The sequence below is a fragment of the Lissotriton helveticus genome, chromosome 5_1, assembly GCF_964261635.1.
Source record: "Lissotriton helveticus chromosome 5_1, aLisHel1.1, whole genome shotgun sequence".
NCBI classification, from domain to species: Eukaryota; Metazoa; Chordata; class Amphibia; order Caudata; family Salamandridae; genus Lissotriton; species Lissotriton helveticus.
In genome coordinates this window covers 1,538,137,785-1,538,709,811 of record NC_136065.1, presented here as the reverse complement: position 1 = coordinate 1,538,709,811, position 572,027 = coordinate 1,538,137,785, and the positions used below count along the sequence as shown (strand labels likewise).

At 44.8% G+C, this 572,027-nt stretch overlaps 2 protein-coding genes and 2 pseudogenes across 3 annotated transcripts; 2 read left to right on the top strand and 2 right to left on the bottom strand.

The window, feature by feature from the left end:
* Positions 1-21,046: 21,046 nt before the first annotated feature.
* Positions 21,047-23,774, bottom strand: LOC144752693 (uncharacterized; annotated as a pseudogene).
* A 7,148-nt stretch (positions 23,775-30,922) lies between these two features.
* Positions 30,923-40,547, top strand: LOC144755549 (uncharacterized). The gene is made up of 4 exons (XM_078644598.1): positions 30,923-31,323; positions 38,476-38,606; positions 39,285-39,402; positions 39,633-40,547. Exons 2-4 carry the CDS (start codon positions 38,535-38,537, stop codon positions 39,983-39,985), a joined length of 543 nt encoding a protein of 180 aa, XP_078500724.1. The 5' UTR covers positions 30,923-31,323; positions 38,476-38,534; the 3' UTR covers positions 39,986-40,547.
* A 394-nt stretch (positions 40,548-40,941) lies between these two features.
* Positions 40,942-45,781, top strand: LOC144755548 (uncharacterized; annotated as a pseudogene).
* A 161,246-nt stretch (positions 45,782-207,027) lies between these two features.
* Positions 207,028-535,613, bottom strand: RAB29 (RAB29, member RAS oncogene family). 2 transcript variants are annotated; one of them, XM_078644596.1, is made up of 5 exons: positions 534,685-535,613; positions 280,767-280,838; positions 244,896-245,077; positions 224,420-224,541; positions 207,028-208,398 (listed from the first exon to the last, which is right to left on the bottom strand). In XM_078644596.1, exons 1-5 carry the CDS (start codon positions 534,896-534,898, stop codon positions 208,287-208,289), a joined length of 702 nt encoding a protein of 233 aa, XP_078500722.1. In that variant the 5' UTR covers positions 534,899-535,613; the 3' UTR covers positions 207,028-208,286. The 2 variants fall into 2 exon arrangements, with proteins under 2 accessions (XP_078500722.1, XP_078500723.1); XM_078644597.1 differs by lacking the exon at positions 534,685-535,613 and adding an exon at positions 321,404-322,298.
* Between the last annotated feature and the right edge of the window lie 36,414 nt (positions 535,614-572,027).

Below are 572,027 nucleotides of genomic sequence, written 5' to 3'. Positions count from 1 at the left end.
TGGTCTTTGCAATTTTCGTTGCACATTCGACACGCGAGCTTGAGCTGATTGAAAACATATTCCGGGGCGAATAGCATCACTGTTCCCTATAATTCCACGCGTCATAGTTTGTAAAGCTGACGCAAAACTATATTTTAACTTTCAAGGTTGCCGCTTTTGTGTCAGCACATTCGTCAGAGGACTCGGCGTAAATTTGGCGGGAAGGCTCTCTTTCAATCAATCAGCATTTAAAGCCAGCATTGTCACTGCTAAGGGTATCTTGGCGCTGGGGGTGCATTGTTTCTATTGGAAAGCCAGGTCTTGAGTTTCTTTCTGGAGGCTGCCAGAAAAGATGCTGTTTGGAGGTGGAGGGGCAGGTTGTGGCCATGAGGTAGCATAGCTGCCAAGGTTTCAGATTGCTATGTGTGACATTTTCATAATTTCATGTAATTATGAGTGACACTTTAACGACTATGAGTGACACTTTATCGCGAGCAAAAATCAAGCAATGAAACATTTAGAGAAACATAAAATATCAGAATTTACACCCATTTGAGCAACAAGAAAATTGAAGTAATTGAAACAAAGTGCGCTAACAGGGGCCCGCCTGCGAAGAGTGCCAGCGAGCTGCTCTGCCAATCAATGCAAACAAAAGCAAATGCTCAAGGTATGTGTAGAGATAAGATGCAGAGTGGAACCCAGCATATTCACTCCATGGTCCTATGTTGGCAGGTTAGCCCCCCCATTACACCATCTCACAAAGTTATCCTCCAAGCAAACTGATAGCAAACTCGTTATAAACAAGACAGGTGGAAACAATCCTTTAAAACATGCGGCAGAGTTAATTTACAACCACGTGTTAAGAAGTATAAGAAATACGTGACCCTCTGCAGTGAATCATACTGTGGCTACTCACCATGCCTACTACGTGAAAATTATACCAATCTCTAGACTCCTCAGTCAATGCACATGAATAGTGATAATCACAATTGTAAAAAGCACAAATGTAGTGATTGCTGCCTAGATTAACAAAATAGTAACTATGTAATTAAACCCGATGATACAGTTCACACACAAAAGTTTAACATCCACCCTGTCATTGAAAACAAAACTAATAAAGAAAAATTAATCAGTGCTCCATGAACAATTATTCGCCATTTGCTGTTGTATAATGAGCAACAGCATTTCACTGCCTGTGGCACTAATGTCCTCTTACTGAAAAATGCACCATATTCCTGTTACATGATCACTTACATATTCGTCTCTCCTTCAGAACCCCTTAAAGCACATCTCCTGGAAGCCCGCCACAATCCACTGTGTGTAGTGTGTTCTGTTCTTCTGCAGCCCCCAGGCTGAGGCAGTGTGACTCTCCCTCAGTGACGACCGGCCCTCTCACAGCTGTTGCATAATCAAGCAGCACTCTCCCTCACCAAGAGGCCTTGAGATGGCTGGCCTGACGAAATTCGCTGGCGGGCGGCGTGGACAATAAATCACCTCCTGGGCCTGTCCTGCTCCAGCGTGAGCAGCCCTGCAGGGCAGAGGACAGGGTCTGAGGTGCGAACAGAAGAGTGGTGTGAGCCAGCGGCCGAGCACCATGATGCCCATGCCCCTGGCCAGGCCCGCAAACCAGTGAGGCTGAGGAAGCAGGCAAACCTCTCCGCACCAGTCTTTACAAAATGTATTACTGCCGGCGCCCTTTCGTAGCAGGACGTCATGTCACATGCTCCTACGGCGCTACGGCAAGTCTAAGACTTGTGTCCCTCTGCCCCATGGCGCCAAGGAAATAAAAAATGATACATTGTAGCAGGACTGCTGGCTCAGGCTGCCGCTGTGAGGCTGAGCCTGCTCAGCTGCTGGCAGCACACAAAGCCTGTGGGAGAAGTCAGTGCAGGGACTCGATCGCACTGCCAGCTGCCACATACAATTGTTTTCAGGACGCTTTTTGTGGCAGCAGAAACCACTGCATTATGCGTGACAATGCATTTCAGTGCGGTGATGCGGATCACCACACTGAAATGCGTTAGTGTCACGTCTGATGCGTGATACTTGGCAGGACTGAGGTAGGAGAAGCTGCCTGGTGCGGAAGATATGGGTAGTGTGTGCAAGGTGGAGCGCAGAAATCTTGTGCGCAGGTCTGAGGTGGAAGTTCAGTTGATGTAAGATGGTGCTTAGTTGTGTAGAGCAGTGGTTCCCATAGTTTTGGTTCCTGAGGACCCCCATTGAGTCAGCACTGGAAGCCGGGAACCCCCTAGCAATCTGTATAATTTACATTTTAAACAGTAATCCGAAAAAAAATAAACACAGGTGTGAACACAAAACAAATAGTCGAATTACTAAGGATTTTATTTTTTTATATTGAAAGAATCTGCAAAAAACAATAAACTTTATTGGGGAGGGTGGTGCTGCATCTCCATGACTAACTTTTCAATGGTTGGTTTTTATTTCACACTGCAAGGCTCCTGCCAGGGCCAGTCTGGAAACCCAAAGCATCCCTGGCAAACGTTTTCAGACCAGTCCCCACAGGGTGCACACCACGTGCAGTGAGTGAGTCGAACCACTACAAAGGGGACTTTGGGAGGTTCTCCCTCCCAAGACAATTTAGGAAACAATAGTGCATTCTACAACACATTTATCATTATATATTGAATTGTATTAGCTTTAAAAGAATAGTAAATGATGACTTTACTATGCACCAGGATACGATAATCTTTGTTCGGGTTCTTCAGTGATTTCCTTTTTATCACACTCCAACTGTGCCTCTTGTCTCTCCATAGTCCCTCTGTCACATGTATTTCATTTGTTTTATAGCATCTCTCATACCATTGTAGGATGTCATAGCACTTTACAACACACACGCATATAGGGCAGATTTACATGACACTTGCGCAACCGGTGTGTCATAAAAAGTGACGCTCCGGCGGTGCATTTTAGTGCCCCATATTTATAAGAACAGGAAAAGCCACCCTGCATGACTTTTCCTGTTCTTATAAATATGGCCCCTTTGCACACAGGACTTTGCGTGAAAGGTGCGTTTCATGGGTTTTGCTGTGAGTGTTCCCAAGCAACACCCATGAAGCCAGACACATTTCCATATTTACGAGAAATCATGAATCTGGAAATGCGTCTGAATGCTACACCTCCCCAAGGGAGGCGTAGGGAGGTGCAACAAGAAGAAAAGTATTCATTTCTCCTCGTTGTTCAGGAAGATGAAATCCCCTCTAGTGATTGTTTATGTGCAGAAAAGGAATCCTACCTGAACATAAACAATCTCCCCACAACGCAGGCATCCTTGCACCATGGTACAAGGGTGCCTGTGCCGGTGCATGGCAGCAGTTTGTGCACCAGCGCAGGGAGAGCACTGAGATGCAACATACCATGGTAAATATGTTGCATCCCTGTGCTTTGAAAGTGACTAAGTGCAGCACAGCCAAATGGCTTGCAGCACTCACCGAGTCAAGTCAAGTCAAGAAATACTTTATTCGGTTCAATTTACAAAAACCATAAAAGTACACAAGCATGAAAAACTGGTCCACAAGTCAACAGTGATAAAATACAGCGTAAAAAGGAAGGGAGTACCCATTGAGATATGCAACACATAATGAAAAGAGTTTAAAAACAACAATATATATGGCAATCAAAAAAAACTCATTATGAGAAAATTTAAAAAGACTTGATTCAGGTAACAATGGTCGACATTTGTGAGGGGTCATCTAGGACCAGGTGATCTTTTTGCTAAGTCTCACCGCTATGGTTAAAAATTTAGCCACGTTATAGATTTCCCAGATTTCAGCTAAAAGTTGAAGGTACAACAAAGCTGGCTTGACTTGCCTAAAACCTTTCCCTTTTAACAAGGGTATGATGAACTTTTTCCTAATGCCTTTAAAGTGCTCACAGAAGAACAGAAAGTGAACAGTATCCATAATCGAACAACCGTCACATTTGCACAGATCTAGGTCTGTACCCCTGGTCCAGCCAGGGCGGCCAGAAATTAGTAAGTGAATCTTGTTCAATCGGAACTTAGTTAGAAGATACCTGTGGTTGGAGTTGTTAACAACCTTAAGGTAAAGTTCCAGATCGTGGCCAGAGGAAACAATCAATTGATGGGTCCTGACAGAGGGCTTTAACAGCTCCCTGCCTTCTCTATCCATTCCTCTGGTCAACAAAAAAGTGTTTTTGACCCATTTCAAATCACCTTACACCAGACTCGAAGGTTTGTTAAACAATTCAGGCCGACCCAACTTCTCGCACATCTGTTGTACATATTTCAACCAAGGGATTTTTTCCCAGTGATCTAGCATTAGGCAGTCTTTTAAGATTTCATGATTCACTTCAAGCTCTAGATTAAGCCAGACTGATATCCATTTTAAAATGGGAGCCATGGCAATTCTATCCTCCAAATAGTCCACACCGCATTCCTGGTGGGCAATGAAGCTTGCCGTGGATCTTGGGAGGGAAAGAAGCGTTTTAAAAAAATTATCTTCCGTAACCTGAAGCGATGTAGCTGACCTGAAGCCCCACAGGTCAGCGCCATACATAGCGATGGCAGTGCATTTGGCAGCATATACTTTTAAAACGACCTCAATGGGCTTCACCCCTAATTTACGTGAAAAGCCCAGCACCGCAGAAATGGAGATTGCCAGGGCTGTTTTTTTCTCCAATATTTGTGGGTGCCACGTAGAACATTCATCAAATACAACCCCCAAATAGGGAAATCTGGGGACTCTTAACAACTTATGCCCATTGCAGTACAGTGACATCACATTTTTTTTGGCCTTCGCTTTAAGGCCCACCACCATGACATGGGATTTACCAAAGTTAATACTTAAATCAAGATTATTCATAAAAACATAAAAAGAGTTCAACAGGCATTGAAGTCCCACTGCAGTTCTGGCTAGGAGAGCGGCGTCGTCCGCATACAGTAAGGCTGGCAGTAGGTATTTCCCTGCCCTCGGGATGTCCTTACATGCTGCGCCCAGGTCTCTACCTAAGTCATTTATATATAGTGTAAAGAGCAGGGGAGCAAGAATGCATCCCTGCCTTACACCATTAATAATACTAATTTTTTCCGTGCAGTTCCCCTTTCTGTCGTAACGGACCGTAGCAGTAAGGTTCCTATGGAGGTCAGCTAGGAAGTACACAATATTTTGATCTATTCCAATGTTAAGGAGCTGGCCCCACAACTTGGATCTGTTTACTCGGTCAAATGCCGAGGACAGATCTATAAAGGCAATATACAAAGATCCTTGCTTAGCTAAAGTGTACTTCCCGATAAGCAGTTGTAAATTTAAGCTTTGGTCAATAGTACTGCGCCCCTTTCTGAAACCGTACTGTAGAGGAGAAAGAGTATTAGTCTCCTCTAGCCAATCGGTCAGTTTACCTAGGACCACTCTCCCTAAAACCTTGACCGCAGAGTCAATGAGGGATATAGGTCGGTAATTGCCAGGGTCACCCCTATCCCCTTTTTTGTAGATAGGGACAATTACCGACTGAGTCCATGACTCTGGAATGCCTGTCCTAGAAACTCTATTAAAAACATTCGCTAAGACTTTGGACCAAAATAAAATGTCAACTTTAAAAAGATCAGAGGGAACGCCATCTGGTCCAGGAGCTTTATTACTGGTCATCATACCAATGGCCACGGCCACCTCTTCCTCGTTCACGATCAACGTATAAGGCAATTGGGGGAATGCAATCGTGCCTTCTACCCCCAAGGACTCTTGTTCGTAAACGGACCTAAAGTGCAAGTGCCATTTATCTTCTTGGATTCCACAATCCAATTCATTGTTACTCGGATCTGAAAAATAGGGTTGATTAACCACAGCCCAAAACTTGGCGCTATTTTTCAATACATCGATTGAGGTCAGGTCGGCCCAGGCATCCTCTCTAATGTCACGCCGCCTTCTTTCGATGGCAGTCTCATATTCTTTCCTGAGAGTGGCCACGAGCAATCTATTTACTGGTTTGGACTTGAGTGCTACCTTAAGTTTATGGTTAGCCGCTGAGCAGTTCTTGTCAAACCAGCCTTCCTTCCCTTGTGTTCTACCTTTACCCTGACACATCAGGTGTGAGAGAATATCGAGGCAAACCTTTTTATACGCCTCCACTACTTGACTGTCCCCAGCCTGGTCATCCATACATAGCTTTAAATCCTCCCTACTACTAAGGCAGAGGTTACAGAAAAACTCTTCTGGAATTAGCTTACACCATTTAATTCTGCGTGCTTGGTCAGTCAACCGCATATCCTGTTTGTCTACCAAATATGGGTGGCTTTCCTTGGTAACAATTATGTTCTTAGCTTTTAATACAACAGGATTGTGGTCACTGAAGTGGGATCGCACAACCAAATAGCTACTAATTTGGGCTCCACAACTACTACTAAGAAAGATATAATCAATCACAGAGCCGCTACCGTGGCCTATAAACGTGGGGATATCCTCATCACACCCATTTGGGAGTATTAACCCATTTTCGGCCAACAATGATTCTAAGAAAATACCCTGCTCTGAATGTTCGAAATGGATGTTTTCCTCATCCGGGGCGCCAAATAACACATTTGGGGGGCATTTATCCTGACAGCAATGGACATTAAAATCTCCCATTAACAAGATGGTACATTCATACTTTATAGACTCTTTAAAATTTACCAAGAAGGAACTTAACATCATCAGGTTACTGACTGGACTGTCTCTGTCAAAAGAATTGTAAAAATTTATAACCAAAACATTATGATAACCCCTATGAGTAATTAAAACTGCAAGACAATAAGGACAGCCAGTAGCTATTTGCGTATATATACCGGGGATTTTAGCAGAGATCAAAATAACCAGTCCCCCTCTGGCCCGCCCCCGCATTGATCCGACAGCCAGTAGGGAGAAAGTGGTAAAACCATCCACTGTCAGTATGTTTTGAGTGTCCCAGGTCTCCTGTATAGATATTATGTCCATGGAACCTATGAAGTCCCGCCAAATCGGATCATCCACTTTATTCTTGAGACCCGCAATGTTCCATGTTGCCAGGGTAATCTCCCGTCTGCCCGGTGCCTCATCCGTTTTTTTGCACAATGGGGCCCCACCTTCGACGCCCTCGTCAAAGGTTGGAGTTAGATGTAACACCTGCATATCCAAAATACTGTTTTCCTTTTGCAAGGGGATGGGGGGAATATTAAGCCTCTGTGTCAGTGGTGAGCCCTGTGTTTGTCAATCGACCCAATCCAAGGTTGGCAGACATTCATATCGATTAGCAGTTGGGCAGTTAAAATAATTATCATACCCATTTATAGTCTGATGGTAATGATATGGATGACTATTCTGAGGCCCCGTGACGAGTGGCAGCGGTCTGCCTCTTCTTCTCCCAACCAAATTCCATTTCTCATCGCCACCCTTGTCCCAGCCATAAGGTTGCGCCTCCCATGGGGGGTTAAACCTCTGTCTGGCTTTTTGCTCATGTGGGCCCCTTAACCAACTCCATCTTTTATCTACTTGATTCCCAGGTAGGTAGAAATAAGAAAGAGGCCTAGCAATAACAGTACTTGCTTGGAAGCAAGAGGTTCCTCTACATATGTGTTCTACCACCTGTGTGTTCTCAAAAGTAACCACGATACAATCCCCTTGTAAGTTTTTTCTATTCCCGCCCACCCATGGGGTTCTCTCCACCATTAAAATATTACTTGGAATATTCGGCGGTAGGGGATGATTTTTAGAGAGCCAATGGCACACTTTATTTTTCAGAGCCTGGTAGGATTCTACTTCAGAAGGTGAAATTTCCGTGACTCCAGTAAGAATCACTACATAAGGGCAAGCATCAGGGGGAAGATGGATGTTTCTTCGGGCCGCTGCCTTGACTCTTGGGGCCGGGTCCGGGTTTGGAGTCGGAGGTGTGAGATCATTAGATTTGACTTGAGGAGTTGTCTTAGGTTGAGTTGAATTCACTGTTTGTTTAAGATCAGGGATCTTTATTTTAGCGTCTCCCAAGTTTGAGGTATTGCTAGGGTTCTTGGGAACGTTATTATTAACCACAGTGACACTTTTACCAGCCAAAGATGGCTTATTAGCTGTATTTGCCACATGTGGTGCCTTGGTGTTCAGGTTAAAGCTTGGGGCACTTATATCCTTGTGAATGTTTTTCAATACAGTTTCTAAGCAACGTAGCCTAACCTCTATGGGTTCGAGTAGGGCTTTTAACATATTAAAGATGTTATTATTTACCATGCTTAGCCCACTCCTATCCTGGCTACATTTGGCTAAATTATTGACTTCCCCACTTAGTTCCAGAATTTCCTCCAGACTATTGTCTATGATGGTATCATCTGGGAGACTTAGTGGCAAGCCAATTTGTGTCGAATGCACCCCCCCCCAATGTCATTTGCACAGACTGCTAAGTTATTATTCACAGTTACCGGTTCTAAGATGGTTTCGTCCCGGGTGTGAGCAGTTTGTGCTTTCTTCTCTTTGTCGGTGGTGGATTTACTAGCCCTTTGTTTAGGGATTGCCCCCTCTTTCAAACCCCTTTGATTTGTGGCACTGACCAGAGATTGATTATCTAGCTCATTACTATCTGAGCCACTCTCTATCATAAGGTTAAGATTAGGGGTGGCCTCCAAGTCCTGTTGTGAGCTTGAGACATCAAGATCCCCAGCATTATGTATCATCGCAAGAGTATTGGGACGGGACTCGCTATTGGGCGTACGAGCCTGGGCAATGAGACCTAAAGAAGATCTCTTAGCCCTTGCTAGGTCTTGGGACACCCTGCTGTCCATTAATACAATCCCTTCGTCAATTAAAGCATTTGTGCGAACGATAAAATCGTCCAGGGTACCGGTTAATTTTTTCGCTCCTGCAACAGCCATGCTTCTGGTCTCCCGACGATTCATAACAGACCCCACTGGTAATCACAAATAACAGTTACAAATATTAACACTGTGATAACAGGCCCGTATGATTAGCACTTAACAATGATGATCAAAATAACAACCCTGTTGCCTGAAGTGAGATATGTACAAGCTTACTGTTTTCTATGTCCGAATTTTACTGGGCTAAAGGTGATCGGGTAGGGGTTGTGGCCCAGGCCAGGCTCCTCGGGCCTCTGAGGGCCACAGCGGGCCCGCCCTTTGCCCGGGCTTAGCCCCGGGCGCTCCAGCGCAGCGTGGGACTCTAGTACTTATGGGCTAAGGACGTAAGACCGTGAGAGTGAAGGTGGGGCGGGGCGGTCAGGGAGAGCGGGGCCAGGTGACTCGGCCACTGGAACACCGGGACTCCTGGGAAAGTGAGTCCCGGTTTCACGCTCGCAGCCCTGCAGCCAAGAGCACACCCCACAGGAACAACTGCAGCCAAAGGGTTAATGAAACAAAACGAAGCGGGACCCGCGAAGCGGGTACCGCGAGGCGTAGGTCCGAAGTCCGAAGTCCTTGGTCCTTGTAAATGGCAGCAACAGCAGGTAGGTGAAAACAAAGGGCGTCTCACACAGCAACAAAGTCTCGGACCTTATAAAGGAGTGGAGGTGGGGCGGGGCGGTCAGGGAGAGCGGGGCCAGGTGACTCGGCCACTGGAACACCGGGACTCCTGGGAAAGTGAGTCCCGGTTTCACGCTCGCAGCCCTGCAGCCAAGAGCACACCCCACAGGAACAACTGCAGCCAAAGGGTTAATGAAACAAAACGAAGCGGGACCCGCGAAGCGGGTACCGCGAGGCGTAGGTCCGAAGTCCGAAGTCCTTGGTCCTTGTAAATGGCAGCAACAGCAGGTAGGTGAAAAGAAAGGGCGTCCCACACAGCAACAAAGTCCTGGACCTTATAAAGGAGTGGAGGTGGGGCGGGGCGGTCAGGGAGAGCGGGGCCAGGTGACTCGGCCACTGGAACACCGGGACTCCTGGGAAAGTGAGTCCCGGTTTCACGCTCGCAGCCCTGCAGCCAAGAGCACACCCCACAGGAACAACTGCAGCCAAAGGGTTAATGAAACAAAACGAAGCGGGACCCGCGAAGCGGGTACCGCGAGGCGTAGGTCCGAAGTCCGAAGTCCTTGGTCCTTGTAAATGGCAGCAACAGCAGGTAGGTGAAAAGAAAGGGCGTCCCACACAGCAACAAAGTCCTGGACCTTATAAAGGAGTGGAGGTGGGGCGGGGCGGTCAGGGAGAGCGGGGCCAGGTGACTCGGCCACTGGAACACCGGGACTCCTGGGAAAGTGAGTCCCGGTTTCACGCTCGCAGCCCTGCAGCCAAGAGCACACCCCACAGGAACAACTGCAGCCAAAGGGTTAATGAAACAAAACGAAGCGGGACCCGCGAAGCGGGTACCGAGAGGCGTAGGTCTGAAGTCCGAAGTCCTTGGTCCTTGTAAATGGCAGCAACAGCAGGTAGGTGAAAACAAAGGGCGTCACTCACTGAGTCACTTTCCTTGTAAATCTGCCCCTTAGAGACAATGAATCATACATGTGATAACATAAGGCAAATGTGACTACTAGTTGTAGGATTCACATCATTCATACTGGTAGGCATAACACAGTGTTTAGCATTGACTTTAACAATGAAACTTTATTTCCATTCAAAAAAACCTTTTTAGCAGCATCAGGATAATAAAATACTGGGAAGAAACTTAAGTTACTATCTTGTACCATGCAGTTTGCAAACATCTTTTTGATGCCAGTTTATACGTCTCTGTGCTAGATCACAATTGTCACTTATAAACTGCACAGTAACTAAAGAATCTCTGTGACAAAAGCAGTAACCCATTGACCTATGCAGATCAAACACAGTTAAAAAAATAAATACAGGCACACTTTCTTTGCAAGAGGCATATTAACCCTCTGTGCTACATTAAATAAGTAAAGCTGCCACTGGACAAAACTCATCTCTCTCCAGCAGGAACATTAATCACTGGTGTTATCTTGGTCTTGACACTTTTATTGTTGCTCGAAAACTTCTAAATATACTTGGAACATTTGCAGTGCTTTTAAAACTGCTGTCTGCGGACCCCCTGGGAATGTGTCACGGACCCGTAGGGGTCCGCGGACCACAGTTTCGGAAACACTGGTGTAGAGGTTTGTAAGCATCTGTGGTGAGGATCTTTAACTGGCATCTCTTCAGGATGTGGAGCCTTTTGGGGGGTGTTGGGGGGGAGGTGGGAGGAGGAGGTGTTGTAGTTCCTAGTCAAAAAGGAAGAATGCCCCGGAGTGATTCTGTTGTCATCTGATGACTTCAGCCAGGCTATTCCTGTAATTATCAAGGGAAGTCATCCCAAACCATCCTGAAGTATGCCCATATGGCAGAATATTTAAATGAGATAACTCTTACTGTAATCACAAAAACTACACTAGGATGGTGTTCTGATGACTTCCACTTACCTTTTACAACTCCACGAATACTAATTGACATCTTCAGGATGAGTGAGAATTACTCCAGGATGGGCTCTAGACAATTTAAGGATGACTGTTGATTATTCCTGGATGATCCTAGAACCGCTTCAGGATGGAAGTTGATTACTTTGGAATGATCCCATGACATTTTCAGGATGAGTGTGGATTATTCCTGGATGATCCGATGACCGCTTCAGGATGGCTATTGATTACTTTAGAATGGCCCTATGACATTTTCAGTATGAGTGTAGATTACTCTAGGATGATTTAATGACAACTCAAAAATGAGCATGGATTACTCAGGATTATTTAAGGACAACTACAGAATGTGTGGATTACTAAATGATGACTACATAAGGACTTTCAGATGATTGTAAAATACTCTTGGATGATTTTAAGCCAATGAACACCAAGTGTAGATTACTCCCAGATGATTTAATTAATATAGAATGCCTGTGGATCACTAATAAATCATTACGGGTTGGATTACACCGTGACAATTCCATGTTAGGAGCACGTTAGCCAACTGCCAATATTGCCTTGCAGGGTCCCACTAGTAGTTTAGGAATATGTATTTGATGGTCGGAAAACATTTGGAGGACCACCTCCTCAATGTACTTTCCTGTCGAAAACCGACAACTTGGATGTAATATGCCTTTTTTACACAATACCAAGATTTCTTTGCAATGCCTTAAGTTCTAAAGTAAGGCCCAAATTTACAAAACTGTCGCTGAACGAAGTGCAGCACCCTAATTGGATGTGTTGCATAACAGGGAGAGTAGGAAAGTGTCATGTCTATCCCTTTCACTAGCACCACTGCACCATTAGGCAGCTGAGAGCCATGCACACACATTGGCACTATAATGTAATGTCTGCGAGAGTCTAGCTTAGGTTTTGTAATGGAAGGGTACCCTTCCATTACCCAAAAAATACTATGTCTAGACAAACGTGAAACTTTTCCCATTTCGGATGAGTGTTGTACCAAATACCAATTTGCTCTTGTTTGCAAATCCTGAAAAGGATTTTGATTCAGGTCTTATAAAACTCAAGCAAACCAGACACACAACTTCTATAAATCTGGTCCTAATAATCAGATTTTTTTTTCCTGCTTTGGAAAGATTACTTTTTAAACTCTACAGCGAGAGGTAGACACTTGTATAAAATACAAGTTGCTATTTTTGGCTAGGTTTGTGCTGCAGAAATACCACAAGCACCTTCATACAACAGAAGTGGTCTGCAGCAATGTTATACCTTTGCATTCAGATAAGCTTAATTAACGTGTGCCGCTACTTCCATACTCCTGACTCACTGATTTGCCTTATTTTGAGGTACAAAAACAGTGCAAATACCGCAAAATTCAAAAGTAAACATTTGTTTGTATAAACATACGACTAGAACAATATGTTTATTAAATACATTCAAACTGATTTTTAATTTCTTTTATATTTTCAATTTTTCTTCTATTTAGATAGTGATTTCCGCAAATCTTATACAAATATTAAAAACCTGGGGTGCACAACAATAATTATTTACAGTGATTACAAACTCATTGTTTGTATATAAATCACACAGCCTATTCACCATTCAATCATCATTCATACATCACTCATCCCACAACAAAACAACAACTCACTGCAAAAACGTGAATGATTCAGTAAATGCTGTTAACATAAACAGCAACAAAAGCCAATGTTTTCTTCACAATAAATTTGGTATAAACAAATGTTTCTGCGTCAATTATTATTAAACAAATTTGACCTTCTAGTAGCCACGTTTCACGTTTTTGCAGTGAGTTGTTGTTTTGTTGTGGGATGAGTGATGTATGAATGATGATTGAATGGTGAATAGGCTGTGTGATTTATATACAAACAATGAGTTTGTAATCACTGTAAATAATTATTGTTGTGCACCCCAGGTTTTTAATATTTGTATAAGATTTGCGGAAATCACTATCTAAATAGAAGTGAAAAATTTAAAATATAAAAGAAATTAAAAATCAGTTTGAATTTATTTAATAAACATATTGTTCTAGTCGTATGTTTATACAAACAAATGTTTACTTTTGAATTTTGCGGCATTTGCACTGTTTTTGTTCATTATATGCTTGTGGCAAGCGATGCCGGTGGGAGCCCAGACCCAGTGGTTTTGTTTTCATTTATTTTGAGGTACAGCGCATTATCTGACGCTGTTTGATATATTGACCATTTGCAAAAGATTAAACAAAACAGTGGTAAAGGAAAAATTATCAAAAGTGATGTGCCAACATGTAATTTTATTTATCTAAAGCACATATGTGGCCCCAGAGGGGCCAGGATACCAAAGAAGAGAAAAAGTCCATAAAAAACATCCAGGGAAAAGAGGCCAGACTACTGCAACAAGACAAATGGCTTAACAAAAACCAGCAACTTTGTGGTTTGATTCTAGATGTGGAGATTTCCTTATTCCTCTTCAGGCATTGCACATTTTTATAGCCAGCTTCCTTCTCATACTTCTGTTGTCCAGTGATGGCCAGCCGTTGGCACAGCACACAGACTTCATAAACTCTAGAAAAACAAAATAACATACATCAGTATCATGTTACCACCATTATTTTTGGTTTTTAGGTCTCGACTATTCTATCCCGCAGGGATAAATGGACGAGAGTAATGTAGTTGAAACAAACTCTCTGACCAAGCGGATTCCTCCCAATGCATGTGATCTATTGAAGCGTGACGCTTCGCCAGCGCGCGCTTGGCCTTTCTCACACCCCATATGCTGTTTCCCTCCCTCTCGCTCGCTCCCCCGCCCCCCCACCAGGCTCTTGAAGCGCGGCGCTCCCCAGGTCATAAACAGGACCATCTGCTTTTTCTTTTTGTTGTCCTGCCTATTCTCGTGTGTGTTATCTTTACTTCCAGCTTTAGGTTCCTGGCAGAATCATTAACCAGTGCTTTCTGGAAGATGCTCGATCAGCACACTATTTGTGTGGTTATTTTTTTGTTTATTGAAACTTTTACTGGCTTTCCGCTAAGTAATTAAATTTTGTTTTTGTTGTTGTCGTCACTCCTCGCCACTCCCCCTCCGTGTTCACAGTTCCTTCTGATCGTCCCGACGGCGCAGTTTCCAGCTGCCCGTGCTGGATATTTTTTTTTCCGTTCCTGCACCTGTAGTCATGTATTTTACATTTTATTGAAAAAGACACTACCTGCGCCGAGAATCGAACCCAATTCCCCAGGTCCGTTATTCGGCAGCTGTAGCAGTTACGTCACAGCCATTCGCTTGTTTGCTTTTGCTTGTTTTATAATATTGCCGCCCCTTCTGCCTTCTTATATCTCCATACACATGCCTTTTTACACTTGTTTTATTGTTGCCCGCATCATTTTACCGGCATTACCACAAAATACCGTTTTACCATAACACACCTTCTGCTTGCTTCCTCCCTCCCTCCCTCTAAAGCCCCATTCTACTTTGAATACCTATCTTCTCCTTGCTCTCAGTCCCCGGCACAGCCATTATCAAGCTGTCTCATGCCGCAAGTGTTAAAACAATAAAGCAAACTCACCGTTCCTTCTCATTTTTATCTCACATTTGCGATCTACTGCCAAAGCTAGCGACTTTGTTCAAAGTAGCGACGTTCACAAGTACAAACTGTAACCTCACTTACACACTCCAAGCCGCCACCCTAACCGACGCCACTTCCCTATAAACACTCAGCAACACCGCTTATCCAACCGCCAAAACGAAAAACTCCACTGCGCATTAACGCAAGCCCCAAACATCTTTGTTATTTTGATGTTAAGTCGAACCTATCTCGTCCAGGGATGCCGGGCGCACATTAGTGTGTCTGTTATGTTAATTGCTGCCGTTCCTTTGTCTCGCTCTTAATGGGGACAATGCAGACAGGGAGGTCTTTTACAGTCTACTTGTCTTTCGGAGCTGTTGGGGAGGGTAGGTCTCCTAGTGTCTCGTTGTCGTTCTGTAGGCTCATCCACTCCCTGCCACGTTCGGGGAATCATTAGCCTATTTGTGGAGACTGTTAATGATTTTACTTGGGCTTGGTGTGTGTCTTTTTAGGTCGAGCTGTTATATAGCTCGAACATATTCCGACTTGAAAGTAAGCCTCGCACACCACCAGGCACTTGAAGCGCGACGCTTCGCCAGCGCGCGCTTGGCCTCACTCACACCCCATATGCTCGTTCCCTCCCACTCGCTCATTCCCCTGCCCCCCATCCCCATCCGACTTGTTTTTTCACCGTTGTTGAACAGGCTCCTGCTGGGAGTGGGCTGGCTGGTGCGACAGCTGCTGTTTATGCAGCAAATGTATCCTCTGCCCAACCACCAGGGCTTCAGTCCGCTTCTGCTAGCTCTGGCCTAGCTGGTGTAAAGGCACAGTCGATTGAACGCGTTAGATGTGATGCCCCCTTACTTCTGATGCCCGCTGCACCGGAAAATCATGTAATCGGTCCCCTTTCTTCAGTCTTCGGCAACATTTGATAATAATAAAAAAAAACGGACTTTGTCAATACTTTTCCTATGACACATTAAAGTAAATACTCTGGATTCAAAGTCAGCCACAGCTGTCAGCGTTGCGATCCATGTTATGCTCTTAAAACACAACCTACATAACATCAACAGGCATTTAGTGAAAGGGGTGAGTCAGGATTCACAGTTGGCGCATCTTGTTGCATTCTCTTTTGTGACCCTCCCGTGGGCTGCCACTTTGGTTGTCACTGACTAAAAATAAAGTTTGCCAATCAATGAAGTTACTGTTATCCGAGCAGCACTCTGCATAGCTATTTTGTATGTGTGTTCGGGGTTCACAGAAGCAGTACAGCAAGCAGAGGGTGTAAACCTACATAATGTTTGGTTTTATTGGTCATGCATCGTCCGATACCGTGGGCTCAGAGTTAATTTTATTAAAACCTAATGAATATGTTCTCCAACACTCAGTGCCTGGCAGACGTCCTCGTAGTATTCTGGTGACATTTTTATTTTACGTCACAGCATTACTCAATGCTACAGCATTACTCAATGCCACAGCACCACTCAACGCCACAGCACCACTCAACGCCACAGCACCACTCAATGCCACAGCACCACTCAACGCCACAGCACCACTCAACGCCACAGCACCACTCAACGCCACTGAATCACTCAGCACCACTGAATGCCACAGCATCCCTCAATGCCACAGTACCCCTCAATGCCACAGCATCCCTCAATGCCACAGCATCACTCAATGCCACAGCATCACTCAATGCCACAGCATCACTCAACGCCACAGCATCACTCAACGCCACAGCATCACTCAACGCCACAGCATCACTCAGCACCACTCAACGCCACAGCACCACTGAACACCACAGCACCACTGAACACCACAGCACCACTCAACACCACAGCACCACTCAACACCACAGCACCACTCAACGCCACAGCACCACTCAACGCCACAGCACCACTCAACGCCACAGCATCAATCAGCGCCACAGAATCACTCAGCACCACTGAATGCCACAGCACCCCTCAATGCCACAGCACCCCTCAATGCCACAGCACCCCTCAATGCCACAGCACCACTCAACGCAACAGCACCACTCAACGCCACAGCACCACTCAACGCCACAGCACCACTCAATGCCACAGCACCACTCAATGCCACAGCACCACTCAATACCACAGCATTACTCAACGCCACAGCATTACTCAACGCCAAAGCATTACTCAACGCCACAGCATTACTCAATGACACAGCATTACTCAATGCCACAGCATTACTCAACGCCACAGCATTACTCAACGCCACAGCATTACTCAACGCCACAGCATTACTCAACGCCACAGCACCACTCAGCACCACAGCACCACTCAGCGCCACAGCACCACTCAACGCCACAGCATCACTCAGCACCACTGAATGCCACAGCACCCCTCAATGCCACAGCACCCCTCAACGCCACAGCACCCCTCAATGCCACAGCATCACTCAATGCCACAGCATCACTCAACGCCACAGCATCACTCAACGCCACAGCATTACTCAACGCCAAAGCATTACTCAACGCCAAAGCATTACTCAATGCCACAGCATTACTCAATGCCACAGCATTACTCAACGCCACAGCATTACTCAACGCCACAGCATTACTCAATGCCACAGCATTACTCAACGCCACAGCACCACTCAGCACCACTCAGCGCCACAGCACCACTCAGCGCCACAGCGCCACTCAATGCCACAGCATCACTCAGCACCACTGAATGCCACAGAACCCCTCAATGCCACAGCACCCCTCAATGCCACAGCACCCCTCAATGCCACAGCACCCCTCAATGCCACAGCACCCCTCAGTGCCACAGCACCACTCAGTGCCACAGCACCACTCAGCGCCACAGCATCACTCAATGCCACAGCATCACTCAATGCCACAGCATCACTCAGCACCACTCAATGCCACAGCACCACTCAACGCCACAGCACCACTCACTGCCACAGCATCACTCAACGCCACAGCATCACTCAGCACCACTCAACGCCACAGCACCACTCAACGCCACAGCACCACTCAACACCACAGCACCACTCAACACCACAGCACCACTCAACGCCACAGCACCACTCAATGCCACAGCATCAATCAGCACCCCTCAATGCCACAGCACCCCTCAATGCCACAGCACCCCTCAAAGGCACAGCACCCCTCAAAGCCACAGCACCCCTCAAAGCCACAGCACCACTCAATGCCACAGCACCACTCAACGCCACAGCACCACTCAACGCCACAGCACCACTCAACGCCACAGCATTACTCAATGCCACAGCTCCACTCAATGCCACAGCACCACTCAATGCCACAGCACCACTCAATGCCACAGCACCACTCAATGCCACAGCACCACTCAGCGCCAAAGCACCACTCGGCACCACAGCACCACTCGGCGCCACAGCACCACTCAACGCGACAGCACCACTCAACACCACAGCACCACTCAACACCACAGCACCACTCAACACCACTCAACGCCACAGCATCACTCAGCGCCACAGCATCACTCAGCGCCACAGAATCACTCAGCACCACTGAATGCCACAGCACCCCTCAATGCCACAGCACCCCTCAACGCCACAGCACCCCTCAATTCCACAGCACCCCTCAATGCCACAGCACCCCTCAATGCCACAGCACCACTCAGTGCCACAGCACCACTCAGTGCCACAGCACCACTCAGTGCCACAGCACCACTCAGCGCCACAGCATCACTCAATGCCACAGCATCACTCAATGCCACAGCATCACTCAGCACCACTCAACGCCACAGCACCCCTCAATGCCACAGCACCCCTCAATGCCACAGCACCCCTCAATGCCACAGCACCCCTCATCGCCACAGCACCCCTCAACGTCACAGCACCCCTCAACGTCACAGCACCACTCAATGCCACAGCACCACTCAATGCCACAGCACCCCTCAATGCCACAGCACCACTCAATGCCACAGCACCACTCAACGCCACAGCACCACTCAATGCCACAGCACCACTCAATGCCACAGCATTACTCAATGCCACAGCACCACTCAATGCCACAGCACCACTCAATGCCACAGCACCACTCAATGCCACAGCACCACTCAGCGCCATAGCACCACTCGGCGCCACAGCATCACTCAACGCCACAGCACCACTCAATGCCACAGCACCACTCAACGCCACAGCACCACTCAACACCACAGCACCACTCAGCACCACTCAACGCCACAGCATCACTCAGCGCCACAGAATCACTCAGCACCACTGAATGCCACAGCACCCCTCATCGCCACAGCACCCCTCAATGCCACAGCACCCCTCAATGCCACAGCACCCCCTCAATGCCACAGCACCACTCAGTGCCACAGCACCACTCAGTGCCACAGCACCACTCAGTGCCACAGCATCACTCAATGCCACAGCATCACTCAATGCCACAGCATCACTCAGCACCACTCAACGCCACAGCACCACTCAACGCCACAGCACCACTCAACACCACAGCACCCCTCAATGTAACAGCACCACTCAATGCCACAGCACCCCTCAATGCCACAGCACCCCTCATCGCCACAGCCCCACTCATCGCCACAGCCCCACTCAACGCCACAGCACCACTCAATGCCACAGCACCACTCAATGTAACAGCACCCCTCAATGCCACAGCACCCCTCAATGCCACAGCACCACTCAATGCCACAGCACCACTCAATGCCACAGCACCACTCAACGCCACAACACCACTCAACGTCACAGCACCACTCAACGTCACAGCATCACTCAACGTCAGAGCATCACTCAACGCCACAGCTTCACTCAGCACCACTCAACGCCACAGCACCACCGAAGGCCACAGCATCACTCAGCACCACTGAAGGCCCCAGCATCACTCAGCACCACTGAAGGCCACAGCATCACTCAGCACCACTGAAGGCCACAGCATCACTCTGTGCAACCATTCAACAACCACTGGTTCTAATATGTTCTCTCAATGTTTCAAGCTTTATTACAAATGTCACAAAAAGATGTTAATATTTCACTGATGTTCTTGGATTTTCATCACAATAAAATCCAATGAACATTATCTTCCCAAAAGTTTAAGCTATTGCCATTATAAATTACAATAACTTTTATTTAAGTATTAATTATTAAAAAAAATAAAAGCCATTGTTATTTGTAATATTAATACATCTAAGTCATGTAAATACAACACATATTGCATTACAAATGCTATAGGTGTCACGTTTACGAAAGTTAAAACTATTGGCATTGTAAATGACAGCTATTAATTTTGCTATTTTCAAAACCAACACATAAATAAAATATTTGTCATTTACAATACCATTAGCTCAAACTTTCCTAATGCGAGACCTATTGCATTGCAAATGCTTGTTAATAGGGCTGGGCTGCCTATAAAAAGTTCCAATTCCATTATTTCATACAGTGTGCCGGATGAGATATGGTTAGGGTTACAGGGTTCCTAAGTGAAACATTAAGACCACTTGGACAAAGAGGCACAGGTGAGAGCAAAGCATTGATGAAGATGGGGGCAGAAGGTGAAAAAAGAAAAAGTTCCTTTATGAACTATGAGCCCCTTGTCCGTAATAACAGTTCTAGCACCAAGTAGCAGTCTGTCTTCTCTGCCTCTTTCACCCTTTTGAAATGCTGGGGTACTTGGAAGAAAGGCTGTACAAATGTAGATGCATTGAAACAAACGTGCCATAGTCATGTTCACTAGACGCTTTCATGCTTCCTCTGCAAACAGAAAGTAATCAGTGCCAGATTTCTTTACAAAACCATCCTGGAGGCAAACACGGTGAGTCTGAACTGTACTTGCAATATTCATATTTGGAAAACAGTCTAAGAAACTAGCATAGTGACCAGAAATCAAAATAGGAGCTTACAACCATGTGTTAGGACCAGGACCAACTGATCAAATTATTAGGGAGTTGATCAGGTCTAAATAAAAGCTGCGAGCACAGTATATTTCATAAGTGCAGTTTGCTATCACCCATTCATCCAGTTTGAGCACCTCACACCTGGAACTACAGATTTGCAAATGAAATCCCAACTCAATTTGTAGCACAAGCTCAGCACAAGCTCATAAGAAATTACAAGCCACCCCCATTGCTCTTATTGTTCTTTTGCAGATAGCTGTTCAGTAATGATGGAGTCATCGTTCAATTATGACACAAAACCACATATGCAAACATAACTTCACACAATGTATAGTGAATTTTCACAATCCCAGCTCGACTGAATGTGAGAAAAAAGTATTTTGCTGATACCATTGAGAAGAAAACCTGCACTGTCCCGAGCTCCCTTGGCTTCCTCCAAGAGTCTATGCAATTTTCTCTTTGGAACGAATACATCTCTGAACCGTGAAGGATCGTTTGAGTCCTTTACCAACTGCTGCATATCAGTCTTCAAAATAACACAACTATGAACTATTTGCCATTATGTTAGGTTACATACTAAAAAATATGTATAGAAGAGAGTAGTTTTTTTATTTTGATTTGGCATCTGTACATGGCTAACAATGTAATATTTGCTAGGTTAGCTCCAGGAGCATAAAGCACCCATATTTAAAAACATTGCATGCAGAAAGATATCAAAGTCCTCATGCAGGAAATCTACAAGGTTTGTCCTATATAAACTTTAACTGTGTTAAAAGAGTGGCAAAGAAAAGAAGTATATTTTGTACAGTGAATGGTCGACTGCATATTTTTGATGCTGTTGTATCTGTTAAATTCCTTGAATTGGTCAAAGCAGACAGCGCAGCTTGCAAATACTGTATAGCCAACTCACTATTGCAAGTGCCTTGCAACTGTGCTATAATCAAATAAATACAGTTAAAGGCAGCAGATAATAAATGCAATATGCACTTAACAAGCATACTTTTTGGCAATGCAGGTGTTTGGATGGGAAAAAAAGGGTTATTAATGGGAATTTGTTGCAGTTTACGTGGAAAAGTAGAATTTCAAGCACTCACTTTTTAAGTGTTCGTTTTCTGCTTGTAACCGTACACACTCCTCATCCAGACAGGAACCAGGACCAACAGAAAAGCTTTCGTTTTGATTAATTAAGGACAAGGAGTTATATACCATTTCCTTAGAGAGAAAGCAAATCATAATTAGGTCATACAAGTGGAAATGCTATTTCCTATGTACCTTTAAAAAAAAAAAATACCCCTGTGTTGAATGATGGACTTTCCTCCGTCATCAAATGAAATACTTCTTCATTGTCCTGAGGGGAAAAAAAAAGAAAATCAACCATTAGTCCATTATTTATACTGATCATATCAAACATTTTTCCATTTCTTTACTCACATTTTAATAGGTAGGTATATGTGCCCTATTGTTGAGGAAATGAATGCACAATATTAATTCAATGTTTTAATAAGTATGAAGGCTTTTTGCAGAGATACCCGGTAGAACTTTTGTGGTTTTGGGAACAAAAGGCATGTTACGTTGGCCAAGGAAAAAAGGTTGGCATACAGGCCTCACAATATGCAAAATGTGTATAATGGCAGCACTCATTTAGCTCTGCTTACACTATGGCCACAGCTTTCGTTGCTTGCAAACGGGTCATCATGGCAAGGGGTACGGTTCACATCCAAAGGCATTACTGTAGATGGAAAGTCATTATAGGCCGGGCTGTGAGCAGTGAGCCACAAAACCTTGTGGTGTCAAACTATGTGGTGCAAAGTGTACCATCATTTTGGGATCTTGTTTGCAGGGTCTAGTAGGTGTTACTCCATTGGTCGAAACAGCCAGCTCTTATGTAGGAATTAACTGGTGTGGTGGTGAAAGGGAGGCAGGTTTTTGTCCTTGATATTTGGATTTAAGTGGGGACTCCAAGACAAGTTCTTTTTCATGTTTTACTCTGTCATATTTACTTGTAGATTTTGTATGAAGGACACTAGCCATCCGTGCTAAAAGCGCCAGGTTTTCAAGTTTCTGCAAACTCATCCGCGAACTCGCATCTCCAGGCTGAGAAGCTGTGCTTTCGGCATGAGTATGGTTAGCAACTCTTATGTAATCCTGCCCACTCTGCTTGGATTTTTTGTCCTTGCATCTTTTCTCTGCAATTTCTTCCTCTTTTAGTTCACGTAACACCCTCTTAAGTCTTCCAGCGCTTTCCCGATTGCCACAGTCTATCATCAACTGCTTTTCCTCCTGTGCCCTTTGAAGCAACACCTGTTTTAGACCCTCCGTTGTGCCAGAATAGCTTGCAATTAAGTCTTCAAAATATTTTGAATCGTAAGACACTGTTTCTTCACTAAAAAAACGAGAAAAAAAACATATTTATATATAAACTTCAAAACGAAGATAACACATTGATCACTTGCAATATATCTTCAAGCGATAGCCAGAATATATAAATAATCCGGTATTGATATTAAAGGACAAATGTATAATCTATTCATAACAAAGTAAGTTTTCCTTATTAGACAGTACACATTGTAAGCCTGAACTTGAACCTCCTGAAAAAAGTTGCCTAAATAAAATAGTTTATCCACAAATGGCTGCCTTATAGTAGTGCCACAAGCTTAAAGTTTCAGCCCTTTTCATAAGTGGTACATTTGTCATTGGAGAGCAATGCAAGGCATATGTGAGGACATGTATGTTAATTTTTACTGACCATTATTGGATTAACATATTCCCAAATGTAGGATTTTACTGAATCATGTTGGTAATTAGTACAATTATCCTGCAGTTGCAATCTTAATATAAAAGTTTACTTACTGTGCTTACCAGATGATTGGAAAAGAATCATAGCTTTAAAATCTTTCTCTTGATTGGGCGATCAGTTTCATCTATATTTTCAACCAGCCATTTACAAAGACCTTCTCCGGAATTGTCCAAAAGCAGAAAGTCTCCATATTTTCTAACACACACACAAGGCGATCGCAAGCGAAAAATAGGACGTTGAATGAAACCATGATTATGTCCTGCTAGATATAAAAACCAGAAATTAGTTTGTGACTGGTTTAAGTTTCAGAGGTATAATACAAAGCATATCTAACTGATTCACAGATTATTTAATTGGAGAAAAGCATCACAAAAAGTACACTGACCTGGTGCAATTTATAACTAATATGCGTAGATTTTGGAATACAAAGAAGTGTTAAGCCTTCACTGAAGGCCATTGAGGAAATTGCATAATTATCCAGTTAAAAAAAAAAATATATTTTGCAGAGTTTTATTTAGCGTGAACTTGACCCAAATTAGGTATCAGAGCACTTAACATAGTACCAGTTGCATTACATGAGGACACATTCATTTTTTTTTGTAGTTTTTTATTTTGTTAGGCATGGGGAGATTAAGTGATTTGGCCAGAATCACAGAATGTTCAGCGTCATTGCCGAAACTCAAACCCAGTTCCCCAGATTCGAGGTTGACCGCCCTAGCCATTACATGCTAAAGGGATTACATTCATATGATATAATGGTAGGCAGCTCCATATGGAACTGCAATAATTTGACTCATTGCCATCATGCAGAAAGCAATTAAATTGGCGTTGCTTGGTAGCGTAATACAGCTGTTCACACCATTAACCATGCCCATCTCATCCGTTCTATCACATGCTTCTAACAGTAGAAAGTGACCACTGTAAACCCCATAGGACTGTGGGAAGACTTCTGATACTGTTTCCGTGGGAAAAAAGCTAAAGTGGGGTAGTTGGGGCAAGGGCGCTCACATATATCTGCACCATTTGCAAATCACATGCACCTCAAGGCAACAGGAGCAAAGAGAGATTTGGAGACTGTAGACAGTGTGGTAAATACCATAGAAATACTTAAATAAATTGTTCCTAGTGGTCTCATGCACAAAGCATTATATGCTGACCACATTTAAGTTCAACATAACATGCATCTGTAAAGTGCACGTTCACCCAGAAGTATCTGGCAGCTGAACAACATGTTTATCATTGCTCAACTCAATGTTACTCATTTTGTTGACCTCATAAGGGCGTATGGTTGAGTAGACCCACCATAATCTGAACCTTTGTCTATGATGCCTTATTCCACTAAGCCACCCTACCCAGGTATTTCAAGGCATCAGGTGCAAAGAGAGAAGTTTGGAGGCAAAGTGGAAACCAGGAAGAGGACAGAAAGTGTTTAAAAAAACTGTCAGAGCGTGGAGTTACCAATGGGGGAAATTCAGACATTTTATTGTAAATACCCACCCTCCCCAATCTAAACACCTGGATTACTAGAAGTGACAATTGACATAATTTGACCGCTGAGAACATCATTCTACCTTAGTTACACAACAGCCTCCCGTTTGCTCAGAACCAGCTGGCTAATTAGAAAATTAGTGGGACATAAAAACCTGCTATGAACCTGGTCATACGAAGCACATCCCCTTCAATTGAAGTAAAACTACACATCAACATTCATGCAGCAGCAGTGATGAAGGCACCCCGACTCGGGTGGGTGTAACACAGGCCTTGCAGCCCCTGTCACTATACAAATACACTAAGCTATTATGCAGTATGCATTCAGATATACATGCATCTGGCACCGCATCCGTGCGCACTGGGGCATACCGTGAGGTTGAAGGTGTCACAAAAACAAAAAAATGAACAGGTCCATGTATAAAGTAACTAATGCTTAAGCCTAAAATCTGTGCTCAGCAAAGTGTGCTGCCCCCACGAGTCCATTCATGTGCAATAAAAACACACGTAACATTACACCTACAACAAGCCAGGACTATTGGCTTTGTCAATGGGTGTAATGTGCTTCAGATAAATAAGCAACAACCCTCACTTTGTTGTATACAATACTAAATATTTTACTTGTTTTTGGTGGGAAACGCTGTGACCTAATGTTAGCGCAATCAACTCTCAAGTTATGAACGCAGGTTCGAGCCTGCATCACCCGTGATTTTAAAAATGTTTCCCTTTCATATTTTAACTGTGGCTCGATTTAATAGGCTCCCACCCTGCGCTATATTTAAAAGAAAATCTAGTCCTGAAAGGCACTGGTTAGAAGGGCACCTAAACATTACTGGCTGGACCCAGCCCACTAAGCCCAGGGGCCGGGAGTCTAGGACTGCCTGCGCTGTTTTTATTGCGAGGCCCGGGGCTCAGAATTGGGGTTGACCCTGGCCTGCAGGCTCCCCCTCATTACAAAACACAAAACAAACGGGCCTTCACTGAAGCCAAAGATCTTTCATTTGCACAGAGCTGCCCCACTCGAAATCAGCTGCTTCTGTCTATTCATGTGCAATAAAACACAAGTAACATTACACCTACAACAAGTCAGGACTATTGGCTTTGTCATTGGGTGTAATTTGTTTCAGATAAATAAGGAACAACCCTCACTTTGTATACAATACTAAATATTTCACTTGTTTTTGGTGGGAAACGCTGTGGCCTAATGTTGGAGCAATCGACTCTCAAGTTATGAATGCAGGTTCGAGCCTGCACCTCCCGTGATTTTAAAAATGTTTTCCTTTCATATTTTAACTGTGGCTCGATTTAATGGGCTCCCACCCTGCGCTATATTTAAAAGAAAATCTAGTCCTTGTGGCACTGGGTAGAAGGGCACCTAAACATTACTGGCAGGACCCAGCCCACTAAGCCCAGGAGCCAGGCTCTAGGACTGCCTGCTCTGTTTTTAGGTGAGGCCCCGTGCTCAGAATCCGGGTAATTAACACTGGCTAGTGGGCTCTCCAGTATCTCGGGGGTGCGGTTGACTGCATGGGACGTATGTGCTGGTACCGCGTCGATATGCGCCTCGGTCTATCTCGAGTGTTTAAGCTGGACCTCCGCTGCAGCATGCCATACCTGAGATATGTGGAATCCCTGAAGTTTTCCTGCTTTCAGAAGGTAAGGTTGGAAAATAAAGAGACAGAGGCCGATCCATCGTGCCCTTTTTATGGCCATTGCACACTCGCTGCATTCGTTCTTGCAGCAGAGCAATGACTTCACTTCTGGTGCTCCCGGATGAGCGTAGGCTTTGCGAGTCTACCTGATTACTTCAGGTATATGCGTAAAGGTGAGTACAAGCAGGACATGCTGTGAATGTTAACATTTTGGATATTTAATGGTTATGTGTGTATTTGGATGCTACAGTTAACGGAGCGGGGAGCTGCTGTCTATTGAGGAGCCATGTTCGAGGCATAGCTTTTCAGTGGGATGCGATCTAAGTTATTTCAGTTTTTGTGGGGAATGTTGTGTGATGTAATATGTAACTGATAAATATGGTGTGCAAGGCCTTGAATTCCTCTTGCTGAGCTTAGCCGCTTTCCTTATTGAAACAGTTGCATCTGATTGGCTCACCTCTGGGAGCTGACTCCACAGCTCCCAGAGGTGGCAGGCGTCAGAGGTGCTAGTGGGAAATCAGGTGTTCCGATGTATGCAGGGTTTCTTAAACAGATTAAGCCCCAAGTACTCTTGAGTTTACTAGAGCCATCTGGCCAACTACGATCACTTATCCCAATCGGTGGTTGGACAGCCTCTTATATTCTTTGATTTTAAAAGTAAGCAGCATGCAATAAATATATCCTCTTAGCCTTTAAAGTTTGCACGGATAGGAGGCAAAGACTGGCTAATTGGACAGGGGAGGCCGAACAGCGTGATGTGGAAATGTTTTTGAAACATAATTTTCTGCACATTTAAAATGTCCTTCTTGCTGCGCAACGTTAACATATAAAGCCATGAGATTGCGAACATTTTGTATTATTTTTATTATTACATGGGTTTATTCTTTCAGAAGGAGTGCGTGATATTATCTCCTTCCAACTTGAATTCTTTTATTCCCCACAATTTTTACAAGGCACTTTGTCTTTTTTACACGACTTTCCAAACAAAAATAGGACTTTAAGTTTTAAACTTGGTAGACAAATAATTAAAACACTCCTCTTCTAACCTCTGCGAGGCTCATGACGAGCTCGTCATGAGCCACGGCGCTCAGGTGCTCATGACGAGCTCAGCTCGTCATGAGCCGTGGAACGCTCAGGTGCGGGGAGAATTCCCCCGCTGTGCTGAGCATTCCACGGGAGGTAATGCACCTGTGACGAGCTGAGCTCGTCATGAGCACGGGAGCGCCGTGCCTCATGACGAGCTCAGCTCGTCATGAGCATGCGGGTGCTGTGTGTGCCCCCCAGCACAGCGGGGGATTAACCCCCGCAGCGAAGGGGTTAAACTGCTACTATGTTGCGGACAAGATTCTTTGGGGCAGATTTACAAGCCCCTTGCGCCTCTTTTACGCGGCCGATGCATCACTTTTGTGACGCAGCGGCTGCGCAAAGCCAGCGCCAGGCTGTGGGGTAATTACAATGTGACGCATCTGGAAGATGCGTCCCGTTGTAAAGCCCTGCGCCACATGTAGGTGTTCTGGCACAGGGGGGTCGGGGGGGGGGCGTGAAATGGTCTTATGTATGAACAGTGCTATACCAACAAGTGCCACTACTAAAACTCCACTTTAAAAACCGTCATATACAGCTTTGCAACTGCATAGTGCACATCACTGTCACTGACCTCCCAGAAATCCCAGCTCACACCCTATACACTTCTAAAAAGAAAGTTAATCCTTACATCCAGGCTTTTACCTATTCTCAGCCTTGAATATTGTCAAGGAGCCTTGACAGCTCAAGTACTGTTGTTGTTGGGTAGGGCAGTGATATCCCACCATCAATCGCTGCATATCATGCAGCAGGTACATTTATCCACCTGGATGTCTGCTGAGGATGCACAGCCCCCCTTCTCTCTCCACTTCCCCATTTTCTCTGCATACCATGCAGCAGGTGCCTGAACCTACCGGGCTCTCTCCCAATGATCCGGATGGCTCTCCTCTCACTGACTGACTGAATTAATTTTTCAATAACAATCTGGGAAGCGTCGCCCTATGTATAGTTTGGGACATTTATAAAGCCTTTTTAAGAGGGAAAATTACATCGGCTCAGGAATATAAAAACAGGCAGAGGAAGGCGGAAATCCAAGATCTCGAAAGAAAGATTCAGACTCTGGAACATAAGGTACACAATAATGAGATAGGATGTGAGGAAGGTCAAGCTTCTATCCAGACTCCTAAATCAAATCTAGTAGCCGTGCTAGAAAAGAGGTTACAAGATAGATGGCGTGCTGGCAAACGGGCTCATTTTAATTATGGGGAGGGCTGTGGCAAGCTCTTAGCTTGGAAGATAAAAAGCGACCAGGCAAGAAGCTACATAAAGGAGCTAAATTATGAGACAGCAGGAGGCCCAATAAGTGTGGGGGATAGTACCGAGGACATAATATTAAAGTATTTTAAGCAAGTATATACAGAAGACCTGAGTATAACAGGGGCCAAGATATTAGAATGGCTACACCAAGAGCTCCCACATGAAATATCAGAGTCTCAGAAGGAGGGTATTAATGCGGAGTTAACGGAGGAAGAAATTGAGAAGGCCATTAAATTAGGGAAATCAAATAAAGCGGCGGGCCCGGATGGCCTCCCTTCAGAATTATATAAAAAATTTGAGAAAGTCTTAGCTCAGTTTTTAAAGAAACTCTTTTCTGCTATATTTGAAAAGGGAGAAGAGATCCCTCCCTCATGAAATGAAGCCACTGTCACGCTTATATTAAAACCAGAAAAACCACCAGATTGTTGTGACTCGTATAGGCCTATCTCGCTTTTAAATTCTGATTATAAGTTCTATTAAAAAATATTAGCGGATAGGCTAAATGGGGTGGTGGGAGCACTCCTGAATGAGGATCAAAAGGGGTTTGTGAAAGGGAGAAATATTAAAGACCTTACGTATAACCTCATTGGCGCCATCGACTTAGCCTCGGTGGATAAATTGCCTTTAGCAGTTATTACTGTTGATGCGACCAAGGCTTTCGACCGCGTGAACTGGCGGTATTTGGAGGAAATTTTGAGGTTATCTAATTTAGGAGGGAATTTCTGTAGGGCCATAATGCAATTGTATACAGCTCCATCGGCAAAAGTATTAATAAATGGAAGATTATCAAAAAAAATTAACATCGGTAGGGGGACAAGACAAGGATGACCGCTATCCCCACTGCTCTTTAATTTATATATTGAGCCCCTAGCGGAAAAGATTAGGAAGCATGTCGAAATCATTCCTTTTAAAGCAAGAGGCTGGGAAAAGAAAGTGGGCTTATACGCCGATGACCTAGTGGTGTATACATCAAGTTTAGATTCAGCCTTGCCAGTGGTGTATGAGCTTGCCGCCGATTTTAGCAGGATTTCTGGCTACGAAATAAATCAGCGTAAAACTGTTATAATGGTTTGGAATATTGATACACGGGTAGAATGCGTAAAGGAGGAAATGAGATACTTGGGTATAAAAATAGTGCAGAATATAGAGCAAATCCCTGAAACTAATTTATGTAAGGTCAGTAAAGAAATTGGGAAACTGCTGATGGGTTGGTCACACCTCCCTTTATCAATTTATGGAAGAGTAAAAATCATTAAAATGACCATCCTTCCAAAAATTACTTTTCTGTTCCAACATATTCCGATGGACTTTAAGGAAGAATGGCTCAAAAAGGTTCAGTACAAAATCTCCAGTTTTATATGGGCCTCTAAAGGAGTGCGTATCTCCTGGAAGAAACTTAGAAGGCAAAATGAGAAAGGTGGACTCAAGCTGCCGGAGCTTACTTACTATGTATGGGTGTTTTTGTTAAAAGGAGGGAAAAGTTTGTTTAAAGTTCCAGAGGAGTCGGATATAGGCAAAATGTATGAAGCTATGCTGAAAAACGTAAAAGGGGGAGACATTGATTTCATACACAAATATGGGGACCCTCGCTACTTTAAAAAGATTAGATTAAAAACTCTGCAGGCTCTAGCTATAACTTGGGATAAAGTTAGGAGGGAACTAAAGATTAACTATTACAGCTATTGGGTGCCAATCTTTGATTCGCCAGGTTCCCCGGAATGGACTACGGACTGTTTGGCACTGCCATTAAAAGAAGCGGGAATATTTCTCTGGGGCTCAGTGATGAAAAATGAGGTTCTAATCTCTTGGAAGGAGGCCCAAATACTAACGAATGGTCAATTATCAAGATTTAAATATCTCCAAATGCTGAATTGGAGCCGTACTGAGGGTCTTGGGGCGGGACAAGATAATAAACTGGAATGGTCCCTGGCGACTGGAGTAAACTTGAAAAAAGAGCTGGCACAAGGATATTGGCTGTTGGTGGAGCTGAGTGATGGCCAGTTTAACGTTCCGAAAGAATTGTGGGAGAAGAGCTTGCCTGGGGGGCAGTTGGAAAAATTATGGCAAGTATCTTGTACTATTTTATACTCCACAGTACGGCCCGCAAATTTAAGGCGGAACCACCTCTTTTGTCTCCACAGGGTCTATTGGACGCCCTACAAATTATCCAAAATGGGGAATGGAGCAGTGCCAAAATGCCCTAAATGTGGTCAAGTGAAAGGCGATGATATCCATATGTTTTATGATTGTCCAATGATCCAGGAATTTTAGTTGGAAGTGAGTAATATAACTTCTGCGATACTTGGAGAGACGCTCCAGGTAAGCATATCTTTGATTTTTTTGGGGAGTCCCTGTTAATTATACATCTCAGATAACAAACACAAATAAATTCATTTTTCTCCTTATTTTACTCGCCCGTAGGGAAATATGTAAAAATTGGGTGAAAGCGGTGCCTCCCAGCAAAATAGATTGGTTGGCCTCTATACAATATACTAATGTTTTTGACAGATATTCAAAAAGTAAGAGAAACAGCTTCTGGGTTCCATATGAGAAATGGGTTGAATCTATAAAAGTCCGATGATTAGGCCTCTATACTATATTGCCAAATACTCTGATGGTGGCATACAAGGGCCATAAAGAATCAGCTACCGATGGGTGAATAAAGAAGGCAAGGTGTAGAGTGATCCATCCCAATATACGGTTGATGGGGTAGTTTCAATTCTTTCTTGATTGGGACTTGAAACCCAAAGCTCTGGTATACTTGGGCAATGAGGACAAAAAAAAAATAATAATAATAATTTTCTGCACATTTAAAATGTCCTTCTTGCTGCGCAACGTTAACATATAAAGCCATGAGATTGCGAACATTTTGTATTACTTTTATTACTACATGCGTTCATTCTTTTAGAAGGAGTGCGTGATATTATCTCCTAACTTGAATTGTTTTATTCCCCACAATTTTTACAAAGCACTTTGTCTTTTTTACATGACTTTCCGAACAAAAATAGGACTTTAAGTTTTAAACTTGGTAGACAAATAATTAAAACACTCCTCTTCTAAACTGCTACTATGTTGCGGACAAGATTTTTTGGGGCAGATTTACAAGCCCCTTGCGCCTCTTTTACGCAGCCGATGCATCACTTTTGTGACGCAGCGGCTGCGCAAAGCCAATGCCATGCTGTGGAGTAATTACAACGTGACGCATCTAGAAGATGCGTCACGTTGTAAAGCACTGCGCCACATGTAGGTGTTCTGGCGCAGGGTGGTGGGGGGGCGTGAAATGGTATTATGTATGAACAGTGCTATACCAACAAGTGCCACTACTAAGAATACACTTTAAAAACCGTCATATACAGCTTTGCAACTGCATAGTGCACATCACTGTCACTGACCTCCCAGAAATCCCAGCTCACACCCTATACACTTCTAAAAAGAAAGTTAATCCTTACATCCAGGCTTTTACCTATTCTTTAATATTGTCAAGGAGCCTTGACAGCTCAAGTACTGTTGTAGTTGGGTAGGGCAGTGATATCCCACCATCAATCGCTTCATGCCATGCAGCAGGTACATTTATCCACCTGGATGTCTGCTTAGGATGCACAGCCCCCTTCTCTCTCCACTTCCCCATTTTCTCTGCATACCATGCAGCAGGTGCCTGAACCTACCGGGCTCTCTCCCAATGATCCGGATGGCTCTCCCCTCACTGACTGACTGACTGACTCTCTCACTGACTGACTGACTCTCTCACTGACTGACTGCCTGACTCTCTGACTGACTCTCTGACTGACTTTCCCACTCTCTCGCTCACTGACTGACTAAATGACTTACTGACTCTCTCACTGGCTGACTCTCGCACTCTCTCTCTGACTGACTGACTCTCTCACTGACTGACTGAATGACTCTTTCAATCTCTCTCTCACTGACTGACTGACTGACTCTCTCACTGACTGACTCTCACTGATTGACTGACTCTCACTCTTTCTCACTGACTGACTGACTCTCTCACTGACTGACTGACTCTTTTAATCTCTCTCTCGCTGATTGACTGGCTCTCACCAACTCACTCACTGACTCTCTCACTGACTGACTGACTCTCTCACTGACTGACTGACTCTTTCAATCTCTCTCTCTCTCTCTCTCTCTCCCTCACTGACTGACTGACTCTCTCACTGACTGACTCTCACTGACTGACTGACTCTCACTGACTGACTGACTCTCTCACTGACGGACTGACTCTCTCACTGACTGACTGACTCTCTCACTGACTGACTGGCTCTTACTGACTGAGTAACTGACCCTCTCACTGACTGAGTCTCTCGCTGACTGACTGACTCTACCGCTCTCTCTCTCTCACTGACTTACTAAATGACTGACTGACTCTCTGACTCTTTTTCTCACTGATTGACTCTCTCACTGACTGACTGAATGACTCTTTCAATCTCTCTCTCTCTCACTCACTGATTGACTGACTAACTGACTCTCACTGTCTCTCACTGACTGACTCTCTCACACTAACTAACTGAATGACTCTCTCACTGACTGACTCTCCCACTCTCCCTCTCTGACTGACTCTCTTTCTCTCTCTCTCTGACTGACCGACTCTTTTAATCTCTCTCTCATTGACTGACTGGCGCTCTCACTGACTGACTGACTCTCTCACTGACTGACTCTCTCTCTCACTGACTGACTGACTGACTCTTTCAATCTCTCTCTCACTGACTGACTGACCCTCTCACTGACTGACTCTCTCTCTGACTGACTCTCTCTCTGACTGACTCTCTCTCTGACTGACTCTCTCACTGACTGACTCTCTCACTGACTGACTCTCTCACTCGTTCTCTCACTGACTGACTCTCTCTCTCTGACTTACTGAATGACTCTTGCAATCTCTCTCACTCACTGATTGACTCTCTGACTGACTGACTCTCACTGATTGACTGTCTCTCACTCACTCACTGACTGACTTTCTCTCTCACTGACTGAGTGACTCTTTCAATCTCTCTCTCTCTCTCTCACTGACTGACTCTCAGTGAATGACTGACTGACTGACTCTCACTCTTTCTCACTGACTGACTCTCTATCTCTTACTGACTAACTTTCAATCTCTCTCGCACTGACTGACTCTCTCAGTGACTGAGTGACTGACCCTCTCGCTGACTGACTGAATGACTCTTTCAATCTCTCTCTCACTGACTGACTGACCCTCTCACTGATTGACTGACTGACCCTCTCACTGACTGACCCTCTCACTGACTGACTCTCTCACTGACTGACTCTCTGACTGACTGACTCTCTCACTCGTTCTCTCACTGACTCTCTCTCTCTGACTTACTAAATGACTCTTTCAATCTCTCTCTCACTCACTGATTGACTCTCTGACTGACTGACTCTCACTGATTGACTGACTCTAACTCACTGACCGACTCTCTCACCGAGTGACTGACTTTCTCTCTCACTGACTGACTGAGTGACTCTTTCAATCTCTCTCTCTCTCACTGACTGACTCTCTCCCTGACTGACTCTCCCACTCTCACTGACTGACTCTCTCTCTCTCTCACTGACTGACTGACTGATTCTTTTAATCTCTCTCACTGACTGACTGGCTCTCAATGACTGACTGACTCTCTCTCTCACTGACTGACTCTCTCTCTCTTACTGACTAATGTTCAATCTCTCTTGTACTGACTGACTGACTCTCTCAGTGACTGACTCTCTGACTGACTGACCCTCTCACTCGTTCTCTCACTGACTGACTTTCTCTCTCTCTCTCTGACTTACTGAATGACTCTTTCAATCTCTCTCACTCACTGATTGACTCTCTGACTGACTGACTCTCACTGATTGACTGACTCTCACTCACTGACTGACTCTCTTACCGAGTGACTGACTTTCTATCTCACTGACTGACTGAGTGACTCTTTCAATCTCTCTGTCTCACTGACTGACTCTCAGTGATTGACTGACTGACTGACTCTCACTCTTTCTCACTGACTGACTCTCTCTCTCTTACTGACTAACTTTCAATCTCTCTCGCACTGACTGACTGACTCTCTCAGTGACTGAGTGACTGACCCTCTCGCTGACTGACTGAATGACTCTTTCAATCTCTCTCTCACTGACTGACTGACCCTCTCACTGATTGACTGACTGACCCTCTCAATGACTGACTCTCTCACTCGTTCTCTCACTGACTCTCTCTCTCTCTGACTTACTGAATGACTCTTTCAATCTCTCACTCACTGATTGACTCTCTGACTGACTGACTCTCACTGATTGACTGACTCTCACTCACTGACTGACTCTCTCACCGAGTGACTGACTTTCTCTCTCACTGACTCACGGAGTGACTCTTTCAATCTCTCACTGACTGACTGACTCTCACTGATTGACTGAAAGACTGACTCTCACTCTTTCTCACTGACTGACTCTCTCCCTGACTGACTCTCTCTCTCACTGACTGACTGATTCTTTTAATCTCTCTCACTGACTGACTGGCTCTCACTGACTGACTGACTCTCTCTCTCACTGACCGACTCTCTCTCTCTTACTGACTAACGTTCAATCTCTCTTGTACTGACTGACTGACTCTCTCAGTGACTGAGTGACTGACCCTCTTGCTGACTGACTCTCTCGCTGATTGACTCTCTGACTGACTGACTCTCTGACTGACTCTCCCACTCTCTCTCTCACTGACTGACTACATGACTGACTGACTCTCTCACTCTTTCTCTCACTGGCTGACTCTTGCACTCTCTCACTGACTGACTGACTCTCTCTCTCACTGACTTAATGAATGACTCTTTCAATCTCTCTCTCACTCACTGATTGACTCTCTCACTGACTGACTGACTCTCACTGATTGACTCTAACTGACTGACTCTCTAAGTGAGTGACTGACTGACTCTCTCTCACTGACTGACTGAATGACTCTTTCAATCTCTCTCACTGTCTGACTCGCACTGATTGATTGACTGACTGACTCTCTCTCACACACTGACTGATTCTTTTAATCTCTCTCTCACTGACTCTCTCACTCACTGACTCTCTCTCTCTTACCGACTGACTGACTGAATGACTCTTTCAATCTCTCTCTCTCTCTCACTGACTGACTGAAAGAGTTATTCAGTCAGTCACTGAGAGTCAGTCAGTCAGTGAGAGAGTCAATCAGTGAGTGAGAGAGAGAGATTGAAAAAATCATTCAGTCAGTCAATGAGAGCGAGTCAATCTCTCTCTCTCACTGATTGACTCTCTTACTGACTGACTCACTGATTGACTGACTCTCTCACTGACTGACTGACTCTCTCTCACTGACTGACTGAATGACTCTTTCAATCTCTCTCTCTCACTGACTGACTGACTGCCTCTCACTGACTGACTCTCACTGACTGACTGACTCACTGACGGACTGACTCTCTCACTGACTGACTCAGTGACTGACTGACTCTCTCATTGACTGACTGACTCTCTCACTGACTCTCAATGATTGACTGACTCACTCTTTCTCACTGACTGACTCTCACTGACTTGACTGACTAACTCTCTCTCACTGACTGACTGAATGACTCTCACCGACTGACTGACTAAATGACTCTCACTGGCTGACTGGCTCTCTCACTGACTGACTGATTCTTTTAATCTCTCTCTCACTGACTGACTCTCTCACTCACTGACTCTCTCTCTCTCTCTTACCGACTGACTGACTGAATGACTCTTTCAATCTCTCTCTCTGACTGACTGAAAGAGTTATTCAGTCAGTCAGTGAGAGTCAGTCAGTCAGTGAGAGAGTCAATCAGTGAGTGAGAGAGAGAGATTGAAAAAATCATTCAGTCAGTCAATGAGAGCGAGTCAATTTCTCTCTCTCTCACTGATTGACTCTCTCACTGACTGACTCACTGATTGACTGACTCTCTCACTGACTGACTGACTCTCTCACTGACTGACCGAATGACTCTTTCAATCTCTCTCTCTCTCACTGACTGACTGACTGACTCTCACTGACCGACTGACTCACTGACGGACTGACTCTCTCACTGACTGACTCAGTGACTGACTGACTCTCTCATTGACTGACTGACTCTCTCACTGACTCTCAATGATTGACTCACTCTTTCTCACTGACTGACTCTCACTGACTTGACTGACTAACTCTCTCTCACTGACTGAATGACTCACCGACTGACTGACTAAATGACTCTCACTGACTGACTGGCTCTCTCTCTCACTGACTGACTGACTCTCTCTCACTGACTGACTCTCTCTCTTACTGACTGACTGAATGACTTTCAATCACTCTCTCACTGACTGACTGACTGGCTATCACTGACTGAGTGACTGACCCTCTCACTGACTCAAGTTCAAGTTCAGAGATTTGTATAGCGCACTACTCACCCAGAGGGTCTCAAGGCGCTTGAGCGAGGGAGGGTGCTTTACTTGTCGAATAACCAAGTTTTTAGTTGCTTTCTGAAGGCGAGGTGGTTTTGTGTGAGTCTGACTGACTGACTCTCGCTGACTGACTGACTCTCTCTCTCACTGACTGACTGACTCTCTCACTCTCTCACTGACTGACCGACTCTCTCACTGACTGTTATACAGGTACTATTTCACAACCTTCACCCTCCTGTTATTTATGCCCCCAATTACAAAAAAAAAAACGTGACAGGCAACCATTGGGACAGGCAGATAGAAGTTGCCAGTATGGAAAGGACAAAAAAACGTCAAGACATTATTTACTGTTAATAGTTTTTTAATATGGTCGTTCACTTGTACATAATGCTTTCTTGGTAATATATAAGGTAACAAAAATGATTCTGGCACTTCTTTATTATAACTTTTCAGCATGCTGCAAACTTCTTTAAGGCATAGCTTAAAGACATATGCAATGTCAATATCTCTGGCTAAATACTTATAAGGTCCCAAAAGGCAAGACCAATTGGGTATGCAGGGCTTATTTAATATCCTCTAGCATCTTTGAGTAACCTGATCTCAAATGTGATTGTTGCAGTTGTACTGGTAGATAATATTTACTGTTGCTCCAGCGGCAGCAGAAGGGCAATATGGATGGCCCTTGAAGCGGTCACGGGTAGGGTCCAATATGCAATTAAAGTTCCCACCCCAGATTTGCGGAAGATCAGCCATTTTAAGTAGGTGGCCGAGTGAATGGCAAAACTGCGGATGATCATGTTTGGGGTCATATATATTCACTAGCTTGACATTTAGTCCTTCTTTGTGGAAACAGGATGTATAATGATTAAGCACACATGTCTGACCTTTATTTACATGACACCCTGCTCCGAAGGGTTGCCTCGGGTGACTTATATGAAATAAAGTGGGATTTTGAGGCTTGGCAAGTAGTTTTAAATGCCAAGTCGAGGTGGAATAATACCAGGCGAGGAACTCAAAGTATTGTCTCTGCGAGAAAGACCCACAGCTCAATTTCCATATTTAAAGTGTATTTCAATCTGTATTCCACAGTATGTACATCTGTTGAATGTGCAAATAATTATTCAAGACTATTGGAAGCAGAAAAAATTATGCAAGTGAATGAAGGAGGACAACTTAGAAAAGGAAAGCAATGTGGGCCATACAAAAAATGGTTATTAGAGGTAAGCGCACATTATAAAACATTACACTAAATCTGTTCAGAGGACACGTCACTCTACAAAACATATGTACTCACAACAGCCAGTAACCTCAGAAGACACTCTCTTCTATAATGACAATTGTATTAAAGTCTGCTTTCTACACTAGTCACTTTCAACTGAACATTTGCCTCGAATTGCATAGAGGTTTGTGTTTAGAGATTAGGGTGATATCAATTGTCCAATATACAGAGACACTAAGATGCAGTTAATAGTACTTCTGATGGCTAATCTTTCTTTTTGAGGCAGCAGTGTGAAACAGGCTTCCTTGCAAAGAGAATGATCTGCTCTGCATGATTTTTGATGTACCCTGCTGTTTTCTTTCTTGTGGTCGTTTAGTTAGGCAAGCCCTTAATAGAAGAAACATGTAAGTAATTAAATGTTATCTATGCACTTAATATATTACTGTAATCATCTTCAAATTCATGTTCTGCGGAGACCAAGCAATGCGTTTTGGAATTAAATGGCGCAGTAAGTTTAACGTGATCACAAAGTTAAATTTTCCAGTTTTGAGAATACATTATTAACCTAATAAGTCACCAAACTAGCTTCTCTAATTAGACTTTTAGAAGTCGCAAAAAGTACTGTGCTACACCTTACCAAGTGCAAAATGTAATTCATTGGTCTTTTTCTGCATGAGAGTTGACAGACCATTTCATTAAGGAAGCAGATGACAAAATTATACAATATGCAGCACCAAAGAAAGAAAAAGAAGGATCCTTGCAGACTTCAAGCACAGCAGATGACATTATCCCCAAAGGTACAGTATGAAATTATATACTCCCTTTTATACCGCTTGCATTAACAATTTGATGCATGAAAGTATATATTTTGAAAGCGCATCACATGCAAAAATTAAGGTCCCCATCAACCCACATTGAGTTTCTGCCACAGAAAATGTACTTGGTTACTGACACATAATACATTTACAATCTAATTAAACATATTTTGCTTACTAAATGTACAATAACATATTTTCTTTTGTTACAGTTCTTCTTCATACATCACCTTCTGCAGAGCAGTGCACATTGCATTCAGACAACAGTACCCCACCAGTAGATGACACAGATGAAGATCCAATTGTTTGGGATACACTTTGTAGCAGCTTAAAAGGTGAAATGGATGCTGAGCTTAAAGATGATTTAATTAATGACTCGGATTCTGGTTTTGAACAACTTATGGATCAAGTTGGATATACCATTCAAAATGAGAACGAAGAAATTAAAATTTGTTCTTATCAAACTAATACCACAGATGAATCATCACCTATTTTTGGGGCTCCAACAAATGTTTTGGGGTGGTCATACTCTTGCTTTGTTGCTTTATTATTCGTTTTCGCTTGAGTGATGAGGCAGCTGGCTATATTCTGAATCTCATCTATTTGCTCCTGCCACGTGATAATAGAATGTTCAAAACTATGTAATGCCTTCACAAATATATCCAAAAAAGTGTTAAGGCCCCAAATATTACTTACTATTGTGCCACTTGCTATACACATGTTGATAAAAACACTCAGACCTGTCCTAACCAACATTGTTTGAAAGATTTGATTCAAAGTGACTCAGTGTCTTATTTCATTCAGCATAGCCTAATTGCACAGTTACAGACTATGTTTAGGGAAAACAGTTTGCAGAAAAGGTAAGGAAACATCAACTTGATCACTATATGGAGAATGAGAAACCAACAATATGATGGGGAAATGTATTTGGATTTATTCAAGAGTGGATTCCTGAAAAACCCTAACATCCTTTCATTTGCAATTAACACAGATGGAGTTCCTGTATTTAAAAGTTCCAAAATATCAATGTGGTAAGTGTACTTAATGGTAAATGAGCTGCCTGTATCTCAAAGAAAGCTGCGTGAAAATATATTACTGTATGGTATTTGGGTTTCCACAAAAAAGCCAATAATATAGTCTTTCTTAAAACCATTAAATAAGGAACTTGCACAGCTGGAAAGTGGATTTTCATTTAAAGATCATAACAATTGTAGTTTTACTTGCCAAGCTATACTTCTGACAATCACATGTGATTTACCAGCTCGTTGTCTTGTTTCAAACAGTACCCAGTTTAATGGGAAATTTGGGTGTTGGCAAGAGGGTGGAGTGACCGTTTCAGGAAAAGGGCACTGTAGAGTATTTCCTTACAATGCTGAAAACCCAAAAGGCCCACCAAGGACACTCAATACTATTAAATCTGATGTAAACCGTGCAATAGCTAATATCGAGAGTGGACTTTCTGATCACAGTGTAAGAGGGATCAATGGTCCCATGTGGTTCATGTTTTTAAAACATGTTTGTGTAACCAAAGGGTTTGTGATTGATTACATGCATAATATTAATAATAATAATACTGAGCTTATAAAGCGCCTGGTTACACTAGCCAGTGTGTCCCCGCGCTGTGCCGCTGAGGAACCCGTCCTGGCCTGTTCCTGTGAGGTGCCCACTCCTGGGCACCCCAAGGTGAAGCCAGGCATCCTAGCGGTAGGGCCGGTGTGGAGATTAAGCAAGCTATTGCCCAGAGTTGCAGAGTGGGACCCATGATTAGAATAGGCACCGAGGCGAGAGAATTATCGAGTCAGAGGACATTGAGCCCAAGACCCTGCCGCGACGGGAATTTAACCCTGGTCTGGGCCAGACCTCTGCATCAGAGTCGGCCGCTCTAACCAGTGAGCCACACTTCACCACATGCATGGTATCTGTAGTAGCATTATGAAATTGTTGATGACCATCTGGTTCACTAAAGAATATAAGCATCATTCATACTCTTTTTATGATAAAGTCAAAGTAGTTAGCGTCTATTTGAAACCGATCAAACCCACACTGGACATTAGTAGAGTTCCAAGGTCTGTTGATGAACTAGCATATTGGAAGGCCTCAGAGTTTCAAAACTTTCTTTTCTTTTATAGAATGCATGTGTTATAACATGTTTTAGGTAGATCACGCTATTTACACTTTTGTGTACTTATGAAATCAATTCATAAGCTATTAAATGATTGCATTAGCTAGGAAGATTTAAATATAGCAGAACAGCGTTTACTTTTGTTTGTGCAACTGTTTAATGATTTACATGAAAAAAGATTTTTAACAATGAATGTTCATCAATTGGTCCATATAGTAGACATTGTAAGAGCAGCAGGGTCTCTGTTTACTGCTAATTGTTTTGTTTTTGAAGATCTTAATGGTTTTCTTTTACAACATGTGCATAGTACAGTAGGCATAGAAACACAAATTCTAGATGCAGTAAATATGATACAAGTAATACCCGTGTTAAAGGAAAATCATTTGCCTCCTGATAGTGTTGAGGGTATATTTTACCAGAGTATGATGTGTTCATATAATAGAAAGAGACAGCGATACTTAAAAATAGAAAAATGCATTTACAGTGTTGATTCTACATACCCTTACAGCTAAACAGAGAATGAATATATAGCAGTAACTCAGATCACTCATATTTTAGGCTTGGATGTAGTATCCTATAACAATTCTTTTTAGGACAAAGCAATCTTCTTGTTTACAGCTCAAATTACACGCGGATTCAGAGGAGAGACCAAAGTGTAGTAAAATATGAAACAGAACCTGGAGTGTTTGCCTATGGCAGAGTCACTAGATTCATTCAGTGTAAGCAGGCAGACGTGTCTGTTAACCTAGCACTCATGGTTCCACTTAAGTGTGAATCCTATGACATCAGGGAACCAGTTCATCTGGTAGTAGTAGATAACAACATCACAGCTATCAGGATATCAATGATAAAAATGTGCCTGTTTTTACATTCAGGTAGAAAATGAATACTTTGTAAGTGAAATGCCAAATCGATTTGAAATAGATTAAGGCAAATCATGATATAAAGTTCTCCTACATGCACGTCTCTTTATATAGCACATTTGATTAAAAATCACCTTGATACGTATTCTGTTAAAAAGTGGGTTGATGTAGGAAATGAGATGAAAGTCTTTATGTAAGATGAATAAAAGGTTTATTCCATTTAAGTAAGCAGGATACAACAGCTCACCCAGCCAACTGTCTAAATCTCTCCTAAGACATTACCATAAGAACATAGCCTCTACACCCTCAGTTCTATTGCAGAACATAACTACATCATAAACAGAGCTTGGCTAAGCAAGTAAATATATAACTAACGATATCGCTACATGAAAAATAAGATGACAATATGAAACAGAAGCAGATTACAACATATCTCCCTCCTTAGCAGAAATCAAAACAAAGTGAACAGAGATAAAAACAAAGTAAACAAACTGTACAATTACTAAGTGGTATAATCCTGTAAAAAAGAAGGACTGCGAGTAAAAAGATTTTCTTTCAGGATGTGTAGAAGATTTTCTTTCAGCAGGCATACTATTATCATTAGAGACATTTGAAGAGTAATTAGGAACAACACTTTTGGAAACAGAAACATTCTTGTCAATCAGGACCATTTCCCCTTTATACAAGGCAACACGGTTCAGATTCCAAATCCTATGGTCAGAGGTTTTTACCGCATTTTTAAAGACTTTGATGACGTTACATGGTTTTGAAAACTTAGAACCAGTAACTCAAAACCCAGGCTTCTTTATCAAAACAAAATCACCAACATTAACCTTAGTAGTCTTAACAGCATGCCTTAAGTCATAATACTGTTTGCTTTTTAGGCACTTCAAGTCTTCTTTCACTTTCCAATAGTCAGAGTCTAAAGTGTCAATACCTTGAGAAATAAAGTTATTAACCCAGGGAGGATCAAGAAAGGTGTCAGCTTGTCTCCCACGAAATAAAAGAAAAGGTTTCTTACCAGTAATCGAGTGAGGTGTAAAGCGATACACATGAACCCTTTTTGAAACCTCATCCTTCCAATCTTGTCCATTTTGTTTTGCTAAAGATATTGATTCCTTTAACACCCGATTAAATCTCTCTACAGTGCCATTAGATTCTGGGTGATATAATGCACATTTTTTTATGAACAATCCCACAATTTTCCAAAAATGTGTCCATCTCATTTGACACTAGCTGCACCCCATTATCCGTAAGCAACGTTTGAGGTATCCCTTCCCTTGAGAGTTTTTAGAAACTCTATGACAGTGTGAGTATTAACATTATTCGTGATCAAAACCTCTGGCCATCTAGAGAACAAATCCATTGTTACAATTACATAAGTTTCAGAACCATCACCATGAATGGGTCCCAAAATATCCAGTCCAATGTCCCTCCAAGGACCACTAGGGCGAGATCTCTTTACCATGGGTTGAGTACGTATTTTGAAACTCTTCTCACTCAAGGAGCATTGTATGCACTCCCTGACCAATCTTTCAATTTGCAAATCAAGCCCAGGCCACCAATAACTTGAGCAAATTCTCTCCTTGGTTTTTGAAATTCCTAAATGAGCCTCATGAGCTAATTCCAATAATTCTTGCCTTAAAGCCATAGGAGGAACTAATTTATGTCCCCTTAAAAGTAACTCATCACAGCAAGAGAGTTGATCTCTAACACTCCAAAAATCTTTCATGTCAGGATCCTTCGCATCATTATGACCCCAACCAGAGTGAATGCGTTGAAAAATTTCTTGGAAAACAGCGTCTTCACTACATGCTTCAACCCATCTCTTCTGAGAAACAACTTTTTAATCAATTTCACAGACAAAATCATGAGAATCACTTGAAACTGCATCTGATGAAAGGTCTGAACCATCAATCGGAACCAGTCTAGAGTGTATCAGCTACAAAATTATCAGAACCCGGAACATGCTTCACTGTGAAATCATATCCTTGTAAGCCAATAATCCATTTGGAAATTCTAGGAGAGATAGCATCAATCCCTTTATTAACTAAAACCTCACATAGAGGTTTGTGGTCTGTTCTATTACTAAAAGAGGTTCCCCACAAAAATTTCTTACGTTTCTTAACCGCCCAATAGACGGCAAGGACCTCTCTCTCTCAAACACCGAATATCTGGATTCAGCTCCCTTCAGGCTTCTCTAGATGAACATTATAGTATTCTCAGGAGCAGTTCCCCCTTGATACAAAACAGCTCCAAGCCCCTTTTCACTTACATCAGTAGATACAATAGAACTTTTAGTAGGATCAACGTTTCTCAAATTAGGAGCATTTTCCAATCTCTTAATCGCAACAAACTCCTTTTCACATAACTCCTCCCATACAAACTTGTTGCCCTTTTTCAACAAACCTCTCATGTGAAAGGTTTCTTCTGCAAAGTTTCTAATGAATTTATTATAATACTCGGCCATACCCAAGAAACGCATAAGCTCTTCCTTTGATATGGGAGTATTCAAGTTTGCTATAGTGTCAACCAACTCAAGTTTAGGAACAACACCGTGAGCTGTTATTGTATGACCCAAATAATCAATCTTGTCCAATCCAAATTTACACTTCTCATGCTTAATCGTGAGATTTGTGAGATGAGAGTCTCCTCAAGACTTGTCTAACTCTGTCTCCATGTTCAATTTCATCACAACCATAAACTAAAATGTCGTCTTAGTTTATGGTTGAGACACCATCAATTCTAGCTAAAACCTTCTCCATTACTCTCTGAAAGACAGAGGCTGCAGAGACCAACCCAAACGGTAGCCTCACAAACCTAAAAGTACCAAAGGGCGTGACAAACGCTGTCAAGTCTTTGGAAGATTCCTCCAACAAAATCTGGTGATATGCGGAGGTTAAATCTATCGTGCTGAAAAGTCTCGCACCCCGCACCATGCTCACAATCTCAGAGATATTAGGTAGAGGGTATTTGTCTACCGGAACACATTTATTTAATTGTCTAAGGTCCACACAGAGCCTCATAGATCCGTCAGCCTTTTTTGCTGCTACAACCGGAGTTAACCAAGAGGTCCCTTCAACCTCCTCAATTATCCCTTGAGATTTGAGTTTATCCAACTCTTTCAACATGTCATCCCTCACAGTAAAAGGAACATTTCTCACTTTGCTTGGAACCGGAATTGACCCAGGTATTAACTTAATCTTATGACAGTAGCCTTTGAGACATCCTAATTTCTCTCCAAAGACTAGAGGAAACTCCTTCATCAATTGTGCTTGTCATGACACTTGCTTATCTGAAAGTAATGGCTTGCTTACTAATTCCACAGAATCATTAGAAACCTTAGGAGAACACCAAGATTCCTTCAGTATAATGGGTGGACTACTATTAGGATCTAGCATGACACCCAGATCTCTCTGATGCCACCAACAAATAATGCTATCACCCTTTTTGGAAACGTAGATCTTGCCAGGAGCATAGCGTCCACCATATTCAATCAAACCCTCAAAATAACCACTTGAGTTCTATGAGCTCACCACCATATGCAGTAGGCTTTATCTCAGGCTTCTTCAGTTTTACTTTGGAGGATAAATGATCATTAAAGAATCTATTGGAAACAATGGTAATTTTGTCCCCAGAGTCAAAAAGAACTTTAGTCTTATGACCCTCTACAATATTAAAATCAAGAGGGCCATCACCACCAACTTGGACAACAATTTGTCCACACCCAAAATCATGTTGGCATTCTCTTTGTGATGAGAAATCTCACTGACACTCCCTTTTGAAGCCTTAATCCTACATGCACTTACAAAGTGACCTTTCTTATTACAAAACGTACAAGTGACATTTAAAGCTGGACAGTTCTTGTCATTGGCCCAATGCCCAGACTTGTTGCATCTAAAACATCTATTCTCTCTTTCAAATTTAACATTAGACGTATTAATAATTTTCTTTGAAAAGTTTTTAGCAAGTGAATCTTTAGGTTTGCATGACATACTCGCATTAACTAAAGACAAATCCTTAGATGTTTCCTTATTCAAATTCTTTTTAATTTCTTTAACACATTCCAAAGAATGTTCAATCCTTTTGGCTATAATCGTGAGAAATCACCAAAAAAGGGTGATAGCATTATTAGTTGGTGGCATCAGAGAGATCTGGGTGTCATGCTAGATCCTAATAGTAGTCCACCCATTATACTGAAGGAATCTTGGTTGAATGTTGTTGTTGAGCTGCTGCTTCAAATCCCATCCTCGTCGCCAGTGTTAAAAAGTGGGTTGATGTAGGAAATGAGATGAAAGTCTTTATGTAAGATGAATAAAAGGTTTATTCCATTTAAGTAAGCAGGATACACCAGCTCACCCAGCCAACTGTCTAACGCTCTCCTAAGACATTACCATAAGAACATAGCCTGAGTTCTACACCCTCAGCACCCTCAGTTCTACTACAGAACATAACTACATCATAGACAGAGCTTGGCTAAGCAAGTAAATATATAAATAAAGATATCGCTACATGAAAAATAAGATGACAATATGAAAAATAAGAAGATTACAACATATTCTTAAACTGTGCTCCAAGGACAACTAGGGGTCCGCGACACCTACGCGGGGGTCCTAGACTGCTCATAAAAGATAGAAATGTTGGCCAAATAATAAAGTGTATATCAATATAGAAGCAAAATGTACAACTGAAATATCAAAACATTTTTATAAATGTGCAGCTAATAATTCATTTGGTATCCTCAAATTGATTTTTGGAAGCAGTGCAAGTACATCAAATACAATGCAGTATGGCCAATGGGTGGTCTCAATTGAGTTTAGAAAAGCTTCAACCTTCACATTAAAAGTAAAAAAAACATTGCATTTGTTTGTGAATTAAATGAAATATTTAATAATTTGTGTATTTGTTTGATGGATGCTTGCTTCAACCTTCCCATTAAAAGTAAAAAAAACGTTGCATTTGTTTGTGAATTAAATGAAATATTTAATAATTTGTGTATTTGTTTGATGGATGCTCGTTTCTGTCACTTTGTGTATTATTTTGCGATGCAAATCAATAAATATCAGATGGCTAAATAAAGATTCTGCTGCATAATGTGCCTCCAGTGATTGGATAATGTGCAGCATTTATTTTTGTTACGTTATTTAGTTTATCCCGCCACATATTTTCATACTTCATTGTCCCTTAACTTCAGTGACTATGCATACACTGGCCAATGTTTATCTTTATTAATGTTAGGCATTGATCCTTTTACAGTGGATGCTTATTTTACATGTTTTGTATAAAGAAAAAGTGACAAAAATAAAAAATGTGTTAAAAAATAACCTATGACTTATGCACAGTTTGCTAAAGCACATTGTATGCTCAGTTGTGTATAATAGAAAACGTATATGTCGTTTTGCATTTATCTGCAATTATTCATGCAATCATCCAACAGTTTGCATTTTTCTAGAAAAACTGAAACAAAAGGGGTGAACTTGCTCTCTAAATAGACAAGCAATTCCCGTTAAAATCACCAGAAGCAAAAACATCTAATTGAAAACACAATAGTACCTTTGAAGTAATCAGATACTTATTTTCAAATCATCCCAAAGTCATCAGGAACAATCTCATCTTGTAAAGTTATCGGATACTCATTCCAAGTCATCCTTAAATCATTACGAATAATGACAGCTATTACAGTCATCTGGTACTCCTTTTCAAGTCATCCTCTTACCATCAGGCTAAGCTTTTCAGCTTTGCTGATGACTTCAAGAGCTTGATGATGTCTGATGATGTGAAAAGGACTTCTAATGTAGTTGGATGACCATCGAATGACTCTAGGACGGCTTCTAAAGTAATCCTGTTTGACTTGGGGTACTCTTTCCACAATGTATTGTGAGGTCATTATTAAGGCGAGTAGACTGGATATGATGCAGTGCGGCTTTCAAACAACCCTCAACCTCATCTCACTAACCCAGGAGCACTTATGTTACTCGACGGTGGGGCCCATAGCACTGCAGGTCACACATTCACACACAAACATTCACACACAAGAACACACTGCCCCTGAATCAATGAAAAGAAGGCGAGCTGCTGGATAAGCGGGGTACCTCATTAACCTATACTCTATTTCTATACATTATATACATTTCAAATACTCAACAGTCATAAGGAATAAAACATCAATGTACTCCGCTACTTGATCGATGGACCCACTAGTAGGAATCAGTTGATGGCGATTAAGTCCAGCTCAATCACAATATTCCCATAACTTCTTAACATTTGATTGTCATGAATTTTTATTCCAATAAAAACAGACTAGTTTATATTTTACAGAATGTTATCTAGATTCATTAGGAAAGAGATTTTTATGTTGTAATATCTTATTAGACAAGCACATTCTAAGACATTATTGAATACATTTAAGAAATGAAAATTTAGAAGAACGCATTAACAATCTGCCATAGGAAGATGACAGGACTGCATATAAGAGGTTCCCAAGCTGACTGTCTTTCTAACCTCCTCGATGTCTCCTTCCCGACATAGAATCTCTGCGACAGATCTCGTCTCTTTTCCCCATCAAAAGTCCAAAATATTTCAAAGTCTCTTGCACCTTACAATTGTTCAAACCGACAGCATGTGTTAGTGCGAAAATAAAGTCCACGGAGCCAAAACCTTAACACCTCTTTCGTACAGGCTCTTTTATACCCTTTTTACTAACTATCTAAACCCAAATTGAAACTTTTAGGGTCCACACTCATTTCTCATTGGTCCATTAGAGGGGTGGTGATGATCACCTCATGTCCTCCTTATTTAAACCAGTTTGTGAATTTGCAGTCATTTCAAGGCTTTCTCATGACTTAATGTTCACATTTGTACTTGTCGTTCATTTCTTGTACCCATTACAAACATTCAAGTTTCAACTTCTTCCTTTCCCAGACTTTTAAATGCAGGCAACTTTGGCACAACTCCCGTTCATAGGCCAGGCTGGCCTTGATATCTCCTGGTCCGGGCATAGGCCACCATGCACTCGTAACTTGTTGTTTGAATAGCGCATGCATGGGGGCCATCTTTGGATTCTATTTCCACCATCGCGTTTAAACAGCCACTTTCAGATTAGGCCGCTCAGGCCACAATGGGAACTAATATGAAAACAAACACAACAGAAATTAGATATAGAAATTTAACCCTTCTGTTTACCTCCCACCATTCTATTTTTCCCATGTTAAGTGTTACCTAGCAAAGTGAACATATAGGTGTTATTTACTTACCATCTGCATTCTTTTGCCACAAAAACCTCTAACATAAGTACAAAACACATTTGTTTATTCAGTTGTATCTACAATATCACAGCTCTATATTAGTATGACTAATTGTTTTTATTAGCAAATTAGTGTTTTGCAAAACAACAGTTAGTTTTCCCGCATGTTGTGTCCTATTCAGGTGCACTTGGTTGATTAGTTTACATGCTTCACATAATTAATATGGTTATGAGAGAATGAGTTAACAAGGGGTACACAAACATTTTTGTCTTTCCCCTGCTCCATCAACTCCCCCCTTTGGTGATTTTATCACCACAAAATCATCCCAACTAAATTTCTAAAAACATGTTTCAGTTTCTTTTCACTTTTGTTATTGCTTAAACATTAGTATCTTTCATACGTTGTCTTTTTGAGTTGTTATACACTTTCTCTTTGTACTCTTCCAACTCTATTTCTCCTAGTTCACGTTCTCTCTGCTTATTTTTTTTAATTTTTTCTTTTATCTGTTTTTTCAGTTGTTCTTTTCCTAATAGATATGCACACCAATCTTAGTATTAATGCTATTAATATTACTATTGTTACTGGGATTAATATTTTTCCTACTAATGAACTTACTATTTCTGCAAACCACTTTTTTACAGCAGGAAAACTCTTACCAAGTTTCTCTAAAGCACCATCAACCTCCAGTGGAGTAATTTCTTTATGTAATTCAGTAATATACTTAATGTAACTTTGAATATTCCGACTTTCGTCAGGTATGTAGGTACAACAGTGTTGCACTTTCTGTACTCCCCAAACTCCTTCTTTTGCTAACAGAATATCAAGAGCAAGTCGATTTTGCATCACCATAGCTCTCATGGCATCCATTTCAATATTTACCATTAAAAATCCTCCGGCAGTATTTGTTGATAAAAGATGTACTATTGTTGATAATTTTTGAATTTTATTTGCATTAAATGATATACCCACTGTTGGTATCAATGCTTCAAAAATGTCACCTATTATCTCTGCAAAACTTTCCCTTCTTCTGTGTGTTAATGGTTTACCTATCTCATGAATTCCTTTAGTTCCTCTATCTACATGAAATATTTTTGGAAAGACCACACCCACATAACAAGTCCCGTACCAATGATCAGGCAACCTATAATAAGCTTTGTTTCCACATATAAAATAAATCCCTGGAAATACAGGATCATTTCCAACTTTAAATCCCCATCCCCCTTTGATTATGTACGTGTCTTTACATTCACTTGCACCCACAAAATAATTTTTATCCATGGTGGTATCTCTACGAATACACAATTTCCCTTGTTGAGGCAAACTAAACCTATTGCTACATTAGTATTACTTTTCTCATGATTTTCATCTTCAAAATTCTACATTGGTGTTTTCAATTTACTTTCAGTTGCTTTTCTTTGATATTTAATTCTCCTGTCCTCAAGCAGATCTAAAAATGCCTTTTCCTCCTTGTGCAGTGTGCTTGTTAAATTATATCTAAAAGCATATTCTAAAGTAATTTCTTTTGTTTAAAGAAAATATTCACCAAACAATTTACCAGTTTTCACTTTGTTCAATCCATATGTTATAGAAAGCTTAGCAAAAACATCATCTACGTCTGAATAATAATATTCTAATTTGCCTGTTTAATAAAATAAGCTGGCTAATACACTGCAAGTTATTCCATAAGTCAAAGGAAGGTGATGATGCATTACAGCTTCTGATACAGACGCAAGTAACTGCATACAAATATAGCAGTCTCGAATGTCCATGGTTTCCACCTATTCATATACCAATCCAGTAAAAACATTCTTTGAAAAATCATTAATTGATCTATCTCTATGAAGCTTGGTATTATCCACAATCATATATATATATATATATCTTATCACTTGGTGTTATTATGTTCTCCATGCAAATGTTCAGAACTCAGTCTAAATGGAATAATTATTGCTAAAATGAACCATATAAGCATTAATAAACCTGTACAATAAACCCACATTTTACACCATTTACGAAAAATGCCACACTTAGATCCTCTATTACTATTTTCAGACATTTGAATGTTTTTTTTTTCTTCTTCAATAAAACAGTCTTTTTCGCACTTAAAATGTGTGTCCTTTTAAATCTTTTTCTTTTGTAATGTCTCTTTCTATTTTGTCAACCTTTCTTTTAATTTGCAATCCTTTGGGTTCCAGTACGATCACATTTTATTTCTAGTCACCTTTTCACTCACCAAATTCACCTTGCTTCTCTTGACTGCTTTTCACTTCCTCCATATCAGGCAGTGCAACATAAGCCCATTCAGGTGATTTATATTTCAGGTTTGGTCTCCTAATTCTTTTTGGCCTTGGCAAAATTTCTTTATCTCTTTTTATTTGATCCTCTTGACTTGTTATTTCATTCACTTGTTCCTCTTGATTTCTATTCACATTTATCAATTTGAACTTCAGTCCTTTGATTTTTTTAGGCCAATTATCTCCTTTTCTTGGCTTTTTATTTTCTGTCTCTAATATCCCACATTCAGCTTTCCAAGCTCTTTTCCTGGGACTTTTTCTTTGACCTATTTCTCCTTCACTTTCATCAGACTCTGTTCCCGATCTTATCTCACTTCCTCTTATCTTAAACTTTAAGATTTCAGGTTCCACAACTGAATCTTTATTTTCTTTTGTTAATTCAGTTCTTTCACAAGGAATTTTTGCCTAACTGGCGCTTGGAGACTCGTCCTCATCGTGAGTTAGTTTCTTTTCACCAGTTTCAAGATTAGTATTCCGTCCCTCTGAACTTTCTGTTTGATTTGCAGAATTCTTACTTTCACCAGTTTTACTTTGTTCTTTCTTAGTGTACAAACTGATTTTTAATACTGCCAGATGTCGACTTACAGGTCGATCTTCAAGATCTGGAATCTCAACTATCTCAGTCTCTACTTCCGAACTTGTATCTGATATCTCCAGATGTCGCCCCACAGGTCGAGCTTCCAGATCTGGAGTTCTCTCTGTGTCAGAGTATGAACTAGTATTTGCTTCTTACAGATGTCGACTTGCATGTTGATCTACAGGTTCTGGAACATTGATTGTGTGGCTGGCATGAACCCACCTTTTCACACCTGTGCACTTCACTGCGGTGGTGGATCACTTGGTGTGGTTTGTCGCAACGTGGATCAAGGCACTTTCTTCTTCTGTGCACCTTAATTCGAACCCAGTCTCCAGGGCTCAGGTCATGAGCTGGATGTTTTCCTGAGTACTCCCATCAGTTCCAACCTGGTGAAACCAAGAAGTCACTACATCAGCCAGTCCCTTACAATAATCCAGTATAAGATCATCATTTACAGTCAGCAATTAGTTGACAGGTACAAATGCTTGTCTCATTACTCGTCACATCAGTATTTCATGAGGACTCAAACCTGTTTTTCTGCTTGGTATGCTTCTTAAGGTCATTAGAACAAGTGGCAAAGTATCAGGCCATTTGAGTCCTGTGGCCAAACACATTTTCCCAGTCTGTTTTTGATTGTTCCATTTACTGGTCCGACTACCCCACAAGCCTCTGATCTGTAAGCACAATGAAATTTCTGTCGATATGTCCAATGCTTTACATATCATTTGTATGATCTCATTTTGAAAGTGACTTCCTATGTCTGTTTCAATTGTTACTGGAAATCCAAATCTAGGGATAATTTCTCTCAATAAGAGTTTTGCTACTGTGACTCCATCATTTCTCCTGGTTGGGTATGCTTCCACCCAACAAGAAAACAAACAGACACCCAGTAGAACATAACGTAATTGATTGCATGGTGGCATCTCGATGAAATCTAATTGCATTCTGGTAAAAGGACCTACCTCCTGTTCTATGGTTCCCAGACTTACAACTGGTTTTCTTCCTGGATTCAATTGTTGACATATTAAACATCTTTGACCCAAGCTTTCCTCAATTATGCGAAGCTTTGGATTATACCAAGTCTGTTTGAAAAGTCTAATCATTGCATCCCTGCCAATATGTGCCTGTCCATGGTACATCCGGGCCATGTTAGAGATCATGCTATCGGGCATAACTGGTCTCTCATCCCTGTAAACCCAAATGTCATCTTCTCTTTGTCTACAACCTGCTTTTATCCATTTATCTTTTTCCTCATCACTCGCTTCTTCCTGTAATTGTCTCACTTCCTGCCAAGTTTCAACTATGTTAGTCGGCATTTAAGGACTTGAAACATGTTCTTTTTCCCTATTCATAGATATCATGTGCCTAGCACAATATTGGGTAATAGCATTGGCAAACTTGTTTCCTTCAGTGATGTAATCATCTCCATTTCTGTGAGCAGCACACTTTACAACCGCAATCATTTTAGGCAACTGTATCGCCTCAAGCAACATTTTCACACATTCTCCATTTCTTATCGGAGATCCCACAGAAGTCATATATCCTCTTTGGGACCATATTTGTCCATAATCGTGAACAGCTCGGAATTCGTACTGACTATCCGTCACTACAGTGATTCGGACATCTTTTCCCAATTTACATGCTCGAATCAAAGCAATCCGCACAGCCACTATGGCGGAACGCATTCCTTTCAAACAAGATGCTTTCATGATAGCTGCCACTGTGCATACAGCACTCAAAACTCCTTCATCTGTTCTCAAACATGAACCATCCACAAACATCACATAATCTGATTCTTCCAAAGGTTCATCCTTGATGTCAGGTCTTGCTTTTGTACAATACTCAAGCGCATCCAAACATTTATAATGAATATCATTTTTGACTTCAGCATCCAATGCATCGAGCAATAAAGTGGAAGGATTCACATTTACACATCTTGTAACCATCACATTGTCTGCACCCAGAATCACTTTCTCATATCTTGTCAAGCGACTATTGGTCATGAACTGCGTTCTCGTACGGGTCAGAAGTATTTCAACTGAATGTGGCACATAAACCTTCAGAGGATATCCCATCACAATGCCTTCACTCTGTTCCAAACTGACACTTGTAGCAGCTACAGCTTTCAGACATTGAGGCAAAGCTCTGGCTACTGGGTCCAAAACAGCTGAAAAGTATGCAATAGGTCATCTCATTCTTCCATGCCTTTGAATCAGAACTGATAATGCACATCCATCTCTTTCACTGCAATACAGTTCAAATTCCTTTTCATAATCAGGCATGCCTAACGCTGGCGCTTCACACAAACTGTTTTTCAATTGTTCAAAAGCTTCCATTTCTTTTTCATTCAGCACTATAGGGTCTTTCACATCCCCTTTAGTTAATCGCTGTAAAGGCGTTGCAATTAATGACAATCCACTGTCGGCAGTAACAAACCATTCCAAGAAACATTTTCACCTGTTTCTGTGTCTTTGGAGGGCTCATTCCTTTTATAATCCTGATTCTTTCAATAGTCACTTTTTTCATCCCTTTTCCAATCTAATGACCTAGATACTGCACTTCTTGTTGACAAAACTGTAATTTTGATGGAGACACTTTATGTCCCCCTTCTGCCAAATGGTTCAGCAATGCCATGGTATCAGAAATGCAAGCTTCTTTGGTCCTTGATGCCACTAATAGGTCATCAATATATTGAACCAAAACAGATTTTTCAGGCATTATTGTAAATTTTCTAATGATTTCTTCAGTATCTGATTAAAAATGGAAGGACTTTCAGTATACCCTTGAGGAATTCGGCACCATGCCAAAATACTCTCGCCAAACCTAAAGGCAAATATTGGGTGGCTGTCAGGGTGTAATGGAGCTGTAAAGAATGCATTACACAAATCAATGACTGTGTACTCTTCTACATCATGCGGAATTTGATATATCACAGCAGATTTTGGTACAATTGGACAATATGGAACAATTTTATTTACCTTTCTTAAATCCTGCACTATTCTAAAAGTTCCATTTGGCTTATTCAGCCCCCTTATAGGTGAATTACATGGACTACTCATTATTTCTTTCAAGATCCCTTGCTCAATCATTTTGTTAATTACTGGAGTTACCCCTTCAATGATTTCTGGTGTCAGTTTATACTGTGGGGTATTTAGATAAATGGCATCTTCTTTCACAGTAATTTTTACAGGGCTTACTCCTTTCATTAGACCTATTTCTTCTCCTGTAAAATCCCACACCTCATCTTTAACTGTTCTTTTCAATTCAATGGGAAATGTCTCTGTCGAACACAGGGAACGTTTCACTTTTCTCTGAATCAATTATCCACATTTGTCATTTTATACAAAACATCATTACCTGCTGTCTGGAAAGCAATGCTATCTGGTGTACAGTAAATGGCACAATTCATTTTGCAGAGTATATCGCGTCCAAGCAAATTTACAGGACTGCTATCACACACTACAAAGCGATGCATTTCTTTAAACAAACCAATTTCCACCTCCACTTGTTGTGTGAGAGGGGTTTTAATCTGTCTGTTCGTTACACCTACAACTGGATGAATTCTCCTGAGAGAGGAAGGTTTCGAATTTCTACTGATCTAACTGTAGAACGGGTAGCCACTGTGTCCACTAGGAAAGTAACATTTACAACATTCACCTTTCCATCTACAAAGGAACCAGACAGATCTACCTCTAGAGGTGCGCCAAGCACACACTCCACTTCCTCTCCTAGGCACCGGCAATAACTCTCATTTGAGCCATTTCCATCCGGTCTCAACCAATACTGCAAAACAGCAGCTGCATGTGGCAATCTTTTAACCTGCTCTCCTCCGTAGAATCCTGTCTCTGCACTGTATTTCTGAGAATTTACACTCTGTGGGAGAGGTGGTAGTGGCACCTTACTCTGTTGAGTAACTACCTGTTGCTGTGGCGGTGATTGTTGATTCACCTCATTCTGCACCTGTGGATTCAATGATTTTTTTTCGGGATTAACTTTTGGAGGTAACTTACACTCGTTCTTCCAAAGCCCTATCTTTCCGCAATTATGACATGGCCATTTCTTTTTTGCCTCATCTATATTCATTTGCCCCTTTCCTTTATTATAATTAACTTTAATTTTCGCTTGACCCATTTCATTAGTCTGATTAGTCATTTGCGCTTCTTGTTGTTCTGCAACTTTTACTTGTGCCCACATAGCCTTTTCTGTAAGCTTACGTTGTCTAGCTTCTATATCATCACTACAATATTTTGCGTACCTCAATATCTCATCAACTGAACTGGAGTGTCAAGACATCATGTGATATTTTATCATGTTACCTGTTTCAGGTCTCAAACCAAACACAAATCGAGATACAAAGTGACTCATATACTTCTCACTCAAGTTCTCATATCCACTATATTGTTTGAAAACTAGAAGTATTCTTTCATAATAAGCATGTACAGATTATTTAGGCTCTTGAGTAGTTCTATCAATCTTTACCCAACTCGTTTCTTTTGGAGGAATTTTATTTTTCAAAAATGTTATGACCTATTTTTGCATCTCTTTGATATTCCTCCTTTGGCCAATCAATTGTAATTGTACATTCCGTCCACAAATCTGCAGTTCCAACTATGTAAAACAATCCATCTAAGTCTTCCCACAACACCTTTGAAACCTTCACAAACCTATCTACTTGTCTATACCATTCTACAGGTTTTTCTCGTAATCTTGGAAAATCATTTGTAAATGATGATATATCTTGTCTAGTCCACGGTACATAACCTCCTCCCGGTATTTCTCTCATCGAATATTCTGCTACCACTGGTTCCTTTTCTTTAACAGGAAAAGCTAAGGATGTTTTATCTTTTGTCTCTGCCTTTTTCTTTATCCACCTGCTTCTCCATCGATCTACATCTCCCTCAGCAATACAATTAATTATTTTATCTGTGTCAATCTTCCTGCTGTGTTCAAATTATCTATATCCTTTTCAGTGAAATCCCCTCTGTAAGGTTTCTGTAATATTTTATTTTTGCTAATTCTACCCTCAATTCATTTGCTGTTTCTTATAGTTTATCATGTAAATGTTTAGCTCTCTTAAGTTATACTTTTACACATTAACATCATTTCTTCATCCTGATATGATTTTAGCCTATCTGTCCCAATTGTTCTAATAATCAGTTCTTTCACGTCTATTTTTAGTCTGACCACTTCCAAGAGTTTAGGTTCTCAATCTTTATTTTGTAAAGTTTTAACCCAATCATTTAATTCTTCTGCTGTTGGTCCTACTGGAGTTTTAGACAAATCTATTTTATCTATTCTTTCCGGAATTTCAGTTGCTGATTCTGCTCCCATGGGAATTCTATATATTGGACTTTGATTCATAGTTAAATCAGGTGATGTTGTTCTAACTGTACTCTTTGTTTCATTAATGTCAGGATACATTTTTCTCTTACTTTTTGAATACTGGAATTCAAAGGAATCGTTAACGAATGCTCATCTATTTTCTGCTTCTCAAAGGTATTACAGGACCTATAGTTACTGGCACAGTTACAGCTTCTACATTTTTTGTTAATTCTTTTATTTTCTCAGCTAATTCTTTTGTCGATCTTTCCAATTCTGAAGTCCTAGGTTTTTCAATTTGTATTATCTCCTGCCTTTCGAGGTACTTTTTACTTCAGAATATTGTTTTTGGGTTTCTGTTATTCCAATCTCCATTGGCGGTGCATTCGGGGTCACCCCTGCAGAAGTTGGTTGATATGGAGGGGTATTCTCCTATTTAGAATGTCCTCCAACACCTCGTCTTCTGTGTCACTTATTCCACAACCACACTTGTCTGGTATCTGATGTTTTCTTTTCTCTGTACATGGTGAATCACGTGTAGTGGAGGAGGAGGAGGAGCAAGCTGAGAGCAAGCGAGCGAGCAAGCCAAGACCGCGGACCGCAGCGGGGGAAGACGCCGGGAGATGAGTGCTAGGTGCCGTGGCCAAAGGAATTGCCACAACTACAGGCCGCTGCTGCTTAGAGGCAGAGAGGTGGGTTGGCTGTCGTTAGCGGGCGGTGGCTCCCACGGACAGGCACCGGCTGTCCCCCCCCCCCGGTTGTCTCTCACTCCGGATTGGGCTGCAGGCTGGGCTCCCCAAGCTCTTGGCCAGCCGGTTCCGTGAACCAACTTGAGCCCTGTCTCACCTCAACTACCCTGCCCTCCCGCAGGATCGGAGCTGCTGGGAGAGAGCAGAGAGCTGCGGTGTGGGGGCTTCTAGCCTCCAGGCAAGCCCCCAGGTGACCCTCCAGGGACAAGCTTGTGCGTGTGCCTCGAAGTGGAGTGAGCAGAGTATATGGGTCTGATCAACAAGGCGCTAAGAGGTGCTCGGCTCGGCTTGGTTTTGGGGGATCTGAGAGATCGACTACCTGACTGTTCTCAGAGCAACCTGCTGACAACAGCCAAGAAGAGCTACCAGAGTGAGCTGTTTTTTGTTTTTGTTTTTTAAAGTGAAAAAAAAACGGAATCATTGCAATTTAAGGAGACACAGAGTCACAGAGAGGCACTACCCTTGCTGAGGCGGGAGGGGCGAACTAAACGTGAGTGCAGTAAAAAAGCAGCAGAAAGCCAGGTGGCGCCACCGCGAGTAGCGGGCAGCTAACACGAAACCCCGAGACCCCTCTTGCTGCTGGAGCCCCGAATGGAGCATTGTTGTGTCTGTAGTGGGCACTGACGGGCTGCAAGTTCCCGAAGGAGGACAACTGGTCCACTGACCTGACTGGCGTTCTACCATACAAAAGGGGGGCGCAGGAAGGGTAAAGGAAGGGCAAAGGGAAGGACAAGAGGAGTGCAAAAGGCAAAAGGAAAAAGGAGAAGAAAGCCCGCGCCAGACCCCAGGACAGGCTATCTGCCGGTCCTACGAAGGCGGGAAACTTAGGGAAATGAGATCGGGGAGAGTTAGACAGGCCCCAACTCAGAAAACCAAGAGTGACAAGCAGAACAAAAAAAAAACACCAAAGTGCAAAAACAGAAGTAGAAGACTGTGCCACCAAGCAAAAAAGCCCTCTAATAACACCGATAACAACAATGTTTAGAAACGCAACGGAAGGCGCCAAAAGAAAGCTAGCGCTGAGCGAAAGACTGCTATTGCTTAAAGACCCTGGTGCAGCCATTTACTCTACAACAGCAGAGATCCCAGGCCTTAAGACACCTCTGACTCCCCAGACTCTTTCTCCGCCCAGGAACGAAAAAAAACAGGGTACAAAACGAAGTGGGTCAAAAATCAGATCGCACCATCAAACAGTGGCTTTTACGAAAACCAAGCCAGAACCAGGAAAATTCCGGCCTGACCGGTCTGACCCTGGCAGAAATGGAGGAGTTGACCAACTGCACTAGTGCAGGTATGGCGCACAAAGAGGTCTTATGCCTCAGCTCGGATCCCGTACAAACAGACGGGAACAAAAGTGAGGGTACTCCATACAATATTACTGAATACAATTCAGAGCAAATGAACCAAACGGACCATCTGAATCAGACAGTAGGCGCAACAAACCCAGAGCAAAGGGCAACAAGCTTCAGGGAAAAATCCTACTAGCCAACAACAATTCTCAAAACAGCTCAAGGGGACCTTACATCTTCTCCCCGAAGCCAGTAACAAACAACGCAAGACTAATAAGGCTCCAGACAGCCGCCCAGGTCCACCAGTTGGACCAAGAAGACCAAGAAGGAATAGACAATGTCTGGCCATCTGAAAGAATGTCACCTACAACCAAAAACACCATGCAAACAACTCCCTCCGAAGTAATAGCCCAAATGGGCAGAAAGTTCCATGTTAAACCTAAAAACAGTACAACTTTAAACAAATCCTTTCAGGGAACTAAAACCACGCCAAGAAACACTAACAACAACTCCGGCAGGGAAGGCGACGACAACATCCATCAGCTTGACCAAGACCCAAAACAGACCCAGGAATCAAAACCGCAGAATCAACAAGGAGCGACAGCCAGTAGTCAAAGCGCTTTCTCGGAGACATCCAAATCCTTATTGAACACACTACGGACAACAATAACTGCATTCAACATGCAAAATGACAAGATGGATATTCAAATAGACCTGATGAATATCATAGCCATACAAATAGCAGGGATCAACACCAAACTGGAGAACATGAACAATCTCATTTCAAGAGCCCAGGCAAAATATTCAGTCCAGTGTGCATGCAGCCCAATAATTGACAAACTAAGCCTGCTTCCCACACTCCTTGAACAGATAATCCAAATAAACAAATCCACCCTGGGTGTGAATGTAGAAGAAAATGAACCAACAAAACTTATAATAGAAAACAACCAAGTTCTCCTGGGCCCAGAGCCTCGCAAGGACGATAAAACAGACAAGCAGGAGAGAATAAGCAATAAAGATCGAAAACTATCACGCAAACAAAAAAACGCGATAGGAAAGCACGCAACAAAATGTCCCTCCCTACAGACCAGCACACAATAAAGACCTATCCAATGTTCTTCCAACTAAAGACAGGTAACACAACACCAGCCTCAGTTAGTTCAACAGACGATCTCTAAGCCAGTTCCACTAGCTCAGTACTGGTAGAAAAGGATAAACAAGCCGAAAGAAAAGGAGACAACGAACACGGGCCAATTAAAAAGGCCATTCAAGCCAGATTCCAACGAACCATGAAGACCAATCATTTGAAAAACCCACAGAACAAAAGTGGGCAACGGACTGAAACATTTAAAGAAGACAAGAGAAGACAAGAGCAACAAGGAATTTCGTCCAGCATTTCAACAGCCCACAATTGTCTTGTGGAAATAGGCCCAGGAAATAAAGTGGCAAATAATCAAGCGCAACTTAAAACAGAAACAGGCCATGACATCATAAAAATTGTGCAGACGGATGGCGAGAAACAAGAAAGGTCCACGACAATCAAGATAACTTAAAAACTGGGAACTAAAAAGGCGGCGATAGCACGACAGATGGCCAGAAAAAGGCTATCCCAAAACTCCAAATGTTTAATCTTGGAGAAACCAATGGAATGGAGCATAACCAAAGGATATCGCAATTGGAACAGGAAGGCGATACAACTCGAAGGAACACGGCCCTGGAAGCAGAAACGATCTATAGCTCAGGATGCCGGGTGGATGATCTCTTGGTCGATCTTACAGTAGAGGATTTCAAGAGCCAACAGGTCAACCTAAAAGTTGAAATCACAGACGACCGAAAGCAAATCAAAGTTGGAAACAAGGAAGAAGGCCTATCGCAACAGCCTGTCCATTGTAATGCTCCAACGGAACGGCAATTATTGCTAATCCCAGAATACGACTCAAAAGGGCGACAGGATATACTGAACAGGGGGAATATATTTAAACTTACAGCAAACATTCCAGCGCTAAAATACTTAACTTCAGCGAACCTACTGGCATTAGAATTTATAGGAATGGTAAATCAAAAAAATAAGGAGCAAACACTGACAACTTGGCAGACTGAAGAAGATGCTCAGCTCATCATGGCTTCTAAGGTGCAATTTGAAAACTTGGGGAATTAAACTGCTAAAACCAGTTACACCACGCTATCCTGGCCCCTTGAATAACATTCTTAACCCCAGCAACAGAAACGGTCAAAGGCGAAAAGATACTATGCCAAACATTCAAACATTGCTCAAAGGAGCAATTGGAGGCAGTCTGTCTTCAATACAGAAAAGGGTGCCACAGAATGACCTGGTAAACGGAATGGAAGGTGCTAAGGACAACTGGGGTTGGCTGCCAGGAGTGCTAAACTCGACCTCACGCCATTGACCAACGGTAAACAATCTATCAACTCAAGACCCAAGTAACATACAGATGCTCTCGTGAAACATCGCAGGTGCAAAAAAAATGGCTGGAGAATGGATCTCACCCAAAAAAATGGGGGAACTATGACATAATAGCTCTGCAAGAAACTTGGGCATTAGAAGCTCTCCCTTTGGCAAAATACATCCACTACACAGTTCCAGCCACCAAAACCTTTGGGCGGCCAAAAGGAGGCCTGGCAGTCTACATCTCTACAGAGTTAAAGATTGACAGTGAACAAATGGCCTCAGTAAGACCAAACATTCAACTTATCAAAATTACATCGGGGCCTGCCAGCAGAATAAAAACCGTCCTCTTGATTAACACATACGCACATCCAACGGCCAGGAAAAAACTGGGCCACAATAAACAACTAATTGCAATCATTAAAAACATCCGGAGCACCTTTCCCTTGTGGGACCTGATACTCACAGGGGACTTTAATTCAAAACTAATTCACACCCCGGATGAGGACGAATCCCTAGCATCGGACAATATATGCTGGTCCGTCCCCCGCCAATACCACCCAACAAGGCCAAAAGTGGACCTTGCTGGCCAGGGATTGGTAAATGCCCTAGAGTTTCTTGGGTTAAGAGTGTTGAATGGTAGAACGCCAGACGATTTCCCCCCTAAGTTTACTTTCCATGGGGGGGAAGACAAGATCTAGACTGGACTACACAGAAATCTCAGTATCACTGATCCCATGCCTCTCCCACTTCTCGATAGAATTCACAACCAGGAGCGACCCTTCATACCAGCTTACATTTTAGGCTAAAAATAACCAAACACCAGGTAAACGCAACGGTTGAAGGCAACATATATACGGTTGATCTAAAACGCCTAAAATGGTCCAACGATACAATTGAAACTTTACAGTTACAAATAAAAAAGAAGTTAATCACTAGCAATGCCGGGGCCCAGAACAAAATTCAAGCATGGGAAAACTTCACAGTGGACTTAACAACATTAATGTCGTCTGGACAAACACATACAAACAATCACAGCCAAATAAACGACCCGGGAAAAACATCATCGGCAGGGCTGCAAATCCTGAAACGTAAACTCAAAAAATCCATAAGGATGCTAAAAAGAACAGCTCCTGACACAGCCGCATGGGAAAGGGCAAGTCTGCTCAGGAAATGTTACAAAAAAGACCTCTGGGAAGAGAAAAGAAAGACCGAAGACAAATTCTGGGCTGAACTCCTCTGTAGCTCAAAGAAATCCAACTCAAAGCAGTTTTGGATAATCATAAACAGCTTGAACCGACCAGCAAGATGCTTATCATAACATACAAGAATCTGAGTGGGTGGAATTTCTATCCATGAGGTTTATGGACTCAATCCATCGAGAAACAATCGTGGGAAACACCTATGACGCAGCTGTGGGAAATGGCAAGCCCAACGGTTCCACAGACACTACCAGCCCAGAAGATGCTGCAACTCCACAAAAAAAGGAGGATTCATACGTCGATACAAATCCAACGGAGGGAAATGCCTCCCCGACACTAGGAACAAGTCACTCGTCCCCCTGAAGTGAAGGAGTCAGATGCTTAATTAAGAAAGGCAGAAACGATGGTGCGCCAGGCCCCAACGGAATCCCCCAAGCGATCTTCAAACATGATATTCCGTTTTGGGGTAATCACCTCTCGGAATTATATCAAGAGATAGAGAATCTAAATATAATACCAGGCAAGGTTCGATTCTGACCCCCATATTTAAAGGAGGAGACAGAGCAAATCCAGCTCACTACAGGCTGATAGCCCTGCTAGATGTAGAGGCTAAATACTACGCATCCCGGGTGCTGGAAGATCTCAAGGCATAGTCCGATAATCTTAATCTCATCCCGGTCAACCAGACGGGCTTCAGACAAGGCTTAGGGACGACGACGAACATATTAGGTCTATCACTTATCGCAAACAAGTTTAAGCAGAGGAAACTACATCTCTACCTCTGATTTATAGACCTAAAGGCAGCCTTTGACAGTGTTGACCGCCACCTCCTATGGAAAAAGCTGCGAGCTTGGGACGTCCCTGAAAGGCTACTTAAAGGCATATTGATGTTCTATTCAAACACCTGGTTAAGGATCAAGATCGGTGATGGGACCAGACTATCAAGGAAGCTGACAACCACCATAGGCTTAAAATAAGGGTGTGTTCTGGCCCCTCACCTTTTTAATTTGTTTCTATCTGACCTCTCTCAAAGGCTGGACAGCACTAACTCCCATCCACCAAAGCTTGGTGAATTGAGACTCTCGCATCTTTCATACGCGGATGACGTGGTGCTAATAAGCCAAACAAAGATCGGTCTCCAAAGATGCCTGAATGAAATGTCAGCATACATTTCAGAAAACAAACTCGAAATAAACATATCCAAAACCAAAACGATGGTGCTTGGGAGACAACAGCGAAGAAAACAGACAATCTGGCTCAACGGAAACCAACTAGAGGAGGTTAAAAAATACAAATACCTAGGCCTCTACATTGACAACTCAAGAAACCTTACGGAGCAAAAAAGGTATATGTCGCTGAGAACAAGTGCCCTAACGTTTGCCTTCAGCTCACTGGCCAAAACCTGAAGGGCCCCTCCTATAAACCCTTGCTCGCTGTAATGAAGGCAAAAATCCTGCCAACTCGGACCTATACCAGCACTGCCTTCCACGGCGAGGATGGAGCACTCTTAAACCAACTAATAGCTTCCATCTATAAAAAGGTATTTCACATTCAAAGGTCGGCCTCTCCAGCCCAGGTTCGCCTTGAATTCGGCCTAATAAACGAAGACATAGGCAGAAGGTACGCGACAGTGAAAACTTGGTACCGTTTGAAGCAAAATGTAGCCACATCAAAGATCAATGAAGCCCTCTGGTGTGAACTAAATGAAGACCAAACTTCTCCTTTTAAGCAATATCTCTGCAAATCACTGTCTACTACATGCACAACGGAACTATGGAATAAAAACTTGCCGTACCAATCTTTCAAACAAGCGGTAAACAAAGTTTCAAAAACCCATTCATCGCTTCTGGATAAAAACTTTTTTAGACTAAGGTCGCATGCCTGGATGGTGATGAACCACTATAAGTCCCTTGCACCGGCGGCATATGTGAGCGAAACATTTTCAATCAACGTAAAAAAGCAACCTATGGCATTACGCTTTGGATCCCTACCATCGTTGGCCGACCAACCCGCTTGGCTGCACACAGGCCCTAAATCATGTCGGCTGTGCAGTTTTCAAAAAGAAGATTTTATCCACGTAATCTGCACTTGTAAAAAAGTGCAGGCCGAACGAGTAATCTTTCTAAAAACATGCTTCAATGAAAGAGGCATTCGATCCTGCAGAGCTGCAATAATGGCGTGCCTAAACCCCTCAGACCCTCCACTGAATTGCAGGCTGATTAAATTTCTTAATGCATTCACAAAGCTATGCTACAAGGGTCGGAAGCACGAAAAAATGTGGACTAACTCACTGCACTGAACTTTTATTAACACTGAACTCGTCTTTTTTAGAAACCCTGTGAAGAAACAAAATGATCGTATGTTTAAATCTTTCCTTTTAACCTTTTGTTACAATATTGTTCTTATTCGCCTTTTGCTACCTGTTCTAAATTGTTATGGTTTTAACTAACTAAACAATACATATTACTTACTTTACTTACTTCTCTGTACATTTTCTCCCTACTGTCTCATCAACCGTTCACATAGGATACATTCCAGCCCACATATCAGCACACCTCCATCTTTTCATCCTAATCCTCTTGGACTACATCGGTTTTCTTTTGTATCTCTGAATCTCTCTCTTTCTCTTTCATACATCTCAGCTTCCCATTCCATCAACGCTTCAAATTGCGTTGGTCTAGGTCTTGGCTCAATTTCATAATTTTCTCTCTTAGATCTTGTAACACCGCTGTGCTAAATGAACCTATTTCTGGAAAGGTCAATACTCCATGATTTTTAGTATATTTCACTCAATTCTCTAGCCATATACAAGTATGATAGCCATATTTCGTCATTATATATGATGCAGGCGTTTTCGGCTGAAGAAAAACTTTTCCCTCTAGTGACTATTTCTTTGCCTTTCTTAAAAAGATTATTATTTTTTTTTTAACCATGAAGGTTTCACCTTGTCTTGTTCATAATAATAATCTATTTTCACAGTTTTTACTCAAAACAAAATCGTACGCTCCCTTTCAATATGCTCCGATATTCTGACCTATCCCAGCGCGACTCACACTAACGCACCAACCAGAACTGTATACGTCACAGTCACGTGGACCTATCCCAGCGCGACTCTTGCTGATGTCAGCTCTATTCTCGCTTCTGCTGACCCCTCCTTTACAAAATTTATTGGCACAGTATTTATATATTTTATACTACTAAAATCAGTTAGTTACAACAAAAAACACATTTGCATTGTCTATTTCACTAAACCAAAGAGATAGTTTGTCCGAGCATACAAGAAGCCTGTATTTCCAGTAGGCAGCGCTTTCCTCTATCCTACCACAGATTTTCGTTTCACCGATAAAGCAGCACTTCCCTCTACCTTACCCTTCTATCAAGCCAAAGGCAAACCTGTTTTCTCTGGAGATAAAACACATGTAGAGACTATACTGCACCTGAGAATTAAGGCCAGAGTTTTACAAGGATACCTAATGCTATTCATTCAACGTGACTCACACAAGAATTCCCTGACAAAACACCTTCCTGTGTTATCAATATTGAAACTAGACAATGCACAATTCCATGTAACTACCATGTTACATATTTCACTCCCTACTTCCCGGAAGCTTCACAATTTCCTGATTGCATATAACATGATATAGACTCAACATATAGTCTTTAACATAAAACATCAATAATCATTAATTTCCAAACTGGCCTATAGTAACCAGACTCCTACTACCAAGAAATCGGACGTAATGCGACTTTCAAACAACCCTCAAACTCATCTCACTAACCCAGGAGCCATTATTTTAGCTCGACGGTTGGCCCCATAGCACCACGAGTCACACTCAAGAACACACTGCCCCATAATCAGTGAAAAGAAGGTGAGCTGCTGGATTAGCGGGGTACCTCATTAACCTATACTCTATTTCTATACATTATATACAGTTCAAATACTTACAGTCATAAGGAATAAAACGTCAAGGTACTCTGCTACTTGATTGATGGACCAACTAGAATCAGTTGATGGCGATAAAGTCCAGCTCAATCACAATATTCCCATAACTTCTTAACATTTGATTGTCATGACTTTTTATTCTAATAAAAACCGACTCTAGTTTATATTTTACAGAATTTTATATAGAATTTTATATAGATTCATTAGGAAAGAAATGTTTATGTTGCAATATCTTATTACCAATTACAACTCAAGAATACAATGTCAAAAGGTCATAAATCATTTTATTAATCTATGTTAAAACACTAGGATCAATTAGTTAAAAATATGTCTCTTAAAAAGTATCGTGACACAACTATTCAAAACATACGCAAGCTTTTTGTCACAAAACAACAAATTGCGTAAACAGGGAGAATCACATGTAATGTATATAAACAAATTAATCACAAAACATCAAATAAATCTACATAAAAAATGCCTTGATTAGCGTAGATACACACTAAGAGACCAATATCATACAGGTGCTTAACATAGTATATAGTATACACGTTGGTACTTGTATGCAGCCCAAGATGTTGTTGTAAGTTCTCTAGTGAGTCCACCTATGTTGGGACCAAGAGTTATTTTTTCAAATAGTTGATAGACACAGAAGCATTTTATCAAATATTTGATAGACACAGAAGCGATGCGTTTCGGTGGTGACCCACCTTCTTCAGGCTAACAACTGATTTGCATAAATCTCCCCACGATTAATCTAAAAACAGTGATAAAAACAAATTAAGGTTACAAACCCATCACTATACAAAAGATACATGACTACCATTAACATTGCATATAAACCAATAACACTCAATTCAATCTTTTATCTGTTATTTGTCTGTATTTTATATACACAGTCCAGACAAAATCCAAATTTTCACATTACATTCTCGGTTCCAATCAAGGTGCTGTTCCATTGTATGAGAAGACTCAACTCACTTTCATTCAAAAATACCAATCACTCTACATCCTTTCAGAAAATGAGGATCAAATATTAGTACCCACCAGTATTCATGGGTGAGTGAAAGGAGGAAACAATCTCTCCACACCAACTGTCCAGATGTCTAGTTGTAGTACACTGGCAGAGGAACTTTAAAATCAGGGGTCAGGATCGATCACCCTACAACGACATATATATATATATATATATATATATATATATATATATATATATATATATATATATATATATATATATGTAACAAGGATCAGTACAATGTAAAAGCACTTCACATCTAGATCTATCCTGTTAGACTGGGCTCTAGGAATCTCAAAGTCGCGAACTGAAAAATAATCGATCACAATGTGCCGGGTAAAATACCTTGTTTTTGCTAGAAGCTGTCTGTCAAAAATCCGAAATTTCAATATTGTCCAAAAGCAAAGGTTGTATTCATTCTCTGGTCTTTTCGTTGTTAAAAGCACTACGAGCAAAGGAATAAACAAAAACACAGATACCAACATCAATAAACCGACTTGTAACCCAACGTTGTATCAGGTAGACAACAATTATAAGGGTTCTAAGTTACCTGTTTCCTTGAGTGAGCATATACAATACCCATGAGCTGTAGTGGATACCCCACTCAGGGCGAATATATCTGCACTTGGATGTTCCACTTTTCACCTAAATATTAGAGAACCATGGTTATTAAAACCCACCTTTCTTACTCAAACTAGGGCCATTATAACACTCTTAACACTGACTGCACTCTTCAAAATTGTATAAACCAAGTGATCAAAAACCACACCGGACACATGTATAGCACGTTCAGTACCGGACCGGTGAAGTCTAGTTACAAGTCGGATTCCAGGGACATAAAGCTTGATGGAGTGGCCCCAATATTTATTTATTTAAACAAACCCGTTAATCCAAAAGCGACCATCAACACGAACCCGCCCTACACAAATGATGGGTGCACCTAAGAGGAAGTACCTACAATTAATAGTGCCCCTACCATTCGGCCGATGCGTGTGAGGTCCGACCCAGAACATCATACAAATAGAAGCAGCTCTTACTGTTTATGCGTGCTGCTAAATGTACACGAGATAAAGAAAAGACGGGGAAGTAAGTTAAAAAAAATACGCTCTAACTGCACAACATATTGGCATCTGTTCGCTGCTTACCGGGACTCTAGCGTGTCCTGGTCTGCTCCGGGGTTCCTCAATGAAGTAAAAGAAGCCGCCATAGGACCGCTAGGTGCTTAAATACGCACCTGCGTGTTACTGGCAGATAATGATTCGTAATAGAACGCGGACGTGCAGAACATGCAAGTTCCGCCATCTTATAGTGAATATTGCTCCTCTGACTTACTAACACGGGGGGCAAAAACACATCAATAATTCATTGCAAAAATAAACCTAATCAAACGGGATCATACTCTAAAACTTGTACGATGAGGTACATAATAACCTGTAATCAATCCACGTCACTGCTCGAGTGTAGTAGCATGTATTGTTTGTAACTGTGCTATAAAAAACAGCAACATTACTGTTGATGACATAGCTCATATTCATAATGACCTTTTTCATATGAAGTACAGCCTTCAGCAATTTGAAGATCATTAAAAGACTCGCCATAGTAAATAATAAAACGTCTGTGACAGGAACGCTGGCTCTCAAAGAGATGAGGTTTCAGTGCAATGGTAAAAAATGTCGATCTAAGTGCCTCAATAAAAACGGTCTGACCCACAGATGCCTCCTACTTGGCTCAAATTGCGGCCAAAATCTATCCTAACTTTCATAAATTGATTTAAATGAGAGCCAGGGAAGTATAGCCGGTGCAGTAGTAACCATAATGGTACAATCAACTCCCGAAGTGAGACAGTAAATAGCTTCTAACTCAAAAAATTAATAAGAAATCAATACTAAAAACTACACAATTCAGGCAGTGACTAGTGATTTGTTTATTTCAGCAGCTTCTCCCATTCTTCTCATGTGTTCACACCATTTCTAATGGTATTCAGAATCGAGATGTACCATTGCTCGCTAGCCTTCCTTTTATCCTCCATGTTACCCCCTCTCATGTTCAAAGTCACTTTTTCTAAGATAAACCAACAGAAATCTGTTTCTTTGTGTCCTTGTTCCATGAAGTGGGATACTAGCGGGGTGTTAGTTTTTTTTGTTTTAATGGCAGATCTATGTTCAAGGAGACGGATCCTCAATTCTCTACTAGTCTCCCCCACATAGGCTAATCCACATGGACACTTTAAAAAGTATATTATATTTTTGCTACGACAGTTGTTCAACGCGTGTGCAACCAAAGTAGTCCCATTGTGTTTAAGCTCTTTTGTGACCATACATTGCCACACAGAGAACAACTTCCACATCTGATGTCCAGTGACTTTGGTATTGTCAATGGTCTTCTGTCTAACAGAAGATTCCTCCCTGTACGTGTGGACTAAGTGGTTCTGTAGGTTCGTGTTTCGTTTGTAAGCCAAAATAGGTTTATCAAGTTTCACAGATTCCTCACTATTCGATATATGCCAGTGTTTATTAATTACATTTTTGATCTTATTACTGGCACCATAGAATTGGCTCACAAATACTATCTTGCTCATTTGCTCTTTTGCCTTGGGGCCCCCAAACATAGCTTCTCTGTTGTAAAACGAGCTCTCTTATACGAATGTGAAATCAGTTTTTTGGGATAGCCTCTGTCTCTTTGGATTTGAGTATCTCTGAATGCTTATAAAAATCCTGTAGGTCTGTACAATTCCTCCTTAGCCGTAGGAATTGACTGAAGGGAATGTTATCTTTCTGAGACTTAGGGTGGAAACTGGAGTAAGGGAGCAGAGTGTTTTTATCCATTGGTTTAGTAAATAATTCCACCTCCAGTTTACCACCCCTTGCCTCGATCGTTATATCCAAATATTCTATACTCACCTAGCTGTAGTGGGCTGTAAATCTGAGGTTGGCATCTCCCAAATTCAGCCACAATAAAAATTCATCCAATAACTCCATCGGGCCAGTCCATATAAAGAGAACGTCATTGATGAATCAATGCCATTCGCTGATGTTCTCAGAAAATGGTGCCAGCTCATTGTAAATATGTTGTTTCTCAAATTCGCCAACATATAGACAAGCCAAACTTGGGGCACAAGTTGCGCACATACTGGTGCCCTTCTTCTGCCGATATAGTTGATTCTTGAATAAGAAAATATTATTCCTAAGCACTAAATCAGTGCATGCAACAATAAATTCTTTACTAGCCCCTTCCAAGGTTAAATTGTCCAAAATCTCCTCAATAACCTGCACTGTAGATCCCTGTGGTATATTTGTGTATATCGACTCAATGTGTAGAGTCACTAGACATTGAGTGGCCTCACAAAAAGGCTTGTTTTCTACCAGACTGATAATATGGGTTGTATCCTTAACATAAGACTTAAGTTCACTAACCAAGGGTTTAAGAAAATAACCAATATATTGGCTAAAAGGCTTAGGTAACGAGATTTGTTTGATGTTTTGTGATTAATTTGTTTATATACATTACATGTGATTCTCCCTGCTAACGCAATTTGTTGTTTTGTGACAAAAAGCTTGCGTATGTTTTTAATAGTTGTGTCACAAGACTTTTTAAGAGACATATTTTTAACTAATTGATCTTAGTCTTTTAACATACATTAATAAAAAGATTTATGAACTTTTGACATTGTATTCTTGAGTTCTAATTGGTGCTATTAGAGTGTGGCATGATTGATAATGGTATATGTGTGAAGTGTGCATACAAAAAAGAGAACCCAAAGGGATCTTTTCCTTTCAGTTTTTACTCCTGGTGTCCTTTCCCTTTGGTGTTTTTGGACCCCCCTCTTATACTTTTTTGGCAATATCTTATTAGACAAGCACATTCTAAGACATTATTGAATACATTTAAGAAATGAAAAGTTAGAAGAACGCATTACCAATCTGCCATATGAAGATGACAGTACTGCATTTAACAGGTTCCCAAGCTCACTGTCTTTCTAACCTCCTCGATGTCTCCCTCCCACCATTGAATCTCCGCGACAGATCTCGTCTCTTTTCCCCATCAAAAGTTTAAAGTCCAAAATATTTCAAAGTCTCTTGCACCATAAAATCTTTCAAACCGACAGCATGTCGTGGTGCGAAAAATAATGTCCAAGGAACCAAAAACTTAACACCTCATTCGTACAGGCTCTTTTATGCCCTTTTTAGTAACTATCTAAACCCACATTGAAACTTTTAGGGTCTGCACTCATTTCTCATTGGTCCATTAGAGGGGTGGTGATGATCACCTCATGTCCTCCTTATTTAAACCAGTTTGTGAATTTGCACAGTCATTTCAAGGCTTTCTCATGACTTGATGTTCACATTTGTACTTGTTGTTCATTTCTTGTATCCATTCCAAACATTCAAGTTTCAACTTCTTCCTATCCCAGACTTTTAAATGTAGGCAACTTTGGCAGAACTCCCGTTCATAGGCCAGGCTGGCCTTGACATCTCTTGGTTCGGGCATAGGCCATGCACTCATAACTTGTTGTTTGAATCGTGCATGCGGGGGGGCCTTCTTTGCATTCTATTTCCACCATCGCGTTTAAACAGCCACGTTCAGATTAGGCCTCGCAGGCCACAATGGGAACTAATATGAAAACAAACACAACAGAAATTAGATATAGAAATTTAACCCTTCAGTTTACCTCCCACCATTCTATTTTTCCCATGTTAGGTGTTACCTAGCAAAGCGAACATATAGGCGTTATTTACTTACCATCTGCATTCTTTTGCCACAAAAACTTCTAACATAAGCACAAAACACATTTGTTTATTCAGTTATATCTGCAATATCACAGCTCTATATTAGTGTGACTCATTGTTTTTATTAGCAAATTAGTGTTTTGCAAAACAGCAGGTAGTTTTCCCGCATGTTGTGTCAAATTCAGGCGCACTTGGTTGATTAGTTTACATGCTTCACACAATTAATATTATTACGGTTATGAGAGAATGACTTTACAAGGGGTACACAAAAAATGTTGTCTTTCCCCTGCGCCATCAGATACTTGAAGAAGGCTTTATTGTATAAGCAGCTGCACACCAAGTGGGAGGACTCCGCAGTAACCACGACGTGTGAACTCCCTAACAACATTCCTGCAAATGACCAACGTTCAGCTGGTGTTCTAGAACGCCAGCTGATGGCATCATAATAGAGGTGAGTGCACAAGAGGAGTACGGGTGCCTAAGGGGGGAAGGTTCCAGAAGGAAGGTGCCATCTTAAGACATCTCCCTAACGGAGGGTAAGGGAAAGTAAGGAGGGTGGGAGGAAGGAAGAGAACAATGAGAGTTACAATAATGAATAAAAGTGCAGGGAAACAACCCTGGGCAAAAACAAGAATTAAGTACTGTAAAGATGCTTCAGACACGCTGTTGATTAAATTCCTTTATTTGTAGAAAGGATAAGTAGACTACACACCAGAAATGCAGGAGTGGTGCATAGCAGCTGGGCAAAAACTGACAACGGTCATCCCAACTGTCATTAGAATCAGCTGGCATTCTTGAATGTCAGCTGATTACATCACAATGTGAAAAAGGTGCACAAGGAATGAGAACAGAATGACCCGTAAAGTGCATAAACATTAATCACATACATAGTCTTTAAACTTGCTGGGTTTAACAATAACACTTCCAAACCTGCCAGTGCCACTGCCCACTGTTACAGAATCAACTGCGGGATCATCTTCTGCTGATAGGTTGGCACTACTCATGCATGGCACATCACTAGAATCTCTGCTATCCAGGGTAAGGTGTTCACCCCTAGTTTCATTGCACCCCTGAGTGAAGCGACACAATCACCAGTGGACTGGGAATGCACTATGGACGTGTTACTATCTTCCTCAGATTCTGACATACAGTCTAGCAACCAATTGGGGCTATGTGGTCCACAATCTGTGAAATGTGCAGTACTCTACTCACAAATAGCAATGTCCTGAGATATACCACACTCACCCCTGCCGTCATCGGTTTTCCCACACAAGGAGAGCGCTGTAACGTGCCACACCTTGCCATCACTAAGTTGAGCAGAATTGCAGAAGATTTTTTCGACAACCAGGCGTGTGAATATCGATTCTACCCTTTTGCAATGAATCCGCCCCTTCTCACACTCACTCTGCCTCCTACCCTGAGACTATGTGGTTTGCACTTATACTTGGAGTCGAATCGCTTCTTAAACTCACTCTGTGCGTTTTGAACATTACTCCTTACCACATCTGCAGACCGCTCCGCTTTCCTAGCTGCTTTAAGCCAACTTACATTGTCTTTGGACATGGAGGTACTGCCTCATCAATTCAAAGGGGCTAAAGGACGTAATCACACTGGGGGTGATCCTGTATGACATATCATTTTGTTCAATTCCTTTCTTCAACTCAACCCATCATTGTTGGCTAACTGTATGGTACCTTTAACCACCCGGTTAAACCGTTCCATCGCTCTGTTCCCTGCTGGATGATATACAGATGTGGTCTTATTGGTGATGCCATTCCTTTCTAAGTACCTCTTGAAGACTTCAGAGGTGAACTGTGTACCATTGTCACTTACAAAATGGTCAACAAGTACTACCACATACATCTGCTCTCCTGGCCCTTTATAGGTCCCATGGTGCCAATGCCAACCCTTTCCCAGGGCTTGCCAGGACAGGGGTTGCAACAGGGTTCTAAGGGTGACCTGGGATTTGTCTGAGTTTACACAAAGCACACAGTTCCTGACCTTCCTCTCAATTTCTATGTCACAACCTGGCCACCAGTACCAATATCTAATTCTGTGTTTGGTTTTATTGATACCAAGGTGGCCGTCATGGCAAATTTCTATAATGCTGTCCCTTAGTGCTTCAGGAGGTATAACCTTCCCTTGCCTCACAATGAGTCCACCCTCCACTGACAACTCATTTCTAAGTTCCCAGTATGTCCTCAGTTCATTTTTGACGGTTTTCTTGTTAGGCCAACCGTGAAGAATGAGTCTGATAACTTCTTGCAAAATGTCGTCGTGTTTATATGCTCTTAACCACTACTCTCTGGAAATGCTGGGAAATTCCTCAGTGATGCTGGCCACACAGAATTCCTCCTCCTTGCATTCAACATCACCACAATCGGGGAGAGGTAAACGGCAGAGAAAATCAGTGACCACATTCTTGGCTCCTGGCAGATACTGTACATCATAATTGAAGTCTAACAATCTTACCGACATCCGTACCAATCTGGGTGACGCAGCCTACAACCCATTTGCAGTAAGTACTCAGGTGAGGGGTTTGTGATCACTCCGTAGAATGACTCTCTTGCCCCAAATGTACTGGCAGAAGTGTTCCAGGACCCATACACACGCTAGTGCCTTGCGCTCAATGACCGAGTACCTCTCTTCGGTGGAGGTAAGTGAGCGCAAAGAAAACGCAATGTTACCTCTACACCTGCCTAACTAGTTTGCGTAAGAACAGGTCTGATACCCCTTCCACTGGCATCTGTAGTGACTACGCTGATAAGTTCCGGGTCAAAACCCTGCAGAGGAGGGGCATCAGAAATTTCCTCTTTGAGTGCTCTGAATGTTTTATCACAACAAGGTGACCTTTCAAACTTGTTCTTTGACTTTAATAATTGTCTGCTGTTGTATGTCTTGCAAGAGTAGAAAACGTTGGTGTGAAGCAATCACCATATCAGCTTGTCACACATGGATTCTTCGGTGTGTTGTCTTTTACGTCATCTCGTCGCCATAATTGTGAAAATGCTTCAGACACAAAGTTGATTAAATTCCTTTATTTGTAGAAAGGATAAGTAGACAACACACCAGAAATGCATGAGCGGTGCGTCGCAGTAGGCAGCTGGGTAGAAATTGACAACGGTCATCCCAACTGTCATTATAATCGGTTGGCATTCTAGAATGCCAGCTGATTACATCACAATGCGAATGAGAAGCTGAAGCGAGGGAAAATGGGACGGGAACCTAGGGGGGACAAGACTACGGGAAAGGCAAAGATAAATATCAACACCACAATTACCAACAGGGATCTCAGAGTAAAGCATTAGTAGCACTCAAAATCCTTATACCAACATGGTTTGACTATCACCCTACCTAGACTGCTAGTACTGTTTTCATCTTTGTCGCGACCTCTAGATGGACATTCCTGTCTTGCAGCCTGACTTAGGGAACCGTCAACCGGTACAGCTTCCAGTACTCTGGAACAGTTGGTTGAACTCTCTTGTTGCTCAACCTCTAGAGTTTGGGAAGGGGCTATGTCACAATTCTGTGGTTGGGTATCCCCATTAACATCCTCTGTATCAGACTCTCCATCGTACAGCCACTCAGTGCACCATTTTCTGTGTACAACATCATCTGGCCAAAACAGAATCTGTCCCTGTGAGGTACCGGACTCATCCTTATCAATTGCTTCACTGTCCTTTTTCTTGTACACAGAAAGCTCAGACACATGTGATACTTACCATCGCTAAGTAGAGCAAAATTGCAAAACATTTTCTTCACAACCAAAAACTTAGTATAATAGCTCTGCCCTTTCTCAATGAATCCACTATATTTGACTCTTACCAAATCACCCACCATGAGGGTGACTGGATTACACTTGTATTTCAAGTCGTGTCGTTCCTTGCACTTACTCTGAGCGTGTAACAACTTCTCCTTTACCCTATGAGGTGACCACTCTACTCTTTTAGCTGATTCCATCCTTCAATATTGTCTTTAGACATGAGAGTTCTGCCTCTCATAATTTCAAATGTACTAGAAGTAGTGCTCTTGCTGGGGGTTACCAAGTAAGTCCTTGGTGCTGCCTGTGTACTGTTGAGTGCTTAACTGCCTAACTTTTGAGAGGTTTTAAAATGTTATTTTATAACAGTTTTAATAAGTCTGCCATTACGAAGGGGAGTGCTGGGAAAAGCAGGGTGCTACTCACTGTGAGCCTGATTGCACAGGCTTGATCTTGCCGAGGGTACTCTTGCCCTGGTCCGCCGCAGCTGGTGTATTTTGTGCGTAGGGCGTTGCAACGTACCCTCGGCTTATTGGCTTCACTGCCGGCTTCCCCACTTCTGGCGCAGAGTGTGTGGTGCTGATGGAGCAATCTAGTGCTCCCTGCACACACACTACTTGGCCCCATGATGAAGCGGGTGCGCCAAAGGCAAACCCGTCTGCGCCCGTCCGTGGCTGGACGGCACCAGGGGCCAGGACCCATGGCTCTTCCATAAAATATACAGGGTTTTTCTTTTCAGCAGAGCTGTTGGCTCTCAGAAATGCAGTGGGCACTGACTGCCTTCATTCAATTGCGGTCTATACCCTTATGAAGGGCTGCAGTCACCGTAACTTCTCGCTGACATCAGTCGCAGAGGAAAGGGAGAGGCGGGAGGCATTGGGATCAGTAAAATACCCCTTACTCTGTCTATCTCTAAACTGTAGGTCTCTGAGTAAACATAGCCAGGAAATGTAGTACTTACTGTGGACCAAAAGCCGGCTGGGCTATTTTTATTGGAGACGTGGCTCCATGAGCAATCTGCACCGGATATTTTGGAAGCACTGCCCGAAGGCTATGCTATCCTTAGAGTCGATAGGTCAGGCCAGAGCCGGGGTGGACTGGCTGTGCTCTTCAGGAAATAATTTCAGTTCAAGATGTCCAAACTGCTGATGTCTGCCTGCAAAGCGTCCTTCTTTAACATGACTCTTAATATTGAAAGGTCAGTTGTAGGGCTTCTTAATTATAGACCCCCCAGGTCTGGCAAGAGCATTTATTGACGATCTAGCAGAGATAGTGCCCTCCCTACACTATCCACTACCCCAATTGAATTATTCTGGGGGATCTGAACCTTCACTTGGAAGATAGAGAAAGTAGAGAAAATGAGGAGATGACTAGGGGACTACAAGCCATGGTTTGAGAAAAATCAGTCCACACCCCCACGCACACTAGGGGCCATATTTTGGACAAACAGTGCTCAGGTAAAAGCGCTGTTACCTGTGCCTGTAGTCTGGTCCAACCACTCAATCCTCCCTTTCAGGATTGTGAATCCAAGAAAGGTCCCCTGCAACTTGGGAAAGTGTTCAGTGGCCACAATGATCTGGAAATCTGCCGCTTTAACCCATGATACCTTTAGAGATAAGTTGACTTCAAGCGTTCTAGAATTAAGGGCTGAAACTCAGATAGAGAACCAAGTCTCTCTATGGATTAAGGAGGTAGAAGACTCCATAATACTTCTGAAAGCCTGCAAAAGTACCCGTCTTACCCCTTCAGCAAAATGGTTTTCAGAGGAACTGGCATTCCTGAAAACCGAGTGTAAACGTCTTGAACGCTGTTGGAGGGGAACTGCCTGAATGAAAATAGGATGAAATACTTAGTGGCACTCAAGTCTTACCATCAACAAATCAGGAGAACACGTAGGGAGTTTTATACTGAGCAAATTGAATTTCACTAAGAATATTTTTTGTGTAGTCAAACAATTAACTTCTTTAGAACGTGTCACAGCAACATTGCCTGCCTCCACTGACTATTGTAATAAAGTAGCAGATTTATTCTTGGGAAAGATAGAAAAAATATATGCAGCCTTCCCTGAAAGTAGCAGAAATTATATCTCTGCTCCAGCTAGCGAGGATTCCGGGGTTGAGGATAGGTTTTCTTTCCTCTCGCCTGTAGCAAGTGACGTCCTAAAACGTATGGAAGCAGTTAAATCTGGGTCTCCCCTGGATTTGATCCCCCGAAATTTCGATTGCGAGGGAAAGAAGCCATTGCACCAGTGTTGGACTTGGCCCTTTTTGTAGTCTCATCCCTGAACTTTTTGCCTTCCTGCTGTATTTTTTCTGACCTATTGTTGTCTATTTTATGACTCTGGGCATTTTACCACTGCTGATCTCCCTATTGTAAATTGATATCTGGGTAGTGACTCCAGAATTGGCTTGTTTGGTTTACTTGTTAGACCCTAGTACAGTGCACTGAGTGTGCCCAGGGCTTGTAAATCTAAATGCTGCTGGTGGGCTTGCAGCACCAGCTGTGCCACCCACAGAAGCAGCCTGTGTCTAAGGCCTGCCATTGCAGAGCCTGTGTGGTACTGTCATGCTGACTGGGCAAGGCCACTTGCAAGTCCCTAAACCTTCTCTTTTCTTCATATCAGACACCCCTATGGTAGGCCCTAGGGCAGGGTGCATTGTAAGTATAAGGTAGGACATGCCCTGGGGTAATAGTGAATTACACCCATTTTAGTTTTTCACTATTGCAAGGCTATCTGTTCTCCATAGGCCAGAATGGGCAGTTAGATTATTACATTTTATAATCCTAGCTGATTTAGGGACATGGTAGAAATTCGAGATTACTATGGCTGAACTCAGAATGATAAAATACATCTTTAAGTGAAGTTGATTTTAACATTCTGTGTTTGAAAATACCACTTTTAGAAAGTAGGTATTTTCTTGTCTAACTATCCAGGCCTGCCTCTGCTAGGTTGTGTATTCCTTGTCTGGAGTTTTGAGTGACAGGGCCGGAGGATTCCAGGAGACAGAATGAGTCAGCCCAGTGGTGAATAGAGAGATCTGCAACTAGATGGGAGGGAGGAGTTGCAACTGGGACCTGAATAGGACTGTGCCTGCCCCCCACAGTGCTGGCTCCACCCCCTGTGGTGCCTCTGATGTCTCTGCCCTGCACTGTGAAATGAGAGAAGGAATCATGTCAACAAAGTGCTCCAGGGCTGTGCCTGTCCTCCACAATGCTGGCTCCACCTCCCGTGGGGCGTTTGATGTTTCTGCCCTGCACTGTGAAAGGAAAGAAGGAGTCATGTAAACAGAGTGCTCCAGAACTGGTTTGGACTAGGCAAAGGCCCCTCTGCCCTCAGAGGATTTTGGGGTATAAATATTGGGACCCTGATCCCAAGAAAGTAGATCACTTTTGGACTACAAGAAGAAACTCCTGCTGAAGGGAGGAACCTGAAGAAACTGCGGAGAGACTATCCCTAAGCTGAAGTGCTGCTTGGGGAATTGACCTGTAGTGGTTGCCCGACTGCCGAAGAAAGGAGAAAGGACTTCGTGTGCACTTTATTTGACTTGTGAAAGACCTCCAAGGGCTTGGAAAAGAGCTTGCCCCCTGACCGAATTCTCAGGACCAGTAGACTTCACCAGCCTATGTGGATTGCTGCTGGAAACGCTGTTTCAGTGGCTACAGAGGCAGGGAGCTGTGACCGACTCTCACGACCGGCCCAGTGTCCTGTAGGCACCGCATCGAACAACGTCTGCATGGAACAACGTAAGCTCTGAGCTCACCGACTCCATCCTGACGCAGTCATCGAGCCATCTCCTGCACTGCGACTTGTGGACACCGCGACGTGCAACGCCTCGCTCCACCGAATCAAACCAGTCTGACCGACACGGTCACTGTTGCTGACTTCGAGTCCTGTGAACGCATCAGAGTTGGGCACCGCCTCGCACGTCTCGCGAAGCACCGCCCGACTCGTACCGCTGTCTGGACTGATCGACGCCAGCTCCCGAACTCCGGCTCTGTCGCCGCACCGCAAGCTGCAAGCACCTCAACGAAGCACCGTCTCACCATGCAACGTACACTTCGGACCCACCGACTCCGTCAACGAGCCGTTGCCTGCACCGCATCGAGGGACAACGCGTCCTGCAACGCTTTCTTTTCTGCAATGCAGCGAACGCCAGAACCGGCTCGCATGCCCATGCCTGCTGTATCAAGTAAAGGTACTGTGACCGAGTCTGTTGACACTTGAGTGGGCCCGTAACGACGTGGTCCGCTGGATTTGTTAGACTCTGTGTTATTTCAGCAACCCCGTTTTTGGACAGGGCTACCGACTCGCACAGAACTTTGATTTAAGCCTTTTTAACAAGAACTCTTGATTTCTAATAGTACTGTGGGTTATTTTTGTTGTTTATTGTCTTGTGGTACCTCTTTATAAAAATATACTTATTTTTATAAATATACAACCTCTATGGTGTCCATTTGTAGTGTTGTCACTTGATTACTGTATGTGTTCACAAATGCTTTATACACTGCCTCTGAGATAGGCCTGTCTGCTCGTGCCAAGCTACCAAAGGGGTGAGCAGGGGTTATTTTAGGAGTGTACCCCCTTACCCTGACTAGAGGAGAAGGTCCCTAATTGTCACAAGTACCTACCTGTGACAACTAGAGACCCACAATTCTGACAACCGGTTCTTACCAAACTTCTGAACATGTCCTTCAGTTCAGGGCAGGTTCCTAGCAATTGGATACATGCTATGGTGGTACCATGGCAAAATAACCCTTCTCTAGACCCAGCTCTTCCAGAGAATCTGAGACCTATATTGTTGCTTCCCTACTTTGCTAAAATTGCAGAGAAGCATCTAAATATTCAATTGACCACGTTTTTGGAAGAAAGATGTGTTCTCCATGAAACCCAGTCTGGTATCAGGTCGCTTCACAGCACTGAATCAGCCTTACTTCTACCTTCAGAGGCCTTGAAAACCGCAGTTGATGAGCGAAGAACAACTACACTGATCTTACTGGATCTGAGTGCTGCGTTTGACACGGTCTCCCACGGCCTTCTGTTGGAACGGTTGGGGGAGGCCGGGGTCGGGGTCGGTAGCAGCTCATGGGAATGGATCAAACCCTTCTTGCAGAACAGATCCTTCCTGGTCTTACAGCATCCTTTTAAATCCAAAGTATGTCCTCTGTCTCAAGGGGTACCACAAGGCTCACCCCTTAGCCGTACTTTATTTAATGTTTACGTGCGCCCCCTGGAAGACATTGTGCTGAGACATGGGGTGAAACTGGTGTCATATGCCGAAACAGTCAGTTGATTGTTACACTGTTGCAAAAGGGGGCAGGAACGGCGTCTGATTTCAACCTCTGTTTGAGTGATCTTGATAACTAGATGAAGTTCAGCTGCTTGCAGCTGAATGCGGGAAAGACGGAGGTGATGGTAGCTGGCAAACAGCCCTCCATCTGGTCACATTTGTGGTGGCCGGAGGAGCTGGGACCTACTCCAACTCCCATGGCTAAGGTCAAGAATTTGAGAGAATGTTTCGACAACACGCTATCTTATTCAGAGCAGATATCAGCTGTGGTCAGAGCCTGCTTTGGCATTGTTAAAATGTTGCGGAAAATCCTGGACCTACTACCACTAGACGCTAAAAGAACCATTGTACAGGCCTTGTTACTTCCCGCTTAGATTACTGTAACATCCTTTACCTAGGGGTGACCAAAAGAAATCTGAACATTTTGCAGAAGGTTCAGAATGCTGCGGCTCGGCTGATACTGAATATCCCTAGGCGGGCATTGGTGGGGGCTGCCTTGAAGGAATTACATTGGCTCCCTATACTGGCTAGAGTCACCTTTAAGGCTTTATGTTTTTGTCATAGGATCCACAATGAGAAAGGGCCAAGATATCTGTGCCCCCTTCTCTCTGCCTACAGACCTGCTCGGATTCTGAGGTCGTTGGGCACGGCGAAGATTATCGCGCCTAATGTTCGTAAGCTACGGGCAGGAGATAATTCCTTTAGCTTTCTCGCAGCTAAGGCCTGGAATTATCTACCTGTGGAATTGAGGACTTGTCCAACGGAGACATTTTTTCAAAAAAATGTGAAAACCTGGCTCTTCCAATATCCTTCAGGGGACCGGTAGTAGGCCTTCTCACATCTTAGGGCCTTGAGGCTAGGGGGATGGGGGTGTCTGAGCCTGTTGCTGTGTTTCTACATTGCCCCAGCACAGGAACACTCCGTTGGAGTAACCAGGTGCTCTACAAGCTTAATAATAGTATGCCCATATCATTTTGAACAATTCATTTCTCCTGTGCAATCCATTGTTGTTAGCCAATTGTACAATACCTTTAATGACGTGATTAAAACGTTCCACTGCCCCATTACCATCAGGGTGGTACACAGAAGTAGTTTTAATAATAATATAATTCCTTGCAAGGTACTTTCTGAAGTTAACTGAGGTGAACAATGGACCCTTGTTACTCAAAATGTACTTGATAACCCTTCTCTCATGAAAACGTTGTCAAGGAACCTAATGATGTTTCCTGAATCCATCCTGCGGAGTATCTCTATTTCTGGCCATTTGAAGAAGTGATCAACAAGTATAACAATGTACACTTTTTCACCATGCCCCCATAGTGGTCCCATCAAATCCATACCTACTCTCTCCCACTGCATATTAGGACTAGGCAAGGAATGTAACGTTGACCTGAAAGTAACTTGAGACTTCTCTGAATTTTCGCCCTGCACACAATTTCTCACTTTCTTTTCAACTGCTAAGTCACAACCCAGCCACCAATACCAATGTTTATTTCTGCCCATAGTTTTATTGATACCTAAGTGTCCCTTAGTGTCCCTGTCTAGGATTTTAGCTCTCAATGCTTTAGGGAGCACCACCTTCGGTCGTTTTAACACCAGCCCTCATTCTACGGACAATCGTGTCTCAACTCCCCAAAAATTCTTAGTTCTTTGCATACATTTTCTTTTTCAGGCCAACCATCCTGTATCATTTTGCTTACATCTTGTACACTTTCATCTTGTTCCATTGCTCTTTCCCACTCTTGTTTTGTAATGTCGGGGAATTCCTCAACGATATTGGCCATGTAGGACTCCTACCCCATGTAATCCGCAATATCACACATGGGAAGAGGTAACCTACTGAGAAAATAAGCAACAACCTTCTTCACACCCGGTACATACTGCAATTCGTAGTCCAAATATAGCAATCTCACTGACATATGAGCTAGTTCGGGTGAAGCGGTGTACAATCCTTTTGTGGTTAATAATCTAGTGAGTGGTTTGTGGTCACTATGTAATAACACCTTCTTACCGCACACAAACTGGTGGAAGTGTTCTAGTCCCCACACGCACGCCAGGACCTCACTGTCAAGTTAGCAGATGTACAGTAACCCAGAAAGATAACACACATGCCACTAACCTTAGGTTTCTAGCCAGCGGGGACCACAGCTCGAGGAGAGGCCTCCCAGTTCCCGCAAGCGCCAACTCTCCCAATGTGAGAAACACACTAGGACAGGTTGCACTTCGGGGAAAAGGGAAGAGGACAAAGGAAGAGAGAAGTTGTTGAGAAGAAACCCCTCTTCATCTGGTCTAACGTAGAGAGGTCCTCGAAGCACAACGTCGCTGTAATGACAAAAAGGAAAGCTGATTATAGGGGATTATAGGCTCACCTAATCTATCACAATTCAGGGAAACACAAGGACACTTACTGTATTGCCCACTAGCGGGAAAGAAAGCGTCCGCGCAACCCAGCGGCGGCGTCCTCCTAGCGGGAAAGAAAGCGTCCGCGCAACCCAGCGCTCGCGTCCTCCTAGCGGGAAAGAAAGCATCCGCGCAACCCAGCGCTCGGAGCTCCCAAACAAGACAGGCTTAACCAAAGTTCGAGAAAGGATTGACAAGCACCCAGCCCAGCCTGGGAGGGGCTTATATCTCTACGTCTGGTTGCGATTTCCGGACCGCTATGACCCAGGGTGTTCTGGGAAACGTAGTGCAGCAACAGTTCTTGCCTCGCACTACCTTGCACCAGTGTTTGCTGGCTGTAATCGCTACAGAGCCCCCTCTCGAGGACTGCCGACTCAGCGGTCGACCGGGCTTTCCCGGATGGGCCTGATGGAACTGAGTGACCAAGTCAGGACAATGGAGGTTCTACTCTGGTTCCCAGGTCCTGTCCTCGACACCAAACCCTTTCCAACTCACTAGGTACTGGACCCTTCCCCTGTGCAATCTGGAATCCAACAGTTCCTGTACTTCATACTCCTCCAAGCCCTCCACTAGCACTGGGGGGGGATGAACGGGCAATCTAGTGTCCAAGGGACAGGGTAGGAGAAGTGACACATGAAAGACAGGGTGTATGTGCCAGGAGCGGGGGATAGCCAATCTCATTGCAACTGGGTTGATGATCTGTTCCACACTATAGGGGCCAATGTATTTGGGCTTCAGTTTGTTAATGCCCCTGAGATGTATATGTTTGGTGGAGAGCCACACCTTGTCCCCCACCTGGTAGACCGGTTCAGGACTGCGTTTTCTGTCAGCGGATCGCTTCTGAGAGGCTTGAGCGGCCGACAAGTGTTGAATAGCATCGAGTCGGACTGCCTGAAGATGAGAATGATGCTCCTGAACACTGGGTACATTTGAGGTCACGGGCCATTCGAAAGGGAGTATGTTTAGGTGATAACCCAGTAGGCAGAGAAATGGGGAACAACCCAAGGTTGAATGGTCTGTGTTGTTGTAAGTGAACTCCGCCAACCATAAGAGAGTGACCCAGTCTGTTGAGTTCTGCAAGGTAAAACAACGTAAATATTGTTCCACGGTTTGGTTGAGGTGTTCTGTTTTGCCATCTGTTTGAGGATGGTAACTCGTCGAGAGCCTGGCATCAATGTCTAAGGTCTTGCACAGGGCCTTCCAAAAACGCGAGGTAAATTGCGACCCTCTGTCAGTTATGAAGACGCTCGGAATTCCATGAGCCCTAACGAGATGTTGAAGTATCTCTAGTGCCAGTTCTGCTGATGTTGGTAATCCTTCTAACGGCACGAAGTGGCCCATTTTGGTTAAGTGGTTCACAAGTACCAAGATTGTCGTTTTACCCTGACATAAGGGCATTTCCACGATGAAGTCCAATGAGACCGTGTGCCACGGTTTGGGGGGAATGGGTATGGGACGAAGTAGTCCAATCGGTCTGGTGTGTCTCGCCTTGCTCTGGGCGCATACCGAACAGTTCCTGACGTATTTCTTTGCGTCGTCTCTTATGGAAGGCCACCAGAAGGAGCGTTCTATGGTAGCTATGGTTTTGTACACACCCCAATGACCTCCCAACACGGTGTCATGTGCCCAATTGAGTACTTGCATTTGTAGACCGGGGTCAGGTACGTACAAAGCGTGTCGGTAATACAAGAGTTCGTCATTCTGTGACCGCCATTGAGGCTCTTCTTGGAGCCAGGCAGGGATGTCGACTTCCGCCAACGACACTTTGATGTCCTCAAGAAAGTCTGAAGACGTAAGCAATGCAACAGTGTTTTCTGGAAAGGCCCCTTCAGCCAAAATGGAAGGAGGCTCGATGGTGTCTGCTGACTGATGTCCCGGGGTGTCTTGATTCCGGGAGAGTGCATCGGCTTTTCCGTTTTGCGGGGCGGTACTTGATGACGAAATCATAATCTGAAAAAAAGAGAGTCCATCGGAGTTGTCGCGGTGTGAGGGCCTTAGCTGTCTTTAGGAACAACAGGTTCCGGTGATCCGTAAAGATTTCTATGGTGTGCCGGGCTCCCAACAGGTAGTGTCTCCACTCTTCACATCCTCTTTTGATAGCGAGTAGCTCCTTTTTGTTGATGGAGTAATTGATCTCGCTCTGACTCAGTTTCTAGGAGTAGTATGCGTCCGGGTGGATTTGTCCTGTTGTGGGATGCCTTTGTGATAGGACCCCTCCCAAAGCGTACTGAGAAGCATCGGTTTCCAATATGTAGGGTAGTTGAGCGTCAGGATGGCGCAAGATGGGAGCTTGGGTAAATCTTTCCTTGAGGGTCTGGAAGGCCTGTTCGGCCTCTTCACTCCAGATGAAGGGAACGTTTTTTCGCAGCAGACAGGACAAAGGATGAATAATCCTGGAGAAGTCTTTGATGAAGCGCCTGTAATAATTCGCAAAGCCTAAAAAGCTCTGCACGGTTTTAACGCACTGAGGGGTCTTCCATCTCGTAATGGCCTCCACCTTGCCGTTCTCCATCTGGAAACCGTTGGCATCTATCACGTATCCCAGAAAGGACACTTCGGTAGCATGGAAAAGACATTTCTCTAGTTTGGCATATAAGTCATGTTGCTGCAGTCGCCCCAATACCTCCTTGATGTGTTTCACGTGTTTCTGAAGGGTACGAGAGTAGGCGAGGATATCGTCGATATAAACCATGCAAATGGTATCCAATAAGCCCCGCAGCACTTCATCCATAAAATACTGGAAGGCTGCCGGGGCATTGCAGAGCCCAAAAGGCATTACCCTGTACTCAAAAAGGCCGAACTTGGTCCGGAAGGCCGTCTTCCATTCGTCGCCCTGTTTGACCCTGACCAAATGGTAGGCCCCCCCAAAGATCCAACTTGGTAAAGTAGTGAGCCCCTTTGATTTGGTCCATCAATACCGATATTAAAGGTAGGGGATACCGATTATTGACCGTGATGTTGTTTAAGGCCCTATAATCGATACATGTTCTCAACTCGGGACAATCCTTTTTCGGAATGAAGAATAAGGGCGAGGAGGCGGGTGATGTGGAATGACGGATGCATCCAGAGGCCAAATTCTCGTCTATGTAGTTCTTCAAATACAAATTTTCTTTTTCCGTGAGAGCATATACATGACTGCATGGAATGGCCGCACCTGGAAGAAGGTCTATGCAGCAATCATAGACCCGATGAGGGGGTAAGCGAGTGGCTTTCTGTTTGTTGAAGAGAGACCGAAAGTTCTTATAATCGTCGGGCAGGGTGGTAGCTCCACAGGATTGTTCCATAGTACATGATGTAGCCAAGTGGTGTGCACAAGTGGTATTTTCCTCTCCTGCTGTGAGGTGAGGAACACGGCAATGTTCCTTACAATAGGCTGAGTTCAGGGGCACGGTGCGTGCTGTCCAACTCACCGCAGGGTCATGTAGTGTTAGCCAGGGTATACCCAAAATAAGGCGAAATTGAGGAGCCGCAATCAGGTCGAACTGGATGTACTCTGAGTGTTCCTCTCCGTTTTGCATGCGAAGGGGCAGGGTATGCTTTACGACTGGTCCCGAAGTTAAAGCAGAGCCGTCCACAGCCTTCACATTTTCTGGGACTTCCTTCTTCTCCCATGCGACCCCCAATGAGGAGGCGTATTCGATATCCATATAATTTCCCGTGGCTCCTGAATCCAGCAGGGCATCCACATAGGTGACATTGTTCTGCGTGATCCATAAGGACACTGGCATATTGATATGGGCCACGGCGGGCATCATCGTGTTGGCTAGAAGTGAGGAGATCGATGTCTGTCTTTCGTCCAACCCAGTGATCTCCGTCTGGTTCGGACTCTTCAGTTTTCCGACGCCTCTTTTGTTCCCATGACAGCAGGTTTTCGAGGAGCCGGGTTTCTCTCTGGTTGTTGGGCCCTAGCCTTACATTCTTTTATGAAATGACCTCCTTTGCCGCAATAGAGACAACGCTTCATTCTTCTTCTTCGGTCACGTTCTTCCGGTGTGAGAGGACCCCTGATTCCGCCGATTTGCATTGGTTCAGTTCCGTCTGTGGTTTTGGGGTTTTCCTCAGCCTGGGATTTCGGTTTGGGATACCATCCTCTCGCCTCTCCCCTATTCCGGTCCCCTCTTCTCTCCAGTAAGCGGTGGTCTAATTGTACCGTGAGGTCAACAAGTTCCTCACAGGTCGCTGGCATCTGGACTACTTGGGACAGAACGTCTTTCAATTCGCTCCGTAGACCTTGGTAAAACAAGGAGGTTCTCTTTTCTTGAGGCCAATCCGTTTCAACCACGAGTCGGTTGAAGGACGTTATGTAGGACAATAGGTCTTGGGACCCTTGGCGCAGGGTAAGGAGTTCCTTATCTAGGGTCAACATGTGTGACTTGCGGTCAAACATTTCCTCAGTGCGGAACAGAAGTTGTTGAACTGATGAAGTACTGGATCGTTCTTTTCCATTAGAGGTATCGTCCAGCTTGCAGCGTTCCCACCCATGTACGACATCATGAAGGCGGTTTTTGCTGCATCGCCTTGGAACACAGCAGGTTTGCAGAGAAAGTGGGGTCTACACTGATTCAGAAACGTCTCAAATTTCTTGGGATCCCCATAGAACCGTTCTGGTGGGGCCAGAGGGATTCCCGTGTTTTGTATCACGTGTACCGTTGGAGTATGGTCAGTGGAGGACGGAGGTGTGGCAGTAGAGGTAAAGAACCCACCCCCAGACGCTACAGGGGGAGAAGGAAGGGTTGCTGTATGACCGGGGGAAGGAGTGTAGCTTCCCTGATATATGACCCCGCTCCTTGACTTCTTCGCGCTATGCCTGCGACTTCTCTGCGCATGGTATTCATGTCTTTTTTCAGTTCCTGATTTTCCACCCTAGAAGCAGCACTTCTTGTTGAAGTGCATTAAAGCTCTCAAGCAGTGAGGCTAAAACCGCACCGGTATCCATGGTCCAGGCTTGGCATATCAACGTGTGCTTGTCAATCTGTCAAGTTAGCAGATGTACAGTAACCCAGAAAGATAACACACATGCCACTAACCTTAGGTTTCTAGCCAGCGGGGACCACAGCTCAAGGAGAGGCCTCCCAATTCCCGCAAGCGCCAACTCTCCCAATGTGAGAAACACACTAGGACAGGTTGCACTTCGGGGAAAAGGGAAGAGGACAAAGTAAGAGAGAAGTTGTTGAGAAGAAACCCCTCTTCGTCTGGTCTAACGTAGAGAGGTCCTCGAAGCACAACGTCGCTGTAATGACAAAAAGGAAAGCTGATTATAGGGGATTATAGGATCACCTAATCTATCACAATTCAGGGAAACACAAGGACACTTACTGTATTGGCCACTCGGGAATGCCCTGTACAGGCTCAGCTGTATCGGAGAAAATGTATCTTGCGTTCTGAGGCTGTTCAGTCACAGCCCAAAACGAACGGAAGGCAAGTTGGGTATTCGTCGTAAAATGCGTGGTAGGGACAGTCACTACTGCAGCAGGGAGACTGGAGTGTCAAAATAACGGGAGTGTAGGAAAACGCTAACAAGTGTGCATAGTACAGACGGAGAATTACAACGTGATATCTAGGCGATAGACAGTTTAACCAGCACGGCCGTGCAATGGTTCGAGATCCTACCTCCTAGCGGGAAGGAAAGCATCCGCGCAATCCAGCAGCGGCGTCCTCCTAGCGGGAAAGAAAGCGTCCGCGCAACCCAGCGGCGGCGTCCTCCTAGCGGGAAAGAAAGCGTCCGCGCAACCCACTGGCGGCGTCCTCCTAGCGGGAAAGAAAGCGTCCGCGCAACCTGTGGAAAAGTAAATTTTGCCATGTTCTGTGTCCCTACGTGTCATCCATCATATGTTATGTGTGCATGATTCAATATGCATATGTATTCCCCATGTCCGATTGATGACGCAATTATAGTTGTGTCCACCTCTAGTATGTCAGTTTCCAGTCCTCGTGAATACTACGAATATCAGGCCTATGTAAAGCTACGTTGCCACGTTTCTCAGTGTGCACGTTATTCTATTATAAAGTCCCCGTTTCTAGGCCTCAAAAGGGCCTGGACATCAGATTCAGCTCCTGTCTCCAGAAACCTCGCTGAGGAGCGATACAGCCCCCACCTGTATCCTCGACCCTTCACTTACTTCCTGCCTCGCAGTGCCCGGTTCAGCTGGCTCTGCCTCTGAGTCTGCCAAAAGTATGTTATAGTTCCAGTTATCAGTTCAGTCCTCCTTCTCTGCATTCCTAAGCTACTGAACTGCATCAATAGTTTCCGTCATTGTCTAGCCTTCACGTCTCCACGTTAGAGAAATACTGCATTTAATGGTCATTTAATATTCTTCATCACGCACTACATGTAGAATAATGCATGGTCCAGTCTTAGAATCAAGTTAGCCTTTCCCCTCCTAACTTCTAGTTTATATCAACATGTTCTCTAAACATCAGATACTAGATACTGTTTAGGTACATGTCGCCCTGACTCTCCAGACTTCAGACTCTGCTCCTAGCACAGAGTTCATAGCCCCCAGCTTCTCCTAGTGATACGTCATTGCTAGTTTGCGCGCACCATCAGGTTAGAGGTCCCGGCTCCTTAGGTAGCCCCCTCCATGGTTTCCGCCCTATTCATGACATATTCTGTTACGTTTGCATCACATGTCTATGTATACGCCCTGTTACACCTCTTTTCCCCCTTATCTTTCGCGACTGCTACGCGTCACGCCTTCTGCTCCACCCACTGCTACGCCTACTGCAATGTAATGCTATGTGTTTGCGTTATGTATATATGCTCATGTATTGTTATTAAAAGCCAGCGCGCTCATCCCAGATCCAGCCCCAGCAGCTGCTGGGCCCTGCCATCCTATTCCTATGCAGGTTTGTCCTGTTCCTGTCCTTATGCTGTATTAAACCTGCAAAACTCCTACTACCTCGAATCTTGACTCTTATTTATTGAGCTATCTGTTATGATATATGTCTAGACAAAAAGAGAGGTATTATTTATTTATTTACCACATAATGGCGCCCGAATAGGGACTTGCCCTTTCCCCACGCGTCGGTGAAGCCACGCCGACCCCCTGACCCTCTGCAGTCGTGACGGAACTCTTCTGTGCACCGGCAGATATTTCTGCTTCAAGTATCCCTCAGGCCCACGGAGGAGACGGAGGAGGCGGTCCAGCATCCAAACGAGACGGTGGAGGAACGCGGCGAGTCCCGACCAGAGCCCAAGCCAAGAGTTCAAGGTCCGAGGTATCCGGAGGCCCACCCGTAACAGAAGTCCGAAGTTCATCGTCCGTCGTCGTAGCAGTCCAGTCCAGTCCGAGGCTTTCCGTTCTTGCTGCCCGGTGAGTACCATTACTGGGGTAGTATCTAGACAGGGTCAATCTAAATTGACTCTGGTCCGTGGGTTGGTGGTACACAGACTCACAAACGAAGTGTTCACCTAGGTGGATGCGGGTCTTGATGCGTCCCTTTATGGGACCGGTATGTTCCGTACTGTTTTAGCAGTGCATCCAGTAAACTCTTGTCTGTTCCGTTCTCGAGAAATTCTTGTGTTTCTGTTCTCAGTATTCCAGGTAATATTCTGTCCGAACTGTTATGTTATGATGTTGTTCAATGTATTTCCAATGTCGTGGTATGCCTGAATTGTTTTCCCAATTGTTATTGTTCCTCGTGTATTGTATTGTGTTCCGATTCAAGTTTACAATGTCTCTCTTTTCGAGATTACGTCAGCTAAAAACTAGAAAGGGTTTGTTAGAAGAAGCAGTTCCTGTTCCGCCGAGGGACAGTCCAGGTCATTTTATGTATCAGAAGCATGGCATAAGCGCCATATTGTATCTAGATTTATGGGTAGAGTATACCAAACAGTTAGAAGAAAAGTATAGATGGCCCGTATCGGGTACATGGGATGCCGAGTGCATCATGCGAGTAGAAGAAGCATTATGGAAAAAGAAAGCCAGACAGTCACAGAAAGATGCCATCGAGTTATGGCGTAAAGAAGCTCATAAAAGAACCGAAAAAGAAATCAGAAAGTCAGAATTAAGTAGAGAATCCTTAGAACGAGCACAAGAAAAAGAACTAATCGAGATAGGTGAACAAGTCAAAGCCGAACAGTCAGACAGACAGAGGCATGCCCTTAGTAGGGGTATGTATCCTCTCCTTGCCGAGGGCTTGCCAAAAGCGACCCCAGAGGCATCCAGTAATTTCCCGCCACCATTAGTTCCGACCAAGCTACGTCACAAACAGACCGCAGCTGATATTTTTATTTCGTCCTATTTGGACGACACAGTCCCAGAATATGCAAATCCTGTCCGCGCTCCGCCAGTCCCTGTAAATCAGGCACTTCCCGCTCCTCCAGACACCGGAGTACCTGTTACGGTACCCCCGGTCCAGCCCGCCATACAAGTCCAGCCTGCATTTCCATTTCCCACTCTGCCAGGACGAAGAGCCTCAGTAGACCTAGACTCCAGTTTAGGGGCCGCAGGAGGAGGTCCTCCTCAAACCCCGCCACCACACAAGCGTTTAACGACAGCCGAATTACATGCACAAGCGTCACAGCGTACGCCCAGACATCAGACTGTAGCAGAAATAAGAAAATCCCTTGCCGAATGCGGCTATGATCCAGTCCCAGGCGAGGATAATATGGTTTTATATTCATTCCGCGTAAGAAAGGTGGCCGAGTATCTAGTCACCTTACCGAATATGAAAGAAGATCTAGACAGAATATATCGTTTCATCCGTACAGGGGATGATCCAGAAAGTATTAGCGAGGCCATGTCTCAAAGGAAAGCCGAGATCCAGCTCATGATATTAAAGTTTCTGATCAATTGTCTAATAAGAGAACAAGATTACCCGTCTAAAGATCCGGCCGAAATGAAAATCCTGACAAGGTGGAGTGATAATATAGCCGAGGGTAAGCACAAGACCGTCGGTGCCATGGAGAGTATGTACAAGAAAATCCGTAGAGAAATAATAAAGATACACGAACAACGTAAAGCAGCACAAGTAAGCGAGAAAGAAAGTAACTCTGATACTGAAGAGGTAGAGGACGAGAATCCCGCCAGAATAGCGTATGTAGGAAAATCTAGATTTCCAGATCGCCATTTACGCCTAGAACACAAGTCTATTTTTCATTCTCCAGCACCAGAACAAGGTTCTCTAGAACAAGTATTTCAAGCTACCGATCACATTCTGAAATCACGAATCGGTTACAGTGAGTTAAGTACTATGCATGAACAAGAACTAGCCCGATCAGCAGTCCGATGGATTACTGATTCTACCACTTTTCCAGACGAAATAGTGGCACAAATGTTTCTGAAAATGCCCCCAGCCGAACAACGACTGGTGGGTATGTATATGATCCAGCACCTCATTACTTTGTATGAGGGTCAGCACTCTGATCCAGGTCCGTTACATGATGTCCTGAACGAGTTACTCCAGTATAGATGGAAAGGTCTAGGTACCGACTTAATTAGTGTCATTCTAGAACAGCGTCACAAATATAGAACGTTTCTGAACCCGCATTTTGTTCATGCCTCACCTCCAGAAGGTAAACCATTTTACATGGAGAGACAGAATCCGTTACGAGAAGTCCACCCAGTTAAAGGAACGGGTGGCGAAATGCAGCGAGTGTTTGTATACACTCCAATAACAAAGATGGAACTCCTCGAGATGAAGAAATTAATTCCCTGTCATGACAAAGATCCAGCAGGGTTCCATAGAGAATTAAAAGACATGCTCCGTATGGGAGAATACACATATCCAGATATAATCAAAATGTTAAAGGTTCTGCTGCCCGCAGGGGTGTATGAAAAGCTCAAGGAAAAAGAATGGGAGGTGGGAGAGAAAAAGATCGATTGGGCAGTCCTAGAAGCTGAAGACAAGGCACGAGTACCAGGTACCGGTCTTGGAGATAAATGTAAAGAATTACCAGAATTATTAATACAAGTTTTACCCAGATTATTGACAACTAGAAAAGAAGACTGGGATGCAATCTCAGCCTGTAAACAGAAGCAAGACGAAGATATTAGTGATTTTTATTCTAGATTTGAAAAATGTTTCAGTATCAACAGTGGCCTCAAGACAAGTAGTGAGTCATACCCTCACCTTTTCGTTACTAAATTAGTCGAGAATTCAAGCCCACAAATTAAAAATCGAGTTTTGAAAGTCGAAAGTACCTGGCAAGCTAATACCCCGTCCCAGATGTTGCAAATGCTTCAATACCACCAGAATAGAATCAGAGAAGAACAAGAACACGAGAGAAAACGTATGAAAGACACGAAAATGAAAGTACTAGTTGCACAATCTGTTCCTCAAGACAGTCAGAAGAGGGGTCCAAATCAAGCCAGTCATCCTGCAGCTCCCGTTAAAGGGAATTGCAATTATTGTAAACAGCCAGGTCATTTCATAAATGAGTGTGCAGTTCTGAAACACAACATAGCTACTGGTAAGACTAAAGAAAGACCACGTCCGCCTAGACAAGAACAAGTTTCACAGATTCCTCAGCCACAGAATGCACCACAGACAGTTACAGCACCGCAGCCTATTGCTGCAACACAGCATGTTACATCGCAGATGTACCAGTATGCACAGTCTGAGTATCCAGAGTACCAACAGTATTCATGAAACAGCCTAGAGAGGGAGGTAGGCTTGCCTCTCATCGAGATACCTGTAGATCAAGAAGGTCCCTATGTTCACAGTCAAGTATTAGGGAAAGACAGAAAGTTTTTGATTGATACAGGGGCAAGTAGGACCACAATTAGTCACGCCGAAGTTCCAGGGGCTCCGCTCTCAGGCTCAAGAAATGTTTCCCTTGGATTTTCAGGAAAACCTATCGTAAATGAGATTTCAAAGCCAGTTACTCTAGAAGTAGGTCCATTGTCCCGCACTACTGATCTGTTACTTACTAAGTCATGTCCAGAAAATCTATTAGGCATTAAGACACTGAAAGAGTTAGGTGCAGTTATATGCTGTTCCCCAGAGGGAATACGATTGTTCCTACGTGACTTCAAGGGTCACTATGTATTACGAGATTTTGATTCAAGACTGTCTAATGTTCCGCAGCACTTATGGGCGCAAGGTCCAACTGATGTAGGTTATATGCAAATCACACCCTATCGTGTGACTCTCAAGCCAGGTGTAGTGTTACCACGAATCAGACAGTACAGATTGCCACCTGAGGCTGTAGCAGCCTTATCCAAAATTATTGACGAGCTCATGGCTCAAGGAGTGGTTGTAGAAACTGACTCCAATGTATGTAATTCTCCGATCATTCCAGTCATGAAACGTACTGATCCAAATGCACCCCCAGTATATCGATTAGTGATTGACCTACGAGAGCTTAATAAATGTATTATTCCGCAGTACCCAGTTGTCCCAGACATCTCTTCCCTATTAACGGCCATTGATTCCGAAGCCACGTTCTTCACTGTCATAGACCTCAAGAACGCATTTTTCAGTGTTCCTATTCATCCAGACAGCCAGTTCCTTTTCGGATTTTGTTTAAATGGAAGGAGCTATATGTTTACACGAGCTCCTCAAGGTTTCACAGAAAGTCCTAGTATTTACAGTCAAGCACTTAAGAGACAACTAGACAACATTCACATGCCAACTGACACTGCCCTGCTCCAGTATGTCGATGATCTACTGATCACAGCCCGTTCTGAACGTGCTTGCGAGCAAGCGTCCCTTACAGTCTTGTATTTTCTAGCCGAGATGGGGCACAAGGTGTCCCCTTCTAAGCTTCAATTCTGTGTCCAGCAAGTGGTCTACTTAGGACACTTACTGTCCAAGAGGGGTAGGCAGTTGACACCAGACCGTATCCAGTTAGTAGCGAGTCTTCCTCAGCCCAAGACCCAGAAGGAGGTACGTGCCTTTATCGGCCTTACTTCTTACTGTAGACAATGGATTCCTCAGTATGCATTTCTAGCCAAGCCACTGATACAGTTAACGACACAGGAGGCAGCCGTATCGACTGTTCTCCCTTGGACATCTGAACATACACTTAGTTTCAATGAGTTAAAGAAAGCCCTATGCCAAGCTCCAGTTCTAGCGACACCGAACTACAGTAAGCCTTTTACACTTTTCGTTACTGAACGCGAAGGTACAGCATTATCTGTTCTCACACAAGATCAAGCAGGACAATACAAGCCCTGTGCTTATTTTTCGAGCACATTAGATCCTGTAGCCCAGGCTCTGCCTGCGTGCCTCAAGTCAGTTGCAGCCACAGCACTAGCTATCAGACAAAGTGATTCCATAGTCTTAGGACATACCTTGACAGTACAAGTTCCACATTCCGTGGAAATTCTTTTAAACCGAACACAAACTCAGCACTTGACAATTGCACGTTTAACAGGTTATGAATTGACACTGTTCCAGCCACACATAGAAATCAGACGCTGCAACATCCTGAATCCTGCTACATTGTTACCATCAGTTAATTCAAATCCAGCCACACATGATTGCGTGGAAGTAGTTAACATTACGACAAAGCCAAGACAAGATCTGACAGATACTCCGTTACCAGACCCCGACCTGACACTTTATGTGGATGGTTCATGCCTAAGAACTAGTACAGGAGAACTAGTCGCCGCGTATGCAGTGACTACTGACACCGAAGTTATTGAAACACACCGTATTGACACCCTGTCCGCTCAAGCAGCAGAGCTAGTTGCTCTGACACAAGCCTGCATACACGCCAAGAACTTGAAAGTTAATGTTTACACAGATTCACGTTACGCATTTGGAGTTGTACACGACTTCGGAGTGCTCTGGCAGGAGAGAGGTTTCATGACTTCTCATGGAACCAAGATTCAGCATGGTCTCCTTATTCAAGCTCTGTTAGATGCCATACACTTACCGACATCTATTGCTATCATGAAGTGTAAAGCACATACGAAAGTTACTGACATTATTTCTCAAGGTAATGATCTAGCAGATCGCACAGCCAAGCTTACAGCACAGACTCCAGACATTCCAGTTAACATGACACATACTCCAGATCCGACTACATGTATGACAGTTAAGGACCCTACTCAAGATGTCATAGATATCCAGTTACATGCTACTCCCGATGAAATCAAGAAATGGTCCGAACAAGGAGGGGTCCAGACAGATCAAGGATGGTTAACGAAGGGTAGAGCCACATGGTTTCTCCCCGACTCTATGGTTCAAGTCATTATTAATACCGCACATAGTCCAGCACATTTAGGAGAAAAAGCTATGTTAGACAGTATCCAGAACATTTGGTTCAACAAGCATTTACGAGCTGCAGCCAAGCAGAAAGTCCGTACCTGTATGATATGTTGTCAGTTTAATCCAGGTAAAAGTGTCCCGGTGGAACAAGGTGGATTCCAGCCCCCTGACCACCCTTTTGAAGTCCTCCAGATGGATTATATTCAGATGGAGCGATGTCGAGGTTTCAAGTATGTCCTTGTAGTTGTATGCGCTTTGTCCAGGTGGACAGAAGCATATCCAGTTCCAGATTACACAGCCGCGACCACTGCCAAGCAGTTGGTTCGTGAGTTCTTCCCTCGTTATGGACTCCCTAGAGTCGTATATTCAGACAACGGCCAGCCATTCTCATCTGAACTCATGAAGCATGTTTCCCTGTTGTTAGGGTACCAGTGGAAGTTTCATTGTGTACGCCATCCTGAAGCAGCCGGTCTCGTAGAGAGACATAATCAGACTCTAAAAATCCGTATTGCAAAAGTGTGTAAAGAAAAAGGTGTGGACTGGCTAGTAGCTCTGCCAGTCGCTTTATTTTATATGCGCATGGTCGCACATTCCAGATCAGGTCTGTCCCCGTACGAGGTCGTATTCGGCCGCCCCCCTAACATGTGGGGTACTCCTAGACCCCGAAGTATTACCGATGTTTCAAGTAATATGCTGACAGATTACCTAGCTTCCTTGATGTCTGCCCGCAACTCATGTCGTTCACAGGTTGCTGCCGCATTTCCAGACAATACCGAGGTGGCACCGCACGAAATCGTTCCAGGATCCATGGTGATGGTCCGCAACTTTGACAGATCAAGTCCGCTGGAGCCTCGATGGAAAGAGCCCCGACAGGTCCTCCTCACCACCCGTACAGCCGTGAAGTTGGAAGGACGCAAAGGCTGGGTGCACCTTTCTCATATTAAACTTTTTAATGGACTGAAACCCGTCTTAAAGAACATTTCCCAGGATTTGAAGGATTGCCAAAATATTGTTCTCAAGGACTGTCCCGCAAAAGACATTGCTACAACCCCTCCCCTGTTAGAGAAAACTCCGCAGCAGGAGTATAAGCTAAAACTCCGGTCTAGTAAAATAAGTCAGCCAGTTTGATTGTCTAAGTCCTCCCCTAGGTGAAACGGTTAGACTGTTTCTGACATGTATAAAATAGACCCCCATAGAGAGAGAGTTAGTCAAAACTCAATCCGATGTATCATTTTTCTATGTTTCATATTATTTCTCAGCCTTATGATTTCCTGCACCAGTTATGCATTTTTCTTGTATTTCCCAGTTCTTCATGTAAATAAGTCTGCTAATGCTACAATAGAGCACACGTTTAGTGATCTGCCTCCTCATGAACTCTCTTACCGCCTCGCTATGCGAAATAACTCATTTATCCGCATGTTACATTACTCACACCAGACCAGCAATGCTACTAATTGTTGGGTGTGTGGTCGACTCCCCCCTTTCCAGACACCGAAGGGAGTTCTGCCACTTTTTCCTTATCCATTTTCACATAATGGTTCGTGTGGAGCATGGTCCACGTTAACGTCATCCTCAACAGATATGTCTTTTCTTAACAGTACATGTTTTCCAGACAAGCAAGGTCTCCCCCACAGAACCGGGTTAGATCTAGAAAATGAAGGGTATAATTTAGGTAATTATTCTTCGAATTTTATGGTCCTGAATGTTCAGTCTGATACTACTCCAGACTTACCCGCTATTTCAGTACTACCAGTCAAAGGCGAATTATGTGTCCGAAATAAGGGTTCTGTACATGTAGGACATAGTGATTGTACTACTATTGTCAAGTATAGTGACAGTGGGAAATCTATCTTTAAAGCTTCACGTCATTCTTATTTTATTTGTGGTCAAACCGCATATGTTCGTTTGCCCCTCGATTGGGAGGGAACCTGTTACATTGCCTTCCTACTGCCACCTGTTTTTCTAGCCCCACCTGATTATCATAGAAACACACATCTAGTACACATTAGACATAGAAGGGAGTCCCCAATTGTCGATTATACTGAAACTGCTCTAGAACAGTATACAGATTTCAATAGAGGTTTCTTTTTCTTTATAGGACCTATCCAGAATAGTAAACTGATCCGTAGGTTAACCAGAACCCTCGAAGCTGTAGTAAATGAGACTGCCTCTGCTCTAGGTAACTTAACCGAAGAGCAATCTGCTATGAGATTTGTCGTTTTACAGAATCGTCTCGTCCTTGACGTCATACTGGCCGATAGGGGCGGGGCCTGTAGAGTCATCGGATCTAGTTGCTGCATTTTCATTCCAAATAACGCGCCGTCTGTTTATTCTGCTATAACCAGACTCCATAAAATTGCCCATCTGATACACCAAGATCCAGGCACCTGGACATGGTCCGGTTGGTTCTGGAATATAATTTCCGCATGGGGATGGAAAATATTGTCCTTCCTAGGTATTGCAGTAGCGATCATATTCAGCTGCTGCCTCTGTATACAATGTGGCCCTGCGATTTGCGGCATTTGTGCTACCTCTTGTATTCCTAGTCCCAAGCCCCGTTCTAAATCCCGTTCCAAGAGGATTCGAGATGAGCAAATGATACTGTATGAAATGATAGATGGTATCATGAATATTGATGTTTCCTGATGGAAACGTAGTGACAAGGAGGGAATGTGGAAAAGTAAATTTTGCCATGTTCTGTGTCCCTACGTGTCATCCATCATATGTTATGTGTGCATGATTCAATATGCATATGTATTCCCCATGTCCGATTGATGACGCAATTATAGTTGTGTCCACCTCTAGTATGTCAGTTTCCAGTCCTCGTGAATACTACGAATATCAGGCCTATGTAAAGCTACGTTGCCACGTTTCTCAGTGTGCACGTTATTCTATTATAAAGTCCCCGTTTCTAGGCCTCAAAAGGGCCTGGACATCAGATTCAGCTCCTGTCTCCAGAAACCTCGCTGAGGAGCGATACAGCCCCCACCTGTATCCTCGACCCTTCACTTACTTCCTGCCTCGCAGTGCCCGGTTCAGCTGGCTCTGCCTCTGAGTCTGCCAAAAGTATGTTATAGTTCCAGTTATCAGTTCAGTCCTCCTTCTCTGCATTCCTAAGCTACTGAACTGCATCAATAGTTTCCGTCATTGTCTAGCCTTCACGTCTCCACGTTAGAGAAATACTGCATTTAATGGTCATTTAATATTCTTCATCACGCACTACATGTAGAATAATGCATGGTCCAGTCTTAGAATCAAGTTAGCCTTTCCCCTCCTAACTTCTAGTTTATATCAACATGTTCTCTAAACATCAGATACTAGATACTGTTTAGGTACATGTCGCCCTGACTCTCCAGACTTCAGTCTCTGCTCCTAGTACAGAGTTCATAGCCCCCAGCTTCTCCTAGTGATACGTCATTGCTAGTTTGCGCGCACCATCAGGTTAGAGGTCCCGGCTCCTTAGGTAGCCCCCTCCATGGTTTCCGCCCTATTCATGACATATTCTGTTACGTTTGCATCACATGTCTATGTATACGCCCTGTTACACCTCTTTTCCCCCTTATCTTTCGCGACTGCTACGCGTCACGCCTTCTGCTCCACCCACTGCTACGCCTACTGCAATGTAATGCTATGTGTTTGCGTTATGTATATATGCTCATGTATTGTTATTAAAAGCCAGCGCGCTCATCCCAGATCCAGCCCCAGCAGCTGCTGGGCCCTGCCATCCTATTCCTATGCAGGTTTGTCCTGTTCCTGTCCTTATGCTGTATTAAACCTGCAAAACTCCTACTACCTCGAATCTTGACTCTTATTTATTGAGCTATCTGTTATGATATATGTCTAGACAAAAAGAGAGGTATTATTTATTTATTTACCACAAACCCAGCGCTCGCGTCCTCCTAGCGGGAAAGAAAGCGTCCGCGCAACCCAGCGCTCGGAGCTCCCAAACAAGACAGGCTTAACCAAAGTTCGAGAAAGGATTGACAAGCACCCAGCCCAGCCTGGGAGGGGCTTATATCTCTACGTCTGGTTGCGATTTCCGGACCGCTATGACCCAGGGTGTTCTGGGAAACGTAGTGCAGCAACAGTTCTTGCCTCGCACTACCTTGCACCAGTGTTTGCTCGCTGTAATCGCTACACTCACACTCTATTACAGAATATTTCTCCTCTGTAGGCGTGAAGGAGCGTGAGGCGAAGGCAGTGGTATCCTCCGTGCCACCTTCGTTCATTTGGCTGAGGACAGAACCTATGCTCCTCCCGCTGGCATCAGTAGTGATAATGCTGGCTAAATTTGGGTCAAAACCTTGCCGGGGCATTAGAAATGTTCTCCTTAAGGGAGATGAATGTTTTCTGACAGTTAGGAGACCACTTATTTTTAAGTTGTAGCTGTTGTCTGATGTTGTATGTTTTGGATGAGAAATCCTTCATAGATTTGGAATAGAATTCCACCAAACCCAAGAATGTTCGTACTTCATCTCTATTTTTGTGAACTGGTGCATCCCTTATGGCCATCAACAATTCTTTTTTTGGTATTATGCTTTCTTGTGTGATTTCGTGACCTAAATATGTTACTTGTGTCCTGGCAAATTTACACTATTTGTATTCAGCAGTCATACCTTTCTCTTGCAATGTGCTTAACACTTTGAACACATTCCGGTTGTGTTCCTCTATACTTCTACCTTATCACCAAGATATCATCCTGAAGATGAGCAAGTTATCAAACCCTCTGAATATCACATGCATAAGACTTTAGACATTGCGTCCGCAGACGCTAATCCGAAAGGAACTCATTTGAACCTAAAGCATCCAAACAGACAAATAAAGGTAGTAAACTTCCTACTGTCCGGATTCAGGGAAACCTGATGGTAGGATACGGTGAGGTAAATGGTAGAAAACCCCCTCATGTTTTTGGGGAGAGCCGGCATTTCATTAATCTTGGGTAGGGGAAACTGGTCCACCAGAATTCTTTGGTTTAAGTCAATGCACAATCCTAACTTACCATTAGCTTTCCTAGTTACAACCAAGGGCACGGCCCAGTCAGAAGATTCTGCATGTTCTATGACCCCAGCCTTGTGTAAAGTTTCCAGTTGTACCCTTACTTCCTCTTTTAATAAGAAAGGGATGTTTCTCACTTTGTGTACACAAGGTTTAGAATTGGATTTTAATTGCATTCTGTGTTGGAAACTCTTAAACTTGCCAATGTTACCATTGAATACTTTAGGGAATTTTTTGGCTATAGTAGTACTCCATTCCTCATCAACTTGCATTAACAAAACAGGTTCGGTGCTGTTCGGATTAAGAGTAATGCCTAACTTGCCTTGATCCTTCCACCCAACACCAATGGACCTGTAACAGAAGCATATAAATTGCTCATGGCTTCCCTACTTTTAAAAACAAACTTCAATTTCCTGTAACACCCCAGATCAATAGGTTCACCAGTGAAAGTTTTTAAAGAAATGTCAGGTGGGACTAACTCTTGTCCTAATGCATGAACACATTTACTGTCCCACATCTCCTTATTAATTATTGTGTAAGGGGAGCCAGAGTCAGCAACAATGGAAATGTTGACACCCCCAATAGACATTTCACACCTAAGTTTCTTCCTTTTAGCTTTTTCATCAGTATTTATGTCTTGCTTTTGAACGTCATTCACATCAAACACACACATGTTAACGTCAAAGTCACTTGACGAATCAGAATTTTATTCTTCAGCTTGCTCCACCAATTTTACTCTAATCCCTGTTTTTCTTTGACAAACTTTTGAGCATTTCTGATTGCAAGCCAGGCACCTCTTGTCATTGGTCAGAGGTTTCATGCTTGCGCACCTGTACCACTTCCTTTGAGGGTAACGTTTGCTGCTGTATTTCTGCTCGTTCTCATACACGTCTTTGTTCCTATTTTGTATAGAGGTTTGCTGTCGTCACTTCACACCACTTGTTTTGGCTACCACAACCGGTTCTTCTTGCTTCATTTTGTTTTCCGAAAGTACTGCTTTTGCGCATCTACCTGTTCTGCTCTTTTAACAATATCAATGACATCTTGTAAGGGTTTTTTACCCTTTGCCCATAGGGAATCCTGATCAGAAGGGTTAGCTGCGAGCATGACAATTTGATCCCTTATGAATTCATTGTGCAGCTCCCCAAAACTTTAGGTTAGTGCTAGATTCTTCAGAAACGCAACATAATCCTCTATAGTTTCCTCTTTACCTTGTTTAGGGTGAAAGAATTTGAATCTTTCCACCGCAACGCACACAGAAGGTTTGTAGTAACGGTCTAAATCTATTAATGCATTAGTGTACATATCTCCTTTCCAACTGGCACGGATCATTTTATTAATGCGATTGTATACTTTAAGCCCGCCAGCACCTAAACAATGCAGTAGAATTCTCTTCTTCTTTTCTGGTGATAGGTCATCGTTTTCATCATCAAATGTCGATATATAACTCGTGAAATAATCACGCCAAAATTCCCACTTTAATGCCGGCTCTCCATCAGCTGGCAAAAATGCTGGTGGTGGAGCTAAATTATAAACATTTCCTGATGCCATGAGGATAAGGTGGCTGTATATTTATTTTTTATTTAAAGCATAAGCTTTAAGAATTAATGAGGGTTAAATCTTACTTTAGCCACCTGAAGCGCGAGTTAGAGGAATGTGAAATAGTCTTGCTCACAAATATGCATAAAGACTAAGGTATCCTCAATACACAACAACATTTACTGGAGGAGGAAAGTTCGTGGCAGACTTGAGATCAACTGTCAAGAGTAATGTGCTCACAATGTATCTTACTAGTGCATATATATATTCACTGAAAAAAACCATAGGTTTCAGGGGCGTTATAGTTGCTGGACATTTCACTCGTACAAAACCATTGAAATTCCCCCGTTATAGTTAGTTCAGCTAACTATAACTCGCGTACCCGCAATGCACTGCTGATGACGTCACATATTATATCACTCATGACATGGTCAGTGACATCACTCATAACATCACTGATGACATCTCAAATGACTTCACTGATGACATCATCCAGTGAATGTGTGTTTTGCTGAAAATTAAGTATGTTTTATATATGTATATCTCAAGGTCGATGGAAGAATAAAAGGGTAAATAAGTGTCTAAATGGATATTTGTTTTGTAAAATTGATTGTATAACGGACTGATTAAGGGTATCTTAGTGAATACATGGGTTAGCGAGTAATGTTTAAATATATAAATATCTGTATCAGTCTCTCACTTTGTGTACAAGTGGCTGCATGGGTTGGTGAGTAGCTACATGAGTGTCTATATGGTTGTCTGATTGTCTGTATGGTTCGGTGGGGGTATTACTTGGCGCATAGATGCATGAATGAGTGACTCACTGTTTGTATGTGTTTTGAAGACAGCATGTGTGCAGGACACTATGGGTGGATGAGTGTGTGTATGGGTGTGTTAGTGAGTGAATGACTGTCTCAATAGTGTATTTATGAGTAACTACATATGTTTAAAACTAGTATATGTGAGTATTGGTGTATATAAGTGAGTATATGTGAGAGTGGTGAGAGATTGGAAGAGGTCCTGTATAAATAAGTATGTGTTTCTATAAGTGATTGTTTAAGAGAGTAAGTATGTATACGTTTCTGTAGAAGTAAGTGTAGTGGTGTGTGTATAACTGTATATGCAAGTAAATGGATGTTTTATTATTTATTAGCATGGGTGAGTATGTGTGTGACTAACTCTATGAATAAGTGGTGGTGTGTAACAGGATGTATAGGTGTGTGAGTACATATGATGAGTGAGTGCATGTATGAGTGACTATATAAGACTGTTTGTAAATGAGTGGATGTGTATGTAGATCTTGGAATGACTGAATAGGTTGTTGTAACTGGAATTGGTATGTCCATTTTTTTGAAAGTGTTAGTTTCTATTTTTGAATGTGTGTAAAAAGGTTATGTTAGGGTGAGAGGAAGTCTGCCACTCTATCACAAGGATGATGTCATTAGTGATGTCATTTGAGATGTCATCAGTGATGTCACTGACCATTTCATGAGTGATGTAATATGTGACGTCATCAGTAGTGCATTGTGGGCGCGTGAGTTATAGTTAGCTGAACTAACTATAACGGGGGAATTTCAATGTTTTTGTACGAGTGAAATGTCCAGCTAACTATAACGCCCCTGAAACCTATGGTTTTTTCAGTGAATTTCTAAGGTTTTTTAAATGCTAATTCCTAACTATAACGTGCCTGAAACCTATAGTTTTTGTCAGTGAATTTCAAAGGTTTTTTGAATGCTAATTTCTAACTTGAACGTAACTGAAACGTATGGTTTTTAAGTAAATTTCAAAGGTTTTTTAAATGTTTGTTTCTAACTATGCCTACAGAGGTAGGACATGTGAAGAAAGAAGAAAAAACACACAGAAAGAATAAAAAGAAATGCAGAAAGAAGCAACAGAAGTCCTCAAAGACGAAGAAAAGTGCAGGAAGAAGGAAGACGTGCAGAAAGAACAAACAGAGGAGCAGAAAGAGGCCTTGTTGCAAAATCATCCTGTACCCTCAACCTTTTCAGAAGGGTACTGGTGGTAACTGAGTCGGACTAACCGGTCCTAGAGCTAGTGCTATACTAAAAGACACTTGGAATACAGTTAAAACACCTACATACACTAGGTAACACTATGTGTTGGGGTACCCCTGTTGTTAGCATGACCTCCTCTCTAAGCCCCTAGTATATAATAGGGCAGGGGGATTAAAACTACCTCTTAAAATGCGCCACAGGGAGCGTTTGCACACTGGTGAAGGGAGGGGGGCTGAGCTGACATGTGCAAACACGCCCTGTGGCTGTTTTTATTTGGGGGATAAAGTCCCCTTGAATCGAAATTTGCCTAGCTTAGTAACGGTAATTTTCAATTCTCTTAAGGACACGGAGGCGAGGATAATGCTTTTCTTCCTTTGCTTTATTCCTATACCAAAAATCACAGCAGCCAGAAAAGCAATAAAATGACTTTTTCTTCCAAACAGATAGAAAAAAACGTCATTTGCTCTCATAAACTAATGAATCCAGTCCATAAACATCAATTCCCATAAGTCCTAGGGATAACACCATAATGGAGTCCTTCCACACTGTCCATGACTCCTAGAAAGCTCCACCATCTTGTGAAGACCTCCTCATTCTTCACGCAAGTCACGCCTTCACGTCATTGGTCCTGCTTGGCTCCATCATGTCCTGCAATGTAAGAACAGCCTGTGAGCTTATTTCAAGTCACCTCCCTAAAGTCAACACCACATCTCCTAAGAACAGTAGTATGCAGGCAACAAGTACTGTATCGGAAACATTAAACCAGTCTACTTACGTAAGTATGGGTGGGTTCGCACTTGGGGCCAGATGAAGGTATCCAAATACCGGTCGGTAACGGCCGAAAATACCGATTTTCGGGCGTTACCGACCGGTATTTGGATACTGAGATGCAGGGCATCTCAAAATATAGATTCGGTAATTTTACCGAATCGGTAAATTTACCGATTCAGTAAAATTACTGATTCAGTAAAATTACCGATTCGGTAAAATTACCGAATCTGTATTTTGAGATGTAGATGGCACTGTAAACAGTGCCACAGGGCTTTAAGGATTCGTTATTTACCACCAACTATTAGTTGGTGGTAAATAACGTATACCTGTGTATATGCAAATCTGTGCATGTACACCTGTGCCATGTGACAGACATACATGCCCTTAGGGCATGTATGTGTGCCACATGACACACAAGCACTAATCAGGGGTGCAACAGGGTGTCAAAGTGACACCCTGCCACCCTTGACTTTTTCGGTATTTACCGAATCGGTAATTACTGATTCGGTAATTGACATTCATTCCTATGGGCCTGGAGGCCCATAGGAGTGAATGGCAATTACCGAATCGGTAAATACTGATTAAGTAATTACCGAATCTTACTGATTCGGTAAAAATACCGAATTATTACCTACATCTAATTTACCGATTCTAAAATACCGAATCGGTAAAATTCAGTATTTTAGAATCGGTAAAAAAGATTTACCTACAGCTAGCCCTTCGTGTGCAACGGGAGGAATAATCCTCACTTCCGTGTCCCTAATAGAATTGAAACTTACCGTTACTAAGCTAGGCAAATTTTGTTTCTATGTCGGGGCCGGAGGCTCCGATTATGCTAGTTCAAAACTTACTTACCACCAACTGAGCAACCTCCACCACCGGTTTGAAATAAAATCTCTTGAAGGTGGAATCGGAAGACCAATCTGCTGCGTGCATAAGGTCTTCTAACCGAGCTCCTAAAGAAAATGCCTTCAAGGCCATCGCACCTCTAACAGAATGTGCACCAAACTGCTTTGAATCAATACCTGCCTCTTGAATGCCATCTCACCCACCTGGCTATCGTGGGGTAAGAGACAGCATGGTGCGGTTTTCGCAAGGCAATAAGGAGCTACCGTTTGCCCGGAGTGCGAAATTTAATCGTCATTTCCTCCTAGGATTTCAGACAGTTTACCACACATAGCTTGGGCACATCCACAAAGGCCGGGTAAGAGATCGTCCTGGAATCTGACTTGGTGCGGCGAGCTAGAGTAAACGTAACCCCTTCTGGGGAGAAGACTCTAACCGTAATGTCCAAAGTTCGGACGTCCGAGTTACTACGACAGGACACTAAGCACAAAAGCATGGCCAATTTAGCCGAAAGCTCCTTCATAGAAAGGTATTTATTAGGTTGCCAGGACAAAAAAAGGTTCAGAACCAAATTGACGTCCCAAAGAACTGAGTAACGAGGCTCCGGGGGCAAAGACAAACGGATCCCTCTCAGGAGCCTACAGACAAACAGGTGTTCACCAATCGGGGAACCGTCCACCGGGCAGTGAGCTGCCGAGATCGCCGATCTTATCGCGTTGATAGATCTGTAAGCCAGGCCATCCGTAGCCAACTCGGCCAGAAAATTCAACACGGGAACGATGCCTGCGACCACGGGATGTACTGCCTGCCCAGGCCTTTGCCAAGAGACCTTGATTCTGTCCTGAAAGGCCCGAGAGCTACCAGCATCTCCTGAAAGCCTCCATTACATAAGACAGAGAGATCCTTGGAGAATGAGGTGGTGCCGCTCTCCGTCCAGATTCAGAAGAAGATGAGGGAGCGGGGGAGTAGAATTGGAAAATCCCCCAAAAGTTCCAGAAGAACTGGAAACCAGACTTGAGACTTCCAATATGGCGTCACCACCACCACATCCGCCTGCAACAGACAGATTTGGTCTGCCGTTCGTACTACCATCGCAAACGGGGAAAAGGCATAACCCTTCTCCAGACTCCAGTCTTGGAGAAACACATCTGTGGCCTCCGCAAGAGGGTCTGGCCTCCAGCTGAAGAAGCGCGGGAGCTGATGGTCCAGACAGGATGCAAAGAGATCCACTGAGAATGGACCCCAGAGGTTGTCCAACCATTTTAAGACCCGAACATCCAGCTTCCACAGGCTGGAGTCTCTCAGATGTCTGGAGTGCCAATCTGCCACTTGGTTGTCCTGACCAGGGAGATACTCTGCCATCACCGAGACTTGGTGTGCCAAGCAATATTCCCAAAACTCTTTTGCTAGGTCCGCCAAGGCACGGGAACGGGGACCCCCTAAATGATTGACGTAACGGACTGCTGATACATTGTCCATTTTCAACAGCACGCACGAGGTTGCTTGGTGCCTGGTCCAACCGCGGACGGCGTATGATCCAGAAAGAAGCTCTAAGCACTTGATATGCAACTTCTGTTCGTCTAACGACCAAATGCCGCCGGTGGAGAACTCTCTGCAATGGGCACCCCATCCTGACCTGCTGGCGTCCGATTCCGTTACCTGATCTGGGGTCGACCCAAAGATTGCATGGCCATTCCAGGCTTCCATGTGTGTCAACCACCATGCCATCTCTTCCCTGACGTCCTCCGACAGGGGGACTGACTGATCGGTCGACAGCCCCTTCCTCAGATGGTGCGCTTTTAGGCGCTGCAAAGCCCGGTAATGAAGCGGGCTTGGGAAGATCGCCTGGATGGGAAAGGAGACCTTCCACCCGCGCTATCTGGCGGAGCGACGTCCACGGCTTGGAGATCATCTGCCTCAAGGTGTGACGGATCTTGGCCATCTTGCGGGCCGGCAGACTCAATGAAGAATTCACAGAATCCACGACAAATCCTAGGAAGACTAGACTCTGGGTCGGAGAGAGGGTAGACTTGTCCTTGTTGATGACAAACCCCAAACTTTTCAAAAGGGATATCGTCTGTTGCAGTTGGGATAGCAACGTCCTCTGACACTGTGCCATGAGAAGGATGTTGTCTAGATACATGATCATCCTTACTCCTTGACCCCTCAGAGATTCCACCACCGGGTGTAGCACCTTTGTAAAACACCAAGGTGCCGAGGAAACCCAGAATGGAAGGGCGGTAAACTCGTACACCTGACCCCGCCACAGGAACTGGAGGAAACGTCGATGAGGAGGATGGACCGGGACTACCAGGTACGCATCCTTTAGGTCCAACCTGACCATCCAATCCTGTGGTAAGAGGACATCCCTTAGATGATGGATTCCCTCCATCTTAGAGTAGCGGTAAACCAACCACCCATTGAACTCCTTGAGGTTGATCACTGTCCGCCGCCCCATCAGTCTTTTCCACCAGAAAGACGTTGCTCAGGAACCCGTTGGTATGCAGCGCTGATCAACAGATGGCTCCCTTCTTGAGCAGAGTGGACACCTCCTCGTCGATCAGCTGGGCATCGGGGACGGAGAAAGAAATGGGATGCGGACGCTCGGCCTGCCGCAGCTGGTCGTAAAAGTCTATATGAAACCCTTTCATGGTCTGCAGAACCCAGGCATCTGCCGTGAGCGCTGACCAAGCATCCTGAAAATCCGCCAAGCGCCCCCCAATGCGCACTTGCTTTGCAGGGATGACACTTACCTCCTGACTGACCACCGCCGGAGTTGTTCTTGAAGCCACCGCGTCCTCGGAGCGTTGCCCCTTGGTGGGGTAGAAGTTGTTAAAGTTGTACTGTCCTTGCCCGGAGCCTTGTCCCCTATTATTGGTCTGCTGACTGCCACGGCCGGTCGCGCGGCCCCTCCCGCGACCGGCCCCTTGGGGAAAAAAGGGTCTGTAAAACCCTCTTGATATTTGATTGGGGCTTATCTAGTGAGGTGAAGGTGGCAATGAACTGCCCCAACAGGCCCCCTGGAGCCACGGCTCCTGCCTCGGAGGACGCCAAGTCGCCCAGCTTTGGGTCAAGCTTGATGAGCAATGAGCGTTGGCGTTCGGTCGACAGGGCGCAGTTGGCATTCCCCATAAAGGCTATTGCCCTCTGCGCCCTGTTGGAAAGAATGTCGGGGGAGATGACAGATCCCGTCGCCTTCGCCCCCTCCGCCATGTCCAAGATCTTTGTCATTGGGCCAATGGCGTCCAGGAGTTTTTCCTGGCATGATCGCCAGGAGCGGTCTATCCCCTTACGAGTGTCCTTTATGTACTTCGTGAGGAAGGTCACCATTTTTTAGTCAAATTCAGGAGTAAGGGCCCCTTTCCCCTCCAACGTGGGACGCGGATACTCCGTTCTAAGGTATCCCAAACTTCCTTCTCCAGAGGCTTGCGAAGGCGTCTCCTGCTACGAACTTGGCCACCTTCTCCCCAGGCGCCCAGGCTGCGGACCGTGGATGAATAATTTCATCCGGATCCAGCATACCGGAGGAGTCCAGGGGCAAAGCGTCTGTGGAACTAGCCGGACGCCAAGACCGCAAAGACCCCTCGTCGTCATCAGTGTCAGTAGGGAACCCCCATCCTGGGACGGGAAAGGGGGTGCTGTGGAAACTGTGGGTTCAGATGATGGGGAGGAGCAGAAGGGGGTGGCACGGACTTGGCCAGGAAAGCACTGTTCAAGCTTTCGAAGGCATCCTTGTCCTACCCTTGCACCCCCTCCGCGCCACCTTCCCCACATAACTTCTTGGGTGGTGGGGAACCCTCTCCTGAGGCGGGGATTGGCGCAGGGGCCGTCGCACCCCCGTGAGCTTGAGCCAACCTAGCGCATTTGGCAATAATGCGGTTAGTCAGACGCTCCTCCATAGGAGTCATAACCTCATTCACACACCTGAGGATGAAGGTATCTACCGCCTCGAAGAAATCATCGTCAAGAGGAGAGCGACCCTTGACCCTCCGGTAGGTCGCTCTCCACCCGCTGCAGCTCCGCCGCCGAGCACCCCTGTTATCTGCCTCCTGACCTGCCTACTACCTGCTGCTCCTGCCTGTTGGCTGCCGCTCCTGCTCCTGATTCTCTCGCCGCCCGATTGCCTGCGGCGCCCGTGGCCCCAGCCCCCTTCCTTCCTTCTCCCCGCACTCCACCTGATTTTCCCACCGCTGCCTCCCCTGCGGCCCGCCCCCCTGCTGCTGATTCGCCATCCTCTCAGCCCATCCCGCCTCCCAGCTGAGCCTCCCACCCCACCCCTCCATTTATGGCGGCCGCTGCAAGGCCGCGCAACGGACGCAGGGAGCGGGTGCGCCACAGGCGCGCCTAAGGCAAGCCCGTCTGCTCCCGTCCGCGCCTGGACCGCACCCAGCGCCACGACCCCTGGACCACACGGCATCCAGGAAGCCCGCATCCAGTACGATGCCAACACCCTCACCGCACTCAACCACGGACGACCGCTCAACTGCCACAAGGCCGCCCCCAAGCGCACCCACGGCCCCTTCACCTGCCGGAACTGCAGCTTCTGCATCGAAGACGCCGAGACGCCTGCAACAACGGAACCCAACCAGCTCCGATGCATCCTGCTCAACACACGCTCCGCACACAAACACGCTGTCGAGCTCTGGGACCTACTTGACGCCACATCACCAGACATAGCCTTCCTGACCGAGACCTGGATGAACAAAGCCTCCGCCCCAGACATCGCAGTGGCCATCCCCAACGAATACAAGATCACCCGCAGAGACCGTACCAACGGAGTCGGAGGAGGAATCACCATCATCCACGAGAACACCATCAAGGTCTCTACAAACACTGTTGACACCCTCAACACCGCCAAACACATGCACTTCCAGATCCATACGGACCTCAAGACCACCCTAAGAGGAACCCTCGTCTACAGACCACCCGGACCCCGTCCCCAATTCTGCAACTCCATCGCCCACTTCATCAGAACACACGCACGGACCTCCACTGACTACATCCTCCTTGGCGACCTGAACTACCACCTGGACAACAACAATGTCAGCAACTCCTCCACCCTGATCGACAACCTTGCCACCCTCGGACTGACACAGATCGTCATGACACCTATCCACATCGCCAGCCACACGCTCGATGCCGTCTTTTCCTCCAGCCCCCACGTTGCCTTCAGCCACACTTCCGAACTCATCTGGACCGATCACCACTGCGTCCACCATACCTTCCAGAAACCCGTCTCACATCACCGCACCCTACAGAACCCCAGACGTCGCTGGGGCAAAGTCACCAAGGAACTACTGCAAACACACCTCGCACTCAACCCACCGGCCAACCCCACCGACCCCGAGGAGGGGGCCCGCACCCTCAGACTCTGGATGGAAGATTGTGCCAACACCTTAGCCCCTATGAGACAACACACCCACAGAGACACCAGCCAGAGAGCCAGCTGGTTCACCCCGGAGCTCTTAGCCTCGAAGCGCACCTGTCGGAGACTGGAAAACACCTGGCACAGCGAGTAATCGCCCGACAGCCGCGAAGCACTCAAACACGCCATCCGCAGTCACCACCACCTCATCAGGACCTTCAAGAAGGCTTCCTTCAAAGACCGCCTCGACAACAACACACACACCAGCAAGGAGCTCTTCAACATCGTGAAGGAACTCTCAACCCCCAGCTCATGCACCGACATCCTGCCGTCACAAGCCCTGTGCGACACCCTTGCTGCCTTCTTCTACCGCAAGATCACCGACATCCACGACAGCTTCAATCCTCGGACGAACCCCGCCAACCCCACCATGCCGGACCCACCGATCCCCACCGACCACGAACGCCTCACCGCATGGTCCAGCGTGACCACCGACGACACCGTCAAAACCATGAGCACCATACACTCATGCGCCCCTTCCGACTCCCTTCCCCACCACGTCATCAACAAGGCCGACAGCTCCATCGCACCCCACCTGTGTAACATCATCAACCTCTCCTTCGAGACCGCGACTTTCCCTGAGAGCTGGAAACACGCTGAGATCAACGCCCTACTGAAGAAACCCAAGGCGGACCCGAGCGACCTCGAGAACTTCCGGCCCATCTCCCTGCTTCCGTTCCCGGCAAAGGTGAGCGAAAAGATCGTCAACACCCAACTCACCCGATACCTGGAAGACAACAGCATCCTCGATCCCTCACAGTCAGGTTTCCGCCAGAACCACAGTACCGAGACCGCCCTCATCACCGCCACAGATGACATCAGAATCCTACTCGACAATGGCGAGACAGCAGCCCTCATACTCCTGGACCTCTCCGCCGCCTTCGACATCGTTCGCCATCACATGCTACGCACACGCCTCCACGACGCAGGGATCCGCGACAAAGCCCTGGACTGGATCACCTCCTTCCTCTCCGACAGATCCCAAAGAGTCCGCCTCCCCCCGTTCCACTCAGGAGTCACCAAGACTATCTGCGGCGTCCCGCAAGGATCATCCCTCAGCCCGACACTTTTCAACATCTACATGGCACCACTCGCTCGCATCGCCAGACTTCACGACCTCAACATAATCTCCTACGTCGACGACGCCCGGCTGATCCTCTCCCTCACCAAGGACCCCCTCACCGCCAAAGCCAACCTCCACTGTGGTATGAAGGCCATCGCCGACTGGATGGAAGAGAGCCGGCTCAAATTGAACACGGACAAGACGGAGATCCTCACCCTCAGCCTGGGACGACTCCTGGTGGCCCACATCTCTGGGCACCGCCCCCAAGCCAATCAACCACGCACGCAACCTGGGAGTCATCCTCGACTCGAAGCTCACCATGTCCAACCAAATCAACGCAGTCTCCTCAACCTGCTTCTACACCCTCCGCATGCTCCGCAAGATCTACAGGTGGATCCCTACAGACACACGAAAAACTGTCACCCACGCCCTCATTAGCAGCAGACTCGACTACGGCAACGCCCTCTACTCCGTAGCCCCGTCCAAGCTCATCAGCAGACTTCAAAGAATCCAGAACGCCTCTGCACGCCTGATCCTCGACGTCCCCCGCCGAGACCACATCACCCCCCACCTGAGAGACCTGCACTGGCTCCCCATCGACAGAAGAATCACCTTCAAACTCCTGACCCACGCACACAAAGCACTCCACAATACCGGCCCAGAATACCTCAACAACCGACTATCATTCTAAGTACCCAACAGGAAACTCCTTTCCGCCGACCTCTCACTGGCCGCCGTCCCATGCATCCACAGAGCCACTTCTGGGGGCAGGTCCTTCTCCCACCACGCTGCCAAGACATGGGACTGCCTCCCCCTCCTCCTACGTTAGACAGAAGACCCACAGACCTTCAGGAGACTACTCAAGACCTGGCTCTTCGACCACTAGCTGCAGCCACCCCCCACCCCCCAGCACCTTGAGACCCTCGCGTGTGTGTAGTGCGCTTTATAAATTCTCTGATTGATTGATAGGTACTGTGTAGCCTCCTCCTCCTCATAGTAACTGTCCTGCTCCATGGCCCCCAGACAGAACTGACGAGGTTTAATTCACCTAACTCAGGATTACCCACTCAAGAACCCGCAGGCAGCTCTCAGGAAAAAATGGGCCAGCAGTAATATCCCAAAGGCCCTTGACAAACAAGAGTTAGCTCCCTAGCGCAGGCCTAAAACCCCTCAACTACCCAGCCTAGAGGGGTGGTGGGCAAGCGGGCAGAAAAGGGACCCCCCACTATCCTGGGTTCTATGGGCAAATCGAAGAGCTGCAACTGCTTTCCGTGCAGAGGAAAAAAACTCCGCTATGGGCTGCACACAATGCCCTGAGCACGCAGGCAGTCAGACAGACTGACGCAGCCTAGCTGCCACCAAGCGCGCTCTTAATAAACGGTGCACAATCTTGACGTCGGCGAGTGAATTGGGAACTTCCTGAGTATGGACCCCAGCGGGCGTAATTAATGATAAAGACCCCGCAGGGCGTTCAGGTTTGGCGGCTCGGGGACAGGCTCCGGCAGACTTGTTTCTCCCTCTGCGCGGCTCCGCTTTTAAGTCACCGTGCTGCCGGAGCAACGAGACGCACGAGCGCCCCCTGCTGGCTACAACGTTCACCGCAGTTGGACCTGCTGCGTAAGGAGCGAAAACGCTCCCGTGGTCATAAAAAGAGGGGATCCTGTGAAAGAAATATGTAGCACAGCGCGCAGAACACTGTGATCCCCTCAATGACAGCCCCACAGCATATAACAAGTACAAACAGCCCATTTGCAGTAAAATCAGCACAAGAGAAAAAAGGCACTTGTCTAGCTGCGCAGCTGCAAAGAAAGAGGAGGTCTTCACAAGATGGTGGAGCTTTCTAGGAGTCATGGACAGTGTTGAAGGACTCCGTTATGGTCCCTAGGACTTATGGGATTTGATATTTATGGACTGGATTCATTAGTTTATGAGAGCAAATGATGTTGTTTTCTATCTGTTTGTAAGAAAAAGTCATTTTATTGCTTTTCTGGCTGCTGTGATTTTTGGTATAGGAATAAAGCAAAGGAAGAAAAGCATAATCGGAGCCTCCGGTCCTGACATAGAATCCAGAGTGTCCCTTGGGTACATCTAGCCCATCAGGTATCTCTAGTTAGCACCACAGAGCTGAGTTGCAGAGAAAACGGGCACGGCCTGGACCATCTCTCTGCAACGCAGCGCAGTGGCGCTTACTGGAAGCACCTAGTGGACTAGTTGGCCCCCATGGGCCCTCCGGATTGAAGGGGAATTATTTCCCCAACTTAAAACGCGCCATAGGGCGTCCTTGCACACGTCACCTCAGGCCCCGTCCCCTCCCTTCCCCACTGTGTAAACACGCCCAGTGGCTGTTTTAAGTTGGGAGATTAACTCCCCTTGAATCCTGAGTGTCCCTAGGTGCAAATTAGCCCACTAGGTACGTCCAGTAAGCACCATTGCAGAGAGGTGTAAAAAGGAGCACAGCCTGCACCACCTCTCTGCAACGCTGCGCAGTGGCGCTTCCGGGAAGCACCTGGTGGGCTTGTTGGTCCCCAGGGTCCCTCAGGATTGAAGGGGAATTATTTCCCCAAGTTGAAATGCGCCACAGGGCGTGTTTGCACACGTCGCCTCAGGGCTCGTCCCCTCCCTTCACCACTGTGTAAATGCGCTGTCAGGGACTGTCCAGGACTATGTGGGGGAACACAGTCAGGGACTTGGGCAAGGACTGGGAACTGGTAGAAAACCGTACCCAGAAAGCAGGAGTACAGCGTTGCCCAGGATCATACAGGGAGTCAGAGGAGAAAAAGGGATCCAAAGGGGAAGCCTGTACAAGTGAACAAGATGGGTAAGACTCAGAAAGGAAGGGCACTCACAAGGCAATTTAGCATTCAGACTAACTACACCCAGGACAGACGTACAAGACATATATATAATACAACATTAACAATAAAGGGGGTGTGGGGTAAAGCACTCAGGAGCTTCACACGGTAAGATTGAAGCTCAGTAACTTTCTTACCCACAATTGCTGTTACAGATACTGACTGCAAATACCCACATGTAGGATATGCATGCAAAGGCAGAGTCTGTGGAGCTTATACCTATGGTGATGTTATAAATGTAACTCAAATACAATATTCACAGTGAATAAGAAACACCAACTAGGTAGTCAGCTGTGCCCACGGATCCTGGCGATCAAACAGGAACACGCAAGGCAGTAACAGCAAGGGGGTAGAACTGAACACAAGCACAATAGACAAGGAGCTAGCAAGGAGGAGTGCTTAACAGGAAAGGGAGGAAATCACAGGGCACACGTGGCAAAAAGTAGGTAACAAACATACAAGGTAACAGAAGTAAGACAGCAGAATAGAAAGACAGAAAACTAGAAATGGAACCAAGGAAATGGGAAGAAAGGCAGGGACTGGAAAGGGATATACAGAAGGGGAGGCTACAAGGGTATACTAGAATAGTGCAGGTTAAGGAATCAAGAAAACAAAGTAGCATAGAAGGCAGTGCTGGGGCAGGATTAAGAATTAAGCTAAGGCTCAAGAGTCAAGGTAGCACTGCAGGCAGTGCAGGTTCAGGAACAGGGAATTACTAGAGCCTCAAGGAGTCATGGTAGCACTGCAGGCAGGGCTAGTTCAGGAACAGGGAAATTACTAGAGCTCAGGAGTCAAGGTAGCACTGCAGGCAGTACTGGTTCAAGGAAACAAGACATAGCTACAGCTCAGGAAACAAGGAGTCAAGAGAGCACTGCAAGCAGTGCAAACCAGGAACAAGAAAATAGCTGAAGCCCAGGAACAGGTACACAGTATAACTATAGCTCAGGAACGCAGGGAACAAGAGCACTGTGGGCAGTGCTAATTCAGGTACAAGGAATAGCTATAGCTCAGGAACTCAGGAGACAAGGCAGCACTGCAAGCAGTGCTAATTCATGAGAAGGGAAACTGCTGCAGTTCAGGAACAAGGAACACTAAGGCTTAGGGGTCAAGGTAGCACTGCAGGCAGTGCTAATTCAGGAACAAGGAAAACAGCAGCAGGTCAGGAACAAGGCATTACTAAAGCTCAGGAAACAGTGGAAACAGGGCTAGCTAAAGCTCAGGGAGCACTGGAAACAAGGACCGATAAACAGCTACAATGAGCAACCTTGGCCTGAATAGGAACTGAGGCTTAAAAGAACTCACAGTAATCACATGCATCAGGTGTGAGCAGGCTAGCAGCAGCCAGCCACAGATGAGCTGAATTCCTACACCCATCCTTGGCCTGCAGGGGTGGAGACAAAGAAATGAGCTGGGAATTCTGGGTAATGGAGTTTCAGGCATTAGCTGGATGGCTGCGCAATATAAAGGGGACCCCCTCTGAAAGAGCAATAAAAGGTCAGGGAGAAGAGGGGAAATACAAAAACATCAAAGCAAAAATGTCTCCCTCTGACCTACAGTTATTTCATATTAACATTGTTACAATTACAAATGTGAGCCATCCAATAATTCTTTACAAACACAGCTAATTCTCAAAAATATCTTTTTAATTGATTTCTTTTATCAAAAGATTTTTATCATCTTATTTTCTTTTTCCATATATAACATATTTATCTTTTTCCACAATTATGAAGAATCAATACATACATTTTTCAAAATCCAAATATACACGTACAAAAATCAAAAAAGCATTATATACACAACTAATAAACACCCCAAGGGATGAGACACACAACAAATTCACACTACAACTTTCATACCACAAACTCACTAACCCCAACACACATTCAATCAATCTGGGAGGGTCTGCTACAGAATGATATAGTAGTTAGAGTAGACCATATCCACTAACTGCACAGGGCAGGATCTTGATCAGGCTCTAGTCGGCGCGTTTCGGTGGCTAAAACAAGAATGACATGCCACCTTCTTCAGGACCAGCCAGATACAAAGAACACGAGTACTCAACCCGGGGAGAAAAAATTCCTGAAACAACAGGTATAAATGTACAATATAAAAGATGCCCACAAGAAATATATGTAATTAATGAACTATAATTCACAAATCTCTGGACCACCCGTGGAGCAATATTTACCATTGCTTTGACCTTACAGAAATCCCAGAACGATAGTAAGAACCTTATGTACATTCCAAAGTTAAGAGACCAAACACCTATAGAGCAACCACATAAAAAGAACTCATTTTTCCCCTACCTACTCAGGGAAGAGTGAGCAGTTCTACAATCACTCTAAATATGTACCAATACCAAAGACCAAAGTAAAAAGTACATGACAAAATCCAGTCAAACAAGTTCATATTCTTTACATCATCACAAATACTTACCAAGAATGTAAAATCTGTAGTTAATTTACTCAATAGTCAACAAGTCATGGAAAAGACCCCTTCCTTTTCTTTTATATGGAATCGGGTATCAGCTTCTATATACCCAGTCCTGTGTGAGAATAAACCAAAAAATGTGTAACCTTATTTCTTAATCCACTCATGAGCTTGTGTGTGAATTTCTTATTACTAAACCCACCTCAATCCAATGTATTAGAAAGAATTTATTGTATGGATGAGATGGTTCTTTCTTTACAGTGTCCCAGACTGAGACACTCACTCATTGTTCAGGTATAGGCACACTGCTTAACATTACAGCGCATATAGTTCTTCAGTCCTATAATAGGAATGAGATGGGTATTCTAACATACACCTAGGAGGGAGTGCTCCCATTCCGCATCAAAGCTCAAATTACATCATCAGGTCATTTCAAATTCAAACTGTCTCCCAAAAAGTCAGAAAAAATATATCAATAGCGTACCTATTGTGGAGGTATTCTCATCACGATTATTTGCATCTTCAGTCGTGTTTTAAACAGTCTGACTCTTTATACCAATGTCTGCACTGAAAAGAAGATCTCTCTTTTACAATTTATTTGGGTATGTGGCCACTAACTACTAATATAAGTCGCACCCTATTACAATAACAGATATATCTACCTTCCACGGCAGGAAAATACTGATCCCAGCTAATGCTTCAAACGTATATAGATCACCTTTGCTGCCTCGAGGTCCAAATCGCACATTCCTATAACGTAAAAAACACTTCACTTAATGAATCCAAAATACCTTTCAGAAAAATTTGCATATATCGTCATAGGGATCTCACATCAATATTTACCTTATAGGTAATTCACTTATAGCATATATATATGGATTATTTCACACAAGCTCGTGTCAATCCGTCTCTTCTTGCTGAGCCCTAAAAGAATAACAAAATAGGGTACTCACTCCACTTTCACGGAAAACTAACTCAAGGAAAAGAAAAACAAATCGTATAAACACCATTAGAGAATGACCTAAACCTCACTCCCACCCCTGCTTCAATGTGTATCCTAACTTCATGGATATGCATGACACTCTGCTCTGTTACTACAACCTCACCTTGTTGTCATAGCATGGTATCCTCACACGGCACGCGGCATTCTTCATATCAGAGTCAAACACGAGAGCCTACACGATCACTCGGTTTAAATACACACGCCCCAGCGGTAACAATGGCCGCGCGAAGATGATTGTAAACACCAGAGACTCGATCGCGGGTCAAAAGACAGACTAAAACCAACCTACCGTATGCCCGCCATGTTGAAGCCGGAACCAGACAACCAATGTGGGGAAGGGAATCTCACTTTCGACCGGTTAAAAATGGCCATGCGAAGATATTTGTGAACACATAAGTCCCGATCGCGGATCAAAAGACAGACTAAAAACAAAACATGCCGTATGCCCGACATGGTAAAGCAGGAAACAGACAACCAATGTGGGAAAGGGAACGTCCCTATCCACTCACTCGCGAGTTTGAAGATGAGATACAAACATCACTTCCTTAATGCCCGCCATCTTGGAATAGGATCAAACCGTATTAGAAGGAAGAAAGATAACAATCTGTCAAATCTTGCCAATACTTCGTATGCCGCAAAACACAATGCATGGATAAGCATACTAGATAACTGGGGAAAACTAGGGACCAATAAAGATTCATTTTTATAGTCTCATAAAAGGATGTATGACGTTACAACGCATGCTATTACAACGCATGCCTTTACGAAGCAAGTTTTACAACGACTTGCGTTGGGGGCGCTGGATAGTGAATAGTTTAATTTACTATTCCAACTCCAGTCCCCGTGGATAGTAGGGAAGGTGTTGGAAACTATTTCCTATCCTAGAGCGCCCCTCAGCGCAAGACGTTGTAAAAGTTGCGTTGTAATGGTTGCATCGTAAAGGTACTTCGTTGTAAAAGTTGCGTTGTAAAGGATGTTCCCCCTCATAAAACGACCATATCCAACACATTGGCAAGAAAGGGAATTCCTTTATTTACAGTATGCAGATCTTATCCAAATGACTTATCCTACCTAACTTGGCAAAGAAGGGTTTTTAGAGATGAAATAAAAACCCAAATATAAAAATGTGACAAATAATAGTATAAATCCCTCGTATGTCTAAACAAGAAACAGTAATTTTAACGGAATAGATTTCAGTTACAGTCATATCTCATAAATGCAGCCTAGTAATGAATGCCCAACAGTCTACCAAGGATGAGTCACAATACACTGTATGTCTTCATTAAGACCATGTCGAACACTATCCAGTGAGAAAATTCAATAGGTTTCTCTCTTTTTACATGTGATTTCCATTGGGAAGGCTGTTTTATTTTTGATCTTTTCCAAGATGCACCATCTGATGAATTGCTCTGAATGATTTTTGTCTATACAGTGTTGGACAATAAGTGCTGCGATTTTCTTAGTGCGTATGGCTGACTTGTGTTCGCTAAAACGCACCCGAAACTCCTGTGCAGTCTCACCAATGTATATTAGCTCACAAGGACATATGAGCAAATACACTATATTGTGGCTTCTACAGTTCTTGAGGTCACGCAAGCTGATGTTATAAACGTGATGGTTCAAAGAATCAGTTACAATTGCTGCTTCACAGACGTGGCAGGATCCACACCTATGATTTCCTTTTATAACAGGCAGTCCTGTGACCGAGGTCTGACACTTGGTTGTTGTTACTGGTCTGGTATGGACCAAGAGGTCCCGTAAGTTGCAATTTCTCCGGTAAGCTACAAGTGGTTGTTCCAACTGACTTTCGTTTACATCACTGTTTAGGATTTTCCAATTTTTACAGTTGATATTTTTGATTTTGAAATTTAAAGAGGAATGATTCACTACGCATAATACACGATTTTGAGGTGTACGAGGAGAGGCCTCAAGCAGGGCATCTCAATTGTAGTATTTTGCCCTCTTGTAGGCATGACGAACCAGCCTACGAGGGTACCCTCTTGCTACAAGGCGTTGTTTTCAAAGCATCCCAATGTGTGTGAAACTCAGCTATATTAGTACAGTCGGCAAACTCTCAGAAATTCCCCAAAGGGGATGGAGTCTTTCTGGCAGTTCGGATGGAAACTCTGGTACTGCAGGATCGTATTTTTCGCGGTGGGCTTTCTGAACAGGCTCACATTAAGGAAGCTGTTAGCACCCGAAATAAGGATGTCCAAGAATTCTACGCTAGAAGGGCTACTGTTGGAGGTAAACCTCAGGTTTACATCACTCGCATTAAGCCACAGTATGAATTCATTCAATGACTCAATGTCGCCTCTCCAAACAAAGAAAATATCATCAATGAAGCGTCTCCACAGACCAACCTGGTCAAAAAGTTTATTAGTTGTGTATATAATGCTTTTTTGATTTTGGTACATGTATATTTGGATTTTGAAAAATGTATATATTGATTCTTCATAATTGTTGAAAAAGAAAATAAGATAAAAATATTTTTGATAAAAGAAATCCATTATATTTTTGATAAAAGAAATCCATTAAAAAGATATTTTGAGAATTGGCTGTGTTTGTAAAGAATTATTGGATGGCTCACATTTGTAATTGTAACAATGTTAATATGAAATAACTGTAGGTTAGAGGGAGACTTTTTTGCTTTGATATTAGCTGGATGGCTTCCACAAAACCCGGCATGGATTGGGAATGGATATCAATTCCCAAATAGTGTCCAAATGGCTGGAAGTCAAGATATGAATGCAGGGGAGTGTCTGGAAGCATATTAGAACACTGGAGAGTCCCACAGCCCCCTGGTGGTGGACACTAAAACACAGGGAGCGAATCGTGACATGCGCCCTGTGGCAGTTCTAAGTTGAGAGATTAAGTCCCCTTGAATCCTAAGGGTCCCTAGGGTCAAACTAGCCCACTAGGTACCTCCAGTAAGCACCACAGAGCTGCGTTCCTGAGAGGTGTAAAAAGGGGCCTGGCCTCTGAACACCTGTCTGCAACGCAGCTCCCTGGAGCATACTGGCGATACCTGTTGGGCTAGTTGGCCCTCAGGGACCCTCAGTATTGAAAGAGAATTGATTCCCCAACTTAAAATACGCCACGGGGCGCGTTTGAACAGTGGTGAAGGAAGGGGGCATGGCTTGAGGTGACATGTCTGCAAACATGCCCTGTGGCACGTTTTAAGTTAGAGAATTAATTCCTCCTCAATCCTATGGGTCCCTGGGGGCCAACTAGCCCACCGGATACCTCCAGTATGCACCAGGGGGCTGCGTTGCAGAGAGGTGTTCAGAGGCCACGCCCCTTTTTACAACACTCTGCAACGCGGCACCGTGGCGCTTACTGGAGGTACCTGGTGGGCTAGTTGGCCCCCAGGGACCCTTAGGATTGATGAGGAATTAATTTCCCAACTTATACCGCACCACAGGGTGTGTTTGCACACATGGGAACTCAGGCCTGCCCCTCCCTTCACCACTGTGCAAACGCGCTCCAGGGGGCGTGTTTGCAGAGTGATGAAAGGAGGGGGCGTGGCCTCCAGTGCAATGCCGGTCTTTTTTTAAAACAAAAATGTATGGAGGGGGGCTGTGTAGCCACCCTTATTTTTCTATTTTTTGGCCCTGGGGACCCCATCCCCCAGGGCCTGCCCCCTAATTGTTTTGTTTTTTTTTAATTTAAAAAATGTGGAAGGGGGCCGTGTGGCCCCCCCACCCGAGGCCTTCATGGGCCCCGGGGACCCCATCCCCGGGGCATGGCCTTTTTCTTTTTTCTTTTATCCAACTTTTGTGGAGGAGGGCTGCGTGGCCCCCTCTCGTGCCACTTATTGCCCCGGGGACCCCATCCCCCGGGGCCGGCCTTTCTATTTTTTGAATTTTTAAAAAAAACGTTTGGGGAGGGGGGCCGCATGGCCCCCTCCTGGGCCACATGTAGCCCCGGGGACCTCATCCCCCGGGGCTGGCCCTCTCCATTGGGGACCGTGGGGGTCCCCAATCCCACCACGGTCCCGCCGGCTCCCCACATCCTTCGGAAGCCGGCATTGCTTTTCCACATGGGGAGCTGCTAAGATGCAGCTCCTCGTGTGGAGAAGTAATTTGGTTTGAATTTTGAAAGAGAGAGCAGGTTTCCCTGCTCTCTCTTTCAAAATTCAAATTAAGTTTGCTATGGCAGGGCGGGAGCCGCGAGGCAAACTACAGTGTCCCGGGAGTAGGCGCCCCGGGACACTGCAGGAGCCGGCCCTGGGGGTGGTGGTCCCCAGGGCCATCACATTTTTAAAGCCCCGGGTGGTGGTGGTCCCCGGGGCAATCTAAATATTTAGAGCCCCAGGGAGGTGGCGGTCCCCGGGGTGTGTGGGGGGGCTTGAGCCCTCCCAACACAGGGTATTTTTTTTTTAAAGCCCTAGGGGTGGTGGTCCCCAGGGTTGCGGGGGGGCAGTGTGCCCCCCACAATCAAAATTAAATCAAGCCCCAGGGGTGGTGGTCCCCAGGGTTTGGGGGGGCGTTACAGCCCTCCCACCATTTCAATAACAAGCCCCGGGGAGGTGGTCCCCGGGGCTGCAGGGGGGCCGTGTGCCCCACACAACTCTAAATGCTTTGCCCCGGGGGCTGGCGGTCCCCGGGGCAGTGTGGGGGGGATTGGGCCTACTGAACGGATTTACACCATTTAACCAAAAGGCATGCCTCTGAACCAAGGGCTACCTTTTTGCCAAATTTGGTGTGATTCCGTTCAGCAATTCGGGCTTTAGCTGCGACTAAAGGCTCCTATGGGAAATTGCATGTGGAAAACACGTTTTGGGATCCCCCTTTTTTCTCGGCCCCCACTTGACGAATCCCCCTGAGACTTTCAGGATAGGAGCGGACCGGAGCGCCACATCAGTCTTGAACATTTCACGAAAATTCGTCAACCGGCGCCAAAGTTATTCCAAATAGAATGTTGCGGATTTCCTATGTATAATAGGTCCTAAATATAACTACCTACTGGCGGCTGCCAGTAGGTGATTATATATATATATATATATATATAATCACAGCTCAGGTTTCTTTCTAGTCTCAAGAAAGGAATTACGGCACTCACAGGGAAAGTGTTCAGTAAGTTTTTACTCGCTCAGCAGACAAACGCGTTTCGGTGTTTCCTTCGTCAGTGTCTACCATTGACACGGAAGGAAGCGAGTTTAAATTATTTACATCACATTTGTGCATGTTCATAGAAAGAGGACTGACGTTATACCTCCGTGAAAACGCTATTGACATAGTAAATTACTTTTCACTTTCACATTTCAGTATTTACAATCATTAAGGCATATCAATTACAAATCCAATTTAAAGGCACTTTGTATTTTGTGTTTCCCCCACATTTTCGCATACAAGTGTAAAATATATTTGCCTTAATTGTGTAGTGTGTATTATATGAGTCTTGAGACTAGAAAGAAACCTGAGCTGTGATTTAATACGTGGGGCGCCGCCACGAGAGGCACCCGCCTGTGAGTGACCCGGATTTTGGTGCAACGGAGCGAGAATATATATATATATATATATATATTGATACATACACTGAACTGGAGGTGAGATAGAAACAGCCAAATTAGTGAAGCCTTCTGTGTTTAGTAGATTTGAGTTAAAGGTTAGTAAGAGTTAACTTTCCTAGTGCTGAAGTGGAAGATTAAATCTCCAACATGCAGTTCTCTCCTTGTAGCTACTGTTGCATCACAGTACCTAAAAATATTAAAAACACTCCAAGGAAAGCTCCTATCCAAGAGCTTCCCTCAGTAAACAGAACACAATGCAATTTATAAGTCTTTGGCAGAATTAGAGAGACGCGCTGATACAGGACTTTAAGCAAGAGACTTCCACTCTCTACAAGAATAGGCAGCGCGCTGTCTTCAAAAGAATAAAGAACTTACTTCAGTGAGGAGCGGAGCAGATATACAGATATGCCACTCATGAAGTTATCGGAACAAACTTGAACTCCAATGAAGAATTCGGTCACCCGACAGTGATGAAAGATTCAGCTGCAGGAACACACTGCCAGAAGGTGTCAGGCGAAGGAGATACGACTACTAAGTAACTCCCCTGACTAAAATTCAACGTTTACTCTGAAGCGCGGAACAGAAACCATCCGTAAGCTCCAAAGTGACAGTTGAAGTGCACCTTGCGATTTAGCGCACAAGCACGAACACCTGGTTCCTCCACAGTAACCCTTAACACTAAACTGCTAACCGCTAAGGAAAAAACGCTCTGCAAAGGTAGCCATATAATGGCTGAGCATGGCAAAGGAAGTCGCTATGGCAAGACTCGGTGAAGCCAATTCCAAGGATAATTAAAAAACCTTCTCCTGAGCTGGGAGCTTAACAGAGGGTAAACTGGGTCAAACCTGACAGTACCCCCACCAAAACCCCTCCTCCCTCCTCGGGTTTGTAGGGTTGAGTCTTATGGAATTTACGCACCAATCTTGGGGCATGAACATTAGAAGCTGGTTCCAAGGATCTGCCTTCGGGACCTAAACCATTCCAATCCACTAAGTAAAAAATCTTCCCTTCCTTTGACTTAGAATCAAGAATGAGTTTGACCTCAAACTCCTCTCCAGACTGACACTGAATTGGGACTGGTGGATGATTCTTCCTCAAATTAGACAGATTTCTTTTGACTAATGAAACATGGAAGACTGGGTGTACCCTAACATTAGTGGGGAGTCTAACCTCCACACTAACGGGATTTGCCATCTGATCTACGATGTAAGGACCCACAAATCTAGGTTGGAATTTCCTATTCCCTTCCAACCTCATGTGACGAGTGGAAACCCAAACCTCATCTCCTGGCTCAAAACTGGGTACCCTCGTCTTTTCTTGTCGGCCTGTTTCTTTTGTGCTTCCTTAGCTTTCACCAGATTCTGTGACCAGGGTTCATCGTCAAGCGTAGTCTGACGATGGATGGGTAGGCAATACTGGTCAGGCCAAAGCAAGCATTGACTGTAGCACGTGAGCAGGAAGGATATTCACGGACTGAGGCCGCCTCGACTAAGTCCGGCACTGCAAGACTGTGATTAACTGTGCAACTTAAAACGTTCTATATTTAACACGAACGCCCAGGCCTGACCAGTAATGCCTATCCATCCACCGTCAGACTACGCTTGACAATGCACCCTGGTCCCCCAGACGACACACCCACACAATCCGAGAATAAGCAAACCTGCCCTTTGTAAATAGAACCATTGATCCTCCGTGATCCATTCTGACGTACATTACTGCTCCTACATCCGAAATCCGGAGCCCTCTCCCCAGATACCACTGATAGGATGCCGCGCCCACTCACAGGCTCCTAGATTTTAAGCCTTTATAGACGCATGCCTCAGAAAGGCGCAAACGCCCAAATAGGACACCACGCAAGGCTAATCAAAACCTCCACCCTGGCTTGTACCCACAGCCAGCACATGAGGAGCTGGACTCATCCCCTACTCTTGTGAATCTCCAGATCCACATACTGCTAATTTCAGATTGCTCACTCCTTGTCCTGAAGAAGATCTTAAGTAAGATAAAGATCGAAACGTCGTCGACACCCACAACCGGGACTCCATCCATTGTATATATTCATTTGGAGTCCCTATCTGTTGTCAATGTAATGCTATGTTTCCTGTTTTACTTTTCACCATACGCACTTACCCACTTATGTGATCACCTGAACGTATTTTTGAGCTTTAATATGTTTAAATGAAAAATAAACCCTAAATGTTGCCCAGCAAACCTGCTCTCTATTTTGATTAAGTCTCTAACCTAAATTGATCGCACCCATCCCCACAAGGGTAAATATATAGACACAGAGTGTGTCTCTCTCTCTCTCCCTGGAACTAGTAATGGCAACCCTGAACCATTGCACTTACTTAACAGTAAACATGAACTTCATGCCTAGCACCCAGCAAATAATGCCTCCATTCCTGAAAGGCATCTTTAACTGTGAGGAACTCTTTATCCGCAATAGATTAATTCATTTCAGCTGCTGACAACTTTCGAGACCGATAAGTGTCAGGATGCAGTTGCCCAGTGGTCTTATTCCTTTGAGACAAGATCCCCCCCAATAGCCAAATTGGATGCATCAGCTTCCACAAAAAAAGGTCTTCTGGGTTCGGATGTTGCAAAATGGGTGCTTTGGTGAACATTTCCTTTGAATACAGGAAAGCCTTCTCAATTTCTGGACTCCACACACATTTTTCTTTTTTCTTAAGGAGCCTAGTAATTGGAGCTACTTTCTCCGAAAAGTTGCTGATAAAACGCCTATAAAAGTTGGCGAAGCCCAAGAAACTTTGGATCTCTTTCACAGTACAAGGAGGTGGCCAGTCTTTAAATGCCTTCACTTTGGATTCATCCATAAACACTCCTTTTCTGGGGATAATACGAATCCCAAAAATTCCACCTGAATGGTGTGAAAAACACGCTTTCCCAGTTTCACAAAAAGCTGGTGATCGAGTAATTTTTTCAAGATTGCGCTTACATGCAAAACATGTTCTTCCTGGTTTGCCGAAAAGATGAGGATATCATCTATGTAAACCACTGCACAGTGGTCCAAAAATTCACGGAGCACATCGTTGACAAAGCGCTGGAAAGCTGCAGGGGCATTACACAAACCAAAGGGCATAACCTGATACTCAAAAAGACAGAAACGGGTTCTAAAGGCTGTCTTCCACTCTTCACCTTCGACCATTTGTACTAAGTGATAGGCCCCTCGCAAATACAGTTTAGTGTACACGCTAGCTTTCTTTACATGGTCCAGAAATTCGGAGATCAAAGGAAAAGGGTAACGATTCTTTATGGTGACAGCATTCAAGGCGCGATAATCAATGCAGGTCTTAAGATTCCCATCCTTCTTTGGGATAAAAAAAAGTGGAGAGGAAACAAGGGACTGCGAAGGCCGGATAAAACCATTGGCCAAATATTGATCTAGGTACTCCTTTAAAGGACCATTTTCAGTTTCCGTGAGCGCATAAATTCGGCTGCACGGTAAAGAAGCTCCGAGTTCCAACTTGATCTTGCAGTCGTACTCCCGATGAGGAGGGAGCTGTTGTGCCTCTAGTTCATCGAAACCTGCCTTAAATTCTTGATATTCCACAGGGATTTTGGGAACCTAAAAAGCACAAATCACAAGGGGAGTTTCAGCCAAAAGGGACGATTGAGAAGGAAGATGATCCACAATCCTGGAATGAAAGCAATTCTCCTTTTAATACTCAGAATTCAATTACACCATTCATCTCGCCCAGTCTGTTCTTGGATTGTGTTCCGTCAACCACGGAAGCCCCAAGATCAACTGAAACTGTGGGGCATCAATGAGACTGAACCTCAAGTAACTGTAGCAAGTAACTAGCAAATCAGAGTTAATTCTTCTGAATCAAAAAGAATAGGTCCAGAAGACAGGTTAGTACCATCTACTGCACGCACAGGTTCTGGTTTGTCCTTCTTTACAAATTGGATACCCAACGAATCAGCAAACTTGATGTCGCAAAAATTTACAGTTGCCCCAGAATTGATCATTACTGAGATCTCCTCAACCTCGGTGGTTCCAAACTTAATCAAACTGGAAATGATCAAATGAGGGGCTCCCGATTGTAATGTGTTTGCCACTAGCTGCCAATCAGGAGTTGTCTTGTCAGATGCACCCACCAGAGAAGCTCCTCTTACTGGTGGGGCCTGTCTTTTACCCAAGCACTGGGACTTGGGCTTCTTCTGACATTATTTAATGAAATGTCTCAGGTTTCCGCAGTGCATGCACAGTCTTCCATTCTTATGTTTCTCTATTTCCTCCTTAGTGAAAGGCCCTCTCACGGAACCAATCTGCATAGGTTCTTCATCAACCACTGTCTCACTTGGTTTGGTAGATACAGATCTGACCCGTTAAAGCAAGGGGGGAATGATCGAGTTTCTTTGCAACGCTCATTCTTTCTTTCGTTTTATTGCTGATCGATTTGAAGTACTAAGTCAAATAACTTAGAATCTTCCGTAGGTCTTTTGGGAATCTGAACCAACCCATCTTTCAATTCATCCTTAAGCCCCCTATAAAAAACGTCAGCTCTCTTCGCCTCGGGTCATTGGGTCTTGACAATTAATTTATTAAATTGTGCTAGGTATGCCACCAATTCCTGATTGCCTTGTTTTAAATCTAAGAGTTCATTATCGGTGGTCTGTGCTATGGTTCTCCGATCAAATTTTCGAAGGAACTCGGCCTTGACGTCTTCAAATTTGTGAAGAATAGGGTTGTAACAATTCACCACTGGCATGGACCATGCTGCAGCATACCCACTCAGGTAAGACCATAAGAAAGCAACCTTTGATTGGTGCTCCTTAAAAATGATGGGTCTACAAAGGAAGTGTAAGGAGCATTGAGTGAGGAACACTTGTGCCTTAAGTGGGTCACCATTAAATCTCTCGGGTGAGGCTAAAGGAATGGTAGGGAAAATAGCATGTATGACTTTCGTGGTTAATTCAGCTGCTGAGGGAGAGGGGGAAAAAGATTGAGATTTATTCTCTTTAGTCAATGGGTTAAGCCCCTGCAACAAAATCTTCAAAACGCTGTTGAAAATACTAGCTTCCTGACTTGACTTTCTAACCTCCTCTCATAGGTTCTTATTATCTTCCCTAGTTTCACTAAGTTGTTTTTGTATTCCTTACAGAACTGCAGCTAAGGCCTTAACATCTAATCCTTCTGCCATCCTGCTCAGGTGGAATTTGGAGTGTGGCACTTCAATATGCCAAGTACCAATCACCTTCTAACTTGGTCTCCCACAGGAGCAGATGACTGCTCTCCAAATGCCAAACTCCACTGGGAGCGGACGTCCGTTCCACCACCAGTAGAGAGGGGGGGAATGGGATAAAGGAGAGACTCCACTGCTACACCTCTTCCGCAAGGGAATTCTGGCAATTTAGTGCGGCATCTGTAATAGCCAAAACAACATTACAACCTTCCTTTCCTCCCTGTACCCCAACTTTATTCTACCCCTGCCCTATTGCATCTCCACAGTAACCCTAAACACTAAACTTCTACCCGCTAAGGGAAAAACGCTCTGCAAAGGCCACCATATAATGGCTGAGCGTAGCAAAGGAAGATGCTATGGCAAGAATCGGCAAAGCTGATTCCAAGGATAATTAAAACAACCTTCTCCTGCGCTGGTATCTTAACAGAGGGTAAACTGTGCCAAACTTGACACACACCAAGTGGGAGGACTCCGCAGTAACCACAACGTGTCAACTCCGTAACGACAGTCCTTCAAATGACCAACGTTCAGCTGGTGGTCTAGAATGCCAGCTGATTAAATCATAATAGAGGTGAGTGCACGAGATGAGTACGGGTGCCTAAGGGGGGAAGGTTCCAGAAGGAAGGTGCCATCTTAACAGTCACTACCTCTTGTCATTCCAAATGTTTGGCGTGCAAGATTCTGCCCGCGTCAGTTGCTCTATGGCTCGTGAGGGAAGAATCACGCCACGTCAGGTGTCGATGAATAAACCCTTTCAGTTGGAATAACGTGTGTGGTGTGGTCACTTCGACAGAGGTCCAGAATGTGTCTGGCTGCGGTGCTCTGTGTGCTTGGTCAGTAGTCTTTTGAGGAGCTGGGTGGAAACTCCAGCGCAGGGAGGATGTCCATAGTTGAGGCGGCTGGTGACGAGGGCCTGCGTGACGGTCTTTCTGATGTTGACTGGGATCCATCTGAAGATTCTGCGGAGGTGACTGCGTTAACTTGTTTCATGGTCAGCTGGCTGTAGAGAATGATGCCAAGGTTACATGCATGGTCTGTCAGTGTGGCTTTGACTTCTGCTGGCCACCAGCTGTGATCCCGTGTGAAGGTATTCTTCCCGAAGATTAGTAATTCTGTCTTGTCGGAGTTGAGTTTGAGGCAGCTGTATCTCATCCACTTGGCTACGTCAGTCATTGTATTGCAGAAGTTGGTTTTGTCGTTAGAAGGGTCTTCAATGAGTGAGAGGATAAGTTGGGTGTCGTCAGTGTAGGATATTCGTTGAGTCCATGGGATCTGATGACGTCTGCGAGGGGGGTCGTGCAGATGGTGAACAGGGTGGGGCTGAGGGAAGATCCATGTGGTAGGCCGCATATGATGTCCTTGGGTGCTGAGGTGAAGGGAGGCAGCCGGATGCTCTGTGTACATCCTGGAAGGAGGGTAGCAAGGGTGTTTTGCTGTATGCCAATGGTGTGGAGTCTGTCGATGAGGATGTGGTGGGAGACTGTGTCAAATGCACCAGAGAAGCTGAGTAGGATCAGGGACACAGTTTCTCCACAGCCGAGGATATTTCTGATGTCGTCCGTGGCAGCAGTCAGCACAGTTTCTGTGCTTTGGTTGGCATGGAATCCTGCTTGTTAGGTGTCAAGTAGGTGGTTTAGTTCCAGGTATTCGGTGAGCTGTTGGTTGATGACTTTCGAGTACTTTGGCTGGATATGGGAGCAGGGAGATCATTCAGTAGGTTTTGAGGTCGCTGGAGTAGTCAGAGGGTTTCTTTAAGAGGGGTCTAACCTCTGCTTGTTTCCATCTGTCTGAGAAGGTTGCTATAATATGTATTCTATTGTAGTTCTCATCTTTGCCTTGAGACTGCATTTTCCTGGCATCGACAGCGGTCTCCCACTTCCTCGAGGCTGCTGTCATTACATGTGAAGTTGTTTATGTTTGACTTGTATTCCACGCTCTGGTGTAACAGCAGGTGTGAGCTTCTTAGAAAAATGTGGGTCAATTGTTACTTGGATTCACAGTTGCTGAATGCTCCCATTCTTGGGTGTTTCTACTTTACCGAAATAAACCCCACTTGACCTTTCACTCGCCTCCTCGTCTTACTTCGTCTTGGCAACGAGCGGAGAAATCACACCCATCGCGGGGATTTTTGTCCGTTTTCCTCTTTTTGGATGTCCGAGTCCCCTGAATCCTGTCTGACCTTCATCTTCAAAGACTTACCAGTCCAACCTTGCGGGCAATCTTCAACACGAAGATAGGTACTGTTAAAACCAATTTGCAGAGCGCCTACACCCCTCAAGTAATGTGCTCTTGCGCTTGTTTCCCAGTCGTGTGTTGTAGCCTATCACATGTGCCCCTGCTGACAACGCATGTTACTTCAACCGTTGCCATAAGTACCATCAACACACTGCTCATTTACGGAGCCCTTGGAGATTACTGAAGCTGCGTGTGTGCAGAAGAAAAAATATTTTAGTATTTGCCAAGTAATTTCTTAAAGGCGGACTACTGGTCTTTCAACCTAGCTCATTTTTTACTTGAAGTGTGCTAGTTAATGTAATGTGGTTACAGAGTTTGCCACATTGTTGATATTCTTTAATATCTTTAATACAATTCATCTTCCTCAAATTTTATTTACTTTTAAATTTTTAATATTTTTTTTAAGTCTTATTCCCAACATTTCTAACAACCTCCTCCATTTTTTGCAGACTCCAGGCAAGCCCTTAATTAAATGGGGTCAGTGGCTAAGAATATTTGAAAACTACATGGTTGCAATAGATGCAGTGAAATTTTCACCTGCACGAAAAGTAGCTATTTTATAAAGTTGCATTGGAATAGCAGCTCAACAAGTTTATGACAATCTTCCTGAAGATGTAGCACCAGCTGGGTCAGATGATAATTGGAATGTTTTCAAGGAGGCTCGAGCGCGCACGGGGAAGCAATATTCCAACGAACCTAGTGTTGTACTTGAGCTGCACAATTTCTTTAAGCGCAAACAGAGTGCTGATGAAGGAGTGGGAGGTTATATTGCAGAGTTAAGGACCTTCGCTGCAACTTGTGATTTTAGTGCAACCACAGGTATTTGCATCTGGGATCAATTTATCTTTTCTTGCTTCTCCCAACAAAAATATAGAAAGATTGCTTCATTGCAGGAACCCTACTTTATCTGAAACTGTTGACATAGCTAAAGGAATTGAACATTCCATGATTTTGTCCAAAGTACTTCAGGAAAGCAAGTATCACACGCCGCACACATGGTGGAAGAGAACTCCCTCTGTGCAGTGAAATTGTGAACAAGTCCATCAAACAGCCTTTAAAAAAATCATTTGTGCGCTTTAGATGTGGTGCAAGAAATCACGTTTGGAAATTCTTCAAATTGTCCTGCAGTTGGTAAAAGATGCATGACCTGCAAAAAAGAGGGTCACTTTTAGGCAGTATGCAGGGGTGGTAAGAGGTTTGCAAAAATCAACAGTATTGAAGTCACTGAAGACTTAGACAGTTGTTCTGAAAAACTCAGTAATGTCGTGTTCACTATTGAATGCAACTCAATTAAGTTATGCAAAGTGAAAGGGCCTTGGTGTGAAATGATTATTGGAATTATTCCTGTTCAGGTCATGGCCAACTCTGGTTCTCAAATAACCATTTTATCAGATGTTGCCTTTATCAGAATTGGAGTAGTAGTGATGTTCTCACACAATCAGACGTCAATCCCAAAGCATTTGGGGAGACGGAAATTGACATGCTTGGGTATTTTCACTCCAGACTGGAATGTTTAGGCAGGCACACGTTGCTTGGCAGAATTTGGCCAAGATGGCTATATATCTTAAACCTGGTGCTGATCAGCCTGTGGTCGTTAGGGAATTTCCTGCTGATTTACATACACGAGTAAAATGTGAATATCATTATAAACTCTTCCTTTTCAGAGACCAATTTTGATAACATTCTCATTCAATTCCCTTCATTATTCAGTAACAAAGTAGGCAAAGTTATAGGTTTTGAACATCAAATTCGCCTAAAAACCTAATGCTCAACTTGTGCTGCATAAAGTAAGCCATTTACACTAAATGCCAGAGAAGAACTGAAAGATGTACTCAAGAGCTTGTGTGTTGAGGGAATCATCGCACCTTGCAGCTCTTCTGAGTGGGTCTCTCCCATAGTTTTAGCGCACAAGAGGTCAGGTTGTGTGCTGACTTACGTTCACTCAACCGTAATATATTGGTGGATTGCCACCCCGCCCAAAAATTCATGATTTCCTGGCTAATTTGGGTGATGCCATTTTTTCCTTCATTATAGACATCAGAGTGGCTTACTACCAAATTCCTACTTCCAATTGAGTCACAAGAACTCCCTACTTTTGTGACTCCATTCAGTGCCTACAAGTACTACCTTTTGGACTCCCATCCGCTGCCAGCGTATTCCAGAAGCACATGGACACGCTACTTGAAGATATTTCTAGGGTGCAAGCTTATCAGGATGATATTCGGAGGTATGCTGGCAAGTATGGTATGACCGTCAGGCATGAAAAATGTAAGTTTGCTGTTACAGAGCTAGAGTATTTAGGCCACAGACACTCACCTGCAGGTATTAAGCGCACATTTTCACTTATCAAGGCAATCAGAGATTCCGCACCACCTAAAGATACAGATGCTCTTTGCTCTTTTCTAGGACTCGCAGAATATATTGCCCGGTTCGTGCAGGGTTATGCACAAACTGAAGAACCTCCTCGAGCCCTCTTATTGAAAGGTTTAAAGTTTATTTGGACCAGCGTGCTTCAGGGTACTTTTGAAAGTGTAAAGAACCTTATAGAAGTTTTCCCTGCTTTAAGTCAATTTCAGGATGGTCAGAAATGTTTCGTGAATGTTGATGCGAGCCTCACTGGTCATAGTTCAGTATTGGGCAGTGGGTTGCTGTAGAGCACACACAGTTGCTTTTGCTTTTAGGGCCTTGGTTCCTGCAGAAACACATTACAGCATTATCGAGCACGAGGTCCTTGCGTGTGTGTGTGTGTTGGCAATTCATGAATTTTGATGATACATTAGGGGACAGGAATTTGAATTATACACTAATCACAAACCACTCATGCACTTGCTTAGTCGCTGCAGTGCTAACAAGGCCTCGGCCAGGTTAGTTTGGTTGTTATCCAAGTTACAAGAATATCATTTTGTCATCAAACACATACCTGGATGCAAGAATTTCAGTGCAGAATGCTGATCTTGGATGGCATTGGATGACGAATCATATGGAACGGATGCTTTTGAGTGTGTGGTTGCAGCGGTGGATGCTGTATTGGAATGTGCACCTATTTTCAGAAGATTAACGGAACACCTATGCTGAAGATGTAACCCTTTCAAAGGTCAAAGTTTATTACTGGGATTTGACCGGAGCACAGGACTCTTTCTACGGAGGTTAAGAATTTTGCTGATGAATTGTCTGTTGTTCAAAGTATGGTTATGCGCCATGATATTTTTGTCCCCCCAGAAAGTTTACACAGAACTATCATTCAGTCAGCCCATCAAAGACACCTTGGTGGAGGAGCTACGCTAGCAACCAAGATGGCCGCATAAGCTCCCGGCTCCGTCGACCTCCGTCGCTGGCGGACCTATCCTGAAATTAATCCTGACCTCCCGCCCGACTCCCGGTTGTCTGAATCGTTGCTGAGCCCAGGGGGGCAATCCCGGAGTTTTTCTCGCTCTGATTGACGAAGTTACACCGTCTTTCATTTTTGGGCCTACTCCAGTGTGTAAGCCGGGGCCTCGAGTACTGACCCAGCCGGGTTTCAGTTGAACAACATCGGCCGCGGGTACCTGGCGGGGTCCGGTCCCATCGGAGTGAAACTTATTCTTCGATCCTGGTGGTGGTTTCTGGTCCCGGCGAATACTAGACGAACGGCGACGTGACGTGTTTGCTGCGGTGGGTGGGGGGCCAGGTCCCGGGGACCCTGCTGTGTCCCTCGGGGTTCGCAGGTGGGGCCCCCGCTCGCGGCAACAGTGTAAAGAGTGCAGAGTCTACAGGTCGCCCGTCGCTTCCTTCCATCCCGCTCCTGTTTGTTTCCCCGGAGTGGCCGGCCTACGTTACAGACCTGCTCTGTTATCGTGCAAGCAGAGATGGATCGGACCGTGAGTGGACCATCGCTGGGGACCGTAATGGCCGCCATCGGGGCTCTTCACTTGCAAATGGAGGCTATCTTCTACAAATTGGCCGTAACCATCGAGACTGTGTGCTTGAGACCGGACTCCAGCCCTGTGTCAGACCTGCAACATACGGTGACCCCCGCGCAGCTTGATCTAACTTGAGAGGAGAACCCCGAACATAATCAAGACCTGGTGCCATTTGTCTATGCACGAGTGCAGCGGTACGTTGCCGGAGCCCTTGAACAACTAGCACGATCGGCAGAGTCATCGCCCGCGCCGGACTCATTTTTTCCTTCGCTTCTGGAGACTTCCTCTCATACTTTTTTGACTGACTTTCGTGTATTTGGTAGACTTCGAGACTTAACATTTTTTACCCTTTCAGGCAGTATTGGTCTTCCTTTTTTACGACGTTTTGACTCTTTTGCTACTATGTCGGTCCTACTGAATGGGGTTTGTGCGATGGATCGTAAGGGCCAGGGCTGAATTTGACTGTCTGAGTTCGGTACAGTGACTATCTTTTGGCTCCGCTGGGTGGTGTCTGTGAGCGTGGGGGCCAGATGGAAGTCTGATTGTCTGGGTTTGGTACAATGACTATGTTTGATAAGGGATTTGCTGCCTTTGTTGTGCCGGGGGTTGGGCGGGAAGGTCTTCTCTTTTTCTGTGACTCCCCTATCTGTTTGCTTATTAGTCTGCTTTAATTCGCTTTGCACGACGGTAGGGGCTGTCTGCTTTCGGCGGGGGGGAGGGGAGTCCGGGAGCTCGTATTGTATTGTACGACATTTCCTCCTCCATCTTTTCCCTTCCTTGGGGTTTAGTTTCATGGGCGACAGGCACGCTGCTAGTGGGGGTAGGTCGTAGCCATCTGCAGGGGTGCAGGGTGGGGGGCTGAGTTTTTTTTCTTATTTTTCCTTTATTATGTTCTATGGCCTTTCTTTTTCCCTTTTCCCTTCTTCACAAGAGATGTGGCATACTATCCTGAGCCGCTTTGTTCCTCATATCTGGGTATCGAGTGTTAGATTTTCATATCCTGTCTTCTGGGTGGGCGGGTCCCGATGATGTTTGCTTAAGGTTCTCTGTACCGTATTGTTTTGTCCCAGCTCTATGCTGGCATTGTTGACTTTCAGATGCATCCAATTGTTGTGTATTTCCCCAAATCCTTTGCCCGTTCGCCATTGCAATATGTTTCACCAAATGACACCCGATATGTACATTTCTTCTCTTGTGTTATATTTAATAAAAAAATATATATAAAAAAAACTTGTCAACAGTTGAAACCGTATTAAAGGTGGCACTCCAAAGAATCTAAAGTCAGAAATATGATTGAGAAATGTGCAGCATGTTTATTGTCTGATAAACATTTGGGAACATTGGTCACACCACTTCAACCAGTCCCTCTTCCCCCTAAATCCTTGGGATAAAGTGGTTCTAGACTTCTTTGGCCCCTATGAAGGTTTATCATCTGGCCATAGGTATTTGATTCTGCTTGTGGATTATTACACCAAATGGATGTATTACTATTTTTGTGATGGGGCAACTACTGATAATGCTATTACATTTATGCAAAGTATTTATTTTTATAGTGGAGGGTTTGCCCAAAGTTATTGTCACCGATAACGGGACACACTGTGTTTCACAGCATATGTGTTCCTTTCTCAAACTGCATGATATCAGACACTTAAAGGTGGTGTTGTATTCTCCTACTTCCAAAGCCCTAGTTGAGAGAGGAAATAACATTGTGAAAGAAGGGATACAAACCGCTATATCATCTAGACAAGACTGTCTAGAATTTGTACGCAGAAAAGTTTGGTTCCATAACACGACTCTAAACTCCACAACAGGGAAAGCACTTTTTACACTAATCAGAGGTAGGAAGGTGCATACTGGTTTGTCTCCACATTGGCTTTGTGAGAAATATGACCAGAAAGCATAATCTATGGACACCTCATTAGAAACACTTACATTTCGAGTACAGCAGAAACAAGAGAATAAGAAAACACAATTTGATTCAGGGAAGTACTTTGGAGGCTTACCTTTACATATAGGTGACTGGGTATTTATACAAATCCAAGAAAAGTGGCAAAAGGGAAATCTAAGTATTCTTTACCTGTACTGGTAAGGCAGGTGAGCCAAGGGTCAGCCCTCCTTGATAACAAAGGATGGTGAAATGGTGCCTGGTCCGCATTACTAGTTCACAAGCCGATATTATAAATAAACATTGTGTGGACAGTGATGATCGTTGTGAATGGTTTGATTGGTGTCAAAAGAAGGAGGTGCTCCACAGAGATGAAGTGAGTCCTATGGGATCAGAACGAAACTTGGAACAACAAGCTGGTTTAACGCATGATACTGATGCAATGTCTAAGGGGCATCAAAGACTGATGTCCAACAAACTCAAAAATTATGTTTTGGGGTAAATTTTTGTATTTATCCTGTGGTATTTCCTGCCACATTACACCTGGCTTTACATAATTTAATTTGCTGTTAGTATTCACAGATATTGATTTGTCTTTCCACAAAGACCCTCGTTTATTTAAATGTATGCATTTTGTTATTGTTTTTCCTTCCTCTGTTTTGGTGGGAAATGTTGTAATATGTATTATATTGCAGTTCTCATCTTTGCTGCAAGTCCGCATTTTCCTGGCATTGACAGCGGTCTCACTTTTCCTCGAGCCAGCTGTCATTACATGTGAAATGTTTATGTTTAACTTGCCGGAAGAACACAGAGAGTCCGCCTCCCCCCGTTTCGATCCGAGGCCACCGAAGTCATCTGCGGCGTCCCGCAAGGATCATCACTCAGCCCCACCCTCTTCAACGTCTACATGAGACCTCTTGCTGCCAACGCACGCCAACACAACCTCAACAACATCTCCTACGCCGACGACATCCAGCTGATCCTCTCCCTCACCAGTGATCCCGACACCGCCAGAACCTGCCTACACGAAGGGATGAAAGACGTCGCCGAGTGGATGAAGAACAGCCGCCTGAAACTGAACTCAGACAAGACGGAAGTCCTCATCCTGGGACCATCGCCCTCCGCCTGGGACGACTCCTGGTGGCCCCCAGCCCTGGGCACCGCTCCCAAGCCAACAGACCACGCACGCAACCTGGGCTTCATCCTGGACTCCTCCCTCTCGATGACCAGACAAGTCAACGCCGTCTCCTCATCCTGCTTTCACACACTTCGCATGCTTCGCAAGATCTTCCGATGGATCCCGACCGAAACCAGGAAGACGGTCACCCAGGCCCTCATCACCAGCCGACTGGACTACGGAAACACCCTCTGCGCCGGAACCACAGCCAAGCTACAGAAAAGACTCCAACGCATCCAGAACGCCTCCGCCCGACTCATCCTGGACATCCCCCGACGCAGCCACATCTCCGGCCACCTGAGGGACCTGCACTGGCTCCCCGTCAACAAGAGGATCTCGTTCAGGCTCCTCACCCACGCACACAAGTCTCTCCACGACCTGGGCCCCAAGTACCTCAACGACCGCCTGACCTTCTACACGCCCACCCGCCAGCTACGGTCTACTAGTCTCGCCCTCGCCGCCGTACCACGCATCCGACGAGCCACCGCCGGAGGCAGATCCTTCTCCTACCTGGCGGCCAAGACATGGAACTCCCTCCCCATCCACCTCCGGCTGACCCAGAACCACCTCGCCTTCAGGAGACAACTCAAGACCTGGCTGTTCGAGCAGTAGCGGACCCCTTTCCCCCAAGCGCCTTGAGACCCTTCCGGGTGAATAGTGCGCTAGACAAGTGTTATGATTGATTGATTAAACTTGTATTCCACGCTCGGGTGTAAAAGCAGCTGTGAGCTCCTTAGCAACAAGGGTCAGTTGCTCCTTGGATTCGCAGCTGCTGGAAGCTCCCGGTCATGGGTGTTTCTACTTTGCCAAAATAAACCCACTTGCCTCCGTGTCTTACTTCAGTGGCTGTGGAGATGGAGGTGTTGAAGATGCTGGTGAGTTATGTGCTGATTGGGTTTGCTCAGAGGTTGGAGACAGGGGTCAGTGGGTGCCCAGTAGTGAATGAATGACATGATGGTTGTGGTGGTCTGAGTGGTGACCAGGTTGTAATCATTCGGCTGGTGTTCGCTGGTTGATTGAGGTTGTCAGGGCTGAGGGGGTGGGTGGGGTTCGAAGTTGTTGTAGATGTGGTGATCATGCTGTGGAAATAGTCTAGAGTGTGCCGCAAAGTTCTTGGGAGGGATGGATGGTGTTCTATGTGGCAGCTGGACTGGAGAATTCCTTGACAATTTTGAAGAGTTCCGTCGTGTGGTTGGCCGTGGTGTCGATGCAGTGGGTGATGGCTGCTCTTGTGGCCTCCTTGATGCCAGGTGGTAGTTGCTGATGGTTGCTGAGTGGGTGGCTCTCTCTGAAGGGTTCCTGGGGATGTGCCATCGCTTCTAGAGTCGGTGGCAACTGCGCTTAGTGGTTCTGAGCTCTGGGGTGTACCAGCTGGCTTGTTTTGAGGTTTTGATGGATTTTGCTGGTTTCTGCAGGACGGCTGTTGGTGCATTTGTTGCTCTTGGTGGGGAAGTTCTGGACAGCCTGGTTGATGTCTGCTGGAGTTCTGTATTGTGTGGTAATGAGGGCCTGAGTCCATTGAGTTTTGGTTACTTTGCCCCAGCTGCGGTTGGTGGTGCTGTGGTGCTTGGTGATGGTATGCTGGCTGTCTGAGATGGTGACGTGAACAATGGCGTGGTCAGTCCAGGTGAGTTCTGTGATGTTGCTTGAGGTGAAGATGGTGTTTAGTGTGTATCCTGCTTTGTGTGCGAGTTTGGTGTCTAGTTGGGTGAGGCTGATGTTGAGGTTCTATGGGAGGGAAGTAAAGTTGTGATTGCCGAGCACGACGTGGGGAAAGTCGAAGGCAAGGAGTGCGATGAGGTTGGAGATTACGTTACGGAAGGCTGGTTTGGGTCCCGGGGGTCTGTAAGCCAGGGTGCCTCCTATAATGGTCTTTGCATCAGTTTGTCATCAGAAGTTGGGGTGTTCCATGAGCGGCATTGGGTGGTAGTTCATCAAATGGTTTCCTTGAAGATTATCAAAAAGTCCCAATCCTGTTTGTTGGTGCGGTCTCAATGTATAATCTTGTATCAGTTGGGAGTGTCCATTGCAATGTCTGGGTTTGAGGCAGGGTTGAGCCATGTTGCAATGATGAAGGCCACGTCAGGTGAGAGGGTGGTGATGGTGTCCCAGATTTCCATGATGTTTGCAAAGGGAGTGGGCGTGCAGCAGGATGCATTGCAGTAGTTTGAAGCCACGAAGTATAGTGGTGTATGGTGAGCGGACCAGGGGTCCAGACGCAGACAGGGGTAAGTATGCTTGCCTTTAGTGTGCTGGTGGCGTATAAGTGCAGCAGCCTCCATAAGTGGTCCTGGTAGGTGGGAGGGCTGGGGGGTAGGAAAATAGCACGGGGAAGGCAGCTAGACAACAATCAGGGACACGAGAGAAATAGCAGTAGAAATAATGGGCACAGAAAATCAGACTATTAATGCAGCAATACAAAAACTTAGTGGGTGCATACTTGAAGTAAAGACCATTTACTTAAATACACACACTTTGCCAAACTTGTGGGCTCAGGAAAAAAACAGCTTACAATGTGGGCTGTGATTACAGGAGCAACCTGGGGCATGAACAGCGGTTCAAGGCGAGCTTGAAACTGAGGTGGTGCCTCTGTGCTATGAGGAGTAGCAGTGATCTAGACCTTAGAGAAGACGCTATTTCTCAGGGTGGGCCCTGACATTAAACATACAAAAAGCATCAAACATACAAAAGACGATGAGAAGAATGCTTGCAATTTTTCTAACTACTGACAGTAGCTCCGGTAGAGTTCCAACCAGTGTTCCCTGCAACGTGCGTGCCCGCGCACCTCAGTGACCCCGAGCGCGCACTTTCCTTAGTGAAGCGCGCACATACCGGGAGAGCATTCGCGCCACCACTTTTAAAACGCGAGCGGCGCGAAAGCCGGTAATTTTCAGGTTGTGGGGACGCGTTCCATAGCAAGTGGCTCTTGCACTTGCTACATTTCTTACCTAATGGGCCACAGCTGCGGGCTGATTGTGCCTTGCAGGCACTAGAACCCTACATTCGCCATTTACTAGATGCCTCGTTTGAGACGCAGACTGTACCCCTTGCCTGGAAACAAGCAATTGTACTTCCACTGCAGAAAAAAGCTAATGTCAGCTTCAAAAAACTAGAAAATCTCCGCCCCATCTCTCTTTTGCCTTACATGGCGAAGGTTGCGGAAAAAACCGTGAATCTCCAACTAATGAAGTTTGTGGAGGAGGCTTCCCTGCTCCACGACTCTCAGTTTGGTTTCCGTCCCCGCCACTCGACGGAGTCTGCCCTCCTCATGGCGGTAGAAGCCTTGCGACAGGGTGTGGATGAAGGCCAAACTATGGCCTTGATCCTACTGGACCTTAGCGCCGCATTCGACACTGTAGCACATTCCACCTTGCTACAGTGTCTGAATGAAGGAGGGATATCAGGAGCTGCGCTTGGTTGGATCCGATCGTTCTTGTCAGACAGGTGCTTTCGGGTCCGTCTGGGCGACTGCTACTCGAGAGAGATTGGGCTGGGCCAGGGCGTGCCTCAGGGCTCGTCCCTGAGCCCGACCCTATTTAATCTCTATGTCTCCCCTCTAGCGGCAATTGTGGAAAGATTCGGTGTGCGCTTGGTGTCCTATGCCGACGACACGCAGCTGGTCATCTCCCTCTCGCGTGCGCCCGGTCGTGCGGCGGACAACTTCAGGGATTGCATGCAAGAACTTGCTACCTGGATGTCCGCCAACTGCCTGAAGTTGAACGGCAGCAAGACCGAGGTACTCGTGGTGGGGGAGGGCCGTCTGCCTGGTCGTCGGCATGGTGGCCACCCTGTTTGGGAGAGATTCCAGTGCCCTGTCAGGAGGCAAGGAATCTCGGAATGTGGCTGGATGCGGATCTGGCCTTTAGGTCTCAGATTGACCGGGTGGCAGGGGTTTGCTTCGGCGTCCTGAGAACTTTAAGGAAGGTGTTAGATCTCCTCCCTATTGTGGCTCGCAGGACGCTGGTGCATGCCCTGGTCACGTCGCGCCTGGATTACGGGAATTTGCTGTATCTGGGGGCGACGGGAAAGGTCATGAACCGCCTCCAGGTGCTGCAAAATGCAGCTGCGCGCTTAGTTTTGAGGCTCCCTAAGAAATCCCCCTCCAAAGCAGCACTTCAGGCACTACACTGGCTCCCTGTTAAGGAAAGGGTAGAGTTCAAAGCTCTTTCCACCTGTCATCGCATTCTGAGCGGTGAAGCCCCTGCTGCGCTACAGGGTCTGGTGACTTGGTACGAGCCTACGCGCAACCTCCGGTCCTCCCGTACTGGGTTACTGAAGGTTCCGAGAGTAAGGAAGGCCCATATGGGAGGGAGGTCCTTCAGGTACCTTGCTCCCAAGCACTGGAACGCCTTGCCTCTGGACTTAAGACTGGAGCTATCTGAGACCACGTTCAGAAAAAGACTTAAAACTCACCTATACAGTAGGTAGATCTCCCTGAGGGTGGGTGGGGCTGCATTTCTTTTCACTTACCACAGCACGGGGACACGCCGGTGCGCGTAACCAGGCGCTTTAAAAATGTCCAAAATAAATAAATTGTGGGCCATTGTGAAAATATTCCTGTTAATTGCAGTGCAGTAGGGTGCTGCAATTAACAGGAACACTTTCACAAGTACCTACAATCAGCCCTCAGCCGTGCTCCTTTAAGAAAAGACATGCATCAAATTAAAAAGCACGTGTAAAGTACACTATTCTTTACATCTGACGGATCTTAGGAAATCCTACTACTGAATAACATCATACAAACATCCCTGAGCTCCTTCCTCACAGTGAGGGGGTTGTAGCCCTTGGCCTGCACTAGGTATTGCAACCAAGAGAAGATCCCTGATGAGGAAGCATGACACTTTGGTGGGTGATGGGATTAGGTCCTTTTTAAAAGGAATCTCCTTATGTATGATTGAAGGTCTCCGCTTGTGCTACATGTCTTTACAGCTTTTCTATGCTTGCCAGACACTACTTGTGTTAAAGAAATCACATTCATGTACTGTGATCCATGGGGCGATAATGACAGAATACCTGCGAGGTAACTGTGCCCCAACTGGTTTGATAGTCACCAATACACCTAGGCTCTTTCTTCAAGACAAAGCATTCATGAAGGATTGGTTGCTTATTGAGTGGCAATGTACACATGATTGCCTAATTCTAAATATAAGCACGGCCAAAGACGTGTCAGACACAATCCTCATTGAAATACAAGTTCTAGAGTCTCAGATTAAAACTGCCATCTCTGCTACTCTGTATAAAAAGAATACAGAAGAAGCCAACAAGTCCAATAAAGAATTTAAAGACTCCATTCGGACAACAAAAATAAAGATCTGGCATGCTTTTTGCATGGAAAAAGTGTATCTGTACATGAGTGACAATTTCACACCACGTGAATTCAATAAGAAAGGACAACGCTATGGTTCCAACTATTCGTCTTCAGGTACCGATGAGTGGTTGAGTGACTCAGATTCATCTACTCAAACTGGACAACAGAATAGAGGCCAAGGGCGAAACAGATTCAGTTCAGGACACTGAAGCTAAGCTCTTTGCAGGGATACTTTTGAAAGAACTTTTATACTGGGCAGAAGAAAAGCAAATTATCCCTTCAAATCAAACTGGGGTTGTTCACTGTTTACGCACGTCATTCAACGCTCTCAGTAATGATCGACAAATACAAATTAAGGAAACAACAAATTTACCTCAATTTTGTGGATTTCAAATCTGTGTTTGATTGCGTCCAACACAACCTTCTGTGGCAATGGATAGTAGAGTTGGACCCCGCCCCTGCCTCCTGGGCTTAATCCCTCGGGACCCCAAACGAAAGGTGAGCAGGCGGTTTTTGGTATTGGGCCTGGTTACGGCTCGACGCCGCATTGCAATACACTGGTTGTCCGCACAGGGTCCGATGCTGCAGAAATGGAAGACTAACTTGAGGGAATGGACGCTAGCAGAAGAAGACCATATAAGACGCACAAGGAGGGATGGGAAGCTGCCCGAGGTTCTCCAGGCCTGGGGGGTCATGATCCAAGAGCTGGTGGAATTGGATACCCCTCTGACGCAAAATAGCCCGGAACTGGTAGATTTGGGACGAGAAGAGATTCAACCCCAAGACATCACGACACCAGGTGACCCACTATGAGGAACTAGTTGCAGAGACCCGATGTTAAAAAGTTTTTAATTATTCCTGTTGAATCGAACGTAAGGAACACAGACCACACAGGGGAGGGTTTAAATCTCGGCGGTGGGGGGGATAGGGACAGGGTGAAGTTGAAGGTTAGGGTGGGGGGACAGGAGGGGGGTTCTGGGAGTTTAATGGAGTTCAATAAAGCTTATGCGGCAAGCAACGACACAGTGACTACACAAGGGACTGTTGGGGACCATATTATCCTCATAACTATTATGCAACTGGCACCATACTTATTTAATTTGTTTTTGGCTGATTTAACGCAAGAGCTGGATAAAATTAATGCACATCCTCCAAGGTTAGGAGACAAATATATACCAAATCTCCAATATGCTGACAATATGATTTTGCTGAGCCAAACAAAAGTCGGTCTGCAGTGACTAATAAAATAACAAACTATTTGTTACTTAATAATATTGTAATAAATGAAGAAGAAAAAAAAAAGGTGATGGAAGTAAGTAATAAGATTCATAGAAAATATCCGAACTCGGCAACTAGAACAACTTAAAACATATAAATATCTTGGAGTAATATTTGACAAGAATCGATCATTCAAGCAACATAAAATGGATTTACCATGGAAAGGAAACTCATTACGGTCATTACAGAGGTCACTAGGAGGCTTTAGCTACCAACCACTACTAAAGATAATATCCGCAAAACTTCTACCAACTTTTTCGTAAGGAAGCGAGGCGGTGCAGGGTAGAGATGCAGTAATGCGTCCATTAATATTGATAATGGCATTACTCCTAGTCCTACTTCCTCGCCTTCCATCAGCACAAATGAGGCCCATCTCCACTAGTACGTAAACAAGCCGAGGTGGGACTCAGATGTAGCGCACTGGCAGGGTGGGAGGGTCCTAGAAGGAAGGCAAGGGAGTAGGACTGGGAGTAATCACAAATGAGGACATAGCAAGCAGAAGAAAACAGAGACGGACAACTAAGTGATAAAGAATGCCAAATTTAATAACGTGCCCAGATAAACATCCCTAGTCCCTCATAGAGGACAAGACATTGTGGCCCAGAACATTATCAAAACATTCCAGACCAGCAATCTGATAGTGTCTGACAATTGTAGAAGGGGAAGACCAGGTCGCAGCCCTACAGATCTCCACCTCAGAGGTACCCTGCAACACAACAACCATAGCAGCCATACTGTGAATAGAATACCCAACCAGAGGATCCACCGCTCGAAGCTTGTAAGCCAGCAAGACCGTGGACCGAATCGAACGACTCAACGTAGCCATGGAAGGCTTCACACCCTTCTTATCAGGACCAAAGTTAACAAACAAAGCGTCCCTCTTCCGGAAAGACTCCACAACCTGCAGGTACCACAGCAATGCCCGTCAACAGTACAAACGAGATTCCTCAGCTGAGGAAGGATCAGGACAGAATTCAGGCAAAATCACCTCCTGACTGAGATGAAATACCGAATTGATCTTCGGGATACAGGAAGGTACTGGCTGTCGAGTCTCCACTCTTCTGAAATCCAGAATGTTCGATTTGAGAGATGAGACACTTGTTCTCTACGCCCCCAACAATGTACGCCTGTCAAACCTTATGTAGAACACAGATTAACAAGATCAGATCTTCAGGGGAAGGGGGAAAATGGGACAAAAAGAACAGAAAGAAAACACTCTGCTTGATTCGGATCTTGGCACGACTGTGGCACTGAACGCAATACCTTAATCACAGCAATTCTTCTGGGAAAATATCTATGTAAAAAAGATTAAGATCAATAAACATTCATTAACCTACTTAGTTGAATACATTCACTAGTATCCTGATTTACATTGCACATAAAAATTATACCTTTCATTTTAATTTGCTGCTCAACATATAGCTGAGATGTTTCCCTTTTATCATCAGATGTATCAAGTGCTTACAATGACGTTCTTAAAGACGTGTATAATGCTGCTCTCTGTAGTGAAATAAAACACCACCTTGTCACCTTTTCAGCATAACACACCAATAACTGAAATTCAAATGTTCCATGAAACATTTACTAACGAAACACCTTTTTCTTGTCTTCAAGAATATCGTAAAATAAAAGTAATACAACACAAAATAAGTTTCAGCAGAAAATGTCCACTTATTTCTGAGTAGGAAATGAGTCTGTCTCTCTTTTCTTTGAAAAGTCTTATTTGTCTCACTCTTGAAAAACAAAGAAACTATTATTTAATTAACCTTGGAGCATTTCCTCTGTGAGCGCAAAAGTCGTAAATTATCAGCCTTTGGAAAAGAACAGATAAGTACCCGTTAAATCTTTGACTCGCTTCCACTGTAAGCTTTGTTAATTCGAAATGCCTTAATTGACAGATCGCTGCTTTTTCTTTCTTTGTTGCAGGCTGGAGTTATTTCCTAGACGGAACGAAGGAGGAAGTTCTGGCGTTGTCCTGGAAACAATTAAGAACTGACTGGAACAGATGAGGAAGAATGCTGCCTGCGGTGCAGGAACTCGAAGGAAATCAGGTAAGTGGGGAGCCATGAAGACGAGAGCATGCACGTCTCATTCTGCTTTCAAGCCTTTTAGAGGCTTCAGGTGGGTGGGGTGGTTTAACAGAAATGCAAATTGCCAACTGTAAAGCAGGTGTAGCAGGCACATGTTAACTGTCAGTAGTCCTGCTGATTCATGGTTTCCTATGCAAATTGCCAACTGTAAAGCGGGTGTGGCAGGCACATGTTAACTGTCGTTCGTTCTGCTGAATCAAGTTGTTTCAAGCTAAATTGATTCAGATACCAAGAACTACTTAATGTTTATAACAGTATTACAGCAAACCATACCAATTTATACAAGAAAAATAAAAGCATGAAAGTTCACACTTGTGCAATTCCATAAAGCAAACCAAAATAAAGACTGAACATGCCACATATATTGGGTTAATTCTAATACACAGTATGAGGATTAGCTGTGTTTATGGCGCAAATCCTAACAGTCGCCTCTCTCAAAGGACGCCCTACAGGGCGTGATTTTTGAGGACATCATAGATGGAACTGTTGAACCAATTTGGGTGTATGAACAAAGGAAGCTGGTTCCCATGAATTCTCTGCATCCGAATAACTTTTCCAGGCTACTAAATAATGGAGCCGGCTTTGAATTCTTTTGGCATCAAGAATACGCCTAACTTCATATTCTAGATGTCCGTCAATGGGACTGGGTGGGGGTTCTTTTCTAGTTTCAGAATTTTACATCTCAACAGAGAGACATGAAAGGTGGGGTTTACAGGGTATTCAGGGGGTAAATCCAATTGAACTGTAATAGGGTTTATGAGTTTATTTATTGAAAATGGTCCAATATAACGTGGCTGTAATTTTCTTGGGCCTCTAATATTATGGTTCTTAGTGGATAGCCAGACCTTATCTCCAATGTTGTAACATGGAGTAGAATTTCTGTGTTTAACTGCTTGTTTTTTCATTAAAGTCATATAGTTATATAAATATGTTTTGGCTTTTTCTTGAATGTCCAGTAAATGTTTCAAACGATCAGTGACTGCAAGTATAATGGAAGACTCTACTGAAATTGGCAACGCCTTGGGATGATATCCATTTAAGAAGTAAAACGGGGTACAATGTGTTGCAGAATTAACACTGTTGTTATAAATGAACTCCACCAATGGCAAAGCCTTATCCCATTCACTGGTAATGTCAGTCAATATTAGTCATAAAACCTCACTAAATTATTTTGCAGTTAGTATTTTATGCAATGGAATGAAATGTGCCATTTTTGACAGAATCTACAACCACAAGGATGGCGGAGTACCCATTGGCTACTGGTAAATTAGTAATAAAGACTAAACTAATAGAATGCCACAGGCTTGGGGGAGTAAAAGTTGTAATAACCCTGCTGGTGCTTTATGTAAAGAATTATTTCTGGCACAAATGGGACAAATGCTAAGTACTTTTGAACATCTTTAGAAAAGGAGGACCACCAAAATTGTTTCTTACAATCATCTAAGGTCTTTTGATCACTGGGATGACCTGCTAAAAACATCTTTAAACTCCTCATTTCCATTAGGTATAGTAGGAGAAGGTGTTGTGGTGGTGGCGCGATGTAACATCATCATGGAGTCAATGTGTGCTTCCTGGTATCAATGTGACCAGCAATGTAAAGAGTCTAAAGTCACTGTTCTTAAAACCCAATTCATTTTTGGATTGTGCACCGTCAACCACAGTACACCTAAAATAAGTCCAAAGGTGGGTGCATCTATGAGGTCAAAGCTTATTATTCTTGTGTGACCCTTCTGACAGACCATAGTGATGGGACAAGTCCGATTGGTTATTATTCCAGATGTCCATGCAGAACCGTCAACAGTACAAACTGGTTCTGGTTGTGCCTTAGATACTGAGAGAATATGCAATTTTTGTGCTAATCGGTTATCTAGGAAGTTTCTTATTGCTCCAGAGTCTAAAAGAACTGGAACTGAATGTCTGATTTGTGTACTTAAAATCAATGTCTAAAGCAGAAAGATGTCCCTAGCACAGTCCCATTTACTAGAGATATTAAAAACAGAAAATACGTATGCTGGTGGTCAATAGAGTTACGGAACACGGCCTCCCTGCTGCCAGTATACAGCTTCCGGGTCAGGAAAAAGTGTGACCTACCCGGAGCTGTTTAAATACCGTTCACTATCATGGAACTTAACCACGTGTTCCGCGTGCAGGCTTCTTTATTCTGCAACCGCCAAAAAAACTTTATTGAATCTAGCCATCTGCAAGTAATATTGTTTTTCCGAATCTCTTTTATGAATGTTTTTATGTAATTATGGACACAAATGTATTGTAATAAATTGTGCTCTTTTTTAATTATGATTTGTTATTGTTCATATTTTTTAATTCATGCATTCTTGACATTGTAGCAACATTTGTTCCTATTGTGTTCCGCAACTCTATTGACCAGCAGTATACGTATTCTCTGTTTTTAATATCCCTAGTAAATGGGACTGTGTTAGGCACATCTTTTTGCTTCATGTATTTCCCTTGTCCCAGATTGGTTTAATAGGGGACCACCCTTTCTTTTTTTACTTAAAATCAATGTCACCTGAAAGATGAAATGTCTGGGTATACGAGCTACTGTGTTGGCTAAATGTTGGTAGATCAGTGAAACGGTGTCTCTCGTCAAGGTGACCTCCGTTCCTGATGAGCTCTTTAGTTTTCCTGCTCTGTATTAATAGAAGCTGTGGCATTATTCTTTTTAGGTACTTTTGTTTTAAAAGAGCAATCTCTGGCAAAATGTCCAGACTGACCACAATATAAGCATAGATTTAATTTACATCTCCTATCCTTTTTCGTCTGCAGGTAATGGTCCCTTGATCCCTCCTATCTGCATTGGTTCTGGTAATTTGCTTTCAACATCTTTCTTGTCATTCTTAACCACAATCAATCTAATATCTATTCTAGATCCCTCCCCTTTTCGTTCTCCAAGGCGTTGATCTAGTTTTACCACTAAATCTACGAAGTCTGAGTAATCTTCTGGTAACTCAACAATATGTGCAAGAGCGTCTTTCAAGTCATCCCACAATGCCCTATAGAATAGGGAAGTGCGTTTTTCCTCTGGCCATTGGGTCTCCGTCAGTAACCTGTTAAAGGTGGTTAAATAACTTAACAGGCCCTTACTTCCTTGTTTTAAATTCAATAACTCGTTTTCGCTAGCCTGAACATATGTGTGCTTAGCGAACAGTTTGGTCATGGTGGCTTTAAACAATTGCCAACTATACAAGATGTGGTCATTCCTATCTATGTATGAGATAGACCAATTAGCGGCAGTCACCCCCAAATAAGACAGCACAAAGGCCACTTTGGATGCATCAGTAGGGAAAGCTTGTGGCTTACAAATAAAATGCAGTTGGCACTGACTTATAAAAACATTAAACTAAGCACTATCACCAAAGAAACGTTCCGGTGCAGCCAAAGGTACAACATTAGGAACCGCTACTGATACATGTACTGGTGATGATGCTGCATCAGATGCCATGAAAGTGTTTGACTTTTTTGATCTAGTACATATTTCTGCAGGGGTCTTGAAGGTTTTAGGAAAGGGAATGTCCCATAAAGACTCCCTAGGTTTGTATCGTATTAACTCATTACGCAACTCTAAATTTTCTTCTTTTAATCTTTGCATTTCTAACTGCAGATTCTGTAGCATTTCTGCTAGTTTGATTTTGATTAGTGTCCTCAATCAAAGTTTGGGCTATGGCGATCATTCTCTGGGTCCATATCTCACAAAAAGAACTTGAGTTTTTGTGAAGGCTTGCGCTTCTGTCCACTCGCCTGAAATTCAGGTTGTTTGATTTGAGAGATGAGACGCTTGTTCTCTACGCCCCCAAAAATCTACGCCTGGCAAACCGTATGTAGAACACAGCTCAACAATAACAGATCTTTAGGGGAAGGGGGAAAATGGGACAAAATAAAAAAAAGAACAGAAAGAAAACACTCTGCTGGATTCGGATCTTGGCTTGACTGTGGAGCGGATTGCAATACCTTAACCACTCTGTAACCACAGCAATTCGTCTGGGAAAATACCTATGTAAAACAGATTAAGATCAATAAACATTCATTAACCTTAGTTGAATACATTCACTAGTATCCTGATTTATGTTGCACATATAGACTATACCTTTCACTTTAATTTGCTGCTCAACATATAGCTGAGATAATGTTTCCCTTTTATCATCAGATGTATCAAGTGCTTAAAGTGACGTTCTTAAACACGTGTATAAGGTCGCTCTTCTAGTGAAATAAAAGAACACCTTGTCACCTTTTAAGCATAACACACCAATAACTGAAATTCAAATGTTCCATGAAACACTTACTAACTACCACCTTTTTCTTGTCTTCAAGAATATCATAAAATAAAAGTAATACAACACAAAATAAGTTTCAGCAGAAAATGTCCACTTATTTCTGAGTAGGAAATGAGTCTGTCTCTCTTTACTTTGAAAAGTCTTATTCGTCTGACTCTTGAAATACGAAGAAACTATTATTTAATGAACCTTGGAACATTTCCTCTGTGAGTGCAAAAGTCGTTAATTATACGCCTTTGGAATAGAACAGAAAAGTTCTGTTTAATCTTTGACGCGCTTACACTGCAAGCTTTGTTAATTAGAAATGCCTTACTTGACAGAGCGCTGCTTTTTCTTTCTTTTTTGCAGGCCGGAGTTATTTCCTAGACGGAATGAAGGAGGAAGTTGTGGCGTTGTCCTGGAAACCATCAAGAACTGACTGGAACCAATGAGGAAGCATGCTGCCTGCGGCGCAGGAACTCGAAGGAAATTAGGTAAGTGGGGAGTCGTGAAGACCAGCGCAAGCACGTCTCAATCTGCTTTCAAGCCTTTTAAATCAAGTTGCTTCGAGCTAAATGGATTCATATACCAATACCTACTTTTAAAAAAAAAATTATTGCCATTTTAAAAACAAGAACAGCAGTTCAATGCATCAGCATATACATACATAACGCAAAGGCAAATGATAGCAAATTACACATATTCATCAGTACATTTAGTGACAAAACCCCAGCAGTACTACTGCGTCCTACCAAATTAGTCAATCTAGTGACAGTGGCCTCCTCCAGGCACCCTCCGCTCCCTAGTCTACGGGGCAATCTGTTCAAGATCTTCTTCCTTTGTGTCCCCGATGTAATGTCTGGCAAGCCAGTGTGACAGTCAAGGGGGCTAGGGGCATATGGTAGTGCGTTCATATGGTGGCTATAGGGTGATCTTCCCCGGTCGTTGTGGCTGCAATCTCCTCCTCTGGGGACTCAGCTGAGGTTCCCCGGGTCAGAAAGGGGATCAAAATTTCTTAGGTCTGTTGCGCGGGGGCAGTAGTTCACTATATAATTCTGTTTGATCACTACAATAGAGCATTTCCTTAGTCCACTGCGCCAATGTCGGTGTTGGGTCACGCATCCAACAAAGGGCCACATATCTCTTGGCAAGGAGAAAGGCCAGATCTACCAGTCGTCTAACGTCCTTGGGGAGTGGTTTAGAGTAGCCCAGAACCGCCAGGAGTGGATCCGGAGTCAATGTCAGTTCAGTGATGCGACTAACCTCTGCATAAACAGCTCCCCAAAAGGACGCAATCCCCGGGCAGTCCCATGCCGATAAAATCGGCGACCATCACCCCACATGTCGCACATTGTGGGCTCTCGCGAAGGCCCTATCTATGTAGTCGTTCAGGCGTATAGTACACCCTATTCAGAAATTTGAAATGGACTAATCTGTGGCGCCCATTGAGCGATATTCTTTTAGTGCTTGAGCAACAGTACAGCCACCTGTCGTCCGTCATATCCACCCTGAGGTCCCTCACCACTCCATTTGCGGTTTAGAGAATTCTGTGTCTCTCTCCAAAAGGGCTATGTGATACAGCCTGTAAACCATTTTAGCGGGCGACTTAGCTTTAATAGTGGCAGTTAATGCCGTAACCTCCGGGGGTTCCACCATCTCCTCTCCCAATAGGTCCTTGAGTGCAAGTCGCACCCTATGAAACTGGAAACACGGCATCAGCGAGTATGACTCTCCCTCTTCTACTACATCTCCCCAGGCACGTGCCGTGCCATTAGCGAAGAGGTCCCCCATATTGTGTATTTCAGCGTTTTCAGCGCAGCTAGTACCCCTCTATCTTTGCATGGGGCGAGCCAATAGCACCAATCAAGAGGAGCTACCAATAACTACTTAATGTTTATAACAGTATTACAGCAAACCATACCAATTTATACAAGAAAAATAAAAGCATGAAAGTTCACACTTGTACAATTCCATAAAGTAAACCAAAATAAAGACTGAACGTGCTACATATATTGGGTTAATTCTAATACACAGTATGAGGATTAGCCATGTTTATGGTGTAAATCCTAACACTGGACCAAAACCACACGATCTGAAAAGATCTTGCAGAAGGGATACTTACAAGACAAAGCCCCCAACTCACCCAAGCGTCATGCTGAGGTATTGGCCACCGAAAAACAAGTTTTAAAAGTCAAGAGTTTTAACTCAGCACCCTCAAGGGGCTCAAAGGGAGGACCGGACAGGACATACAACACCAGCTGCCATTTCCAAAAAGGAAAAGATTGGACAGGGCGAGGAAACAAATTCAACAGACCCTGAAAAAAACACGGTATCAGGCCCCCATCATACCTCAAATTACGCCAGGAGCCCCGAAAAGCCTGAATGGCCACCCACTGCACCCGCAGAGAAGCCACTGACAACCCAGATGAGCCCCATCTTGAAGGAACTGCATCACCAAAAAGAGGTCAGTCACCGTGGGATCAACCTTCTTATCAGCACACCAGACCGAAAAGGCCCTCCAATGTCTAGCATAGGACAGAAGAGTGGAGCACCTACGAGAGGCCTGCAAAGTAACAGCCAAATGGTCAGGAACCCCCAAAACAGCTAAACCCTGGTGCTCAACCGCCAGGCCGTCAAGTGTAGCCTCCTCAAGGAGTTCAGGGAAAGGGCCGGTAAGACCCTAGGAGACCGAACCTCAGGAAGGACCCTCTCCCGGTCGCAACACAACCCGGCCAGGAGAGGTAACCAATGCGCCCGAGGCCACAGGGAGCGATCAACACCACCTAAGCATGGTTCCTCTGGACCCCAACCAGAAAGGCCTGAAGTAGTGGAAAGAAGACCCCGAGGCCAAGGAGACATCAAGACGTCGACTCCCATAGCCCTGGGACACCGGACCAGAGAACAAAACTGGCCACCTTGACATTTTCTGGAAGCGCAAATAGGTCCACCACAGGGAGGCCCCACCAAACAGTCAAGCAAACTGGGACGGAGAGAGAAATCCATTGATGAGGGAATGTCCCTGCTCAAGCGATCGGCCCACACATTTTCCACACCCCTGAATGTAGAGAGCAGACAGACCCAGCACCCAGATCTGTGCCCACAGAAATAAGTCGCTGGCAATCAAGTTCAAGTACCTAGACCTGATCCCCCCAGTGTCTGTTGACAAAGAACTTTGCCACCAGATTGTCCCTCTGAACCAACAACCAATGGCCCCGCAGAGTCCTGAAAGTGAACCAGGGCCAGCCGAATTGCTTGCAACTCCCGCCAGTTCAAAGATCTTCGGGAGTCCTGCAGGGACCAGCCCCCTTAAACTTGTTCTAACCCCAGCCAAGCATCCCACCCGAACTGGCCGGCATCCGAAGTCACCAAAAGCAGAGCTGGAGGAGCCAAGGAAATCCCTGCCAGAAGATGATGCCGGCAGAGCATCAGGAGAGCTCCTCCCGGATCTGGACAGTCACTCAACAGGATCCAGTTGGCCAGGTGAAGAAGGTAAAAACATGCCCAGGGAACCAGGAACACCACAGAAGCCAAACGCCGCTGTACCCTCAGCCACTCCACCGCCAGAGGAGGCTCCCGGGACATCAAGGCCAGAACATGCGACTGAAGAGAGACCAGGCGCCTGTCGGACAAAGTAACATGGCCGATCAAAGCCTGAAAACAAGAACACCATGTCTCGAGAGGGGGCCAAAGAAGGTTTTCCCCAGTTCACCAAAAAGCAGTGTCCTTGAAGAATTTCCGAGGCCCTCCCACCTGAGCAAGCAAAAGAGACTCCTCAGCAGCTGCAGTAAGAGGGAAAAATGAAAACCCCTTCTGCTTGAAGGAAAGCCATGAGGGGCGCCATGACCTTCGTGAAGACCCTGGGTGAGGACTTGAGGCCGAAGGGAAGAACGCAAAATTGAATATGGGCATCCCCCACAGTGAACCTCAGGAAACGCTGAGAAGAAGCGGCAACAGCGGTGTGGAGATAGGCGTCCTCGAAATCCACAGAGGCCAAAAACTCACCCGGCTGAACAAGAGGAATAATCGCCTGAAAGGTCAACATACGGAAGTGAACTGTTCCAACCCCAGGAGTTGACCCATTTGAGATCCAGAACAGACCGAAAACAGCCTGACACCTTCTGCACCAGGAACAGAATGGAATAGGCTCCGGTGCGGATGTCTGTGACAGGAACCCGGCCGATGGCCCGTTTGGCAAGCAAACTGGACACCCCGTCCAGCAGATCCACTCTGTGCGGATCAGAGACAAGCACCTGAGTCAGACGAACCCCAGTATCTGGAGGAACCTGCAAACGTTGATCACATAACCATGATCCACAGTGCTCAGGACCCAGCCATCCCAAACCTCCTGCTGCCAATGTGGAAGAAAATGCTGGAATCGACCTCCAACCGGCAGTGAATCGTCCAGACAGCAGTTGTCAGGAACCCTTCTTGGCAGAGCCCTTAAGCGTGTAGGCAGCGTGTTTGGGAGATAAACGGGGCTGCAACCCAAAAAGACTAACGAGACTCGCGCGTTCCGGGGATGACCGAGGGGCAATATTCCAAGGCTTACTAGATGGAACTGAACCCCCTTTATAAGGCAATGCATGTTCCCGTTCTTTAAAAGCCTTACAGATCAAGGTCGGCAATTGGTCCCCAAAAATAGCCTGGCTAACAAATGGCAACTTCAACCAAGCTGCCTTTTCCCCAGGATCAGCTTTCCAGTGTTGGAGCCAAAGAGAACAACGTGCTGCTACCAAGGCCCCAGTGGACATTGCAGACGATTTAATAACGTCAAATGCAATGTCAGCCAACAGCTTAGCCTGCTGTTACATTGCGGCCAGAAGATCACAGCACTCTGAGCCGTCCTGCACAGGCACTGCCAATTTCTCGAAATCCTGCACCAAAGACTGTGCAGAATAAGCAGAGAAGAAGAAGCAGAAAAGGCTAGCACTGGTTCTCAGCAGCAAAAGCCTTTTTAAGGGCAGAGTCCACCTTTTTATCTGTAGCATCAGTCAGGGTACAATCCTCAGGCTGAGTAGCCATTTTGCCGATAAGCATGGCCAGGATAGAGTCCAAATTCACATTGTGAGCCAAGGGGTCGAACCCCTCTAATAGGTAAAGTTATGGAGGAAGCGAGGGACCTGCAATTTGTCCACCTCACGCCATTCCCTTAGCACAATCTCTTTCACCTGGCCCTGAAAGGGCATGACCAACCAAGAGGGTTTAGTGTACTGAGGAAAGAGTCCCACAGGCCTCGTCTAGCTGGAACGGAGGGAATTCCAAATTGTCCTGTACATGAGCCAGAACGTCCCACATCCCCTCTCTGGAGACATACTTGCCGCCAGAGGAGGTAGAAGGACCCTCACCATCCGACGTGGATAAATCGCCCACAGGATCCAATGTACAAGGACGAGACGGACCATAAGACACTGGACCAGCCTGCAGAGCTCTAGTCACAGCAGTCTCAATCATGCCCTGCACCTCCTCCTTAGAGATGAGCCACGTCACCCCCCTGTAAGGCCCTGGCTTCTAGGGTGCTTCGGGGGACCCGGAGAAGCTTCAGGAGATGAAGAGGAAGAAGACAACATCAGGTTGTTCCTCTTGAATAACCTCTTGCAACCCAGGTTTGTTGAAAAATGGAGAAGCCACCCTTCAGCACCCTCCTTTAAGGTCGAGAACCAATCCAGCCGACAACCAATTAAAAACGGCCATGAAAATACAAAACTGGAAAAAAAAATGCCATTTCCCAAAAAAAGAAATAAAGTACAGGGCACAAACCTGTCCTACTAGGTCTCCTCGACGTGTGCAGGTATGGGCTTAGAGGCTGCCTCGCAACCCTGACCCGGAAACAGCCCCAGCCGCAGGAGGACTGCAATGGCTTCCTGAGCAACTGCAACCACGAGGGAAACGAGGATAGGAAAAATCTCCGGGAGAATGCTGCTGAGGGCCCCGCTGTCGCAGAGAACCAGACCGAAGACTCCCCGGCACCATCACAGGGAGGAACGCCAAAGGTAAATCTCACTTAGGGAGACAAAAAAAACTGCTGGAAGCGGGGGTGGGTGGAGTTTTTATGTGCTTGGGGTAGGTCTAGAGGGGAAAGGGGCCTCTATTGTGCTTAAGGAAGGCGAGGGAGGGACGGGAGGTAATATCAAATAAAATTGTCGCTAAATTATTTAGATCTCTGTTTAAACTACCGTGTAATGCAATGCCAGCTCAGAGAAGAATAAAATTTGTTCTGCTAAACCAAATCATTGCCCGAAAAGGATCGTTAAAACCTGAAAAACAATAAAATCGAATATTTCAAATCAGTTAAACCAAGCCATCTTGCATGAAGTTTAAACAAATCCAAATTCACCAACATGGAAGTATTTAACCGAGTCAATAGAAGATCTGTCCATTTATTCTTTATGAGATAAGCCTCTGACTCCGGCAATAAATAATTAAAAAAAAACATCAATGGCTTAATGAAAAAAACATCAATATTAAAGGACAAAGAGTTATTTGGATTTGGAATACTTCCAGGCCTCGCACATGCAATTCCATAGTTGAGACAAAACACCAACGCAACATCTTGTAGGCTCTGTAAACCTTTTGAAGAGAACATCATTCAGTTAATCTGCATATGCCCGGCTTTATTGGATTAAAGGCGCAGGTTGCTAAGGATACAGTTTAACCATTAAATCATTCATTCATGCAGACAAGCATTTCTTAAATCATCTGATACAGCAATGAATTATATATTTGTAAAATTCAGGAGAGCAGTGGAAATGAAAATGGAATATATTATGTGATCACACTTTTAGCCCTTATAATGATTTTTTTAATTATAAAATAGAAATAAGTAAGGAAATCATCTTTTGTCGAATCCTCATAAATTTAAATACGTAATAATTCTTTTTAACAATGTTAGTGATTTTACAACTTGGGTAAATTGATTTCCTTCGTGATGTTTTTATTCTTTCTAATATTGTAAGATTTTAATTAATCACCAATAATCATTGCATATATTCCATTCCACTGCCCAACCCCTGCAGCGTCCCATGTGTGGACAGTTCACCAACTATTTGTGTCAAAGACAGAGTGGGATTCGGGCAGGACAAACAGGGAACCCTACTTACAAGGACTTACCGTCCATTGCCTTACTTCGGATGTCCCTGGATTAAAGCTGAATCTTGGATGCAGTAGACTGCTGAGAAAGGCTCCGGGGCTAGTGTGGGAGCCCTGCAGACAGGAGGGCTAGAGAGTATGCAGTAGGCCCTGTACTTCCCATTTGCAGCAGAGGACGCGCGGGCCGGGGCTAGCATACAGGGCTGCTTTCGTGAATGTTGTGTCGCACAGTATTAGGTCGTACTGAGCTACTCTGTTGCTCTAGCATTATATGCCCCAGGTTCCACCAAAGAAAGACTCAGATTCGGTGATGGTGTGAATTTGGCAGTGGTGCAGGTGGTCTCCCTCACCCCGCCTGCCACCTGCTGCCTTTTAATACCCAAGGCCCATGTAACCTCACCAAACATACCCGGCTGCGGAGGGGTCCCAATACTTACCAGTTGCGTTACTGGTAGACATTCCTTCTCCCTTTCAGCAACAAAAAATCACAACAGTATGATTCCAAACAGTGACAACATTTTCAAACAACTCAAACACTTTTCAAATCAAGACCTCGTGAAGTCGTGCCCAGGGAGATCCCCCACAGTTCCATGACATGTCTCCTAGGAGGATATTCTAAAATATCAGGCAGGGGATCACATGCCTTGGTCTCTCAGATGGGTGGATGGAGTCAGAACACTTCCTACACTACATCTAGTGCGGGCTCCCTGGCTTCATGCAGGTACTTGAGAGTCCATTGTCTTTAGAGCCGGGGGATCTGCAACACCAGCCCCTTCGCTCCGCTCATTGTCCACTCGTTCAGGCATGTCAGCTCCAGGGGTTGCGTTTGTCAGGTCACCTTTATGGTCTGACCCGTCACCACTTTAACCATTTTTATTGATTTCAATCAATGCAGAGAATTTTACATCAATGACAGTCGAATACAAGCTACATCACAGTACGGGTTCCAAAAGGGTCTAGATACCCTTAGTAATGGCATCAAGCACTACAGGAGGTATTGATTCAATCATTTCATACATAAATGAACTTGTAAAACAATTACAGCTGGCAGGTCATAACAGTCACAGATTTTCTAAATCACTGCTCACATAATATATATAAGCATTGCGGCACTTGTTGGTGAAAACCATAGGATTCGTATCTAAGGGCAATTGCAGTAGTGAAGTGAAAGTTACACAGAAAGGTAATCCAATTGCAGACATGTTTGAACTAAGAGGGCATGGGGGCGGGAGGTATGGCAGGGGTCCCTCACAAAGGGCAAGAGAGTGTATTGGACGTCATAACTCTCCAGCTATCCCGAAATACTAGGGCTCCTCTGAGAGTACCTGAGCTCACGTAGGAGTGTGCCCCACTCCAAAGCAATGGAGACTTTGTACAGGCCCCTAACTTCTTCCCTATTGAGTGCAACCGATTCAGCCTTACCCTATTTCAGTGTGGCAGCGTGCCAGTTTGGTAACCCAGGAAGGGGGCAGCTTTCCACTTCATTGCGATCGTTCTCAAAGCTATTAGTAATGCCAGGTCCATAAACTGGTTAGAAGCGCTCTCTGCCTTTCTACACCTGTACAGCCCCAAAAAACCTGCTTCCTTACTGTATAGGTTCTCCCTCCCTGCATTAGTTGCCAGACATCTGTGACTGCCTTCCACAGCGACGCTGCCTCTGGGCAAGTCCAACACATGTGGGCCATTTCAGCATTTTGGGAGCCACTTTGGGGATAAGTTGGTGTAGTGCCATTTATTCTATGCCAGGACGCAGGCTTCAGGTACACTCTACGCAGAATGTTGTGTTGGATATAATACATTTTCATATTGCAAGAGTATGCGCAGATATTGAAGGATCTAGTACCACTCTCTCTGTGACAAGGTACGACCAATATCTCACTCCCAGTCTTTTCTGATGTAGTGTAATAAGTCTTGTGTTGTGTATGCTATCGCTTGGGTAAACCACGTGATGAGTTAACGCCCACTTTTGGTTTTTCTTTGTTGGCCCTAAGTTGGCAGGGTATGCTCAGACGTGAGTCCCTTGCTCACTTTGCCACTGGAGTCAAGCAAGCCCGGCTGAAGACGGCTGTAATGCCAGAAACCGGTCGTGGGAAGCTTGATTCCAGTCCAGGGAAGACATGTCTTGGCAGTTCGGGCTGGACTGTTCCCATGAGGCACAGGGTCAGACTGATTTGCATATGGCCATGTCTGAACTGGGGTGGCGGAGTGAGCTAAAGAACGGTGATGGATTAAACCCAGTTCAGTTGACTGGGGGGCGGGGGGGGAGTGTTTGTATTGTCAACGCTCCGTCCATCACCACCTTTGGTTTTTCTTTGTTCGCCCTAAATTGGCAGGGTATGCTCAGACGTGAGTCCCTTGCTCACTTTGCCACTGGAATCAAGCAAGCCCGGCTGAAGACGGCTGTAATGCCAGAAACCGGTCCTGGGAAGCTTGATTCCGGTCCAGGGAAGATATGGCTTGGCAGTTCGGGCTGGACTGTTCCCATGAGGCACAGGGTCAGACTGATTTGCATATGGCCATGTCTGATCTGGGGTGGCGAAGTGAGCTAAAGAGCGGTGATGGATTAAACCCAGATCAGTTGACTGGGGGTGAGTGTTTGTATTGTCAACGCTCCGTCCATCACCACCTTTGGTTTTTCTTTGTTCGCCCTAAGTTGGCAGGGTATGCTCAGATGTGAGTCTCTTGCTCACTTTGCCACTGGAGTCAAGCAGGCCCGGCTGAAGACGGCTGTAATGCCAAAAACCGGTCTTGGGAAGCTTGATTCCGGTCCAGGGAAGACATGGCTTGGCAGTTCAGGCTGGACTGTTCCCATGAAGCACAGGGTCAGACTGATTTGCATATGGCCATGTCTGAACTGGGGTGGCGGAGTGAGCTAAAGAACGGTGATGGATTAAACCCAGATCAGTTGACTGGGGGTGAGTGTTTGTATTGTCAACGCTCCGTCCATCACCACCTTTGGTTTTTCTTTGACGCCCACTACCCATTATGTGGAGCGCGTATACTAGAGGATGAGTGTCTGGTTAAGTGTCTGTAATCTGCCAATCACGCTGTAATTCTGCCAACATAGGGGCATATTATCAAGAACGGCATTAATATTATCGACAGTTTAGCGGCAGAAAACTGACGCTAAAGCAGCGATAATGGGCTTGATAAAGTGCCCTTGAGAATTCCAATAGAAGCCCATGTTCTGGTGTGAACACAGGCTTCTATTGGATTTCACCAGGGCATATTATCAAGCCCATTATCGCCGCTTTAGCAGCAGTTATCTGCCGCTAAACTGGCGATAATTTTAACACCGTTCTTTATAATATGCCCCAAAGTGCGATCTGCTAGAAAATGGACCAAACACAGATTGTGATCAACACAGAGTTGCTCAAATGGGATAGGGGTGGTATTCTGGAATAAAGCACCCAGAGTATCTACTCCCTCTGAATCCCAAAGCTACATTCCCTCCCTCCCAAGCAGCTCCATGAGGTGGTATATGGAGTTATACGGATCTTCAGCGTGTACGGCGTTGGTGTCAGGGATAGTCGCAAGCTTCTACAATAGCTGGCATGAGCCTTAGTCAGGAGCTTGTTTGAACATGCAGAAAGTTGCCTGTTGGCAGCAACAGTTTGTGGACCACCCAGCTCGGTCCAATGTATGGAGGCCCAGCTCAACTAAGTGGCTGCCCACCAGCTATCTAGCTGGCCACTGAAGCGGAGCAGCCAACTAATAGTGCTCAACGTTAGAGGCACCCAAACCCCCTTTTTCGACCGGCAACTAGAGGTTCTAAAGGGCTGTCTGCACTCGTCCTTTATTCCAAATAAAAGTCCCTAGTGTGCCAAGGAGGATATGGAATGTGGAGCTCAGAACATGTTCTGGTAGTTTGTGGAAATAGTACAGGAGACGTGGAAGCACCACCATCCTAGACAGTCAAATCGGACCCTGCACCATAAGTGGAAGTGTGCTCTAAAATGTCAGCTGTGGACACAAGGAGGTGAAGGCTCACATACGGTTACAGTCTATTAAGTCCTGTGTGGCATGATGGGTACGAATACTAAGATAAAGTAATGTGGGTGGCTCCCAGCGCACAATATGGGGTCCCACCCTCAGGTGATGTGGCAGGCAGCCTGGGCTCAGGTGGAAAAGACAGGTCTTCACCCAATTTGTACCCAGTCCTGAATCATCTCTCAGTTTGTTTAGAGGTATCTCAATGCTTCAGAGTCCCTGACAAATGTCCCAAATGTAATTGAGGATTTCGTCTGCTTAGAGGGAGACGGCATGCAGTTTGTTCCCCAAGGGAATACCCACTCCACCCCATCACGCTACAACTGTTGGTCAAGTGGTTCCACCACCAACGCGAAGAGGAGCTGTGAAACTGGGCATCCTTGGCTTGTGCCCAGGCTGATCACTATTGGGCAGAGATTAGTTGGCCTATTTTAACGCTGGATATAGGGGCTGTCCAAAACACTGATCCATCACCACTTGCCACATCACAGGGTCAAACCAAACTGGGATTTTTCACCCCCCGTACTGCCCGTCACCTTAGTATCATGCCTCTGAGTAATCACCCGAAGGAGTCGTTTAAACAGGAGTCTAAACTTGTTTCTTGGTAAACCATCTTTGACCAGTACTTGGTCACCCACTCGTAGATCAGACTCCTTTGCCCACCAACATCTATTGGCGAGGGCATTTTTTTCACATCTTCGCTGCAACACTCTGCAATCATCAATCAGGGCTGGGGTCTACTACGGGTGGTTGCGATACAGTCTTGCACCACCCTCCCCATGACGAGGTGCCATGGAAGTTGTCCAGTGGTTGTGTGAACGGTCTGGCACTATTGTCTGAGGAAAGAGTAAATAGCCCTCTCAAGTGGCTGCTGGGCAGCAGGAGCTAATCGAATAACCTTATTTAGTGTCCTTTCAAATCATTCTACCTCCCCATTTGTCTGAAGCTAGCAAGGAGAGACTCTTACGTTTAATGTTTAGTGACTGCAGAAATGTTGAGGTTTCCTGGTCTTGAAAGGGTGGACTATTGTGGGTATGAAGATCCTGGAGCAGATAATGTATTGCCATCATTTTCTTAAATTTGGGGAGGCCTTCATGAGCTCCTTGGGTGTTAAGGATCTCCACCTCCGGGTATTTGGTCTAGTGTGAGTCTCCCAACCGGAAGACTTCCAATGTCAAGACTTGCACATACCCAGTGGCAGCAGAAGCTGGTGGCGCCAGGGACCCAGGTGCTTGATACCAAGGACAAGATCGTTCTGTCATCTCGACCAACTCGTTCATGAAGGGAAACCATACTGTGGTACGAAGTTTCCTCTTTCTCATGACCATCCCCTGATGTCTTGCATGTGCCAACTGCACCACCAGGAATGACGAGCTAGTGGCCTCGAAGGAGACAACCGTGTGGATCAGCCACCCGGTCATGGCATACATTGTCCAGAGTCCAAAACATGTTGCACCCCCGGCGTACATTGAGCCCAGTGAGCTTTCAACAGATGTCAGTGACCGGTCCTGACTGCTCTGAGGGCTTGCAGTAGACATTCATCTGTTGATGTTGCCTGGCAGATAGCGTTCATGGACATAGGTAGGGGTCGAGATTGGTCGGCCACATACTGCACATACTCTTCCGTCTCATCAGTTTACTCTTCCTCCTCAAGGTTGGCCACTCTGGAATGCGCCGCACCAAAGAAAGACTAAGTGGTGGTGTGAACTTGGAAGGGGCACAGGTGGTCTCCCTGACCCCTGCTGCCTTTTATTATCTGCAGCCCACGTGACAGCATCAAACATACTTGCGCTGCAGGTAAACATGTGTAAACTTCCCTCCGCTCCTCGGAGGGTTCCCAATGCCTACCAGTTGCATCACAGGTAGACATTACAGTGAACGCGGCCACAAGGAGTGTCTCAAGCGCATAGAGTTTAAATCAACGTTCAAATATGCAATTAAATTGCCTTAAACACCGTTTCTGAAAATACTGTGTGATGGCCGATTTACTAGAACAATTTTCAAATCGGATTATAATAGTTTTATGAGGTCTTCATTATTCAGGACATTTTACAACATAAACCAGTGAAATGTTGGAATTTCATGGATGTTCCTGCTCGCTGTAATTTTGGTTGTACAAGCCCAAGGTAAGCGAAAAGGTATTTTTCACAATATTTGCATTCTGTTTTCACATGGGAAAACACCAATGTCAAGAAAGCCAGTGTCCTTGCATTCCCTTTAAAACTGGAGATGTCAGGAGTACATATATGTGTGTGGGAACTGAATTGCAACTATTTGTCTAAGTGATTACTTTGTAGCTGTTCAACCAATTTTGTGAATTGGCCCAGAGGTCTGCTAGTGCATGGATGTTAAAACAGTTTGCTACCATCTACAGAGAAGTAGGATTAGATAGACAGTGCTGAAGTAAACATTATTTTTCCCAGTAAAACGAGCATGCAAATTGTATCCTACTGACCGAGCAGTAATGTTAACGCTAATTGGCAGGAGAATCTGGAGCAGTAAACATTTCAAAAACATTAAAAATGTTTGCAAGGAAAGTGACTAAGTATGCAGAAAAAGTGAAAGAATAGATTTGTAACTAGACTATGTTGGCACCACTAACACTAACAATGCAGACGCAGAGGGTGACTGAAGAGAACACTACTTATCTAGGGGAACCCTTTTTCCTGGTGAGTACTTGTATATTCCTTCATATTTCTGACATAGAAGAAGCGGCGCTTCCTCCGCTAAGGCGGAGGAGTGCTGCCCCACTGCTCTTCGAGCAGTGGAAAAAGGAAAAATAAAATGATAATAACATGTTATTTTGATTTTAGTTTTCCATACTGCAGACATTTTACAACGTGGTTGGGGCTAGGCTGTCATTACAGCCAGCACTGGGAGCAGTGGTGGGCACTTAAGTGCGCATGATGGTTTGGCCGGCTCTCTTGGGCCGGCCAAACCGTCATGCGCACTTTGCATGTTCTCCACCCAGGCTGCATTACAGCCTGGGTGGACAACAATCCCAGACTCCCATTCCCTCTCCGAGCACAAAACCACAGCACTCAGATTACTCACAATGCTATTGTAGGGCAGCGTTGTGATTGGTAAGGGGAGCCTGAGAGCCTGGGTGCTTCCAGGAGCCGAGTGAGAACAGAGGAGAGGCAGCAACTGGCATTCGGTAAGGTAAGTTTACTTTTTTTTTTCTACCCCCCCTTTACCCTGCTTCTTAGCAGCTGCCACTGTATATAAGTTATTTACAGGCGTCTAATTGGGGTGTTATCCAGCTCATTGTTCCACTAGGGGGTGCGGTAGCATCACTAGCTGCAAATCTGCCGTTGTTTCACTACCAGAAGGGATATTGCCAGTGCGTAGAGGCACTTCTCCTAATTTCACCTAACAAGTTGCACAGCAGCACGAGCTGCTGTGCCACATGGCTTAAAACGGGGGAAAAACATGACAATGCCAGTGTTGAACTCATCCAAGAGCTATTATTTTCAGCCCTTATTCCAGCAAGATTGGGCATCCACTACACCCTGGTTAGGTAAAAATATGGCGCTGAGTCCATCTCCCACCCCTGGACCATGATCCAGCTCTACTTACGGCACCAATGATAGAAATGTGTTCGGTTCATAAAAAATCTACCATAGGAAATCGATATTTGTCATCTTGTAAATGCTTTTTACCCAATAAATAACTCTAAATCACTTATTTCAGAGGTAAAGAACAAGTTACTTACCTTCAGTAACCATGTGTCTGTAAGAGACATAGGTTAGTTATATATACTCCTTACCTTAGAATTACCCCCAGGCGTCAGTCTGGATCTGGAGAATTTATTTACTTAGCAGTACCCACCTGCGCGTCGGCAGGTGGCGTCGGTCTCAGGAGCGATGCATTGGTCACCACTGTTAGTTTTGGTTGGGGAAAGGAGAGGGATCTGCCTCTGACCCAATACTGGTCCGTTAATCCCCACTGCAGTTGTTGTGCAGTTCCCTCTGAGATCTGGAAGTAGTCTGAAAGATTCCCTTGATGCTGCACCCACTGGAACTTCAAGTCCCACTGCAGAACCCGCACATGCCACCTGGCTTGATCCACCAGCAGGATGCAGGAGGCCTTGAGGCCCAGCAGCCTCAGGTATATTCTCACCAGAAATCTGGGATAGAGGCTGAAAAAATCTGTATCATAACCCGAATATCCTGGACTCGCTGCTTTGGAGGATATGCCAGAAACTGCACTGTGTCCAGAACAGCTCATATGAAAGGGAGCGCCTGAGATGGAGTTAGGTATAACTTCAGCACATTCATAGTGAACCCCAGTGAGTGCAGGAGGTCCGCCGTAGTCTGGAGGTGAGAGACAACAGTTTGGGGCATTGAAATAATGGAAGACTGGAACCCTTGACCTGTGCAGATGAGTTGCGGCCACCACCATCACTTTTGAGAACACCAGAGGGGCACTGGTAAGGCCGAAGAAGAGCTCGGTGAACTGAAAATGCTTGTGGCCTAGCGTGAACCGGAGATAGTGTCTATGGGCTGGCAGGACGGGAATATGGAAATAGGCGTCCTGCAAGTCCACGCCATTATCCAGTCTCCAGGTTTGAGGGCAGACATGACTGGAGCCAACGTGAGCATTTTGAACTTCTCCTTCCGGGTGAGGCAGGCCTTGGGCACCAGAAAGTAGGGGGAAAAGCAACCTGTAGTAAGCTGTCACTTTAATTCATGTCATGCTGTTATTGGAATGTATCTACTGGTGCTTGGTTACCTGAGAATCTCCTGTGGGCATTCTTGAGTTAATGTCTGTTAGAGCCAGTTGATTTCTATACTGGCTCTCTTTCCATGTAACTAAATAAATCTACTCAAGACATTAATATTTGTATCCTGCAAATTACTACATTTTCGTGGCGACGAGGATGGGATGAGGCCATTTCTAATGCTGCTACTCCCACAGATAAGACAGGTGTGATATCTCTCTTGGGTCTCTGTGAATACTATTCGAGATTCATACTTTTGTTATTTGTTATTTGTTAGGTGTACTTGTAAAGCGCGACATTCATCCTACAAGGATATCACGGCGCTGCAAAAAATAACAGTAAAACCAAGGCATTAACCTGGGAGCCTACTGATTATTCTGAGGTAGGGAATAGTGCGGTTTTAAGTTATGCCATTATGCCACCATCGTTCGCCCCATCAGCAATTTGTTAAAGAAGGGAATTCAATTTGAATGGTGTGAGGAATGGGTTTCTGCTTTTAAGAGGGTCAAAGACAGTCTGAGTGCAAGTTCTATCTTGAAGCCTTTTGATGCTAGTTTACCGTGTTGTTTGACGGTTGATGCCAGTCAGGTGGGTTTGGGTGCCACCTTGACCCAGTAGAGAATGGTGTTGAAAGAACAATTGGATTTGCTTCCAGAGTTTTGCGAGCTCCTGAATTACAATATTCGGTCATAGAAAAGGAACTTTTAGCGTGTGCATGGGCCATTGATAAGTTTTGTTCTTATATGTGGGGTAAGCAATTTTTGTTGCAAACGGATCACAAGCCTCTTATAAACATCTTGAGTGGGACTATAACCAAGTGTTCTACCTCCAGGATTATGCGCATGGTGAGTAGGTTGTTACAATATCATTTTGATGTTAAGCATATCCCCGGTGGCAAGAACGGAAGGGCAGATTTCTTTTCACGGTTTCCTGGCACAAACTCACTTGATGACGATGTTTCTTTTGCTGATCTTATTGATGAGGATTATGAGGACTGTCTTGTTGCCAGTGTTGATATCCCTGAACTTAAATTTTGTTCTGAGGAGGAGTGGATGCAAGCTTTTGCTAATGACTCTGTTCTTCAAGAAGTTTGCAATTTTATTAGGTCTGGGTGGCCAAGAGAGAAAGTTCTTTCACTTTCTCTTCAACCTTTTTCTAAGGTCGAAGACGAGTTGTCTGTGGAAGATGATATTCTTTTACGCAATGACAAATTAATTCCACCACAAGTGTTTAGAAAAGGTATTATAATCAGGGCTCATGTGGGACATTTAGGGTGTTCATTTACTAAACGTTGCATTCGTGATACCTTTTGGTGGCCAGGTATGGATGCTGAGGTCGATGAGTTTGTTTTGGATTGCAGTATCTGCAAATCTTCAGACAAATCTCTCAAAACTTGTGTTCTTCCACTTATTCCGGTGGAATGTCCAGATCATCCTTGGCAAAAGGTAGGAGTTCATGTGATGGGACCCTATATGACTCTCAGTGGTGGTGCTAGGTTTATTTTAGTGATGATTGATTATGCGTCAAAATGGCCAGAATTCAAGTTAGTCAAGGATGTTGACTCGATAGTGGTCATTGATTTCTTGAGTGATGTTTGGAGCAGAGAAGGTTTTCCGGAAATTCTTGTTTCTGATAATGGAAAACAGTTTGTTTCTAAAGAATTGGAAGATTTTTTGTCTTCTGGGGTCAAACATAGTAAGAGTTCCTTATATTATCCTCAAGGAAATGGTCTTGTGGAGAGGATGAATAGGGTGGTTGGTGATTGCGTGAGAAGGGCAAAGGATAGGAATTGTGATGTTGTCAAATCTCTTAGGAGCATGTTTTGGTTTTACAGAACCACTCCTCATTCCTCCACAAAGGTTTCCCCTTTTGAATTAATGAGGGGAAGGAAACCGAACACTTCTTTTCATCCAGGTTGGATGTCAAAGTGGGTTAAAAATGAATCTGATGTGAAAAAGTTGATGTCTTTTGCAAAAGAAGTGCAACTATTACTCAGGAAAAACAAAAATCAACCTTTGACATTAAGAAAGGGGCAAAATTGTGCACCTTAAATGTTGGAGATTGTGTCAGAATTAGAAATTCCACTCATGTTAATAAGGGGGAGTGTAAATTTGGTCCTCCTGTCAAGGTTATCAAGATAAGTGGAAATGCTGTTAAAGTTGAAGGAGGGTTTTGGTGGAACTTGAGTAAAGTTGCTAAAGTTAATTGTTCTGGCCAGGAGCAACCTGGTAAGAGTAATTATCAGACTGCTTCTAATATTGTTCTTAGGAAGAGTTCTCGTTTCTATTGTTAGACCTTTTAATTATAGAGGATAAATAATGGATGTTGTGGATGTTTGGGGGTGGGTCCCTTATTTGATTTGTGTTATGAACTTTAAGTTTTTTTAGATTTTTGTAGTTGTTTCTTTTCACGAGTTTTATTTCTCTTTTTGATTATTGAGAAAGGAAGGTAATGTAGTAAGCTGTCACTTTAATTCATGTCATGCTGTTATTGGAATGTATCTACTGGTGCTTGGTTACCTGAGAATGTCCTGTGGGCATTCTTGAGTTAATGTCTGTTAGAGCCAGTTGATTGCTATACTGGCTCTCTTTCCATGTAACTAAATAAATCTACTCAAGACACTAATATTTGTATCCTGCAAATTACTACACAACCATGACCAACTTCTGGCGCAGGGACCCTTTCGACAGCTCCCTTGGCCAAGAGGGCAAAAACTTCCTGTCGGAGAAGCGCCAAATGATCCTTTGAAATGAGACAGAAAGATGGTGGCATGGAGGGAGGGGCTGTCTCGAAGGTGAGGGAGTAGCCCCTTTGGACTATTTGCAAAACCAACCTGTTCGACGTGATGGATTGCCAGCGGGGAAGGTGATGGCGAATTCTGCCACCCACTGGTCATATATGGTCCTGAAGGGTCGGTCGGACTAGGAGGGTTTGGAGGCTGCTGCAGGTAGGGGAAAGGGTGGACTGGCCCTCCCGCTGGCTCCCAGACCCGCAAGGTCACTGGGTCCCACGTCCGCGGCCACGCAGAGGCTGGACAGCTTGTGTGAACCAGTGGCTAGACTGGGCCAGACGTGGCGGGGTGCCCCTTCCGTAGCTACGAAAGGGGTGAAAAGCAGACTGGGGTGCACGGGAAGATGCAGCGGGGCCCAAGGATCTGCCCGTAGCCCGAGGATCCTTAAAGCACCCCAGCGCAGAGTCTGCTTTGTCGCCAAAAAGGCGACAGCCATCGAAGGTTATGTCCAGCAAAATGGACTGGACATTCCCCGAAAAGCCAGACATCCTCAACCAGGCATAGCGCCTTGGGGTTAGGGACATGGCAATCTATCTGCCTAGTAAGGCGCTGGTGTCCAGTCCACATCGAATAGTGAATTTAGCTGCGTCTCTCCCATCTGCCAATGCTTGGGAGAGAACGGTCGGGTCTCCTCCGGGCACTGAGGCAGCACTTACGCGACCGTTTGCCAGATAGTATGGGAGTATCGGTCCAAGGGGCAAGCGATATTCACGGACCGCAGTGCCATGCTGGAGGAAGAGAACATGGGCCTCCCAAGATGATCCAGCTTCTTGGATTCCCTGTCCAGGGGAGCGGAAGGGAATGCGCCCTTGGAAGAAGAGGCTTTGACCACCAAGCTCTCTGGGGAAGAGTGTTGGGTGAGTACTGGGTCGTCCGGAGCCAGGGATTGGGGGCAGCGAATCATCCTTTCCACAGGAGCCCCTTTACTGGGCCTGGCTAGGTGCGCAGATGGACATCAGTAAGGGCTTCGTTGAAGGACAGAAGGGGTCCAGAGGAGGTTGCCAGAGGCTGAAACACCTCTGTCAGGAGATTAGCCCTGACTACCACTGAAGGGAGCTCCAGGCCCAAGGCCTTGGCTGCCCTTCGCACCACCATAGCGTAGGACGCTCCCTCCTCCATAGCCATGGTAAGGGGAGAAAGCATGCCACGGCCTGGGGAAGTATCCACTGGCCTCTGGTACTCTGTCGCTGGATCCACGTTGCGATATATTGAAGAAGGACGCGTCATCTTTACGCGCCACGGACCCTAATGAGGGACGTACTTCATCTGGAGATATTTTAGGGAACTAGGTTCTAAACCTACATCACCGGTTCCCTTGCACTATCGCCTCTATTTGCTGGCCTCTGCGTCCATGTTCCGTGACATATTTCTCACGATTTCGTTCCTATACATCTGTGAATGTATGTATCAGAATTTGAATTATTGATTATGTCTCCAGTACCGATCTAGTGATACTATATAAGGATTCAGTGTAAAGATTTGAAGATACAGCCCTGACCCAAAATTTATTTATGCTGTATGAAATTGCCCAAATTGGATTTAATGTTATATTCTCTATGTCGGAGAAGATATTGAAGAAATGGTTTGAAAATTGTTCAGTGGTTTGACTGATGATGGTGTGGATGGGTGTGAGATTGTTGGATGTATTGAGGTTGTGAGAGGGCTGTATTATATATGTTTAGAGATGTAAATAGAATGTATATATATATATATTCATGTCTTTATTGTTATTGGATTTATTAATGACAAAAAAATAATAAATCGACATATGCCTTTCAAATAAAATTCTGTTTGGGACAATGATGATATTTGAAAAGAATTGGAGTTAGTACCTAAATGTATATTGTGTTCTAGGGGTGTCTTGTTTTTGATTACAGACTACTGGTGTCACCCAGGTCCTCTCTACAGTCCGGCTCTCCTAGCTGGTCTGACAAAGGGTCCAGAAACCCCTCCCAATCCTCATCATCACCTTCTGGGCAATAGGCAACACCAGGGATAAACAGGGGAACAAACGTACCCGCCCATGTCGGGGGTGAGGATGGGGACGGCATCATCCGGGTGCACAGGAGGCGCTGGGGTCGTCGTCGCTGACCAAATTGCCCGGGGGCACGGCCAGCGCCGGGATTGGCACAGGGGAAGGCTGGGTAAGATAGACCTGCGTCATCCCGGATCCAAGCCTGAATCCGCTGGGGCCCTCAGGCACCAGAGCCGCCGGTATCGAAGGCCCAGGACCCTCAACCGGCGGAGTTGGGCTGCCCAAAGATACTGTGAAGGGCTTTGTAAAATGTACAAAGCTGGACAGGGTATACCTACCTGGCGGAAGACGGCTGATAGCCAGAAACCGGTCCTAGGATGCTTGATTCCGGTCCAGGGAAGACATGACTTGGCAGTTCGGGCTTGACTGTTCCCATGAGGCACAGGGCCAAGACTAATTTGCATATGGCCATATCTGAACTGGGGTGGCTTGGTGAGCAAAATAACGATGGATTAAACTCAGATCTGTGACTGGGGGTGAATGTTTTGCCATTGTACAACATTCCGTCCATCATCTTGTGTGTTTTGCTGTTCACCCTATGTGGGAAGGGTATGCCCAGACGTGGGTCCCGTGCTCACTATGCCACTGGAGTCACGCTATCCTGGCGGAAGACGGCTGATATCCAGAAACCGGTCCTAGGATGCTTGATTCCGGTCCAGGGAAGACATGGCTTGGCAGTTCGGGCTGGACTGTTCCCATGAGGCACAGGGCCAAGACTGATTTGCATTTGCCATGTCTGAACTGGGGTGGCTTGGTGAGCAAAATAACGATGGATTAAACTCAGATCTGTGACTGGGGGTGAATGTTTTGCCATTGTGCAACATTCCGTCCATCATCTTGTGTGTTGTGATATAAGTGAGAGCAGGTTTTGGAGCCATTCACAATCATAAGGCATTGTGACACAGCTGAGCGTGAAAGACATCCAGTGTAGAATAAAAAAGGGCTCGGACTACTCATCATTAATGTGAATTCGTTTTTTGTGTTTATAATTTTTCATGACTACGCCTGATTCTATTTTTTCCATCGCATATGGCAGACCAGGTGTATTGACAATACCCATTTGTCGAGCTTGGCAACAGGCTGTGTTGGTCAAAGAATCGCTGTTTTATCTTAGACTTTACATTCACATTGAGACCACCACGTGTGTCTTGTCTAGGCTGTTAAGTGCTGTCTCGGGAGGAATAAAAGATGCACTGCCTTTCGGATGTTCATTTTTTCATGTGGACAAAGCCATTCTTCAATAGATTTTCCACATGCTGTTTCTCACTGGCCACTTTCTCCACACCGTCAACATCTATATTTTAGGCAATAATACCAGTGATTGGGGGGGGGGGTTATCAGAGGAGATGTGCAAATTTCTTCATGTACTATGCAAAGCGATGTGCTAATCAGCTGAAGACTGACCTATTTCGAGGATTGGGTGTTCTAGCCAGATGTTACTTTTTAAAGTGGTGAACAATGCTTGTAGGTTGTAATGTTGGTGAATTCATTATACACAGGTGTGGAAGAAGGTAGTTAGAAAAAAGCAAAGACAGTGGGCCTGGACAGACAGACTACAGACACATGCTTTCCTAGAGAGTGCATTTGTAAAAGTAATAAAAAAAGAGCCAAGGGAAGCATGTGGTCGGTGGAAGGACACTGGTTGGCCTAAGGAAGCAGTACTCCAAGTCCAAGCTCCATTGCATGCAGCCTAGGAGGTGGAAGCCAGAGGCCAGAAGGAACGCTGACCAATAGGAAGCAAGGAAATGAGACCCAGGAGGAAGCCAGCCAATGTTAAATAAAGGGGAGCTGAGTGTTGACCAATACGAAGCAAGGAAATAAAGCCCACATGGGAGCCAGCCAATGGTAAATAGAGGTAAGTAATGGGCAGGCTCTATTAACCCCTTTTAAGAAAAAAAACAAATACAAGAGATTTTGCATGGTGAAATCTAAAAAGGCAAACTGTAGGTGATCAGAAAGAGCGTTACGGAAGAACAAATACTTTTTTGTAGACGGGGATAGTGAGGAATCTGTTGAAAACATCATTCAGAAAGCATTTACCAAAAGAGAATAACGAACTTGTTTTTTGAATGGATGCTTCTTTCTGAAGATTCCTTGAAAAGACAGACTTTCACAAGAGCGATCACAACAGGAAGCTCTCAGACGTATAGAGAATTTCAAGGCAATTCAGAAAATGCGGACTGATTGCTCAATTAAATTATCCCTTCACCTACATCAAGGAGTTCATGTTTAGAGAACTTGGAAAGAGACGAACAAGATGCAGCCTAACAGAATATCTTCTGTTAAAAAAAACACAAATCAGCGGAAGACAGCGGGATTCCAGCTCAGATTTAGTGCTTCCGTAGACTGCAATTCACTCACTGGTCCAGGTCTTCTACTTTTCACTTCACACATGTAGAATGTGTTGGGCCTGCTTGTCTTTCTAAAACTAAATATTAACTTTGTATTATAAGGAAACCTAAAGCTTTCATATACCCTCTGGAGCCTGACTGTAGAATCTCATGCCCTACGTTTGAGTGTATGTTGGCACCGACAGCCTTGTGCCTGCCTTGAGAAATTGAGAGCCTACACTGCATCCATTGAATCTCGCCTTTGCTCTTCCGCTCTATGTGAACCCCTTTTCTTTATTTACACAGTACCTAGCACCAAACATTAGTTACCCTGCCACCTTGCACGTTCACACTCATCATCTAATCTTCTCCCAAAGGAAACAAGAGCTCTCAATTCTCACACAACTAACACTGCACTCCGCCTCTGTTCTTTAATACACTCACCAGTTTCCTACGTGAATTCAAACAGTCTGAACCAAACCACATCTTGCCCTCAACCTGCTTACATTCTAGCTCCGTCACAAAAGCCCCCCATAAATCCCTTAACAAGCCCCACTGCCATAACATTATGAAACCCTACAATTTAACATCTAATAAATACGATACACATCTAAAAATACAACATATGCTACATCTTTACTACATGTGGATTGCCAGATCCATATGTAATAAAACCATCTTCATAAAAGACTACTTCGACATCACCAAATGGGATGACTAAAAACAGACAGCTGCATCAGCAGCACTTGGCACACACGATGCTGCCTTCGTCCGCTCTCCTAAAACATTGTGTAATAGTGGAATGTAAGGATCATTATAAACAAACCCCTCTCTAGTTTATGAGCTCTACCTACTACTTGCACACCATATTCCTATGACCATTATTTCCCCTTGCTGACCCCCCCACATGATAGTAGGCTACCGCCCACCTAGACTTTCCTTAAACACCTCTGCTCCAGCCTCGACACGGCCATAGTGATGCTCCCTAACGGTCATCAATGATTTTTACCTTAAAAAACACAATTCCAGCCTTACACCAGGACTAGTTGATCTTAAACACTTGCTTGCTTTCTGTTCACTCACAACCGGGCTGCCTCTAGCGATTTAATGCATTTAGCTGCTAATGTCACCCATAATTCTCAGGTCACTCTCTAATTTATATCTGTTCAAACGCCAGTACTCAACACCCCAACCAGCAGTATGCTAGATCTCTGACACACCCACACCAAATGATTAAAAATGCATCCTCCTTACTTAACCCCTCCCATGCTCATGACGAGCTCAGCTCATCATGAGCCACGGTGGCCGTGTGCTTATGACGAGCTGAGCTTGTCATAATGGCCACAACTCTCGCACGCGGGGCTAATTCCCCCGCTGTGCTAAACGTTCCACAGAAACGTGTGTGGCCGTGACGAGCTCAGCTCGTCATGAGCGCATGGCCACCGTGGCTCATGAAGATCTGGGCTCGTCACGAACACGCGCGCGCACATCGCCACCCCTCCCCCCAGCACAGTGGGGGAATCAGCCCCGCAGGCAAGGGGTTAAACTGCAGCTGTTTGACAATTTCACCAAATATTAATTGAAACATTCAACTACTGCTATCCTCTGCATACCTTTGCCCCGTACCTAGGATTTCTTCTACGCTCTATACTGACATCAAGCTATACAGATGGAAGACGTGCCTTACCGCAGAGAATCTCAGTTCTTACAAGGTGACCTTAGAGCGCCGACAAATGCCCTACATGAGGCCACATTAACATAATCACACAAACTTCATCTATTCACTCCATTACCACCCCCGGAAAGAGATTCCACACAGGCAGTCCAGCACTCATCCTAAATTCTCATTAGAGAACAGGGGTCAGGATCGAAGAAGTTCAGACATGGTTAATCGCCTTTCCTTCTGAGCTCCAACTCCCTTGCCACAATGTTGCAGTATACTGCACCGGAGTCAAATATTCTGATTTGCCCAAAAAATGACTCTCCGTGATTTATAATCCTCATAATAAACAAATACAACACTCATCTTTTCACTACTGTTGCTTGGTCCGAGCCCGATCCATTTGCCTATTTCATCACTAAGTTCTCAACTACCATAAATACACTTTGCCCATTACTCTCTGTCCCTCCTCCAGTGTCCTGCTCAGTCAGAACCATTACACTCTAGACCACACCGGGCAGCTGGACACATGTACATAGACAATACACAATTGAACTGAATTGTAGAAACTGCATTTATATACCTCTTACTATCCTTGATGAGGAGATAACATAGCACACTACCCAGAAGCCCAACATTGTTGGTTAATCCAGTTGTTATTGGGATAAGTCTTGCACTCTGAAGGAAACCATTGCATGCATTCACTCCAGTTTATTTGTGGTACGTTAATGTGTTCGGTGTGGCCATTAGCAAACAGTTGATAGAATAAATAAAATATTGGTAGACTGCTGGGATATTGTTTTAAACACCGAGATTAAAGCAGACATATATTCAACAGAGAAGACCAAATACACAGGAGTCATGCAAAAGGTAGAAGTGGTGGTGTGGGCTGTTTAAAATTAATGAAGAAGGGAAAAATGTAAAGTTTAAGTCAAGCGCAATCTTTCAAGCAGGATTTTAGGAATATAGCACTATAGGTAGTTTTTGCAATAGCATGCATCTGTGGATGTAACCCTGTAGAAAACAGTTTTAAAGTCTGCTCAAAAGAAAGGTGGCTTTCAACAGTCTTTTTAGAGGCACTGTACCATTCAAAGAGGTTGCAGATACTTGCCTTGCCGCAAAAAGCAACTCCAGTTCTTGTTGAGAATCCTTTAAAACCCACTAAAAGGTAAACCGCCGTACATGTAATTTAGTTACCATTTCGAAACACCATTGAGAAAGTCAAGGTCTAAAACTGTTGAGGCATATGATGCCATTGCTAACTCCAGGGCACGCCACCCCACGGTATGCAATCCAAACAATACTTTGAAGCTTAGAATCCACATGTGTACCTACTAAAGTAGTGCAGCCAATACTAGAAAGTACTAGTTTATGCAAATTTGTTACACTATAAACTACACACAAACATATGTTATGCAAATATCCCATAAATTAAAATATAACCAGTCACTTGATAAACATGTTGCAGCAATCATTAGTAAATTTTATCTGACCCACTCATTACCTGGTTCAGAAGGGCCCTGGTAATTACAGGCAGGTTCTGTGCCGTGACCCTGCCTGAAGAGCACAAGACCTCACACAACAGACTGGATGTGTCTGAGATCACCAAGATGCTTCAGTGTCCCAGCCTCGTAGTGTCAAAGGCACAGCTGCATAGCTGTCAAGCAGCCCTAGGATACATGCTGGTAATATTAGGGCAATAACTAGAATTGTAAAAAACAATCTTAGTAGTCCAAGGAGCAAAGTTATTTTGTTTAAAAAGATACAAACGTTTGAAGGTAAACATGAGACCTGCGTGATCTGGCAGCTATGCCTAAGTAGAAACCCAAATATGAATGGATGGATGGACAATATATAAACTAAGTTTGTTCTTGACAATTTCACTTATTTCTTGCAAGGAAGGCATGCATTGAAAGAGGAGATTTCCAACTGGGATCCCCCTAAATGTGTAACTTCAGTAAGTCTCAGATCCCACGAGACAGCATTCATGGTAAAGTTTGCTTTAATTTATATTGTTTGCATACTAGTTATTTACAGATGATATGTTATGAGCTGTCGTTTATAGTTTTTCCATAAATATACAGTGGAGGCTTTATGCAGAGCCTAGCAAAGGAGTCACAAATATGCAAAAAAAAACAGACCCCAAAGTTGGCATGAACAAAGGAATAGCCCCTCTGACAATACAACTTAAAGTTATCTGGAATTTGATATTTGCCATCAATAATTCAAATGCACTACATGATACTGAAGGCACAATACATTTAAATGGAGGCACACCTAGGCACTATACATCTACATAGGGCCAAATTGGGCAAAAGCCATGACCCTCTTATCCTACAAGATGGCGATACAAAGAATGTAATGTTCATGAACAGTAACTATAACAAGCATTTACAATGCAATAGGTCTCGCATTGTTAAAGTTTGAGCTATTGGCCTTGTAAATGACAATGCCTTTTATTCCTTTGCATCGGTGCGTAAAAAAGCACTTTGTACTTATAGTCCATGCTTATGAGAAGCAAGGCTGGAAGTCTTTTTTAATGCCAGACTTGCTCATCGTAAGCAAGGACTATACGTTCAAAGTGCGTGTTGATGCACCGATTGCAGGTTTTAAAAACAAATGAATAAAAGGCATTGTCATTTACAATGCCAATAGCTCAAACTTTAATAATGCGAGACCTATTGCATTGTAAATGCTGGTTTACTTATTGCTGACTCAACCAAACCTGGTTGCTGTCTCCGATTTTTATTATTCTGTGACCTTTCAAGCCGGGCAGCCATCTTCAATCTTTTTAATTCTTGTCTAGATACAGTTTTTAATTCTCTCATCAGTCTAATTTAATATACAAATCATAAATTATAATGTGTCAACCTACGTCAGCCTCTGGTTTTCTCTGCGTGAGTGTCAGCATTGTTCCTGATCACATATGCATATCCACCTAAAACGAAGTGTACTTAAGTACAAGGACTGATAGCCCAATACGTTACTTTGCCAAACATTTTTTGTTTTCAGTCTTTATCCTTTTCTTCTATTGTTTTAGTCATTTTCGTGAGCAATTCAGTCTTCGATTGAAAGCAATTTAAAAGCTAATGGTACTTTATGCTTGTAAGAACCATATGTCCCTGTGATCTGCATTAAAACTATCAATGGAGTCTAAACCTTTTCTATGTACACCTGACCGAAATGTATACATGATAGCAAGACACAAGAGCAATGTGATATTGAAATCCAAAGGTTTTTAAAGTGATGTAGAGCACTGTAGTCAGATCTCAAGGTTACAAATGAATTGTCAGCAGGCCCAGTGCAATTTTACTTAAAAGCAATTTAAGAAGCTTTGGTTCAGAACATCTGTATGAAGTTTAAATCTGGCTTGTTTCCATTAGGTGTTAACCCCTGGGCAAAGGTTGTAGGACCACAAGGGCCCCAAAGTAGTCAATTCTGTCTTGCATGGATGGTTTTCATGTTTTGCTCTTTTGCCTGGCATTGGTGACTTAAATATAGTGCTCCAATATGGAAAACGCACTTGTGTGAACCATATGAGGAAGTGTTATTTATTTATAGGTTTAATTCGCCATCTGCAAGCATTTGCTATTGCCTGAAGAGTTTTTTAATGTCCTTTTTAAAACTATAACCAGGGACTATGTACCATTGTAATAGTTCCTTATAGCACTTAGCATGCGCAGTTAATGGCATTTGCGGTTTGGAGAGACCTCGATAATGGACCTATTTAATAACAGCTTCTTGGATTACGGGGAGGGTTTAGGTATTTGGTATTTTTATGCCCTATGAGTTTCTAATGTGGTTAATTGCTCTTATGAATGTAGTGCTTCTGTGGACTCACTACTTTTTATGTTAAAACAAATAAATAAATGTGATACTTGGTAAGACAGCACAGTAGGTTAATGCACCCACTGCAAAGTTCTGTGAAACTGAAAGGGACGGACTTCAAGTCAAGCAGGGACGACTCACCTTTTTCACTGTTTCGAAATAATAAAACGAGTACCGATAAACTGGGATAACATCAGCGGGGATTTACAACTCTACCAACTTGAAAACCTGGGAAAAGCAGGATGCTGGAAGCGGTAGGCAGAGTAAAAAGTTGTCACAAGTGGGCAGCGTAGGAAGGTGGCACTAGGGACCAGGGTGCGGTCTTGTGCCAGTGAACAGGGTGGAAGCAGCTGTCACTAGTGGATGGCGAGGAGCTGGCATGGTTGGGCTGGGTGAGTATGCACAGTCAGGTGTGCAAAAAGGACACTGCTGGGCATACTGGTGAGCTGCTACTGGTGGCAGTGTTGATGTAAGAAGATCGCATATGGCACTGGTGGGCGCTGTAAAGAAGTGGGCCCGCGTGGGCAGTATGAGAAGCTGGCACCAGTAGACCATGGGAAGAAGAGCAGGAACAAGGGGATATTCTGAGGAGTGTACACCGGTGGGTAGTGTAGATTAGCACCAGCAGGTAGCTTGAGGAGGTGGCACCGGTGGAAAGGTTGAAGGGCTGGCATTAGTGGGCAGTGTAAACTGGCACGGCCGGGTGAACAGTCTGAGGAAGTGGCACGAGAGGGCAGTGCGAGCAGCAAGCACTCTCGGGAGGGCTGCCACGAGGCGAGTTTACACCCACTGGCAGAGTTAGCACCACTGGGCAGTGTGAGAGAGCGGCATGGAGGGCAGTGTATGGAGTTGGCAGAGTGATCAGTCCTGGCAGGGTTCTCGGAGCTGGGCAGCACCTGTCTGGCCACTGTGCATCATTCCTCGCTTCAGTCTGACCCTTTCTTCACCAGCCACGATTCCACGCGTGACATTTCCCAGGCGCCGGAGCAGACCTGGCTCAGTGCACTGCACTCGGCGCTCTCTTACTGCCTACCTGCCGAAGAAGAGGGGGGCGCGATAGGTGGAACCCTGCGACCGCCAGGACACGGAGATCGCTGCAGCCAGAATATTAAACCAGCCTGCTATCTTACAGTCTAGCAATCAACCCAGACAGGAATGTCATAGACTAAAGGCAGAAAAAGCACAGAAACAGCTCCGTGCACCGCTATTCCGAATTCACGGCTCAAAAACTGGCGCACAATGGGCGATGAAATAAAGCAGACATTAGGCAAGAAGGCATCCCAGGGTTCAACTTCCTGAACACAATAAATTACAAATGAGATACCTTCTTTCTCCGGGGGGAGCAATCCCTCCGCTCTCACGTCCTCCCGGGATCCATGGAGCACGGCGCCTGTGCCTACCAATGGGTGACACGCCAAAATAACTTTTTTAACGGTATGCGTAGTTGTGGGTTGGGGGTCTGTGGAAATAGTCGCCTCCCAACTATTATCAAAGGACATATACGCTCACCGTGACACTTTCGCAGGGGGCACGCCCCTTTACAGACGGTGTCCTATCAGGGCTCGTCTCTTTGAATGAACAGACAGACCCTTCTCAAGGGCCTCTGGCTAGTTCAACAATCACAGACACGAACTGCTTGCCGAGCGCGTGTGGCACGTTCCTGAAGGGCAGCCTCGTCTGAAAGAGGGCGGAGGGTGTGTAGGCTGAACCATTAAAAGCCAGGATTACCTGATTTTCAAGGGCAGTATAACTGGAAAATAGGTTGTGGCAAAGTGGCAGGCTCAACTCATTCTGCAAGAATACAAGGATGGTGGGGATGTTTATTTATATTTATATGGAGCTTAGTACCCCTATCTGGGAAACACTGCCACCTCTGTAAATGCCTCTCTGCAGTAATCAACATGAGCCGCACTTTAAACAACCCCCGATCCTTTAGACCTAGAAATAGTTTTGTTAAAGTCAGCAAATTATGCAGAAATACAATGATGGCTTGTATGAGGAGTATCTAAAAAATATTCCAGATTTCGATGGGAAAGGCCATGACTGCACAATGACACAGTCGCGTTTTTTTCCCAGTGGCACTGAACATATGTCCCCAAAGTAAAGGGGTTATCGCTAAAGGCACACCGGAAATGAAGGCACAGGCTTGAGCCCAGCATGGTGGAAACGCTGAATGGCCGTGTTGGCGTGAATGGGTAAGCAGCTATAGTTTTACAGTTGTAAACATTCCACATATATGTTCCTTGGCGATATATATATTGTTTGCCAAATAAACCTGCAAAACTCTTTCCATCTGCAACCTAGTGTGGCTCGTTTTTTCCTGCATGATCAGCAGGGATTTTCACTGGATATATATATATTGTGAAAATGCGTTGCGCTTATTTGTGCAACACATTATTTTATAAAGTAAATTGACTAGGTAAGCATGTGCCCGGCTGACCTGGACTGAGGAGAGTTCTGATGCCCAAGCATTAGATGAAAGCCTTGATATCCATCTCTATTGCAAGTTGACACCTAGCTCTTTCCCACTGAAAAGCTAGCTGACACCCAGAACTACGTTGAGAAAGAATTATTTAAATCCAGTGGTCCCCGCTTGTGTGAAATCTTTTGCAATGCCTCTCCATCAGCAGAAACTGAAAACAGACTAGAAACAGACCTAGAGCGACTTGCTAGCAGCCCGGCTTGGAAAGTAAGCCAGGCAACCTGTGTTGGGACTGGGGCGGGGCCGCAAAAAGACAGGAAGCAGATGGGAGCCTACCCCGCGCTCCTGTGCCCGTGAAGCCAGCCGGAAGTCAGCGTGTGAGCTAGCGGGGCTCCCCGCCTGCTGCCAAGACTGACCCGCTGCCGAGGTAGAGAGGGAAACGCTGAAAGAGCCCCGTGAGTTGGGGGGGGGGATGTGTGGGGATGTGTGCGCGCGTGTGTGTGTGTGCGCGCATGTGTGTGTCTGTGTGTGTGTCTGTCTGTCTGTCTGTCTGTGTGTGTGTGCATGTCCTGATCCATTGTGCCTGAACAGCATGCCGGAATCGGAGCGCGTGTTGACACGCGCAACCTGATCCGATTCCGGCATGCTACGCGTGCCCATCTCTTGTCTCCTGGGAAGCACAGCCGTTAGCTATAGGTCTTGCGGCGAGACAGCGCTGTAATCGCCAGGGCGAGACCTAAAAACGAATTAACACATTAGACACTATACACCTTCATGGAGACACAAACCAGGTACCATCCAACTGTATGGGGTCAGTGTGGAAGAAGCCAACCCCCTCAATCCTATAAATGAGTGCTGCATCAAATATAATGTTCACCATCATATAGCAGGAGCCATTATAACACCAATGAAGTGATATACTAAGCAGAATCAATACATTGATGCACAGACCGAGTGCTCTTCAACTACATGGGGAATTTTCTTTTTGAAATTCTGCACAATACTGCAGTTAAATAAAATAGGTGCTACCTCAAACTTAAAACCCAAACTATACATGGCTCCACTACAAATGTTGCTGAACTTGACATAAACCGCAGGCGTATCATATGTTTGTATCCAGACGTATACAGTGCATGAGAACACCACTTTTGTGCACCTCGTCTTTTAAGCCTATAGTTATGATAAAGGCACTGAATGATTTATTCCATTTCGAACACAGGAATTCTTAATCTCAATACATCAAAAATCAGAAGTAGGGGGAGGATGCCGGACATTAGGCACTTCTATTAGAAGCACTGAATCACATGACCATTTCCGATGTCAGACTCACCAAATCCTTCTGATTATGACATATGCTGTGACTACTGTAAATCACCCTCACATCTTCTGGTGTGTACTGGAGTTATGGCATCAGTTCAGCAGTTCACTGGAGTGGTAGTGTTCTCTTCATCACCAGGTTACAACACCCAATCATGCAAGGATAAGCACTGTGCAGGTATAACAACTTGACATTCTACCATAAAGAACACATAAGCGGCTAAGCAACAATGAAGAGTAGAGCTCTCTGCCCCATTCAAGTCTTTGCCTGCCATTTTACTTCTATTCCAGGATGGACTGTTCCTAGGGACCGACGTGATTATGTTGTAGGAATACTCATCAGAGCATGGTTATTGTTATTAGCCACTCTCAGGAAGTGCTAAAAGTTGCTAGATTCCCTAGAGCTGTAGAAAGGTGATACCATGGAATGGCTAATGGGAATTACCATCAATGGTGTACTTGCCTCAATAAGGGACTCTGAAATGCATAATAAGACTACAAAATCTGACGATTCAGTCCTCTTTGACTACCTGTCTCAAACTGCAACAGAGGTTTGTGGCTGGCAATAGTGCATGGACCTCACTGAATGTCCAACTTATGATAAGAAGTAATATGAGCATGCACTTAAGAGTTACCTGCATATTCATTATGGTTGGATATACGTCTGCTCCAAATGTCGGTTAAACACTCCAGGACTCCAGACGGAACAAGGAAGAAGGATAATATGGGTTTACAGTTGAATGAATTAGGATAAATGGAATCAAAATGGCTCATCAAGTTAAACACTTGTTTGTGACATGAGATACTTAGACACCATGTCATGGGCACCTTTAATTCACTATGACATTAACTATGATCTCTTGGCCATAATTTTCTCTCCTAGCAAGGCCACTCAATCTTCCATCTTTCTGAGATCAGTAAATCGAATACCATTACATTTGGTAATAGTAACACCAGTTATTTCAAGTGCACAAATAACAAAAGTGTGGCGCTAAGTGTGAAAAATATTATCTAGTTCACCTGTAAGTCAGGAGATCACACAACTTTTAGGCTTCTGAGGTTATTAAGGTCAGTGGCATTAATAATCAGTTATACAAGAAAACTATAATTATTAGGATTGGTTAAAGTAAAGGTAGAGAGCTTATTCAGAACGTTCCTAGGATCTCTGCCATAACAAGTGTAAGTGAAGTTTATTATTGTTTTGAACGCGGCATAGAGCTTGAGCTGGGAAACAGTGCTAATATTGCTATTAGCCCATTGTTAGAGGCCAATGTTAGTGTTACCGCATCACAACATATCAGAAAGCCACCACCGACTGGCTACCTTCATGTGTCCTGGAAGCTACAGTTCTTGTTTTTCTTCGGTTCAATCAATGGGCTAATACATCCAATTTGTAAAATGAAAGACAATGACGCAATCTGGTGACCCTGGCGTTCTTCTGTTATTGAGTACGGAGGTCACTAAGCTGCACTAGAGGCAGATGTACGACTGCCTCAGACACGCATGTATTCATCATAACTTTGTCCTTTAAATAAAAAACATATCTAAAGTTTTCTAAAGGCTTACACTGTCTTTCCATGTAAGATAGGTGAAAAAAGTGAAGCAAAATAAGGTAAGTGCCGAGGTTATTTATTCACATCTGACCTGGAGGGAGACTTCCATCTTCTGTCACCCCTCACCTTCATTCTAGAACCTAAAAACCCCAACCTTCCACTCTTACAAAAGTTACAACACATCTTCCTCCCTTAACATCGACAAGAAGGAAAAATTACTACAACATTTGCCTAACTCATCGGTACAAAAATGTACGGGCATAAAGAAAAAAAGTCAACAGAAAATATGACCGATAACTTCAGAACAAAGACAACAAAAATACATACATAGCATTAAATTGAAACTCAAAAGAAAATACAATTTAACTATATATAACTAAAAGCAAAGAGCTCATCAAACTTACTCTGTATGTGAATCATGGATCCGGTCTCATTTCCATTCAATCCTTTTTCACTGTTCTCTTGCTTCATCAGATCTTGCCATTCCAACCCACATGGGACCTTCACCACCTTCTTGCAATTCCAATCTTTGCCATTGCTGAATGAAAGTGTACATTTGTTCAACCTTCTTAGTTGGCGAGGACTCGAATACTTGGATTCCCATTTGTTAACTCTGTCTCTTCAACATGCGAACTCAATCTCCAACCTCATAAATCACAATCTTTTCCTGCAACTCTCTCCATAGCAGACCAGTCCCTCTTTACCCCCTTAGACAACGAGGCTCGAGATTTACAACCTATCACTTGGAAAGGTGTTTTCCCAGTCACACAATGGAGTATGGTCAGCCGCGGCCCGTGGAGGGAGATGCAGTGGGGCAGAGAGGCGGGGCGGGGAAGGGGCAGGCTGGGGGGGTGCTAAAAACCAGCATATGGATAATTGGGGCTAAGTAAACAATTTAATTAATAAAACGAATTTCGTAGCACGCGCTGCATCATATTTTGCAATGCAGGGCACACGACGAAATTAGTTTTATTAATTAAATTGTTTACTTACTTCCAATTATCCATATGCCGGTTTTTAGCACCCCCCAGCCTGCCCCTCCCCTGCCCCGCCTCTCTGCCCCAACGCAACTTCCTCCACGGGCCGTGGCTGAGTATGGTACGATGTGACAAAATTAATTTCCCATGCCCTTCTGCGGTGTTTTAAACCACTCAATGCCAACTGCAAACCTTTCAGCGTCCTGTTCCACGTCTCAATGAGACCTTTGCTTTGAAGGTAGTAGACTGATGAATTAATGTGCTTCACACCACACTCCATGAGAAACTTTCTCTTGAGTCCTGAAACAAATTGAACTCCATTATCCAAAACAATGATCTCGGGTACACCCGCTCTCACAAACAATTCCTTCAAAAACTCTGTCACAGTATCAGAGGTGACGTGCCCTGTAAATTTCACCTCGGGCATTTCATGAAAATTCATCCTCTGCTACTTTAGCATACGTAGGGCTGTTAACCAACACATGTAATGGACCTGTGACATCAATTGCAACCTTTTTCCATGGATTATCAGATTTCTCACTTACCACAGGAGGGTACTTTACAGTTGTCTGCAACGAGTCACTCCACGCACACAGCATGCATTATCTGCTGTTCATCTCCAATCACGGTCAACCCCAGGCCACAGTACTCAGATCAGACGTCTTTTGGTAGTACTCATACCTATGTGTCCCTCATGCACCAGTCTCATTGCACTTTCTTTCAACTCTGCAGGTGTAACCACAATTACCCTTGCATCAGTACATCTTAAACCACCACTGACAATGCTCCACTCACTTGGTGGTAACACTCTACATCCCCAGAAGCTTTCCCTCTTGCTGGCCAACCTTCGTGAAGATACTTTTCTACTTCTTGGAATACAGCATCATTCATGGAGGTAACTATCTATTCCTCATAGAAAGTTCCGTCTTCTGTGATCACATTCACAGTAGCAATCAACCATTCATCCTGCTTGCACTCTACCCCTGAATTCTCATTAACTGGCAACAGGGAAAAACAATCAGCCAAAACATTTCGCTTCCCGGGAACATACTCCATCCGATAGTTGTACTCTAACATACTCCTCATCCAACGTGCAATTCTGGAAGAAGCTTTCCTTCGTCCCCTGGCTGAAAAAAGATCGAAAGGGTGGTGGTCAGTCCGATTGGGGAACATATGTTATGAAATGGTTCACACCCAACCAGATAGTCAATGCCTCTCTCTCAATGGTTCATAAAGGGGGTGGTGATGGACAGAGTATCTGAATTAAGCAGAACACTCCTACCCAGTCAAAAGATCAGGGCTTGATCCATCACCGTTTTTTAGCTCACTGCACCATCCCAGCTCAGAACCTGGCTACATGCAAATTAGTCTGACCCTGGCCCAGTGCATCATGGGAACAGGGCAGACCAAACTACCAAGCCAATTATTTACTGAGTGTGGAAGGGTATGCTCAGACATGAGTCCCTTGCTCATTGCACCATCAGGATTCAAGCAAGCCGGGCCGAAGACGGCTGTAATGCCAGAAACCGGTCCCCGGAAGCTTGTTTCCTTTCCAGTGAAGAATTGGCTTGGTAGTTTGGTCTGCCCTGTTCCCATGATGCACTGGGCCAGGGACAGACTAATTTGCATATAGTCAGGTTCTGAACTGGGATGGTTCAGTGAGCTAAAAAACGGTGATGGATCAAGCCCTGATCTGTTGACTGGGTAGGAGTGTTCTGATTAACTCAGATACTCTGTCCATCACCACCCCCTTTTTGTAATTTTTTTTTTCTCTCTCAATGGTGGCAAAAAGAAATTCTGCAACCCTCAATGGCCTGGATGCATAGGCAATGGTAACCTCCTTGCCATTCTTTCTCTGCAGTAACACGGCACCCAACCAACTAAATTGTCTTCAGTGAGGATTATGATAGCATCATTGATGTCGAAATGCTCAAGTGCTTGTGCAGATGTAATGTTCCCTCTCAGTTCTTTGAACTCACTTTCACATTTCTCACACCAAACAAACTTCTCATTCTTCACCACCAGTTTGCGCATATGTTTTGTCTTATCTGCAAACATGGGAACAAACCTAGAATAATATTCTGCTAGGCCCAAGAATGACCTCAACTGGTCCTTATATGCAAGACATGCAAGAGAAGGACCTTTTTCTATGACTGAAACCAACCTAATTTCCAGGGTAATTCCATTCTCACCAATTCAATGTCCTAAATACTCTACACCAGCAACTCTAAACTTTTCTCTTTCTGGATTCTTAAACCACTTTTTTGTAAAATGTCTAGTTCTATTCTCAACGTCAGGTCATCTTCCATCACATTTTCACCAAACACCAGAATATGGTCCTGAAAATATGTCACATGGGTGTATATTTAAGCAAATGATACATAGCCCGTTGAAATACTGGGAATGCCGAGGTAAGCCAACTAGCATCCCTTGAACCTATATGCCCCCTCTGGCGAAACAAAAGATGTCAATGGACGAGAATCAGGATGTAATACAATTGAGAGGTATGCTGATGACAGATGTAAAGTAGAAAACACCTTCGGCCCTCTAGATGGTAGTCAGCATTTTACCTATATTGGGCAGGGGATTCTATAACTTAAAAAATTCCATTCATATAAAAGATTGAAAAATAGGCTAATGAAAAATAGTATGTAGGCTAATGAAAAATAGTATGAACTATTCATGTACAGTGATTTTTTCACCGACAAGCACAAGTAGGCCACATAAAGAGGATTCGCAACTGAATGTTCTACAAAACACGTGCCGAGTACAGAACATGAGCATACATTTTCAGCTGTTATGAAATGTCGATTAGAGAAACAATCTGCATTATTTGAACATGTATTTTATGAACTGTTTGCCATAATGGGTGCAGTCGTTTCAGAGAGTCTTTCTACGAAGGTAGGGAGCTCCTCCTGGTAGTCAAAGCGACTAAATCAATGTGTGTGCCCTCATAAGACTAATTGCAGAAAAAGAAAGAGAACACAGCTTTTGACCTGTGATGCTGCTGGATGCTGTTCTTAGTGGACTCACCTCTACGTGCCCTGTATTTGGGGACCAGGAGGATCCAGGGAATTAGCTCTCACAATCAGACCGACTTATTTACAGTGATTTTTAATAGTCCAGTCAGGAGAAGTCATTTTTCTAGTCTGTAAGCACATTTTATTTTCCCTAGTTAGACCAAGTTACGGAGCTCACATTCTAGTGCAGCAGGAAAACATTTAAGTTTTTTGAACCCAGAACCAAGTTAAACGCACAGGCAGAACAACTGTGATTCAACCCAAACATCTGAACAGGACAGGTTGCCACTCATTTCAAGTTCTCAAGAGTCTGGTGCCTCACTTCGATGCAGCTGGTCAGACGAAAAGAATGCTTGATTAGAAACTTGAAGTGTGTTTATTCTAACAAGACTGGTTCATGCATATAGGCTAACCAAAAAGAGACTTTATATAGAAGTTTTAGTTTGACAAAAGTAGTTCCTATGGTTCGGATTCTGGAAACTAATGTTACTGAGAAGTCGTTTTGAGCTGAGACTTGTTCAGACTATAAAAACGTCCCATTTTGCCTGCCTGCAGTTAAGTGAATAGATGATTTTGTATTGTGCGAATAAAAAATAAAGGTTGTAAAAGTGGGACCAAACAGAAATCTGATTTAAGCCCCAATACACACATAATTGTAAAATTCTGAATATGCTTAAATTGTTTTTCTTTCTTGTGGAAATAAATCAAGAACTAAATTTAAACGATCGGATTTCTTGGAGGTTACTGGGTTCAGAAATTTCAAATAAAGATTTTTTATAACATTTAAAAAAACGATTATTCGGTGCCTAAAATCAACATCTATACACATATTAGTGAGCAGCAATGAGACAACATTGAGATCCTATTAAAACTAGAAGGTAGATAGCTTAGATACTCCCAACAGAAAAATCTATATGTAGACATGTGCATAGGACTGGGAGTGGGACACAGGCTTGTCCTATGTGGGCGTTTGTCTGGCCCTTCCCTCAAAAAGGCAATCAATTCATTCATTTATAAATCCCATCGCACACGTTTCCCGATGATTTGTGCAGCCAAATCCTCCATGGGATGTTGTGTCAACCGTTGAACATAAAATGCAAACAAATTGGCGAGCGGACAGTGCTGGTCTATTATCACTCAATATAAGGGGATAGGGATTTTATTTAATTGCATTTTGCAGGCCTGACATTTGGCTAACTCTGCTGCACTCCTTTTTACCTCCCACAGACATATATTAATATAGAACCAACACTACCCTAATTTGCTGGATCTTTAATAGATACATTTGTGACATGTGACTTTGTTTCGTATCAAAGGTACAGTTTTAAAAGACCGTGTCATGCAACTAGTCTTTCCACAGGCCTAATAACTTCCACGTAAATCACCATAACGTGCTCTGCCGACCTTTTTAAAAGGAACCCACAGGACATGCAACCAGCTCTGCTTCTGTTCCATAGGACTTAAAAAAAATATATACAAGCACAACGGACTTTGCCCAAGCCCTAGTGTCATCTTATAAGACATAGTGAACAACGCAATGCCGCTCTATAGCCCTTTAGACGTTTTGCCTACTGGGCATTCTCTGAAATTGCCAATAAAGCATTTCACTTCGCAGGAACAGGATCTGCTGCTTTCGAATCATGAAGACACGAGTGGTTCTTCTGCTGCCCTTCTCCTACTACCGTACTCAGGGTGTCTAGGCAGAATACATTCAACAATCCCTGGATCATAACTCAAGCCTCTGAAGGTGGGTCATGGAGGACAGGGCAAAAGGGGTAAGGAGGAGCACTGGGGCTTGGTGAGCTGGGTTCTTTTTAAAAGGAGAAAGGATTGGAAAGGTAGTCTCGACATTGTGCATATCTACATGTGCTAGGCCAGCTATGCAGGGTATAGATGACTGACATCAGTTATGAAAGATAATCAATATTTCTGTGCTTCTCCAGAAGAGACAAGCAAAAAAAACCACACAGCATTTCACAAGCAACAGACTATGAAGACAACATACAAAGCAGGTGTATGAATATCAATTTAAATGTCTTGAGCACTGAAGCCCCGGACCAGTTTACACTAGGCTAGGCGAGAGCTAGGCCCAAGTAATCAGCATGCTGCAACACCCTGAACTTTATCACTTCGAGAAACTTAGGCATTTGAGTATTTGAGTTTTCCCTTTGATTCCCCTCTTACTGAAACTCCTTCTTTAAAAGTGTGCAAATAAAAGTGTACATTTTGACAAGCTACATTAGAGAACTGCACAGAAGGACAACAAAGAAGCGGTCTTCTGCCTTCTCAGAGCAATGTGTGCTCTGCCCTAGAATCTCAAAGTGGACGGTGAGTTCCAGATTAGTCATGGACTGATTTCTCTCATCACCCCATCAATTTCCTATACTTTCATCTCCTCTCCTATTCGGTACACTACAGCTATTCCATCACTACTACTGCTCTCCCTACCCCAACATCCCAACCAACCTCCCAAGACCAGAAACACATGACACATTGTCATTATGTCTGGTGAGACAATGAAAGTTTGACGTTGACCACTTCATCCACTAGTCTCCCTCTTCAGACCCTCCATAATATACTCTTTGTACTTTTCCAACTGGGCCCTCTTTTCTCTCATCACTTTAAAGCAACAATAGGATGGTGTAGTGTTACACAATTATCCCAACGCAACACTAGTCCTTTTTCCTTTTTAAAAGTTATTTTTTAATTTACAGTGCACATAACCATCCCTGCAAGATATCATTTAACTATTTTTTGTCTAAGATATTTTATGTATTTAAGAAGTTTTCTATAGCGCTGTCCAGACCCAGGGGTATTGGAGCGCTTTACAGTTGATGCATAGCATATAATCATCAGATACAAGATAGAGGAGCAACATATCAACCGACGAGCGTCAAAAATAAAGAGCAACACATTGTAGTGCAGGACATTTTTTAGCTTCGAGATTCTTCGGAGTCTTAGGGTTGGAGCAGAGCTCTATGTTTGCGGTCTGTCCCAAGCTATCGACTTCCTAGGGAGCGGTTGAGGAACAGGGTTTTGAGTTGTCTTTTGAATTCTGCAAAGGAGGGAATGGTTCTAATGTGCGGGTGAATGGAATTCCAAATTTTGCGGGCGCTTCCAGTGAAAGATCAGTCCGCAGTGCTTTTCCTTCTGGTTTTGTGTGGGATGAGTAGGAGGGAGTTTGAGCTTCTCAGGTTCCTGGATTGGCCGGCTTTTGTGAGTTTTTTCGCCAGGTACTCGGGTTTGCCGGTGTAAAGGGCTTTATGGGTTAGGCAGGCTGTTCTACTGGAAGCCATTTGAGTTCCTTGAGTGCAGGGGAGATATGATCAAATTTCTTGATGCCGGGGATCATTCTGGCGGCCGCATGTAATGTTGTTTTCATGGGCGCCAAATGCGATTTAGGAATTCCTGGTAGGACTGAGTTCCCATAGTCCAGTCTTGACAGTACCAGAAATTGGGTGGCCTGTTTGAGATGCTTGGTTGGAATGTAGGGTTTTATTTTGTTCAGTAGTCTGAGTTTAAGGAACGCACTTTTGGCCGAATTCTTAATGTGTCTCATCATGTTCAGTTTTGGGTCTAGGATGATGCCTAGAGATTTGACAGAGTCAGCTACAGTGAGATTCCTGTTGAGTGCATCGATAGCCTTTAACCATTCGGTGATTATCTTCCTTGTTCGAGATGTGGAGTGGCTCAGTCTTGTCTGGATTTAGTTTTAAGTGGTTGCTCGTCAACCAGTGTTGGACATCTTTCAGGACACCATTTAGTCTTTGAATGTCTTTGAGAGAGGTAGTTTCCAGATAGATCTGAGTATCATCAGCATAGAGGTGGAAGCGAATGTTGGCTTTTCTGAGTAATTTGGAGAGAGGTTCCATGTAGATGTTAAAAAATTGCAGTGAGAGCACCGAGCCTTGAGGGATGCCCTCGTTGACTTGCTGAAGTTTGGAAGTGAAGTTTTTGATTTTGATTTTTTGCGTGCAATTGTGAATAAAGGAGGAGAACCATTTGAGGACTACCTCACCAAGACCAGCTCTTTCTTGGAGAACCCTTATGAGGAGTTTGTGCTCAACAGTATCAAATGCTGCAGAGAGGTCAAGGAGAATGAGGAGGTAGCATTGGTCTGAGTCTAGTGATCCATGAATATCGTCCATGATGTTGAGAATCGCGGTTTCTGTGCTACAGCCTTTTCTGAAGCCAGGCTGGTGGGGGTCCAGGAGGTTGAAGTTGTCCAGGTGCTGTGTTAGTTGATGTAGTACGCATCTTTCTAGTGTTTCTGAGAGCAAGGGGTGGTTTGGCACAGGTCAAAAATTGTTCAGATCTGTCGAATCTAGGCCGGGTTATATCAACAGGTGGGTGACTTGCCCCATTTTAAGGCAGTCAGGAACCACTTCGTTTTTTAGGGAGCTATTTATGATTGTGCTCCAGAGCGGTGTAAAGGCGTGCTTCATTTTTTTTATCAGTATGGGAGGAATGGGGAAGATAAGATACAGTAACACATTTAATCAACTATGATTAATTTGCAGATCTTGGTTGTTCATTTACCAAAGGAGAATTTTGTTCATGTGTGTTTGGGGACGTGGCCTGGGCGCCCATGCAATAGGATGCTAAACTTGGGCTTCCAGGTTCTCAAGCTCTGAGAACTCCATAATCCTGATTTTTTATGCCAGCGACCGACCCTGCAGATGGCAGGAACCTCACCTGTGAGGCGATTTGGGGTCACTTTGCCCCATCCTGAGGTCATCTGAGATGTTATAAGGCCTCAGCATTGGGGCAAAATGGCACCCGCAAGGAATGCCGCAACAACTTCGGAACGCCGGAGAGCGAATGCAATGTGTCTGCAGCGACAGAAGCAGAGCCTGCCAAATTGAAAGACTTGCAGTGACCTCCTCCCATCCGCTTATCTCTGCATGGGGCCCCGGGAGGTGCGGAGTGACGTGGGAATGCACGTCCAACAAGCATGTGCTCGTAACTGTGGTGCAGCAGCCCCTCCTGGCAGTCTGCATCGGATGGACTGGCTGGCCCCGAAGTGAGTGGCAAGCGCAGACAGGGAGCGCGAGAAGCCCTGCTGACTGGTGGGGTAGAGGCAGGGAGGCAAAGACGCAGTGACTGAGCCGGCACTCTCCACGGGCCGAAATTTGTGAGCAGGCAGCCGCGGGGCCTAACAGTAAAGGGGAAAGATAAGAGAGTTTTTTGGGCCTGCATCGGTGCTCCATGTGAAAGAGGTCTGAGGAAGAACAGCGGCTGAAGTGAGGTGGAGAAGCTGTCGAGGGTGCAACATTGGGGGGCAATGGAACCATCATAAGAGCCCCCCCACAAGTAGAGAACTGCAGTGCACATTGGCCTCAGGAGGGTCAGTGGACAAACTGATGCACCGCCCGCCCCACACTTTTTTTCCCCTCACCGCATAGCACGGGGGGGGTGAAACACACATAGCAGAAGAAGGAGAACCCCACTGGCGGGAGGATATCAGCTCAGAAGTGGGGGGAAAGAGGGAACAGTGAGGATGCAACACCTTTGGCTGCACACATGGAGACTATCATACAAGCGATAAAGACACTAAACTGGCCCTAGAGACACAAATAGCAGCCATAGTGAACGAGGTGTGGCTCCTGCGTGATGACAAGAAACTTACGGATCGAGTCAAGGAAAAGGAGGACCAAAATGGGCAGCACCCTGCCGGTGGGGAGGGACTTTATGCAGAAATGCGCATACATGGAAAAGAGAGGAGTTGTCTGGCTCAGAGTGGAGGACACTGAATTCAGGTTGCGCTGCCACAACATCAGAATAATAGGAATACCTGAAAAAATGGGAGGGGCTAAATATCGAACTGTTTGTGGAAGAATGGTTGGAGAAGACAGTGCTCCAGGGGAAATCATCTAGAATCTTCTCATTGGAAAGAGCACACAGGATCCTGTCCTATCCGCCGCAACCAGGGGCGAACCCTCACTCGATTATAGCAAGGCTAAGGTACTTCCGGGATAGAGATGTGCTCCTTCAGACAGCGAAAAAACACAGCCTCTGGCAGATAAATGGACATGAGGTAGACCTATACCTGGACTACATGAACCTGCTACAGAATCAATAAGGTACCTTTATTCCTATCAAGAAGGTGCCAAGACAACATGACCTTAGGTACTCACTCTTGTACCCAGCTAAACTGAGATTGGAGCATGAGGGGACACCGCACGGGATGCCTGGTCGTGGTTTGTAACAAAGGCCTTTGGTCGGGACCTCCACCGGGAGGGGGGACAGAGAGAAGGGCTGGACGTGTGTGTCCAAAATGAAAAAGAGCACAAAGGAGAGAATGAAACGAACTGTCCCCTCCCATACAAAGGCCCAGATAAAGGCGGTGCAAGAGCAAGCAAGGATTTACAGCAGCATTCAGCAGTTCTCAACACTAATAAGTGGAGGTCCCTCACCTAAGAGGAGAGGGGGCAGTAGCCTAGAGCGCACAAAAACAGTACAAGACTCGGAAGAAGACCAGCTGACGAAGGTGACCGCTACGAAGGTGGACTACCTGGGGTAACACAGATCAAATTCAACGGCAAGGTCCGGTAAGGATAAACAAGGCCTCGTAGGAGAGAGGCCAGGGTCGCTGGTGGGTAAAAGGCTCAAACACAAGAGACTACCCATTGTGAACTCTGTTGAACTGTGTCACACGAGAGCCGCACAGCCAAGCCCCAGCGGAAATTGGATAAATTATTTGTAAATGTTTAGGATCTACACATACTGTGAATTAGGGGCAGGGTGGTGGTCAGTTTTAGATTCACTGCACAGTGAGGTAGGGTGTTCGTTTGAGGGTGTTACCGACAGCAATTATGCCTACGAGTGTAGGGGTCAGACACAAATGCCACACATGGGAGGCAGCGCCAGGACACCGAGGGATCGTTGGTATCCACCATGAGGTACACACACTCTCAGATGTTACTATCATGGAATGTTAATGGCCTGGGAGATGGAGTTGAAAGAAGTCTGGTACACAGGGCCATCAATAGACTTAAACGGGATATTCTATACCTGCAATAGACACACCTAATCAACATCGTAGTATGGGGGATATAGGCTAGCAGGGTACGCCTCGAGATCCCAAGGCATAATGATTTGGATAAGGAAAGCACTCATTCCACACGGACGTACCTGCGCAGTTACACAGGGCCGATATGTAGCAATTCACATACCTGGTTTCAGGAGGTGCCATACTTGGCTTGGGGCATTAGTGATCACTCCCCCATTGGCAACATTCGCTGGCAAAGCACCGACCCGGTCAGAGCTTGGAAAACGGAGATTAGCACATTGCCAACAGGAAGGCAGATCAAAGACTATATCAGGCCACAAAACTCTACTTTAGAGAAAATACGGCCTCTGTGCAGAGTCCAGTGGTGGTGTGGGAAGCATATCAGGCCACGATTAGGGGTGCCATCATCTTTGGGGTGAGGTAGGAGACAGAAGGGTGAGACGTGCCGGGTTAAACACTCTGGAAGAAGAATTACACAAGCTAGAGTGGGAATATGCAGACAACCGGTCCACTCCAGGCAAAACAGATATGCTACTCAAAAGGGCAGAGTACCAGTCGGTCGCTAAGCATTGAGTCAAGGACATCCTACCTAGTGAAACAAAAGCGCATATATGAAGGAGGGAACAAGACGGGCAAACTGTTAGCATGGATTGAGCGTAAAGAGAGGGAGAGCATGGCAGTCAGGCACGTGAAACAAAAACTGGAGACAGTGCGTGGTAGTGATAAAATTGCAGATGGGTTCACCAGGTATCTGGAATCCTTTTATGCACTCCACTGGTGTGCCCCCCCAGTGGGAGATGCTAGACTTCATACGAGATTGTCCTATGAAACGGCTATGTGTGGACAGGGTGGCAGACCTGGAACAGGATATCTGGGAGGACGAGGCCTTCATAGCAATGTGTCAAATGCAATCCGGAACGGCCCCGGGATCGAATAGTTTCCCAGTTAAGCTCTTTAAGAAACTTAGGAGGCGGACGGTGGTTCCCCTCCATGCGGCATATAAGAAGGCAATTTATGATGGGAAACTACCGGATGATTTGCGTGCTGCAAAGGTTATTCTGATACCGAAAGAAGGTAAGCCTGTGGTCAGGCAAGACTCATATATGCTCATATCTCTGCTAAATGCAGATAAGATACTTGCAAAACTCTTAGCAAATAGATTGAGGGAAGTAATGCCGGAGCTGCTTCACCCGGAACAAATTGGGTTTATACTGGCCACTCAAACAAATTCAATTTAAGTATGCTATACAATAATTTGGCGGTTGCCCATAGCACGCAGATAGGGAAAGGGATTACTTCCCTGGACACGAAGAAAGCATTTGATTCAGTTGAATGGCCCTACCTTTTTGGGGTTATCGCTAAAATGGGATTTGGCCCCAAATGTGTACAATAGGTTACATTCCTTTATGGCCGCTCTAAGGCACGATTATGGGTTAATGGCCACACATTGAGGGAATTCAACATACGCAGGGGTATGAGGCAGGGATGCCTGCTCTTGCCAATGCTGTTTGCACTGGCTATAGAGGTCCTGCCGGAGTGGGTATGAGTAGATGCACCTGTTGGCCTGGAGGAGTGGGTGAAGATGAAATTATCACACTCTTCGCAGATGATACTTTACTGTATCGGACGAATACCAACCAATCCCTAGATAGACTAGGAGAGATTTTCCACATCTTTGGGGAATACTTGCGATTTGCCATTAACTGGGACAAGTCGCTGCTGTTATCGGTGGGAGGGGCATAACTGGGAGAGCGTACTTCCGCTACCATTAAGGATGGAAACGTCAAGATTCAAATACCTGGAGCTCTGGATAACCCAAACTCCAGACACATTTTATGAGGCTAACCTAGAACCCCAGCTCAAACGATTGGAACATGAAGTGAAACATTGGCTATCGCTTCCGATTTCAGTATTGGAAAGAGCGGCAATGTTCAAAATGGTGGCACTCCAGAGGTTCTTATATATCCTTCAAAATAGCCCATACAAGAACAAAAGCCAGGCTAGACACATTAGGTTGGATTTTGCTCTGCGCAGCTGGTCAACCCTGGATAGCCATGAGAGTTCTCCAATGGTCCAAATACAAGGGGGGGTATTGCCCTGCTAAACATACAAAAATATTACGAGGCTACACAAGTCAATGTGGTGAACAGGCTTTCACAGACTAGGGGGACCCAGCATTTAAACACGACAGGGCGGAACTGAGAGGGAAGAGCTACTTGCACCCACTGTATGAGGCAAAATATCACTTACAATGTGTCCAGCAACACAGACAGTGGTGGACATATGGAAAAACCTTAACCAGGGAAGTGGGCTGGCAGCACAGACTCACTCTTAAAACACAGCTGGGGGAGTGCTCCAAACTTCGGTCAGTGTCAATATAACAGGAGTTTTAGGGCTGGGATGCAATTGGTATATCCCACTTGGCAGATGTCTGGGGTGCCAATAGAGGGGTCCCCTTTGCACACTTAAGGAAATAATATAAGATTTCAGACAATCAGTGACTTAACTATGCTAGACTATGCCATGCCTAATGAGAAACACTCAACCTGCTCTAATGACCCTGCAAGGTAAATGAGAACAGGACCAGGGGGACTAGAGGAAGATCAGTGGCAGGAGGTGTTGGAGTTCCCGGCACAGGTGGCAATAAAGGCCAGTTTTAGATTGATTCTGATAAAGATTTTGCTGTACCAAATAGGTACATTGGTTACTGGGACTGCCTTTGAGGTTGTGGCTTGGAGGGCACCTTCATGCATACACCCTGGAGCTGCCCTCGCATTCAATCATACTGGTAGGCGATAGGATTCTCACTGGAGGGAGCAACAGGTTTGCCATTGGAATTAACTGACCACTCCAGATACCATAAGCAACTAACAAATATGAGCTGTCTCGTAAAGAGGGACCTTGCGCAGAGGTGGGGTACAGGGGTCCCCCGGACTCACCAAAACTGGGTAACGGAATGTAATTTTGTAAAGCGATGGAAAGGGAAATTTCTAAAGCGCATGGATGCATGAAAAAAATGTAACAAATAAGGGGATGATGGGATGGGAATGAGGGATGAAAGCAGGGGGAATGATGTTAAGAACAGGGTGGGGATAGCTTTGGTCACCCTTGCCACCAGATGGGGAGTACCAGGAGGAAAAGTGTTGATGGACATTTGTGAACTGAATAATAACCCTAGAGAAGAAGGAATTCCAGCAGGACAGGTCTTTATCACTGTGGGACCGGTGCTTGCGACTGTCGTAATGTATATTTGCTATAATATTGTTGGTGTAAAAAAATAAAAATGTTTACAAAAAATTGTTCATGTGTAAAGCAAGAGTAAGAATGGAGAAAAAAAACATTCAACAGGCACAATATCTAATATAGGATTGCTAGGTGTTGATTTCATCGAGAAGAAAGCAATGCTTCAAGTTTGTTAAAAATCACCTCAATGGGCCTCATTTCTTGCACTAAGATCCTGATAACCCACAAGGTAGTGGGGACAAAACCACCACACAGTCAGCCTAAACTAACCAATGTATGAACATACCAAACACCTCAGCAAGTAGATCTGAAGAAAACATGTTAAAGTGCTGTAGCAGGGCGAATAAAAAGGGAGGGTCTATTATTCCACAAGGGCTTGCATTTAGAAAATAAAAATAATTATTCAAAAAGAAAAACAAAGAGGACAATAAACAAGCAAGGAGAAAAAAAGAACAAACTCAGGGCCGGCTTTATAGTTTGTACATAGATTGCCATTAATGAGGGTGGTCAAGGACAGTAGGTCTACCACCCAGAGGGACCTATCTAGAGATCATCGCTGTCCTGTGATGAATGAATGAATGTTGGATTTATAGAGCGCGTGGTTACCCTGGAGCGTACCAGCGCTGTACCACTGGGGAGCCCGTCCTGGCTTTCCCTGTGAGATGGTCCCTTTACTGGGCATCCCCAAGGTGAAGCCAGGCATCCCCGGCAGTGGTGGGGCCGGAGTGGAGATTAAGCAAGCTATTGCCCAGAGTTGCAGCGTGGGACCCCATGGTTGGAGTGGCACCGAGGCGAGATTTTATCGGACCCGCTGACATTGGTCCTGCACCCAGCCGCGTCGGGAATTGAACCCTGGTCCCAGGCCGACCTCAGCCTCCGGGTCTGCCGCCTCTAACCGTTGAGCCACACTTCTGTGATGATCTGTCTTCGAAGGACCCTCTGCCACGGGTGTTCTTATAAAAGCACTGAACATCAGGTGAGAGTCCCCCACATTTAAGGCAATGGCTGAACAAACGTTCTGTTTTTAGGTCTCGCCTAGACGAAAGCAAAGCGAAGCTTTGCTGTCTAGGGCGAGACAACTAATGTTGTTACTTTTGGGGGAATGTGGACAGCAAAGTGCCACGCGCTTTTTCTGGCCGAGATTTGACCTCGTGAGCGCGCACGCCCAGCCCGGCGCCGTGCACGACCCCTGCCACAGATTCCCTAAACACACACATGCACACACAGGCAGGAAGGCACACACACACACAGACACGCGCGCACCCCCCCTACTTCTCCCCACTGACTGGCACCCCCCCCCGCCGCACACACGCAGGAGCGCACCTACACACACGCACGCACACACACACATACAGAGACACCCCCCCCGCTGCCACCGCCGCATACATAAAAGCCCCCCCCCCCCGCCACCGCCGCCTACATACAAGCGCCCCCCCCCGGCCCCACTTACCGCCATTCTAAACTCTTATGCTTTATTCCTCTCATTTTACAGTGTGCTGCTCTCAGTCGCAAAGTGGTCCATCATTTATTTCGACTGCCCTTTCTCCGTCGCTCGCCACGAACACCTCCCACTTTCTGTTCGGGTCGCACTCAGTTGGTTTTGTCTCACTGCAATGGTCGCTACCTCTGCTCCTCAGCTCGCCTTCCCCTTCAGTCCAAGCTTTCGTCATCTCGTGTCTTTGACACCCGCCCTGTTTCTGTCTTTGTCGCTTTTCCTCCCCCTAGCCCAGCCCTCCAACTGCCATGTCTCTCGCCCGCCCCTTCAACTCTTTCCTCCCACTTCCGGTCCTGCCCTCCCTCCCCCGCCTTTCCTTGTCTTAAATGGAAGGGCAGTCTGGGCTACACCAATGAAGTAAGGCTCCGCCACGTTCACTGGGTTTCTCCATCTAAGAAGTTTGTGCTTTACCATAAGGAAATACTGTGACACATAGTTTTGGATCGCACAAATTCAACAAAAGTTATGTTTCATGTAATAGTTGTAATGCAGTGTCAAAATGTACTCTTTCACATGTGTAAGAGGTGGCAGAGGGGCTGTACATGTCGGATTTATAAAAATGCACCAAAAAATGGATTTTGCCCCTAGATTGACAGGCGGCTGACTCTAATTCGTGCGTGAGGCCTCGCTGCAGATTCCCTTGTAAAACCATGGGTGTGGACAGGCCGGGGAGCTGGGAACTGGTGACTGAAGGCTGTAACGGGCCAGCACGTGCGGAATTTAGGGGACAGGTTTGTAAAACAGCCGGCACCCAGACGGATTGTGAAATTTCATCAGATTATCCGACTAGTATAGAGCCAATAACGCACATTTAATAATTTGCGTAATGTGAGTGGATGGACGTTTTTACAGATAAGAACCTGAGAACGTAGAGTTGTTTATTATTATTACCTGGTAATAAGCCCGACTTACTCGTGTGAATTAAAAGGTGCGTTTTCCATTTCGTAAGAGTAAACCGCACATGTGCAGTACTTTTCTCTCCTTGGATTAAGTGAGACTGTACATTTATATACACTCCTCACATACATTGATTTCAGTAAATATAAACATTTAACGTGACCTTTACGTCAGAATCACGTGCAAGATCTGCCTGTTGCGTTTTCGTTTATATTCTTGAAAACGTTTAAATCAGAATGTGCCTGTTTCTCATTAAAAACTAGACAATCGCATTTCATTGGAAATAGAGTTATCGCTGCCTCGTATTTCTCATCCTTTCTGCTTTATAAGATTACACGTTTTATTATGACACTTATATTCTATAATGGTTCACATCGGAGAATTGCGTTTGAGAGTAACAGCCGCACAAAGGTCTGAGCGGCTAAAATCTTCACGGGTCAAAGGTCAAGTTTGCCCGGAGCATCTCTCGTTTGCAGCAGGAGTCAAGGCGCGATGACCCGGTTCAAACCTTGGAAGCTGCGGGTACCTCCTGGCTTACTGTAGAGGCGAACCTTGTGAAATAAACCACATGCCCAGTGCCTCTGTGAACCATTTTACAGGAATCTCAGTTTGTGCCTTGAAAGATAATGTGTGACCAAGGCTCTAAAATGTACATAGATGGGGGATTCAGCGCCCTGAAGTGGCCAGTGGGTCAAACCTAATAATGAACTAATGGGTTTAGGGGGGTGTAAATTACAACTGACTCTTACATTCATATGAACCGCCCTCTACTCATCACAGTATACTTGCTGTTAATACTCTCAAGTCTTATCTAGATTTTTGAGACCCTGGCAACACATAGTTTGGGTCCCCATGATCTGAGCAACTTTTTTTAAATGTAATTACTAATCTTCTACTAGTTCAAAACCTGCATGGTGTTAAGTAATAATTATACATTACATTTTTAGAGTTGGGGTCACTTAAAAACAGTTGCAACATTTCTTGGGTGGATCTCAAAACCCTTACACAGACATGCCAGAGCATGAAATATAGATAAGCAGGGAGAAGACAGGCTGAGAGGTAGAAATACAGGTGATATGGATAGAAAAATAGATTCCCCATGACACTCCTTAGAGGATACCACTGCCTAACAATGTCTCTGCCGCCTTCTGTAGATTCAAACGGTAATTGAAACTATTAATTTCTACTCTGAGGCAATGCATATTTGGCTGAATCCTCTGTTTGTTTCCAAAACAAAATATCTGGGGAGTTTACTTTTTTTTTATTATGTTACCCTCCTCTAAGAAAAAAAAGTAGTTTAGTACTAAAATAAGTAGGAGAAAAACATTCTGGCCAAGTTTTAACTATTGTTGAGCTGAATCGTTTTCTTCTATAGGAAAGTATGTTATCACTGCTTTCAAAAACACCCTATTTAAGAGATGTATTTATTTCATTTCCATCTTCACCCCTGCATTCTATATTCCTTCTAATGACGTGTTCCTATCTACAAAGTCATAGTGTGTTACCTTTAATACCCTTCTGTCTTTTCTGGTCCTCATCTCTAAGACAGGCACGTAGGGACCATACAGATACTGTTTATGCACACTTCAAAAGCTTAATGCTTCAAACAGAGTAATGTAACATACCTTCATAGAGTCTCCGTCAACATCTTTTCATCTCACACACAGTGACGTAGCCAGTGAGTGTGTCATGGGCTCTAGTGCTAAGGAAGAAACTGGTCCTCCTGGCTAAGGTTAGAATTGCAAAGTACATCAGTAATCAGGATTCAGTGCGCTTTCCGGGCCTCTAGGCCCCGGTGCCACTGCACATGCTGCACCACTTAAAGCCACGCCCCTGCTTAAATAGCATCCTCACTTCAATAAATCTACTAGTGGGTTGTCTCATTCTTTCTGAGTTTTGCAGGCCTGTACATACAGGCGTTGTGGCCTTGGAACCCGGAATTAGACCCCTTTAATAAATATGTAAAGAACTGAGTTAATTTTCGAAAACACACTGGTGCCCCTTGTATCTGAATATGAAGGCGAAATGTCCAGCTTTTGAAAGCGTATGTCCTTACTATCGTCCAGATAAATTGTATATCATTTTTAGTCAAAGGAGATATTACTGTCTGGTTTTCATGAAATATCTCAGCAAATGGCATGTTTCTTGACACCACAGTTCCTTGCGTCGCTTGCTTACGTCACAAGGTAGTCGGAGATTTTTGATTTAACCATGGAAGTGCTGACTGCCTTCTGAATCCCTTACAGCATGACAGATGTTCACAAGTGTGCAGTGGGCTATACATGGGAGTCTATGAAAAGAGCAACAAGCATTTGCAATGCAATAGGTCTCGCAGTTACTCGAGTTTAAGCTAATGGCATTGTAAATGACAATGCCTTTTATTTATGTTTTTAAAACAAAAATAAAAGGCATTGTTATTTGCAATGTCAATAGCTCAAACTCGGATAAATGCAAGACCTATTGCATTGCAAATTAAGTTGATTAAGTTAAAGCCATTTGCTTTGCTAATGGTATTGTATAGAAAAGCAAGTAGCTTTAACTTAATCAAAGGCGAGACCTATTGCATTTTTAATGCTTGTTTTAAAAGAAACTCCCAAGAGGAAAAACAAAATAGTTATGACCACAATTTTTTTTCAGGATCACTAGGCTTTGCCTGGCTGTACTGAACACAAAAATTAGCACCAGATTGTCCGCTTAAATAGGGCATACGGTCCAATGTTGTTACACTGATGGCCCCTACTCCGTGACGTCACCAGTGTATGTTTCCATCGGCTGAGCCACCAGGGACAATGCCGGACACTTGACAGTATACCCAACTCTAAACAAAGCAGCCAGACCAACAATTTAGCAGACAGCTAATTTCACTACATTTATAATGGAGTACCCTGTCCACCGAACTCTAAATTGGGCCCTAAACTAGCATTGCAAATAGCAGGCTCCATTTAATCAAAATATTGCGCTTTATTTGCTATTTTTAGGATCTAGTTTTACCTTAAAAATGGCATTCTCTAACCAACGTTGAAAAAGTCTGAGAACGGATAAAAAAAAACTCACCTGAATAGAGGAGTGAGGGAGAGGCTGCCACTGAGAGATCATTTAATTGGAAAATAAAGCATTTCTAGGCAGTAATGCTGAACACCAACACATAAACCAAACAGAACAGTTAATTTGCTTTGCTGGGGTACATAATTAGAAAACACAGCGTGACGTAGCCTGACATCAGGTTAAGAAAAAAAAAGAGATTTATGTACTAAAGCGCTGTTGTGACTTAGGGTTTGAAAGTGGGCTTTGCGCTGTTGAACAGTGGCAATCTGTACACAAATTCAGATGGAATTTATTTTTAGACAGACAGATTGTACTACTGGCATCGGTCTTAAAAAATATGAAAAATCTGCACGGAAGCAAGGAGTTATTCTGGCTTCATAAGTGCTGGTCGAGTTGGACCCAGAGCCCCTGCATATTTTAAGCGAGAATGTTTCCTGACAGATTCACAAAACTGACTCATTATTGCATGCACAACAAAACATTCAGAATTGCACAATGATCATAGTGGAGTTTACTGAAAATTAGGGATGGTTACTTGAAAGATGGTGACAAATCTGTTCCAAATGGCCTTCAACTCTGTGCCTGCTAGACAAGACAACAATATGCTGTGGGCAGCCGCATAGTAAGTTGATTCAAAAAGATGTTCTCATGACTTGTTTTGTCGACCAGAAGCCCCAAACGACGAATAACTATTTCACTGGTTGGTGCTTATCCTTAAAATTTCCTTCCAGGTGATTAGAGCCCATGCCCCTATAGAGTATAGAATATAGGCTAGTATGCAGCGTAGAGATCCTTACCAAGATACTAGTGCTTTCAAGGATTCTGAAATGATTCATTTTACGTGCAATGAAAAGGTAGGTCTTACCACAACTGCTACAAGACAGTACTATGGAAATTTAAAAAAAATACTGTAACAGATCCTTGTCGTAGAGTGTCCGGTAGTCATCTACCATGAACGGATATACCTTGTTCATTCCAAAGAATGCCTAATTGAGAGGGTCCCCCACACCCTTCTTCCTCAGTCCTCCATAAGCTTCTGTCCACTGCAACCCTTACAATTATTGAGGAGAAGACATGATGATGAACATATTACAAATCCATATGCCGGATTGGCAATGATTTAGACCAAAGAAAGTAATCTTGATTAGTAAATCCTAGCAATGTTGTATGTATTTTTACAAGTTCCCTTTTTCCGATTCTAATGTTCTTGATCGACGTGCAGTTTGTTCTTTTTTTAAATAGCAAGGTAGAACATTCTTGTCCTCAGGACAGTATCATTAATCAGCAGCAGCCATATCCAGGTGTAGCAACATCCTGCAGGTTAATGTAATCTCCGTTCCCTGGCAAGGCGGCTACCCCCTCACCACTGTCCATCATCTTTGCCACAAGCACTCTGGAGAAAAAGAAGAAGCAGGTTAGTGGTATACCCACAGAGCACAGTAAAGGCAGATGTGAGCTTCCCTGCTAATGTAAGGCAGTAGAGAAGAACACCTACAGTGGAGCACCATCCCACTGCTAGAGTCTGTTCTATTATTATGGTCAACAAATAAGACAAACTATTGGCCAGTTAATTGAGAAGACTCAACAAACATACTTTGCAATACATAAAGTGCACTGATTAATAGACCTGTTACGAGTTTTATGTACCTAAGGGACTCAAACAAGGCCGCAGCAGTACCAGAAATATGAAGCGATTGCATTGTGAGGACTGAAATAGTAATGGAGTTGCAGGCTATCATAAAATATGCTTAAACTTCCCACATACAGCCATTTGCCCAACCTGGTTCTCACCCATGGTGTATTGTCATACATACCTGTTAATGTGCTTCATTCAGCTCATTGTAGGAGTATGAAACAAAAGCATACTTTCAAGGAGAAAAAATGTGAAATTAACTAAGGTGAATTGCTTATTATTAGCAATGCACCATGAAACTAATAAGAAACAAACCAAATTAATGAAGATAGCATACCAAATAGAGCAAACAAAGCTTTGTTAAAAAATAATTTTTATTAAACAATATATAATAACAAATTCATATGCATTTGTACACCAATCAACATAAAAAATATTCAAAATATAATATACCACATTCCAAGTAGGCACCTGAACACCTAGCCTGCCAGTTGTCTGTGGCCTTTGGTTCCTGTTTGTGCCAGACTGATCTAGTGACACCGCCGCTGCCCAAGTTTTCCCGCCCACTTTTCCCCACCAGCAGAAGCCCTGCCTACTCCAGGACCTACTTAATGCAGGCCACAGTGCGATCGCATCAGTAGGCAGCTTAACTCATAGCCTGCCACTTGCCTGTGGCCTCCAATTCTGCTCGTTTCAGAGAGATCCAATGACACAGCCGCTGCCCAGAGTTTCTCGTCGGAGTATCCCCACTAACCATTCTTCCTGCCAACCGAAGCCAACCCACCCCAGGACCTACTTAATGCAGGCTGCAGCGCGCCTGAATCAGTAGGCACCTTGTCACATAGCCTGCCACTTTCCTGTGGCCTTCAGTTCCTGCTTGTTCCAGACTGATCCAGTGACACCACCGCTGCACATATTTTCCTAGGTGGGATTCCCCACTCACAGTTCTTACTGCCATTAAAAAGCCTGCCCACCCAGGACCTACTTCATGCAGGCTGCAGCGTGAATGCCGAGCGGGTGCGCCACTGGCGCACCAAAGGCAAGCCCGTTCCGTGCCTGGACCATGGCCTCAGCATGACCCCCGGCCCTACCGCCACCTGAAGACACACCATTGCTTAGCTCTACACCCAGGATGCTGCAACAAACAGTGCCACGTGCCCTGATCTCAGTGACCATCATCATCCGAACCCTTCTCGACCAAGGAGAAACAGCAGTTTTGATCCTCCTCAACCTCTCTGCAGCCTTCAACACAGTATCCTACCACACCTGATCGAAAGCCACTACCACATTGGTATCCAAGCGGAAGCACTCACATGGATAACCTCCTTCCTCACCGGACGAACCCAGAGGATCCACCTCCCACCTCTGAACCCAAGGAGATTACTTGCAGTGTACCCCAGGGTTCATCCCTCAGGCCCACTCTCTACAACACATGTGACCCCAGTTGGCCAACCTCAGATCCCACAATCTCAACATAATTTCCTAAGAAGACGACACAAAACTCATCCTCTCACTCACCGACTACCACCAGAACTAACTTCCACAGATGCATAAAAAGCGTCGCTGACTGGATGAACAACTACTGCCTGCAGCTGAACACAGACAAGACAAGAGTACTGATCTTCGGCAACAGCAGTAACGACTCCTGGTGGTAATCAGACCTAGGAATTGCACCCACTCCATCCGAGCATACCAGAAACCCCGGAATCATAGACAATAAGGTCACTTTCAAATCACAGTTCAACGCCGTCTCCTCCGTCTGCTTCCTCATTCTGTGCATGCTACATACACACACAAGATGCACTGTGACACATGTACTCATCACCAGCCGACTGGATTGCGGCAACACCGTCTACATAGGAATAGGCACGCACCTCCTACAGAGACTTAAGACCATACAGAATGCTGCAGACAGACTTATCCTCAACCTTCCCTGACAAATCCACATCACGCCCCATCTCAGGCAACTACACTGGCTCCCCGTACAGAAGAGATGCCAATTCAAGTTGCTGACCTAAGCACACAAGGCTCTACACAATCAAAGACCCATCTACATTAACCACTGCCTGAACTTCCAACAACGATGGCGGAGACTACGCTCCACCTCCCTTTCACTTGCCCATATTACCCGCATCTACCAAAGCAGAAGTGGAGGATGCTCCTTCTTCCACATTGCAAAAAAGAGCTGGAACTGCATCCCCATGCAACTCCGAACCATCACCTCGCTTCCGGATTTCGAAAGACTCAAGAACTGGCTGTTCGAATAAGCCACCAGGACCTGCAAGCACCTGGATACTCTAGTCGGTGATTAGCTGCACTTTATAAATCCTGGTTGTTTATTTGAATATAAAGCTAGAAATGGAATTGGAGGTAGATTTTCAGAATGAGTCCATGCTCATCAATGGAACCAATTTAATATGGGGAATCTGCACAATTCAAATTGAGAAGGTGATTTATCCTAAAATTAATACCACTAAAGAATGAGTCCAAAATATGTGTGTCAATGGTGAGAGTGTTTCCTATATATGTTGAATGTTGAGGGCCACCCCTCTGCTCTATCATTGACACCAGACTGAACCGATGTCTCCAAAGAGCTTCGGTACTGCATTTTCTAGTGCACCCACAGAAGTTTCCACCTATAATGGACAGTCTTCTAATTTTTGAAGGCTGAACAGTTAGAAAATTTCTGCCCCCTCACCCTCCTGGTAGGCAAAGGCTACAGACTCTATGCTGGTCTGACCACAGGAACTTGGAGATGCATTTAGGGCAGAACTTGAAATGATTTATCCCCCCCAACCATGAGTCATTCTCATATGACCCATACCTCGAAATCTTCTGGTCAGGATCAGTTCTGAAGTGGTTGATGGTTGTATGGTGTCTTGCATTAGGTGAATTAAGTCCTTAGAGCTAAACAATGGGCTTTCTTAGCACAATGGTTCTAGAGCTCTAAAAGGGGCACATCTGAACCCGGTGGCACATACATTTTTTTTTTTAAACAGTCTAAGGGTGGGTCTGCACGGCTGAGTTGTGGGCGTCAGGAAGGGATCACAAGTTAACTCAAAATTGAAACTGTACTTACGTCTGCACCTAACACTAGATGGTAGGAATGTGCATAGCATGTCAGCTACAGCAGCAATGTGGATGCTGTTGGCAAATTCTTGATAATTAAACAATCAAAAAGAATGAATCACTTAGGTCATTTTCCAGAGACTCTTGGACATTTTCTGATTAGGACCCTCAGCCACACTGACGGCAGCAAAATATCCTGGCTCTCCGCTTATTTGATTAAGTGGGATGAATCATTATAGGGTCCTGACACGAGAGTGTCCCATTCTCCTGGTGTTCATCATGCTCCACCAGGAGGGAGACTGTCTTGTGTGCGACAGTCGTGAGTGGGAACAGTGTTGTAATAATACACAATTATTACAAATATCTTCTCTCTCTGTAGTTAGCTCTTATTTTCACAGGAGAGGGATAAGGTTAAAAAAACAGGCAGTGCTTGATTTGATAATTATAGGTACAAAGTACCTGGTGAGTGGTCGGTCGAAAAGTTTCAGCCTGTGTCGACCAAAACGGTCGGATGGCTTTCTTCAGGACCAAAGGATCTAGCTGTCAAATGTTGTGGGACTGTGTATGTGATATGTAAGGTGAGTGGATCGCTCACCCTATTAGGTCAAAAGGTTGTATTTAATGCCTGTTATGGTCATGTGGTAATAGGCCTTAATTTGGCCTATTGCTGGAATCTATAACCCGCATTTCAGTTCCATGAGGCCGGCACTGCAGCTTGTAATCCAACACAGCAGGATTGGGTAACCCAGGCTAAAACATGTTTACCGACCACTCACTAGGTATTTTGGACCTATAATTAATCAACTAAGCACTCAGGTGCCAAGATTGCTACCCATCAAAAGAAATGCATGCATGGTAAAACGACTCAACTGATGGCTTCTTTACAAATATTTAGATCCCATTTATTGATACAGCCATGATACCATTCCCTGCCTTGTTAAACAGCTTTTAAAGAGAAGTGAAGCGCACAGACAGTAGAATGGCAACAGACCTTTGTTATTCAAACTAAGTGGATCATTCAACGCAACCCTGTAATTTTTCTTCATAAGGTGACTGTTGTAGAGTTACATTCCTGTACCTTTTTACAATGTTGTGTTGCGAGTCGCGTGCTTCCACGTGACTCGTTCTTTTCTCATTTATGTCATTATCAGCATTCTAGAGCGCTGCCTTCCAGTCATGAAGATTCCTTAGCAACGCCACTCTGGACGTTGGCTTCTTCACGACTGGACGGCTCCGGTTGTGGATGCTTTATTGTTACCACAATGAACTGCAACTATTACTTGCCAGGTAGGTCGCTCCCCCCTGCTGCAGCTCCACCTGCGTTTTCTGAGCACCCTTTGTGTGCCCTTTTACTCCTCCTGTGCCCCGCTGCCCATTTTGTTCTGTTCCCCGTGCTCGTGTGCCCTTTCCTGTGCCTCCGCTGCCCATTTCTGCCTTCTGTTTCCCGCGCTCTTGTGCCCTTTCCTGTGCCCCACTGCCCGTTTTTTCTTCTGTACCCAGTGCTCCTGTTGTGCCTGCTTGCCCCCCTCGCCGCTCCCGCCGCTGCATCCCCTGCGGCCCCACCCCCCTCCGTGCCCATTTGATGCCCCCTGCCCCCGCCTCCTGCCTCCCAGCTGCTCCTCCCTCCCACCTCCCCTTAAATGGTAGCCGCTGCGCAGTGAGGAGAGAGACCCTTGACCTTGCCAGGTAGGTTGCTCCCCCCACTGCAGCTCCACCTGCGTTCTCGGAGCGCCCTTTGGTGCCCATTTACTCCTCTTGTGCCCCGCTGCCCATTTTGTTCTGTTCCCTGTGCTCTTGTGTGCCCTTGGTTCCTTTTGTGCCCTGCTGCCCATTTCTGCCTTCTGTGCCCTTTCCAGTGCCCCGCTGCCCATTTTTTCTTCTGTATCCGTGCACCCTGTTGTGTCTGCTCGCCCCCCTTGCCGCTCCGGTTCCCGCCGCTGAATCCCCTGTGGCCCGCCCCCCTCGGGGCCCATTCGCTGCCCCCTGCCACCGCTTCCCGACTGCTCGTCCCTCCCACCTCTCCTTAAAAGGCAGCCTTGCGCAGCGGGTGCGCCTAAGGCAAGCCCGTCTGCGCCTGTCCATGCCTGGACCGAGCCCAGCGCCAGAACCACTGGCCCCCACACCAGCCATGAAGGCCGCCTCTGATACGACACCAGCACCCTCATCGCTGTCAACCCAGGCCGCCCCGAAGCACACCCATGGCCCCTTCGCCTGCCGGAACTGCAGCTTCTCCTGCATCGAAGAGACAGAGACACCCACCACGACAGAACACAACCAGCTCTGATGCATCCTGATCAACACCCGCTCCGCACGCAAACACGCCATCGAGCTCTGGGACCTACGTAACACCGCATCATCAGATGTCGCCTTTCTGACCGAGACCTGGATGAACGAAGCCTCCTCTTCAGACATCGCCATAGCCATCCCGACGGATACAAGATCGCCCGCAGAGACCGCACCAACGGCGTCAGATGAGGAATCGCCATCGTCCACAAGAAGACCATCAGGGTCTCAAAAACACAGACGACACTCTCAGCCCCGCCTAACACGTGCACTTCCAGATCCACACGGACTCCAAGACCATGCTAAGAGGCACCCTCGTCTACAGACCACCCGGACCCGACCACAATTTTGCTACGCCATCGCCGACTTCATCAGCACGCACGCACTGACCTCCACTGACTACATCCTCCTCTGAGACCTGAACTTCCATCTGGGGAACAACAACGACGACAGCAACTCCTCCACTCTGATAGACAACCTCGCCAACCTCGGACTGGAACAGCTCATCACGACGCCAACCCACATCGACGGACACACGCTCGATGCCATCTTCTCCTCAAGCCCCCAAGTTTCCTTCAGCAACGTCTCCAAACCCACCTGGACCGACCACCACTGCATCCAGTTCACCTTCCGGAAACCTGTAGCACATCACCGCACCCTACAGATCCCCTGCCGCTGCTGGGGCAAAATCAAGTACAACTACAGACAAACCTCGCACTCAACCCACCGACCAACCCCTCCAATCCAGACGATGGTGCATGCACCCTTAGGTGATGGATGGAACCCTACGCCAACACCTTAGCCCCGCTGAAAAAACAAACCCCCGGAGACACTAGCAAGAGAGCCAACTGGTTCACCCCGGAACTCCTAGCGTAAAAGCGCACCTACCGGAAGTTAGAGAACATATGGCACAGCGAGAAGTCGCCAGGCAGCCGCGCAGCCCACAAAGATGCCATCCGCAACCACCACCACCTCATCAGGACCGCCAAGAGGACCTCCTTCAAACACCGCCTCGACAACAATGCACACAACAGCAAGGAGCTCTTCAACGTCGTGAAGGAACTTTCCAACCCCAGCGCCAACGACACCCCACTGTCGCAAGCCCTGTGCGACTCACTCGCCACCTTCTTCTACCGCAAGATCGCCGACATCCACAACAGCTTCAACCCCTGGACGACCATAACAGGCCCAAACATGCCGGACCCACCACGACCCCCTGACAACCTGGGCCAACGTGAGCATCGAAGATACAATAAAGACCATGGGCACAATCCACTCCGGCTCGCCGCCTGACCCTTTTCCACACCACATCTTCAACAAAGCCGGCAGCTCCATCGCACCCCACTTACGCAACATCATCAACCTCTCCTTCGAGACCGTGACCTTCCCTGAGAGCTGGAAACACGCAGAGATCAACGCCCTACAGAAGAAACCCAAGGCAAACCCAAGCGAACTCAAAACAATCCGGCTCATCTCCCTGCTTCCGTTCCCAGCTAAGGTCAGAGAAGATAATCAACATCCAGCTCACCCGCTACCTCGAAGATATCATCCTGGACCCCTCCCAGTCAGGATTCCGCAGCAACCACAGCACTGAGATCGCCCCCATCACCGCCACAGACATCAGGATCCTACTGGACAACAGCGAGACGGCGGCCCTCATCCTTCTGGACACCTCCGCCGCCTTCAACACCGTCAGCCACTGCACACTACGCACAAGACTCGACGACTCAGGGATCCGAGACAAGGCCCTGGACTGGACTTCCTCCTTCCTCTCTGTCAGAACCCAGAGAGTCCGCCTCCCCCGTTCCTATCCGAAGCCTCCGAGATAATCTGCGGCATCCCACAGGGATTTTCCCGACGCTGTTCAACGTCTACAACGCGCCTCTCGCATGCATCGCCCGACATCACGACCTCAACAATCTCCTACGCCGATGACACGCAACTGATCCTCGCCCTCATCAAGGACCCCCTCACCACCAAATCCAACCTCCACCATGGAATGAAGGCAGTCGCCGACTGGATGCAGGATAGCTGCCTTAAGCTGAACACAGACAAGACGGAGATACTCATTCTCGGGCCCAACCCCTCAGCATGGGACAACTCCTGGTGGCCCGCATCGCTGGGGACACCCCTCGCACCTACCAACCACGCATGCAACCTGGGAATCATCCTCGACTCGAAACTCACCTTGACCAAACAAGTCAACGCGGTCTCCTCCACCTGCTTCAACACCCTCCGTATGCTCCACAAGATCTATAGATGGATCCCGACAGACACAAGGAAAACAGTCACCCAGGCGCTAGTCAGCAGCAGACTCGACTACGGAAATGCCCTCTACGCCGGAGGCCCGACCAAGCTCATCAACAGACTGCAAAGAATCCAGGATGCCTCTGCACGCCTGATCCTCGACGTCCCGTGCCGCAACCACATCACCCCCCACCGGAGGAACCTGAACTGGCTCCCCGTTGACAAAAGAATCTCCTTCAAGCTCCTTATCCACGCACACAAGGCACTCCACAAGAGCGGCCCATCCTATCTCATCAGTCGACTCTCCTTCTACGTACCCAACAGTAAACTCCGCTCCGCTGACCTCTCCCTGGCTACCGTCCCACGCATCCGTGGAACCACAGCCGGAGGCAGATCCTTCTCCCACCGTGCCGCCAAGACCTGGAACACCCTCCCCCTCAGCCTACGACAAACCAAAGACCTTCTAACCTACAGGAGATGACTCAAGACCTGGCTGTTCGACCAGTAGCTCTGTCGGGTATGCAAGTTTACTTACTTCACAAATGCATATATCTTCATTCCAAAGTCATTTCCTAGTTAAACACAAGTTATTTCCAATTACTTCGTACAATCATTAAGAAACAAAGTTACTTCATAAACCAATCAAAAAGCAAATCCCATATCGAGGAAAAAACAGTAATAATGTACTTTTTAATCTCTGAATTAGTTTCATTCAAGAATACTTTGTAATACAGGTGAATCAATTTGGACAATCCATCAATACTTGGTACAAAACGGCGCATATAAACAAAAGTGCGTGCAATGTGACATATAGTGCATTCGTGACATCAAGTGAGTGAAAAGAAGGGGAAGGGGATTGTGTGAGGTTTCCTACACACACTCTCACAGGTCAGTTTTTTATTTAATTCTAGGCCATTCAATACGCCCTTTCATTTGGCCTTTGTGACTGAATGTCCTATACTGGTCCGCTGATGGTGATACCGTCGACGTTTCGACCCTCAGACGCCTTAATTCTGGGTCTATAGCGGGTCTTCTTCAGGACTAAGGAGGGTGGGGTAGTGAGTGAGCGCCTCGGGGTCCTTCATGGATAGGAACCCAGGGGGTGTTTGAATTAATCACCCCACAAATAGAGCCATCCGGCTTCAAAATGGTCCGACTCCCGTGAATGCCTGAGACCATTGTGCGGCACACAAGAGGAATTTGTATCCAGTGTGGTCGGCAACAATGAATCTGAAAAGATAAATCTGATATCAGATCGTCTAAATTGATGTGGCTGATATTATAAGTAAGGAGTGTTTCAGATGCACCTTGGCGGCAGGTTGCTTAAATACTCGCCGAGTTCTGAAGAACAATCGGGATTCCACCATTTCTAAACGTCAGGAGTCGGACCATTTTGAAGCCGGATGGCTCTATTTGTGGGGTGATTAATTCAAACACCCCCTGGGTTCCTATCCATGAAGGACCCCGAGGCGCTCACTCTCTACCCCACCCTCCTTAATCCTGAAGAAGACCCGCTATAGACCCAGAATTAAGGCGTCTGAGGGTCGAAACATCGACGGTATCACCATCAGCGGACCAGTATAGGACATTCAGTCACAAAGGCCAAATGAAAGGGCGTATTGAATGGCCTAGAATTAAATAAAAAACTGACCTGTGAGAGTGTGTGTAGGAAATCTCACACAATCCCCTTCCCCTTCTTTTCACTCACTTGATGTATATAACTCACTGTTTCACGAATGCACTATATGTCACATTGCACGCACTTTTGTATATATGCGCCGTTTTGTACCAAGTATTGATGGATTGTCCAAATTGATTTACCTGTATTACAAACAAAGTATTCTTGAATTAAACTAATTCAGAGATTAAAAAGTACATTACTCTGTTTTTTTCCTCGATATGGGATTTGCTTTTTGATTGGTTTATGAAGTAACTTTGTTTCTTAATGATTGTACGAAGTAATTGGAAATAACTTGTGTTTAACTAGGAAATGACTTTGGAATGAAGATATATGCATTTGTGAAGTAATTAAACTTGCATACCCGACAGAACCACTGTATATACAAAATTGTTCTGCCCAGGTTCTGAGGGATACTGGGTTACCCCATAGCGATTTACAATGTTCGACCAGTAGCAACAGCCCCCCCCCGCCCCACCCTCAGCGCCTTGGAACCCTCGCGGGTATGTAGTGCGCTTTACACATTATTTGATTGATTGATTGATTACTTCAATCAACATTTGTCCTGCATTTAATAACTTGGTGACGAGCAGGAACTCCTTCCGCACCCACCCCCAAGAGCCATCCTCTCCACATCAAGGAAACTTGTCGGAAAGCCATCACTGCTACAAGGATCTCCAGGAGCTTCATACACGGTCGTATTTGTATAATTTTTCTGTTTGCGACCTGTGTGGCAGTTGGATCTTGGCCGGCTTCTCGCGCCATACTGTGCACTGTTTGAAACTCAATGCATGTTCTCCAGCGCGCTCCTGCTTTGCGACGTCACAGTGCCAACTCAGCTCCGTGAGACAAGGCCACTCACTCATAAAATCTGCACTCAACCGTTTCCATGGTTACAGCATCTGGCGGCCATCTTTGATTGCAACTCCCCGTTTTCTTCAGCAATAGGTACGCTTTTATACACGCTCTCCAGTGCAAAATTAAGCAGGGTCAAGCAAGGATTGTTGAAAGCTTAAGTTAACCGTTCCTACAGCGATAGACACGCTTTGTCATCAACGTAGCCTTTGCCTATTGCATTTACCACCTTAGTTTCAGCGATAGTCACGCTTTGACATACGCCGAGAAGCTCAAACGGTTCATCGCTTCTCCCTTTCTACAGCGATAGGAATGCTTTATCATAGACTTGCCAATTGCATTTCAGCATTCTCATTTAAGCGAAAGGCACGCTTTTACAACTGCTTCACATCAGCTCTCAGTGCGATCATCCTCACATTTTCAAGCTTCAATTTACAAATAGAAAACTTGTCCTTGTTCACTTGTCTTCATTGTCTATTTGCAACAGCTATAGGCACGCTTTCACAATATTTTTTTTCTCCATCTAACTTTTTCACATTCCTCATACTTCTCTTCATGGCTTCTTCACAACAATTTCAGATACCAGTTCTATTTTTACAAACGCCTGGTAAACCTCCTCTCAAATGGGGTAATTGGTTAAAAGGTTTTGAGAACTATTTAGTTGCCATTAATGCTGCCAAATATCCTCCGGCTCGCAAAGTCACTATCTTATATGGCTATCTGGGTTTTGCAGCACAACAAGTTTTTGAAAGCCTTCCAGTTTTTCCTTCTCCTCCTGATTCAGGTGATAATTGAGATATTTACCAAGAAGCTCTTGTACGTCTCAATAAGCAATATGACGATGAATCTAGCATCGTTTTAGAATGTCATAGTTTTTTCAAACGCAAGCAGACTGTAGACGAAAGCGTGGAAGGCTACATTGCTCAACTCAGAATCCTAGACTCTACATGTGAATTTGGTCTAAGTACAGATACTTCTATTAGAGATCAATTCATCTTTGCCTGTTTTTCCAAGAAAATCCAAGAACGCTTGCTAAGTTGTAAAAATCCCACCTTAGCAGAAACAGTGGATATCGCTAAAGGCATTGAACGAGCAACAATATTGTAATTTTTTTTTCAAGAAAGCCTCTCTCAACCTAGTGTTCACACGATTGATGAAGGTTCTCATTCTTCCTCTGCTACTTGCTCTGTGGACCTTGTTAATAATTCTTTCAGACAATCAGTCAGGAAACCCACCATTTGCTATAGGTGTGGCTCAAGAAGTCATCTCGGAAATTCTCCTAATTGTCCTGCATCTGGTAAAAAATGTTCCTCGTGTAAGAAAATTAGTCACTTTTCATCTGTTTGCAGAGGTCGCAAAAGATTTACCAGAATTAATAACATTGAATTTAACGAGAATCTTGAGTTGTGTTCAAACAGACTTAATGATGTATTATTGTCCATTGAATGTGATTCTATTGAATAATCCAAAGTCAAGGGTCGTCTGTGTGAGCTAATTGTTGGTACAATTTCTCTACAAGTCAAAGCTGACTCAGGTTCACCGATCAGTATTTTGTCAGATCTAACATTCTATGCAAATTGGGGTAGTACTGTTACTCTTTGCAAATCTGATGTCAATCCCAAAGCATTTGGTGAAAAACTAGATATTTTTAGGCTACTTTCATTCCAATATTGCATGTCTCGGTAGAAACACCTTTACAAAAGTCTATGTTGCACTTAAGCGCAGAAATATTTTGGGTTGGTTGGATCAAGCCAAGATGCGTTTCATTCTCAAACCTGGTTCAGACCAACCCATTGCTTTAGGAAACATTCCACATGATTATTACACTGGTCACGAACATGGAAACTTTAATGTTGCTGATTTGTCAATACCTAATCATAAAGTTGATAACCTACTCAATCAATTTCCCAATGTTTTCCAGAACAAAGTCGGCACAGTCTTGGGCTTAAAGCAGGAAATTTGCCTCAAGCTCAACGCACAACCAGTGATCCACAAAGTTAGGCCCCTTCCCTTGAGTGCAAGGGATGAATTAAAGAAAGTGTTTTAAAAACTTGTGCGACGAGGGGGATTATTACACCCTGTGATTCATCTGAATGGTCTCCCCCATAGTTTTAGTGTGCAAAAAAATCAGGCGAGGTTAGATTATGTGCTGACTTGCGCTCCCTGAACAATAATATTGTGGATTGCGATCCATTATCCAAAATTCATGATTTACTAGCTAATTTGGGTGGGGCCACGTATCATCAGATTCCTTTGTCTCTAAAGTCTCAAGAATTAACAACTTTTATAACGCCATTCGGAGCTTACAAATACGAGACTTCCATTTGGTTTAGCTTCAGCAGCCAGCATATTCGAAAAATTAATTAATAATTTACTACAAAACATTCCTGGGGTACAAGCTTACCAGGACGACATTTTAATTTTTGCCAACGACATTTCTGAACATGATCAGATCCTTGTTAAAGTTTTAGGAGTTTTGGAGAAAGCTGGGATGACTGTCAGGCACGACAAATGCAAATTTGCTGTCCAAGAATTGGACTATTTGGGTCATTCACTTTCACCCAACGGCATAAAACCTAAGTTTTCATTAATAAAAGCCATTAGAGATGCCACGTCTCCTAAAGATAGGGATTCCCTTCGCACGTTTCTCGGTCTGGCAGAGTACTATGCCAGATTTGTTCATGGCTATGCCCAAATTGTCAAACCTTTGAGAGCGCTCACACGAAAGGGAGTAAAGTTTCCTGGTCAGACAACTTACAAAAAGTTTTTGGGCATTTAAAGAAACTCATTGAAGACTCACCAGCTCTACATCCTTTTTTGGATGGTTCGAAGCGTTTTATTACCGTTGACGCCAGCCTTACTGGTTTAGGAGCGGTCTTAGGACAATGGGTGGAAGGCAAAGAACATACTGTTGTTTTCGCATCCAGAACACTTCAACCAGCCGAAACTAGGTACAGTACAATTGAAAGAGAGGCCCTAGCTTGTGTTTGGGCCATACAGAAATTCAAACCATATATTTGGGGTTGTGAGTTTGAAATTTATACGGACCACAAACCACTAATGCACATGCTTTCTGACAGCACTTCAAACAGGGCTTCTGCAAGACTTGTTCGACTGCGGTCAAAACTTCACGAATTCCACTTTATCATCAAACATATTCCTGGGGGCAAAAATTTAAGGGCAGATTGTCTTTTCAAGAATGTCTTTAAGTGATAATTCTGTTGTTGATGATGACGTTGAATGTGTTGTTGTCGCAATTGATGCCATTGCTGAATGTCTATCCGAAATCTGAAACTGAATGGAATTCTGCGTACAACAATGATGTCACACTGTCCTAGGTTAAAGATTTTATTGTTAACAAATGGCCCGAGCGTAGAACTCTTTCTCCAGACTTAAAAGCCTTTGCAAATGTATCTGAAGAACTTTCTTTAGTCAACAACATGGTCATGCGCAATGATTTATTTTTTCCGCCTGAATCCTTACGAAATCTGATCATTCGCTCAGCTCATCAAGGACCCCTGGGTGTCGTCAAAACATGTCCACGCATCAAACAATTCTACTGGTGGCCCTCCATGGACGCACATGTCAGGAGAAAGATTGATAATTGCACACAATGTCTTCTCTCCGACAAACATTGGAAAGCTCTTTCCACTCCGTTGTGTCCTGTACCACTTTCCGCAGGTCCATGGGACAAAGTAGGTTTGGACTTTCCTGGTCCTTATGATATTTTACCTACTGAGAACAAATATCTGATTGTTTTGGTTGACTACCATACTAAGTGGTTGTACTACTCTTTCTGTAATGCAGCGTCAACTGATAATGCCATCAAATTTTTACAAACAGTGTTTGATGTTGAAGGTTTTCCCAAAACCATTGTTACTGATAACGGGACACATTTTGTTTTACAAAAGATGTGTTCTTTTCTCAAAATGCATGACATTTCTCACTTTAAGGTTGCATTGTACTCATCTAACAGGTTGGCTGAAAGGAGTAATCGAATCATCAAGGAGGGCATACAGACTGCAATCTCTTCTTGGTTAGAACCTTTCTCCTTCGTACATGACAAAGTTTGGGCATATAACACCACCCCACACGCCACCACTGGTATTGCATAATTTACTTTGCTTAGAAAAAGAAAAGTGCATACACATCTTAATCCCTGTTGGTTACATGAAAATTGTAATTTTTCATTTAATTCTCTCTATCCAAGAACATGTTAAAGTTAAACAGCATGCCATGAAATCACGCTTTGACGCAGGTAAACACTCCTTAGACCAGCCGTTACAAAAAGGGGATTGGGTACTCATCAAAAATCCGAAAAAAAGTCTTGAAAGGACAATCGCAGTTCTCTTCTCCAACGTTAGTTACACATGTCAGTAAAGGCTCCGTCCTTGTTGATAACAAAGGGTGGTGGAATAAGAGGGCTCTCATTAAGGTATCTTCCCCCTCAGGCAAATGTCATTAGAAAACATTTCTCTTCAGAGTCAGAACACTGTGACTTGTTTGATTTGATTCATGAGCAACCTTCTTCCAGTTGCGTTTTGGTACCACCCGAAACACAATTCACTCAACCCATTGCTTCTGACAATTGTGCTTTGTCTATACCTTCTTCTAGTTGCATTTTGGAAACACCTGAATGTCAACTCACTCAATCTGTTGCCTCTGACCCTTTACTATTACCTTCGGAAACCAGATGCTATGCAGCCCAGTGCTACAGACTATGGTGAATCTTTTGAGGCAACAGCAAAAAGAGCATCACGGCTCAGACAAATTTCTTGCAGATTGAGAGACTTTGTTTTGGAATAAGTAATATGCTTTTTGTGACCTCGCCATACATGCTTTTTCTTTTGTCTTAACCTTTGTACTTACTTGATAATTTTGTTGCCCTTTAAAGAGGGGAAGATGTTGTGGAGTTACATTCCTGTACCTTTTTATAATGTTGTGTTGCAAGTCGCGTGCTTCCACGCGACTCGTTCTTTTCTCATTTATGTCATTATCAGCATTCTAGAGCCCTGCCTCTTAGTCGTGAAGATTCCTTAGCAACGCCACTCTTGATGTTGGTTTCTTCACGACTGGGCGGCTCCGGTTGTGGGTGCTTTGTTACCAAAATAAATCGTGACTATTACTTCAATCAACATTTGTCCTGTATTGAATAGTGACGTTCAGAGAGGAGGAAATGGAATAGAAGAATTTTCCAACAGCCACTGCTTGGAGGGTTTGTGGTTGGAGAAGGCGCCCAACTCTGCATCCCCATTGGGGTCTACTGTTACAGTGCCTATGGCTACAGGTACTGCTATTAAGCATTTCACTTAGACCATGATATTGCGTTGCTTAGAGACACTCATGAACGAATGTGCCGGCTCATCAGTTTAACTTTGGCATTTGGCCAAATTTGAGATTTAGAGCAAATCACATGATCTCCCTGTACTTCAGAAGCTCAATTTGGAAAAACATAATATCAACAAACTGAGTGAACAACATTATTGAGCACTCCATAAACGTGTGACAATCACAACAATCTGTATTGAACAAGCATTGTGTTAGACTGCCCAGGCAGGTCTTTACAGAGCCTTACAAAACATTTAATTAAATTAACATTTGCAAAGCAATTCAGCTTTCTTACAAACTGCACCCTAGCCCAAGACTCACCTCATTGATTCATTGATATTCTTATTCTCTTTTACTGAAGTTTCTGTCCAACCAATGAACAAGTTTTCTCTGCTGAAAAGGTCAACCTCATCCTTTGTCATTGCCCAAGGGGACAGGTCACACTATAAAAAGAACAAATCACATTGATAGGAGCAGACAGGTGTATAAGAAATGCATGTGCTTTACAAATCTTCAGTTCCTTGAAACACCCACAGAAGGCACATCTTTCACACTAGAAAAAATATATTTTTCTTACTGTCCAAAACTTGTTTTAGCGAATCTGGTTTATGTGCATTACTTTCCAGGCAAATTAATCAAAGTTTGACCAAAGATGTGCTATATCTACTCAGTGGGCTTTCATCATGCCCATCAATTTTCATTGGTTCTTTCGACTGCCTTACAAAATTCCTTTCTTTTAATTGGTGAAAGGTTGCTATTTTTCCCGCCTTTGGGAGGGTTTTAATTTTCATGGCTACTATCCCTGTTACATGGCTACTACCCTTGTTACATGCCCCCCTACTCTTTTGTTTACTTATGGTTTATTCAGCGCACTCTCTCTTTGAGTTGGTCCCGTGCCATTTATGACTGGTTTTATTTATTTTTTGCCTGTTTTTTTTAATTTTATTTGACTTTTCTTACTCTATGTGCTCATCCGACCTTGTACGAACACACTCAAAGGGAGTTCAATCATTGCCATAGTACAAAATGGCATTTGTAATTTTGGTTCCATTCTGATTCTCCATTATATATAAATATTTATTTTTTAGTAGACACAAGAGTACTGGCTCCACAACCCAAACCTCGTTCCAAAGTTTCTAAGTCGCCAGTTCTGTATGTTACAGCACATCTTCTATTGAGGACTCGAGGAGAGTGCATTTGTTATTTAGCGGTGTTCCTCTTGCAAGTCTCTACCCCTGCATTGCTCTCCGTTATTTGCCTCTTCCACATCCATGCCCTTAAAGAAGCTGGTGCTCGTTGAGCAGCGACCTTGCATTTTACAACCTAAGCTCAGCTCAGCATGAGACTATTTCTGCTGGCTGAGATGCTGCTCCCCGAGATGATATGGGCCGATGAGCAGACGCTGCACAAAAGTACATGGAATACTGGTCTCCAGCCTAATTCTCCCCCTCCAGCATTATTTTTTTCTGCCTTCCCTGCTTTTACTGTGCCCAGGTTCTGCATCTATTCTTCCACCTGTCCCCTTCTTGCTCCTTCAGGTCTCGGTTTCTCTTCTCCCTCTGTCTCCCGTGGTACTCATTTCCAAGCGAGATGTTGTACAGGCAGGGGCTGAATGCACTGGGTACAGGCAAGATGAGGTTTGACTCAATGGGTAAGTCCAACAGGGTTTTATAAATGCTAATGGTTAGTTAATGATTGCCTCTGGCATCCACAAGGCTTGCTGTGTTTTGAAACTGGATTCTGAAGCCACATACTGATCAGATCACTTTAGTCCAGACCCAGATCTGAGAATAAAGCTGGCGAGATCGCGCTGGGAGTGAAATAGTGGTGTGTGTTCTATTTTTGATGCGCTCAGTGAGAGCTGAGCAATTGGTGGATCAGATTGTTTATGGTAGAATCTGAGGGATGACCTGTAGGTGCTTTTGTCTGTTGTCGTAGGTCTGCTAACATCCATGTTTAAATTGCTTGTAGTGGCGTTTGGCGAGTCTTCTATATACCAACTTGCTTGTGGCCTAGTCCGAGGGGCCTTGCATGGGGCCAGGGTGTTGACTTACAATGTGATCCAGGCATTGAAGTTAGACAATCAGTATTTGTAGAGCCCTACAATTCACCCGTGAGGGTATCCAGGCCCTCGGTTGCTGCCTGTTGAAAACCCAGGTCTTGAATCTCCTCCTGAAGATCGCCAGTGAGGATGATGTTAGGAGGAGGAGTTGGAGGCCATTCTAGAACTTGACGGTGAGGTAGGAAAAGGAACATCCTTAGCTGTGGCTTTGGCGTATGTGCGGTGTCTGTGCGAGAGCAAGTGAGGCGGAGCACAGGTCTCTGGATGGCTGGTCGAAGTTCAGGCATTGGTTCATGTATGCTGGTCCTTGGTCGTTTTGGGCTTTGTAGAGGTGCATCAATATCTTGAATTGGCATTTTTTATGGACGGGGAACCAGTGCAGGTTCATGAGGGGAGGGGTGATGTGGGTTACTTTGGCAGGTGGAGGATGAGTCTGGCCGCAGAGGTCTGTATAGTTTGGAGTCTTCTCATGAGCGTGGTGGTGGTTCCTACGTAGTACATTGCAGATGCTTGGGCTGTCAGTGTGGGAGTGGGTCCGAGTTTGGTGGGCCACCAGGTGTCAATCCAGGGGTATGTGTTGTTGCAAAACATAAGCACTTCAGTCTTGTCAGTGTTGAGCTTTAGACAGTTGGCCTTTATCTAGTCTGACATTCTTCATGCATTTGTGAAAGATTTTCTTCGTGGTGGGGGGGTCTGCTCAGAGCGAGCGGATGAGCTGGGTTCCACTGGCGTACGATAGAACGTTGAGATCGCGGATTCTGATGTCTGCTAGTGGTGTCATGTAGCTGTTGAAGAGGGTGGGGCTGATGGATGAACCTTGAGGGAAACCGCAGATGGTATTCTTGGGTTCGGAGGTGACGGGAGGGAGGCGGATTCTCTGAGCGCATTCCATGAGAAACTATGCAATCCATCTGAGCACGTCTCCCTGGATTCCGATGTGGTGCAGTCTCTTGATGAGTGTGTAGTGCAATATGGTGTCAAACGCTGCGGAGAGGTCGAGGAGGATCAGGGCCGCCGATTCTCCTGATGACTACGGTGTGAATGTTGTCAATGGCGGTGATCTTGGTGCTGTTGTTGCCATGGAAACCGGATAGTGAGGCATCTAGCAGGTGGTCTCTCTCCAGGTGCTTGGTGAGCTGCTGGCTGATGGCCTTCTCTGGAACTTTGGCAGAGAAAAGGAGCAGCGGGATGGGGCGGTAGTTCTAGAGCAGAGGTCTTCAAACTTTTTGATGCCGAGACCCCCTTGTAAAACCTTTTTAGGCGTAAGGACCCCCTTACGACAAAAGATTCTAGAAACTGGTACTCCTCATCATCAACAACTATCGACAACCATAAATGCGCCTGTTAGACCTCATCACATCCATCCATCCATCATTCATCCACCCACACTTTCACACATCCATCCATCCTTCGTCCATCCACCCTTTCATCCTTCCATCCTTACGTCCATCCTTTACCTATCCACCCATCTATTCATCCACCCACCTTTTCACACATCCATCCATCATTCATCCATGCAACCTTTTACCCATCCATCCATACATCCATCCTTCATCCATCCACCCTTTCATCCTTCCATCCATACATCCATCCACCATTTCACCTATCCATCCTTCATCCATCCACCCTTTCATTATTCCATCCATACATCCATCCACCCTTTCATCCATACATCCATCCTTCATCCACCCACCCTTTCATCCATCCATCCACCCATCATTCATCCCCCACCTTTTCACACATCCATCCATCATTCATCCATGCAACCTTTTATCCACCCATACATCCATCCTTCATCCATCTACCTTTTTGTCCTTCCATCCATACATCCTTCATCCATCCACCCTTTCATCCATCCATCCTTCATCCATCCACCTACCCTTTCATCCATCCATCCATCCACCCATCATTCATCCCCCACCTTTTCACACATCCATCCATCCTTCATCCAGCCACCCTTTCATCCATCCATTCACCCATCATTCATCCACCCACCTTTTCACACATCCATCCATGCATCCATCATTCATCCATGCAACCTTTTATCCACCCATACATCCATCCTTCATCCATCTACCTTTTTGTCCTTCCATCCATACATACATCCTTCATCCATCCACCCTTTCATCCATCCATCCTTCATCCATCCACCTACCCTTTCATCCATCCATCCAACCATCCACCCATCATTCATCCCCCACCTTTTCACACATCCATCCATCCATCCATCCTTCATCCATCCACCCTTTCATCCATCCATCCTTCATCCATCCACCTACCCTTTCATCCATCCATCCATCCATCCACCCATCCACCCATCATTCATCCCCCACCTTTTCACACATCCATCCATACATCCATCCTTCATCCAGCCACCCTTTCATCCATCCATTCACCCATCATTCATCCACCCACCTTTTCACACATCCATCATTCATCCATGCAACCTTTTTATCCATCCATACATCCATCCTTCATCCATCTACCTTTTTGTCCTTCCATCCATACATACATCCTTCATCCATCCACCCTTTCATCCATCCATCCTTCATCCATCCACCCACCCTTTCATCCATCCATCCATCATTCATCCATGCAACCTTGTATCCATCCATCCATCCTTCATCCATCTACCCTTTTGTCCATCCATCCATACATACATCCTTCATCCATCCACCCTTTCATCCATCCATCCACCCACCTTTTCACATATCCATCCATCCTTCATCCATCCATCCACCCTTTCATCTTTACATCCATCCACTCATCATTCATCCACCCACCTTTTCACACATCCATCCATTCATCCTTCATCCATCCATCCACCCTTTCATCTTTACATCCATCCACTCATCATTCATCCTCCCACCTTTTCACACATCCATCTATTCATCCTTGCATCCACCCACCCACCCTTCATCCTTCCTTCCATCCATACATTCATCCTTCATCCACCCACCTTTTCTGTGCCTCTCTCATGGGGGTGGGGTCAGTATCTCTCTGGTCCTCTTCCTTCTTCTTCCTCTCTCATGGGAGGGAAGCTCTGTGCTTCCCTGCTTGGGGGGGGGGGGGGGGGGGGGAGCAGACAGGCTGTATAAACACCTCACCGAGAAGAACAGTCTCAGGCACATTTCTCCTGCACAGGCGCCAGGTATGAGGGCTCGTGAGACTTGAACCAATGACTGTAATGTCCTTCTGCTGTTTACTATGTGTGTTTGTAAAGTGCTCTGATACCTACGGGTTAAGCTAGCGCTATATAAAACTTTAAAAATAAAAATAAACCCCACAGCTAAGTCCATTGATTGAACTCAAAGGGCTACCTCCCCCAGACCCCCCCCCCCCCCCCATTTCCCAGCACGTGTAAGTGAGCCCGGCTGAAACAGCTTCAGGACACACAGAAAGGCACACCCGAGTACTTCACAGGTCTTCAGAAGACCTTTACTTGTTAATGAGGCGTGAATTAGGCCTCCGCCGTGATCACCCGGCCTCAATCAGCCTGACGCCAGGAACTGCTGCACGCTCCAACAGAATCTGCGACCCCCTTCCCAGGACTCCACGACCCCCCTGGGGGTCGCGCCCCACAGATTGAAGACCCCTGTTCTAGAGTATGCTCGGGTCGGTGGCGAGTTTAACATTTTTTAAAAATGTATGTGTCTTGTAAAGCGCACTGCTACCCTGAGGCGTCGTGGCGCTGTAGACCGCTGGGGAACCTGTCCTGGCTATCCCTGTGAGATGGTCCCTAACTGGGTATCTCCAGGGTGAAACCAGGCATCCCCGGCGAATGTGGGGGTCGTTGTAGAGATGAGGCAAGCTAATGCCCAGAGTTGCCGAGTGTGATCCCTGGTTAGAGTAGGCACCGAGGCGAGAATTATCGAGTCCGCTGACCCTGGTCCACGACCCTGCCGCGTCAGGAGTGGAACCCTGGTCCCGGGCTGTTCTCTGCTTCCGGGTCTGCCGCCTCTAACCAGTGAGCCACACCACTCCACTATATAATCCAAATAATTTCTGTTCAGTAGATTAAAGCAGTTTATCACATTATGACATTCCCATACATATGGCCAACAGTGCCTGGGAGACCAGGCCTCAAAAAATCCACTCACAATTGCGAGTGAAATTTTAGCAAGTTGAGCTATTTTTTAGCACTTACGCGACCCTGCTGGCTAGTAAACTTAAACTGGAAGAAACTGGTGTTCTGTTCCTTGAGAAAATGAATGAGCAATTAAAAAGCCTTTAAATATTGCATCATCTTGACACATTTGCCAACTGCTCAAGGACAGAGGTCAAATGTCAGTTTGTCTTTTTACTAATTGTTGCTCATGAGTTCCTGGAAAATGGTGTTTAGTTGTCTCTCTTTTTACAGTTAATGCATTTTATCAAGTGAGCTATTTGACAATAATTGTGTAACAAAATGCAGTACAATGTCTGTTTTTTCTCTCTAAAACGGATATTTAGGCAGCTTGTAAATGAATAGTACAAGTAGATCAGAAATTATGAAAACTTTTTTTCTGTAATTCAGAAGTGTGATGCAAATAAAGATTTAAATTAGAGGAAAACAAATCAGAACACTCTACTTGGTGATGTGCAAAGACAAATATCTGCAGAACTTTATTTCCAAACATTGTACACTGTATAGTTTTAAAACCACAAGTCTGTTAGAAATTCTGTGGCCAGTTCAATGTTAAAACTGCTGATTCCACATTACAGTTGGCTGCTTCTTTATGCTTTAGTGATGTATTTATTAAAAGTGATAGTTTTTAAACATGATGTGAGAGACATTCCTGGCCAAGCCCTGATGACAATGCATTTAATGAACTAAGAGGCAAGTCTGCAGTCAAGCCTATGTAATATGTGGCTAAATTTGCATTCTACATGGAGCTAATGTTTAGCCTAATAAATCAAACAAAAGTGTTTTCTGTACAGCAGACATGTTGCACTGGCGTATTTGAAGGTGCTTTCATATGTGATAAAGAAGAAAATAGCGTCTCAGTGCATTACAATACTTGCCCAGGATCACATCATTTGAAACCAGTTTATGGGTCAAGAGCATTATAATTAGGTCGAGTAGATTATTTAAGTCACTAGACCTGCAGGTCTAGTAAAAATGTTTGAATTTTTCGAGCCCTGGAGACCATTAACAAGTTTTGATCGAAACCCAAGAGGGTGACAGTTCTCGCTGTGCCCTGGTTACTCTGCGCCCTTGTGCGCCTGAGACACCTTTGTCACAGCCGCCGGGATGACACATGAACTTCCCCTGTACATATTCCATTTCCCCAAATTCTTTCCCACTTCCGGGAACAGTCTCTACTTTCATACACTGTCTTTTCTGCCACCATGCACCAGTCCATGTCTCTCTTCCAGTCCCCAAGAGTTGGTGCGGGCTACGCACCCCACAATCGAGCTATTTTTCGCTTAGCGATCATCATGTCCAAAGTTACCCAGGACTGGTCAGCCCGCACTAGGTCTGTGGCCTTCCATTCATTAAGATGGCACCACTTAGCCGATAGTGACAGGGTCACACCAAAGACCTCATTCATACACGGCACCACCATTTCCAAATAGGACTGAATCTTTGGGCCTTTTCAAATCATATGACAAAAATTACCTTCTTGCCCACAATGTCTGCGGCATATTGCATTCAGCCTCCTACCCATTTTTACCAATGTGTTGCAGGACATGTAAATTCTGTAGAGTATTTTGAGCTGCGCCAGTCGTAAACGTGTCCTAATGGCAACCTCTCCGGGTGAAGCCAAGGCCTCTGGACAGACCTCTTCTTGCATATCAATTAAATCCAATTCCCTGCGTTCCGGTAATTGCAGAAGTATATGAGGGGAGTTATTAATATGTTTCTGGTATGTGAGGGAGGTCACTTTACTGGTGAGGTGTTCTTCCAATAATCTATTTTCTAGTGGCAATGACTCTGGAAGGTCCTCCCTGCGGGGTAGCACCACCTACAGAGAATGGCGAATTTGTATGTATCTGAAGGTTTCAGATGGAGCAAAGTTTTAAGTCTTCTGCAAATCGGGAAAGGGAGATACCCTTGCGCCAGAACAAAGTTCCCCCACTGTAGAAAGCCCAATTAGGTCCCATTTGTCAACTTTACCAGGGCGATGCACAGGGGGCCACCGTCCCACAACAGGGTCCTGATCTCACCCTCTATCACCTTGAAATAGGTATCAGGCACAGAGAACAGAGTGTTCTGCAAAACAGAGAAAGCGCAGTAGCACCATACTTATGAACAGTTCCACTCTTCCCAATAGGGATATCAGGAGAGACCTCCAGTGATGGACATCGCTTTTGAGGTGGATCAGAGGGCTTTGCAGTTTCTGGCCACAAATACATCGGGGTTTGTGGTGATGAAGTCCAGATGGCGGCGGGTTTCTTGAGGAGGGGTCGGTGGGTGCTTCTGAGTGGATTGAGCTCATGATGGCTGAGGTGTTTTGTGAGGGGATCAGTTCCCAAGCAGTGAGTGGCATCCATTGGAGAGAGCAGGCTGTGGAGATTGGTGGGTTGGGGATCGGAGTCCTGGTAGATGGTGTATATTTTGTTGTGGAAATGGTTCACAAGAGCCTTGCCGAGTTCCTGTGAGGTGGGGCGTTGTGTTCTTGGATGTCGTTGGGCAGCAGAACTCGGACAATGAACAGTCCCTTGATTTGGTTGGTGCTTGCTTCAATGCGGACTGTTAGGGCTGTCCTTTTTATGTCTGAGTCTTTGGTGGTATTTGCTAAAGGCTGACTTGAAGGTTTCTCTGTCTGTGGTGTCTCTGCGGGTGCCAACTCCTTTCCAATTGTTTGCAGCTGCGTTTCATTGTTCTGAGCTCTGGTGTGTGCAAGCTGGCTTGTTTGGGAAGATCTGTGGGTCTTGGCTGGTTTGGTGGGAGCGACTAGGTCGATGGCATTTGTGATCCAGGTGGTGAAGCTCTGATAACTGCTTGTTCCAGGTCGGTTACATGGATGGGCTAGGTGGAGTTGAGGGCATCCGTCCATTGGGTCCGTGTCACTTTGTTCCAAATGCGGAAGGAGGAGGTCTTCTGTATACCAACTTGGTTGTGGTCTAGTCCTGATGGCCTTGGTTGTGGCCAGGGTGTTGATGTACATGGTGGTCCTGGCGCTAAAGTTAGTATGGTTATTGTAAGACAATAATAAAAATGATGGCTGAGTCAGAAGGCGCACTCAACTGCTCTAGTGTAATAAGGAGTATATGTCTTACTTGTTTAGTGTTCAAATATCTTCTGGCGCTGAGGAGGAAAAAGAGCCATCCATTCTTTCTCAATTGGAAAAAAACAGAAGTTAACAAAAAAAGGGCCTCCAAGCACACAGAAATCCAAAGTTGAGGTTGTGGTTTCAACAGTTCTTTTATTCCATTCCTATTGTACAAGCCCCTTCGCCAACACGTGTTTTGTCTCTGGCCTGTTCCAGTCACAGCAGACTTCATCAGGGCTTTACATGTACAACAAAGGCATAATCTATTCAGGAGGAACATCTAAATTAATTAATTTACCTGCCACCTGGGTCAGCTGACCCCAAAGGTTCACCATGTGTTTGATACTCAAAATACACATCTATTACTTTCTGGGTGATTCCCCACCACAACACGTGGTTTACAGAATTAAATAACTTTGCATGTTTAAGTTAGAGCACACTTGTTATTTATAGCACATGTCACCAAGTGGGTGACCTCCCACCAAAATACGTAGTGAACTTAACAAATATCACTGTATAATGCAACATGGTTCTACACCACACCTCTGCCAAACACGTGGTGAACCTTTGGGGTCATCTGACCCAGGTGGCGGGTACTTTAATTTGTATAGATGCTCCTCCTGAAAAGATTATGCCTTTGTTGTGGCTGGTGGGTAGAATTGCAGACGGACCAGTTTTCTTTTGGAATCCTACTCTAGTTTCACAGTGTGAATTTCAGTGGAGCCGTTCTGAGGTGGTGAGGGATAGGTATGTTGAATTGACGAGCATAAGATCAACCCAGGTGAGAGGTGTGACTTTGTTCAACAGGAGGTTGTTGAAGATAGGGTTCAGTAGTTGTCTGGTGGGGTTATTCACTCATTGGGTGAGTGAGATGATTTTTGATCTTTCAGGAGGTTGTTCCTGTTGGGGGTGGGGGGGAGGTTAGGTGCTCCTGATGGTAGTTTAGATCGCCAAGGAGGATGAAGGCTCTGTGGTAGAGTGCCAGAAGAGCAACAAAGTCTGCAATGGTGCTGCGCAATCCAGGTGGTCAGTAGATGAGGGTGCTGCTCATGGTGCAGTTAATAGTGAAGTGAAGTTTGAGGGTCAGATGCTCCATTACTGTTGCTGGTGTTCACCGAGGTGGCAGAGTATCGGATGGTCTCTTAGTTCGTCGATTCCGTCCCCCTTAAGATCTTGTATACGTTAGGTCATTGCTTTAGCAATGTCGGGGGCAGGTTGGAAATCAGCCTGGTTTCGGTCAGGAAGAGTAGGCCTAGTAAGAAGTCATACAAGGAGGTTCCAGACTTCAGTGGCATGTGTCGTGAGGAAACGGGTGTTGAGGAGAGGGCATGACAGGGATGGGTATGGGATGGGTGGGTAGGTGGTGGGGAGTCAGGTCATGTGTAGGTTGATTCGAGGGCAGCGTGTGCGGGGAAGTGCAGGAAAAGTGGCAGGTAGTGTAGGAAACGGTGTCTTCAAGGTTGGCTGGCGAGGCCCCGCAGCAGTGCTAAGAGCTGTGCCCAGGGTTCAGGGCATGGAGGACTGCAATGGAGTGTCATCTGGAGGAGCGGTGATGGGAAGAGGACCCGGAGTCCTGACCTTTGTAGTCGGACGCACCTGAAGTGAGACAGACCTCGACATTTTGGGACCAGGAGCGCCTGGGAAAGGGCTCCTAACACACGCTACGTATTTTTAATCTTAAAACTGCATTTTTTATTTAAAAACTATCCTTTTAAAAAGTCACTGAGCACAATCTTCTGTCAACCACTCACCCTAAACTGCACGTATTCTCCGGTCCACCGCCGACTAGCGGATTGAGTGGAGAGAATACAGGGAGGAGGGGCACACAGAAAGTGATTACTACTTCCGGCTTCTCGGAGGAGTCAGCGGTCTAGCAGCTAATTTCTCCCCTTCAAAAGCAGGATGCCTCTCTCCACGCGCAGTGGGTGCACTGCTGGCGCGCCAAAGGCAAACCCGTCTGTGCCCGCCCACGGCCGGCCAGGGCCAAAACCCCTGCCCGATCACACACCCACATCAGGGGCTACAGCCCCAACTCTCTTCTTAATTTAAGAAGAATAACATCGGATCCATGCCTCCACTCATGGAATCTAGCGGATGCTCACACTGACTTTCAGTTCCACGCAGCTACCCACAATAAAAAACTGAGCTAAACATGTACCTCCTTAATTGTAGATCTCTCCCCAAACATGCTACGGAAATCTCCTTGCTCTTAGAGGAGCTCAACTTGGATGTCTTATACCTAACAGAGACTTGGCTCACTACAGAATCAGAACCCAATCTTATTCAAGCTCTACCCCAAGGGTATCAGATACTTCGGGAAGACCGCAAAACAGGAAAAGGGGGTGGCCTAGCAATCACTTATAAAGATTGTTATAAGAAGTGCCGCAGCTCTTCCAACTCGATACCAGACTGAGAGTCTCTCTTTCGATATAGACTTCTCCCCCACCAGCACCTGCTCTGGGACACCTATATCGCCCACCCAGAACCCTGAAACAATTCCACAATGCCCTTCCCTCCATCATAGCATGCAGCCCATTCAACTACACTCTTCTAGGGGATCTTAACATCCACTTTGACGATACCTATGACCATACTGACCTAGAACTAACAGCCTCTCTGCACTACAATTGAACCAACTTGTGCGCTCACCAACCCACGTCAAAGGCCACCTGCTTGACCCTATTTTTAGTAACTGCGAGGATCTCATAGTGGGCTCTCCCTCCCCCCTCCCGTGGATGGACCACTTCCTGATCCCCTTCACTTGGAACACCACAGATCCACCCCCCTCCCAATATAGCTGCATGTAGGGAACGTAACTGGGCAAAACTCCCCCTAGAGAACTGGCAGACAGTTCTGGAAACCTCCAGACCCACCAATATTTCTGATCCTTCTCTAGCCAATGTGAACTACAATAGCTGGATCTCCAATTCGTTAGATTCCGTACTCCCCGTGAATCACACCAAACCGAAGCACCACACAAAGACTGCCCTCTGGTATTCCTCCAAATTTCGGGAGATGAAACGTGTATGTAAAAAGCTTAGAAAGGAAATGGCGCTAGGACTATTCCCCTTCAAGAAAAATCGCATACAGGGAAGGGATAAGGTCCTACATACACGAAATTAAAACCACTCAATCTAATTTCTTCGCGGAAAAAATCAATGCAGCTGCCTCCAAGCCAAAAGAAATATATCATATTGCAAAAACCCACCTCAAGCTTCCCGAAAAACCCCCTTCCTCTCACAACGCGCAAACCCGCTGCAACGACCTGGCAGACTTCTTCTTCCAAAAAAATCCAAAGTATTTACACTTCCTTTTCCTCCACTCATACTGACCCCCCACCCACCGCATCACCTGAATCAGGCACTCTGTCCCAGACCACCCTCGAAGTCATTCCTCCCCTCGACCCCAAGATGCTCGACTCCATCATGCATCAGGTAAAATCCGGCTCCCCCAACGACCGGGCACCCCCGCGCACTCTGCTTTTGAGTCACTACCAATATCCTCCCTACCATTCTGGACCTGCTTAATGCCTCTCTATCCACAAGCACTGTCCCGCTTCTCTGGAAGCGGGCCATGGTTCTCCTCAAAAAGCCCAATTTAGACCAGGATAACCCTAGTAACTATCGACCAATCTCCTTGCTGCATTGCTGAGCAAAATCTTAGAGAAACATGTCAACATGGTGTTGACAGAGTTACTGGAGACCAACCATCTACTCGACCCCTCCCAGACGGGATTCCGTTCCATGCATGGGACCGAAACAGCCCTGGTCGCAGTGATGGAGGAGGCCAGGAAGATCCTGGATCAGGGCGGATCAGCATCAATCATCCTCCTCGACCTAAGTGCCGCCTTCGACACTGTAAACCACAAAACCCTACTAAACTGACTCACTAGTTTAGGAGTCTCAGGGAAAGCAATCACCTGGTACGAATCCTTCCTCACCAACCGCTCATTCCAGGTTTTCGAGGATGACACCATCTCCCCCAGCAAGCCTCTTGGCTGTGGGGTACCGCAGGGCTCTTCCTTGAGCCCCACGCTATTTAATATGTACATGAGCTCACTAGCTGAGGTAGTCCGTCCGTTCGGGATAAAAATCATCACTTATGCCGACGATACTCAGCTAGTGGTGGCTCTCAACCAGTCAGACACATACACAGCACACAATAACTTGAGGGACTGCTTAGAAGAAGTCACCAAATGGATGACGTCCTTATCTCTTAAATTAAACGATGACAAAACTGAGCTAATGCTCCTAGGCAACCCCCCCACCTCCATGATCAACTCACTCTGGCCCACCTGCCTTGGCTCTCCCCCCACACCAAAGGACACAATAAAGAGCCTTGGCATCTGGTTGGATAAATGCCTTAATTTTAACAGCCAAGCAGCCAAACAATCAGCCACTTGCTTGGGGCTACTCAGGCTTCTTCGGAAGATCCTACCCTTCCTGCCTTTCCAGGCAAGACAGATTATGGTTCAAGGTCTAATTCTGTCCCGGCTTGACTTCGGAAACGCCCTCTACCTAGGAGCCCCAGAAAACACCCTACGCAAGCTTCAGATCATACAAAATTGCACTGCCCGAACACTGCTCCAGATTCCCCGTCGCCTTCCAGCTACAACTGGTCTAAGAAGCCTTCACTGGCTTCCAGTCAGGAAAAGAATCAATTTCAAGACCCTCTGCCTCGCCCACCAAGGATTCTGGAAAACAGGGGCTGTTATCAATCACTCTCTGATCACCCCCTACCACCCGAACAAACAGCACCGCTCTGCATCCTCTCCCCTTGCCACAGTCCCTAGGATCAAGAAATCCAGAAGTGGAGGCTGGTTATTCGCTTACAACTCGGCCAAGTTCTGGAACTCCCTCCCCCTCCATCTGCGCTCTGAGCCTAACCTACTCCTGGTTCCGCAAACACTTAAAACCTTCCTCTTCAATAAAACCGAATAAATCCTAAATGGTTTTTCACCTGCAGGTGTCGTCTGAGGCGCTAGGACGCCTGAGGGTAGCTATCGCGCCTTACAAATGATCTTTTCATTTCATTCCATTTCACTCTGTGGCCACCATTAAGTAGGAGCGGGAGGAGAGGAGGAATTCCGGGAGTGGTGGGTGGGCTGGAGATAGGGGTGGGAAGCAGGAAGGAAAGCCATTGAGGTTAAGTGCGCACAGGGGAAGCCAGGGAGGGGAAAAAAGCAGTGAAAGAATGCTTGCAGTTAAAGGGGAAAGAGGAAGCAAAAGAGGACGAAAAGGAGGCAGTTATAGCAGCTGCATGAGGCAAAAGCAGGCAGGCAGAAGCAAATGGATAAAGGAAGACATGAAGCAAATAAAGAGAGGCAAGATCCCCTAAAAGATGGCAGAAGTCCAAGCTGGCAACAAGAGCAAATAAGAGCGAAAAAGGTCAAAGGTGGAAAAGATGCAAAGGGCGAGTAAGTAAGCACAAGGCCATAGAACGAGTGAGCAAGCAGAAAGGTAAAATGACAAAGAATGGGTGTGAAGGAACAAGGTCAAACTGGCTAATAGGCAAAAGTATGAGCAAGAGAGGAAAAGGACAAGTGGGGAAGAGGCAACAATTGAGTGAGAGCCAAAGGTCAAGGATGCAAAGATGAATAACGGGGGAGCAAGAAGATCAAAGAAAAAGAGGTCAAAGGGTAAAGACCGCAACGAAAGTGGAGAACAGGTGAGAAAGCAGGGGTGCAAGAGAGATAGGAAGAGGTCAATGAAAAAAGTATCTGGAGGAGGAGCAAGGCGGGATTGCTTTGCTCCTGTGATAGATCTGGGTCCAAAAGGGCTAGCCCTGGTCTGGAAATTGGGCACAAGAGGCACAGACAGGGCCAGGCACAGCATGCTTAATTGCTGCTCTGCGCTGCAGCTGCCATTAAATAGGAGTGGGAGGGGCAGGAGTTCAAAGGTGGTGGGCGGGCTGGAGCAAGTGACAGGAAGCAGGAGGAACTGCAGCGCAGCAGAAGAAGCGGGAAAGGCAGCTGCAGGGGGCATAGAGAGAGCGCAGGGGGAATAAGAAGGCTTGTGAATTAAGAGGATGTAGAAGTAGAAGAAAATAAGGAGGTAAGAGTGGATGCAAGGGGCAAAAGCTGGCAGACAGAGGCAAAAGGATAAAGAGACAAAAATCAAATAAAAAGGCAAAAGTTCCTAAAAGAGGGCAAAAGATCAAAGTCGCAACGAGAGCAAGTGAAAGAATAAAAGGTCAAAAGTGGCAAAGAACGAGTGAGAGACTAAGAGGCAGGGCACAAGTCTAAAATAAAGGAAAAAACTGGGGGACTGACCTAGTTAATGCAAGTGGCATCACGGCACGTAACATCACGGCGTGTGACATAAAGGGCACGTGACATCACGGCATTTGACATCAAAGCACAAGACAAAACAGAAAGTGGCATCATAATAAGTGGCATCATAATAAGTGACATCAGATCTTAAGCCCTCAAATATATGTTTAGCAGGTCTATCATGAGTACATTTGAGCCGATTTCGAGTATACTTGCAAACCCTCCTGATTTAGGCAGAAGATTCACACTTTTGTAAGTTACACATAAACCAGTGTTGCCCTCTGTCAGTGTAAAGCTTCCTCTACCCATTGTGCTTTAAAAGAAAAAATAGTGGCACTTAAATTATTTGAACGCCTCCTCATGGGTAGAAAGCACTATATAAATTACATTTATTTTGTTTAAATACAGGATCACACCAACAGATCTGACATTCTTACAGTGCATGCATATCTCCGAAAACAGGGACTGAACAAAGTGAAAAGCTGCCTTTCAAGTATGTGTGATGTGCTAACAAGGTGAGCCTTTGTTTCCCACCTGCAGCGTTTGCTTCTAGGAGTAAAGCTCCTGACTGCTCCCAGCCACGAGACTCCAACAGAAGGAGGCCTGATGACTCCTCAGATTCGGCCTTTGTTATGGGCCCAGCAGGAGTCTGAACTAAGAAAGCCCCCTCCCCGCCTGCACGTTGCTGTGGATCAAAAGCAAGGAACTAAGCAGGCGCTGCTGAATGTGTCCTGGTGTTTGCAAATTACACCGGGACGAATTCAGCGTATCTTTCAGTGGGGCTCAACTTCTTGGCAGAGTGGGCGGCTTCTACCCTGTGAAAATAGTGGGTGGACACGGTCCACCCGCGTGTACCCCCAATTCGAGCCCTGCTAAGAGGCAACATGTTAAAGAGGCAGGAGTACAAGTGAGAGAGCAAAAAGTCAAGGAGGCAAAGATTGAGAGGGAAAGCAATAAGATTAATGAAAAAGATGTTGAAGGGTAAAGTCAGCAGAGAAAGTAGAACATGTTAAAGCAGAGGTGCAAGTGAGAGAGAGCAAGAGGTCGAAGAAGAAAGGAAAGAAGTACAAGGATGAGAAGCAGCATACCTCACTACAGCAACTGAGCTTGATCTATGCCTGGTCAGAGAACCGGGCACTGGCAACTGGTACGTAGCGCAGGCAAGGCCATGCAGAGCTGGCCTAATGTTTTTACTCGCAGGACAGAAAAAAACACTGCAAAGGTCACATGTTCATTAAGTGACCAAGTCCTGCATGGATATCATCCTGGAAAGTACTCATTCGGGATGACTTTCTCTCTGCTATGCACCCAAATGAGTACTCAAGGGCAGAAAAGGGGATGCAGGCAACGTCATGAGGAGGAGAAGCAGAAACTGTGCCCCCAGAACAACAGCAAGCACAGGAGGCAAGGATCACCAGCTGCAGTATCTGTGATATACTACAATCAGTGCATGAAGATTTGTTCTTGAGAGTGGACCATATTTGTTGTTTGTCAAACAATGCGGATTTGCATCGTAAGAAGAATCACACAAATCCATAGCATCTTTAAAAAAAAATATTAAAAAAATAAAGTTCAACTGTTTTAAAAGAAAAAAGTTCCAAAATACGAACATTAAAAAACAGCAAAGCTAAAAATTATGTATGCATCTCGTGAAAAAAAAGCAATTTAAGTGCAAGTAGTTGTGACAAAACGTCACCTAAAAACCACAAGGGCAATGAAATTCGCCAGTTATACGGTAAACTAACTATAACTGGTGCTCTAATCATACACTGCTCATGACCTCACATATGACATCAGTGACAGCATGTTAAATGACATCCCTGAGGACATCTCAGACAGTATCATTGATGACATACCCGATGAAATCATCCAATACAATAGACATTACATTCATGGACATCTTTAATATATATATTCTCTGCAATGAGCTGTTATGGACTTACCGTTTGGGTTATTCCTTTGATATAATATAGTGAAAAAAAGGGTGCTGTGTAGATTATTATCGGTCATCTGTGTTCATTTGCAATGTCTTGTTTTGTAATAGGATTTTTATGTAACGGTTAAATAGCTACCAAGTGCATTGTGCTTCATTACATTTTGCAAAAACAACAGGTGATGGACAGAATGCAGAACATTGTCATACATTCACCCTAGTACAGATATCTGGGCCTAAATCCATCGTTTTTTTGCGCACCATGCCCTTCCAGTTTGAACCCAGCCATATGCAAATCAGTCTTAACCGTGTGCCCCATGGGAACAGTCCAGCCCGAACTGCCAAGCCAGGTCCTCTCTGGACTGGAAACAAGCATCCAAGGACCGGTTTCGGGCTTTCAGCCCTCATCAGCCTGGATAGCTTGATTCCAGTGGCATGGAGAGCACGGGACTCACGTCTGAGCATACCCGTCCCACTAGGGGTGACAAAAGCAAAAACAGGTGATGGTCAGAATGGATGGATTTCTTTTTTTCTTTTTTTTTTCGGAGTTCTATATAGCGCGAACTAGAACCGAACCGAATCAGTTATCAGAGCGCTTTACATAGCACCAGTTACGTTACATGAGGACACACTTTCATTTTTTTAGGCACGGGGAGATTAAGTGATTTGCCCAGAATCACAGGGGGTTTTTTGGCGTCGTTACCGAGACTCGAACCCAGATCCCCAGGTCCGAGGTCCAGCGCCTTAGCCGTCAGGCCAACCCCTCTCCCCATTTTAGGCCCAGATCTCTGTACTGGGGTGAATGTATGACATTGTTCTGCATTCTGTCCATCAACTGTTGTTTTTGCCTTTGTCAGCCCGAGTGGGATGGGTATGCTCACACGTGAGTCCCATGCTCTCCACACCACTGGAGTCAAGCTATCCTGGCTGAAGACGGCTGATAGCCAGAAACCGGTCCTAGGATGCTTGATTCCGGTCCAGGAAAGACATGGCTTGGCAGTTCGGGCTGGACTGTTCCCATGAGGCACAGGGTCAAGGCTGATTTGCATATGGCCATGTCTGAACTGGGGTGGTGTGGAGTACAAATAAAACGATGGATTTAGGCCCAGATCTCTGTACTTGGGTAAATGTATGACATTGTTCTGTATTCTATCCATCAACTGTTGTTTTTGCCTTTGTCACCCCGAGTGGGATGGGTATGCTCAGACGTGAGTCCCATGCTCTCAACACCACTGGAGTCAAGCTATCCTGGCTAAAGACGGATGATAGCCAGAAACCGGTCCTAAGATGCTTGATTCCGGTCCAGGAAAGACATGGCTTGGCAGTTCGGGCTGGACTGTTCCCATGATGCACAGGTTCAAGGCTGATTTGCATATGGCCATGTCTGAACTGGGGTGGTGTGGAGTGCAAAAAACGATGGATTTAGGCCCAGATCTTTGTACTGGGGTGAATGTATGACATTGTTCTGCATTCTGTCCATCAACTGTTGTTTTTGCCTTCATTACATTTTGCAGCATAAGTATATGTCTTTGTCACTATTGTGGCTGTACGGCAATGCAACTCCTACTCTTAGTTACAGGGAAACACTGAATATAATGCTATATCTGCTCATGCTTAGTGTATCTTGGGTCTAAGTTTTGTGTTTCTATGCAGACTTTTTGAAGTATTCCCTATGATGCCGGTAAATTTAACTAGACATCTATGACCATACAAAGAAAAGGTCCCTCAAGTATGGTCTGTATGATAATGTGCATGTCTTTATTTTAATGAACTGAATTAGCAAAAAGCTACCATAGGTTATCACGCAGGGAATATAAGGTCCTGAAGAAAGCCTAATGAACCTTCGGGGTAACACATTGGCTGAAACATGTTGACCTAAATCGACACCTGGGATCATTAAATCTTGAGAGAGTCAGAACTTTAATCTAGCCCCTAATGCTATGCCATTCAATATTTCACATTTAAGATTTGGAGGTCATTTTAACCCCCCACACACATCCCCGGTCTTTACTCACTGCTACCACACCAAGAACTCCTTTGTGTCCACACAGATACATTCACTGTTTGGGTGCGGGCCAAATGATGAAGCATGCCACGAGTGGTACCTGTGGGTGGGGACCCTAATAAATTTGAGTAGAGCACCGATTTACCTGGGTGCCTGGATTTACCAGTCTTGCATACACTGCACACATGCACTTTATGAATGCTGGGTCTCCCCTCTGTTGGTGCATTTACAGTTTTCGATTCAGAGTGCACATATCATGGTAGCGTGGTGTTATATTACATGCTGTGTCGGTCTATGATAATAGGTGTGTTGCTGTAATTTAATGAGTGGTTTAATTGTTACAATAGTATTGTGGTACAATGTAGTGATTGTTTCACGTTGAGATGGTGGACAGAATAAAGGATATAATCTATCTTCAAGAGACAGGAGCGAAAGTGGTTACGGTGGGTCAGAGCCTGGTGGAATGAAGATTAGTAAAGCTGGAAGTTCATGAAGGTTCCAGAAAAGTGTGAGGTCTGTGTGGTGGGATAGCACTTTTCAGTGGGCCTTACTATAGTGTATTTATTTCCATGCTATTTATTGCTTGACTATTTTGTTGTGGTGCACTTTTTTGTATGTTGTATGTGTGTTGCTTGTTCTTTTGTCTCTCCCAAAGAGAGCGGATATGTTGTGTTGAAGTGTTGTTTGTCATCGCGTCAGCTGTTCTAGTATTAATACCGGTTTACTCCATCGGTGGAACTAGAGAATATTGGAATGTTAGAATTTAAACTTAGAGCAATTGGAGGTGTTAGTGGCCATTTGCTTTATGTGGCCAACAATAAAGACGTTTTCTAGAATACCTTGTACGGAGTACCCTGCTGCCTCACCCTAACCAGGTGGCGCAGTGGGCTACTGCGAGTACACTTCAGGGTTTTCTGTGCAACAGTGGAGCCACTTGTCTGGGCTAACACATTCATCCTTTGAATTCAGTAAAATTAGCACCATGGAGATGGGCAATATTACACATCAATTATCAACGCAAGAAAATTCGGTTCTCTGTGAACTATCACTCTGTGGAACAGTCTTGGTGATGACCCTGGTTAGATACATATAGTTTGAGGTTGTCTTAGGGTACCCCTTTAGGACATACTGAGCGTAGTTTTGTGATAGACCCTCCGGTATATAGGTTGTTATATGTCTATAGGGAACATATCGGAGTCTGGTCTTTAAAATTCCCTTTGGTCCTTACCACTTGTTTATTGTTGAACAGTCTTGGTGCCTGTCCAAACCCTAGAGGAGTGTCAACATAAAAACACTGCCATGTGGACTTCTGGAGCCCCATTCTCACCTTATTGGCGAGCAGGATGCAGGGCACTGGAGCGCCATTAGGCAGCGTGGTCTTGCTGTCCAGATCCTCTTTCCATTTCTGGCTGCTCAGGAATGAGGCCCGGTTGGTGACGTCAAACATGATCACACAGGCTGCGGCCTCCCTGTAGTACAGGCGGGTCATCGAAGTAAAGCGTTCTTGGCCTTCGGAAAAGAGCACAACACAATCAAGCATGCATCATGGGTACACCGTCCCCACCTACAACACACTGACACCCCCCTGCATCCAGAATTCAAAGCAAATGCCATTTTAATTGATGAAGTTCTGTTTAGTACCTCCTCCAATTTCAATAACTCATAAGGTAGCACAAAACGTATTAAAGTAAGTGTATACCATTTATGAAAATCTGGTGTATAAAAAACGCACACTAAGATTCTCATATAAGCATTAAAGCATTTCATATAAAGTACACAATGTCTAAAAATCAGTCAAACTGCGTTGGTCAGTGGTCTAGTCCACAGTCAATACTGAATTTTACTGAAAAATCACTTGCGGGCATGATAAAAACAAAAATCAGACTTTGCCATGCAGGTCACAACGAAATAAAGCACAGACCAAAAAACACACAGATAAGGATACAATACATTAGAAAAACATAATATGACAAAATAACATACCAAGCATGGACACAATAGGTGTGGCTTTAATGTGCTGCATCCTGCAGTCACAACAGCATGCGGCTAGCTCACTCTGCCTTCACAAGGGAGCATCTTAGAGCCTGCACTTATACTGATATAGTGCACACCCTACATTTATGCAGGCATTTCCACTCGCCGCGCCAAACAAACTGCCCACCCAGCACTCCTACGCCTCCCATCTACAATACACCCAGCTCTTACTCTGTACTCACTTCACGTACCCTGCACTCTTACACCACACACCCACCACTCACTCATAACATACGCTCTCATCACTAAAACACCATTTACACCGATCCTTCAATCACCCGCCGGTCACTCTCCATACTCAAACGTGGGTGACTAATAGAATAGGAGAGGATGGAGTTTCCTATGTCACGTCTCTGGAAATTGCAAACGAGTTCGCACAATACTATGCCGCCCTCTGTAAGGCTCGGCCGTAGGCCGACACCACTCAAATAGAAAACTACCTGGGAGAATGGACAATCCCAACCCTGACGGGGGAAGAACGACAGGCCCTGGAGCAGGACATAGACCTCTCGGAAGTACTGACTGCCATTGTCAGTCTAAAGACAGGAAAAACCCAGGGTCCTAATGACATACCTGCCAAACTTTTAAAGAAAAACGTTGTACCCCTGGGTCCATACTTGCTCAAAATGTTCAGGGAGGCCAAGGAGGTGGGTGCCCTCCCGCTTGACCTCCGCAGCACTACTACAGAAGTGATTCATAAACTGGGTACATACAACACAATACAGTTCCTATTGCCTGATCTCTCTTTTGAACAATGAGATGAAAATACTGGCTTTAATATTGGCCAGACTTATACCGGTGATTACCAATTTAATACATATGGACCAATCGGGCTTTATGCCCAAAAGGTCAACTAGGCTCAACCTCCGCAGACTCTACAACTGGCTTGAGGCAGTTCAATTTCTGAAAGATCCCCACATATCCATGTCCCTAGATGCCGTGAAGACATTGGATGCCATCCACTGGCTCTTCCTTAAACAGGGCCTGGTGTGGTTTGGCCCCAAATGTATTACCTGGATAGACCTCTCTGCAAAAACCCGGTCAGCAGAGTCAGAGTAAATGGCAAAGTTGTTATCGAATTCTCCATCAAGAGGGGTGTGAGACAAGGGTGCCCTCTATCACCCCTTTTGTTTGTCCCCGTGCTTGAACCCCTAGCCTGATTAATTAGAGCACATCTAGACCTACCAGGTTTGAGAGAGAGGGAGGGGGAGTCGGGAGACGAACGGATATCATTGTACTCCGATGATAACCTCCTACATGTAACCAGGTCAACTGAGACGCCACCTGGTATATTCCAGATATTCAAAAAAATACAGAGCCCACGTGGGCTACCACATCAAATGGGACAAGACTAGCCTCTACCCTGCGAGAGGTCCCTTCGCTGAGCGGGACTGTCCTGGGCAGTTGTGAATCGATTGCTAAGGGTGTAAATACCTGGGTGTCTATGTGACCTCCAATAAAGAAGCCCAGACCAAAACATTTGGAGGGTACTCGCAGACTTCCATGGGAACGTTGAAAGGTGGAGGACGATGCCTCAGATGCTAGTAGGAACAGCGGCTATGTATAAGATGGTTACACTCCTGAGGCTCTTGTATATCATTCAAAATACCTACCATAAGATCCCAGACAGTTTCATTTGAATAGATAATGAAGTCCAGACGCTGCTATAGAATGGGGGGACACCTTATGGTGGCACTGGGAACACTGCAGAGAAATCAATATAATGGAGGCATTTCCCTCCCAAACATCCCGACATGCTACTGGGCAGTGCAATTAATAGTGGTCAATAGCTGGGGGAATATTCCCGGTGATCACACAACATATGCACTGGAAAGGACACAAAGCCACTCATACTTGCATAATGCAGCAGATTTTTATGGTTGATTGGTAAATTATATCCAAAAAACAATAAGTGATATTGAACAAACAGCATGTGAGCGAGTTCTCTGAGCAGAACATTCATAATTAAAAAATAGTATTTTTTAAAAATTATTTACACTATATTCATTAACGAAGAGCTAATTATTTTACTTGACAATGATTGAGGCAAAACTGACTACTATTGACTTAAGACATTATTTTTTAGAGAAAGTATAATATTTAGGGTAAAAAACTGCTCCTATTCTCCTTGACCCTGGAGTCTCTGGCATGTAAGGTTTGCACACACCCAAACATCAGAGGCTTTGAGACAAATAGATCGCCAATACATAAAGAAAAGTTCTCATTATAAGTGGATGAAATCGTCCTATACTTGACCCGACAGGAGTATTCGCTTCCCACAGTCCTTCAGGTCTTTGACACTATGGGGCCATGCGGGATATACCATTAACTGGAATAAATCTGTTATTTTTCCTGTTGGTGGCCACTTAGACCTACCGGGCCTCAAGAGGAGGGTACAAATGAATCAGGAGGGATGCCATTACCTAGGGATTTATGCCACGATTGAGCAGGAGTAGTGCTTAGATCATAATGTAAGAAGGGTGCTGGCCGAATTCCATATGGATGCTGAGTGCTGGAGGAAACTTCTTATGATTTAGGCAGTGCAGCGATGTTTAAGATGATTAGCCTCCCAAAATTCCTATATGTCCCACAAAACACCTACTACAAAATTGCGGATGATGTATTCGCCAAAACCGACGACGAACTGAGAACTTAATATGGAACAACACACTCCAGAATAGCTGTCAGAACATTACAGTGCAATCCATTTAACGGAGGAATAGCTCTTCCAGATATCAGGGCTCACAACTGGGCTTCCCATCTGATAGCCATAAATACCTGGGGACACACAGATGGCAATCAGTCCACTTACGCGTTGAAAAGGACAGTTTCAAACACGTCCCTACCACAACTATCTCTATTAGGGGGGGAAGGATGAGAGGCCTACTGCCGGTTACTCAAGTGAATCTTGATGCGTGGTGCAAGACTAGTAAATGTCTGGGGTGGGCTTGAAAAGAAAAAAATAAAATCCCCCGGGAGACCCAACTTTGACTGGGATGATACATTAAAGAAATTGGAAAGCTGAAAGGGCTTGAAGTCTGGGACTGGACTGATATATCCAAAGTGGGTGATCTGCTTGAGGAGGGTGCCCTATGCCCTTTCCATCCCTCCAGAGGAAATCCAACTTGATGATATGCAATGCTATGGATATTTGCAGCTTGCCCATGCCTGGAGAGCTGAAAACTTTCATACACCTCTACCGGAGTATGCACCCTTAGAAGGTAGGCTTTTGGTTGAGGGCAGTGGGGATACAGGACAAAGCAATCTCCACCATATATAAAACCATTAATAATAATATGGCCAATACCCTCTCGAAACAGAGACAAAATTGGGAGAATAATATAGGTGATTTGGACAACCTGGACACGAAAGCTGCGCTAATGTTCCCACGAGAGGTAGCGATTAAATCTAGACAGACTCCTCCAGCTTAAAATCCTACATCAAACTTACTATGCTAGAGCTTGCCTTCACACAATGGGTAGAGCGGCCTTCCCAGAGTGCCTGAGATGCAGAGGACAACTAGGGGGTTTTCTTCGCACTTTGGACATTCCCAGCTATACATCCATTCTGGCAAAAAGCACTCCTAGAGTGGAGCACGGTACTGGGGATGACCCTACCTGAAGACTCCAAATATATTCTCTTAGTCATACCCAAAGATCTAGACCTCCCACAGATGAAACTATTACTATGTAATTTGGGCTTAGTGGTGGGGAAGAGGGATCTGGCCAAACACAGGGGGAGCTGAGACACAAACCATGACTGAACGGAAAAAAGGAATGGACCTATACATAGCAGCGGAAAGAGTAACATATAAGAGCAGGGGCTGCCTACACAAGTTCCACAAAGTGTGGGGTAGCCGGATCAATTACTATGGTCTAGATATACAACATGAAGCTGTTGATGTGTTTTCATCTTAAAACCTCTAATGTATGTGATCTGACTCATCGTGCCTACCAAATTGTTGACATACTTATGCTTTCTCCTATGTTGTTTTAATTCATATTTATGGAAACATTTGATGTACTGATGTCCTTCTGCTCTGTTTATTGGTTAGTATCAGGCACTCATTGGTGCCTCTTTTGTCATGAGCTACAAAACCCAATAAAAAATATAAATTTTTTAAAAATAAAAAATATTTAGGGTTAAAACCAACCAATGGTAGTATTAGCTGACATACAGTTTTGCACTACAAAGACAATTGATGCAAATTAAATAGGTGTGATTAGATGACTTTTTCCCTGGGCTCACCAAGTGAAATTTAATCAGTAGATGTAAGATAAAAATGTATAGTCATAAGAACAGTATTTAGGACGGTTATATATATTTCAAATTGTGCTATTACCAGGATGATAAAATTAATGCACTTGGTCACGAGAAATCAACGAATGACCAGGTTTCAAACTATCTCTTCATCTGCTTGCAATAACGAGAATATTTATTGAAAGATTGCATGGTTTGATCTCTCTACTTGACCCAAGTGGCAAGTAAATTAACTTGTTAGTGGTAGTGTCCCCTTAAACTTCTAGCAAATTTGGTGGCGTAGACCCTAAGAGCGGTCAGTGACTTGAGTCAGACCTATGTGTGGGTTTATTTTTCATGTACTTAAAAAAAACTAAAAATCAAGATCACTCCATTTGCGAAACAACCTGAAACGGTCATTATTGTAGGATTTCACTAACAGTATTTACTTTGCCCATATTGGTCACGTTAATAACAGTTTCACATCGACGCAGTATTGGCTTCAATGGTACACAAACACCTGAGTATAGGAGTTGTGCACACATGGGCCCCACTGTGAGGACAATCTCCCCAAAAAGGGTGAGTTCGGTTCTGCACAGCAAATGTCTGCCTGGAAAACGAGCGGCAACTGGGCACAGGGTTGCGAACCCACTCTGCTTTCCTCGATAATTAGGTATGCTGCTTTTGGTGCTCCAGAGCCTAATGAGGTTTCTTGGTGCTGGTGCCACCCCTCTGGGATCACAGCTCCTTATTCAGCTGCAAAGTGGGAGCCTCACAGGCTGCAACCACACACCCATGGGGGGCCGGAAAACAAATTGAGAAATTACTTTGCAGCATGGTAGGTGGGATGGGCGCAGGAGTTTATCAAACTGAAGTTTCCTTGGCAACCTCCCCCCTCTATCTACATCAGGACCACACCGTCCCAGTAGGCCTCCAAACCCACAACCAGATAGGAAATTCTCTTCCTACTCGGGGCAAACATCATAGAGATCTTACAACCCAGTCTGCCCTGAAAGGGCTACATTAAGAAGAGATCCACATCTACATAGAAAGAGAACCCGAGCTGGTAGGGATACACAAGAAACATAGAAAAAGGATCGAATCTGGCAGACTAGTGTAAAAGTTGAAAGACCCTCTCACTCAAGGGGAATGGATAGTCATTACAAGACCAGATACACAGTGCAGTCTGCTAAGTGCAATTTAGAAGCAGACTAGACACACAGTGGCCTAGCAGAAGGGCAGGTGGAAGTTGTCAGTCATGGATAGGCTAGACACCAGGGTACTTGTCAAAAGGCCATTCATCAATTGTTTAACTGTGAACTGGCACATTAGCCTGTGATCTGGTTGGAAGATTTTTGTCTCTGAAATTACCATTGACCACTGAAAAAGTATGAATTCATTCTCAAAGTCAAGGAAGTAACTCCGAGTTGCTACACATGGGATGACCTCTCAGAAGATCATTATCCACACGCCTAAGACCATCAATCAATTGACACACTACACTTTGACTGATTGGGTGACTCCCTACCCCCGACTATGATGAGCTAGCTCCTGGCCAGGCTTGCTCATCCCAACAAATCAGATCCTTTAAGGATATCCTCTCCACTGCTCCCTACAGAACACATTAGGACAAATTGTCAAGCGTACAGAATGACTGTAAAGTTTGACGTTTGGGAGTCCATCAACCCAGCCCCAGATCCCACTGTATAGTGAATGCACCACACACTGCACCGATGGATGCACTCCCTTGAATGATGATAATCAGGTAACCCAACCTGCATCAGGTCTGAACTGTAGCAAAATACTGAGTTTAAACCATAACTGTGTGAAAGACCACAACCCTTTATAAAAAATGTAAAAAACACCTTGATTGCCAGCCCAAACTCCTTCACAATCAGCTCTCCACATAAAACTAAGCAACGTTTTCTACATCCCCAACTTACCACTGGATATCAAGGGTTTACGGGGCTCCAGAATACCAGTCCATGACGAAGTCTATACCCGCTCATTTTCCTGTCTCCAAAACACTTTTGGGCACAAGCACCTGTCGTGTATTTCTATAGGTTCTGAATCGATCCCCCTATTCCTGACCCTATTCTGGTTAAACTACCTAGCTAGTTAACTAACAGTCAGCCCATGAGGCAAGAAATCCCCCATGATGCAGATACCGTTATCTGACGCAGTCACACTACGGCACAGGAACGTATTATCTGATTAGGTCATAACGCTTGAGATCTAATTAGACAAGCGACATTCCTCCAGCCCCTGATAAGGCATACGACGTTCTCATAACAAATCAAACCTATGACAACCTGGATAATCCGTGCGGCCATTGTTTTGATTTCACAGAGAACTTTAGTAAAGAATGTGCTAACGAGCAAGTCGTATGACATCTTTATTGACGTACCTATGTCCATCCTTACGTCAATCCCGGCACCTTTAAGGTATAAATATTGCCGACCTTGCCCTATGCAAAACACACGCGTGGTGACAAGACGGAGCAGCCATACTTGCCGAAGCCGAGAGCAGAAGCAGACCCCGCAGGCAGCAGCCCCGCCTTCCTGACACGCTGAGAGACGCGCTGCTATCTCAAGCCGAGAGACCCAGCACCGGCGCTTCCGGGTAGCCCTCGCAGGCAGCCTGGAATATCGAGAGCAGAGAAAGAGATACCATTCCTCATTCATCCTAAATTCCAGGTACAGAACTGAATAACCCCTCCTAGAGAATTCTTTAGTTATTCACTTGGCAAAAACAAACTTAACTTAAACTGTAACTTTCTATTCCCGCCCACGCATTAGACTTAGGTCAGGTACACGGGGTAGGCGTATTTAGAAACACCAGTTGAGTACGTTTAGTCAAATGTATATGTGTATGTAAATATATTTTAATCATTTTAAAACATCATATGGCTCAGAAACCATATCAATGTTTTTACAGTATTATTTTATACTATTGCTTTTAATGTATGCACTTTACTTAACTATAAGTATTGCAATAATATCGATCCATTTCTCTTGTACGAGAAAAGAGACTGATCAATAAATAACATCTTTTATTGAACACGCCCGTCTCTTCCTTTTCTCTACATTCTGATGAGACTAAGAATGCACGTACTGACTGAGTAAAATAATTGCCTTGTGCTCACACGACTCTCGAGATTGACTCTTGATTAGGGGAGAGCAAAGTTGTCATGTTCTATGGTTGTCAGAAACTAAATCCCTTCTTGTCTAATCAGGGGAGTTAATCCTTCCTTGAACATTCGAGAAAGTTTCTAGCGAACTCTGAGCTTAGCTGGCAAACCCAAAAATTAAGTCTAGTATCGACAGTAGTAGACCTAGTTAACGTCTGGCCTAGGCCTTTACTGCTGTAGGTACTATTCCAATGCGCAGAGCCTATTGGGAAAATAGGAGCTACACTACATGGCGCCCAACGCGTTTGGAAAGGGCGATAAAACTAACGTAAGACATTTAGAGTAACTCAGTCGTGCTTTCTCACTCAGACCCCTTTTCCCAAATACTCCAAAGACGTCTGGAGTGGGTGAAAGGTTATTATATCCTCCAAAACCTCGCAGGAGGGAACTCCTATGTATGGTTCTTGGTCTAGTCAACGTTGAAGGATAAAACAGTTCCAAAATATTGTGCATCTAATCTCTGTTTCCATAAAGAAACCTGATCTGCAAATAAACATAATACCATCCTGTCAGCAAAATGGACAGCGATGAAGAACGAGAGGTTACTAGATTAGCTACTGAAATAGCAGATGCTGATGCTACCATGCAAACAGCAGACCCGGATATAATACTCATCCAGGTCGCCAAAAGGAGATCTATAACCTTAAAACTTATAGAAAATGGACTGACACCTAGAGGTGGCACAGTCATATTCGTAATCGAGGCACACGAATATCGGCAGACAGAGGTATACTATACATGGATACATTTTCCAGCAGCTAATACTATAACAAAGTACTTCCACTATTACAAAGTAGAGGAACCTCCTAATGAGTACACTCCTTTTGAGGAGGTGGAAGTACCACTCAAATTCCAAGAGCATTTGCTCTTATTTGATGGCGCCCTAATACATAACAATCACATTACAAGGCTCGGTCCTTTAGGAAGACCAGGAGCAACGTGGCCGGTCCTAGCCGGATACACACCACATCCAGACATCGAAAGAATGTCTGCAGCAGAGCTGTTAATACAGCTAAAACAACTACTAAAAATTCACAGACAATTAGTTCAGTATGTAATGCGGACTTCAACAATTCAGCCAGCGATTAAACTTCCACAGCTGACCCCTCACCAGGGGAACACAAATAAAATTACACCACAGAACATCCAATCCTGCCTAGGTAAAGTCCCAGCAAAACGGGAACAAATACCATTCTGGTTGGCACAGAAAATTACCCAAATAGAGGCGGTGTTTCCTGACACCACCCCATTAGAAAAACACAGGATTCTGACTATATGTCTCCCAATGGGAATCGCACCACACATTGAGGACTGTGACACTTGGGGTACAGTCTTTGCTTCCATCTACACAAAAACGCACGGTGTTCCATCCATTTCGGTAATACCAGATGTGCTAAAACAAATTCAAGATGAATACGGTCCAGAACCTGCTTTAACTCTTGGTATGAAATTACTGAAAGACTTCAAGCAGGTCTCGGCTATATTACTAGCCAACATAAAGGGTGAAGCAGCAAACGTGGCGATCCGCCAGAGGTTAAAAGAGACAGATATAGCAGACCAACCAGCTGAAATTGCCAGAATCATAGAAAAATCCTATGAAGAACTAGGCAGAGATAGTCTAGGTGGAATACCAGTAAAACCGCAACTGACTACAAGTCCAGAAAAAATGTTTTTTAATAATAATAATAATTCACCAAAAAAGAACTGGGATGGGAACAAACAATCCAATCCTAAAGAAAAGAAATTCCAGTCCAGAGGAAGGTCTCCTAGGCGAAGAGAGAAATCTCCAAACCCGAGACAAAGGTAACCCCAGAGTGAACCCTCTGGGAATAGATATAACCTTAGAAATAGGGATAATATTAAAAAACCTGATAGATATCAAGACATTGATACACGTCCCTCTCAATCTTTTCAGAATTCCTCGCAGAAATCGGAAAGAAGAGGACGATCAGAAGAGCACGCCAAGTCCAAAGACAAGGAACCTGCTCAACTGAAAAAGAAATCACAATTTCCAAAAAAGAAGGTAGCCAGTATCAAGGTAGTTAACAATGCCGAGAATACTGAGGACACAACTGAAAAACGGAGAGTGGGCTCAGACAATGCTAGACAGCGCAGCAGAGGTGAGCATAGCTCGCAAAGTCCTTATGAATCATCTGGAGACAGTGGACACGAATGAATACCTTCAAGTGGAAACTGCAGATACCAGAGTTAGCAAGCCCCACAAAATATACGAGATAACATTACGTATAGAGGGAGATAAGACTAGGAAAATTAGGGGACTATTTTGGGATAACCTCTCCAAAGGCTATGACATCCTTCTAGCTGAAAAAGACTGGCCACCAGAGTTTGTCAGGGAGTGCCCTCATGGCGAAGAAGTAATTATGCCTGCCTTCTCGAATCAAATACCGATTCATAAAAAATACACACTTGCTAGAAAGTGGGCAGTGGCCTTAGCACCTGCTTTATACAAGAATCATGTAGGATGGGATGAGGATTCTCCTCCTCACAAAATCCAGTTAAAATCACAACCTACTGCACAAAGGCAGTACCCAGTTAAGCAAGAAGCTAAAAAACAAGTAAATGAAATACTAGATCAGCTAGAATACCAGGGGGTGATTGAAACTTGCACCTCACAAATGAACAATCCTTTGTTTCCGGTCTCCAAACCAGACAATTCATACCGTCTAGTTTTGGATTACCGACACCTTAACACATGTTGCAAAACTTTTGCAGTGCAAAATTCACACAGTGCTGCACTAATGAATAACATAGTGCGCAAAAAATACAAAACTACCTTGGACATCTCCAACGGATTCTTTTGTCAAAACATAGCACCAGAGAGCAGATATTTAACAGCTTTCTCAGTAAATGGCACTCAAAAACAATTCTGTCGGTTAGCCCAGGGGTACAAGAATAGCCCGGGGGTATTCTCAGCGAGAGTAACAGAATTACTACAACAATATGATGATGAAGCATTATCTTATGTCGATGACATTTACTTAACAGATGATGACTTGGAGACTCACTTGAAAAGAGTGAACACCATAATACTTGGTTTCGCTGCAGAGGGTTACAAATTCAACTTCAAAAAATCCAGAATTGCCCATCTGAAAATCCAGTACGGAGGATATGAATTATCAAGTATTGCCTGGTTGACAGTCTTTTAAGAACTAGAAGAATTAAAAAATCTAAAATATGAAAAAACGTATCCTCTGCCAATCGACATTCTGCCTCTACGACATTACGCCTGTGTAATCTATACAGACGGACATGCTCAACCCTCCGTTTGGGGAGAACATGCATACAACCCCACATGTGAGATTACAAAAGAAGTGTGGCGCGGAGGTAAACTAAGACCTCTATTAACAAAATCACACTCAGTAGAAACTAATTCAGAACTGCAAACTGAAATAATAGCTTTGAAAATGGCGCTAGATAATGCGGATCGCGAATTCCCGACACTTATAGTGTCAGATTCATATTTCTGCGTCAAAGCATATAACAAGGATTTGCAGACATGGATTCAGAACGGTTACAAAGATGACACAGATGCACCAATAAAGCAGAGACTTCTCTGGGAACAAGTAGCTCTTTTGAAGAAAGAACTACCAAAGACTCACGTGACTCACTCACTGAGTCATCAACGTGATGGCGTTCACGTTGTAGGGAATTCATTGGCTGAGACAGCCGCAGCGGCAGCCACTAAATCGGCTCCCGTAGATCGGAAAAAGCGTACATTAAAATACATTGACGGTGAAACATTGCTGGCGGTGAAAACGTCATCAAAAGGCGACTGCTCAGCGTTACCGATCAACTATCCACTCAATTATACATACATAATCGATGCAAACTCCGTCCCTTTTGCTCGAATCCCTGGAGTGGGGGATAGAGTGATTCCAAACATGGACAGGAGAAACTTGTTAATCGCAGACGCACACATGGGCGAGGGTCACAGACACCTTAAATTAAAAGATTCTCTGGAAGATTTACAATCACGGTACTGGTGGCCAGGCATGAGCCTCCATCTTACCATCTTTGTAAAAAACTGCCCAAACTGCAACAGAGATCGCAGTGGGGAGAGAAGCAGTTTAATACCTCGTCGTATCAAGGCAGATAATATTACCAGCAAAAAGAATGGCTTGCGATTAACATATACAGGCTAGTTCCCACTTATAATGTAGATCCACAGCACTCGGCTGACGTCCGGACTATTATACAAGATTTGCGAGTCTAAATGGCATATACGCTAAGAGCATGCTACGTTCGACCATTTTTTTTTTCTTTTTCTCAGGCAATCCAGCCTGTGGGGGGGAAAGAATGGCCAAATGAGCACAGCCCAGCGGGAATCTTCTCACTTCCTTCCTGAGGGTATGGGATGGTGTAAAGAAAAAACCAAGACAGAAAGCAATCTATAATAGAAAGGATATTAGGTTCGGGAGCTGGGTGGGTCAAACATCTAATAAGTGTCCAACGTAGTCTAAATAACTTGCCAAGAAATTCTCTGAAGGGATTCAGTCCGTACGAATTATTATTCGGAACTAGGATGTTGATCTCTGACCTTGATAGTCAGACTTCAGTGGTAATAGAAAAAAGCTTTGATGTCAAAGACCGTTTGGCTATTTTGCAGGACTTAAACAAAACAAGAAAAGACCTGAGCAACATACAGTTGAAACAACAGCCAACAACCACTGAAGAATCACCACCTGTCCCAGCAAGACCTGTCTGGATTCCAAAAGTCGGGGATCTAGTCAGGGAGAAGATCGCGGTAAAGAAGGAATTTGGGCCTTCTTACAGAAAAGCAGTTCCTGTCTTGTCTGTCAACGGGACAAGATCAGTTGTACTACCGCCACTTGCTGGAAAAAAGGAGAACCGAGTTGTATCCATCGACCTGGTAAAACCACAACATGTGGCCGATAACAAACAGTAGGCCAAGTGGACTCCCAATAAGTAGCAGAACACCAAGGTTTGCTACCAGTACAGAGGTCCTAACAAAGAGGCTCATCACATTCGAAACGCCTACAGAAGAACAACAAGGACTATAATAATAATAATAATATCCACATTTGTAAAGCGCACAATCACCCGTTAGGGTCTCTAGGCGCTGGGGGCCGTCGGGAAGATTAAGCAAGCTATTGCCCAGAGTCACATGGTGCTGGGCTAATCTGCCGCCGGTGCCGGGGATCGAACCGTGATCCCCAGATTCCGGAGTCGGTCGCCCTGGCCGCGGCGCCACACCTCTTCTAGGACTATGCAACAATGCAATAAAACTTAGACCTCTGAAAACCCAATTAAAGACATTTAGCAGAGACACACCAATCTATACTGAAGTACCAAGTGAAAATGCAAGAAACAAAAATCCTGAACCAATTGGAACAATTGACAGAACTGCATCCGGTTACTTCATCAACTTCGATGATTCCTCTGAAGGTTTCAGCGAACAAAAGACACAGCCTTCATCAAAATCCTTTAAAGAAAAAGCGAAGGAACTTTTGAAACAACTAAAAGAAACATATCTGATTTCTCCATGGATTGAATTTTGGGTGGGTTTTGGTGCATTTATCCTCATACTTTGGCTCATCATGGTATTTACTTTGGGACGCTTCATTGAGGGAAAATATGCTAAAATGGACACAGCAAGTCAGAACATCAACTTGGTCCTCAAACCACACACATCTTCACACGTCGAGAAAAGAGAACTTTCTTCAGAACTTTCTTCAGCCAACTTCACAGCAATTCCAATACCTGGTGGGGTAGCCTGGGACAACACTGACTATGAAATGTATGGTCCGGTCGAGATCCTGAAATATCCACACCAAATTAAGATCTCTTTGAGTGACTTTGCAAACCCAAACTCATTTGCTGATGATTGGGACTTTGAAAGTATAAACAATATGATGTCTGACTTAGTAATGTCTGCTAAATTTACAAAACATGATTATTTGCAAGGTTCTACAAATTATGATAGTATGTATTGCTATAACCACTATGGTAACCATTTCTTGCATAAATCTGCACAACCTAGAAATGTTTTAAATTATAATCAATGGGAACATTGTGCTACACCTCCAAAAGGGAGCTCTAGAACCGTTTATGACAAATATTCATACTTTCAAGGTTTTAACACTAGTAATGCTGAAACATTTTATTATAAATTGTCAAACAAGACAGGGACCAAAACCATGATAACCAACACAAAATTGATTTATTCTGATTCATTCTTTGAAAAAATGAATACTTTTGGATTCGATTATTGGGACAAAAATGTTGATTTGAAAAGTGTTTGGGGTACAAAAGAATGGCAAGTACAGGGTATAGAAGCTTTGTTTAGAGCCTGCATGATCCCAGAACAAATGATATTTTTAAATGACACTGTTCAACAAACCACCTGTCTTGGCTTAGCCAAAATCAAAGATTTAAATAACCCGTCTATTCCAAAGCCAACAATGTTTAGCAATAACTCTGATACAGATGAAGAAATAGACATAAACCATATACTTAACCAAAACAGAACACATCCTGATTGGAAACAATGGTTGATCTGGCCCACAGATACAAATAACTGTCAAGATAGATTCCTGAATAAAACACAGGGTTTCAAAATGACCAGGCCAGACCCTAGATATCCCCAAAGACATCACCCAGGGATAATAACAACCTACAGTGTGGGCAAATTATGCCTTCAATGGCTACAGTCTTCCACACTGCCTGAAATTAAGCAACACCTAACTTTACTTACTGATGGTGCTGACTTGCGTGATTTCATAATGGGACCACGCAAACAGCGTCAAAAGCGTTTCATAGCAGCCTCTGTATATGCAGCATACAATGAGGCCTGGAAGGTTACTCAAATTGAAACAGCAGAGAGAATACGTGAAATTGATCGTATTAATTTGGAAAAATCACTTTCTGTAGTGGACAATGGGTTAATGACTCTGTCCTCCAGAATTTTTTCATTGGACAGTATTGTGTCTTCAGCAATCGATATATTATCGCAAGACTTACTGTTATTACAACATGGTCAGTCACAATTGCGTTCTATTGTACAGCTTGGCTGGACGTTACAAAATCTGCGTTCTGGCTATGTGCCTTGGCGTTTAATCAACACAACGTCACTATTCCAAATCTTTAACCTTACTGATAGACAAATCGGTATGGCGCAGAAGGGTGCTGATTATACAATCTTGAGCATTGAAAAACTAGAAAGATTACCGTTGACAATGTCAGAACGACCTGTCAGTGAATGGATAATCCACGGAATCATAAATATTCCAATCTCAACCTTCAGGTTTCAATACTGCCAAAAATATATACAGGCTGGCATGTACGAGAAATTGGGAAAGGGGTACCTTAAAACAACTTGGAACCTGCCCTATAACAAAGGACAGAAAGTGTTTCTTAGTGGCAACAATTGTGCTATGTCACTAAGCGGCACACTTCTGTGTAACGGTATTAGTTTGCACGGAGCCTGTGAAGGGAATTCATACAACCTTTCATGTCACCAGCAAGGCGCACCTGCAACTGAAATAGAACCATTCTTTCAAAGACTCTATAATGGGAGTTACATTCTTATTGTAGACCGCAGATGTTGTAGTCTTATGCCCGGGACTCCTTATCTAGTAACTACGACTGCGAAGGTCAAGTGCTGTGGACGTTCTTTGTTCCCCAGCTCCTTTCCAGACAGGGAGGCAAGGCCATGGCCCGGTTTGAAAATTACTTCTATTCGAATAGACACTTTAAGCAGAATGAAAACAGTGCTTCTTCAGACGCCTACAAGGCTCACGTCATCTAAAGAAACGTATGATCTACAAGTCGCAAGGACGACTGCAGAGATACATACATTATTATCAACTAATTCCCCCATACATTTCGCGGAAATCCTGAGCGAAATCTTAAATATTTCTGATACCACTGGGGTCTCAAAGGTATTTAAGACAGTATTTTCGATGGCATTAACACCATTCAAAGCCATACTGGGTATTTTTCCAGATTTCGTCCATTCGATTTTTGGCGGACTTCCCTTGATCCTGGGACTAATTGCAGGAATCCTATTCCTAGTCCTTATTTTTCGTTATGGCAACCCATGTCACAGAACAAACTCTCACGACAATGGAAGATACGATCCTAGCCATTGGATACCGGGACCGGATATCAAAAATCCTGGGACTCTCCCGGCTTAGAGACCTAAACATGACTTGGTTTCTATCATTTCGACCAATGTGGCAAAGGTGTGTTTTACCTGTACTAAGGTGTCTGCTATGCGGAGAAGAATGCGTGTTAGACACCTGTCTGACGCTACAATCGGATGCGCCGGTGGATGCAGATACACTGCTGGTTCCTACCAAGGTTCACGCTTTGTGCTGCCCTCAAAGGCTGCCAATTCTGATGACGGCATTCCTGGAATCTTCACCACTGCGATTGAAGAGTAGTGAAGTTCAAGATGAAAGCAACATCGAACAGGTACGACCTTCTGTCAGCAATGCAAATCAGAATGTCAATGCAGACAATCATGCGCATGAATGCATGGTTACCCCTATTTCCGACTTAGTGGAACTTTCCCATGAAGCTGTTGACAGTTTTTTCGAAAGCCTGAATGATATGATGTTCTCTCCGGAACAGAAATAGAGACTTTTGAGTAAACTCGCACACGGCGTTCCCTGAATTCGGCCTTCAACTTTTAGAAAATAAAGTCACATGAACAATTACAATCCAGTTCACGGACAGCAACTTTTTTCAGCAAGCCCTTAAAATATTTTTCTATATATTTTTGCCCCGGGACACTGATCTTCTGCTTAAAGTAAGAAACTATTCCTAGAGAACTAAGATTTCTATTTTTTTAGATACTTTATAGACTTTATATAGACTTTAGCTGCCCGCTGGTATGTTCACAATATATTTTATGTGATGAAATGGTTTCGACTTTTTTTCTGTATAGCCATATTAAGAGCCATTTCATGTGTATTTCTCATATACCAACAAGCAATAATGCATAACAATGCGTGTTTACTTTTGCATTTAATTCATAGCTTAAGTGCATACAATATATATGACTGCAATTTTTCAGTATATTTGAAAATTTCAAAATGCATTTATGTATTTTGGGGTGGTAAGGTATACACTATACTCTATAGTATGTTGTACTATGTTATACTATGCATAGATTAGTAGATATGACCATAGTTAGCGTGGAGTGGGTGTCGTGTATTTCTATAGGTTCTGAATCGATCCCCCTATTCCTGACCCTATTCTGGTTAAACTACCTAGCTAGTTAACTAACAGTCAGCCCATGAGGCAAGAAATCCCCCATGATGCAGATACCGTTATCTGACGCAGTCACACTACGGCACAGGAACGTATTATCTGATTAGGTCATAACGCTTGAGATCTAATTAGACAAGCGACATTCCTCCAGCCCCTGATAAGGCATACGACGTTCTCATAACAAATCAAACCTATGACAACCTGGATAATCCGTGCGGCCATTGTTTTGATTTCACAGAGAACTTTAGTAAAGAATGTGCTAACGAGCAAGTCGTATGACATCTTTATTGACGTACCTATGTCCATCCTTACGTCAATCCCGGCACCTTTAAGGTATAAATATTGCCGACCTTGCCCTATGCAAAACACACGCGTGGTGACAAGACAGAGCAGCCATACTTGCCGAAGCCGAGAGCAGAAGCAGACCCCGCAGGCAGCAGCCCCGCCTTCCTGACGCGCTGAGAGACGCGCTGCTATCTCAAGCCGAGAGACCCAGCACCGGCGCTTCCGGGTAGCCCTCGCAGGCAGCCTGGAATATCGAGAGCAGAGAAAGATACCATTCCTCATTCATCCTAAATTCCAGGTACAGAACTGAATAACCCCTCCTAGAGAATTCTTTAGTTATTCACTTGGCAAAAACAAACTTAACTTAAACTGTAACTTTCTATTCCCGCCCACGCATTAGACTTAGGTCAGGTACACGGGGTAGGCGTATTTAGAAACACCAGTTGAGTACGTTTAGTCAAATGTATATGTGTATGTAAATATATTTTAATCATTTTAAAACATCATATGGCTCAGAAACCATATCAATGTTTTTACAGTATTATTTTATACTATTGCTTTTAATGTATGCACTTTACTTAACTATAAGTATTGCAATAATATCGATCCATTTCTCTTGTACGAGAAAAGAGACTGATCAATAAATAACATCTTTTATTGAACACGCCCGTCTCTTCCTTTTCTCTACATTCTGATGAGACTAAGAATGCACGTACTGACTGAGTAAAATAATTGCCTTGTGCTCACACGACTCTCGAGATTGACTCTTGATTAGGGGAGAGCAAAGTTGTCATGTTCTATGGTTGTCAGAAACTAAATCCCTTCTTGTCTAATCAGGGGAGTTAATCCTTCCTTGAACATTCGAGAAAGTTTCTAGCGAACTCTGAGCTTAGCTGGCAAACCCAAAAATTAAGTCTAGTATCGACAGTAGTAGACCTAGTTAACGTCTGGCCTAGGCCTTTACTGCTGTAGGTACTATTCCAATGCGCAGAGCCTATTGGGAAAATAGGAGCTACACTACACACCACCCATGACCCTTGGTACAAACCACCACTGAGTTGCAATCTACCACTGGACAAATCATTACAGTATGGTTCACAATTGTCCACCCACCTCTTGCCCCACAAAATCACCCCACCTCATTGTCCTCTTCTTTCCCTCACTCCACACGACACCAGCCTTGACCCACAACTACAAGAATAATACAGAAGAGTACTACAGACAGTCCAATGTTCCATCTCTTCTGACTACCTGCCAGTTTATAATAATAAACAGGACCACAGATCATCTACCCCATCCACCTAACGTTCACACTCCCTTCTTCACTACCTGCAAACTGGACAAAATGAGGGAGAAGTTAAAATGGATCTCTACAAACCTCAGTGAGACCATGCCATCAAATCGGGTCATATATAGGTGCCTGGACCAATTGGAAACACTGTTATCAGATAAACTAGGAGCCACTCACCCCATGATCTTTACACCAGCAACCAACAGCCAATGTACCAAGAGAGCATATAGCGGGCTCCATCCATATAGTCCCATAATGGACATTTCCCCATCTACTTATGCAACCATGGCAGGACATAAAACTACTTGCTGACACCAACACACGCAGACCACACATGAATACTTGTTGTGAGAACTCACCAATCGAACCCCATCTTACTCTTGTTAATCCCCGTTTGAACAATTCATTCGATGGCGTCAGATCTTGTCCTTTAAATGGATGATTCACAACTGCATATCAGCCTACAAACACACCACTGGCATTGCTGAAGCAGTCATCTTGCAAGAGCTAAACATGATAGTTTTAAGGGAAAACTGCCTAATTCAACACACTGAAGGATATCTTAGTACTCATCCAACTTCTTCAACAGCAAATTGACTGGGTGGATCATCTGGGAGGGGGGGAGGGGGTACCAGGCATTTACAATTCATTAAACATTTCCTCCTTCTTGGTGGATAGTCTCTCCATCTGCGAGTCATACTCCTCTCAGCTGGAAAATAATTCATTAAATTGCACCTCTTCTACCGTCCGCCTGGAGAAAACCATCTTTTACAGAATTGCTAATGGCAATCATTACCTCCCTTGTACACCCCAATGCCATTTTTCGGGGGGACTTCAACCTTCACTGGAATGATTATGATGATACAAGTAGCCACTTTACCAGACTTCTTGGCAAGTCAAACTTGCACAAGCATGTGTTTATATCCAAATAAGAAGCACACACTTCATCCTACCAAGTTACTGGTCAGACCACTACCCAATCATGTTCCACCTTACCACACTAAGACAAAGAAGGGACTAAAGGCCAAGGTATTGAACCCAAACGCTGGTTAAGAGACATCAAATAAGAATGAACAGTAATGAATCTTCACTGAACAACCTCAAACCCCAAGGGAGATGCAGAAGTACACAAGCTAACCACATACTACAACCACACAATGACAGACATCATGAATGAAGTAGCTTCACTGCATCTCAAAAGACAGAAATTGGCATATATCTGGTACAACCTAAACAATAAAGAAGAAATAAGGAAACTCAGACAGCAGAAATAAATGGAAACACAAATACGCCCCCATACATCTATTTCACTCCCAAGCCACAAGAAACACCTACAGAAAATTAACATGAAATGAAAAAGCATATATCCTCAGATCTCAACTCGAAAATGCCAACAACTGTCCAGGCAAACTTTAAGATCCTCAAAAAGCAGCCATGCTTCAACTCAAAAAATAAGATTAGGGACACTTTTCACGAAGCATGCAAAATATTTAATCTGTCTCTGAAGATAAAATGAGTAAAATCAAAATCTCTCTCTTAATAGACAAGAGACCTTCCAGAGTTCACAGGTGGCTTCAAGGCCACACCAGACAAATCCTTGGTCATGGAGAAGTTTCCACTTCTAAACAATAATGGAAACACTAAGTAGGATGAAATTAAATGAAATGAAAGAATAAAATTAAATTAAATTGCGATTGAGTTTTATACAGCGCACAACTACCCGAGAGTGTCTAGGCGCTAAAGATTCAGGTAAGCGAGAGAGAAGAAATGCCGAAGACAGAGTCTAAGAATTATTCAGCATGTAGAAACTATTAAACAGCCAGGTTTTTAGCGCTTTCCGGAAAGCTAGCAGATTGGGTTTTTTCTTTAACTTGAATGGCAAGGTGTTCGAGAGTCTTGCAGTGATGGCAATGAAGCTTATGCCTCCACAGGTGGCTCTTCTGACTTTAGGGACAACAAGGTTAGCGAAGGAAGCGGACTGTAAGGATGTTTTTGGGGTGTACCATTGGAAGTACTTTTTCAGCAAATCAGGGCCGTCACTATGCAGTATCTTACAATTAATGCATAGAGCCTGAAACTAAATCTGTTTCTGTCCCGGGAGCCAGTCAAGTGTAGGAAAGACATGGGAAACTGATTGATAGTTAGGGATTCCCATAAGAAGCTGAGCAGCGGCATTTTGAATTATCTGTAGTTTATATAGGGATTATTTTCAGAAGCACAGAAATAGTGCACTGCAATAGTCTTAACTTGGAAAATATGGGAGCTGTTATGCCTGATTTCCGCTGATCTAAGGGGATGAACGTAAAAAAGTTGCCAAGCGTTTTGAACAGGAAGAGATGGAGTTCACCTGCCCTTCAAAGGACAGTTTGTTGTCAAAGTATATTCCTAGATTTTTTACTTTCTCAGCCGGCGTGGGCAGCATCCCTAGATCCCAAGGCCAACACTTAGGGACCAAAAAGAAATGTTGTTCCCGAACAACAGAACCTCCGTTTTGTCGGAGTTTAGTTTCCGACAGTTCCTGGCCATCCATCTACTGACTTCCTGCATACAGTCATGAAAACAGGAGGCCACGCTGTCTGGGTCCCCTGAAATTTACACCACAATCTATGTGTCGTCTGCGTATGACACTACTACAAATCCAAAGGATATGATCAATTTGGCCATAGGAGTGACATACTAAAGAGGGTCTGACTCAAGGCAGAGGCCATGGGGACCCCACAGAGGAGGGAGAAAGAAGATCTGTGCCCATTATGTTCTATAAACTGAACTCTGTCAGCAAGAAAAGACTGAAGGAGCTTGAGTGCTAGACCCTAGATTACCAAGGCGTGAAGACGATCAATAGGGAGGCTGTAATTCACCGTGTCAAAAGGTGTGGAGAGGTCTAACAAAATTAATGCAGCGTTTCCTCTGGCATCCAGGGTATGTCTAATCGCTTCTGAGGTAGTGACAAGCGCCAGTTCTGTGTTATGACGGCTCCTGTATAGTCAAAATGAACATTCAAGAGCCTGTTCTTTTGATTAAAGTGAGTCAGCTTGGTATCCATGACTTTCTCCACCAACATTGCGGGGAAAGGCAGACATGAGATGGGTCTTTAGTTATTGGGATTAGTAATATCCAGATTCTGCTTTTTGAGGAGAGGTAGAATGGAGGCCATCTTCCATTGGTTAGGATAGCGGCTGGTGGAGAACATTATATTGAAGATGAGCCTAAGGTGACTGGGAATAATATCTGATGCCATATAAAGAATTGTGGGGGAATGGGGGTCCAGCGGGGAACGTGAATGAATTTGGCTAAACAAGACTTGAGCCGACTTGATCGTAGCAGAAGTAGAGGTGGGGACATTATAAAGTGCCTTAGAGATATTAGAGTGGGTCACAGTGCCCTTTGCAGAAACCCCGTTATCACTGGAATTAGAAGAGGAATGGCATTGGTTGTTGCAGAGAAATGTGTTGTAGATTACCTCGACTTTGTTTTGGAAAACAATTGCTAGCTTGTCACAAAAGGACTGATTGGCCAGAGTATTTTTAGGTTCAGGTAGCTTACTCAGATAGGAAACCTCGGAAAAGAGCTCCTTGGAGGTGTTAAGTGCGGATTCAATTTTATTTGTGCCACATGGAAATAAATTTAAAATCTTCAAAGAACAAGGCATCCGCATGGTCACAGCATCCCTGAAACCTACTTCACCTCTTCTCCCCCCTTTTGAAAAGTAGAAAAGCGACACCTCTGCTGAAAAAGCTAGAGCTGACTAAACAGATCTAAACAATTATCATGGCATAACCTACATCCCTTTCTGGGCACAGGTTATCCAAAAAGGTGCCGATAACCAACTCTGTCAAGACATCCATCAATTCGATCTGCTTGACAATTTCCAGCCTGGCTCTTGGCAAGGCTACAGTACAGATACAAAAATCTTACACATTATGGACAAGGCTCCCAGAATACTGGATCAAAACAACTCGTCTTCTTATTTTCCTAAACATTTCTTTGGCATTTGACATTATCAGCCATGCCACTCTGCTAGAGAGACGTGAACACAGGATGGCGTACTCAGGAAATGTACTCAATTGGTTCTCCTGCTATGTACATAATCTGCTCACAACTAATCAAACTGGAAGGCTCCTGATCTAACCAATTTCTGATCAGGCTTGGAGTATCCCAAGGCTCAACCCTCTGTCCCACAATCTTCAACCTTTATATCGAACCATTGATGTCTACCCCCCCATCAATCAAATCTTGTCTCCCAAATGTACACGGATGACACCAAACGGTACTACAAAATAACCTACTTAGAGTAAATTATCTCTGCCAACATTCACAAAAGTCCAAAACTGTCTTAACCAAAACCATCTCAAACTAAACTTCTTGAAGACTGAATTTCTCCTCATCTCCCTCCCACACAGTTCCCCAATAGTACAGGAGTGACTCTTACACTTGGGTGTGCTCAAATACTAACTTAAAATCCTCAAATCTAAGAAATCCCTTGTGATAACACTAGACCAAAACCTATACATGCAAGCCCATATCAGTGTATTCACATGCAGGGCTCAATAGCAACTCAGTCTCCCCCAGAAAGTGAAACCATTCTTCACGTCACCAGATCCCAAGAATGCAGGGCAAGCGTTGGTAGTATCCAGAGTAGACTATGGAATCGCTACCCTAAATGCGATACCTATAAAATACTACACGCCTCAAAGGGCAACCCTCAATGCTGCAGCAGGGATGGTAACTGGGGCTAGATGCTTTGACACATAACTTCTCTTGTATCGTTCCAGTGGCATCCCATTGAAGACAGATGCATTCACGATAGCATGCTTAAAGCACAAAGCACTACACTCTGTTACCCCTGTGCCCTTGGCGCAATGTCTCAACAATCTCTTAAGGCAGTTGATCTCAACAAAATACCAACTCCTTGGAACTGGAACCACCAAATTCAAGGACCAGACAGGACATATACTTGCACCTTCTATGCCTCAGCCCCCAGAAAAAGGGCCGGGTCTGAGAAAATTGTCAGGGTTACTTTGGATTCCCAGTCCGGCGGACTGGGAATCCAAAGTAACCCTGACAATTTTCTCAGTCCAGCCCCTGGGAAAGCACAACCTGGCCCTGGGAGGTTGGAAAGGCTTACTTGCTGCTTTTGTTGCGGGGGGCAATATTGAAGCACAGCTAAAAACCGGCTCCCAGTAACAAAACTGGGCATACCGCTGCAAAACTGGCACCCACCCTTCCAGCCTCCCGGAAAACACTGGATGCCTGGTATGGCCAGTCGGGCCCTCCCTAGAATACAGAAGTCCCTTCTGCCTGAGATCTGTACAAACCCTTAGGTTGTTATGTTCAAGGAGGTAAAATAGATTCTAGAGAACAGATTTCTACCATGTTGAACCTCCTTATCGTGGACAGACATTAGGAATTAATATGTGGACAGCCTGGTGGCTGATTACTCCGAACACAAACCGCAGCAAGGATGACAATGGATCATGTTTCTTGTAGGGTACCCTATCCCCTCCTACATGGCACATGATAGGTGATCACTTGACACTCCTACTAAGCCAATGACCATGATCAAATTGGAAATTTCTAGCCAGTTCTTTCCTACTTACATCACATCCGGGAGTATGAGATTGTCTGCAGGTGACAGTTTAAAATGCCTCTCTACTTGTATTTAACTAGTTTTTAGGTTTCACCTGCACAAGAGCTGATCTTGTGAGATCTATTGTATTCAATAAAAATCTTTAAAAGGGGCTTACATCCTGTCCCCTTACTTTTCTTGCTTTTCATTGGTTCCTGTACTAGCCACTTACTTTTCCTCCGTTTCCTCCGTTTCTATGAGCTGTAGCATACTGTCCTCGCATTGCTCCTTGTGTGCTCCTCTTATCAGCTTATCATCACCAAGTACTGTTTCCATCCGCTTTTGTGGAACTATTTTGTAAAGGTTTTGCATGCACAGCGCTTGAATCATTCTCAACATCCCACACAATCTGTATCCTTTCAATGGCTGCTTAAGGAGCTCCGAGTGCTGACCGGTTGACAATTTAGTTTAAAACCAAATATAAATGTTGCGTTAGCATATTTTTTTTTTCATACAAACTTTTAGCAGCACATGTTTTTGACATGAGCTGCCTTTTGACTAGGTAAGTTTATTTCCACAACGGGTCGTTAGTAACCATCTTAAGATGGTACCTGTATCTTCCTAGACTATGCTTTTCCTTTTGCATACAATAAGGACGGCCTATCTCCACCCTATGTAGACTAAGTACATCTTTATTGCTCAGTTGTGCTTTCAACATCAAGAGAAGCCCTCTGCCGAGGATTCTTTAATTCATTATGCCGGTGGCTGGGTTTGGGTACAGAAATACTCCTGGAGGCCACAAAGTGTTAGTAGTACCCATTCCAAGCTGGTGCGAATATTTGTGGGGTTACACCCACCTCTTATAAAAGTTGAGCTACACAGGTCAACCCCAGCTTCATTCTTTTTTAACCGACTTTCAGTCAGTTTTGCGTTCGAGGCATAGAAGACGCATTTTTAAACAGGTGAGGCAGCTCTGCATTGCATTTTTCCGGCACTTTGCACATTAACTGCACGCAGCGCCAGTGACAAGGTAGGGTCGGCCATCTGCAGCCGTGTAATCCTGTCCAACATGACCTGCACATGTTCTGTGTAAGTGCATGTCCAGCCACACTTTCAGATGGCAGCATGATCTTATTAGCGCAGTGTAGAATGGGCCACAAGACACTTAGAATAGGACACTATCACTTATAACACATTCTGGGGATTCCTCAGCGTGTCCCCATTCGAGCAGTGTCTAGCACCATTGATGCCGTACGTAGAAAGGAGTAACCGCTGTATTCTCAATGTAATTTTGTGCTTTAAAATCGCTCATTATTAATCACAAGGGCAAAACCTAATGCCTTTACCACCACATCAATGCAGCACCGTGCCCACAGTGCTGGAGAATCATCTGTGTTTTTGCCACAGCTTGCTTGGTGTGCACAACCTGACTCTGGTGTAGGACTTGCCAGTGCACAGAGAAGCTGGCAGTACGGTGTCAATCTATGTATACAGTGCCTGGGGATATATGACTTTCCAGTGTACACAACAATCCGGTAACACCTCTGAAACACACATTGCCCCTTCAGGCGGCACTCAGCAGTGTTACTAAGCACATTCCTTATCCAGCAGTCTGCGGTCTTTGAGTTGGCACTGCTCTTCTGTGGTGGTCAGCGATATCTTGCAGAACACCGGTGAACGCACGAATGTCTTCTGGTATCCGGTACTGTCTTCTTGGACATCTCCCATCTTCTCCAGCACCAACCTGCCATTCGTTGGACATGATGGAGCAGGTTTTCGCAAAAATTAAACCTGCTCAAATTCATACACCCATAATACGTACCAACAGTAAGAAGTTGTATAAAAAGCTAACATACACCCAACATGAGCACAAGGGAAATTGCTTGGCCCATGCCTGAACTAACACTTAAATAAAATAAAAGTAAGGAGGGTGGTAAACATTGAAGGTTTCATTATCACATAATAAATGTTCATTGTTATTTAATTTAGCTTGCTGGATAAAACAGCCACCTTCCTAAACTTGGCTGAAGTGGGAGGGGGAAATTCGAGGAGTGAGTCTGCTCTGTCAGAAGCAAAACAGACGTGCTGTGCACCACTGATGACATGAGAAAGTTGAAGGCCAGAATGTCGAACAACTGCCAAATGAAGTGCCCAGGAGTGAGACCAGAGACACATTCTGTGCACGATATTAAAATAATGAATAGAGAATGTTAAATGTTGTATTGTATGTAATAAAGTGAGAACAAACTGGGAACCATTACCTGGGAACAAATGCTGAACAATGAATTAGTTGAATTAAAGGTGAAGTCAAAGTGGTGTGACAACCCACCTCCCAAGCCCACCAATCCCTTTGCGAGTTTTATGAAAGTTTGCAACAATTGTGGGATGGACATGTTAGTTTTAGGGTATAATTGGGGTGCCTGTAGGGGTGTAGTTACAACTTAGGCTGGCAGGAGAGAAAGAGGAGCGATCCGTCGGTTTGCAGAAAGGTATAGCTGTTCGTGATCTGTCCTGTTCCTTTCCCTTTACCCTTTGCTCCCTGATTCTATTTCAGGGAACCCGCACCATCTCCTTGGCCGAGGGGGTAATTTTCACTACAGACCAATCGGTTTGCATTTAGTCTACTCGTTCTCAGAATTTTACTTATTGATGTATTTTGTCTCTGAAACTTGCGTTTCTCCACCTATCCACTCCATCAATGATATATTGAAATGTATAATTTAGATGAAACTATTGTCTCAACCTAACCCCTCCGATAGGTGTATTATGTATCGCATATATTTTTGCTGAAACTTTTGTCTCATGCTCGATCCACTCCTTCATTGCAGAAAGTCATTGCTTGTTTGGAGGAGTTTGTATTCATTTTAAGTTGCAAATGTAATTTTTCTTTTCGAGAGATCCAGCGTTTGTAATTTGTGACCAAATGCAGTGGAGCATAACCTTGAATACTTGAGATAAAATTGATTGTTAACTTTTACCGAGAGCCTGTGATCATTTAATTGACTAAATGGCTGGTAACTTAGTAGTTATGATTGCCATCAACTTATTCAACTAATTTGTCCATCGACCACGTGAAAGGAAGTTAATATAAAGGAGATGTCTTCTATTGAATCTATGAGAAGGAAGAATTGAACGCACCTATAAATTGACCCCAGCACATCAGGGATGCTGGGTGAATGAATATGTGCCATTGTGATATGATGTTATTGAGTATTGATCCCTGATCAATTATTTTGTGTTGCGCTGGATCAGACCCATCGCAGTCGTCTATCAGTAGACACAGTTCATCTTTTCTTGGCACTCAGCGATCTCTCAAGTTCTTACTCTCTGGTACTTCCCAGCATCTCTTTTGACTCAGTCCTTGAATTCTGGCATTCAGTGATATCTTATAAACAAAGTTCTCGTTCTCCATTGAACACATATCGATCACCATGCATGAGGCACTTTCATTGGGTCATTGGCGCCACGGATTCCCTCACTACCACCCTTTAACAGTGCCTCCTCAAGTCTCCACAAGCGCTCTCTCTTTAATTTATTGCATTTAATTTGTTGCATAGCGCTGCCATCACTTATATCAGTGTAGAGTATCAGAGCACTTTACATCACACACACTACACAGAGACAATGAATCGTAGGTGTGTAAATCAGTGTATAGGAAATGTTACATAAGATAGAGCACTGCAAGGTGAAGGAGTCACAAGTCATCCTTACTGGTAGGCAGGATAATTAAAGAGTGCTTTGTCTGGCGAAGCACCAAATCAGAATTAACAAGCATTTGCAATGCATAAGGTCTCGCATTAGGAAAGTTTGAGCTATTGGTATTGTAAATGACACATTTGTTATATATGTGTTGGTTTTGAAAATAGCAAAAATAATAGCTTTGTCATTTACAATGCCAATAGTTATAACTTGTGACACCTATAGCATTTGTAATGCAATATGTGTTGTATTCACGTGACTTAGATGTATTGATATTACAAATAACAATGGCTTTGAATTTTTTTAATAATTAACCACTTGGATGCTAGGCATCTTGCGCCGCTTCAATGTAATTTCCATTTAAATCAATGGAAACTCCATGACGAGTTACCCATGTCATTAGCACTGAAGGGGTTAATACTTAAATAAAAGTTATTGTAATTTATAATGGCAATAGCTTAAACTTTTGTAAATAACTTTTGTGAAGAATATGTTCAGTGTATTTTATTGTGACGAAAATCCAAGAACAGAAGTGAAATACTAACCTCTTTTTGTGACATTTGTAATAAAGCTTGAAACATTGAGAGATCATATTTGACCCAGTTGTTGGTAAATGGTTGCACAGATTGATGCTGTGGTGGGGCTGAGAGATGTTGTGGTGGCGACTAGTGATGCTGTGGCATTCAATGATCCTGTGGTAGCGCATAGTGATGTTGTTGTGGTAGCGCATAGTGATGTTGTTGTGCCCCTTAGTGATGCTGTGGTGATGCGATAGATAGAGTGAGTGGGATAGATAGATAGAGTGAGTGGGATAGATAGATAGAGTGAGTGGGATAGATAGATAGAGGGAGGGCGATAGAGAGATTGAGTGAGCGAGATAGATAGGTAGATAGATAGATAGGAGTGAGGGCGATAGATAGCTAGACAGATAGATAGAGTGATGGCGATCAGTATCTAAATAAGTAGATAGAATGAGGGCGATAGATCGATAGAAAGATAGATAGAGTGAGGGCGATAGATAGAGTGAGGGCGATAGATAGCGTGAGGGCGATAGATAGCGTGAGGGCGATAGATAGAGTGAGGGCGATAGATAGCGTGAGGGTGATAGAGTGGGGGCGATAAGATAGAGTGAAGGCGATAGATAGATAGAGTGAGGGCGATTAGATAGAGTGAGGCCGATAGATAGACAGATAGAGTGAGGGCGATTAGATAGATAGACTGAGGCCGATAGATAGAGTGAGGGCGATAGATAGACAGATAGAGTGAGGGCGATAGATCGATAGACAGATAGAGTGAGGGCGATAGATAGATAGATAGTTGTGTGTGTGGTTGTGTGTGGTTGTGGTTGTGTGTGTGGTTGTGGTTATGTGTGCGTGGTTTGTGTGTGGTTGTGTGTGTGTGTGCTTGTGTGTGTTATGCTTTGTTTTTCTATGTTTTGTTATGCTATGTTTTGTTGTGTTTGGTATGCTATGTTTTGCTAGGCTATGATATGTTTTGTTTTGTTATGCTATGCTATGCTTTGTTATGTTATGTTTTGTTATGCTATGCAATGTTTTGTTTTGCTATTCTATGCTTTGTTATGCTATGCTATGTTTTTTTGCTATCCTATGCTTTGTTTTGTTATGCTATGCAATGCTTTGTTGTGTTTGTTATGCTATTCTTTGTTATGCTATGTTGTGTTGTGTTTTGCTATGCTATGCTTTGTTTTGCTATGCTATGTTTTGTTATGCTATGTTTTGTTATGCTATGTTTTGTTATGCTATGTTTTGTTATGCTTTGTTATGCTATGCTCTGTTTTGCTATGCTATGCTTTGTTTTGCTATGCTATGTTTTGTTGGGTTTGATATGCTATGTTTTGCTATGCTATTATATGTTTTGCTATGCTATGTTTTGTTATGCCATGTTGTGTTATGCCATGTTTTGTTAGGCTATGTTTTGTTTTGCTATCCTATGCTTTGTTTTGTTATGCTATGCTCGGTTTAGTTTTGCTATCCTATGCTATGTTGTGTTATGCTATGCTATGTTGTGTTTTGTTATGCTATGCTATGTTATGCTATGTTTTGTTATGTTATGCTATGCTATGTTTTGTTATGCTATGCTTTGTTATGCTTGTTATGCTATGCTATCTTTTGCTATGCTATGCTTTGTTTTGCTATGCTATGTTTTGTTGTGTTTGATATGCTATGTTTTGCTATGCTATTATATGTTTTGCTATGCTATGTTTTGTTATGCCATGTTTTGTTATGCCATGTTTTGTTATGCCATGTTTTGTTATGCCATGTTTTGTTAGGCTATGTTTTGTTTTGCTATCCTATGCTTTGTTTTGTTATCCTATGCTATGTTGTGTTTTGTTATGCTATGCTATGTTGTGTTTTGTTATGCTATGCTATGTTGTGTTTTGTTATGCAATGTTTTGTTATGCTATGCTATGTTTTGTTGTGTTTGTTATGCTATGCTATGCTTTGTTTTGCTATGCTATGTTTTGTTGTGTTGTGTTATGCTATTTTTTGTTATGCTATTTTTTGTTGTGCTTTATTACGCTATGCTTGGTTATGCTGTGCTTGGTTATGCTGTGCTTGGTTATGCTGTGCTTGGTTGGGCTGTGCTTGGTTGGGCTGTGCTTGGTTGTGCTGTGCTTGGTTGTGCTGTGCTGTGCTGTGTTTTGCTGTGCTGTGCTGTGTTTTGCTGTGCTGTGCTGTGTTTTGCTGTGCTGTGTTTTGCTGTGCTGTGTTTTGCTGTGCTGTGTTTTGCTGTGCTGTGTTTTGCTGTGCTGTGTTTTGCTGTGCTTGCTGTGTTTTGCTGTGCTGCGTTTTGCTGTATTGTGTTTTGCTGTGCTGTGCTGTGTTTTGCTGTGCTGTGTTTTACTGTGCTGTGCTTTGCTGTGCTGTGCTTTGCTGTGCTGTGTTTTGCTGTGCTTTGCTTTGCTGTGCTGTGTTTTGCTGTGCTGTGTTTTGCTGTGTTTTGCTGTGCTGTGCTGTGTTTTGCTGTGCTGTGTTTTGCTGTGCTGTGTTTTGCTGTGCTGTGCTGTGTTTTGCTGTGCTGTGTGTTGCTGTGCTGTGCTGTGTTTTGCTGTGCTGTGCTTTGCTGTGCTGTGTTTTGCTGTGTTGTGCTGTGCTGTGTTTTGCTGTGCTGTGTTGTGTTGTGCTGTGCTGTGCTGTGCTGTGCTGTGCTGTGCTGTGCTGTGTTTTGCTGTGCTGTGCTTTGCTGTGCTGTCCTGTGCTTTGCTGTGCTGTGCTGTGCTGTGTTTTGCTGTGTTGTGTTTTGCTGTGCTGTGTTGTGCTGTGCTGTGTTTTGCTGTGTTGTGTTTTGCTGTGCTGTGCTGTGTTGTGCTGTGTTGTGTTGTGTTTTGCTGTGCTGTGTTTTGCTGTGCTGTGCTGTGTTGTGTTTTGCTGTGCTGTGCTGTGTTGTGTTGTGTTTGGCTGTGATGTGCTGTGTTGTGTTTTGCTGTACTGTGCTGTGTTGTGTTTTGCTGTGCTGTGCTGGTAAGGGTATGTGAGGGTGTGTGTGAGGGGGTGTGAAGGTGAGGGTGTGAGGGTGAGGAGGTGTGTGAGGGTGATGAGGTGTGTGAGGGGTGAGGGGGTGAGGGCGTGAGGGTTGTGTTGTGTTGTGTTTTGCTGTGCTGTGCTGTGCTGTGCTGTGTTTTGCTGTGCTGTGCTGTGTTTTGCTGTGCTGTGTTTTGCTGTGCTGTGCTTTGCTGTGCTGTGTTGTGTTTTGCTGTGCTGTGCTGTGTTGTGTTGTGTTTTGCTGTGCTGTGCTTTGCTGTGCTGTGCTGTGTTTTGCTGTGTTGTGCTGTGCTGTGTTTTGCTGTGCTGTGTTGTGCTGTGTTGTGTTGTGCTGTGTTGTGCTGTGCTGTGCTGTGCTGTGCTGTGCTGTGCTGTGTTGTGCTGTGTTGTGTTTTGCTGTGCTGTGCTGTGTTGTGTTGTGTTTTGCTGTGCTGTGTTTTGCTGTGCTGTGCTTTGCTGTGCTGACCTGTGCTGTGCTTTGCTGTGCTGTGTTGTGTTTTGCTGTGCTGTGTTGTGCTGTGCTGTGCTGTGCTGTGTTTTGCTGTGCTGTGTTTTGCTGTGCTGTGCTTTGCAGTGCTGTCCTGTGCTGTGTTTTGATGTGCTGTGCTGTGTTGTGTTGTGTTTTGCTGTGCTGTGTTTTGCTGTGCTTTGCTGTGCTGACCTGTGCTGTGCTTTGCTGTGCTGTGTTGTGTTTTGCTGTGCTGTGTTTTGCTGTACTGTGCTGTGTTGTGTTTTGCTGTGCTGTGTTGTGTTGTGTTTTGCTGTGCTGGTAAGGGTATGTGAGGGTGTGTGTGAGGGGGTGTGAGGGTGAGGAGGTGTGTGAGGGTGATGAGGTGTGTGAGGGGTGAGGGGGTGAGGGCGTGAGGGTTGTGTTGTGTTGTGTTTTGCTGTGCTGTGTTGTGCTGTGCTGTGTTTTGCTGTGCTGTGCTGTGTTTTGCTGTGCTTTGCTGTGTTGTGTTTTGCTGTGCTGTGCTTTGCTGTGCTGTGCTGTGCTTTGCTGTGCTGTGTTGTGCTGTGTTGTGTTTTGCTGTGTTGTGCTGTGCTGTGCTGTGCTGTGTTGTGCTGTGCTGTGTTGTGCTGTGCTGTGTTGTGCTGTGCTGTGTTTTGCTGTGCTGTGTTTTGCTGTGCTTTGCTGTGCTGTCCTGTGCTGTGTTTTGTTTTGCTGTGCTGTGCTGTGTTGTGTTGTGTTTTGCTGTGCTGTGTTGTGTTGTGCTGTGCTGTGTTTTGCTGTGCTGTGCTTTGCTGTGCTGTCCTGTCCTGTGTTTTGCTGTGTTGTGTTGTGTTTTGCTGTGCTGTGTTGTGCTGTGTTTTGCGGTGCTGTGCTGTGCTGCGTTGTGCTGTGCTGTGTTGTGTTTTGCTGTGCTGTGCTGTGTTTTGCTGTGCTGTGTGTTGCTGTGCTGTGCTGTGTTGTGTTTTGCTCTGTTGTGCTGTGTTGTGTTTTGTTGTGCTGTGCTGTGTTTTGCTGTGCTGTGTTGTGTTTTGCTGTGCTGTGCTGTGCTGTGTTGTGTTGTGTTGTGTTGTGTTTTGCTGTGCTGTGTTGTGTTTTGCTGTGCTGTGTTGTGTTTTGCTGTGTTGTGTTGTGTTTTGCTGTGCTGTGCTGTGTTTTGCTGTGCTGGTAAGGGTATGTGAGGGTGTGTGTGAGGGGGTGTGAAGGTGAGGGTGTGAGGGTGAGGAGGTGTGTGAGGGTGAGGAGGTGTGTGAGGGGTGAGGGGGTGAGGGCGTGAGGGTGAGTGTCTCAATGAATGTCACTGCTTCGCCTTCTTTGAAAATGTTCAGTGCTGCAAATAGAGCATGCCGCCGTAATTATCACAGCATGAGGCCCCAAAGTGATAATTATCACAGCATGCAGAGAGACGCCCCACGCTGCTGGAGCACTCAACTGCACATTAATTATAGTTGAGTGCTCCAGCAGCCTGGGGCGCCTGTTGACATGCTGTGATAAGTGGGTCTCATGCTGTGATAATTGTTGCAGCGCCTGAGGAAGTGGAGACTCCTGCTGGGATAATTGGTCTTGTGGCGCCTCAGGAAGTAGAGTTTCATGCTGGGATAATTGGTCTGGCGGGCTTGCAGCGCCTGACGTCCAACAAACGTGCACAAGCTGCTCAACCTTGAAGCTCGTTCACAGACCTGGGTCGGCTCGTTCCCAGCTCTGTGTCGGGCTCGTTCACAGCTGCTACTCCCTTGACAGGGAGCAAGGCGGCTATAGAACTCGCTGGCGGGAGCGCTTCGCGCTCCAACGCCAGGCGAGCCCTAAAAATGTATCACTATAGTTGGGGTTTCTCTTTAATAATCAGAACTGGTTTCTTTCCAAAAGAACCCTTTTTCCAACTTAAGACTGCGGAAAAATCATAACGCTCTAATCTATACCTTGCAATTTGCAAGCAGCTCTTTGATGACAGTTAATAGCTTACTGTTCTAGGTTAGGATTATAATTTACAAATTGCAAGGAACAAAGGATTTCCCAGACAAAAGCAGTAACCCATGGACCTATCTACATTATATGCACTTTGTGATCTGAATGGTACACTTTCTTTGCAGCAGGCACATTAACACTCTGTGCTACCTTACCATGAGTCAAAGCTTCCACTAGACAAACCTCGATCTCTCTAGGAAGAACATTAATCACTGGAGTTATCTTGACATTTTTATTGTTTCCTGAAAATTACTGGCGCTGGTGCTTTTAAAACCACAATATACTTCAAACATGACGCACCCCACCTGAAGTCATCGCCTGGTGTGGTTGCACCAGCCGCACCGCCCTAGCGGGAAGGGGCAACAGCTAGTAGCGGCTCCTTTATGGCGGAGAAACGTCGCTCCAATGCTTTTAAGCAATGCAAAAAAGAAACATAAAATGATAATAATAATTAAGTTATTATCATTTTATGCTTTGTGCTGCTTTGCTGGTGGGCGGGCTGCTCTGCTCTCGGAGCAGGTCAGGGGAGGAGTGGTTTGCCCACTCCTAAGTACGCAATGACTTTGGTTGGCCCTCTCGCGCCGCCAAATCAGTCATGTGCATTTTCCAGGTTCTCCATGCAGGCTGCATTACAGTCTGCGTGGAGAACAAGCCCAGGACCCCAATTCCCTGGTTGAGCGACAAACCAGGATGCTCAAAACCAATCACAACGCTGCATTGCAGCGGTGTGATTGGTCAGGGGAGCCTGGGTGCTTCCCAAGCACAGCGCTGCATTGCTGTGAGTTCCACAAGGAGAGCAGGAGCAGAGGTACTTTTATTTTTTTATTTTCAATATGTGACACCCATAACTCCCCTCGCCATTACGTCCCACGCGACCCCTGCCATTACGCCCCACAAGCGCGCGACCCGCCCTGTCACCCACAAGCCATGCCATCCGCCACTAACAACAGCATAGACAACAGAAGGAAAGGTGTGTCGGAGGAAGACAAAGGTGGGAGAAGTACAGGAGGGAGCCAACTTATATCAGTGTAGAGTAAGAAAAAGCAGTGCCTAAAAATGCGTCCAACCTCCAGGAATCCCATAGCAGCTGACCAATAAGAAGCAAGTGACCCACAAGAAGCAAGCAAAAGAGTGACAATGAAGCCAACCAATGGTAAGCAATAGGTGGCACATTTACAGAAAATAATGTCTTATGCTGTCTTAGGCAAAACCTAATAAATAAGAGTAAAAGAGTAATTTTATGGCACTGCTCAGTATCCTGCAAAGTCCATCACCGCATGGGTCGTGAGACAAAGAGATCTCCAAAAATAAAGCTTAGTCTCATTTAACCCACCTTCTGGCTGACAAAGCTGACTCGGCAATAAACAGCGTAGTGGTCTGCCGTCAGACGACCCCTTCCAGGTGGGCACGACGGGCAGACCGTGTGTCCCTGCTAGTCTTTCCTAGGCTAGTTATACAATTGTTATTTTTTACTGTTCACTAAATTGCTTCCGTGAAGAACGAATGTGCAATTATAGGGCATACTTGTATTTCTGATTCGAGGAACAGTTTCTTTACACTTATTTTTTGTTGAATAAGTCCATAAATTAAATAAGTATTTAGGAGATATCCTAACCTTTTCTTTGAACAACAGAATTAACGTTAAATCTTTGTAACTTATTCCCCATTCTTAAGCCAAACAAAAACATCGCTGCCTATAAAGTAATGAGAATGTTCTTACCTGCAATGTCCCAGAGCTGGAGCCGCACTGTCTCGGAATTAGACCATTGCAAAACCTTCAGGGCAAAATCCACTGCAAAGAAGAAAGAAGGGGAAATGTCAGGCAAGAAATAGAGACCATTGCAAAACCTTCAGGGCAAAATCCACTGCAAAGAAGAAAGAAGGGGAAAGGTCAGGCAAGAAATAGACATATAATGAATTAAACAAAGAAGAATCTAGAGAAAGAAACTGAGGTGCACGAAAAAAATGAAAAAGGGAGGAAGAAAAATAGAATGGTAGACTCAACAAGAAGGGAATAAAAAAATGCAAACGAAAGGGTTTTTGGAGGGGAAGTTGAAGTGTTGCAGAAATGGACGAGTTGACTGGGGAGCACTGGGCTGGTGACCAGTAGGGATATGAATTCAGGAGGAGGGAGGTTAAGGGTAAAGGCCAGCAGGTGGGGGAAGGGGGGGTGTGTGTGTGAGACAGACAGACAGACAGACAGACAGACAGACAGACAGACAGACAGACAGACAGACAGACAGACAGACAGACAGACAGACAGACAGACAGACAGACAGACAGACAGACAGACAGACAGACAGATCTGTCTGTCTGTCTGTCTGTCTGTCTGTCTGTCTGTCTGTCTGTCTGTCTAAGAATGGCGTTTTGGTTTCCAGTGGGGGAGGAGGTGTAGTAGTAGGAGCAGAGTCTAGCGTGGCTTCTGAGGCCCACAAGGGCAGAGATCTTTTAGGCAGGAGCAGCCTTGAGGGGAGAAGGAAGACTATCCTGGAAAAAGCAGTCTAGAGCAGCTCTTCTGGCAATGCAGGTGCCAAAAGGAGAATTGGTGGTTTTCCCTCACTACAAGTTTTGTGATTGGCAAGGGATGGAGAAATGCGGGGTACGAGGATAGTGAGGATTGGCTGGCTCCGACAACCTGGAATTAGATGCAACTGATTTGCATTATGACGAGGAAGCGAAGGAGCAACAGATTGGCAAATGAATGGAAAAGGATATGCAGTGATTTTGAATGGCAAGAGGAAGGTGTTGTTTAGCAATGAGGAAGTGATGGGTTGAGGCTATTGCGAAAGTGTTTTGGTGCCTTACAGAAAAGAAGTATAAATCCAGATGACAGGAAGGGAAAGGGGAGTAGTGGGTCACCGAAGAAAAAGAAATAGTGGATGAAGTGGACCTGGCAGGTGTTGGAGGAAGGTAACAACAAGTTGCGAAAAATGATGGTTAACAACCTAGGAGGAAGCTCTTATGGTGTGGGACTCGTTTTTTTTCCTACTACTCACAGCCAGATTCTTCTTGGCAGTGACGGGCGGGGTTAGGGGGGGCATTGCACCATCTATCTTACATAGAGCAAACAATGTAATGTCCTTCCTCCGATGGCCCCCTACTCTGTGGGTTCCGTCGAGGAAGTATTCCGCAAACTAAGTCAACAAGGGCTCTGAAAAAGTGACACTTAAATTGGCAAAAAACAAAGGAATGGTCATCTGGTGATCAAAGATGGGCATAAGTGATTAAGGTACAAGATTTTTTTTAATAAGATATTTTTATTGTTTTTTTCAACAGAAATTAAACATAATAAACATGACAGGAAGCGTACAACCAGCCCAGACTTCGTGTCCACATGTCAACACAGGGATGTTCAGATCAATTCCTTAAGCCCAAAGTAGTCTTACCAAATGCTACATATCTTGCAATGTTTGTGAGGGCAACTCCGTGCTGCATACACTGGTTCTTCTATCTTAGCACATCAATCCATAGTCTGTTGCCAGGCGTGCAAGTCTGGTGTGGTAGCGGAGATCCAATTCGGGACTATATTTCGTTTGGCGAGCAGAGTCCCCAGACACACCAAATACCGCTTTGAGCGCTAGAAAGCCTACCCAGGTCCTCCAGCAATCCTAGCAGAGCAACTCGGGGTAAGCAATCCACTGGCCTTCCCAATACCCCGACAGAACACCCAGGAGTCGGGACCAGTACCCGTGTATGATGGGCCATGACCAGACAACATGATCAAAGTCTGCATTTTCAGTTCCACAGCAATGGCATGCGGATTTTAAGAGTTAATCCGCCTTCCAAAGCCGCAATGGTGTCAGGTATGTAGGATAAAGGACATTTATCTGGATCAGCCAGAGAGGAGATCATATGGCCTGTTCCCTCGGGCCATGAGTGCCTCCCCCCATTATCCATCTTATAAAGCACCCACCCAGGGGCACGGAGGGTAGTAAACAATTCCGGGGAGTTTATGACCAATGAACAATAAATGTGGGAGACTCCACCTTGACCCAGGGGAGTCACCCCTAGTCTCCATGGGACTGAATTATGGGACCTGCCCATGGAAGTATTGGTGGGACAGGAGGGCATATCACAGTTGTAGGAATTTGGAGAACAGGGAGCGATGTAACTGGAAGTTGGCATGCAAGTCTGAGAAGGACCGCATTTGTGATCCCTGCCATGCATGGCCTAAACATAAAATATGGATCAGGTGCCACTTCCCAAACCCCGCCAACTGGCCACCTGGCGGAGCTGTGTGCCTCTCCAAAGGGGGTCTGGAGAGTGACCCTGCTCCCCACCCAGTCCATCTTGCACCAGACTTCCACACTCCAAATACAATTTTAGTCAGGTCTGAGAGAGAAGGGGGGTGGGGGGATGGAGGGGGAAAATCGGCGACCCATGCAAGCGGTCTACAATGAGGTAAAGGAAGCTTAATCTACTTATAGGTATACGATCCTGCCAGCCATTGTCCTGCATAGGGCCCGTAAGTGGGAGCAATAAGCACTTGGAATAATTAACCAGCAGGCTGGAGGCCTGGCCGTAGAGATCAAGCATGCGTTGCGCTCTAGGGAACTCTAATGCAGGGTCACTCAGAAATAGCATTATCTTTGGTGTATAAAGAAATACGATCCTCCTCCAATTCATCTCCCCACTGGAATTATTGCAATTGAGCATGGCAGCACACCCATGTCACCAGAGATTTAACCACACAAGTGAAAAGAAGGGGTGATAAGGGGCAACCCTACCTGGTGCCCAGCTGAATTAGGATCACCTGCAAAAAGACCCTGTTTACTTGAATTCTAGCCATGGGCCCGGCAAAGAGTTTGCACATAGGAGATAAAGCAAGGGCCAAAGCCTAAACGAACAAGCATGTCCCAGAGAAATTCCCAATCAAGGGAAACAGAAGCCTTTTTGAAGTCTATGAGGAGAAAGGCGTTAGACACCAGCAGCAGCTGATGGTATGTCACCACTGCTTGTATCCTGCGAATATAGTGGCTTGTGCCGCGGCATGGCCTACACTTGCATTGATTGAGATGGACCAGTGTGTATATGACCTGGAGGAGACAGTTAGCTAGAAATTTGCCGAAAATTGCACGCTCAGGATTAACAAGGGAGATCGGGCGATAGGGCATGCAAAACAACTATTTTCTCCTCTTTCAACACTGCTGGGAGGTGGCCTGTGGCTATGGCCTCGTTATAGAGCGCTAATAAATGGGGCAACAGAGACTCCCAGAATTTCTTCCAATATCCGACGGGGAAGCCATCTGATCCCGGAGTCTTGCCGGGGTTCATTTCCGAGGGGGCTTTGTCAACCTCTGCAAGAGTAATCGGTTAGTCTAGATTGGCTGCATCTGACATCATCACGGCAAGTCCTAGATTACAGGGAAAGAGCTTTTGCGTGGAAGACAAGCATATAAAGTACGATACTAGTCAGCGACCAGGGCCTCAGTAGCCGGTTCCCGCTTGGGTACCAGACATTAGGCACTACCCAGTCCACCAGACCGCTAGTTGTCAGCCAGTACAGAAACATACTCGATTTATAACCCCAGCAAAGACCCTACTCTTGGAGGCCACCCAGAACAAACTCGCCTTGTCATTGGCAGAGCTGTCGCAGAGGAAGCCTATCGAGCGCTAATGGCCGCAGTTCAGTCTCTTCTACAGAGGAGCATTGTTCTGCCAGTGCTATGTGGGCCTCCAACCCCTCAACCCCTCAATCGGAGGTGATCTCTGCTGGTCCTGGGCTCGGAAATGTGTGGAGGGACCCCCTGCATGAATGCCTTGCTGGCAGCCCAAAGGGTACCCAGGGAGTCCACAATCTACGTTGAGCTCCAGAAAAACGCTGAGTTCCTGCAACGCACTGAGGCATCAAATCAGGCGCTCCCTCAGCTACCTCCGCCCAAGTAAGTAGTAACTGGGGCAATGTCTGAAATACCCATTGGGAGGATTTTCGACCACATGGTACGAAGCAGGTCAGGGGCAGGCATGAAAACAATCGATGCATGACCTGGTTTTCTATGCCACAGAGGTGTAAGCGTGCATGCTAGGATTCCAGGTGCGCCAATCATCACAAAGACCAAGGCAGGAAGCCCACCCGGAGGCAGAAAGCCCAGACCGAATACTATTCAAGGCCCTCAAGCAGTCAATATCAGAAGACAGTCATATTAAACCTTCGCCCACTGTGGTGATACCACTGGAGAGGCCTGACAACACCTCTCTCACTGAATTGAGCATAGGGCCCAACAGTCTGGTAGGAACAGAGACACTCTACAAATTAGAGGCCTGCCCACTGACCGCCCCCTCTACCACAACCTATCTGCCTTGTGGGCTGGTCACACTATGGGTAACCACCATTGGCAACCGTTTGTGGATCAGGATGGCTACCTACTAGCCCCTAATATAGCTGGCATAGTATACCCAATCTTATCCATAGTGCGCCAGAAAGGGGCATCAGGAACCAAGAGGCATGTTGTTTCGCAAAACCCAACACTGCACTCCCGCTTGATTTTTTTTTTTTGTTAAACGTTTTTTATTGCAGAACAAATACACAGCATACATATCATTACTGGATCTTGTCAGTACAGATTTTCCTCTATTCAACTCCGCACCTGATAAGTACAAACAGCCATTCAGCCCACATCCCGTAGGCTGGGCGGCATCCTCCGCTTCCTCGGTGCATGTAACAATTTCTACTACACATGGTCTTAGTATGAGGTAATCTGGTATCTGCTTTTTAGTCAATACTCCCCGTCCCTCCAGTATCGTCAGGTAATAGGTCCCCTGTTCTTCGATTTGCAACCCTGAGCCCGCTCTCCTTCCCGCCCCTCCCCCCCTCCCTCAGTGTCCTCGCCTTCGCCTAGCTCTGAGTAGCGTGAGTCTGTGGTGATGGGCAGAAGTATTTTGGTGTTTACTATGTGTGTGTGTCTAGTGGGGGAGCCGGCACCGCGGCACTCTCGGTCGGGTCTCCAAGGCCCGCAGGGTCCCCCCCCCCTCTTCCTCCACTGAGTTATCTCGTAATGACTGCACTAGCATCTCCCACGCCAATGCCGCCTCCTGGGCACGCTCGTCTGAGCCGCGGCGGGCCAGTTGGTATCTGATCGTGCTCTCGGCTGCCGCCCACTTTAGGAATTCGTTTAACCATCTCTGTTGCGTCGGCCCCGTCCTTGATTTCCACCCCTTGGTCAGCTCCCTTCTGCACTCCCGCTTGATGCAGTCATTTAAAACGCTGACACTCCACGTCATTAGTTTAAGAGCCATCAGGTTCAGGACTGGAAATACAGGTCTAGGCAATACCCACTCGGGTATTCACAAGAAAGGAGAGCCTTGGAATATTAGCCTGTCCAAAACAGGAGCAAACATGTCCAAACGGGCGAAACAACCGCAAACCAATGTGCCAGCATCCTTCCAACCCAACACTTCCACCCCAGAAGAATCTGTCCCCCAATAAAAAAAAAGTCACAGACATTGAAAAACCAACTTTTGGAGCGAAACAACCTATGTCTTCTCCCCCCCCCCCCTCACCGGAAATACTCAAAGAGGTTCTGATGCTGCTGGTACATTGATACAGCTGAATCCTATTGGTAGCCATGGGAGCCACATCAGGCCCAAACCCGCCACCTCCCACTCCCCCTTGTAGCAGAAATCGGGGCCACCAAGCCTGAAAAGGGCCGCCAGCAACAGCAGCCCCACCATCATTGTTCTGCTAGGGACTGAGGGCGTCAGTGGTGGGAGACCCACCAACCCTTATTCATCATTTGTGGGAACCCGGTCGTCTGCAGGCCCCACCATTAGCGGTTTTCTTAAGGGGTTTTTCCCCCAAGGAGGGAGCGAGTGGCTGCACATGAGCCGGTTCTTCGCTGTCCTTTCCCATGTGGCCTCAGAAGTGTAAAGAAAAAAAAAAGAAGGACCTAGATGTGTGGATCACTCGGAGGTGGGCTGAGAAGAGAAGCCCATGCCGCAAGTTCAGCAACAGCTTTGACGGATTTGCGATGACGCTGCACTAGACTAGTATAGTCGGGAAAGATTAGGATAGCTCGCAAGCATAACGGAGGACGTATTCGTCCCGAATCTCCATGCTTTTAATTATTTATTTAGAGTTTTATAGAGCGCGAACCAGACCTGTGAGGGTATCAGAGCTCTTTAAAGTATAGATAGGAGGTAAACAAAGGACTTTGGGTGGGGAGGATACAGTTAGGATACAAACAGGGAGATACATTGTACAAAGCTATGAGGAGGCATAGTCAGATGAGCCACCTCCGATTTCAACATGGACACAAAGTCCTCTAGATCCAAGAGGTGTCCCTCAGAGCAGGGTTTGTGACACTTTGTGACATTGCAAAGGTCCTGGAGCGACATCCAATCTGACTTCTCCAATCCTAGTCTTCAAAGCTGACTGGGATGCCTGGATAGCTAGAAGGATGTCCGTGGTGTTCGGTTGGCCTGCCAGCGAGGAAGGGGTAGTTTCCACAGTGTCCTGCTTCGATGCAGCGGGGGCATGGGCTGTGTATTTATCAATCCTTGCTTACGCTGAGGCGGAGTTGATGCCCAGTTCCCCAGAGTAGCATCAGTGCACAGTCCTGGTCACTACGTGGAAGAGGACCAGCTTGCACAGGGCCCCGGCCACCCTCATGGCAGCACGAGCAGTCAGATCCCACTGCGCTGTCCATGGGTGAAAGATGTGGCCCACTGCACCCAGAAATCACCCCCTCAGGCCTGGATGAGGAGGGCGGAGGGGGCAGAAAGAGTTATGTTTGGCCTTCGGGCATTCAGTAATGCTGAAGGTTACAGGTTGGTTTGTCTGGGAGTCCCCAACCAGGCCACCGTGTCCCTGGGGAAATGGGTTTTTTGGGCCTGCCTCTTGCGATATACACTGTTTTCTCTCGAAACATGCACCAGTCCAGACTCTCTTTCCAAGCAGTCACTGTAGGCGGCCTTGGGGATCCCCACAACTGAGCAATATCCCTCTTCGCAACCATATTGGCCAGAGTCGCCCACCGAAGCTGCGACACGTCATAGTCATTCGGACCCAATACATTCAATAAACATTGTCGGGCTTCTGGCATCATCACAACACCCGTAACGTCATCCATAATCTCATGTATACGTTTCCAAAATCGCACCACCTCAGGGCATTCCCATATGATATGGAGATAGGTGCCAAGGAGACCCACGCCGACACATGCCATCCGTAGAGAACCCCATATGAATCAGACGGGGACCAGTGACATAGATTCTGTGGAGGATCTTGAGTTGGACCAGACGGAGGCGGGCCGGAATCGCCACTTCCTTGGGAGAGGAGATTGCGGACTGCCAGTCCTCGTCATCCAGTTCAATACCATCAGCAATCCAGGCCTCACGGAGGCGATCGAGCAGACTCGATCGGTCATTAATCATTTTCTTATAGAACAGTGAGATAGTACTATCCGGCACATAGCCATCTAGTATACGATCTTCGAGGGGGGAGGAATCCGGAATAGCACTACCCACTGGCAACACAGAGTTCAGAGCATGACGTACCTGGATATAACGAAATCTTTCCCCGTCACTCAGCTTATACTCTATTTGCAGTTCCGAGAAGGCCTTAACCTTTCCTTTAACCCAGAGATCACGCACTTTACGAATACCGATCATGTCCCACTTATCAAATCCTTCGTCCTCCATAGGCCACCCAGCTTCGCAGAGGCATAGAGCGGTGTCGCACCCGTTAATTTATCACTCCAGCCCATAGCCGCCGTTGCGCTATGCCATACCCGCACAGCTATAGCGGTAGGTCCCGTGAGTTGTGAACGGGAGGACCCCGAATAAAGTGCCCTATAGTAATCACCACCTGGGAGCAGCCACTTGTCCATTTCGAATGCTGGATTCAACGCCGGGCCATACATCCCGTGGTTGATAGCAGCAAGGTGGGAAGCCCAAAAATACCTATGAATATCCGGGAGCGCTATACCGCCATCATACCAGGGGAGTGTCAATTTCGGAAGAGCTATGCGTGAACGTCCGTCCCATATTAGTTGCCTCTGCAACGATTCTACTTCCCGAAAATATTTCGACGGGATGACATCAAAACTATTCTGGAGGGCATATAGGAACCGCGGTAAGGACATCATCTTAAAAAGGGCCGCACGCCCTAGGGGAGACAACTGTAATTTACGCCAACGCGCTACATCGGAGCGTAATCGTTGGAGTGGGGGGAGCAAATTACGTTCATAGCGAACCGCCGGATCCATCGAGATAAACACACCCAAGTACTTAAAGCCAGACTGCGACAACTGGATGGGACAGCCCCATGGCAAACGAGGGACATCACCCGCAAGTACATAAATGTAGGATTTCTACCAATTAATGATAAGGCCTGAGTTCTTCCCGAAGGAATTAAGTACGTCAAACAATACATTAAGCGATTTTTGGGGAGATGTAAGGTACAATAAAATATCATCCGCGTATAAGGAAATGCGATCCTCAAATTCCGGCGTCCAGCGTATACCCTTCATCGAAGGTTCCCACCGTAGCCAAGCGGCAAGAGGCTCCAACGCTAAAGCAAAGAGGAGCGGGGACAACGGACAACCCTGTCGCGTGCCCCTCCCAAGAGTAAAAGGCACGGAGACGCGGCCATTAACCACCACCTGGGCTAGCGGTGTTTCATACAGGAGTTTGACCCAACCAATAAAACCCGCGCCGAATCCAAACTTGGCGAGTACCGCCCAGAAATAAGACCACTCTATTGTATCAAAGGCCATTGTGGCGTCCAAGGACGCCAAGATGGCCGGTTCACGCAGCGTCGGGGCCCTCGCGAGAACACCATGCAGACGTCGCAAATTTAATGCCGTATTACGGTGCGGGATAAAACCCGATTGATCCGGATGAATCAGGTTGCTGATAACCATAATCAGACGATTAGCAAGCAATTTGGCGAGGATCTTGGGCTCCGCATTTAAGAGCAAAATGGGTCTACAAGACGAGCAGCGATCTCGTGGTTTACCCTCCTTATGGATCACCACAATGGTCGCAAGACGCTGATCTCTAGGGAGGGAGCCATTATCTCGCGCAGCCAAAAACATATCACGGAGATAGGGAGCTAAAGTATCAGGGCGTAACTTATACAGTTCCACAGGAAGGCCATTGGGACCCAGAGCCTTGCCGGAGCGAAGGGAGCGTAGCGCGAGAGCCACCTCATCCACCGAGGGCGTGGCATCCAAGCAATCACGATGCGATTCCGACAAACATGGGAGTGCTATGTCCCGAAGCAACAAGTGTGAATCCTCCTCGGGCCTGTCGGACGCCGAGGTATAGACCTCTCGAAAATAATCAGCAAAGCATTCAACAATTTCAACAGGATCAGTTACACTCACACCACCGCATGTCTCAATCACCGGAACCACTCGATTCGCTCTCTCCCTTCTGTCCAGCCAGGCAATCAATTTCCCTGCTTTATCACCCACATCATAGAGCCGTCCCTGCTGTTCCCTACTCATCGTCTTTGCCGCATCAGTAACCAAAGTTTTATATTCTAATTGTTTAAGGCGGAGGACATGTAATGCTTCTCGAGACACCTCCCGCTCCAATGCCGTCTCCAGGTCTGTGATTTCAGTCGTGAGCTGAACAATTGCCTCATTCTTACATTTCTTGGCACACCCCACCAAAGACAATGCCTGTCCCCTGATCACAGTCTTAAAAGCTTCCCACAACGAGACAGGCGAGGATACAGAACCAGCATTCTCAGTAAAATACAGATCAAATGATTTAATCCATTCAGTGCGAGTCTTAGGGTTGAGGAGATACCAGGGGTTAATCGGAGCCACCCTGCCTTCGGCCCCGATATACCCTGGGCCAAGTGTCTAATCTCTCCAATCGAGGGGGACAGTGCCGCCGGTATCAGGATATGATCTAATCTAGAAAGACTACCATGAGCTCCCGAGTGGAAAGTAAACTGTGTTTGCTCTGGATGCATTAGTCTCCAACAGTCTACGAGACCCAATGTTTCCAGGAAGTCACCCAACCAGGATTGCGCAGCAGGAAGATCTCGGGGGGGATAGCGGTCTATCCTGCCAGAAATGACGGAGTTAAAATCACCACCCAGTATCAAAACCCCCTCCGGGAGACCCAGAACCATCCGCCCCAGGTCCGTAAATGTCGTGGATTGCAAGCCCGGGGGGACATAAACTGACACCAACGAGATTGGTTTTCCCTCCCACCGTCCGACAAGTGCAACATATCGACCCCTGGCATCAAGGATCACATCATCGACCTCGAGGGGGAGGGAAACTCTAAGCAGAATACCCACTCCTCTAGAACTAGAGGTAAATCCAGAATGGGCAGCAAGACGATAACCCCGTCTATTAAGAGCGTGACAAGTGTTTCCTATCAAGTGTGTCTCTTGTAGCAAAACGACATCAGGCGAAAGGCGCCGCAACAGCTGCATAACCACCCCTCTCTTTATGCGATCACCCAACCCATTCACATTCCAGCATAATACCCTCAACCCTCTACCCCCATCCAGATCCACAATGAACTCCCATCGCAAAACGAGCATCACACCAATATCAAAGATAATGAAAGTACCTTGCCTTGAAGAAGAAAAAACAAACAGTCCCAGAACATGTCCCTCCCTCCCCCAAAGGTTCCCAACACAACTCCCCCCACCCTGCACCGACTCAGAAGCCACCCCAATTTGCAGTGTGCCTGTCGCCCTAGCAATTACAAACAAAAAACTAATCTATACAAAGAAAACCCCAGAGGAGGAGAGGGTCCCGCCATCGCCGCTACCTCCGAAGATACAAATGGAATGATCAAAAAAGTCAGTGAGCTTCGGCTGGTCACGTTGAATAGTGTTCCTGACACAGGTACCATAATCATTCTTGGTCCATCAGTCCCCCTTCAGCACCACCAGCATGGTCCCGGCCAGTACGGCGAGTCGGCAAAGTGTCCAACCAATCACTCGCTTCCTCAGGCCTGACAAAGAGAAATGTTCGATTGTCATATTCAACACGCAGTCGGGCCGGGAATAACATAGCATATTTTAGTTCCATGTCTCTTAGTCGCCGTTTCACACCTTGAAATCCCATACGTTGTTTCTGGACCGATTGAGAAAAGTCCGGATAAAAATTCACAGCGGCGTTCTCGAACTGCGTAGGGCCGCTTGTCCGTGCCGCCTGCAAAATGGCGTCGCAATCTCTAAAGGTGAAGATCCGTGCAATAATCGGACGGGGGGGAAGACTGGGCTTCGCCTGTCCCCCTGGCACTCTGTGCGCACGTTCGATGGCAAAGAATTTGCTCAGGCCCTTTGGTGCAAGATGATTAAGAATGAGGTCCTCCACTCGAAGATCAGTGGCGAGTGAACTAGAATCTTCCGGGACCCCAATAACACGCACGTTATTGTGCCGTGCACGGCCTTCAAAATCCTCCAAGCGACGAGCAAAAAAGTCATTAGCAGATCTAAGATTGCGCACTTCTGTTTGCAAGTCGGACACATCCGTGGTAAGGCTGGATGTCTTTAGGTCCAATGACTTCACTTTCTCATTCGTCTTGGCCAGATCAGTTCGAATGAGGTTGACATCAATAGCCACTGTGTCCAACTTCAGAGCCAAGGCTTCATACTGTTGGCCAATAGAAGACTGAATACCAGCAATGGCGCCCATCACGTCTTGTAGTGTTAAGTCCGCCAACACAGCAGGATCGTCGACAACCTCCTCCCGGGTCTTAGGTGCGCCACCAGGGGATCCTTTAGAAAGTGTATAGCGATCCATGACATTCGTCTGGGTTGAACCTCCACGGATAGTGGTCTTGACCTTCCGTTTCTCACCCTCAGGCTTGCCCGTCATGGCGAGTCGGGTGCCCCAGAGGGAGGCTTGGGATCTGGTCCAAATGGCTCCTTAAAATTCACACACGAGAATACAGGAGGCAAAGTTGAGCCAAGTGGAGTCCACGCCAAACAGTCGTCCGCTCGAAACTCAATGAGCAGGCATCGGGGCTCGTCCGATCAACAGACACACCGCATATATGAGGCAGTGCGCCGGATAAACGAAACCGAAAGTGAAGTGAGGCTGTGGTCTGATCCCCTCAAGCCGTTGTTGTTAAATTACGACCTGGGCACTGCTACAACTCAAGGTCCAGGCTGTTCCATGGAGAAGGCCGCAAATTTCAAGACGGCAAAACTCGGGGACTCTGCGTCCGATTTCGACCCAAAAACCTGCTAGTACTTCAGCCGGGTTGTGTCTTCAATGACCTTCCATCAAATCAGGATATTGTCCAGGATAAATGAGGGAGGCAGCGAGGGTCCTCGGGAGCCCTGTGCTCACGCGGCCATCTCGGATGCGCGCGAAGCTCCTCCTCCTATCAACAAATATTAATGAAGATTCTCACAACACCTTTAAATCTTAACTGGACTATGGATAGGTGAAAAAAATTCTTAAACCGAATTTCTGAGAACGCGGCACATCTATGTGCTGCCAAAGGTCCATAAATACTTACAAGAGGGCCCAATGAGGCCAACTGTATTAGCAGTTAACTCCATCTAAGTATCTTTGGGAAAAATCTTAGACCACTTTCTACTACAATTGGAGGCCAAAATGCTCTTCTGTATAAAAGAGAATGGAGATTTCCTAAGGAAACTATACAACAAATTCTTCACACATACTGTGCATACTAAAAGAGAATTCTCTATTTACAACAATTCCACACAAGGAAGATATTGAACCTGTTGAATTATCAATCTTTCAGACCAATCTTGAGAAGTAAATTTAATATTACTAATGGAGATACTTAATTACGTTTTAATGCTTGTAAAGCAAATGGTACAGATTATTTATAGGTCAAGGACACTCCAATAGGCTTTGGAGCAACACCAGCCAATAAAAATGTATGTACACAGTTAAGACTGTACTCATCTACAACACAAGAGAATGGAAAAATTTGTCTATGGTTACATTTAGAATAGGTTTCTGATATTTAAGACTCAGAAAGCAAGGAAATACATACAAAATCTCAAAGAAATGCACACTGTCATCAAATTCACCCACACATTAAGTCAATGCCAGATAGAATCAAGCTGGGGATAGAGTCCAGACAGGACTATATCATTCATAAACCAACAGACACATGTACGCTCGGCCACCATTCATAAGAATGTGATATTGAACGTTATCCTGTTCTAACTGCAATCTGCCCTGTGGGTGTATGCTGCTGTAACACACTCTAGTTGGTATGTCAATAAAAAATGGTTTTAAAAAAAAAAGAAAGAAGAAGGTAAACCAACAGACAGAAATAGCATATTGCATTTTGGCAGTTTCCACGATTGGTCACTCAAAGTACATTTGCCATTCTTTCAGTTTACAAGAGTTAAAAGGACAACCACCAATGACCACTATGTTGAGAGCAAACAAATACAGAAACAAAAGTTCAAAGACAGGAGTAAACAGGTGAAATACTGAGAAAAAACAGAAGAACAGATTGAAAAAAAAACAGAGAGTTCACTTGCTTGAAGAAAAGTGAATACACTTCTACACGACCAGTATTTTAAAGCAAATTTGTGATGCAAATCGAGAAAAAAAACAATCAAGCGGTAAATCCACAAACTTTAGGAAGTGGTAAAATAAGACAAGGAATTGAAAACATTATTTCCTGGTAGACCACTTTTTGTTTTCTCGAAAAGTGCAAATATCAAGCACATAGTTCTCAACACCTAAATTGCAGTCAATTCAAGAATTTAATAAAAGATAATGTAGAGCATCATCCGCAAATAGGAGACAAAAAAAATTAAAATAAAGGATAAATCGAACTGAAACTCCACCGGCTGCATATATTTTTTAAGTGTCCTTGCAGCTTTGGATATGGTGCCAAACGAAAGGAAACATTGAGAAACACATTGAAAGAGCACAATGCTAGCCAACTGAGATCCAAGATTTTTTAGTTCAGTTACACTACAAACCCACATGCCCTGGATTGAACATTAAAGTTAAACACATGCATACCTAGAACAAGAAGTGACGCTTAATAATCCAGAATACTTTAAAGGGTCATATCAACGAATAAACAAAGGTAGCTTCACACTAATCACACCACTTAACCATGCAAGTGATCTAATCTTTATGGTAAGCTATAAAGCTCGAATGCCCCGGTTGGACATTAAAAAAAATATCGATATGTACCAACTTATAATAATATATTAACACATCAATGCCATTTTCGGATGCCCAGACCATTTAGGAAACCAACATGTTATTAAAAAAATGTTTAAAAAGGTATGTTTATTTATGAAAAACCAAGAGGAATTCCAACGGTGTCTACAAGAGGACAACACCCCCACGAGACAGAGTACAGCACCTTCATCTGTGAACAATTAGATTAATGAAACACTTAATTCCGGACATGTTCTCCGTACAACGTGTGCACGAGCGTACTGAACATAAAAACAACAAAATGACGCGGCCAGCCACAACACAACTTTTTGTTGACCGGAAGTTTAACTTGACTTTGGATTTATGAACAAAGCCTTCATTTTTTCTCAAATCACTAATACACAGTTCATAACAAAGTTAATATATTAACAGGACCTTACCAATAAGCAAATAGTAATGTCAATAACTGAAATGGACAACTTTTCTTTGCCAGTAGAGTATGTGTTTTCATATAATTCAAAAATGGTGCCAATTGAACATAATTACGGTATCTATTATTTGGCAAGAATAACACTTGTGTAGTCATAAGGGATTTGTGTAATAATATTTCTGAAATTCAAGAACTGGAAGTTATTGCCAATGAATAAAAGGTGAATTTTTAAACAAACGTTGTTCAAAGTGGATTCACTAAAACGAACAAATGCTGAGCTATGAGAGCTTGAGATTTCTTGTCTCATCAAATTAACATCATGTGAAACAAGGAAAGTCAGATATGACCATACACAGAACTGTGAAAATAAATTTGAATTGTACTTACTGTGAAGTCAGTTGTATCTTTTCCCTATGTTTAGGGAAAAAGTTAATTTTTAAGTGACTTTTTAAAACAAGTAGGAGATATGGATTGTTGGTATACTAAAAAGGGATCTGTTTTCAATGGTTTTGAGCATATTTGTATGCAGTGCACATGCTAGATAAGTTGGAGATAAGTGTCAATTGTTGACGTGTCTCTCCTGCAGACTATTAACACGTTAACCGACCAACACCTTTCCAATTTCATGCAACGTAATCTTGTGGCACCTAGCAAGTCTGAGCGCAGCCAGGAGATGAGGGTTTCCTTTTTGTCATCCTGAACTATTAAATCCTTTTCTGGTTGCCTCCTGTTTGGAACACCCATCTTACCCTCACCTCATGCCTTTATCTGCCGCTTTCCCGCAGGTAGCCAGGTAGCCAGCCACCTGCCTTTCTGCACCAATTGAAACATTTCCATAGGCTGCATAACCTATCTTCATCTCCTTCTGCACCCCTGTGACTCTTTGTTACAACAAGCTGAAAAATAAGTTTGCTCTACTGAGACAGACGAGGGAATCAATGCTGAAGTGAATGCAAAAAAGTAATTAAAGTACTATAGTTTAAAAGATCTCTCTTTAGCATTCATATAAGATGCAAATCACTATGTGACATGCCCACTTTCTGCCTTTGCTGGCATATGTGCCTAAAGAGGTTTATAGGCAAGTTTAGCCAAAAGGCTATATCTACTGGTATTTCTTTTCCAAAACAGGAGTCTGAAAATGGTGCAAACCAATGTGCCATTACCTTTCTTGTCCATCTTTGTGGCTCACTAGCATTCTTGTAGAACAGACGTCAGGGTGGAAAACAACAGCTACAAGTAACAATGTAAAAAAATAAAAAGAAATGAGAGATGATTTAGTGGTATTGGTACTATTATGGGATTTGTAAAGCGCATCAGCTACTCCGTGAGCGTCCCGGACCTTGGCAATAAAATATCTGATCCCAAACTCACAGAGATGCAAGAAAGCAGACCCGAAAAGCCATGTCTCGAGGAGTCACTTAAAGATCTGGATGTCTGCAGGGGGATGTTGTAACTGATTCCACTCCCTGATGGCCAGATAGGAGTAAGTCTTTCTGCCCCATTTTTTTCTTCAGAATTGAGGAATAAAGACAAGCAAGGAGTTGGAGGACCAGAGTGACCTGGCTGGTTGTCATGGAGTGCATGTGTATTGGACAATTACTGAGATTCTTTGCGATAAAAAAAGCTCTGGGTCACAACCAGACCTTTGAACCTCACACATTCTTTGTTGGGCAACCAGTGAAGTTCTTTTAAGACAGGTTGAATTCAAGCTCTAATGGGAAGTCACAGCAGAAGCCTGGCAGTCGGATTTTGTAGCAGCTGTAGTCTCCACGAGAGATAGGGAGGTAGACCCCAGTACAGTGAGCTGGCACAGTCTAACCTAGAGGTCATTAGGGCCTGGATCACTGTTTTTTGTTGCATAAAGGGGAAGGAGGTGAAGGAATTTGTTAAACATCTTTAGCAGTCCAAAGCAGCCACCTACTACCCCGCTACCTGGAGGGGGAGAGAAAGAAGCAGTGTTATAGAATTTATCGCTGCAGGGGGTGGTGCAGGGGGACATCCTTTGGCAAGAACCATTGTCCCAGCTGGGCACGGGGGATCTCAAAGAACAGAATTTCTATCTTGAGGGTGTTACATTGAAGGCAGCTGTCACTCATCCACTGAAACACAGCGGTCAAGCATACGATGAAATTACTCTGTGCGTTGGGTATGTTTCAATCTCTAGTGAGAAACAGTTGCATATTGTCTGCATAGGATGCAATCTGTACTCCAAATTATTCTATTAGGGTTGCCAGTGGGGTCATATGCACAATGAAAAATGTGGGGTTCAATGCAGACTCCTGCAAACCCCCAAATTCTAGGGGCTTAGGTTCCGAGGCAAAAGGGGCCATCCAGAAAGATTGGGACTTGTCTGCCAGAAAGGAGCGAAACCATGCCAACGCTGAGCCACAAAAGCCTATCGCACCGAGGTGCTGCAGGAATGTCGAATGCGAAACCATATCAAAAGTTGCGGATAGATCAATGAGAATCAGTTACACCTGTTTCCCCTGATCCACCACCACTGCCACCTCCCGAAGTGTAGTCTGTGCTGAAACCCCGGTGAAAGCACGACTGGGAGGGGTGAAGTAACATGTTCTACTCTAAGAAGGTCAAGAGCTGTATATTTATGAGCTACTCTAGTATTTTGGCAAAGGCTGGCAGCAGGAAAATAGGTTGAAAATTGGAGAAGTTGGACTAGATCATTTACTAAATTATGGTGTGGCAAGTTGTATGTACTGAGAGTGAGGGCATTTTTGGGATGTTGCTCTTTACTGACATTTTAAACATTAGTTACAGCCATAATACTTCTGCATCCATCACAGTATCAAGCTGGCAATATTTACTAACCTAGTGCAGTATCTTCTGAAAGGCTGAAACAAAAAAAACAAAGTGTCTCGAGCTTCCTGGACATCTTTATCCTTGTATATCATCAGGCAGCTGATGATCACAACACTTCATCTAATTTATGTAGAACTTTCTTACATCACATTATTGTGTGGAATGTCTCAGTTTATATAGGCCTTTACCCATTACTCACGGCCTTTTATCCCATCAATTTGATATGAATCACTGGCATGCTAAATGAAACACAATGAACACAAGGTACTACCTTTTACAATCAGTCTCTTATTACCATGAATGTATACTGATGCCATTATGCAGTTTATATAAAAAGAAACAGAGCAAAACATGCCACTGGGACTCTGTGAGGTCACAAGATTTGGGGCATGACTTGGGATACTGATCAACTGTAATAAATCTGAAGCTTATCCACTAACACCAGCTACCGAGATGATTGCCCTGGACTACCTACTGCTTTCGGGTGGAGGTGGGTGGGGGGCAGGCTCAATAAGGTTTCTGGGCCTCAAGATACACAGGGATACATATGTTGCCTCAGAGATAATTATGGCCCAACGGTGCGCAAATTACACATAGAGATGGGTTAAATTACCACTATCCGTAGCTGGGAGAATAGTGATTTTTAAAGATAGCAACCATGCCCAGGCTTATAGATCATTTTATGAAAATCCCAATCCGACCTTCACAAAATATTTTAAAACCATGCATTCTGGTTTAGGCTGATTGGTTTAGGTAGGTGCGATTGATGTAGGAGATCACACCCCTACTACTGGTTCAAAGCAGAATGGCAGACCTGGACCTTAAACTGTATTATTGGACTGCCAATGCTGTTTTCAAGCTCTACCGGTATCTTTCTCTGCCACTTTTACATTTGATTGCTGGGACTGATAGAATGAAACTGGGCACACTTCAGAGGTGCCTTTTTACCAAGACACCCTATCCTGAAGAAGGCATGAACACTGATGGCACAAATAACACTTGGCACAGAAAGTGCAGCCTGTTGAGAATATCCCAATTCTACTCACCCTAAACTCCCCCGATTGAAAATCCAGCACTGCCTCGAACACTTGATAGGGTAGTGAAAGATTCATTGAGTAAACACCAATTGTCGGGGGTGGGAAACTTACGATAACAGACTATGTGTGTCACTGGAATGTTTCAAGAGTGGAGGTTCAGCCAGTGCCCTTGATGAGTTGGTATACCATAGGCTGAAAGATGCACGAGTGCGTGAAACGCTTTATTCCCACAGGAACCGAGGAAGGAAGCTCCACTCACGAAGCTCAGTCATCCAGAGATGCATAGGGGAAGGGTTTCACACTTATCTAAGCCCATGATTGAGTCATATGATTCAGATTCATAATCTTTATTTGATCTCTTTTTAAAACAGATCATAAAAGCGTCATTTCATCAAATAAACCATATCACAATATTATAAAACTATATAAAAACAATTAAAACAAGTACAAATCTATATAGAGTGTTTGGCAATTTGATCAGACTAGCCCTGTACAGGTAAAGTAATATTGAAAAGCCATACGTGGGGGCAATCATAGTCTTTGTATATAATTTGTTGTTGCTTATTGGTCCCCCATCAATTAACTGAAACCAATTAATCTTGTTAATACAGCAAATTATGTCAACAAAGCTCGAATCCTCCTCTTTTTCACACAGGCCCACAAAAAAACATGTTAGAGAAAAGCAGACAAAGGGATTGGAGAGTGCCTTTAAAAAATACAATGCCACCCTGCACTGTGTGATGTTATAGCACCTTAAAAGCGGCAGGATAAAAACTTTCCTTTCAGTGTGATAAAACTTGCAGAATAGTACTGTTGGAACAGGGCACACCGGCCCACTTAGGGTAGCATGGTACAGAGTGGGAAGGCTCAATCTAGAAGGCAATTGTGACGTACTTGCGCAGCACACAGTACAACACCCCAGCGCAAACCCTCCAAAAATGACACCACACCGTCTTAGTTAAATAGAAAATAGAGAGGCTTTACCCTTTTGCATTAAAAAGGGGGTGAAGTTTCCAATAGTTAATAAATTAGGACTTTGGGCATTCCATTTTTGGATTAACTGCATTAATTAAACCATACATTGCATTGCATTTCCTCACAGTAGTCACAGAACCAGGTATTTAAATACATTCAACTAGGCAATCAGCACGTAAGTGTATTACACATAAAGCAATAGGTACATGCAGCAGTTTAAACCAAGCAGGTAAGTACGTTAAAAATTGAATTAGCAGATATATGTATCAATTTGGAACAAGCAGGTAAATACATTAAGTCAGAACATCAGTGGTTCTAAATTCAGGGTGCGCTGTCTCATCCCCGCTCCTGCGCAAGAAAGTGCTTACAGTTGCTTAACTTCAGGGGGGGGGGGTCTGGTACCCACTCTCCTATTATGAACCAGTCACGTTATTACAAGGGAGAGGTTCAACTCAGAGACTCAGTTCTTGGCAGCCCCATCCATTACAGTTACCCCTTTCCCTGAATTACTCCGCTTCTCCAACCCCACCCTCAATTAGGACTTTCCCTGATACCTCTGCGCCCGTCCGGCGCTTCTGTCTCTCTCTGCGGAGCGAGTCTGCTGGGCCGATATTCCCCTGACCACCCGCTTAGGCCTTACAGCACTTCGCCTGAGACGGGGGTAGGGGCCGCAGCTGAGCCGCACGCAGACACTAAAGAGACCCCACAGCATGTGGGCCTGCTCGCGCTTCTGCTCCTGATCTCCGAAGAGACGGGCTGGCAGTTGGTTCGGCCTCCCGAAGGGCTGCGGCGGCTTCCCCTCTTCTGAGGAAGCTCCGGCTCGGGCAGAGAACTGACGTGCTAGGCGGGAGTCCGGTTGTTAAGCGACCCCGCCCAGCGTCTCTCTCAGAGCCTTGCGTCGCTCCTCTTTTCCTCACGGCTCGGCCCTTCTCAGCAACCAGGCCAGCGGTGGTAATATTTTAGCAGCCTCGGCACCTCAGCGCTTCTGTGAGGGGAGAGGGGTCTGATCAGTGCAGCGCTGGTGGAGATGGGCGGCAGACGCGCAGGCAATATCAGCACGCTTCTGACAAGGGCCAAACAGGAGGCAAGGGCAAAGGTTAGGTCCCAGCCTCACTTCAGGGGTCGTAGGACGGGTCCCTTGCTTAGCGTTGCCCTCTCAGCATACAGCGCCCACCCTCCTAGGTTCCCGAGGCTGGGGCAAGGTCACTCACCAGCTATCCAAATGGAGCAGTCCTCCTAATGTTTGGACACACTGGGGCGTTGTGCGCTCTGATCTTCTCTCAGACAGGGCCAGATCAACAGGAAGGAGGGCAGCACCCTCAGACAACCCGCAGCCCCTAGGAGCAGTCAAATTAGCCTGTGACACAATCCCCCTGACGCTGTAGTCTGCAGCCCAGCAGTGTGACAAAATGGCCGCCCAGTATCCTCCCTTATATAGCCTGGGCCCAGGTCACTAGAGTGGACCGGAAGGTTCTGGAACCCCTTAATGCTATCCTATGGGCCAGAGTTCTGAGGTAATGTCTAACAGGCATCCATTTTATGAAGCTCTCCCATCCCACCATTTTAGGAAGGCGCACCTGCGCCTCAGCACTGATTGGCAGTGGCGAGAATAAAGAGCGGTGGAGGCGGTAAAAGGTTAAAATTATATTTATTTTTAAGTTAAATCAAAGGACCCACTGGTGCACAAACCAAAGCGTCTAGATCAGATCAGCTCCAACCGCTTTTCTGATCTAGAACTCCGGTTCACTACAACATTCCACATTACATGTATAACACTCGGTATTACATATCAATATTCCATATGACATCAGTAAACAATACTAGAAAGAGAAGAAAGATATTACCACATGTATCTTTTCCACAAATGAAACAAAATAAAATAAAATAATAAAACAAAAGAATAATAAAACAAAACAAAAAAAAGGGTTAATCTAGAATATAATCATCAAATCTCTTTGGCAACCTGACATCTTTTATGAGAGTCATGTGAACCAAGAACAGATGAACTAGTACCAGCATCACAATCAGAAACAGAAGAATCCAGAATAGGATTAAGTCTCGGAATGAAGAGTAGTACCAAGACCATCACTAGAACAAGCAAGCTGCTCCTTCTGTAATGGACCAGAATAAGAATTATCGAGCCAAACATCTTCACCATCTTCCATTTTATCAAAAAAAAAATTCTTGGCCAGGTTTCAGGACAACCACTGAACTCTTGCTCCACCAACCTTTGCCCTTGAGTAATACAGTAGATTCTGTAACTTTTTCAACTTCAAACGGCATACTGAACTTAGATATGCCTTTAGGTGTTATGAGAAGGATTGACAATTCTTACCCAATTTCCAACTTTCAAAATGTTGCTCTTACAATGATGAAAGTCATCATAAGACTTTCCAGACATACGTGCAGAAGCTATATTGTTTCTAGCTTTAGTGACATAAGATTCAAAACTTTCTGTAAAATTGTTCTTTTTTTCTAGATGAGGCATAAACAAAGATCTTGCTTGTCTGCCTCTCATTAAACTGAAAGGAGAAACTCCTGTACAAGAGTTAGGAGTTAAATGATAACTCCATATCTTGTCTTTCAAAAAATCTAAAACATCCAAGTTACTCTCCAAAGCTGCTTGAATACCCTCTTTAAAAAAATCTGTTAGCCCTTTCAATCTGACCATTGGAACGAGGACTATAAAGAGGAACCCTTTTAGCAGACACCCCAATTTTTTTTTAAACATTTGCATTTTGCTTGAAATGAACTGAACACCAATGTCAGACTTAATGGAAATAGGAGCCCCTTCAACCCTGAAAATGTTGTCCAGGAAACTTACAACTACATCAGTACCAGGATGCTCCACAAAAGAGTAATATAGCCATTTTGGAAAATCATCAATGAGGACAATTAGAAATCTTTTTTCTCTACCAAGACATTCATAAGGTCCCGAAAAATCAATAGACAGGCTTTCCCACGGACGTCTAGGACCTTCTCCAATGGGCAATGGTTCAGTGGACACCTTCCAGTGCTTGTCTGACTTAACACACACCGAACAGTTATCAATAAACTTCTCAACAGAGGCATCCAAACCCGGCCACCAATAAGGATTCTTAAGTAACTTCTTTGTACCTGAAACACCAGGATGCCCTGAATGTGCTAAATTGATAATTTTCTCTCTGAGACTCCCTGGTGGAACGAACAAATCATTTCTTAATAAAATTTCATTTTCAATGGACAACTCATTTGCCACTTGTGCAAAACTTCTCAATGGTAATTCAAGATTTTTAATAGAGGGCCATCCATTAACAACATAAGATTTGACTTTAATCAACAAACTGTCTCTACTAACATGATAATTCCATTCTTTCTCATCAATTCCAAAATTGCTTGACTCTAAAGCATCCAAAGTTGCTACCACACATTCTTGTTGATTCAAGACCTCATCACAAGAATCACTAAGTGGAGGTAACCTAGATAAACAGTCTGCAGTAAAATTCTTTCCACCTGGAATATGCTGAATCTCAAAGTTAAACTCCTGCAGTCTTGCTATTAACTGCAGTCTTGCTATTAACCGAACCAATCTCGATGATGCCTTACCACTTCTCACACCATCCATCATATAAACCAAAGGTTTATAATCCGTCACCAAAATAAAGGGTCTTCCCCACAAAAAATTCTTCAACTTCTCCACAGCCCACACACAGGCTAAGGCCTCCTTCTTGATGGTACTGTAATGAACTTCAGCGCCTCTAATTCCTCTTGAAATGAATGAAATAACTCTTTCCTTGCCATCAACAATCTGCGTGAACACAGCCCCCAATCCAACAGTGCTGGCATCCACAATTACAAAAGACTTCCCTTCTGGATCAAAAGTTTTAAGACCCGGAGCTCTAGCAATAAGTTTGATCACATCCTGAAAAGCTGAATCATGAACATCAGTCCAAACAAATCTCGAACCTTTTTTAAGTAGTTGTCGGAGTGGCTCAACAACCAAAGCATACCCCTTCACAAACTTCGCATAGTATTCACTTAACCCAAGAAAAGCGCGTAAAGCATCCTTATCTTGTGGCTTGCTAGCATTTTCAAGATTGCTAATGATATCTTTTTTTGGAAAAATCCCTTCCGGTGTTATTTTGTGGCCTAAATAGTCAATCTCTTTGACTAAAAACCTACATTTTTCCTTGCTCACAGTCATGCCTTTGCTGCTCAGGGTCTTCAAAACTTTTTCCAGAGTGACATTATGCTCATCGATGGTTTTGGCAAAAATTAAAATGTCGTTTGAAAAGACTGGACCCCTTTAACACCATTAAATAAATTTTCAATTAACTTTTGGAAAACACTGGCAGCTGACGCCAGGCCAAAAGGCATCCTCAGAAATCTGAATAACCCAAACGGAGTTATAAACGCCGTTAGATCTTTTGATCCTTCATCTAAAGTGACCTGATGGTATGCGGCTTTTAAATCAATAATTGAAAGAAAAAAAAAGTCGCTCCATTGACAGCTGCCAGCATTTCTTGTATTCTTGGCAAAGGATAAGTCTCCACTACAATGTTCTTGTTAAGAGATCGAATATCTACACACAATCTGATCTCTTTATTCTTCTTAAGGGCAATAACGATAGCCGAAACCCATTCTGAGCTATCGGTCGGTTCTATGATTCCTTGAGAACACAGACCATCCAAATGTGACTTGAGCTTGTCCCTCACACCCAAAGGTACCATACGAACTTCGTGTTGTACAGGTAAAGCTCCTTTTTTAAGTTTAATCTTATGTCAAAATCCTTTGACCTCCCCCACAACATCTTCAAAAACATTCTTATATTTAATAAGAATGGAAGACAAAGGACACTCCAAAGAAACATTGTTAACAGGCATTTCTCTTAATTGAATGGGACGATCTGAACCTGGACATAAATTAATGCCAAGTTTACCTAAATCGTACCATCCAACAATATTTTTTCCATCAATTGCAACATAACTTTTTGTAAAAATCACACGTGTTTCAAATTCCAATGTATCCTCAAAGAAACCTAACATTTTGATATCAAAATTACCAAAAGCTTTAGGATTGATATCCATTTTAGCCAGTTTAACACCCTTCCAATTTTCATAGAAGAAAATATCTGATAAGATGGTCACTGGCAAACCAGAATCAGCCATAGCCTCAAAAGTAATTTTGCCAACATGAACAATGCCTAAAGGAGCTTTGAAAGGAAGAGTAACACTGTGGATGTTACAAGAATCATCATAAATAGTGATAAGATTTTGCAAATCACTCTCCACATTTGAAACACTATTTACAGTGAAATTGACATTAACACTTTTCTTAATGATTTTACACGAACCTGTAAAATGTCCAACCTTCCCACACTTGTACATTTTTTTTTTTTTATTTTTTTTTTTAAGAGCAGGACATTCCGGATGGTTCGCCAAATGAATTTTAGACCCACATCTAAAACAACTTTACTCTCTACCACTTTTAAAATTACCTCTATTCCGCATTTGAACTGCACAAACAGAAGCACCACTAACACTTTTGTTTTCATCTGCAGCAATGACTTTTGATGACTCGATTGATCTCTATTCCTTTTGCTAAATCAATTACCTCCCCTAAAGTAGGATTACGACAAGCTAAAAGTCGTTCTTGTACTTTTTTAGTAAAACAATTTAAAACAAATTGGTCCCTTATGGCTGTATCAACATAGGCACCAAAATCACAGTTAGCAGCTAAAACTCTTAGAGCTGCCACATAATCCTCTACAGATTCATCAACGGACTGTTTCCTTTTATGAAAAGCATGCCTTTCAATCATGACATTAGGTTCATCCTCAAACTGTTTTTCAAGTCTTGCAACAGCTTCAACAAAAACATTCCACCCATCACCTCCTTTAACTGGTGGCGCAATAGGTATAAGATTCTTATAAATCTCAATTGCTGCAGTGCCCAAATAACTGAAAAGAATTGCTTTCTTTCTTGCAGCCGAAAATTCAGTACCATCAATGTCAACGATGTAATCTTCAAATGTCTCAAACCACTTCTTCCATCTTAATTTCGGTTTCCCTGGAATCTCCAAAAAGATGGACGGTTGATTACAGATTTGTGAATTTGCCATTGATACAAACACAATAAAACTCTAAAACTGTTAAAAATAGTTTAAAATGATGAGCCAATGAAAGTTAAAATGAAAAGATAACATGCACTTCAAAACAAATAGTGTGCATATCACTGAAGAAAATGGCTTCCAATATTGTGCAGATCTCCAGTCAGTTATACTTAAGTAAACAAGCTTTAAATTGTGGGCAGATCACAGCTGAATTCTGTAAAATGCACTGTACCAATAAACAAGTGTGCATATCACTATAGAATATACACCAGCTTACCAACTTTTCAACACTTGCCAATATCTATGTGGAAAAGAGTGTGCGAATCACTGATTTCGCGTTTCTATATATCGTAGATTTCATAAATACTCCGCTCCCAAGACGCTGCACATCAGATGTCATTCAGTTGAAAAAACGCCACTATGGAAATCGAAGAAGAACTTGACAGCTTTCCCCTTCATAAACATTCCCAAAATGGCCACGACGTTACGTGCTTTAAAGACGCTGCGTTCCAACCAAGCGGTGCGTTTCAATCACACACCTCAAAATGGCCACACATTGCTGTCAGTACGCTGCGTTCCTTTAAGACGATGACCAGCACTGACGTCACACCACAAGGAGCGCGCTGGTGCACGAGCAAACCAACTGCCACAGAAACGCTAATCTTTATCCGACACGAAATCCATATGAATAATGGCAACAACAGTACCTTAGGCTTATCAAAAAGCGTCGTCAGCAGCTCCCATGCGATTCTAAGCAAGAGTATCACGCCGCAAGTTCATTTTTTCAATTTTAAAAAAAACGTTAAAAATTTCAGAGACGCTCAGCAACGCAGTGGGTCCAAGAATAGTTAAATAACCCTCGTTGCCAATGTAAAGAGCGGTGGAGGCGGTAAAAGGTTAAAATTATATTTTAAGTTAAATCAAAGGACCCACTGGTGCACAAACCAAAGCGTCTAAATCAGATCAGCTCCAACCGCTTCTCTGATCTAGAACTCCGGTTCACTACAACATTCCACAATACATGTGTAACACTCTGTATTACATATCAATATTCCATATGACATCAGTAAACAATACTAGAAAGAGAAGAAAGATATTACCACAGTGAGGCGCCCGGAGACCTAAGGCCACACGAAAAAGTATTGGTGGGAAAAATGTGAGGCACAAAGAGAGAAAAAATAGGGGGAGACCACCCAAAAGATGACAGGTCTAACAAGTACTACATGTAGATCCGTTTGGGACGAGTGGTTGTCACATGGATAGGAGGGCAAACCTGAATGTTTAATCTTTCTCACTGGAAGAGCTAGCATAAGAGGGATGTAATTTAGGCAAAAGCACAGTAGAATAAATCTATGGTGAGCAAGGGTGATGCACGAAAGGTATGAAAATCCATCCCTGCTATTGGCGGAATAAAATCATATGCAACTGTCGCCTTTTGTTGTCGATACTTTCCCCTCCGGAGAAAATTAGCCCTCTGAAGATACATCTCTGTAATTTGCCGTATTACCATCCTACACAGTGAAGGGTCTCTAAATAAGTTACCCTTCCCAATTGCAGGCAGTTCAGCCTCTTCGTATCTGAGCCAACCAATCCTGTTGTATTGGTGCAAATTCATGCAGCTGGCAATTATGCGAGTCATGGGATTGAACGCATAGTGTCAGTGTTTATGTGACCATATCGAGTGTGATATCCCCAATTGTGGTAAGAGGGTTTCCTAGATTGCCTGGTGTTGCGTTATTGCAATATGTTGTAGATATACCTAAAAATACCAAAGAGCCTGACCAAGTTAGTTACTGCTAGCCAAAAGGGAAACAACCTTGCACTGGATGAAAGAATATTACCTTACCCACAGAGGCTAAGTGGTTAAAAAGTGTTACCATAAGCAATGTAAACAGGAACTGTACTCCGTTATGCAACACATGATGGATATGGTACGACTGTGTATGTACTTTGTAAGCCTGTGAGATGATATCCTCTACCCCATATTATACGGAATAAAGATGAGATCAGTAAGAAATCGTGCACGCACAGCCTTGGCGTGGACTAGCTTAATATGGTGAATTAATGGTAATGTATATCACAGTTTAATAGCTTCATTTAATTAGGACTACTGACCCTTTGCAACGGGACCTGTGAAGCAACAAGCATGCAAATACCAATGTCAATTATGCTTTTCCTGCTGGTGGTGTGTAAATGGACTGCGAATTAAATAAATATAGACACAGTTAAAAATATTTTTGGATGCCACATCATGAAAGTGCTTTAAGTGCCAAAGGGAAATATCAGGCAAGTACGTATTACGTTGTTTTAAATAACGTTGTCAGGCAATGCACCACTGTCAGAGCCCGGATGTGTGATGTATTCATTTTCACTCCACCAAACAACAAACAACAAACCATGAGGGATATATTTCCGTAATTATGCTTGTATCTCTACTCCTTTCGGTTCACCCCAGGGTCCAGTCATCACAACAGCCACTTCTATCGGGCTACCGAATAGTAACATTGAACATTTGGAAAACCAAACACTCCCTCTTGCAGTGGCCTCATTGCCTCCCCTAATGCAAATCTTTTTCTCCCTTGCCCCCATATTAAAACCAGAGAATAGGCGTTCAAGTCTTTAAAGGAGGCCATAGACTCACAACAGGTACTGCAGCAAAGTGCTAAAGAATCCTAGGTAGCAGGATCATTTTTGCGATCAATATTCTCCCGAAAGGCAGAAATGTTGATTTTTAAGGCCTACTTTCCAGAGATATACTTTTTTTTTCCAGAGTTTTATATAGTGCGAACTAGACCCGAACCGAATAGGGTTATCAGAGCGCTTTAAATAGCACCAGTTACGTTACACGAGGACACACATTCATTTTAGGCACGGGGAGATTAAGTGATTTTCCCAGAATCACAGGAGGTTTTGGCGTAGTTACAGAGACTCGAACCCAGTTCCCCTGGTCCGAGGTCGAGCGCCCTATAATACTGAAGTCTCCAGCTGAAGTTGGCATCGGCTTCAGAGGACACAGAGAAGATTTATTCAGATTGAGTCTGAGTCCACCCAGGTACTCGACCTTTGTTAGTTTGGACATTCCATCTGGCAGTTTGTTTGTTGAAAAGCTGCCCTTTTTGCAGGGTTACAACAAATGTTAAGCCTTTTTTGAAAACATGATTTTTTGCTGGCTACAGAAATCATTTCATTTCACCTTTGCTATCCAGTGGCAAAGTGCTTCTCTCCCTTTCAACATGATAAAGTTGGCAGATCCCTGATCGGCATATTTAACATACATATAGGTCCTCAATATATAGTACCCATAGGGTACACAGGGCCTGTAAGCTAAACGCAACCGCGGGCTGCAGTACTCATTGTGCCACCCACTGCAATGACAACGCAAACATGACTGCAGGCCTACCACCACCAGTCTGGCTGTGCAGGTTTAAACTGCAAATTCGACAAGTCAAAATAACCCCTTTTGACAATCCCAATACTCATAAATATTAATGTCATCCCTAGTAAACCATGCTGTCTATTAAGGCAGGGTGCATGGTATTTGACAGTAGGACAGGTAAAAGTTTATTATTAAACGTGTCCTTACAGTGAAAAGGCCCAAAAGGATATAGGGCCAAGGTTAGCTGTTCCTTATGAAAGCTTTGGGAGACAATATTAGGTTTAATAAATGTTATCTGCACTCAGGAAACAGAAATATTTCTATGATTTAAATTACAATTTAATGGTAAAATCAAATGTTGTCTATTACAGAAAAAATACTTTAGAAAAATTACCTTTCTCCTCCCTAAAGCTTCTAAAACCATTCACTGCCTTTCAACTGTCGCCTGGCAGCTCATTCACGCCCCAACCGATTTAAGAACGGCTCCTAAGAGCAAATATTAGGTTTAGATGGGTAATCTCTGCCCATTCAGATCATGAGCACATCATGTTCAAATATGCAGTGAAGGCTGGGGAGATCCTTTTTTTACATTAAAGTGTCAAAACCTGCGTGAATGCACATCCTGCTTGTCAAATCTGCTGGGGTTTTTCATATGACAATTGAGGGGGTGCTTCAAAGAGGCCTTTCCCGTCACAGAAAAATGTGAGCCAACACTTGGGCAGAGCCCTTCTGTTGTCTTCCCATCCAGTAAGAGCCCAATTCCAGTGTCACAGTGTTTGACAAGTCTACTCGATTTACACAATGTTTGGGGCACACTTCAAAGGAGGGAAGCAGAAGGCCACAACAAGTTGTGCGTTTTCTCCGTCTGGTTACTGAAAGCTCAGGTTTGTTATACCAGACTTCTGTGCTGCTGTCACTGTGGGTACAGGGACTGCATCAAACTGGATTTTGCTATTGGATGTGGGACCACACTGTGATCATCATAGTTACACTCCCCACACATGCACCTAGCCATCAGAGCCCGATATTAATGTGGCTAAAGACTTTGGCCAACTTGAAAATGCCCAAAAGTGGGAAGGATTAGCCCAGGGAAACTTTACCCCCTTGGTCAGGGCATCTACAGTGATAATTCCAACCCATTAGCTCATGCCAGGCATACGTGTGGCACACCCAGCCACCCACTTGAGAAAACTCCTGGACCCAAAGAAGATCAGAGGAGGACGGAATCTTCAGTCTGCAACCTGAGAAGAACCCAGGCGGTATGGACCTCCTCCCCTCTTGTACCCAGGACAAAGAAGTGTACTCCAAGGGTCATAAGGATGACCTCTTGTTAAAGCTAGAGGTACACAAAAAGCTACAAGGGGCCTTTTCCTGCAACTGCCCAGCTGACTAGTGGCAACAGGTGCCTGCTGTGGCCTCTGCCTGCCAAGTGTGCTACTGTGATGGATTGGGACTTAAAGGACTATGGTCAGAAGGTAAAATCTTTGGCAGAGTACACAGTACCTATCAATTGCCCCCTTCATTCCTTGTGTATCTTTTTGAGTTCAGGCTTAGTGAGATGCCCATTGATCTAATAATCCAGGTGATAATATTCTATATGTGTTTCACATTCAAACGGGATGGGCTGTGAAGCTAGGGACTGTACCTGTCCCCTCAGATATTATTCTGAGGCCTGGGTTAAGAAGCCCTGATTCCTATTAATGGAGTGATGCAGGGCATATTCCTTATTACAGAGGCATGTTACCTTTGCTGTCATATCCAACCACCCCTTTACCTTTACTAATCAGCCTTGGTCTGGTAAACGTTGTTCTCCCATCTCCGGCTGAGGTAGATCCCTCACCTCTGCCAAAATAACTAACAGTAACTTTCATAACATCAACCTTTGAAAAGTCTATTTGGAATTAAAACATCCAGGGTACCTAGGGCATCGTAGTCATTCTGATTTGCCACTCCTAAGGACACTCTTGACCTTCACGTTAACACTTCTGTCTATGTGGCCTTTCTACCAAGAAAAAGGTAGGGCGATTACCATCATATATATTTTATCATCCTTCAGTCTTCTCCTTAAGCCCCATAAAATGGATATTACTGCTTCTCGGCCACACTTTGGTGCCTTAAAACATTTTCTTGTAGGTCTTTCGCTGTCTCTGATATACTCACCATCAGGGGCTTTGAGCCAGCTCTCTAAATCCATTGGTTGGGCATATTTTTTGTTTCAGTTGTGCTCTATAGCATACAGCTTGGGCCATTGGATCAGCCCCTGAAGCCTCTAGCCAAATTTGCTGTGAGTTATGTTGTTCTGCTCTTTTCTACAAGAACATCCACATACAAAGTAGTTCCCTACAGTGCTAGGGACTTATTTGGCAACATGTGCTTTTGAGAACAAAAAATATTTTTTTCTGTTGAGCTTACCTCTGCCAAGGCTTGTTAGTCGTCAGTCCAGCAACCACCACCTTTACTCAATGCTGCACCTTGAGGGAACTCTGCAAAACCTACATCCAACGTCAGCAGTGGCTTTGTTGTTCCCCACCAGCACATATAAGGGGTAAAAAAGTGTCTCTTGCTTCAGCACCAGCCAGGACAAGTCTGCACCCGGGTTTCCCGAGCCAGGTAAAATCAAACCGACAGTTAAAGCTTGATCTTGGGACCCATGTCACATTTACCCTCCTTGTGTTCTGCACAAATCGAACTGCAAGTGACCAATAATCACTTTTGCTTTTTCGTATTGACCACAATGATAACGTTTTGCAGTACTGCTTTGCACTGATTGAATTTTGCTACTAAAATCCAACACTCCAGTTATACTTTTACCACATATTGCTCCACCTTCCAACAGCAGGGCGCAGGGTATTCAAAAGAGATGGACATGTACTTTTAAGTTTTGCATGGCCTGCATGAAAAACTCCTAAGTTCGTTTTTCACTAATGCAAGGAGTAATTACGTTTAATAAGCTGTAACTTCCAGATGGGAACAGGTAACCAGGTCATGGTTGGTGTCTGTGGAACTGAAATGAAAAATCCTCTTTTATGGTGAAGTCAGATTTTAAATTATAGTTTTAAAGTGCAACTTTTAGAAAGTTGCCATTTTCCTGCCTTAGTCATTTAGTACCTGTAGCCTGTCTCAGGGTCACATGACTGGTTACAGCTGACAACGTGGCTTTGTAAATTAATTTTAGCAAGCCAGGCACAATAGAGAGTGTAGGTGTGCCTCGATGGGACACCACTGGCATGATGGGATGGCAGAGGTGGGCACAGCTCTACTCACACTTGAATAAGCTGTGTCCTGCCTCCACACAATGGGTTTCATAACTCCTGTAGTTAGTCAGGAGCCAGGGCAGGGAAGGCAGGATACCTATGCAGTTCAAAATGGAAACCTCTAGAAGCTCCCCCACCTTCAAAAGAAGGCCCAAGTATAAATATTGGCCCTCAGCCACCAACTCTTCAGTACACTTATGGACCTGTGAATACACTGCCAGGAAGGATGACTGCTGTGCTGCATAAAGGACATCAACTCCGCTGGACTCCTGCTCTGAAGGACTGATGCCCTGCAGTTGTGACCTGCTGCCCTCTTGCCTGGGTAAGAAGAACTGGACCTGCATCTGTTGAACCCAGGACCGCAGAGAGCCTCCAAGGGCTAGCTGGCAGGCCTCCTGACTAGAGGCTCAGCGACAGAAGGCTCCCAACAACCCTGAACCCAATGCCTGAGTTCTGCCATCTGAGTCCTACCCTGCCAGGTGGTGCCTGCCCAGTCCTGGGCCCTTGGAGGTGGGCCTGAAGGTGCTATGCCAGGTCATCTGTACACCCAGCAGAACCGACGCATCTACTCTGCTGCAAGCGTTCTCTCAGTGGGGGACTTGGCATCGACCCCACAGCCCCGCATCGGATCCACCACTGCACGAAGCTTCCCCAACGCAGGCCCTTGCATCATAAATCTCTCGTAAACGGCAGCCTCGACAATGACGCAGGTTTTCGCATCACAGCCTCACAGCTCCTGGGAACAAAGGCATTGCCTTGACTGCACAACGCAACAACTATGACAAACTTCACACCGCAAGCCTTGATTAATGAGATCCTTAACGATGGTGTGGGATCTCGCATCATAGCTTTGAGGCTCCGAGGAAACAACGCATCATATCAGCCTTGCCATGGGCCCTCGCAACGCTCTACAACCAGAATGTATGGTTCTCTTGTTCAGCTGGCCTAACTTGGTCCCTATCACCGGCCCATGCGCCAATGTTGACAGCCTGAACTTGTGACTTTGTTCCGGTACGGCACGACCAGATATCCACAGTTGGCACTTGGTGTTTTCTGGCACTATTTTCACTGAAATCTTTAAGATGGCATATCTTCGTTTCTACGGATTGTAGTTTTTGCCATTTTGGGCTTGTTTTATTTCTTAAAGTTTAATCTATTTTTCTAAATCTGGTGTGGGATCCTTTTGTGGTGTTTTCTCTGCATTACTGTTCGAAGTGTTGCACAAATATACTATATATATATATATATTTTAATATATGCTTTTAATATAACATATGTAAGGTAATTATTTTCCTTCAATGTCATAACTAGCATTTATGCATTACATACACAGCTTACTATCACCATGCAATTCTAGCACTTTTTCCTCTCTCTCATCGCATTTTTGCACACAATATAATCACTCCACGAATTACAGACTGTGGATCAATGATTCTTGTAATTTGCACTTCCAATTTTACCCGCTTCCCCATTATGTACAGGTCGCTATTTTGTACATGGCATAATGTTTCTAAAGGGATTTATCCTTGAATATTTATTGAAACGACACAAGATAGATGGTTTTTAATTGAAAATGGTTTTTTAATTATTTCCATCATTCTAAGTTATTTTTCACTGTAAAGTAACTTATTTTTTGTATTTGCACATGTCTTTAGCGATACCATAGAGTGTTTTCTCTATTGCTATGATCATGTGACCTGTTTGTAAATTGGCGGGGAGGCGGGTTTCACTGCATTATAAAAACAAAAGAATATCGTTGGGTCACTGCATGTGAACAAGGGCTCTTGGAGCCCGAAACGCGTCTTGCCCTCTTGCTACCAACCTTTCCTGCAATAAAGACCAACCTGTGAATTGTGAGCTGTGGTCCGTCTCCTGTTTGCTTCGCTAGTCCTGGGTTGCGCTGGGATTGGAAGTGGCGTTCCTTGGAGTCTGCGCGTGTGTATATGTATATATATATATATATATATATATATATATATATATATATATATATATATATATATATATATATATATATATATATATATATATATATATATATATATATATATATATAGAAAGAAAGAAAGGAACCGAAATATAGAAATCATCCTGAAGATATCAGATATACAATGGATTAAGATATGTCTAATTATGAGACATGGAAGTTGATGAAACAGAACTGGACGCTCCTTAGAATGGACGAAAACCTTAAGAAGCACTTGCCTAAATATCAGAGTATAACATAGAAAAAAAACAGCATCTTTAATGGACTTGTTGACTAGAAGTTACATGATTTCAGACAACTCTGGAAAGTCCGAGATTGCGAATTGCCTTTTCAGCACGAAGAGAGGCTTTTGGAGATGTCTTAAGTGCAAAGCGTGTACTTATGGTCAAAATATAACTGAATTTGTAGACATGCAAGGAAAAGTCAACAAGGTAAAGGAATGGATATCTTGCGAAACGACGTTTGTAGTGTACTTTTTTAAGTATACATGTGGAGAAAAGTATGTGGGAAGCACTATGAATAAACTGAAGCTTCGCATTCTGAAACATCTACGTGCAATTAAAAACAAAGACTTCTCGTATGCCATGGCCAAATACATTTGGGAAGTGCATGATGCCAATGTCAAACATATGAAATTCTACGGCATACAAAATAAAAAAAAAACGAGGTGGCAGTTGAGAAATGGCAGAGAGCGGAGTTCAGATTGATATTTCCGGTTGGGAACAGGCCATCCTTGGGGTCTGAATTTGAATGTTGTTTCATTTTCATTTATAAGTGTGCTTCCAGCAAGGAATTCTTGAACAATAAAAGCAATTCCCGAAAGGGATAGAATGTGATCTCAAAACTTGTACTGTACATTAATGTCACCTGCACTTTATAAAAATGTGCATGGCTTTCCCAATGACTACGAAGATGTTTGATACATAGGTTAAAAAAATGTGCATTTGCACTTCATAACGTAATATTAAGATTTTACATTTAACAAAAGGTTATGTCAGATTAGAGGGAACCTCAAATTGAGTCAACTAAGTGATGCATCTGCACCGTATAACAACTTGCATGTTTTGCACAATGACCAAGACAACATCTGATGAACAGGGTTGAGGATGTTGGTAACTGAATATGGTTTGTGGAATTAACTGCAGAGTAATACTACACATGTACTTTACTATCATAGCATTTGCACTTTAAAAGAATCTGGACTACTACTTATTTACACATTGATACTTTCATTTGCACTCTAAGAAAACTGGAATATGAATTGTTTACCCGATTATATAGCAGTACCAATAATTGACAAATAGATATAACTGTTTAGAGTACTTCACATCTACATCATTTGCACTTTAGTTTAACTTTGAGTACTTGCATCTCTTGCACAATAGCAGTGAAACTATTTACATTGCACTTTGAAACTTTGAAGACTCTAAATATGGTTGTAAGCAACAGGATCTGCACTTGCACTTCAGAAATCCTAATGAATTACTTATGCAACTTATATAGCAGTACAGAACTAAGAGTTACAGAACTTATAAAAGATAACAGACTCATCCGACATTGAATGCATTAGTATACAACAAAGAGAGAGAATACCTGTACTATACAATATGGAAAGCCATGTTATCAATTGCACAGATCCTGTACTCAAGCTATTATTGTGGTTTTAGAGTGAATACAAGACCAAATGAAGACTTTATATGGGTACTCTGAATGTAACCCATTATCACTGTGCATTATAAATATTGTCAGTCTCTAAATGGAATACTATGGCTATATGAGGCTTTGAGAGGTCATCCTTACGGTACTTTACCTACTGAATAATAAGGGACATTTTAAATTCAGTTTATTGTGTTTATGTAATATCACATGTATTTCCATTTTATAGCCGCTCCAGACTAACATATGTAAATTAAACTATGCTGGGTTCTTATTATTTTGAAGTTTGCCTTGTGACAAGACAGAAAGAAAAGGGTGGCTAAAACGTGATATAATAATGGAAAACTAGAAAGGAATGTGCGCAGTCTAGTTTTTCACGTCCAGCAGTCTCGTTTTTTTCTAACCCAAAGTATGGTAATGGGGGTAAAAGATCTTTCCCTTTAAATAGCACACTCTACACGATGTAACACTATGACCCTGTTGAAGGCTGCAGCCGAAAAGAGTTGGTCTCACTGTTGCACTTTATGGAGAAAATATAAAATATAATGAAAAGGATTGTTATGAAATTACAGAGCTGTGTGTGTTTGTTTATAGTTAAGAACTAGTTTCCATAGGAAGAGCGTTTTTTTGTTTTGCCAATAACTTTAGCACTGCTAAGCGAGTCTTCACTAAATTTTCAAAAATTGTTTTCTTTAGTCGGTTCAGCTGGATTGTTGAAAGTTTCAGGGAGATCCGTCAAGCAAGGGCCAAGAAAAATAAGGGGGGTGGGAGGGGGGGGGGAGGGGGCAGTCCCACAACGGGTTTTCCTCATGCATTTTCCCCATAGTGATTTTGAACACTACTTCAGCCCGAACCGCTAAATTAAATTACACCAAATTTAGCAAAATGCTGCATATTGGTCCAGAAAGAATGCTTTTTGGGATTTATTGTAAATCCGTTCAGTAGTTTTTGAGATATTAGATATATCTTGGGACGTGAATCCGTGCAGTAGACTTGTGGATCCACATTCCTAATGCTGACATCCAATTGGCTGCCAATACTTCTACCAGAAAGTGTTGCAGCAATCTTGGGCCTGGGCTTCAAACAAATGTAAACAAATGTAAATAATAAAGAGAAGGGGGTATGGTAGGAATACCCTGATCACTTAGGAGTGGTGGCAAGGGTTAAAAGCATTATTTATAATTCAATTTTGCCGCAAATGGATCAGCAGATCCGGGAATTTGAGATGTCATCAGCGATGCCACTGACCATTTCTTGAGTGATGCAATATGTGATGTCATAAGCAGTGCCTTTGGGGATCGCAAGTTATAGTTGGCTCAGGTAACTATAACTGCTGACTTTCACTGGTTATGTACAAGTGAAATCTGAACCTAAATATAATGTTCCTGTAACCTTTGGGTTTTCCCAGTGAATTTCTCAGGGCTTTTTTTATACATACACACACATATATACACACACATATTCCCCCGTCACACCCACCTACAGCTAAATGGTATCAGAAAATGGTAGGTTTTGGGTCTGCCTCCGGTACAGTACAGTTGGTGCTAGCATAGCAAAACCATAAGCAGCAGAACAATAAAGAAAAAAACCAGCCATGGACGAGTTAATAACACAAAATGTGTTAGAAACATGTTTAATATACAGATACTGGAAGAAAATTGATTATTCAAATAACCTTTTCATCATGCCTCTACCTTTGCATGTGCCAACTAGTATATCAGATTGGTTAAGAGCGTGCATCCACTACCTATTTGGAGCATACCTCCGAACTTCATGCATGTCACCATAATTAACTATTCACAGTTTACACCTCAACCATCAATTTTTCCACCATGTACAACAAATGGAGCAGCTCTTTGCTTGACAAACGAGAATGTCCTTTGGGTCATCTGCAGAGGTTGAAAATGAGTTTGGGGCTTAAACAGAAGTGTAATAAATACACTGCAATCCAAGTACAAAACGGCGCCTTTTCTCTCAAAACAGAAAAATGTATGACCCCCCCCCCCTCTGTTTGTCCCTCAGAAGATGGTCCTGTTTAACAGTGCATTAAGGCCGATTACTGCTGCCATCTGCAGGTACTTTTTCTTCACATCAATTATGCCTTTTCCCTAAACATCTCCTTCTATTATCTTTTTTTGCAATAGTCCATATAAATGTGACTGTGCTAAATTTGTAGTTAATGATTGATTGACTTCATCAAATCTATCTTTCCTTGCTAATTGTAGTTCTTTTTTTCTTACTTTGTTTCCCACATTTATTAACTAGTTGGTCCAAATAAATCTATTTCATCTTTTAATTTTAAGTGCTCGGGTACTTATGCTTCTCTGGCTGATGAGCTGCAAATTCTGATTACCTGCAGTGGTCCCTTCTCTTGCCATGTGATCAGAACTTGTAAATGTGGTTTGAATCTACCACTCATTAAGTTTGGTCTCAAATGGTAGTGCTATTGAAGACCCAGACTTTTAATTTAAGATGTTCCATCGCATTGCCCTTTGAAATTGGATGATGGCATTGGTGTCTGGTATAAAGAGGACCCAGCTGAAGATACATTTATCAACCTGCAGTGATTTCCTTAAACTCATGGTATGTTAGGGTGCTGTTAAGGTTATTTAGCACGAGTCTGTTTGTATGATGTTTTGGGGACAGAGAAACAGTAGCATTTTGTTAGTTCTATGAATTTTGCTAATGCCTTGATGAAAGTTGAAAGAATAGGTTCTAAGATCTTGCACGTAATTTTTCCTAATACTAAAAGACATTTCTGCTAAGAGGGTAAGTCCGATAGACTTCATTTCAGTGGCGGTGAGTTTTATGGAAGCTTTCTCTATGAGTTTAATCATTAAACAATGATTCTGCTTTGTCTTCCTTCTATGACTCGATGCAGTTTGTCCACCTTCTCCCCAAAGTTTCTCTATTGTCTTCTGTTTTCAAGCAAGTCCCTTCACTATTGGGCTGAACTCAATGCAACCATTTGAGTCATTGACGGCAAACTTAGGACCCTTTTTCACTGAAGGCACTAGGTTAGTTATTAATGATTGGCTCAAGTCCTTGGCAAGCCATGCTTTTGCCTTTAGTTTCCACAGGGGAGCTAGTTGGACAATCTGATAACCAAAGGGTAATTGCCTTGAACGTAAATATTTGTGATTACTTTTGAGAACAACAATTGGTCCATTATCGTCTTTTCAGACTGCCCCCAAGGTTTAAATTGTATACCGCAGATTAAACAATGGTGCATTTGTTTTATTCTTTGCATTTCAACTTTCGAGGGTGTAAAAATGTTGTTGCTCCTAATTGATTTGCTTTTTTCCTAAAGGGTGGCAGCTTTTCCTCAGTTGTTTGATATTAAGGGCCATTCTACGTTTGCTCTGCACCCTTGGCTTTTGATCCTGGCAGCTTGGCTGGGACACAAAGGTAAAGCTTGTTACAGTGAACCAGCCTGGAGCTAATTATTGTTTGATATTTTATTATAAAAGTTGTGGTTATATTATCGATATTTGTATCGCTGTTTGGAATCTTCTGTTGTATTATGTGCTGTCCAAAATGCATTGAAATAACTTGGGTGGTTCGTTTTTTTGTTGTTTTTTTTAAGTAAAATTTTAGACTGGCCATTCTGGAACATCTTATGCTGTGCGACAAACTGATGTGTGTTTTCTGCTTCATTCATCGACTCGTAGGGCTAAATAGAGGCCAGGGGTGTGCTGGCGTTTGTTTCTTCAGCACCAGACTATCTGTGTCAATCATCTTCCCTTTGGGTATCAGCTGCCTTCTGATTTCTGACTACATAATGCTTTATTGGAAACATTTTACATGTGTGTGGAACAGCAGTACCTGAAGAGTAATGTGTGTAGGACTTTGGTTACCACAAGAAGCTTTGCTGCCTCTACGCTTTCATGGCCTTTGACAGACAAAATATCGATGTCTGGCCATATAAAGAGGGTTTTCTATATACCTGTGTGTATGGATAGGAGTTTATGCTTCAGTTTAAAACGGTATATATAAATAAAACATTGTTTGAATAAATATAAATATATATATATTTATGCGCAACATACGCGTGTATGTCTAGACATGAAAATATTATTAGAAATTAATGGATATATGGGTTTATGCCTTGTACAGGGATGGGACTACATTTTATTGTACATGGGTGTCTGTATAGATGTAGTATACGTTTATCTATATAGTTTGGTGAGTGTGTCTATGCATGTTTATTATTATGTTAAAAAATCTCCACCTCTTTCTTTCCGTCCACTCTGACCCTTCCCAGAGGTTTTAGACTACAATGGACTCTCAAATATGCTTTGTAAACGTTTTCTTCTGATCTGCCCAATTCATCCGACTAACACGTGCACACATCCACCACTCCCAATAAAATCGCACCTTTTTTCTTTCCTAATCCACTTCAGTTAATCTATCCCTTTTCAAACCACTGGAGTAAATGCATGAGATTCAATAACACAACTAATCATATAAGGAAAATAATTAAGTCATTACCCCTCTGACGCATCTTAATCAGACTGGGACAGCTGAGTGCAGGGTACATGCACATTTGTGCAGGAAGCGCACCACAAATATTGATATCTTACTGGCTGTGAAATTCAATCACTGACTCGATCTAACACATATAAGCGGATAACGTCTGCTTACCTCCCACGGTGGACTTGTAATGTTTGGTGAAGGAGTCGTTGGAGTAGCGCTGTACCAGGGAGGTTTTGCCCACGGTGGCATCGCCCACAATGAGTACTTTGAACAAGTGGTCGTGAGTGCCCATTACAAATCCAGTCACATACCTCGGTGAATCAAAACCACCTCCTCCTATTCAATGCTATTTCCTCTGACACATCACCGAACCACAACTCGGACCTGCTGCCACGAACCCCTCCACGAACACCCAGTCTCAAGGACGTGTTCCCCTTTATACTCATTGAGGGAACTTCCTCATTGGCATGGGAAGTCAGTGCACGAGTTATTCAAGGGAAAATGCATGCAAGGACATGCACTGCTACTCTTTTTCTCCCAGACGACAACAGGGGTGTCACCAAGTCTGTCTCAATTATGTAGTGATTAAATGTGCCTTGCTATAAAGAAATCGATTCCTTTGTCCGAGCACTGGGGGCAACCGTGTCCCGCCGAGTGTCAGTATCCATTCTACCAGCGCACCCGAGAGAAGTCTTCCCTGTTAAATTGAAGTAGGTCTTGTAGTTAAATTGTTCTCAGCACTAGGAACGCGAGCCACTGCCTACTCTGCCCAATGCAGCAACACTTGTACCCATGTACGGTTCTCCCGTGGTGGTCGTCCTGGCTCGACGTACCCAACATTCACCAGCTACAGAGCTACTTGGCAACAAAGCAGCAAGAGCGATTAGTCTCCGTCACACCCCACCCCCCTCTACACTTGCCACCCGCAGAACCAGCCTCTCTCGTAAAACGAACACAAACATCTCGGCTTCTAACTCCTGTCTCGTGATCTATGAAGCCTCGGGCGGTCAGGTGACTGAAGTGAACCCGACATCTTTGTTGTGTTCCTTCCCATTCAAACTACATTTCCCACAACACAACGGGCGCTGCTATAATTTAACCTGAACAGAGAGGGTGGAGCTGACTAGGGAGGCCGCTATGACGCGGGGGAGGAGTTTAGAACGTGCTAGTCTTGCTCCTCGTCAGAAATGCGATATTTTGGCCTCGTTTACAGACAAGGCACCCTTTTGTCTGAAGCAGTTGAAGTGCATTAAAAAGTACGGGAACTATGATCCTGAACACAGGGGGGATGGGCGGGGGTCAGACTCATAGTTAAAGACAATGAAATATTCTGTAACTATGTATCTGCTCGCCACCAATAAGACTGAATAAAATGTAAATGCAAAATACGGATGCAATTTCCAAGGGGGGCGGGGGAGCTAAGTTTTATTGAGAAATCACTGACCACGGAAAAAATGAGTTTTTCAAGCCGTAGGGCAGAAACAAAGATAATACAACGTCACTGCACAGAAACATGTACCAGAAGCTATAAGCTGCCGTTAATTCCTTTCTTACACAAATCCAGAAACTATTTACACCTAGCGTTTTCTGCATCAGAATTTTCAGAGTTGGACTTATGCTCACACAGAGACTTAATTCGCATTTTTTATTTTAATACAGAATTTATTTCAGCTCAAAACTGCTGAGTAAATGTATTTCCAATTGCTTTTACATGGAACATTCCTTAGTGTATACATGGTTTCTTAAGAACTCGTGAATTAAGTATTGCACAGTGCCATGCTTTAGCAATACCAGTATGCCAATGCAGGACCTTCAAACAGCTAATGGCTTCATATTTTTTTTCAGTAGCACTTGGCGTGATTGGTCTTCTACGCCCATACATATAATGAGATAAGTGAAACAATAAGTCCCTGACTGATGTCTTATGGGCTAAAAGGTCTTTACTGTCTTATGATGTTACACACCATAAGCCCCGGATGAAAGGGACAATTGAGAAGTGCATATGGAAAGGGGTATATTGGGGAGATGGTGAACAGATCAATACCTGTGGGAAGGGGTGGCTACAGTATTGGAAAGAAAGTACATCCAGCCCGGGATTAGATACAGGTTGCTGAATACAGGCTTACAAAAGGGGCGTGGCTACCATTAGTGTAGCAGGTGCAGTCACCAGGGCCCAGTGAACCCTGTTGATTCTGTATTTTAGTATACCAACTGTAGTCAAAGGGGCCAATTTTCCTGACTTGCAACAGGGCCCATTGCAACCTTCGCAGGGGTGGCTTCACCCCACTGGCTCTGAGCCAGCAGATGAAATAAAAATAAAACAATTACCTAAATCGTTTTATATTTCATTTGCAGGCTCTCCGCCCATTCAGGGAGGGGTGGGGGCGAGGCATGGGAGAGGGGATGAGCACTGCTATGTGCACTCTCCACGTGCGCATATTTGTTTGGCCAGCCTTCTCAGGGCCGCCAAACACATATGCACACTTAGGTTTCTCTAGTCCGACTGCATTGAACAGCCATGCTGGAGAAACCCCACAAACACCCTGGTCTGAGCGGAGCATCTTTTCAGCCCGTTAAAACCAATCTCTGTGCTGCTCCCACATGAGAGTAGCATTGGGATCGCACAAGGAGTATGTCCCAGTGTATGCTGGGAGCCTGGGACCAGGAAGAGAAGATGGAGGCTCAATACAGGAGGCGACCGCAGCTCCAGGTAAGTGGGCTTTTATTATTAACCCCCACACACTCTCCCGAACCTTGTCCACCCACCGCAGCACCTCTTCATTGTGGCGGGCACCACTGATCCTTGCTATGCTAATGGCTCACACCTCAAATTTATATATGAACACAAAGTGAAATACGGCACATACAAATAATACACACAGGCCCCTGAAGTGAAGGCTCTAGTGTTTAATAGGCGGGGCCTGAGTCCCACTTCTGTCTCACTGGCAGTAGTGACAATTCCCCCATCACTATAGGCAACATTCGAGTTAGGCCCCATAAGCAGTCAGAGTCTCAAGATTCCCACTCTGACTCTTTCAGAAAAGTCGAAAGTATTCTAGCCCTGAAACACTATCTAGCAGACACTTCCCCTTTCCCCCTTCCATCAGTCTTACCCGCACCAGCAGGTATTGCACAAACGAAGTCTCTAAGAGCATCTCACTCGGGGGCGCAAAGGATGCAGTCGCTGCCTTTGGTGAGTAACACTCATAGCTGTGCAGAGGCAGCAACTGGGTGTCCTTGGCGCTCCTCGGAAGCAACAGTATGTTTCCTTTGGGGTGGGGGACTAGATGGGGATGTATGACATTACAACGCATGCTTTTACATCGCATGCTTTTACATCGCAGTTTTTACAATGCATGCTGTTACAACGCATAGCGCTTTGGGGTGCTGGATAGTGAATAGTTATATTTTTCTATTCCAACTCCAGTCCCCGTGGACACTAGGGAAGGTGTTGGATAGTAAATTAAATCTATTCCCTATCCAAGAGCGCCCCCCAGCGCAATGCGTTGTAATGGTTTGCGTTGTAAAAGTTGCGTCGTAAAGGCACTGCGTGGTAAAAGTTGCGTTGTAAAGGATGTTTCCCACTAGATGGCTTTTTATTCCACTCCTCAATCAGAGCTCTGGACCACACAGGTACCACAGCAGTCTCTTCTCTCAACAACCAAATCAACTAGGCTACTATCTTTGTCCTTTCAGGTGGCACCCTATGGCATACAGGGTCACCACGTCTACTCCACACCCGGGCAGTTGGCCCAATCGGTACGGCAGCACGGTCATCTTCACTACCAGCATCGGCTCCTCTGCTATGGAGGAAGAGCGTCCCCCCACCTGCTAGCTGTCAAAAAATAAAATGATAATAAACCCTGGTTTATTATCATTTTATGTTTGCTCTGGAGCTGAGGCTTGGGGCGGGGCCAGGGGGATGACAGGCTGGTGGAGTGTTTTGCACTGCAGCTCAGTGCGCTAGATAGTCTCAGGCCAGCCAAACCGTCGTGCACTGAAGCTCTCTCCAACACCAGCTGCATTTCCAGGTTGGAGAGAGCAAGCACATGCTCCCAGTCTAACTGGGAGCGCAAATCATTGGAACTCAGGCCAATCCTGACACTGCTTTTAGCAACATGAAAGGAGTGTCAAGATTGACCGCAGTGCACTCGGGGAGCCTGTAGAAGGTAAGTGGGCAATGCAGCGATGCACGTTAGTGTTCTTTTTATTTTTTGTATATGTTTCATTCGTCTGTCGTCTCCCCACCCCACCATTCTATCCTTACACTGGCCCCTAGTGTTCACTGCACCCCCTCTGGCATACAGGTTCTCTGACTCTCTAAGCCGCACAGGGCACCAGCCTAATTGGCACAGGTAACTTTATGGTGCCCCCCTCTGGCATTCAGGGTCACCTACTTACACACCACACATGGGCTACGGCCCAATCGTCACAGTAGCCCTCTCCTCACAGCTTGCTACAGAGACCCATACACCAGGATCCCCCACTGGACCTCGCTCCCTCCAGCAAGCTCATCTTCCTCACAGGGCACCCTAGCAAACAGACATGCAATGGTGCTTCAGGCTCCAGGGGCAGGTGATCCTGGAGTTCCCCCTGGGTGATATCCCCTCACCCAGCTGGGAGACTGGCAGGCCTTAACCTCCAGTCCTAATCACCGGCAGAAGTCTTGTAGAGTCTCTCTTTCACAACCTGACTGGCTGCTTGACAGTTGACAATTTCGGGGGCGACCAGCACCCCTTCTTATAGTCCATTAACAGACACCAATTGTGAGCTAGGGACTTGAATCATTGAACATATGATCAATACAATAGAAGACTTTAAAGGTGAACCTCTTTTGCACATGCAGCAAATGCTGCAAATGCAGCAAATGTAGCTCAATGAGATTGGCTACGATGTGGCCATTTTTTTTAATATCATGGAGAACTCACGATGCCTCACTTTTAATAAGTTGCAGTCTGGCTGACAAAATCTAAACTTGGGTGTACAAGTCATATTCCACCACCACTTTCTTTTGCAGAAGAGTCGCAATAGATAACTCACAATAAAGGATCCTGAAATAACAGACATTTCAACAGATCAGGAGGGAAGGCATGGTTCTAAGTTAGTCAAGACTGTTAGCTTTCTAACGTGTAATGCCATAGGTTAGAACCCCAAATCTAAGGAGATTTGTTAATCAGCCGAATCTCCATCTTAAAATGATTGATTATCAAGCAGTATGGGCTCACCACCAACAGACAGCTTTCAGTGCTAGAGGAAACATCTGAAATGCCATTTCTTCTTTTCTCTGAACCGTCAAAAGAATTTAAATTTAATCTGGGCACCTGTAAAAGGATCAACCCTTTCAGCAGAGGCACAAGAAGAGTCAGCTGCAGAGTGCACAATAAAGAGAGCAGCGAGGAGCACTCCACATTACACTAATACAGGTTTGGAGCATGAGAAATAGGAGGGACTCTGTGCTGATGTGACTTTTTTAAAGACAAAAGATTTAATCCACAGTAAAGCTCGGCACATAATGTGCAATGCTGATAGGAATTGTTAGAGGGTCTGAAGGCCAAAATGGGGTGGCATGTCCTGTTTTTGTGTGTATGAAGCCTCTAATGGTCCTCAGCATACTCCTCCCAAGTATTACGCAATCTGGTGGGTGTAACTGGATGTGGTAATAAAGTTTGTGACGCAGTACGTTCAGTTAACAATGTGGTCGGTTACATGCTCCCAGGCTGGAAAGGACACTACAACTGGCAACAAGATAGGGGATACGTGCACCCAAGGATACTAGACTGCTCTCCTTGAGATTTTGCTGTGGTCCAGTAAACTGCTTGTGTGTGTCACATGCGCCTCAAGAGCGGTTTATGGTTGATGAATGTGGAGTCCAAGCGCAACTCCAGCTTTTGAGAGGCCCTCGAAAGAAGGTGAATGCCCTACGAGGGGCACAATCAGTAAGCCTGTCAATAATCTACTGGTAAGGCTGAAAGAAAAGATACTGCACCACAGCATAACACAGAGCCAGCACCAATACAAAGCAGAATGCTAAAGACAATGACAACCAGATATGAAGAAACACTAAAGGCAGCGACAGCCAGGTATAATGTGAGAGTGGTGAAATGCATGTGCAAGAAGCGAAACCAATACTCACTGTGAAGAAGGAAGATGGCGCCTGCCGACCTCAGCTTGGGCGTGGTGACCTGAATACAAGTGAGCAGGCTGATGCTTGCAGAGGTACCACAGGGAGAAGAGACTCTGAAGGACAAATGCTGTCTGAACAGCACACACTAGACCAAATGGAGAATGGGAAAAGTGCCAAATACAGCGCAGCCATGCCCCTGCAACCATCGCCTACTTTCGATCCTACCAAAAAGCAGAATATTGGCGCTAGATGGACTGCCTGGATCAAAACGCTTGATGACTTCATAGATGCTATAGAAGAAGCAGATGACAAAAAAATCATCAAATACTTAAAGAACCTTGTAGGTGACACAGTAAAGGAAGATATCACAAGCTGATGAAGTATCCTTCCGTCAATTCATGAAGACGTTGGAGGCCAAGTTTAATCCAATGCCGAATGTCAACTATGAAAGGTACACTTTCAACCAAGCAGGACAACAGCCTGGTGTGATGAACGATTAGTTTGTTGGGACACTTGATACTTATAAAGCACTGCAGGTTCTGTGAATTTAATGATGAAGAAACCATGCGTCTTAGAGTTATCGATGGTTACCTCTCCGATTCATTCCAACGACGCATGCTGCGAGATATGCTCAGTTTGAAAAAAGTGCTCTGGCTGCAAAAGCAGAGGAACGTGCCAATCAACAAGCTGCTGATATGGAAGTTGGAATAACCCAAAATGAATCAGTATTGAATATGAAAAGCAAGCAGAAACACAAGGCAGAGGCCCACAGAGTGATATCTCAGAAGAAAATTAAATTGTGTTTTCGCTGAGGATTCTCCTTTCCTAATGAATGTAAATGTCCCACCATCGGACGAATATACAAAGGTTGTGGGAAGGAAAACCATTACATAATGGTTTGCAAAGCGAAAGAGAAACTAAGTGTGCCACTGAGAGACAAGAAGATGGACCTCAGAAAGTTCCAGAAGCACTCTAGCCACTCCCACCAGGAGGCCAAACAGCAACTTTGACTAAGGCAAGTGGAAATGAAACAAAGTCGATCCTCATCAAATTCATCTTTGAAAGGCTCGTTAACGTGATCCTCGAGTGACAGTGAAGAAGATGGATGTAAGATGGTGAAGTTAGTCACAGACCGATGTCCGCATGTAAGATGTAAAGAATTGCTGCACGAAGCAACAGCGGTTATTTGGACATTGTCCCAAAATCATGCTCAAGTTGAAAGATGGCCCTACAACTTTTATCATAGACAGTGGTGCATTGATAAACATAATGCCATGAATGACTCCAGAAGATGTGACCATGTGGCGATCCTTCTTCGACATGGCCAGCTACTGCTCTAGGTATATTCATGATTTTGCTACTGTGAGTGCCCCTCTAAGAGAACTAACAAAGCAAGATGTCCCATTTGAATGGTCATCTGAATGTGACTGAAGTTTCAAGAAAATAAAACATGCAATTGAAAATGCAATTGAAATGGCTTACTTTGATCCGAAATTGCATAGAGAGGCTGTGGTGGATGTAAGCCTGTTGGGGTTGGGTGTGATCCTTGTCCAACACAAGGGACAGCCCAATGTTCAGAGACACATTTCGACCTATGCTAGCCGGAGCCTATCTCAGTCTGAATGTGCCTATTCTCAACCTGAGAAAGAAAGCTTAGGTGTAGTATGGGCAAGTGAACACGGGAATGTGAACACTTCCATGTGTTTCTGTACAGAAAGCATGTCATCCTTGTCTCAGATCATCAGGCGTCGCACACCATCTTCGGAAATCCAAAATCCAAGATGCCGCCTCGCATCTGGAGGTTGGGGTTGCTTCTGCAGGAATATGATTAGACTATTGTGCACAAACCAGCGGAAGATCAAAACCCTGCAGACTACTTTTCATGTGTGCCGCTACAGCATAATAGTACAACGTGCAAAACGGCTGAGGCCTACATTAAGTTCATAATAAAGTCAAGTGTGTCTGCAGCGTTTTCTATTGAACAGATTCTGACAGCTGCTAATACTGACAAAGATATGCTTAAGCTCAAAGAAATCATTACAATGCAATCATGGAGGAAACATACTCAACCTCTTACAGACAATGTAGAGTACCAGAACTTCAAGAATGTTCCAAAAAAAACTTCTGTTACACTTGATGGTGTCATAGTAAGAGGGGCAAGAATAGTCATCCCTGACAGCCTGAGGTAACAAGTCATTGAACTGGAACACAGAGGACATCATAGCATTCGCTGAAACTAAAAGAGGCCTCAGGGATCGTGTGTGCTTTCTGCGCCTTGATGAATGAGTTGAAAAGGAGCTTTGAGCTTGTCATCTGGGCAGCTGTCTCCCAAAAATGACTTAGTAGCCACAGAACATGTTTAATCTTCCTAAACAAGCCTGGGAGAGGATGGCAGTTGACTTCTTTAGACCCCTCAGTAATAGACATCATCTCATAGTAGTTGTCAATAAGTACTCACGCTTTCATCTAGTGCTAGCCTTATCATCAATCACACTTGACAGAGTTCACAACATGAGGTGTTTCCTCCATTCTCAAATCTGACAACGGTCCCCCCTTCAATAGCAGAGAATTCAAAAAGTTTCTTAATCACTTAAACATTAAACATCAGAAAAGTACACCTCTCTGGCCACAGCCAAATGGTGTTGTTGAACAATTTATGAGTGCTTTGAAAAGGGTGGTTCACCGTGCTGCGCTAGAAGGCATTGCCCTCAAGGCAGCTTTACGCCTTGCCCTCCATGCCTACCATTGCACTACTCATTCTGCAACAGGAGAAAGTCCTGCCACCTTGCTGTTCGGAAGAGGTCTGGGAACGAAGCCTTCCCACCTTGATGAGATTTGTGTTACCGACACCTCTCGCAAATACAAAATGAAGGCTTATGCCGATAAGCACCAAAGCGCTCAGCACAAGGTCTCGATAAAGGAAACCGAGTTCTTGTCAGGCAAAAGCAAACATGCAAGACTGATGCTCCATCTGATGCTGAACCGCTAAGACTTCTGATGAGCAAAGGACATATGGACTCTGCCCAACGACCTGGAAAATCCATACCAGACACTCGTCACACTTTAGGCCTTTGCCTCGGTATTTATCAGATCCAGACCTCATGAGTGAGGCAAGTCCACCTGAGTGCCCGACCCAAGCATCCAAATATTCTCCAGAGATACCAGATGAAAGCCCCCCTCTTCTATCTTGCACAACTAGATCTGAAGGACTGGTGTGAGCACCTTGAGGACTCATCAAGGAGTTATAATGAGCATATGTGCTTATATTTGTTCGTACTTTTTATTTAACAAAGGGGGAGCTGTTGTGTCTAGTGTTTGTGTGTATGAGACCTCTAGTGTTCCTCTACAGACTCCTTACAAGTATTACATAATCTGGTGGGTGCGGCTAATAAAGTTTGTGACACCATGCGTTCATTAACCGTTGTATGCTGAAGTATAAAGGTGAGCAAACCAGAGCTCTGTGTGTGGCGTGGTCTGTTACATGCTCCTGAGCTGGGGAGGACTATATATGGGGTACTAAGACAGCACTGATGTACAAGAATTACAATTAAATAAAGCCAGAGACATAAATATAATTAAAATAGTACCATAATAATTAAAATAGTAAATTCAATATTTAGCATAAACTCAGTCTAATACATTTAATCCATTGACTTTCTCTGTGTGATTATCACAAAATGTAAGTCTCCGGACTTCTTTGTCCTATTGTAGTTTGATGCTAATCAGTTTTGTGATTGCGAGTCCTCTGTCTGTGGCCTAACCCGAGTTTTGGTTTCGAAAATCTGGTCACCCTATGACAGACGTTGAAGGGTATCTGAGGGGAAGGGAGGTGTATCAGGCACTGCTCGGGGTAAATAGCTGATTAAGGTATCTTGCACTGCAGTGAGGGTTGCAGGGTATTGAAAGATGTTGCAAAGGGTACAGGAGACAACTAGTGCTTGTTTTTAACACTAGCATAAATATGACCCGTTTACTTGAATGTATGCACACATTATCTACATGCAAACAATCACAATGGTCCCCTTGAAGTAGGATATAAGCCTAAACCTCATAGGCTAAATATAGTCATCCAAACCAATTGGATAAAGTTGTCAAGCACGTTTAATTGAACATATCGTATAACATGTCAGGTGCTACAAAAAACGAAGCATTGAACATGAGTGGTGACAATAGGGAAAAGTAGGGCACAGGGTGTTGTACAAAAAGTGATCTACAACACATTGGATTATATACAACATATAATCACATATAATTAGTGGCTGATGGAATGCTGATTCTTCAACAGGACTCAAAGTACGAGTACAGTGTGTGTATTCTGATAAATTATAGGAGTCTACTAGTTTATTTTACTCAACGTTTTAACCCTATAGCACAATGAGCTGGGTCATCATCAGGACAACAATTGGTAGCAACTAGTATAGATGGAAAAACTTAAGCTGAATTAATCAGTAGCAAATATAAATGGAGATTCGATACATCAAAATGAGACCGCCCTGAGGGGCTGGACACTGGCATCGTAATGCAATCAGAGAAAAATGATATGGTGCGCTCGGTAGATGCTCGAAACCTAAACACTGTCACATTATCTATAGGGCAGACATCATCTCAATATTCTTCCTGGAGAGAGCCCTATTCTGTGTGACAAGAAATGGAAAAAAGACCATACTTGAAAAACCCCTTTTGGATCACGTGAACATAATTATCATTATTATATTGTAATTGTTTTATGTTTTAGAACAGACCATCACAGACATCCACAGCCACTGGTTTGCAGGAACACCAGTCATATTCAAAGCCCACATCTTTTACATTATTAATAAATAATAACCAAATTAAGGACCTGACCGAGAATGTAGCGGAAAGGGTACTCCATCCCAACAGGGTACCCTTTCTGGCGTCGCCCACCACATTTAGAGTCGGGTGGACCTTCAGTATGTCAGTGGCGGAGACTACCCTGTCTCGGCCACTGACAAACACCCCAGGAGATCCCACAGAGTAAGCCCGCCAGAGGTTTTGCCATTCATATGCCCGTCCTTTGTAGAGTGGGCGAACAAATGGCAAGTTTTTACTTTTGCTTCTGCCACCCAAAACATGCTGGTAAGTGCAAGTAAAAAAAATTCAATGACCCACCCCGGTCCATGGGAGAAAGATCAAATAGCGAGTGAATCATTGCCTTTTTATTTTCAAAACGAGAATCCCACTTGAAGTGATGTCCCTTCCTGTGCAGACAGATGATGAAATGATGGAAAATGCAGTGATGTCATTTCCTAGCATATGGATGATGGGAAATGCAGTTGTGTCACTTCCTGTCCAGATGGACAATGGGGAGTTAAGGCCTCTTCCTTGGCTTCTTCGTTTATACCTCATGTTCAGTCATGCATGACAAGCTGACTCTCATTCATCCAGGTATGAATGACACCAAGCTCTCTCGTACTGAACTCATCTAAAATCCTCCTTCCTTTATTAGCAGCACCCATCTTTTAATGACTCCATCTACTTATCGACTAATTCACTGAATATACCCCTCTCACTCACCAGAAATCTAAAGGTTCTTTTCAGTCTATCATTGAAAATGGAAGTCTTTATACCCAGCACAGCTACATGATTTAAACATTCTCTTGAACCATTGAGAACAGCTGAAGCACTAATAAACTCCTTACTTTTCAGTAGACTGGGCAGCTGTACTACTCTTTCACTTGGCCTCCTCCATTACTCTTTGACATTTCGATTAGTTTTTACCCCATTAGACATGGTTATAAAGATTGCCAGCCGAAACCTGTGCAATGAACTGAGCCATATCCCAACCTCAGAATACAACCACAAACCCAGCTGTCTCTCTCCCAAAACCAGGGCCTGCAAATGTTACTAAATCAATGTCCTAACTGGTCTTGCTTCAAACAACTTCTTTGATAGCGTTCCTCAACACACACCTACTTGCAGTCTGGCTCCAGATCACCTTGCAGAACGGAGACCACTACCTTACATTTTGTAGACTACGCCATTCTGACCTCAGATAAAAATGACTCTTGCCTCTTGATATCCTAGTACTGTATCTCAAGCTGCCTTTGATACCGTTGATCATACCATTCTCATCCAGACCCTGAAGTCTGCAATGGAATTCATTAACAATGGCCTTCATTGGTTCCCCTTCTACCTTTCCAACCAACACTAGTTTGTTCACATGTGCACCTCAAGATCCCATAAAATTCCTATCACCTGTGGAGCCCCCCAGAGTTCCATACTATCCTCTTTCATCTTCGACCTCTAAATGAGGCACCTTTGGGCTCTACACACAGATAACAGCATCATCCTTTACTGATATGCAGATGATACACAATTCTACTTGAAGTTATTCTCTGCTCGACACATCCAGCGCAGCAGACACTGCTTGCACCTCATCAAGACCTGGATATCTAGCACCTACCTGAAGCTTACCCCATCAAAACAGAATTTTCGTTATTTGTCAATAACAACAAGCAACAAATAGTATAAATCTGGCTCAATGACATGAACCTTGATGGCTTTGAACCCCAACTTTTTCCGGATGCACTGTAGACACCAATCACACTCTCAGGCAGCATATTGCCAAAAAACAAAGATAGCCTGGTACCTGTCTTCTCACCTGAAGAAATTGAAACTGTATTTTCAAGGAAGCGCTTTCAGCACTGCTGTTTAAGCCCTTTCATCTCCTACATCTGGATGATGGTAACACCTTGCTCCATGGTGTCACAGACCCCACGTTGGCCCCTTGCAAGTGAATCTTACCACAGCACGTCTTTTCTAGGGCTTAAAGAAATGTGATCAATTCATCCCCATTCTGATAGATTACCAAGTCATCAGAACTAGCACCCCCACTTATCTTGGAGAAAAGCTCAACATCTCTGGTGGTTCTGGACACATCTACTGTCAGGATACCATCACACTGGAGACTTAGGGGCACATGCAACAAACGATTTTGCGATTGCAAATAGTGCAAATCGCAAAATTAGGTCTTTTGCGATCGCAAAATGGCCCTTTAAGATACATGTACCTTTTAAGCAATTCGCACTTAAAGAAATGGCAATTGTTTGCGATTCCCTTAATTACGAATGCAGTTAGGGAATCGCAGTTAGAGAATCACATGATCCATCACAACCGAAATGTACTTTTTGCCTGATGTAGAGGGTGGATTAAATGGACCAACAAAGTGTATTATCTTCCTGCATGATTAAAACACCCACAACGGCGGGTAGAGGCACTAATGGTGCCTTGGTCTTCCACCCTCGCTATGGTTAGCATGAAAGTGGTGGGCAGTGGGTGTAGCGGTTGGCGTGCCACTGCAAAACACCCATTCATTTTGACGCTACACCCTGTGTACAAGGGTGGTGTACATAGGAGGAGAATTAAGGCCTGGTAAAAACTGGTCTTAACATGGCGAATCGAGGATAAATGCATTATTTCTCCTTGTTTTTGCTTTTTCCATGTGTGCTGCCTTGTACAGAACACATGGAAAAAGCAAAATGCCCCTGTGTGTGTCTGTACAGGATGGTGTTCCTTCCGGTCCATGAACAAACTTAAAAAATAATGCCATTTTGTCACTTTCATGTGTGCTACATGAAGTAGCACACATGGAAGTGACAGAATTTCATTTTAGGAGTGTTTATGTGCAGGAAGGGACACCTTCCTACACATAAACAATCCTCCCCTGCACTCAGACACCCTTGAACTCTGGTGGAAAGATGCCTACATTGGCGCTAAGTTGCTAAAGTTAGGCCATCACTGCGAAACGCAAGACTGCACCACCTTCTTATAAACATGGTGAAGCCTTGCGTTTTCGAAGTGGAGGAGAGAGGCGTTAAGCCTGGAAGGCTAACGCCTCGCTACTCCACTTCCTTGTACATATCCCCTATTGTGTCTTCCGACAAGTCCTCTACTAATGTATTCCTGAGCTTCTTTCCGAAGTTCCACAAGCATAAGGAACCTAACCTGTGCCTTTTAGAATTCCTCCCATATAGGTCCTCCAGTAGCTAACAATCCCTACAGCTGTGGTCTGACACCCACACTTGGTCTGCTTTGGGTATCTGACTCTCCTCTCCATATGGAGCAGGGGCAGTAGATCAGAGAGTTTCCATAATCCAGCCTGCTCATTAATAAGGACTGGACCAGTATTTTTCTACACTTCTTCTTTGCTTTCCTGATAGCTTTATTATAAAGCGCAAGTTCTCTTTTGTATATGGTTCTCGTTTCTTGGGTTTTATTGAGTCTCCATTTATGTTCACAAGATGTACATTTCCTTTTTAAAGATTTTAATTCAGGTCCATACCATTTCTCTGAGATTGTGCCTCTACGTTTGTGTTTAGAATGTGGGGCTGAACAATGTTCCAGTGCGCTCCTGATGTTATTCTGGAGCTGTTCTATTTCGTCATTAATGTTAGTTTTTCCTGTGGATACATATGTAAAATATTGCTGGAATTTTTCTTCAGAATTTTTTTTCCAGCTCCTTGTTAATGCTGCTGCTAAAGCCAAAGGTTTGGGATGTTTAGTAAGTACATTGATAGTAAACACGATCATAGAATGGTCAGACCATATCATTGGTTTAATCTCATTAATGTCAATGGTTCCTATATTAGAAAACAAGAGATCTAAAATGTGTCCTGCCCTGTGTGTTGGCTGATTAATTCTCTGTGTCAGCTGTAGAATTTCCATGTCCTCCACTAGCTGTTTAGTTAAAGGGTTATTACTACTATCAAAGTGTACATTGAAGTCCCCTATCAGCAAAATATTCTTGTTTTTAAGACAGACCGGCAAGATTTGGGTAAAGAGTTGGGCGCTAAAGTCTAATGTACTGGCTGGGGAGTTATAAACTATCACTCCACCAAATAGAATGTTGGTGTTTATGGATACTGAGAACGCCATTGCTTCATGGCTATTGGCCTGTGTAATCGCTTCTTGTCTACAGGTGAAGGATTCCCTAAATAGCAAAGCTACCCCTCCGCCTCTTTTCTTCACTATATTCAAGGTGAGTATTTTGTACTCCGCTGGAAGGGCTGTCGCGATATCTGGGGTACTGTGGGCATCAAGCCAGGTCTCAGTTATGAAAACCAAATCAGGTTTGAAGTCGGTCAATATGTCCCATAGCTCCGTCGCGTGTTTGGGTAGGGATCTAGCATTGAGGTAAATGCATTTGAGGGCCAGGTTTGGGGTATCTATCAGACTGGCTTCTGTCCCTGTGTCACTTCTGGGTCAATAATGAATGTTCACGGGTATGAGTCTTTGTGTTCTAGAGGCTTTTGCCAACTAGTCCTCCATCCTTCACCTGCCCCTCATGGGTTCCCCTGTCTCTCCCACTAACGTTCAGCGTTTTTAGGTAAATTGTTGGGTGCAACTTGTACTCTCCCTCCCTTTGATCCAGTGTAATCACTCAGTCTGTTGGGCCTAGGTCCATTCAGCCTCACTAAGGGCCAGAGGTAGGTAATCCTGAAATATCAAGTCCTTAATAGCGAATTTTACCGATTCGTTATCAAGAACTTGGTATTCCAAATGTAAGTTATGAATCGTTAAAAATTACCGATTTTATAATAATCGCTAAAAAATAGCGATTCGAAATGAATCGGTAAAAATAAATACCGATTCCCCATTACCGAATCGTTATCACAGAATCATTAATACCAATTCGGTAATTAGCGATTAGGTAATTTAAAAACTTGGTAATTGTCGAATCATCCAATCCTGTGCATCCTCATTACCTCCCAAACAGGAAGTGGCCAGACCCATGCAGCTGCACTGAACCTGGAGCTGATTGTGAAGCAGGGAGCAGAGCAGAGAAGCCAGGAGCAACTCAACTGAATTTTGCAAACAACACTGAGCAAAATGGACAAGCAGGAGAGGAGAAGGAGGCAGGTGAAAGAAAAAGGAAGCACAAATTCAGTGAGAGGGAGCTGGAGGTCCTTATTGAGGATGTGACCAAGGCACGACAAATTATTTCACAAACAGTCCCTGAACGTGCCTGAGTCACAGAAAAGGCAGCTGTGGCTTGCAATTCAAGAAAAAATAAATGCCATTGGAGTCACCAGGCACCATTGAGGACCTAAAAAAAAGATGGTATGATCTGAGGAAGTCTGCTAAGGTGAGGCTGGCAGAGAGGCAGAAGCAAGCCAACCGTACAGGTGGAGGGAGGAACACAGCAACTGCACCAACTTCCCTGGATCTCCTGGTCGAGTCCACCCTCAGCCAGAGAGTGTGAGTAGGATTGGTGATGCAGACAGCTCAGCCAGAGCTGCCAACAAACAAGGTAAGATGCATTCACAGCATGATGTGCCCCCCACTCTCTACCCCAATCCCTAAAGAGGCATAGGGACTCCCACTCCAGTACATGTTTTACTTAAAACCTGCAATGCATTATGGGAGATGTAGTCAGAAGTAACACGTCAGAACAGTCGGTCCACTGAACCCAAAGGCATGCGACACCAATGAACAATTAGCAAGCAGAGGACAGTCAGTGTGATTGGCAGGCATGACATTTATTACAATGCAAATGCTGTCAGATAAGTGAGCAAATGTACATTCTGTCTTCACAGGCGAGCCATCTCGCAGGGCAGCAGAGGGGAGCAAAGGAAAGGCACCCAGGACAGAGAGGACACAAGAGGACGAGGAAGAGGACGAGGTCCAGTTGCCTGCAGGGCACCCCACCCCACCACCACCACCGCCACCACCACCACCGCCACCACCACCACCCGCCACCACCACCACCCGCCACCACCACCACCACCACCATCATCACCACCGCCACCAACGCCACCAGCACCAAGAGGCAGGAGGAATGCAGTGGCCACCCTCCAGCAGATGGAGGTGTCCGAGGAGGACAGCACAGGAGGACAACAGTCCACGGTGGCTGAGGATGCCAACGGGGCAGGCTCACAGTCCACCACAGAGCGCGCCCACACACGTTCCAGACGCCGCAGGGCAAGGGCAGCCAGTCCTCCTTCTCAGGGCGAGGATGAGTTTGTGTTTGCTGGCATTGAGGGGAACATGTTGAAGGTCCAGAGCTTGCAAGGAAAAGCCATTAGGTCAGTGCAGCAGCAGATGGCACAGATGAATGGCCACATGCAGCGTATTGAGAAGGGCATCTGTTCCATGAACACTACTGTGGCTGAGGGCATGAGGGATGTGTCTGAGGCAGTGAGGCTGCTGTGCAGCAAATTAGATGAGGACCGTTTGTCAAGTTGTAGGGAGAGGCAGAAACTTGACAGTTACACCAAGGCGGTGAACCACCTCTCAACTGCCACCTCTCTGCTATGCAGGCGCTTGGTGGCCATGCAGGAGGAGATGGCCCACTGCAGATGTGATGTGGCCAGGGGGCTGGTCACAGGGACCAGTGCACTAGAAGTGCTACAAACTGACAAGGTAGCCACTACAGGTGAGGTGGGTGAAAGTGAAGAGGCTACTAGCCGCAGTAGCATCACCCCCCCCCCCCCACAGAGTCCAGGAGGCTCAGTGGATGCCACAGCGCTGCCACAGGACAGACTGACAGTGAGGACAGTGGGGCCTAGGAACGCAGCAGTGCAGCGCGTGGGCGCAGGAAGTAGAGCCAGCCATAACATGGTTTTCCTCAAATGGGTGATGTAACCCATGTTTTGTATGGACACTGAATTTGATTTAGACCTAACATGAGATGCACTTCAAGTTGTGGCGGTGTGCTTTTGTCATTAAACACCCACATACAGTAACTGGCTGTCTCCTTACTTACTTAGAAATAGTTGCGTGTTATCTCAGCCCGTTTGTGTCTCACATCCGGTGCTGCTGCCACACCTGCTGCGCTGTGCTCTGGCTGTGGACAGTCCTCACCCTCGTCCTTAGAGTCAGTTAGTTCCACAGCTGTTCCTTTCTTTGTGGCAAGGTTATGCAGCATTGCACATGTTGCTATTGTTTTGCAGCAGATGATGGGGCGGTACTGACATGCACCTCCAATTTTGTGGAGGCAACGGAACCTGCTTTCTAGTAGTCCAAAGGTGCGCTCCACAACGTTGCGCATGCTTTTATGTGCCACATTGTATCTTCTCTCACTTGGGGTGGAAGGGTTGAGGTATGGAGTTAGAATAAATGAGCGCACAGCATATGCGCTGTCACCTAAATGGGAAAGGAAGTGCCATTAATTGGAGTCAACAATACATTCATCCAAGGTATACATCAGGGTGTGTCACATTGATTTACCTAGGAAGTATCATTCTCCAAATTCACCACCAGCCAGACGTGTGTAGATCCCACTGTTTCTGAATATGTAGGAGTCATGGGTATACTCCCTGGAAATTTGGCCACAATGTCAGTGGTGATGTTGTCTGCATCACATATCACCTGCACGTTGATGGAATGCGTGGATTTGTGGTTGCGGTATATGTATTCTGTAGTAGCAGGTGGGCAGATTGGTATGTGGGTCCCATCATTGCACCCTATTACATGTGGGAACTGTGCCTTTTGGTAGAAATCCAGCTTTGTCTTCTGCAGTTCCACCTGTGTGCTGGGGAAGCGTATGAAGTTTTGCATTCTCTGCATCATGGCATCCAAGATGGAGCTGAAGAAACGGGACATGCAACTCTGTGACACACCACCTGCCACAGCTATCACACTCTGGTAACTTCCTGATGCAAGTAGGTACAGGCTACAGAGCACCTGCACATGTGTTGGTATGGCATGCACCCTTGGTGTCTGATGCTTCAGGAATGGGTGCAGGTCCCATATCAGGTCTAGGATAGTTTGTGGGTGTAGCCAGTACCACTCATGTATTTCTGCCTCAGTCATTTGGAACAGTGTGACATGCGGTCGGTACACACGCACCTCCTGTCTTCAGACCCTCAGTCCTGCTGCTCGCAAACGTAGCCGCCTTGCTATAACGTAGAGGGCCGCCATTGTGTTCACACTGTTGCATTTTGGGGCTGTTTATATGCAGGGCACCTGATTACCACCTGCTTGGAGTCAGTGGTAATTACCGATTCTTAAATACCGGTTTTTGCCTAATTCGGTATTACCGATATTTGGTACAACGCATTTGCGATTATTTACCGATTTCTTATTTACCAATTCGGTATTTTAGTGTTTCGGTGTCTGCCAATCGCTAAATAAGGAATCGGTAACTGGTTTCCCTTATTTTTAACGATTCCTTATTAGTGAGGGCGTTCGGTGATACCTACATTGCACATGGGTAAATACCGGTCGTTAACGCTGAAATTTAACGAATTTCGGCGTTACCGACCAGTATTTAGCCACCTACATCTGGCCCTAAGTTTGCAGTAGCAGCCTTGGGCCATGTTCTGGCCCCCCACACCAGCAGAATCTCACTGGCAACAGAAGTCTCAAGGTGGCACATGGCAGCCTTCTAAGGAGTTGCACAACACCCAGTCGCAGAGTGAGTCACTTGGATCGTTCTGGCAGGAGGGGAGGGGAAAAAGCCTTTACAACGCAGCTGTTTCCCTGCATGCCATTACAAAGCATGCGATGTAACAACGCGTAGCCATTACTACGCATTTTTTTACATCGCATGCGCTTTTATAACGCATGCGATGTAATGGCGATCCACCTCGTTGTAAAGAAACTGAGGCTCTTCCGTCTCCTCACAACAACGTGCATCGTGTAGCGCCCCTCAGCCAATGAGAGAGGAGGAGAGAGGAACCACGAGGAGAGAGAGGTAAGGGGGATTGGGCCTGGGTTGGGGGTTACTTTTTTAGGTTTTAGGGTAGTGTCTGGTGAGTGCTAGTGCAGGGTAGTGTTTTAGGATCCAGGGTAGTGTCGGGTGTGTGTGTAGCACAGAGTAGTGTTTTAGGGTTTAGGGTAGTGTTGGGGTGTGTATGTTTAGTGCAGGGTAGTGTTGGGGTGTGTGTGTAGTGCAGGGTAGTGTTTAGGGTAGTGTCGGGGGTTGTGCTGTGTAGTATTAATGTAGGGAGAGGACTGGGGGCTGGGAGGGTCGTGCAGGGGTACTACATTAGGGTGTAGCGTAGGGCAGGGTAGTGTCACATTTCATACTTTTACCACGCATGTACCTTTACCAGGCATGCCTTTGCGTTATAATGACAAATGTGGTAAAGGTATATGCGTGGTAAAAGTATGTGATGAAATGGCATGTCATTGTAATTTACAACGCGTACTAATACCCACGTTTTAATGGCTCGCGAGGTATTAGTACGCGTTGCAATGAGTCATATTCGGAGTGGAGGCTTCTGACATGGCCTCTCTGGCAGACGGTGAGCAACAGCTCTCAGCTCACTCTGATGCTCCTGGGGGAACTTAATTCACAACGCAGATCAATCCAACGCTAGAACTTCCTCTTGTGTGTGATGGCCACACGCCCACAGATGATGATTCTTCAGCAAGACAGATGCTACACACTCTCTCCTGCACACAGAGCTTCGAGATGGTGACCTTGAGTTTTTCACAAGGTGCCCCCGGGCACCTCTTGGGTCGCTTAATCTTCCAGATTAGCTCTGATCCAGCAACAATTTGGCAGTGCAACAGTCATGCAGCCCACTTGTAGGGCACATGAGCCATCAGCAGGCGCTTATACCGACTTCAGTCTGGCCTACCATACAGACATATCGCTCCAGGTGCCTGCCGGCTACGATAGGACTAAATTACAAAGGTTGCACCTGCCCAAGTACGATGAGTCCTTGGATGCACTTGCTGGACAGGCCCTAGGCCAGGGTCAGGGCCAGGTCCATGTCAAGGTCAATTACAGTAGTCCCTTCCACGATCCGCTCCTTTTGTTGGGTTTTGCTTTCTTTACTTGCTCACAGGTAAGATACCTTGGCACCCAGTGCACTCCAGGAATTCTTCCTTCAGATCAAACTCCAGGCAACATTTCCTCTCCTCCAGGGATTTGGCTATCAATGTGACACCAACCCTAGGTCCTTCATTACTCTATGGAGTATCCCCTCCTCAGGGTGTTTGGACAAAATATCAAGTTTAGAATATCAGAAAACGTAAATATTGGCAAACAAATATCATGATGCCAATATTGTGGTATAGAATATAGTTGTTTTAATATCGGTTTTAGTAATTTTATTGTGTTTTATTTAATTGTGAGAAACGGGACCCCTGGCCGGCCAGGGCTCACGCCAAAGTCAGTCAGAGATCACCACTTCTAAGTCAGGGCAAGGGAGTCACACACCAAGATAACCCCTTCTCACCCTCTAGGTAACGTGACGCGAGCAGCAAGGCTAAACTTGTAGGCGATGTGAGTTAAGTGTTTGCGCACGCACCCCCAGCAACAACACCCAAGGCCCACCACAAAGGAAACTCCACACAGGGTTATATCAAAAATAGCCTTTGTATTATAATAACACACATTAGATAACACACACACTTTTACAATATGCCAACAGGCACGGGCAGAATTTACAAGGGATTATGTACAGGACAGGGCCACCTGGACCACTGTCAGGGGTATGCACTTTTAGAACTAGCACTTGTAGAAATAATAATACTTGTAGGTATAGCACTTAGCACATAGACATATAATGACTGTAGCACCAAAATAGTACATGTAGCATACAAACAGGAATTCCTGGTATAGGGTAAATACCTCCTACGCAACCCTAACCACTTTAGGAAAATGACGCAGGGAACTAGGACATTATTCTCAGGACCTATAGAAGGAAAACACCATCACCTAAGCATGTCACATTTAGCAAAGGGAAGGAAACCTAAAACAATCCTCTAAGCAGGTCACTTTCAGCAAAGGGGAAGAAACATAAAACGACCACCTAAGCAAGTCACATTTAGCAAAGGGAACGAAGCATAAAACACATTCACCTAAGCAGGTCACTTTTAGCAAAGGGAAGGAAGCATAAACACATTGCACATGAGGTATAAAAACACATTCAGAGGTGCAGGTAGAACATTTGTGCAGGAATCACATAAGCAAGTAAACAATAAATTGCGTAAGGTGCACATAGCACAACACTAGAACTGACCCTCAGGCCAACTGGCCTTGCAAGGGCTGAAATGCCCTTAGTCCAAATGTCAGGCAGGCTGCGCAGGCAGCCAAGAACACAAGCCTAAACGTGGCAACTGCCCACAAAGTGCTGGGCAGTTGAAAACAATGATGGGGCCAACGTTGGAGCCTCGTCGGCTCAAGAACAACAGAATGGCACTCAAGAGCCTCTCTGGGGCTCCAAAACAAATGTGGGCGGTGAACCTCTCTGGCTCTCAAAACAAATGTGGCGTTTCTGAGCTTCTCGGGGCTCTGGAAACAAATAGGGCGCCTTGAGCCTCTCAGGCTCTGAAGAAATGCGGGCAGGGAGCCTCTCGGGCTCAAACAAACAACTAGGGCGTCGTTGGAGTCCTTCGTGGACTCGAAAACAAAGATATGCCGCCTGGGCCTCGTGGGCTCTGAATAGAGAAAATGCCCTGGCTCCTTTGGACGGGCAGCGACAATCTGCCCCGATATGCACCCTCTCCCTCTCGCCACTAGGGAGACTCGTGGGAGCGGCCCGCTGCCAACCGGGGCCGCTCTAAATCATAGGGACCACCCCCGCACTCACCGGCTGGATGCGGGACCCTCCTCAACACATGGAGGCCCCGCGGCTGGTCCGGCGGGCGGCTCCTCTCTCTCATGGGCGGCGGGGCTCTCCTTCTCACAACGGAGCCCCGCCTGCACCTTCCGCCGTCTTCCTTCTGCTTTTCCTGGGGCAGCCAATCACCGTGCAGGTCGCCCGAGGAGCCTCCCGCAGCCTAAACCAATGGCAGCGCGGCTCCCGGGTGACGTCAGCGGTGGTTCCCTCTGCTTCTCCTCGGCCCCGGGGCTGCGGCGGCGATCTCCTGGGCCACAACGAGGGGTGGGCTCCCTCGCTAATTAAATAATAATGCAGGCAAGGCCCCTGGCGGGGTGGGCACCCGTCAGGGGTCAACAAAGGGGCAGGCACACGGAAAAACGCGGCGTGGCAGCCGCGAAAGGAAAATAAAAGCGCTCTGAAGCGCTAGAAGCCAAATAAAGCGCTCCCAGGCGCTAGAGGTAAAAGTAAAGCGCTCTCAGCGCTAGGGCAGGAATAAAGCTCCAGCAAGGTTCTGGAGGCAGGCAGGGGGGCAAGGCTGGGCCCAGAGCCAGCTCACTGGGCCTCAAGGCAGGGAGGCAGTCCAAGTGGAGGTCCCCCTGGCCCCAGCAACAGCAGCAGCCCCCTCTGGTAGGATCCTGGAAGAGAACAAACTGTAAGGGGACACAGCCCCTTCTTATACTACTAAATCCTTTGTCTGTAGGCGCAGCTGGGTTTGGAGCACCCTTGATGGCTCAACCACCCCTTTCATTCACTAGGGAGGCTAGGTTCGTTAGACGCACCACAGGGGGCGGAGCCAGCATTGTGTGGGGAAAGCCCAGCCCTATTCAGGAACCAGGTGCAGCCCTCCCTCACATCCCTCAGGCTGATCTCTCCACTCACTCCTGGGCAGACCCATCCAGACTTCCTGGAGCCAGGCTTGCCAGCCAGCTCCAGCCAATCACGCTCCAGCACCCTCACTGTACACACACATCAATGTCTAGAAGTGGCACTTCCCCACTAGACACATACAAGCCGCACATACCATTGCGCAGCATTCACTCTCACGAGTTTGCACATACCAAACTCGAGCCTGCACTCCCCACACATCAGGAACTAACATGGACACACACATTCCCCATGCATTCCTATGGGAGGGCAGGCCAGCCATACTACACGCACGCACTTTACCCTGGGACACGGGGAAAAAGTGCGCAGAGACCCAAAAATCACTAATACAGATCACATACTAAAAGCAAAAAGATTAGGGGTGAACCTGCCAGAAGGGCCAAGTCCAACATTAATATATTAATTTTATGTCTTAGTATTGTTGGTATAATTGTTATTCATTTAAAAACATATAGTTTGTAATTTTAGGTGATTTAGGGCCACATGTATCAATATTAGGAAGAGCGATTACTTATCTGTGGGACCACTGCCTGCTCTGAAACAAGCATTTGCAATGCAATAGGTCTCGCTTTAGGAACGTTTGAGCTATTGGTATTGTAAATGACAAATTTTATATTTATGTGTTGGTTTTGAAAATAGCGAAATTAATAGCTTTGTCATTTACAATGTGTGGGGAACGGGGTCGGTGGAATGAGAATCGTCACGAGTTGAAGCAGGTCTGTTACTCTTTTTATTCGGTTTAACAACACCGAGACAAGTTCAGGGATAATAAGGACAGTCTCTTGGGAATCAAAAGATGCACGAGGGTCTTCTCCTTTGGGGAAGGGTCCGGCTCTTCGGTTCCGGTCTTGAGGAAGCGGGAGTTGACCACAGGGCTGGAGTTCACTCGGAAAGAAAAGGAAAGAAAAACAGCCACGTTAGGGGCTGGGCTCGACATATACAAATGTGGGAGGAGGGTAGGGTAGTGAGGGATCACCAGGTCACCAACACCAAAGCTATCAGTCAGGGAGTGTAGGCGGCCGACAAGATACGACGGTAGTGACCACCCTCAGACTACCCCGTCCCACCCCGTGATTTGAACAACCCTTGAAAACGCCCCCGTACCTTGTGGAGCCACACTTCTCCCCTGGAAGTGTGGCGGGGCGGCTCGTAGTATCGTTGGCCTCCTGGCTTGTCGTCACTCGGTTTCAGGGGTCCCAGCAGAGGTTCCACGACAGCGGCTCCGTCTTCCTCCGTGGCGTCCTCCTCGGGTTCCAGCTGGCGTTCCGAAGGTTTCGCGCCGGCAATCCAGAACGGAGCTTCCTTAAACGCCCCCGCCTCCTCCGGTTGGTCAGTATCGGGTGACGTCGTCTGACCTGATTGGGCGAGTGCAGGCGGACATGCCCCCAGCGTCACAGGGTCCGGATACAGAGGTACACTCCCCTGAGGCAGAGCCGGGGAGATCCAGGAAACGTCAAAAGGATCCTGCGGACGGGGTGGAAAGGAAGAGGCATTAGCAAGGACACCCCGTCCGTCCGAGTCAGGGAGTTCGTCTAAGTCAGGAAGCTCCGCTTCGTGACACATCCCACCCCCAGGATTGACCCGATCGGGGGAAATCGGATAGCGGGACAGAAAGTCAACATTCCCCTGCAAAGCACCCTTTCGATGACGCACCTCGATCTGGAAGGGCTGCAGGGCCAAGAACCAACGCAAAATGCGATCATTGTTCCCCCTATTGCGCTGAAGCCAAGTTAAAGGAGCATGGTCCGTGTACAACACAAATGGCCTCCCCTCAAGATAGTACCGCAGTTTTTCAACACCCCAACGAACAGCCAAACACTCTTTCTCAATCGTTGAATATGCCTGTTCTCTCGGAAACAGCTTACGGCTGATAAAGAGCACGGGCCGTTCAGCCCCAGTCTCATCTTCCTGGGAAAGGACCGCACCAATGCCAACCCCCGAAGCGTCAGTCTGGAGGACGAAGGGTTTAAGGAAGTCAGGGGAAATGAGGACAGACGAGGAAGTCAAAGCGTCCTTCAAGGCTTGGAAAGCCGAAGACTGTGCTTGAGAGGGCGCAGGAAGTGCAGCAGATTTGGTAGTTTTCCCAAGGAGGTCGGTGAGAGGAGCGGCCAGGCTAGCAAACAGAGCAATGAACCGGCGGTAATAGCCCACCAGTCCCAAGAAGGCCCTGAGTTCTTTCTTAGTAGATGGGTAAGGCAGAGCGTTAATCGCCTCCAATTTCTCCATCTGGGGCTTAATTTGTCCATCGCCCAAAAGATACCCAAGGTATTTTACCTGCCGGAAAGCAAACCGGGACTTCTTCGCATTGATGTGGAGACAGGCCTCCCCAAGACTGGACAATATTTGTTTGAGGTGAGACAAATGGTCCTCCCAGGTTTTACTAAACACTACAATATCGTCTAGGTAAGCAGACGCATATTGTAGGTGAGGTACCAGCAGTGTGTCCATAACTCTTTGAAATGTAGCTGGCGCCCCATGTAAACCAAAGGGGAGTACAGTAAAATGGTAGTGACCTGATGGCGTTGAAAAAGCAGTTTTTTCCATGTCTTTGGGAGCAAGGGGAATTTGCCAGTATCCCTTGGTGAGATCTATGGTGGTTATGTACCGGGCCTCCCCAAGGCGTTCCAATAATTCATCGACTCTGGGTAGAGGGTACGCATCCTGTTTGGATACCCGGTTAACGGCCCTAAAGTCGATGCAAAAACGGATGCTACCGTCAGGCTTCGGTACTAACACCACTGGCGAGCACCAGTTGCTATGGGAAGGAACTATGATCCCAGCCTTCAGCATGCCGTCTACTTCAGCTTGGAAAGCCGATCGTCTGGCCTCAGGAATACGATAGGGCTTCTGTTTTACCACTGTATTTGGGAGAGTAGGTATGCTGTGTTCCGCTAAGTGTGTACGACCCGGTTGATCAGAAAAAACTGCTGAATGTGACAAAAGTAGTTTTCTGACTTCTTCCTGTTGGGTCGATGATAAATCAGGATTCACAGGGGCAGCATCAAACGGGACACAAAAGGGGTGCCCTGATCTGTAACGATCTCTTTCGGGAAGCCCATGCGTGAGAAGACTTCAACAAGCCTCTGGGCTATTGCTACTGACGTTGCTGACTTGAGAGGAAAGGCCTCGGGATACCGCGTAGCATAATCAACCAACACTAAGGCATACAGATGCCCGCGGGATGATTTGGGTAAGGGCCCAATGAGGTCCATTCCAATACGGTCAAACGGAACCCCTATGATAGGCATGGGTACCAATGGGGCAGGAGGTGGTGTGTATGGATTCCGTTTCTGACATATTCTACACTCCTGACAGTATTTCTGAACCTGGGCATAAATACCAGGCCAAAAAAAATGTCGTAGGATAGACTGGCTCGTTTTTTCTACCCCAGAATGGCCAGCTAGCAAATGGGCATGACCAAAGAACAGTATCTGCTCTCGAAAGGCATTTGGGACCAGCAACTGGGGTTCAGCGTCAGCCTTGGCAAGCCTATACAATAACCCGTTTTTTTCTAAAAACGTGGGATACGTTCTAGTGGTTGGATCCTGCCCACTTCGTGCCACCTGCCATGCGTTGGCGAGACTTGCGTCATTCAATTGGGCGGTCCTGAAGTGAGTATCTCGGGCCCAAGGTTCTGCGGCCAACAAGGTGTCATGGGGTAGAGATAGATGTCGTAAGGTTTCCAATAGCAAAGTGCTAAAGGAAGGATTATCAGTCCCTATGATTATGGGCTCAGGTAAACCCGCCATAACTCCCACTACGACTTCCATTTTCTTTCCTGAAGGAGTATGAAGGGCGATATTAGCTACGGGATAGTCCCTGACGTCCCCATGGACACAACGGATACTAACCCGTTTCCCTGGAATGTGAGAGTGGTGGTCTACTAACTCCTCCCTTACTACTGAATGTTTGCACCCGGAATCCAGCAGGGCTCGTATACTAGTACCGTTTAAGAGGACACGTACATAGAAGGTGGTTCCGGTTTCTTGTGCATACAGGATAGACCTGGGAGCATAGCTCACATCCATAGGTTCGTCTTCTCTGTCTTTTTTTTTCCGGCAAAATCGAGCAATATGTCCCCATTCACCACAGTCATAACATTGAGGCCCTGAAGTGGGAAGTTCTGGTCGTTGGAACCGAATTTTCGGGGGTTCAGGAGTGGGTTTTTGAAACCGTTTCTCAGTTTTGACAGGTGTAATGATTTTGGTGTTCCTTTCGGGCTCCTTCATGTACGGCTTACCCTGAGCCCGGGCATAACAAGTAGCCATCTCGATAGCATGCTCCAAGGTTATCCCCGCATGTTGTTTGAGCCACCTTTGTGTACTATAGGGAAGGGACTCGATAAATTGTTCGAGATATATTTTATTCATAATGGCGTCGAGATTCCCATCATTTGGCTTTAACCACAAGTCGGCAGACTCCTTTAGTTTAAAGAACAGGGTTTTGGGTAGATCCCCTGGTGACCCCTTCTCTTGCCGAAACCTTAATCGATGGGTTTCTTCGTCTACCCCCAACCTATCGAGGATGTATTGTTTCACAGCCGCATATGCAGTTGTTCCATCCCGGTTTACTGTCTGATATGCTGACTGGGCTTCACCAGTCAGCAACGGTGCCAAATAGAAAGGCCACCTATCACCAGGCCAGGAACTAGCCCTCGCCGCTCTTTCAAAGTGTAAAAAGAAAGCAAGGGGGTCTTCACCTGTGCTAAATTTCTGTAATGGAACGACAGTACCTGGAGGTGGGGCTGTAGCTCTTCCCTGTCCTATGACATTCATCAACTGTGTTTGTCCTTCCGCCAGTTTTAGGATATTATCGGACTGTGTTTGAATAGCTAGGGAAAACGCAGTCCGGTCTGCTTCCATTTGGGACAAAAGATTCTCCATCTTGTATCGGATGGCGTGGTTCACTGGATGATCCGAGTCACGGCACCACTTGTGGGGAACGGGGTCGGTGGAATGAGAATCGTCACGAGTTGAAGCAGGTCTGTTACTCTTTTTATTCGGTTTAACAACACCGAGACAAGTTCAGGGATAATAAGGACAGTCTCTTGGGAATCAAAAGATGCACGAGGGTCTTCTCCTTTGGGGAAGGGTCCGGCTCTTCGGTTCCGGTCTTGAGGAAGCGGGAGTTGACCACAGGGCTGGAGTTCACTCGGAAAGAAAAGGAAAGAAAAACAGCCACGTTAGGGGCTGGGCTCGACATATACAAATGTGGGAGGAGGGTAGGGTAGTGAGGGATCACCAGGTCACCAACACCAAAGCTATCAGTCAGGGAGTGTAGGCGGCCGACAAGATACGACGGTAGTGACCACCCTCAGACTACCCCGTCCCACCCCGTGATTTGAACAACCCTTGAAAACGCCCCCGTACCTTGTGGAGCCACACTTCTCCCCTGGAAGTGTGGCGGGGCGGCTCGTAGTATCGTTGGCCTCCTGGCTTGTCGTCACTCGGTTTCAGGGGTCCCAGCAGAGGTTCCACGACAGCGGCTCCGTCTTCCTCCGTGGCGTCCTCCTCGGGTTCCAGCTGGCGTTCCGAAGGTTTCGCGCCGGCAATCCAGAACGGAGCTTCCTTAAACGCCCCCGCCTCCTCCGGTTGGTCAGTATCGGGTGACGTCGTCTGACCTGATTGGGCGAGTGCAGGCGGACATGCCCCCAGCGTCACAGGGTCCGGATACAGAGGTACACTCCCCTGAGGCAGAGCCGGGGAGATCCAGGAAACGTCAAAAGGATCCTGCGGACGGGGTGGAAAGGAAGAGGCATTAGCAAGGACACCCCGTCCGTCCGAGTCAGGGAGTTCGTCTAAGTCAGGAAGCTCCGCTTCGTGACACAATGCCAATAGTTTTAACTTTCGCAAATGTGACACCTATAGCATTTGTAATGCAATATGTGTTGTATTTACGTGACTTAGATGTATTGATATTACAAATAACAATGGCTTTTATTTTTTTTAAATAATGAATACTTAAAAGTTATTGTACTTTATAATGGCACTAGCTTAAACTTTTGTAAATAACTTTTGTGAAGATTATGTTCACTGTATTTTATTGTGACGAAAATACAAAAACAGAAGTGAAATATTAACATCTTTTTGGGACATTTGTAATAAAGCTTGAAACATTGAGAGAACATATTTGAACCAGTTGTTGTTGAATGGTTGTACAGATTGATGCTGTGGTGGCGCTGAGTGATGTTGTGGTGGCGCTGAGTGATGTCGTGGTGGCGACGAGTGATGCTGTGGCGTTCAGTGATGCTGTGGAAGAGCATAGTGATGTTGTGGTGCCCCTGAGTGATGCTGTGGTGGTGCTGAGTGATGCTGTGGTGATGCAATAGATAGAGTGAGGGCGATAGATAGATAGAGGGAGGGCGATAGATAGAGTGAGGGCGATAGATAGAGTGAGGGCGATAGATAGAAGCGTGCACTGACGTCTGGTGGTGTGTGTGTGAATGGTGAAATTGTGCACTGACGGCTGGTGGTGTTTGTATGCCTGGTGAAAGCGTGCACTGATGGCTGATGGTGTGTGTGCGCCTGGTGAAAGTGTGTACTATGTCTGTTGGTGTGTATCTGGTGGAAGCGTGCACTGATGGCTGGTGGTGTCTGTGTCCGGTGAAAGCGTGCACTGATGGCTGGTGGTGTTTGTGTGTGGTGCAAGCGTGTACTGATGAGTGATGTGTCTGTGCGTGGTGAAAGTGTGCACTGACAGTTTGGTTTTCAGTGTAGTTGTGTGTGTGTTTGTTGTGTGTGTGTTTGTATGTGTGGTTGTGTGTGTGGTTGTATGTGGTTGTGGGTGTGTGTGTGGTTGTGTTTGTGTGTTGTGTGTGTGGTTGTGCGTGTGGTTGTGTTTGTGTGGTGTTGTGTGTGTGGTGTGTGTGTGGTTGTGTGTGTGGTTGTGTGTGTGGTTGCACTGTAAGGCATTCACGAGCGTGGCAGTGCTAGAGCTGACACCTTCAAGTGAGAGGCTTTGGGGTAGAGGTGTGCCAGAAAAAAACTCATAAACGCCAGATTGCAGCATAATGTGTACTACAATAGATCAGCCTAACAACAGTGTGTAAAAGACAATACATAAAAAAATAGTTGTCTAACAATTAGGTGGGTCGGATGGTGGTGTGTCTGCCTGCTAGAAGCGTGCGCTGATGGCTGGTGGTGTGTATGCCTGGTGGAAGCGTGCACTGACAAAGGGTGGTGTGTGTGCCTGGTGGAAGCATGCAAATATAGCTGGTGTTGTGTATGCCTGGTGAAAGTGTGCACTGACAGCTGGAGGAGTGTGCCTGTTAAAACGTGCACTGGCAGCTGGTTGTGTGTGTCTGCCTGGTGAAAGCGTGCACTGACGGCTGGTGGTGTGTGTCTGATGGAAGCGTGCACAGACAGCTAGTAGTGTGTGTGCATGATGGAAGCATGCACTGACTGGTGATGATGCCATTTGGACCTTTTGAAGTATTTAGCCATGCAGCACATTATCCTGGGTGCTACACCATCTACTGTTACTTCAGGTGCATTGGTTAAGGACCACACACCCAAGGATGGGCTTCCGTGCGTTTTAAATGAAAATTTGAAAAAGTTGTGTACGTGTGTCATGTGAAAAAAACAGTGGAAGTGAGGGACAGGTAACAGGTAAAGGGACGTCACTACCAGTGGTGCAGCAGGTGGCGCCAGATCAACTGCAACCAAATTGCACATGAAAAACGATATTAGATGTTCGTGACCGACCTCAAGCTATATGCGGGCACATGTGGCTTGATTGCCATATGACTGTAGGTAAAAACTCACATGGACAAGGAATTAGTGCATCAGAAGTTCAATGTGATGAATCAAAAAGTTCCACAGTCAGAAGGGACAACATGCATGCGAGACGCGCAAGCGCGTCAAACAACATGGCCGCCGCCACCTGAGCTCCGTAGTTCGTCGGCCCGTTTTTTATCTAAAACGACGTTTTGTTTTGTCAGCAACTTGCCGCAAATGGGGTCGCTTTTCTAAAGAAGAGGATTTCTGTGTTTCCTGCAATTTTTAGCCCTTTTTCTGCAGCGGAAGTGCTGTTTCTTACCTCCTGGTTCCTGCTCCAAGCCCACCACGAAGGTACTGCCTGTTCTGTGTGCTTTGGGGGCGGAGTGCTTCTGAGGAAAGGGCCTGGCTTGGGCCTAGCCACGCCCACAGTCAAATATAGCTGCTGCACCTGTGCTTTTGAAGTGATTTTGAAGGGGTTTTCTTACTCTTTTCACTTAATAACTTTCTTTTTGCGCAATTGTCTATTATTTACGCTTATTTCTGGATTTTTTCGTCTCAAAATGGAAAATAAAAATCCAGTCAACAATAAAAGGCGACAACAAGTTTCTCCTCCTCCAGTTAAGTCCAAGGCGGTGGAGTCCTCTGAACCTTCTCTTTCCTTGATTTTGGAGGAAATTCAAGCATTGCGTGTTAATACTGACGCTATTGCTACAGATGTCAAAAGTGTGCGTAAGGATATGGCTTCCTTATCTATGAAAATCTCTGACAATTCCATTAAAATACAGGATAATAAAACCAAAGTGGAAGCTTTTACACCGTTAGTGGCAAAAATACTTCCTATGCATGCTCAGCTCCTGGATATGGAAAATAGAAATAGGCAGTATAACCTTCGCATTTTTAATTTGCCTGAAGAAGTGGAGGGTTCTAATTGTCGATTATATTTGGAATCTTTACTACCTGGTCTTCTGAATCTCAAGTTTCCAGAAAAATTTGAAGGGGATAAAGCCCATCGAATCCCTTCTCATCGCAACCCTCATCACACTAAACCTAGGCAAATGATATGTAAAGTACTGCGTCATCACCATCTTGTATTGATAAGAAAAGCTGCCAGAGACATTCCATCACTAATGGTTAATGGTAACAAAATTTTTATCCATCAAGACTTTGCCAAGGAAACTGTTGCTATACGCAAAGATTTTGCTACCTGTCGTCCACAGCTACGAAGCCTTGGTTTCAAGTATGGACTTTTCGACCCGTCTACAATGCGCATATGGAAAGATAACTTTTCCAAATCCTTTCAACGCCCAGAAGAGTTACGACATTTTCTTGACCAGCAAGCTCCTCTTTCAATGGATACTCACGACCCTAATACTTGACTTTTTCTAGTCAGAAATTTGCTGATTACTCTATGAATAGTTTCTGTATTTCTGGGCTCCAGCGGTTTTTTTTGGCCATGCTTGTAACACGTGTGTGCGTTTCTATATTCTTATTTATGTATCTAGTTTGTTCGTTTCTCCCTGTCTTCTTTTCTTCCTATCCTTTTTTCACTCATAGAGTTACTATTTTTCATCTATTTTTTCATTATACTTTTCTCTGCCTCTTCTTGTTCCACTATCTTTCTTCTTTGCTTTTTTTTCCTAATGGCTACTGTTCACAATGTTAAAGTTGTTTCTCTAAATGTAAAAGGTTTGAGACACCCAGTTAAGCTTACCAAAATATTAGATTATTTAGGAAGATGTAAAGCAGACATTTGTTTTATACAAGAGATTCATATTGATGATACCGTATTACATTATATGAAAAAAAAGTGGGTCGACATTATTGTGTCTTCCCCTGCTAATGGCAAGAAAAATGGGGTTGCTATTCTCTTTGCGAAAAAATTACATTGTCAAGTTTTAAATACAATTTCTGATTCAGAGGGTAGATATATTATAGCTAAAATTAAAATTCATGACTCTACTTTATTTTTACTCAATGTTTACGGTCCTACAGCTGATGATCCTACTTTTTGGTCTCACATTACTACTGAAGTTTTAAAGTTGGGTAAAGTTCAGTTGATTGTCGGGGGTGATTTTAATACTATTGTTGATCCCTTGTTAGATAGGTTGTCTAGCACTAAATTTCGTCCCCCTAAGGTGTTTCATGCATTTAAATCCTTCCTTCAAACCACCAAACTAGCGGATATTTGGCGCTTACACTCCCCTACTGATAAATGCTTTACCTTCTTTTCCAATCCCTCCCATTCTCGAATTGATTATTTTTTACTTTCTCAGTCTCTTATACAGTATGTAACTACTCCTGTTATTGGTACCATTGATATATCTGACCATGCTTTAATTTCTTTTGTTTTAAATATTTCGTCCAATTTCACTAAACAAACCAGGTGGCGTATGAATACTGGTATTGCTCTTACTGACCGTAATAAGCCTAAATTGCTACAAGCCATTCAAGATTATTTTTTGTTTAATCTGGATGATTCTAATTCTGTGGTTAATAGATGGGATGCATTTAAGGCATACATTAGAGGTGCTACTATCTCTATTATGGCTCATGAGAATAAGTCATTCAATGCTAATATTAAGCACCTCGAACAGCAAATAGCAAAATTTGAACGGTTATTTATCACATCCAATGACCCTCAATACAAACTTAAACTGCAAAAACTCCGATATGAATTTAACTCTACCCTCAGTAAGAGAGCTGGTGTGCAGCTTACTAACTCAAATGCTAGATTTCGTTTCAATACCAGCAGGTCTGGCAAGCACCTTGCGAATTATTTACGCATTAAAAGAGATAAAACACAAATCACATCTATTCATGGTCCTCATGGCAAAATTGCGTTGTCCCATAATGATATTGTTAAAGAATTTTTTGACTTTTATTCTAACTTATATAACAAACCTGATCTCCATGACAATTCATTAATTGATGCTTTTTTAAACAGTTGTGATTTGCCTCAACTTTCCCAATCAGATAGACTTGGATTAGATTTACCTATTACTACTGATGAAATTTTGTCCGCCATCAAATCTCTTAAAAAAAATAAGTCCCCAGGCCCTGATGGTATTCCAGCTGAATTTTATACAAAATTCCAATCTCATCTTTTACCTTATTTATTTCAACTTTTTTCATACTTTAGCTCTTCTGGGATGATTTCAGGCTCCTTTGCTGATGCTTTAATTGTTGTACTCCCCTAACCTGATAAAGATCCTACCTTAGTTTCCAATTATCGCCCTATTTTATTAATAAATCAAGACTGTAAATTATATGCTAAAATTCTTGCATCCAGATTAGCTCCTATTCTTCATTCTATTATCCACCCGGATCAATCAGGCTTTATGAAAAATAGATATTCTGCCAACAATACAAGAACCTTATTGCATGTTATTGAACAGAGTCATACCCTTCTTGTTCCTGCTGGTGTTATGGCTTTGGACGCAGAAAAAGCCTTTGATAAAATTCATTGGCAATTTTTATTTTGAACTTTATTGTCATCTAATTTTGGTCCCTCTTTTATTCGTATGGTTTCTGCCTTATATTATGCTCCCACTGCTCGTTTATTTATCAATGGCCAAATATCTACTCAATTTTCCCTTTTTAGAGGAACACGTCAGGGTTGTCCCATCTCACCACTTTTATTTTTGTTGGGAATTGAACCTTTCCTTAATTATATACGGAATTGTATTGATATTCAAGGTATTACTATCAAATATGTTACTATTAAAACGTTAGCTTATGCAGTTGATGTGTTATTATTTATCAGTAATCCAATCTCCTCTGTCCCGTCCTTATTAGATATTATTACCAAATATTCCGCAGTTTCAGGATATAAACTTAATGTTAATAAAACACAATTTTTTCCTTTAAATATGTTTTGATGGCGGCCGGCCCCAGAGGTTGTAGGCCAGAAGCTGTGTGCTGTTCGTAAATGGTCAATAAAGGTCTTAAAAAAAAATATATATATATGTTTTGTACTCCTGATATGCTACCTGTAACAGATATTATTTGGCAGAAAAATAAATTGAAATATCTCTGTATTTTATTTTCATCTTCCTTGCCATCAACATTAAAATTAAATACTGATTTTGTTTTTGATTATGTTAAAAATAAGATCTCTAGATGGTACTCCCTTCATCTTACATGGTGGGGAAGAATGGAATCTATTAAAATGAATATTGCTCCTAAAATATTTTACTCACTTGCTATGATTCCCACTCAATTTCCACTGAAATTCTATAAAGATATTGATAAAATGCTCTCCAAATTTTTATGGAACAATAAACCACCTCGTCTTTGTTATAAAAAATTGAAAATCCCTAAATACCATGCAGGTTTTGGCTTTCCTGACTTTTTACTTTATCATAAAGCGTTCCTTATGGTTTACTACCTCCTCTATAGTTCAACCTCCTATTTGGTTTGATATAGAAAAATCCCTTGTTTACCCTTTTCCATTACCCACCTTGCTTACAATGTCTCATAAATCCTCAATTATTCATCAATCGTCTATAATTAAGTCTTCAAGACTCATACTTAATGATTTAGATTTAAATGTTGCTTCTCCTTTCAATTCTACAATGGATTTATCACTATGGCATAGTTCTATTATTAAACTCAATAGAAATATGAATTTCTGGAATTCATGGATAAAGGCAGGCATATTTTTTCTTAAAGATATATTTTGTGATAATGCCTTTATTCCCTTTGACATTTTGCAATCAAAATTTCACTTACCCAATGATGATTTTGTTAGATATCAATCTTTATGTAATTCTATATTAGATTCATTTCTGAATGGTATTCCGTCTACTGTTGCAACAGCTTTGATAATTTATTTACACGCTGTATTCCGCTTTTTCTAATGCAGTATCTATTTTGTATAAAAAACTAGTCACCTCACTGGGTTCCAATCTTACTATACTTTCACATTTTTGGAATATTGAACTTTCCATTAACATATCTACTGTCTCTTGGAAAGTTATTTTGCTTGATAATATTTCTGGTTGGTTACCTGTGTCTCTATATCAGACCAATGCGTATATTTTGTTTAATTCTTTATGGACACCAGTACGTCTATATCGTGCTAAATTAATTACTTCTGATATATGTTGGCATTGTAATTTGCACCCTGGCTCTTTGCAACACATGTTATTTGATTGTCCTATAATTTCGAAATTCTGGTCTGAAGTTTGGAACGTTATATTGAAAATATTACCTATTCAAGATGTTCTTTCATATAAATTGTTAATCTGTAAATCTGTCGTTTTGATTCATACTCTTAATGACTCTGAAGCAAAATTGTTTAACTTCTTAATTTCAGCTGCTTTAAAATCAATCACTTTTTGTTGGAAAGATGCTTCTTCTCTGTCTGTTCATGCCTGGTGGTCGTGGATTATCTTTACAAGAAGAGGTGCCCAATTAGGTACACAGACAAAATATCGAGTTTTAAATTTCGATATACAATTATATCGAAGTTTAAATATCGAAGGGACATAATATAGAAGGTAAGTAATATCGACACTCTTAATATCGATATTAGTAATATTGAAGTTTTAAATATCGATGTCAGTAATATCGAAGTAAATAATTTCGATGTTACTAATATCGATTTTTAAATACATTTTGTGTATATTATATTGTATTTATTATGTTTAATAATTTATTTTTAATGTAATTTAATTAAATGTTGTCTTTTAGTACTGTAGCGGGTTGTGGGTTTATAGGGGAATAGGGTGGGAAGTAATTTAATTATGTTAAATTAATAATTAATTAGTAGGAATTATAAATTAATTAATTGAGAATAATTTTTAAATAATTATAATTAATTGAATAATTGATAAATATGTTCTGTAGCAGGTTATGGGTTTATAGGGGAATAGGGTGGGAAGTAATTTAATTATGTTAAATTAATTATTAATTAGTAGGAATTATAAATTAATTAATTGAGAATAATTTTTAAATAATTATAATTAATTGAATAATTGATACATATGTTCTGTAGCGGGTTATGGGTTTATAGGGGAATAGGGTGGGAAGTAATTTAATTATGTTAAATTAATTATTAATTAGTAGGAATTATTAATTAATTAATTGAGAATTCTTTTTAATTAATTTTAATTAATTGAATAATTGATAAATATGTTCTGTAGCGGGTTATGGGTTTATAGGGGAATAGGGTGGGAAGTAATTTAATTATGTAGAATTAATTATTAATTAGTAGGAAGCATACATTAATTGTTATTAATTGGTAAATAATTAAAATTAATTGGTAATTAATTTTAAATAATTCATTAATTGATAAATGTGTTCTGTTGTGTGTTTATAGGGGAATATGGTGGGAACTAATTTTAATGTATAATGAATTATTTTTTATAAGTATGTTATTTCAACCCCTACGCTATCCAACACTTTCCCTACTGTTGCACTCTCTGGAGTTGGAATAGTAATTTTTACCCCTACGCTATCCAACACTTTCCCTACTGTTGCACTCTCTGGAGTTGGAATAGTAATTGTTACCCCTACGCTATACAACACTTTCCCTACTGTAGCACTCTCTGGAGTTGGGATTGTAATTTTTAATCCTACGCTATCCAACACTTTCCCTACTTTTGCACTCTCTGGAGTTGGAATAGTAATTGTTACCCCTACGCTATCCAACACTTTCCCTACTGTTGCACTCTCTGGAGTTGGAATAGTAATTGTTACCCCTACGCTATCCAACACTTTCCCTACTGTTGCACTCTCTGGAGTTGGAATAGTAATTGTTACCCCTACGCGATCCAACACTTTCCCTACTGTTGCACTCTCTGGAGTTGGAATAGTATTTGTTACCCCTACGCTATCCAACACTTTCCCACCTGTTGCACTCTCTGGAGTTGGAATAGTAATTGTTACCCCTACGCTATCCAACACTTTCCCTACTGTTGCACTCTCTGGAGTTGGAATAGTAATTTTTAATCCTACGCTATCCAACACTTTCCCTACTGTTGCACTCTCTGGAGTTGGAATAGTAATTGTTACCCCTACGCTATCCAACACTTTCCCTACTGTTGCACTCTCTGGAGTTGGAATAGTAATTGTTACCCCTACGCTATCCAACACTTTCCCTACTGTTGCACTCTCTGGAGTGGGAATAGTAATTGTTACCCCTACGCTATCCAACACTTTTGAGAGGTGTGGCGCCGCGGCCAGGGCGACTGACGCTGGAATCTGGGGACCACGGTTCGATCCCCGGCTCCGGCGGCAGGTTAGCCCAGCACCATGTGACTCTGGGCAATAGCTCGCTTAATCTTCCCGACGGCCCCCAGCGCCTAGAGACCCTTACGGGTGATTGTGCGCTTTACAAATGTGGACTTTACTTTTTACTTTACTTTTGCACTCTCTGGAGTGGGAATAGTAATTGTTACCCCTACGCTATCCAACACTTTCCCTACTGTTGCACTCTCTGGAGTTGGAATAGTAATTGTTACCCCTACGCTATCCAACACTTTCCCTACTGTTGCACTCTCTGGAGTGGGAATAGTAATTTTTACTCATAAACTATCTAAAATGTATTTAGCTTTTTTATTAGTATTATGTTGTTATTAATTGTTATTTATGTGATTATTTTATGTATATAAATGTATTAGTAATTTATTATATTTTTATTTTTTTATAAGTTATGAAAATAATTAATTTAGAGTTAATATTAATGAAAAATATATTATGTATTATATATTTATTAATATTACTTTGTATTACATTATGTATTAATTTTAAATATTATAGTACATTTTAAATATGTTTATTACATTTATAAGTAATATTTTGTTAATATTAGATTTTTATTTAATAAAAAAAACTATATTTTACAAAAAACAATATTTTTGTCATTCTATATTTTTTTTCCGATATATTTGTACTTACCTTGTTAGGGATAGGATTCCTATATTTTTGACTTCGATATTTTTGTTCCGATATTTTTGTATATCGATATTTGTGTTATCGATATTTTGTCAGACATTCGCCCAATTATCATTATCTGGAGTTAATCATAATCTGCTTTCTTATCAGTCCTTTTGGTCGCCTATTGATTCATATTTATTATTATGACTGTGTCTTTTCATTCTTGTCATGTTTCATTTTTTCTATTTTGAATATGCAAATATTTATCTGCATTTTAGTAACCCTTTTCTATGTATAAGATGATATATTATGTGCCCTCTTCCCCTGCCCCCTTCCTTTCCCTTCTAATAATTTTCCTTTCCCTTTTTTTTTTTTTGATTCTTATTTTATTATAATTCACAGACCTGCTATAATATGCTCATAATTTATATTCTCTAATTGTTCAGGTTTTATTGCTATTTATATTGTTTTTGTATTGTCTAATTTATGTCGCATGTTTGAAAACTTTAATAAAATTATTCTGAACACAAAAAGAAGGGACAACATGCGTTACCTGTTTCTGTTGTATCTTTAGCCAAGAATAAAGAAAGAATATAGAAATTAGTCTTTGTGGACTTTATTGTGCATTGATTACATTGAAAGTTTGCTCTTCCTCGACCGTGATTCAGAAATAAAGTTTTGATGTTTTTTACTTTAAAACTAGGGGATAGTTGGGCCGTTTTCCGTCCTTGCACATGTGCACATTACGGTGTCTGAAAGCCCTCAGTGCTCCGTATGGGGCTGTCACATACCCAGCTTCAGGTAGGAAAGCACCTGGGGTGATTCATTCTTTAGGGCTGGTGTCTGCTTCCGGAGCGCGCTGTGAAACGACCACCTGCCCCTGCTGGCTGGACGAAATGTCGAAGAAAAAGCTAATTTCCGATAAGCCTGCTACAAGTGGTGTCAGCTTGAAGGCAGAGCCATGCTCTGTGAGAGGATGTGGGGGCAAGAGGGTGGGGGCGCTGCGGTGACTGTCTGTGGGTAGAAGAGAGGCAAGGCCTCTGCCCAAAATCCTGCCCTGAAGGGATATCCCGGGACTGAGAACGAGAAAAGGCCTGTTCAGGGGTTGGGGATCCCCGGAATGAGTGAATACAAGGCGAAAGGGGAAGGAGAAGCGTGCAACGAAAGAGGGAGTAAAGGTCTACTGAGAGAGCAAATATTGAGAGGCTAAGAAAGGGAGGACATGAAAATAAAGGTGGACCAAAGGGGTATAGAGTTCGCACGATCTGAATATGCAAAGGAGGTGGGGTGATGTGAAGGGAATGGGCAGTCCAAAGATATAGAAAAGGAGAGCGGGAACATATGAAAATAGTGGAGGGAACGCAGAGAATATGAAGTGAGCAGAGGGAAGAGTAAATCAAGCATTTGCAATGCGATAGGTCTCGCATTACTAAAGTTTGAACTATTGGCATTGCTAAATAATGCAACACAAATAGCTCAAACTTTAATAATGCAAGACCTATTACATTGCAAATGCTTGTTTTATCTAGACTGGAACGTACTTTTTATCACCAGACTTTGACCCCGAGCAAGAGGGAGAAAGACAGAATGGACTAGTAAGCGAGATCGGAGAACGGTGACAAAGGGAGAAAGAATGGATGAAAAGCATGACAGTGTGTGTGAGAGGGAGAGGGGGTGCGGCGTGGAAGGAGAAAGAGGTACGAGGTGAAATCAACACTAGGCAGCCTTAGTAGTCGAAGTCATTGGTATTTGGTAACCCCAGTATTTTGCAGAAGCGCTAGTGGGCTCCCAAGAAAAGCTTTATGGCATAACATATACTTTTTTTCACAAATAAAGAAATGGTGATGAGGATGGGTCAGTACTGTCATTAGCCTCTGTTACGTTTTTATTTAGTATTCACTCTAGGTAGGCCGGTGCACAGAAGAGAACATTACTGTATGTACGAAGATCCCAAGTACATACAGCAAATATTGTTAAATGTCCTAAGTGTATAGTTCCTTAAAGGTTATAGTAGCAACCAAGTGGAGCTCTTGTGTGGGGCATGGTAAGTGCAAAAAGAATAGGTGCTTTGTGATGTGCTAGTGAAGGACCACAAGTGCTTTTCCTTTATACTGTCCCCAAGTGTCCTGCTGGCTAGCAATTCACAGAGTGTATAATTCTCAGAAGTGCTTGATATCTTCTTTACTCTTCACTTAAGTTGAAAAAAAGTTTATACAGGGTCACTCACATCTACCAGTTTTGGAAGAATGCGTTCCCATTTATAATTACGATCTATTCATTGCAAATCAGTATATAGCTGGTTCCAAATTTAGATTGTGCTGGATTCAATATTATGCTGGCATTTATATCCACTACACAGAGGAACAGAAGTGCAGTAGTGCACAAGAGAAATAAGAAGGGAGTGGGGCTGCTGTAATTGACTGTTAGTCAGTTTACCTTCATACCTTTTAGCGGTTCTTGCAATTAGTCACACCACTCTCATATAGGCACACAAAGGAGTGACTGGAACTCCGGAAATAAGAAAGGATGGTGGTTCCTTTTGAGGAAAACCTGGCTGATCATTACCCAGAAAGAACAGTAGTTCTGAAGCTTGACAAGTATGTCCGGGGAGGTTTTTAATGGAAAATCCCATTCTAATATAACAAGCACGAAGATCATATGCTAGGTGTGGCCTACAAGGCACAGAAATAAATAGGTAAATAAATAAGTAAACAAATCTACAGATAAATGGGAACCTATAACTAAACACGCCACAGTGAGACTACAAAACACAAAGCGAAACAAATGGTAACCTGCTTTACTCTACTCATCTGAGTACCATCACTAGTTGCCGTCCCATGGAAAAGTGGCTTCAGGCGTTATTCTGCACGTAAATAGGCAATCGAAATCCAACAAGCTGTATTTGAGAAATCTTTGTATTCGTAGTAGGTTAATATATCAAATAACAGTCAACTGAAAGTAATATCAGACATTTAAAACATAACCACCCTTGCTTAGGAGGTGGTGACAGTCCTGCATAGGAGAGTCAGGTAATGGGACGAGAGCTACACATTCTGCTTGTGCAGTCCTCTACTAGGTCTTTACGACGCTGGGTTCAATATAATGTACTTGTCATGGTCCTTGAACTTGGAGAAAAGATTCATCCAACATTTTCTACGGGGAGCTCATTTTTAAAATAATGTTTTCTTTTTAGAATGTGAACCTGTGACCAAGTAGCTTGAAATTGATTTTATATTCACTAAAGATATTGGGGCATATGCATCAACAATCGGTAATACATGTCGGTAATAGCGAAAAATAACGAATCGCTATTAAGGACATGCAAACCGCGACGCATCAAACTAATCGGTAAAAAATACCGAATCGGTAATAATCGCTATTAAATAGCGATTGTATGACAGCGAGAGTAGCAAATACCGAGTTAGCTAATACCAAATCGGTATTAGTGATTCCGGTATTAGCGAAATCGGTAATACCGAAAACGTGAAAATTACGCGACCCCTCGGAAGCAGGCCGATGACATCACAACCAGGAAGTAGGACAGCCACGCTGCATTCAGTGTTCGGAGTAGCACAGAGGAGGAGGCAGAGCACAGGAGCTGAGGACCCTGACAGAACCAGTAGCAAGCAGGACAAGGCAAGCAGGACAAGATGGAGAAGGAGGCCCCCCAGCAGGGAAAGGACACACCCCGAAAGCGAAAACACAAGTTTTCTGATAAGGAGCTGGAAATCCTAATAGAGTGTGCGACCAGCAACAATGACCGACTGTTTGGGAAGTTGTCGCTGAAGGTGCCAGAGGCAGAAAAACGGAAGATGTGGCTGCGCATCAAGGACAAGGTAAATGCCTGCGGAGTCACCCACCGCAGCATCGACGACCTAAAAAAACGCTGGTACGACCTGTGTAAGAGGGCCAAGGAGAAGATAGCGCAGAGGGTCAGGGATGCTGCTGGCACAGGAGGGGGCACATCCAATGTGACGCCTAACACAGCCCTGGAGGATCTAGTGGAGTCCACCATAGAACCGGAAGCTGTTGTGGGGGTCACACGTCTGGACACCTCTGGTGCTGCGGAAGGAGGACAAGGTAAGAAGCATGGCAGCGTAACAATGCAGCGTGTACTAAGTCCCTGCCCAATCCCCCTTGCCAGACCCAGTGCACATGTAGCGTTGCCCTAAACACATACCCTCACCACTGAGTTGCACCATGGGAGTTGTAGTCAATACATGAATGGGTGCATGCCAGAGCCCAGAGATGAATACAGCAGCCAAGGGCCAAATGTCAGTCAGAAAAAGTAATTTAATGTGAGATGCCACAGCTATTGTCACATACTATACCATGATAATAACTATGCACTGTTTCACACACAGATGCATCCCCCATTGATTCTGACGACAGTGCCCGCCTCGTCATCTCAGAGACGCCAGTGTTGTCAGATGCGGAGTGCTCACAGGGAGCTGAAGCCATGTCCTCCCCTTCACCACCACGGCGGACAACACCTCCACCATCCTCGCGGTCCAAGACACCACCACCACCACCACCATCCTCGCGGTCCAAGACGCCACCACCACCACCACCACCATCCTCGCGGTCCAAGACACCACCACCACCACCACCACCATCCTCGCGGTCCAAGACACCACCACCACCAGTGCGGGCCACTCCGCAGAGCCGCAGAGCAGATGTGCCCTCCCTGCCCGTGATGGAGTCGGAACACTGTTCAGCACACTCAAATGTTCCACGCCAGGCTGTCGTCACTCCAACCAGCCAAACTGCAGCACAACAGCGCATCAGGCAGAGGGTTGTGCCCCCGGGTCGGGCTGCTGCAAGACCAGTCGATCTGTCCCAAGGGTACGGAGTTGTGGAGACCTGGATGCTGCGTGTCCAGTGCCTGCAGGGGAGACACATGGGTGCCATGAAACTCTCCATGACCAAACTTTGCAACAAACTAGGCAACATGACTGACGCTGTGCGTGAGCACACCTCTGCCGTATCTGCCGGCAACAATGACATCAAGCTTTGCCTGCAAGAACTGACACGTGCCGTAGTCGCAGGCCAACAGAGTGAGCGCCGGCGTCACAGGCAGATCATGCTGGCAGTGAATACAACTAACAAGGCCATTAATAAGCTGTGCAACAGCACGGCTGTGCTGTCCCGCAGGTCCGTGTCCCTGCAAGTGGACCTAGGTCATTATTGTGGGGATGTGGCAAAGGCCCTTGAGAGGGTGACCACTGCAGTGGAGCAACTTCAGCCTGGGTCAGCCAGTGTCAGCAGTCTGGGAGCGGAAGAGGGGAGTGAGGCAGCCTCCAGTGTCAGCAGCGTCTCCCTGTCGGAGACCAGCGTGAGGAGGCGCAGTGGCCGCAATGCAACTGCCACTGACTCCCATCGTGTAGAACCCGAGGAGTCACAGGACAAGAGACTGGGGGTACGCGGCAAACGGAAGTGCACATGTGGCAAAGTCACACTGTCCTTGGTGAGGTAACCATGGCCAGACTAAAGTGCCGCACGCAACAGCCGTTCTGAGAAGGGACATTTTTAGTTTTACTTTAACTGCAGCAGCAGCATGTTTGTGTTACGTATTTCTGCACCAGTCAGGTGTCCATGCCCATTAAACCCTTGCAAATCTGATTCTGTTGTCAAGTCACTCTCTTACCTGTCTCAGAAATGATTCAGTGTGATGTATGTCCGCCTCCTTTGCCCTTCAGCTGTGTTGGGCACATGCGCCTGTCGGTGTTGGGGGGGGGGGTTACTGTGCACGTAGTTCATCCTCTCCGTCCACCTCTATGGGTATCCCCCTGCGTGTGGCGATGTTGTGCAGGATGGCACACACAGCAATGATCTGGCAGCAGGTCACTGGGTCGTACTGCAAGGCACCTCCAGTCTTGTGCAGTATTCGGAAGCGGCTCTTGAGGAATCCGAATGTCCGCTCAACCACATTCCTGGTGCTGATGTGTGCCCTGTTGTAGCGCTGCTCTTGCGGTGTAGCTGGGTTGAGATAGGGAGTGAGAAGATATTCACGCAATGCGTATGCGCTGTCACCTACAGGATGGGAAGAGAATGGTAATCAGCATGAATGAAAATATACATGTGGGGATGGAGTGGATGTAGAGTACGATGATGCATCTATATGTACCTAGTAGGTGTCCCTCTCCAAATTCACCGTTGATCAGGCGCCTGTGGAGGCCACAGTGACGGAATATGTAGGCGTCGTGTGTGCTCCCGGGGAATTGGGCTACAAGGTCCGTAATTATGTACTTGGCATTGCACACCACCTGCACATTAATAGAATGATATGACTTCCGGTTGCGGAATATGTATTCGGTGGCTGATGGAGGACAGATGGGGACATGCGTGCAGTCAACACACCCTATGACATGGGGGAATTGTGCCACCTGGTAGAATTCCCGTTTGGTGCGGGTCAGCTGCTGGGGGGTTGTGGGGAAGGTGATGTGGCGATTAATTAATGTCAGCATGGCCTCTAGGAACCGGTGGAAGAAGCTTAATAAAGCACTTTGCGACACGCCTCCTGTCTCAGCTATCACCCCCTGGAAGCTTCCAGACGCAAGCAGGTGCAGGCAGCATAGGACCTGCACATGGGCTGGTATGGCGTTGGTCCGACGGGTCTCGTGCTGCAGTAATGGTTCCAGGTCTGCTATTAGGCCCATTATCATGGCACGGTTGAGTCTATACTTGTCGTACACCTGTTCCTCAGTCTGCCCCAGCAAAGTGATGCGCACCCTGAAGATCCTGTCCTGTATCATCCTCCTGCGCGGGGCCTGGGCGTTGATCCTCCTCCTCCTAGCAAGCACGTAGAGGGCAGCCATTTTGGTAGACATGTGGGGTTTCCCAAGGCATTTATGAAGGGTTACTGATTGTCTGCACCTGCTGATGGGGTTAGATTTTTTTTTTCTGTCCTTCAGTTAACTTTACCTCCTGATTGTGATTCCCCTTATTTTGCTAATGCTAAATAGCGATTTTAGGGATTTTCGGTCTTAGCGACTTTTCATGCATACCATTTCGAATCATTAATAGCGATTCGGTATTTCCGATGTCAGCTTTGGTGTTCGGTAATTCCGATTGTCTGTTTACCGATTCGGTAATTTACCGCGTGGCTTTTAGCGGTTCTTTATTTTTTTCCGATTTTTTGTTTGATGCATAGCATTTTCTGGTTTTGCGTTCGGTATCGGCCTGTTTTACCGATTCGGTGTTTTACCGGGAGGTATTTTCGTTGATGCATCTGCCGGATTGTTGGCACTTGTCTCTGTTTTGGGCCACATTTCCGGATTTATCGTCTCTTTGTTTTGAGCAAACCTAAGAACTATTCTGCAGCAGACATTTTCTTAAGACTTGAGCACACACACATTCTACAAAGCCAAAGTAGTTAGAGAACATTGTGCATGACTCCATTCTATGCAAGTTGAAAGTTCACAGCTAAAGATGAACACTGGATGAGCCATCAAGCTGCATTACCAGTTTTCAGTAGCAAATTGGTCCAAAATGTCTTGGTAAATTACAAATGAAATCACGGTTCCTTCAAAATATTTCCTTTGATATGTTGCTACCCGCCAGTAGTGCATGCACATAATGTGCTCCAAAATAGAAATAGCTTAACGAAAGTGTCCAGGAATTATGTAATTAGAAGGGGTAATCAAAACCTCAAACTGCCATACATACATATCCTGTAAATTTAGAAAGTTTTCAGTCTTGACAGGACAAACCAGCGATTTTTATGCATTTTCCGAAGATGCCAGTAACAACCAGAAAATATACGTTTCAACAAAAATGGTGACTACACATTTTTAATTAAAAGGGTGCATCTGCAATATTTGTTGACTGCAACAGAGTATGGCTACAGACAAATGTGGAAAACCGTTAGGTGCCACTTATTCCATCCAGTGAATTTATGTACGCTCTTTTATGTAAGTGCTGAGAAATGTTAATTGATTACACTAAGCGTCAGGTAGCACTTGGGATGTTCGAAGTTTGAGAAAAGGAGGCTTCAAGGTCGGACAAGCCACACAATCAGTCAGTGACATGTGGGCTAGTCTGAAAGTCAGTGTGTGTGTGTGTGTCGTTTTCTTGTTGGTTGTGACCTTGTTTTATGGTCTGCGAGCCACTTTTATTTTAGTGTCCGGACCTATTTTCTGTCCCAGTCCAACCCTGGCCGACTTGCAATTGATAGAGTGTTCAGTAAGAGACACTTGACATTTGGGAAGAGGATAACTTGATCTACCATAAAACTGTGGATTTAAAAAAAAAAATTGTATTGTGACACATTTTGTATTGTGACATACAGCAGGGACGAGAACTGTGCATTTTCAGAGATATTCTACACTAAATGTTCTACATTCCAAAAAAGATGGACCGTGAGGCTGCTTTAACGTGTCACTGCAAACGAATTAAAGTTAGGGACAAGAGTCGAGTAATAACAAAAAAGTGAGAAACTTAGAATGGGTTACTAAGCTAAACTTTCTTTCTATCTACCCCTCAACATCTCTCTGTCACCCCACAAAATAAAAAAAACTTAAATACGATTTTATTAAGTAGACAACGTATTTGCTGGTCGCAAGTGACAGTTTGTGACACAAGTGAATGCACCAGAAGCGCTGAGCGTTTTTATGAAGGCGCCCTAGGATGGGCAACTACACTCACAACAGCACCCAGATGCCAGGGTATGTCAACAGCCCTCCTCGCGCACGTGACGCTGCGTCTCCTCCGGGCGGGCGTTGCCCTCCCCCCTGCATCCGCAGCGCGCGGGTGGGGCGGCGGTTGCTGCCCTCCCCCTGCGTCAGCGGCGCGCGCTGGGTACTCACAGTCCAGGTGCTTCTTCTTGGGGCCCATGATCTCGTGAGTGGTGGCCTTACACACCGTCTTGGTGACAGCTGAACCCGCTACGATGTGCTGCACCGCCGTGATGCGGTCCGTGATGCTCTGCCCGAACATCTTGTTTCCCCCTCCTGAGGTCCGCAGCCAGTGCGAATACGGTTGCGCGGTTGCAGATGGCAGGTGAGTGGGAGGGGCAGCGGTGTGTGTGTGTGTGTGTGTGTATGTGTGTGTGTGTGCACGCGTGTGGGGGGGCAGCGGCGGTTTGTGCGTGTGTGTGTGCGCGCGTGTGTGTGCGCGTCTGTCTGTGTGTGTATGCGCGTGTGTGCGTGCCTTCGGCCGGCCTGCGTAAGCGCGTCCACAGACCCTGATCGGCTCGTGCACCGGTCTGTACCACTTGGGAGGGAAAACAACAACAATAGGTCTCGCTGGCGACATGCGTCGCCAAGTGCAAAACCTAAAAAGGGTTCCTCATACATTCACAAAGGGGAAGGGGTCGCTTAGGGACCCCTTCCCATTTGCAAATTGGTTACCATCAGATTGAATCTGCCGCAAGCTATTTTAGGTGTCCCCCAGCTGCCCACTGTATGGACTGTGGAGGGGGACACTCACGGACCTGAAGGGTAGCCGGATTTGCAGTCTGACATTGGAGCAGCCGCATTACTAACATTTTGGTGGCCACAGAGCCCTTGAGCATTTACAAAATGGCGGCCACAGTGAGATGTGACTGTCCGCGGTGAGGGTGATCAATCCCGGGACGGGGTGTAAGCGGGCTGGAGTGCGTGCTTCTCCCTGTGGTGACGCTACAGAGGCCTGTATCCCTTAAAGAACAGAGGGGAAAGCAGCTGTGTCCCCTCTGTTCAGTGAATGGGGAAGATGGGGCCGGAGGGCCACAGCAAAGTGAGTTGGCCTGGGTTGTGTTGTAGATACCCCGGGGGCACAGTGCGGGCAGGCAATGAGACACAAGGGCAGCTAACAAGATACCGCCATCTGCAGAGAGCCAGGCAACCATACCATCACAGGGAACAGCAGCGGGTACAGAGGAGGAGTGTGAATGGAGTGGTGGATGAACGCCTGGTCCCAATTGTAGTTGGAGGAGCTGAACCCCGCAGAGCGGAGGTGAGCCAAAGTGTGGGCACGCCTGAGAGATATGTACGGTGGAGACAACGTATGCTTTCCATTGGCCCGGGGGGGGGGAGGGTGCCCACAGCCTGGTGTGACTCAACTGTAGACCAATCTAAACAAGGTAATCCCCTGAGTAGAAAGTGCCAGGAGGGAGCTGCAAACAGAACCCTGCACCCTCCAACCATAGAGCGCCCCCTGGGGCATTGGAATGATGCCTGTATGGGTACAAAACAGGATACAAAGGCACTACCTTTAAGGACATGATCTCAAAGTCTGTCACTAAAAAGGCTGACAAGGCCCAAGGACCATTGCCACCACAGAAATCCTTCCTCATCACTGAAATGGAAGGCCAGCCAGAGGATGACACTCCAGTCATCCGCGCATTCATGGAGACTCTATTCAACATACTGCGCAATGACATTGCATCCTTGAAGCAGGGGGTAGCAATGGATATTCAAAAAGTCAGAAGCGAGATGGGGGGAGATGGGCCAGAGGATCTATGCCCTGGAGTAGAGCTGTGATAGGGAGGAAGAGGAACTCAACGCATACCAGTGGGAGTTGGCTAACTTGCAAAATAGGACTGCAAACCTCCAGCCTCATCTGGAGGACCTGGAGAATAGATCACATCGATCTAGCATCCAAATTAAGGTGGTCTCCCTTCAGGTGGACTCCAGGAGGCTGGAGGACTATGTAATTCCCCTATTCCATTACACAGTGCTGGAACACAGAGAAAAGGAAATCATTCTTGACTGCACCCACAGAGCAAGCTGCCCATCTGCTGCCCAAGCAACCCACCAAAATAGTATGGCTTGTTTGCACCACTACCATCAGAAAGTAGCTATAATGTCAGTGGTGAGAGACCAGGGCTCAGTATTTTTTGAAGGGACAAAGGTGTGGCTTTAACAGTACTTGTCAGTCATCACCCTGCATTATCGCAGGGCACTGAAACCAGCCACCAAGTTCCTCAGAGAGAAAGGAGTCAGATACAAGTGGGGGCACCCATCCACCTTATCTTCATCTGGAGTAATGAGGTGCATGTGGTGTGCAGCCTTGAGTAGACCCGATCATTCCTAGGGCTGGATACTAGGTGAGAGAGTTCCTGCAGCCGGGGTTGTGGGGAACCTCACCACCAGAGCTGAGGAGCACACCCAGCATGGAAACTAGGACTCTGCCCAGTATGCTGGAGCTAGGAATGCGGCCACTGCCACCTGCCTCACCAGGAAAAAATCTCCTTAGTCCCTCTCCTGTGTTGAAAAGCCAGACGGGGTGCATCCTCCCCTCCGCTCCTTACGCAGTTGTCTAGCCTTCATGTGGTGGTACTCCGTCACCCCTTTGCACACCTACTCATATTCTCGCGACTGAGACATGGACCTCGATCACACACCCTGTTTGGCTCTGCTTAACTGAACAACTGCTTATCCCAGTTTTATTGTTCACATACTTATCACACTACTTTTGTCTATTCCACAAGAGCTGAACTGTTTGGCAAGATTAAGAGAGCACCCCATATGTTGCCACATATGCTGCGCTAAGGCATGCATACCCCAAAATATGACTCCAAGGTCAATATTCTCAGCCTGAATGTAAGCAGGCTTAACGCACCAGTGAAACAACTCGCTCTTCTTGCCATGCTGAAAGATTCTAATTGAGATATATGTATACTTAAGGGGCAGAGCTTGCCTGGCCCAAAGATGGCCGCACTATAGAATAGCTCCTTGAGCCCTTCTATTAATCCTTCACGATTAGGGTGACCAGAATTTTAAAGCAAAAAAACATGACAATTCACAAAAATAGAAGAAGCACTATAATTTTACATCAAGCGAGCGCACAGAATGACAGCGCTCCTCAGCAGAGAATCAAAAATGTGCTAGCATTCGCGCCAAGAATTTTCAATTCTATTAAGGACACGGAGGCGAGGATTATGTTTCCCTTATCTTTACTGCAAAACACAGCAGCCAATTAAAACATACAATTTAGTGTAAAAACAACTACATTGCCCATGACGCACATATATAAGCCACGCCTCCACAGTCTATAAGAGCCTCCTGTGTGGTCCCATCATCCTCTTTCTTTGCAGAGAACACAAGTCCAAACATGATCATGAATAAGTCCAAAAACGTCCTCCAACGTGGAGTATAAACTGAAATCTTTAAGCGCAAGCTCTTGCCATCCATCGTCTTCTATTCAGACTTCTTGTCTGATCCTAAAATAAAAGGAAATGAAACATCCGTAACCACTGTATAATCAAGTATATCATAAAATGCAACATGGGCGGGTAAGCTTTAATACTTTTAAGAAAGCCGGGTGGGATAATCCTCACCTCCGTGTCCTTAATAGAATTGAAAATTCTTGGCGCGAATGCTAGCAAATTTCTGATTCTATTACAGGACCGGAGGCTTCAGATTATGCTAGTTTAACGCTGTCCAAATACCACAGAAGTAATATCACCCACCAGCTTTTAGTAAAACGTTTTTAAATTTGACTCTGAAGACCAGTCTGCACAACGCATAATGTCTTGAATGTTAGAACCCAACATGTACGATTTTGAGGCCATAGCGCCTCTGACAGAATGATCCCCAAACCTTTGGATGTCAATACCAGCTTCATGCATGATAAATCTAAGCCATCTGGCAATGGTGGCAGCTGCCACTGGTTTATACGGCTTCAATAAAGCAATCAACAATTGAGAACAACCCTGTGGTCTCAGTGCCCTTGTACACTCTTCATGTGCCTTTAAACAATTTACTACACATAATTTTTCATTCTCTGGGAAAGCATTGTAATCAATGTGTCGAGAAAGAGTTTTGGTACGTCCAGAAATAGTAAAAGAAACCCCTTCCGGGGTAAATACTTTACCTGTAACGTCGAGTGCTTTCACATCTGATGAACGTCTGCACGCTGACAGGCATAGTATCATAGCCTATTTGGCCGATAACTGCTTCCTAGATAGAAGGGCATTAGTAGGCCAACGATTGAGCAAGGCTATAACTAAAGAAACATCCCACAGACCTGTATATTTGGGTTTGGGAGGATTAGCGACCCTGATGCCCTTAAGGAGTTTGCATACCACTGGATGCATGCCCACTGGCTTGCCATCCACCATTTCATGCCCCGCTGAAATGGCCGACCGAAAATTGTTAACCGAGCGATAAGCCAGACCCTCCAAAGCTTTGTCGGAAAGGATATTTAACACTTGGGGTAATTCCGCCCCCACGGGATCCAAATGTCGTTCCAAGCACCAATCCACCCAGCCTTTCCAGGCTGAGGAATAACGCTTCCTTGTGGAAGGTGCCCAGGCTTGCTTGATAAACTCAGAAGCCTTGTCCGAAACTCCTGACATATGCCACTGTTTCCTGAAAGCCTCCATGCCATCAGCGTGAGGCGTCCCTCCAGAATCATGGGATGGCTCTCCTGAAGAGGGCCCAGGAGCAATGATTTCGACTTGGGGAGTAACCTGGGGAGGTCGCAACTCCACTGGAACAACGTCGGAAACCACGGTTGAGATGCCTACCACGGTGTCACGAGGACTATCTCTGCCCGTTGCCTGATCACCTGTGTCATCACCCTGGGAATCAGTAAGAATGGGGGAAACGCATATTGGGTCGCTCCTGACCAATCTTGCAGAAAAGCTTCGGTCGCCCGCGCCATCGGGTCCAGCCTCCAGCTGAAAAACTGAGGAATCTGGTACATGAGCCTGGAGGCGAAGAGTCCAACTGAAAGGGACCCCAAATGTCCTGAAGCCACTGAAAGACTGTGGGAAGCAACTTAGAGTCGCTGTAATCCCTGAAGTACCTGGAGTTCCAGTCCGCCACCTGATTGTATTGGCCTGGTATGTACTCCGCGATCACCGGTATCTGCTGGTTGAGGCAATAATGCCAAAAGTCCTTGGCTATCTCGACCAGAAGAGACGATCTCGTGCCTCCCAACTTGTTGATATACCTCACCGCGGACACATTGTCCATGCGGAGGAGGATGCAACAAGAGGTCTGCCTCGGGGACAGTGTCCGAATTGCGAAAGACCCGGGAAGTAGCTCTAGACAGTTTATGTACAAAGACAATTCCTGCTGAGACCATCTTCCGCCTGTTAAGATGTCTCCGCAGCGCGCCCCAGTGTCTGGCGTCTGACTCGATAACCACTTCTGGTTGGGAACCGAAGATTGCTCTGCCATTCCAGGCACCTACGTGGTCCAGCCACCACTGCAGTTCGGTCCTGACTTCCTGAGACAATGGGATGGTGTCCGCGTAGGACAATCCTTTCTGGATGTGCTGAATCTTCAGACGCTGTAAGGCCCTGTAAAGGAGAGGGCCCGGAAATAAGGCTTGAATCGAAGAGGCTAGAATCCCAACTACTCTGGAAATGGCCCTGATCGAAACCGTCTGCCTGCTCAGCAACGCAAGAATCTTGAGATCTTTCAACTTTGCTTTGGGAAGGCTCAACTGAGCCGACCTCGAGTCTATCGTGAAACCGAGAAAGTCTATTAACTGCGTCGGGGAAATCACCGACTTTGCAAGGTTGATTACAAACCCCAAGCTCTGCAGGAGCGTCGTCGTGAGATGCAGATGCTTTAGAAGGGTGTCCTGACTCTGAGCCATGTTCAGGATATCGTCCAAATAGATGATCAGCCTCACCCCCGCTCTCTCAGATGAGCAACAACTGGCTTCATCACCTTGGTGAAACACCACGGAGCTGATGAAAGCCCAAAAGGAAGGGCCAAATACTCGTACCACTGACCGTTCCACCGGAATTGGAGGAAACGGCGGTGTGGTGGGAAGATCGGAATGGAGAGATAGGCGTCCTTGAGATCTAACCTCACCAGCCAATCTCCTTCCTGCAACAAGTCTGCTAATAGATGGATCCCCTCCATCTTGAAATGATTGTAGGTGAGAAACTGATTGAAACCCTTCAGGTTGAGGACAAGTCTGTTTCCACCTCCTTTCTTCTGCACGAGGAAAATGTTGCTGCAAAAACCATGAGGCCCTTCGTTGCACTGTGCTATTGCGTGTTTTTGCAGCAACTGCGCAATTTCCCTGTTTATAAAACTGCGCTCTTGTAGGGAAAAATGGAGAGTCGCGGGGAGATGGTCCTGAAACGGGGGAGAATAAAACTCCAACTGAAAACCCCTGATGGTTTGCAACACCCAAGCATCCTGAGTCAGCTCCTGCCATTGTAGAAGACAGTGCTGAGTGCGACCCCCCAAAGGAAGATGAGAATGATCTGTAACACTCACCTGAGGACTGCTGGACCTTAAAGTTTGCCCTGTTGCCGCCATTCTGGAAACGTCCTCTGTTGAATCCTCGGCGAGAAGGGTAGTATGTACCTCCACGCGTGGAGTCCCATTCCCTTCTGCCGCGACCGATGCCGCCACTCTGCCGCCTGGAAATCATGGCCTGATGAGCGGCCCCTGCCTCGTCCGGCCCGATTAAAAACACCCTGCTGGAAGACTCTCTTAATTCCAGTTTGCGCTTTGTCCAGCGATGTAAAAGTGCCAACATATTTTGACACATCCTTAACGAAACGCTCTCCGAAGAGCTGCCCACTCGCCAAGGGACCAGGTTCTGCGTCCGCCAGTTCAGTGAGGTTGCTATCCATTCTAATCAGCCCGCTATTGTGTATTTCAGCTGAAATCGCGCAATTGGCATTGCCAAGGAGGCATATTGCCTGCTGGGTCCAGCCCGCTAGAATATCAGGATCTACCTGAGCAGCACTCTCCTTGGCCACCAAGGCCATCTCTAAGATTTTTGCCAAGGGGCCCACTACGTCTAACAGCTTGTCCTGACATCCGCGCCACGCGCGGTCGATGCCCCTATGGGGTCCTTGGAAAATTTCTTTAAGAAGGTGAGGAAAAACTCTTTCTGAGGTTTTCATGCAAGTAGTCAGAGACCTACGGAGGAGGGGTCCAGTCTGAAGACCTGGGATGCATGATGTCTGTCGGGTCGAAGGTGAAAGGCGTATTCGGGAGTTCCAAAGCCGGCGGGAGTGAAATATTCGCCTTCTTTGGAAGAGGAGGCTCCTCGGAGGTGTCGGTATCTGTGTCTTTGCCCGTTGTGGTGGTGTCAGTATCGGTGTGCACCCTTTGTTTAGATTTGGCCTTACACCCTGAATAGGAATGGTCGCGTGCCCCACTGCTGGGCAGCGTTGACCGTGCTTGGGCACATGGCCATTGCTTTGCGGTAACCTTGCCTTCACCAGAAGCCGACGTTTCAGATTTTTTCTTCTTCTGCGCCTCTTTGCCATAGCCCTGGCGCCTGGCGAAACTTTCTAATTGCCTTTTTATAGGACGTAGGGCTGCTGCCAGAGCCTGATGGACGGTCTGAGGAACCGTGGACTCAATTGCTTTATTTACAGAGGATTGGACCGAGGCGTCCAAGGCTTCCACGAGGTTATCCTCCATGACAGTCTCTTGCTGTCCTTCGTAGGTCTCCTCCTCATCCTCATTAAGGTATCTAACCCAGTCATCCATGACCACAGGTGGAGTGAAATAAGCTGAATGTATGTAGCTGACTCTATATCAATCACAAACCACCAGGAGGAGTAATGGGGGGGGGTCAGACCACCTGCACACAAGTTCCAAACACACTGTAAAGTTTTAAAAACCCCCTCAGCAATGCTGTAGTCACAGGTCAGGGACCTAGGCCATTAATAAGAATATATGGAGTATGTGCGCACTCTTTATGGCCAGGATTTTACAACCAGCAAAGGCGATTATATGCAGAGCGGCAAGCCGATCTAAAATGTGTGCCAGTTAACCCGAGGAAATTCGCGCTGAGGCGCGCCACCCAAACTTGCCCAAAAAGGAGCCCAAAAGCCACCCAAATGCCACGCGTTGGGGAGCGCGTGTCAACCGAGACCCACCCGGCGCGTGCGTCTTCAGAGGGCGATTAGGGGAGCCCAGACGCCGCGCACTGTGCGCAAGAACGGGGAGAGAAACTAAGCCGGGAACCAAGGCTCCGTGACTACGGCCGCTGCTACTGCCCGGTCAACGACCGCAATCAGACACGCGACTAGCCAGCGTCTCATCAATCAGGAATAGGCACTTGTGAACAGCGCTAAGGAGCGGGCACTATAAACACTGCGCTGACGAGCCCTCGGACCTCGGGCCACTCGCGAATGACGGAGCGTTCGCTCCTAACCCCCAAGTTAAGTGGTGAGAAACCACACATCAGAAAAAAGGTAATATAAACCCCACGAAAGAATTACAATATCCGTAATGTAAAAGAAACAGTCAAATCCCCCATGCAAATAGCAGAGTGAGGTAACATGAAATGGGGCACTTATCTCTTGCTGTGAGCAGCAAAGAAAGAGGATGATGGGACCACGCAGGAGGCTCTTATAGACTGTGGAGGCGTGGCTTATATATGTGCATCATGGGCAATGTAGTTGTTTTTACACTAAATTGTATGTTTTCATTGGCTGCTGTGTTTTGCAGTAAAGATAAGAGAAGCATAATCTGAAGCCTCCGGTCCTGTAATAGAATTACAAAACAGGCAGTAAGAACATACATAAGATGCTATTTTTAAACCCAGTAGCTTGCCTGTGAATTAAATTGCTTTCTTGGAACAACTGCTTACTATCCCCGCCTTGTACAACATAAAAACACCTCCCCCTTTTTTTGTCGACCCTCTCCAAAAACCGGGACATGAGCTAAATTTCTCAAAATCTGCCCAGACAGCTGGTGAAAAACGGGGACCGGCCTGGCAAATCCGAGACGCCTGGTCACCCGATTCACGATCCTTCTTCCCACGTTTGCAATTTCCTCTGCTTTACCCACTCTTGGTATCCTATATCTACCCAGTAATTTAGACCCTCCTAAATTGTGGCTAAAATCGTTGCTGAGTGAAGTAAGACATGCCCTATCGGCTGACGAGTTTGACTGTCTTCCCTGAGGGTAGCCTGGTGGGAATGGCGAAGTGAGGCGTTGAGGCGGCTGGGCCCCCATGTTGGTGGGGATCGAGGTGTGGCCTTCCCAATGCCAGCGGGAGTGAATTCGACGCTGTGGGCGGGACACGACCAGGGCCGGCCTGGGAACAAAAAACGGCCGGTTTCGGCCGATTTTCTTACAGGGGCCGATTTTGCAACTATGCTGCGAAAACCGCCCTGTAACAAAAACGGCCCTCAGTGAACCATATTAGGCCCCACCCTGCCTGCCCACAGGGGATACGCCGGGTGCCCGCTCCGGCCAGACATGACAGAGGCCAGGCACTGCAGCAGGGGCTTCCGGGCTGGCCGGAAGGTGCACCGCAACGGCCCGGTTTGGTCTGCGCACCTGATGCTCAGAGTCCCAAGGTAAAAAAGCGCCTTCTGATTATCGGCACATCCCAGGTGTCCCCCAGTGGGAACCCGCAGGCATAGACCGGCAGACGGAGGGGACCCTGGATTCTGGACAGACGCGGATCCTTGGCGCCCCAGGGGTCAGTGCCGTTCAGGCTGCTGATTGGCCTCAGTGGTGGCAACAGCCTTTGGAGGTGTTGGACCAGCTGCCCAGGGACAGGGAGGCTTTGTGGACTCTGAGATTTTCCACATATGAGGTGCCGCAGAGGAGACAGGCACAACCGAATTGCCTGCATCTGAGGAGGGCCCGACTGGAGTTGATGGTCCCCTGAGGACCTGCAATTAAGGTACGGGGTGGTCTGGATGTGGGGTTGGGTCACCAGGAGAGCTTCAAAGATCCTTTGGTTGACCATATGTCAGAGTTGGGCTGTGTGTAGATCCTGTAGCGCATAAGGGAGGCGAAGCGGTGGTCCCTGGAGTGCTGGGCCAGGAGAAGCTCTAGTTGCCTTGCAAGGTGAATTGAGGAGCGATCTGTCATGGGGGCTTCCGCGTTTTCACAGCCTGAAGTCTGCTGATGTTGCTCTTGCCCATTATATTCAATCATCTTAGGCATGGAGTGGTGGTAGCAAGATTTTGATCTAGGCGCTTGGGATTCGCATAGCTCCCATCATAGCACAGTGTATGTCTACGGAAGTCGCCTGCCTTGCACTCGACCTAGTGTTACCTGTGATACTTGGAGCTCCAATACTACCTCATCATAGGCAGAATGGAAAAATCTCAATCCAAACTTCAGTCTGAGCCACGTAAGACCCCCAGGTAGCAGGACATAGAGAGAAATGCCTCGGAATTGGGCTCGGAACTAGGGGATTCGTCTGGAGACCCTGATGTAAAGCAAATATTAGCGGCAATGCAGCGTAGTTTCACCAAAATAGATGGGAAGATCGACGCTCTTACCTTCCATATGGACAGAACGTCTGAATGCCTGGATAAGCACACAGTACGTTTGGACCCAGTAGAGCAAAGGGTCTCAGATGCGGAAGATGTGCTAAACTCCAACCAACTCACGTCCACAAAAATGGACAAACCTCAACACAATATGCAGGCCAGGGCGGAGGAGTTGGAAGTACGTACCAGGAGAAAGAACCTGCGAATAGTTGGAATGGCCAAGTCCACGAACATTCCGAACATGCAGCTATTTATAGAACAGCTACTGATCACCACTCTCCATTGGGAAAGGACACATTCTCAAAGATTTTTATTGTAGAACAGGCACCGTTCATTAACCCCCAGTGGGGTACCTGGTGCTCCCCAGTGCCCATCATTGCCTGGGTGCTCAATTATACAGATAGGGATGCATCTCTCCGAAATACTCAGGAATTACACAATCACTCCGAGACGAAGGGATGGAAGTGCTCAATTATAGGCATAGGGATGCAGCTCTCCGGAAGGCTCAAGAATTACAATCACTCCGATACGAAGGGATGGACGTTTCCCTATACCCAGACTTCACACAACAGGTTAAGAGGCACAGCAACAGTTTCTGCCAGTAAAACGGAAGCTTCGGGATCACAAACTGGAATACAACATGATGTACCCTGCAAAGCTGAAGATACAAGCAGCTGGGTAAGCGTTTATCTTTACGGAACCAAAGCAGGCGTTGCAATTCTTGAAAAAGAGAGAGAGCGACAGTCTTCGGAAGGGATCACCGAGGCCCCATACAGTTCAAGATGACAACTCCCCAGATTCCGGGGAACAATAAGAGGGGGCCAGCAGCATAACAGTCCAGGGTCTGGGGGAAGCTCCTCATAATCGACTTAACAAAGAGATGATTGAGGCTGAGATGGAGAGGCGATGGGTTTATCCAGCCTGCTACTATCTAGGAAACTCTTATCGTCAGGAAAGTGAGTCAAATTTGTGTTTGATGTTTGCATTTTTTGGTTGGGTTGCTGGGCTGCTGAGACTATGGACACCGATTGCCCACTATTGCAAGAGACACTCAGGAAAATAGTATATATATATATATATATATATATATATATTCACTGAAAAAAACATGGGTTATAGACCATATATAGTTAGGAATTAGCATTTACAAAACCTTATTTTACTCACACAAAACCATTGAAATTCCATATATAGTTAGTTGCACTAACTATATATCGCGCACCCGCAATCCACTGCTGATGATGTCACATATTACATCATTCATGACATGGTCAGTGACATCACTGATGACATCACTGATGACATCTCAAATGACATCACTGATGACATCACTGATGACATCATCCAGTGACTGTGTGTTTCTGTAAAGTTTAAATATGTTTTACATATTGAAGAATGAGTAGATGTAGAAGTGTCTGGATGAAGGATTTAGTAGGTGCGTGACTGACTGTATGAGTGAGTGATTAAATGTGTCTCACTGAGTGCATGGGTTAGTGACTAAACTGTCTTAATTTGTGCATCATTATGTCTGTTGTTCTGTAAACTGCTGCATGTGTTGATCAGTAGCTATATGAGTAACTATATGGGTTATTGATTGATTGTCCAAGTATTTGTATGGGAGACTGAGTGTGTGTGTGGCTGGCTGGGAGATGTGTGACTCTGTGCAGATCAATGTGTTCTTGTATCAATGATTGTATAAGAGAGTAAGAATGTGTTAGTATATGTTTGAAAATGTAAGGTACTCTATGTTTAACTGCATAGATTAGAAAATGGAAGTGTGATTGATTCTTTACAGGACTGACTAGGTGTGTGAGTAACTCCATGGATGAGTGGCAGAGTGTGAGTGTCTGTATAGGTGTATGAGTGCATATGATAGTGTTGTAAAGATGAGTGATTGTATGTATGAATGATTGTATGGGTGAATGAGTGAATGTGTGTGTGGACGTAGGAATCAGTGAGTGCGTATGTAGTAACTAGTATTGGTGTGTCAATGGTTTAAAAAATTATATTCTGTATTTAACACTGGGTGTAACAGAGGTTATATTAAAGTGTGAGGAGATGCATTGTATTGTCACATGAATGATATCATCAGTGATGTGACCATTGATGTCAAATGAGATGTCATCAGTGATGTCATCAGTGATGTCATTTGAGATGTCATCAGTGATGTCATCAGTGATGTCATTTGAGATGTTATCAGTGATGTCATTTGAGATGTCTTCAGTGATGTCACCAGTGATGTCATTTGAGATGTCATCAGTGATGTTATCAGTGATGTCATTTGAGAGGTCATCAGTGATGTCATCAGTGATGTCATCAGTGATGTCACTGACCATGTCATGAATGATGTAATATGTGACATCATCAGCAGTGGATTGCAGGTGCGCGATATATAGTTAGTGCAACTAACTATATATGGAATTTCAATGGTTTTGTGTGAGTAAAATAAGGTTTTGTAAATGCTAATTCCTAACTATATATGGTCTATAACCCATGGTTTTTTCAGTGAATTTTCAAGGTTTTGTAAATGCTAATTCCTAACTATATATGGTCTATAACCTATGGTTTTTTCAGTGAATTTCAATGGTTTTTTATTAGCAAATATCAAAAGCTTTAAAATGTCAAGTACGTGGTAGGTAAAAACATTTTCGTGTTTATGCACGCTGATGTGCTTTGAACGCTGCCCCCCCCCCTCTTTTCTTTTAGGAGTATTCTCTCTTTGCAGATAGTGAAGGGTAGGTAACGCAGGCCTTTGCCCCCGTTGTAATCCGTCGTGCCTGCTTCCCTCTCCATTTGATTGATTGTTATCCAAGCATTTACTGTTTTGGAATTGCTTCTCTTTGGTTCATTCTCTATTTACAAACAAGCACAGAGTCGCAATACTCTGTTTAGTCTTTGCAGATAGTGAAAAATCGTTAGAAAAAACAAAAGGAATCAAGCAAAATCAGTAGGCCACTAATGGGATCTCTTTTTGACCTCGCTAAAATAGAAACATTAGGAACAACCCCTCATGAGAAATATGAAACTAGTGAGAGGAACCGAGCTCAACGCCATGATGGCTGCAAGACAGCTCGGCTCCGCCGCCCACCCCGCCCAAAATAACGACAAACCCTATGCAAATATTATAAATATATACAACACACCAGCAAAGTAACAGGGTAAAACGTTTTATTAAATAACTATTTACATGGCAGCCTGCTGCAACATCGATCCAAATGCATGCCGCCGTTCCCGGGATTTCTCCCCGACTACTCTGCGGCCTACGAGATGGAGAGGCCGGGACGTTGACTAGGCGGGGCCTCCGGCCGCAACCACAGCGCCAACGATCGCTGCTGACGGAGGGGAGCCTTGCCGGTGAGACCACTGATCTGAAGAACCGCTGCCTGCGGTGCCTCTCTGAGCCGCTTGACGGAGGCCCCCGAGGGGCGGTGTGGTGGCGCGGACTCGGAGGGGGCGCTTGGCTCCTGCCCCCTCCCCAAGTCTTGTTGCCCTGGTGTGGCCTGAGATCGCCCCCGACATAGGCGGCCGGCTCCCGGGGGCCGGCGGAACTTTTTGCCTTTTGGTGACTCTTCCATTCTGGACCTTGTCCCACAATCCGTTTGACCTGAAGACACGTCCTGCGGTGCCCTGGTCCGACCATCACATATACCTGCGCCAGGAGACGGCGTGGGGTGCACTGGAAGGGAGAGGCGGCGCGAACGAGCCTCCCCCACCTCCCCAGGTGGAGGTTTCTCAGCTGCACCCCAGCGCTTCACTCGGCCAGCTGAATTGCGCCCGCTCTTGCGGCACAGTGCCTCGCTCGGCCACCTGAGTTGCGCCTGCTCTTGCTATTACAGCGTCTCACCCGCCATCCGGCTGAATTGCACCCACTCTTGTGGTACAGCGACAGGCGGCTGCCACGGAGCTCACGAAATGGCGGTCGGCTCCACAGACTTGGGCCTGGCCTGCAAGGATGGCTCTGGGCAACCCTGGAACTCGGACGCTTGACTGCTAGGGCATGGGCCCCATTCCCAAAAGCGTCCCCTCAGCCTTGAAAATTCTACAAGAGTCACCGGGGCCCCCGACTCCCGCAGACTTCCGGTGGGGAGCGACTGCCATGATTGCTCGCGGAATGGCCACGACGTAGCCAAGGGGTGCTCTCATGCTGACGCCAGCTTCAGTCTGAAACATCCAGAAACACTGTAGACTACCAATTCGATCAGTTCCGGTGGAGCCCCAACGTGACCCGGTAGAGAAGAACTTGCCCTCCCCTCTTTGACTGATGGTTCTTGTTGCCTGTCCCTTCTGTTGTCATTTAACGGAACTTTTTGGACTGCTGAAAGGGGTTCTGTTCCGACCGCTGGTTGGTGGAGACATTTTGACTATATTCTGGACCTGCCCGGCCTCGCCCAAAATGGCGTCGGTATAAATGAGACTCGCAACTCCTTGATGTGTACTGGTTGCTCAGCCTTGATACCACGAGATATATATGCAGTTTTGGAGCACATGGCGGACGGGGACGGGTACTGATTGAACATTTGCACATCCCTATTGATATTAAGTTCTGATGTATTATTCATTACTGTACTATTGAAAGTTCGAATTAACGTTACTCATGGTACTTGCCCGCAAATGTATATCTAGATAATTTCATTGTAACTGGTCCTGTCGTACTTTCATTATAAAATTAACGTCCACCGATTCCGCAACTGTTAGACACCTTAATTCCTGCAACCTAATGGCCCGCCCGTTACGTTTTTCTACAGTGTAAAGGTCCCCTCATCATATACGATTCCAGTTTGCTCCGTGGCCGGCCCACGTGGTTGTAGGCCCGTATTTGTATACTGACATTTTTGCACAAAAAAATGTTTTCGAAGGAAGTATGGAATCAGCGTCATAACAATCGTCTAGGTTGGTAGGATTTTAGAATAATGGCTGTTATTCCCAAACAATAGAAGACAGATAATGCAGACCCTTTGCCTGAATTTTGGATTGATTGAAATTTGTATCCGTCACACCTGCCCTTTTTCCAGAATTGTTAGAAAATGGTCGACCGTAGCTTAAGGTATCTGCCGAATGTAAGGTGTGGTATTTTGTCCCATAAAATAAGACTAATTGAGAAACAAATACACGAAGAGGGAACTCGAATTTAGAGACAAACAAAATGAAACATTTTTTGGCATCATAAGAAGGGGAGGATATGTTACACAGAAAAATAATGCGAAAGGGATAGCCAAGATCTGTTGTATCACACGTTCCTGCAGCTAGTCTGATACATGGTAAGTAGAAGCTTTTTCGTGTTTGCGCGCGCTGACATCCTCTGAATGCTGTATCCCCCCCCCTTTCTTTTCTCCTCTGTAGGTTACATCGGAGTTCCGACTGAAGAATGGAGTGGACATGGACCGCACCGTGCTCCATGTAGGGAAAGACATAGACAAGCGCTGTGAGATATTGCATGGAGTGCAGACCATCACTGTGAACGTGAAAAATTGTATGGTGTGACTGAGCGTACATGCCCTGATTGTATGGTATGAATGTGTATGTATTCCATATGCCCGGCCGATAAACGTTCTGTTTGCGCAACTGCCGCGTTAGAAAACAACATCGTAACGCGTCGCGTAACCGCGACATATCGCGTTGTCGCGTAATGCGTCATATGACGAGCCGTGTTAGCGCACCCGGAAGTGCTCCGGTGCACGAGGCGCGAAGCGCAGCTTCCCGGAAGCGATCCGGGGCGCGGCGCGGAGCGCGTAACGTAAGCATAACAGGTCATGTGACTTGTTAATAAAACTTTTCATTGGTTCATTTTACTTTTGGGTTCCTAATGATGTAAGGCTAGGTCATGTGACCTAAAAATAACACTTTTCATTGGTTTAGAACTATTTTGTGTCCCAAATGATGAAAACCCCTCCTTGTTTCCTCACTCTGACTTTCATCTTTGTGAGAGGAAGACCTTTTTTCATCACTTAGCAATGGCAAGTGTTGTAGCTTCAGCTGGTGCATCCCCACCACCACCACCACCTCCTAGGAAGAGAGTACCACCTCCTCAGGTGGTGGTTGAGCAAGAGGTGCCCCCCCCCACCTTCTTGTTGCCTGATTCGGCCAGCTCAATCGATCGAGCATGAGACTCTGTTGTGATCTGAAGAACCGCTGCCTGCGGTGCCTCCCAGAACCGCTTGACGGAGGCCCCCGAGGGGCGGTGTGGTGGCGCGGACTGGGAGGGGGCGCTTGGCTCCTGCCCCCTCCCCAAGTCTCGCTCGGCCAGCTGAGTTGCGCCCACTCTTGCGGCCTACGACATGGAGAGGCCGGGGCGTTGACTAGGCGGGGCCTCTGGCCGCAACCACAGCGCCAACGATCGCTGCTGACGGAGGGGAGCCTTGCCGGTGAGAGCCACTGATCTGAAGAACCGCTGCCTGCGGTGCCTCCCTGAACCGCTTGACGGAGGCCCCCGAGGGGCGGTGTGGTGGCGCGGACTGGGAGGGGGCGCTTGGCTCCTGCCCCCTCCCCAAGTCTCGCTCGGCCAGCTGAGTTGCGCCCGCTCTTGCGGCACAGTGCCTCACTCGGCCGGTTGAGTTTCGCCTGCTCTTGCGGCTACAGCGTCTCACCCGCCATCCGGCTGAATTGCACCCACTCTTGCGGCCTACGACATGGAGAGGCCGGGGCGTTGACTAAGCGGGGCCTCCGGCCGCAACCACAGCGCCAACGATCGCTGCTGACGGAGGGGAGCCATGCCGGTGAGAGCCACTGATCTGAAGAACCGCTGCCTGCGGTGCCTCCCTGAACCGCTTGACGGAGGCCCCCGAGGGGCGGTGTGGTGGCGCAGACTGGGAGGGGGCGCTTGGCCCCTGCCCCCTCCCCAAGTCTCGCTCGGCCAGCTGAGTTGCGGCCACTCTTGCGGCCTACGACATGGAGAGGCCGGGGCGTTGACTAGGCGGGGCCTCCGGCCGCAACCACAGCGCCAACGATCGCTGCTGACGGAGGGGAGCCTTGCCGGTGAGAGCCACTGATCTGAAGAACCGCTGCCTGCGGTGCCTCCCTGAACCGCTTGACGGAGGCCATCGAGGGGCGGTGTGGTGGCGCGGACTGGGAGGGGGCGCTTGGCTCCTGCCCCCTCCCCAAGTCTCGCTCGGCCAGCTGAGTTGCGCCCGCTCTTGCGGCACAGTGCCTCACTCGGCCGGTTGAGTTTCGCCTGCTCTTGCGGCTACAGCGTCTCACCCGCCATCCGGCTGAATTGCACCCACTCTTGCGGCCTACGACATGGAGAGGCCGGGGCGTTGACTAGGCGGGGCCTCCGGCCGCAACCACAGCGCCAACGATCGCTGCTGACGGAGGGCAGCCTTGCCGGTGAGAGCCACTGATCTGAAGAACCGCTGCCTGCGGTGCCTCCCTGAACCGCTTGACGGAGGCCCCCGAGGGGCGGTGTGGTGGCGCGGACTGGGAGGGGGCGCTTGGCTCCTGCCCCCTCCCCAAGTCTTGTTGCCCTGGTGTGGCCTGAGATCGCCCCCGACATAGGCGGCCGGCTCCCGGGGTCCGGCGGAACTTTTTGCCTTTTGGTGACTCTTCATTCTGGACCTTGTCCCACAATCCGTTTGACCTGAAGACACGTCCTGTGGTGCCCTCGCAATGTGGCCTGGTCCCTGAATGTGTGCAGGGGGACGGTATTGATTGGATCAAGATGGCGGCTTCACACAAAGCTGACTCAAGTGTTGCTGCTGATGCTATGCAGACAAAAACTGGTTTTCAGTTTGTACATTCTTCAGGATTTTTCCATCCAAGGCTGGTTGAGAGTTTGTAGAACGATGGCTTCAGATTTTCAACATACTACTCTTCAACATTCTTCATAAATGTAACAATGTGAGACTCACTAGGAGAACGGCCGTTTATCTTTCCTTTCAAAATGCTGCCAACAATATTTTCTGAATGGAAGACACCATCTTGTAGCATAAAGGGCTGCGTCAAGGGTGGTATTGCCCAGAATGTCTTGATTTCTAGTGCTCGTAATGACGAAGCCAGAACTGCCGAAAGGGATTCTGGTCCTGCCGCTACTTATTGGAGACATTGAACTATACTCTGGACCTGCCTGGCCTCGACCAAAATGGCGCCAGTATGGGAGCGACTTGCAACTCCTTATGACGTTCTAGTTACTTAGCCTTGACGTTATGGGGGATGTATGCGGTCTTTGTGCACATGGCGGGCGGGGAAGGGTACTGACTGGGAATACGGACAACCCTATTGATGTCGATTTTTCATTATTGATTATTGATTATTGTATTAATAAAGCTTCGAAGTAATGTTACCCATGATACTCGCCCATGGTGTGCGTATGGACGATTTTATTGTAACTGATCCTGTTATACTTTCAATTATAAAATCAACCTTCACTGATCCTGCAACCGTTTGTCACGTTTAGTTTTTTCAATTAAATGGCTCGCTTGTTACATACTCCTATACCCCTGGCTTTTGAAAGACACCATCTTGTAGAATAAAGGGCTGCGTCAAGGGTGGTATTGCCCAGAATGTCTTGTTTTCTAGTGCTCGTAATGACGAAGCCAGAACTGCCGAAAGGGATTCTGGTCCTGCTGCTACTTATTGGAGACATTGAACTATACTCTGGACCTGCCTGGCCTCGACCAAAATGGCGCCAGTATGGGAGCGAATTGCAACTCCTCATGACGTTCTAGTTACTTAGCCTTGACGTTATGGGGGATGTATGCGGTCTTTGTGCACATGGCGGGCGGGGAAGGGTACTGACTGGGAATACGGACAACCCTAATGATGTCGATTTTTCATTATTGATTATTGTATTAATAAAGCTTCGAAGTAATGTTACCCATGATACTCGCCCATGGTGTGCGTATGGACGATTTTATTGTAACTGATCCTGTTATACTTTCAATTAAAAAATCAACCTTCACTGATTCTGCAACCGTTTGTCACGTTTAGTTTTTTCAATTAAATGGCTCGCTTGTTACATACTCCTATACCCCTGGCTTTTGAAAGACACCATCTTGTAGAATAAAGGGCTGCGTCAAGGGTGGTATTGCCCAGAATGTCTTGTTTTCTAGTGCTCGTAATGACGAAGCCAGAACTGCCGAAAGGGATTCTGGTCCTGCCGCTACTTATTGGAGACATTGAACTATACTCTGGACCTGCCTGGCCTCGACCAAAATGGCGCCAGTATGGGAGCGACTTGCAACTCCTTATGACGTTCTAGTTACTTAGCCTTGACGTTATGGGGGATGTATGCGGTCTTTGTGCACATGGCGGGCGGGGAAGGGTACTGACTAGGAATACGGACAAACCTATTGATGTCGATTTTTCATTATTGATTATTGTATTAATAAAGCTTCGAAATAATGTTACCCATGATACTCGCCCATGGTGTGCGTATGGACGATTTTATTGTAACTGATCCTGTTATACTTTCAATTATAAAATCAACCTTCACTGATCCTGCAAACGTTTGTCACGTTTAGTTTTTTCAATTAAATGGCTCGCTTGTTACATACTCCTATACCCCTGGCTTTTGACCCTTTCCTACGCGCGGTCTGTACTACCGCCCTCGGGCGATCTATGTAATGAACAGACTACCATTGCCGAAACACAAGGGAATGCATCTCAGAGAGATAAGTCAAGTACGTGGTAGATAAAAACATTTTCGTGTTTATGCACGCTGATGTGCTTTGAACGCTGCCCCCCCCCTCATCATTTAGATTACCACCGCCCATTGCACAAAAGCGTACCGGGCGCGCCCCACGCAAAAAAAAGGATTTTTTTTTTTTTTGCCCCGCGGGGCCCTTTTAAAGCCTCCACATCAAACCTAGGGGGTCAGGGAGGATCTACTATGCCCCCTTATGGTCATTTCCCCCTTTGTTTTGGACTCCTCTTGTCTCTCGATCCTACCGAGAGACAAGATGGCGGCCGCTCCGGACTGTTTAGAATGTTGACAGACACCGGAGAGCCAATCAGCTTCGCTTCGCGAAGTTCCGTTACGCGTCAAGTACGCGAACCGGAGCGCTACCCGGAGCGCTGTTACAGATATATATATTTTTTTTAACGTTAATTTATCAAAATCCACTGGAGCACATATATTGAGACCTAGCAAAGACACATCGGGCTACCAGTCCCTACAATTTTGCCAAGTTTCGTGAAAATCCATTCAGCCGTTCGAGCTAAAAGTGAGGCCAACCGCCCTATGGAAATTAACATGGGAAAAACGTGTTTTGGGACCCCCCTTTTTTCTCGGCCCCCCCTTGATGAAACCCCCCCCCTAATTTTCAGGGGCTGCTCAGAAACAAAATGTTCAATTTTCCTGAAAATTTCAGCCAATTCCGTCCACAAACGCCAAAGTTATTAGACATAGAATTTTCAAAAATCCCATAGAGAAAAAATCCTAACTATATATACCTAAGGTAATATATATATATATATATATATATATATATATATATATATATATATATATATATATATATATATATATATATATATATATATATATATATATATATATATATATATATATATATATATATATATAAACTCCAACCTGTCCCTCAGTGCACTTCCTGTGCAGAACACGAACGGGGACACCAAATCACGCCACAGCCAGACTGGATTCACAGATGAATTGCTTTTATTTGTGCATACAGGGTGCAAAGCCTAGTCACACGCGTTTCGGGCACCGGCTGTGCCCTTGCTCACTGACAGTTTTACTTGCGTACTCCACAGATATAAATACACCCGGATACAAAAGTTTACGCGCCAACCATCCATTTCAATAGTCAACATAGTTGAAGGACTCATCACATTAAAGACTGCACAGGTTATGGGAAACAGATCCGCCATTTTAAAACGGTACAATATAACTATACCCAATATTGTCATAGTGACTGTGTAACATCACATATGTGTCCTTCAAAACGTGAAACTATAAATAAATATGTTAAAGTGCATATATTTCATGTAACATATTATGAATATTTGATCATGGTATGTAACAAATGATTTGTGTGTTGTCCAGATAGTAAAGGAAAATCATGAATGACTATATAAAACAAAGTAATGTGGTATGATTTACAATAGCATGTTAAGCTAGGTTAAATGGATTAGATCCCTAAAATATATGAATTAACCAGTTCGTTCTGTGCAAATATGCTAAGGTACCATCTCGATTGTAACCATCTAGCAAAGTATAACGTATGAATATCACGGCTTAATGCCCGTTATATCTTTTAAAGTGCAAACGTGTTGATTTCATCCTTACCAATGTAAACATTAGACATGTGCAAATACAACCATATATGCTATGCACCAAATAAATGAAGCTCAAAGCGAACATATATGTAAAGGGACATTTGAATGAAATTAAACATGCAAATATATACAAAACCACAGGCACATTAAAATTTCCCTATAGACCTTTGAACGAAGGCTAAGTACTGATGGTAACATGTTATAGTAATGCACAAATGCTGGATAAGCCCGTGAAGTGTAAACATACCATACATTGTAGGTCGCGTAAATTGCAAGTTAGAATACTACATACTTTGTGTATATATTTGTCAATATCTATAGTGGAGAACGAGATTATAATAGAGGCTTTTGCAAAAAAGAGGACATTCCTTGCCATAAACTATGACAAGGAAAAAAGTGCATAAAGTGATTTAAGAATGAGATTTCATTGGAATTAAAAGACCTACATACAAAAATGCGTAACGTAGGTCGTATTAAGGTTACATAAGATTCTCAAAATGCCCTCTGAAGGCCGAGATACATTTACAAATAGTTAGTTATAAGCTAAAACATGTCAAAATCTTCTGAATATGGTCCCCAAGCCTGGAGTCCATATGGCCCTCATGGCTGGATTAGAGAAAATTGCGGAGATCTTCCCCCATGTTGAGGCCCCCTGGAGTCTTACTATTAAGTTTCATAATATATTTGGACTCAAGTTGGCGAAGTTTTTTGTCTGTATCACCTCCCCTTTTAGTCTGCTCAATTGCGTAAATGACAAAGTATTGGAGATTGGTTAAATCTTTGTTATGAGTAGTCGCAAAATGTCTAGCCACGGGGTATGTTATATCCGTGTTGACAATTGCTCTTATGTGCTGCAAAATGCGGACGTGGGCTGGATGTTTTGTGCTGCCCACGTACATTAGATTGCAAGAGCATTGCAGTACATAAACTGCGTTTTCTGTGCGACATGTAAAATGAGCTCTGAGGGGGACTGAGGTGTTGTCAAACGGGATGGTATAAGATGTGGTGTTTACCCCGAAAGTACATGCCCTGCATGAACTGCATTTAAAGAAACCGTGTTTGGGGGACAACCAGTTTTTTCCTTTTTTGGTTTCTGGGCTGCTGGTTACCAACTCATTGCGCATTGAAAAAGCGCGCCTGAAGGTGATAGTGGGGGCTTTGGGCATGATCTCTTTTAGCACCAAGTCAGACATAATAATGGGCCATTCGCGTTTGACTATTTGACTTATCTGTTTAGCTTGCCTGCTAAAACCAGTGATGAGTCTAATCTGGTTGTTATCTGTATCATCAGATTCAGTGACATTGTCTTTTCTGTTAGGATTAAGGAGGTCCAAGCGGTTCAGAGTGTTTGCCTTTTTCATGGCAACGTCTAACAGGTGAGATGAATAACCCCTGGAAATGAGTCTAGATTTAGCTTCTTCTTGCTGGAGATCTCTAAGCACTGGTGAACTGCATGTACGATGAATTCGCAAAAATTCACCGTAGGGTATGCTGGCTATAGTGTGTTTCGGATGAAAGCTCTTAGCATGGAGGATTGTATTTCCTGATGTGATCTTTCTATAAATACCGGTGGTTATATGGTTGTTAACAATTGCCACGTGTACATCAAGGAAATCTGCCTCAATTTTGCTCATGTTAGCTGTAAATCTTAGATTAAGTTGATTGTCATTGATATTACTGACAAAGTTCTCCGCTTCTTGTGTTGTTCCCTTCCATATGATGAAAACATCATCAATATACCTCCAATATTTGAGGATATGTTCAGAACAGGATGTCGCAAAAAGGACCCTCAGGACATGCTCCTCCCACCAGCCTACGTGGAGCCCCGCGTAGCTGGGGGAGAAACATGCCCCCATTGCCACTCCTCTAAGTTGTTTATACAAGTTGTTATTAAACAAAAAGATGTTGTTGTTTAGACATTTCTCAATCATTTTAAGTAGCATGCAATTGTGTTTATACATTTCTATGGGTCTCTTGCTTAGATAAAACTTCACTGCTCTGAGTCCATCAATGTGCTCAATGCTCGTATAGAGCGTTGCAATGTCCATAGTGATGAATAACAGATTGTCCGACCATTCACATTGGTTCAACAAAAACAAAAAATCAGAAGTGTCCTTAAGGTAGGCAGGCAATGCAGTCACAAACTCCTGGAGATAGTGGTCAATGTATTTAGAAGTGTTCTCGAATATGCCATTAATGGAGGATACAATGGGTCGTCCCGGCGTGGGGACAGTTTTCTTGTGGACCTTGGGGATGAAATAGATATTTGGAATAGTGGGATATTCCTTACACAAAAACTTGAATTCATCCTTTGTAATGAGGCCCTCACGTCTCCATTGATTGAGTTCATTTTTATATTGACCATGGATGTTGTTCACAGCCTTCATGTCTACCATAGTATAACAGTCCCTGTCATCGAGATGCCTTTGTGCTTCCGCCATATATTCCGCTTTGCCCCATAGAACTATGTTCCCTCCTTTGTCGGATTGGTTTACGACAACAGCACAGTTTTGTTTCAGTTTCTGCATGAGGTTATTGTAGTCCTCGTTCTTGGATCTCCGGGGTTGGTGTTTTGAGCGGTTTTGATATGTAACAGCTTTATTTCCTCTGTTAAGCGGTCAGCATAGATATCTATGGCATCTCGCGGCATATTGGGAATGAAGGTAGACGATACTTTGAAAGGACTGTTTGATGCTTGGTCAATTTCAATGTCCTCCTCATTGGCCACTTGCTGAGTGCTTGCAGATTCATTATCGGCTCCTTGTAGTGATCTCATGGTGCGCATGAGTGGAATATCTTTCACTAAAAGACCACTGCGGTCTGTCGCTTTGGTGGTATTCAGTTTCTTTTTGGCATCCATGTTCATTTTGATAGAGTAATATTTTTTTTATTTGATTTTTCTGATGAACTTAAAGATATCCACACGTGTGTTGCCCATCAGTGATGTCATTTGAGATGTCATCAGTGATGTCACTGACCATGTCATGAATGATCTAATATGTGACATCATCAGCAGTGGATTGCGGGTGCGCGAAATATAGTTAGTACACTAACTATATAGGAGCAATTTCATTGGTTTTGTATGAGTAAAATGTCCAGCTAACTATAACACCACTAAAACGTATAGTTTTTTGAGTGAATTTCAAAGGTTTTTTAAAAACGAATTCCTAACTATATAACTCCTGAAACCTATGGTTTTTTCAGTGAATTTCAAAGGTTTTTTTAAATGCTAATTCCTAACTATATAAGGCCTGAAACCTATGGTTTTTTCAGTGAATTTCAAAGGTTTTTTAAATGCTGATTCCTAACTATATAAGGCCTGAAACCTATGGTTTTTTCAGTGAATTTCAAAGGTTTTTTAAATGCTAATTCCTAACTAAATAAGGCCTGAAACCTATGGTTTTTCAGTGAATATATATATGTATATATATATATATATATATATATATATATATATATATATATATATATATATATATATATATATATATATATGTGAAAGCAATGCGCCAAGTGCTTCGAGAGGGCTCACCATGAAACATCGACTATCCAGCCTTCTTATTACCCCAATCGATCTCACAGCCTCCCTCCAAAGGTTTCTTCAGAAGTACGACGCGTTTCGGGGCAGACACGCCCCTTCTTCATGGACATGAACAAAGTGCACAGTACACACGCCAATTCGATTTGAATGCAATTTATTCAAAACGGGGCCATCCTAAGTGGGCGTGGCTCATCATGCTGTGCTCCCAGGCATGCTGGAAGCTGTAGTCTCTGATGGTGAGTGTAAAATGTTCCTTAAGTAGGTTGTGCACAATTGTCTTGGATTGGTCATCTTAGTTATTTCACCTCCTAGTTGAAGGTCGGGGGGTAGGCTCTGGGATGATGAATATTTTCATGATGTTTCATGCTGCACATGCAAAGATGAGTATCTTCGCTCCAGTCCTCGTCGTGTTGTTAGCTTCAAGCATTTGACGAAGCGGAGCCCCTCCCACGGCCATGGCAGACCGGAGAAATGTGTGAAAGCAATGCGCCAAGCGCTTCGAGAGGGCTCACCATGAAACATCGACTATCCAGCCTTCTTATTACCCCAATCGATCTCACAGCCTCCCTCCAAAGGTTTCTTCAGAAGTCCGACGCGTTTCGGGGCAGACACGCCCCTTCTTCATGGACATGAACAAAGTGCACAGTACACTCACCAATTCTATTTGAATGCAATTTATTCAAAACGGGGCCATCCTAAATGGGCGTGGCTCATCATGCTGTGCTCCCAGGCATGCTGGAAGCTGTAGTCTCTGATGGTGAGTGTCAAATGTTCCTTAAGTAGGTTGTGCACAATTGTCTTGGATTAGTCATCTTAGTTATTTCACCTCCTAGTTGAAGGTCGGGGGTAGGCTCTGGGATGATGAATATTTTCATGATGTTTCATGCTGCACACACAAAGATGAGTATCTTCGCTCCAGTCCTCGTCGTGTTGTTAGCTTGAAGCATTTGACGAAGCGGAGCCCCTCCCACGGCCATGGCAGACCGGAGAAATGTGTGAAAGCAATGCGCCAAGCGCTTCGAGAGGGCTCACCATGAAACATCGACTATCCAGCCTTCTTATTACCCCAATCGATCTCACAGCCTCCCTCCAAAGGTTTCTTCAGAAGTCCGACGCATTTCGGGGCAGACACGCCCCTTCTTCATGGACATGAACAAAGTGCACAGTACACTCACCAATTCGATTTGAACGGCCCCGTTTTGAATAAATTGCATTCAAATCGAATTGGTGAGTGTACTGTGCACTTTGTTCATGTCCATAAAGAAGGGGCGTGTCTGCCCCGAAACGCGTCGGACTTCTGAAGAAACCTTTGGAGGGAGGCTGTGAGATCGATTGGGGTAATAAGAAGGCTGGATAGTCGATGTTTCATGGTGAGCCCTCTCGAAGCGCTTGGCGCATTGCTTTCACACATTTCTCCGGTCTGCCATGGCCGTGGGAGGGGCTCTGCTTCGTCAAATGCTTGAAGCTAACAACACGACGAGGACTGGAGCGAAGATACTCATCTTTGCGTGTGCAGCATGAAACATCATGAAAATATTCATCATCCCAGAGCCTACCCCCCGACCTTCAACTAGGAGGTGAAATAACTAAGATGACTAATCCAAGACAATTGTGCACAACCTACTTAAGGAACATTTGACACTCACCATCAGAGACTACAGCTTCCAGCATGCCTGGGAGCACAGCATGATGAGCCACGCCCACTTAGGACGGCCCCGTTTTGAATAAATTGCATTCAAATCGAATTGGTGAGTGTACTGTGCACTTTGTTCATGTCCAAGAAGAAGGGGCGTGTCTGCCCCGAAACGCGTCGGACTTCTGAAGAAACCTTTGGAGGGAGGCTGTGAGATCGATTGGGGTAATAAGAAGGCTGGATAGTCGATGTTTCATGGTGAGCCCTCTCGAAGCGCTTGGCGCATTGCTTTCACACATTTCTCCGGTCTGCCATGGCCGTGGGAGGGGCTCCGCTTCGTCAAATGCTTGAAGCTAACAACAAGACGAGGACTGGAGCGAAGATACTCATCTTTGCGTGTGCAGCATGAAACATCATGAAAATATTCATCATCCCAGAGCCTACCCCCGACCTTCAACTAGGAGGTGAAATAACTAAGATGACTAATCCAAGACAATTGTGCACAACCTACTTAAGGAACATTTGACACTCACCATCAGAGACTACAGCTTCCAGCATGCCTGGGAGCACAGCATGATGAGCCACGCCCACTTAGGACGGCCCCGTTTTGAATAAATTGCATTCAAATCGAATTGGTGAGTGTACTGTGCACTTTGTTTATGTCCATGAAGAAGGGGCGTGTCTGCCCCGAAACGCGTCGGACTTCTGAAAAAACCTTTGGAGGGAGGCTGTGAGATCGATTGGGGTAATAAGAAGGCTGGATAGTCGATGTTTCATGGTGAGCCCTCTCGAAGCGCTTGGCGCATTGCTTTCACACATTTCTCCGGTCTGCCATGGCCGAGGGAGGGGCTCCGCTTCGTCAAATGCTTCAAGCTAACAACACGACGAGGACTGGAGCGAAGATACTCATCTTTGCGTGTGCAGCATGAAACATCATGAAAATATTCATCATCCCAGAGCCTACCCCCCGACCTTCAACTAGGAGGTGAAATAACTAAGATGACTAATCCAAGATAATTGTGCACAACCTACTTAAGGAACATTTGACACTCCCCATCAGAGACTACAGCTTCCAGCATGCCTGGGAGCACAGCATGATGAGCCACGCCCACTTAGGACGGCCCCCTTTTGAATAAATTGCATTCAAATCGAATTGGTGAGTGTACTGTGCACTTTGTTCATGTCCATGAAGAAGGGGCGTGTCTGCCCCGAAACGCGTCGGACTTCTGAAGAAACCTTTGGAGGGAGGCTGTGAGATCGATTGGGGTAATAAGAAGGCTGGATAGTCGATGTTTCATGGTGAGCCCTCTCGAAGCGCTTGGCGCATTGCTTTCACACATTTCTCCGGTCTGCCATGGCCGTGGGAGGGGCTCCGCTTCGTCAAATGCTTGAAGCTAACAACACGACGAGGACTGGAGCGAAGATACTCATCTTTGCGTGTGCAGCATGAAACATCATGAAAATATTCATCATCCCAGAGCCTACCCCCCGACCTTCAACTAGGAGGTGAAATAACTAAGATGACTAATCCAAGACAATTGTGCACTACCTACTTAAGGAACATTTGACACTCACCATCAGAGACTACAGCTTCCAGCATGCCTGGGAGCACAGCATGATGAGCCACGCCCACTTAGGACGGCCCCCTTTTGAATAAATTGCATTCAAATCGAATTGGTGAGTGTACTGTGCACTTTGTTCATGTCCATGAAGAAGGGGCGTGTCTGCCCCGAAACGCGTCGGACTTCTGAAGAAACCTTTGGAGGGAGGCTGTGAGATCGATTGGGGTAATAAGAAGGCTGGGTAGTCGATGTTTCATGGTGAGCCCTCTCGAAGCGCTTGGCGCATTGCTTTCATATATATATGTATATATATATATATATATATCTCCCTGATGATAGAACATAATACGCAATTTTTTCGTAATTGCTCCTTTGGATGGCGAAAAGGACAAATTAGCTCTAAGGCTGTTGGTGGGTAGGGGGGATGGGTCAATGGAGTTGGATTATGCAAGAAATGTTATCCTACATAGAAGGGTTGTATTCCTCAAGCTTTATGATACGGGGAGCGAAAATGGACAAGGCAACCCAACTCACTAAGGAACCTGGGTGGGTAAATTATTGTCAGAAACAGTGGTTCCTGTGGCATAATAGAATCAATATAGATAATAAGGTGCACAGTCGCAATAGAAGGGTTACAATTATGTCAGAGGGCGAAGAAACCACATTTACCTATGGTTTTAGTTTGATACAATCATATTTTATATTTTACAAACAAAATTCTATATACAATTAAAAAGAAAGATATGCAGCTGCGCGAAGTACCTGTGCATTCTACCCGTCAGATGTCCCTAAATCCATAGGTCCTGATGATACCCTAGATGACGTATAGGGTCGAAACGTCATCGGCAACAAAAGAAAGAGAACCATTAACAGCGCGTATTATTGTAAATAGCTGCTGTATATTATGTATTGAGTTGCTAAATGGTAGACTTTTTTGAATACCTTGGAAACCTTGTAAAATACTGTCACAATTATGTCCCCAATATTTAAGGTCCCTGTTTCTCACTGGGGATATTACGGACATTTTATTTTTCATTGTATATAGAATTTTGTTTCTAAAATATTAAATATGATTGTATCAAACTAAAACCATAGGTGTATGTGGTTTCTTTGCCCTCTGACATCATTGTAACCCTTCTATTGCGATTGTGCATCTTATTATCTATTGGTTCTATTATTCCACAGGAACCACTGTTTCTGACAATAATTATGATACGGGTAGGCAGGCAGTGAATAAGATCTATTGCTGGCAACATTTGCCCCTGCGTGTTATCCACACTGTGTTACTGGTATTATTATTTTTTCGCCCTAGTGGTGAGTTTGGGTATGGTTGGTGGGGAGGGTATGAGCTTGACTATAGTTAGTTTGGGATTGCATAGGGTGGGAGAGGGGTTCTTAGAGGGAAATGTTTTTATTCAATGTCAGAAGGTACATGTTCTTCAGAGTACAATGGCAGCACACTATACTAATGGGTATAGCGACATTTATTTATAGACGGTATGACCACACTTAGGACTCCAGGACATATGAGTAACAGTATCAGACTTCTCACATGGAACATCAGAGGTCTGAATGATCATAGAAAGCTACGTAAAGTAGTGGCATATCTAAAAAGACACCAAGTTGACATCACAATGATTCAGGAGACGCACTTAGACTCTAACAGTTAAATGCTAACCCCCAGACGGCTGCAGGGGCGAAACTGCACCGCAGGCTTTAATTCTCATGCTAGAAGCATTCTTACATGGGTTAATTCTAAATCAGGCCTTACGTTGCAGGACGCTGCTATAGATCCTAACAGCAGCTATGTAATCACTAGATGCTATAAACAGGGATTTCATGTGAGGCTAGTGAATGTTTATGGCCCCAATTAAGGTAACTGTAAGTTTTATCACAAGCTTGCTTCTCACCTACTTAAAGTTACAGACCACCCGCAGATTTGGGGTGGAGATTTTAATTGTGTATTAAATTCCTCTTGTGACTGTTCCAAAGGGCTGACCAGAAGGCCCGCGCATCTGCAGGGGCAATAACCGACATCATGGATCAGCTTGGTTTACTAGATGTTTGGAGGCAGCGCAATCACGCCACTTCAGTATTCACACACTACTCGGTACCACAAGATACACATACCAGGATTACTGGCTGTTATCCAAAAGTCTTCTACCCAAGGTTACTTCCTGTGAGCCACTACCGAGAGCGTACTCAGATCACTCCAATCAATCAATCATATTAGACCAAGAAATGTTAGGAATCGACAGTAGGCGCCTACATCACCAGCGGAATCGCCAGCCTACACTTCCCAGAAGCCCTTCCTTCTGGGAAGTACTGAAGTTATTTAATCACGTTACGCGCAGGCTGCGACGTACGTGATTCCATTCTCAGAAGTCTTTGGATCGTTTGTGGCGAGTCGTTGTCTCGGTTTTCCTGAGGTTCGTTGCTGCGTAGGATTTCCTTGCGTTCTCGGCTGAAACGAACCTTCTACGTTACCTCGCGGTGGGGGTTCAGGTCAAGCCCCGCACCACGCGCCTGCTCGGCTGAGCAGGAACCCTCTCGTTGTTCTCCTTCCCGCTTGCGGTGACAGCGGGGAAACGAGATTCAGATAATCGAGTTCTGTGTGACTCGATTGGAACCTTGTTTTCTGTTCCGCTCGGCTGAGCGCGAACATGGGCAGCTTTGTTTCTCCTTCCAAGGATCGGCTGAAGGCAGTCAGCTCAACCCTTCCTCATTCGTGGCGGAAGTAGCTCAGAGGATTTATGGTGGTGCCGAGCTTTGGAGTAAGACAGAATCGGAGTTCTGGTAAGACTTGGACCATCCTTGGGTTATCTATATCCCAGACATTGTTGTGTCATGATGAGCTAAAACTTTGGGCACAGACTTACCCTGACTTGATCGCTGGAACCAGCTAGTCATTCCATTTTGGAGTTTTCTTTGCTTATATTATTTCCCTTGATTTGGAGCAGCATTTATTCTCTGGAGAAGAACCTTTTGCTATGCTAGTAATCCCCTTTCAATAATACCTATTGTGTTTTGGTGAGGGCCTTCCTTGGAATAACGGGAATGTGCAAGAGGGTATGCATGGTGACAGTGGTGTTTCTACTGCAATTACATGGTGAGAGTTTAGAAGTTGTTAATCTATGTTTTGACCTTTTTGTAGGATTCTTCTGTTCAATGTGGTGAGAGATGTATCTTACTGTCCAGAGAAGTCAGAGGAAGGGTTCACCCTGGAACAACATACTATAGGTGTGTGTGAAAGTCTAGCGAGAATTATATGAGAGTAGCCAGTGAATTCAGGTAGCTAATGACCTTCCGTCTTCTCGTTTCAGGTCTCCCTTCCTTTGCTGTTCCCTATCTTACCTATCCCTCGTTTGATTGCCTCTATACTCTGTGTATGCTTGTCTGGTCAGAGTGTGGGGAAATCAGGAGGTGGACCCCTCTAAGAATCACCCTGATCCTGAGGAGTTTGGAGATCGTGACAAGAAATGAGTGTGGGCAGTGTTGTCCCCTTTACTTGGAGGTTCCCTCCCTACTCTCTGCTGGACCCAGTGTTTCATGCTGAAACAGCCTCCTCCATAGAAAGTTTCTTTGAGCACAATATATGATCAGTCACTACTTTCACTACAGTCTGGGAGTCGTTTAAAGTATACATAGAAACTAAAATAGTACAGATGGAACAAACACATATGCAGACTGATGATATCAAACGCTTAGATGACATTAAGCAAGCCCTTGAGGAGTACCATGACGTGGCAGATAGTAAGGTTAAGCACATAGACAAATACGCTGATGCACGAATATATGGGGAGGGCGAACGCCCCGGAACAACGTTAGCTGGTTTACAACATCCCAAAAGGGAGGCTAGCACAATTATTGAAATAAAAAACGAAGATGGAAGTCTGGTGCATGATACTGAAGGTATCGCTGACCGATTCTGCAATTACTATGCTGACTTATATAGGTCTCAGATAATGCTGGACCATGTAGCAGCTAAAGACTACTTGAAGCATATTCAGATTGCCTGGCTCACCGACTTACATAGAGAACATCTGATGGCCCCACTAGACCCTGGAGAGGTCAGAGCTGCACTGAAAACAATGCGATTGGGAACCGTCCTTGGCATAGACAGATTAACTGTTGCGATTTACAAAGCCTACCAAGACCTGTTGATTGCACATCTAATCACACTATAGAAGGAAATGGTCATAAACATTACTATGCCCCCATCTATGAGAGAGGCCATAATTGTCATTCTTCTTAAACCAGGGAAACCCCCAAATGACTGCTCATCGTACAGGCCTCTATCATTATTGAATGTGGATAGAATTTTCTTTGCCAGTATACTTGCCAACCGATTAGCTCCCATGGTCCCCCTACTGGTAGGAGCAGAACAGGCTGGCTCTCTGCCCGGGCATCATCTCACATACAATCTCAGGACATTGTTCAGCACCATCCAAAACATCAACCCAGTGGTTAAGGCGGCAGCAGTCTTTCCAGAGGCTGAAAAACGTTTGCCTCTGTGGAATGGTCTTTTATGGAAGCAGTATTATGGCGTGTGGGTGTGGGAGAGATTCTTATCCAGCTGGTAATGTTACTGTACAATGCTCAGATTGCTAGAATTAGACTGGGAAACTCAGCAGGGATGCCCCCTGTCCTCATTGCTGTATGCATTGATAGCGGAACCTCTACTGTGTGCATTGAGAGAGTATCACGGACACAGAGGCGTGAGATTCCCAGGCTATTGTTTGATTGCATCTGTATATGTGGATGACATGCTCCTCTATGTCAGGAAACCTGAGCAGCATCTCACCCCTGTCCTTATGGAAGTTGTCCTCTTTGGACATTTATCTGGCTTTAAGATTAATTGGACCAAATCCTTAATTTTCCCTTTGACCCCATGCATATGGCAAGTAAACCTAGAATTCCCACTGTAGTGGACCACAGAATCGGTCTGCTATTTAGGGATACAGGTGCATTCCAACAATGAAGTAGTACTTGCCGATAATTATGGTAAAGCCCTCGGTAAGCTGGAAGAAGATATAGCTAGGTGGATTAGGCTACCACTTTCTTCGATTGGGCGGATTTCGTTAATGAAAATGATCATTCTCCCCATATTTGTGTTACTATCAGATCATTACTGATTAAGTTGGCATGGGCAGGCAAGCAACCACGGGTTAAGTGGGAAAAACTCACTTTACATTACTCTATGGGGGGGCCTTAATGCTCCTAACTTTGATCTGTATTACAGAGCTGCCCAAAGTTTTCATGCACACACATGGATACATGGCTCGAGGTCTCTCCCACACTTATATATAGAGACAGAAGCCGCAGACCCAGCTACTTTACCACAGGTTTTATTTACAACTCCAGTCAGGAAACACAGCATGTTAGATTCCCTTAATTCCATGATTCACACCTGCCAAAAATCTGCTAGAAAGGCAAGCTGGTGCGCTCCGTTGTTCCCTCTGCAGTGGTGTACCTGGTTCCCTACGGGAAGAGAAAGAGCACTCTCTAAGACCTTTAGGAGGGTGGGTATTACCAAGATAGGAGACCTGTCCTAAGATGGAGTTCTGCGTAAATGGGAGGAGGTCCAAATGGAGGGGGATAAATATTCGACCCTTGACCAATTTCAGTATTTTATTGTCAGGAATGAGTTACAAGAGTTGCTGGGCGAGGGGTTACAGGAACCAGCAGAGATGTTGGCACTTACACACATTATTTGCACTCCCTCTCCAACTAAATTGGTCACAAATGCTTATAAGTTAGCCCAAGGAAACAGAAGTTTTCTTCTGATGAAGGTGCAACAGGATTGGCAAACAGACTTAGCCAGTATAGTAGATGAAGACAGCTGGCGACATTGTTGCGAGGGGACCAGGTGTATTACTTTGAATGGCCGACATTGCCTCATACACTTTAAATATATAAATAGGGTCTACTACACACTGGAAAGGCTTTATCAGTACGACATACGTGACTCAGCTACTTGTCATCGCTGTACTGAGCGGGAGGCCGGGTTCTTTCATGTGCCCTGGCACTGTTCTAAAATTTCAAAGTTCTGGGAGAAGTATTTCCAGCACTTAATGACATTACGGGTTTATCTCTTACACCTGATCCTTTCCTAGCCTTGTTGGGGTTTGATAAAACAGTAAGTAAGAGCGCATGTAGGCTGGTGGCCATGGGTTTGCTTTTAGCCAAACATTGGGTGGCAATGCGCTGCTTCAAGGGTGCAATCCCACCTGTAGAGGAATGGACCAAAGACATGATATATTGTAACACTCTGGTGGACACATAAAACAAACTGTTACCTCCACAGAATTGACCCAAAGGCATTTGGGGTTTATTCCAGCAATACTTGGTAGGGAAGGAGACTGGAGAACCAGAGGGTGGAGCGAATATTGAGTCCAATGTCTGTTATGCAGATCAAGATTGGAGGGAAAGCACAACTGGCATATATTAGAGCGATCTGCGAATTAATACACTGCTCCAACAATCAATATGTCACTGATGTAAGCGTCTGGAGTCCGACTGATATTGTTGCATCATGTAATGATCTCTGTATAACTGTATGCTATATGTAATTATTATGGAATTGGTCTGTACCCACAAAGTGAACAGGTACACCTGTAATAGTGTTATGTTAATTGAAAAGCAATAAACACAATACAAAAATTAAACTATATATATGTTTCCTACAGAAGACCCACCCTCTTCAACGAGATTAGAGTTTTATGAAATCCCGATGGTTCAACAGACAGTATTTTTCCTCAGGGCCAGGGAAAGAGGCCAGATTGGCAAATCTGCTGAAGAGACACTTGCAAGGTCAAGCACTCCAGATGCAGTCAAAGCTGACAGGCAGACTCCTCTCCCTGAGACTCTATCTGCTTGCACATGCCTTTACTGTGACTAACATCTGCGCTTCCAATGAAGATCAAGAAGACTTAAATATCAAGAGGGCGTTATTCATCAGGTGATTGGACATGTATTGACTTCCCCGATGCAGATGTCCTTATCGCAGGAGACTTTAATCTGGTCCAAGACATATTTCTAGACCGATCTGCCCACAGAACAGGCCAAGAAGCGGCATACACAGCAAAGGGATTGCAATGGATGAAAGAGGTTGTGTTGACACATGTGTGGCGACTCAGGAAGCCCAGTACGAAGGACTACACCTTTATATCATTGGCACATCAAACATAAAACAGAATAGATTACGTCATAGTAACCCCCGCCTCATGACAGCTACCAAGCACATAGAAATTAATGTGCCAGCGCTCTACCACGCCACAGTTTTGATTACACTATGTACACCTGTCCCACTCCTGCCTCCACACATGTGCTATGTCAACCCCAACTTATTAACACGAGTCCACCCTAACAGAAATCAGAGACACTATACACATGTATTTCAACACAATGACACTTCTGGCGGGACACCCTTAAAATTACAGTGAAGGGCACTTTTATAGCTAAATCTGCAAGATTCAACAACGGTAGGCAGGAAAGGCGCAATGCTTTGGAGGAGCATGTGAAGGCCTTAGACAGGACCCACACACAACCCGTTTTGAATAGAGTAGGGCGCCAAAAGATCTTAGCCAGGAAGCAACTTCGAGCCTTAGACATGGACAAAGCGGAATATGCCCTCATCCACACAAAATAACAAGCATTGACATAGCCAATAGGTCTCGCCTTTGGGACCTTATGAGTATTTAGTTATCCAGCACAATATCCTTGGTGCAACAACATCAACTGTTGCATGGCTAAACACTTATAAGGTCCCAAAGGCGAGACCTATTGGCTATGCCAATGCTTGTTTTTGAACTGGGCTTATACCACATCAAGACACTTCTTCCTGAAGTGTATACAACCCGCCCTTAAAAAGAATCTTTTTTTAATTTGAAGGCACCATCTCCCTACAGGTACATGGAAAATCGATGAGTAGTACTTTCGCCCCCTAGTCTACCATGCCACCAAGGACATCAATTAGAGACTATAAGGGTCGTAAAGGGGCTATGCTCCAGGGTGAGGAAAAACACAAGAGAAAGCCAAGCCATCAAATAAGATGTAAGCAAATGAAAGTGACCATAAAGACAACCAATGGGCGAGATTTAAGCCCACTGTAAGTTCACAACATGCCTTTTGCAGACAGGCAGCTTGCATTGTCTGGTAATTGACCTACAAATTTTCTCTTTTAGTTTTGTTATCTTAGGATGAGCAACGACAATTTATAGCCCCAATTTACAAAGCACTTTAAAGGGCATCAGAATTCCAAACAGAAAATGTACTACAGAGGTCTCTTCTGATGGCTTAACATATTTCTATTCAACCCTTAGTGTGGGATGTAATGGCTAGCATTTAAACGTTCCCGCTACTCCGCTTGTGACACCGAGTTCACAGGTGAACCTTCAGAGATGGATTCTCTAGGTTGTGATCGGTGACTAATGAAGTAAGGTAGGACCAGTCGCTCAAAGGTGCTCTGGCGCACTTAAACTGGCTACAGGAAGGAGTATGCGTTGTATACATTTTTAAAACAGCACTTCTAATAAACAGAGAACCAAGGTATGATGGGACATTTATGTTAACTTCTTTCCTCTTGAACTTCACCTTCTACAAAATGTTCCAAAAAGAATGACCCGAGGGGAAAAATGAGAGGGATCGCAAATTAAGTAAGAATCTTTCAGGGACCAGACTAAAATTCCATACAAACACCTGATCTGTGTCTCGATGGAGTTCAGATCGTACCAAGGTTCATCCTTCTGCTTTTCAGGAAAGATCTGGACTGCACATATTCTCTTGCACGCTAGCCACGTATTCTCTAGTAAACTGATCTGCTGCTCTCATATACATGTTACTTGGAAGGCATCTTGTACATGCCAGATGGTCCTGGTGGAACATCATTGCCTGAATACTCCTGTCCTACTGGTTCTCAAGTCCTCGCTTCGTTCAGGGAGCTGCTTGTTACATGTGCAACTCCTTTGCTAGCTGTTTAAATAGCAGAGTTGTTCCTGATCCTAAACACTCACCACGTTGTTTTCTGGTATTTCAGAGAGATTTCTAGCTCTCTCTACCAAATACTGTAAATAGCTAATACCTGCTCTTAAATTATCTTGGTCTCATGCAATACAACCAAGTGGGCTGTTGTTTCATTCAAAGCTGGTGCAAAAGGCTATGGATTAGCAATGTCTTTTTTGGCCATTCCAAGGTCCCGCTCTCGAGAAAGTTGTATTGATCTTGGAAGTGGCTAAAATGCTGCAGGTATTACCAACAGTTCAAAACGAATATTAACATGCCCTTTCGCACTGCCCATCATTTTTTAAGCTGTATACAGTACATTTCCTCATTTTTAGATTCCACTTCCCTTACTAGTGCCATCGTGTCCGTCCCAACCAGGGTCTCAGTTATATGTTGAAACTGCAGATCTACTTGAAAAGTGCAGGGTAGAAAAATTCAAAGCAATGCAAGTCTAACAATCTCAGACCATGATCTCGGGTCACAGAGAGCAAAGCTGCACTGGTTTATTCAGCAGTGCTACAGTCCAAGTTGCACAGCCATCATTGATTAAAACAGGAAACCAATACTGCTCTCAGAGCACAAACAGCAGAAATGTGAACATCATAAAAAGCTTTATCAGCCTAGTTGATGAAATACCTTTATATGGCTCAAGAAACAAAAGCAGTAGTAGCAAATGGCCACTAATACCAAGGTAACCTCAGCATCAAGCCTTCAAACAGCATGAATTGTCGCTCAAATTTCAACTTTAAATATATTTTGGAAAAGTATTCCTTTTTATCCCCAGACACGGGCTTGGCTGATCAAAGGAACACGTTTAGCTGTCAAACAAACTTAATGTTGGCCAAACTGGCTTCCTCTAAACAAAAAACAAATGAAGGATTATACCCCAAAGAAAAAGATCAACGAGATATGTAGAGGAGGAAAAAAGGAAAAAATTATCTTTAAAAAAAAAAGGAAAGAATGATCCTTTTTTTAGAAGACCCCTCAGTCACCAACCGAGTTGCTGACATGCTTCATCATTGGGGCCCAACCCGAGTAGCCGAATGCCACCCGGGTGTGCTTCAACGCCTGATTACAGCAGAGCATGTTTTGTTTGCAACTATAGTCCAAGTGAGTGAGAAAGTGAATTAAAAATGCCTTTATTGTACTTCATAAAGTTTAATATGGAGCAATAAGACAAGATTAAAAACAAGGTGTGATATCTAAACAGGTTAAATTGACCTATGTTAGAAAGTGATGGTCGTGGTGGTCTTTTCTGACATTTCCTCTAAACAAAACCACGTTATTTTATGAGGACATGAGCACAATGTTCAGCCCAAAATAGAATCTTCTCAGGTTTGGTGAATAGATATTTGTTTCTACCAACCAAGCTTATTGTTTTAATCAATCTCTCGACATTTACATCTTTATTGATGGGCAATTAAAACCACGTCAATGGAAACAAAAATAATTAGCTGCATGCCAGACCCAGCAATCACTATAGAAAATATAAACACATTAGTCAGAAGGCTGCTCATTAAAAACCGTGTTGAATATTCATATACATTAGACATTGCCACACTGTAATGTTAGTGAAATTCTTCCCATGAATTTAATAAACATATTCAGCAGTAAGACAGTATAAAAAAGGGGGGGGGAGTACTAATCAATTCGATGGCAGCACATAAATTAAACACACAGATTCAAATTTTGGCAAACCACAAACTATATGAGCTACGCTTTCACAGCCACAGTCACAAAAGCGACATCTATTATTAATATATGTATCGGCGGGGAATTAATTTCACCCATATCAAAGAGACAAACCTTAAACGCATATACTCAATTGTAAGCATGCAAGATATGGAGATTAAACAGCATGGTTGTAACTGACATATGATGTAAGGATGCATAATGAAACGACTCTGCTTCTCCAATTCTTAAGTCAATAGGTGTGGTGTAAAATGTTTAGCTTTAATTTGCACTGCTAATTTAATGTTTTTAATAATGCTCCTATAACACAATGCATCCACAGTCCAAACATGTTCAATGTATCTAAAGCTGCATTAAGTGTGATATGCAACAGGTTCTTCTAAAGAGTGCTGACTGATTGAAGCTCCTGCAAGTGCTTTGAATATGTCTTGCTCAATGATCCTTGAACGGAATAAGAATTGCAGAAGGACGCCATACTGTGTTGCTTGTTTTCGTTGGCAGAATTCAGAGCAAATTTGCACCTGAAATGTAGCGGGGAAAAAGGGCTGGAAATTTCACTAAAAATGTACACTACATGAGGTATAACTGGTCTCGAACGTCCGTGAACAAGCTTCTAATTCCTGCTTTAACGCTGGGATAAATAGATCACTCTACTGTATTAAAAGATTTCAATTTATGAACAGGAAGTACAAAATAAAATCTGTGTCTAAAGCAATAGCACACGTGCCTATCCACAGAAAACACAAATCTGTGATCTGCGATGTCGTGACCAGATAAGATGGGCACTAGGACCCACGGGGACAAAGACTCGGGGGGGCAGACACCGGACACCACATCTGGTCAAGGGGGCAAGGGGCAGAGCACTGGGAGCAGGGGGCAAGGAAGGACGCATCCACATGAGCTTGTACACGACAATAATGAAAGGTACCTGAAATCATCACAGCGTGCCCTGTCATCTGTGGGGGGACCCAGCAGGACATCACAACTGGCGACGAAGGTGTTCCAATTCTGACATTGTTATGGAGGCTGGTGTGTTGTGCTTCAGGATGAACTTTAGGTATTCTTCTGCTATTGTTGTTGTTTCTGCTTTGTGTGGCAATGGATGTCTGGACATATAGTCAGCTGGGTTGTGTTCTTTTCCAGGCTAATGGATTACAACTTCAAAATAATACACAAGCCCGGAAAAGAACACAACCCAGCTGACTATATGTCCAGACATCCATTGCCACACAAAGCAGAAACAACAACAATAGCAGAAGAATACCTCAATTTCATCCTGAAGCACAACACACCAGCCTCCATAACAATGTCAGAATTGGAACAAGAAACAAGATGAGACCACACCATGGAAGCCATCAAGAAGGTGACCAGACAAAAAGTGGAGGCACATAAACAACAACAGCATTCTGGAGGAAGGAGTGGCAAAAGATGAACTGCTAGCATTTAAAAAAAAAAAAATGAAGAGCTGTCAGAGACTGAGAATGGCATCCTGATGAGAGGAACGAGGGTAGTAATGCCACGGGCACTGAGAAAACAAACAGTTGAACTAGCACACAAATCACACAGAGGAATCGTGGCAACCAAGAAAATGCTGAGAGAAAAAGTATGGTTTCCGGGACTAGACAACATGGTTGAACCGATCGTCACGCGCTGCCACATCTGCCAGGTGATCGGACCACCACCAAAACCGGAGCCACTGCAAATGTCAGAACTACCAAAGGCGGTGTGGACTGAATTAGCGGCAGATTTCTATAGACCGCTAGAGACGGGAAATTATCTACTAGTGATTATTGATGAATTCTCCCGGTTACCAATAGTAAGACAAGTAGCATCAACGTCAGCAACCGCAACTCTCCCGGTGATGGATGACGTGTTTGCTGCTTGGGGCTCTCCGCAAACATTGAAGACTGACAATGGCCCACCGTTCTCAGGGGAAGAATTCCGAAAATTCATGAAATACCTTGGAATAAGACACAGGAAGATCACACCTCTGTGGCCACAAGCAAATGGAATGGCGGAGCGATTTATGGGGACGATCAAGAAGGCAGTTCAAAGAGCAAAATTGACACAAATATCAATAGGACAGGCACTATGTCAAATATTGAGGGACTACAGGAACAGCCCTCACAGTTCCACAGGACGGTGCCCGGCCGAACTGGTCCTAGGGCGCTCAAGCAAGACCAGGCTGCCACAAATGGAAGCAGTACCAGATGCAGACAGAAGGGACATAGCAATCAAAGACGGAGAAGCAAAGGCAAAAATGAAGGCTTACGCGGATCAGAAGAGGCATGCTGCACAACCGAAAATAAGAGAAGGTGAGACAGTGGTAGTACGACAACAAAGGAAATCAGACAGCACATTCTCGAAAGAGCCTCTGACAGTGACGGAAATAAAAGGGCCAATGATAACTGCAGCGGCAGGTCGATACCACATCCCGAGAAATAGTTCACATTTCAGAGGTCTGAAAAGAGAAGAAGAAGAACCACTGACAACAACCGCTACAACGACAAAGGAAGAAGAGAACAAATCGGACAGCGAAAATGACAGAAGACCGAAAAGAGTGTGCAAGAGACCACAGAGACTAATTGAAGAGATGTGATGTGATCAGCTCTCTAGACATGTCTCTCTCTCTCACACTCTCTCACTCTCTATCTATCTATCACTCTCTCTCTCTCTCTCTCTCTCTCTCTCTCTCTATCTATCTATCAGCATCGGAAATATTTGTTTGCAACAATCGGGGAGATGTCGTGACCAGATAAGATGGGCACTAGGACCCACGGGGACACAGACTCGGGGGGACAGACACCAGACACCACATCCGGTCAAGGGGGCAAGGGGCAGAGCACTGGGAGCAGGGGGCAAGGAAGGACGCATCCACATGCACCTGTACACGACAATAATAAAAGGTACCTGAAATCATCACAGTGTGCCCTGTCATCTGTGGGGGGACCCAGCAGGACATCACATGCATGTTACATGATGTGCTTCTGCAGAAGGCACATTAACCCCCTGTGCTACTTTACAAGTCAAAACTGTGACTGGACAAAACACAGAACACTCCAGAACTACGTTAACCAAACCACTAGAGTTATTTTACCGCTATTATAATCCTCTCAAAATTGCTGGGCAGCTGGTGGTTTAACCCAATATGATATTTTAAAATGTAGCATCTTTGTGGCCAATTAAGTTAGAACACATTTACTGTCACATACGTCCTTGTTCCCAATTTCTTGGCAGCAGATTTGTTTTAAAATAAATATGTAAATTGACAGCCAGACTGTGATTTCCAAGCTATGCCGCTGGTAACACCACCCCCTTTCCTCTTTCACGCCTTGGCCCTGAAATTATTTGGGCTCCTGGAGTATTTTGTTTCCAATTTTAGCACTGGTTTGGGCCATTTTCATAATGGTAAAGTTTATGTTGGTTCTTCGATTTACTACATATTGAGAAGTGATTATTTCACCTAGCAGGTCATTGCTGACTGGAGGAACCCAGCTACAGACGAAGGAACTATGTTCATGACAATCACACGGGTGCCACCCCTTCAAACAGGTGTTGAATGCAGGCAGGTGGTGCACCTGTTCAGAATGTTGATGACTGTCATACTGCATTCAACCAAGGTCATTAAACAACTCCACAACAGGTCCAGGCGATATCAAATATACAAGCCTAAATACATATTTCGACGGAATTACTGAGGTGGGCAAACCAGATCATTAACTAAATGGCATATCAAGAAATCAAGCGGAAGCGAACAGTTATGAAACAGATAAGCGAAAATAAAATTATTCCTATCGCGATAACGGAAAGAAAGTGTGAACAGACATCTAGACGCGAGGAAGGAGGAAATTGGACCTACTTGTGCCCCATCCGTGGAAGGTTGCAGCGGGGATTACAAGGGCAGGAAACACCAGCACCGGCACACCAGCGGGACTGCGAATCCCAGGTCTACAAGCGGCTGATCATACGCCGCACCTGGAGACTCTTCCCGCCTGGACACGACTACCCGCCCTGAGCTGCTATAATACCACGTCCATAGACGCGCATCGCGGGACGCGCGCGGGCTAAGCCCGGGCAAAGGGCGGGCCGTTCTAGGCCGTTAGAGGACGGAAGAGACCGGACCGGGCCATCCCTCTGACGCCTCGCCTTTTCAGTCCTCTCCTTCTTATTGCTTGCTCTTCATGTCCTGAAGGTTCCCTTCATAAAATGGCCAATAGAGAATCCAGAAGCAAGGCTGCTCATTTGATTTCTGGTACTATGGACAAATTTCTCATCAAGGCCAACTTGGTGGTCAATAAGGGTCTTAATGTACTAGAAAGACAAACTGAGGAGGGTGCAGATATTTTGTCTTCGGCTTCTCCGACCTCTCCAATTAATGCCAGTACACCTTTACTGCTTGATGCTACCCATTTGTCTCTCATGGATAGCATCGACCAGACCATAGAGTCAGTTCTACAACAACTAAGGACACCTTTAACTTCGCATAAGGACAGAGACTCATTACGCTTGTCTGGGGTTGTAGAGCTCTCCCCTAATGCGGAGTCCGTACAGTCAGAGGTCCGGGAGGAGGGACTAGTAGTAGCTTCATTAGAACACAAGAGCAGTAGAGGGGATCACACGTCCAAAAGGAAGAGGTCAAGGATGCCTAAAGGAGCTAAAAGGGCTAAAGTTGATATAATAATGCCCACCCATGATGACAATACAGACAACGCAGCCTCTCCTGGTGCATCACCCACGAGAAATGGGACGGATACATCTAGCTCTCCATCTGTCCCATTTTTACCTGTGTGCACTGGCCCATTCATCTTCGGTGGGGTCCCCTCCAATACCTCAGAGTTCCTTATTAGCTCACTTACAGATATTGTCAAAAATCTCCTCAATCCCCTGTCCGTTAAATTAGACTTATAGAGGCCAGACTGACAGTTATAGAAAAACTGTGTACTCATAATGGTGCTGATTCAGGGTTGGGAGTAAATTTACAAAGGGCCCCTGGGTCTAGTGCTGGAATTATTCATCCATCTTCCGTTCCAATCACCCAGGCTCCAAACCCACCACTAGCCCAGCCAGGGGAAACCCCAAACAACAGCATTGTTTCAGTTCCCCAACCTGCACCACTAGCATCCCAAAGGATGAGGCCCCCTGTACCTGCTCCCAGGAGGTCAAAACAACTTGCCCCGACAAATCAACCTACACAGGAGAGACCAAATAACGGGGCAACTAACTGCCCTACTAGCCCTAACACCAGGCGTAGGGCAGTAAATTTGCCCCCCGAGGCAGTAGCCTACACCGTGATCCTGATGGGGGTACCAGAGCTTACCGCTGGCGTAATGGAACTGCAGGATTCCCTACGCAATAAGGTGATTAGTTGGTTAAATATCCACAAGCCACGCCCACCCAATTTAAAAGGAGACGTCCTCATGGTCAGAAGGGTCCCATGGATTGGGTTTACTTCCAAGAAATGTGTGGGGGACTGCATAATTGTCAGTTTTAAAAGCCCACAGGTTGCGCCCTATATTTGTAATTGGCTTGGTAGCGTGGGCAATACCTCTATCGAATTGGCCCCCCTCTCATACTTTTATCCAAATGCACGCAATTCATTTATGAGGAGGGACGAAGGTTGGACTAGAGTGGGCTTTGCAGTGGATGGCACACGATACAGGCCCAAGCATAATGTTTTCCCCCCTTATGCCAACTTCATGCACCCAAACAGATTCTCCAGCCTTGATCATGTTGATTGACCACAAAAGGGCGCGATCCCACAGGTTTCTCAAAATACTGTCAACGAAAATGCAAGTTCGGGGATAGCGAGAGCTGCTTGTGAGATCACCACCTGGACACCTTTGTTTGGGTAAGGAGTAGTCTAATTCTTGAAAACCCCAGGGGCCAAGTAGCCACTTTATCCCAGGGTTCGCCGGGCACTAATTTGATATCTGTAGCTGTGTGTGCTTCGATCCCTACACCAGCTGCCCTAATTGTCCTGGAAATTCCCGACCCTCCTATGGACACTGCACCAAATACATCTGACGGGGCAGGATCTAGGGCATGTATTCAATGTTTGAAGGTCCTCTCTTGGAACGTGGCGGGGATTGTAAATAAGGTACACACAACTGACTGGGATCTCCTGATAGGAGGCAGTGATGTCTGCCTCTTTCAGGAGACGTGGGCGAGGGAACCCCTGAGTAGAACGGGCTATGAAATCTTTGAAATTCCGGCCAGGTGGAGTGGCAAGGGGAGGCCCTCGGGTGGCTTGGCGGTTTGGGTAGCTAGTCACATTGGATGCCATGCGGAAAATATGCCCACGTTTTCGCAGGACATCCAGTGTGTCCTGCTCAGATGGCCTGGCCCAACAACTTTGGCAATTATTAACGTATACTCTCGCCCAGTTGCTGTGGCCATGGAATCACCCACTCTTGATGACTTATCATCCTTCTTGGGCCAATTGTCAGGTGACTATAAGATAGTGATGGGCGGGGACTTCAATTGTCACTTCGAACCCTTAGAAGGTTTAAAGGAGGGCGCCCTCACTACTGAGGACGATTTCTGGGGAGTCCCACCATGTTTATCCCCCCACCCTAAAACCTGGTCCCCGCTTGCAGTTCAAGTCATGTCCCTTACTTCAAATTTTGCAATAAGGGCCTGCAATGGACGTACTCCGTCCGATACCCCCTCATTGTGTACCTTCAATAGGAAGGACCATGAGTCGCGGTTAGATGATATCTTTATAGACATTAGCATGTGGTCCAAAGTCCAGGACTTCAGGGTGGTACCTAGAACAGATAGCGACCACAATGCGCTCCTACTGGAGTTGCAACACCCCGCACCTGTAGCTGGGTCGTCAACTTCCACTTTTAGCGACGACCCTGAGAACTTGGTTCTCACCTCAAATAGGCGACGAGTAAAATGGGGGAAGCTGTTAAATGCGGAAGGTAGCATGAATAAAATATATGAAATAGCACTCCCCAGGTTCAAAGAAGTGGATGATCTCATAGGTCAACCTAGACCCATAGACTATAGTAAGAAATTAGCTCGAATCCACGCTGAACTAGTGGGAGGTCTTGCTGAGGTCTTCTATCCAATGGTACCAACACGCAGGAAAAAGACTCGAACCCCGACCTGGTACAACTCTTCTTGTAAGAAGATCAAGACTGAGCTAATTGCTACTATTAAAGCAGGCTCTAGCAAGGTCAAGGTGGCTGGACTTAGGAGGGACTACAAAGCGGCAATGAAGACTGCTAGGGCGGAGTGGGATTGGAATCGATGGCACGACCTTTCTGAGGCCTTAGAAGCAAAAGATTCTAGGAAGTTCTGGTCCTTTGTGAACACTGGGACAGGAAAAGCCAAAGCAGCAGTGGAGCCAAATATTGCCTCCTCTGTCTGGGAGGCCCATTTTGGGACACTCTATCAAGACACCACCCCACTAGCTAACGATGTGGCCCTTGAGGATTCCGCTTCTTCTGAAGCGGGCCTGGAATTCACCCTTGGCGAGGTGGTGTGTGCAGTAGAGAGACTGGCGATGGGGAAGGCCCCCGGGCTAGATAGACTACCTGGTGATCTTTTTAGACACCATCCTGAGATCTGGGGCCCGTACCTCCTTATCCTCTTTAATGCCATCCTAGGAGGCATGGCGATCCCCTGTACTTGGCTTGGGGCAGAGATTGTCCCTATATACAAGAAGGGCTCTCCTCTGCTCCCAGCCAACTACAGGCCGATCAGCCTTATAGATGTCCCCCAAAAGCTATTCGCTCGCCTTGTCCTGAACCACCTCCTAGACTGGATAGAGGCCAATGGTATTCTGAGTCCCCTCCAGGCTGGCTTCAGGAAAAACACGTCCACCATGGATCAGATTTTCCGCCTCGTCCTGCTCTACTGGAAAACGGTGAGGATTGAGGGGGGAAGGCTGTACATGGTGTTCGTGGACCTGAAGTCAGCCTTCGACCTAGTCCCACGTAAGAAACTCTGGGAGGTCTTGAAGAAGCTGGGGGTACCCGCTCAGTTACTAAACATCATAATTAGGCTTCACGACAATAATTATGCGCAGGTTAGGTGCGGGAGGGATGGTGCCCTGTCAGCGAGGTTCCCTGTTCATAGAGGGGTGAGGCAGGGTTGCGTTTTGGCGCCGACCCTGTTTTGCCTTTTTATTAACAGTGTTAGATCCCACCTGGATAATGTCAAGGACAATGACGCCCCGTGTTTGGCAGGCAGAAGGATGCCGGCCATTATGTTTGCCGACGACACCCTTCTGCTCTCCAAATCCCCGATGGGGATCCAGAGGATTCTGGATGGATTTGGTCTTTTCTGTAGACAACATGGTCTAGAGATCAATACAGAAAAGACCAAATTCATGATATTTAATCCACCCAAAAAAGCCAGACCTAACCCCACTCTGGGTACAGCCAGCCTTGAGAGGGTAACAACTTTTCTGTACCTGGGGGTAACGCTACAGGAAAACCTATCCTGGGACCCCCAGATAGTAAGATCTCGGCTTAAGTTGTCTCAGCTGTCGGGCGCAATCTTGAGGGTTGTAAATACTTCAACCTACAAGCCTATTGGCCCGACACTTGAAACGTACAAAACCCAAGCCAAGGCGGCCGCAACCTATGGGAGTGAATTATGGGGGTATAAAGCAGGCCAAGAATTAGCAATAGTGGAAAATAACTTTCTTAGACGCCTCCTGGCCCTTCCCCGAGGCACTCCGCTCTTGCCTCTGAGATTAAACATGGGCCTCCCTTCTATTGCTGAGGAGTTGGAGTCAAAGCCATTGAGGTTCTGGCATAGGCTCTGGTCTACTAACGAACTTGTTCATTACAGGCAGGACCTTATTCATGTCATGAACCTGAACCAAAGCAATAGAATCCCCTGGCTCGCTTTTGTAAAAAACAGAACTGTACTCCATGAATTTGTCCGAGTTATGGGAGGATCCTGAACAAGGCTGTCGAAGGGTTCCTCGCAAAAGTCTGGTCCAAATTTATAAAGATAACAGACTAGCATTGCTGTTGTCTGCACAAAACAGCGGCACTCTAACAGACCGTTTCCTGGAATCCAAAAATTCCTATGTATTTGAAAGTTTTATGGATTTTATTTTTCCCATTTTAGCGAGGAAATTGTTTGTACAGTGGAGGTTAGGCACTTTGCCCATCAGAACCTTCACTTGTAAATGGCTAAAGGGTAACGACAAAATCTGTCCATGCTGTAACATTTTTGAGGAAGATGAACTTCACATAATGTTTGTCTGCCCTGCCTACAATAAATCTAGAAAATATTGGCTGGCGCCACTTTGCAGAAATCTGGGGTTCAGGAATTATTCACACGCATTTAGAGTAATGAAAACTAGCACTCTGGCCCATATTGTGTTTGCGGTGGCCAAATTTCTAATGGCTATTTGGCAGATTAGGAAGAAAAAAACCCTCTAATGTGTGGCCAATGCTATGAACTGTTTTTAACCCCTTTTTGCCTTGATTATTTGGGAAATCAATTGTATGAAGTGTATGAAATGTGTTTATAATAACTAAGTTTTATCCATTGTGTTTTGTATTGTATCTTTTATGGTCTAAATGACCGAAATAAAGAATTTTTGGATTGGACATCTTTAACAGGGCTAACGATTTTTGTACAAACGCAATATACAAATTAATATTAAAAAGTAAAAAGTATTGAGAAATTTAAAGTTACAGTTTTCAAAAATCTTTTCTCGGGGATTAGACGTACCTGTAAAATCGGTCACTTTCAAATAGACAGCGAGAATATTAAGGACAAATAACTTGAGCGTTGCATGTTATTTTGATCTTTCAACAGCCAACATCTGTTATATTAATACTTCAGGATCGCTTAACGGCCTATCCGACGGCTGAACGTATTCGAGGAGATTGGTGGGAGTGGGCGGAACACGTGACGTCTTAGGCGATATATGATTGGAGCATTGTCGGCACCTCAACCAATCCTAGTGCTTGGCATAGAACTTCGATTTGCTGATTGACTGTGAGGTCTCTTTGGTCTGTAAGCATTGTTCAAGCCGTATACCATACCACGGTGTGTGGATAGCAGTTTGGAGCCGGTAGCTTTTAACTACTGATAAAATGGCCAAGATGTTTCTGCATCCCTAATAACTTTGTACATTCCGTGAGGTGTGGGTGAAGATTAGTTACTTATTAGCCTCTTCGACACGGACGCGTTTAACCATAAGCGAGTGGAAATGTCCCGACCGTCTGCTTCTCTGGTAAGAGTGGGTAGAGTGCCGGTTTTTCATTATCGCTTCACAAGACACTATTGCGTACGCAGAACCATTCAGAAGATAATTTTTGGTGGAGAGGTGGAGTCTGACTGGGGAACCGAAAGCAGCAGTGGCAAAACAAGCGCGCGCGCCTCCCGCTGAAGGTAAAAAAAGACGAGGAGAGGAGGAGGCAGCAGGGGGAAGGGAGAGAGGAGGGGACCTGCGCCTGTTTCCCTTGCGGGAGCGGGCAGGAACCATCTGTTTGTAAGTTAATTACAAACAGATGGTTTGAAAGCTCGCTCCCGCAAGGGAATCGCCTAACGTGCACGCATTGCCATTCAAAGCAATACAATGCGTACACGTTTTTAGCAGCAAAACTGAATTGATTTCTAAAGGTCTTTTCCTAAGAAACGCATGCGCGCTGCATAGGCGAGACCTAAAAGTACTAAGCAGGAGGCAATAAAGCAGGGTGCCTACTCACCCATCGCTTGAGGTTCCAAACCCAATAATAAGGAGTAGAAGAGATCCAGAGACAGCACGGCCCCTGTCTGTGCCAAGATGAAGCCATAGCGACCAAGTTCGAACACCCAACACTGATCTTTACTTAGTGGAGCAGTTAAGTCACTCAGATGCCGCTGACCATATACTACAGGCGCAACTAGCATGCCTGCCCACCGGGGATGAACTCTGGCTGGAACAGGACTTAAAGGAGGAAGAAGTCCTTAAGGCTATAGTAAAATTCCAAGTAGATAAGGCTCCGGGGTAAGATGGGATCAAATCTAGTTTCTATAAAACATTTGCTGCACAACTCGTACCTATTCTAACCCGCCTTTATAATCCATTTGGGGAGCGGGGTGCTCTTACTGAATCCATGAGGGCTGCCATCGTTACAGTTATAACCAAACCCGGGAAAGACCCCACTCTCTGTTCATTTTACAAACACACTTCACTTCCTAATGTGGATGCTAAGATTTATACCAATATATTAGTTGCCTGATTAGGCCCATACATGAAAGGGCTAATTGACCCAAACCAGACTGTATTCAATCCTGAGTAAAATTGTAGTGACAACACCAAACCGCATCTGCACCTTGTCGATAAAACATCTCCCTCCCTAGTCCCTGCATTACTGTTATGTATCGACAATGAAAAAGCGTCTGACCAGGTACACTGGTCCTCTCTCCAGCTGCAACCTCACCATACGCCAGGGTGAGAGAACCTAGCTGGCGAGCCTCTTCTTATTCCCATGGGTGACTCAAGGTGTCCAATATCTGGGTCCTCAAATATACTGTACCATAGAAATGATGGTGGAGTGTAACTACACAGCCTTGCTAGCGGATGTTCGTTCCGCGAAACAATCCTGCAGGGGGGTCCCAGATCGTGGCTCAGCAAGATAGCGGCCATAAAGATGACCAGTCTTCCAAAAATCCTCTATCTTATGCCAATTCTTCCACTGCAGCCACCTCCACATGCCCTCTGGAAACTCAAGCAGTTGATTGATACCAAGACCTAGGATGGCAGGTGGAAATGTATGCCTAAGAGGCATGCTTATCTTCCCATTGCAGGGGGAGGTCTGGTGGTTCCTAACTTGATGCACTATTACCAGACGGCGCAGTTATGATATATTGTGGAATGGAATAGTCCTAGCGCATAAAAGTATTGGTGCTTTATAGTCCAAACAATTGCTGGCATTCATCTCTGGAAAGTAGCCTTGCTGGCCAAAAAACAATGCCTATCCAGTATATGTTGTGACAGCTACTATTGGAGGATGGGACAGGGTTCGGGTGCAGGCCCTGTTTTGTTCTCCCATTGCATCCCTACTGGGGTGTCTGGTGTGGCTGCCGATATCGGAGGTGAGGGGCTGGGTGGTGTGTGAGTGCCCGGAGTAGGCCCGGGGGTCGGTTTGGGCCCAGGCCCTGCATTGTTTTCCCCTTACACCCTGCTCCCTGCCGGGGCACTTCGCTGCCTGCCTGCCCAGCTTCCCTACACTTCATATTCTCCCAGACACTAATTTCCAAGTGCCCCCCGGCGGCCTCATGGCCGAAGCTGGCCTACAGAAGAGACCGGGACCAGCGGTCTCACACAGGAACGAGCAAAGTTGCCCCGTAGTGGAACCGCTGTACCCCTGGAGTGGGGCCGAGCCGGGGCCTGAAGACGCCACCGGCAGAGCGGATGGTGGGGTGCTCTTGTCTGTTCTCGTCTTCGAGGTGAGGCGCCGTGAATTGGCGGGGGAGGAGAAGCGCAAGAGGCCCCATGACTTACCAGAGGTACTCTGCGCAGTGGTTGTACAGCGAGATGTGAGAGGGGGCGGAGGCAATCGTGTTTGAAGTAAGCCAGGGGTTCGGTTCAGGCCCAGGCCCTGCATTGCTCCTCTCTCACATAGTGCCCACACTGCCAGTGCTCGCCCCGCATTGCACATTATCCACTTACATACCAAAGGAAACTCATGAGACATATTTGTGGGGAAAGCAGTGCTGCAGGTTTATTTCGTACAACACAGGTAGCAGTTAAGGTGGGTCATCTTACAGGCGATCCAATGCGGCAGCCCCTCGCTGACCCGCATGCCCAAGGAGCCATCTTGCACGGCGAGACGATGCTCTGACGGTGCAGTAAATTACCATTTCGTTATGCTCCCGCCCCCCCTGTCAGGGCGGAGCGATGAGGCACACCCCCGGTCGGTTCAGGCCCCCCGACCGCCCGAAGGACTAACGGGGCGCCGACGCTGTTTCCTGGAACCCCCTTCGGCTCCAGGTGCTTGGCTCAGGCACCCTTACTGTGCCAGGCAGAGGTATCTAGACTGTATCCTTCTGCCGCAGAGGTACCCTTACTGTCCATCTGCTTCCAGATCGCCCTGTACTCCGCCACATCTCTGGAGGAGGCCCCCGTCGATGACAGAGCCCCCCACCCACCTAGCTACTTCCGGTCGCTGTTTAGAGCCTCAAATTGCTCTATTACATAATGGATATGGATAACCAGTGATATTAGTCCCAGGAACAAAAGTGATGGGAGCGTTACCCGTCGTCAGACCGCTATCTTGCTGTACGAGCACAGCATAGCAGTAAATATGACTGTCATATTAGAACCCTTCTCTGAATTTCTGCTTAGTGAGCAACTATGCTGTTTCCGGCCAGTGACTATTTGCATTACTGTATCTGATGCTGGAAACCCGTGATATGCGACCAAGCAAGCAAGGCATATGGAAGTTAACCTGTGGTCACTGGAGTCAGCCGTGAATTTTGGCCTCCGAGGCAGGGTGCCCAAGCCAACCACAACCTGGGCCAATCCTAGCTTCATCCCTTGACTAAGTTGCGAATTTGAGACTCGCTTTTAGCTCTTTTCCAGAAGCTATTACTCAGTCGCCTGAGGACTGCTTACTCCTCCTCCTCTGACAAACATAAGGAAGTTATCCAAAGTCTCGTATTTGTTCACCTTCCTATGCTTAATATGCACTCAGTTAGCTGTTTTCATTTGGAAACAGTAAGCACGGGACCGGCAACGACTCTTCGCTTCATTGTAACAGCTGCCATGGACAACCAGTGATATTTGTCCAAGGAAGTAAAGTGGTGTGCTTTGAAATTCACCACCGTAGCTGTAATACTTATTACAGTGAATGTTCTAGCAATTCCCTGCCAGGTCAAATTTGGAATAGTTGAAGCACAGCCTAACAGATATGTTTTACAGTCGGATTGTTATTCCTGACCCTGTCTCCGTGCCCCGCACCGCAGCAAGTAGCTACTCCCTGCACGCTCCTACTGCATGTGGCCCCTAAACTGCATCGCTCCCGGGGAGCAAGTGTCCGGAATGATGTCCTGGCAAATCACTGCAAGGTCATTACCTGGAATGGTTATAGCATGGCCTGGCAGATACACCTCACCGGTAGTGGTACTCCTATCCCCTGTAACCCTCGCCGTCTCATGTGACCCATCATGTATACTGCTGTAATTACCCACTTGCGCAATGTATGTCCATGTATCGTGTGCATGTTACCTCCAAGCGCTCTGCCATCCTGCCTTGGAAAGAGTGTTGCTGTGGAAAATGACATAGGGCTAATCAAATCATTATATGGGTAAGTACAGGGACAGAAAAAGACATCTGGCAATCTTACAGTGCCTGCACTATGTCTAGAGTGAACAAAGTCACAGGCATGCCTCTTACCAGTCCCTGTGCCGTATTTGCCCTTTATTGCCGTATTATCCTTGCACCTGAGTGTGGTACTCATTTGTAACTTGCCCACGTCACTTCCACTTTTGCACCAGTCGTTTACTGTTCCTATTGTGAAGCGCTCTCACGCCTTCGGGTAAAGTCTGCGCTATATCAAAACGCCTAAATAATTAAATGAATGAAACCAACTACCATAGTTGAAACATATATGCGCTAAAACAATTACTTCTCTGTAAGCGGCTGTCCTGCGCCTGCCAGGTTCATCTGGATAATGAGAAAACTGCAGTGAACACTCTCATTTAACGGGATCCCTGTGGTGAGCTTCCTTGGCAAACACCAGCCATATGTAGTGCTGTTTCAGGAGTTTAAAACGCCGCTTGGTGCTCCTGCCCATGAATTATTTGGCCATTCGCTTCTTACACTCGATCAGTTTCAGACTATATAACTTAAACGTTACAACTCGGCCATGAGAATGTGCATTTCATCGCCCAAATCACCTCAGGCCCACAGAACATCTGTTTTGGTGGTCTGCTAGCTGGAGGCTTCCATACAAATTTAACCGCATCCTGCTCGTGGCAGATGCATTATGTGCTTACTAATAATATACAGGACTTGCCGCCCGACACTTGCACACTTGACCGATCCATCCCTCCAGTCCCCGTTTCGCGCGCGCCGTTGGAGCCCAGAACTACGAGTCCCAGAGTGCGCAACACAATGGAGGGAGAACCCGTATCGAAGAGAAACCCGTATCGAAGGGAAGGCCAAAAAGAGTACAAAGGAGCAGCAATGCCGCAGGCCGGTAATGGCGGCCGGATATGGCAAAACGCATGGCCGGTAATGGCGACCGGATCCGGCACCACCCCATAGCAGCCTCGCGGACTTCGCTGTCGAGCTCTCTGCGAAGGAGGCTAGTTGGAAGCCACATACCTTAGTCGCGATCGGCCGACGTTAACACGACGCGAGGCAACAGACGACGCGGGGCAACAGCGGATCAGCCGCATCCTGCTCATGGCAGGTGCATTATGGGCTTACCAATAATGTACAGGACTTGCCGCTCGCACAGGACTTGCCGCTCGCACATCTGCCCAACTTTGACCGTATCCATCCCTCCAATCACCGTTTCGTGCGCGCCGTTGGAGCCCAGAAGTACGAGTCCCAGAACACGCAACACAATGGAGGGAGAACCCGTATCGCAGAGAAACCCGTATCGAAGGGAAGGCCTAAAAGGGTAACAAAGACCCAGCAATGCCGCATGGCCGGTAATGGCGGCCAGATATGGCAAAACTCGAAGCTGCGTCAGAGGACGTACCCCTTACTCCCCCTCCAACACACACAACGTGGGCCGGGGCATGTAATCGGATACAAAGAAAACAGCCATGAGTCAGTGTGGCCACATTCATTGGCTACTACGTAGCCTGAGGTGAGGTTAGTGACACACGGTTTCTTGTGAATCTGAAATTGATGCCTGCCTCCTACACGCAAGTTGACGGATAGTATTGGAGCACTTTACCTGACATGTGCACCCGTTACGTTACATATGAACACATCCATTTGTGGTAGCACGAGGAGATTAAGTGATTGGCCCCGGATCACATGCTAATGAGCCCACGTGGAGGCTCGAACCTGGTCTCCACCCTCCAAAGTCTGCAGCTCTAGCCGTTATGCCATCCTTGTTTGCCGTAGTGCAGGACCATGTCAAATTGACAATGTCAGAAGAAGAAGCCCTGTGTTGGTTCTAACACACGAATATTTCTGCTTTCCTTTGCACGGATCGCACCTTATCTACATCTCATAACCTATGAGTATGATGGCGACCCTCCCCTGCCAACCTGGGAGTACTCATTAGCTCTCCCTCAGTTTCCAGGCTCGGATTTTCCGCATGGGGGCCACACATCCCTGCAGTGGGCACATCGACTCGCTGAGCCACCACACCCTGGGAGAATGAAGGCGGAGCGGGCCCGCCATGACGTTCCCGCTATCAGGGGTCGTGCACGGCTCCTTGCAGTGACGGGCAGATGTGTTCCATTCTAAGCACCTGTCAGTGCGTTAATTCAAACACCCCCGTCATTTCAGTAGCACTTGCACCCTTGAAGTGTGGGGTTTCTCCGTGCTCCCTCATAAGCAGATTACTCTGTACTTTTAGCAAATAAACTGCCCTCTAGTGCATAGGAGCAGAACTTCGTATTCTTTAGTTTAACGTCTTTTAACGTGTAATATGGGTATCTGTTTAACAAAGTGTACGGATGTAGCTCCTCAAAGAATGAAACACAATGAAACACCTGTTACTGTAAAAGGGGAGATCAGAGACGCCATCTAGTGCCTGAATTGAGCAATGATAATCCCGGAAGACCTTCGACCAAATTGTGTGATTTTAGAGAATTACTTTATTTCAGCCACACATTTTAAGGCACTTGAAGTCCATCAGCTCGGCACGTGCACTGAACAAAAACATCTCCTGTGCATAGATTAATGGACTATCTTGTTGCTCCATCATCTAATAATAGATAGGAAACACAAGCTGTGCATGACAACTAACCTGTCTTACTCATGCCATTGTCATCGGGCCGTAGGAGGCATAAATGTTTCTACGTTTATCCTCCATAATTACAAGCAACAAAGGACATGCCTAGAAACGAACGCCTAGTTGAGTGTTTTAAATCACTGCCACTGAACTGGTCCCTGCAGGAGGGACAGAAAGCGCCTGTTCTCCGAGTTATATGATTCAAATTAACCACTAAAAAGCGCCTACTGAAAGCCCTTAGCACCCACCGGCACATATTCAGCACTACAACTGGCCCTTCCTGCATAACGTATTTTAGGCTGGAATGAAGATACTCGAAGCCTACCAGACAGCTTTTGTTTGTGCAAATGTAATAGTCATTTTAATAAAATTTGTGTTGCCTGTAATGGCAGTGCACTACCATACTATGCTTTATTCTGCTCTACGACACTCCACTTGCTCCAACAGGCTATGCCACGGCCTCGCTAGTTCCAACTGGTAATGATCAGTCAACGTAGCCACTGCGTCGTTTCGATTAGTACTCTAGAATTATATTTTGTGTTTCCTACCCTCTAATACCTGACAAACGTGAAGCCTTTATTACCAACGTGAGTACGGCAAAATTGTGCGAGAACTACAGAAGAAATAGGTTAGAGGGAGACCCGAGGAGGCTCGAAAATTAAAATGTTACCCTCTTCCCGCCCGGGAATTCTCACACAGTGGAATGAAATCGAGCATGATTGCGCCTTTGAGAGCCGCAGCGCCTGAGACCGGCCTGTACAGCTCGCGCTGCAAGGCGCTCTCGTTTGGACATGGAGTTCTACATCGCTGGTGTGTGAGTGCCCGGAGTAGGCCCGGGGGTCGGTTTTCCCCTTACACCCTGCTCCCTGCCGGGGCACTTCACTGCCTGCCTGCCCAGCTTCCCTACACTTAATATTCTCCCAGACACTAATTTCCAAGTGCCCCCCCGGCGGCCTCATGGCCGAAGCTGGCCTACAGAAGAGACCGGGACCAGCGGTCTCACACAGGAACGAGCAAAGTTGCCCCGTAGTGGAACCGCTGTACCCCTGGAGTGGGGCCGAGCCGGGGCCTGAAGACGCCACCGGAAGAGCGGATGGTGGGGTGCTCTTGTCTGTTCTCGTCTTCAAGGTGAGGCGCCGTGAATTGGCGGGGGAGGAGAAGCGCAAGAGGCCCCATGACTTACCAGAGGTACTCTGCGCAGTGGTTGTACAGCGAGATGTGAGAGGGGGCGGAGGCAATCGTGTTTGAAGTAAGCCAGGGGTTCGGTTCAGGCCCAGGCCCTGCATTGCTCCTCTCTCACCTTGTACCCATTGCTGGGCTGGCCCACGGTCGCCCCGCCTGGCCTCCTAAACCTGATTACACCCAGTTTCTAATCTGGGAGCAATCCTTCAGTGTACTAGGCTGCTTCTTAATTGAAGTCACCATGCGGAGGGGTTGGAATGACGATCTACTACTAAGGGGATCTGTAATCACTGTACTCTTGCATATTGGTGGTATTGGTTATTGTTGTCGGACATGATTGAGTGGCTGTGGCAGTGAGGACTGCTGGGGGCAGCAAAACCTACGGGGAAGGCAGACACAGAGTTAACAGCACAGTGCTATTACCAAGGAGCGGTTTCACCTCTGAAGCAGAGCAAAGGTAAGAGGCGTGCAGTAAGCCAGAGTCCTTGATGGCATCTTAACTCGAGTTGCTCTCTTCGGGTACTTTGGGTCGCATAAGCCACATGCCCACAGCTCAACAGTTGACAATGGGGCACCTGCAATCTGCCACTCCACTGGTAACGGCCATCCCTGAGACAGACGGCTCAGCCCACACTCATGCGGCCCAGATTGAAGACCCCTGCATCACTCACTGGCACAAAAATGGGAATAATGCTGGGCGCGGTAGAGAAGCCGGGTGCCTCGCTTGAATAAATCTGCACGTCCCTGGAAGCCAAAATAGATAAAGTCTCCTCGGACTTCACTCTGTTGTACGAGGATCACCGTAAACTAGTGGACAGGGTGCAGATCAACGAGATGACACTTGCGTAACTGAAGCCTACTGCTCTCTCAAACACAGCCATGCTACATGGCCTGATAGACAAGGTACATTTACTGGAGGAGAGGTTAGAAGATGCCTAGTGCCGATCAAGGCGCAATAATGTCCATGTGGTGAGGGATGTATGACGTTACAACGCATGCATTTACATCGCATGCCTTTACAACGTAAGTTTTACAACGCATACCATTACAACGCATAGTGCTTTTGGGCGCTGGATAGTGAATAGTTTAATTTACTATTCCAACTCCAGTCCCCGTGGACACTAGGGAAGGTTATTGGATAGTAAATTAACCTATTCCCTATCATAGAGCGCCCCCCAGAGCAATGCGTTGTAATAGTTTGCGTTGTAAAAGTTGCGTCATAATGGTAGTGCGTTGTAAAAGTTTCGTTGTAAAGGCTGTTCACCTGTGGTGAGGCTGCCAGAGGACGTGGAGGGCAGAGATCCTGTATCCTATGCAGAGTACTGGCTAAGAGAGATGCTCCCAGACAACATACTGTCCCCTCAGTTTGTAGTGGAACGGGCACATAGGGTGCCAGCCCGCAGGCCACCCCCTGGTGCAAATCCCAGGTACTTCCTGATCCCACAACTGAATTTCAGAGATAGGGATGTGATTTTGAGAGAAGCATGCAAACTACCAGAAATCATGATACTAAATGCACGTGTCATGCTGTTCCCTTACTATACAGCAAAAATACAAAGGTGCAGAGGATCCTTTCATCCAGTGAAGCGACGCCTTTGCGAACTTGAGATGCATTACTCTCTCTTATTCCCATTCCCATTCTCTCTTATTCCCACCACTCATTTCTTTAACACCAAGGTGGAAGCCTGGGACTGGCTGGAGAGCCTGGACCTGGGAACTGGCCACACAACACCCAATGGCCAGGCGAGGCCACACCGCAACAGAGCTATGACTTTGTGAAATGCCACCGAAACTGTCAGATCATATTGTTCGGGTCCATATATGCCCCGTATGTAGATCAAACCACTTTTCTTTTGCCACCTTACAGTTGTGCCCGCCCCCTAGAGCGGAGTGTCCTGGCTACTGGGTGGAGATTTTAACTCAGTGTTGGACACTGCCTTGGACCACTCTTTTCCCCGTCTGTTGCATACACTGGCCTCCTCGAATGCCCTTGCTCTGAAGGCCTGGCTTACACACTGGTCATTGATAGATGTATGGCGCAGTCATAATCCAGTTGCTCGCTTTTACTCTTTCTACTCTCATGTACATGATCTCCATGTGCGGTTGGACCGAATAGTGGGCTTCACTTCACTCTTATCTCACATTAGACATGTAGACTACCTCAGTCGCTTACACCCGGATCATAATCCTCAGCTGATGCAGCTTGGCTGGGATGCCAGCCCGTCTGCGGACCCTACTTGGCGCCTTCAGCCCGCGGCGCTGGAAGATCCAGCATTCCGAGCATCACTAGGTACAGCCAAGGCTGAATGTTTTGATATTAACACAGACAGTGCGCACAGCTCAACTCTGGAATGGGAAGCATCCAAGTGGTCATTAGAGAGCACAGTATGGGTCTTGCATGGAATATTCGGAAACATCTCACTCTGGAAATAGGGAGGGAAGAGCAGGCGTTGTTACCATGCTCAGACCAGATGGCGTTGGGTACGGAGGATATGCAGCGTCTAAGCAAACTGCGTAGTGAGCACATAGAACTTCTGGAACGGCTAAGATGTCTCAATTATGCAGCACATTCAGTGCAAACACACACAGCGTCTGACAGGCCCAGGAGTCTGCTAGCATGGCTGCTGCGTCAGGAACAGCCTCAGCATCCTATACAAGCATGGTGCACAGCGGCAGGGCCCACAGTATACATGCAGCATGAGATACACGCCAAAATGGCGAGACGCTACACAGCCCTATACAAAAACTTTATTCCATTTGACTAGGAATGTACAAATACCTTCCTGAATTCTATGCGCCTGCCTGCGATAACACCAGAACAAAGCGATGCCTTAAATGCTCCATTCAAGCGGGAAGAGATCAGGGATGTCATAGCCACATTGGCCACCGGGAAAGCTCCCGGCCTTGAAGGGCTTCCAGCAGACTACTATAAAGCATACACGACGACCCTGACACTGCGCTTACTTACCCTTTTTAATGCTGCCATACAGGTGGCCGATCTGCCCAAATCAATGGCTGATGCGAGGCTCATTTCACTCCCTAAGCCTGACAGAGATCCAGCGGAGTTCAGCTCTAATCAGCCTTTGCCCCTGTTGAACACAAATTATAAGATCCTAGCAAAGCTCTTAGCGAATAGACTGGTACCATTGGTCCAGTCTTTGGTTCATGCTGACCAGAATGGGTTTGGGCTGACCTGAAATACATCCGTGAACTTGCAGTGCTTTTTTAGATTGGCTCAATACGCACAGGACCATTGGCCCAGGCCAGGCTGTCTGATATTGGACCCTGAGAAGGCCTTTGACACCCTGGAATGGGAGTTCTTTTTTGAGGTGCTTCCACGCTACGGGATTGGAGAGACCTTTCTCAGTCTGGTTCTGCTCCTATATAAGGCACCAACAATGAGAGTAGAGACGGGTACTTATATCTCAACCCCCATCAGAGTGAGGCGGGGGACCAGACAGGGGTGTTCACTATCCCTGTTGCTATTGGAGTGGAGAGGTGGGTGCAGTGGCCAGGGCAGCTGACTTCGGAGCACAGGGTTCACGGTTCGATCCCCGGATCAGGCGGCAGCTCAGCTCAGCACCATGTGACTCTGGGCAAAAGCTCACTTAATTTCCATGATGGCCTCCAGCACCTTGAGACCCGTGAGTGTGAGTAGTTTGTGCTTTACAAATACGGATTTACATAAATATTCTCACTGAAATTGGCAGCAGTCATTTGTGAGAGGGGGATTGGTTGGGGGAGTCCATCAGGCAATGGTGTACATACAATCTTTCTCTACGCTGATGACCTCCCCATATATCTCGAAGACGTACATTCAGTTCCAGAGAATGTGGCACACATCTTCGGTGAATTTGCGATACTGTCTGGGTTAAAAGTAAATGCGGCCAAGCCCTGCTTTTACCCGTTTGACAGGGCATGCCCCAAACCACAATACACACTCAGTGGTGTCAGCATAGACTGGCAGACGGATTCCTTTCGCAATTTGGGAGAGAGACCTTCAGCGTCCTTTTCAGACTCTGAATGGAACATGGTGATGGAAGGTCCCAACAGTGTTGCGCGTAACACGCGTTTTCGCCTAATCCAATACTTTATTTCACAGAGAGCATATCTCACACCAGGGAAAATCAATAAATCTTACAATTGAACAGATGTAGGATGCTCACACTGCCACGCAATCAATGCCGACCTGCTCCACATGGTTTGGAGCTGCCCAAATCTAAGGGACTATTGAGAATCAGTGGGAGCCTCCTTACTTTGCTGTACAGATTGCACGCTGCCCCTATGCTGGTAAGCCTGCATTCTGCATATTTATAGTAGGACCTTTAGGGCTGATAGTAGCCAGGCTGTTGATTCCAATAAGGTGGCGGTTCTCAGACCCCCCACTCCCCGGTCGTCATCGCTTGGAGGCGCTCACTTCAGGTGTGTGGGCCAAGGCGGAAAGTGTTGCGCTGCGCAGAGAGGACGCACCCGGGTTGCGTAAAACACAAATTGCTACACCCTGGGACACAATAATGCAAGCGCTTCAGAAGTTAGATGTCATAACTGATTCGGGGATCACGGGCCCCCTTTTAAGACTTATGAAAGAAGCCCTGTGGACCGCCATAATAGTTCAATATTTAAAAATCTATGAATCCCTTCAAGGGTTAATGTGATACCTTTATTAGTCACACTTTGATGGGATCATTCACAAATAACTTTTATATTGTCAGGTCCATCTTAACTCAAAATATAGATCTCTAATTAAAATCTTATTAGATCCACCCACTTTTTCTTCTTTAGGGGTCCTGGTTCCAGTTAATTTTAGTTCTGGTCCAGATTATATTGTGAATGATCCCATCGAAGTGTGACTAATAAAGGTATCACATTAACCCTTGAAGGGATTTATAGAAATAGAAGGGTGGGAAAACTAAACTAAGACCCTCCAAAGAAAATTATAGGGCATTATCCAGCACCTATGAGATTATAAAAACCAGACGAGGAACCCATACAAACCTTCATAGGAGGCAATATAAGAGCTTCCACATAAATCAATAGATTTTTAAATATTGAACTATTGTCCTGAAGAAGGTGAAGATCCACCTTAGCACCGAAACGCCGCATCAACAGTTGTTCTTCATGTATTTATTGCACATATTGTTTTCCTTTTATTTAAAAATATGATGAGTATATGATTTTAATTTGTTTTTAACTTTGTCAATATCAATTGTATAAAACATGATATTTTGAATAAAATATTGATAATACATTCCTTTGAATTCATATGTTTGATTAGAAATTGATCATTTTATGTATGATTTTATATTTTTGTCTGTAAATTTAGCAACCTGGTAAAATTTGTCTTATTATATCTCAGTGTATGGCCTTACTATAACTAAGTTAACCAATTCAATTATAGGACTGAATCCTCATACTCTCAGAGTAGAAGGAGAAAGGAACTTTGTGCTTGAAAGCCAAGAACCCATCCTGTTACCTCCAGTAAGTCCCACACAGTGGTATTGCTGAGAGGTTGCCGGAGGCTCTGCCTCCCTTTCTCCACCACTCTGCGAATACTCCCCCTGGTGCACTACTGGTTGGGGGATGAAGACCCCTTGGATGCTGACCATCCCTGGTGGCCACAAACCTCTCCTGTTACCTCCAATAACTCCCATACAGTGGGAGTGCTCAGAGGTCATCGGAGACCATACCCCCTTTCTCCACCTCTCTACAAATGGGCCTCCTGGTACTCCACTAGTTGGGGAATGAAGTACACTTGTACACTGAGGGTCCTTGGAGGCCAAGAACCTCTCCTGTTACCTCCAGTAAGTCCCACACAGGGATTGCTGAGAGATTGTCAGAGGCCCCGCCGCCTTTCTCCACCACTCTACAAAAGCGCACTACTGGTTGGGAGATAAAGCCCCCTCAGATGCTGAGGGTCCTTGGGGGCTAAAACCCTTCCTGTCACCTCCAGTAAATCCCACGCTGGGGGAGTGCTGAGAAGTCATCGGAGCACCGCCCCTTTTCTCCACCATTCTGCAAACGGGCCTCCTGGCACACCAATGTTTGGCGGATGAAGTACCCTTGTATGCTGAGGGTCCTAGATGGCCATGAACCTCTCCTGTTACCTCCAATAAGTACCACACAGGCATTGGTGAGAGGTCATCAGAAGCCCGTCCCCTGTCTCTATCACTCTGCAAATGCACCTCCTGGAGCACTACTTGCTGGGGGATGAAGTCCCCTGTGATGCTGAGTGTTCTTGGGTGCCAAGAACCCCTCCTGTTACCTCCAATAAGTCCCACACAGGAATTGCTAAGAGCTCATCAGAGGCCCGCCCCCTTTGTCCAGCACACTGCAGACGCGACTCCTGGTGCACAACTGATTGGGGGATGAAATCCCCTTGGATTTTGAGTGTCCTTGTGAGCCAAGAACCCCTCTTGTTACCACCAGTAAGTCCCATACAGTGGGATAGCTGAGAGGTCGTCGGAGGCCTAATTCCCTTTGTCAAGCACTCTGCAAACACCCCTCCTGGCTCACTACTAGTGGAGGGATGAGGTCCCTTGGGTGCTGAGGATCATAGGGGCCAAGAAACCTTCCTGTTACCACCAGTAAGTCCCACACAGTGAGATTGCTGAGAGCTCTTCAGAGACCCTGCTCCATTTACTAACCTAATGTACAGACCCATGCAGCCACTCACAGACCCAAACAGCCACTCATAAACCCATTCACCAACATATCCAGCCACTCACACACCCACTCTGAAAGATTAGAGGTTAAAGTTAGGAAATACAATTTTAAAAAAGCCTTTGAAATTCAAACAAAAAAAAAAGTTACAGGGACATTATAGTTACTCAGATTTCACTCATGCAATACCATTGAAATTCAGCATTTATAGTTACCTGAGCAAACTATGCAGTAGTATTTTTATTTTCTATTGCACAGTTACTTAAAACCATTTACAGTACATCTTAGAAAGAAAGGCAATGCTAAAAAAGACATTTGTTTACAAAACTTTAAAAAAACAATATATATAAAAAAAAATTGTATAATAATATTTGTATCTGTACATTTGTAAATAAAAACAGCAAGCATATACCAGTGTGTCCACATTAGTGAGTTGCTTGCGTAATTTAAAATATTGTAGTTATTAAAATGATGTCTTATCCATCTGGTTGGTGAGGCAAGTTGGTTTATTGGTCTAAAGTGACTTTCATCATGCCTGACCCTTCATTTTCCGTAAGCCTGTTTCGAAGCTTGGCCATGTATTTACCAAACCTGGCCAGGTCTGATGGAAGAGTGCAGGAGAAAGGTACCGAAACAGCTTCTTTTACTGTTCGAACCCCATGTCGTAGCCAGATTTGTTTTAAAAAGATCCGTCGGGGCAAGAGCATCTCAGGACAGCAGCAAATCATGTGTAACAGAGATTCGTATTTGTAATTGCAGAGTCTGCATCTTATTTTGTATTCCAGGGACCTCCACCCGGGGTTTAGCTCTTTAATTTGGAGGGGCACTAGTCTGGCCCATATGATGTTTTTGAGTGCTTTCCTTCCCAGTGCTTGGCTGAGGTAGGGCTGTGTTTTATGCCCTATATACAATGTTGCCAACCCGGGTGGTCCTCTTCCTGTTACGAATTCTGCTAGGTCATTTGTATATGACAAATGAAGACATTGTTTGTTTATTGCATTTTTAATCGCCAGGTAGTTTGTTGGTGCATCCTTCCAATTTTCAATTGCCAGCCCCAACGTTTCCACTATTTTTTCCTTGTAACTATGCCACGGGTTAGCGGTCTCTCCGTAAATTGTCTTAAGCATACTTTTTAAACTTCCAGCTGGGGCTGTTATAACTTGGTAGAAGTATTTAGCATGTGTTCCCAAGCATTCCTTACTTTGTTGCTTTAGCCCAAACTCCAAACGAATTAAACTGTGACGAGTGTGTTTTGGAAGTTTAAAAATACGTTTGTAGGCCTGGCATTGTACTTTATCCAACATTCCCTCCATTTTGCCTGGGAATGCCTGTTGTGCATATCCTGCGGTTGCCCTGATCTTGGCTTGTAGTACCTTTCTGATGGGTGCTGACGTTGGGCTCTGCATAAGCTCATTTAATTTGCATATCGAAAAAATTGTTAACTGTGCTCTGGCCTTCATTTTGTGCGTGTGTGATGTAGCTTTACCAGTTTCACTTAGTCAGCACCCGAGATAGTTATATGAATGCGTGGTTGTGATAATTTCCTTACCCACGTGCCATTTCAGTGAGACTTTTTTTGGGATGTGGCCAAAAACAACAACTTTTGTTTTTTGCGCGCTGATTATGAGCTCATTGATTTCATTGTACTTATTTAAGGCTTCTAGCCCTCTTTGCAGCCCAATTTTTGTGTGGTCCATTACCACTAAATCGTCAGCATATTGTAAGATTTGCAGTTTGTTTCTCCCGATTTTTGGGGTTGCAAGACAGGCATTCAGAAGCTTCTTCCCCAGATCTGCAGTGTATAGATTAAACAACGTGGGGGCGAGTACGCAGCCCTGTTTTAATCCACGATTTGTCCGACACTTCTTTGTTATAGTGTTGTCTGCTAGTTTTACTTGGATCCAGGTGTTGCTGTATAATGAAATGATGGCGTTAAGGAGTCCTGCTGGGATGTGCCAATTGCTCAGTTTTTTCCAGAGCTTATTTCGGGGTACCCCGTCAAAGGCGGCTGAATAGTCTACAAAACATGTGAAAATTGGTTTGTTGTTTTTACAGTTTGCTTGCTGGCTCAAGTATGACATGAACACACGAAAGGGCAGACCAGGTCTATGAGGTGGTGTGTCGCCAGATCAGAAAAATGTGAACCAATGAGATGCGTGCGTGAGCGAATGCTATCAGAGACATAAGCTAGAACAAATCCCATCAGACCACCTGTTTGGTGGAGTTAAAGTCATGTGGGAGTTGCTGATCACTCACTACCACAACCGACCATATATTGACGGTGCGGGAGTGAATGTCAGTAATCTTAGCCATATTGTCTGTGCTAAGGTGAAATGAAAGTGCAGTGTTCATGTGGAAAGTGAAAATAAAAATAAAAGAGACTACGTAGACTTTGAGAAACATTCAGAAAAAAGTCTATGTGTCAAGGGTTAAAAAACGCCGAGTAATAAGACTACCCTGTGGCGCTTTGCAGAACGGTCGACATGTTTCAGCCATAAGGGCATTGCCCCGGCTTTCTTCAGGACCTTGGATGTAGAAAAAACGACTGCAACTGGAAGTGATGTGTAAAGTGACAAAACCAATGAATGTACTTTGAAAAGTTACATATCTACCAGGAGTTTATCGCACTTGGATGCCCACTGGAAAGAATGAAGAATGTCTTCTTCCTAAAAAACAAGAATGTTTCACAGTAACAATCGGTAGAACACACGGCCATAAAGGTTCACAGAGACTGTTTAGACAGACACACCTGCATGAATGATTTACATTCAGCATAATACCAAAAGCATATTAGCTTAATCAACTGGAGGAATTATCTCGCAGTGATACTCACCCAGCTTTGTGTGGGTGAAGACCTCACCTCACCCGGCAACCGCTCGGGAGTATGAGGCCCCGCTCTGTCGTGTAGAAAAAGGACACTGTAAGTGCACAGCTCTGCAGTGCCCAATCTAATTATTCTACACATTACCCCAACAAACGTGTGTTAGAAACCCACTATCAAACCACAGACTAACCCACATTAAGAACTTCCGTTAGACAATTTCAAAAGCACATTTGCTGCGTTGTTAGTACTTCTCAAAAACCCAGCGTTCACACTAATATGTGCCATTAGGCAGATTCTCTATGACTCAAGTAAATCTTATCCTAGCCCCAGTCTGTTAGCATAAGTAGAATGTGCCACAAGAATAGCTATTTAGGGCACCTATACACTGAATCTGAAAGGATAGTGGCGCCGTCAAGGCTTACTCTTCTCTTAACTCCTCAGACTAGAAATTACCAATCTGTTACAGAGCCGGAACTGACTAAGTAGGAGATGAGGAACCAGCCTCCATGTTACTCACCTATCCGTCGGTACCTCTGGTATTACGCCAAGCGGAAGTGGAGGTGTGTATAGAACCGACCTTCACCCTTTTATGGTCACCTACAATTGGATAATGAGGAATCTCGGGCGTGTAATCCGAGCAATTAGGATGACGAGATTTTCGTATGGAGGCGCGGCGAAAGACGCCGCTCCTTCGCGCATGCGCGGTACTTCCAAGCCGCCTTGGCATTATACATTGTTATAACACACAGCGCCGTTTCTTTATAACAAGAGAGGAGACAGATAGTAAATAAAAGGTCCCGTATTACTCATATAAACCGGTGCGGTGCGCGCTGTATTTTGTCAAAATTCAGTACCGCATAATAGCACGCATAGCGAGTGTAGTGTCTATATCATTCTGGTTCCTAATGTGAAACCCCGCGTGTGGTCAGTAAGAAGACACTATTCCTATGACGTGCATACGGCGGGAAATCTTAAATCGTGATTCACATAACATTGAGGGTTCCTGCTAAGAGATGTCCTGGGCACACTAATTCCGATGTCAAAATCGACAGTATGTAATACAATGGAATGAAACTTAGAGCTTACTTGCTACATAATCATGAGATTGAAAAGTGAATTATGTGGTCATTTCCAAATTGGGAGCGTACATTTTGAGTTACAAAGAACTTCATGCTCACTGTTCTATAGAAGGTCATACATCCAAAAGTGTGTACTCCCACTTACTAGACTGCTTCTGATCTTATAGGCTAGTGCAGTATTTTTCATAGAGAAGAAAGAAGAATGAGAAAAGAGAAGAGAGAAGAGTGTTGTTATTCACAAGTGTCCAAAATGGGGAGAGGCTTGATGTGGTAGGCAGAGAGGAAGCATACACAATTAAGTTGGGTGAGCTATAGGGGTGCAACCAAAGGTATGTTGCACTCATTCAAAGACCCGCAACTAAAAAATTGCTCATAATACGACAAAAACAAAAATGTATGTGGAGGGTCAAGGGGAAATATTTAATGACCTGTCTGCTCATACCCCTAAAGTCAGAACACAAACACACGAAAGGGCAGACCAGGTCTATGAGGTGGTGTGTCGCCAGATCAGAAAAATGTGAACCAATGAGATGCGTGCGTGAGCGAATGCTATCAGAGACATAAGCTAGAACAAATCCCATCAGACCACCTGTTTGGTGGAGTTAACGTCATGTGGGAGTTGCTGATCACTCACTACCACAACCGACCATATATTGACGGTGCGGGAGTGAATGTCAGTAATCTTAGCCATATTGTCTGTGCTAAGGTGAAATGAAAGTGCAGTGTTCATGTGGAAAGTGAAAATAAAAATAAAAAAGACTACGTAGACTTTGAGAAACATTCAGAAAAAAGTCTATGTGTCAAGGGTTAAAAAACGCCGAGTAATAAGACTACCCTGTGGCGCTATGCAGAACGGTCGACATGTTTCAGCCATAAGGGCATTGCCCCGGCTTTCTTCAGGACCTTGGATGTAGAAAAAACTACTGCAACTGGAAGTGATGTGTAAAGTGACAAAACCAATGAATGTACTTTGAAAAGTTACATATCTACCAGGAGTTTATCGCACTTGGATGCCCACTGGAAAGAATGAAGAATGTCTTCTTCCTAAAAAACAAGAATGTTTCACAGTAACAATCGGTAGAACACACGGCCAAGGTCCTGAAGAAAGCCGGGGCAATGCCCTTATGGCTGAAACATGTCGACCGTTCTGCATAGTGCCACAGGGTAGTCTTATTACTCGGCGTTTTTTAACCCTTGACACATAGACTTTTTTCTGAATGTTTCTCAAAGTCTACGTAGTCTTTTTTATTTTTATTTTCATTTTCACTTTCCACATGAACACTGCACTTTCATTTCACCTTAGCACAGACAATATGGCTAAGATTACTGACATTCACTCCCGCACCCAGCAACTCCCACATGACGTTAACTCCACCAAACAGGTGGTCTGATGGGATTTGTTCTAGCTTATGTCTCTGATAGCATTCGCTCACGCACGCATCTCATTGGTTCACATTTTTCTGATCTGGCGACACACCACCTCATAGACCTGGTCTGCCCTTTCGTGTGTTTGTGTTCTGACTTTAGGGGTATGAGCAGACAGGTCATTAAATATTTCCCCTTGACCCTCCACATACATTTTTGTTTTTGTCGTATTATGAGCAACTTTTTAGTTGCGGGTCTTTGAATGAGTGCAACATACCTTTGGTTGCACCCCTATAGCTCACCCAACTTAATTGTGTATGCTTCCCCTCTGCCTACCACATCAAGCCCCTCCCCATTTTGGACACTTGTGAATAACAACACTCTTCTCTCTTCTCTTTTCTCATTCTTCTTTCTTCTCTATGAAAAATACTGCACTAGCCTATAAGATCAGAAGCAGTCTAGTAAGTGGGAGTACACACTTTTGGATGTATGACCTTCTATAGAACAGTGAGCATGAAGTTCTTTGTAACTCAAAATGTACGCTCCCAATTTGGAAATGACCACATAATTCACTTTTCAATCTCATGATTATGTAGCAAGTAAGCTCTAAGTTTCATTCCATTGTATTACATACTGTCGATTTTGACATCGGAATTAGTGTGCCCTGGACATCTCTTAGCAGGAACCCTCAATGTTATGTGAATCCCGATTTAAGATTTCCCGCCGTATGCACGTCATAGGAATAGTGTCTTCTTACTGACCACACGCGGGGTTTCACATTAGGGACCAGAATGATATAGACACTACACTCGCTATGCGTGCTATTATGCGGTACTGAATTTTGACCAAATACAGCGCGCACCGCACCGGTTTATATGAGTAATACGGGACCTTTTATTTACTATCTGTCTCCTCTCTTGTTATAAAGAAACGGCGCTGTGTGTTATAACAATGTATAATGCCAAGGCGGCTTGGAAGTACCGCGCATGCGCGAAGGAGCGGCATCTTTCGCCGCGCCTCCATACGAAAATCTCGTCATCCTAATTGCTCGGATTACACGCCCGAGATTCCTCATTATCCAATTGTAGGTGACCATAAAAGGGTGAAGGTCGGTTCTATACACACCTCCACTTCCGCTTGGCGTAATACCGAAGGTACCGACGGATAGGTGAGTAACATGGAGGCTGGTTCCTCATCTCCTAGTTAGTCAGTTCCGGCTCTGTAACAGATTGGTAATTTCTAGTCTGAGGAGTTAAGAGAAGAGTAAGCCTTGACGGCGCCACTATCCTTTCAGATTCAGTGTATAGGTGCCCTAAATAGCTATTCTTGTGGCACATTCTACTTATGCTAACAGACTGGGGCTAGGATAAGATTTACTTGAGTCATAGAGAATCTGCCTAATGGCACATTTTAGTGTGAACGCTGGGTTTTTGAGAAGTACTAACAACGCAGCAAATGTGCTTTTGAAATTGTCTAACGGAAGTTCTTAATGTGGGTTAGTCTGTGGTTTGATAGTGGGTTTCTAACACACGTTTGTTGGGGTAATGTGTAGAACAATTAGATTGGGCACTGCAGAGCTGTGCACTTACAGTGTCCTTTTTCTACACGACAGAGATGGGCCTCATACTCCCGAGCGGTTGCCGGGTGAGGTGAGGTCTTCACCCACACAAAGCTGGGTGAGTATCACTGCGAGATAATTCCTCCAGTTGATTAAGCTCATATGCTTTTGGTATTATGCTGAATGTAAATCATTCATGCAGGTGGGTCTGTCTAAACAGTCTCTGTGAACCTTTATGGCCGTGTGTTCTACCGATTGTTACTGTGAAACATTCTTGTTTTTTAGGAAGAAGACATTCTTCATTCTTTCCAGTGGGCATCCAAGTGCGATAAACTCCTGGTAGATATGTAACTTTTCAAAGTACATTCATTGGTTTTGTCACTTTACACATCACTTCCAGTTGCAGTAGTTTTTTCTACATCCAAGGTCCTGAAGAAAGCCGGGGCAATGCCCTTATGGCTGAAACATGTTGACCGTTCTGCATAGCGCCAGAGGGTAGTCTTATTACTCGGCGTTTTTTAACCCTTGACACATAGACTTTTTTCTGAATGTTTCTCAAAGTCTACGTAGTCTTTTTTTATTTTTATTTTCACTTTCCACATGAACACTGCACTTTCATTTCACCTTAGCACAGACAATATGGCTAAGATTACTGACATTCACTCCCGCACCGTCAATATATGGTCGGTTGTGGTAGTGAGTGATCAGCAACTCCCACATGACGTTAACTCCACCAAACAGGTGGTCTGATGGGATTTGTTCTAGCTTATGTCTCTGATAGCATTCGCTCACGCACGCATCTCATTGGTTCACATTTTTCTGATCTGGCGACACACCACCTCATAGACCTGGTCTGCCCTTTCGTGTGTTTGTGTTCTGACTTTAGGGGTATGAGCAGACAGGTCATTAAATATTTCCCCTTGACCCTCCACATACATTTTTGTTTTTGTCGTATTATGAGCAATTTTTTAGTTGCGGGTCTTTGAATGAGTGCAACATACCTTTGGTTGCACCCCTATAGCTCACCCAACTTAATTGTGTATGCTTCCCCTCTGCCTACCACATCAAGCCTCTCCCCATTTTGGACACTTGTGAATAACAACACTCTTCTCTCTTCTCTTTTCTCATTCTTCTTTCTTCTCTATGAAAAATACTGCACTAGCCTATAAGATCAGAAGCAGTCTAGTAAGTGGGAGTACACACTTTTGGATGTATGACCTTCTATAGAACAGTGAGCATGAAGTTCTTTGTAACTCAAAATGTACGCTCCCAATTTGGAAATGACCACATAATTCACTTTTCAATCTCATGATTATGTAGCAAGTAAGCTCTAAGTTTCATTCCATTGTATTACATACTGTCGATTTTGACATCGGAATTAGTGTGCCCAGGACATCTCTTAGCAGGAACCCTCAATGTTATGTGAATCCCGATTTAAGATTTCCCGCCGTATGCACGTCATAGGAATAGTGTCTTCTTACTGACCACACGCGGGGTTTCACATTAGGGACCAGAATGATATAGACACTACACTCGCTATGCGTGCTATTATGCGGTACTGAATTTTGACCAAATACAGCGCGCACCGCACCGGTTTATATGAGTAATACGGGACCTTTTATTTACTATCTGTCTCCTCTCTTGTTATAAAGAAACGGCGCTGTGTGTTATAACAATGTATAATGCCAAGGCGGCTTGGAAGTACCGCGCATGCGCGAAGGAGCGGCGTCTTTCGCCGCGCCTCCATACGAAAATCTCGTCATCCTAATTGCTCAGATTACACGCCCGAGATTCCTCATTATCCAATTGTAGGTGACCATAAAAGGGTGAAGGTCGGTTCTATACACACCTCCACTTCCGCTTGGCGTAATACCGGAGGTACCGACGGATAGGTGAGTAACATGGAGGCTGGTTCCTCATCTCCTAGTTAGTCAGTTCCGGCTCTGTAACAGATTGGTAATTTCTAGTCTGAGGAGTTAAGAGAAGAGTAAGCCTTGACGGCGCCACTATCCTTTCAGATTCAGTGTATAGGTGCCCTAAATAGCTATTCTTGTGGCACATTCTACTTATGCTAACAGACTGGGGCTAGGATAAGATTTACTTGAGTCATAGAGAATCTGCCTAATGGCACATATTAGTGTGAACGCTGGGTTTTTGAGAAGTACTAACAACGCAGCAAATGTGCTTTTGAAATTGTCTAACGGAAGTTCTTAATGTGGGTTAGTCTGTGGTTTGATAGTGGGTTTCTAACACACGTTTGTTGGGGTAATGTGTAGAATAATTAGATTGGGCACTGCAGAGCTGTGCACTTACAGTGTCCTTTTTCTACACGACAGAGTGGGGCCTCATACTCCCGAGCGGTTGCCGGGTGAGGTGAGGTCTTCACCCACACAAAGCTGGGTGAGTATCACTGTGAGATAATTCCTCCAGTTGATTAAGCTAATATGCTTTTGGTATTATGCTGAATGTAAATCATTCATGCAGGTGTGTCTGTCTAAACAGTCTCTGTGACCGTTTATGGCCGTGTGTTCTACCGATTGTTACTGTGAAACATTCTTGTTTTTTAGGAAGAAGACATTCTTCATTCTTTCCAGTGGGCATCCAAGTGCGATAAACTCCTGGTAGATATGTAACTTTTCAAAGTACATTCATTGGTTTTGTCACTTTACACATCACTTCCAGTTGCAGTAGTTTTTTCTACATCCAAGGTCCTGAAGAAAGCCGGGGCAATGCCCTTATGGCTGAAACATGTCGACCGTTCTGCATAGCGCCACAGGGTAGTCTTATTACTCGGCGTTTTTTAACCCTTGACACATAGACTTTTTTCTGAATGTTTCTCAAAGTCTACGTAGTCTTTTTTATTTTTATTTTCACTTTCCACATGAACACTGCACTTTCATTTCACCTTAGCACAGACAATATGGCTAAGATTACTGACATTCACTCCCGCACCGTCAATATATGGTCGGTTGTGGTAGTGAGTGATCAGCAACTCCCACATGACGTTAACTCCACCAAACAGGTGGTCTGATGGGATTTGTTCTAGCTTATGTCTCTGATAGCATTCGCTCACGCACGCATCTCATTGGTTCACATTTTTCTGATCTGGCGACACACCACCTCATAGACCTGGTCTGCCCTTTCGTGTGTTTGTGTTCTGACTTTAGGGGTATGAGCAGACAGGTCATTAAATATTTCCCCTTGACCCTCCACATACATTTTTGTTTTTGTCGTCAAGTATGACATGGCCACGATGTTATCAATTGTGGAACATCCCTTACGGAAGCCAGTCTGGTAATGGGGGAGGATTTCGTTCTCTTTAATCCATTTGTTTAGTTCCTTAAGTAGGGTACTGGCGTAGGCTTTCCCTTCAATGTCCAAAAGAGCAATGAGTCGATAATTGTTTGGGTCTGTGTTGTCCCCCTTCTTGAAGATAGGATGCAAGAAGGACCCTCGCCATGATTCTGGTACTTGTGCTTTTAGTCTACATTCGGTAAACAGTGTGGAGAGAATTCTACTCCAGTAAACTGGATCTTCTCTGAAGATTGCCCCGGGAAGGCCATTAGGCCCAGGAGCCCCGTCTCTTCTTATCCTGCTTATTACTTGTTTAACTGAGGTACCACCTTGTTCTTTTCCAAGTGATTCCACGAGGGCTTCGGTTTCAGTTTCTTCTCCAATTGCGAGTAGAACCTCATGTTTTTCATGGGCTGTGATAGCTGCTTTCTCAGTGTAGATTGAGGCAGCATACCTTATCCAAACATTGGCGTGTACTGAGTTGTGCCTGTCCACTTTGCCGTTCTCCAGATTTGCAATATATTGCCAAAGTTGTTGTTGTTTGTTGGGTTTTGAGAGCTCGTGTATTGTTACCCAGACATGCTCTAGTTTTTCCTGTTTGAGTGACCATATTAAGTGTCTCTTCTTCTTTGATAGGTCTATGCATTTCTCCCTTGTTTCTTGTGTTCCTCTAGTTTTGTGTAATCATTTTGCTCTTTTTAATTTGCGCGACAATACAGTCAAATTTGTATTATGTCTAAACCTTGAGGTAAGCATTATATTTCCCGGGCCACTGACATTAGGATTGTTGACCAATTTAGCTTTTAGGTTTCCTATCCACATTGTCCAGTTTTCCATAGTGGGTGGATTCCCCGGGCCCATCTCTTGTTTTTTTTCCAAAGGTTGAACCGCTTAGCTTGGGACGTGTTCCATTTTATCCTTTTGACTAGGGAGTGTTCTTCAGTCCCTGTTGACTGCGATATGGCCTCGGCTTGTTCCCTCTGTAGTAAGCACAAATTTAGGTCCACCTGCCGTAGTTTGTGGTCACTAGTCTCGTGTGCTATTATTTCAGTATTGGCAATTTTCTGGGCTAAGAGGTTACACAAAAATATGTAGTCTATTGTGGAACAATCCCTAAATGTGGCCACACTCACAAGCTTAGAGTCTGGTGATTTCCCTATGTCCCTTACAGATTTTAGATCGTAGTTTTTTAAGAAGGAATTAAAAACCCGTTCGGAGCTGCTTAACCCGAGCCTGTCGCTCTGGTATGTACCCAGGTGATGCAGGTTAAAATCTCCTGTGATAACTTTGGCCAGGAGCGCATTGGAGTATAAAGTTTCCTTTATTAGAGTTATGATATGTTTGGTGGCTTCCAATTTGTATTTTCCCTGTGCATTAAGATATAAATGTATCAGTAAAATGGGTGCACTATCTTTTGGGGTCCTGTCACCCTCTATTATGAGCCCCTGTAGTGAGTCAGAATCTATTTTGACCCTTTTTACCATCATCATCTTTTGATGGTTTTTTTTTTTGTTTGTCAAAATCTTTTGATGTTTTACGTAGATCGAAATGCCCCCCGATGGTCTACCAAAGTGATTGTTTTTGGTTGCTAATTTATGAAAGCCAGCATAGCCTTCGAGGTGTACATGGTCTGTGGCCCAAGTTTCCTGTAGGCAAACTATGTCTCCTTCCTGCAGAATTTGTAGGACGGTTTCATGTTTAAGTGCTTTATGTACCCCTGCCACATTCCACAAAATAATTGTGAGGTTGGAGAACGTTTTATAATTAGTGTGGGATGCCCTAAACGATTCCGGTACTACCCGTTTCATGATTAAAGGCCGCCCTTTCAATTCTAGTGTGCCCCCTTGGGCATCAGGAGTGTCAAGTTGGTCTTTGTGGCTCTTGACTTATTCTGTTTGCAGGAGCATTCGTATACGTTCTGGGTGAGCCATCATCTGTTACAGTCCTACTTATGGTTGCGTCCTCCTGTCTCCCGACTGATATTATCAGTTTGTTATAATTTTTGTCTTCATTTATTGTTGGTACACCTCTAAGTATTCCTTGGGAGGGCTCTTTCATGCGTTTAGTTCTTAAGTTTGCTGGCTCCTGAAGAATTGATGGGTACTTTTCTTGTTCTAATTGACTCACCCCAATTCCCCAGTTTTTGAAAATATCCTTTTCTCTCAGTACTACTGCCTCCGTGTGTTGATTTAACCAGGTGACTATGGTATCTTCTTTGTTAGTGTCCAATTTCGTTGATTCAAATTGAATAGAGACTATGTCTTTGCTTTTTATGTGCGATAGTGTAGGTATGTGTTGTAGGAGCCGTAAAAGGTTCCCCCTGTTTAAGATGTCATGCCTCCCCTTTGATTTATACTACGGTTGTAGGATTGTTTCAAGAGCTGTTACTGGCATTTACTGGAGTTGGTGTGGTTCTAAACGAGGGTTCCGTCCATGTTATGTCTTTAGGCTCTATCGTCTCTGTGGAATGATCCGAGGTAGTTTGCACGATTCTATGATTTTTACTTCCCTAACTTATAGTTTCCTTGTCGGCCCCATCTTCGGATTTATTTTCCTGTTCATTTGTTATTGGTGCAATTTCCTTTGTTGAGCTGCCGCTTCTTGAGTATGGCAAGACCTGCGACCATGATGATCTTAATGTTGCCTTGTCTATGTGCTCATCTTTACTCGTGGAGTTATTTTGGATTTTATTTTTGATAAATATCGGGTAAAGTTTGCATGATGTTGGCCTTTCCTGACTGACAGGTGGTTTATCTGTGCCCTCTATAGGCTCATATGTAAGCCGAGCCATGTTTCTTATATTTTGTGCGGACTTTTGACATTTTAATTGTTTTTTTTGTTTTTTCTTCATACGTCGTGAAAGTTTTGTCTCTGTATTACTAGTTGAATTCTCCTTTGTCCTTTCCTCCTCACTGGTTCCCGTGATTTCAAGTATTGAGTTTGTGTTACTTAGGTCTAGATTTAAGTTTGTGGGCACTATTTTTGTAGTGTTCTCTAGCAAACTATAATGTACACACCTGCAATGAACTGCTTATGACCTCAAATATTACATCACTCATGGCATGGCCAGTGACATCGCTTATGATACCACTGATGACATCTCAAATGACTTCACTGATGATATCATCCACAGAACTACTCACACATCCATTCACACACCCACACAACTCATATACCCACTCAAACACCCATACAACCACTCACTCACCCACTCACTGATCCATTGAGCCACTTATACACCCATATAGCCACGCATACAGCTACTCACTTCCCATACACCTAATCACACAGCCACACACTCACCCATACAGCTACTCACTCACCCATCCATCCACTCACGCACATATCCACTTATTCACCCATACAACCACTCACACACCCAGTCACTCATCCATACAGCCTCTCAAAAGAGCCAATCACTCATGCATATAACCACTCACATAGACACTCAGACAACCAATCAGTTAATCAAACACCCTCTCAAGCAGCCACTCCTTCACCCCTACTGCCACTTACACAGTCACTCGACCATATGGTCACTCACACAGCCACTTAGTCACTGATACATCCACTCAAATATCCACTTAGAGACCCATACAGCCCCTCACATACCCATCCAGCCACTCATACACTCACTCAACAATACAGGCACTCACACACCCACTAACTTATTCATAGAACCACTCACATACCCACTCATGCACCTATACAGCCAATCACACAGCCACTCCCATATCCATACAGTGACTCACACACCCACTTATTCACCCATACAGATACTCACATACCCACTTATTCACCCTATTCTCCCATACACACACTCACACACCTAGACAGCCACTCAGACATCCACTCACACATGGATACACACAGTCACACAGCCACTCACATAATATATGTTAGAAATATTACCACTCATTAGTAGTACACAAAGTACAGTAATGTAACCTTTTTAGTACCTTAGCATATATGTTTAACACTCACAATCAATGGATGATGTCATCAGTGATATCATTTGAAATGTCATCAATGATGTCACTGACCATGTCATGAGTTATGTAATATGTGAGTATGAGGTCATAAGCAGTGCATTGCAGGGGCGTACGTTATAGTTAGCTGAGGTAACTGTATCTGCTGAATTTCAATAGTTTTAAATGAGTGAAATCTGTGCCTAACTATAATGTCCATGTAACCTTTGTTTTTTTATTGTATATATATATAAACAGTGTCTGTTGGTCTTTGCAAATTTTTGAAATTGTATCAGTTTGCTATTGGTTGCCTGCACTATAAATGCCGTTTTCTATCTCCTTGACATGACATGTGATCAAGCCTCGGCTGAGGTGAAACGCGTCATGGCGACTTGTGGGCTTACAACTATGCACAATAAAATGCACTGAAAAGATCAGTACGGAGTTGGTGGTTCTATTCAACTTTTCGTCTTTCCTTGGCTTGCCTGGGTTTTTCGAACTTTTGGGATATATATATACATATATATATATATATATATATATATATATATATATATATATACATCCAGTGAATGTGTGTTTCTGTAAAGTATAAAAATATGTTTTATATATATATATATATATATAAGCCAAGGTGTATTGAAGTATGAGTGGGTGTATGAGTGTCGGAATGGATGATTTCGTAGGTGTGTGACTGACTGAATAAGTGAGTGATTAAATGTGTCTTACTGAATGCATGAGTCAGTGACTTAACTGTGTGAATGTCTTTATAAGTCTGTTAGTTGGTGTGTAAGTGGCTGCATGGCTTGGTGAGTAGCTACATGACTGTCTATATGGGTTATTTTTTGGTTGTCTGAGTATCTGTATGGGTGCCTGAGTGTCTTTGTGAGTGGGTGGGGATGTGTGTGACTCTGTGCATAGATATGTGAGTGGTTGTTTTACTGGGTGTATGGGTTCAAGAGTGCATATGGAAACAGCTATATGGGTGGGTGAGTGTGTATATGGGTGTGTTGGTGAGTGAATGGATGTCTCAGTGGTGCATGTGTGAGTAACTGCATATGTTTTAAAGCAGTATATGTGACTTTTGAAGTATATAAATGACTATATGTGAGAGTGAGTGATTGTTTAAGAGAGTAAGTATGTGTTAGTATCTGTATAAATAAGTGTGGTGGTGTGTGTACGATTGTATAAGCAAGTGAATGGGTGTGTGATAGTTTCTTGGCATGACTGACCAGGTGTATGAGCAACTCTTTGGGTGAGTGGCAGTGTGTGAGTGTCTATATGGGTGTATGAGTAGATATATCAGTGGCTGTATAGATGAATGACTGTGTGTATGAGTGACTGCATGGGTTAGTGGGTGGATGTATGTGTAGACATATGAATCACTGAGCAGGTATGTACTAACTGCTATTGGTCTGTCTATGGTTTCGATATTGGTGGTCTGTATTTTAGAGTGGGTGTATGAAAGGTTTTATTAGGGTAGGAGGAGGTGCATTAGATGATCATGTGGAAGATGTCATCAGTGATGTCATTTGAGAGATCACGAGTGATGTCATGAGTGATGTCACTGAGTGATGTAATATGTGACGTCATCAGCAGTGCATTGCGGGGGAGCGAGTTATAGTTAGGTCTACTAACTATAACAGCCAAATTTCTATGGTTTTGTACGAGTGAATTCTCCAACTAACTATAACGCCCTTTGAAACCTATGGTTTTTTCAGTGAATTTCAAATGTTTTTTAAATAAAAATTTATAACTATAACGTCCCTGAAACCTATTGTTTTTTCAGTGAATTTCAAAGGTTTTTTAAATGTTAATTTCTAACTATAACGTCCCTGAAACCTGTGGTTTTTTTCAGTGAATTTCTAAGGTTTTTTAAAATGCTAATTTCTAACTATGCCTAAAAAGGCAGGACATGTGAAGAAAGAGGAAGAAAAGCGCAGAAAGAAGCACAACAAATCCAGAAAGAGGCAACAGAAGTCCAGAAATACGAAGAAAAGTGCAGGAAGAAGAAGAGGTGTGCCGAAAGAACCAACTGAGGAGCAGAAATTCCTCCTATGCGCTCAACGTTTTGCTGATGGGTACTGGTGGTAACTGACTCTGACTAACCAGGCCTAGAGCCTGTGCTATGTTAAAAGACACTTAGAATACAGTGAAAACACCTACATACACTAGGAAACACTATGCGTTGGGGTACTCCTGTGATTAGCAAGACCTCCTCTGTATTTGCCATGAATTAATGCCAGGGTCATGCATGAGTACGAGTAGTGACTGGATGATTAGAGTGCTACAAGGAGAGTGCATGGTGATTTTATAAGTGCTTGGGTTTTGGCACAATGATTGAATAAGCAGATAGGATTGGCTGGGTGATTGGAGGACTGCATAGATAGAACCAGGGAGATTACTGGACTGCATAGGTAGTCCTCAAGGTATTGCAACAGTGCATGTGTTAGTGACTGGGTCATTGCATGAGTACATGGGTACTGAGTGGATAATTAGAGTACCGCAAGGAGAGTGCGTGGTGAATTTATAAATGCTTGGGTATTGAAGGAGTGTTTGGATTAGTACAAGGTAGTGGCTGGGTGAGTGGAGGAGTGCACAGGGAGTGACAGTGTGATTGCAGGACTGCCTGGGTACCACCTGGGGAATTGAAAGAGCAAATGAGAAATGTGTAAGTGGGTACAGGACTGTATGGGTAGGGCATATGGGATTGTAACAGTGATCAGTTAGTGCCTGGATCATTGCATGAGTACATAGCTACTGACTGAAAGATTAGAATACTGCAAGGAGAGTGCCTGAGTGAGTTTATAAGTGCTTGGGTATTGGCGGAGTGTTTGGATTAGTACATGGTAGTGGCTGGGTGACTGGAGGACTGCACAGGGAGTGACAGGGTGAATTCTGGACTGCATGGGTACTACCAGGGAAATTTGAGGAGCTAATGAGAAGTGTGTAGGTGGTTAGACGACTGCATGGGTAGTACACAGGGATTGTAGCAGTGAATGTGTTAGTGCCTGGATCATTGCATGACTACATGGGTAGTGACTGGATGATTAGAGAACTGCGAAGAGAGTGCATGGTGAATATATAAGTTCTTGGGCTTTGGCGCAGTGATTGGATAAGGACATAGGACTGGCTGGGCGATTGGAGGACTGCATAGGTAGTACCAGGAAGATTACTGGACTGCATAGGTAGTTTTCAATGGATTGCAGCAGTGCATGTGGGTCATTGCATGAGTACATGGGTAGTGACTGGATGATTAGAGTGCTGCAAGGACAGTGCATGGTGATTTTATAACTGCTTGGGTTTTGGCGGAGTGATTGGATAAGTACATAGTGCTGGCTGGGTGATTGGAGGAGTGCATGGGTACTACCCGGGTAATTAGAGGAGTGAATCAGTAGTGTGTAGGTGTCTAGACATCTGCATGGGAAGTGCTTAGGGGATTGTACCAGTGCATGTGTTAGTGCTTGGGCCATTCCATGAGTACATGGGTACTGACTGGAAGATTAGAGTACTGCAAGGAGAGTGCATGGTGAATTTATAAGTGCTTTGGTTTTAGTGGAGTGATTGGATAAGTACATGGTGCTGGCTGGGTGATTGAAGGAGTGCATGGACACTGAAGGGCGATGGCTGGACTGCATGGGTAGTGCTCAGTGGATTGTAGCAGTGCATGAGTTAGTGCATGGGTCATTGCATGAATGCATGGGTACTGACTGGATGATTAGAGTACTGCAAGGAGTGCATGGTGAATTTATAAGTGCTTGGGTTTTGGCGGAGTGATCGGATAAGTACACGCATGTCACATTAGTCCCTCCCCCTCCCTTCACCACTGTGCAAACACGCTCCCAGGCAGGTTTTAAGTTGGGGGATTAATTCCCCTTGAATCCTAAGGGCCCATGGGGGCCAACTAGCCCACCAGGTACCTCCAGTAAGTGCCACAGAGCTGCGTTGCAGAGTGGTGGTCCAAGGCCACGCCCCTTTTTACACCTCTCTGCAACGCAGCTCTGTGGCGCTTACTGGAGGAACCTGGTGGGCTAGTTGGACCCAAGGGACCCTCAGGATTCAAGGGGACTTAATCCCTCAACTTACAATGCACCAGAGGGCCCTTTGAATAGTGGTGAAGGGAGGGGGTGGGGCCTGATGTGACAAGTGTGCAAACGCTCCCCGTAGCATGTTTTAAGTTGGGGATTAAGTCCCCTTGAATCCTGAGGGTCCCTGGGGCCCAACTAGCCCACCAGGTACCTACAGTAAGCACGACAGAGCTGCATTGCAGAGAGGTGGTCCGAGACCACGCCCCTTTTTCACCTCTCTGCAATGCAACTCTGTTGTGCTTACTGTAGGTACTTGGTGGGCTAGTTGGGCCCCAGGGACCCTCAGGATTTAAGGGTACTTAATACCCCAACTCGTGCTCAGCAAGGGTCGCGACTCCACCGCGTCCCTATATATCGAAACCTTTTCTTTTTCAAATTTCTCAGGAACTACTGAACGGATTTATACCATTTAAAAAAGGGCTCTTTCTGAACCAAGGGCCACCTTTTTGCCAAAGTTGGTGTAATTCCGTTCAGCAGTTCAGGCTGCAGCTGTGTCTAAAGTTTCCTTTGGAAAATTAAATGGGAAAAATGTGTTTTGGTACCCCCCTTTTTTCTCAGCCCCTGCTTGTCGAATCACCTTGAAACTTTCAAGAGAGGAGCTGACTGGGACGGGTCACTAGTTTTGAAAATTTCGCAAAGATTTGGCAACCGGCGCCAAAGATATTGAATGGAAACTAAGTCCTACCTATAACTACCTACTGGCCACCGCCAGTAGGTAATATATATATATCACCCCGCACAGATGATTAACGCAGCACTCCTTTTGGCTTTAAAGTTGTTTATTCAAATGAAAATCTCCTACGCGTTTCAAACTCTGTTCTTGATCACGGTAGTGTAAACAAGAAGTCCTTTATCAGTTTCTCGTTTTTATACATGTGCACACTATCATTTAGAAAAGTGCATTCTGAGTGGGGTAGTTTTATCTTAAAGACATGTTCTTTATCTTTTCAAGAAACTTTATTGATCAATTTTTCCCTGCTCCATGATTACACCATCGTATTGATCACTATGTATAGTGAGCACTAGAAGTGTGTGAAGACTATAAATACATGTGCGCACACATTGTGTGTCCAGTGACACAATTGCGATCGAATTCCGAATTCGGATGATTCGGCCGACTTAAGGGCTCCTATGTCGACTGAGTGTCCAACTGCAATTACGGCTGAGTGCCTTAATTGATCAATGCAATGTTGTTCTCATTAGCAGGACAGCATGACCATAGTCATAGTACATTGCGTTTACATTTTACCAGGAAGACAGGGAATGTGCAGGGGGTAGTTGGTTGTGGCAATGAGAATGGGAGGGATGTGCACACTAGACAGATGTAATTGTCCTCATTATTTTGAAGCTCAGTTCTTATGTCCATTTGGTTAGTATGTTCTTATATCTCACAATTTGTATATTCATAGGTGTACATACATCTCTTCATCCCCGTTCAGGCCTAGGGGATGTTTGGTTTTAAATCTTATAATTAGCCTGGACTCAAAACGCCTGAGTTTTTGAGTTCTATTCCCTCCTCGCTCATGCAGGGAAATCATCGCTAGCCCAGAGTACTTTATGTCCAGCCAAGTCTTGTCTTCATGGGTGCTAAGATGTTTCGCCATGGCATATCTATGGTCTGAGTTTTGTATGGTTCTTGTGTGTTCCAATATGCATTTTTTTAGAGAGCAAGTAGTGCTCCCTATGTAGCTCTTTCCGCAAAAACATTCTAGGACATATACTATGTGAAATGTTTCAACTCAAAAACAAAGAAAATTTAACAAAAAAGGACTGTGCAGCAATTCAAACACTTAAAAACAACATTCAAATTGAAATAAAACCGACAAGGGTGGAAACATCGTGATAATGGAGAAACAACACTATATAGAAGAAGCTATGCGCCAACTCATCGAAGAAAAAAACTACAAGGTTCGGAAGAAAAATCCTATGAATTAACTTATGATGGACTTGAGAAAAAAATTGGAATATCAGAAGATGAAATCAATTTTCTGATGTTGGACAATCCTATAGTCCCTACGATGTACTTTCTTCCGAAAGTACACAAGACATTGAACAGACCACCAGGACACCGAATTATATCCAGCTGCTGCAGTTTATATGAAAATGTATCTACATATGTAGATTTCTTCTTGGCACCGATTGTTCCAACATTAAGCTCATATATCAAAGACACAGGGGAATTCCTTCACATACTCATGGATACGCAATGGCAACCAAATTATTTGCTCATCACAATCGACGTGTCACTATACACCTCAATAGACCACGACAAAGGTCTCAATGCCATCCAGTGTTGTAGCGAACGTTAGCCTTGTATTATATACCATTTATCCATCAGCTGACATTATTAGCTTGCTATCGTACGAACCGCTTGCATGTTCAAGACATATATAGCATTTGTTTCCCCTTTACTAACATGACAATATGTTGAGTTTCTGTTACATTTTTATCATTCTGCATAATCTATTTTTTAGATAACTGTGCCTTAATGGTTTACCCAAATAGCTACTGATTTCTTATTTACTGAAGACTAATAGTAATAGGCATGTAACACTGACATGAACGTGGTTACTATATTGGTTAATATTAAGTGTGTCGAGTATCTATTTTTGTTGATTATATTAATATCTGTGTGATATAGAGGAGTTACAGATATACATTTTACATTACAGACTTCCCTGATGAAGGCAATGCGCCGATATGCATTGGAAGGATTGTTGTGATTGAGCATTTGAAGAATTGAATAGTTATGAGAAATTCATCAAACAGTGCATCTTTGTAAAAGTATGAATAAAATACTTTGAAAAAACACACAAGAAACCGTTTCAAGAAAACTTTATTGAAAAAAAACTTTATTGACAAATCGCTTGCTGGATGTTTCCAGCACCTGAATCAGTGCCCTAGGAGACACCCGCACATCTAGTGTCGGTGCTATCCTGCGCAGTTTTTCAATATACTCCCGGGCGGGGAGTAAATCCCAGGAGCAAGATACATTTGGTTTACCCACCTATTTAACTACAGCAGTGCACAGCTAACATTCCTTGTTGACATATCAAAAGACATCACTGCTGACATCACTGCTGACATCATCCAGTGACTGTGTGTTTCTGTAAAGTTTAAATATGTTTTATATATATGCCATGGTGTATTGAAGAATGAGTGGGTGTATAAGTGTCTGGATGAAGGATTTAGTAGGTGCGTGACTGACTGTATAAGTGAGTGATTAAATGTGTCTTACTGAATGCATGGGTTAGTGACTAAACTGTCTGAATGTGTGAATCAGTATGTCGGTTGTTGTGTAAGCTGCTGCATGTGTTGGTCAGTAGCTACATGAGTGTCTATATGGGTTATTTATTGGTTGCCTGAGTATTTGTAGGGGAGACTGAGTGTGTGTGTGGTAGGGTGGGAGGTGTGTGATTCTGTGCATATATGTGTGATTGGTTGATTCACTGGGTGTATGGGTTCAAGAGTGCATGTGTAAACAGCTGTATGGGTGGGTGAGTGTGTGTATGGGTGTGTTGGTGAGAGATTGGATGTCTCAGTGTACATGTCCAAGTAACTACATATGTAAAAGGCAATGTATGTCAGAGTTGGAGTATATAAATGAGTATACGTGAGAGTCAGTGATTGTGAGAGTGGCTGTATGGATGAGTGTGTACCTTGTATCAGTGATTGTATAAGAGAGTAAGTATGTGTTAGTATATGTTTGAATAAGTGAGGTGGTGTGTGTATAACTGTATAGGTGAGGAAATGGGAGTGTGATTGATTCTTTGACTAGGTGTGTGAGTAACTCCATGGATGAGTGGCGGTGTGTGAGTGTCTGTATAGTTGTATGAGTGCATACGATAGTGTTGTATTGATGAGTGACTGCATGTATGAGTGATTTTATGGGTGAATGAGTGGATGTGTGTGTAGACCTAGGAATCAGTGAGTGCATATGTAGTAACTGGTATTGGTGTGTCGATGGTTTTGAGAATGGTAGTCTGTATTTTACAGTGGGTGTATCAAAGGTTATATTAGAGTGTGAGGAGGTGCATCAGATTTTGACGTGGATGATGTCATCAGTAATGTCATTTGAGATGTCATCAGTGATGTAATCAGTGATGTCAATGACCATGTCATATGTGATGTAATATGTGACATCATCAGCAGTGCATTGCGAGGGTGTGAGGTACAGTTAGATGAACTAACTATAACGGGGGAATTTCTATGGTTTATACGAGTGAAATGTCCAACTAACTATAACGTCCCTGAAACCTATGTTTTTTTCTGTGAATTTCTAAGGTTTTTTAAATGCTAATTTCTAACTATAACGTGCCTGAAACCTATGTTTTTTTAGTGAATTTCAATCGTTTTTTAAATGCGAATTTCTAACTATGCCCACAAAGTTAGGTCATGTGAAGAAAGAGGAAGAAAAACGCAGAAAGAAGCAAGACAAATGCAGAAAGAGGCAACAAAAGTCCAGAAAGACGAAGAAAAATGCAGGAAGAAGCAAAAGATGTGCAGAAAGAACCAACATAGGAGCAGAAAGTCCTCCTGTGCCCCCAATCTTTTACTGACGGGTACTGGTGGTAACCGACTCTGAATAACCAGGACCAGAGCCAGTGCTTTGCTAAAAGACACGTAGAAGAATACAGTGAAAACGCCTACATACCCTAGGGAACACTATGCATTGGGGTACCCCTGTAATTAGCATGACCTCCTCTGCATTTGGAATGAGGTACTGCCTGGGTCATGTCACTGGATGATTAGAGTACTGCAAGGACAGTGCATGGTGAATTTATAAGTGCCTGGGTTGTGGCGGAGTGATTGGATAAGTACATGGTGCGCGTTGGATGATTGGAGGAGTGCATGGGTAGTGACAGAGCGATGGCTGGACTGCATGGGTACTGCTCAGGGTATTGTAGCAGTGCATGAGTTAGTGCATGAGTCATTGCATGAGTGCATGGGTAGTGACTGGATGATTAGAGTGCAGCAAGGAGAGTGCATGGTGAATTTATAAGTGCTTGGGTTTTAGCGGAGTGATTGCATAAGTACACACATGTCACATCAGGCCCCTCCCCCTCCCTTCACCACTGTGCAAACGCGCCCCCTGGCGGGTTTTAACTTGGGGGATTAATTCCCCTTGAGTCCTGAGGGTCCCTGAGGGCCAACTAGCCCACCAGGTACCTCCAGTAAGCGCACAGAGCTGCGTTGCAGAGGTGTAAAAAGGGGCGTGGCCTCTGAACATCTCTCTGCAACGCAGCTCCCTGGCGCATATTGGAGGTACCTGGTGGGCTAGTTGGCCACCAGGGACCTACAGGATTGAAGGGGACTTAATCCCCCAATTTACAATGTGCCAGGGGGTGCGTTTGCACACTTGCTATGTGTGGCCCCTCCCTGCACCACTGTGCAAACACACCCCCTGGCGCGTTGTAAATTGGGCTATTAGATGAGGCGAAGTGGCTGTCCATCAAGCTTGCAAAACTCTTAATCAACACACTTCAGTGAGTTCAAAATGCCCTGCCAAACAGATTCTTAGACTGAACAGACAGGGCCAAATTTACCTCGGCTCTAAAGGTTACTGGTTGCAAGAATAGAATCCTTCAAAGCCCTCTGCGTTGCTGTTCATTGCACAGTCCAAATTTTAATCCTAAGCCAACACTCATTGGAAAAGCTGATAGGTCTGGTGTTGTTGTTCCTATTGGAAACTCTTCTTTTGTTTTGTCAAGGTTTTTGCAAAATGTTATTGTTCAGGAAGCTGTCTGGTCATTGTCAATCTAAAACACTGAATAAACTGACTAAAGGCAAAAATGTTTTCGGGGTTTCAAGAAAGCACATATTACAATGGCACTTGAAGGAACTACTTTGTGTGTGGATATGCTCATTGTGAAAGGGAAGCATGCCCTAATCCATAGGAAGCCAGCCTTTGATTGAAGTTGGCTGATGCATGCTCCTTGATTGATGCATGCTTAGTGGTTTGGAGAAAAATGTGAATGACTGAACCACAGAAAAATGGATGAGGTGTGGCTGAAAATCTCTAAAAGTAACAGTGTCATACACACAATTTTGGTAAAATCAAAAGGTGTTGGCTAACACAGACATAGATAAGACCATAATTTTGCCATTGACTTCCAGCCTCTTGCCTTTGAGAAAGAAAGAAAGAAAGAAAGAAAGAAAGAAAGAAAGAAAGAAAGTAAGAAAGAAAGAAAGAAAGAATAAAGAATAAAAAGACGGAAAGAAAGAAGAAAAGAAAGAAGAAATGAAAGAAAAACGGAAGGAAAGAATGAAGGAAAGAACATAGGCAGGAAGGAAAGGAAGTAAAGATGGAAAGAAATAAAAAAGATTGAAAGAAGAAAAGAAAGAAAAAGGAAATGAAAGAGAAAGGAAAAGGAAGGAAAGAAAGATGGAAAGAAAGAAGAGAGGAAAGATGGAAAGTAAGAAGGAAGGAAATATAGAAAGAAAGATGAAAAGAAAGAATAAAGAAAAGAAAGAGAGGAGAAAATAAATGAAAAGAAGGAAAGAAAGAAGGCAAGAGAGAAAGAAAGAAACAAAGAAAGAAGGAAAGAAATGAAAAAACAAGTGCTGCAAATTGCACACAATAAAGGCTGATTTTCTTCCAGGACAAAGTTTATTAAAGATCCATTGTGATACTCTGTCCAGATTAAATGTGTTCAAAATTATTGTCCGCTTATGAATTCATATGTATAATATTGAAACTTTTGGTTTGTGTACTGCATGCATAGTAAAAATCCCACAACTTAATACAGAACAGTTTCAAACGGATGCAATCTGTTATGCTGTAATAACTACTATGTGTGCAGTTGTGTTCATTGTGAAAGAGCAAAATGTAGGCACTCAAATTGAAGTTAACCAGTGGCTGAAGCAGGCTATCCATTGCTCCATGCTATATTCTGTACTGGGTGGATAACCAATGGATGAAGAGATGTGGACGAAAGTCCCTTTAATTAAGTAAAATATAAATGCAATTTTTGTAAAATCAAAAGGTCTTGGCTAACGCCAGACCTAAAAGGAACATCAGATCAGGAATAGCACCATCAGACCTTTTAAAGGTTTTGAGAAAACACTGGCATTTGGTCACGTCAGATCAAGTCATTGGTAATTTAGTCAGCCCTCGCCCTTTAATAACCTACAAGAAATGTAGATCGCTGAGGGATGTTGTGGCACAGTACCCCATTAAACAACAGGGAAACTCAGGATTGTGGCTCAGAGAACAACAGTTTCTTTTTAAACGCGGGAAATGTAAAGCGGGCTCCCACAAGACGAATGAGAAAACATTCATGTTACCCACAGGCAGAATAGAAAGGTGAAAATCATGAAATGTATAAACTGCAACAACATCTTTGTGGCGTATGTGCTGATTTGTCCTTGTGGAATTTTTCCTGTCAAGAAAAGAATTTTGGAGCAGTTGCGTGTGATAAAAAACAAGGATCCTAGTTACCCCGTTACTCGGCACTGGCACCAGGTAAACATATTGAATACTGATGAGATTTCCTTTTTTGGAATTGACAGGTTCTTGAAGAACGTAGGAGGAGGTGACAGAGGGCACTTTGAGGAGAATGGAGTAAGAATACATCATCATGCTTAATAGCAAATATCCAGGGGTCTCAACCAAGATGAGGAGATTCATGGGGCCACTGGTTGAGATTTCGGACTGTGTTTATCCACTGCCTGTCATTGGACACAGATGGAAATAGCATGGGCTCATGTTATGACCGCCAAGATTGTTTATGTCAGGAATCATTGAAGGATATGAAATCTCTTGTGGGCCCTCCGAAATAACCACCATGTTTAGTTTAGTCTGTTTCTAGTGTTTGTGTTACCTGCTCTTCTCCTGCTCTTTTGTTTTTTGACATTTGTTGTTGCCATGGGCATTGACATCTTGCTGCATCTGCATATTTGCCTATACCGCAGATAATGCCCATACTGAGTATATTGGGTGTATTTTTTTTCGTTTTGTTCTATTTGTTTAGCACTTATAGTTCACTTGGGATTACCAATTCTTTATATGTTTTTCATTTTGTCACTCTTGTTTGTGTTATGATAAAAAAATTCTTAACAAATAAAAATCTTTCATAGGTTTTAGATCTGAGCCACAAAGCCACTTGGCGTGGTATGTAATAACATTTGGATGTAGTGATTGTGAACAGACGGATGGGTTTGAAACTGCGGGTTGAAGCTGGAGTATGAATGAATATATTTTTCTGCCGCTTGGCAGTTTAATGAAATGATCATGTTGTAATCTTTTGTCTCCGGAGATCAGTGGGTTTGTAACCGCAATATTTAAACTTGAAATTCATCTGATATGTTTCTTTTTTCTGCCAATCAGCAGCTGTATGAAATGTGTATGTGGTAATTTTTCATTATTAAATATTGCAACAATTGTAAAAATCACGATCTAATAACAACATGTGCCTTGTTCTCCATAATACTTTGGCTCAGATTCACGCAATCCGCATTATTGTCAAATGCCAGTAATACATGCAGTACAAGAGTGACGTATGTTAGTCTTTTCACCATGTCTATGATGACATATTGTTTTTAAGGGAATTGGGGCACCTTCCAATGTTATGTGTGGCTTTGACAAAGAACGCCAGGGCAAAACGCGTCAGCCAGCTGAATAGATCATTGCGGTACAAACATCTTGGAGTGCAAGCTTTTTTGTGTTGGTCGCAACACAACCTCTTTTGAATATGAATATATATATCACTTACCTTACCATACAATTACCTTGCGTTGTAAAGGTATGCATGGTAAAGGTATATGGATGGTAAAGGCATTGCATTGTAAGGCGATGCTTGATAAATGCGGCATGCGTTGTAGTGTCATAAATCTGTGAACAATAGGTTATTTTAGCCAAAGTTTAATGATTGCATGCCACTCTGGGTAAGAAACAAAAACGGTGGGATCTGCACAAACTACACCAACCTGAATGCCCCCAAGTGTCTACTTTTCAGAATTGTTTGGAATTGGTACCTTTCCTTGGCTGTGGATTGACCCTGCACCCAAAAACTACAGATAACTAGAAAGATTGAAATTCCAAGGAAAATTATATAGGGAGAAGTGTGAGAATGAGGGGTGGTAAGACTTTTGTAAATCACTGCAGATTCATGATCTTCCACTTAGAAATCTGAGCAAAAATCTGTTATTTTATCCAAAGTCTAATGTTTGCAGAGCATTCTGGGTAAGAGAAATTCCGCACATCGATGCGACCCACAACACCCTTAACTCCTCCGGTGTCTAATTTTCAAGAATGTCTGGGTCTAGTAGGTTTCAGTGGATGCAGGACGTCTCTCAACCCATATACCACTCCTAACAACATATACGGGGAGGTTATAATGCTAAGGAAAAAAGCTTGATGTGTCCTCGCTGCATTTTGGGTTTTTTCTTGTCACGGGTGATAGGCCCACCCACCATATCTGGTCTGTACAGATAGAAGTATAGTAAAACATAATAGTAGAATGTTTTTTTCTTTTCCATTGAACTTCTCTCCATTTCTCGCTTCCAAATTTAAGATAGCGAGCAATAAAAAACCTACTTTGCTAAATGCAGTCTGAATTTCTTGCTATTATAGGTAACCCCAAATGAAGATTATATTTTTTTGCGAACAATTTTATTGAGTTTTCAATTGCATCTTACATTAACAAGGTTGTAGAAACTGACAGCTTTACATATTTTCACTGTGAAGATTTACCAGTCTTTCAGGGACACAATATGGTGTAAGAATAGTGATACTAGCCACTGGTTTCCCTTGTGTGAGCATGCCTTGTCATGGCGCCTCTTACTTTAGATGATATAGGAGTCACGTGTTTTAGTTGGTGTCCAGTCCCTGAAACTACCGGCTTGGGTAACAAACTGGGGTAGAAACCTGGGGTGGTTGGGGTAGGTTGAATGAGGTCATCTCCATCGGTGGGCGTCCAAAAGTGAGAGAATTATGCTGATGCATTAGTTTTTCATAGGGGGTTAGTGGGGGGAGCAAGGCCTCCCTGTGGTATAGCATAACTGAGCATACGCGCTGCGTGCAGATCTGCCTCATCTCGTGGGGATGCTGTCAGGATTAGGCTGTTGTGAGGTATAGGGGTATTCGCTGTGCTGCCGGCCTGTGGATTAGGCTGTGTTGATGCATCTTGGCCTGGGGTCCCAGTCGCGTCGGTGTGTGGTTGTGTTTGCTGGTTGCTGACTGCATGTTGTCTGAATTGGTGCAGCAGTGTAGCCCATTCCATGGAAATTCGATTTTTACTTGTTCCTTGAACCTCCTCCCGCCTGATTTTGTCCCGCTTAGCTGAGCTCAATTTACTGACTGCTCCTGTCCTAGCTGCCAGTGGGGCCCCTCTGGGGCTCTCCAATACATTGTGATCCTGCTCTTTGCCAGTAGAAAGGCCGGGAGGCAGAGCACGTCTGTATCTTGGGGGTCTGTCCTTCTGCGGAATATCCCAATTCCACTGGCCTCCCAGGTGTGGATATCTGTGATCCCTGTTAATTCCTGCAGTGCCTTGTGTATTGTATTCCAATAGGGTGGTATTGTGGGACATGACCAAATCATGTGCATAAATGTTGCATCTGGGGAGTGGCATCTTGGGCAGAGCAATTGCGTGTCTGGGTAGAACCGCTGGAGCGGTGTCGGAGTAAGCCAGGCCCAGTGTAGTATGGAGAATTGTATGTTTTTAAAACAAGCATTATGGAATACTTTCTTTGGGTATTCTAGGGCTTGTTCCCATTCTTTGTCATGAAATGGGCGCCCTAGCTCCTCCTCCCATTTCTGTCGTAACGAGGTGAATGTAGCGGCTGTGAGTTCTCGAATTGCTTTATAAAGCCATGTGATTAGCTGTCGGCCTATGCCCCTATTAAGTTTCGTATGGAGTACCGGGTGCGTTGCTTGTTCCCACTCTGAGAGGTCCCAAAGCCGGCAGCAGCTTAGGATAAGTTGTCTGTGGAGTAGAAACTGCCCTTGCGGAAGTCCTGTCTCCTCCTGTCTGGTCCAGATGTGCAGAGTTTGGGCAGTGTAATGCCCTCCGTTTCTGGGAAGTCCTGCTAATGGAAGCAGGGGAGTGTAGAGGGGGGTCTAGCCTGACATGCGATGGATGTGTGTCATGCTTGCACACGCTGTAACCACTTGAATGTGGCATGTCGACTTCGGGCGGGTGACCCCAAATGAAGAGTTATATAAATAACCACTATACCTAGTGTTATTTTTTTTAGCCACATTTCAAAGATGCATAACTTTCCTTGATACCCATATATCATGCACTAAATGTTGCCTTATGAATGGATGCATAGTCAGAACAAATTCAAAATCAATAAAAGCTGCTGCTGAGTTTATGGTTCTGTGTATCCTGTGTTTTGGACAACCAATAAAAACTTTACATTTCTGAAACTGGAAGTGTATGACAAATTTAACGGTGTGTTAGTTTGTAGTTAACCCATCTGAGCAAACATTTATAGATGGAAATATTGTCTTCTATTTCTATTTTGTCCTACTTACTTTCTTTTGGGAAACAATGAGCGATTTGCATGAAGCTCTCTTGTTGAATTCAGAATTTTGTCTAGAAATGTATAACTTTCCAGGTTAACCTATGTGTTTGACACCTATTTCCCTCATTACCCGCAAATAAGTACAAACCACAGAAATAGGAAATATTGACTGCCACTATTTGCAACTCGCAAAAGTCCAAAAACGCTTGTGAAAAAAATACCCTTTTTTAACATCTTTTCCCGTTACTGAAAGCTGGGAAGAGGTATATTATTTCAGAGCAAATGTTTTGTTCATACTATTTTTAGAATAAAATGTGTGGTAAAGGCATTGCGTTGTAAAATAAATGCATGGTAAATGATGTGTGGTTGATGCATTGCGTGGTAATGCCTACGTTGTAAAGGCTCGTTTCCTTTCCACAGATTTGTGAGAGCGAAAGTTCTGGAATATATGCGAATTAACAGCATTCCCACACTATTTACAATACAAACAGTACCCCATTTGTGTGGCTAAGATGATCACCCCTGATGGGAAAAGTACCAAAATTCAAAATGGAGACTTCAAGATTTTTCCTTGGAATTTCAATCTTTCTTGGTAACTGCGAAACTTGGTCCAGCATCAGCTGGCACAGAGGCAGTGCTTAATTTGAGCCGGTGGTTTCCGGAGCTCAACACCAGCACCAAGTTGTCAACATCAGAACTTGTGACAGTCTGCCATAAGGTTTCGCTGTCTGGCCTATTTAGAGATTAGTATAACAACAGTTAATTATTAATTAAATATATACATTAAAAATTGCTATTGTCTGCCACCCAAGCCATTCTTATAGCTTTGGGGGCCTGAAAATAGTCTGAAATGTCACACTTGTTGGAGTGTGATGGTTTGTAGTTGTGTTGTTACTATCACTGGGGCGTGGCAATGTGTGGTGCGAGGTGCAGTGGTCTCGAGACGAGAGCCCTGGCCCTTATCTTTTTACAAATTAAGCACTGGCGAGCTAAACCTACCAAAACCAGCCATTTCTGAATATCAGAAAAATCCAGAGGGGTCGAGATACATGGACCCAACAGTTTTCTCTTACTTCGAATGCCCTGCAACCATCAAACTTCACATAAAATAGCAATGTTCCTCATATTTCAGAGAGGGAACGTTACAGAATCTGCAGGAATTGACAAAAGCCCAACCACCCAGCATTCCCACACTTCTCCCTATGAAAATGTTACCCAGCTTGTTTTGGGTGGGCCTATAACCCCTGACAAGGATGGCGCCAAAAAAGCAACATGGGGACATCAACATTTTTCATTAAAATTTCAGATGGAGTATTTGAGTCTGGGGTTGGTTTGCACCCAGGGAAAGTTACCAGCCTCAAACATTTTTTTAAACTACGCATTTGGTGATGTCCAGGTTGGTGAGTCTTGCATAGATCCCTCCATTTTTTCTTATCCAGAATACCCGGGAACTATGAACGTTTGACTAAAATAACATATTTTAACAGGTTTTTGAAATGGGAAACTTCAATAATCTGCACAGCATTCCCACACTGTTTGTGATAAAAAAAAACAGTATCCCGTTTGGGTGGGTGGACTGATCACCCGACAGGAAGGGCCCCAAAATGTAATGTAGAAACTGCACAATGTTTCCTTGGAGATGTTGTAGGGTGTAGGTCCATTTTGGTATTGATTCCTACCTCAAGGCACAAGATAGTCTCTCTGCCAGTCAGAGAGGCACATTGGAGGGAGTTTCCCCTTCTCTTCCGACCTATATGTTAAACTGCACCTAAAGGAATCCAAAAATCCTTTCACTTGCCATGGGGTTGTGTGTGGTATTCAGGCTATAGGTCCTGGGGCTACAAAGACACAGGAGTGGTTCTCATTCAGTCTCTAACCAAAAAAAAAAAATCCTTGGCGTAGTAGAAATTATTCGCACTGTTCTTATATGTTTTAGCCCTGTCTGATGGAGCTTGCAGGACACACACTGAAGATGTGCCCTTAATGCTAGCCAAGAAATTAAAGCGTGTGGTGTAGCGCTCTAGTGCTCCACACCACGGGACGGCGCAAGGCATCTTGGGAGCGCCGGCGGCCATTCCGCACGGAGGGCTCCTATTGCGAGGGTGACCCCGGCGCTCTCCTCATGTTAAATAGAAATAAAGTAAATCCTCTACTTAAGAAGTTGTAGCGTCGTTTATCCAGAACCTCAGCTCTACAAACTGTCGACGAGGCTGGTGCCAAAGTCACTCGCGCCCCAGCAGCGCTGACCTGCACGCCATCGAGATCGAGCTGCAGCGCTCAGAACGACGATCCAGACTCGTGAGGAGAGCGTGGCAGAGGGTTAGGGAGGACATGCGGTGCCACCTACAGTGCTCGGTGCGGTCGTGTTTAAAAGGCAGCCACCAGGCAAACTGCTGCACACTGCATACAGAGCCCTTCAACCCTGCAAGACAGACAGCGTTGGTGCGCTCGTGGCTCAAAGTCAGCCACCAGACAGAGTGCTTCACACAGTGACTACAGAGTCGTGCAACCCTGCAAGACAGACAGCGATAGGTGTGCTCGTGGCTCAGAGGCTGCCACGAGGCAGAGTGTGGCACACAGTGACTACAGAGCCCTGCAACCACGCAAAGACAGTCTTGAAGCCCTGCCCCTCCACAGTAAGTGCTTGAGAGAGGGTGCCTGCCGTCAAAGGAAGAGTTTAGCATCAAGGACCTTCCACCCATGCTCGTGGCTACACCTGGCAGTCCCACAATAGCGCCTGCTGCCACCACTGGTGCAGTCCAGCGACCAGATTGCTTACAAGATACCCCAGGCCACATTCACGCCTTGCCACCCCAGAGCACCCAAAATGTGGGAACGGATCGGGAAGTGAAGTGCTCCTGCCAATTATACACCAACCCTAAGTATAGAGGCATAAGAAAGGCACTCCATCGTCGGCCACGTGCACAGAGAGGGTCTAAGTCCAGTATCCGGCTAGCCACCACCCCGTATCTGCTGATACGCACCCTGTGGACCCCGGCCACACCACCCAGTCAGCATGTGTGCCCAGACATTTTCCCTAACAAATCCAGTCCCCTTCCTGCCAAAACCAGGAGAACCAGCTATGAAGTGGGAGGGCTGGAAGGGGTATTTCCTGAACTACTGGAAGACGAAGGAGAAGAGGCATTTTCCAGCAAACGTAGAAAAAAAATCCTTATGCACAATCTGTGACCGGAAGGTCTTAGGGTATATGAGAACATGGTCAAAAAGACTAGACTCCCCAAAGATGACGATGTCTTTCAACATGCGCTGGAAGATTTGGACAGTCATTACCAACCAGTGGTATGCACCGCTATCGACCGCTATAATTTCTTCCAACGAAAACAAATGGACACTGAGTCTGTAGAAGATTATGTCGCGGCATTAAAGCGGTTAGTGGTCACTTGCAAATTTAGCCACCTCCACGATGATTTAGTACGTGACCAGATAATAATGCACACGTCAACACAAATATACAGGAGAAGTTGTGGGTTAGTGGAGAGGCCCCCCTCAATGAGATCATCGCCTTGGTGAAGAAAGCGGAGTTGTCGAAAAGATGCGCAGCAGCAGCGAAAAAGGAAAGGGACAGCAAGGTCACGATATGCAAGGTGACCGACACCAAGACCCACAATACCAAACCTCCCCCCGAATGGGGCACGGTACACCAGGAGGCCCACGTCGAAAAGCGGTAGGACCCCACAAAGCACTGACCACAAGATGAATTGCTACAGGTGTGGCAGTCAGGCACACGTTGCCAGCGATAGACGATGTCCAGCGTTCCGCGTTAAATGTTCCTTTTGTGGGGTGATGGGCCAATTTGGGAAAGTGTGTCGACAAAAACCTAGCAACACCTCTGTCAAGTGTGTTATGCAGGATTCGGACACTGAAGGGGTAGAGGGAGGAACAGATGAAGACAGTATTCTATGCATCGACTACCAGATTCTGGGTATCAACTGCTACAGTTCCAAGAAACCCTCTTGTTTGTTGTCCATAGGGGGGATACAGGTTTCCATGGTGGCAGACTCAGGCTCCCCCTACACCAATATTTAAGGCAACATTTGGGAGAGAGACTTCATGCACGCCTAGGGCACTCACCTACACTCCACAGATGTCCATCTGGTCAACTTCACCAGAGAGAAGATCCCGATGGTAGGCTTCCGCCCACTCCACTTCGAGTTCAAGGGGAGAACCTCAGTAGGCAAATTGTACGTGGCAGAAAAGGACTCCTCTGTGTTGGGTTGGGAAGACCAAGGAGCATTAGAAATCCAACTAAATCCTGGGGGCACAAATCAAGTTCTCATGACTGACAACCCACCAGCACCAGATGGAGGAACGCTGAAGGAAGACTTCTCATCCGTCTTTGGAGGCACCATAGGCAAGCTCACCAAATTCACGCATAGAATCTGCTTCAAGGAAGGAGCCACACTAGTATGCCACAAAGTACGGAACATCCCGTTCAATTGCAGGGAGGCAGTGCAGAAAGAACTGCAGCGCCTGGAAGACAATAGCGTGATCGAGCCCGTAGAGAGCGCCGAATTGTTGGCACCCTTGGTGGTCACATGCAAGCCTAACGGAAATGTGCACCTCTGCATTGACCTCAGGGAACTGAACAAAAACATCATAGTGGACGAATTCCCACTGCCCAACATCAGTGAAATGGTGGCCCAGACCAAAGGAATCCGCTGGTTTTCAACCATCGACCTCACCACTGCGTATCACCAGATTTCTCTGCACCCTTCCAGTAGAAAACTAACATCTTTCATCACACCATTCGGATGTTACAGGTTCTGACGGGTGCCCTTCAGCCTAGCGTCTGCAGCCGCTGTATCCTAGAAACTTATGCACAAGCTATTCAAAGACATCAGAGGAGTGCAATACTTCCAGGACGACATCCTGATCATGGGGACAACCAAACAAGACAATGATGAGAAACTCACTTCGGTGCTGCGGATTCTGTCGCAGAACGGTCTTACGGCTGAGTGGGGAAAAATGCAAGTTCGACCTTTACTCAGACACGTACTTGGACCATGAAATAAGCGACAAAGGGATCTCCCCCAAGAGAGCCAACGTCGAGGCCATCAAAGCTGCGCCCACTCCTCAGAACAAGGAAGAAGTTTGTTCATTCTTAGGATTGGCCAAGTTCTACAGCAAATTTGTGAAAAACTTTGCCACCAAGACACACCACCGGCGTCAGTTGCTCAAAGACAAAAATACCTTCAAGTGGTTGGCCGACTCCAATGAGGAATTCCTACAAATCGATGCTGTGAGGCTTCTGCATAGACCCGGGGCACTTGTGCTGCAATTTGGACGTGTCCTTACCCTGCTGCTGAGCTGTCCGAGTCCTCCCGCCGCCGCCTTTGGTATCCGAGCGGAGGACTCGGTTTTCCATCGACCCCTGCGGCGGCGCTTGCTGGAAGCGTCATCTCGGCACCAGGAGGCGCTACAAAGCCTGTGAGCACCCGGCGGAGCGGGTGAGGCTTCTGCATAGACCCGGGGCACTTGTGCTGCAATTTGGACATGTCCCTACCCTGCTGCTGAGCTGTCCGAGTCCTCCTGCCGCCGCCTTTGGTATCCTCGCGGCCGCCGAGCGGAGGACTCGGTTTTCCATCGACCCCTACGGCGGCGCTTGCAGGAAGCGTCATCTCGGCGCCAGGAGGCGCTACAAAGCCTGTGAGCACCCAGCGGAGCGGGTGAGGCTTCTGCATAGACCCGGGGCACTTGTGCTGCAATTTGGACGTGTCCCTACCCTGCTGCTGAGCTGTCCGAGTCCTCCCGCCGCCGCCTTTGGTATCCTCGCGGCCGCCGAGCGGAGGACTCGGTTTACCATTGACCCTGCGGCGGCGCTTGCTGGAAGCGTCATCTCGGCGCCAGGAGGCGCTACAAAGCCTGTGAGCACCCCGCTTCGCGGGACGCCGGGAGAAGCCCGGGCAAAGGGCGGGCCTTCTTAGGCCCTCAGAGGTCCACAGTGGTCGGGCGGGCCACCCCCCCTAAGCTGTTACAAAAGGTGAGCTCGTAGCAACAAAATCCATAATGGTGAAATGAAATATTAGCACCGTGACACAGGCACCTGAGGCATCTTCAGTTCTTCCGCCTTCCTGTGAAAGCATGTTGGAAAATGCCTTTAATATGGTAACAAATGAAAACGCCTACACTGAGAGGAGAATGTCAATGGGTCTTGCAAATATACATCCAGAACCACTACAAGCAAACCCAAATAATACTCTTCCGCTCTCACCTGTGGTTACAGTCATGAAACCCACCCCACCTGGCAATCTGTCGGTGCCGCTGCCGGGGGGTAGTAGTTCAACTATTATTATCGACTGCTTGCCTGACCCCGTTGCACAAACTATTACCGCCCCCTCGACGCCGAGTAATAAGTCTGGAGCTGAAAAAAGAAAAAGAGGCGCCTCCAAATTTGTAGTGAACAAGAGGAAACAACCACCTCGTAATAAGAGCCAGCCGACGCCACAAAGTATGTGGTCTAAAGGGAATAATCAACTACCAGGGGGTGGCACTGAAACCAATGAGTCCACTCAACATGATGACGTGGTTTCTATTGCATTCCCAAAAACTTTCTCAAAAGAGGGTCTTACATCTGCCTGCACACAGACTGAGTCACTGACTGAGTCACTAGTCAAAAGTATTACCCAACCAAAGACTAATGGAAATCTTATGGAGACTATTGTTGACACAATTTTTAAACAAATGGAAAGTCAAATGATCAAACAGTTTAATTCTATTTTTAAAAGACTGGATAGACTGGAAAATCTTGTAAAAAAGGAAGACGCAAAAAGGAAAGGGGTGATTAGTCTTGATCTAATGTGGGGTGATCGCCTATTGAAAGATCTGGAGTCTGCTAGTAAGGTCGTCATGGGTGGTAGTGCCAATATTGTTAGCACTAGCATACCAACACCTAATGCCACACCTAGGAATGACATCGCTGGGAAAACTCAAACTGCCACTAAAGTACAGCATACATCGGCAGTGGCAATCGGGTCCTCCTGTTCCATCAGTACGATTGGTGGCACACCTAAGGGTGATTCTATCCCAGCCACCACTAAATCAGGAGTACCAACTAATATTGTCCCCGATAAGGGACAAGCTGCTGCTATTAGGCCCATAAAATCCCAGGGACCCTCCCTTCACCTACCCATAGACGCATGTCCTTATGTTTTAATCCTAGCAGGCGTACCAGCACTTAAGGAGGGCCAAGGAGAGTCGTGGGTCCAGTTGAATAACAAATGCATTGACTGGCTGTGTAAACATAAAAGGGTAGGTCACGACATCTCGAACGAAATATTGTCAGCACGTCGAGTAAGTTGGGTTGGTCCCTTGTTCAAGAACATCAGCGGTGATTGCATCGTAATTAATTTCCGTCACCCTGGGACAGCCAAATACATACTTAGCAACAACAACACCTACCCTTGCCCAACAACTGTCATAACCCCTCTCTCATTGGGCTATTTTTATAGGCCCCCTCAGAGACCATTTAGCCAAGCTCCACCACCATATCCATTATTTAATAGATACAGCATACTATCTGAGCTGGACACCCTGGACTGACCACCACCACCTATTGCCTTGGATATAGCAGTTAGCGATCAGTTGAATGTAACTGACTATGTGGTAAAATTGCCAACTTGCCCCAATGTAATGGTGCCAAATGGGCTAATAACGTCTGTGTTACCATCTAAACAGCTAACATCCCCACAGGGCACCATCACCCCTGTCACCCCCATACCATCCGATGATCTGACCATTTTGAGTTGGAACATTGCCGGTCTCAATGCAAAAATGAAAATTAAGGAGTGGATAGATTGGGTTAGCAACTTTGATGTCTTAATGCTACAGGAAACCTGGTGTACCAGTCCTCTGCTCCAAGAAGGGTATAGTTGCTATAACGAAATTGTACCTACCCCGTGCATGGGCCGACCTAGTGGGGGCTTATCTATTTGGGTCAAGATTACGGCTGGTGTAAAAATCGAAAAACTGCTTATTAATGACAAGAATTTCCAGGCATTGACATATATTAGTAGGATAAAATGATGTCTAATCAATTTTTATAACAATGACTTCACGACTCCCCCTAACACGAATTTTTTAAGATTATTTGATTTTATTGATGAAATTGTTGATGGACATAAATATGGTAAATTTGACGGTATTTGTATAGGAGGCGATTTTAATGCCCATATTCACTCAAGAACACCTAGCTGTAAAAGAGGAGAAGAATTGCTCAACCATTTGTCTACACGTGACCTAGTTAATGTTATGGAAAAGGCAAACACTACCCCGAATAAGGAACCAGAGGCCACCTATGTAGGGCGTGGGAGTTCTTCCACAATAGATTATGTATTCATATCCTCCTTGCTAGGGAATCTCCTACTAAAGGCTGAAGTTGCCAGTGTTCCATACAGTGATCATTATCCGATTTTAATTAGTCTAAAATCCATTAAAAAACAGGGGAATCTAAGGGAAATCGGGGCCCGAAATCTAACGGCATCAACAGATAAACTCAGGGTGGCCTGGAGGGGGATAGATAATAAGGGGGTTTTAACTCTTACCATTAAAAAGTACCCCTTACTAGTGTCTGTTTGTCTATCCACCGATAGCTCCGGACATGAAATTGTTGAGGCCTTTACAAGTCTCTGTAAGGCTATAAAAAAGGAGATTTCAAAACCAGCCTTAGCCACCAACCAAAAACAACCAAGGTGGTTTGACACCTCATGTTCCAAAGCAAACCGGGAACTAAGGGCTGCCCTCACAGCGGACCCACGGGACCAGTCTGTGGTGAGGAGTCTGAGATCTAGCTATAAGCGCACTCTAAAAATAAGATCAGAGGAGTTACTAAAAGATCATTGGGATTCCCTTGTGCGCACAGCGTCGCTGAGAGATGTCACCGGTTTCTGGAGCGAAGTTAAGAACTTAAGATCAATGGGAACAAATATCTCCCCCATAAATTGTAACATATCAGGGGATGAGTGGGTGGACCATTTTTCTAAAATCTATGAGGCATCACCCAACACCATTGGTATTGTTCCCCCCTTAACTACACTAAACAGCACCATAATAGAGGTGGAAGATGCCATCTCAGAAAGTGCGGGGAACAAAGCTCCAGGGCCAGATGGTCTATCCATCGACCAAATTAAATCAGAACCTGACTTCTGGGCTCCATTATTGTGTAACATCTTCAATAACCTATCACACACTCCAGTCCCAGCAACATGGTCAAATAGCATTATCGTGCCTATCTTCAAAAAAGGCGATAGATGGAACCCTGGCTGTTATCGCCCGATATCCTTAATAGATAACACCTTGAAGATCTTAGGTAGGGTTATCTTCAATAGGATTAGAACATGGGCAGAGGATAATGCTGTTCTACACCCATGTCAGCTGGGCTTTAGAAGCAATGTGGGTACTGTGGAGCAATGCCTAAATTTAAATCTCATAATGGCTAAATACACCATCGCCAAAAAATCCCCTTTGTACTTAGGTTTTATGGATTTAAGTTCTGCCTTTGATTTTGTTAATCATTCTCGTTTATGGTCTGTTTTGCTGAATTATGGTTTAGATGAATCCTTGGTTTATTTTTTGGCCCACTTACACAGTGATTTGAGAGCATGTGTTCGATTGAATAATGATGGTGAAGTCTCCGGTGATATTTTAATTGGCAGGGGGGTCAGACAGGGCTGCGTTCTGGCCCCCTTGCTTTTTATTTTGTATATAAATGAATTAAGTAGTACTGTTTGCAAACTAACAAGTGATGTTCCGCATGTAAATGGAAGACCACTTCACGCCCTACTTTATGCGGACGATGCGGTCCTTATGGGCCGCAGACCCAATGCACTGCGTACCCTAATCTCAGGATTTGTCACGTATATGGCAGATCTTGGACTTTGTACACATTTTAATAAATCATTTATAATGTGCTGCGGCCCCGAAAACCATAAAATTAATCGAATTTTGACAGAGGATAACGTTTTAAAAAGCACATGCACTTTTCCATATTTAGGCCTGTTATTCTCCGACTCTGGTTCATGGCAACCTCATGTCGCCTTGGGGAGAAATAAATTGGGTAAAGCCATTAATTCTATAACCTCCCTCTGTCAACCCAAACATGCAGAGGTTATTATACCACTGCTACAAATCTACAAGACCCAATGTTTACCCACAGGAACCTATGGTGCTGAGGTGTGGGGATACTCAAACTGTATTAATATACAGATCGAGGAGAATAGATTTTGCAGGAAGGTTTTGGGGGGGGGTTATTTCTGCCCCAACTTTTGTGTGCCATCGAGAATTGAATCTCCCGTACACAGAGGATTTTATAAGATCTAGACCCGCCCTGTTCTGGCTGAAAATATGGTTGAATTCAGCGGCTTCTCTGACCCGTGATATTATTTCGGATTGCTTAAAAAGCGAGCGGGCCAACCATATACCATGGCTCAGGGCGGTGGAGAAAAGTTGAGTAAGTGTGGAGCAGGGGCACCTATTTACATCTCCCCAAACAATTGATCGCTCACACAAGAATTTAGTAAAAAGGGCTCTGTACAATCTTTATAGTAAGGAGAGGGAAAAGAGCGAGTTTGCAAAACCAGCTATCATAAGGTACATACCCCTTCTGGTAGCAAGTGATAGGCCCCATGATATGCCCCAAGGCTATCTGTGTAAAAAGATGGGCAAATGGAACAGAAGTCTGCTGTTCCGGTTTAGGGACGGGAGCATTAAAAATCTACTATGCTTCCCGCTAGGCTTCAATAAAAATTTGGAAAATATAAGTTGTCCCTGTAATAAAGGCGGGAAACAAAGCCTTTTACATTTTACTTTTTTTGTGGCTTCTATGCAAAATATACTAAACACTTTTTAATTCCATACTTTCGAAAGACTACCCGGATGAATTTGAATTTAGCTTTTGAAGACTTATTGATGTTACGCTCTGATGAAGTAATCTTCAGAGTTAGCTGTTTTCTTAAAGCTGCTGTTCGATCACGAGCATCGATGAACATGGCCTGATATGTTTTGCACTATTTTTTGCCTAGTTTGCACATTGCACAAGTAGTTGTTCCCTTGCACATATCATAGCCACTGACTTTGCATTTAATTGTTGTGTTTCTTATTTTTATTTTTGAATACTCCCTGAAATTACCATTTCTGTCCAACGTTTGAAATTCATGTAACGTACAATGATGGTTAATTATGTCATCTTGTATCAACTTTTAAATGATTGTGTTCCTGTATTCTATGGATGATTGTTGTGTTTTATATGCACTTTTATGGATGTTTTTAAAAATCCGAATAAAGATCTTTGACTTGACTTGACTTGATGCTGTGCTCTTACACAGGTTTGACCAATTGGCCCTCTCCATCCTCACCACAGACGCCAGCGACAAGGGTCTGGGAGCCGTCTTATCACAAAAGTCCACAAAAGTCCACTGAAGGTGTGGTGACCACGGTCAGTTCTGCGTCCCGCTTCCTCGCCGCCAATGAAGAGAAGTTCAGCGTCATAGAAAAGAAGATGTTAGCAGCTGTCTGGGCAATGGGAAAAAACCCAACAATTCCTCTGGGGTTCCAAGTTCCTCCTTCGGATGGACCACAAGCCACTAGTTAAAGTTCTTACATCAAGCAGACATGCCAGCTCCACACCACGCATCGCCAAAATGACCCTCAGATTGTTGGACTATGTATATGAGGTTGAATATTTACCAGGGATCAGGAATAAAGTGGTAGACTACCTTAGCAGATTGGCGGCCATGGAAGGAGTGCCAGCACACAGAGTGGGAAGAATACACAATGGCATTCACCAATGACCAAGAGGAGGTCAAAAGCACGCAAGAATGGAAGACAGCGTATGAAACAGACACCCACTTGGAGAGCGTAAAAAAGTTTGTCACGCAGGGGTGGCCAGAGAACAAGCATTTTGGGTACTGACTTTCGGAGATTCTGGGAAGTGCGCGAGGAACTGTCCATTAGCGAGAACGTCATATTCCTCTTGAGAGGGGACAAGGTAATTCCTCCCCAACAGTTAGTGGAACGACTACTCACAATTCTGCACAAAGGCCATTTAGGAATAGTGAAAAGAAAGAGTCGAGCCAAACACTCTTATTGGTGGCCTGCAATTGACAGCCAGGTGGAGAGGCTCGTGAGGGCCTGTGAACAATGCAGCAACGCAGACAAATCTCAGTCCTTGCTACGTCTACCGATGGGGAAGTTCACCACTCCACCAGCCCATGGGAAGAGTTGTCGGTCGACGTGCTGGGTCCCATTCTCGATTTGTGGGGCATACCCAAGTATGCTATTGTGTTAATAGATCGATAGACCAAGTGGCTAGAAGTGGAATTGTGCGAAAAAGCAGACACGGACAGGATCATAACCTTCCTCACAGCTACATTCCTGAGAGAGGGAATTCCTAAAACCATCACATGGGACAACGGCCCCCAGTTCACCTTATAAAATGGACCGCATTTATGAAACGGAATGGTATCGTGACCAGACACACCCCGGTGTACCACCCGACCAGGAACGGCCTCGCGGAAAGGTTTAACCGCTTGATCATGGGGTCCGTTCAGGCAGCCATCAGCGCAGGGAAGAACTGGGAGACAGAAATCAGACAGAAGTATGGGCTTACCGCATCACTCCAACAACAATGTGATACAGTTCGTTCAATATCCTATGTGGCAGGGACCCATTCACAAGAGACAACAAAGTGTGGCTGAACCTAACATTGCAGAGTAAGTGGTCCCCAGCAGTAGTCTGTAGCAATTTGGAGAAAGCCCAGGAATTTACACTGACCACTACAACAAAAAGCATGGTGTGAAAGAAGTCTCTTTAGAAAAAGGGGAATGGATCCGAGTGAAGCTAGTTCAACTACGCAGGAAAGGTGAAAGCAAGTTCAGCGAACCGTTGCAAGTCAAAGAAACCTACTCAAGATCCACCTTGTTAACCGATGGAAAAATATGGTCCCACAGTAGGATGGCCAAGTGCAATACAGTGATAGAATGGAACAAGGAAGACTCCACAGCACGCACAGGAACAACCAGTTGGGAGTCGGATAATGAAGAGAACGGACAAGAGAGAGACACACAGAGAAACAGCACAACGAGAGAAAATATAGACAAAAGCAGTAACACACAGGGACAGAAGAGTCCCGAGACTACAATACAAGGGAGGGATGTGTGACTAAACAACTACTTCCTGAACCACGACTGCCTGTACCACGAATTTTAAACAACGAACTATTCTTAACCACTACTTATTTTAGAACGACTTCCTTTACAACGAATAAAAATGTAAATAGCCAATTTGCTAATAACTTTTTGACACCTGTATTTTCTTTCTTATCAACATGTTTAATCTTTTTTCCATCTGCGTGCTCAATCGTGCCGAGTAAAATTAAAGGCTGTGTTTATCTTCTTAATCTCCTAACAAGTGTCGAGCCCAAACACATCAAGCTGAGCCCCTCTGCACAAGCACAATTAATTTAATTTTCTCTCGTTATACTTGTTTGAATTAAGCATTTTGTAAATTATTTTATGTGAAGATTACTTTTTTCAAAGAAATATTTTCCAAATGAAAGGTATACTTTTACATACGAGACGAACATCTAAAAATCATTATTACACACATAGAGTCGCAACATCAAATGCCCATCATCTATTTTTACTCTGCTATCTCCATTTACGCTTTTCACAGTTCCTACAACCAAGCAGGATGAAACCAGAGTATTTCCTTTTACTCTTCTTTGTCCGCCAGCCAGTCTGCAAACGAGACGTAAAGGCTGACATTGGCATGTCACGTTGCCTGCCAATATCATTTCTGAAATTCTTCGGTGTTCTGAAAAGTCGTTGTTCCGACTTTCGTTGTTCCAGACGTCGTTGAATGTGAGTCTTCGTTGTAAAAACTTCGTTGTTCTGGTTAGTCGTTGTTCTGACTTCGTTGTTTAGGATGTTTCCCACAAAGGAGGCCACAAGGTCAGTGATGCAGACACTACGCAACAAAACCCCACAGCTAACAACAGCGACCAGCAGGAGAGCACAGGGGAAACCAGAGCATGCACGAGAGACACACATGCGATACAAGTACCCACTACACTCCCCCACACAGGCAGGGCAGTAGTGCTACCAAGAAGGTACAGAGAATATGACATGTAACCGTGGGTAGGAATGCTACCCTTTCCCTCCCCCGCCCTCCCCTGTCTGTCATTCTATTATAGCATTGTGTTTAGGTATCAGTGCCCTGGAACATTGCCTCGTTGGCACCTTTGTAAGGGTTATGATACTAGTTGTTGTATGTGTTAGTAAGGGGGGAGATATGTGGTATAGAGCTCTAGTGCTCCACACCACGGGACCATATTGGGAGTGCCAGCTGCCAATCCGCACGGAGGGTGACCCCGGCGCTCTCCTCATGTTAAATAGAAATAAAGTAAATCCTCTACTTAAGAAGTTGTAGCGTTATTTATCCAGAACCTCAGCTCTACAAACAAAACTCATAAAGCTCATAAACAAATTTAAGAACAGTGATCCTGAGTGGGGCCAGAGACATGGCTAAAAAAGAAAAAATATATATCCTGCAACTATTTTGTTTGCCTTTCAACTTCAGATAAATATATATGAAGTATGCATACACACACGTGCAGTAAATGAAAATAAAATGTTAAAGTAGTCAGAGGGAAATGAATTATTTTACGTTATGAAAGCTCAGTTGGTTAATGCAGTCACTGTAGAGGTCTGTAGCCAGACAGTCACACAACGGAAAACTGGTTGGTGTGCTGGAAGAAAGTAGCATGTATTTTCTTTGCTATGAGATTCCAGCTTGCAAGTCATTATTTTAAAATTGTATTACACACAGTACAAGATAGGCTCCTGCAAACTGTGCAAAGAGATTAAGAGGCAGGTTTACTAACTATTCACGAAACAAAGTGCAAAAATCAAAGATGCTGCACCCTATTTTGTGAAAGGGAAAGAGCATATCTGAAAAGATATGGCACTGATTTCCTGTCTCCCTCCACTAGACACAATGTATGATGCCCGGAGATTATACAAACATTCTTGCATTAATGTGTGTGCATTCTGTCAAGCATAGGTTTTGTAGTTTAACAAACCCCTTCAAGTACGAAATGCTATGCTTAGACATAGTTGGTATGTGTGCTGTATAGAGTAGCTTACATGCAAAGATGGAAATGTTTGGAGAGATAAAAACATTTCTCCAAGTTACATAATTTTTTGGCACACAACTCTTGCTACAGATGTTAGCAGAAATGGCTTTGTGATCTTGGGTGGTTGATTGGGAACACCCATTTACCACCCATGCTTGGCCCCCTTGACTCAAAGCAACGTAAAGCAGCATTACTCCTACTTTGCATTACTTTAGGAGAACTTTCCTGGACAAATAAAGTTTTGAACTGGAAGTAAATACTAAATCAGTTTGCTTCATGTTTGGGGTGCAACGTTTGGGGTGCAACCCAGCATGAATTGTTAGTAAAGCTGTCCCACGTGTTTAAGATAAAACAAGTGTGTTAAAAAGTATATTTTTTATACGTTTATATAAGACGGACACACTACAGAACGCAGCTGATAACACCATTGTTCCTTCATGATCAACCACTGATGTAATCCAAAAGCCATTTACAAGTACGGGAGGCTTTGTTTTAGTTTTTTATTGCTTTTTGTGCTTCATGGTATTGAGCTCTGTCTACCTAATAAGCCCTCTTGCAAGGCTCCCACAAAAGATATGAGACCTGATTTGGAACTGCAAGTACCACAATTCCACTGTTCCGCACAATCATAAGAGATTCAGTGTTTCTGTACATGGGTTTACTAGGGGCCGGAATAATGTATCTCATTTTACTGGGCAGAAAATCCAACAGGTCAAATCACTATGGGAAAAGTTACATTGTAGACTGGACCACCTTTAATGACCTCTTCCCAAACCTCAGACATTACATGCTCATTCCTGACCTACCAGTCACAGTTCTCCACACCGTACTTCTCCCTCCTCGTCTCCTTCTTCCAGCATTGCCTTAGCTACAACAGCCTGTACACTTTTACCAACTTCTTAGGGCAGGTGGGTTTAACCCCACGGAAGAGTGAAAAACATGCAGAATACTTCCAGGTAAATCACATCTGCACAGTAATACCCTATTACATGGGGTTTAACTTATAATTGCACAGTACTAGTGGGTTCTTATCGCAGGGCACTGGTAATTGCAGGTGCGGAGTTTGCACCCTGCCAGTACCATTCAACTTGCAATCAGGGAAATGGGGGCTACTTAAAGTGCCTGGTGATAGATCAACAGGGATAAAAGGCCCAGTTACAACATCCCACCAGATCTGCAGAAACACAGCAAGAGTACTTCACCACACTTTAACATCAGAACAAGGCAAGGACTGTAAACTCTGCTAAGAATGTAATAGAGGGAGGCAGTGATACTGTATTGTCATTTGTACAGCACTTCCCTATTCTTTAAAACACCTAAAAAGCAGCTATGGCAGAAACATTGCTTTGATTTATTTTCTCTGTGCTTTGAACTCTTGTACATCAAGCACAATTTAAACTGAAAGCTTCAAGGCATTGAAAATATGGGGGCGCCACTTGTCTTAAATGTCATGAAATTTGATAATATCTCCAAGGCTTTCCATAAGCGGCACTGGTTTGGCAGGTTCTACAAGAAACCTTTTTGCTTTGCCCACAGAGCCTATTACGAAACAGGCTCCAAACTGATTATGTGTTTGCTGCTCCGTTTAAACTATCCGTTCATTTCTGGCTCTTCTGCTATTGGTCGCTCAATTAAGACAAGCGTGTGTTGGGAGGAGGGGTGGGGGGTAACTGGGGATGTCCCTTCTCTTTCGTTGAATCCTATACTTGGAAGTATTAAATCTTCACCTAAGCAAAATAGGGCCATTTTACGTTTAGAAGGCTCTTAAAATGTGACTATGTTTTCAGTCAGTCTTTTCAATAGGTCTTTATTTTGATTGTCAAATCATTAAAGACATCGCACATCAGTTAAAAAAATCTAAGCATTCATAATATAAACCATTTGGTACAATCATACAAAAAAATTGTACAACTTTTAGCGATCAGAATCGCAAGAATAAGACACTTGGCATAAAAGGAATAAGACAGGTTAAAATAGATTTAACATTAATCCACTGATATACCACATAGGAAATGTTTCTCAGTTTGGAACGCAAAAGCTCTGTATGGGGAAGTGGAATTCATGTGCAAAAACAAGAAGATAAATGGTTGATAAAAAAAGGTTACAGCTATAGTGTCCTTGTCGTTTTTGCTCAAATGGCCCACATCCATCCCAAAAGTTTTGCGACAGCGATCGATATGAGCTCACAAGTATCTGACTTTAAAATCCTTAGAGCCCTTGCACACGACCTTATACCAAGATTTAAACAGACTGGTTTAAGCCATCTGTTTCTGGGGGGCTTATAAGCGGGGCAAACAAACAGAACATGAGCTATTGTCTCCTCTGTGTTGGACATTCAATATATTTGTCTTCATTCAGAGGGTGCCATTTGCAAGTAAAGGATTTGATTGTAATGGAACCTACTCTAAACTGATGGTACAGTTTCCTATCATTGGGTACTGTGATAAGGTCCCAGTAACGTTCATATAAGTAGTAATGTTTGGTCTCCAAAAAATCCCTTGTCAGGGTAGGTCTCATTAAGGATGCAAATCGCTTCAACATAGTCATGTTCCAGTATGCTACCTTGAACTCTTTCTTTGAGGGAAAGAGGTTTCCTGCGAGATTCTCCCATAAACTGCACATCCCCGTATCACACAAGGTTTCTTTTATCCTTCTTTACCTGGACTATGTTTTCGATTTCTTCATATATTTTCTCTGTAACTTCATATTCAAGATACCTTAGTGTGTTTGTTGCACTTTATTTATAAGCAATAGCTCGACTCAACTCATATCTTGCATGAATAGATTTTTAATATTTTTAGTGGGTGTCTCCGGGCACTAAACACATGGCTGGTGGCAATTTTAGAAGAAATTAAGCAGAGATGGATTTTGGCTCTTTTCCTTTGGTAATGGAGCATTGCCACCTGAGGGATTGCTCAAGTGTTTAACGCCTAACCAGTGGGTAGACCGAGAGATAGCTCAGCTATGGGAAGTCTGAACATATAATTTATTCTAATAAGATGCATAACTCTGTCACCTAAAGCAAATTCCTCTTTGATTAGTTTCCAAGAAGGCACTGTAAGAATAATGTTGAATTTGCTTTACCGTATTTTCTATGGTTGCTGTCTAGGCATAGGCAGTACACCCAGTACCGCCTGTATGTAGGCATTACATCGTCGTGTCCTGTCTCTTAAAACTAGTGTGGTTTGGCAGAAAAATGCTTGAGAAACCTTATTCTGCTGTCAGACTAAACCTTGATCTGTCAAAAGCAGCATACATCTGATATTGGGTATAATAGGTTAGAAATGCAATGCACTGCAGAATGAAAACACCACTTTAGGCACTCTTTATTCCAATGTTAGAATGACAAACTGGTAACCATGTTGTATGCCTGGTATGTCTCTTGTGCACCTTTCAGAGGTGTAACTTTCTCCAACCAGTTCAGACTAATTGCTATAATCAATATAGGCATTTAAGAAAAAACATTATAGAGAATATGGTCAATCTTCTCAAAGGAATTTTGGAGAAATTCATAAGAAATGTTGTAATTTATAATGCACGTTGCCCGCCATGATTTAAAAACAACATTAATATTTTAGTGTATTTCATACTTTAATTGGTGTGGGCTTCGGAAACGAATTGAAAGCATGGTTTTTGTTATTATAACATATGTTAATAATAGGCATTATTTCTATTTATTTTGGAGTGATCTCTTATCAAGACATTTCCCATCAGCCACCCATTCTACCTGATCCGGAGCTTGAAGAAATGCCTGTACTCTTTGTATGCTAGAACAACAGTCAATACAAAGTAAGGCAACTACCTTTGTTGCAAGTTGTTTAGACCTGATGGATTCTCCCACGGTTGTAGCTTAGTCTTCTCATTTCAGAAATGCTCAATGTGGAATGCTAACAACAACTATTTTATTTTAATTTAGAATGGGGCAGGATTACTGGCAGAGTAGGTTGGGGGGGAGGGGTTGGCCAAACGGCTAAGGCGCTCGACCTCGGACCTGGGGAACTTGGTTCGAGTCTCGGTAACGACGCCAAAACCCCCTGTGATTCTGGGCAAATCACTTAATGTTCCCGTGCCTAAAATGACGTAACTGGTGCTATGTAAAGCGCTCTGATAACTGATTCGGTTCAGTTCTAGTTCGCGCTATATAAAAAAAACAAAAAAAAAACTCTGCAATCAACAGGCAGTGATAACAGGCCGTGATACTGCCAACTTATTAGCACTCACTCAGTCTGTTGAGGAATGGATGATGCATTAGAAATTGAACGCAAGACTTGCCAGACAAGCATCATAAAATCTGGGTTGTTAACCCGCTAAGTTCAATATTGTGAGACCTGTACATGTCTGCAGCCTCAACCAGGTAAATGTTACAGCAAGCTGAAAACATACCTTTGGTCAACAGTCAGACAAGAGCGCCTTTCTGATGATACATTTAAAATATTTTATGAGTTTGTCTATTCACAGATTGTGTTTTTTGATAATTGGCAAAAAGGGTCATTGTCTTGAAATAACTTTGCGAAAACTGGCTCTAAATTGTTTTGTACCTAAATATGTAAAAGTTGCTTTTTAGTTGTCAGATCGCTCATTCCCTTTATATAGATGTCTGTCAGTAGTCTATAAACGTAGTCAAATTCACAACAACATGTTTGTTCTAATCGTTATAAGGTTTGCCCAATATGTTAAAAAATGCACTGTTTATTCCTCTGTTTTCTTGTATTGGCTCTAAGGATAGCTTCACCCCGAATCTATGACATAATATCGAAACACACATTATCGTAGTACAAAATTATCGACACTAAAATATCGACATCAAATATATCGTCATCCTATACTTATTTAATCACATACACAAATATCGAAATTAAAATATCGCAATACATAAACATCGATATCAATTATATCGACCCCATATATATCGCAATATTTAAATATCGATAAATAAAATTTATAAACAGTACGTTAAAAATATCGAGAGTAAAAATATCGGCTACAATAATATCGTTATTTAAGCAATATCGAACAATTTTATTATTATTCTATAACACTTTTAAACATTAAAAAAATACTATTAGCACTACAATTAACATTTTACAACAATTTATAAATAAAAATATTTTCACATTTAATAATAAATGATTTACACATTTATAAATTATTTCTTTAACATATTATATAAAGGTATGTATGCTCAACATTAATTAGCGTTTACCATATATGGTAATTAATTACACCAACAGTTTTTCAAAAATACAAACCAACGAATCAAAACAGTACAAACATAATCTTACCAATAGCTAACTAATTACTAACTCCTAAACACTATATAAACAATTACATCCCACAAACAAATTACCTGAGAAAAGTAGAAGACAGGAAAGAATACTGTGGATACATTTGACGACGCCTACAAGAAAACTAAGATTCAACCTACCATTAAGAGGATTGAAAGTAAGTAACAAAATGTAACTTAATTAAAGGAACTGCTAAAATTACACAATTAGTAAAATGGACAAATTACTCATACATATGTATTGTATATTATCTCCTACCACTACAGAAAACTTCACTACTAAAGAACAGAAAAAACTAAGAAGAAAACTACAAAACTACTAAAAAAGTAATCAATTTATATTTTTTCTCGAACAACATTAATTAATTGAAGCTTTAAAATTAAAACAGCAAACAGACCTGCTACCAAAAATATGTTTCTAAATATGGATTTTAATTATTTTTTTTTTTTACAGATAAAGACATCAAAGAAAATACAGGCCACAACTGAAAATTGAACAGATTGCCTTACACCTACAACAGCATTAAAACTCTGCATAACAAGCAACTAATACAAAGTAAGTCAATTAAATGATGTGACAAACAGTAACTCCTAAAGAATTAAAAATTGCTAACATATAGTAATAATTTATGCATATATCCTTCTTTTTTTCTAGCACCACTACATCATCCACTAACAACAAATATCAAAGAACAGAATTCAACAAACAAAGAATCAACTACCAAAGTAAGTATATCCAAACACTTTTCAAAAAGATAAAATAAGTAAAAGCTTTAACTTATAGCAAAACATGTAAAAGCTACCCAAAAAAATATAACTAAACAATTAACACAAATAAATGTTTTTTTCCTAGCAAAGAAACACCAGAAAAGACAGACCACAAGGAAAAGAGTAAAGAACATCAAAATCACAGACTAAACTTCAACCAAAGGTAAGCATGCACAATATAAAAATTTATAATTCCCACGTAAAATACATATAACTATAACTATTATAACTATACCATATATTTCTTATAGATTTAAAAAGGAGAAAATGACAGAAGGAGCTGAATTTGTTACCAGTCAAAAAGGGAAACTATTACTCTGCTACATGGGTTATACTTATACCCAAGAGAAACAATTTGGGATGAAAGTAAATTGGAAATGTTGCAAATATTACTCTAACAAATGTTATGGAAGAGCAACAACTAGAGAAGAAACTGTCCTTTACACCAGGGAACACAACCACCCTCCAAATGTAACAGAAATAGAAGTCAGAACAGCATTAGAAAACATTAAAGAAGCTAGTACAGGTTCCCAAAAACCTACAAGCCTAATTTTAAAAGAACAAATTCCACAAATCCCAAAAACAGCCACTACCCAAATGCCTAATATAATTTCTCTCAAAAGAACAATATCACGTACCAAAAAAGCAACTACTACTACCACTCCACCTCCTAAAACATATATAGGTCGATTCCGATCTGGTAAAATGCGCTCCGAATCGTCGTACGGAGAGTTTTTTCCCCATACGAATCGTACCCGTAGACGTCCCGTACGTACGACGAAGTACGATCCGTACCAGGTGCCAAACTCCGTACGAGTCGTACAGGACTCCGTACGACTCGGATCTCCGTACGAGTTTCACTCGGAACCGGCTGTACGCGACATCACTACGGTTCGCGGCTGGTTTTTACGACCCAGCAAGTACGATCCGTGTCGGGTACGCGCCGTACGACCCTTTTCCTACGGGAGCCGAAAACAGTCGTAAACGCAGAGTTCGCGCCGAAACAGGTACGAAACGCCCCCCCCCCCGGGTACGGCATGTACCCCCCATGATCGCAGGGGTACGCGCCATACCCCTGTGATCATGCGGGGTACGTGCCGTACACCCAGCGTACATGGGGTACGCACCGTACCCCATGTACGGTGGGTGTACGGCACGTACCCCATGTACACTGGGTGTACGGCACGTACCCCGCATGATCACAGGGGTACGGCGCGTACCCCTGCGATCATGGGGGGTACGTGCCGTACGGTGTGTAGGTGATCGTGCGCTTTTCCGTACGAATCGACGTGTACCGTACGAATCGCGCCCGGGTCGGACGATCGGGATCGGAATCGTCCGGTCGTACGGCGTCCGTACGAGTCGTACGGAAACGGCTCCGGATACGAATCGTACGGACGGGGATTTTACCGGATCGGAATCGACCCCATAGTGATATAAATTTAACTCATGACCAAACTATAACTTTAAACAAAATACCTTTTATAATTTACGACAATAAAAACAATGAGAAAAGAATAATAATCTTTGGTACTGCTATAAATTTAATAAAACTCCAACAATGCCAATTTTGGATGATGGACGGTACTTTTAACATCTGTCCCAGACCTTTCTACCAACTTTACACAATACATGGCTTATATCAAAACTGTAACATACCTCTACTATATGCACTGCTTCCAAATAAAACTAATTCAACATATATGGATTTATTAAACATTATCAAACAAAAAACAAATGACTATTCCCCTGAAAAAATTATGCTGGATTTTGAACAAGCAATGCTCTCAGCTATTTTAAAAATACACCCCCATACCTGTATCCAAGGCTGCTATTATCATTTTAATCAGTGTCTTTGGAGGCATTTACAAAAAACTACTCTAAGCATAGAATATGCTACAAGCTCATCTTTTGCATATCAAATAAAAAAACTGATAGCACTAGCTTACGTCCCTGAAACAGATGTGGCCGAACACTACAACCTTTTAATAGACAGCCAATTTTACAAACAAAATGAAGCAAAGTTAAGTCCTCTCTTAGACTACTTTGAGGACACTTGGATAGGTAGACTCCATAGATCTGGTCACAGGAGAAATCCTAAATTCTTAATACCCTGGTGGAATGTTTACAGAAGCACCTTAAATGGAGAATCTAAAACAAACAACGCAGTTGAAGGTTGGCACAATGCCTTCCTCCAATCAACAGGCCGAACTAAACCAACATTAGAAAAATTCATTACATGCCTCCAAAAAGAGCAAAGTTATCAGGAATTCAGAATGGAGCAATCCATTACTGAACTAACTCCAAAAACATCCAAACAAACAAAACAAATGCACAAATACCTAGAGCAACAAGTAAAGCTGTACCCTAGCACAACAGGCATGGAATACCTCAATATAATAGCCAAAACACTACTGTAAACTACTCTAAGCCACAAACAATCTCAATAGAAAAATGTTCTAATACAATAATATTACATTCATATAATTTATTTCGAAAAAAATTAATGTATGGAATATATATTAAATAATTAAATATATATACACACATTAATTATGTTTGAAATAAATAAAACTAAACAATATTCATTAGAACATTACCCACCCACAATTATAAAAATTTAGAAAAACTTACCAAAGATATTCCAAATGATGTAGAATCCATTTCCACCAAAATAATCCAGTTTCGAATACCAGTTACCCTAAAAAAAATGAAAAAATACAAGTGTCCCAAAATAGATAAATCCATTCCACGAAGCTCTTTCGAAATACCATAAAAAACCCGAAAGATGTAAAAATGTAGAAAAAACGCTCCAGGAAAGCCGAAAAATTTGAAGAAGTGTCTACAAACTATTAGTTAATAAAACTAACGAACACTTCTCCCCAAAAAAAAACGCTTCCTTCGGACATCAGGAACTCCTGAAAGTAAAAGACATAAAAGAAATATTCCCACCCACATAAAATAACACATACAGTCCTACTAAAAGTAATAGCAACATAATATTTCGAATAATAAACTTAAACATCGAAACACTAACTCTACACACAAGCCAATACAACACTAAAAAGTACGTTAAATGTACATCCGCAAACACAACATATCATAATCGCCAATACAACACATTTACTTCTAACAACACTAAATACGACCAAACTACTCTCAAAATTAATTTAAAACACAGTTAAAACATATTAAATAAACCTTACCTTCAGAGACGTGAAGTGTTTCCCAACCGCTAGCTGAACTTCCTCAAAATGACACAAAACGACCTAAAGCGGTTACAAAATAAAGGACCCAAAACTAAAGAAAATGATAGAAATTACACACTTATTATTTAATGCAAGCAAAGTATTGTTAATTTAATAAACCAAGGAATACTATGAAAAAATAGTAATGTTTTATTTGTATTAAATTACTTTGAAAAATGTACACAATTTGTAAAATTATAAAAATAAATATTATAAAATACATAATATTTATTATTATAATTGTAAAAATGTTGAAATGGAGTAAAAAAATTAACAAAATGTTTAACAAAATGTATATAAATAAATCTATTCTACAATATTTTTGTTACAAAATGTAATATTAATATATTTATATTAATATAAATACTAAACTATTGTTTACTAACAACATGTATTTGAATATATACATTGTATATGTATTTTTCAAACTGTATATTTTATTTGGATGTATGACGTTACAACTCATACTTTTACAACACATACCATTACAACGAAATTTTTACAACGCAAAAACTATTACAACGCATGTTTTTACAACGCAGTTACCTTTACAACGCATACCATTACAACGTAAGTATTGGTAAATATATAAAAATTTGTTTATTTTAAAATAATTGAAAATAATATAATTTATTTTAATTTAATATAATTTAATGTATTTTAAATACATTTAATTAATTTTATATAAAATTTAGTAATTAAAAATAATATAATGTAATTTAATTTAATGTAATGTAATTTCATTTAATTAAATTAATTTAAATTTAAATTTATTTTAACCCTGTACCCCTGTCCCCCAAAAACCCAAAACTGACCTTAAACCCTAAAAATACCCTTTTACCCAAAAACCCAAAACCCAAAACTGACCCTGAACCCTAAAAATACCCCTTTACCCAAAACCCAAAACTGACCCTGAACCCTAAAAATACCCCTTTATCCAAAAACCCAAAACTGACCCTGAACCCTAAAAATACCCCTTTACCCAAAAACTGAAAACTGACCCTGAACCCTAAAAATATCCCTTTACCTGAAAACTGACCCTGAACCCTAAAAATACCCCTTTACCCAAAAACTGAAAACTGACCCTGAACCCTAAAAATACCCCTTTACCCAAAAACTGAAAACTGACCCTGAACCCTAAAAATACCCCTTTACCCAAAAACTGAAAACTGACCCTGAACCCTAAATATACCCCTTTACCCAAAAACCCAAAACTGACCCTGAACCCTAAAAATACCCCTTTACCCAAAAACTGAAAACTGAGCATGACCCCTAAAAATACCCCTTTACCCAAAAACTGAAAACTGACCCTGAACCCTAAAAATACCCCTTTACCCAAAAACCCAAAACTGACCCTGAACCCTAAAAATACCCCTTTACCCCAAAACTGAAAACTGAACCTGGACCCTAAAAATACCCCTTTACCCCAAAACTGAAAACTGAACCTGGACCCTTAAAAATATCCCTTAAAAAAAACCTACCATATAAAATATTAAATATAATTATATACTTACCAATACTTACGTTGTAATGGTATGCGTTGTAAAGGTACCTGCGTTGTAAAAAAATGCGTTGTAAATACATGCGTTGTAATCGTTTTTGCGTTGTAAAAATTTCGTTGTAATGGTAGTGCATTGTAAAAGTTGCGTTGTAATGGTTGTTTCCCATTTTATTTACTTCTAACAATACTTATCTTTATTAAATATGTATTCTTTGAATTAAGTAATATTACCAAGATTGTTTGAAATGTTTAATAAAATTTACACAAATTACACAAATATATTAATAAATATAAATGTAAAAAATATATGTTATACTAATGTTTATTGTTGTTCGTTCTCATGTTAATAAAAAAATTATTTTGTTCCAAAAAACACTACAGTATTTAGTATTTTACTTCACTAAAATTTTTATTTAATGACATTTCAATCTAGATAACTTTACTATTCCCACTCCAGTCTACATTATTTTGGTGTAGGTGCTGGACACTAATTAAATATAATTTACTATTCCCACTCCAGTCACCATTAATTTGGGGTAGGTGCTGGACACTAATTAAATATAATTTACTATTCCCACTCCAGTCTACATTAATTTAAGGTAGGTGCTGGACACTAATTAATTATAATTTACTATTCCCACTCCAGTCTACATGATTTTGGGGTAGGTGCTGGTCACTAATTAATTATAATTTACTATTCCCACTCCAGTCTAAATTATTTTGGGGTAGATGCTGGACACTAAGTAAATATAATTTACTATTCCCACTCCAGTGTACATAATTTTGGGGTAGATGCTGGACACTAATTATATATAATTTACTATTCCCACTCCATTCACCATTAATTTGGGGTAGGTGCTGGACAATAATTAAATATGATTTAATATTCCCACTCCAATCACCATTAAATTTGGGTAGGTGCTGGAGACTAATTAATTATAATTTAATATTCCCACTCCAATCTACATTAATTTGAGGTAGGTGCTGGACACTAATTAAATAGATATTACTATTCCCACTCCAGTCTACATTAATTTGGGTTAGGTGCTGGACACTAATTAAATATAATTTAATATTCTCACTCCAGTCTACATTAATTAGAGATAGATGGTGGACACTAATTATATATAATTTACTATTCCTACTCCATTCTACATTAATTAGGAATACTTTAGCACACTATTTACATATACATTTACATTCCCACTCCAAGGTACATAAAATGCATATATATAAATGTTTACTTAAATAAAAATACATACCTTAAACACTATATACAATAATAATGTTTAAAAAATAATCTTTTCTAATTAATAATTTTTATTTTCACTATTCAAATGTAGTATAATATACAAAACTGTACAGCAATATAGATTGTTAACAATTTTACTCACTCCATACACTCAACAAACAAATATACTTAATCCGAATGTGTAAATATTAAATAAATGTAAAAAAATATTCCAATTATTTATATCAAATAATTTGTTAAACTATATTTTAAAGTAGAACAATATTGAGAAATGTTATAGAAAAAATTTCGCAATTTATTTCAAAATTTAATCGAAATTCGAATTTTTAAATTTGTATTTAATGTACATATTGGTTTTATAAATGTTTTTACATATTTTTTAAAAAAATGTAAAAATATATATTTTTAAATTATAAAATATTTTGTATTTTTATTTTAATATTTTCCCAAAAAATTTAAAAATAAAAAAACTTTTTTTATGTAGAATTATTTAACCATTTTAAAAAATTTCTCCTATTTAAATATATTTATTAATAAACATTTTTTATATTATATTATTTAAAAATAATTATTATAAAATAACATCTATTTCAAATATAACATTTTGTAAAAAATATATTTGAAAACATATTTTTTAAATTTAGAATTTTTTTTAAAAATGAAAAATTTTAAATTTTTAATTTTTTTAAAAATTTTATTATATTTTTTAATTAAATAAAAAAAAATTAATAATTTTTTTTAAAACACTCCCCATCCTTATCCCCTATAAACCCAACATCCCGCTCCTAAATTTATATATCAATTAATTAATTTTTATATAAAATTTAAATTTAAATATTCTTTTTTTAATATTTTCTAATTAAAATAAAAATTCAGCAATTTTATATTTATAATATACACATTTTTAATACACTCCCCACCCTTATCCCCTATTAACCCAACATCCCGCTCCTAAATTTATATATGTTTTATTTTTTTAATTTATTATATTTTATAGGTACACATTACTATTAATAAATTCTAAATATTATTAATTATTACACAACAATAACACATATTACTACATAATTATTACTATATATTTTATTTCGATATTTTTACTATTTATCGATATTTCTTTACAACGATATTTTTACTTAGATATTTTTGTTATTGATATTTCAGCACACATACTTATTACGATATTTTTGTAATCGATATTTGTGATTCCGATATTTTTCATCATCGATATTTAAACTTCGATATTATGTCACTTCGATATTAAAAGTTCGATATTATGTCTGCGTACCCTTCACCCCATTGTTCGAAGTGTCAGCCACGCCTCCAATAGTTGACCTGTTATCCCACTGCCACCTAAAGTTCAGGTCTAGTTGCATCCCTGCTCAATACACTGTCACAGAGTCCTCTTTGAGCACAGTGTACTAACTATTATCACATGCTCAAAGTGTCCTCTCTGAGCACAGAACGCTGACATCCACCCACCCTCAATGCACAACCACATACTACTCTGAGCACAAGACACAGGCCTCCACCTATCCACAACACCCATTCCCAGTCTCCTCCCTGTACACAGTATACTATAAGGATCCTGCACTCTTGCCATCGGGTGGCGTTACTTGAGGTCTTTCTGTGAGCCTGCTTCTGTCATGAATACTAGTTTGGAAACTGTGCTGAACTTCAGTGTTCAAACACTCTTGGAAATCAGATTCACTCCAGACTCCATTACAGGGTTTACTTATCAACCACGAATGCATTATGGTACTTCTGTGCCCTACCTTACCACGCAAATTGGAGAGGAGACTTGTGGTGAGTTGTATTATACTTAAAACTCAGTCTTACCTCTTCCAGTATGTGCATGTGCTTCCTTGCATGAATTCTGGACATATTACGGAACTAGTTCTGATCCAGGTTTCACTCCGGATTTTCATTCAGCCTACTGGTTGCTTCCTGGAACCTCTGTGCACTCCTTCAGGCAGAGAGCTGGAGAAGGGACGTTGACTACTTTCACCTGCACTGTGCTGTGGCCTGCTCACATCTATTCTGAATTCCAATCACCCATTGTGGCTGTGAGTAGGCATTTGGCCTGAACTGCCATTGCTATCAGTTCCTGCTTTCTTCTCTAGCTGTCTACACTGCTGAATCTTATACACTTTGAAAGGACTTTTCGATTCCAGTTACTGCTTTTTTCAGTGTCCTGCTTCCCTGTGGTTGCTCTGAGCAGTATGGTGCTCATTCGTTTCCCTTGTTTCTCAGTCTCACCTTCCTTACTAGCCTGATTTCTGTGTTTTCCCTGTTGGGCTTCTGACCACGTACTGGCTGAGTTAGCAGCGGATTCCTTTTTTCCCTTGTTCTGAATTCTTGTGTTCATCTCATGTACCAGCAGGGCATAACTTGGTCCATTGTCTCTTGTGTACATGCTCGAGTCCCTTACTCTCAATCCTAGTTCCAGTTTCCCTGTACCAACAGGGTATTTCCAGTGCCTGTTAGGTACAGCTTTGAGTTCCTTGCTCTGTAACCTAGTTTCAGTTTCCCTGTGCCTCTGGGCCATTACTTGTTTCCAGTGTCTTTTAGGTGCAGCCTGCCCTTGATTCCTGCATTCCTAGTCTTGATATCTGAAGCCCTGTTCCTTATTCTTTGTCTTGTTTTACTCCTGGTCTAATTGCTGCCTTGTCTGTCCTGTATTCTTTCCACTCTGGCTTTCTGTTTCACTCCAAATTCGGTCCACTGTCTGTTGCAGTCCATATCCGCTCACAGTGGAACCTCTGGCTTGGTCTCTGTTCCAATTAGGTAAGGGAAGGACTTCTGTTGCTGCGCCCAGTTCCTCTAAAGTCTTACCTGTCTCAGTGTTGTTGTCAGTCTCAGTCCACCTTGCACTGAGTGCAACAGTCTCAATACAGGAGGCCAATCTTCTGGTGTCAGTCCAAAGGGCTTTCCCTGAGCTACCAAGAGACCTCTTGTTCATATACCAGTACTCCCCTTCCTTTGACCCTACTTTGTTTTTGTCTATGTCCTGAGGTGTTTAATGGCCTCTTCAATGCTTTGAGTAGCCTGGTGTTACCTTGCCTTGTCTCCTTGCTAAGTGTTACCTCTAGAATCACTCAGCTCTGCCTTCTCTCACTGACAGAAACATGTCTCAACCTACCGTCTCTTCCCTGGACACAGGATATGGGCCTCCACCTGCCCTCAACACACACTTGAGGACCGGCCATATTTCTTCAAGTTCCCAGAACACATACACACAGATTCCTCTCTCATCACAGAATATCAGCTTGTACCTAACTTCTGCACATACTCTCACAGAATCCTGTCGGGGAATGGGCTTGCAGCATCACTTATACACTCCACTGTGCATCACACAAACCCTCATAGTGTTCTCTCTGGACATGGGTCTTGATCTTTCCTCTGCACCTATTCATTCAGGGGCCTCCACCAATCCTCCATAAACCACATGCTCTCTCCCCTTCTTCCTCTGTTCTCATAGGGCACTCACCTGCACACCAAACCTAAACTGAGTACGCAACAAGGGCTCAATAGAGCCTTACATTCTACTATAAGGACATGACCCAAATGCCCGCCCACCCTCAACTCAAACGCTGAGAGGAAAGAAAAAAACCAGGAACTTCGTGAGAATGAATCATGTCTTTATAAGAAGAGAGCATTGCGACATAGGCAGACAGCCCTATAATGTGGAAATGAGCGGTTGATCGGTTAAGGCACAAAGAGAGGAAATATCTTATCCTACAATAATAAGTGTGTAAGCTCAGTGGGATAACAAATCAACAGCGGAGATCTATGTGAATCATGTAGGTCACATATTCTAATCTCAGTAAGACATTTGAATAGATCAATCGACTTACTGCTGATAACTTTGTTGGTAAGAGTGGGAGGAAGAGGTCATTGAAAGGGGCATGGCTAATGCAGCATAAGTAGGAATTCTTTCTAAGCATGGACTAAAATATTGTGAATAGAGTCCTCTGCTTTGCACACTTGACAGGTATTTGGGTGCCTCTATCTATATTTTCTGTTAATGCGCTATGCAACAACAAATGCATATATCTAAAACAAGTTCGAGCAATTGGACTTACCAAAGCATGTAACCAGTGATTCTTATTCAGTATCAGATACATAATGTAGAACTCCCATTCTTCCATTCACATCACCATGTTCTCTTTCTTTATGAGACACGTCTGGCTGGTTGTTGGCCAAACTCTGACCCACAACCAGCACCCAAGCCAGGAACCTCGGAATCATCATCAACAGGAAAATGGACATGAGCGCACAAGTCAACACTGTCAATGCATGCTGTGTTCACACCATAAAGATGCGGAGGAAGATCTTCAAAGGGCTTCAAAGCAAAACTAGAAAAACTATCACTCACATCCTAGTCACTAGCAAATTACACTACAGGAACATCCTCTGTGCCATGATCACCAAGCAACTCACCAGAAGACTACAAACCATCCAGAACTCGGCAGCCAGACTCGCCCTCAATTTCCAACAGAAAAACTCGCATCACACCACACTACAGGGAGCTTGACTGGATCCTGATTCACAAACATACTCATTTCAAACTCCTTAAGCACACATTCAAGGCACTACACAACTTAAGCCTTGCTTACCTGGACAGTTGTCTCTCCTTCCACCAACCACCAAGACACCTCTGCTCTGCAGGACACTTACACACATTTCACGCAAACAAAGAACCAGATAAGGAGGACGGGTGTTCTCTTACATCGCTCCTAAAGTGTGGAACGACCTCCCACTCCAATTCCGTAAGGTGACCTGACCTTTCAATTAACTCAATTACCATAGGTAGGGCTAGGCTCACACACCTTTTCAGCGCTAGGATACCCTTGCGAGTGATAGGGCACTTTACAAATACACACATAACATCATAACATAACAGCCTATCTTCTCACGCCACACCTCCTCTGTCTCATCTGATGTCTCACATTTCCTATTCAGGTCTGGCATCAGCCAAGAGTTTTTGATTTGACTAAAATTATATGTATAATACACTCATTTAGATGGGCTTTCCATCAAACCTCTTCATCCATCCATCTGTTGTTATGTTATTCACAATTATTACCCACCCTCCACAGCAAAGAGCATGGGGCAATTGGTCGTCTCAATTTAGCCCTTGGCTAACTTCACTGTGAGTGACTTAACAAGGAGCTCATCCACACACAAAGTGGTGCCATTCAGTTCCAGATCCTACATCAACAATGTGTACTTTTTGAGACCAAAAAAATATTCTTCCTTTTAGGCAATTGTTTTTTTTGGTCTGCCTTTCGTAGACCTTTTGGTTTTACTAAAATGATATACATAATAGGCTTCAATTAAGGGACATTCAGCTAGCCTTCTTAATCCATTAGTCTGTTGTTGTGTCATTCACATTTTTCTTCCACCAACTACAGCATAGGGCAGTGAGTCAGCCCACTCACTGGCTAACTTGACTATGAGTGACAATTCTGTTCTTTCACAAAGAGCTCATTCATACAAAGTAGTACCCAAAAGCAGGGATTGCTTTGACAAAATTAGCTTTTTTAAACCAAAGGAATATTTTTGACTTTAGCCAATGTGTATTTTTTTATATTGGCCACCGCTTGTCAGCTCAATAACAATAACATTTTACAAATACCATAACAAATCAAAATAAGCATTGACAAAGTCAGAATGCTGGCAGACAACGCCAAGCATATCAGCTTTGCAAGTGCTTGTTCTTATATTGTTGCGGACTCAGCAACTCCCAAAACAATAAAGATTTGCAAAAGCCATGACACAACAAAGCAAACATTGACAAAGCCAAAAGAGTATTAGTATGAACAGAAATGAGGCCTACGTAAACGACAAAAAGTGATCAGATCTGTTACATTTGCGATCTGGTTCCAAAAATCCTGCTGACAGGATTTTCAAAAGGATTTTCAACCACAGGATATCTGTGGCATGCTTCATCATGGAGTCTGTTATCCAGAGTGAAGTTGCATCTGGATGGACTCAACATATGTAAGGGTGCATTTGATAAATCAAGTCTGAGGGAGGTTGTTTTTTTCCTTAAAATGACCTAAAGCGAGATAATGGGAACGGCTCGCAATCTAGCATCCTTCCTTGCTACAATGTTACCTATTTTCATGGGTGCAATCAACAGGTAAATCACTAATGCTGAAGAAAGGCTACACACCATACCATGAGTGAGGCTCAAAAGTCCCTGACACCTATAGATAACAGTGGGTCAGTCCAGTACACAAATCAGCAGGAGTCCAACAGTACTGGCACGGGGAACCCATATGCTTAACTGGAACCTTTAATAATCAACCCTGCTTCACCTTCAAATGTGGATGGACCACCTCCAGCAAAAAAAGACAAAAGCCAGCCCAACGCAAACCTAATCTAGAAATAAAACAACATCACTATATAGTGATTTGAATGCACATCAATGTGAGGGGTTTTGAGAGGATTTGGGAAGGAGGAGTTTTTGATTTTCCAAAAAGATATCTTTTATAAGATAGAATCTTCTATGACAGCCTAGCAAAACTTTTGTGAGAGGTATGTTCAACACTGTGAATGACAGATTGAGGTCAGTGGAAAATACTTTGACCAACTGTCTTGAGGTACTAGAAGAGATTAAATTAATCAATCACAGTCTACAAATGTGGGTGATATAATTTTAAGGAAGGTATAGCATTCGATTGAAAGTTGGCGTTATGTTGGCACAGCAGTGGTAGGATGTAAAGGATGGGGAAATCATAGGGCACACAAAGGCTGTTATTGTTAGCCAGCCAAGCACCCGGACATAGGACACAGATTCATCAAGTTCCCTGCACAGATTCACCAAGTACCCTGGCCACAGATTCACCAAGTACCCTGATCACAGACTCACCAAGTACCTTAACAACTTGCACCTACGCCCGGAACCAATCAATCAATCCATCCATCCATCCTTCAATCAGTAGATTTGTAGAACACTACTTGTCCTGTGAGGGTATACAGGCACTAACCAACTCCTTATGTGGTAATATTAACAAATGTACCGAACCAGGAGGCTACGCACAGGGAAATATTTGCTACATTTAGGAAAACATCTAAAAACAAGGTGGCACTTTGGGTGGGTGATAGCGTAAGCCATACTAAACAGTTCTATGAAGACATAAACATCATGTGCAGGGTTTCCTGGGTAGAACAGGGTGAAAAAATCCTGTAAGGGTGAATGTGAGGTATTTAATTTGAAAATCCACTAGGATGTTGAAAATGACATTGTTCAACTTGATCCGCCCTATGATTGAACATAGCCAGATTAAAGCAATATCTGTGGGATTTTTTTTAGAGGCCATAGGATTGTGTTAGTGCATTCTGCACCCAAGACAAGTACTTCACCCAAAATCTCCTCACGGTTAGGTACAATGTTCAAACTTCTAATAGTTTTTTTCCCACTTAGCACTATGGAAGATATGTAAATTCTGTTTTTGGGACATATTCCCGGAAAAGGCTGGGGTTGTTTAGTCTTTAGGTCTCTCCTTCTCTATACTCTTTAAGGATGGTCAAGCAGGGAATAGTGTTAATAGCATTATGGTGGTAAATTTACAATTAGCCCTGTCTGGGTCATATAGAAATATTATCACCTGGAACTTGGCTGGCATAAGGGGTGAAATGGATAATCCGGGCTGTTTAACCTTAAGAAATTGATTTTCTAAACTTTGTTTTCAGGAAACATGGGTTACCGACAGCTTGTATTTAAACAGCTAATTGACTTGCGACACACTGTCAGCAACATACAGGGCTGGAAGAGCCAAGGGCGGTATATGTACATTTTTTTTCGACATTGATTCCTGATAAATTGTTCACTAAGAGTTTAAACTCCCCTTTCTTTCAGATCTTAGGACTGCTGAGTCCCAGGGTTATTTTTCCTTGTGAGTGTGAATTTTTATAATAACATCTTCCATTGGAGAACATAAGAAGCAGTTTTAGTGCTAGAGACTTTAACACCAACATGTGTTCATTACCATCTAAGGCAGTATGTGGAATTTTTGATTCCGATGAAAATGGTCACTCTCATGTTATCAATGGTGATTATGAGGAGGCCCTTAATATTTTTCTTTATTAAGAACCGTTTTGTCTTTGCCAATAAGGTGTGTGCTTTGCCTACCCCTTTTTAGAAATACATTTACAAGGAGAAGTGAAGGGAGCACGATTTATTATATAATGCTTACTGAAAATGTAAGTTAATTTAATGTCAATTTTAGATCTCATAATAATTGTGATTGTGATCACAATGCCCTCAGTCTGGATATTAAATCCATACTAATATTATAAAGAGAGAGCCCAAACCTTTGAGGCGGTTAATCTCAGTAACCACAGCACCAATCACAACACCCAATACAGCGTTGGAAAGGGCAGTTGCAGCAGAAGGACATAGGCTATGCAGACGGCCACCATATATATATATTTTTTTGCAGAGTTTTATATAGCGCAAACTTGACCCGAACTGAATCAGGTATCAGAGCGCTTTACATAGCACCAGTTACGTCACATGAGGACACACATTCATTTTTGTTAGGCACGGGGAGATTAAGTGATTTGCCCAGAATCACAGGATGTTTGGCGTTGTTACCAAGACTCGAACCCAGATCCCCAGGTCCGAGGTCGAGCGCCTTAGCCGTTAGGCCAACTCCTCTATACATTTAAAAGGTAAAAGAACCGTGCCAGCAAAGTAGTCCCTTGTGGGCGTGTCTGCGTTGTGCTGTGGGCGTGGGCTGGGGGCGTGTGGTACGTCCATCACATCGTAGGCTGTGGGCGTGTGCTGGGGGCGTGACAAATGCTGGGGGCGTGACAAACGCTGGGGGCGTGTGTCCGCCCTTCATGCCATGTGAGTCGTACATACAAGTGCCAATTACGTTGCTGCGCAGCATCAAGGGGCACGCTGGGGGCGTGATACGCGGGGGGCGTAAGAAACGCTGGGGGCGTGGGTCCAGCCTTCATGCCATGTGAACGCAATTGTGCTGCATCCAGGGGCACACTGGGGGGCGTGAGAAACGATGGGGGCGTGTGCTACGTTTCGCGCTTCATGCCATGTGGGTCGTACATTAATCAGAAGATCGTCTGCTGGGGCCGTGTTCACCTGGAGGCCTGGTAGGTAACGATACTGCAGCCTCTCCTGCGCGCTGTTACTGAACTCTCTCATTCAACGAAATTACACACGCCTACTACCATCAACCAGGGCTCTAGCCGGGCTCAGGCTGCGGATCAGTACACTAATTACATGTGCCTGATAACATCAACCAGGGCTGCAGCTGGGCCTCAAGCGGGGGAACACGCGCCTGCTAACATCAAACAGGCCTGCATCTGGGCCTCCAGCGGGGGAACACGCAAATGAGCCTGTCTGCGGGGACAATTACTGCAGCATCTCCTACTCGCTGTCACTCAACTCTCTCATTAAACGGATTTACCCACGGCTGATAACTCTCTCATTCAACGACATTACACGCGCCTGCTAACATCAACCAGGGCTGTAGCCGGGCTCAGGCGGCGGATCACTATACCAATTACACGCGCCTGCTAACATCAACCAGGGCTGCAGCTGGGCCTTCTCCGTCCCTATTCTAATGAAACAAAAAATGTTGTCTACCGCGAGATTTTAAAATAAATTGCCCTTGCCAAATACACACATTACACACATTCTATTTCATACCCGGACAACGTCGGGACGGGCTGCTAGTTTAGTAATAATGTTGAAACACTCAATCCCCGAAATTACGTTGAGGATATTGAAACAGTAAGGATTAACGGTCCCACTGTTAGATGGAATACAGTGAATACTGAGGGCCTTCTATCTAAATTAATAATTGACAACAAGAAACACTATGATGTCTGTTTAGAAGAGTCAGCTAGTGATTTTAAGAACACCTTTACCGTAATTCCCAGAGCCATTAAACCAGAGCTAATTTCATCAAATCCGAGTAGGAGGTTTCAGCATTCTGGCTGTTTTGACACAAGATGTACAAAATCTAATAACAGAGACTTGCATGCTAGGTTTGCCATTCCTTCACAGGATTGGTTTTCCTATTTTGGCAACATCTATGCTAACCCAAGCAGAGAGAGACTGCTAAGGGATGAGTATCTGCCAGATACTACTCCAGCAGTGAATGTGAGTAGCTATCAGCCCTTACACTTTATGCTTGACGAAGTGTCCTCGGCCATTGACAGGAGTCAGAGCAGAAAAATGCCCAGCCCTAATGGGATATATTAAAAACAGGATATCATTCTGGGAAACTGCATATCTAGACTCTCTATTTGATTGTGCCAATATTCAAAAAGGGAAACAGAAGGGATCTCAAGTGCTACCACCTGATTTCTCTATTTGATTGCCTGGTTAAGGTAACAGGTAGAGTTTTATTATCAAGGCTGGAATACTGGTTAGAGGATCATTCAGTTTTATCTGATATACAATATAGTTTCCGTAATGGGTAGAGGACCGTTCAGTTTTATCTGATATACAATATAGTTTCCGTAATGGGTAGAGGACCGTTCAGTTTTACCTGATATACAATATAGTTTCCATAATGGGTAGAGGACCGTTCAGTTTTATCTGATATACAATATAGTTTCCGTAAGTGGATTTGGAGAGTCAAGCAGTGTTTGAAAATGAACCTAATTGTAAGCATATATACTTTGGCTAAAAAAGGTACAATCTGTTTAGCTTTCATGGATTTGTTGAGTCGGTTAGACTGTGTTAACCATGATAAATTATAGTCCTTTATGGCAGAGATAGGGATGTTAAAATCGTAAATCTATTTAGACTGATTTATGCAGGTTCAACAGCCAAGGTTATGGAATTAATAATTTTCTGAGTCTTTTAATATAGTGCAAGTGTGAGGCAGGGATGCGTCATTGCACCTTTTCCGTTTACACTAAATATTAATAATTTAGAGAAATTGTTAGTTGAGAAATGTAAGGATATTCCACAGGTTGGCCAATGCTCTGTCCCAGCGCTTCTGTATCTAAATGGTCTTCAGTCGTTATTGAATGTATTTGTTAATTTTGTGTATGAGCTGGATCGTACAGTTAATTTTGGTAAAAGTTTTATTATGATGTGTGAGAGCAATAGGATTAAATCACACACTCTCACAGCGAACAGTATCAAATGATGCAATTTGAATTCCTTTGCTTATCTGGGGAATTCTATTAGACACACTTGGAAAATGGGTCCTGATCAAGAATTCAAGAAAACAGCAGCTTGATAAGGCTATAGCTGTGCTCTTTAGCTTTTCTATAAAAACAGGGTTTGAACCCCTTAAGAGAGATAGGTATAATATATAAGGCAACTTGTGGGGATGGTGTTTGGGGTTATACCGATGATACAAATGTAGGGCTATTGGAAAACACCTGTTTAAGAAGATTACAGGTTGTTCTTCATGGAAGCGTAAATTACATCTTCCACAGGGATCGAGGCGCACGCAGGCTTTGTAGAAGACCTTATAGACCTGCGCCCACCCCTTGTAGAAGAGTAGATGGACACAGCAGAACTATTTAAACAGACAGATTGTCCGAGACTGTTTAACCTGGTTTTACCCTCACACATTCAAATGTTAAACTATATTAAAATGCTATGCGAGAGGCTTGGTGGACCTGAATTCTATGGGAACCAGAGTCGCTGAGGGAGATTAGCAAAGGGGATTTTAAATATTTTATTTTAAAACTTATTTGAAGAAACACTACTATTTGGAGATGGTTTATTTTACAACCATATGTGGAGAGGGTAACCAATGCATAACATAGGTTTCTGCTGACTAGATTTAGATACGATATGACTCACTATCTTGTGACTTCCCCAGACAGAATGATTGGCCTAGAGCCCTCCCCAGCTGCCCATGTGATGGGCATTCGACACAACCAATCATGCACTTTTTTGTGTGCAAGTTTTATGATGGTCTGAGAAGGACATTAATTTAACCTTTATCACAGAACTGTAATTTAAGGGAGTATCGACGTGCACTGGTCTTTCAACAACAGTTACAAGCACTCGAGGTTGATGTTGCTGTGCTACTCTTATCTGGTTGGCTATTTTGAGACCGAAACGATAAGGTGATTTATGATGTGTGCGTAGTGTATATGTGCCAGATGTTATGTTATGTGTATTTGTAAAGAGCATTATCACCCACCACGCTATCCGGGAGCAGATAGTGCACTAGATTTGCTAGTACACAACCAACCATTATCAGTTTTACTTTTTAATTGACCCTTCTGAAGCATCATTTTAATGTTTTAGTAAATTACTTTGATTTTCAAGGTTTTCTTATGTTTAGTTGTTGTTTAATCATTTTAAATATGAGCCATAGAATTTGACACAGAACCCATTATAATTACAGCTTTATTCTTCTGTGCAATAGGATGAGGGGTGTCATTTCTCCGGGCCCAGAGCTTTACTCAAGTCAACCGACTTTCACTTCTTGTACATAATTAACCACGTGCACTAATTACATAATATGCACATGACTAGCCTCGTCATGGGCCAAGCAGTCAATGCACAATTGGCTGGATGAGAGCTACCCGCACCAGAAACTTCTTTCTTACCGTGCCCCTTACACAGCCCACTGAACAATTTACATTGTATAATGGCGGCCTTCAAACAGAGCACAGCGTCCAGCTCCAAGCAAGGTTCTTGGGTGAGCGAGGGCCGGGACAGGTACATTCACAGCGGCTCCCTTGGATAAAGTCGTGCATTTCTGCCCTTGGCTAGGGTGAGAATCCTCCACCCCCCCACGCCCTACTCTTCTTTTCAGAACTTGGCACTAGCTGGCCAACAGTGGATAGATCTCCCCTCTCTTGCACACAGGGTGTGACTACAAGGACGGTACTGTCTTGTCACCTGTGGTGCAATGTAACTAGGGCTTTAAGTGGGATGAAAAATCTGAGGGGTCTCTCTAAGGGGCGTGGCCAATGTAATTAAGGGTGTGACTTAAATATGTAAGCTAAAAATCTGTGCTTTTTTTTCCAGAAATGGTACCATTCAGACGCAACCGAGCTGTGGGTGCGGTGTACAATAAAGCAACGGTAGAGACAAAACACTCTGGCATTTCCATCCGACACATGACAGACAGAAAAAACGGCCACTCCAGGGAGTCGAATGCCTTCTCGGCGTCATGGAGCACTGCCGCCGCAGGTACGTTAGGATCAATTCTATGCAACACCATGAACAGAGGTCGCATGTTGAGTGAGGTGGATCTAGGAGGGACGAAACCAGACTGGGCTGGATAAACGATGTATTCCATCAAAAGAGACAACCGGATAGCTATCACCTTCGCCAGTATTTTATAGTCAAGATTTAGCAGGGATAATGGCCTATAGGAGCCACAGAGTTGGGGTCCTTGCCCGGCTTGGGGAGAAGGATGATGACCGCTTCTCTGAACGTAGGATACCTACCTCAAGCGCCTCAGCATAAACCTCTACCAATCTCGGGACCAATATATCCTTCTATGCTTTATAAAAATCTGCGGAGAACCCGTCGAGACCGGGCGCCGAGGAGCCCCGCAACGCCTCTATTGCCTCAATTATGCTCTCCTGGGATATGGGAATTTATTTATTTTTAGATTTATAGAGTGCGTAGCTGCCACAGCGACGAGGCGTCCCCGCGCTATCAGAAACCCCAAGGCCCAGAGTCAGTTAGTGAATGGCGACAGAGATGCTACTTACAGGGAAAAAGCCAGGTTTTCAAGTTCTTACGAAATGCCAAATGATTCGATATTACTCTCATGGAGAGAGGGAGTGAGTTCCAGAGTTTTGCGGCCAGGTAACCAAAGGAACGACCACCAGCTCTCGCTCTCTGGATGCGTGGAACACGGACCAAAGCAAGATCAGCAGAACGCAGCGGACGGCCCGGCTCATAGTACTCCAGCAGATGGAGTAGCCCCAGCGGGGCCTGCCGTGCCAAAATCTTATGAGAGTAACACAGTGCCTTGAACTCGATACGACGATCGACTGGCAGCCAATGAAGTCTCGGGAGCACGTAGGCAACTGAGTGCGATCTAGGCAGAGTAACTAAGAGCCGAGCCACCGCATTCTGGGCCCTCTGTAGGCGTTTGATGCTCGCTTTATTGGCGCCCAGGTAGAGACAATTAGCATAGTCCAATCTGGACAAAATGGATGCCTGGATGATAGTCTGTCGCACTTTGGGGGGAAAGAACCCAAGTAGTGGTCTGAGGCCACGTAACAATCCAAAGCAGGTCCCTGCGACAACCTTTGACTGTTTTTCAAAGGACATGTTACTGTCGAACCATACGCCCAGATTCTTCACTGCCTCTTTGGGTCAGGGGGCGGGCTTAAGGTGATCCGGCCAACACTGGTCGGACCACAGTTCGCGATCCCTGCCCAAGAGGAGAATCTCAGACTTGCTGGCGTTCAACTGCAAGCAGTTGGCCGCCTTCCAGTCCGAGATTGCCAAGAGATCGTCCTTAAACTTGACCAAGTTGTTATAGCACTTCTTCGAGAAGGCCAGCTCCAGTTGGGTATCGTCGGCGTAAGACACCAGGGACAGACCCCTGCTCTTGGCCACCTCTGCCAGGGGTCTGACGTGCAAGTTGAACAGCAAGGGGCTCAGAACGGAGCCCTGCTGTTCTCCTGGGTGTTAAGCAGCCTCCCGAGAGTGATATGGGGGAACTAGGACCTGAAAGGACCTGAAAGGACCTGTCCTCAAGAGAAGACCGAAACCAGGCCGGTGTCAGGTCTCTCAATCCCACTTCCTTAAGGCGATTCAAAAGGATCTCATGGGAGACCGTATCAAATGCGGCACTGAGGTCCTGAAGGACCAGTGCCACCGAGTCCCCAGTGTCCAGACTCCCTCGAATGCTCTCTGATACGGTGAGTAGAGCAGACTCAAAGCTGTGTCGTGGCTGAAAGCCATGCTGAGTTATGTCGAGAATGGCGTTCTGCTCAAGGAATCCGGCCAGGATAGAATTCACATGGGATTCCACCAACTTGGCCAAAAAAGGGAGCTGGGAAATTGGTTGATAATTCCCAGGGTCACTCAGGTCCAAAGAAGGCTTTTTTAGTAGGGGGACCACTTTGGCGTGCTTCTACGGAAATGGAATGGACAGGAAATCCTGTATATGTTGTTCTAAGTATACCAGCGCGATTTCCGCGAGGTATTCCTCTTGTTCGCAAAGATTCCCCGTGACCTTGGACGTGTATAATGTTTTAAAATAGGAGAGGAATGTGTTACATATGTCCGGGGTAGAATGTATCAACTTGTCATTCGGGCCTATAAGCTCAGTAACGCGGATTTTATCACGTGGGTGCGGAGCGTATGTGCCAGAATCTAACCGGATCGTTCGCCCTCATCATATCGTCTAGCGACATGTTGTTTGTTGAGGAATAACAACTCTCGTTCAGAGGTTTCCCTAAGCTCAAGCATCAAAGCCAAACGCCGCGCCTCCCCAGACTCTGATCCAGACCCCACCAAATCTCGATCTAAAGCAGCAATTTCTGTCTCAATGCGGCTCAAATTGGAACAGAGATCTCTCAGTACCCCCGCATTTTTGGCAATGCAGATGCCCTTGATATAGGCCTTGAATCCTTCCCAGAGCACAGCCCAAGTATCCACCGACCCGGTGTTAAGTTCGAAGTAATCCTCAATGGCCTCTTGCACTTCCTCAAGGAAAACCTGATCCAGCAGAGCCCTCCCAGGGAAGCGCCACTGTCTCTCGTACCCTCCAGGCCTAGGAATGTTAAGCTTAAGCACAATCGGAGAGTGATCAGAAAACGTGCATGGTAAGGTAACCAACCCACCCAACCAAACAGCAACTTCAGGTGAAATCAGCCAACAGCCTATCCTAGTCCAGGCATTGTGATACCCAGAATAATGTGTGTAGGCTGCGAGGTGCGGATGTTGTTTGTTCTCAATGTCTATCAAGGAGAAATACCCACAGATGTCCTGGAGCGTACTGCGTGAGCTGGGTTTTGTGTCAGGTGAGGGGGATGTGCTGTCTCTAGTGGGATCTAGTAATAAATTAAAATCCCCACTCATTATCACCAAGCAAGGGTCCAGGGCCAGTAAGCGCACATGTAACTCATGATAGAAGTCATGCTAATCCACATTGGGACCATAAACACAGACCAGTGCAACATTATATCCCATCAACGAGCCAGTCACAATCAGCGTGCGGTCCTCCCCATCCTCCACCGTCTTGTGTAGAGAGAAAGGAACTCTTCTGTGTATAAATATAGCCACTCCCCTAGCATAACTACTGTAGTTGGAAAAATATCTATGGGAATCCCAGCCCGCCGCCACAGGTGACTCAGTGGGTCAGGACAGGTGGGTCTCCTGCATGTAGACAATGTCAATATTATGCCGTGTAATATAATTAAGGACCTGTCTCCATTTTCGGGTAGTGTTCAACCCCCTGACATTCCAGGAAATCAAAGAGAGCCCGGAGAGACTGGGCTGCCAACCTAACTGTACCATTTAAAAGCAAGCACAACAAGTATATAGCGATAGTATATCAAAACAAACCGGTGCCATGTACCAATAAACTGTGTAACATTTGCTAAAGATCTATGAAAAACCAGCAAATATCCCCCCCCCCCACCCACCGCCCAGCCTCGTTCCAACCCTCGCGAGGCAGAACCCAACCCATCTAACCAAAGGATGGCGCAATGTAGACAACCATACCAATGCTGAAAGTAAATTTACACACCAGAAACTTGGCATATACAATAAAGAAACCTTGGTGTTCACCATGAGGCACAGCAACGCCACGCCAGCCGGGCATTATTAAATGTTGCAATATCAATCAGGATATAATTCCATATATAACACGAACACCCCATATGGGAGGGATCTTGCTGTGATGGAGCGGAGATATTCTCTTTATGTGTATTCACTGTGTTGACAATTGACACCAATGTATCATGGAACGCATGTTCTGCCTTTTATTTTGTGTATTGCACTGTACTCTTGCACGCTGTACTGTGTCTGCCTTGATTTTTCTCAATAAAGATTTTTGAAAACAAAAAAAAAATATATATATATATATATAAAACACTAACACAGCAGAACAGAGAGAATAAATACAATAACGGATCAACTAGTTTCGGGATCGGAGAAGAGGTCAACGCTGGCCTGTGACCCACTTTGAGGAGGGGAAGCAGCACGAGGAGTGGACGCCATTGCGCTGTGTTCTTTTTATAATCTTGGCAGAACTCCTGTGCCTCCATCGGGGACTCGAAGATGCGGAATCGCCTGTCCACATCCACTTTCAACCTTTCCGGATAAAGCATGCCATATCTAAGCCCCAGGTTTTTCAGGGTGGCCTTACCTCCATTGAACTTGCGTCCTGCATCCTGGACCATGATGGTAAAATCAGGGAAAAATGACAATTTACTCCCCTGCCATTGGACCTCTCCTCGTTCACGAGCAGAGCGGAGAGCTGTATCCCTGTCCCTGAAGTACATGAGTCTGGCGATAATGGGTCTCGGAGGCTGACCCGGCTTGCGGCGTGGGCCCAAATACCTGTGGGCCCGCTCCACCACAAACCCCTGCGTGAAGGCCTCCCTACCGAACAAGTCTGTTAATAATTGCTCAACGAAGATATCCACTCGACCAGTGGTAGTGGTCTCCGGCACACCAATAATGTGGATGTTTGTCACGGGGCGGGTCGCCATGATAATGTCTTGGAGTGGTGGTTGGCTGTTCCCCCTCTCTCACATGTCTCTGTTCCCGACTCACAGACTGCGGGTACCTGGCCGGAGGAGGGGGCTTCTGACGACTACGGGTCACGTTGGGAGCTGGGAGACGACGAAGAGAACGGCCCCTTTAAGGATCCCGGCGGAGTAGAGGAATCCCCGCCCCCTTGGTCGATGACGAGGACAAAAGACAGCCCAACCAGGAAGACAGCGAGCGGCAGTTCTGGAGTGGAAGGCGAGAGACGAGCGAGAGACTGGAGAGCGGAGCAAAGCGGAGTGGGAGAGACGACCCTTACGAGCCCAGCAGTGGACTTCAAGCCAGGAGGCCAACGACCTGTCGTGTATTTCTATAGGTTCTGAATCGATCCCCCTATTCCTGACCCTATTCTGGTTAAACTACCTAGCTAGTTAACTAACAGTCAGCCCATGAGGCAAGAAAACCCCCATGATGCAGATACCGTTATCTGACGCAGTCACACTACGGCACAGGAACGTGTTATCTGATTAGGTCATAACGCTTGAGATCTAATTAGACAAGCGACATTCCTCCAGCCCCTGATAAGGCATACGACGTTCTCATAACAAATCAAACCTATGACAACCTGGATAATCCGTGCGGCCATTGTTTTGATTTCACAGAGAACTTTAGTAAAGAATGTGCTAACGAGCAAGTCGTATGACATCTTTATTGACGTACCTATGTCCATCCTTACGTCAATCCCGGCACCTTTAAGGTATAAATATTGCCGACCTTGCCCTATGCAAACACACGCGTGGTGACAAGACGGAGCAGCCATACTTGCCGAAGCCGAGAGCAGAAGCAGACCCCGCTGGCAGCAGCCCCGCCTTCCTGACGCGCTGAGAGACGCGCTGCTATCTCAAGCCGAGAGACCCAGCACCGGCGCTTCCGGGTAGCCCTCGCAGGCAGCCTGGAATATCGAGAGCAGAGAAAGAGATACCATTCCTCATTCATCCTAAATTCCAGGTACAGAACTGAATAACCCCTCACAGAGAATTCTTTAGTTATTCACTTGGCAAAAACAAACTTAACTTAAACTGTAACTTTCTATTCCCGCCCACGCATTAGACTTAGGTCAGGTACACGGGGTAGGCGTATTTAGAAACACCAGTTGAGTACGTTTAGTCAAATGTATATGTGTATGTAAATATATTTTAATCATTTTAAACATCATATGGCTCAGAAACCATATCAATGTTTTTACAGTATTATTTTATACTATTGCTTCTAATGTATGCACTTTACTTAACTATAAGTATTGCAATAATATCGATCCATTTCTCTTGTACGAGAAAAGAGACTGATCAATAAATAACATCTTTTATTGAACACGCCCGTCTCTTCCTTTTCTCTACATTCTGATGAGACTAAGAATGCACGTACTGACTGAGTAAAATAATTGCCTTGTGCTCACACGACTCTCGAGATTGACTCTTGATTAGGGGAGAGCAAAGTTGTCATGTTCTATGGTTGTCAGAAACTAAATCCCTTCTTGTCTAATCAGGGAAGTTAATCCTTCCTTGAACATTCGAGAAAGTTTCTAGCGAACTCTGAGCTTAGCTGGCAAACCCAAAAATTAAGTCTAGTATCGACAGTAGTAGACCTAGTTAACGTCTGGCCTAGGCCTTTACTGCTGTAGGTACTATTCCAATGCGCAGAGCCTATTGGGAAAATAGGAGCTACACTACATGGCGCCCAACGCGTTTGGAAAGGGCGATAAAACTAACGTAAGACATTTAGAGTAACTCAGTCGTGCTTTCTCACTCAGACCCCTTTTCCCAAATACTCCAAAGACGTCTGGAGTGGGTGAAAGGTTATTATATCCTCCAAAACCTCGCAGGAGGGAACTCCTATGTATGGTTCTTGGTCTAGTCAACGTTGAAGGATAAAACAGTTCCAGAATATTGTGCATCTAATCTCTGTTTCCATAAAGAAACCTGATCTGCAAATAAAAATAATACCATCCTGTCTGTAAAATGGCAGAGAGTGATGATGAAAGAGAGGCAATTAGATTAGCAACTGAAATAGCAGATGCTGATGCTACCATGCAAACAGCAGACCCGGATATAATACTCATCCAGGTCGCCAAAAGGAGATCTATAACCTTAAAACTTATAGAAAATGGACTGACACCTAGAGGTGGCACAGTCATATTCGTAATTGAGGCACACGAATATCGGCAGACAGAGGTATACTATACATGGATACATTTTCCAGCAGCAAATGCTGTAACAAAGTACTTCCACTATTACAAAATAGAGGTTCCACCCGACATTTACACTCCTTTCGAGGAGGTGGAAGTACCACTCAAATTCCAAGAGCATTTGCTCTTATTTGATGGCGCCCTAATACATAACAATCACATTACAAGGCTCGGTCCTTTAGGAAGACCAGGAGCAACGTGGCCGGTCTTAGCCGGATACACACCACATCCAGACATCGAAAGAATGCCTGCAGCAGAGCTATTAATACAGCTAAAACAACTACTAAAAATTCACAGACAATTAGTTCAGTATGTAATGCGGACTTCAACAATTCAGCCAGCGATTAAACTTCCACAGCTGACCCCTCACCAGGGGAACACAAATAAAATTACACCACAGAACATCCAATCCTGCCTAGGTAAAGTTCCAGCTAAACGGGAACAAATACCATTCTGGTTGGCACAGAAAATTACCCAAATAGAGGCGGTGTTTCCTGACACCACCCCGCTGGAAAAACACAGGATTCTGACTATATGTCTCCCAATGGGAATCGCACCACACATTGAGGACTGTGACACTTGGGGTACAGTCTTTGCTTCCATCTACACAAAAACGCACGGTGTTCCATCCATTTCGGTAATACCAGATGTGCTAAAACAAATTCAAGATGAATACGGTCCAGAACCTGCTTTAACTCTTGGTATGAAATTACTAAAAGACTTCAAACAGGTTTCGGCTATATTACTAGCCAACATAAAGGGTGAAGCAGCAAACGTGGCGATCCGCCAGAGGTTAAAAGAGACAGATATAGCAGACCAACCAGCTGAAATTGCCAGAATCATAGAAAAATCCTATGAAGAACTAGGCAGAGATAGTCTAGGTGGAATACCAGTAAAACCGCAACTGACTACAAGTCCAGAAAAAATGTTTTTTAATAATAATAATAATTCACCAAAAAAGAACTGGGATGGAAATAAACAATCCAATCCTAAAGAAAAGAAATTCCAGTCCAGAGGAAGGTCTCCTAGGCGAAGAGAGAAATCTCCAAACCCGAGACAAAGGTCACCCCAGAGTGAACCCTCTGGGAATAGATATAACCTTAGAAATAGGGATAATATTAAAAAACCTGATAGATATCAAGACATTGATACACGTCCCTCTCAATCTTTTCAGAATTCCTCGCAGAAATCGGAAAGAAGAGGACGATCAGAAGAGCACGCCAAGTCCAAAGACAAGGAACCTGCTCAACTGAAAAAGAAATCACAATTTCCAAAAAAGAAGGTAGCCAGTATCAAGGTAGTTAACAATGCCGAGAATACTGAGGACACAACTGAAAAACGGAGAGTGGGCTCAGACAATGCTAGACAGCGCAGCAGAGGTGAGCATAGCTCGCAAAGTCCTTATGAATCATCTGGAGACAGTGGACACGAATGAATACCTTCAAGTGGAAACTGCAGATACCAGAATTAGCAAGCCCCACAAAATATACGAGATAACATTACGTATAGAGGGAGATAAGACTAGGAAAATTAGGGGACTATTTTGGGATAACCTCTCCAAAGGCTATGACATCCTTCTAGCTGAAAAAGACTGGCCACCAGAGTTTGTCAGGGAGTGCCCTCATGGCGAAGAAGTAATTATGCCTGCCTTCTCGAATCAAATACCGATTCATAAAAAATATACACTTGCTAGAAAGTGGGCAGTGGCCTTAGCACCTGCTTTATATAAAAATCATGTAGGATGGGATGAGGATTCTCCTCCTCACAAAATCCAGCTAAAATCACAACCAACTGCACAAAGGCAGTACCCAATTAAGCAAGAAGCTAAAAAACAAGTAAATGAAATACTAGATCAGCTAGAATACCAGGGGGTGATTGAAACTTGCACCTCACAAATGAACAATCCTTTGTTTCCGGTCGCCAAACCAGACAACTCATATCGTCTAGTTTTGGATTACCGACACCTTAACACATGTTGCAAAACCTTTGCAGTGCAAAACTCACACAGTGCTGCACTAATGAATAACATAGTGCGCAAAAAATACAAAACAACCTTGGACATCTCCAATGGATTCTTTTGTCAAAACATAGCACCAGAGAGCAGATATTTAACAGCTTTCTCAGTAAATGGCACTCAAAAACAATTCTGTCGGTTAGCCCAGGGGTACAAGAACAGCCCGGGGGTATTCTCAGCGAGAGTAACAGAATTACTACAACTATATGATGATGAAGCATTATCTTATGTCGATGACATTTACTTAACAGATGATGACTTGGAGACTCACTTGAAAAGAGTGAACACCATAATACTTGGTTTCGCTGCAGAGGGTTACAAATTCAACTTCAAAAAATCCAGAATTGCCCATCTGAAAATCCAGTACGGAGGATATGAATTATCAAGTATTGCCTGGTTGACAGTCTTTTAAGAACTAGAAGAATTAAAAAATCTAAAATATGAAAAGACGTATCCTCTGCCAATCGACATTCTGCCTCTACGACATTACGCCTGTGTAATCTATACAGACGGACATGCTCAACCATCCGTTTGGGGAGAACAAGCATACAACCCCACATGTGAGATTACAAAAGAAGTGTGGCGCGGAGGTAAACTAAGACCTCTATTAACAAAGACACACTCAGTAGAAACCAATTCAGAACAACAAACTGAAATAATCGCATTGAAAATGGCGCTAGATAATGCGGATCGCGAATTCCCGACACTTATAGTGTCAGATTCATATTACTGCGTCAAATCATATAACAGCGATTTGCAGACATGGATTCAGAACGGTTACAAAGATGACACAGATGCACCAATAAAGCAGAGACTGCTCTGGGAACAAGTAGCTCTTTTGAAAAAAGAACTACCAAAGACTCACGTGACTCACTCACTGAGTCATCAACGTGATGGCGTTCACGTTGTAGGGAATTCATTGGCTGAAGCAGCCGCAGCGGCAGTCACTAAACCAGCTCCCGTAGATCGAAAAAAGCGTACATTAAAATACATTGACGGTGAAACATTGCTGGCGGTGAAAACGTCATCAAAAGGCGACTGCTCAGCGTTACCGATCAACTATCCACTCAATTATACATACATAATCGATGCAAACTCCGTCCCTTTTGCTTGAATCCCTGGAGTGGGGGATAGAGTGATTCCAAACATGGACAGGAGAAACTTGTTAATCGCAGACGCACACATGGGCGAGGGTCACAGACACCTTAAATTAAAAGATTCTCTGGAAGAATTACAATCACGGTACTGGTGGCCAGGCATGAGCCTGCACTACACCATGTTTGTAAAAAACTGCCCAAACTGCAACAGAGATCGCAGTGGGGAGAGAAGCAGTGTAATACCTCGTCGTATCAAGGCAGATAATATTACCAGCAAAAAGAATGGCTTGCGATTAACATATACAGGCTAGTTTCCACTTATAATGTAGATCACCAGCACTCGGCTGACGTCCGGACTATTATACAAGATTTGCGAGTCTAAATGGCATATACGCTAAGAGCATGCTACGTTCGACCATTTCTTTCACTCAGGCAAACCAGCCTGGGGGGGAAACATGGCCAAATGAGCACAGCCCAGCGGGAATCTTCTCACTTCCTTCCTGAGGGTATGGGACGGTGTAAAGAAAAAACCAAGGCAGAAAGCAATCTATAATAGAAAGGATATTAGGTTCGGGAGCTGGGTGGGTCAAACATCTAATAAGTGTCCAACGTAGTCGAAATAACTTGCCAAGAAATTCTCTGAAGGGATTCAGTCCGTACGAATTATTATTCGGAACTAGGATGTTGATCTCTGACCTTGATAGTCAGACTTCAGTGGTAATAGAAAAAACCTTTGATGTCAAAGACCGTTTGGCTATTTTGCAGGACTTAAACAAAACAAGAAAAGACCTGAGCAACATACAGTTGAAACAACAGCCAACGACCACTGAAGATTCACCACCTGTCCCAGCAAGACCTGTCTGGATTCCAAAAGTCGGGGATCTAGTCAGGGAGAAGATCGCGGTAAAGAAGGAATTTGGGCCTTCTTACAGAAAAGCAGTTCCTGTCTTGTCTGTCAACGGGACAAGATCAGTTGTACTACCGCCACTTGCTGGAAAAAAGGAGAACCGAGTTGTATCCATCGACCTGGTAAAACCACAACATGTGGCCGATAACAAACAGTAGGCCAAGTGGACTCCCAATAAGTAGCAGAACACCAAGGTTTGCTACCAGTACAGAGGTCCTAACAAAGAGGCTCATCACATTCGAAACGCCTACAGAAGAACAACAAGGACTATGCAACAATGCAATAGAACTAAGACCTCTGAAAACCCAAATAAAAACATTTAGCAGAGACACACCAATCTACAATGAAGTTCCAAGTGAAAATGCAAGAAACAAAAATCCTGAACCAATTGGAACAATTGACAGAACTGCATCTGGTTACTTCATCAACTTCGATGATTCCTCTGAAGGTTTCAGCGAACAAAAGACACAGCCATCATCAAAATCCTTTAAAGACAAAGCTAAGGAACTTTTGAAACAACTGAAAGAAACATATCTGGTTACTCCATGGATTGAATTTTGGGTGGGTTTTGGTGCATTTATCCTCATACTTTGGCTCATCATGGTATTTACCTTGGGACGCTTCATTGAGGGAAAATATGCTAAAATGGACACAGCAAGTCAGAACATCAACTTGGTCCTCAAACCACACACATCTTCACACGTCGAGAAACGAGAACTTTCTTCAGAACTTTCTTCAGCCAACTTCACAGCAATTCCAATACCTGGTGGGGTAGCCTGGGACAACACTGACTATGAAATTTATGGTCCGGTCGAGATCCTGAAATATCCACACCAAATCAAGATCTCCTTGAGTGATTTTGCAAAACCAAACTCATTTGCTGATGATTGGGACTTTGAAAGTATAAACAATATGATGTCTGACTTAGTAATGTCTGCTAAATTTACAAAACATGATTATTTGCAAGGTTCTACAAACTATGATAGTATGTATTGCTATAACCATTATGGTAACAGTTTTTTGCATAAATCTGCACAACCAAGAAATGTTTTAAATTATAATCAATGGGAACATTGTGCTACACCTCCAAAAGGGAGCTCTAGAACCGTTTATGACAAATATTCATACTTTCAAGGTTTTAACACTAGTAATGCTGAAACATTTTATTACAAATTGTCAAACAAGACAGGGATGAAAACCATGATAACCAACACAAAATTGATTTATTCGGATTCGTTCTTTGAAAAAATGAATACTTTTGAATTTGATTATTGGGACAAAAATGTTGATTTGAAAAGTGTTTGGGGTACAAAAGAATGGCAAGTACAGGGTTTAGAAGCTTTGTTTAGAGCCTGCATGATCCCAGAACAAATGATATTTTTAAATGACACTGTTCAACAAACCACCTGTCTTGGCTTAGCCAAAATCAAAGATTTAAATAACCTGTCTATTCCAAAGCCAACAATGTTTAGCAATAGCTCTGAAACAGATAAAGAAATAGACATAAACCATATACTTAACCAAAACAGAACACATCCTGATTGGAAACAATGGTTAATCTGGCCCACAGATACAAATAACTGTCAAGATAGATTCCTGAATAAAACACAGGGTTTCAAAATGACCAGGCCAGACCCTAGATATCCTCAAAGACATCACCCAGGGATAATAACAACCTACAGTGTGGGCAAATTATGCCTTCAATGGCTACAAACTTCCACACTGCCTGAAATTAAGCAACACCTAACTTTACTTACTGATGGTGCTGACTTGCGTGATTTCATAATGGGACCACGCAAACAGCGTCAAAAGCGTTTCATAGCAGCCTCTGTATATGCAGCATACAATGAGGCCTGGAAGGTTACTCAAATTGAAACAGCAGAAAGAATACGGGAAATTGACCGTATTAATTTGGAAAAATCACTTTCTGTAGTGGACAATGGGTTAATGACTCTGTCCTCCAGAATTTTTTCATTGGACAGCATTGTGTCTTCAGCAATCGATATATTATCGCAAGACTTACTGTTATTACAACATGGACAGTCACAATTGCGTTCCATTGTACAGCTTGGCTGGACGTTACAAAATCTGCGTTCAGGCTATGTGCCTTGGCGTTTAGTCAACACAACGTCACTATTCCAAATCTTTAACCTTACTGATAGACAAATCGGTATGGCGCAGAAGGGTGCTGATTATACAATCTTGAGCATTGAAAAACTAGAAAGATTACCAATGACAATGTCAGAACGACCTGTCAGTGAATGGATAATCCACGGAATCATAAATATTCCAATCTCAACCTTCAGGTTTCAATACTGCCAAAAATATATACAGGCTGGCATGTACGAGAAATTGGGAAAGGGGTACCTTAAAACAACTTGGAACCTGCCCTATTCACATGCATGTGTCAGTAACAAAGGACAGAAAGTGTTTCTTAGTGGCAACAATTGTGCTATGTCACTAAGCGGCACGCTTCTGTGTAACGGTATTAGTTTGCACGGAGCCTGTGAAGGGAATTCATACAACCTTTCATGTCACCAGCAAGGCGCACCTGCAACTGAAATAGAACCATTCTTTCAAAGACTCTATAATGGGAGTTACATTCTTATTGTAGACCGCAGATGTTGTAGTCTTATGCCCGGGACTCCTTATCTCGTCACTACGACGGCGAAGGTCAAGTGCTGTGGACGTTCTTTGTTCCCCAGCTCCTTTCCAGACAGGGAGGCAAGGGCATGGCCCGGTTTGAAAATTACTTCTATTCGAATAGATACTTTAAGCAGAATGAAAACAGTGCTTCTTCAGACGCCTACAAGGCTCACGTCATCTAAAGAAACGTATGATCTACAAGTCGCAAGGACGACTGCAGAGATACATACATTATTATCAACTAATTCCCCCGTACATTTCGCGGAAATCCTGAGCGAAATCTTAAATATTTCTGATACCAATGGGGTCTCAAAGGTATTTAAGACAGTATTTTCGATGGCATTAACACCATTCAAAGCCATACTGGGTATTTTTCCAGATTTCGTCCATTCGATTTTTGGCGGACTTCCCCTGATCCTGGGACTAATTGCAGGAATCCTATTCCTAGTCCTTATTTTCCGTTATGGCAACCCATGTCACAGATCAAACTCTCGCGACAATGGAAGATACGATCCTAGCCATTGGATACCGGGACCGGATATCAAAAATCCTGGGACTCTCCCGGCTTAGAGACCTAAACATGACTTGGTTTCTATCATTTCGACCAATGTGGCAAAGATGTGTTTTACCTGTACTAAGGTGTCTGCTATGCGGAGAAGAATGCGTGTTAGACACCTGTCTGACGCTACAATCGGATGCGCCGGTGGATGCAGATACACTGTTGGTTCCTACCAAGGTTCACGCACTGTGCTGCCCTCAAAGGCTGCCAATTCTGATGACGGCATTCCTGGAATCTTCACCACTACGATTGAAGGGTAGTGAAGTTCGAGATGAAAGCAGCATCGAACAGGTACGACCTTCTGTCAGCAATGCAAATCAGAATGTCAATGGAGACAATCATGCGCACGAATGCATGGTTACCCCTATTTCCGACTTAGTGGAACTTTCCCATGAAGCTGTTGACAGTTTTTTCGAAAGCCTGAATGATATGATGTTCTCTCCGGAACAGAAATAGAGACTTTTGAGTAAACTCGCACACGGCGTTCCCTGAATTCGGCCTTCAACTTTAAAAATAAAGTCACATGAACAATTACAATCCAGTTCACGGACAGCAACTTTTTTCAGCAAGCCCTTAAAAAAAATTTCTATATATTTTTTCCCCGGGACACTGATCTTCTGCTTAAAGTAAGAAACTATTCCTAAAGAACTAAGATTTCTATTTTAGATACTTTATATAGACTTTAGCTGCCCGCTGGTATGTTCACAAATATTTTATTATGTGATGAAATGGTCTCGACCTTCCTTTCTGTATAGCTATATTAAGAGCCATTTCATGTGTATTTCTCATATACCAAAAAGCAATAATGCATAACAATGCGTGTTTAATTTTGCATTTAATTCATAGCTTAAGTGCATACAATATATATGACTGCAATTTTTCAGTATATTTGAAAATTTCAAAATGCATTTATGTATTTTGGGGTGGTAAGGTATACACTATACTCTATAGTATGTTGTACTATGTTATACTATGCATAGATTAGTAGATATGACCATAGTTAGCGTGGAGTGGGTGTCGTGTATTTCTATAGGTTCTGAATCGATCCCCCTATTCCTGACCCTATTCTGGTTAAACTACCTAGCTAGTTAACTAACAGTCAGCCCATGAGGCAAGAAAACCCCCATGATGCAGATACCGTTATCTGACGCAGTCACACTACGGCACAGGAACGTGTTATCTGATTAGGTCATAACGCTTGAGATCTAATTAGACAAGCGACATTCCTCCAGCCCCTGATAAGGCATACGACGTTCTCATAACAAATCAAACCTATGACAACCTGGATAATCCGTGCGGCCATTGTTTTGATTTCACAGAGAACTTTAGTAAAGAATGTGCTAACGAGCAAGTCGTATGACATCTTTATTGACGTACCTATGTCCATCCTTACGTCAATCCCGGCACCTTTAAGGTATAAATATTGCCGACCTTGCCCTATGCAAACACACGCGTGGTGACAAGACGGAGCAGCCATACTTGCCGAAGCCGAGAGCAGAAGCAGACCCCGCTGGCAGCAGCCCCGCCTTCCTGACGCGCTGAGAGACGCGCTGCTATCTCAAGCCGAGAGACCCAGCACCGGCGCTTCCGGGTAGCCCTCGCAGGCAGCCTGGAATATCGAGAGCAGAGAAAGAGATACCATTCCTCATTCATCCTAAATTCCAGGTACAGAACTGAATAACCCCTCACAGAGAATTCTTTAGTTATTCACTTGGCAAAAACAAACTTAACTTAAACTGTAACTTTCTATTCCCGCCCACGCATTAGACTTAGGTCAGGTACACGGGGTAGGCGTATTTAGAAACACCAGTTGAGTACGTTTAGTCAAATGTATATGTGTATGTAAATATATTTTAATCATTTTAAACATCATATGGCTCAGAAACCATATCAATGTTTTTACAGTATTATTTTATACTATTGCTTCTAATGTATGCACTTTACTTAACTATAAGTATTGCAATAATATCGATCCATTTCTCTTGTACGAGAAAAGAGACTGATCAATAAATAACATCTTTTATTGAACACGCCCGTCTCTTCCTTTTCTCTACATTCTGATGAGACTAAGAATGCACGTACTGACTGAGTAAAATAATTGCCTTGTGCTCACACGACTCTCGAGATTGACTCTTGATTAGGGGAGAGCAAAGTTGTCATGTTCTATGGTTGTCAGAAACTAAATCCCTTCTTGTCTAATCAGGGAAGTTAATCCTTCCTTGAACATTCGAGAAAGTTTCTAGCGAACTCTGAGCTTAGCTGGCAAACCCAAAAATTAAGTCTAGTATCGACAGTAGTAGACCTAGTTAACGTCTGGCCTAGGCCTTTACTGCTGTAGGTACTATTCCAATGCGCAGAGCCTATTGGGAAAATAGGAGCTACACTACAGACCCGGTGATTCGCCCAGCCACGGTCCCGAGGGAGGAACGTGGCTTTCCAAGGTACGGGGCAGAGTGGCGGGCTGGGTGACACGCAGTCCACTGAACGAGTGAGAGAGCCTGTGTATATAGTGTGTGCCTTCCTCTAAGCACCCCCCCTCCCTCACGAGCACCGAGAGCACTTGAACGGAAGCGTGGTGGAGACACATGAGCACCGGTTACCCTCACTCCCTGGCCCCTTAAATCTTGTAGATAAAACGGAACGGCTACTAATAGTTCCTTTGTTTCTGCTTCGTTCCATGTGATGTGCCAAAACCCCGTGAGGGCTTTCCAAGGTCAAGACACCGAACCCCGTGAACCAGCGGCCTGGCTGACTACGGAGCCCGGCGTGGGAGAAACACCCTGGAACAGCACATCTTTCCCCGAGGCGTCAAGACGGAGCCGGACGAGTTTGCCCGGTTGAGAGTGTCTAATAGAAGACGCAGAGCCTATTTACAAATAAAACCTTCTTTAAAAAGTCTACTACAGGTGTCGGACTCCCTTCCTACTGTGGCTAGCATTCCCGAACCCCAACAACTGGTGTCAGAAGTGGGATCAACATCCCAGTCCGTCTGCAACGCCGAGATGGACCCCATTATCCAACATCTAGTGAAGGGACAGGAGAAGCTGGAATGGGCCGTGGAACACCAGATCACCACCGCTCAAGCTGACAGAGACTTGTTCACCAACACGATCGCTGCTCATTTCGAGAGCCTCCAGTCCAGGGTCCCAGACCCGATGCTCAACGTCACGAGAGAAAACAGGGTACACCTTCCAAACCCCTCTGGGATCGCCCTCCAGAAGTATGTCACGGGGGAGGACCCCGACGCATTTCTCATGAACTTCGAACGCGCTGCCAGGGCATTAGGGTGGCCTGAGGAGAAATGGCCGTTCTTTTTAGCCCCCTTGCTGACCGGAGAAGCGCAGTTTGCCTATCAGGTGGCCAACCCTGCAGGAACTACACAGTACCCCGTGATTAAAAACGTGATCCTAGACCATCTGGGTTTAGACCCTGAGGCGTATCGTGTACGGTTCAGAAAAGAGAAGGGCATTCAGGGAGAGAACCCAAAGACGCTGTTCTTCCGGCTGAAGATGATGGCCGACAAATGGCTTAAGCCTGAAGCAAGTACCAAAGAAGACATCTTAGCCAAAATATATTTGGAGCAATTTATGGAGGCCCTTCCGTATGGCTCGCAGAGATGGTTGAGGCAACATTCCAGCCTCACCGTGGATCAGGCCATAGAAATGGCGGCCACCTACGCCCGAGCCCAGCCAAGAGGGCTAGGCTGGGAACCCGAGAAGACAACCAAACCCCAGCCACCACCCAAACAGGAGAGGAGAATGAGGCCCCTGCTCGAGCCACTGAGACCTCGCCCTTTCCGGGCTGAACCGCTCCCGCCACACACACCACGGGGACCGCAATGCTTCGAGTGCGGCGAATGGGGCCACATAGCCCGCCTGTGTCCGAGGAAACACCCTCACGAAGAACCGATGGAAGTCGGATATCTCCCCAAGACTGTGCTCTATTCCGCCGAGCTCGGCACCTCGTTTTACGTGAGTATGTTGATCAATAACACCATGGTTAAGGCCCTCCTAGATTCGGGGTGCAGGCAGTCTGTAGTCCGGAAACGGCTAGTACTCCCCTGTCAATACATCCCTGATACCCTAGTACACATCCGGTGCGTGCACGGAGACATAAAGCCTTACCCGGTGGCAGACGTTTCCTTACAACCGCCAGACAAACCGGAGTGCGTGGTCAGAGTAGGCGTGATGGACTCCCTACCCGAAGACATGATATTGGGGGTAGACAACCCTAGATTCCTGGCCCTGTTTCGAGAAAACGTGCTGGACACTAACACGGGGAGGGAAGAAACCCGAGCCTCATATCTGACTCCTGATCCCTGGGTACTTGATCGCAGTTTCAGACACGCTCAAGCAGAAGACCGAACACTCTACAACGCCTGGGAGGCCGCACATGCAGGCCAAACCACCTCCAACCCAACTTACCCACGGTTCCTGATACAGAAGGAACTCCTGTACAGACAGGAGAAGCAGGCGAGTCCACCCCAATTGTTGGTGCCTACATCGTTCAGAGAACAGGTGTTGTTCTTCGCACATACCCACCTAACGGCAGGACACACCGGAAAGGAGAAGACGACTGAGAGTATCACTCGATACTTCTTTTGGCCAGGCATCTACCGAGATGTGCAAGACTACTGCAGGAAATGCGAAGTCTGCCAGCGTAAAAACACTCACAGACCCCCTGCTGCCCCACTACAACAGATGCCCATCATAGGGGTACCTTTTGAAAGGGTGGGGATGGACTTGATCGGACCATTACCCGCAACCTCGAAGGGGCATCGTTACGCGTTGGTCATTGTGGACTATGCGACGAGGTTTATCGAAGCGTTTCCCCTCCGGACCCCCACCACAGCCAACGTCGCCGACAAAATAGTGGAACTGTTTGCAAGGGTAGGGTTCCCAAAAGAGATCCTTACCGACCAAGGGACGCCCTTCACTTCACGATTGATGAAAGAAGTATGCAAGTCCCTGAACATACACCAGCTGAGGACTTCGGTTTACCACCCCCAGACCGACGGCCTGGTTGAACGTTACAACCAGACACTGAAGGCCACGTTAAAGAAGATGCTAACCACGGAAGGACAGGCCTGGGATCGGTTGCTTCCGCTGGCGTTGTACGTGCTAAGGGCCCAGAAACAAAGTAGCCTCGGCTATTCGTCATTTGAGCTACTATACGGGCGAGTCCCTAGGTCACTGTTGGAGATGACCAAAGACAGCTGGGAGACCCAAGAAGTCCAAGAACAGACGGCCCTACTGGAGTACACCGCTCAGCTACGTTCTAAACTCGGAAAACTCTGAGGATTGGCCCACACGAACCTGGAACGCCAACGGGACAAGCAGAAGACGTACTATGACAGGGGGAAGAGACTACGACGCCTTCAGGTCGGTGACTGGGCTCTTCTTCTCCTGCCTTCGGTCACGCACAAGAACGAGTGGGTCGGGCCTTACGAAGTTCTGGAGACCATAGGAAACACCACCTACAAACTCAGGTTGTCGCCCACCAAGACCCAGAGCTATCACATAAACCTGTTGAAAAAATGGATAGGCCCGAGGCCGCGTTCCAACAACTTGGTCCTCCCTGCCATCCCCAGTAAAGATTCAACCCTGGACGACTTAGTCGTGAATCCGGACCTGTCTAGCGACCAGAGACAGGAGCTAAGGGACGTGCTACAGCCCCTGGCCCCGGTCTTCTCTGACGGTCCGGGAAAAACGTCATTGGTGGAACACCACATAAACACGACCCCAGGAAAAACTATAAAACAGCGGCCATACCGGATACCAGCGTCCCGTAGAGATGCCGTCCGGAAGGAAGTATCGGAGATGCTACGTCTGGGAGTCATCCGACCATCCCAGAGCAGCTGGTCATCCCCGATAGTAATGGTACCGAAACCGGACGGCTCGATAAGATTCTGTATGGACTTCAGGGCTCTGAACTCCATATCTTCGTTCGACGTCTATCCGATACCACGAGTGGACGAACTCGTGGAGAACCTGGGAGAAGCCGTTTTCATCAGTACATTAGACCTCACAAAGGGGTATTGGCAGGTGCCCCTGCGCGAAGAAGACAGGAGGAAAACGGCCTTTGTCACCGAGGAAGGACTCTATGAGTTCACGGTTCTGCCTTTTGGCCTACACGGGGCGCCTGCCACCTTTCAACGTCTGATGAACCACATACTCAAACCATTTCCATCCTTTAGTGCGGCCTATCTGGATGACATCGTCATCTACAGCAAAACCTGGGGAGACCACCTTCGGCATATACGCACCGTGTTGACTGCTCTACAACAGGCTGGGCTACATGTCAATTCCCGGAAATCGAGAATGGGCTTCAACAGCGTCAAATATCTGGGCTACGTTCTGGGGAAGGGTACCATTGCGCCACAGAGCGAGAAGGTCAAAGCCATTCAGAACACCCCATTCCCGAGCACCAAAAAGGAACTCCTGGCCTTCCTTGGCCTAATCGGCTACTACAGGAGGTTTATTCCGCGGTTTGCCGAAGTAGCCGCTCCCCTCACCAACCTCCTTAGACAGGACACAAGGCCTTGTGAACTGCGAACACCATCCTCCGATGCTAGGATTGCCTTCGAGGAGCTAAAGAATGTCATCACCACTTCCCCCGTGTTAGAATCACCGGACTTCTCCAAAACATTCATTCTGGCTACCGACGCCTCAGCCGTCGGGATAGGGGCCGTCTTGTCTCAGATGGGCTGCGACGGTGTGGAACATCCCGTTCTATTCACTAGTCGGAAACTGTTCCCCCGGGAGTGCAGGTATTCAACGGTGGAACGAGAATGCCTAGCCATAAAATGGGCTGTTGACAAATTGCAGTATTATCTGGAGGGCAGGCCTTTTATTCTCCAGACGGATCACGCCCCCCTGACTTGGATGTACCGGAACCGATCACTGAACGCCAGAGTGATGCGGTGGTTCCTGTCCCTCCAACCATATTCCTTTACGCTCCAGCATAAAAAGGGTGCCTCGAACTGTAATGCGGACTTCCTATCCAGGACCGTTGTTCTCCCCGATCGGGAGATACCAGGGGGGGAGGTGTGTCACAGGGTGGGTCGCCATGATAATGTCTTGGAGTGGTGGTCGGCTGTTCCCCCTCTCTCACATGTCTCTGTTCCCGACTCACAGACTGCGGGTACCTGGCCGGAGGAGGGGGCTTCTGACGACTACGGGTCACGTTGGGAGCTGGGAGACGACGAAGATCCCGGCGGAGTAGAGGAATCCCCGCACCCTTGGTCGATGACGAGGACAAAAGACAGCCCAACCAGGAAGACAGCGAGCGGCAGTTCCGGAGTGGAAGGCGAGAGACGAGCGAGAGACTGGAGAGCGGAGCAAAGCGGAGTGGGAGAGACGACCCTGACGAGCCCAGCAGTGGACTTCAAGCCAGGAGGCCAACGACCCGGTGATTCGCCCAGCCACGGTCCCGAGGGAGGAACGTGGCTTTCCAAGGTACGGGGCAGAGTGGCGGGCTGGGTGACACGCAGTCCACTGAACGAGTGAGAGAGCCTGTGTATATAGTGTGTGCCTTCCTCTAAGCACCCCCCCTCCCTCACGAGCACCGAGAGCACTTGAACGGAAGCGTGGTGGAGACACATGAGCACCGGTTACCCTCACTCCCTGGCCCCTTAAATCTTGTAGATAAAACGGAACGGCTACTAATAGTTCCTTTGTTTCTGCTTCGTTCCATGTGATGTGCCAAAACCCCGTGAGGGCTTTCCAAGGTCAAGACACCGAACCCCGTGAACCAGCGGCCTGGCTGACTACGGAGCCCGGCGTGGGAGAAACACCCTGGAACAGCACATCTTTCCCCGAGGCGTCAAGACGGAGCCGGACGAGTTTGCCCGGTTGAGAGTGTCTAATAGAAGACGCAGAGCCTATTTACAAATAAAACCTTCTTTAAAAAGTCTACTACAGGTGTCGGACTCCCTTCCTACTGTGGCTAGCATTCCCGAACCCCAACAATGTTGTTTCGACGACTGCGGGCCTCCAAATCCTCATTCTTTATCGCCACGTCTTTCAAGATCTTTTCCACCCTCTCAAGCCGTTTTTGCGATGTCGCCGCCCCGTCTTCGATGTCCGAGACCCTTGCCTCCACCACATCCAACCACCGGTCATGCGCCTGGACCTTCACGCCTATGCCTGCCAATTTCTTGTCTAGCGCATCAAATCTGCCGTCCAGCACTCTAAACCCACCTCTCATCTCTTTAAGCATGGCTGCTGTAAGGGAGGCAGGGTCACCTGCATCATCTGAGCCATGCGCCCCATCCGTCCCATCTGAAGGGTCTTCGGAGGTAGGGTCAGGAGCCTTTTCAAATTGCAGCGTGCACTACGTAGGATCTTTCCTCCCCAAACTGCAGGGAAAAACAACTGCGTCTGAAGACACAAATGGAGCAAAGCAGAGCGCGAAAGGTAGGTGGGTTAGAGGAGTGTAATGTCTTTGCCCGGCCCCACCTCAAGAGCAGAGCAACGTAGAGCGGCCCCACAGCACACGCTTCACCAACACAGCGCACGCTGCAACACTGGCCAGGCGAAAGTGAGCAATGCCTCTTGGTTCGAAAGGCAAGCAGCTCCAGCCAGTCCATCCACCAAAAGGCGAGGGCAAGTGAGAGAGTATGTTGCCCCCTCCGCCAGGAGTACTTGTGGCAAATACGACGCAGGTGCAGAGTCCCCAATGTGCAACAGAGACAGCGCACAAAACGTGAACCCCTCCACGGTGCGGCAGCAGCAGCGTCGTGCCTCTTGCAAAGATCACCGCCTACATAGGCGCCGGGAAGTGCAGCGAGATCAAGCAAGCAGATACCGGCCTGGCCCAAAGGTATTGGTCGTTCCGTGGAAGCAGCAATGTAGTGCCATCTGAAGCGGCCTCCACCACAGCAAAGTCTGCATATGGGCGAGGGAGGGTAGCCAGCAAGCCTAACGGGGCCCAACGCAGACGCGCCCCCCGAAGACAAAACCCAGGGCCCCCCTCACTAGCCTGCCACCCACACGCCGAAAGCAAGCAAACAGAGGCCCAGCGTTGCGGCACCCACGAGGCCTAAAGACCCCGCGACCGCCACGCACACAACTGGAACCGGCACTCAGCCCCAGCAGGGGAGACGAGGGGAGGGAAACCAAGCAAGCGGGGCAAGGGGGGGGGGGCAAATCCAGCACCGGGCGCCCACCAAAGCGGCAGCTCACCGCAGATGTCCAGCGCTGCGCCTCCCAGGAGCACCCGCAGTTAGAGAGGCCGTCGGGTCCGCTCTCATGGCCCAGCAGTGCGGACTCGGGGGAAGGCCGTGTTGCTCCTCGCAGCAGGTAAATCAGGGCCTCAAACCGCTCCGCAGTGCCTCCCGGACATGATGGGAAAGTGTCCGCTGCTGTCTACATCTCCTGCATCGGGGTAAATGCAGGAACGGTGCCCGGCCGGCGGAGCTTCAAGTACGGGCAGCCATCTTGGTCGCCTACGTACCTGTAGCGCTCTAGTGCTCCGAGGGTCTCTCCTGAGCCCCGGAAGCACTCACACACTATGTATCACTTTCTGGCCAGGCGTGGCCAGAAAGGTATAAATAAAAGGACAGAAGTGGCACGGCACTTCCTGTCCGGACCAGTACTCTCAGTGTACGTGTCTCTTCATTACGTGCCTGCACTACACGTGTGTGCTGACCCCTAGGCCTCGGGGACTGGCGAACCCCACACTGGCGACGAGGGTGGGATGAACCTAAACCCACAAGCGCACCAGCCGACGAAGACGCCGGAGACGCCGAACCACGCGCCAGCCTAGGCCCGCCGGCTCAACGACCGGAGAACCACGCGAGCAACCCAGAGGCAGAAGAAAACACGAAAATCGCCTACCGGTAAGCAGCGGACGTGAGGAGCTGCGTCAGGGACCGGTGCAAGCGACGCGCCGCAGCGAAGCAGAGAAGCGCTGGGAGAAGGCCCAGCCGGCCGTCGGAGAAGTGCGCGCATGCGCAGATGAACGAGGCCGAAGCAGGTATCAAGCCCCCACCGCGTGAGTACGCGAGGCAGGAGACGCCGCGCACAAGCCCAACACCGCCAAGCGCTGGGAGACGGGGGCAGCGCTGAGACACGCATCCGGCAGTATGCACGGACAGCCAGCAAACTGAAAGCACACAACAAGCACAAGGCAACTCAAGGGTCCAGACTAACAAAGGACCATTCTAGTGAACTAAGCCAGCGCCAGAGGTGTGAACACAGCGCCACCCACGCAAGCCGGACAGCAGAGCACTGCGCACGCAGGCAAGGACAAAATAACAAGCACAAGGCAACCCAACAAGCCCGACAAACGCAGAGAAGTCCCATTAAACCACACCTGCATCAGAGTAGTGAACAGCACTTTGCCCCGCACATATGTCGACAGGAGGGACATCTGGAGGGGCCACTGGAGGGGCCACCGGAGGGGCACCACAGGCAACAGCGCCCCCTGCGGCTCAGGCTCCAGCACCTTCCGCACATGCGCAATTGCAAGCGCTACCGCCCTTCAGTGAGCTAATTGACCCGGGGACAGCAGCGCCCCGATGGGCAGTATGGCTGGGACAGCTCAACAATTACTTCACGGCCACCCGAGAAAAAGACAATGAAGTAAAACGCTCCCTGCTCCTACACTTCGGAGGCACAGAGCTGTACAAACTGTTCAGACACCTCCCCAACACAGGTGCCGCCAATGACTTTGATGCCGCCGTTAACGCACTGAACGCCCATTTCGACCCCCAGTTGAATCCCCACTACGAGAGGTTCAAGTTCCGTCAAGCTAAACAACGGGAGGGCGAAACAATGGATGCGTTTCACGCACGACTGCGAGACTTGATAAGCACGTGCACCGAGGACGACGAAAAGAAGGAAGTCACAGCCCAACTCATCCAGGGCTGCCGCAACAAGCACCTGCGTACATTAATCCTGAGACAGCCGCGGATATCCCTCGACGAAATCCTGATCCTGGCGCGGTCCCATGAACTGTCTGATGCCCGCGCCACCGCGATGGAAGCGGCACTCAATCCACACCATGAAACAGGGACGGCGATCAAGACAGAACGGGTAGACGCAGTGCGCATGTCGAATCGAGGAAGCAGAGGTCGTGGGACGACGAAATCCAGACGCCAAGCACCATGCGGTTACTGCGGCAGGGATGAACACGCCCAAGATGGCTGCCCAGCACGTGGGAAGACATGCTCCAAATGCGGCATCCCTAACCATTTCGCCAGCGTGTGCAGGGGAGGCTCCAGAGGGCGGAGCACTCCAGGAAGACGATCAGCCGCCGGAGCGATCAAACAACTGTCGCTAGAGGAACCCATGGCACCACGCTCCACGAGGTCACACAAATCACAGCAGCCACAGTACGACGACTCGTCTACAGACGACGAAGATGAGTGCTATTTCGTATCTTTTGTCAGTGAACTAAAGAAAAGCCGACGACCGCAACCCAAGTGCCAGATACAGATCCACGGGTCACCGGCCATCGGAGTCATCGACACCGGAGCCACGGTGAATGTAATGGGCATTCAGCATTACAAAGCACTCAACCCCAAGCCGACGCTCGTTCCATCAAAGGCCAGGATCTTCACCTATGGCAGTCACGACCCGCTCCCGCTACGGGGTAAGATGCTGGTGCAAGTCCGAGCAGAGGATCAAGAAGTCACAACGACGTTCCATGTGATCGACAAGGAGGCGGACTTGTTAGTAGGAAGCAACACGGCGGAAGACCTAGGCCTTATTGCCTTCGCGAACGCAGTACGAGCACTGCAAGTAGAAGACATTTTGCTCATGTTCCCCAAGCTGTTCACAGGCCTTGGCACGATCAAGCATCCACCCATCAAGCTGCACATAGACCCCACTGTGCAACCAATTGCGCTCCGACACCGCAGGGTGCCATTCCATTTGCGGGCTGCAGTGGAGCAAGAACTGAATATGCTAGAATCACAAGGGGTGATCGAAAAAGTGTCCGGGCCAACACCATGGGTATCCCCCATGGTCATAGCCGAGAAGCCGAAACAACCGGGCAAAATCCGAATTTGCATTGACATGAGGATCCCAAACAAAGCCATTCGCCGTGAACGACACCTCACACCTACGGTCGATGACATTCTGACCGACCTAAATGGCGCCCAATGGTTTTCCAAACTGGACCTCAATGCAGGATATCACCAGCTGAGACTAGCTGAAGAAAGCCGATACATCACAACATTCTCGACACACCTCGGTTTGAGACGCTACAAAAGATTGAACTTTGGAATCTCTTCTGCAGCTGAGATTTTCCAGAACACGATCAAAGAAATCCTCTCTGGGCTCCAGGGGGTGCTGAATGTTAGCGACGATATATTGATCCATGCCAAAACGAGCGAAGAACACCACAACAGGCTAAAAGCAACGCTGCATAGACTCGCACAGTATGGCGTGACCCTGCACAAGGACAAGTGCCAATTCTTCAGGAAGTCCATCGAGTTCTTTGGCTACGTGTTCGGGTCAGAAGGAGTGGCTGTTGACCCACGCAAGTCAGTGGCCATCAAAAATGCCCCTGCACCAACCACAGCGTCGGAGGTGCGGAGCTTTCTGGGAATGGCGCAATATTGTGCGAGATTCATCCCCAACCTGGCCACCATCGCGGAGCCGCTGAGAAACCTAACGAAAAAAGAAAACGCATGGCGATGGACTGAGGTTGAAGCCAAAGCATTCGACCAAATAAAAACGGCACTGCTAGATAGCACAACGATGGCTTACTTCGACACATCCAAACCCACCGAGATAGTGGTTGATGCCAGCCCAGTTGGTCTAGGAGCTCTGATATCTCAGGAAACCGAACCTGGCACGTGGTCACCATTGGCATTCGCAAGCAAAGCACTAACCTCGACCGAAGCAAGATACTCGCAAGTCGAGAGGGAAGCCCTGGCAGTGAAGTGGGCGTGCACTCACTTTCATCTATACATCTCTGGACACCCTTTCCGCATGATAACAGACCACCAACCGCTGATACCTCTGTTCAAGGGCACCGCCCCACACCCACCTCCGAGGATAGAACGCTGGGCAATCCAAGTGCAGCAGTACCAAATGGACCTCGCCTACCGCCCTGGGGCCAAGAACCCCGCAGACTTTCTATCCAGGCATCCAGGCCAAGACGAGGGCCGACAGGCAGAACGTGAATGCCCCTCAGAGGACTTCGTGAACATGTTATCGGCTGCCTCATGTCCCCAGGCCCTCACGGCCGACGCCATCCTACCTGAATATGTGAACGACGCAGTCGTCCAGCGGGTGACAGCTGCCATTCAGTCAGGGTCCTGGGAAAACTTTCTGAGGGGCGTCAGTGACTGGAATGAAGCAGATCGAACACGCCTGACACAATTCTGGAGAGTGCGGCATGACCTAAGCCAAGCAAGCAACGGCCTTATCCTCAGAGGTCACCGAGTAGTCATCCCCAAGACCCTACAAGACAGGGCAACTATCCTAGCACACGAAGGGCACCAAGGCACCCGCCGTATGAAAGCCAGGATGCGAGAGAAAGTTTGGTTCCCAAACCTTGAGGAAGCAGTTGACACTGTGGTGCGCCAATGCCGAGCGTGCCAGATAACCAGCTCTGCAGACAATCCCGCACCAATCATCACGGAAGAACATGCTCCATCACCTTGGTCATGGCTCAGTCTGGACTTTGGGAGCTTCCCAGATGGGAGAGTCACTGTCGTGTTAATTGACAGTTACACGAAGTACCCGATTGTAGATCTTGCCGCCTCCACCAGCTTTGCCAATGTCCGCCCACTGTTGAGCAAATCCTTTGCCATGTTTGGAGTTCCTCTCGTCATCAAAACGGACAACGGTCCCCCGTTCCAGGGGAGTGAGTTCAGAGAATTCCTACACAACCTAGGCATCCGTCACCACCGCATTACGCCACAATGGCCCCAAGCCAACGGCGAAGTGGAGCGGTTCATGAGGACGACTAACAAAATCCTACGAATCGCCACCGCGGAAGGAAAGGACCCAGAGGAAGCGCTCCAACTGTTTCTACGGGAGTACAGAAGCACACCCCACAGCACCACGCAACAGTCACCATGGGCGTTGATGTTTGCTGGACCAAGAAGAGATCTGCTCCCTATGGCCGACAACTGGGCACCAGCGCCGTACTCCCCCGGACACACCCAAGAGAGGCGGAGACGAACGAATGAGAAAGCGAGTCACAAAAGGCATGCCCGATCCCGAAACATAACACCTGGCGAGACAGTGCTAATCCGGACCAGAAGGCCCGGAGGGAAATTCAACACAGCATTTGAGCCTGAGCCGTGGGTCGTCAAGGAAACTCGAGGTACTGCGGTCACAGTTCGCCGAGACGGAGAAGAGGTAACTAGGAATGTATCCTGGTTCAAACAGATACCGGCGACTCGACAACACACACCTGATCACGCAGAACAAGCAGAGGATGAGTCCGAGACAAGAGCGGATAGACCCAGCGATGCGAGCACGCTCATGAGCACTACTGGCCAGGACGAAGAGATCACCCCTGCACCCAGCCCGAAGGGGGAGCAGGCTCCGGCTCGAGGCAGATGGAGGTATGAACTTAGACCTAACCCAAAGCCAAGCCAGAAGCTAGCAGACTTCCGGTGCTGAGTTACCATTGACATTGTGTTTGCGAAAGTTAAGTTTTCAAAAATCCAAGTTGGGGAGGGATGTAGCGCTCTAGTGCTCCGAGGGTCTCTCCTGAGCCCCGGAAGCACTCACACACTATGTATCACTTTCTGGCCAGGCGTGGCCAGAAAGGTATAAATAAAAGGACAGAAGTGGCACGGCACTTCCTGTCCGGACCAGTACTCTCAGTGTACGTGTCTCTTCATTACGTGCCTGCACTACACGTGTGTGCTGACCCCTAGGCCTCGGGGACTGGCGAACCCCACAGTACCCACGCCCCCCTAAAAATCTGTGATTAGCATAGTGTGCCTCCCGGCGTGTATTTTGCTGTTTCTCTCATTGCATACAGATATATGATACAACAAGTAACATACCTAAAACAAGTTGGGACTATTGGCTTTGTCGATGGTTGTTAGTTGCATAAGATAAATAAGCAGCAACTATGGCTTGTATAATGTTGAAAAAGCTTCCTCGTAAAGCCCTGATGACACCACGACGATGTTGCTGCTCCTGAGTTTCAAAAAGACAAGGGGAATCCAGAGAGAAAATGACTCACTCTAAAGGATTTCCCCATCCCTACAATGCTCACCCGGCATGACCTCATGCCACAACTTTTCCACTAGTGAGAAGTGAGCAGCGTACATGCCATGGATGTGCCTCCAGTCACTGCAGTCCGGGGAAAAACGGACACCCTGTGCCAGGGCACAAATCAGAGCCCGATAGACACCCTTTGGAGGACCCCTTTAAAAAACTGCCGGTGCTCAGCGCCGGCGAGACCCGGCCCATTTAAAGCCCTGAGTGTAACTCCTACCAGGGTGAGTTGCCCAAGAATAATGTGTGTTGTGTAATTCACTTCACAGCGTCGAGTGCGGTTTGTTGTGAAATCACCAAGAGTACTTTTGGAGAAGAAAAAAACTTTTCACTTGCAGGGTGTCCGAGGAAGGCTGCTCACTTATGCTCTCAGCACGGCGGATCCGCACGGATCTGATCACTTGTTGTTTCTTAAGTAGGCCCGTGCCTCACCTCAGTTGATAAGAATACATCTTCCAATCGGAAGATGATGTGGTATACTTTAACTCGTCTGCAGGTAAACCCAAAAGTCTGACTGCAATGGCTCTGCCAGTACTTGTTTTCCATAGCTGCCTTTTTACTCTCTTCTTCATTATGCACTTTAGCGCCTGATTTTAATTACAACTGGCATGTATATATCGCCATAGTTCTGAGTACCCCACAGAGAGGACAAGGATGGGATGGGAAGGTAGTCTGAACACCTTTATAGCACAGTGAGAGCCACTGGCAGAACCTTGCTGCCTTAATCCTCAGCTCCAGAAATCCCCAGCATGAACGCCCATCCACACCCTGAATTCACCAACATCTAGTTGCGATTTCACTTTCTTACCCACTGCATATACCTCACACTTCATGTTACTGTGTTTGGTAATCCCATATGTATATAAAATTATTCACCTTGGTTTGCTGGTCGAATTTGTAGTTTTGACCTGGTCTCTTGCACCATGAGGGCAAGTAGCATTAAAACACAAAACACAACTCAACTTCACTTCTGCATCCACACGGCTATAATGAGCGTTCAGCGCTTCGAAGCAGCCGATGGTCGGACAGCACTAGGGCTAGACAAATTAAGTATAACATGACCATGCTTTTTTAGGCACGGAAAAAACGCATTCTTCATTTCAAAAGCGTCATCGCAGCCATTTGGTGAGTCAGACTGTAAGACTTTTTATAGGATTGAAAACGGAGAAACTACTTGGAGATTAACAAGGATGGAGCTAGGGCAGACTCTGCACCCGGTTACTCTTGCTTGCCGAAACCGGATTATGACCGATACTGACTCCCCTAACGCCGCTGGCCTATCAGATGCATTGACCAGTAGGAAAATGTACAGAAGTCATTACAAGTGGAACCACTGAAATTATGCGGCAGGTATAGCTGAATTGTGTAGCAAAATAGATACTATGGAGCCGGAAAAAAAATGTAGCATCAATATGAAATGAATGGCACATTAAGAAAAACATTCGGGAACATTATTACAAAAAAAGCATCCATGTGAGATAAAAATGAGAGCAGGTTCTTTGGAATGAAAAGTGTGCACATTCGACTCTGTTCAAACTGTTACTCAGCAGCAATTCATAGCGCTGTTTTCTGTGGAAGCACATGAACATTACACTAGCACTATCCTCTCCTCCTCCTAGAGTGTAGTAGATTGTGAAGAACACACACAATGTCGCACTAGGAGTAAACAAGCACATGCATGCACACTTATTGTATTAAGACGCGTGCTGCATCCCAGTTCTGTTCAGATTCTCTTGTTTTGGGTTTCCTCTGTGCTGACAGGGCCGGGCCCCTGGAAGTATTTCTTTACACTGAGAAGCAGTGTAGTGCATTTCATACTAGGTACCTGTCTCACCAGGAGGCTCTTTAGGATGAAGACGCAGGACCTTAGCTAGAGATGCAAAGGTGGAGATCTTCTAAGGTTGAAGACCATCTTCAGATAACTGCTACTTTGAGAAAAGTGTTTTTGAAAGGAGAGGACTTGGCCTAACTGCTAGGGCGTCAACCTCAAATCCGGGGAACCGAGTTCGAGTCTTGGCAAAGACACGCAACACCCCGTGATTCTGGGCAAATAACTTAATCTCCTCGTGCCTAACAAAATATGAATGTGTCCTCGTGTAACGCAACTGGTGCTTGTGAAATCGGGTTAAGGTCGCCCTATACAAAACTCCTTAAAAAAAAAAGATACGGTCATGGCAAAGGTGGAGTCATTGTTACCCAGTTGAATTATTTTCAAGAGTAAATATGCAACAGATATTGGCTGATGTGGCTGGTACAGCAAATGCATATTTACGCTTAAAAGTTACCTCCTTGGGATGGCATTTTTCCAGTGGCCTAACCCTAGGGCATTGAACATTTACCAACATCAGTTTAATTGTGTTGTGAACCATGTCTCACCCACTGATCTATTGAACATGAGACATACAAACACTGCAAGACAGGATAAAGCCAGGATCGGCTAACTAGTCTTAGTCAAGGCAGGGGAAGGAAAGGTCCAGTGCAGGGTGGCCAGCATTGGGTTACATCTCACAGATGTGCCAAGTTCTGTTGCTCACAATAGTGCCAAAGTGGGACTCTGCGTTAGACCATGCAGGGAGAGACATGGCATCGATTCTCACTTACCTCCATGCGTGGCTTTGTATTGGCTGCGAAAGTTGCCATGGACATAGCGATCCACCAACGAAGATTTCCCCACCTCGAAGTCCCCCAGGATCAGCACTTTGAAGAGGTTTTCTTGGTGGCCCCTGTGGAAACGGTCCGGGCGAGGCCCACCTCCTGTGGGCCTCTCCCCTCCCTGATACCCTTCGGAGCCTTTCCTCATCCTCCCTTCAGTCATCTCACCAGCATCCCACCCAGGCCCAGACTCCTGGCAGGACGCAGGTATCCAGTGGTGGCTAAGACTGGCTGTCGCAGCCTCCGGAGAGCGACGGAGCGCTGTCCTTTCACACCCTTCAGGAGTCCTCAGCGAAGTCTTAGGAAACAAGTCTTTTCAGTTCAACTCCCCACAGGAATATACGGCTGTAAAAATGCAGGTGGTGCGTCGCATACAAAGAATGTGGCTCAGAGCCCGGAGAAATTCCAGGAGTGACATGGGCAGGTGTCAGTGAGAGTTAACGGCCTGTCACTGAGGAGAGCAACCCTATGCAGAGCAGAGGGCGTTGGGCTTGGAATGTCCATGTCCTTCTGTCGGGGGCTTGGTGTGGGTCAACCGGGAAGAGCCTCTTACTCCTAGCCTCTGGGGAGAATGGGCAGGTATCACGAATGGGCAGGCCTTTACTACCCCTCCTGTGTAAGGGCCTGCATTAGGAACGATGTCTCGTCACCAGCCCCCAGGAGAGGAAGCAGGACTTCCCCGCAAGCCAGGGCGTGCCTTCTGTGTGCGCCCTGCCAACCTCCGGCTTCCTGGTTCTCTTCTCAGACCTTGAGATTTTACAGCTGCCCCGGCCTCGCCTTAGAAGTACACTCCCCGCGCCTCTCTCGCTCCCCGGGGCTCATGTGACAAAGAAGAAGTTCCCGGTGCGCGTGGCTTCGACCCACAAGTTCAGGGAGAGGCGGGGCAGATCTGACTGGGGAATACAACGGGTCACCCCGTAATGTAACCGATAGGAGCTCCAGCCCAAGTGAAGCCGGACTTACATACGATATCTGTCCTGCTGTACGTACTGTAAACTGCCTAGAAGGGACCGGCTGTGCTAGAAGGGACCGGCTGTGCTAGAAGGGACCAGCTGTGGACCGTCTCTGTGCTGCCCAGCGGGAACTGAACCCTTGTGGATTTGGCTTCTCTGCCTCCTGCTTCTGTGATTGGCTCCAGCAGACGAGTTAGCTGTTCCTTTCTGATGTACTAAAGATAGGAGGACTTGTACTGCAATCTGCGTGAAGGAAAGCACAGATTAGGTTTATAGTCTTTTTCTGCCAAAACTTTCTATGGTACAATAGGGAGTGCATAGGGGTACACCCTGAGACTCGCTGATCTTTCGCCCTTTGCAGTGAGGCACACCCATGCAAGCCAAAACTTTAAAACTGGAGAATAGAAGACTTTGAAACCAATCGGGGGACATATTGAAGCAGAGGCAATTTGAGGAGCTAGACAACTGAATAAAATCATTTTTTACTTAAAAAATTAGTGATTCTCTCATGCGTTTCAAGTCTGTTGGCATTCATGTGCTCAACGGATGCCCCACAGTTTCCTGAAGCAAGTTAAAAGTAGCATCTATTGCAACATAACATCGAAATAAATTACAACATAAACTGGATGGCAGTCTGTCACAGAGTGAAGCCATCTCAGCCAGTATACAGCTCCAGCTCGTCCTGCACCTAAATAGACATACCAGGGGAGACCACTGTGGAGGAGACACAGGAAATACCCCCATAAAGAAACCAAGCTGTCAGTGTTTATCTGATTGGAAGGGCTTATAGCTTTGCTTGAGCTCCGAGGATGCCCCTCGGCCTTATTCCTCTCTACAGCAGGTAGCAGATCTGCTTAGTAGGAGAACATTTGGAGCAAGGCAGCCCTGACAACGCTTATCAGGTGGCAGATGTGGTTATAGCGCATATATTGTACATGGGTAACTGAATAAAAGGGATTTTTTTTTCTGAGTGACATGAAATAGGAAACAAGAGCAAACCAGTTACCCATCTTTAAGTTTATGTTATGCATGGCTCCTCTATTTCTTCTCCCACTGCGGTCATCAGCTCAGCAGGATTGAAGGTATTATGGGACAGCACTGCAATAATGCGGCCTCTTCTGTGCCTGCCTCTGCCCTGTATTAAACCTCATGCCCTGCACACCCTCAGCCCACCTCTTCCCTCCACCACCCCAATTTTAAAAACAGTAACTGTCTTCCCGCCAACAGCATTACCCGCTTTCCCCCTCCCAAAAGTTACAAAACCTAGTATCCTGCCACAGCCCTCTCCCTAATTCCACCAAATCCCGCACCCAAACAATAATACATTAATATATGGCCTTCACCGCCACCTTCATCCTTACCCTCCCCATCTTAAATATTGACAAAACATACCTGGTGTCCTTCTGTCCCCCTTTACTCCAAACCACTCTTCTCCCCAAATATATAAAAATAATTCCTGGTCTATTTCGACCCATCACCACCACCCTCTGTGTCTTCCTTTCCTCTCCTATTCCGAGGCCGCCCTCTCTGCTCTTTATCAGAGCAGAGAGCCAGTGTGAAGCTGCCATGCTTTCTGGAATTCATTGTTATGGCGCAACAATGAGAAACAATTTTTGCTTTTATGGCTGCAAACAGTGCCATAATAGCAGTGAATATTGTGTTTGAATTGGTTTCTGAACCATTGGTACATATTTGGATAAACCTCACCCTTTTTTCTCCCTGCCCCCTCCAAGCAGCAGGGCTCCACTTGGTAAGCTTGCGTTGGCTGCCCAGTTTATGACTCCTAACACTGCCATTGGATCCAGGCCACGTGATCACCATGCACCCCTCTCATACTCCCACAGCCACAGGCAGCTCACAATTGTAATCTCTGCAGGCCCCATTTTGGAGTGCTGCCATGCTGCAGAGGACAGACTTAGAAACTTTGCCTACTCGATCCCGAGCAAGCAAGTTTACCAGTTTGGGTGTGCACTGAAACTGCAAAGTCTTCAGCAAATAATTGCACTACAAACAAATCATATTATAGTACTGTGCATCGCCATATAACCATTTCTTCTTAGCACTAACCGAAATACATGAATTTTGATTCAGCCCTTCTGACCTAATGTCGTCTGGAGGTCTCAGTGTGGAATTTTAGTTCGTGAACTAAACATCATCTGCGCCATCTTGTCCATTCCTCAGACTCACGTAGGAACATACACGACAGCCATTTTAGGTACCATGATCTCCCTGTTCACGATCGATCATCAGCGCACTTCCCTGACCCTGCAAGCCTCCCCCATGCACTCTGGCTGACCCCGCATCCACATGCGTAAGTCATGAACCCTCCTCTTCCACATGACTCTGTCTCTAGGAATCACACCCCGCGCCTGACCAACACCCCCTTCCGATTATCCACACTGATCACACTGATCCTTTCCTTCCATGAATACCTCTCCTTTGATGACCCCTTCCTCTGAGCCCGATTGTCTGTACGAACCGCTGGTCATCCCTTGGCCTGAGGATACAGTTTATTGCCCACTACTGTATGCACTCGACCCTTTTCAAAGGATCTACTATTGATCATGACCTCCCCACCCCTTGAGATTCGATCAGGCGCACACATTCCAAAGGAATCGGCGAAACACTCAGCTGCGTGATAGCCCCCTCCTGTTGTATGGGGGGTGAGGACCTCTACTGTAGCCACGTGTTGGAATGAGCCGGAACTGGGGGGGGGGTACCGAGGATGTAATCTTTCACTACTTCACAATGTCTTTATTGTAATAAAGAACAGTCACATGTCATAAACAAGTGTATAAAAGACCAGGTCTCAGAGAGGCTGTCAGAGAGCACCTCGAGACGATACCTTGTTGTCCGATCTGATGTGTTCTGCTCCGTCGGAATAAAACGTGTTTCCTGTCTTCCTGTCTCCAGTGCCTGCCTCTTTATTTGATAATCTTTGTAAGGTATTAGAGGCGTTTAACGCCGGGCAAAATTACTGAAGAGACATCGACTAAATCGCCTGACCATTTTGTATTGATCTTCGTCAATTGGCGTCCCAACGTGTGGGGCCCATCAGCGACACGTGGATCCGGTGGGAGAGGTCCCAACGACAGAGTGAACAACTGCAACGATCGGAAGAGCTCCTGTCCGATAGACCCTCGTCTGACAGCCGATCATCTGAACTTCACTGGTTCCGAGCAGACCTCTCCCCGAGTGATCTTCGGTCCTGACTGGGAACCATCAGGAGTGCCACGGTAGCAGCAGAGAGTAGAGGACGATCGGGCGCTGGAAGCGGAAGACGAGAAACTGTCCATACGGTCCGGGTAAGGTCGTGTAACACGACAAACTAAGAAATATTTGATTGTTTGATTGAAAATACTAGTATTACTCTCCGAATTGTTGGTTCTCTTGGAGATTCTCTGTCTGCAAACTGAGAGGGATAAAAGTATTCTCTCTTCCTTTGCATGCAGCGAAGGGTAGGTAACGCAGGCTTTTGCCCCCGTTGTAATCCGTCGTGCCTATCTTTTCTCCCCCACTGATTGATTGTTTGCCCGAACATTGTTTGTTCGAGGATTGTTTTTCTCGAGAATTCTCTGTCTACAAACGGGGAAGGGTAAAAAGTATTCTGTCCTCCTTTGCAGATAGTGAAGAATAGGTAGTGCAGGCTTTTGCCCCCGTTGTAACCCGTCGCGCCTATTTCTTTCTCGCCACTGATTGTTTGATTGAACGAACATTAATTGTTCGATATTGGTTCTCTCTTTGGGTAATCCCTATTTGCGAATACTGCAGAATAAAAATATTCTGTCTAGTCTTCGCGAAGTAGTGAAGGATAGGTAGTGCAGACTTTTGTCCCCGTTGTAACCCGTCATGCCTATCTTCTCCCCATTGGTCAGTAGTTGGATCAACCCGGACCGCTTATTAGAGATGAACCATCCAGCTCCATTGGAAGGCACCCCTAATAAGGACATGTTCACTAAACAAGGACTAGTCGCCATAGCTTATAGTAAGCTATGGCATAAATATACGAAAAGCGACCCCAAAAATCAGTGGCCACTGATAGGTTCCTTTGATGATCATAAAATAAAAGCGCTAGAAGCAGCTGTTAGAATAAATAAGGCAACACCCACTATGCTCGATAGCATCGGCATGTGGCGCAAAGAAGCAGAGTAACGAAGAAAAAGAGAAGAAACAAAAATAGGGAAAGAATTACGAAAGGCAGCCCACCTGGCAGCGAAGGAACTAGATGAAGAGATAAAAAGGAGAGAGGAAGTTAGACAAACGCAAGAATCAGGGTCGACAGGCCAATGCCCTGTTAGGACCCCCTCTACGCTCTACCCAGAGATGCCCTCCAAACAACGGGCAAACGACGAGCTACTGCTAGGTCCTCCGATCATCTACATGCCCCCTCCTTATGCCCCCTGCCAGCCACTGGCACAGCACCTACCAGTCCTGAGCACGGGCGAGGGTGACCCTAGCGCTAGTGCCCCGGCCCTTACGGCCTTCGCACCGGCCACATTGGTAACAACATCAGATGAACTCGAGACTAGCAAGCAGCTAACGGCAAGACCGAATAGGTTGAGCAAAGATGAGCGGGATGGCGTTGATAAGATAGCAAAGACACTGGTAGAACGGAAAGAGAGCGAAGAATATGCGATGGATATGTGCAATTCACATGCCGGTAGCCACAAACGGCATTTCATTTTACGGTTCAGCTTCCACACCCTGAACGCATATGAGGATAGGTATCAAACTAAGGGTCCTGCTAAGCTGACGGCTCTGTATAGAAAGATCGATGTTGGAGATGGGACTGAACATGACGTGACGGACCTCTTCATGCAAACGCTTGAGGTCTTCCGCCACCTCACTGAACAGAAACCAGAGGTTAATATCACAGTCTCTGAAACGGCTGAGCCCCCATTAGAAGTAGCCAACACTATGATGCCTATCAGAGAAGCCGCCCCCTACTGGGTTCCCCCAAGAGGTCAGGGAACAAACGACGATATTAACCACGCAGATGCAAAAGGGAGGGTTGTGTACAACTGGGTTTATCAACCATGGGATCGACAAGATATTTTAACCTTTAGGCAAACCCTGCCCGATTTAAGAAAGAAACCGACAGCATTTTATACCGGACTAAGTACAGCCTTGGGCTCAACCATAATGACTCTAGCGGACATTGATTTGTTTTTTGGGTTATGTCTGCCGGCTGACGTGTGGAAGCAAATCCGGAAGGCCAACCACACAGATCTGTTTGGACATACCTGGAATCAACTCGGTGAACTAGATAGGCAGCGAGAGCCCGGTAAGAAACCTGTAAAAGACATACTGGAACTCCCGGACAAAATAGTGCAGAAGTTAAAGACATTGATCCCAGAGAGAAAGGTAGACTGGTCGATAGTCACGGCTTGCCGTCAGAAACCCCAGGAAGACGTATCAGAGTATTTCTCCCGATTTGAGACAGTGTTCTCCGATTACAGTGGCCAAGACATGACCACCGCAACCGGACAGCACCTATTCGTGCAAAACTAAGTAAAGGGGCTATTACAAGAGGTCTCCCAGAAGTTACAGACAAGCGATAGTAGTTGGGGGGCCTCAAAACCTGCAGCTATCCTTCAGATGGCTCAGTATTACGAACACCAAAAGAACGAGAACGAGAGGGCAACTGAGAGAAAGAAAAAGGACTTAAAAGAACGAGTGATGATTGCTCAATTACAGGGAGTGACTCGAGGAAGGGAGCAGTATAGGAGAAATTACCGGTCAAATGCCCCTAGAAATCCACCCCCTAGAGACCGCACACCCACACCTGGCGCTCCACGAACAGACCTCGATGAGACCCAGTGTGCGTTTTGCAAAGGATTTGGCCACTGGAAGTCTCAATGCCCGGTCCTCCGAGAAACGATTAAGAATAACGAGACAAGGGATATGGCAAATGGCCCCAGGACAAGAGGGCAGGGACGAGGGCACATCCACGACACCAACAGTAACCAACCTGACAGACCGAACACATTTGACCGCCCCCGACAGAATCAGTGCCAACAGTCCGGCTGCGACAATGCTCACAACTTTGCATAGGACTGCCAAGGGCGAGGGAGGGATCCAGTCGAGCTCTGTGTTGACCAGCAAGGTCCTTACGTCACCGCTAAGGTCCTGGGTACAAAGTCTCCATTTTTGGTAGACACTGGAGCGACACGTAGTGTATTATCAAAGCGACTGATTCCAAGGGCACCCTTGTCTGGCTCACACATTACATCGATAGGTTTCGATGGGACGCCCTCCACTAATCCCCTGTCTGTACCTATCTCTTTTGACCTAGGAAACAACCCCACGGACACAACATTTCTGCTCTCCTCCAACTCCCCTGACGCCATTATGGGTATTGATCTACTAAAACATTTCCGAGCTACTATTAGGTGTTCTCCAGATGGTGTCCGAGTCATCCTGTACGACAACCCGAGCATGTCCAGATCCTGCCCCGCACAACATATGTACTCTATAACTGATGCTAACCAATCCTTGCTCGACACCCTACCCCTGTACCTGTGGGCCAGAAACGACTCGGATGTAGGACGAATGATGATCGATCCTGTGCACATAACTGTTCGACCAGACGCCATACTCCCGAAACTCCCACAGTACCGGGTATCGCCCGAAGGCGAGAAGGCATTGGTAGCGATTATTCAGTCCCAGGTAGATGCAGGAGTGGTAGAGGAAGTGGTTAGTAATGTTTGCAACAGCCCTATCCTACCCATTGTTAAGAAGCAAGGTGAGGGAGATGAGAAAGCGTACCGCTTCATCATCGACCTGCGAGAAGTCAACAAAGTGGTAGTGCCACAGTACCCCGTAGTCTCAGACATCACCACCATTCTGACCCTCATCCCGTCCACTGCCACCACCTTCACCGTTATCGATCTCAAGAATGCATTTTTCTCTATCCCCATCCATCCAGACAGCCGTTATCTCTTCGGCTTCACCTTACAAAAACGTTCGTATCGATTTTGTAGAGCTCCCCAGGGCTACACTGAAAGTCCCAGCATCTACAGCCAGGCCCTCAAAAGACAGCTGGACACCGTCCAGCTACCAGATGGAGTGGTGTTGATACAATATGTCGATGATATCCTTTTGGCGGCCGACACCACTCCTCTTGCAATCACAGCCACAATCCAACTCTTGCATTTTCTTGCGGAGAATGGCCACAAAGTCTCCAAAAAGAAACTGCAGTTCTGCCAACCTCAAGTGACCTACCTAGGCCATCTCCTGTCCAAAGAAGGGAGGAAACTTACACCCGACCGAATCCAGACCATCCTAGACACCCCCATCCCAAAAACACAGAAGCAAGTCCGTTCACTGGTGGGCCTTACCTCCTTTTGCCGACAATGGTTATCAAATTTCAGTCTCATCATAAAACCCCATACTCTCCCTGTTGGCCAAAGATGTTCCTTTCCCACTCCCTTGGACCCCCGAATGCCAAGCGTCCTTTAAGGAGTTGCGGGATGCCCTTTGCTCGGCACCCGTCCTAGGAACACCAGATCACTCCAAGCCCTTCTCTCTCTTCACTCACGAAAGGGAGGGATGCGCATTGTCTGTTCTAACTCAGCCCATCGGCTCCAAACAACGCCCTTGTGCCTACTTCTCTGCCACTCTTGACCCAGTCGCCAGAGCTTTACCTGCCTGCCTTCGAGCAGTAGCCGCCGCTGCTGTCTCTATCCGTCAGAGTGAGGGAATTGTACTTTCAAACTCTCTCACGGTGTTAGTACCCCACGCAGTTGACACCCTTTTGAACCAGACCAAGACTCAACACCTGACTAGTGCACGACTGACGGGGTACGAACTGACTCTACTTGCACCCCATATCACTCTTAAGAGATGCACGACTTTGAATCCTGCTACACTGTTGCCCTTGCCTGAAAATTACCCCGATGTGCCCCCTATACACGACTGTGTGACCCTCACGGACGAACAGACCAGAAGTAGAATTGACCTTAGAGACACTGCTTTTACAGACCCTGATGGAGAACTATGGGTAGACGGTTCTTGTATCAAACTCCCAGACGGCACCACCTCAGCTGCCTATGCGGTGACGACGGCCCGAACAGTAGTTGAAACCGCCCGCATCACACAACGATCCGCACAGGCGGCAGAGCTAATTGCCCTCACACGAGCATGTATCATAGCAGCAGGAACCACAGCAAACATTTACACGGACAGCCAGTATGCCTTCGGGGTGGTTCATCATTTTGGGCTCTTGTGGAGGGAAAGGGGATTCCTGACGTCTCACCGCACACCCATTCTCCATGGAGATCTAGTCTCCGCCCTGATTGAAGCAGTTCTCCTCCCCAAGCGATTAGCAGTGATCAAATGTCAGGCACACAAGAAGGTGACAGACTTAGTCGGACAAGGAAATGCACTAGCCGACATCACTGCCCGAACCACAGCTGAGAATAGGACGACGACACGCATGTACGTGACCAGGTCACAAGCAGAAAAATGGACTGACGCTAGGGAAACGATTAGGGACATCCAGTCGGCCAGCACACCTGACGAACAGACTGAGTGGGCACGGGTGGGTTTAAAGGACGACGAAGGCTGCTGGCGGACAAGGGACGCAAACAAGTGGTTGCTGCCTGACTCATACTTGATCCCCATACTGACAATGGCACACTCCCCTGCACACATAGGTTCTGCCCCCATGATTGAACTCATTTCCAAAGTCTGGCACAACAACAAAATCCCCGACTCGGCCAAACGCCTGGTCCAGCAGTGCCTTATCTGCCTACAACACAACCCCGGGAAAGGAACTGTGGTACCCCGGGGAGGGTTTGGGACCCCCGACCACCCCTTTGAAGTCCTTCAGATGGATTACATCCAGCTGGAGAGATGCCAAGGCTTGAAGTATGTACTAGTCATTGTATGCGCCTTCAGCAAATGGGTGGAAGCCTATCCAACCCGTGATAACACTGCCATGACTACTGCCAAAGTACTACTGAAAGAGTTTTTCCCTCGCTACGGCCTTTGCCGAATTTTATGGAGCGACAATGGCCCCCACTTCATAGCTGAAGTTATCCAACTAATCCTGAAGGGGCTGGGAGTAAAACAAAGGTTCCATGCGGTCTTCCACCCCCAATCCGCTGGCCTAGTTGAGCGACACAATGCTACACTGAAGCTGAAACTGTCAAAAATAGTGGCCACCACAGGACTTAAGTGGCCAGATGCCCTCCCACTGGCATTGCTATCGATGCGCTCCACTCCCACTAAGCACCACTTGACCCCCTACGAGGTGGTGTTTGGGTGACCAATGAACCTCTGGACTGCCCCCAAACCAACCTCCATTCACGACGTCCCCGACGTCCTGTTGTCAGATTATTTGTGCAAATTAACTAAAACGTTGACTGTCATTCATTAACAGGTGCAGCAGGCCATCCCCGATGCTTCCAGGGGCCCCGGTCACGATATCCAACCGGGAGATTATGTTCTAGTCCGGAACTTTCAACGAGCGAAGAGTCTGGAACCCCGGTGGACGGGCCCCTGGCAAGTACTGATCACCACTCGGACGGCTCTCCGAGTGGAGGGAAAGAGGCACTGGCTGCACGGCCATCACTGTAAGAAGGTCTCCTCGACCCTGGCCACGACAGAAAACGACGACACCCAAGAAGAGCTCCTGAACAAAGACCGACCATCACTGAACTGCTATCCTGATACAGAGACACTTGAACTTGCAAAATTCTCTGATCCCACTGTGCCATCCCGGGAAGGGTATTTCCTGCGTCGAAAGGGGGGAGCTTCGGCTAAGTAGACCACGGACTAAGTTAAAATCTCAGAACGGTGACCTAAAACAACCAAGGGTCACCTGGAGAGAAGCTAAACAAAGTCTGTGGTTCTGCCCACTACCGAGCACCTTGAAGATGAAGATGATGGAAGCGCCAGACAAGAAGATGATGGAAGCGCCAGACAAGAAGATGATGGACGCAACCGGAAATTCCCACTACAGGAACCCAAAGACTGACAATTTGCACAAATCAAAGACAATCGCCTACTTCATCCTTTTCCTCTTTTGCCTCCTCCTCATGACTTCCTTCTGGATCTTGGAGGACAGCACACCCGCTCATCAGAGATTGCTGGCCACTGTACAGCCAACCACCATGAAAGAGCATCACTTGATCCCCCTTTCGCCTCAGCTCCGAGAGAGGCGTAGGGAGTTCTGGAACAATTCCTTCCTGCAACTGCTGCACCAGCACAACCTTGCTACAAATGCCACGAACTGCTGGATCTGCGGGTTGCTCCCGCATGCCACTGAACACTCCATACCTTTCATCCCTTCTCCTTTCTCAGTTCATGGCTCCTGCCTCACCTGGTTGATCCTCTTGCAGGAGAGCAACAAGGACAATGCCGCTTCTGGTCAGACAGTGTCACACTTCTACTATGGGTTCTGGCTGAACAAAACAGGAAGAACGTCTGCCCCCATTTGTCCTGCGGCCTCAGGTTCCGCCTTCCTTATGAACATCCCTGCCAAAGAAAGAGTCGAAATGCAAGTGCTCCACAATCCAGCCAGACCCACCTTCTCCCACCTGCGGAAGCAAACAGCTGCCACCCTGACCGTGGCCCTGTCTGTCATCAATGTCACAGGACTCGTGTGTCTTGAAGGCCAGGGAACGCAGCTGGTGGGTCACAGTTCCTGCCGCATCACCAGAACATTGGTCTCAGTTGATCCTCCTTCCTTTGTTGCTTCTCCGAATATGTACTTTGTTTGTGGCACCAAAGCTTACACCTGGCTCCCGAAAGGTTGGAGGGGTACGTGCTACATCGCTTCATTCTTCCTCCCACGTATGTGGCCTCAGCCTACCATCACCGGCAAAAGCGCGCCGGAGACATTGAACAAGCCGACTCCACCGGAGCACAGTTCCTGGATGCAGCAAAGGGACTTGTTCCTCTGTGGGAACCAATGGCAAACAGCCGCGCTATCCGACACCTAACTCAGGCAGTAGAAACAACCATTAACATCACGGCTGGCATCCTTGCTAACAACACGGCTGAGCTTCAGGCAGTCCGCCTGGTGGCTCTCCAAAACCGCCTTGTTCTAGATGTGATTCTGGCCGACCGTGGAGGAGCATGCCGCATCATCGGCTCCAGCTGTTGCACCTACGTGCCAGATAACTCGCCTTCAGTCTACAAAGCAATTGAACACCTCCACAGACTATCCTCAGAGGTTCACCAAGAGCAAGAAGGATGGTCGCTTGGAAGCTGGTTTTGGGACACTTTGAAGGACTGGGGATGGAGATTGTTTACATTTATACTGATACCAGTCGTGGTACTGTGTGGGTGCTGCTTAGGTATTCAATGTCTGCCACCTTTGTGTTCACTCATTTCTAACTATATGTGCCCTAAGACTTTGGACTTCAGAACTGAGCACATGAGTCCCCTCTATGAGATAGAAATACGTGGTCTTATGGGGATGGATCCGAATTGACAAACTGGCGAGACATGTTAAAAGGGAGGACTGTGGAATTTTAGTTCGTGAACTAAACATCATCTGCGCCATCTTGTCCATTCCTCAGACTCACGTAGGAACATACACGACAGCCATTTTAGGTACCATGATCTCCTTGTTCACGATCGATCATCAGCGCACTTCCCTGACCCTGCAAGCCTCCCCCATGCACTCTGGCTGACCCCGCATCCACATGCGTAAGTCATGAACCCTCCTCTTCCACATGACTCTGTCTCTAGGAATCACACCCCGCGCCTGACCAACACCCCCTTCCGATTATCCACACTGATCACACTGATCCTTTCCTTCCATGAATACCTCTCCTTTGATGACCCCTTCCTCTGAGCCCGATTGTCTGTACGAACCGCTGGTCATCCCTTGGCCTGAGGATACAGTTTATTGCCCACTACTGTATGCACTCGACCCTTTTCAAAGGAGCTACTATTGATCATGACCTCCCCACCCCTTGAGATTCGATCAGGTGCACACATTCCAAAGGAATCGGCGAAACACTCAGCTGCGTGATAGCCCCCTCCTGTTGTATGGGGGGGTGAGGACCTCTACTGTAGCCACGTGTTGGAATGAGCCGGAACTGGGGCGGGGGGGGGTACCGAGGATGTCATCTTTCACTACTTCACAATGTCTTTATTGTAATAAAGAACGGTCACATGTCATAAACCAGTGTATAAAAGACTAGGTCTCAGAGAGGCTGTCAGAGAGCACCTCGAGACGATACCTTGTTGTCCGATCTGATGTGTTCTGCTCCGTCGGAATAAAACGTGTTTCCTGTCTTCCTGTCTCCAGCGCCTGCCTCTTTATTTGATAATCTTTTTAAGGTATTAGAGGCGTTTAACGCCGGGCAAAATTACTGAAGAGACATCGACTAAATCGCCTGACCATTTTGTATTGATCTTCGTCATCAGAACAAACTAGTTACATAAACAACAGTGAACCATTGTGACTTTAAGGTTGCATTACCATGTGCAACCTTAAGGTCCTTGAACATATTTACTAAAGCTTCCACTAGCAGGCTGGCTTTGAGATCAGAACCATTAAGAAATAAACTAATTTACATCTTGCTGCATGCAGTGTCATGCAGAAATATAAACAGAGAATACATTTCATGATATAACGCCCATTTTGGACAAGATGGGGTTGAGACCTCTCAGAGACATAATTAGCCTAAGCCAGAAAAACACACTTCAACATGTCATAGCAAATTCATTTCAATTGTAATTGCTCCATGTCAGTATGCACATGTGCATTCAAGTGTAGATTAATTGCTCTGCACACTATCAATAATGCACATTTGATTTTAAAGCACAACGTTTTAACACCGGAAACAAGCTTTATTTAATAGATCAGCCAATTTGGAGCGTGACAAAAAGGCATTTTTGATGGCACTGTATTTAAAATGTGTTACTGAGCATTTGGCACATATCTGACTAAACCTCACCCCCTTTCTCTACTTTGTAAACATATGCATTGGGTCCAAACTGGACCTAGCTTTAGGTGGCCTCAGCTGTGACTCAGCTGTGACTCATAGATCTGCCATTGGAGCCAGATCTGCTGACCAATAGGGCTTTCCCCCCTATTTAAACATATTCATTAGATCAGTGGTTCTTAACTTGGGGTCCGCGAGGCATATTGAGTGGGCCTGCGACTGCTTTACAAAATTAAATAATACTAAAATGAATAAAACATTGTTTAAAAAGTATATACAAATAATGAAGCAAAACTAAAAATGTAAAACCTTTTTCTATATTTGATTGTGATTTAAACAATACATTTTAATATTTGGACATTTGTTTGGTGTATACTTGTTTTTGTATTCGTGTGTATTATTTGAGGTTCAAATCATAGAAATTGCTAGGCGGGGGGTCTCCGGTTTGCAATAATGACTCCAGTAAGGCTTCAGTGAGGTTCCACAGAAGTCAAATGGTTAAGAACCTCTGCTTTAGGATATCCAGCCCAGGTGTTGAGGTAAAGTGCAACATGTTATGCTGCCTGTTTGGGACTGTTACGACCTGATAACCAGAAAAGCAGCTACTCACCACGACAGAAAATAACTGCTTTTGAGAAATTCTCTTTCTTACAGTCCTCCCAGTCTCAATCTTATTTCATTTGTGTCACCACATGATACCCTATACCAATTCTTTACCTGAGCCCCCATCTTCAATGAGACAGGTGTATAGTGTTTGTAAGGCCCTGTGGAACCTTCTTAGGAGAAACACAGCACAATTCACCTAACTAACCACTCAATAGTAATTTGACAGGTCTGTGACTAGAAAGATCTGCTTCACATTGCGGATCACAGGAGGTATCTAACAGAGTCCTACCTGCAGGTCTGAAATAGTAATGTACCCTGAACACCAACATCCAGATATGACAAAAGGATGTTTACAACACAGTGCATCTTCAGATGTCCTTAACTGATGCTTCATAATAGCAATCAAATAGAGGAATACTGTATTATATTCTATCTGGAAAGATTCCTGATTCCCACTCACTCCTTGTCCACACCTGTTATTTCTCCCGATGACCTCCACCAGACACAACCACCACAGGAAATGAGACTGAGAACATACAAAAATCACCAACACAATACAGGACCTGCAGAGTTAATAAGTGCTGCCAGCATCCCACAAACTATAAAAATCCAAGACTACCTCTCACACGTCTTATCCATCAGACAACCAACTGCTGCGTCCCATAGCACTACAACTGAACCTCGGTGATCATTATGAATGGTATGGAATCGCTTCCCACATACGGTCAACACGAAGACAGCACTCTTCCCATCACACAACTGCATGATGTAGTGTGCTTTCCACGTGAACAAGTGTTTCACATTTTCACAGAAGGGTAGTAAGTGCTATACAAATGCTACAATACAGTACACTATATCACATGCAAATGCTCTTTCTTTCTAGTTTTACATCTTCGATTTGCATGCTATCTCAAAAGACACCCTTCCACTACATTCCTAAAACCCTGCATGAAATATTGCCTGTGACTTAAAATGATTGCTTTCCTCTCCTTTGTCCTATTGAATGACTCTCTCCTTAACGTCCACTGCATGCTCAGAGACCAAATTACATTCCTGTCTGTTTTTGAATTCTTCGAATCAGGGTAAGACCCTGTTAGATCTGGAAGGTCATAATAATGGCTGAATTACACTATATAAATATGTGTAACATAACAAAGCAGGTTGACAACCATTCCCTGAAGGCGTTGAAGACCAAGTCTTGTTCAGTGACTTGCAAAAATGCCAATGACCTTCCCCATCTCTTACATCAGTGTCATTCTGAAGGAAGTATTATTGATGCTCGTTAGGAGCGTTCATACCTCTCCCCTATAAAAGCTTCCAAAGCATTAATTCCTCCTCTAACTCAACCTCTTGGTCTGAATTTGATTACATCTCTAAAGATGGTTTACTCAAGATCGTCATAAACATAAAACTGACCTACTACCAGGATGACATCATGCCAGCAATAATCATTACAAAGCATTTCAAACTATATAGTAAAACTTGGTGCCATCTACTCAATACATCCCTTAATGAAGGCATTTTCCCCGATTGTCTAAATGTGGGTCAAATAACGCTTCTTTTAAAGAAACCAGAAGGAAACCCAGACTTACGGTCGAATGATAGGCCTATTACAAACCTCCCTTGGCTTTGCAAAGCCATTGGAAACTGTGTTGAAACACAATTATCTTCTCAACTCATCAGAACAATTGTAATGCCCCCTATCAATCGGATTCCAAAAAGATTACAGCACTGAAAGGGCCACTTTAAAAATACTCAACAACATCCACAACATACTCTACAAAAAAAAATGCATGTCTGCTTGTCTTCGACCTTTCCACAGCATTTGACAGTATTGACTGCCAAACGCTCATCCTGATCCATGTGTACATCTGGGGATAACTCCTCAGATGGTTCACTTTCTTTAGCGCCAATCACAAACAAATCGTGAGACTTGGTGCTGCCTCACTGGTGTTTAGTTATCCAGCACAATATCCTTGGTGCAACAACATCAACTGTTGCATGGCTAAACTCTTATAAGGTCCCAAAGGTGAGACCTATTGGCTATGCCAATGCTTGTTCTTCTCATGAAGTAGAGCGAACGAAAATTGCTAGAAACAGAGAGAAGGATTATATTGAACACTTTATGAATGATTGCTTTAGGGTAGATGGTTAAAGTGGAAAAAAGAAAAGGGAGAGAAGGAAAGAGGAAGCAAGCAGTAAGATAAAGAGGGAGGTTACCCCTGTGAGGAAAAATGCAGGGGAAAAAAGAAAAACAGAAAGGCAAGAAGCAGGGGATGCACGGAAAATACCACATTGAATATAAAACATGCACCATTTAAAAGAGAAAAAAGTTGAAGAGAAATTAAATAAAATGAAAAGTAGTAGAAATTGCGGATTTTAACAAATTTGAAGTATATAATTCTAATTTTATGAGGTACAGTCAGTCAGAGAACTGACCTTGACCAGGCAGCTCTCTGAGCATCTCACACCCAGGCTCTATCTCCTCTGCATGCCGAACTTAGAAGGGCCACCCAAGGCTGTGCTGGTACAGTGTAGCAATCAGTCTTTCCTACCGCAGGAAAGAGGGCTTTTGCAGAACAAACTTTAAGGTTGCATTTGTTACCCAAGTAACCAAGGCCGGACTGGCTGTACCGGGCATCGGTGTTTCTCCGGCGAGGCTGGAAGGGTGAAGGGTCGGTTTTGTAGCAGTGCAGCAATTGTAAAACCACTGCAAAGTTCTTGTATATCCAGCAGTTCTCGGGCATCAATAAATGTGTCAAAATAACTCTGGTGACTAATGCACCTTTGGGCAGAGATGAGAGTTTTTTTCTGATGGCAGTTTTTACTCATCTAAGGTAGCGCATAGGGTTAATATGCCTGCTGCAAAGAACGTCTAGCATGCATGTCAAAGAAGAGTATTTTAGGTGAATAGCATGGTGGGTTACTGCTTTTGTCACAGAGATTTTTCACTATTGTGCAGTTCATAAATTACAATCGTAATCTGGCCAAGTTAACTATGAACTGCCATCAGAGAGCTGCATGCAAACTGCATGGTACAGGCTAGAAAGTTGTTTTTTCCCCCAGTCTTTCATTATCCTTAAGTTGCTAAAAAAAGGTTTGTTTGGGTAGAAATCAATTCTTATTAATACAGTCAACACTAACCGCCGTTTACACTCTGAATCCTGAGTTTCTGCATCTGCATACCAAGCACTCTTAAAAAATGCCTACCAGTATGGATGACATGTGAATCCTACACCATGTAGTCCCCTTTGCCTTATGTAACATTTTCTAGACACTGATTTACGTGTGTGTGTGTTTGTGTGTGTGTGTGTGTGTGTGTGTTAGTGAGTGTGTTGTAAAGTGCTCCGACACCCCAAACTGGTATAAGAGGTGCTATAAAACAAATGAAATACATGTGAGAAAGGGGCTATAGAGAGATGAGAGGCACTTCTGGAGGTGGACAGTAAGGGAATCATTGAAGAGCCCCAACAAAGATGGGCGTATCCTGGTGCACAGTAAGGTAATCGTTTACTATGATTTAAAAGCCAATACAATATACAATGACAAATGTGTTGTGGAATACACAATTTCCCCCAAATTTTCTTGGGTGGCAAAGCCCCCAAGCCCCCTTGTAGTGGTCAGGCTCGCTTGCTGCACTCGTTATGCACCATATGGGGGCTGGTCAGACAAAATTTGCCAGGGCTGCTTTGGAACCCCAGTCTGGCCCTGTTAGCACCTTTCAGGGAGTGAAAACCAGGCCTTCCAAAGACAACACATAGAATCTGTAAACTGCCTTTAACAGAGGGTGAACATTCAGAAAACGTAAAGAGTTTAAGATGTAGACAGCATAATGTTGTCAAGGTGAGAGGTGGGTGGACAATTACCTGTGCAGATAGGTAGGTCAACAGAAAGAAACTTCCTTCACGAGTGATAGCAGGAAGTGCTGTTGTTATTTAACTTTCTCTCACCCCAGTGACAGCATGTAAATAGCACCAGTCAGAGAGTCACCTGTTTAATGCGCTTCACTGTATGCTAATAGCAGTCCAGCAGCATTCCACACTTAAGATGAGGAACAAGAGCAAAAGCCTTGACGCACACGTGTGGATGTATGATGGTGCATCCGTGGTTACACACCAGACTTGATTTACTTTCATTTTGTTTGCTTGCGGTGTTCAGCATATGCACACAAGCGTTAGCCAAATCAAAAGGCGAGACCTACTGGCTTTACCAAAGCTTGGTCCTTGATGCAGCAGGCTAGCACCCAGACTGTATACAAGGGAGATGTTTAACTAGACTTCCAAGTCTACGCCTACTTCTACAGGACTGCAGAAGCCTATTAAAAAGGCTGTGGGAACTCGCACCCTACAAAGGGAATCACCACACTCTCCAGGGTTTGTGCCTCACGGTTATGAGACCTCTAGTTCAGAGATGTTAATGGTGAAGATTGCAAAATGATAGAGGTGAAAGCAGGCTGATAATCTCCTTTAGCACAATATTATCGAGGACGTCTGTATTTCAGTGTTCCAGCTGTACCCATATAGCACTGGGGTGCTCATAGATGGTGGTCTTACAAGGAGGTTTCAGAAGATATTTAAGTGGGGTGAGAAGCAACATCATTCACTACTAGAAGGGAAAAAGCGACTGGATAGCAAGGGATATTATAGGTATAACGCACCTCTCCCTTGAAAAGGACTGCATTCAGGGCACAGGCTGCATATTACATTACAGTTTGTACAGAAGACTCCGGCCACTGTGCTTCACCTGAGACTTCCCCAGTAAAGCTCATCTGCAGTACTCAGACTGATTGTTTTATTTTTAATTTTCAAAAACCTTTATTGAAGTACTTAAATTCAGACACAACACATCGTTCTACATGGCAACTCAGAGGAACACAGTATAGATCGAGTCAAGTGTTAAGGGACAATTTGACTGCACCTTGCAAAGAACAGGAATGTGTTAAGGCTTAAATCACAGCATTTGCACACAGAGGTCAGTCGCCGAGTGAGGTAAGTGGCAGTCAGTTACAATATCAATGGTAAGCAACATGACGCAGTGCGGCAAGTGAGGAAGAGGGGAGTGGTCACCAGCCAGCACCGGCGGCCGCCGCGGGCACTGGGCCGGCGGGGAGCGCGGGAGAGGCAGCACCGCTGGGAGGGGTACGTGAGCGGAGATAAGTGATAAGAGGGCCCCATATATCGACTGGTCGGGACTTGGCGGGTAGTAGATCCCAGAACTCCGATAACAGAGTCTGACACCGAGAAGCGTCCTCCAGCCAACTCTCAGCTTTGGGAGCAGGTCTTCGACCCCAGCACAACGCCACCCTACACCTAGCCAGGACCAGCAGCATCGCAATCAGGCATCTAGAAGCATCCGGGCAGAATTTCACAAAGCCAAGCAAGCACAGGGGAGGGTCCGGGTGCACAGCAACACCAGTGATGTCTGAAACTATGGAGCACACCCCCGCCAAAATTCAGAAACCTATGGGCATAGCCACATTAAATGTGCGAAGTCCGTAGCGGGGGCCGCACAATGCATGCAGGTGTCAGTTGAAATGAGCCCTAGTTTGTGTAGCTGTGCAGGGGTGCGGTATAGCCTGTGCAGGAACTTAAAATGTATCAGACGGAGCCGATAATTTGGCAACAGCTTCTTCGTCTGATTACAGCAGTATAGCCAGTCCGCCTGCGCAATGTCCATACACAGATCCACGCCCCAAGCCTCTTGCGCGCGATATGTAGAAATGGAGGTGGACGTTAAAGTGAAAGCATATAGTTTGGTGACTAGTTTATGTGGAGACGGGATGTATACTTAAAGTCAAAAGCCTGCATGGCAGGTGGGGGCTGAGGAAATGTGGAGTGTAGTTTGCGACAAAGAGCACATAGTTGGTAATGTGGGCCTGAGGAGGCAGGAAGAGAATAAAAAGTGTTGCCTGCATAAAGATCCGCGACCGTCCCCAATCCCAAGTGCATGGCATGTTTCGACATGCCAGAAGGCTGGAGCGGGGGAAAGTCTGGGTGGTTCACTATTGGCACCGCATTGGCAGAGAGTAGGTGAAGATTGGATATAGGCCAGGCCCAGCGCAAGGTCTCAACCGTGTGAATCTCCGCCCGTGGGTGTACCGCCGGAGCAAACAAAGCCGTGTACAAAGGCCAAGGGCAAGCTATACCCATCTCAACGGTAACATGGGGTTGATAAGGGGTGGGATGAATCCGGAAATGAAGAAAGCTGGCCTGAACGCAAAGTGCATAGATCTTGAAATCCGGGACACCCATCCCTCCGACAGACATGGGAAGAGTAAGGATATGGAAACGAAGGCCTGAACTCGGTGATCTGTCCTTCCCGCCCTGGTCCGACGCGGTAGCTAGTACTGTTGCGCAGAGGGCGGGGTAGGTAGAGTCAGGCACTTCCGCATTCCGCAGTTAGCGTTCTAGTTGCAGGGGAGATCCTGCATAAAGCCCGCTGGGACCGGCGGGGGCGCTGCGAAGAAGGGGGATGGTGGCGGTTTCCTCCTGAATCGTTGTTGACCTCACAGGTTCTATCCATTGCTACCTCCTACTACCCTGACTCTGATTTCTTGAGCTTTTTATTGGTTTTAATTTGAGTGAAGTGTTTAACACCATTCTCTCCCATTCCTATTTGGGGGTGGAGGGGCCTGGAGATTGCTACAAACACGCAGTATTGAATTGCAGGGCACTGTGTGCACTTACCTGGAAATGAAGGCCTGAACTCGGTGATCTGTCCTTTCCGCCCTGGTCCGACGCGGTAGCTAGTACCATTGCGCGGAGGGCGGGGTAGGTAGAGTCAGGCACTTCCTTATTCCACGGTTAGCGGTCTAGTTGCAGGGGAGATCCTGCATAAAGCCCACATGCCCCAGCGGCCGCGCAGCGGGCACACCACTGGCGCCCATCCACGGCCGGACGGGGCCCGGGACCAGGACCCCTGGTGGATTTCAGGTAGGAAAACATTATGCGCGGCAGGAGCTAGTAGCGCTCTGCGCTGGGGTGAAGGACTGTTGCAGATACAGCATGAACCCAGATAAAGTTGATAAAATTAAGAGTTGCAGGCACTGTTTGTTTACAACTAATCTCCTCTTGAGGACTAGGGATGTTGGGCAGGTACTCAGATGTGCCCTGATCAATTGCAGATCGTTGAGAAAGCATAAAATGGAAATACATGACTATCTGGTCGATAGTCAGGTAGGAATACTTTTCCTTACCGAGACATGGCTTGATGAGGAATCGGCTCCAGAAATTTTAGAGGCACTGCCCCAGGGTTATGGAATCTGTAGGATAGACAGACCCTCGGGGAGGGGAGGAGGGATCGCTGTGATCCATAAACATAACATACAGTGCACTTTAGAGCCGGCTGACATCAAAGACAGTGAAGCAGGCTTCTTCTCCATTAGGGTCTCTAATAACTATGTAATCAAGGGTCTCTTAGTTTACAGACCCCCGGGAGGAGCCACGCAATTTGCAGCTAGCCTTATTCAAATTCTGATGTAGCCTGCATGCGTTATGAGAAGTTCCTCTTGTTGGGAGACCTGAATTTACATTTTGATGACACCTCCAACACGGCAGCCCAGGAGCTCCGACAAGAGTTGATAACCTTGCAACTGTCATTAAAATCTGAATTTCCCACGCATCTGCTGGGACACTTACTGGATCCTATTTTTGGTAACTGGGAAGCACTTGAAATTGAACCCCCGGTACCTGTTATATGGACTGACCACTTTTTGATCCCCTTTCAAGTCACTGGTAGTGTTGAGAAAATACCGGTGAAGATGGGAGTAAAGAGAAGCCAGAGGAAATGGGCAAATTTCTCGTCTGAGAATTTCTGCAGGGCCCTGATTCAGGGCGGACCCCCGGGGGGGCTAGGGCTAGAGATAGATTCAACCTGTGAGGCCTTGGACAGGCGCATCTTGAAGGCCCTTGATAGTACGGCGCCATGGTCTGGTAAAGGGTCCGAGAGACAAACAAAATCTGCCCCTTGGTTCAATGTATAGCTGGGGAAGGCAAAGACAGCGTGTAAGCGCCTTGAGAGACGCTGGTGAAGCGGTTACCTGCCTATTTATGGGATGGAATACAAATCCAGTCTCAAAGGCTATCATGCCCTGATTAGGAAAGTAGGTTCATCTTATTACGCAGACAGGATTGATAAGGCGGACAGCTCAGTTAAGGAGTTGTTCCTGGTGTACAAAGCGATATCCTCGCTCTTGACCATAGAGGTATCTGAGGTGGGATCTGTTGCATCATGTAACCAGATAGCAGAGTTCTTTGCCACTAAGGTGGAGAGAATTTACTCGACTTTCCCTGTGGAAGCCAGGGATGGGTCTAGGAGAGAGGGGGCGTCTAGTAGTGGGTTAATTGAGACAGAGTGCCTGACTGTGTTCAGGGTCCCAGCTGGAGATATGCTAAGTAAGAGAGCCATTAGCATCAAGTCCGGCTCACCCAAGGACCCTGCACCGGCTAAAATTTTGAGAGGAAACAGTGAGACTCTAGAGCCTTTTATTAGACACCTGTTCGAACTCTCTTTTAGCTCAGGTACTGTCCCGAAAACCAGTGATGCTCCGTCTGAAAAAAAGCCAAACATTAGTATAGAACAATTAAACAACCTGCGTCTCATCTCACTCCTCCCCTATTTTGCAAAGATTGCTGAAAAGACGGTCAATCAACAACTGACTGCCCACATTGAAACCCATAAGCTGCTCCATCCCTCGCAATCTGGTTTCCGTGCCTTCCACTCTACGGATGATAGAGCGCGCGAGGCCACCCGACCAATAATTTTCGCCGTTTCCGGCTTCAGGGCCCATATACTTTCAAATCACCATATACATTGACCAGGTGACTTCACGAGCTCTACCAATTTGTGTGTGTGTTCCCTACTATTATTTTTCAGTGCACCCGACTTACCATCCACCGATGCGGGTACCTAATGACCACAATGAATCAGGGAGCTAGCTGTAAAAGGAAAAGGCAGCAAAATACAAACCCAACCAATAACATTCAAATACTGTTGAAATGACCACGGACAACGGGAAGTTTTAAAATGTTTATCTAAAGTTCATTTGCTTCGTGTATAAGGTACATCAATATAAGGCAATCAATAACCAAGATAACGTAAATGATATAACTGTAAAGAAATAATGACAGAGTAATCATTGAAATACTGATATAAAATGTAACGAGAAGATACTTATGCTATTCAATAATATTTAAGCATGGGCGGACTATGTAGGTATAACTACAGGAGGGCCTATAAAGAGTAACACGCTTCACTTAAGGTGAAGGGGCCTTTAAACAATCTAGGCAATGAGGTTCTAGACCATATCAGAAAATGACAAACTGCAATGCAAAATATAATCTCTAACAAGTGAGAAGACATAGGAACAAACTTATGGAAAAATGCAAATGACTTTCAATAGTTGCGGAAAGACATGGAAAAATAACATGTGCAATGGTAAACTTTATTGAAGCAAAAGTTAGAAATTCAGAAGGTGCAAGATTTAAGAGGTTCAGAGCAATATTTACCTAGAACGGTGTGGAAACCAAACCCTGGCCACGGGTCAGTTAAGGACAGGAAACCCTCAAGGAAGGATACCCCTCAAAGGACAGCAGGTGCAGAATGGACACCCCGGATAGGACAGGATACCCTCGGATTAGGAATCAGGACAGGACCTCAGGACAGGACAGCAAACCCTCAGGACAGGACCGCTCAGGACAGGACCGGAACCCACAGTTCGGAAGCAACGCCTGCGCTCCACCCGCTCTGCAGCTATCGATCAAGACCCCGATTGGGTCAGCGAACTCCCAGCCAAGTGCTTCGCCAGCACTTTAAGGTTCAGTAGAACCTTAGTCTATGGTCAAATTCGGACAGAGTGCTCCGCAGCGCTCTGTATCTTCAGTCACCTATTGAGTATGATGGGTCAGTGACAGGTCAGCTAAACCAGACAAGTCGGACGGTTCCCTAGGTGAACCCAGGGTAGATATACAGTTTGGGGACAGTGTACCACCCCCCAATGTTGCAAAGTGTCAGAATCCCTCAATTTCGATTGGTCCTAAGGTAGGATTTGGGTAACACACCAATCACAATTCAACATTTCAAGCCTGTATTTGCATGTTTGGGCACCGCCTAGTAAGATTGGGGTTCCCATGAGAAGCTACACGGCAAACAGTAGCGTAATATTACAATGTAACATATAAGGAGCCACATTCGCTGTTCTCGCAGGGCAGAGGTGACTTTCTCAGGAGCATCTCGCCCATCGCTGCCAACTGGCTATGTTCCATCAGTCAAGGTCTACTGTGCTGCCAAAGTTGCGCAGGCACAGAAGGGACCTCCAATATGGCTCTCCTTTCACTCAGACCCCCATTCCCCGCGGTACATGAAAAGTAAGCGAAAACAAATTAATACATAATAATGTCATCATGAAAACACATCACAGGGTTTGTACTTTCTACTTATCATTATAAAATATACTTATGCAGGTTAAATGTTAGCTACATTGATACAGACACAAGAGCAGTGGCACGCGCAGTACCACATGATGAGCACAGCTATGGATTACGCATGCGCATAAATTTCCCTCCACTTCTGCAGACGCGTCAGGACACGTGAGTGTGGCTGACGCATGGCAGTAACTAAAATACAAGCGGCAGCCATTTTAAGTGACTCGAGTAAATTATTTTAGTAAAACATGTAGGCAAGCGTCTTAATCTTTATTTAAACTAAATATAAACGTTAGTAAGACTTACACTTATTACTTTGTTACACATAAACGAGGTTCTTGACTTCGGCAAGCCGCAAAATATGCGAAGCTTTGCTTCATCAATCCCCTCTTTGATGATATTTACTATCATCACAAAAATGGAACCAGATGCCAACTTTCTTTCACACTTTATATAGCTCTATCTCTTCCAGCAATCGTTCTAACTTTTCTCTCTCAGTTTTAGTAGGGTGAGAAGTCTTCACCTTTTTGTATATCTGATCATTCACTTCCTCCAACTCAATCTCATCCACACTCCGTTTCAACCCTCTTGCATTTACCTCGTGCTTCTTAGTGCGCTTACGGCATTTACAACAGATAAAAATGAGAAATATAATAAGACCTATAATACCAATTGGCATCAGTATCTTGAACAATAAGCTTTTACCTACGCTAGCAAGCCAATGACCTACATTTGAGAGACCATCTACCAGTCTCTTCCAGGCACTATCAACCTCGAGTGGTTTGAGTTCCTTTGTCAAATTAGTAATGTTTTTCACATATCTTTTGATCTGTATACTTTTATCCGGAATATAAGTGCAACAATGTTGCGCCTTCAACATCCGGCAGACTCCGCCCTCTTTCGCTAATAAGGTGTCAAGAGCAAGTCGATTCTGCAAAACCATTGATCTGATCGCAACCATTTCGGTATTGACCAGCAGAAATCCATGAGCTGTTTCAGTAGACAGCACATCCACTATAGTAGACAATTTGCAAATTCTGTGAGTGTTCAGAACCACTCCCACTCCAGGTATCAGTGCACTGAAAATACTACCCATAATTTCACCTATACTTTCTCTTTTACTACGCACTAAGCCATTAGTATCTTCATTGCTTCCAGCTTTTCCATTCACATGATATATTTTCGGGAAGACAATGCCAAAATAGCAGCTTCCATACCAGTGATCCGGCAATTTGAAATAAGCCTTGTCCCCACAAATATAATAAATTCCAGGAAACACAGGCTCTGACCCATTTTTGAAACCCCAACCTCCAATTACCTTGTAATTATGTTCGCATTCACTGGAACCAATGAAAACATTATTATAATAGCTAGTCTTCTCGCGGTGAAGACATAGCTTGCCTTTCTTTTCAAAATCCAGCAACAGAGCAGGTCCCGGCCCACCATTTGAGGTGCCTTCCATGTTCTCTGCCCACTTTGGCTTTTTCTGACTTTCGTCATTAGCCTTCTTTTGTATTTTAATTCTTCTTTTCTCTGCCATGTTCAGGAACATCTTTTCCTGTTCACGCAAAGAACAAGTCAAGTTATCTCTGTGTGCATCAGCTATGTCAATGTTACCTATAGTCAAGAAGTAGTCTCCCATATATCTTATGGTGTCGCTTTTGGTATGTACAGGATTCAAGTTCCCACGTATAGGAAGTTCAGAAAAGATTACGTCATTATTAGAGTAATAGTACTGTAACGGTCCTCTTTTGTAAAATAAACTAGCTAAAATGCTACAGGAGATTCCATATGTCAATGGCAAGTGATGGTATGTCACGCCTTCAGCCACAGAAGTAGGTAGCTTCATGCAGACATAGCAATCTTCAATTTCCATAGTCTCTACATAGTGTATTAATAAGTTTGCAAAAACATTTAAGTGTGTCCTGTTCTTAATTCCATGATAATGTAGTCCTCCCTCATCTGATGCTTCTAAGTCTCGTTTTGTTTGTCTCAGTGCTCTCTCATGTCTTGCTACACTCTGTGTTGTCAACTCCTCACTGTCTGTATTTACAATTTCAGTAGGGACAATGTTAGTATCTTTACTTATTGTAAAGGGTATAAAGATTGTTAGTCCTATCCAAATTACTATCAGTACTACTATACTACATATACACACCTTGCAGCACGTTTTGCAACGACTGCAACTAGGTCTACCATTCACAGTTGAATCAGACATTTCGGCTCAGAAGAAGTTTCTCGACCCCTCTTTGTGTCTTTACACAGCTAGCTTACTTTGTGCAAATTCACGGTGGTTCGTCTTCTTCTTCAGCAGAGTACTCAGGGACGGGCTCTCCGTCGCTTACGTCAGTTATATCAAGATCTTCAAGTTCTTCCAAAACGAGTGTCCATTCAGGAGACTTGTACTTCTTGTTTTGTCTTTTTATTCGTTCACTCCTTCTTTTGGAAGAGTTTTCTTCTTGCTCTGCTATCCGTGCACTTCTCCTTGCTTCTGCACGGTTTTCTTCCACCGTCTTTATCCTTAGCCTTAGTCTCTTTACGAACCTAGGCTCAAGGTTGTTTCTTTTCTTTAGTCTCTTAGTTGGTACTTGGACTTCTCTTTCTTCTCTTATCCTCTTATTCTCCTTAGCTTGTGGCAATTCTGCTTCACTTTCTTCTTCTTCTTCCCTTATCTCGCTAGTTCCAGGGCTAGCATCAAATTCTTCTGCCTGGTTACTAATCTGGCCTTGTTCAGGAATATGTTGTTTTTGGCTTTCGATTGTCTCTGTTTCTGATTCTGTTTCTGTTTCCTGAACCCGTTCTTCTAACCCTATCTGATCCTGTTCAAGCACTTCGATCTCTTGATTTTCTTCTGCTCGAACTATCACTCTATGTCTATGCTGTCCCTTATCCACATCAGGAGTTAGTGGAGGTGTATCGAACACCTGTTCTGTCCCTGTCTGACCTTCTCCTTCCTCAGTTTTGATGTGAATCTCAGGCGGCTGAGGTTCTTCGCCTGTGCCTTGCTTTTCCTGACTAGTCCACTCTCTACCTTCACAAAGTCGCTCTCTTGTTCTGATAGGATCTTCAGTCAGATCAATCATCGGTATCCATTCTTCTGGCCATATGCTTGGCAGCTCGTCATCAGCTACTCCTGGCTCAGCTTCCTGGACCTCTTCAGCAGGCTGGATTCTCGGCAGTTCGTAGTCAACTACTCCTGGGCCAACGTCTGCTGTTCCTGCAGCCTGACTGGTGCTGGGCTGCTCGTTGTCAGCTGCTTCTGGTCTGGCTCCTGCAGAGTCCTCTGCTGGATGCCCTTCTTCTTCAAGTTCTTTGTCTGGTAATACCTTCTGGGTGTGGCCAGCGTGGATCCACTGGGGAATACCTGCGACCTTCACTGCAGTGGTTGTTACCAGGATTACTTGGCGTTTCTTTCCCCACCTTGGTGCCAGACAGCTTGATCGAGTGTGTTTCTTTATTTTGACCCAGTCTCCTGGAACCAAGCTGTGGAGAGGAGTCGTTGGATTGAGGATGCCGTAGTCTCCAATCTGGCGAGAGATAGAACGCACTTGGTCACCCAATCTTCTGCAGTATTCAAGCACCAAATCATCAGTAATACTCAACAGTTTGCTTCCTGGCACCCATGCTTGTCTCATCACTCTTCCCATAATGATTTCATGGGGACTTAGGCCTGTCTTGCGGTCAGGAACACTTCTCAGTCCCATCAGGACCAGGGGCAGGGCCTTCACCCAGGTCATGCCAGTTGCATCAGTCAGCTTTGCTAGTCTGTTTTTGATAGTTCCATTTACTTGTTCCACTATTCCAGAAGCCTCTGGGTGGTATGCACAATGAAGTTTCTGCCTTATTCCAAAGGCCTTACAGAGTTCAGCCAGTATTTCATTCTGAAAATGTCCACCCTTATCTGATTCAATAATGAATGGCACCCCGAATCTAGGTATCAGTTCTTTTAGTAAACACTTCGCTACTGTCAGTGCGTCACTTTGGGGAGTAGGGTAAGCTTCTACCCATTTTGAAAATACGCAAACAATGACAAGGACATATCGCTTCCCTTCACAACGGGGCATGGTGATGAAATCAATCTGTATCCTTACAAAGGGACCCCCTGATCTCCCAATTTTGCTCAGCTCAACCATTGTCCTCTTGCCTGGGTTCATCTGTTGACATGACAGGCACCTCTGGCAGAGGGACTCTGCTACTTTCCTGAACTTCTTACTGTACCAAGTCTGTTGAAATACCAGAATCATGGCATCCCTACCAATGTGTGATCCTTCATGTATTAATCTTGCCATTGTGCCAAGCAAGTGTCGGGGTAACACAGGCATACCAGTTGGGCCCAAAATGACACCATCCACACGTCTCGGTCTACACCCATCCTCCTTCCATTTCTCTCTTTCTTGCCAAGGAGCCGACTCCTGCCACTCTCTCACTTCATCCCAAGTAGGCACTTCCTCAAACACTTGAAGTTGGCAGCTGGTTCCTGGCCCCCCTCGTTTTGGATTTACGATATACCGATCTCTGGCGCACCATTGGGCCACTCGATCAGCATAATCGTTTCCCATTGATACTTTGTCCATGCTCTTCTTATGAGCAGCACATTTTACCACTGCCAGTTCCTTTGGCAATTGGATGGCCTCTAAAAGGTCATGAACAACCTTTGCATTCCGAATGGGAGTACCTGAGGAAGTCAGGAATTCCCTCTGTAGCCACAATTGGCCAAAGTCATGCACAACTCCATAACAGTACTGACTGTCAGTATACACTGTTATGCGTATGTTCTTCCCAATTTTGCAAGCTTTTATCATAGCAATCAATTCGGCTACTTGTGCAGACTTGATGTTATATAGGTAACCTGCTTCTTCAATTTTTGTTAAAGAGACTACTGCATAAGCAGCACTCAGGCCTCCTAGTTCATGTCTTAGACAGGAACCATCTACAAACAGCTCTTTATCATGCTCAGGCAATGGCGTTTCTTTTATGTCTGGGCGTGGTTTGGTGCTGAACTCTGTCAGATCAATGCAATCATGTTCATCATCATCCCCACCTTCCATTTCCAGGGAGTCGGGGAGTAAAGTGGCAGGGTTCAGAATACCGCACCTAACAATGCTTACATTTGCTGCACCCACAAGAATCCTCTCGTATTTAGTCAGCCGACTAGGAGTGAGATACTGCGTTTTAGTTCTGGTCAATAGAATTACCACTCCATGTGAAACATACACAGTCACAGGATGTCCCATGACTATGGACTCACTCTGTTCCAAACTTGCACAGGTAGCAGCTACTGCTTTCAGACAGCCTGGTAACCCAGCAGCTACTGGGTCCAGGGTGGCAGAGAAATAGGCCACAGGCCTTCTGGTCGTGCCATGTTCTTGAGTCAGGACTGACAATGCGCAATTATCGCGAGTGTCACAGAATAGGGCAAACTCTTTGGAATAATCTGGCATTCCCAGCGCAGGGGCTGTACACAGACAGTTTTTCAGTCTTGTGAAAGCCATTAGGCTTTCATCGTCCCATTCTACAATGTCTGGCATTCCTCTCGTAGTCATTTTTATCAAAGGCCTGGCTAAGACTGCAAATCCCAGAATCCACTGCCTGCAGTATCCTAGTACACCCAGGAACATTCTGACGTCTTTTTGAGTACGGGGCAACTGCATCTTTTGAATTATTCTCACTCTTTCTGATGTGACTTTTCTGACACCCTTTTCTATCTGGTGTCCTAGATATTTCACTGATTTTGCACAGAACTGTAGTTTGTCAGGGGCCACTTTATGCCCTTTCTCACACAGATGATTCAGGAGGGCAATTGTGTCAACTACACAGTCCCTATGACTTTTAGACGCCAGTAGAAGGTCGTCTATGTACTGCACTAAGACAGAGTTCCCAGGTAAGATCAAAGTCTCTAGACATTTTTTCAAGATCTGATTAAAGATAGAAGGGCTCTCTGTATACCCCTGAGGGACCCGATTCCAGCAATACACGTGACCTTCGAAGGCAAACGAGAAAAGAAATTTGCTGTCGGGGTGCAGGGGTATCGAAAAGAATGCATGACACAAATCAATCACAGTGAACCACTCAGCATCCCAAGGAATCTGGTACAATATCACTGCAGGGTTCGGGACAATAGGGCAACAAGGAACTACAATTTTGTTTACCTTTCTCAGGTCTTGCACTACCCTATACTTGCCACTAGGCTTCTTGATGCCCATAATCGGTGAGTTGCATGGGCTGCTCATCACTTCCTGTATAATGTTTCCTTCTAATAATTTTTGAATTTCCAGAGTGACACCTGCTTTCACTTCAGCATTCATTCGGTAGGGCTTAGTGTTAGGATATACTGCATTGTCCTTGATGGCTATCTGTATGGGGTCCACATCTTTCATTAATCCCACATCTTTTCCAGTGAAATCCCACACCTCTGGCTTTACCGCTTCCTGGAGTTCTTGGGGCAAATCCTGCAGGGTCAATCTTTTAATTTCTGAGTCAGGTCTAAGTAACAATAGTTTATAAATGCCATCTTCATCCGGGGTCTGTATTTCAACACCTTTTGGTGTGCAAAAGATGGTACAGTTCATTTTGCACAGCAAATCACGACCCAGTAGATTCACTGGACTGGTGTCACAGACGACAAACCTATGCATTTGTTTAAAATTTCCAATTGAAATCTCCATTGGTTCGGTAACAGGAGTACTAATCAATTGATTAGATACACCCACTACTTGGATATTTTCTCCCGAGAGGGGTAGGTTTGGAACGTCCACTGTTCTTACAGTAGAACGGGTAGCGCCAGTGTCCAATAGAAAGGTGACATCATTTCCGTCAACCTTTCCTTCAATGTATGGTCCAGACTGGTCTACCGGCAAGGAAGCGCCAAGTACGCACTCCTCGTCCTCCCCTCTCAGGCCCCGTCAGTACTGATCATTACAAAGGAAGGTATCATTTAGCAGATACTGCGAAGTTGCTGTATTTCTGTTCTCACCGCTTTCCCAAACTTCTATCTCCTCACCCTCTCCCTGTTTTCCCCTGTATACCTGCTTGGGTGCTCGAGGCACCTGAACTGTTTTTACCTGGGGTTGAGTCTTTCTTGGTCTTTCTTTCTGCGTCTGTGGAGTTAAATCAGGTGTTTTTGCATTATCTTCTGTTAATTGGGGACACTCGTTTCGCCAGTGTCCAATTTCGCCGCACTGATGGCAGGGAAATTTCTTCATAGCCTCTTCCCTGCTAAATTTGGGCCGGGGCTTTCCTCCACCCCCTCCCCCAGGACTTTTGTTCTCAGCATTTTTAACCATGTTACTCAATTGTTTTTCCTGCTGTTCTGCGAGCTTTACTTGAGCCCACATCACTTTTTCCTTAAGGGCCTTTTTCTTTTCTGCCATCTCGTCCTCGCAGTACTTAGCGTACCGCAGGACCTCATCCATTTTCTTTGTATGCCAACAGATTTTATTATCTTTTATCCACTGACAAATTTCAGGTCTTAAACCATTTACAAACCTGTAAATAAAGTGCGTCATATCCTTCAAATCGATGTTATCAATACCACTGTATGTTTTAAATACCTGCAATAACCTCTCATAGAAGGAGTGCACTGTCTCGTCCCTTTCCTGTGTTGTTCTATCTATTTTTGTCCAATCAGTTTCTTTTGCGGGCACCTTTTCTTTCAAATGCTGAATTACCTGCTCATATTTTCGCATGACATCCTTTGATGGCTCCCCTGTTTCCTTATTTCTTGGATATTCCTCACTGGGCCAGTCTATGGCTATTTTACACTGGGTCCATAAATCTACCGGAACCACAATGTCGAAAAACCCATCCAGGTCTTTCCACAGACATTTCTGTACCTTCACGAACCTTTCCACCTGCCTGTACCAGTCTACTGGTTTCTCTCGTAATTTTGGAAAATCGTTCGTAAAGGACACAATATCCTGTCTAGACCAGGGGACATGCACATATTTCCCTCCAGGTACTTCGCGCATGGGGCATAACTGCTCAGGTTTCTCTACCTCCCTTAAAGCAAATTCAGGAGTCACTTGTCGGGAGCGAGCCTCTTCCCTCTTTTTCGCCCACCTGCTTCTCCATCTTTCCACATCTCCCCATTTCTGCAGTACCCCCAATAATTCTTTAATCTGCAACTTTTTTCCCGCCACATTCAGGTGCTCTATATCTTTGTCTGAGAAGTCTGCTCTGTACGGTTTCTGTAAAGGCTGGGATTTCAAGATATCTACCCCCATACTAGCTGCGGTTTCGGTCAGTTTTTCGTGGAGCACTCTGGTGTTCCTTGTAAAGCTTTTACATATAAACGACAATTCTTCTTCAGAGTAGATATTCAATCGATCCAACCCCACATTTCCTGCCATTAATTCTTCTATTTCTACCCTCAGCTTGTAGAGGTCTAAAGGTTTCGTTTGCGGAGTCTGTTTCTCTAATTCACGACTCCAACTCTCAATTTCATCCGGAGTTACCAGAGAGACATTCCTAGTGCCTGTTGCTGACTCTAATTTAATTTCTTTCGCATTAAAAGGGTTATGCCTCTGCTGCATTCCCTTTCCGGTTGGTTTGTTTGGCAAGTCCAAGAACGCAACTTCAGACTCGCACTCACTGGACTGATCATCTATGATTATCGGTTCCTGTCTCGGGGGTGCCATGACTGGGGTCATAACTGGAGTAATCGGATTTCCCTGACCATTTCCGTATAACGGGACCACTGGTCCAATAGTTACTGGAATAGTCAATGCCTCAGGACTGGTATTTAACTGGGAGATTTTCTGAATTATTTCTGTCCTTTGTCTAGCTAGGGCCTCTTGCTCCTTTTCCACTAGTATCCTTCTTAAAGTCGTGTCATATAATATCTGTGGGGTCAATGGAGGAGTAAAACTCGGGGCAGTAGGATGCGTTTCACTTGGTCCTCCACCATAATTTGGTTTCGGGAATAAAGTTCCAGTGTTAAAGGACCTGCGTTCTTCCTCATATGGAGGTTGAACAAAAGGCAGTCCTGAATTCGATGGTTTCTCTTCGTTTTCATACAGGGGTCTGGGAAAGAAAACTTTCGTACGTGAATATTTTTCTTCCTGGCTTGCGGGCACTTTGGGATATATATCCCTTGTTTCCGCCGGTTCGAGTTTCTCAGAATAGGGCAATACTTGACCACCCCCTCCCAGTCCTAGGGATCTGTCTTCTTCCTTTAGAAAGTGGCGACGGGGAGCATCCCCTACACTGGAAGGACGGACCCCCTCATTATAAGGTGGCGGACTTCTGGTACAGATGTCATCTATCAACTCATCATCTGACTCCCCAAGGGCCCCCCAATGTTTACACTTTTCGGTACTTTTCTCACCCGCTGCAGGATTATGACATGCCGGCATCATGGGAAACAGACCCTCAACAATCATGCTCTGCCTCCACTGTTTCATCCTTTTATCCCTGGACTCCTGTTTCAGCCTGGGGTACCACTTGGTCAAACCCTTGTCCATTCGGGGTCTTTCTCTTTCAAAAGCCTCAATCTCCCATTCCTCTAATGCCTCATACTGCGTTAGTCTCGGTCTGGGATGCAGTTCATTCATCCGAGTTCTTAAATTAAATAAGATCCTACCATTGAAAGTCCCATCTAACGGAAAAGCCAATACTCCGTCATCTTTTGTGTACTTCACCCAATTCTCCAACCACACACAGGTATTGTACCCTCGGTCAAACATCATGAATGAGGCAGGAGTATTCGGTGGTGGGACAAGAACACCTTCTCTAGATTTAATCGGTTTGTCCGTTTTAAAATAATTTTTCACCTTACTTACAAGGGACAATTTTCTCTTGGTTCCGTACATAATATCGTATCTATTAGTCTTCCACTGATCCCTTTCAAACCCTAGGTGCCTTGGATCAGGTCGAGTTCCTGTAGTCTGCGAGTGCCACATACGACTTCTACGCTAAACTTTGTTTACAAACTACCTCCAATCAGAACGCGCTTCAGAAATCCGTGCGACCAATGGGTGTGCGACTCTGAATAATCTCCGCCAATGGGTGCGCGGCCCCTTCGTGAGACAGTTCCCACGCTCTGGCGCTCACCCCTCCTTTACAATCTCAGCTCCGCTACCCGCCCGCTGCTTCTACCAATCCCAGCGCGGCACAGAGTGACGTCAGAGGCGCTTCGCGACTGACTCCCTCCCTTCACAAGGTAACGGAAACTTTCTTTCTTTTAAAGTGCTCAGTACTTGGTTATTTTACAACAAATACACATTCGCCACAGTGCTCAAGTGTCTAGACAGAGAAAGAATTATTTTACTGCAAGTAAACTACTTCCATTTACTTTTCACTCGCTGCGGGTAGATCTCTTCCGCCTACCCTTCACTCTAGCATCGGTGAACCTGTTATTCCCCTAAACTCATCCACTTCTTTCCGGGATATATTCCGAGTTTAAGGTTTCCCAGCGGACCCCTCTGCTTTCACGCTAGCTCCGAGGAACCTGCTACTCTTCCGATGTGACCCTTATTAGGTTACGCCACTATGGGAATTTTGCCAATGAACCCCGTTACTGACATTTATTCACACATGTATTCAGAAAAACCCTAGTTAGTGCTTCCCGGTTATCTTAACCTGCACCTAACTTTCCTCGAGCCTGTGACCTCAGGACAATGGATTCTATTCACCACTTGCCCTTTCAATTCCCCGGGGAGTTCGGACAACAAGAAACAATACGGTTTACTAACGCATGGATTAGTACATATAACAATATAAGAACAAGAATAATAACAATACAGCAATTCATGAATTCCAAAACAGCGTATTCACAAGAGAATGATCAGGTCTCTTAGAACAGCCGCTCTTCTAGCAGCATTAATGTACTAGCAGCTTCCGACTCAACTAGTCTAACTAATCCTGCCTAACCTTTAGCTAGTCCCTAACCATCCTCTGCTTACCAGTAAAACTGATAGAGCGCGCGAGGCCACCCGACCAATAATTTTCGCCGTTTCCGGCTTCAGGGCCCATATACTTTCAAATCACCATATACATTGACCAGGTGACTTCACGAGCTCTACCAATTTGTGTGTGTGTTCCCTACTATTATTTTTCAGTGCACCCGACTTACCATCCACCGATGCGGGTACCTAATGACCACAATGAATCAGGGAGCTAGCTGTAAAAGGAAAAGGCAGCAAAATACAAACCCAACCAATAACATTCAAATACTGTTGAAATGACCACGGACAACGGGAAGTTTTAAAATGTTTATCTAAAGTTCATTTGCTTCGTGTATAAGGTACATCAATATAAGGCAATCAATAACCAAGATAACGTAAATGATATAACTGTAAAGAAATAATGACAGAGTAATCATTGAAATACTGATATAAAATGTAACGAGAAGATACTTATGCTATTCAATAATATTTAAGCATGGGCGGACTATGTAGGTATAACTACAGGAGGGCCTATAAAGAGTAACACGCTTCACTTAAGGTGAAGGGGCCTTTAAACAATCTAGGCAATGAGGTTCTAGACCATATCAGAAAATGACAAACTGCAATGCAAAATATAATCTCTAACAAGTGAGAAGACATAGGAACAAACTTATGGAAAAATGCAAATGACTTTCAATAGTTGCGGAAAGACATGGAAAAATAACATGTGCAATGGTAAACTTTATTGAAGCAAAAGTTAGAAATTCAGAAGGTGCAAGATTTAAGAGGTTCAGAGCAATATTTACCTAGAAAGGTGTGGAAACCAAACCCTGGCCACGGGTCAGTTAAGGACAGGAAACCCTCAAGGAAGGATACCCCTCAAAGGACAGCAGGTGCAGAATGGACACCCCGGATAGGACAGGATACCCTCGGATTAGGAATCAGGACAGGACCTCAGGACAGGACAGCAAACCCTCAGGACAGGACCGCTCAGGACAGGACCGGAACCCACAGTTCGGAAGCAACGCCTGCGCTCCACCCGCTCTGCAGCTATCGATCAAGACCCCGATTGGGTCAGCGAACTCCCAGCCAAGTGCTTCGCCAGCACTTTAAGGTTCAGTAGAACCTTAGTCTATGGTCAAATTCGGACAGAGTGCTCCGCAGCGCTCTGTATCTTCAGTCACCTATTGAGTATGATGGGTCAGTGACAGGTCAGCTAAACCAGACAAGTCGGACGGTTCCCTAGGTGAACCCAGGGTAGATATACAGTTTGGGGACAGTGTACCACCCCCCAATGTTGCAAAGTGTCAGAATCCCTCAATTTCGATTGGTCCTAAGGTAGGATTTGGGTAACACACCAATCACAATTCAACATTTCAAGCCTGTATTTGCATGTTTGGGCACCGCCTAGTAAGATTGGGGTTCCCATGAGAAGCTACACGGCAAACAGTAGCGTAATATTACAATGTAACATATAAGGAGCCACATTCGCTGTTCTCGCAGGGCAGAGGTGACTTTCTC

What these genes read in the sequence shown, in the direction of transcription:
- LOC144755549 (XM_078644598.1), top strand. Translation starts at nt 38,535, where the DNA reads ATGCAAGTGAATGAAGGAGGACAACTTAGAAAAGGAAAGCAATGTGGG. An exon ending in ACAAAAAATGGTTATTAGAG is followed by an intron (nt 38,607 to 39,284) that starts GTAAGCGCACAT and finishes TCTGCATGAGAG; the next exon opens with TTGACAGACCATTTCATTAA. An exon ending in AGATGACATTATCCCCAAAG is followed by an intron (nt 39,403 to 39,632) that starts GTACAGTATGAA and finishes CTTTTGTTACAG; the next exon opens with TTCTTCTTCATACATCACCT.
- RAB29 (XM_078644596.1), bottom strand. Translation starts at nt 534,898, where the DNA reads ATGACTGAAGGGAGGATGAGGAAAGGCTCCGAAGGGTATCAGGGAGGG. An exon ending in ATACAAAGCCACGCATGGAG is followed by an intron (nt 280,839 to 534,684) that starts GTAAGTGAGAAT and finishes TCTTCTTTGCAG; the next exon opens with TGGATTTTGCCCTGAAGGTT. An exon ending in CCAGCTCTGGGACATTGCAG is followed by an intron (nt 245,078 to 280,766) that starts GTAAGAACATTC and finishes TCTTTTCCGAAG; the next exon opens with GCCAAGAACGCTTTACTTCG.